The sequence below is a fragment of the Hypomesus nipponensis genome, chromosome 8 (genome assembly GCF_054491055.1).
Source record: "Hypomesus nipponensis isolate SF chromosome 8, ASM5449105v1, whole genome shotgun sequence".
Lineage (NCBI taxonomy): Eukaryota > Metazoa > Chordata > Actinopteri > Osmeriformes > Osmeridae > Hypomesus > Hypomesus nipponensis.
This window is the reverse complement of record NC_140368.1, coordinates 15,819,904-16,368,032: the sequence shown is the minus strand read 5'-3', so window position 1 is coordinate 16,368,032 and position 548,129 is coordinate 15,819,904. Positions and strand designations below refer to the sequence as shown.

The window sequence follows — 548,129 nt, the reverse complement described above, 5'->3', positions numbered from 1 at the left end:
AACTAACGAAAACAATAGGTTTCCTCCTGACGGAGTTGTTTCTTGCTGAAGGCAAGCACACCCAATTTGTGACATTGTGGCACGTTAAGGCGTCATTATAGATTGTTGACATGTTCTTCTGGAGCAAAGACGGAGATAAATAACTCATGTCTGACAACCACAATATTGTTACGGTTATGCAACGTTATGTCTTTCACTTGGCCTCAGTGTTTTCAGTGGAATTCGCAGGTTTGTTTAAATCTGACAGGGATTGTGAACCTGAACACTTCCACCATGATCCCCAAACACTGGGGATCTGCCCTCCTGTCAGTCAACACTGCCACTCACATCTGCCAGAGCGGCCGCAAGATCATCCGTCATCATTCTGCTGAACCTTTCTGCAGCATTCGATACGGTTAACCATCAAATCCTGCTCGCTAGACTTCCTGAGATGGGCATCTCTGGCACTGCACTTCAGTGGATCTCATCCTACCTGTCGGGAAGATCCTATCAGGTCTCCTGGGGAGGCAAAGGGTAAAGCTCCCGCCAGCTCTCCACTGGTGTCCCACAGGGCTCTGTCCTTGGACCCCTCCTCTTCCCCTTGTAGTGTACACCACCTCACTTGGACCAATCATCACCTCCCATGGCTTCTCCTACCATTGGTACCCTGACGACACGCAGCTGTACCTGTTGTTCCCCCCGACTGATCCGGGGATCTCAGCTAGAATCGAGGCCTGCCTCAGAGACATCTCCGCCTGAATGACCAAGCACCACCTCCAGCTGAACCTCGCCAAAACTGAACTTCTCATCATCCCGGCCAAACCCTATATCTCCCATGACCACTCAATCACCCTGGGATCTGCGACGGTGACCCCTTCTTCCTCTGCCAGGAACCCTGGGGTTACCATGGATGACGAGCTCTCCCTCACAGTCCACATTGCTGCAGTCTTCCAGTCGTGTAGATTCACCCTCTACAACATCCGGAAGATCTGGAGACCCAGCTGCTAGTCCAAGCACTCCTCAAGTTTTCTCCAAGTTGGACAACTGCAACTCGCTGCTTGCCGGTCTCACAGCAAGCGCAACCCGCCCTCTCCAGAGGATTCAGAACGCAGCAGCCCGTCTGATCTTCAATCGACCCAGACGCTCCCATGTTACCCCGTTCCTCATCTCCCTCCACTGGCTTCCCATCACGGCCCATATCAGATTCAAGCATCACCTACGGAAGATGGGTAGCTCGGTCATCATGGAGCTGAAGAAGAGCGGCTGCTGACGTCACTCTGCTGCGCCGCTCAGATTGCTTTTTCGTTTTCGAATTATGGGCAGTACTTTGCTAGCCTGGCTGCCAGCCCAACTTAGCCCTGCCCACAAAAACATTTGGTCGGGAAGTTGGGTCTGGGGTCGCTAGTTTTGGGAAAAAGTATGTCCTAACAGGAGCTGTTCAGACCAATCAAATTGTCAGGGCGGGCTTTAAACGATGATGGACAGATGATCAACAGTAACGTAATCAACCATGTCACCAAAGAGCGCTTGGGTTGAATTTGTTTTCAACAAACAACATACTACGTTGCTCTGATTGGTTGTAGGTATATCCAATGGAGCAAAGATATTCTGACTAGAATTATGAGTATGACAACGTCAGGCTAGTACTTTGCGGGCAGAAAACGAAAAAGAAATGTCCGCTCTGTTTTCTTTTTGATTATGGCACAACATGTGCAGTCTTGAAGAAGAAAATGCAAATGAAAAAAGAATGATTGATTACTAATTGTATTTATGAGTCCAATAATGCAGCCACATTCTTAAAATGAAAAGGCATTTCTGCAAAAGCATTTTAATTTTCAAATTTTACATTTCAAATTGAATTTTGGTATCTATTTGCCGGGGCATATTTTGAAAATTAAATCTCAAATGTCTATTTTTGTCATTTTTTTCAAGTGAAAGATTGAGCACTCATGAAGAAGAAAATTTAAATGCAACTAGGATGATTGATTCCTAATTTCATTGATGAGTCAAATAAGGCAGCCACATTCTTAAAATGAAAAAGCATTTCTGGAAATGCATTTTAATTTTGGTCACAATTTGCTTACATAGTTGGTAGGAGCATGGCGAGCCACTGTTCTGCACAAGACCAGACAAGCCGGAACTGGAAAGATGGCCCGGCCCCTATTGCGCTCTCGCTTGCCTCACTTCGCCACTGAGCACTTTCCATAGAAATGAACGTGGACCCCATCTTTAAAGACCTCCGTAGCTTGGTCTTGTTATATAGGTCTATGGAACAGCTTTGTTATGTCGGGCCGGACAGTTTTTGTCTGCTTTACCATTTTTGGCATGACAGTAACTCCATGCTTCCTACCAGGCTGTTTCATCCACTGTCTGACAGCTGGTACTGCTCGGGCTCTCAAGTCTCATGCATTCACCATGAGAGTCACACATTTCAGCCATTTCTCACGCTCTCACGCAACACTTTGTATTTCTCACGCACGAGAAGTAAGGGATAACTTGTCCCGCTATATAAAATTAATGGATGATAAATGTAAATGTAATGTTTATGTCTGTGAATTTAAATGTAAAATTATAGATTTCAATAGTATTTTCTGTCCTTTTTATTTCATACTAGTATAGTGCCCATGCCCATGTTCCAGCCACTGATTGAGATGTTGGTTAGTTGATTCAGTGACACACTCATTCACACACGAAACACATGCACATATAGATTCTTGTAATTGTAGTATGAGTCGTGCAGTGCCCATGCCTGTGATGCAGACAGTTAATTGAGATGTCGGTAAGTGGATGTGGAAAGAGGCACAGACACACACACATTCCTAAAGTTATTGATACAGTGGCCGTCGCAGCGCTCGCTACTGCAGTCTCAATCTGTGTGTCAGTGTGTGTCTAACCTCTTCTAGGTGTGAGATGTTGTTATTGGGGGACACCTCGGGGCTCCTGGAATTTACCCTGCAACTACTGAGTCATGCATTATTTTGTTTACCACCTATTATTGACAATAGTGTTTACACTGGATTACTGTATTTCTCAATCACTCAGACACAATTATAAAATGTGTGACCTCATTCTCTAAACAGTGCCTCCGAACCCCACGCCATTAACACAATTTACACTATGGCTGGTTGCTCAGGGATAGAGGGGGTCATTTATAATCGCAAGGTTGGCAGTTCGATCCTCGACTCCTCCCAGGAAGTATCCATGAGCAAGACTTTGAATCCCACGTTGCTACCGATTGGCAGGCTGGCGCCTTGCACGGGTATGTTTGAGTGTGAGTATGAATGGGTGAATGAGAGGCAAAAAATTGTTAAGCGCTTTGAGTGCCGCTAAGGTAGAAAATGCGCTATATAAATTTACCATTCATTCTCTTGTACATTTCCCTAGTTAAACAGACAGAATCTGAATTTTTGATCAAATAGCCTAACAATTTGATGAATATCCTGGTTAGTTATTCACTCACTCTGAAAAGGTGTGGTAAAACATAATTTAAGGTCGGACCAGCACTAATGATAGGACACATTCATGTGTTTTGGAAGAGTGGCTATTAAGAGAGGGAAATTTGGGTTTGAATCCTTTCAAATGCAAGCTAAAATTGCTTGGTTCACAAAATTTTTGTACTGTGTATTTATTGATATTGACTTCTCATTTAAAAAAAATTTGAATTCAAAGTAATGCCTATGGATTTCTTTACCACATTATATATTATACATTTTGTGTGTGCATGTATGTGTCCCCCCTTCTGATGAATTACGTTCCACATTTGTGTTTAAGGTAATATTGTTTACCCTTTTTATTTTTATTATTACCACTTTTGGATCATATTACATATGAAGGTCCTGCGACCGCCAAACCCAACCCTAACCCTGGAACCCAACTCAAACCCTGAAACCTAATCCTAACCCTCAAACCTAGTGCTAACCCTCTATCCTAACCCTAAATGTATCACTACCAACTGTTATGTGCACAGTATCTTATGCAGCCTGCAGATGGCAGACCTACCTAAAGAAAACAACCAGACTAGTTTTGCACTTTACCCGATATCACAGGGCTTTGAAACAGGCAACTATCATTAACAGATTTGTACGAAATGTGTGCGCAATGAAATTTGTGAATATGACTGAATATGTATTTTGCACAATTGGGTAGGGCGGGTCTGCCCAACAGTGCACTGCCTAACAATGTCCACTATACAGTGGCCTATCTGAGGCAATGTACTGTATAAATGACCTCTATCCAGCACAGCTGAGAGTTGAGACGTGCCCTCTACTTCAGAACACACACAATAGAGAAAGGCACTCCAGGTGTGGCGAGAGGCTGAAAGGAAAGCTCTCCATACTGGCAGCCATCAGTGCAGACCAGAGCTCAGGAGGATGGTAGAGGGGAAATGGATTTAAAACGTCCTTTAAGTGACTGCTGGCTCTCTAAAAGAGGGTTAGGGTTAAGCCCCAGCTGATGACCAGTACTTTGCTGACGGAGCCCCTTGGATGACGGGCTGTGTAGTGGGGTAGACTCTGCACCATGTGTGTGTATGTAGGGGGTAGTCTCTGTTTTGTTTGTGTATGTGGAGGTAGGCTCTGCATTTTGTGTGGGGATGGATCTGCGTCTGGGTCTGTAGGTTGTGGGAGTATGTCAACCTAGGGACAGACCTTGAGGATAGTCAGAATGGATGGTAGAGGTTGAGGGAGGCTAGCAGATCAGGCAGCACTTGAAATCTAGTGAGCCACAGTGATCAGTGACCTGAATGCCTTTGAGGCAGGGTGCAGCACCTCAAGCACTTCACTGTGTTTGGCATCCACAGCCAGTCTACATGGACAAACTTGGAGTGTTTACAAAACAGAAGGCCATAAAGGTGACTATACCAGACTCATGAGAGCACACCACACACCTACCATTATATTGTAGACCTTTTAATGCTGATTGCCATGAAAAGGAAATCTAAAAGTTTCAGTGGTCAAGAGATCCCTTGTTCAAATCCCTCCTGTGCATCACTTTAGTTGATAGTGTCTGCAAAGTTAATATGTTGATGTGATGATTACGGTTGCTGTCAGCAGTAGCCTGTCAAGCAGCAGGTGTAGCTGTCGATAAGGTAGCCTATCAAGCAGATATGGTTCTAGAGAATGTTGTCTGTCAGGCAGGTATGGTTCTAGAGAAGGTTGTCAGGCAGGCAGGCAGGCAGGTATGGTAATAGAGAAGGTAACCTGTCAGGCAGCAGGTGTTGTTGTAGAGAAGGTAGATTGTCAGGCAGGTATGGTAGGAGAGAAAGTTGCCTATCAGGCAGCAGGTATGGTTCTAGAGAAGTTAGCCTGACAGGTAGGTATGGTAGGAGAGAAGCTAGCCTGTCAGGCAGCAGGTATGCTAGAGACTCTAAGGGGTGGATGTCAGTAGCCAGGTGTTCTGGAAGCTTCTCAGATGTGTGTTTATACTGAGGCTCAGATTACAAAAACCTGACCTGTGCTCAGAGGCTGCTGCTCTGCTGTAATCAGCACAGTTGTCAGTGAATACTTTCCCTCCTGCCTCATGTTTGTAGGGACATCTCTGTTTGTTGTCCCTTTTTCCCCCTCATTACCTCTGGGTTTTAAACACACTGCAGGGCATGAAGGAGGACAAGGGGGAGGAACAGGAGGAGGAGATGTCAGGGTCAGGGTTAGAAGACAAAAGGAACAGACAGAACAAGGTGAGGATATGGGGAAGAGTAGTACTGTCTGGAGGACAAACAAGAGCTAGAACCTGGTTCTGTCTGGAGGACAGACAAGTACTTAAACCTAGTTCTGTCAAGGTTGTACTAAGGACCCGCACAACACATAAGGGTCTGGATGTGCGCAGACTTTATTTGAGAGAGATGGGGAGGACGGTTGAGGGTAGCTGGTAGATGGTGGAGCGGAGTACCGGTAGGAGGACTGGAGAACCGGAAGCGGCGATCTGGTGGTAGAACGAAAACAAAGGTCAGCACAAACACAGGCGTAGACTAGTCAAAAGCACGGAAAACCAGGAATACAGACGTGGGGCCGGTGATTCAACAAACTGGCGAGTAGTGGATGACAACCCAGGGTTTAAGAGCTGTGGTGTTGATGAGGGAATTAGCCGCAGGTGAGTTGAGTTACCGGGAGGGAGTGAAGAAGCGGAATGGATGACTGGACCTGGAAGAAACAGACTAGAACCCGGTCTGGCCTAGGCCGGGGACATGACAAGTTCTGTCGGTATTATAGACAAGTTCTAGAACCTGGTTCTGTCTGAAGGACAGACAAGTACTAAAACCTGGTTCTGTCTGAAGTATAGACAAATAATAGAACTTGGTTCTATCTGGAGTACAGACAAGTACTAGAACCTGGTTCTGTCTTAGAAGATGCTGATTCTGTTTCTGTGCTCTGATCCTCTTTCATCTCCCTGACAAACAAGCATCCTGGGAAGAGCTGAGTCCATCCATGTGTTATCACATAGGGGAGACAACAACATCATCAAAGACTGAGGAGGCCAATCTGACCCCGCATCTCTGGGATGAGCTATCTAAGGACCTGCAGTGAAACACGCAGACTACTGTGATCTACGTCTGAAAAACATCTCCCTGATACATTATGGAGCAAATAACATATCAAAGCCAAATTCACAGAAGTGCAATTTTCTATCTGATTATTTGTATAGTCAATTATGGTTATGACAAAATACCTTAAAATATTTTATCAAGTTAATGTGAGATTGGGGTTTTGAGAGACTGACATCAGGTGTATTCTGTTGCACTGGCTTTTAGCGGGATGAGTTCCCTACTACAGGAGGGCCTTGCTAACCCTCTGAACTTACTAATGGACACGGATGTCCACCCCCCCCTTCCTCTTTTTCTCTATCACTCCTCATTCTCCTCAACACACACACACATCCCAGGCAGTCAGAGAAGATCCATTACAAAACAAGGGGATTGTTTGGCTGGTTGTTATCTTCTGCTCTCAGTGTTGATGAAAGGTGTCAGGACTTAATCACTACATCTCTGTTTTTTCACACGCAAATTATTTCCTTCTCTTCACATATAAATAAATCACCATATCGGCTGAAATCCGATCACTTTCCAAACAGTCCTGAGAGAAGCGCAGAGAAGCATGGAGAGCCCCTCTGGCCTGCCTGGGCCTCAGATGTGGCTCCGCGCTAATGGCTGTTTTCATTTTAATGCCACTTGGAGATGATCAAAAACCTAGGAAGCACTGAGAGATAGAAAACAGAGGCAAGGCAAAGACATTGAGAGACAGGACATGGAGAAAAACAGGGGAAAAAAAGATGAATCATATGAGCCACAGTATAATGGAATTCATGGTACAAGGCAGCTGGCAGATTGCTTATCAGGACGATGCACAATATCCTGACTAAGATCTGGGAGGTGGTGTCTTAACCAGCAGCTTCATGCTTCTTTAAGAAGACAGTACATTTTTGGCTCTTGCTTCCTGCTCAGATAAGGATTCTCACGGAAAGGTGTCCTCCTCAACTTTTTTTTCTTCTTTTTTCTCTGCATCAGATGTCTCAGTATTAGCCTACAATTTAGCCCAAGCGCTAATCCTAGAGCTAAACCCCCAACCTAAATCAATGCATATCTCTCTTTAACATGGTTGGGTAATAGTAAATATCTTTTAGAATTACTTCTAGACGTGTTGTCTTTTAGAATCATCTTGCCCTCTAGAATCTCTCTGACCTTCATATCCAACCTGTCTTCAATCATTTGTTTAGACTGAAACCATGGTTAGAGCTAGGGTTAAGGTGTATGTTAGGGCCATAGCCAGGGTTCAGGTTAGGGCTATTATCATGTTATGGCTGTTAGTGTGTAACAACATTTTTACTGTGCATACAGCACAGTTGCTAATTACAAAACAAACACGGTCCAACATTAAGCTGCAAAAAAATATTTTGAATTTATGGAATCTCATACACTCACACATAGTGTTCTTAAAGCAGTAACAAATGTCTGTCTCTTACAACACACCCACAAATAAGTTGTAAATCCCAGTTGAGCTAGGGTTCAGAATTGCCGTGGTATTCCACTAGAGGCACCTGAGAGGGCCCAGGCATGACCAGGGTTTGACCTGCAGTGGTATGTGAGATCCAGGTTGTTGCTCACAGGATGGACCAGGCACCATACCATTTACTCTAGTTTATTTAGCAGGCAGAAGCTTGTGATGCTGAACGTACAGGTTAAACCTGTTAACAGTAATTATCTACTGGTCAGCCGGAACAACTGCCAGTTGACGCTCAGCACAAACAAACTGCACGTAGGCACCTAGCACACTAATTGGACAGCAGCCAAGATGGATGAGAAACAATTCCAGCTCATACAGGTAGCTTTGATAAAGTATCAGTTGCTTTTCATCATGTAAACACACATGTGTCTCAAGCATCAGTGATGTCTGGAGATAAGAAAGAATGCAACTGTATACAAACTCACAAGACATAAACTCAACTTTAGAAGAATGCCCTTGAGGGCCATTGAGTGGTGGACAGGGGAAACGGGTAGTGGTGATTTGGGTTCATGAATTATCTTAAAATTGTAGTTACATTTTATTTCAATTCCTATGAGAACATTTTGCTTGACTTGTTTGACGTATTCATGATGGCATTTGAGACGTAAGATGACTCCCTTCCATCTTCTGTGTACAGTATCTGTCTGAGTACATACTTGTCAATGTAGATGAACAGATTAGCGGATGTGAGGAGCTGAGTTCAAGGTTCAGTGAATGGGCCATGTTGCCTACATAGGCACAAGCCGGTTGGAAGCTGAAGGATTTCACACTAGATGCTTTTCAACTATTGAGTCCCCCTTAGAGTGTGCACTCTGTCCAGGCGCAAGAGGTTGTGTAGAATCATATTTTACGTGCTGAGTTGTTGACACAAGTTAAAGTCGTTTAAAATGATTTTGAATACTTTTCAGTAAATTACAGAAAGTTATGTTGCAATTCTTTACGGCAGCATTGAACCAGCAAAATTCACCTACAGTACTGTGCAGTCATTACTATGGTATCTGACTCATTGGCACAAGTGATGTCACTTCTTTTATCAGATTCAACAGATAACCAAGGAATGTTGAAGTAGTTTTTCTTTGGTAGATTAATGTAGGTATCAGTTCTGTCAGGCTGGCATAGGCATGTGCAGGATTGACCAGACTTCTTAGTCACAGAAAGTCAGACCAGACTCAGACTAGACCAGGGACCGTATTCACAAAACATCTAATGGCTAAAAGTAGCTCCTAACTAGCCGATTTAGGAGAAACTCTTTAAGGTTTTAGTCAGTCTTAATTTTTGGACTCTTACTCAAAGCATTTAAGCGCTAAAACCAGCTCCTAATTCTGTAAAAAGTTAATGGTAATCAAGAGGGCTCCTAAGTCACTAAGACCAAATCACAAAAAATGTCTGTTGCTGGCAATCGGCTGTGGAACGTAAACATTTTTTAAACATTTTGTGATACAGTTTTTCTCAATTGCTAAGACACATTTCTTGAATGTGTACTGTGTTTTCCCCAAACTCTAAACACACATCTTCATACCGACACTGTTTTGGCCAAACCCTTGACTTTTGACACAAAATCAAACACTGTAGTCAAAACCATATTATCTGTCATATAAACCTAACTTTGCATTCAAAATACACACAAAGCCCTCAAATAAATTCAAACTTCCGAATACCCTTTACACACTGCTGGGAGGAATTGAAAACACTATTGTAAAAAGGTTTTCAAGAACCATTGACTATAACATGTACCGTGAATTTTAGATATGTTTCACCTCATGAGTTTGACATGAAGTAAATCATAAAACTCACAATTACTGCAATTGTCCTTCTTACAGGCTGTTTATTTTCTATTTACATTATACAGTAATTGCATTTTGAGCTCTTGTTACTGTAGTGGTCACAGGATGCAAATAGAAGTGCTGCACAAATGTATTGCTGTAAATTGTAATTTGGGGAACAAAGGCTAAGAAAACAAGGAAACAGACAAATAATTTTTACCTGGGTAACAGAGCTTGAGTACGCAACAGTACTGTTCTTTCTGGGTCAGCATCCTATCTCTGACCAGGGTCAGGCCAGAGATTTTCCTCAACATCACAGGCAATGTTTTCTCAAGCCAAACAGCAGGGAAAATGCCTTTGAATGCCTGAGCCATCCCTGACAAGACTCCATAGCAATGTCCCACAAGCTTCTTCCATGGCTTGGAGAAGGTTGTTCTGTCATAGGGTTTCTGTCATAGTGTGGCATGGATCTCATTTGAGATTATTGTTCCTCTTCCTCTTCATCTCCCTTGTCCACCTCCTCTCATTCTGACAATTCTGACAATTCTGCCCCTTCCTCTGATACTTGCATCCATGATTTCAAAGTACAGATGAGTTTCCTTTGTATTCATTCCAAACCCCTGATTGCTTGTTGAGTATATTTGCTTGTTCGTGCTTATACATGGATAATAGGTTATTAAGGGTGTTTGAATTGCGCTGGTTTGGGTTTACTTATTAAACGGCAGTGTTTTCCGAATGACATAATGGTGATAATTGTGTCTTAAAGTGAGAGCTGTGTTTAGACTTTGCAAAGAAGTGTGAATGAACCTGAGAAATGTGTCAAAAAGGGTAAATTGTGTTAAAAGATTGGGGTACATGGTTTTTCTGCTGGGATTTGGCAAAATGGTTTTGTGAGGATGGCTTACACATACCATTTTTGTGTGTTAGCAATTGAGAAAAACTGTAATGAGCTTTTGAAAAAGTATCGTCGGGTATTATGATTGTAGTAGATTAACCATCCATCAGTAGAACACATAACATTGCATCAAACTATATACCCTTTGCAGACACATTGACAATTCATACGGCTGCCTTTATGAATATTCACTGTTTTTGTATGAGATGCACACGTAAGAGAATGCCAATTAGCTCAACATATACTTGTTTCATTAGTGACAACCTACATTTAAATTTGGCAATTAAAGACACTTTACATTTCACAACATAATACTTTGTTATACAATTTTTCTAGGATGAAATCATTGACAGAGATCCATCCCCTACTAACAAATCATTGTGGGTATAGATAGTAAGCTTGTTGACATCATGAATATCAACAAGGTCAACCATACCTTAATAAAAGTTGGTCTCAGTAGCTTTGTGAATATGTTTTAGGAGGAAACTCTTAGCTAAGAACTTGTACTACTATTTAGGAGAACTCTTAGTGTTAAAATAAAGTGTTTTGTAAATATGGCCACCGGTCTCAGTCAGACTGAAATAGTACTGAGACCTAATCCTAACAACTTTGGCCTTTCACAACAACCTCCTCTCTCTCCCTCCTTCTTCCCAACAAAGCTATACATTTACCTTTTCATCACCGTCATGGATTATATAGGAGATTAAAGCCATTCATTTAGCAAGTTCTCATCATGTAAGTACATGTCCAGGCCATAAAGCTCACTCTGACTCTTTGACACCGCTTCTTAAAGGATTTGCTCCTCTCTGCTCTCCAAAGTTTGTTGACTTATGGACCTGGTCTTAACTCTTAACTAACCCTTTTACCCTGTCATAAAAACTGGTAACCATGACTGTATCTTGAATCTTAAATCTTAGATTGATGGGTTGTTCTCTCAGGCTAGACCTGGATGTTCTCTTTCTCAATCTTTTATGTTTCTCTTTCTATCACTCTCCTCCTCTACCTGTTTCTTTCCCAGTCACTTTCCTCCTCTCTCCTTGTTTCTCTATCACTCTCCTCCTCTCTGTCATCCTTTCTCTATCATTCTCCTCCTCTCCCTGTCCTCATCACTCTCTCTCTGTCTTTCTTTTACTCTCCTCCTCCATGTTTCTATCGTTCTCCTCTTCTCTCTCACTGTCTCTCTCTATCACTCTCCTCCTCTCACTCCCTGTCTATCATTCTCCTCCTCTCTCTCTTCATCTCTCCCTGTCTCTATCACTCTCCTCCTCTCTCTCCTCTTCACTCTTCCTGTTTCTATCACTCTATTCCTCTCTCTCGTCCTCTTTCTCCCTGTTTGTCTATCACTCTCTTCTCTATCACTCTCCTCCTCTTTCTCCTCCTCTCTTTGTCTTTATCACTCTCCTCTTCTCTCTTCTTTCTTCTCTCTCTCTCTCTCTCTCTCTCTCTCTCTCTCTCTCTCTCTCTGTCTCTCAAGGTTTTGGGTCTCTCAGCACCTCATCTTGACACTGAGACATAACAAGCTAATGTTCTCTGCTCGTGCTCTGAACCAAGAAACAATTCCACCCAGCCATACTGAGAGAGACACACATGCACCACTCACACACCTGCTCATCCTCTTACACCAGGTATACCCCTCAGTAGCTGCCATGGGACCCCGCTGGGGGGGAGGTCTTGAAACGCAGTGTTTTGAACATGGTCTGGTGCCTTCCATTGGTCTCAGACCATTTAAAAAAATGTATGATCAAATGTATTAGTTTTTCACGATTGCTAAAACACATTTCTTGAAACAGTAAACCATTTTCTCAAAACTGTAAACACAAAACCAAATATTCAAACTCAATTTTCGAAACCTCTGACTCTTCTGGCAAAATCAAACACTCGCCCCTAAACCGTGTAACCTGTGCTCAAAATCAAACTATGCTGTCAGATCATAAACACAACAAATCAATATATAAACACCATGGAGCAATCATTAGACATAACACATAAAAATGGAGAACACAACATCCAGGCCATGTAGTTCCATGTAAAGACAAATTTGTTTATGTATACACAGTAAATGCATTTACGTAGCAATAAAGAAAATTGATTTTGGATTTTGAAACACTGGATTTTGGTGTTTCAACACCCATTGACACTTTCCTGATGTATGACTATGTTTCGCCTGTGTTCTGCACCTCTGTTTTGCCAACCGTCTCTGGAGGAGGGGATCCCTCACTGAATTGCTCCTCCCAAGGTTTCTTCAATTTTTTTTCCTCTAGTTCGTTTTTCTGGGAGTTTTTCCTTGTCTTCCTTGAGGATTGAGGTTGGCTGAGCGGCAGTTCTATCAGCGGATGTGAAGCCCTCTGTGACATTGCTTGTAAAAACATCTATACAAATACTTTCACCGCCACACATAGAAAAACTCTTCAATTGGGTTGAGAAAAGGGTTGTATGGTGGAAGGTTAACATTTACAGTGAAAAATGCTGGTTGATGTTGAACTGTTCTTGTATATAGACACCAAGGTGTCTATATAGTGTGAACAATTTTGAGTCAGTGTGTTTTACAGATGACAACTGTGTTGTAGTTGTGTTTACTGTGTGCCCCCTGTGTTTACCATTTTGCAGCACAAGTGCATCACAGTACAAAATGTGTTTAGTGAATGAGAATGTGTTTAGAGTTTTGCCAAAAGAGTGTCTGATTTGACAAATTGGTTTAGTTCACTGAACATTTGATGCAGATGATGGGGTTTAGTGTTTTAACAATCGTGAAAAACTGTAAAATGTTGGAGGAATAGGAGCTGGGGCCGAGCCTTGAGCAGTTGGGGCAGAGCCTTCAGGAGTTTTGGCTGGGTCTTCAGGAGTTTGGTCTAGGTCTAGTTTGGGCTGGGTCTTCAGGAGTTTGGTGTGGGTCTACTTTGGGCTGGGTCTACGTTGGGCTGGGTCTAATTTCGGGTGAGTCTAGTGTGGTCTGGGTCTACGTTGGGCTGGGTCTTCAGGAGTTTGGCCTGGGTCTAGCTTGGCTGTGTCTAGTTTGGGCTGGGTTTTCAGATGTTCGAGCTGGGTGTAGTTCAGGCTGGTGCTTCAGGAGTTTGGGCTGGGCTAGTTTGGGGTGGGTTTATGTTGGGCTGGGGTTCTTTTGGGCTGAGTCTAGTTTGGGCTGGGTCTAGTTTGGGCTGAGCCTAGTTTGGGCTGGGTCTAGTTTGGGGTAGGTCTAGTTTGGGCTGGGTCTTCAGGAGTTTGGGCTGGGTCTGGTTTAGGTGGGTTTAGTTTGGGCTGGGTCTAGTTTGGGCTGGGTCTAGTTTGGGGTGGTTCTAGGAGGGGCTGGGTCTTCAGGAGTTGGGAAGGAGCTTTGAGGAGACTCTTGGTCTCTACAGTTCTGTATAAGGCTCTAAGCCCTGGATGATTTTCTCATGTCATTCATATCAAATCTCTGAAGTGTGGCATTTTTTCACTCTAAAACAAAAAAAATTCAACTTGATTAAGAACAGATTGTAAAAAGTAAATCCGATCATAATGAACACTTGTTATCAACTGTTTATAATTACAGGCTTTCATGTCTACTCCAAAAAAAAAAAAAAAAAAAATGCCTGGCTTGCTAAGAATGTACTTTCCAGGTGATCTCCAAACGGCCTCTGAACTAGGCCACAACCTGAAATCCATGGCATTGTATCAATTCAGCACAGGATCTCAGAGTCCTTATTGGACGAGACATGGGAATCCTAACCCTGATGCCATGGAGTATTCTCTTCATCTCTGCAGAGGAAGCCTTTCTGCTCCAGTTGAAAAGAATTAAGCTGGTTTAAGCAAAGTTTATCTTCACGCAAGACAACTGACAGAGTTGTTATCTGTCACACTATAGCTTGTCTGTCTTGCATTGGCTGGAGCTGGATTGAGTGTTCTGTTGTTGTAGGTACAGCAGCTCTAGTGTCTGCTACATTTTGTTCAAACTTTTTGTTCAAACATTTTGTTCATCCTTTGAACTTCTGATGGGCATTCACGGACCAAAGCCGATAGCCTGGTGGTGGACATGACTGTCTCCAAGAGACAGACTGTACCCAAACTCTACGTTGATATTTTATTTACGGTCATTTCATTTTGTCTTGCAGTAACTATCCTACAAATGTCTCCTTTAATAAGGATTCTAGTGTACATGTTTAAATGATCCATCCTGGTGTCATGTTCTGATGGGTATCACTGTGCTCTGGAAGTGTATTGAAATGTTGGGTTGTTTGGAGATAAAGATTGTTTGGTACACACAGCTTGAGTAACTTTTCTGGGTATTAGGGATTATCTTGTTACTATTTCTGTTACTTCTGAGTGAGCAAGTTGATCATAATATCACTCACTACAACGCTGGCTAAGGCCACCAATGGCTGACCCTAGCCCTTTCTCCTGCTCAAGGCCACCAAAACTGTGACAGTGTGGAGGCTCCAGTGCAGGTGTTAACCCTCCGCAGGCAGGAGCCCCTGTGTGGGTCAGCGGAGCTGAGAGAGAAGGAGAGATCAGAGACAAGAGCCCTGACGGAGCCAGGGGAGCGTGACAGATGCTTTGTCCTCCTTTCATTCTATCTTCCCTTCAAGTTGCTCCCAGATCTGTTGTAGCTAATGGCTCTGTCACCCTGAATTTGATAGATGTGGCTATACTGTATGACTCTATGACTGTGTGTGTCTGTGTGTGTGTGTGTCTTTGGTGCACCTTTGTTATTATAGTTTGTTGTAATCTGGTTGAGCTTGTTGTTGTTAAGTGTAGAAGAGGATGATGGTCCTGTCCCATGCTCTCTAAAATATTAGCTGGCATAGCTAAGATTCTTGATAGGGTTCAAAGCTAAAGAAAAAAAAACAGCATCGACCAACTGTGACAGCTTCCACTCATGACTACAGTATGTGTCAGTCCTCTACAGACACACTGTTCTTCACATTCCCATCTGTACATGTCAGTACAATACGACATTCTCTAACCCCTGTCTGTTGTGCATCTGTCCAATAGTCAGGTACTATTCTGCTACCTTCTGGAAAGTTGTAGAGATAACAGACAGGTGTGTGAAGAAAGTCTTGTCTCTCCCTGCTGTTTGTAAACAGCTGTTTGTGAGGATTTATGTTATGAACACTTGGTCACTATACTTGTGTCTTCCTGGCCTAGAGTTAGGGCAAAACAGCTGGGTTAATAAAAGGCATCAAGGGTTCCATCCCCTAATTATTGCCTTATTATGGTGCCATTTGCCATGGTGCCCCAAGGTTTCTTCCTTTTTTTCTCCTGCAGTGAGTTTTTCCTTGTCTTCCTTGAGGGTTTAGGTTGGTTGAGGGGCAGTTCTATGCGACATAAGACATGCTTGCGTGTAAAAAGGCCTATACAAATACATTTTGATTTGATTTGTCCCTGCACGTACAGAGATACTTATCGGTAAATGCATTGTTTTCATATTCAGGTTGTTGTCAGTGTGTATTGTGCACTAAATTCAAGCCCTAACCAGACCCAGTCAAAGGCCAGTACTATGCCATAACTGACACACTCACCAATCAGTGTGAGTCACAAATCTAGGCCCCAAACCAAACCAGTCATCTGTTTATCTAGGCGGGACATCACAGGGAATGTCCTAGGGACTTGAGGTGTTGAGCTGCTTACTAGAACGGCGCCACTCCACTGCTGAACCCGCCGTGAGAAAAGATACTGTCAGCAACACACATAACCAGTGCTCCGAGGGACAAGAAAAAAAAAATCCCGCCCACCCTCTGTCCATCAGTGCACCCCTTCACAACGTGCCGAGGCACCTCTCAACCACAAGATTAACCGTGAAACACTGACAAACCCAACAATTAATTACTTAAATGTATCCCTTCTGGCAAAGAGATATCCTCAGTGGAGGCCTCTGTGTGTGTGTTCAGGTTCACTCGGAGCGGCGGATAACAGCATAATGGCTGGTTGATCTCTAAAAGATTGGACTGTAAAGACAGATAGGTTGTCTGCATTCAGACCATGCTACCTACACTCGACAACTACCCAGACCATCAGAATTTGCACATCTGAACATCAAAATAAACAATGTAAATAACTCCACTCTGTCATTAAAAAGTCATCATCAAAATCACATTTATTTAAGTGTCATGAAGACATTTTGTTAAACTGAACTACATGCATACCTATTCCTGCATAAATATAGATGGAGACTGACAGGCTGCTTGTTTGTGAAATAAATTCTTATAAGACGATGCCTACAATAATATTAATATAGTGAGATGAACTTCATAATGCATTTCATGCTAATTCGAAATGTTGGGAAGTTATATGAAACATTAATGAAGATTTTCACAGTCCAGACACTTTGACTGATCAAATGTATAAATAACAAGAACAAGGAGATTTCGGTTCACACATCGATGTGTTCTTCAGGTGGCTGCCTGATTCTGTCAGCCAGGCTTCAGTTCTGTCAGTGATAGGTCAGTACTGTGTGCAGGTCTGTCAGTGATAGGTCAGTACTGTGTGAAAGTCTGTCAGTCATAGGTCAGTACTGTGTGAAAGTCTGTAAGTGATAGGCCAGTTCTGTCTGCAGGTCTATCAGTACTCCCCTCCCTCATATCTGAAGGGGTGATTCACCCGGTCAGGGTAGCTGGCTGAGTAGCTGCTGTATCTGTAGCTGTCGAAGCTGTCCGGACGCTCTACCTTGGCAGGCAGAGGCAAGGCCTCTGGCTGATATGACAGGGCAGACTTGATGACGCCAGAGTCCTCAGAGTAGGATGTCTGGTTGGCATCATCCAACAGGGAGCTGCACGCTGGCAGCAGGTTGGGTTTGGGGCAGGGCTGGTAAGACACCTTGGTGGTGGTTGTGATGATGGTCTGCAGGGCAGCAGGGGAGCCAGGTGCTGGCCCCGGGTAGCGGCAGGGGTACTCAGGGTTGTAGTAGTGGTGGTCATAATCACCTCGCTCTCCATAGGGAGTGCCTTTCCCCAATAGAGGCTTCCAGCCATGGTGCTTGCTGGGGGGTGCATCATAGCTGCTGCTGGGGTGGGGTGTGGAGCTGGACACCAGGCCTGGGCTGGGCTTTCCAGGCTCAGAGCTCTCAGGCTGGGGGCTGCTGGCGTCCTTGTTGTAGAGGGATGCGTAGGAGCCTGAGCCCAGGTACCCCGGTACAGCAAAGTCATAACCACAGGAGGGGCGAGGCATGTACAGTCGGTGGTTGGCCGGCTTCTGCAGCGTGGGTGGGGTCTCCCCCAGGGCACTATGGGAGTCGTAGGCAAACTTGTAGGGCTCAGGGCTCTGGAATGGGGCATAGTGCTGAGTTTGCAGGGGGAAGTTAGACTCAGCAATGATGCTAAAGCGCTCAGGACCTTCCATACAGGACAGCGGATGTAGATTGGCGAACGGACCAGTCATTTCAGGGAACCTCTGAAACAGAGTAGCAAATGTGTGCATGTGTGAGAAATGCATATATTTGGTAGTGCTGTGCATCTTACAGTGCTGTGTCACTGTACAGATAGATGATAACTGAGCGCTAACCTCTGGCTCCACCAGCCGTCTCTTCTGGGAGAAGTGAGGGGAGACCATCCTCCTCTTAACTGCACTCCTCCTGGCCTCCGTCTCAGACTTGCTCTCTGGCCTTGGGTGGTCATGGACACCTTTAGCCTTCAGGCACAGACACACACACACAATTCACAAACAACAACTTGTGTTTAGCATCCCCTACATTTCTGACATTGTGACCATAGGAATGCACAGCAAATGGCTATAACCAAAAACAGATCAGCACAGGAACTACTGACTTTGGAATTATTAATAAAAAAATCGACATTTATCCTCATTGCCACTAATATTTATCTAATAAAGTAATTACTACCTTACAGCACCATATACATTATTTGTACTCTCCAAAAATGTGATCTGCTTGTGAGATGCACATTGTACGGAAATATTATGTTTCCTTCATTAAATTTTTGTTTTAAATGTAGACTATAATTTATTTGAAATTGCTTATTATTTAAATAAAGTATTCTATTCATGAAAACAGTCTAGAAATGTGTCTCGTTGACAGAAATCTGACAAATCCAACCTGGAAAAATATAGATTTTCCGTCCACTCGCCAGAAGTTGGTGACTGGGTAACCGCTGTGTCCGCGACAAGGCAGCAGCTCTAGCCCAGAGCTACAATTAGGACACAGCTTCTCTGAAAGACACAATTACACTGACTTTGCTATTGTGTAAAACAGTTTCGTGTATCTAACATTATTACCTTAACCATACTCCTCAAAAAATAATATTTTTTACATACATTTGTAGACAATAATTTTGACCCCAAAACGGCAACATTATTACATAAAACAATTTGCAATAGATTGTAATGTTCACTTAGTCCTAAGTAGGCTGACCATTGGGCAAGCCAGTTGCCTATTCCAAATGTGCCAATAATTCCTCAAGAGTTGCTTTAAGTAAAGTAACTAAAGTAAAGTAAAGTAATTAAATACAATAGCTTTCGTATTTGATTTTTAAACAGGCTACTGTAAAATTTGACCTAATATAATTGACAGTAACAAGTTCAAATACATAGACCTACTGGAAAGCTATTTCAAGAGAGGCATTTCATTTTTCCGACCTAGGCTACAGCAGACAATCTGTTGCATATATATATATATATATATATATATATATATATATATATATATATATATATATAGAGAGAGAGAGAGAGAGAGAGATAGGCTATGTAATGTATAATCACAAATGGTTTAGCATGGTCATTTACTCTGTTGTTTTTGTCGTGCTTTATCACAGATAGCCGGTCTCAGCTGCAGTTTGCTTCCATCCGACAGCGTGCAGTTCCGTGAACACACTACGACGCCGAGGCAAGATTTCTTAAGAATCTGACAGTTGTGGTTGTTGGTGTTGCGCATTGCCCATCCGCTCAGGTGCCGCTGAGCGTTCTTATCCTCGCCGTTGTAGATGTAACGAACATACCCATCCGTCCATTCCTGAAAAGCGTCAAACTGCTTGGTATCCTGCAACATTTACAAAATGTAAATTAAATACAAAAACACCTCATCTGACTTTAAGGGATTAACTGCAGTCATACATATGTGATCTGTTGGCCTATCGTGCAGGCTGTTTATTACTTATCTGGCCTAAAAGCCTTCATTTCAAAAGGTCTAAATGACATGTCAATAACTATAGCTTACATTTTGTTCTATTGTTATTATATTGAGAAAGCCATTTGTTAAGTTTGTGCGAAATGAAAGGAAACTGACCATAACCTTCATAAATACACCAACAACACTACCTTTCGTTAGGTGCTAATTACCCGGATTCGAGGTCAAGTTATTAATTGTTCGATTGTACTTCGTTGTTGGCATTCTGAAATTCTGCATAAGTGTCGTTCGCAATAAACGAGAATGGTTTTCCCGTAGTAGCCTAATTTGCTGTTCGAGAATAAGACCGTGTTAGAAAGTCAGAATGGTCACTTTACCTGAGGCAATTTTGGGTCGTTAATATCCCAGGTTAACTTCATACCGAAGGAGCAGACACAGTCAGGGTCATCAAACTGATCCGACGATTTTGACATTGTGAAGATTCTCAACAATTTGACGTTCTTGTAGGCAACCATCAAGGCCACGGCACCTCAGTCGCGCAGAACGGGACACATGTTTCTAAATACAACAGTTTTTGGCAACTGTACTTATAAAAGTAAACAGCCTATTGGCCTATACAGTAAATAATGATTAATTTGTATGATTATTCTATTTGCGGCTTTTATCCAAGCGTACGTTGCTTGCGTCCAGAGCAGAGGTCCCGCTGAGCCAGGAGTCTTCTGATAATGACAGCAGGTGAGGCTACACTGCGCATGTAAGAGGCAGGTACTCCCGATACTAACCCTAACCAGCACGCACGCTCTCACTGCCTTTGACCTGTGACACTGACCCCCACTTAGGCTATGTCCGTTATTGGTGCAAGAAAACCACTAACCAAAAAGGAAGTCCCAAACAAGCAATAACAATTAATTTACTCACTCTACCACATGTAGGCTATTCATGTTTTTGAGCCAAACAAATGCAGGGCCACCAATAAAACTTGGGACAACATCCCCGTTATTCTGATGGTGCTGCACTTTTGACTAGAGAATCACAAGTAATGCGAATTTAAAACCTGCTTGAGTGGAACAATTTGACCACTAAGCACATACGTCAGCAAAAAAGGATGTGAAAATGTGAGAAGGTGAAATAAACACGTTTAACGGCTACAAAGACACCCGCTATCAGGCAATCTGCCAAATCATCAGCGGTGTTGTGTGTAAACCTGAAGCACACTGACTTGTAGCCATCACAACTGGACGGCCCAGCAACAAACACTAGGCAACAAATTACATACTACACAAATTTCATATTCAATTCGTTTTATTATAAATATAATTATTTGGAAGATACATTTAGGGTTCAATGCCGCGTGGACTAGACACAAGACTGTGTCTAGACGTTCGTTTGTGTTAAGACTGACAGCAGCTTACAATTGCTTAGTTAACTGTGCTTGATTTTCTGTTTTTTAGAGTTCCCACAATAGTAACATAGGCCTATAGCCTAGGCCTACATTTGTTCGCTCAATAATCCAATATTCCAAATTCCAAATGACTAAGAAATCGAAATCTCTCCATTTAAAATTCACAAACTTGAAATTTATGAACCTAATCCACCTCAACATTTGTAACAATCTGCATCACATTTTTAAATGTAGCGCATTCAATTTAAGGGAACGCTTCACCTTCAGAACCTCGCGGGAATGTTTTGTGTGTTTTACGGACTATTGATTTGTTACACCTGTGATTTGGTCATCTGTCCCACGCCGCACATTATGGACGTGAGTTTGCTTGTTTTAGTTGATAAATTATGTTTTTCTTAAGAAATAATAGGTATTTTAACAGCATTTGAGTGGCTGTAATAGCCTACATAATTTATATCAAGCAAAATAGTATAGAGATACAATTCCACGATTACCAGTTAAATACATCGACTATTTGACAAAGAAACGCACGCATAATATGATTCCTATAACGTGTGTGTATTAGTTTGAGAAGACTTTGGAGAACGCATTTGCTGGTGGTAACGTTGGAGCCATTACTGCAGCAGTCCTCGCAGAGAGAGCGTCCAAGTCATTGGTCACGACGCTGAGTAAAGTTGCCTTCAAGGTTGGTATTGTTCCCTCGGTATAGCCAAAATATCATCTGGAAAGTGAAAGGCCTGCCGAGATATAATTGTCTGAATGACCCTGCTCCTTTAACAAATGTGATTGACAGGAGATTGATGTAAATCGTTTCAACAATGTCACCATGCTTCTAAAATCCATTGAGAATGTATCGGAATTGGAGGAGGATTTCGCAAATTTGGCGAAACACGGCCTTATTGTGAAGATAAGTTGTCAATTATTTTTGGAACGTTTTTCTTAAATCCCCAATCTTGGCTGTGATATGGTATGGGTGTCAGGTGTAGGGATATTGGGGCATCGTCTCCAATAATGATGCACATTTATTGTGTTCTAATCAAATTTTCAAGCTGCCTATAACTCAAGGATTGAATCAAGGAATTATAATTAATCGAATATATTCCTATTGCTTGCTTAGCCTACTTAGGGTTCTAGATATTGCACACAAATGTTGAAAAACAAAGAATGGTTAGATTATTAAAATGCTCTCCATTCCTTGCATGTGATGTTTATACCTTTTCATGCAAAATTTTGGACGCACACCTCCCACTTGACGCACCTGTTTTTAAATTAGATTTGAAACATGAAAATGTCTAGCACATTAAATGTGTATTAAATACCTGTGGCGATTTTAGACCCCTTTTTAGGGGTGCTCAAGCACCCCTAAATTTAATCTCAGAACCCCTAAAAATAATAATAATAATACAAATAAAAAAAGTAATGGCTGTGGCCAACAGTGCTTTGGGGCTATCGTGTTGTTATTATCAGTGACCTATGCACTTTGAAAAGCTCTCTCTTGGAAGTCGCTTTGGATAAAAGCGTCTGCTAAATGAATAAATGTAAAATGTAATGTAACACAGCATTTTACCCTTTTTTCCCCGACTTTACAACTGCCTCTGGAACCAATCGTCACTCCTAATGCCTAAACCTCACAGCCAATCAGAGGCAGCGTGGGAAGAGGTTTACAGACCCATCTCGCATCTAGTAGAATCGATTTTAATACAATATAAAAAATTGTCTATTGGATGTGAGTTATCTTTACAGTAAGGGATGTTTTTGACTTTGCTTTTTAAAGTAGTTCAACACAGGGAATCCCGTTTGTTTAACTGTTTTTTTATGATGTATGCTATACAAAAAATGTCTATGGTTAAAAGAACATGACATTGTTTACAAGAGCACAGATTCTACATAGATCTAGCCTCTTAATTTTGCTCTCAAAGTGCACCAGATGGATGCATTTAACTTTTAAAATTTAATATTTTTTAATTTCTTCCTCCGAGCATGCCCCCGGACTTGCCTAGAGGGTCAGGGATTCGCCATTTCCTTATCACCTATTTTTACCCCTGACCTGTTTGCATGCCTGTTATTAGCAAGGGGGTTTAGCACTTTTTCAACGCACTGTATTCATGTCTTATTCTCATTGGGGGCTGAGCACCCCTAAAGGTCTGATCCTAGAATCGCCCCTGTTTAATACAATGGAAAAGACGTAATGTCCCATCTCAAACGGAATCTTAAAGTTGTTTGAGTGCTTGGATGTTCACCTTTGTTTTAAACCTAGATTGCTCTCTAATCTTTCAAGTCAATTTTCGCTCATAATGTAGTCTACACTATTAACATTTAATTTATCAGATGCTTTCATCCAAAGCAACAGACAAATAGTTTATGCATAACTTGCAGTCGGAAATCAAGGATCAGAAGTGCATAGTTCAGAAAATACCTAAATGGAAATGGTTACATAGTTTGTCCACATTTTCATCAATACACATTTTCACCAAAATTGAGGTTTCAGGGTGGCTGGCCCCATTGTTTTAAATATTATTATTAAACCAACAGTCTGAAAAAAACCTTCATCAATAGTCATCTCATGACTAATTGTTTAGTGTACAGGGTAGATCTTTCAACAATGTATCTACATTTTTTTTTGTAAAAGAGGGCCTTCTGTGGAAAGATGAAACGACAGCATCAATGAGCATACAGATTTAGTGTAATAGACCTTTTCTCTGCACATCTCCAGCTGGTTTGAAAGTGCACTAAAGGCTCTGAAGGAGCGAGGAGGAGCCCAAGAGCTGCACACCCTGCTGGAGGCCTTCTATGACTTCTTTTTGGTAGGATGGAGGACTGTGCCTCACCGATACCTACTACTTGCATATTAACTGATTGAGAATAAAAAAAAAAAAAAAGAGAAACTATATTTCTGACAAATTGGGCTACATCTTATAAATGGAAGACTTAATCACAATATAATTTAAGGCTCAAACAATCAGTAATGATACTGAATCAAAAGTCAATTGTATTAAACTGACAAACTGATCTCTTTACTTTTCCGCAGCTTGTATGTCAGACCACTATAGAAGGTTGTTTTATTTTTTATTCTCTCCATATGTCTCTCTTATAAGTGGTATTGCAGGGTGGTTCATCTTTTTTGTGTGTGTCGGGGAGCAGGTAAAGGACAGTGGACCAGTCTGTTCCTTCTGCAATTAGGAGGGGTGGTGACAGACTCTGGGGCGAAGTTCGACTTACGATTGGAGGTAAACATCTGACCCCAGAACAACTCTTTCACAATACCATTCAGTCTCCAAGATACTGGACAATGGAACCATATGATTTTGCACTGTAGTTTGCTGTGCACCAGTAACCATTGGTTTTCTATGGTCCCTGTGTGGTACATAATGAATAACTCTGAGTTACGGTGTTCTCTGGGTTTAGGCCATTAGGACATTTAATGCCATTCTGGACAAGATGACGAAAGAGGAGAGAAAGAAACTCAACCTATCTTCAGATCATTCTCTGCTCCTGTAAGAAAAGACTCCCGTCTTACTCTGGCACACCCAACCTTAACTATATCTATCCTTAACTAGATTCTACTTTTCACATATGACCTTAATTAGATCTAACCCTTCACATCTAACCTCAAATATATCTAACGGTAACCGTTTACAAGAAACCTAAACTAGATCTAACCCTTCACATACAACCTTAAACTGTCCTTAATCCTGTTTTGCACAATGGCCCTGTTTTGCACAATGGCCTTTGAAGTACACAGTATATCCAGTTAACAGTTATTTGTTCAAGACCTTATCTGTAATATAAAACATACTGTTAACTGGTGTTCTGCTGCCCTCTAGTGGGTAGGGTACATTGGTCTTTACCATTGCACCAGACTAGAGGAAAGACCACTGTGTTTGTGTGTCATTTCCAGTGGAAAGTTTGGCAAGGGGATTCTTCACGTGGGGGGTAAGTGCATGTAAAGTCTCTCTTTCCAATGATTTTCAATTAAACCATCCAGGTGGTTTGCATAAAATGAATCTTTATAGGATGTTGATGTTCTCCTATTGCAGACTATGAGATGCAGGTGAGCCTGTCTGAGGCTTTATGTAGGATGACAGCCAGGAAGTGGAGGAAGGATCTAGCCACTGGTTGGTTCTCCAATCCAGCCTTTGCCTCATCCTTCAGCATTATTAAGGACGGAGAGTTTGAAGTTGTACGTTTTTTTTGTATGATTCCTGTACGGAATAGCTGACTTCAATGATATTGTTATGAATAAATGTCTTTCTTGAATAGGATTGTAGAACTTTTCTAAATGAGGTGAACAGTTATTTTGGAGATGAGAGAAGGTGAGTTTGCTCAAAACTCAGATGATCAAAATCATGAATTTTCAAATGATATTTAAATATGATAAAATCTTGCGCCACCTTTTTCATCTCTTAGGGTTTACACTTTTCCCTGCATTAGAGTGTTCTTGGACAGCACTGAGGTATGTCTACCTTGAGTCTTCCTCCTCCTGTGCTCTGACCCCCGTCAACTGGTCTGTCTACTTGTTCCTTCTCTCCCATCTTTCTAGCTGTTCAAACCTGAGGATGACAACTTGGAACAGTACTGGATAGACTTCAACCTCGGGTCATCCTGTGTCAGCTTCTTTATTAACGACCCTGAAGTGAGAAACTGGATGCATACCCTACTTGTGTTAGTTGGGCTGCTTTTCTGGTTAGTTACTTTCTGTGGTCTTCCTCAGGCATCGCTCTGGGAGTCAGTACACCTTACCAGAGAGATTGTGTACAGATACTGCATCAGAGGTAAGATGGAGGAATCGGTCTGTTCAGAAACCCGCAAAACAAAAGCCCCCATGTTCGGGGGGCAAGAATGTAGCTCAAGGTGCTTTACATAAAATCAATAAAAACAATAATACAAGTGATAAAGGTAATAATTACAATAGCAACATTAATTTAACTGATAAAAGAAGTACAACCCTTTTGAGATAAAATTACTTTCGATTACGTTCGGTAAAAAGGTAGGTTTTAAGCTGTCTTTTAAAATGGTCTAGCGTGTTTGCTTCCCTACTATTTATGGGTAATTTGTTCCATATTTTTGGGGCGTAATTAGCAAAGGCCGAATCACCAATCTTATGACTGCTTCTGGTTACCTTTAATAGCCTGCATTTGATGATCGCAGTGTTCTAGCTGGTGCGTAGTTTATAAGGGAATTAGCAATGTAGCTAGGTCCTTGTCCGTGTAGAGCTTTGTATGTGAGGAAAAGGACCTTAAAGTCAATTCTGAAGGTAACAGGGAGCCAGTGTAAAGTAGTTAGGACAGGACTAATGTGTTCTCTTTTAGTTTTGGTTAATAATCTAGCTGCATAATTTTGAATGAGCTGTAGTCTTTCAGTGGTTTTCTTGGGAAGACCAGTGAAAAGTGCGTTACAGTAGTCCAGCCGGCTGGATATAAAAGCATGAATTAACTTCTCTGCATCATTTTGGTTTATGAATGGTCGTACCTTTGCTATATTCCTCAGGTAAAAGAAAGCTGTTTTGGTCACTTTATGTGAAATTCTAATCTGAGTTCAGGATTACGCCGAGACTCGTCACCTCCGGTTTAAGACAGGGGGTTAAGCCTGCTAGATTCTTAGTAAGCATCTCTCTTTTGGATTCGGGGCCACATAGTTGTGTGTGTGTGTGTGTGTGTGTGTGTGTGTGTGTGTGTGTGTGTGTGTGTGTGTGTGTGTGTGTGTGTGTGTTCCGCATAGCTATGGAAATGTGTTATGTTCTCTGATTATGTCGCCGAGTGGTAACATATAAAGAGAAAAAAGTAATGGACCTAAGCAGCTTCCTTGAGCAACCCCGTAGCAGTTCTCATGTTTCTTGGACCCATGGTCTCCTTACCTAACATAAAACGTCCTTCCTGTGATATATGATTTCGTCCAGTTCAATACACTATCCATGAACCCAATAAGCTTTTCCAGTCTTGATTAGGATGTTGTGATCAATGGTATCAAATGCTGCACTGAGATCTAGCAGGAAAATACTTTATTTGCATCAGTTTAGTCTGAGGTCGCTAATTATTTTGGTGAGAGCAGTTTTAGTACTGTGATATTTCCTGAAACTTGACTGCGAGACTTCCAGGATGTTATTTTCTTCAAGAAAAGAATTTCATTGGACTAAAACTATCTTTTCCAGTACTTTACTAATAAATGGAAGGTTTGATATTGTTATGGTTTGATATTTGATATATAATTTGCAAGTAGACTGTTATCCAATTCGGGTTTCTTTAATAGGGGCTTTACAACAGCTGTTTTGAAGGCATCTGGGAAGACGCCAGTTCTAAAGGATGTGTTTATAATCTCTAGCACCGGACCTGAGACACTATCAAACACTTGCTTAAAGAATGTTGTGAGTATAGGATCAATATCTGAGGTTGTGGAGTTAGATTCGCTGACAATTAAGGAAAGTTCACTAAGTGTGATACAGGTAAATGTGCTCATGGTTATGTTGCAGAATCTACTGATGTCAGTTTCGACCCCACTATTAATAATACTAGCTCTGATCAAAGTTATTTTGTTCTTGAAGAACAAAGCAAGCTCTTCACATTTAACTGCTGAGGATGGGGGTGGGACAGGGACAGTGTTTAACAGTTGCTCAATGGTGGAGAAAAGAAAGCTGGCATTTTCTGTAATAATGTTGGAGAAATATTCTCTCCTTGCTAGACGGATGGTTTTGTTATAGGTGGTTAGTGTATCTTTGTAGATATTGTAGTGGATTGTTATCTTTGTTTTCCTCCATTTTCTCTCTGCTGCACGGCATTTTCTTTTCATTTCACTAAAAGAGGTGTCTGCTTGTGCACTTCTTTTTGGTTTTCAGTGGTGCAACAGAGTCTAACACAGATAATATGAAGTTATGTAACCTGTAAGTGTTTTTCAGGGATGGAAATAAAAACATTTTGTCCACTGGCCACTGTGGCTAGTGGATTTCAAAATCTACCGGCCACTCAATGTTTTTACCAGCCACTTTCTCGTTTTTAACCGACAATGTGTAACTGCATGTGAAAATTAATACTACAAGATCTACAATACTTAAGCAGTTTATTTAATCTCAAGTCTCAATGAAACACTGCCACTTTCTCTTTCTTTTTTATACATACACAAACCACAAACTGATATACATTTCATTAAATGAGTAGGGCAGATTAAACAAATCAAATTTTTCAAATTTATTTGTATAGCCCTTTTTACACGCAAGCATGTCACAAACAACAAACCAACATTCCTTCACCTATCCTCCCCACTCCCAGTACAATTCTCCTGCTAATCAGATTAAGTTTCAGAGATGCTTTCCTGAGCGTTCTTCTTCCACGATAAGCTCCGCTTCGCGTCGGGGTGCTGTTCGCCCTGATGGGGAGAAATACTCTGCCAAAGACATTGAACTTCATAGACGTTGAACATTCTTTCGGCTTCAAATCAGCGGATGTCGCTAAGCAACGGAGTACGCTGGGGTTGAAAAGTTACCGGAGTGCTACGTAAAATGTGAATCAGAGGAAAAAAGGCCACTTTTCTTGACAGCGGTCAGTTATACATAGCAACGGTCTGTTATCGAAACATAATTGACAGCAGAACGTTGGGAAGCACCATTCAAGTGAATGGGGCCTTCTGCAGCATTAATTACAGCCGTGTAATAATTTAATTTACCTACCACGGTAGCCGGTAGCTGAAGCGAGTTTACCCGCCACAAAACAAAATCACCTGCATTTGGCTGGTGGCGGGTGCTAATTTCCATCCCTGGTGTTTTTTTTTTTCAGACTGGGATGATCAGACTGTTCTTACCATTCACCTGACCAATGCCATCAGCCACCACAAGACCAAGGGGAGGATGGTGCAGATCTTTTTTGACTCATGTCAGCCTATTCTAGAGGCAGCCAAGATGGTGTTCCACGCCTCATCTCTCGTGGTACTGCTACTCTTCTGTTCTTCTGCATTACTGGTAACTCTCGTACTGGTTGCATTACATAAGGTAACACGGCGGAACACGTCAGATTTACTGTGAAATGTGTCTATGTTCTTCTGTCTGAAGCCATATATTCCAGAAGAACAACAGCCATCCCCTGCAGACCCAATAAACATCCTGTCTACAGGTACATCTTCACAAACCCTGACCCATCACCTTAACAGATCACCCCAAAATACATATTTTTCCTCTTACCTGTAGTGCTATTCTTCTATCTAGATTGTCTGGATTCTTAAGATTTGGAGATATTAGCTATGGAGATGCCTGCCCTTTCTCTAATATAATAGAACTGGATGGCACTTGGTGGTCAAAACGCCAAAATCTTTTGAGAAACTCAACAGCAATGTCTATTCTCAGAAATAGTGACAAGGTTACTATAATCCACAGACCTTGATGTGAGCAGTTTCATGCAGAAACAATGTTATTTATACCAAACTACCCTTGCCAACTGGATTGCCTCTTTCAACATGAAACTGCACGCAACAAGGTCTGTTAAATAACCAGGTAAATATTTCAAAAAGAGACATTGCTGTTAATTTTTTTTTTAAATGTTGCAGCTTTTATCACCACAAGCTGAGGGCCATACAGTTCCTATATTTCGAAAGAAGGCAGTGATGTCCGTTGCTGGTCTCACCAAAACAAATTTATTAAAACAACCTAGATGGATAAATAACATTACAGGCATAAGCAATTTTACAGTGGATACAGGGGGTGCATTTGCATGTGATTTCAGAAAATTAAGTGATGTCAGAGTTGTATGTTCTATCATGGTTTGTTGTACTTTAATCATTGATCTTAAAATTAAGATCTACTATTCATTGTGAGCATGCTTTTTATTTTTTGCTTATAAAAAATCACTTATTTTGGGATGAACTGTCCCTTTTTTCTGACTCCCCTCCCTCGCCCACCCAACAGAGCTCACATCATAGCCATTCCCAGGTTATAAATGTATGACTAGGTTGTGTCTCTGCCCTAGACTTCCAGAAAGGAAAACCTAAGCAGGATGCTTGTCCAGTGTAAGTAGCTCTGCAAATCTTATCCCAACTCTTGTATTAATGTGTGTGTGTGTGTCGCCACCACAATAATTAATTTTTGTTTGCAGGGAAGGATCCGGAGGCATGATCCAGGACTTATTTCAGCTTCCTGATAACTCTTCTGACACAGAGGTATACCTGTTCCAGTCTCCTACCCCTTCACCATGCAGCACGCCCAGTTCCCTACCCCTTCACCAGGCAGCCCTCCATATGTCACCACCATAAGTCTACAGCCCTTGTCCTGGTCTTAACAATGCATCTTTCTACCCATTTCCAGGTGAACAAAGCCAAAAGTCATCTATTCAGTCAGTCAGGCTCCTCAGATGGGTACGTTTTCACCCCTAACTGTGAACTGTTACTCTGTTCAGTGTTAACATGTCTTCCTGTGGCTTGCAGCTCCTCCCACTGTACCCCAGAAAACAAGGAGAAACCAGCATGGCAGGTTTGTATGTCTAATAAATAGTCATAAAGAACACATTATCTATGATAACCAAGGCTGTGCTCTGGAAGCTGTTTTATTAAATTGTCAATACTACTTATAGTTGAAGAATTCTGCTAAATGTCCTAATGAGATTCTCAAGCAGAGCCTCGGTGAAGCTGGAGCTGGTATGCCCCGGAGCAAATTGAACTACAGCAGGAAGAAACCTAGGACTAAGATTAAGCTGAAAAGTAAGACCTGTATCTAACCCTAAAGTCAACCCTCCTTAACCTACATCCCCTCCAACACCCTGCCATCAAGTCGCATACCTCACTTTCTCAATCCTTCCTCACAAGCCTGACGTTGTCATACTCATAATTCTAGTCAGAATATGAGTCTGATAACTCTCCGTTGGGCTGTATGGGGCGTGTTTCAACCGAACTTGTAAAACAAATGCCTCTTCGCTCAATTGGATAGACCTACAACCAATCAGAGCAACATAATATGTTGTTTGTTGAAAACAAATTCAACCAAGCGCTCTTTGGTGACGTGGTTGATTACGTTACTGTTGATCATCTGTCCATCATCGTATAAAGCCCGCCATGACAATTTCATTGGTCCGAACAGCTCCTGTTCGGGTATAGTTTTTCCGCAACAAAGCTACTCCAGACCCAACTTCCCGACCACATTTTTTTGTGGGCGGGGCGAAGTTGGGATGGCAGCCAGGCTACCTCCTCACTGAACACGAGGCACTGTTGGTTAGGGCTGAACAATTTAGGAAAATAATAGCCTGGCTGCCAGCCCAACATTTCCTTGCCCACAAAAAAATGTGGCCGGGAAGTTGGGTCTGGAGGGTCTCGTATTGGGAACAACTACATAAAACCAGGATCTGGGCGGACCAATGAAATTGCCAGGGCGGGCTTTATACGATGATGGACAGATGTTCAACAGTAATGTAATCAACAACGTCGCGAAAGAACCCTTGGGTTGAATTCGTTTTCAACAAACAACATATTACGTTGCTCTGATTGGTTGTAGGTCTATCCAATTGAGCGTAGAGGCATTTGTTTTACGAGTTCGGTTGAAACGCGCCCGTAGTCACAGCCCAATTGAGTTTTCAGACTCATATTCTGACTAGAATTATGAGTATGACAACGTCAGGCTAGGAAAATAAGCTAATTGCGATTAATTTGACTAATATTGCAATTGCGATTTGATTTATTATTAATAAATATAGACGTATGGTACTAATCTCCAGTCAGCAACCTAACGCACAAAGTTCATGAAAAGAGAACATATCGCCTGTACCTTTTCGAAAATATTTAGGTAAATCAAAGCTTAACGTAGGCCAATAACACAGGGCTGCCAACTCTCACGCATTGGCCGAGAGCCGGCATAAGCGAACTAAGCAGCTGCCCCCCCCCCCAAGAGCACATTAAAGTGTGTGTGTCTGTCTGTGTGTGTGTGTGTGTGTGTGTGTGTACTTATGGACACTGTTGCACCATCAGTCATTGTGGTGTTGATCTCATCATGCAGAGCTCGTGAGGTCTTTCTTCAGTTCTTAAGATTGAGAATTGAGATGCTTCACTTGTCTGTCTGAAAGTTTCCTTTTTCTACCTCTCCCCTTTCGGTTCTGGTGTGAATTGGTGGCACCATGGCGGTCTAAAATGTACTTTACAGTGCTTGGACTGCATCTCAGTCATGGCTATGCAGCGGTAACTCCAACCAGCATCAATAAGGGCCTTTATTTGAGCCTGTTGCTTTGACAGTGAAATAGGCCTAGCTTGTTTTTGGTGAGGAAAAGGACCTAAATCTCCTTATGATGGCTCTATTCTATGGTTTATACAGCATAATGATGACTTTGTAGATATTTGTTTAATGGGCATTTTAATGGCCAATTCAACAAAAACTACTGAAAGGGGGGGGGGGGGGGGGGGGGGGGGAGGACTTTGTGGTGTTTTGGGCCAAATTAGTTAGTGGTGTTGCCCCGTGAGGTAACAACGTAACCAGGCAGGTTTTGCACTTTTCTGTCACTCATTGACACTGCTGTGCAGTGTCCCTTGACCAGGTAAAATCGCAGCCTTTGCAGTTACAAAATCTTGTTTTGTTACATCGCGATATTATAGCAAATGCAATTAATCATTCACCTGTAGTGGCTCTCCTGATACAGTAAATGTGCTTATGCATTAACTGAGCTTATTCTTTATTCCAGTGTAGTTCAATGTCCACTGACTTGAAGATCATATTTGTAACAACTAAAACTTTAATTCAAAGCTAGGTTCCCACAATCAAATGAGCTACTTACAAAAGAGACAGTGGTTTGTAATATTTGAGTGCTGTGATGTTCGTGTTGGTCCTGGTGGAAAAAAAACGTGATTGCCTCAACTCACTACCAGCATACCAAGTACTTTCCCTTGTAGCTTATTTCCCAGTTAATCAATCAGGCCAAAAACTGGACTGCGGGAAGTCTTTTAAAACAAATAATTAAATTGATCAATAACGGTGTAAAACTATTTTGGCTCCTACACCACTATTTAACGTTATTTTCCCCACCACAGTTCTTCCCCTGTCTTCTCCCAGCAGTACAGACGAGACCAGACCTGCTAAGGTAAGTGTCTGTATAGTCTCTGTAAAGTCTCTGTTGACAATATCTGTTCTCTTAAACTCATAACAGCTGCCCTCTCTTGCCACTCATGGAGAGTGTCTACAACAAAGGTATTTCAGAGCAGCTGTTTGACAAACACAGAGACCAAACCATGGAGATTCCTCATTCAGTTAAGATGGCTGGTATAGACTCAGGCAAGATGATCAGTATTTCTTGCTGTTTCACCATTTTCTATTCAAGCAATCATTTGAATGAGGATTATTGATTTAAGATGGAAAGGGTTTCATGTCTGTGCTACCATAATGATGCTATTTTCGTTTGCTTTGCACCAGGCTGGAAGTCTAGATTGTCCATCAAACTGGAGTTTTAACACAATTCTTACTCACAGGATTCCCAGACATAACAACCCATCAGGATGATGAAGAACAATATGCATCTACACCAATGGTGCCTGAAGCCACCCTGATCTAGCTAACTACATGCATGCATTTGCACATACATACAGTACATATGTAGATGTACAACCCACACTGTAATTCAAACCGCCACACAAATTGGAAGTACTTATGATGATGCTAGACTGGTTGGTTTGTTTCAGGACTTTGCACCCAGCCAGAACCCACCAGCACCAAGGAAGAGACTTTTAGAAATATCAGGTTTGTATGCCCATTTTATGAAGGCTACTAAGTAAAGTACTAAGTAAAATATGCCTGCTTCCACATGTTGGTGGGCTAGATGAACAGTTGTTTTTTCCCCCCCTATTTTATACTTACAGATTGTTGTGAGATGCCTTCCTTTGGAGCCAAGATGGAGAGAAATGTGTTGGGTCCTGGCATGAAACCCAGAGTGCTGTTTCCCTCCAGCCCACTAGAGGAGGGTACAGGTCAGTCTGTTTTGTTTACCTTAGGGCAGACTCCGGCGACTACCGATTTAAATTTCCTGGAGATTAAAATCTCACACAGAAAAATGAAGGAAAATAGTTTGACCTATGTTGTTTCTGTCTCTGAAGAGTCACTGAGCAGAACTCCGGTTGAGGATGTGGAGTCAGAGACTGAAATGGGCTCTGGAGTCATCACTGCCTTCAAGACTTTCAAAACTCAACTGAGAGCACACTTCTCTGTGATTACATGAAACACAAATCAAAATTGTATGCATGGGGTTAAAATGTCTGTTTTGGTATAGACAGTATCTATACATAAATACCTACTTTATCCCCCTCTCTGCACAAATTCTGTCACACACACACCAAACTTAGTTGGACAGGAGCTTGGTCAGGTATCTCAGATTTAAATGCATGGTTGTTTGTAGTCTGTCTAGTCTAGGTGTGTTTGTCTCCCCTTTAGTCGAGGTACAAGCAGATAGAGGCCCAGTCCCAGCAGGCTCTGACAGACTGCCAGCAAAACGTTTCTTCGCTCCTCAGTGCTGTCCACCATCACAGGCAAGCTCACTCACCCTAAATTCAATCCCCTATGTTCAAACCACCCTAACTCCACCCCTCTGTGCTCAGGTTGGGCCACCTGGAGCGCTTCCAAGCCACAGTTGTTCAGGAGTTGGGACGACTAGAGGACGACTGTCTGTCTCTTAAGGCCATTGAGAAGGAAACTGTGGTCGGTCTTGGATGTTCTTTATTGGAATTGATTGTTACTTTTCATTTTCTCTGTGCTCAAGTCTGCTGTAACACACCACAATGGATGGCTAAACAACAGTAAACAATTGTTAGAGCTGCTGTTTAGTTGAGGTGGGGTCTTTGAGGGGGAGGGATGTATCTGAAGCTGAATACGTTATTTGGATGAGCATGGATAATTCTTTGTGAACAGAGATAGCTAGCTGAAGAAAGGGATGATGGCGAGATTGTTGTATGGAATTGACCCAACGTTTCCAAAGTTAAAAACATAAAACTTTCCTTTCAACCATGTTGTTGGTGAAGTTACTATCTTACCAGGTCAAAGTGCCTACAATAGTGGGTAATTTGAACTTTTTTTTACCATTTAATGTGCATAGACAAAAAAAATTGCTTTTCAAGAAAAACGAAGGTCTTGTTGGTTGAGGTTTTGGTGTGTGTGTGTGGGTGGGTGAGGTCTGGTCTGGGTGTGGTCTGTTTGGTTGAGGTGATTTTAGTTCAGCTCAGTGATGCGTTTTTTCCCTTTAGAGTTTCTGGCAGAGAGAGTCCCAGGCCGTAAAGTTATTCTGTGACCATCAGCAAAAGAGGTAGGTGGATTTGACCACATCGAACCTTTATTAGTCCCCCAACCCCAATCTAATCCCAGCCATTTTAGTGACCATGTTTCTGGGTTGCCGATGTTCCACCTGCAGGTTGACGTTGTATGAATCGAAAGAGAATGGCCAGACCGAGGCATCAGATGTTGTGGTACACATGTATCCATTTTTATTCAGTGGACATACTAACCTCTCTACAATCTTAACCTGGGCATACTTGTATGTATGACACAACTGTCTCCCCTCAGGTAAACCCTCTGTAGAGATGACGAGAGATGAGGGAGAAAAAAACCTGTGGGCTGGAAGGCTTAACCAGTCACATGAACACGTCTGGACTTGTGGTGTCTTAGTTTTGAGTTTCCCGGGGAAAAAATATTAACAAAAAAATTATGTAATGTCAAGTTCAGGTCACCTCAGTTACACATTACTGTAATAAAGCAGAGTGGGATGGACTCACGGTACTTCATATTTCCTCTTTTTATTGTGGTTAGAATAGACAGAAAAGACCCTGCCACAACACGCTGACATTAATGTATGATTCTAATAGTGAACTGCAGGATAATGCATGTTGGAGATTTGATATATTCATGAATCTGTTAAATGTAAATCCACGTCAAGGGCTACTGTCCCTGGGTGTAGTGTAGGAGGAGGGAGGGTAGGGCTAGTGTCCCTGGGTGTAGTGTAGGGGTCGGGTATATGGAAGCAAATCAGTGACATAATTTTTTTAGTTTTAAAAGGCATTGAATACTTTAATATTGAAATTTAAACAAGACCAAATTCTCATAAGAATATATTTCAATGTAAAATAAAATTCAGGTTGCTCAAATTTGAGCCGATCTCAAAAAACTCAAGCCTAATTATTTATTTTCTTTAGCTTAAAAAATTCCGATTGTAACATCCGGGATACCAAGGATAGGTAGAGCAATCGAGCCTTAATGTAAGATTTGATCACATCGGACTCACTGAAGGATGGTTGTTTTCCCTGTTAGTCATCATGTGTTTTCTCTTCTCTATTGGTCTACCAAGCCTTTGTATCCCAGATGTTACAATCGGAATTTAAGGTTGACATTTTTCGTCTCGAATTTAATACTCCTTTTTTAGGCTACATTTTTTTGCTTGACTTTGAGCTTAAAAAAAATTGGGCTCGAATTTGAGCAATCACTATTTTATTTTACATTGACATATATTCATATGAGAATACAGGGAGTGTACAGAAACTCCACCAGCTTTGAGAAGACAGACAGGAATCTAGCCACCTACACATTCAGTCCCGTGACTACACAGGTATACACACACACACCCTCAGTATCCTGGCTACACAAGTATATACACACTCAGTACATTTAGCAGACACTCTTATCAGAGCGACTTACAGTAAGTACAGGGACATTCCCCCCGAGGCAAGTAGGGTGAAGTGCCTTGCCCAAGGACACAACGTCATTTGGCACGGCCAGGAATCGATCTGGCAACCTTCAGATTACTAGTCCGATTCCCTAACTGCTCAGCCATCTGACTGCCCATGACCAGTACCATGACTATACAAGTACACACACAAACTCAGTACCCTGGCTACACAAGTGTATGTGTGTGTGTGTGTATCATGCACACACACATTATCATGACTACACAAGTACACGCACACACACACAGTACTCTCACCACAAAACACAGTTGTGCAAGGGTTAGTGTAACGATACGGGGATCTCAGCTACAATTACATTGACATTTATTCATTTACCAGACGCTTTTATCCAAAGCGACTTCCAAGAGAGAGCTTTACAAAAGAGCATAGGTCACTGATCATAACAACGAGATTGTCCCAAACATTGCAAGTAGCCAAAACATGAAGCATACATTGTGAAAAAGCTAAACAAGTTCCAAAAGGGAAGACCCATAAGAGCATGCAGTTATACAAGTTACAAATTAAAACAACATGAACCACAAAAGTGCAGGACTGTACCTGTAGAAGAACAATCAACAGTAAAACATTTCAAAGCGAGTACAAGACTTAGCTTTGTTATATCTAACCTAAAAGAGCAATGAGTCACTTAATAAGAGTCATTGTGATCCTGGAGGAAACTAACAAGTCCAGCCAAGCATTCTTAAGTGCCGTTGTACTCCCGGAACAAGTGCGTCTTGAGCCTTTTCTTGAAGGTGGGGAGACAGTCAGTGTCCCTGATGGAGGTGGGGAGTTGGTTCCACCATTGGGGGGCCAGGCAGGAGAAGAGCTTGTGTTGAGACCGGGCAGTCTTGAGCGGTGGGACCACCAGGCGGTTGTCTGAAGAAGACCGTAGGTGACGGGTGGGGGTGTAAGGTTGCAGGAGAGACTTGATGTAGACGGGTGCAGTCCCGTTCACTGCTCGGAAGGTCAGTACCAGGGTCTTGAATCTGATACGGGCGTTGATGGGTAGCCAGTGGAGAGAGATGAGGAGCGGGGTAACATGGGAGCGTCTGGGTATATTGTAGACCAGGCGGGCCGCCGCGTTCTGAATCCTCTGAAGAGGGCGGGTTGCACATGCTGGGAGACCGGCGAGCAGCGAGTTGCAGTTGTCCAACTTGGAGAGGACCAGTGCTTGGACTAGCAGCTGGGTGGAGTGCTCAGACAGGTATCTCCTGATCTTCCGGATGTTGTAGAGGGTAAATCTACAAGACCGGGAGACTGCGGCGATGTGGGCCGTGAGGGAGAGCTCGTCATCCATGGTAACCCCAAGGTTCCTGGCAGAGGATGAGGGGGTCACCGTCGCAGATCCCAGGGTGATTGACAGATCGTGGGAGATGGAGGGTTTAGCCGGGATGATGAGAAGTTCAGTTTTGGCGAGGTTCAGCTGGAGGTGGTGCTCGGTCATCCAGGCGGAGATGTTTGCGAGGCAGGCTTCAATCCTAGCTGAGATCCCCGGATCGGTCGGGGGGAACGACAGGTACAGCTGGGTGTCGTCGGCGTAGCAGTGGTAGGAGAAGCCATGGGAGGTGATGATTGGTCCGAGTGAGGTGGTGTACAGAGAGAAGAGGAGGGGTCCAAGAACGGAGCCCTGTGGGACACCGGTGGAGAGCTGGTGAGGGTCAGACAGTTTGCCTCCCCAGGAGACCTGGTAGGATCTTCCCGAGAGGTAGGATGAGATCCACTGGAGTGCAGTGCCAGTGATGCCCATCTCAGAAAGTCTGTAGAGCAGGATCTTGTGGTTAACCGTGTCAAACGCTGCAGAAATGTCCAGCAGAATGATGACGGATGACCTCGAAGCCGCTCTGGCAGACTGGAGGGCAGTGGTGACTGAAAGGAGGGCAGTCTCTGTGGAGTGGCCGGTCTTGAAACCCGATTGGTTGGGGTCAAGCAGGTTGTTCTGAGAGAGAAAGTTAGACAGTTGGTTAGATACAGCACGTTCAATTGTTTTAGAAAAGAAGGGTAGCAGTGATACAGGTCTGTAGTTCTGGAGGACAGCAGGGTTAAGGGAGGGTTTTTTGAGTAGAGGGGTAACTCTGGCCTGTTTGAAGGCAGAGGGGAAGGTGCCAGAGGTAAGAGAGGAGTTTAAGACATGGAGCAGAAAAGTTATGATAGAGGGGGAGATGGTTTGAAAGAGAGGGAAGGGGACAGGATCAAGGGGGCAGGAGGTGGGGCGATGAGAGAGAATGAGGTCAGAGAGCTCTGACTCGGACAGGGGAGAGAAAGAGTTTAGACATTTAGTTGGGTCAGTCATGAGTGGTGAGGGGGTAAGAAAGGTGGGTTTAGGGAACCGACTGCTAATGTCGGAGACTTTTTCCTCAAAGAAGGAGGAGAAGTCGTCTGCTGTCAGGGTGGAGGGGGGGTGGGGGGTGGGGGAGGTGGGTTAAGAAGGGTGGAAAAGGTAGAGAAAAGTTTATGGGGGTTTGAAGCAGAGTTAATTTGGTTAAGAAAGTAAAGGGATTTAGCACCAGTTATGTGAGAAGAGAAGGATTTAAGGAGAGAGTGATACTTATCAAGGTCCAGACCGTCATTGGACTTGCGCCATCTCCTCTCAGCTGCTCGAAGGGTGGACCGCTCTTCACGAATAACATCCGTAAGCCACGGGGCAGGAGGGAGAAGATTGCGCAGGCCTGGTTGACAGGGGACAGAGAGTGTCAAGTGATGCAGTTAAAGTGGTTAACAGGGTGTCAGTGGCAGTGTTAGTGGGGTGGGACGAGAACTCGTCAATGGGAGGGTGGGAGGATGTTACAACCGAAATGGGAGGGGGATAAGGAGCGGAGGTTGCACCGGAAAGTTACGAGGGGAGGGGAGGTTGGAGGGAGAGAGACAGAGAATTTGATAAAGAAGTGATCAGAAATGTGCAGTGGGGTTACAGAGGTTAAGTCAGTGATACAGTTACGTGTCAGGTGTGAGGTCTAGCTGTTTGCCTGCCTTGTGGGTCGCCGGTGTGCTCAGCAGCGTCAAGTCAAAGGAGGTCAGGAGGGACAAGAAGTCGACAGCCTGCGTTCCCTGGAGGTGGATGTTGAAGTCCCCAAGGACTATCAGGGGGGTACCATCATCCGGGAGGACGCTGAGGAGCATGTCCAGCTCCTCCACAAAGTCAGCAAGCGGTCCTGGCGGGCGATAAAGAACAATTAAGCATGCTTTGATAGGATTAGTTATCATCACATAATGGTGTTCAAAGGATTTGGCAGTAAAGGAGAGTGGTGCTAGGATTGAGGCCTGCCTCGCAGACATCTCCGCCTGGATGACCAAGCACCACCTCCAGCTGAACCTCGCCAAAACTGAACTTATCATCTCGGCCAAACCCTCCATCTCCCACGACCTCTCAATCACCCTGGGATCTGCAATGGTGACCCCTTCTTCCTCTGCCAGGAACCTCAGGGTTACCATGGATGACAAGCTCTCCCTCACAGCCCACATTGCGGCAGTCTCCTGGTCGCGTAGATCCACCCTCTACAACATCCGGAAGATCAGGAGATGCCTGTCTGAGCATTCCACCCGGCTACTAGTCCAAGCACTCCTCAAGTCCTCTCCAAGTTGGACGACTGCAACTCGCTGCTCGCCGGTCTCCTAGCATGCGCAATGGGGCTGTCCCCAGGGGACTTAATAGCACTTGAGGCCCCTGGGCTATGGACTTTTTAAAACTGTTTTGAGGCCCCCTGCCCGCTAATCGCAAAGTTTTGTCTTGGTAGTGATTGAGTTGCTTGTATTTTTATTTACGTTCCGTTGCACGGTTTAGGCTGAAATTCAGTTTTTGTGGCAAAAAGTGCCTTGTGTCAATAAAGGGAACTGTGCTAGCCTACGTCACAACCTCAGCACACGTTAGCAACAACGCATGGATACAACCAGAGCCATAGAGTTGCGACACGCTTTGATCTCGCCGACACGTGATCACGTGGTTCATGTAGCTCGCTGTAGTTCCAAAAAACCCCACTGCTGTCAACCGGTTGGAATGGTTTTCAATGAAGCTGGCCAACGGAAGTCGTTTTCTCAGGCAAATGACGAATGAAACAAGCTTGGTTAAAGCAATCTTATATTCTGGCTATCTTCAGCTGACTCGTATCTACAAAAGGCAGTCCTCCCTGACGTGTTTGGTGTAGAATGGAGTGAAATACAACATTGTGAAAACTCACTGCCAGTGTAACACAGGGAAAAAAGCATGTTTTTTGTCACGTGGTTCCGGTAGCTCGCTGTAGTAAAAAAAAAAAGAAACCCCACTGCTGTCAACCTGTTTGAATTGTTTTTGGCAGGACAGACAGCAGCACCATCTCGATTCACAAATATTTTCGGTATATTAACACATAATATTAATTGGTTACTGGTGTGTTGTATCTTGTCTGATACTTTATTAACATTTATGTAATACGTTAAATTATAATACATAACGCAATATTGTGAAGCAGAGCTATAGAGAAAGAGAAATGGCTATGCTAGCTACCATACTGTACCAACTGTACAATACTGTACATAACAAACAGTAGCCTAATGAGGACTATATTGTTCCACTCAACGTTTAACCTTCGATTGTTGAAGTAAATGGGACTTGTTTAATGATTTTTTATTCATCAGCCCACTTACAATTTACCACTTTAACAACACTTATATTTGTAGTACTTGATGCAAGTTGAATCGAACCATTATCACCAGCAACTGTTCAATAGAAAAAAATAGAACAGAATATACAAGACAACCAACTGCATTCAATAAAACATTTTATTGTACAATATGTCCAGTTTTCTTCCACTCCTTTTGTTTGTGGTGAGCAGGTGATCTAAATCAGTGTTTCCCAAACTTTTTTTCTGGGGACCTATATTTTAAAAGTCACAAGCCTTCGTGACCCAAGCCAATAGACATTATTCGTAAATTACAAAATTAAGGTGGATTTGACCATTATTGAACAATAATGAGGATCAGTAGCGGAGCCAGAGGGGTGTCCGGGGTGGCACTGGACACCACTGACATCTAATTGGCCACCCCAAAATGTAATTCGCTACTTGAAATTTGATGCTGATTGACATTTCATTTGACCTCTTGTTGAAAGAAGCATTTATTTTGCTGCGTTGCATGCATTATTCAAATCAAAGAGAGACATTTGTTGTGAGATACAGAAGAATAAGAACAGACAGCAGAATAAAGAATATTTCCACAGCTCCAAAAGCTTGCATTGGGTTTAGGTTTCCAGAACATTTTTTACAAATGTTGATTAGCCTACAGTAGCTGTGTACAGTAACTTCGACTCCAATAACAGACAAACTGAGACAGTCAGTAGAATTGTACTCCGATTTAACATTTTTTTATAATCTGGTTTTAGAACAAAAAAGTGGCTTTGTCTCAAGATTTCTACAGTGCAGCTAATTTAATGCTCAACACTTGGGGCTTATTACTTGAAAGAGGAATTATTTAGGCTATCTCAGTTACTATCAGGTCTTGGAATTACACTGACTTAATTAAGTAGGCAAATGGCTAGTAGAACATTTCATAATAATTTCAGTTAATCAAACAGCTGCAAGACCCATAAAACATTACTAATTCAACTTTGGTAGTGTTACCAAGCTCTTTGTAAGTTTGGTTTAGATCTAATTGTATATGATCCTGTGGACAAAAAGACACAGACACTGTCTTTTTTCATAACTTGTATTTTACCACGGCTCTTCTTGACATCGCTATTCGAACAGCCCTCACTGATTTCACAAATGCGTTCAGTATCAAGCCTACGGAAACTCACATCGAAAGGTCTGCTACAGTAGGCTATTCTCAGGATTTGCAAGTTAGCTAAATTTATACTAGCCTATATCTTAAATAATTTTGTAGATATAACAATGGATTATGCCACTAAATGAGTGACTTGGCTTTATTTCTGGACATACTGTCCACAACCAGGGCTGGACTGGGAGAAAAAAAATCGGCCCTGGCATTTTTGGCCCAGACGGTCCACAGATTTAATTTGGTCTTGTTTAGGCCAATTCCAAAACTTTTCTTTGCTATTAGTTAACATAATATATATGAACATACATATTATACTGTAAATTTGTAATGTGGTTGGGCACCAAGTTATTTATATTTTTCAAGTCAATTTCTGCTTGATTTCTGCTACCTGTCAAGTCAAATTGCAGTGTTTTTTGGGGTTTGTAAATTCACTTTGTTTTATAAATAAACTCTGTACTTTGTTATTTCTGTAACACAGAAATGCATTATAAGTCCCTGGAGCTTGAGCTTTTTTTCCAAAACATTTTTGTATGTTCCAGCACTTATAGACCCAGATTATACTGTAAATATTTAATTAAAACAGTGACCCAAGACTCTGGACAATGGACCCCGAGAAGTAGCCTTGGCCACCCCATATAAAACTCTAGTTCCGCCACAGATGAGGATATTCTAATGTTATTTTATTGTTATTTCAGAACTTGTAGGCCTACTGCCATTGTTAATAAGCTATCTCAGACTGAGTGATCACTTCTCGCTGAACAATTGAACCAGCAATATTTAAAGAAGTTATCCAATAAGTGCCAAATTTGACATTAAATATAGGCTATTAAAAAAAAACATATAGCCCATTTCTTCTTATTTTCAACATTCATTTGAACCAGAAATATTGGAACAAATATGTAATAATTACAAAAAGATTACAAATTATACAAAACATGTTGTACCACTTCAACATTGCTAATGGTAGGTAGGCCTGTCTGCGTTTTTGTAGCGCGTTCCAGTCCGGGGTGCAGTAGGAAAGCGCAACACGCATATCAGGCGCAGCATTCAGTCTGTTTTTGTGCTTTGTCTTCATTTTTGTGAGGACAGAAAATCCCAATTCGCACATGTACGTGGTAGTGAAAGGAATAAGCATAGAAATACTGGCCCTACTGAGGACATGATATTCTGACGAAATGCTAAATCCAGAATGACGATAAGGTCACAGATCCATAGGGTCAGTGCAATCGCAGCTGAGCTGCAACAACTCGGTTTCTTCTACAAGACTAAGCGTCAACTCAAGCCAAGTATCAGGACTCTAAAATTCGAAGGGATTTTGCATCCTACTTTTATCATTCAGAATGGCATACTCTCGGTTGGAAAATAGCAATCAAAGTTCTCAATAAGCGCAACAACATGAGTTTGAGTAAGCGCAGATGGCTGCTGGTCTTTCAAATAGGGGAAGCTCATTTTCGGCCTAAATCATATCCTATTTAACATTAATTTTCTAGTTCACTGGCTAGTTCACCCCTACGACACTAGGCTAGCCTACTGTTTATTTACATTTATTCATTTAGCAGATGCTTTTATCCAAAGCGACTTCCAAGAAAGAGCTTTACAAAGTGCATAGGTTACTGATAATAACAACAACAAGAAGCATTGCGGGTAGCCAAAACATGAAGCACATTGTGAACAATCGAAATAAGTGCCAAAGGGAAGAACCATAAGAGCATGTAGTTAAACAAGTTACAATTAAACAAAATGAATCGCTATGAATCATGAGTCAGGTGGCTGAGCGGTGAGGGAGTCGGGCTAGTAATCAGAAGGTTACCGGATTGATTCCCCACTGTGCCAAATGATGTGTCCTTGGGCAAGGCACTTCACCCTACTTGCTCTGGATAAGAGCGTCTGCTAAATGACTAAATATAAATGTGAATGAATGAATGAAGGAACGATCAACTAAACAATATTAAACTCGAAGAAAATGTGGGAATTAAATTAAACTGAAACAAGGCATGTGGTGTAGCTATAATTTTATGAAATGTATGATGAAAATTTGCCAGCAACTTCGCCAAGCCAATGCCAAGAAAGGTTGCAGCAGTTTGTCTTTCGACTACACTTACAGAATCCGCAATGGGACTGCACTTCAATAGCTTCGGTGCCTTTTTATAGTACAAAATTAGTGTTAATCAAAAGGAGATGCAGTCTTTCGACAGACCCTCCAATCATCACGCGGAAGCCCAGCGTCCAGGCCAGCCTCCTCCATTCACCCCCATAGACGCTGAGCGTCCATGGGCGGGACATAATCGCAAGTTTCGAAGCACTGAAAAAAACTGTTCCAAGCTGAGCTTCAACATGGAAATGCACTGTGGCGCTACGGGAATGAATGAGACGGATATTAGTCAGTCGACCTGTTAATATATGTAGCGGATTCTGAATGAACTCGTCTTCAATATGAACGTGTTCTAACGCATTTAAAATGTTAACACAATAGTAAATATTTGACCATTAATTTGTTTAAGAAATCGCCAGTGGCAGAGATGCAGATCGTGACAAGGCGACCCCCAAAAAATGTCTAGCGACCCACCTGAGGGTCGCGACCCAGTCTTTGGGAAACACTGATCTAAATGTCTGCTTTTCACAAACCTTAGACCGCAGTAGAAGATGCATCTAGTTGAGCTAGCTAACTAGCTAGTGTTTGGACCTGAAATTCCTGTCGAGCGTTGCTGGACGATAGGGGACCCAAGGCTTAATCTGCAATTCATTGTTGCTAGTTCAAATCAGATGTATAGGCTAATAAGAGCAGACTCTGTGAACTTTGTATGCCAACGAACACCAATAACTAGAACTAATTTGACAGACTATAAACCAACGAACTTCTGGTTATCATAGACGGATTACCGCATGGGCAAAGTGGACGTGTGCCCAGGGCCCCAGAGCCAATGGGGGCTGTAAAAAAAATAAAATAAAAGAATAAAAAAATATATATTGGAATGGATATGGTTTTGAAAATGTAGTATGACAATAAAAGAATTAGAATTTTTTAGAAATTATAAGATTAAATGTGTGATGACACAATGACGTACGCACGCTGGAGGTCAAACCGTTTGAACCGTTGAAACGTACAATGCGTTTTCAAAATGGAGAATAGATCGCTGAGTGGAGCAGCTAAAAGAAAGCAAAGGAAAGAAAAAGAAGCCAAAGATGTCTCTTTGTTGCAGCAAATTCCGTCCATCTCCTCATTTTTCACCAGAAAAGTGAGGCAAGGTGATGGTAGGCCTACTGACAGCAGCGGTGTCAGTACCACAACTACAGCGGACAATGCAAGCACTAGGATTACTCCGGCGGGCTGCAGCCTGGCGGTAGCGGCCGAGACAGGTCAGACCGAGCTAAGTCCTGTCACATCGCCAGTGGATGAGATATTGGCGGCCGGGAACGAACCTGAGTGTGCGGTACAGCAGAGGGATGATGATGAAAACTCCTGGTGTGAAACTGTTACTGATCCTGCGCTGTGGGGAAATATATTCAGTGGCAAAGTAAAGAGTGTTCTTATTGAAAGAGGGCCCTCTTCATTTCACAACAGATGAAGGAAATATCCTGCATTGACGAGAGACTGTGGACTAGGTGGTCGAGTTCGTTCATTAACTAATGACATGATGTGCAGTCGCCTGCCAAATGGTCAACTAGCCCCACGTGAATGGTTGGTGTATTCACCATCAACTGGACATGTCTTTTGCTTTGGCTGCAAAATTTTTGGGGCAACAAATGCATTTGTGGATGTTTTTTGCGACTGGAAACATCCACATCGCATTTCAGAACATGAGAGGAGCCCAGTCCATATGTCCAACATGCTGACACTGATGCAGAGGATGAGTGGATCTGGCGCAATCGACTCAGCGCTGATAAAGCAAACTTCAGATGCGAGGGAATATTGGAAGGATGTTCTCCGACGTGTGGTGGCAGTGATCAAGTTTTTAGGAGAAAGAGGACTGGCATTCAGAGGGAATGACGAGCTAATTGGATCGCCAAATAACGGCAACTATTTGGGATAGTGCTGTCAGTTTAACGCGTTATTAACGGCGTTAACGCAAACCCAAATTAACGGCGTCAATTATTTTATCGCGCGATTAACGCTCTTTTTGGCCTAGCAAACTTTGTAGTTTTTTTCACATGCTGTTGCAACAACTACCGACGTTAGAAAAACTACAACACCACACCGGATCTAGCTAGACCGGAAACAAAGCAACAGGCACGCCAAACACTCGTTTGGCTTGCGAGCTGGCTAAAGAGTAGTAGCAGAGCCCGTTTACGGATATTAGACATTCTCTGGTAGTAGGCTAACGTTACGTTTTGAGTGGATGACGAGCGCGAGATGCCGAAATGGATGCCAATAAGATTCTGAATGGAAAGTTTGCTTTTAAAAAGTTGCCAAATGGTTCTATTGACAAGACCAGTGATCTGTGTGTTTTGTCGTTGTAAACTGAGCTATCATCGCAGCACGTCCAGTCTGAAATACCACTTGATGGCCAAGCACACAGCTGATGCGAATTCTCTGCCCCCTCGTCAAAGCCAGGCGATTGCAATGTTGTTTTCAATAAAAAAAATATTTGCACAAAGCAATCCGAACCACTTTTCTATGTTGATAAGAGCATTAAAATTTGAAAAAAGATTGGGACAAAAAGAAATCAGGGACATTTAGAATAGATAAAATGTGCGATTAATTGTGATTAATCGCGAGTTAACTATGACATTAATGCGATTAATCGCGATTAAATATTTTAATCGTTTGACAGCACTAATTTGGGAATATTAGAGTTAATATCCCAATTTGACCCATTTCTGGCAGAGCATATAAAAACATATGGCCAGAAGGGCAGAGGGAGCGTCTCATATTTGTCGTCAACAATATGTGAAGAGTTTATTGACATGATGGGAGAAAAAACCAGGCAAGTAATTGCAGAAGATCTCAGTGATGCAAAGTATTTCTCTGTCATTGTAGATTCCACTCCCGACCTCTCTCATGTTGATCAGTTAACATTTATCTTCAGATTTGTTAGCAAGCAAGGTAACATAGTGGAGCTTTTCCTGGCATTTGAGCCAATACAGCCATATTCATAGCCATACAGGCCAAAGTCTAGCAGATTGTGTGACTGCCATGGTGGAGAATCTTTGGCTGGATTTATCCAACTGTAGAGGCCAATCATTCGATAATGCCAGCAACATGTCTGGCCGGTACAATGGACTGCAGGCACATTTGAAGCAAAAAAAAAACATTAATCCACTATGTGCCTAGTGCTGCGCATTCTCTAAATTTAGTGGGTGTGAACAGCATAGAGGGAAGCAGTCTAAGAAGTGGGACAGTATTTTGATTTATTACAATCCTTGTACACATTTTGCGCAGGATCCACTCACAGGTGGGAGCGAGTTTTTCGGAACTCTGATATTCACATAGACTTAACATTAAAATCACTGTCAAACACTCGGTGGAGTTGCCGAGCTGACTCGACTAAAGCTCTTTGGCAAAACTATGTTAAAATAAGGGAGGCATTGAAGAGCATATCTGAAGACGAAACTGAGAAAAAGAGACACCCGAAGTGAGGCCAGGACACTTGCTGTAAAATTAAATAAACTGGAAACTGCGTTCATGGCTAATTTCTGGAATACAATTCTGGCTCGTTTCCAACTGACAAGTTTACAGCTCCAAAAAGCCGACATAGACTTCATGACAGCTGTGCGCCTTCTTAAATCTCTGCGTGATTTTGTATTAGCACAGAGAGGTCTTTTCACAGACTTTGAAAGGGAAGCCTTAGCTGTGCCAGGCGTGTGCCAGACGTACAAATATGACCTCCAGCGCACCAGAAAGCGCAAACGGTTTGAGGATGACAGCGCAGAAAAAGATGCGGTAGGCCTATTTGATGGGAAAAGCAAATTACAAATAGAAACATTCAATGTGGCTATCGATAAGTTAGTCAGCTGTCTCAGTCACAGAATTGATTCATACAAGCACCTGTGTGATCTGTTTGGTGTTCTTTTCATGCTGGAAAACACACCTGACTGTGAGTTAATAAACAAAGCGAACTCACTTGCCTCTGCCTATCCCGCTGACCTGGACAGCAATCTTGGAAATGAACTGATTCACTTCAGAGCTTTCATCAGATCAGACGGACAGAATGTGCCTCCACCGAAATGTCGGAAAACAATACTTGATTGTAGATTACAGTCAACATTTCCTAATGTGTACATTGCCATAAGACTGTATCTGACGCTTCCTGTGACAAACTGCGAGGGAGAACGGTCATTCTCTCAAATGTCCAGAATAAAAAATGAACTAAGGACAAAAATGACCCAGAGACGCCTGGACAGTTTATCACTCATGGCTATAAAGTCCGAACTCGTTCGAGACATGAACTTTGATGATCTGATAAAGGACTTCTCATCAAAGAAATCCCGGAAAAAGCCTACGTTTTAGGTGAGTCTCACTGTGGTTTTGTGTGGTCCTAGCCGTGGCTCTTTATTGATGTTGATTCATGTTGCCTTTATTACTTTATCGATTTGTGTCATATGGTTGCCTATATTTTAATTAAGGTGTGTTTTACTCTATAATACTGCGAGGACTGGTTGTGCGCTTGCAGTCTCTCCCATAATGTTTATTGTGCTGTACGTGGCACGTGCCAAATAAAACAGACCTAAAATTAGTTGTTTTTGTGTGGTTGTGTGTTGCCCGGTGTTATGTGCGTAATGGGAAGCCGCCGTTCCGCGCGCACTGTTTGCGTGTGTAGACTTGTAACAACTTTCTGCAGCCTGCGTTTCTGGAAATTAACGAGGGTAAAGCCTTTTAAAGACCTGACTAAATAAAATTTAAGACCTCGGATGAAAATATGGACGTTTTTAAGACGTTTTAAGGCCTTAAATTTAAAGTTCAGAATTTAAGACTTTTTAAGACCCCGCGGGAACCCTGTCTTTGGATCATTTTTCACGTGACCTGCATAGGCTCTGTATCTAGAGGAAACGAACGATTCGTTCATTTTCCGACTCGGTCTTTCTACGAGTCTTTGGATCCTTTTTTCACGTGAATCGCATTGTATTTTTTAGTAGAGGAAACAGTTTCCTTATTCCCTTGCGCGTGGCCGCTGTTTTAGTAAGACGTGAATCAGGGGCGTTTCTAGGATTCAAAGAAAGGGGGGGCTTAGCCCCAAGGGGAGTGGCATGTTTGCGTGCGGCAATTATTTTTTATTTTTTTAATCCTCTTTTTTTCAGATTGATGCTATAGTGCTTGGCAAGCTCATCTAAGTGTGATTCACTTAAGAAGTTCTGAGATTTAGGGCTGCATGCCTGGATGAAATGTTTGGCGCAGACATGCACAACTTTGGGAAGTTGTGTCGGAGCATTTCCAACGAAAATAAAATTGAGATATTGGTTGTGCAGAGGATGAAGGAATTAAATAAAGATTTGTGCTTGCATTTGTACATCCAAGCACTGAGCAACTGTTGTGCTTTGTTTGTTTGCTCCCCATGATGTCTCTCTAGGAAAAACCGATATCGCACTTGCCCTTTTGCACGGTGGTAGCTCAGTTTCTCATGGGCGGGCCAGATGATCTGGGCGGGCAAAGCAGAGAGAGGGGAGGTAACCTTTCTCGTATCTACGTCACTTGGAGGAGATTTTCAAACAGAGCGTTTGAGCCTTGATTTTGTCAAAGGCAGAGAAGAACACCAAGGGCTTTGTTTAGACCTATCGAAAATTCTAGCCACTGGGGGACCAAAGGCAGGCTAGGGGAACTCATATTAATGTTAAATAACCCCATAAAATGAAGTTTTCATGTCATGTCACCTTTAAGATAAGTTCAAACATTGAAACATAACTGATCGAAATCCAGAAGCCAATTTTATGACTTGGCATAAAAATATCATGTAATAATCTAGTTTAGGCTATGCCTTGGAGTAGCCTAGGCCTGACAACAAATGCCTATACATTCCTACCACAGTAGAAGAAAATAAAAAAAACTCCACTCATTTCCTTCTAGACCTGTAGACCGCTAACCTCCGTCACACCGGCTCCTTCAGCCCTGTCAATCTCCTGCTTCTCTCTCTCATCTGACTGGGTGGAGCTGCCACCTCTCCTAAAGAATGTTCTTATATCCATCTGGTCAATGAATTGGATGATATACCGGCACAATAGCGTTATGAGGGACACTATGACATTTAGTTTTCACTAGCATTAACTGATTATAAATAACAACATTCTATAGGGACTGATAATATTGTTTTGAAATACTAGAGAGATATATCAATGCAAAGGATAGAGAGACGTCGGTAGTTATTTCTTGTATTTCGAATTCGCTAGTTCACACTCTTGCTAACTGGGGACAGTTTCTAACAAAGTAGTTAGCTAGCTTAGTTTTAACATAGCCCACTACAATATTCGCTTTCATTTGCCTCATATCAAATAAACCTAAAGCAGGTAACACTCGCTAACAACTACAGATAGCCACATTCTGTAACTCCTTGTACTTACAATTTCACTCCGTGCATCATTTACTTTGAACTCCTTGGCTATAATACTGGCTGTCGTTGACGTCGAGACGGTACTAGTGCCCGGGGTTTGTATCGTAAAGTATGATGACAGGCTATTGGATTATAATTTGTTAGAGTTATAAATAACTTTTCCGTGTGAGAAATAATAGTTTAATTATTATTATTAAAAAAAAATTAAGACAATAATGCCAAATGATTTGGGGGGGCTGAAGAACATTTTAGGGGGGCTTTAGCCCCCCTACATTTACATTTTTTCTTAAATGTGTTCTTCAGAAAATTCCTAAGAAAAATCTACGTGTGTTCATGAAGTGTTCTTAAACAGCAGAATTGTTCGCAGGTGAGTTCTTAGAATGATGAATCCCAATATTTCGTAAGTTGCAAGCTTGTGCCCCGTTGCTCCTATTTAGCATAGGTAAACGCCCCATTAATTCCCATAAAAGGGCATGTTATGGCAGGGCCGTGTGCACACTCAGAGAAATGTCAAAACGACGTGGTAAATAGGGTGGAGGCCTCGACATAAGACAGAAAAACGTAATAATAATTCAGAAGTGGAGTTTTAGCGACAAACGACACATCGTATTTAATAGCGTCAGCTGTGGATACAAAGCAGTAAATAAAACCGATGCATAGCAATTACTCATGCAGTGAACGCTGTATCTGGAAAGTGCGCAGAACTGATGAAGGGAAAAAATAAATGCTAACTTTAGCATTTAACTTTAATCTGAATTCTTAAGCAAAAAAAACATAGCCTAGAAATCAGTTGACTGTTACAAATATCCATGAGGACATGGACGCCTAAAGCATTCCAACAGGTAGCCTACTCGTCGCTCTCTGCAAATAAATCGGTATGGTCAAGGAAGATGTGATCCCTCCTCAGGGAACGATCTGCAACATTTTGCAGCAGCAATAAATACGCCATTGTATTGTGTAGTCCTAGTGTGCGGAATAAGCCTACTTTGGGTCTATAAATACAGTGATAAGTCACGTATTATTTAATGGCAAAGTTCCCTGTTAACATAATTCATTTGAAATGAAGGCGAAGCAAGGCTAGTTTACAGTTTTTTGAATGACCCATCTCAGAGTAGCTTTAGAGAATGTACGGTTACTGTATTGAAAAAATAAGACATAACACAATTGCTGCAGTAAAGGCTTCATTTGAAACAGGACAAGAAATATGCAATATAGCTTCCATTTACAGTATTACCCTAGCTCTGGCCCCTTACCCTAGCTCTGAGGTGTTAGAATGTGCCACAACACATTCTAACACCTCTCCCTTGTCCCACTCCTCTCCCTTGTCCTGGTACTTGTCTTCCTCTCCCTTGTCCCACTCCTCTCCCTTGTCCTGGTACTTGTCTTCTTCTCCCTTGTCCCACTCCTCTCCCTTGTCCTGGTACTTGTCTTCCTCTCCCTTGTCCCACTCCTCTCCCTTGTCCTGGTACTTGTCTTCCTCTCCCTTGTCCTGGTACTTGTCGTCCTCTCCCTTGTCCCACTCCTCTCCCTTGTCCTGGTACTTGTCTCCCTCTCCCTTGTCCCACTCCTCTCCCTTGTCCTGGTACTTCTCTTCCTCTCCCTTGTCCCACTCCTCTCCCTTGTCCTGGTACTTGTCTTCCTCTCCCTCTCCCTTGTCCCGCTCCTCTCCCTTGTGCTGGTACTTGTCTTCCTCTGCCTTGTCCTGGTACTTGTCTTCCTCTCCCTTGTCCTGGTATTTGTCTCCCTCTCCCTTGTCCCACTCCTCTCCCTTCTCCTGGTACTTGTCTTCCTCTCCCTTGTCCTGGTACTTGTCTTCCTCTCCCTTGTCCTGGTACTTGTCTTCCTCTCCCTTGTCCTGGTACTTGTCTTCCTCTCCCTTGTCCTGGTACTTGTCTTCCTCTCCATTGGGCACGCATTACTGTATTCTTACTTTCTTGTGTTGCTCTATTTTGTTCTTTTTCCACACTAGATCAGCCCAAAGAGGTCCTCTTCAGTGAAATAGTAGACTACCGTTTCCGAAAGTAGATGTGGGCCTACTTACTTAATAATATCAGCTAATATTGTACATTACATTTCACAATTATGTTTCACATCACAAAGTAAAATGATTAAATATCACCCTGGCCTCTTTGCTTGTGGCGTTTCTGCAGCTGCCTTGCAGACTAGTATCCCCCAAGTTAACAGATGCGAAACGAATGTTCTGCTAGAGATAGTCACGCGAGTTTTCGTGACGTTGGTGACGTTAGTGGCGTCAGTGACTGTGGCTAGCAAGTTAGCCACCGTTAGCTTCACTCCACAAAAACGTAATTTCTACTTAAACCGTGCAATGGAACATAAATCCCAATACAACCAACGCAATCGCGAGACGAACCTTTTGAAATCGCCGTTGTCTATGTAGTCCAAATATTGAGGCATCCTTAGGGGGGCGAAAAGAAACAATAAATAATAAATAATATATATGTGAGATAACAATGGTTTGTGCTCGCCGAAGGCAAGCACACCCCAAAAATGTATATAATTATGAAAATTATTAGTTGGAAAATTATAAAGCAGAGAAATATTCAATTTTAAATTAGAACGGAAGAAAAAGGTACAGTCATGGCCGAAATTGTTGGCACCCCAGAAATGTTTCCGGAAAATCAAGTATTTCTCACAGAAAAGTATTGCAGTAACACGTTTTGCTATACACATGTTTATTCCCTTTGTGTGTATTGGAACAACAACAAAAAAAAGGGAGGAAAAAAAGCAAATTGGACATAATGTCACACAAAACTCCCAAAATGGTCTGGTCAAAATTCTTGGCACCCTTAACTTAATATTTAGTTGCACACCCTTTGGAAAAAATAACTAAAACCAGTCGCTTCCTATAACCATAAATAAGCTTCTTACACCTCTCATCCGGAATTTTGGACAACTCTTCCTTTGCAAACTGCTCCAGGTCTCTCTTATTGGAAGGGTGCCTTTTCCCAACAGCAATTTTAAGATCTCTCCACAGGTGTTCAATGGGATTTAGATCTGGACTCATTGCTGGCCACTTTAGAACTCTCCAGTGCTTTGTTGCTATCCATTTTTGGGTGCTTTTTGATGTATGTTTGGGGTCATTGTCCTGCTGGAAGACCCAAGATCTCAGACGCAAACCCAGCTTTCTGACACTCGGTTGTACAGTGCGACCCAAAATCCTTTGGTAATCCTCAGATTTCATGATGCCTTGCACACATTCAAGGCACCCAGTGCCAGAGGCAGCAAAACAACCCCAAAACATAATTGAACCTCCACCATATTTCACTGTAGGTACTGTGTTCTTTTCTTTGTAGGCCTCATTCTTTTTTCGGTAAACAGTAGAATGATGTGCTTTACCAAAAAGCTCTATCTTGGTCTCATCTGTCCACAAGACGTTTTCCCAGAAGGATTTTGGCTTACTCAAGTACATTTTGGCAAACTGTAGTCTTGCTTTTTTATGTCTCTGTGTCAGCAGTGGGGTCCTCCTGGGTCTCCTGCCATAGCGTTTCATTTCATTTAAATGTCGACGGATAGTTCGCGCTGACACTGATGCTCCCTGAGCCTGCAGGACAGCTTGAATTTCTTTGGAACTTGTTTGGGGCTGCTTATCCACCATCCGGACTGTCCTGCGTTGCAACCTTTCATCAATTTTTCTCTTCCGTCCACGCCCAGGGAGATTAGCTACAGTGCCGTGGATTGCAAACTTCTTGATAATGTTGCGCACTGTGGACAAAGGCACATCTAGATCTCTGGGGATGGACTTGTAACCTTGAGATTGTTGATATTTTTCCACAATTTTGGTTCTCAAGTCCTCACAGTTCTCTTCTACTCTTTCTGTTGTCCATGCTTAGTGTGGCACACACAATCAAAGCTAGGTGAACTTCTCTCCTTTTTATCTGCTCCCAGGTGTGATTTTTATATTGCCCACACCTGTTACTTGCCCCAGGTGAGTTTGAAGGAGCATTACATGCTTGAAACAATCTTATTTATCCACAATTTTGAAAGGGTGCCAAGAATTTTGACCAGCCAATTTTTGGAGTTTTGTGTGACATTATGTCCAATTTGCTTTTTTTCTCCCTTTTTTTGTTTTGTTCCAATACACACAAAGGGAATAAACATGTGGATGGCAAAACATGTGTTACTGCAATACTTTTCTGTGAGAAATACTTGATTTTCTGGAAACATTTCTGGGGTGCCAACAATTTCGGCCATGACTGTATAACTACTTATTTTGCGCAAACATGTCAGCTCTCAACTGTGCGTAAGAGTGCTCTTGGGTGTGCGTAAATTCTGTTCTTACCTAAGAACAAATCCCAAATAAGAAAACATTGGTGAATGCCAGAATCTTTGTGAAAACTGCGTAAGTGGGGTTTGAGAACACATTTGTTCGTAAAAACATTTGGTGAATGAGGCCCATTGTGATCCTTGAGGAAACTAACATTGGGACCAGCAAACCATTCCTAAGTATCGTTGTACTCCCAGAACAAGTGCGTCTTGAACCTTTTCTTGAAGGTGGGGAGACGCTGTCTCTGATGGAGGTGGGGAGTTGATTCCACCACTGGGGGGCCAGACAGGCGGTTGTTTGAAGAAGACCGTAGGTGGCGGGTGGGAGTGTAAGGCTGCAGGAGAGACTTGATGTCATCGGGTGCAGTCCCGTTCACTGCTCGGAAGGTCAGTACCAGGGTCTCGAAGCTGATGCAGGCGTGGTCGGTAGCCAGTGGAGGGAGATGAGAAGCGGCGTTACATGGGAGCGTTTGGGTAGATTGTAGACCAGGCGGGCCGCTGCATTCTGAATCCTCTGAAGAGGGCGGGTTGCACATGCTGGGAGACCGGCGAGCAGCGAGTTGCAGTAGTCCAACTTGGAGAGGACAAGTGCTTGGACTAGCAGCTGGGTGGAGTGCTCAGACAGGTATCTCCTGATCTTCCGGATGTTGTATAGGGTGAATCTACACAACCGGGAGACTGCAGCAATGTGGGCTGTGAGGGGAGAGCTCGTCATCCATGGTAACCCCAAGGTTCCTGGCAGAGGATGAAGGGTCACCGTCACAGATCCCAGGGTGATTGAGAGATCGTGGGAGATGGAGGGTTTGGCCGGGATGATGAGAAGTTCTGTTTTGCGAGGTTCAGCTGGAGGTGGTGCTTGGTCATCCAGGCGGAGATGTCTGTGAGGCAGGCCTCAATCCTAGCTGAGATCCCCGGATCAGTCAGGGGGAACGACAGGTACAGCTACGTGTCGTCAGTGTAGCAGTGGTAGGAGAAGCCATGGGAGGTGATGATTGATCCAAGTGAGATGGTGTACAGAAAGAAAAGGAAGGAGCCCTGTGGGACCCCAGTGAAGAGCTGGCGAGGGCCTGACAGTTTGCCTCCGAAGGAGACCTGGTAGGATCTTCCCGCCAGGTAGGATGAGAGCCACTGGAGTGCAGTGCCAGTGATGCCCATCTTAGAAAGTCTGGAGAGCAGGATTTGGTGGTTAACCGTATCAAACGCTGCAGAAAGGTCCAGCAGAATGATGACAGATGACCTTGAAGCCGCTCTGGCAGACTGGAGGGCAGTGGTGAAAAGTTGAGCGGGGGGTGTGAGTGAAGGAGTAGTTGAGAGAGCAGCTGGAGTTTCAGTGTTCTCTGGGTGGATCCATGTTTCTCTCAGCGCAAGGGCATGAAGAGAAGCCTGGTATGCAAATGCCAGGATGAAGTCTGCCTTGTTCACAGCAGACTGGCAGTTCCAGAGCCCTACGGAAAGAGAGAGGACAGGTGGAGAAGATCTGGATAGGTAGTGAAGGTTAGAAGTTGACCGTATATACTTTGTGACATGTCTACGTCTACGGGTAGTGTAATGAACAGGAATTCTAGGGAAACACATGCTAGCTATGAAAATGTTCTAGGTAGAATATAATACAAATAGGTTGATACTTATCAGAAGAGGTGATCTGCCTCGTCGGCCATCCTCGGTTGACTCCCACAGGTAGACTCCCTGTCTTTGTTCGACCGATCCACTGGTTAAGATTCGGCCAGATCCGAAACCGAATACCAAATCCTACTCCCATCCTCTGTCCATTAACACAGTAAACACATGAATGAAGTAAACAACGTCCACAGTAGTGTATTTTTATTTTATTTTTTTACTGTGAAGAAAAAAAGAAAAGGCATTAAGACATTATGCCAGGAAGACAAGTGGGAAAAACTATTTTGACAATTACCATATGCCTATATCAAGATCCAATCAATATCCAAAATATTAGCCTTTTAGATTTCTTGAATTTCTTTTGTATGCTTCATATGCAAATGTTTTAACAGCGGATATGTTGTGTATTGTTTAGGGTCCTTGCCACCACAAGACAAATCAGCATTGAAAATGGAACATGTAGCTCGACTTGATTCGGTGCATCCCTAGTTACCAGTTACTGTTTTATGTTTCATTATTAGTACTGCTGCAATAAATAACCAAACAGGCAAACAGAATTGTTCTCCGTATCTAACTCCATCCCTGACTGTTCCGAGCTGGCTCTGGCCTAACCATGTATGCGTGCACACACAATTTCTCACACTGGCACACACACACAAACATTCACTTGCACACAGATACAACCTTTAGTAAAAGAAGCACAGCTGTAAACAGAAACGTATCAGTATCTCGATAGAGTAAAGTTCACTACTTTTACCTCCCGAATAAAAGTACCCCCGGACAAATCCTCAAAATCGAATAAAAGTACCCCCCGGAATAAAAGTACCCCCCAGAAAATTGCCAAATCAGCACGCAAACTGTGTCCATATGCTATCAAAATGTGTTCCTACCAGTGTAAATGCGCATCTTTTACTGTCACTTGCGATCAGGAATAGAAATGGACAGCAAATATACCATTGCTAGGAAAAAACTTCAACACAACAAAATAGGCTGTCTGGTTACAATTATATGGTAGTACTTTTCCTCAAAAACTTACAGTCAACATGACTGCAACATAACATGAAAACCACTGGTTATTAAAAAGTTAAAAAAAGAGTCTGTCTAGTTACAAACATACATGTACTAGTATTATCACTTTTCCTAAAACAGCTTACAGTCAACATGACAACCACTACCAAATAAAGCATTGCTAGGAAAATACTTCAATGCCTGTAGCTAGGAAATACCTAGTTACAAATCTGTCAAATAACAAACATGCCATGACTACTGGTATATCTCAACAAACTCATAGTAGACACGACTGCCACGCAGCACAATTGCAGGTGCTGTGATATTTCTAATGACATAATCTCGTAAGCACCTCATATTCCTCGTCTTGTGCGGCATACAATCCTGAACTTGCACCAGTACTAGTTACACCATCAAAGTATCTAACAGCAAGCCCAGCCCCTTTGCCTAGGGTGTCACGGACCACCCCTGAAATCTGATTGGCCACCCTAAGTGCCACCCCAAGTGCCACCCCAATATCTTAAAATATACTTCCGGAGCCGGCGATTGTCATGGTAACGCTCATAAACTGTCATTGCGGTAAGCTAATTCTGATGCGAAATAAAACATGTGGGAACACAGCCTGTTACACCTGAAACGGGACAATTTGATCATACCTCTGCCTTCTACTATCGAGGGCTGGGAGGACGACCTGAAAAAGTGGCCTCAAATAACGTACACTAGGATATTTACCTACTTTATTAACTCTGTTGCTACGGATGGTGAAGCGATGAATAACCTGAAAAGCTCTGAGTCTTATCAGTAACTAGGTACCTCCACAGCAATAAAGTTGGTCGCGTTTTAATAAAGGAGGTGGGACACCGTGTCTACCTTAGAGCAGACATAGAGCCGGGTCAGAGCCTCAAAGTCCCACATCACCGGTCCAGGGTTTTAGTTTCATCGTCAGGTGAAATACAAACGGCTGGGTGCTCATGTGTTGATGGACCAGGGCACTACTAACCCACAAAAATTCCTACCTTTACTGGCAGAACTGTGACTAAATCTGTGGAGGTCTTTCGTAGCCCAAACACAAAGTAGGATGCGGATTTCCTCCGTCGGTTTATTGTCCACAAAATGAAATGAGTAGCATACACATACGATAGTGTTTTGGGTGGTCTCTTCAAGGCCAGGTTTTTCAGCTACATTCTTTTGTAGTCCTCATCTGTTGGCAGGCGATGGAAACTACTGTTTGTCACAAGAACAATCCCTTTCTGTTGTGGGTGTGTGTTCAACACACTGTCATTGAAGCCACAGATTTATCTAAGTCTGGTTGTTATAGCCGAGAACAGCGCAACAGGTAGCTAACCAGAGCTCCGCAATGACTTTCATAACAATAATAATAACAATATAAATGACAACATATGTTTAAAAACAAACCAGTTTTAGTTCAATTACAGTTGAAATAACTTTAGAAAGAATCACTGTTGACGGCTGGCTGGGACTAACGTATAGCAAACCGCAACTTCCGCTACTCACCGGAAGTTGCACCCATAATCATTTCTACAGTAGACCCCCTGAGAATAAGGTGGATGTGCCCAGTCAGAGGCGGGCCACGGCACTGAATGTAAACTGCACTCTTGTTTAGAGTTGCAGTTCCTTCGTAAACCTGAGAGGCAGAGATGCGCTAAAGTAGTATGTAGCCTGCAAAAAAAAAGGCAGGAAGAAGAAGTTTGAGCGGCAAACCTCCCAGACCCCCACCCCTCGCCCCTCGGCTTTAAGCACTGGCCCCGGTGGATGTAGGTGGTATTGCATTTATGGTTAGGTTCCCTAGTCTTCCGGTCGTTTTTATTCTATTAACTCCAGTCAACATTTACAAAACTATCGCCCCCAATAATTTTTGTTCAATTCTTGAACCTGGCTCATACTACTAGCTTTTTCATAGAATAATTTTTCCAATCCGAAATGGGTAAAAAAGCACCCCATTTATTTGCATATGTCAATAAAAGTTGGCTGCAAATGTGCTCGCGGATACTGACAGGGCACGAGCACAAAAGTTCACATTGGCCGATAGCCGATTTACATTGAGCTGAATGAGCCATAGACTTATATTGAATGAGCACATGGAGAAATGGCTTGAGTTGCCTGCCTTGTTGTAGCAAGTTTAGCAAATCGTTGTCACACATACATGAAATGTTGTTAATATAGTTTATTCCCGTTATTTTACGTTTTTCCCGAAATGTCTTGTATGGTTCTATGGTTCTATGAATATGCCCCTTTCAAGGGCAAATGTTCAATAAAGTATGATGTTCTCGTTTAGTGTTTGAAATGAACAGACGTTGGTTGAATTATTACTGTACTTTACTGTGAATATATGCTTAGCAGATCTCATGCATACAGACGTTGACTATGGACAACTAACTAACCTCCGCGGGCTTAGTGCCAACATTCTATGTGCAACCTATGACGGCAGTCGTAACACAATACGTCACTGTCGTAACATCATGCTAATGTTGTAAACCTTAAACATTACATCACTCTTTTTTTTTTTTTTTTTTTCAAACAACCAGATCCATCACATTGGACATGTGTAACTGATTTACTTGTTAACTGCAATAACAATATCACTCGTTATTTATAATTCAGCAGTAAAAAGTATAAACATAATTCAGATCAATCTGTTGGACAGAACAGTCATTCAGAAACATTTAGATTAATCTGTTGCTGGATTCAATGTAGACATTCTTTAACCAGGCTCATAGTCATTAAGGTAAGGTGGACGCTGGCGATTGACTCGAGAGGGATACCTCGGTGTCACAACAACAGTGTCCTCATTCTCCTCATCAGGATCTGTGAGCGCATCCACTGTCTCAGAGATGATCTTCTTAAAGAAGGAGGAATTCCTTGTTATTGAGTGTCCATCTTTGGTCGCTGTGATCATGGAGCCTTTGACCTCTGACACAGCGTATGGCTTACTGTTGAATGGGGTGCTGAGTTTGTTGTGCTTGGGTTTTCGGTAGAGTACTTTGTCACCAGGGGTGAGCGTGCTTGGCTTAGCCCGCCGGTGCGCATCTGAGTCGGACTTCATCTTTGCTTTTGCAGTCGTGTCTCGCTCTCTGATGGTGTGATCAGTGTTGTCCTTGCAGGTTTTGGTGATCAGTGGGATCTTTGTGTGGATCTTGCAATGGAACAACAGTTTTGCAGGTGACACTTCTGTGGTGCTGTGTGGTGTGGCACGGTACTCACAGAGAAACGTATTGAGTCTCTGTTTCCTCGGGGTGCTCTGTGTTTCTGCCACACGGATTGCTTTTCCAAGTGTACGCATGAAGCGTTCTGCTGTTGCATTTGCTTGAGGCCAAAGAGGTGTTATCTTCCGGTGGTGAAAACCTAGATGGCCTGAAAATTTGGAAAACTGTTCATTGTCTGTTTTCAGGACTCTGAAAATTCCAAACATTGAGAACACTTTATCAAGGATTGGAATGACTGTGTTGGCTGAGAAAGATCTCACACTTTCAACAACTGGGTAGTGGGAGTATTCATCTCTGACAACCAGTAGATACTCTTCGTCGGAAGTAGACCATGGAAGCCTGCACTAGTGTTCTGCCAGGGGGCTTCTGGCAACTCTGACATTTTCAGAGGTTCTGACTGTGTAGTAGGTGTGTTGGCTTGACATGCTTAACAGTCCTTGACAGTTAGTTCTGCTTTCTGATCTATGTTGGGAAACCAGACTTTTGACCTGAGCAATGTCTTAGTCTTGACAATGCCCTGGTGTCCTTCATGGGCTAGCTGTAGCACTCTGTGCTCAAGGGATGCAGGGATGACAATTCTTGTACCTCGCAGGATGTCATCGGTGTTGGACACGGTGAGCACCTCACTAATCTGTCTGTACTTTTTCAGTGTTGTAGCATGTTGTGTGTCGCCTGTGATTCTGTGCCACGTGTTGTTTCTGATATGGGTACCAACTTCTTGTAGGATTGGGTCTTTTAGTGTTTTTTCTTTTATCTCAGTGAGAGTCATGGCTTTGGGTGTGGCATATTCAGCCACAAAGTTGACATGTTCCTCTGCTACTTTCACTGCTCTTGAGCTGTCGCTTGTCTATATTGGGATTGGGTGATGGGAGATGTAGTCAGCAGGGTTGTCTGCGCCTTCCCTGTATTCTACCTTGAAGTTGTAAGGCTGTAGTCTCAGTCCCCATCTCTCAATCCTAGCAGGTGGTTTTGAACGCGGGTTGTTCCATATAACCTCTAGGGCTTTGTGGTCAGTGACAAGGATGAAAGGGTTGCCGAACAGGTATAGGTGAAACATCCCCACACAATGGCCAGTGCTTCTCTTTCAGTTTGTGAGTATCGTCTTTCTATGTCGCTGAGAGCACGGCTGGCGTATGCTATGGTGTGCCTCTCCCCTTCTAAGTTTTTTTGGTAAAGAATGGCGCCTAGGCCGACTGGACCAGCATCCACCACAAGCTCTGTGTCTGTGGCTTGATCAAAGTATGACATTACCGTGTTGCCCGTCAGGCTGTCTTTGATCGTCTGTAGCGCTCTGGCGTGCTCAGGGTTCCAGTGCCACGGTGTGTCTTTCCTGGTCAGCTTGCGTAGTGGTGCAGAGATGGAAGCAAAGTCTTTGATAAAACGAGCACAGTAGTTTGCCATGCCAAGCAGACTCCTGACTTCAGTCGGGTCTTGTGGGATCACTAGCCTGCTGAATGGCGGCAACTTTTTGGGGGTCAGCTGAGATACCACCAGCTGAGAAAATGAACCCAAAGAATTCAAGTTTGGCCTTATTGAACTCACACTTCTTTCTGTTAAGTGTGAGCCCTCTGTCTTTCAGTCTCTAGAACACAGCTCTGAGGCTGTCGTCATGGTCTTTCCGTGTTCTACCATACACGATTATGTCATCACTCAGATTCTTCACCCCTCTGATGCCTTGCAGAGTCTGGCAGATTGCATTCTGGAACACCCCCGGCGCGGAAGAGATCCCAAAGGGCGCTTGTAGCGTCTCAAGCCAAGGTGTGTGGTGAATGTTGTGATGTACCTGCTGTCTGGGTGGAGTTCTAGCTGATGGTAACCGGCAGTCAGGTCGAGCTTGGAGAAGACTGTAGCTCCATTTAATTTGTGGATCACGTCGTCCATGGTGGGAGTGATGTGGCGTTCACATTGATTGGCAGTGTTGACCTGTCTCATGTCGACACAGACTCTAACCTTGCCCGGATCCTTCGGTTTGGGTGGCGTCACAATGGGGGAGACCCATGGCGTAGGGCACGTGATTGTCTCGATGACGTTGTCGTCCTCAAGCCGTTTCAGCTCCTCTTCGACCTTCTGTCGGATGTGAAAGGGCACACGCCTATGTTGCTGACAAGTTGGCTGGATGTCAGTGTTAATGTGAAGCTTTACTTGAAAGTCTTTCAGCATGCCAATGCCTTCAAACAGCTCCGGGTATTTCTGTACTAGCTCATCTGCTACTGTTTGGCTTGTTGGAGCAGATACAGTGTTGACGATCTTGATGAGGCCTAGCTCTTTAGCTGTCTCGTAGCCTAGCAGAGAGCAGCTATCACCCTTCATTACATAGAATTCCGCCATGGTTTTTCTCTTATCTGTCTCTGCGCTACATCTGAACACGCCAGTTATGGGCAGTGGTTTAGTGTTACCATACGGATATATCTTTATGTTAGCTGGGCTAAGCTGTGGGCATGGTTTCAGTGTGCTGAGAACCGATTCACTAATAATGTTCACTGCTGCCCCAGAATCGATCATTGCCGCAATCTTCACACCATTGAGCCTAATGTGTGTGCGTGGTTGGACAGTGTTCTTGTTGCTACTGTTAGCAAATACATAAGCCTCGTCACTACTAGACAATTCCTGTATGGTATTATGTTTTGTTCTGGTGATGTTATACACTTTCTTATTCATTCTGTGTTGCTTACTGTTGTCCCTGTGTTTTGTATCATAGTCTTTTCCAGGTGTTCTTTGCTTTGACATGCACTGCTTGGCGAAGTGGTTTAGCTTCCCGCATGCTATACAGTTTTTTCCTTTAGCTGGACATTCTCTGTCGTGTGGATATTTTCCTCCGCAATTCCTGCACTGGAAGTTGGGCTTGGCTCTCCCGGCACTTCGGCTGGTAGCTGTTCGCCCAGTCTGATGCACTGCATTCACTGATGCAGCTACACTCTGTTCCATGCTGGCTGCTTGTTGCTCAGACAGTTCCAACGCTCTCCAGTATTCGAGAAAGTCTTCCAGGCTGTTGTCGGGCTCTCTGAGCGCTCTTCTGCGCAGCCTGGTTGACCAGCAGCTTTGGATCAACTGTGCTTTAATTTCATGTTTCAACGTTTGTAAATTCACAGTTCTTTGCTAGCATGCGAAGTCTGGTACAGTATGTGTCTAGATTCTCGCCCGGCTGTTGCACTTCTTTTCGGAACATATATACTTGATACTGGATACTTTTTCGGTGCGAAATACGTGCCTAGCTTCTGCTTGACGTCTGCAAACTTATCTTCTTTTGCTGCGAACGTGTCATAGATATCATGCACACGCTCTCCTGCCATATGGAGTAGTAATGCTTTTTGCCTAGCATCTCCGGCAATATTTACTGCTATAATATAGTTCTCAAACCTTTGTATCCATTTCCTCCAGCGTGGTCCTACTGAGGTCGCATCCGTTTCGGTATAAAAACTTGGCAGAGCCATAGTGTTCCCGAGTGACATTTTTTTTTCTTTTCTCTGTCCTTTTTTTTTTTGCAACTCGTTGTCTTCCTCAGGTTAGCGTTCTAGCTAGCCACTTGTGGTCTTCCCGCTTCGTTGAGCCAAGTCCACTATTCTTTCTTCTTTTAAGTTCTGAGTGAGTGCAACAACTTTTCTCGGTTCCGTTTCTTTATCCTCGTCGCCAATGTGATGTTCTCGTTTAGTGTTTGAAATGAACAGACGTTGGTTGAATCATTACTGTACTTTACTGTGAATATATTATATATATATATATAATTGAAGGCAGTGTGAATTTCATGGCATTTCGTTAGAATATAAAGTTGACAGTAACCTATGGTAAGTCTGCATTATGGAAGATTTCGGTTACCAAAATAACTATTAAGCTTTCTTTGCCTGGCGAGAACAACGACGGAGCTGTTCATGTTAACAGTTTATTTTATCCGATACAATGCGTTGGAAATCATACTCATATCACGAAGAAAAAAGCAACATATGTGATGAGTTCCATCTAGAATAGCCCTATATTTAGCCCTATAGCCTATTTAAAAAAAAACAAGTGAAAGGAATACTATACAGTGACAGAATACATTTCCGTTAAGTTTGCATCATGTGTCTGATTCCTATCGGACTTGTACCCCATTCTGCCCATAGATTCTGCAACTGCAATGCCTTAGCTCACACGCTCGTAACCATATAAATCTATGCTCGCGACTGGTTGTCGCAAAGTATGACGTGTACAGCTAGTTGCAAGCGTGCACAAGGTCTCGGAGCTAGGGAAAAAAAGAGCCACTGGCTGTTTATCAATCCACGTTTTTTTCCATTCTTGTGTTCTTGCGAACTCGTTTGACGTCATCTGTCATTGCCCAAGTACGGTTCCAATCCAAAGAACACAAGTCACCAAGAACGCCAAAAATACCCGGAAATGTTCTTGATCCGGCCCTTTTATCGAGGATGCATCGGATGGTGACTTGACCAGCGAGAACGCTTCTGATTCCCCAGAAGTCATTACAAGATGTCAAGCGAGGCGGACAAACCTCACAACTGTAATTTTTTACTTTTCATATTTCAGCTAAACGGTACAGCATCTGAATTAAAAGGTGACGAGAAATAGGCAGTGTAGTAGCTGAAAATGTTCTTATTTTATTGATGAAACGGCTAATTAGTAAATTTGCTCCAACTTTTCGATAACCTAGTTAACATTAGGTAGGGCCTACTGTAAGTTAGCAGGGGCTACAGAAAACTTAAAATTACAGGTAGAGGGACCATTTTTTAGCTTTGTTATCTAGTTTTTGTAGTTTGTCAGTGTTATCATATGCTGCGAGTCCAGGAAAACCCTAACCATCTCAATTCATTCTCCGCCCTTGCAAGACCATTCTCGCAAGGACGCTTGCAAGAATGTTCTTCAAAAGAATGTTCTTGCGTTCTCAGCGTTCTTCGGATTGATAAACAGCCACTGTTTAAAGCTAGACCGGAAGACACGGAAGTGGAAAGATGGTCGCGTCCAGTCTCGCGCTCTCGCTTGACTCACTGCAACACTGAGCACTTTTCATAGAAATGAATGGGGACGCCATCTTGGAAGACAAAAGTAGCTTACTCTAGTTATATTGGCTGTTTATCAATCCAAAGAACGCTGAGAATGCAAGTACATTCTTTTGAAGTACGTTCTTGCAAGCGTCCTTGTGAGAATGGTCTTGCAAGGACGCAAGGACGGAGAAATTGAGATGGTTATTCCTGGACTCGCAGCATTATGATAACACTGACTAACTACAAAAACTAGATAAGAAAGCTAAAAAATGGTCCCTCCACCTGTAATTTTACGTTTTCTGTAGCCCTAGCTAACTTACAGTACCTAATGTTAACTAGTGTCTGCACTGAGATGCTAGCTAGGTTATCGAAAAGTCGGAGCAAATTTGCAAATTTACGAGCTAATTTACATTAGCCGTTTCATCAATAAAATAAGAACATTTTCAGCGACTACACTGCCTATTTCTCGTCACATTTTTATTCAGATGCTGATTTACAAGTACCGTTTAGATGAAATATGAAAAGTAAAAAATTACAGTTGTGAGGTTTGTCCGCCTCGCTTGACATCTTGCAATGACTTCTGTGGAATCAGAAGCGTTCTCGCTGGTCAAGTCACAATCCGATGCATCCTCGATAAAAGTGTCGGATCAAGAACATTTCCGGGTATTTTTGGCGTTCTTGGTGACTTGTGTTGTTTGGATTGGAACCGTACTGGGCAATGAAAGATGACGTTAAACGAGTTCGCAAGAACACAAGAACGGAAAAAAACGTGGATTGATAAACAGCCAGTAACTCTATGAAACCTACAGGTGAAACAAACTCAGTCTATGGAAGCAACACGTCTCTGTCATTGTGAAAGATGTGAGTAGCCTACATTTTACTACACTTACTGTGCCTGTAGTTAAAAGCTGTAACGGTAATAAGCTAAACATTTACCCTGTTTTGTTTTATTTATTTTTATTGTAATTGGCACAAGGCTGTCATCATCTCATCTCATTAGCAAACACTGTGTTGACTGTCAACGATGCTAAAGCTAACATTTAGCTATTCTGTACTGCAAAACATTGTTATGTTAGACCCGTGTAACATCAATTACATTCGTGTGTATGCACAATTATCTATTGTACAACATATAAGAATGTCGTGCATCATGGGACTATTACAGTATGAAAAGAAGTCAGAATATAAAGGATTTCTTCAAAAGAAAGAAATCCAAAATAGAGCCAGAGCAGGGGCAGAGCAGTCAGTCAGAGGATGAGAGCCAGCTTGAAACAGGCTTCAGCTGTACACATAGGTATGTGAAATCCTGATGGATTCAAGTTGTTCTCATGTTTGAACTTACTCATTTGGTTTGACTGTAACATACCACTTATGTATTATTATAGAGTCACATGTGGATGGTAAAGATGAAAGACCCTCAACATCACATACACATCAGGGTATGTATGAATTTACCTTCTTTAAAACATTATGTGCATTGATTCGAACTGGGATATTTCACTTATACTACAGTGGCATATATGTCATTAAGCATGTAGACACATTTTTTAACAAGCGTGTGTAATGGGTGTGAACCTGTGAAACTCACTCCTCAGGTATGTAAGGGGCTGCCCGCTTCAAGGAATAGCTAGCTTTTCTTTGGCGTAGCTGGTAGTGGTCACGCTTGGCAAGTCAGAGGTCGTGCGTTCAAACCCAGCGAGTGGCAAACGACGCCTTGTAGTGACGGAGCGTGGCCACATCCGTTACATACCGTCACACGTGCAGACACATTTTTTAACAATACTGGTGTGAAAAGCCTAAATGTGACAATTTGACATATAAATGAACGATACAATCTCTGTATTGCTTCAGGTGTGTCCAGTGCTGACAATCCAGAGGTTCCTGCAGGCCATGCACAGGGGGATAGTGGTGTGGCAGCCCCCTTTGGCGGGCTCGGACCTATTGGTATGTCTTAACAATTCATTTTTCATATGAAGTATCATATGCTTAATATTTTAGGCACATTTTATTATCATTCTAATGACAACCAATGTGTTAATGCAGAGTCAGGCGAAGATTCCTGTGATGAAGGCCCCTTACTGTCACATATGCAGCAGGGTATGTATGCTTTACCTTTAAAAAAATAATAAAAAAATATAAATAAACTAATAAAATCTCTGTATTGCTTCAGGTGTGTCCAGTGCTGACAATCTAGAGGTTCCTGCAGGCCATCCACAAGGGGATAGTGGTGTGGCAGCCCCTTTTAGCCGGCCCGGATCTATTGTTAAGTCTTAACAATTCATTTAAAATCAAATTAATTCAATTCAAATCAATTAAGTCAAATCAGTGACCTAAATGACACTTAAAGGTTCTGATTCCCATACATTTGTCACCTACAGATATTTCACAGTCAAGAGCAGCAGGACTCACTCAACCCCGGTTAAAGATGTATCCAAAAACCATGCAAGGGGAGGAGAGGAGGTCATTCAATCCATCTTGGTACAACACGTTTTCATGGCTTGAGTACTCACTAATGAAAGACTGTGCTTACTGCTATGCATGCAGACAGTTATCTTTGCCTAGCACGTCAGAATCAGTTTTCACCTCAGAATCTGGGAATTTCTTAGAAATTCTTGAAATGATTGCTAAACACAATCCCATGGTAGCCGAAAAAATTAAAGCAAAAGGCAATGCAAAATACACAAGCAATACCATACAAAATGAAATTCTGCAGTGCTTAGCCAGTATGGTGCAGGATTCCATTGTGAAAGAAGTGAAAGAGTGAGGTATTCTCCATCATCGCTGATGAAACAAAAGATCTGCCAAAAAAGGAGCTGTCATTACTTCGATATTATTACAATGGGGCTGATCATGAAAGCTTCCTTGAATTCCAGCATGCACAAAATCTAGATGCTAAGGGGCTTAGTGACATGATCATCAAGTGCTTAGAAAGCTATGGCCTTCAGTATAAATCAAACCTTGTTGAACAAGGTTATGACGGCGCCTCAGTAATGAGTGGTAAACATTCGGGTGTGGCAGCCAGAATTAAGACGGAGGCTAAAACTGCGTTTTATGTCCACTGTAATGCGCACTCTCTAAACCTGGTCTTGGTTGACACTGTAAAGTCAGTTCCAGAGGCAGATTGTTTCTTTTCGCTGCTTGAAAAGATCCATGTATACATGTCAGGCTCTTATGTGCACCAGAAATGGCTTACTGTCCAGAAACAGATGTATGGTGGCACACCTAGAGAGTTACAAAAATTAAGTGACACAAGATGTGCATGTAGAGCAGTAGCTTGTAGAAATTTGATGGATAGATTACCAGCTGTGTTGTGAGTTCTTCAAAATAAAAGTGCAGAAAATCACAGAGACAGGTCCATTGATGCTACAGGTCTGCTTGCAAAGATTGACCTCACATTCATAAGCCTCCTTGCAACCTTCCGAAAAGTTTTTGGTGACACAAAGCTGCTTTCTGACCTGTTGCAGTCACCCTCAGTTGATTTCGCTATGGCAGCAGACATGGTGGAGTCACTTCTTGATACTTGGCATGACATAATAGAGACAGCCAAAAAGTGCAACATAGCTGTTGGGAATGAAGAAGAAAAGAGCACATAAAGTCAGTACCAAACTTGGTGGGTCGTATGTGACATGTACTATAGGCCTGCGCAAGGGTAATGCAGACTAAGATACATTCAGGCAGGGACTCCTCTATCTTTGACACCTTAGTTTCTGAAATGGAAAGAAGGTTCTCAAAAAATAACTGTTCAGTAATGAGAGGTATACAGGCCTTAAAGCAGTACATTCCTCCAGTATGACCAGCTCTCTTCTTTGGAAAAATATATGGGTGTGATAAGGAAAATCTTACTCATGAGCTTCACCAGGCTAGAAGAACTTTGCCAAGGAAAGCTGAGAGTGGGGCGGCACAGTTGGGAAACATCCTAGATTTAACAGTGTTTTTGGAACCATACCAAGAGGTGTTTGTTGAGCTCTTCAGGCTATGCAAAATAGCTCTAGCCCTCCCATTCAGCAGTGCTGCATGTGAGCGGAGTTTTTCAGCTCTAAAGCTCATAAAAACTCATTTGAGGACAATCATGCTAGACAACAGACTAAGCCATTTAAGTTTGCGAAGTATTGAGTCAAGAAGACCGAAGGCACTCAACATGGATGATTTTATAAAAGTGTTTGCAAGCAAACCCAAGAACAGGTGAATTGCACTGTTTTAACCCTCCTGTTTACCTCAGCTTAATAGTCCATGAGGCAGGGGGTTGGTCGTGCCACTTTGGAGGGACCAAGTCTCATGGTGATTTTGTTTTTGTCCCTAGTGTAGGGGTAGAAATCACCTTTTCTGTGTTATCGTGTTGGGTTCAGGAGATATGATGCAAAATACATAATTTGGTTATGGTGGAAAGTAAAATGGCCGCCATGGCTGCCACGAGACGTTTTTGTGATGGTTCAATATCTGAAAATTCATGGCCCCAAACTGTTCAAGTGTACCAAGTTTCATGTGGTTGTGAAAAAGTGAATATCATTCTCACATATCACCTGGATTATAACCCACTGCTACTGAAACGGGTTGTAACATGTTTATATTGACAACAGGGTAAGAGTGGGAACACATCAAATAATTGATAAACCTGGTAGAGAATACATTTCTTAGGAAAGTTTTTAGAGTTTTTGTATTATTTTGTGTTTCGGCTGCTAAGAAAGTAATTTACAAACTGCCCACAATAACAGAATCCAATGCAAAGTTCTGAATATTCTATCAGATACAAACTGCACAAAGTTACATTTATTCTGATAAGAAATGTTATTGTTGTTATTCATGTAGTATATCATTTTAAAGCTCTTCTTGTACTCTTTATGCTGGAACTATCCATGTGCACATCTGATGAATATGAAGTTAGATATAATGGCATTTGCAGTGGCATTCAGAATTGGCCCAATTACAGCATTAGAGGTCAATGGTCAAATTCTCTTGACCTCAGTGTCATGACAATGTGACCGATGGAAAGATTATAGTCTAAGCTTTACAATGATATATGACTTCATGGCACTGTGTGTTGGTTTCCCTCTTTTATACTGGATCTATGTGTAAAATGGCAAAAAAAGATATGAAAATTTGAATGATGGAGGGATGAAAAAAAGGAGTGATAGCACATAGAAAGCTACCATTGCTGCAATGCTATCATGCATTTCCCAACACTAGGGACCATGGTGAAAAATCACCATGAGACTTGGTCCCTCCAAAGTGGCACGGCGACCAAATTTTGGTGGTCTTGCTCATGGACTATAAGGAAGGAAGAAGGGGGTAGGAAGGACGGAATGAATAACAGAGGAAGGATAGAGGGAGGAAAGAAAGAGAGGAAGGGGGGAAGGAAGCAAGGAACTGCCAAAACAGATTGGGTCTCTTGAATGGTAATACTAGGTAAGACTAGACTAACCAACACAGTAGCACATGTAAAGTTGATCATTTGTTTGGTTAAATAATTTGTTCAAAGAGACGTATGTATTTTAAATATGTTTTCACTTTATAGGCGGAGATTGACTGTGTTTTTTAATGTGCATTGTTTTATTATGTTGACTTTGGAGTCCCAGGTTATTTTGTAGCATTATTACTGTAACAAATCAGTGTTGAAACAAGATTTGTTACAAGAGATGTAAGCTTTTTTAATGCACACATAAGCTCTCTTAAGGTCAGCTATCTCTGTTGATAAAATGTTCTACATGGTCTGTACCTCCAACCATTTACATTGTTGCACATGTAAAGTTTTGCACAGATTTGTCAAGTAAATATTTTGCCCAAAGAGTCTTATTTATTTTAATTTTGTTGGCACTTCATACAGAAAGTGCATTGTCTTTTTTTGTATGTACTGTATATCATACCTTGGAAGGTTGTTTTGAAGTTAGAATAAAGTATGGTAGTTTTCAATCACATTTGTATGTTGCCTTTTCCTGAATGTTGTGACTAGTAGATCTGTTCTTGCTTGCAGTGTTAGTAAGTGAAATAGAAATGGGTTGTGGATACAAAAATGGTAAATTAAGGCTATGCCAACACCTGGGTGTGGGTGTGTATTTTCTTGTGTGTGTGTGTGTGTGTGCATACGTGAGTGTATATGTCTGCGCAGGCGCTCCTGCTCACACTTCATGCCACCCCAGCATACGTCAGTGCCCCACTGGTGCCACCCCTATCAAAAATGTCTGGACACGCCCCTGATCTCACTAGCACACGGTCATCAACATTGACGATGAGAGGCTTGTTGTCTATAGGTTGTGACTGTCATGCTGGTGTGCTGAATGGGAACCGTTATGTGAGTGGACAGTAGCTAGAGCTAACATCAGAGCCATAATTAGGCTCTGGCTAACATTTACTAGCTTGCACTGACAACCTTCAGTTGGTAGCTAACGTCGTTAGCTAATGTAAACTACTTGCCAGTAGCTAGCTAGCTAAGGTAGCTAACGTGTTCCCATCAAAGAGTTCAAATTTATTTTCCCCTCCCAAATGCATGGAATTTTCTAAAATGATGTCTCGATTATCGATACGTTTATTTGGGAGATGACAGTAGTGATGTTAACACCATTAGCAGGGTGCTTGTATGGTGTTTTAACAGTGGCGACTAGGCTTGGACTGGGGATGAAAATGTAACCCTTACTGAAAAATGACTAAATGTACAAAACACATAAATATTATTGTTTTAGTATGTATGAGGTAAATGAAACTTCTGCTGCTCACTTGTGAACAGTGCTTGTCAGTCTGTTCACTGTTGGTCTGGCATTGCCTAGGTTTTGGGATGCAAGGATTATGGTGAAGACATCAAGGCTGGTACAATGATAGATAAATGCTCAAATCTTTATCCTAACCTCGACCAAACCTGACCTCTACCCGAACCCTTAGTCATACTTTCTGCTTCCACCTTTTATGTTCTCTAAACCTAACCCTATAGCAGAGACTCCTGTATTGAGTGGTGCTAGCTGTTATCAAGGCCTAACAGGCGTGTACATACCTGTTTACATCTAAGGTGTAAAGTCCAAGGGTACACCAGTCCTACATTGTGACATCCACAGGGTTCTTCCGTCTCTTCATTGAGGGTGGTGCTCTTGGTTGGTTTATGGTAAGGCTGCTTGGGTGATACTTACAGACAAGGACACAAGGCCAGTCCATAACAGTAATGTAACAGACATCAGTGAGGACAGATTAGGGTAAGGGATTTTTCAGTAGATATTTGCTGACCAGTTGTATTAACAGATCTGTTCCCACCATGGGAATGTGCTGCAGCCTTTGTGCTGCTAGCGGCCACGTTGGCTCTAGCCAGACATCAGATTTATCTGTATCACTGAGTGCCAAAGAATGCTTGGACAGTATGCCGTGCCATGACAGGTGGTGGTGCATTGGGGGACGTTGTGGGACTGTGGTTGCGGACAGCCAGCCGAATGATTATGCGAATGGTGTGGTGGCACAGAATGGAGGCAGTGGGAGGCAGAACCAGCAGGAGCCTTTGCTTAAGAGGAAGCAATGGAAAAACAAGAATGAAAAATTAACAGAGGACAAAGAGACGGACAGGCGGGCAAGAAAAGTCAGTAGGACTATTGACCTTGTGCTGAAGGTGCAGCAAGAAGAATACGACCAGACACAACGGCTGCTGCTGGTCGGTAAGTGGAAGTGGAGACTTACCTCAACACCCTGCACACTGGTAGACTCACCTCAACAACCTGCACACTGGTAGACTCACCTCAACACCCTGAACATTGGTAGACTCACCTCAACACACTGCACACTGGTAGACTCACCTCAACACCCTGAACACTGGTACACTCACCCCAACACCCTGCACACTGGTAGACTCACCTCAACACCCTGAACACTGGTAAACTCACCTCAACAACCTGCACACTGGTACACTCACCTCAACACCCTGAACACTGGTAGACTCAACTCAACACTAGTGTTGCTTTCGTCAACAAACCTTTATCACGTGACGAAAACGAGACGAGGCGCAACGTAAATGCTGCTCATGTGTTGATGACTATAATTAAATGTGTAATGCATTATTGTTGACAAATAAAAACGGGACTAAATGTGGTTCACAAAAACACTGCTAAAATGTCTCACTTTCGTTGACAAAAACAAGACGAGTTGAAATGTTAAAACGTTTTTAGTCTTGTTTAGTTGCGTTATTATTATTAGCCAACTCATGAGGCTGTGGTTAATGTGTCTCATTTTAACGTTAGCTTAACGTTAGCTTTAAACATTAGCCACTGAAAACGACTGAGACAAACTTGTGTGACTAGCATGTGTGTGTATATTAGTTTGTGAGTGTAAAGTGGGTTAAGATGTGTGACTAGTGTGTGTACTGTGTGTGTGTGTGTGTGTGTGTATTTGTTTGTGTGAGAGAGTGTTAAGTGGGTTCTTACTTCCTACCTGACTGACTGACTACATGTGTACTAAGCATCCCACGTTGGCCAAATACTGTAGCTAGTTTTGTCATTCACATAGCAATCACACTGAACTGAATTTGGCATCAACAACATGACTTGAATACCTTACTCTAGACCAATATTTAAACACATGGTATTGGCACTAACATGCCTCCCAAGACTACTGCTTAGATTACTTCTGTTTTGTTAAAAAGAGACAGTACAATTTTCATTGACTAAAACTGACTAAATGTCATCAGTTTTCGTTGACTTAAACTAGACGAAAATAGTAATGGATAACAGTGTTTCCCCTAGGATTTTGTTTAGCAGTTGGGGCAGGTCTGTCTATGTAATAGTCTAATAACAAATGTAATATTGCATATATTTTTATCCTATTTTCCGTGAAGCAATACAGTTAGGCTACTTAAAGTATGTTCTAAATGGCAGAAATATACTGCCAATTAATAATTGATGTAACAACTCATTGTAAATGGTCAGTAGCGTAGCCTATTGATCAAGGTACTCGAAAGCATGTACACTGTTGGCTTCATTTGATCTTGATAGGCTAAGCATTCTTTAGCAAATAATAACAATATTCCCACTATTAATTAAAACTATTTCAGCATAATAATGCACCTAAAATACAAACGTGAGCAAGGGCAGCAATCGCTATCGAATCAACAGGCATGCAAATTATGCTAGCAGGGGAACAATACAAACAACGAAAATCACTAACTTAAATTTGCAGTAACTGTAGACTAATACAATAACAGGCTTTAATGAACTGAAAACATAAGTTATACGACTTACAGTTCTCAAAGACGCACACACGCAATCTCAACTGCGCTGTGAAGCGTGTGTCCTTCCTATTCTCCGACATGCACTCTAACAATCACTGCTGATAGACGGCCTAAAATCTTGTACAGCCCTATTTCTGATACCGTGGCGGCAGAAATTTAGCCGTGGCGGGCCGTCACGACAAAATCAACATAGGGGAAACACTGGTTCAAGTTCAAGTCTTTTATTTGTCAGGTACACAGAACAACACAAGGTTAGACTGGGCACTGAAATTCTTAAGGCAAGACAACGCAAGCACCTGGCATAACATAACATATAAGTACACAGGACATAATTTACATCTATGCTGAGCTTAAATAAGTGAAACTTCCTAAATATACAGAACAATAAATAATCGACTATACTAACCCTAATACTAAAACTTCCTAAATTACAGATAACAATAAATAGTACACTATACTAACCCTAAATGCACAAAAAACCTGTTTCAACCCTATAACCTATTCTAACCTAAGTGGAGTACAGTGCAATAGTGCAAATTTGCAGATCATTGACTATGTCAATGACCATACAGGAGTCTGGTGGCGAGGCACAGTGAGGTACAGTAGTGCAATGTAAGCGTAGAGCAACCAGTAGCTGAAAGTGACAGTGTATAAGTGACTAGTGTGCAGTACATAAATGGCCATATCAGTGTCCATTCAGAAGCCTGATGGCCCTTGGGTAGAAACTGTTGTCCAGTCTGCGTGTGTGCGACCGAATGCTGCGGTAACGCCTGCCAGAAGAAGGCAACGGTGTAAAGAGACTGAAGGATGGGTGGGAACAGTCTCTTAGAATCCTGCCGGCTTTCCTTAGGCACCGTGTGTTGTAGGTGTCCTGTAGGGCTGGGAGCTTCCTGCCGAAGATGAACTCAGCAGAACGGACCACACTTCGTAGGGCCTTGCGGTCCCGGTCTGTGCAGCTCCCATACCACAATGTAATACAACCAGTCAGAATGCTCTCAATAGTGCATCTGTAGAAGTTAGTGAGGACAAACATCTTCAGTCTCCTCAGGAAGAAGAGGCGCTTACGGGCCGCTTTGACCACCTTGTCAGTGTGAACAGACCAGGTGAGGTCGTTGCTGATGTTCACCCCGAGGCACTTGAAGCAGCTGACCTTCTCCACTTCCGATCCATTGATGAGTAGGGGTGCATGCTCCTCCTCCTGCCGCCTCCTATAGTCCACAATCATCTCCTTGGTCTTGCTGATGTTAAGAGAGAGGTTATTGTCCTGACACCGTGATGTCAGGGTGTCAACCTCCTATCTGTAGGCTAACTCGTCACTGTCAGAGATGAGGCCCACGACGGTTGTGTCGTCAGCAAACTTAACAAGGAGGTTGGAGCTGTGCGTTGCCGCACAGTCGTGAGTGAACAAGGAGAACAGGAGAGGGCTGAGCACACAGCCCTGGGGGGTGCCTGTGTTGGTGTTCAGTACGGATGAGGTGCGTTCACCGATTCTCACTCCCCGTGGCCTCCCCGTCAGGAGGTGGAAGATCCACTTGCAGAGGGAGGCGCTTAGTCCCAGGTCCACAAGCTTGGAGACCAGTCTGGAGGGGATGATGGTGTTGAATGCAGAGCTGGATAAGTCTGACTAAAATAAGACAAAAATACTCAGACTTTTAGTTGACTGAAACTTGACTAGACAATAAAGAGTCTGAACGTGACTAAAACTAATAAAAACTCAAATGTGAGCTTGACACAAAGACTAAACTAAAACTACAATTAAAAAAGGCCGCCAAAAACAACACTACTCAACACCCTGAACACTGGTAGAATCACCTCAACACCCTGAACACTGGTAGACTCACCTCAACACCCTGCACACTGGTAGACTCACCTCAACACCCTGAACACTGGTAGACTCACCTCAACACCCTGAACACTGGTAGACAACTGAATACAACTGAACCCAACGATGCAACGGCCATCAGTTCCATTACCAACTGCCTGTTGGCAATAAACAAATGGATGAATGATAACTTTCTTAAATTAAATGAAGACAAAACCGAAATCCTACTATGTGGCCCTAAATCTAAAAGATACATGCTTACTAAGAATCTAGGAGGCTTAACCCCCTGTCTTAAACCAGAGGTGACGAGTCTCAGCGTAATCCTGGATTCAGATTTGAATTTCAACTCTCACATTATTGAAGTGACCAAAACAGCTTTCTTTCACCTGAGGAAAATAGCAAAGGTACGACCAATAATAAACCAAAATGATGCAGAGAAGTTAATTTATGCTTTTATATCCAGCCGGCTGGACTAGTGTAATGCACTTTTGCTAGATTATTAACCAAAACTAAAAGGAGAGAACACATTAGTCCTGTCCTAGCTACTTTACACTGACTCTCTGTTACCTTCAGAATTGACTTTAAGGTCCTTTTCCTCAAATACTCTACACAAACAAGGACCTAGCTACATTGCTAACTCCCTTATGAACTACACACCAGCTAGAACACTGTGATCATCGAATGCAGGCCTATTAGAGGTCACCACAAGATTGGTGATTCGGCCTTTGTCAATTACGCCCCAAAACTATAACACTGAACTGAATTTGCCATCAACAACATGACTTGAATACCTTACTCTAGACCAATATTTAAACAAATGGTATTGGCACTAACATGCCTCCCAAGACTACTGCTTAGATTACTTCTGTTTTGTTAAAAAGAGACAATACAATTTTCATTGACTAAAACTGACTAAATGTCATCAGTTTTCGTTGACTAAAACTAGACGAAAATAGTCGTGGATAAGTCTGACTAAAATAAGACAAAAATGCTCAGACTTTTAGTTGACTGAAACTTGACTAGACAATAAAGAGTCTGAACGTGACTAAAACTAATAAAAACTAAAATGTCAGCTTGACACAAAGACTAGACTAAAACTACAATTAAAACAGGCTACCAAAAACAACACTACTCAACACCCTGAACACTGGTAGACTCACCTCAACAACCTGCACACTGGTGGACTCACCTCAACATCCTGCACACTGGTAAACTCACCTCAACCTTGTCCATATTAGGAGCAGACCGGTATTCGGGCAGGGGTTAATCAATGTGGGTGGTTCACTGTGGAGATTAATTCAGTACAGAGAGCGTTAGTGGCATTGGTCTCACATCTGGCGTTACTTTTGACTACATGACAGCTTTCTGTATCTGAAACTTTCAGATTTACACAAAGCAAAGCAACGTGTAATATAGGCCTCAGTAATGCACACTGGTTATTAGAGTAACATGCAAAGTTCCAGTTTCACATGAAAGAATTCTAGGAGATATTAATAATAGAATACTAATGTCAATATAATTGGGTAAAAGATTGTACCTTCCCTTCTTCAAGGATTCAGAACTGTATAGTTGGGGAGAAGCCACCTGCAGCATGGGCTCTACAATTTGCACCACTCTGGCCACTATCACAACAAGTATTTTCCTGCAATCCAATGGGCACAGCAAGGTGCTAATCATCAGCCGTGAAGTCAGAAACTTCTCTAACAATCCCTCAGTGATGTTATGTGACAGAGCCTGCACACCCTCATCCCTCCCATTAGAGGGAGACTAAGGCCACACACTGGACAGAAAGAGTCACTGGTCATAGCAATGTGTCCACTCTCATTAAATAAGCTTCAAACTTGTATAATCTAGTAAATACATGTGACATGAAAAACATAAAAGCAACAAACTTATTAAATATTTTTAAGGAATGTTCCCTCTGAATGACAGGAGAGACCTACCTTCTCACCATGATAATGGGGGTGGGGGGACTGGATAAACTCTGCCAACACCAGACATGGTGATTGGAACATGTGATGCCCAAGGTCCTGGCCCAGGCAGAGATCACAGCCTCTAGCAGTCTCTACAATAAATAAGGTCAGAAAGAGGCCACCTCTAACAGGCTCACAGTGAGGCCAGTAGGAGTGCATTTGCATCCTGCAGACACACTCCGGACAGGGAACTAGAGGAACTGCATTTGCATCTTGTTTCCATGTTTTACACTGAGAAGCTTTCATTTTTCGTGGTCTGGTGGGCAAAGACAGAAAGCAATGACACACAGACAGACTGAGAGGCACACAGACAGATTGACCGAAAGCATGGACAGATTGACAGATGGGCAAACAGGCATAGACAGGTGTTGACACACAGACGAGAGACAGATCGTTAGACAGACGAGCAGACAGACGGGCAGACAGACAAAAAGCATAGACATAAAGACAGATGGAAAGACAGGCAGATTAATGGGCCGACAGACTGAGACAGACAGATGGATAGAAAGACAGACAGAAAGCGTAGCCATAACGACATAGACAGAAAAACAGACAGATGGGCAAACAGACAGACAGAAAGAGATAGACAGACAGAAAGCAAAGACAGACAGAATGAGGGACAAACAGATGGGCAGACAGACAGAGAGACAGAGAACAAACGTAACAGACATAAACAGACAGCGTAATAGACATAAAAACAGACAGATGGGCTCATAGACTGACAGAAAGCATGGACAGACAGATGGGCAGACAGACAGGTAGATGAACAGAAAGTGTAGACAGGCAGACAAGAGCGGTGGCTGAGCGGTTAGGGAATCGGGCTACCAATCAGAAGGTTGCCGGTTCGATGACATGACAAATGACATTGTGTCCCTGGGCAAGGCACTTCACCCTACTTGCCTAAGGGGAATGTCCCTGTACTTACTGTAAGTCGCTCTGGATAAGTGCATCTGCTTAAAAATGACTAAATGTAAAGATTAAAGATTTGCTTTCAGCAACAGATAGATGCAGGACTCCACAGGGCATTTGGATGTTTGGAGACTGCTTATTCCAACAGTTGCATGACATGGATGTGATGCAAATGTATTAACTAATTTGCATGTATTCCCATACCAAGTATGCATGTATTCCCATACCAAGGTTGGTATTACCATACCAAGGTTGCAGCTCGGGATCCAACTGTGCCAGAATCTTTGGAATTGGAATCTGACAAGATAGGACTGTGTACAATCTAAAAACTTGTGGATTGTATATTTATATTAAAGGCAGGATGGGTAACGTTTGCAAACCCAGCCATTTTTGTTAGAGATTGAAAGGATTCAAACCAAAATATCCCACCCCTCTAAAAGCCACTCCTCCTACATTTATACCTATTTAATCTCCCAAATACCGAAAAATCCACCCGTTGCATTCTTATTTTTGACGGTACATTAATTTTTTGGGAAATATTTGAGACAATTTTAGAAAAATTCCATGCATTTTTTTGGAAGGGAAGATAAATTTGAACTCTTTGATGTGAAAACGTTAGCTACCTTAGCTAGCTAGCTACTGGCAAGTAGCTTACATTAGCTAACAACGTTACCAACTGAAGGTTGTCCGTACAAGCTAGTAAATGGTAGCCAGAGCCTCATTATGGCTCTGATGTTGGCTCTAGCTACCGTACACTCACATAACGGTTCCCATTCAGCACACCAGCATGACAGTCACAACCTATAGACAACGAGCCTCTCATCGTCAAATAAAAATCCCAGGGTATTTACTTTTTTATATTTGCGAACTCAAGTACAGTAGACACTTTGAAGGTGTAACTAGTACTGGTGCAAGTTCAGGAATGTATGCCGCACATGACGTGGAATATGAGGTGCTGCAAGATGATGTCATTAGAAATATCACAGTACCTGCAATTGTGCTGCGCGGCAGTTGTGTATACTATAAGTTTGTTGAGGTATACCAGTAGTCATGGCATGTTTGTTATTTGACAGATTTGTAACTGTATTTCCAAGCTACAGGCATTGAAGTATTTTCCTAGCAATGCTTTATTTGGTAGTGGTTCTCATGTTGACTGTAAGCTGTTTTAGGAAAAGTGATAGTACTAGTACACAGGACTCGACATTAACTTTTTGAGGCACTTGTCCTTTGGACAAGTACATTAACGTTTCACTTGTCCATACACACAGGTCACTTGTCCGGGTAAAGATTTATCTTTTTTTTAATAATAATTGTGTTGACGTTTCTAGTTAGCTAGCGTCGGCAGTGATGTACCTAGCAAGCGTTAGCAGCATTTGTATTGGTTAAATGTACATAGTTAAATATCAGCTAATATTCAACTGTTAAGTAGGCTATACACCAGTGGCGATTTAAGACCCTTTTTAGGGGTGCTCAAGCACCCCTAATATATATATATATATGTTATTCTTTATTATCATTTGATGCTGGTAGTTCATGAAGAAAGGGAAATCCTTAGTTTTTTCATTCATTCAATATTTTGCATAGTAATACATGAATCTATTAATTGTTATCAAGTGAAATTAGGGATTAAATTAGCAAGAGGGTTTAGCACTTTGGCAAGGCACTGTATTCATGTCACATTCTAATTGGGGGCTGAGCACCCCTAGAGGTCTGATCCTAGAATGGCCCCTGCCCACACGCTCTCACGCCAAACCTTGTACTTCTCACGCTGAGAAGGCAGCCAACCAAGTAGTCCTGCTAACAATGTAAACAGTAATGGACGCGAACACCTGTGAAAGCTTGTCTCGGGCTATTTCTCTTATTTCAGATACAGTATAAGTTTAGATAGCTTGCAAATACTGAGGATAGCCTACCGAAATAGAGTTAGCCAATGTCGTAGCGATGTTAGCTAACGTTAGTTTGCTAGCTGTATAACATTTCACTGGGTCTTACAGCGTTGCTTGATTTACTGACTTTATTATGAAATGTTATGTTCTACTAGCCATTTGCCTACTTGAGCAAGTCACAGTTTTTTAAAGCCCTGATAGTATAACTGAGATGACACAGTAAATACTTCCTCTTTCAAGTAATAAGCCCCCGTTCAAGTGTTTAGCATTAAATTCGCTGCAGGTCTGTAGAGATCTTGGGACAAAGCCACTTATTTTGTGTTTTGCATATGCAGAATTCGGTCAAATAAAATCGGTCAAATAGATGTAATGATTGGAACATAACGTGAAGTAACATAGCATTTTATTTTGTTTGAGTTTTAACTTGTCCAGTGGGACAAGTAAAGTTCTCTTCTACTTTCCCTACAAAAAATCCACTTGTCCCGGACAAGCGGACAAGCCTTAATGTCGAGCCCTGGTACATGTATGTTTGTAACTAGACAGCCTCTTTTTTTAACTTTGTAATAACTATGTATTTCCAGTGGTTTTCATGTTATGTTGCAGTCATGTTGACAGTAAGTTTGAGGAAAGGTTCTACAATATATTTGTAACCAGACAGCCTCTTTTTTGAAATTTTCTAACAATGGTTATGTATTTCTAAACTACAAGTGTTGAAGTTTTTTCCTAGCAATGGTATATTTGCTGTCCATTTCTATTCCTGATTGCAAGTGACAGAAAAAGATGCGCATTTACACTGGTAGGAACACATTTTGATAGCATATGGACACAGTTTGCGTTGAGGATTTGTCCAGGGGGTACTTTTATTCCAGGGGGTACTTTTATTTGGGTGATAAGAGTATCCCCTCCCAATTTCTGAACCTGATACAGTTGGCAGACAGGGGGTGTCCTTTCATGGTTCAGCTGAACGATCTTGAATATAATTGTATTTGCTTGTTTGTTATACAACAGGAGAGGATTATAAGACTGCGATTCGATGTGCTTTAATTCCCTGATGAATACCTAAGTTAACGTTAGCTACCGTTTCCCATCGGGATGCTAACATATTTTAATTTAACAACATTCTTAGCCCTTACATCGCTTATGTTACACACTTACCCCTTTTCCACCAATGACAGCCTAAGAACCGTGTCCGAACCAGGGAAAGTGGTTCTTAACTAGCACCACAACAGAGCTGGGCTAAAGTAGAAGCCAAGTGAGAACCGCTTGCGTCAGGGGCGTGGTTGCCATCACCAACAAGACGAACAGAATCCTTTGACCACCATTGCTGTACATTTTTACAATTCATATTTCAGCTAAACGGTACATGTAAATCAGCATCTGAATTAAAATGTGACGAGAAGTGGGCAGTGTAGTTGCTGAAAATGTGCTTATTTTATTGATGAAACGGCAAATTTGGAAATTTGCTCCCCCGACTTTTTGATAACCTAGCTAGCATTGCAGTGCAGACACTAGTTGCTGCATTTTATCGTAATCCTACCAAATGAGTGAAATGACAAACAACATTGTTTAGTTTGCTTTGAACTTTTAAGTATGAGCCTATATTTAACACACATAATACACAAGCACAGCAAATACAGCAAAAGTGTATAAAATTTGGCGCTGATAATGCCAATGTTGTCATACTGCTGCGAGTCCAGGGTATTGCGCAATAGCCAAGAAAATTTGCATCTCAACCTTGCATTCTTCTGATTGATAAACAGCCTTTAGATGGGCTCTGCTTTGTGTTTGGTGCAACCGCGCTAGCGTTGCTAGGAAAGATGAGACGTATAAAGTGACGTAATGACGTGGCTCTGTGGTGGCTCTCTAGCCTGTGGAAAAGCAAACCAGTTCATAGAAGGCTCGCAAATTGTACCAGCTCCAAACCGGCTCTAACACCAGCTCCGAACTAGCTCCCGGTTCACTTTAGTGGAAAGGGGGTATGAGTGGACGTGCACTCAGAACAGACCATATGCTTTTTGGCACTGAAATAAAGACAAATCATTGAAATTGTATTTGGTCTTCTTCATTGCCTACAAATAGAATTCCAAATATAGCTGCAAGCAGCAATGGAGGGGCCAAGCAGTCCAGAGCAGGACATGGTCTCCATAGCACTTGCGCAACAATTAAGTCACAGCAACCTGTTGCACTTATGCAACACACCAAGTTTGGTTGAAATGTCTGTTTGCGTTCAAGAGTACTGAGTGTTCAAAGTTTTTTTTTCCTGGTATAACACCACAGGCCTCCACTGCTCCTCGTGGGAAGAATGGAATCCAAATTTGGTGACAATCGCACAAATGGTTACTGAGTTACGCTCTCACGTGTCTTTTGCGGCTTCGCAGCCGCCTTTAATCGGCTCTGCCGAATAAACCGTTTTGAAAAGGGAAAGTCCAAGATCATCTGTGCCCAATTTGGTAAACCTTGGACAAAAATTGAGGAGTGCAAAAGGTTTTTACACTTTTCCATGAAATCCAAAATGGCGGCCGCGTCAATTCAGTTATTATGAAAAGTTATCAATGGTCAGACTTGATATCTCAATATCTCACAAGATATCATGAGACAAAGAAATTACTTTATTAAGGTAAACACTTCAACAGTTATTAGCCAAAACACGTTTATGCTTCCAGCCACGCCCCCTTTTACTGACATGACACCATTTTTGGAGGACATACTCGTTTGGTGTTGATTTCTCAAAGAGTAGCTGAGATATGATCCAACTTCCTGTTTGGTTGCTTTGTTGCCGATTTTGATTGGCTGTACCGGACAAACGGTTCTGAAAATCAAAAATCTTTGGAAAAATTCTGTGAGGGTTGCTCTGACGATGATGTGTGCCAATTCTGGGGAAGATTGGAAAAGAATTGTAGGAGGAGTAGGCTTTCAAAGGTTTTTGATAAAACCGGAAATAGCAGAAAATCTATATAACCGGAAATTGACGCAATGGTGTGCGTTGAACTCGTCTCGATCCAGGGAATCCAACGGTACCTCATTTTTGAAAATCGGTCATACGGTTCAAAAGTTACGTGTGTAAACACAAGTCCAACTTTGACCAGTTGGTGGCGCTAGAGTGCTCCAATGAGAGACATGAAAGTTGGTGAATATAAAGAGGGGACTGTGCTTAATGCGTGTGCCAAATTTCACAACTTTTCACCAGATGGTTCTAGGGGCTTCCATAGACTCCAATGGGAGAAAAAGATTAATAAATATACCTGCAAGCTGCAGCAATGAGGTGGCCAAGCAGTCAAATGACCCATAAAAAAAAATCCTCAGAACAGGGTTCCGAGTGCATGCAGCAAGTTTGGTGTGAATCCGTCAAAGATTTGCTGAGTTAAGACCCAACTTCCTGTTTGCTGGCTTAATGGCACATTTTGACTGCCTGTACCGGGCAAACGGTTCTGAAAATCAAAAAATCATGTGAAGCCCTTTGTGAAGCCCAACTTCCTGTTTGGTTGCTTTGTTGACGATTTTGATTGGCTGTACCGGACAAACGGTTTTGAAAATCAAATATCCTTTGATAAATTCTGTGAGGGTTGGTTTGATGATGATGTGTACCAATTCTGGGGAAGATTGGAAAAAAATTGAAGGAGGAGAAGCACATTTTTTTTCACAAAATTCAAAATGGCCGAAATTCTATATAACCGGAAATTGACGTCATAGGGTGATCCAGGGAATCTTGATCCAGGGAATCCAACGGTACCAGATTTTTGAATATCGGTCATACGGTTCAAAAGTTACATGTGTAAACACAAGTCCAACTTTGACCAGTTGGTGGCGCTAGAGTGCTCCAATGGGTGACATGAAACTTGGTGAATATAAAGAGGGGACTGTGCTTAATGAGTGTGCCAAATTTCACAACTTTTTACCAGATGGTTCTAGGGGCTTCCATAGACTCCAATGGGAGAAAAAGATTAATAAGAAGAAGAAGATGAAAAGGTAGAATCACTTATGTGGCTTTGCGGCCAATAATAATACTACCAATTACAATAGGTGCCTCGCAGCTTTTGCTGCTGTACCAGGCAAATGCTTTTGAAAATCAAAAACCCATGTGATAACTAGTATGAGGCTTGGTCTGAAGATAATCTCTGCCAAATTTGGTGAAGATTGGACAACATGTGTAGGAGGACTAGAGAAAAATGTTTTTTCAATGAATTCAAAATGGCGGCCGCATCAATTTGGCTATTATCACAAATTATTATGAGTCACATACAGGATGTCCCAAGATATCATGAGACAAAGGAATCACTTAATAAAGGCAAACAAATCAAAAGTAATTGGCCCAAACACCAAGGACATTGGTCCTCCTACACCTGGTTGCGGATTTTGATTGGCTGTACCGGACAAACGGTTTTGAAAATCAAATATCCTTTGTTAACTTCTGTGAGGGTTGGTCTGATGATGATGTGTGCCAATTCTGGGGAAGATTGGAAAACAATTGTAGGAGGAGTAGGCTTTCAAAGGTTTTTGATAAAACCGGAAAGGCAGAAAATCTATATAACTGGAAATGTTGTGTGTAAACACAAGTCCAACTTTGACCCATTGGTGGCGCTAGAGTGGTCTAAGGGGAGACATGAAACTTGGTGTAGGTATAGAAGAAACTGTCTTTAATGAGTTTGCCAAATTTAACAAAAAGTTATCAAAGGGTTCTAGGGGCTGCCATTGACTCCCATGGTACAAGAATTACAAATAATAAAACCACCAATAACAATAGGTTTCCTCCTTACGGAGGAATCCTAAATATAGCTGCAAGCAGCAATGAAGGAGCCAAGCAGCATTCGATATGGAAATTCAGTAGCTAAAGAAACAAATCATAAAACACAGTCATGTCATTTTGAGACAAAATGCACTGGCTAGATGTAGCAGCGTTGTATCTACAAAGCACAATAAATCCACTTCTTCTTGACTATAAATTCCATGACAATGAAACGTTATTGTTACTATTACGATTATACTGCTAGACAGCTACTGTGGCGTCGCTAAACAGATTATCCAGTGTCATGACATTCTTGAATCAAGAATGTCGTGACACTGGATAATCTGTTTAGCGACGCCACAGTAGCTGTCTAGCAGTATAATCCAGACATATAATCCAGACTGTGACTGGATTCGATCCTACGACTTTGCGTTTCAAAGGAATAAAAAAGGAAGCCTTTATAAAAAAAAAGGAAGCCGTTTCTCCCGTGGCGAGCTTTGTCAGATTTGACCCAAGAATAAACAGCTGTAATTCAATCATATTTTGACATATCAAGGTGATTGTGGTAGGAAGATGATTACATGACCTGCTCGTGATGACATTATCAAAGTTTCGTCTCCATACGGTAAACCGTCGCAGAGTCAAGGCCTTACGTCCGCTTTGGCGTCCTCTTTGTCAAAATCGTTTGCGCGTTACTCGTGAACGATTTGGCTCATCAATAAACTTTTGATAACTTTTTGTCGGCATGGTCTGAAGATGATCTGTTGCAATTTTCATGAAAATCGGAGCACCGGCCTAGGACAAGTTCGAAAAAGTTGGCATTTCTTAAAATACAAATGATGTAAAAACCATCATGACGACAATGACGTCACAGGGTTCAATTGAATTGTCTGCATCCAAGGAATCCAATGATACCTCAATTAAGAAAAATGGTCTCACAGTTCAAAAGTTGTGGGCGTAAACGCACCTCCAACTTTCACGCCTTGGTGGTGCTATAGTGCTTCAGGGATCAACATGAAACTTGGTGACGATAATCAGGATACCGTTCCAAATCAGTGTGCCAAATTTCAAAACTTCACACCAATCGGTTCTATGGGCTGCCATAGACTCCTAGTCCTAAGTATAATAATAAATATAGCTGCAAGCAGCAATAAAGGGACAAGCAGCATTCGATATGGAAATTCAGTAGCTAAAGAATCAAATCATAAAACACAGTCATGTCATTTTGAGTCAAAATGCACTGGCTAGATGTAGCAGCGTTGTATCTACAAAGCACAATAAATCCACTTCTTCTTGACTATAAATCCCATGACAATGGAACGTTAGTGTTACTATTACACTGCTAGACAGCTACTGTGGCGTCGCTAAACAGATTATCCAGTGTCACGGCATGCTCAATGACTGTGGCTGGATTCGATCTTACGACCATGTAATTCAAAGGAGCACGTCTTATCCCAATGAGCTATTCTGGCTGCTGGGAAATGCTGTGTTTGGTTACTTTATAAAAAATGGAAGCTGTTTCTCCCAGGGCAAGCTTTGTCAGATTTGACCCGAGAATAAACAGCTGTAATTCAGTCATATTTTGACATATCAAGGTGATTGTGGTAGGAACATGATTAGATGACATCCTTGTGGTTACATTATCAAAGTTTCGACTCCATACGGTAAACCGTCGCAGAGACAAGGCCTCACGTCCGCTTTGGCGTGCTCTTTGTCGAAATCGTTTGCGCGTTACTCGTGAACGGTTTGACTCATTGATAACATTTTGATAACTTTTTGTCGGCATGGTCTGAAGATGATCTGTTGCAATTTTCATGAAAATCGGAGCAACGGCCTAGGAGGAGTTTGAAAAAGTTAGCATTTCTTAAAATACAAATGACGTAAAAACCATCATGACGACGATGACGTCACAGGGTTCAATCGAATCGTCTGCATCCAAGGAATCCAATGATACCTCAATTAAGAAAATCGGTCTCACAGTTCAAAAGTTGTGGGCGTAAACGCACCTCCAACTCTCACGCCTTGGTGGCGCTATAGTGCTTCAGGGATCAACATGAAACTTGGTGACGATAATCAGGATACCGTTCCAAATCAGTGTGCCAAATTTCAAAATTTCACACCAATCGGTTCTATGGGCTGCCATAGACTCCTAGTCCTAAGTATAAATATAAATCCCCTGACAATGAAACGTTATCGTTACTATTAGGATTATACTGCTAGACAGCTACTGTGGCATACCTGGCTTCGCTAAACAGATAATCCAGTGTCACGACATGCTTGAAGACTGTGGCTGGATTCGATCCTACGACCTTGCATTCCAAAGCAGCACGTCTTATCCCAGTGAGCTATTCTCTCTGCTGGAAAATCATGTGTTCGGTTACATTATAAAAAAAAGGAAGCCGTTTCTCCCGTGGCGAGCTTTGTCAGATTTGACCCGAGAATAAACAGCTGTAATTCAGTCATATTTTGACATATCAAGGTGATTGTAGTAGGAAGATGATTAGATGACATGTTCGTGATGACATTATCAAAGTTTCGTCTCCATACAGTAAACCGTCGCAGAGACAAGGCCTCACGTCCGCTTTGGCGTGCTCCTTGTCAAAATCGTTGGCGCGTTACTCGTGAACGGTTTGACTTATCGATAAACTTTTGATAACTTTTTGTCGGCATGGTCTGAAGATGATCTGTTGCAATTTTCATGAAAATCGGAGCAACGGCCTAGGACGAGTTCGAAAAAGTAGCAATTTCTTAAAATACAAATGACATAAAAACCATCTTGACGACAATGACATCACAGGGTTCAATCGAATCGACTGCATCCAAGGAATCCAATGATACCTCAATTAAGAAAAACGGTCTCACAGTTCAAAAGTTGTGGGCGTAAACGCAACTCCAACTTTCACGCCTTGGTGGCGCTATAGTGCTTCAGGGATCGACATGAAACTTGGTGACGATAATCAGGAGACCGTTCCAAATCAGTGTGCCAAATTTCAAAACTTCGCACCAATCGGTTCTATGGGCTGCCATAGACTCCTAGTCCTAAGTATAATAATAATAATAATAATAATAATAATAAAACTAACAGTTACAATAGGTGCCACAGCAGCTTCGCTGCTGCTTGGCCCCTAATTATAGCTGCAAGCAGCAATGAAGGGGCCAAGCAGCATTCGATATGGAAATTCAGTAGCTAAAGAAACAAATCATAAAACAGTCATGTCATTTTGAGACAAAATGCACTGGCTAGACGTAGCAGCGTTGTATCTACAAAGCACAATAAATCCACTTCTTCTCGACTATAAATCCCATGACAATGAAATGTTACTGTTACTAATACGATTATACTGCTAGACAGCTACTGTGGCATACCTGGTTTCGCTAAACAGATAATCCAGTGTCACGACATGTTTGACGACTGTGGCTTGATTCGATCCTACGACCTTGCGTTCCAAAGCAGCACGTCTTATCCCTGTGAGCTAGTCTCGCAACTGGAAAATGCTGTGTTCGGTAACATTATAAAAAACAGGAAGCCGTTACTCCCCCGGCGAGCTTTGTCAGATTTGACCCAAGAATAAACAGCTGTAATTCAGTCATACTTTGACATATCAAGGTGATTGTGGTAAGAAGATGATTACATGACATGCTCGTGATGACATTTTCAAAATGTTGTCTCCATACGGTAAACCGTCGCAGAGTCAAGGCCTCACGTCCGCTTTGTCGTCCTCTTTGTCAAAATCGTTTGCGCGTTACTCATGAATGATTTGGCTCATCAATAAACTTTTGATAACTTTTTGTCGGCATGGTCTGAAGATGATCTGTTGCAATTTTCATGAAAATCGGAGCACCGGCCTAGGACTAGTTCGAAAAAGTTGGCATTTCTTAAAATACAAATGACGTAAGAACCATCATGACGACAATGACGTCACAGGGTTCAATCGAATCGTCTGCATCCAAGGAATCCAATGAAATCTCACCTAAGAAAAAAGGACTCATGGCTCAAATGTTATGGGCGTAAACGCACCACCAACTTTGACGCCTTGGTGGCGCTATAGAGCTTCACGGATCGACATGAAAGTTTGCTGGCGATAATCAGGAGACCGTTCCAAATCAATGTGCCAAATTCAAAACTTCGCACAAATCGCTATGCATAATAATAATAATAATTATAACTGCAAGCAGTAATGGCGGATTCCTCCAAACACTGCAAACCATTGAACAATGTTTATTCTTGACAAATTGTAACTGTATAGAAGAATGTATGCTGCAGAATTACCAATGGCATACCAAATCTGAAATGCAATACCATCAAGATCCACAAGGGCCTTTATTTCAAGCCAGTAAGTGAAGGAAGGGGGCTTGGTGAGCTTATCCATTCCAGAAAGCCTTGTATCTTTATGCATTAAGGCGTGGCCTGTAGCGCCACCTATGGGTAATGGTGGGCCATTTGTGGTGTGGTAGTTACTCTTGGCCTATACTATTAATGTTTCAGGATTTTAAAAACTTTTTACCACTGCATATAAAATCGAAAATGCAATACCAACAGGATCCACATGGGCTTTGGGTAAAGTGTGGTAGTTACTCTTGGCCTGTACTGTCAATGTGTCAGGATTTGGAGACCTTTTTACTATTGCATACAAAGTAGGAAATGCAATGACACCAAGGTCCTCAAGGGCCTATGCTGATATTCAAGGAATGAGTTGGGGCTTGGTCAGCCCACACAGTCCTGATATGTTGCGTGTATGTCTTGCCAAGCCCGCGCGTGTCAAGGGAAGAATGAGTGTGTGAGAATTTGGAGCATGCGCGGGGAGGAGCAGGGGACACATTTCATTGTAAATTTCCCTAGAAATTAGCCAAGCATGCATGTTTCAAAGATTCACCAAAAATCGACCTTTCATCTTAGAGTCAACTTTTTCTCAGATTTGTGTACTAAACATTCTCAAGAGTCTTCATATGAACTTGTTTGACTGGCTTACATGTAAAGCATTGCGAACCATTGAAAAATGTATATTCTTGACAAATTGTAACTGTATAGAAAAATCAATGCTGCAGAATTTCCAATGGGATACCAAATCTGAAATGCAATAACATCAAGATCCACAAGGGCCTTTATTTCAAGCCAAGAAGTGAAGTGCTTTAATCTTCACAAGAAGTGAAGTGCTTTGTGCTTTAAGGCGTGGCCTGTAGCGACACCTATTGGTAATGGTGGGCCATTTGTGGTGTGGTAGTTACTCTTGGCCTATACTATCAATGTTTCAGGATGTTTTTAACTTTTTACCATTGCATACAAAATCGGAAAAATATACCAACAAGATCCACATGGGCTTTTGTTAAAGTGTTGTTGTTACTGTTGGCCTTTACTATCAATGTTTCAGGATTTGGAGAACTTTTTACCATGGCAAACAAAATCTGAAATGCAATACCATCAAGATCCACAAGGCCTTTGCAAAAGACCAAGGAATGAGTGGGGGCTTGGTAAGCCCACACTCTCCTGAAATGTTGCGTGTGCGTCTTGCCAAGCCTGCGCGTGTGTCAAGGGAAGACCTATGGGTAATAGTGGGCCATTTGTGGTGTGGTAGTTACTCTTGGTCTATACTATCAATGTTTCAGGATTTTTATAACTTTTTACCATTGTATACAAAATCGGAAAAGCAATACCAACAAGATCCACATGGGCTTTTTGTTAAACTGTTTCTTTGCCTATACTATCTATGTTTCAGGATTTTGAGACCTTTTTACCATTGCATACAAAATCGGAAATGCAATACCATCAAGATCCACATGGGCCTTTTTTCAAGCCAATACGTGAAGGGAGGGGGCTTGGTGAACCTATCCATTCCAGAAAGCCTTGTATCTTTGTGCTTTTGGGCGTGGCCTATAGCGCCACCTATGGGTAATGGTGGGCCATTTGAGGTGTGGTATTTACTCTTGGTCTATACTATCAATGTTTCAGGATTTGAGACCTTTTTACCATTGCATACAAAATCGGAAATGCAATACCATCAAGAGCCACATGGGCCTTTGCTAAAGACCAAGGAATGAGTGGGGGGGTCAGCCCACACTCTCCTGAAATGTTGCGTGTGCGTCTTGGCCGCGGGCGTGTGTCAAGGGAAGGCTGAGTGTGTGTGAGATTTTGGAGCACGCGCGGGGAGGAGCAAGGGAGACATTCATTGGAAATTTGCCTAGAAATTAGCCAAGCAAGCATGTTTCAAATATTCACCAAAAATCGACCTTTCATCTTACAGTCAACTTTTTCACAGATTTGTGTTATGAACATTCTCAAGAGTCTTCATATGAACTTGTGATTGAATCAGAGTATCAGTTTTTGACTGGCTGATGTGCAAAGCATTATTTTAGCGTTAGCGATAAGTTCAATTTGATTTATATCAATCATTTTTAGAGATATGAATTTGCCTTTGCACATGGTAATATGTTGTAGTGTCTTCCTCCGATCTACCAAGTTTAGTGTTGATATCTCAAAGATTTGCTGAGACATGACTTCACATCCTGTTTGGCGGCTTTTCTGATGAATTTGATTGGCTGTACCGGACAGACGGTTATGAGGATCAAAATTCCTTTGATAACTTTTGTGAGGCTTGGTTTGAAGATCATCTCTGGTGATTTTGAAGAAGATATGACAAAAATTGTAGGAGGAGTAGGCTTTCAAAGGTTTTTGATAAAACCGGAAATGGCGGGAAATCTATATAACCGGAAATTAACGCCATGGTGTGCGTTGAACTCGGCTTGATCCAGGGAATCCAATGGTACCTCATTTTTGAAAATGAGTCATACGGTTCAAAAGTTGCGTGTGTAAACACAAGTCCAACTTTGACCCATTGGTGGCGCTAGAGTGGTCTAATGGGAGACATGAAACTTGGTGTAGGTATAGAAGAAACTGTCCTTAATGAGTGTGCCAAATTTCACAAAAAGTTGTCGATGGGGTCTAGGGGCTGCCATTGACTCCCATGGTACAAGAATTACAAATAAATATAACTGCAAGCAGTAATGGCGGATTCCTCCAAACACTGCGAACCATTGAAAAATGTTTATTTTTGACAAATTGTAACTGTATAGAAAAATGTATGCTGCAGAATTACCAATGGCATACCAAATCTGAAATGCAATACCATCAAGATCCACAAGGGCCTTTATTTCAAGCCAGTAAGTGAAGGAAGGGGGCTTGGTGAGCTTATCCATTCCAGAAAGCCTTGTATCTTTATGCATTAAGGCGTGGCCTGTAGCGCCACCTATGGGTAATGGTGGGCCATTTGTGGTGTGGTAGTTACTCTTGGCCTATACTATTAATGTTTCAGGATTTTAAAAACTTTTTACCATTGCATATAAAATCGGAAATGCAATACCAACAGGATCCACATGGGCTTTGGGTAAAGTGTGGTAGTTACTCTTGGCCTGTACTGTCAATGTGTCAGGATTTGGAGACCTTTTTACTATTGCATACAAAGTAGGAAATGCAATGACACCAAGGTCCTCAAGGGCCTATGCTGATATTCAAGGAATGAGTGGGGGCTTGGTCAGCCCACACAGTCCTGATATGTTGCGTGTGTGTCTTGCCAAGCCCGCGCGTGTCAAGGGAAGAATGAGTGTCTGAGAATTTGGAGCATGCGCGGGGAGGAGCAGGGGACACATTTCATTGTAAATTTCCCTAGAAATTAGCCAAGCATGCATGTTTCAAAGATTCACCAAAAATCGACCTTTCATCTTAGAGTCAACTTTTTCTCAGATTTGTGTACTAAACATTCTCAAGAGTCTTCATATGAACTTGTTTGACTGGCTTACGTGTAAAGCATTGCGAACCATTGAAAAATGTATATTCTTGACAAATTGTAACTGTATAGAAAAATCAATGCTGCAGAATTTCCAATGGGATACCAAATCTGAAATGCAATAACATCAACATCCACAAGGGCCTTTATTTCAAGCCAAGAAGTGAAGCGCTTTAATCTTCACAAGAAGTGAAGTGCTTTGTGCTTTAGGGCGTGGCCTGTAGCGACACCTATTGGTAATGGTGGGCCATTTGTGGTGTGGTAGTTACTCTTGGCCTATACTATCAATGTTTCAGGATGTTTTTAACTTTTTACCATTGCATACAAAATCGGAAATGCAATACCAACAAGATCCACATGGGCTTTTGTTAAAGTGTTGTTGTTACTCTTGGCCTTTACTATCAATGTTTCAGGATTTGGAGAACTTTTTACCATGGCAAACAAAATCTGAAATGCAATACCATCAAGATCCACATGGCCTTTGCAAAAGACCAAGGAACACTCTCCTGAAATGTTGCGTGTGCGTCTTGCCAAGCCCGCGCGTGTGTCAAGGGAAGACCTATGGGTAATAGTGGGCCATTTGTGGTGTGGTAGTTACTCTTGGTCTATACTATCAATGTTTCAGGATTTTTATAACTTTTTACCATTGTATACAAAATCGGAAAAGCAATACCAACAAGATCCACATGGGCTTTTTGTTAAAGTGTTTCTTTGCCTATACTATCTATGTTTCAGGATTTTGAGACCTTTTTACCATTGCATACAAAATCGGAAATGCAATACCATCAAGAGCCACATGGGCCTTTTTTTCAAGCCAATAAGTGAAGGGAGGGGGCTTGGTGAGCCTATCCATTCCAGAAAGCCTTGTATATTTGTGCTTTTTGGCGTGGCCTGTAGCGCCACCTATGTGTAATGGTGGGCCATTTGTGGTGTGGTAGTTACTCTTGGTCTATACTATCAATGTTTCAGGATTTTTATAACTTTTTACCATTGCATACAAAATCGGAAATGCAATACCAACAAGATCCACATGGGCTTTTGTTAAAGTGTTTCTCGGCCTACACTATCAATGTTTCAGGATTTGAGACCTTTTTACCATTGCATACAAAATCGGAAATGCAATACCATCAAGAGCCACATGGGCCTTTGCTAAAGACCAAGGAATGAGTGGGGGCTTGGTCAGCCCACACTCTCCTGAAATGTTGCGTGTGCGTCTTGGCCGCGCGTGTGTCAAGGGAAGGCTGAGTGTGTGTGAGATTTTGGAGCACGCGCGGGGAGGAGCAAGGGAGACATTCATTGGAAATTTGCCTAGAAATTAGCCAAGCAAGCATGTTTCAAATATTCACCAAAAATCGACCTTTCATCTTACAGTCAACTTTTTCACAGATTTGTGTTATGAACATTCTCAAGAGTTTTCATATGAACTTGTGATTGAATCAGAGTATCAGTTTTTGAATGACTGATGTGTAAAGCATAATTTTAGCGTTAGCGATAAGTTCAATTTGCTTTATATCAATCATTTTTTGAGATATGAATTTGCCTTTGCACATGGTAACATTTTGTAGTGTCTTCCTCCGATCTACCAAGTTTAGTGTTGATATCTCAAAGATTTGCTGAGACATGACTTCACATCCTGTTTTGCGGCTTTTCTGATGAATTTGATTGGCTGTACCGGACAGACGGTTATGAGGATCAAAATTCCTTTGATAACTTTTGTGAGGCTTGGTCTGAAGATCATCTCTGGTGATTTTGAAGAAGATATGACAAAAATTGTAGGAGGAGTAGGCTTTCAAAGGTTTTTGATAAAACCGGAAATGGCGGGAAATCTATATAACCGGAAATTAACGCCATGGTGTGCGTTGAACTCGGCTTGATCCAGGGAATCCAATGGTACCTCATTTTTGAAAATGAGTCATACGGTTCAAAAGTTGCGTGTGTAAACACAAGTCCAACTTTGACCCATTGGTGGCGCTAGAGTGGTCTAATGGGAGACATGAAACTTGGTGTAGCTATAGAAGAAACTGTCCTTAATGAGTGTGCCAAATTTCACAAAAAGTTGTCGATGGGGTCTAGGGGCTGCCATTGACTCCCATGGTACAAGAATTACAAATAATAAAACCACCAATAACAATAGGTTTCCTCCTTACGGAGGAATCCTAATAAAACCACCAATAACAATAGGTTTCCTCCTTACGGAGGAATCCTAATAATAAATATAACTGCAAGCAGTAATGGCAGATTCCTCCAAACACTGCGAACCATTGAAAAATGTTTATTTTTGACAAATTGTAACTGTATAGAAAAATGTATGCTGCAGAATTACCAATGGCATACCAAATCTGAAATGCAATACCATCAAGATCCACAAGGGCCTTTATTTCAAGCCAGTAAGTGAAGGAAGGGGGCTTGGTGAGCTTATCCATTCCAGAAAGCCTTGTATCTTTATGCATTAAGGCGTGGCCTGTAGCGCCACCTATGGGTAATGGTGGGCCATTTGTGGTGTGGTAGTTACTCTTGGCCTATACTATTAATGTTTCAGGATTTTAAAAACTTTTTACCATTGCATATAAAATCGGAAATGCAATACCAACAGGATCCACATGGGCTTTGGGTAAAGTGTGGTAGTTACTCTTGGCCTGTACTGTCAATGGGTCAGGATTTGGAGACCTTTTTACTATTGCATACAAAGTAGGAAATGCAATGACACCAAGGTCCTCAAGGGCCTATGCTGATATTCAAGGAATGAGTGGGGGCTTGGTCAGCCCACACAGTCCTGATATGTTGCGTGTGTGTCTTGCCAAGCCCGCGCGTGTCAAGGGAAGAATGAGTGTCTGAGAATTTGGAGCATGCGCGGGGAGGAGCAGGGGACACATTTCATTGTAAATTTCCCTAGAAATTAGCCAAGCATGCATGTTTCAAAGATTCACCAAAAATCGACCTTTCATCTTAGAGTCAACTTTTTCTCAGATTTGTGTACTAAACATTCTCAAGAGTCTTCATATGAACTTGTTTGACTGGCTTACGTGTAAAGCATTGCGAACCATTGAAAAATGTATATTCTTGACAAATTGTAACTGTATAGAAAAATCAATGCTGCAGAATTTCCAATGGGATACCAAATCTGAAATGCAATAACATCAAGATCCACAAGGGCCTTTATTTCAAGCCAAGAAGTGAAGCGCTTTAATCTTCACAAGAAGTGAAGTGCTTTGTGCTTTAGGGCGTGGCCTGTAGCGACACCTATTGGTAATGGTGGGCCATTTGTGGTGTGGTAGTTACTCTTGGCCTATACTATCAATGTTTCAGGATGTTTTTAACTTTTTACCATTGCATACAAAATCGGAAATGCAATACCAACAAGATCCACATGGGCTTTTGTTAAAGTGTTGTTGTTACTCTTGGCCTTTACTATCAATGTTTCAGGATTTGGATAACTTTTTACCATGGCAAACAAAATCTGAAATGCAATACCATCAAGATCCACATGGCCTTTGCAAAAGACCAAGGAACACTCTCCTGAAATGTTGCGTGTGCGTCTTGCCAAGCCCGCGCGTGTGTCAAGGGAAGACCTATGGGTAATAGTGGGCCATTTGTGGTGTGGTAGTTACTCTTGGTCTATACTATCAATGTTTCAGGATTTTTATAACTTTTTACCATTGTATACAAAATCGGAAAAGCAATACCAACAAGATCCACATGGGCGTTTTGTTAAAGTGTTTCTTTGCCTATACTATCTATGTTTCAGGATTTTGAGACCTTTTTACCATTGCATACAAAATCGGAAATGCAATACCATCAAGAGCCACATGGGCCTTTTTTTCAAGCCAATAAGTGAAGGGAGGGGGCTTGGTGAGCCTATCCATTCCAGAAAGCCTTGTATATTTGTGCTTTTTGGCGTGGCCTGTAGCGCCACCTATGGGTAATGGTGGGCCATTTGTGGTGTGGTAGTTACTCTTGGTCTATACTATCAATGTTTCAGGATTTTTATAACTTTTTACCATTGCATACAAAATCGGAAATGCAATACCAACAAGATCCACATGGGCTTTTGTTAAAGTGTTTCTCGGCCTACACTATCAATGTTTCAGGATTTGAGACCTTTTTACCATTGCATACAAAATCGGAAATGCAATACCATCAAGAGCCACATGGGCCTTTGCTAAAGACCAAGGAATGAGTGGGGGCTTGGTCAGCCCACACTCTCCTGAAATGTTGCGTGTGCGTCTTGGCCGCGCGTGTGTCAAGGGAAGGCTGAGTGTGTGTGAGATTTTGGAGCACGCGCGGGGAGGAGCAAGGGAGACATTCATTGGAAATTTGCCTAGAAATTAGCCAAGCAAGCATGTTTCAAATATTCACCAAAAATCGACCTTTCATCTTACAGTCAACTTTTTCACAGATTTGTGTTATGAACATTCTCAAGAGTTTTCATATGAACTTGTGATTGAATCAGAGTATCAGTTTTTGAATGGCTGATGTGTAAAGCATAATTTTAGCGTTAGCGATAAGTTCAATTTGCTTTATATCAATCATTTTTTGAGATATGAATTTGCCTTTGCACATGGTAACATGTTGTAGTGTCTTCCTCCGATCTACCAAGTTTAGTGTTGATATCTCAAAGATTTGCTGAGACATGACTTCACATCCTGTTTGGCGGCTTTTCTGATGAATTTGATTGGCTGTACCGGACAGACGGTTATGAGGATCAAAATTCCTTTGATAACTTTTGTGAGGCTTGGTCTGAAGATCATCTCTGGTGATTTTGAAGAAGATATGACAAAAATTGTAGGAGGAGTAGGCTTTCAAAGGTTTTTGATAAAACCGGAAATGGCGGGAAATCTATATAACCGGAAATTAACGCCATGGTGTGCGTTGAACTCGGCTTGATCCAGGGAATCCAATGGTACCTCATTTTTGAAAATGAGTCATACGGTTCAAAAGTTGCGTGTGTAAACACAAGTCCAACTTTGACCCATTGGTGGCGCTAGAGTGGTCTAATGGGAGACATGAAACTTGGTGTAGCTATAGAAGAAACTGTCCTTAATGAGTGTGCCAAATTTCACAAAAAGTTGTCGATGGGGTCTAGGGGCTGCCATTGACTCCCATGGTACAAGAATTACAAAATATAACTGCAAGCAGTAATGGCGGATTCCTCCAAACATTGCGAACCATTGAAAAATGTATATTCTTGACAAATTGTAACTGTATAGAAAAATCTATGCTGCAGAATTACCAATGGGATACCAAATCTGAAATGCAATACCATCAAGATCCACAAGGGCCTTTATTTCAAGCCAAGAAGTGAAGGGAGGGGGCTTGGTGAGCCTATCCATTCCAGAAAGCCTTGTATCTCTGTGCTTTAGGGCGTGGCCTGTAGCGCCACTTATGGGTAATGGTGGGCCATTTGTGGTGTGGTAGTTACTCTTGGCCTATACTATCAATGTTTCAGGAATTTTATAACTTTTTACCATTGCATACTAAATCGGAAATGCAATACCAACAAGATCCACATGGGCTTTTGTTAAAGTGTTTCTCGGCCTACACTATCAATGTTTCAGGATTTGAGACCTTTTTACCATTGCATACAAAATCGGAAATGCAATACCATCAAGAGCCACATGGGCCTTTGCTAAAGACCAAGGAATGAGTGGGGGCTTGGTCAGCCCACACTCTCCTGAAATGTTGCGTGTGCGTCTTGGCCGTGCGTGTGTCAAGGGAAGGCTGAGTGTGTGTGAGATTTTGGAGCACGCGCGGGGAGGAGCAAGGGAGACATTCATTGGAAATTTGCCTAGAAATTAGCCAAGCAAGCATGTTTCAAATATTCACCAAAAATCGACCTTTCATCTTACAGTCAACTTTTTCACAGATTTGTGTTATGAACATTCTCAAGAGTTTTCATATGAACTTGTGATTGAATCAGAGTATCAGTTTTTGACTGGCTGATGTGTAAAGCATAATTTTAGCGTTAGCGATAAGTTCAATTTGCTTTATATCAATCATTTTTTGAGATATGAATTTGCCTTTGCACATGGTAACATGTTGTAGTGTCTTCCTCCGATCTACCAAGTTTAGTGTTGATATCTCAAAGATTTGCTGAGACATGACTTCACATCCTGTTTGGCGGCTTTTCTGATGAATTTGATTGGCTGTACCGGACAGACGGTTATGAGGATCAAAATTCCTTTGATAACTTTTGTGAGGCTTGGTCTGAAGATCATCTCTGGTGATTTTGAAGAAGATATGACAAAAATTGTAGGAGCAGTAGGCTTTCAAAGGTTTTTGATAAAACCGGAAATGGCGGGAAATCTATATAACCGGAAATTAACGCCATGGTGTGCGTTGAACTCGTCTTGATCCAGGGAATCCAATGGTACCTCATTTTTGAAAATGAGTCATACGGTTCAAAAGTTGCGTGTGTAAACACAAGTCCAACTTTGACCCATTGGTGGCGCTAGAGTGGTCTAATGGGAGACATGAAACTTGGTGTAGGTATAGAAGAAACTGTCCTTAATGAGTGTGCCAAATTTCACAAAAAGTTGTCGATGGGGTCTAGGGGCTGCCATTGACTCCCATGGTACAAGAATTACAAATAATAAAACCACCAATAACAATAGGTTTCCTCCTTACGGAGGAATCCTAATAATAAAACCACCAATAACAATAGGTTTCCTCCTTACGGAGGAATCCTAATTATAATACTAATAATACTACCAATTACAATAGGTGCCTCGCAGCTTCGCTGCTTGGCCCCTAACAATAGGTTCCCTCCTACCGGAGGAACCCTAATAAGAAAAGGTAGAAACACTTAAGTGGCTTCGCGGCTTGGCCACCAATAATAATAACTACAGAGGGTACAATTTCTGGGGAAATTGTAGGGTGTGCTTGCTTGCTTCAGATGCAGGTGGGTCCGTTTTCCCTTCTAGTGATATTTTCAAGCATTTATCCTACTCATATTGCATAATTCATTAAGAACACCCTTTGAAACAAGCTACTGTAACAACGTTGTCACTGGCAGTATTTCAGATGGAATTGCGATTCAAATAGTACCATCTGCTAACTGAAAATAAGCCTCCCAAAACATAAATAAGTTCGATATTAATTTAGGGGGACATGGCTAATTCAAAAGCAGTAATTCGCATAATTCCTTTGTGATGCCCCCTTGAAAAGTTACCGGACTACTTGCGGAGTGCTACGAAAGACGTGAATCCGAGGCAAAAAGGCCACTTCCCTTGACAGCGGTCAAATATGCATAGCAACGGTCAAATATGAGAAAATTGTTCACCGCAGAACGTTGGGAAGCCGTCAAAACAAGACGCAGTCTCACTCAAATTCCAAGTTTTACACAAATAACAAACTATTCTGACCCGCTGGCTGTCTTCGCAATCGCCATATCTTTAAAACACTGCTGTCCATTTAGATATATAATTGACCCTGGTACAAAATGAAGAAAATACTCACCAGACGCAGATCGACAGTTGACTGAGTGTCAACACTGTTGACAACACTGTTGTTGCTGCCGCAATCGTCAATGGAGGCTGACAGGCTCTCACGTAGCAAACAAATCAACGTTTTTACAACAATTTATATTAAAATCTCACCACCTGGCTGTTTTCACAATAGTCATATCGTCATAACATTTCCCTCTTTCAGTTTTTTAGTGTAAAATTGAACTATAAAATTAGCTACAAAAAATACCACTATGACGCTTTCTAGCATGGCTGCCGCCTAAAAGACGAGGCGGTCTCACTGGCGACCTGCACTCGCTCAAATTTCAAATACTGTCACAACCTAAATAAAAAATGTGAGATTGCAGTTCCACTCGAAATCGCTTTCTCTACAAAGCCAAATGGTTGTGATTTTTTTGGGGTGGTATTTTTCACTCGTAATCCAAGCTCCAATTTGCGAGCTAGAAAGTCTCTATCATGTTGTATCCATGCGTCGTTGCTAACGTGTGTTGACGTGGTGACGTAGCTAGCACAGGTTACCCTTCGTTGACAAAAGGCACTTTGTCCCCACAAAAACGTTGTACTGTGCAATGGAAAGTAAATCCAAATACAAGCAACGCAATAGAGACCAGGGGGGTCTCTAATTTTCAGGCTAAGATAAAATACGCCCCTCTTTTTGGTTCGTGGAAGCAAGTTTAGATAAATCACCATAGTAACATATCAATTAGCACTAACCTGCTCGAGAGCAGGCTAACATAAGTGTAGCTGGATAAGCTTGCCACACCCCCAGAAAATAATTGGCAGCTCCCTTTTTGAGAGACCCAGCTGACCAAGGAGATATATTCTAGTTCAATTAGCTTTCCATACCATTACCAATAGAGTTCTTCGCGATCGCCAAGATCCTTTATTTCACACAGATTAGTTCTTGTTTGAGCGATATCGATTCAGCCGACAAGGATTATTTGCAAGACCTTCTTAGGCCGTAGGCTACATTGCAAATATCACACAAAGTTTTGTGCTTTATGAGCTTATGCTGCTGTATGTGAATATGTAACGCAATGTCTTAAGAAATGTATTATCTGTTGTGCCTGTGCTTTTTATGTTTCACTGTGGGAGAGTGGAAAACGTCATAAATTCCTTTTTATATCTTGACATGTGAAGAAATTGACAACAAAGCTACTTGAAACTTTTACTGTGCTTCAGACTCTGCATAGCCTTGAGGTTTTTCGCGTCAGGTACATTTTTATACAGTATAAGCGATGCAGAAAAAATTGGCAAAGCCACAGCATGCGTTGCCGTAAGAAAAGTGTACTTGACGCTTAACCAGCTGATGAATCAATTCATCATATTCCCTGGCCATGTCCCAGTCAATGAAATCAAAGAGAGATTTACACATAGGCCTACATGCATATACGCATATATAGTGTGATATCAGGTAAAATGGGCCATCAGGTAAAGTGGGCCATTTAAGGTTTGAGGGTCCCAGCCCTGACAAGTAACAGGGGATTTGATTGCTTTATGGTTGCTATGGTGGACGGGCCAATAATTCAAACAAGACTGCACCAGAAAGCTGCATGGTAAGTAGCCTGGCATTCCAAATCTAACTAAACTATTATAAGGATGATAAATCTATAAAAATAAAAACATGCACATAAAAAAACTATGCATAATATCTGTCTTGATGGCATCAATCAGAAATAATGATGTTAGTTTGGTATATTAACATATTTGTTGTTAGGTAAGTCTATGTTTTTCTTGGTGGCCTAATTTACCTTAACCCACTGAGGGAAAATGGGCAACATGGTTTCAGCTAAAATGCACACATACACATGTATTGGAGTGTGAGGGTGTGTGTGTCACACCATGACCCCCCCCAACAGAAATAATGGTAGTAGATATTTTAAGTACAGGGAGTATGGCGAACGAGAAGGAAGCGAGAGGAGAGGAGAGAGGGAGAAGGAAAGGGAGAGAAAATAGAGGAGGAGCAAGGACCAGAGAGGAAAAGATACAAAGATAAAACAGGGATGGAAAGGAAGGCCAAACAATTACAAGCTGTGGAAAGAAGAGAGGATGAAGGGGGCCTTAGATGAATACATGGATGGAGAGAAGAAAGGGATTACAGTGAGTGTGCACCTCTCATCAAGAGCATGGGGTGTGCCGCGATCCACACTGCAAAAACGCATCAGTGGAAAGGTGACTGGCAGTGAACATGTGTCAGGGCGGAAGCCCTACCTTCCACAGGAGGCGGAAAGGGAGCTTGCTGCCACCCTCAACACATTGGCGCAGAGGGGGTTTCCCTTCACAAAACGTGATGTCCAGCAAGTGGCCTTTGATTTTGCAGCCAAGAACAACATATCTGGTTTCTTCAAGACAGCAGGTAGGGCTGGATATTACTGGTTTAAGGACTTTCTAAAGCACAACCCAGAGCTTGGGATGCGCAAGCCAGAGGCCCTGTCTGCAGAACAGGCTGCTGGACTCAACAAAGAGGTTAGCCAGTGGTTTAACCAGTATGAGAGCCTTTTGGTTGAGCTGGGTATTGAGGGCACACCGTCACATATATATGGAACTGTGACGAGTCTTGGCTTCAGGATCATTTTTTAAATTATGGCACATATGAATATGTTTGTTTAATGCAGTTTAAATGTTATGTGGCTGTATAAGCAACTGTGTTTTTAAAATAAAATTGATGATAAATTACTATTTCCCTTTGCAGTTTCACTGGCCCATTTTACCTGAACAGCTGGTCCAATTTACCTGAAACTGCTCGTGCAAAAAAAGTTGGCACAGCTGATGTTTCAAGAACTGTAGGGCCTAAATAATTATATTTTATTACATAATTTCAACAAAAAAATATCAAAAACAGTCATAAGTAATCATAAAAACACATGGAAAAGGCATATATGGTATTGTATTGTTGTCCCAAGGATTTACCAAAAAAGTGGGCCATTTTACCTGATATCACCCTACATATATCCTCATAAGTGTCTATGAATTTGTATCAATTAGATACTCTTTGGCCTTGTTTTTATACTTATTCTGAAAGAGTTTATATCATTATTTTCGCTAGCAAGATCTCATTCGGAGATTAATTTCCATTAAGCCAACTGCCAGCAGGCACATTTAAAGAAATATGATCTGATTGGGGTAATAAGGCACTAAAGATGAGCCTATACATTTTACCAAAATACGCATTTAGTTTATCGGCAATTTTTTTGCCAAGATGCCTGTCTTGCTCTGGCAGCGGTGGCGGTGTTTAACTTAGCAAAGATAATATACATTATAATAGTTTGCTCAGATGGCGAGAATATCACCGCTCTCTCTTTTGTCTTTTCCGCCATTATACCATTAGAAAATCACAGTTTTGGTGATCGACCTTTCCTGCCTTTTGAAGTAGGACGTGCTCGTGCACTTGCCCTGATAAGTTTAGCCTGATTGAAATTAACCACATGATTTGGATGCGGATCAGCCGTCGACGAACCGATATTTGCGTTTCTAAGTTAGCTCGCTAATGTTAACGGGCTAAAGGGACAAATGATTAACTTAGCTTCAACCCTTACGACGAACTGGCCCCAGGACAAACATTTTGACACAGCCATTGTCAGTGTCGTCCAAATATTGACTGAGCCTTAGGGGGGCAAAAAATAATAATAAATATATATGTGAGATAACAATGGTTTGTGCTCGTCAAAGGCAAGCACACACCAATAAAAAGTAGAAACACGTAAGTGGCTTCGCTACTTCGCCGCTTGGCCACCAACAAGAAAAGATATAAACACTTCGGTGGCTTCGCCGCTTCACCAACTAGAGAGGGTACAATTTCTGGGGAAATTGTAGGGTGTGCTTGCTTGCGTCAGTTGCAGATGGGTCCGTTGGTATGAAACAAGCTGAACCCCATTTGAAACAAGCTGTTCTAACAACGTTGTCACCAGCAGTATTTTTCAGATGGAATTGCGATTCAAACAGTACCATCTGCTAACTGGAAATATGCCCCCTAACACGTAAATAAGCTTGACAGTTATTTAGGGGAAAATCGCTCATTCAAAAAAAGCTCACTGGTAGCAATCATTGTCAGAAACAACGCAAAATGCAATATAGCCCTGTGTGGAGAAGCTGACCTCGGTAAATTGTAAGCTACTACTACTAGACTACTGCTGACGTTCGTCTTGTAGCGATTGCGTTGCTTGAATTCGATTTAACGTTCCGTTGCACGGTTAGGCTGTGGCAATGAAGTTCAGGTTAGTAGTACTGTTGTCAGATAGTTTCACCGTTGAAAGACTTTTTGTAACCACAGGTAATGATAATTTTACCGACACATGTAATCTAATGTCATAATAAATGCTACAACAAAAATGTAGCTCTATTTGTGAGGAGTGTTTATTGTAATGATTGAAAACAGATATATCATAGACCGCTGTAGTATGTGTTGCCCAGGTAACAGAGGCTAATGCTATGATGCTAACGTTTCCGAAAGTCGATGTACTTAATAATATCAGCTCATATTGTACATTACATTTCACGTGTTTCATATCACAAAGTAAAATGAGTAATAGTTATCACTTTGGCCTCTTTGCTTGTGGCGTTTTTCTGCAGCTGCCTTGCAGTAAATCTATAGCTAGCCTAGCTATCTCCCAGAAGTTAACGAGCTGCTCTGCTACAGCCTGGTAATCACGCGTGTTTTCGTGACGTTAGTTACGTCAGTGACTGTGGCTAGCAAAGTAGCCACTGTTAGCTTCACTTTTCGCCACAAAAACGTGATTTAAGTCTAAACCGTCAAACGGAACGTTCACGCAAATACAAAGCACACCAAATAACTAGAGAGGGTACAATTTCTGGGGAAATTTTATAGTGTGCTTGCTTGCGTCGGTTGCACAGGGGTCCGTTTTTTAATGACATTTTTACAACTGATATTTCAGAATATTTTATATAAAAATGCATACTTATTTTTAAGATTTAAAAGATTTAAAAGCTTTGTAGTATGTGTTGCCCGGGCAACAGAGGCTAATGTAATGATGCTAATGCTCATGGGCGGAGTAGGGAGGGGCTAGCAGGTGCTTCAGCACCCCCAAGAAAGACCATAGCACCCCGATCGCACCCCCAAAAATACTGCTCATTTATTAATAGTATTCAGGCCCAGAGTGGCCATCGGGAGAAAAGGGGAGTTTTCCCGGTGGGCCGTTCTGCCCGCTCATAAATTGGGCCAGCATTTTGCCTGCTTTCTCTTTGTTTTTTCACACACCGAATAAAACGAGTTTGTTAAGTTACTGTGTGACTGATAAGTAAGATTGACAGTGCATTAAAAAGTGCCATTTTCAGTTATCGCGCATGCTGTCTTTCTTATTGTTGTGGAGGGAATTAGCAAGTTTACGCTGATGTGAAAATAATAAATTGGATGGGGAAAAGATGCAAGTAGGAACTGAGAAATCTAGGTAAAAAATTAAAGATCTGTCACTTCATAAAACTATGTTCCTGCAAGGGTGGGAAAAATATGTTTTCTCAAAAGCACTGAATCTTTCAGGTAAAAATTTGGGTTGTAATTTCCGGAAAATATAGCTCTGACAATATGAGTCCAACGTAATGTTTATATTACATAAAGCTCAAGAAACCATTTTGCACTGCACGCTATGCGGGCTCGCATTAATGTGAAGTTCCAATTTCACCTTACATCAAACCTGTAGGTCCTAGGTTCGGGTTAAGCCCGAATGTTCAAAGTATGGCTCGGCCCCTGGTGGGGATGGGATGGTTTTGACCCTACATTCCCGGGCTGAAAATGGGTCCCACACCGGCCCTGATAGAATTTATATTAGGGCTGTGAAAAATAACGCGTTAACGTGTTATGATTAAATTAAAGGATTAATTCGTTATTTTTGTTTAACGCATTTAACGTAATATAACCACAACTCCACCCAATCTGCAACTTCTGGATGAGAAGTTTGTGTTCCAAAAAAACTAAGATGGAACATCCCTGCCCAGCCCTGCGGCAGGGCTCCAGACTGCGACCAAACGGTCGTATTTTGCGACCAGTTTTTGAGACAGTGCGAGCATTTTTTACAAGCACTGGCTTATGTACGACCTACAAATTTTGAATTAATTGGGTGTGCACAATGTCAGCACACGTTAGCAACAACGCATAGATACGACGTTCAAGTAAGACAGCGATATCAGCTTTCCTTCTGCATTAGTACCGTAGCTTAAAGTCTAGGAAAGTTGAGGCTATTTTTCGCTAGGTACCTATAAACCTAGTTAAAAGTCTTGGAAAGTTTAGAATATTTTTCGCTAGGTTCCTACAAACATGTCTTAATCTGCCAGACAAGCGGGTGCCCCTTCGTTCTTTTGGTGAGCAGTTTCACGAGCCCTTCTTACCCGGCGTCATGGAGCCTAGCAGCGAAATACTTATTTAGCACTAGCATTGCTACTGTATCCCTGCATGTGTTTGAGCTGTTCAGCTGTTATATTCGGCAAGTATCGTGTTGTGGTGTCGGAGGACTGATCGAAAAGTGCATCATACATTTAAGTCATTTAGCTAAGACTTCCATGTACAGTACATAATGTCACATTAAATAATGTATTTAAACTCAAGCTTGTATGGTGCGCATTGCAGGGGCGATTCTAGGATCAGACCTTTAGGGGTGCTCAGCCCCAAATGAGAATGTGACATGAATACAGTGCCTTGCAAAAGTGCTAAACATAAACCCCCTTGCTAATATAAATCCCTAATTTCACTGGATAACAATTAATACATTTATGTATTATTATGCAAAATATTGAATGAAAAAAACAAGTATGTCCCTTTCTTCATGAACTACCAGCATCAAATGATAATAAACAATATATTTAAGAAAATATTTTAAAAAATATTAGGAGTGCTTGAGCACTCCTAAAAAGGATCTAAAATTGCCACTGAATTGTACCCTCTCCAGTTACATTAATACATGCATTGCAGGTCAATATAAGGTGTGCCCCTTAATTTTCTGCTTACGCTCCTAAAATGTTCAGTCAGGGGCTACTGTGCTCCTGGTAAAAAAAGTTAGTCTGGAGCCCTGCTCTGCGGGAAGACGTTATCGCTCTGGATAAGAGCGTCTGCTAAATGACTGAATGCTAAATGACTGAATGTTATCGTTTCACCGAAGCAATACCAGCCTAAAGTAACCTATACCACTTCAACGGGAAGCATGCGTTGGTCGGCGAGGGGAGTTCAAGTAGAATGCGCCAAACCACCCTCACTGAACAGCGTATGGCCCTCACAAAGTCTGCCTGTGACAAGGTGACTAGCACAGTTGCCAAATGTATTGCAAAAAGCTGTAGACCAATTGATATTGTTGAGGACGAGGGTTTGACCAAACTTTTGCGAGTGGCAACGGGTGACTCGAACATCAAGGTACCGCAAAATCAAAGACGCAAACTAATGACAAAAATTCGGAAAATCAGTAATATGTAATTAATCATGATTAATCCACAGAAACCTGTGATTAATTTGATTACAATTTTTAATCATTTCACAGCCCTAATTTATATATAACCTATATATATAATTGCGCAAGTCCCCCTGTCAATGATCTAGCACCCCCTCAGAACCTGCATTAACAATGATCTGGCGCCGCCCATGCTAATGCTTCAGTAAAATAGTAGACTACTGTTTCCGAAAGTAGATACTTCCTTATATCTAGCTTATATTGTACATTACACTTCACAATTGTGTTTCATATCACAAAGGAAAATAAGTAAATAGTTATCACCCTGGCCTCTTTGCTTGTGATGTTTCTGCAGCTGCCTTGCAGTAAAAATATAGTTAGCCTAGCTATCTCCCAGAAGATGCTGCTAAACTAATGTTCTGCTACATTTAGTCACACGTGTTTTCGTGACGTTAGTGACGTATAATGTCACGTCGGTGACTGTGGCTAGCAAGTTAGCCACCGTTAGCTTCACGTTTCGCCACAAAAACAGAATTTAACCTTAAACCATTAAACGGAACGTAAATAAAAATACAAGCAACTCAATTGCTATCAAGACGAAACTTTTGACACCAAAGTTATCTATGTAGTCCAAATATTGACGGATGCTTAGGGGTGCAAAAATAAACTATAATAATAACTAGAAAAGGCTGTTCCTGCGAAACAGCAGTAAGAATGCTGAAAACCTGAATGGGGATAGCTGACTATGCTAAAAAAGCTGAAAATAGTGAACATTTTGTAGAAAGTTATAAGCTGAATGTCTTGTGAACGTTTTAAAGGTTGAATGGTGTCTCTATCTGAAAGTATGCTGAAGTAGTTAAGTTTGAAAGAGGACTGAAAGTATGCTGAAGTAGTTAAGTTTGAAAGAGGAAGCTTTTTTAATGATTTGAAAGGATTTACCATTACTTTCAAAGGGAGAATAATTTGCACAAAAACCCTAACATTTTTTTAGTATAAGTATAAAAGGGAGAAATACCAAAACACAGCACACATCTCCTGAAGGAGCTGAACGTTTATATATATATATATATATATATATATATTTTTTTTTTCTTTATTGCTGAAAATACAGAAATGAGAAAATACCCACAAGCTGAAAGCTGAAATGAATTTCAAAAATGTGTGAGTCACACAAAAGAGGCAGTGTGGAAGCTGAACTGCACGATCTAACAAAGCTAATAGCTAAAATAGCCTACAATGCGGGAGAAGCTGAAAGCTGAACTCTTAAACAGGAGAAGTAGGCTAGCTAGTCATAACAAGAATATTATCGTTTTAACAGCTGAAATTATAGTGGGATAGTAATAGCAGTAGCAGATGCCATTGAGTGCATTTACTCGGCTTTCTTAGTTGGATTCAAACATACAACAGTAGGGCCGATACAAGAAGACACGGCGACACTTTGTTGCAGAAGGATGATGGTGCAATTGTTTCGTCCGTGAAGCATACAACGATTAATAAAAAAGAATCATGTAGACGTGTTTATTGAGTAATCGCATAACCAATTACACATGTAAACGGAGTAATTGTATTATTGGCATAAACCGACAATTGCTAGTAATCGGGTTTGATGAATGATGAACTTTATTGGTTCGTCAAGAATAACAGAAATTTGCCTATAACATCCATACCTCAAACAAGATAACCTAGACGCAAAACTACACGTCCAATCCAAAAAATAAGGATATTTTCCGAGACCCAAGACTGCCGAAACCATTGATATCCTTTGTGTCTGTGCGGTCGGAAATACAACTCTTTTTGCAGTTTCCAAAACGTTACCCAATTCTGCTTTCATGGTGCGTGTCTGTTTGGTTGATGGAGCAGCTGTACTCGCTAACTATGGAAGCAAATCGTGACCAAAATTCAAATGAAAATGCATTTCCAGAAATGCTTTTTCATTTTAAGAATGTGGCTGCATTATTTGACTCATAAATAAAATGAGTAATCAATCATTCTATTTGCATTTTAATTTTCTTCTTTAAGACTGCTCATTCTTTCACTTAATTAAAATGAAAACGAAAAAGACATTTGAAATTTTATTTTCAAAATATGCCCCAGCAAATAGATACCAAAATGCGATTTGAAATGTAAAATTCGAAAATGAATTTCCAGAAATGCGTTTTCATTTTAAGAACGTGGCTGCAAAATCGTGACCACAATTCAAATTCAAATGCATTTCCAGAAATGCTTTTTCATTTTCAAGAACATTGCTGCAAAATCGTGACCACAATTCAAATTCAAATGCATTTCCAGAAATGCATTTTCGTTTTCGTGTCCTGCCCGCAAAGAACTGCCCATAATTCGAAAACAAAAATGCATTCTGAGCGGCGCAGCAGAGTGACGTCAGTAGCCTCTTTTTCAGCTCCCTGCTGACCGAGCTACCCATCTTGTTCGGTGGGGGCGGTGTGCACATACGCTTTGCGTTAAATGACAACATTTGCCGGGAAATTGACTGAATTGCCGAGTCTTTAGAGGACGCATCACAGATTATGGCGCTCCCTCTAATTGTGCAGATACTTGTAAGGTATTTTCTTGTGTGCTTTTATTGTGACAGGGGTGTGTGGTTCTGACGTTGGAAGAAAGTGAGTGGAGTGAAATGCTATGTGTGGGGGAGATACAGTAAAGATGTACAAAGTGTATGGAGCTAAAGCAGACAAAGGTATCTGAATTTGAAAGGTGAAACAGCTTGCTTTTACAGGGAAAAGCAGACGATTTCAGAACGACCGAACTTTACCTCAGAACAAAAGCTCAGTTGTTCATTGGAGGAACAGTATTGAGCAAGTGCTTATGAAACTTGTAAACACTTGTGTCTTCTCCTTTGCCAAAATCGGCAGTTACTGTTACCAAGTGAGTCGAGACAGACTCGGAGGGCGGCGGAGACCGATGGAAGACGTGGAAAAACTGGCAAAGCTATAGCCTATATATTTATGTTTCGTTGTTTTCTTTTCTGTGTTGGAGTTCTTTTAAGAGCTTGATGCCATCAACATCCAGCCTGATATAAAATCATGAACTTCAATTGTGTCTCTTAATTATAATACCCACACAGAAAATCCAGGTTGAATCAAGTACTGTATTGCTAATAGCCAATTTTGGATGGTCAAGCATATTTTTCATTGTCTCCTTATTCCTATCAAAGTCAATGTTCAGCCTATAGGCTATGTTCATTTGCTAAGTGACATTTCATATCGGTTATGGTTAGTGAAATATTTGCTTTCTGAGAGATCGGACATAGCCTATTTAACAGCATATAAGGAGTTATCTATCAGAATATATCTGTAGTGCGGCCGGGTGTGATTTGATTCATCGTCCACACATCATCTGGAAGTCAGTTTCGATCAAATACCAACTATCTCCATACTACATCTTGCCGACGTATCTTATACACATCGGGCCGACGTCGGCAAGAAGTATGTGTGCTATCCCAGATGATCTGTGTCTTCCTCAAGCAACTAGCAACTCAGTTTGTTCTACTCGGTCACGGGCATCAGACTCAGATATATTATTAGTTTCTACCAGCTCAGCTAATTCTATCAGTGTATGCACAATTTGAGGGAGCGCCATGATCTGTGATGCGTCCTCTAAAGACCCGGCAATTCAGTCAATTTCTAGGCAAATTTGGTCATGTAATGCAATGCGTATGTGCACACCGCCCCCTACCGAACAAGATGGGTAGCTTGGTCAGCAGGTAGCTGAAAAAGAGAGGCTACTGACGTCACTCTGCAGCCACATTCTTAAAATGAAAAAGCATTTCTGGAAATGCATTTTCATTTGAATTTTGGTCACGATTTGCTTCCATAGCTAACGAGCTGGGCAGAGAGAATGACACATTTAGCTAGCATCCACACCTCAAACAAGTTAACCTAGATGCAAACCTATACGTCCAATCCAAAAAATGAAACCAGAGATGTCCTTTATATATCTCTGCGGTCAGAAATACGACTCTACCTGCAGTTTCCAAAACGTTACCCAATTCTGCTTTCATGGTGCTTGTTTGTTTGGTTTCCGTCTTTGCTTGTGATGGTTCTGCAGCTGCCTTGCAGTAAAAATATAGTTAGCCTAGCTATCTCCCAGAAGATACTGCTAAACTAATGTTCTGCTACATTTAGTCACACGTGTTTTCGTGACGTTAGTGACGTATAATGTCACGTCGGTGACTGTGGCTAGCAAGTTAGCCACCGTTAGCTTCACGTTTCGCCACAAAAACAGAATTTAACCTTAAACCATTAAACGGAACGTAAATAAAAATACAAGCAACTCAATTGCTATCAAGACGAAACTTTTGACACCAAAGTTATCTATGTAGTCCAAATATTGACGGATGCTTAGGGGTGCAAAAATAAACTATAATAATAACTAGAAAAGGCTGTTCCTGCGAAACAGCAGTAAGAATGCTGAAAACCTGAATGGGGATAGCTGACTATGCTAAAAAAGCTGAAAATAGTGAACATTTTGTAGAAAGTTATAAGCTGAATGTCTTGTGAACGTTTTAAAGGTTGAATGGTGTCTCTATCTGAAAGTATGCTGAAGTAGTTAAGTTTGAAAGAGGACTGAAAGTATGCTGAAGTAGTTAAGTTTGAAAGAGGAAGCTTTTTTAATGATTTGAAAGGATTTACCATTACTTTCAAAGGGAGAATAATTTGCACAAAAACCCTAACATTTTTTTAGTATAAGTATAAAAGGGAGAAATACCAAAACACAGCACACATCTCCTGAAGGAGCTGAACGTTTATATATATATATATATATATATATTTTTTTTTTTTTCTTTATTGCTGAAAATACAGAAATGAGAAAATACCCACAAGCTGAAAGCTGAAATGAATTTCAAAAATGTGTGAGTCACACAAAAGAGGCAGTGTGGAAGCTGAACTGCACGATCTAACAAAGCTAATAGCTAAAATAGCCTACAATGCGGGAGAAGCTGAAAGCTGAACTCTTAAACAGGAGAAGTAGGCTAGCTAGTCATAACAAGAATATTATCGTTTTAACAGCTGAAATTATAGTGGGATAGTAATAGCAGTAGCAGATGCCATTGAGTGCATTTACTCGGCTTTCTTAGTTGGATTCAAACATACAACAGTAGGGCCGATACAAGAAGACACGGCGACACTTTGTTGCAGAAGGATGATGGTGCAATTGTTTCGTCCGTGAAGCATACAACGATTAATAAAAAAGAATCATGTAGACGTGTTTATTGAGTAATCGCATAACTAATTACACATGTAAACGGAGTAATTGTATTATTGGCATAAACTGACAATTGCTAGTAATCGGGTTTGATGAATGATGAACTTTATTGGTTCGTCAAGAATAACAGAAATTTGCCTATAGCATCCATACCTCAAACAAGATAACCTAGACGCAAAACTACACGTCCAATCCAAAAAATAAGGATATTTTCCGAGACCCAAGACTGCCGAAACCATTGATATCCTTTGTGTCTGTGCGGTCGGAAATACAACTCTTTTTGCAGTTTCCAAAACGTTACCCAATTCTGCTTTCATGGTGCGTGTCTGTTTGGTTGATGGAGCAGCTGTACTCGCTAACTATGGAAGCAAATCGTGACCAAAATTCAAATGAAAATGCATTTCCAGAAATGCTTTTTCATTTTAAGAATGTGGCTGCATTATTTGACTCATAAATAAAATGAGTAATCAATCATTCTATTTGCATTTTAATTTTCTTCTTTAAGACTGCTCATTCTTTCACTTAATTAAAATGAAAACGAAAAAGACATTTGAAATTTTATTTTCAAAATATGCCCCAGCAAATAGATACCAAAATTCGATTTGAAATGTAAAATTCGAAAATGAATTTCCAGAAATGCGTTTTCATTTTAAGAACGTGGCTGCAAAATCGTGACCACAATTCAAATTCAAATGCATTTCCAGAAATGCTTTTTCATTTTCAAGAACATTGCTGCAAAATCGTGACCACAATTCAAATTCAAATGCATTTCCAGAAATGCATTTTCGTTTTCGTGTCCTGCCCGCAAAGAACTGCCCATAATTCGAAAACAAAAATGCATTCTGAGCGGCGCAGCAGAGTGACGTCAGTAGCCTCTTTTTCAGCTCCCTGCTGACCGAGCTACCCATCTTGTTCGGTGGGGGCGGTGTGCACATACGCTTTGCGTTAAATGACAACATTTGCCGGGAAATTGACTGAATTGCCGAGTCTTTAGAGGACGCATCACAGATTATGGCGCTCCCTCTAATTGTGCAGATACTTGTAAGGTATTTTCTTGTGTGCTTTTATTGTGACAGGGGTGTGTGGTTCTGACGTTGGAAGAAAGTGAGTGGAGTGAAATGCTATGTGTGGGGGAGATACAGTAAAGATGTACAAAGTGTATGGAGCTAAAGCAGACAAAGGTATCTGAATTTGAAAGGTGAAACAGCTTGCTTTTACAGGGAAAAGCAGACGATTTCAGAACGACCGAACTTTACCTCAGAACAAAAGCTCAGTTGCTCATTGGAGGAACAGTATTGAGCAAGTGCTTATGAAACTTGTAAACACTTGTGTCTTCTCCTTTGCCAAAATCGGCAGTTACTGTTACCAAGTGAGTCGAGACAGACTCGGAGGGCGGCGGAGACCGATGGAAGACGTGGAAAAACTGGCAAAGCTATAGCCTATATATTTATGTTTCGTTGTTTTCTTTTCTGTGTTGGAGTTCTTTTAAGAGCTTGATGCCATCAACATCCAGCCTGATATAAAATCATGAACTTCAATTGTGTCTCTTAATTATAATACCCACACAGAAAATCCAGGTTGAATCAAGTACTGTATTGCTAATAGCCAATTTTGGATGGTCAAGCATATTTTTCATTGTCTCCTTATTCCTATCAAAGTCAATGTTCAGCCTATAGGCTATGTTCATTTGCTAAGTGACATTTCATATCGGTTATGGTTAGTGAAATATTTGCTTTCTGAGAGATCGGACATAGCCTATTTAACAGCATATAAGGAGTTATCTATCAGAATATATCTGTAGTGCGGCCGGGTGTGATTTGATTCATCGTCCACACATCATCTGGAAGTCAGTTTCGATCAAATACCAACTATCTCCATACTACATCTTGCCGACGTATCTTATACACATCGGGCCGACGTCGGCAAGAAGTATGTGTGCTATCCCAGATGATCTGTGTCTTCCTCAAGCAACTAGCAACTCAGTTTGTTCTACTCGGTCACGGGCATCAGACTCAGATATATTATTAGTTTCTACCAGCTCAGCTAATTCTATCAGTGTATGCACAATTTGAGGGAGCGCCATGATCTGTGATGCGTCCTCTAAAGACCCGGCAATTCAGTCAATTTCTAGGCAAATTTGGTCATGTAATGCAATGCGTATGTGCACACCGCCCCCTACCGAACAAGATGGGTAGCTTGGTCAGCAGGTAGCTGAAAAAGAGAGGCTACTGACGTCACTCTGCAGCCACATTCTTAAAATGAAAAAGCATTTCTGGAAATGCATTTTCATTTGAATTTTGGTCACGATTTGCTTCCATAGCTAACGAGCTGGGCAGAGAGAATGACACATTTAGCTAGCATCCACACCTCAAACAAGTTAACCTAGACGCAAACCTATACGTCCAATCCAAAAAATGAAACCAGAGATGTCCTTTATATATCTCTGCGGTCAGAAATACGACTCTACCTGCAGTTTCCAAAACGTTACCCAATTCTGCTTTCATGGTGCTTGTTTGTTTGGTTTCCGTCTTTGCTTGTGATGGTTCTGCAGCTGCCTTGCAGTAAAAATATAGTTAGCCTAGCTATCTCCCAGAAGATACTGCTAAACTAATGTTCTGCTACATTTAGTCACACGTGTTTTCGTGACGTTAGTGACGTATAATGTCACGTCGGTGACTGTGGCTAGCAAGTTAGCCACCGTTAGCTTCACGTTTCGCCACAAAAACAGAATTTAACCTTAAACCATTAAACGGAACGTAAATAAAAATACAAGCAACTCAATTGCTATCAAGACGAAACTTTTGACACCAAAGTTATCTATGTAGTCCAAATATTGACGGATGCTTAGGGGTGCAAAAATAAACTATAATAATAACTAGAAAAGGCTGTTCCTGCGAAACAGCAGTAAGAATGCTGAAAACCTGAATGGGGATAGCTGACTATGCTAAAAAAGCTGAAAATAGTGAACATTTTGTAGAAAGTTATAAGCTGAATGTCTTGTGAACGTTTTAAAGGTTGAATGGTGTCTCTATCTGAAAGTATGCTGAAGTAGTTAAGTTTGAAAGAGGACTGAAAGTATGCTGAAGTAGTTAAGTTTGAAAGAGGAAGCTTTTTTAATGATTTGAAAGGATTTACCATTACTTTCAAAGGGAGAATAATTTGCACAAAAACCCTAACATTTTTTTAGTATAAGTATAAAAGGGAGAAATACCAAAACACAGCACACATCTCCTGAAGGAGCTGAACGTTTATATATATATATATATATATATATTTTTTTTTTCTTTATTGCTGAAAATACAGAAATGAGAAAATACCCACAAGCTGAAAGCTGAAATGAATTTCAAAAATGTGTGAGTCACACAAAAGAGGCAGTGTGGAAGCTGAACTGCACGATCTAACAAAGCTAATAGCTAAAATAGCCTACAATGCGGGAGAAGCTGAAAGCTGAACTCTTAAACAGGAGAAGTAGGCTAGCTAGTCATAACAAGAATATTATCGTTTTAACAGCTGAAATTATAGTGGGATAGTAATAGCAGTAGCAGATGCCATTGAGTGCATTTACTCGGCTTTCTTAGTTGGATTCAAACATACAACAGTAGGGCCGATACAAGAAGACACGGCGACACTTTGTTGCAGAAGGATGATGGTGCAATTGTTTCGTCCGTGAAGCATACAACGATTAATAAAAAAGAATCATGTAGACGTGTTTATTGAGTAATCGCATAACTAATTACACATGTAAACGGAGTAATTGTATTATTGGCATAAACTGACAATTGCTAGTAATCGGGTTTGATGAATGATGAACTTTATTGGTTCGTCAAGAATAACAGAAATTTGCCTATAGCATCCATACCTCAAACAAGATAACCTAGACGCAAAACTACACGTCCAATCCAAAAAATAAGGATATTTTCCGAGACCCAAGACTGCCGAAACCATTGATATCCTTTGTGTCTGTGCGGTCGGAAATACAACTCTTTTTGCAGTTTCCAAAACGTTACCCAATTCTGCTTTCATGGTGCGTGTCTGTTTGGTTGATGGAGCAGCTGTACTCGCTAACTATGGAAGCAAATCGTGACCAAAATTCAAATGAAAATGCATTTCCAGAAATGCTTTTTCATTTTAAGAATGTGGCTGCATTATTTGACTCATAAATAAAATGAGTAATCAATCATTCTATTTGCATTTTAATTTTCTTCTTTAAGACTGCTCATTCTTTCACTTAATTAAAATGAAAACGAAAAAGACATTTGAAATTTTATTTTCAAAATATGCCCCAGCAAATAGATACCAAAATTCGATTTGAAATGTAAAATTCGAAAATGAATTTCCAGAAATGCGTTTTCATTTTAAGAACGTGGCTGCAAAATCGTGACCACAATTCAAATTCAAATGCATTTCCAGAAATGCTTTTTCATTTTCAAGAACATTGCTGCAAAATCGTGACCACAATTCAAATTCAAATGCATTTCCAGAAATGCATTTTCGTTTTCGTGTCCTGCCCGCAAAGAACTGCCCATAATTCGAAAACAAAAATGCATTCTGAGCGGCGCAGCAGAGTGACGTCAGTAGCCTCTTTTTCAGCTCCCTGCTGACCGAGCTACCCATCTTGTTCGGTGGGGGCGGTGTGCACATACGCTTTGCGTTAAATGACAACATTTGCCGGGAAATTGACTGAATTGCCGAGTCTTTAGAGGACGCATCACAGATTATGGCGCTCCCTCTAATTGTGCAGATACTTGTAAGGTATTTTCTTGTGTGCTTTTATTGTGACAGGGGTGTGTGGTTCTGACGTTGGAAGAAAGTGAGTGGAGTGAAATGCTATGTGTGGGGGAGATACAGTAAAGATGTACAAAGTGTATGGAGCTAAAGCAGACAAAGGTATCTGAATTTGAAAGGTGAAACAGCTTGCTTTTACAGGGAAAAGCAGACGATTTCAGAACGACCGAACTTTACCTCAGAACAAAAGCTCAGTTGCTCATTGGAGGAACAGTATTGAGCAAGTGCTTATGAAACTTGTAAACACTTGTGTCTTCTCCTTTGCCAAAATCGGCAGTTACTGTTACCAAGTGAGTCGAGACAGACTCGGAGGGCGGCGGAGACCGATGGAAGACGTGGAAAAACTGGCAAAGCTATAGCCTATATATTTATGTTTCGTTGTTTTCTTTTCTGTGTTGGAGTTCTTTTAAGAGCTTGATGCCATCAACATCCAGCCTGATATAAAATCATGAACTTCAATTGTGTCTCTTAATTATAATACCCACACAGAAAATCCAGGTTGAATCAAGTACTGTATTGCTAATAGCCAATTTTGGATGGTCAAGCATATTTTTCATTGTCTCCTTATTCCTATCAAAGTCAATGTTCAGCCTATAGGCTATGTTCATTTGCTAAGTGACATTTCATATCGGTTATGGTTAGTGAAATATTTGCTTTCTGAGAGATCGGACATAGCCTATTTAACAGCATATAAGGAGTTATCTATCAGAATATATCTGTAGTGCGGCCGGGTGTGATTTGATTCATCGTCCACACATCATCTGGAAGTCAGTTTCGATCAAATACCAACTATCTCCATACTACATCTTGCCGACGTATCTTATACACATCGGGCCGACGTCGGCAAGAAGTATGTGTGCTATCCCAGATGATCTGTGTCTTCCTCAAGCAACTAGCAACTCAGTTTGTTCTACTCGGTCACGGGCATCAGACTCAGATATATTATTAGTTTCTACCAGCTCAGCTAATTCTATCAGTGTATGCACAATTTGAGGGAGCGCCATGATCTGTGATGCGTCCTCTAAAGACCCGGCAATTCAGTCAATTTCTAGGCAAATTTGGTCATGTAATGCAATGCGTATGTGCACACCGCCCCCTACCGAACAAGATGGGTAGCTTGGTCAGCAGGTAGCTGAAAAAGAGAGGCTACTGACGTCACTCTGCAGCCACATTCTTAAAATGAAAAAGCATTTCTGGAAATGCATTTTCATTTGAATTTTGGTCACGATTTGCTTCCATAGCTAACGAGCTGGGCAGAGAGAATGACACATTTAGCTAGCATCCACACCTCAAACAAGTTAACCTAGACGCAAACCTATACGTCCAATCCAAAAAATGAAACCAGAGATGTCCTTTATATATCTCTGCGGTCAGAAATACGACTCTACCTGCAGTTTCCAAAACGTTACCCAATTCTGCTTTCATGGTGCTTGTTTGTTTGGTTTCCACGGTGATGGTGCAGCTATGATTGCTAACACGCTGAGGGCAGAGAGTAACCAACATTTACCTAGCATCCACACCTCAAACAAGTTAACCTAGACGCAAAACTATACGTCCAATCCAAAAAATGAGGATATGAGACCCAAGACTCTCCCAAAACCAGACATGTCCTTTATATGTCTGTGCGGTCAGAAATACGACTCTACCTGCAGTTTAAAAACACGTCTACTTTCGAAATTCTCTGACGAATTTTACCCACCTCTCCATTGAAGTTAGTGAGAGAATTTGAAAGGCTGCTCTCGCTCAAGGCTCAAAGCTGAAAATCTGTCAATGTGAGCTCTTTAGTAGTTACATTGGCTGAAAGAGGACAAGTTTTCCTACATTTTAAGGTATAACTTGTTTCTGTAAGTTAAACTATATGAACGTCAGAGGAATTTGTTTGACAATTTAGTTGAATATCAGAAAAAGAGCAGCCAGCAGAGTGTGCCACTCGCCTGCTCAATCAGAAAAAGCAAGAAGGAGGTACATTTTTGATTTGCACAAAAACCTTAATTCTTTAAAAAGTATAAAAGTGAGAATTACCAGAAGTCATAGCCATCATCTCCTGAAGGAGCTGAAAGTTTTGATAGTAGGAATCGGTGAAAGTATGCAGGACTAGTTAAAGGCCAAAAAACGGCGGAAGGACTGAGAAGTTGAAAAGCAATAGTGAGAATGCTTAACAGCATAGCATTCTCACAATAAATATATTTGATAGAGAACAAAGGTTGTGCCCTGGGTAGATTGTAGACCAGGCGGGCCGCTGCATTCTGAATCCTCTGAAGAGGGCGGGTTGCACATATGCTGGGAGACCAGCGAGCAGTGAGTTGCAGTAGTCCAACTTGGAGAGGACCAGTCTTTGGACTAGCAGCTGGGTGGAGTGCTCAGACAGGTATCTCCTGATCTTCCGGATGTTGTAGAGGGTGAATCTACACGACCGGGAGACTGCAGCAATGTGGGCCGTGAGGGAGCGCTCGTCATCCATGGTAACCCCAAGGTTCCTGGCGGAGGATGAAGGGGTCACCGTCGTGGATCCCAGGCTGATTGACAGATTGTGGGAGATGGAGGGTTTAGCCGGGATGATGAGAAGTTGTGTGTTTTGGCGAGGTTCAGCTGGAGGTGGAGAGATGTCTGCGAGGTAGGCCTCAATCCTAGCTGAGATCCCCGGATCAGTCGGGGGGAACGACAGGTACAGCTGAGTGTCGTCAGCGTAGCAGTGGTAGGAGAAGGCCTTGGGAGGGAGGTGATGATTGGCCCAAGTGAGGTGGTGTACAGAGGGAAGAGGAGGCGTCCAAGTAAGGAGCCTTGTGGGACACCAGTGTAGAGCTGGCGAGGGTCTGACGGTTTGCCTCCCCAGGAGACCTGGTAGGATTTTCCCGACAGGTGGGATGAGATCCACTGGAGTGCAGTGCCAGTGATGCCCATCTCAGAAAGTCTGGAGAGCAGGATCTGGTGATTAACCATATCAAACGCTGCAGAAAGGTCCAGAGGGCAGTGGTGACTGAAAGCAGGGCAGTCTCTGTGGAGTGGCCAGTCTTGAAGCCCGATTGGTTGGGGTCAAGCTTTGTCAGTTTGACAGTTGACAGTTGGTTTGACGGTTGGTTAGATACAGCACGTTCAATAGTTTTTTTAAAGAAGGGTAACAATGATACCGGTCTGTAGTTCTGGAGGATGGCAGGGTTAAGGAAGGGTTTTTTGAGTAGAGGGGTAACTCTGGCCTGTTTGAAGGCAGAGGGGAAAGGTGCCGGAGGTAAGAGAGGAGTTTAGGACATGGAGAAGAAAAGTTATGATGGAGGGGGAGATGGTTTGAAAGAGAAGGGAGGGGAGGGGATGGGATCAAGGGGACAAGAGGTGGGGCGATGAGAGAGAATGAGGTCAGAGATCTCTGCCTCGGACAGGAGAGAGAAAGAGTTTAGACATTTAGTAGGGTCAATCATGGAGGGTGAGAGGGTAGGAAAGGTGGGTTTAGGGAACCGACTGCTAATGTTGGCAACTTTTTTTTCAAAGAAGGAGAAGTCGTCTGCTGTCAGGGTGGAGGGAGGGGGTGGGGGAGGTGGGTTTAGAAGGGTGGAGAAGGTAGAAAAAAGTTTGTGGGGGTTTGAAGCAGAGTTAATTTTGTTCAGAAAGTAGAGGGTTTTAGCACCAGTTATGTGAGAAGAGAAGGATTTAAGGAGGGAGTGATACTTATCAAGGTCCAGACCGTCTTTCTACTTGCGCCATCTCCTCTCAGCTGCCCGAAGGGTGGACCGTTCTTCACGAATAACATCCGTAAGCCACGGGCAGGAGGGAGAAGATCGTGCAGGCCTGGTTGACAGGGGACAGAGAGAGTCAAGTGATGCAGTTAAAGTGGTTAACAAGGAGTCGGTGGCAGTGTTAGTGGGGTGAGACGAGAACTCTTTTCAACGTTACAATAGAGGAGAAATGGGTGGGAGATAGGGAGCGGAGGTTGCGCCGGAAAGTTACAAGGGGAGGGGAGGTTGGAGGGGTTGTTGGGAGAGAGACAAAGAATTGGATAAAGTAGTGATCAGAAATGTGCAGTGGGGTTACAGAAGTTAAGTCAGTGAAACAGTTACGTGTCAGGATGAGGTCTAGCTGTTTGCCTGCATTGTGGGTCGCCAGTGTACTCAGCAGCGTCAGGTCAAAGGAAGTCAGGAGAGACAAGAAGTCGACGGCCTGCATTCCTTGGAGGTGGATGTTGAAGTCCCCAAGGACTATCAGGGGGGTTCCATCATCCGGGAGGACGCTGAGGAGCATGTCCAGTTCCTCCACAAAGTCGGCTAGCGGTCCTGGTGGGCGATAAAGAACAATTAAGCATGCTTTGATAGGGTCAATTAGCATCACATAATGATGTTCAAATGATTTGGCAGTACATTTACATTTGACATTTTTAGTCATTTAGCAGATGCTCTTATCCAGAGCGACTTACAATAAGTACAGGGAGATTGCCCCTGAGGCAAGTAGGGTGAAGTGCCTTGCCCAAGGACACAACGTCATATTTGCACGGCCGGGAATTGAACTGGCAACCTGGCAACCAGCCACCTGACTCCCGGCAGTAACAGGGAGTGGTGTGGATGTGTTTTTAATATGTGGGGAAAGAAGCAACCCTGTCCCACCACCCCGCCCGGTTGAGCGGGATGAGTGAGTGAAGGAGTGGTTGACGGAGAGAGCAGCTGGAGTTGCAGTGTTCTCTGGGCGGATCCATGTCTCTGTCAGCGCAAGGGCATGAAGAGCAGCATGAGATGCAAATGCCGGGATCAAGTTGGCCTTGTTCACAGCAGACTGGCAGTTCCAGAGCCCTAAACAAAGAGAGGGCAGCTGGAGAATATCTGGATAGGTAGTGAAGGTTAGAAGTTGACCGTATATACTTTGTGACATATCTACGTCCAGTGTTGGGGTAGTTACTCAGAAAAAGTAACTAGTTACAAGTTACTAGTTACTTCTGAAAATTGTAACTAGGTTACTTTACTAGTTACTGCATTTGAAAAGTAACTTCACTAGTAGTTACTTTACTTTCAAATTTTTTAAGCAAATGTCCACATTTACCGCAAAGATACATGGACAAACATCATGGACCTTTCATCACTTTATTTTTCAATTTTCAATAAAGGGCATCTCTTAGCCTTTCCACGTAGTGTATTGTAATAGTAAACATGTAAAACAAGTGAATCAGCCATTCACTTGAACGAACATTAACCCTGTCCACATTGTCTGACCAAAGAAATATGCCTCACTTTAAAATATAATTGAGTTGACAGCAGTTGAAAGACACCTCTCGCCTGGACATAGAGTGCATTTTACTGTAATATTTTTGAAAATATCGCCACTGGCTGAACCCTCCTGTCTCCGTCTCATCCATTTTCCCACTTCCCTCCTTCTACGCCACCCTAGTATGAATTACATGATACTGGGTTGTCAATGTCTACGCACTAGCAGCTATGTCACTCAAATCACTCAAATCGGTCTCTGTGGCAACGGTGCCCAGTCAAGCAAGCACACAGGTGTAACGACCCTCACACTCGTGTGTATTGGTGATACCGACTCGACCAGGGGTTCTTCACGGTAGCTTTTATTGCCTGCATTCACAATTAAAACATTGTTTGCTGCTTGCACGACTGCATACAAATCTCCAACGGAGAAGGTTTCGCTCTCTTGTATGGGTTAGCAAACACTGGCTAACTTCATGCATGGCATTACACACTGAGGGATCGTATAGTTTGAACATTTTGAACACTTACAATATATATACATTCTTAAACATGTACATTTTGTACAAACCACATACCTGCATTCACAATTAAAACATAGTTTGCTGCTTGCGCGACTGCATACAAATCTAAAAAATATAAAACCAAACTCAGGACAATGCTCTCCGTAACACGTAATGCAGAGTGATTACCGCCAAAATATACTTTCTCGGTTACAACATTTATAAATCACTTTCATCGTTAGTTTTTAAGAGCATTGGTTACTGTAACTTATATACATTTATATGCATTCAATAGTTCGTAAATAAAACATGTTAATTTATAAAAAATATGATATTATTCACGGAGCGCACCCAAAGCCTGCTTACCTCCAACGGAGAAGGTTTCGCTCTAAAATACGGGTAGCGCAAACGCCCAAAATGCGTTAAAATAAACGTAATAAACAGCAGTCGCGCAGCCTGATATTACACCCAGTGCCGCCGCTAGCCATTTTGGTGCCCTACGCATAATTCCTTTATGATGCCCCCCCCCCCCCCCCACCACAGCTGCCCTGTCAATGCATCCACATTCTGTGTTTGATATGATGCTGGTTACGGAGTTAATGCGAGCGCGCAATGCGCACGAGCAAAATTTTGGGCCTTTATTTGAGTGCATGATGTATTTTTGTCTCTTAATTTTTCAGCCCCACCCTTACGTTTCTTAGCATGGTTTTCCAAATTAATTATAAACATTTAAAACTGAAAGCATGCAGTCAAGGAGCTCTCCACCTTTATTACTCATTTAAAAACTATTTGATCAATCGAATATAAGAGTATCATAGAATGTACAGTAAAGTAACATCTAGCTGGCGTCAGTTATTTCAAATGCATAGATACATTTTAACAGTAAAATCTAAATTTAGTTTGCACCTAACATATTTGAGTGTGCTAAAATTAGCAATAACGTCAGCTAGTTCGAGGTGTATGCATAGGCTAACTATAAGTTAGCAGCATATTTCCCGTATTTAACAATAATTAAACATGGACTTACCTGAAAGTGATGCACGGGCATCATCTTGCAGTTTATTTCTTTTTCTGCCACTGACTCCTGTTGTCTTTTTGAGGCCATTTTCGAAAAGTTTACCTAGCCTACTGTCAAAGTTCGTCAGGCCACTGAGACAGAAAAGGGCACCCACGGCGAGCTTGGAAAGTTGAGTGTGTATTTGTTTTTTTGTGGGGTGGGGGTGAGGGGGGGCACCATCTTAAAGTTTTTTGAGCAGTTAAATATATCTGTTGTTTTACCTGTTTTGTGATAAACATGCCTAAAAGGTGCGTAATATTTATATAGGCCTACTGAAATAATATCGGCATTATAATTATAATACTATGATGATTTTTCAGTTGGCACATTTTTGGTGCCCCCTCAGGACTTGGTGCCCTACGCACAGCGCGTAGTGCGCGTTATGGGAGCGGCGGCACTGATTACACCTTAGTGAATGCAGTATATGCAGCGCCGAAACTCCCCCACCCAACCACCGGCTATAGAATGCCTTACACATTCTAAACTTGCCCAAAAACCGTCATTACACATATCAGTAGGTATAAGTGTTCACATATGACAGCATTTCAAAAGACGTTAGAAAGATGTGTAATAAAACAAATGCAAAAGAAAACTTATGCCCTAAGGGCTCGAGCTGCAGACAGCCCGAACATTCTGCTGTAGACGACTAGCAACATCTTGTCTAGCTATTGTGTATAGGAGCCAGTGAACTGGTCACTGGCTCCGGAACAACACAACCTAAGCGTGTAGGGCGCTGTGGTACAGACCCAGGCAGCTCAGTGGGTGCAACAGTGTGCGTAGCATCGTTTAAAGAGTCAGAAGTCACTTCTGAGTGTGATGGTCACTAACAGTCGAGGCATCATCCCTGACAGTGTGCGAGGTATGAGAGAGTTCAGAGTGTGAGTCTGGGATCCTGTCAGTCAACACAACGTCAGTCAGGTAAGTAGAAGGCCCCTTGGCATCTCCTTCAGGAGACGGTAGATCTGGGGTGTTCAGGCGACTGATCCATTCTCTGGTCCTCTCCTCAGACAAGACATCTGAGTGATTTTCAGGTTCAGGGACGCTCACAGGACTGTGCACATCATCAACTCCACATCGAGTCACATCCGGCTGAACGGACACTTGAGTCTGAGTGTGCTCTGACGTGGCTCGACCTGAGGCCATAGAATGGACAGAAACGGAAGACTGGACGGAAGACATGGAGAGGCCAGACTGAGAAGACTGTGGCACATCTTGAACAGGAAGAAAATTCACCAGCATAAGCAGATTATGATGGACAATTCGTTTTCGCCCAGTGACAGTGTCTTGTATCTTATATGTGTGCGTTTGAGGATTCCTCCCAGTCACAGTATAAACAACAGACTCCCATCGGTAAGCAACTTTTCTCTTTCCCCTCTCTTTCTTATTAGCCACAAGCACTCGGTCTCCAATTTCAATTGTCAGTCCTTTCGCTTTCCTATTATACAGTCTTGCCTGTCTGTTCTGTTCCTTTGTTGCATGCTCTTGAGCAATCAACATGGCTTCCTTAAGACAGATTCGTGACATATCTGCCAAAATTGGTCACATCAGGGTCAGTCAAGATTGTTCCCAAACAGGATATCTACTGGAAGACGGGGCACCCTTCCAAACATCAAATAAAATGGTGCGTATCCTGTAGTTTAATGGGCAGTGCAATTGTACATGAATGTGAGCGTCTCGGCCAGTCTTGCTTCGATTCTGAGGGAAGAGCTCTGATCATATTGCCCAATGTTCGATTAAACCATTCAACACAGCCATTTCCCATCGGGTGGTACGGAGTAGTATGAGACTTTCACACACCAGATAACAGTAGAAGTTCAGCAACCAACTCGCTTTCAAAACTTGGACCTTGGTCACTGTGAATCCTCTCCGGGAATCCATAGACGCAAAAATACTTCTCCCAGAGGACTTTCGCCACCTGTTTGGCTGATTGATCCCTGCAGGCAAAGGCCTGAGCTAGTCTGGTAAAATGATCGGTCATTACTAAAACATCCACGGATTTGTTGTGCGAATCTTCAGCTGACCAGAAGTCAATGCAAACAAGTTGCAGTGGTCGGAAGGTGACAATGCTCTCAAGAGGAGCTCTTCCTACAGGCTCGGCCATCTTGCTCACTATACATTGCTGACAATGGCGAACATACTCCCTCACATCTCTGTCCTTGACTGACCTTGATGACCCGCGCTGTCATGCACTCCTTTCAAGACTTCAGCCTTCAAGCAATCAGGGACGACAAACTGTTGGCGTCTCGTCTTTGAAATCTGATCACGAGACACTCTGTATAAGACGTCATCACTCAGAACAAACTTTTCCCAATGTTTCAGAAGCCTCAAGACTCGACTCGACTCCTGTGCTCTTTCCCGTCTGGATGGTCTCCGGGATCTCCCTACAAAAAAACGGATGCGAGACAACGTACTATCTCTAGATTGTGCATCACAGAGATCTCCAACAGCTAAGGCAAGGAATGAGCTGAGGTAGCTGGCCTACCAGGGCTGTCGCACAAGTTCTTGCTCCAGAGGTCCATTCAGTGTGTGACTGAATAACAGCAGTGATCTCCTGTGTGGACAAAGACTGAGCTGACGTGTGGAGGGACTGAGCATTCGCAGCTGCAAGACGTGTTGGCCCCTCTCTCATTATAGACAGGTCGGTGGATTCCTTGAAAGTCTGTTGAACAGCTGTGTCACACAAAACAGCAGCTTCTCTGACAAGTTCATGAAGTGGTTCACTGACCAGTCTGCGACCGACACTCCTGCAAAAAGGGACACGGCTGAGAGCGTCAGCAACAATGTTCCTTGATATCAAAATTGTAACCGGCTAATTTTGACACCCATCGCTGCTCACAACAGTCAAGTTTAGGTTTAGTCATAATACAGGGTATATGCAGGAATCCTGAAGTTAATTTCAATACCTTTTTAAAACTTTTTGAAGACCTTCTCAAAATATTTTAAGACCTCATCGCCACTTCAAGTTCTAATCTGCAAAAAACCTTAAACTTAATAAACAGTTGTAGTTTGCAAATAAATCTATAGAGCTCAACCATACAACAGAACTCAGATAAGCTCGGCAGAAACAAAGCTCAAAATAATAAATTTAAGAATAAAAGGGCCTGTTTGAGTTCAGCAAATGCCCGGTCATGGTCAGCGGTCCAGTCAGTCAACTTTAGTTTGCGACCCATCACAGCACACTTCGGCTTTCGGGCGTTCTTCTGTCTCTGACCAGCCAGCAACGAGAACAGGGGCTTCGCAAGAGCTGAGTATCCTGGAATGAAGTGCTGATAAAAATTCTGCATGCCAAGAAAGGACCGCACACGTTTCTCAGATGGCGTCACTCCGTCAGCCTCCATCAAATCAGTCACAGCCATACTGCTTATGCTCTCAACTTTGCCTGGGTCAGTCGAAACTCCATGCTCGTCAACGATGTGGCCAAGGAATTTGACAGACTTCCTCAAAAAGTAGCATTTCTTAGGAGCCAATTTTAAGTTGTGGGCACGGAGTCTGTTGAACACCATCTCAAGACGTGCGAGGGCAGGACTTTCATCAGGAGCAAAAAACAAAATATCATCTAGATAGCATAATAGACTTAGATAATTTTGATCACCAAAAATGGTGATCATTCTTCAGTCATCATTCTTATAAAGCTCCCTGGACTGTTACAGAGCCCCTGTGGCAGCCTGTTGTATTTGTAGAGCCCCATAGGTGTAGTGAACGCTGAATACTTCCTATCGTCCTCATGTAAGGGCATGTTATAAAACCCTGAAGTCAAATCCATTGTGCTGAACAGTGAATTACCACCAAGTGCTGCCAAGCAATCGGCTTGATGCGGCAGAGGGTGAGCGTCCTTCAAAGTCCTCTTGTTCAGCCACCTGAAGTCAGTACACACTCGTAAATCACCATTCTTCTTCCAGATAAGGACTAATGGTGAGGCATATTCACTCGTTGACTTTCGAATTATCTCTTTTTCTTCCATTTCAAGACTTGGCGCAGTTTTTGGTACTGGCTTGGTGGTACACGTCTGAAAGGAAGTCTGAATGGCTTTTGGTCAATCAAGTGGATTCTGTGAACAAACTCTTCTGCTTTGCCGCAGTCAAGGTGGCTGCGTGAGAAGACATCCTGGTAACTAACAATAAGTTCGGACAACTTGTCTCTACATTCAGACGACACATCACACCGGCTGGTATCCAGCTCACTCAGGCCAATGGACTCCAGCTTCCCCCCAGCACATCTCACATCAGGACAGACAGGGGTGTCAGACACGATGGAAGTGCTTTGATGACCACTGACCAGGTCTAAATCTTCCAAAAACGACACAGGGCACCAGGTCAGCAAGCTTAGCGTTACGTCTCAAAAACAAAGGCTTTTCAGAGACATTCATCACTTTCAAGGGAACCCATCCATCAGCCCACAAAGGTGTGACAACTCTGGCGACCATGAGACCTTTGGGCGCAGACCGTGCTGACGTTGGCTCCGTCATCACTGCACTACCAGGAGACACGTGAGTGGGCTTTGTCAGTTTTCCCCACAAGAGATATTCACAGCCGGGCTGAAGGCAAGTGGCTGAGTTGCAACGGACTGTGCCTATCTTGTCAGGCATTTCACCATCACCTCATCTATGCAAGCCAGCCAGCATGGAGAGAAAATGTTCGGTTTCAGTATCAGTGGAAGACGGTGCTGAAACTGCTGTCCAGTACGCACTACACTTCTTTGACTCACGCAATATGTGTATGAACACATTGGTCCCAATAATCATGTCATGTCATGTCATCCTTCAACTACAATCGTCGGAACAATCATTTTGCAGTCATTAACTTCCATGTTACGGTAGAATGCTGACTTTGGATGCACGCTGCAGTCCCTCATCAGCTATGTCAGCTGCTTTGTTTAGTCTGATCCAGTAGTCAACTGGATTTTCTTTTGGCTTGGGCAGTGTGGTGTAAAAATCCTGCAACGGAAGTGATGATGAAGACTGACTGAAATATCGCATGAGAATGTTGTATATAAGATCTGGGTTCTGTTTCACATTAAGGGTGTCATCACTCCTCAGAGCTATTTTGACTACATCTCTTGCCTTTCCTAAAAGCTGTCCTTGTATCTCATCTGCTTGTTCAGCTGTTGTGTAAGACTGTTTCCTAAGGTGAGTTTTCGTCATGACAATCCATTCCTGAACAGAGTACCTGTCAGAACTATTCCCCCTAAAAGTCACAGGTTCACGTTCAGGCTTGACATGAACTACTACTTGCATTGTGTCTTGTTGTGTAGGGTCTGGAGTCAGACAATCGCTGGTTTGTCAGTCAAAGGTGTATCATATGCATTAGTACGTTCAGTAAGTCCAGAAGAGAAAAGTCTAGTTACAATGGAGTTGCCTATTTGCTCTCCTAATTGGCCCATCATATCCGTCAGGTGTTGTATGGCAATGCTATCACTCACTGGGGTAGAAGTTTGTGCATCCTCCCTCAAAAACTGTTCACTAGGAGACCAGCCCGGGCTCACACTACGCCCCCTGTTCATAACATCACTAACATGTTCTCGAAGACCACCTGCACCCTCACTTCCATACCCACTAGACAATGTGTTAGCATTCAGACCTTTCAAATGAACACCCCTGCCTCTACCTAAGGAGAAGCCTTTAAACCCATTGCCCTGACTGCCAATTCTCTCAGCCATGTCACCTTGAGTAATACAGAATCAGAAAATAAAAATAATAAGAGGAAAATTCAATGACTAATGCAGAATATTGCTGTCTCACTACCTGAAAAATACTAAACACTGTAGTGTGACGTGTGAAAAACATTTCGAAATATATCAACATTGTACACATAAATTAAAGAAAAAGGCTAAACAGTAGTGTAGCTACACTTCATGACATCAAAACTACGATGGACATTGCAAATGCAGCGTTAGAGTACCCCTCTAGCGGTCATACGGAATCACCAGAAAATTCACGATGCACATCTGGAACACAGCGCAGCACCCACGGCAACCTGCTTGAGGAGTTGATCTAGACGATCCAGAAGAAGTCACGGCACCAGTGTAACGACCCTCACACTCGTGTGTATTGGTGATACCGACTCGACCAGGGGTTCTTCACAGTAGCTTTTATTGCCTGCATTCACAATTAAAACATAGTTTGCTGCTTGCGCGACTGCATACAAATCTCCAACGGAGAAGGTTTCGCTCTCTTGTATGGGTTAGCAAACACTGGCTAACTTCATGCATGGCATTACACACTGAGGGATCGTATAGTTTGAACATTTTGAACACTTACAATATATATACATTCTTAAACATGTACATTTTGTACAAACCACATACCTGCATTCACAATTAAAACATAGTTTGCTGCTTGCGCGACTGCATTCAAATCAAAAAAATATAAAACCAAACTCAGGACAATGCTCTCCGTAACACGTAATGCAGAGTGATTACCGCCAAAATATACTTTCTCGGTTACAACATTTATAAATCACTTTCATCGTTAGTTTTCAAGAGCATTGGTTACTGTAACTTATATACATTTATATGCATTAAATAGTTCGTAAATAAAACATGTTAATTTATTAAAATATGATATTATTCACGAAGCGCTCCCAAAGCCTTCTTACCTCCAACGGAGAAGGTTTCGCTCTAAAATACGGGTAGCGCAAACGCCCAAAATGCGTTAAATTAAACGTAATAAACAGCAGTCGCGCAGCCTGATATTACACCAAGTGCCGCCGCTAGCCATTTTGGTGCCCTATGCATAATTCCTTTATGATGCCCCACCACCACCACCACAGCTGCCCTGTCAATGCATCCACATTCTGTGTTTGATATGATGCTGGTTACGGAGTTAATGCGAGCGCGCAATGCGCACAAGCAAAATTTTGGGGCCTTTATTTGAGTGCATGATGTATTTTTGTCTCTTAATTTTTCAGCCCCACCCTTACGTTAAAGCCTGCTTACCTCCAACGGAGAAGGTTTCGCTCTAAAATACGGGTAGCGAAAACGCCCAAAATGCGTTAAAATAAACGTAATAAACAGCAGTCGTGCAGCCTGATATTACACCTTAGTGAATGCAGTATAACCTTTGGATTTTTTTTTGTTAGAATTCACTTTTTTACCAATATTTTGAATGTAATGCGTTACTTTACTTTGTTACCTATAATAGTAATAATGTTACTGTAATCCGTTACTTTGTAACTCGTTACCCCCAACACTGTCTACGTCTACGGGTAGTGTAATGAACAGGAATTCTAAGGAAACACATGCTAGCTATAAACATTTTCTAGGTATGATATAATATAAATAGGGTGATACTTATCAGAACAGGTGATCCAGCCCCGTCAGCCATCCTCGGTGGACTCCCGCAGGTAGACTCCCTGTCTCGTTCGGCGAGTCTTCGTGCACCGAGGCTGCCAGGCGAGGCTGCCTCTGTAGTGCCAGCCGCCTTAGATATGCAAGGTGCAGCTGACAATGACCCTAATTATGTAAACAAAGCCAGGGTCTCACGCAACGGTAAGTACCCTGGAAAATAGCCTTAAACTCAATCTCTAGCAAGCTACTTAACGGCCTGGATAGCTGCTGTCTCTCGGCTCTATCCTGACACAAGATTGAGCAAAAACACAACAAAATGATACAAGTTTAAAGTAGGGTGACCAGACGTCCTCTTTTACCCGGACATGTACTCTTTTTGAGACCTAAAAAATGCGTCAGGCAGGGATTCCAAAATCGTCCGGGATTTTACCTCGTCGGATATTTGTGTTTCTCTGGGTCTTTCACAAACTAGTTATTACGCCCTTACAAGTTTTGGAAAGGGTATCTCCCAAGGGCATAGGTTTGGTCTCAGACTTGGTGGGGACATTTACCCATCAACCCCCCCCCACCCCCCCGGAGCGCAAATCAAAATGCCATTCTGTATACTATCCCTAAAGAGCTAGAAATTGCACTCTCCAAAAAAAGAGACTGTGATGATGAGACTGTAATACTGAACAACAAAATATTTTATTATCATAAACCTCACCTGAAGCCCTGATGCTGTTTCTTCAGCCTGCTCTACATCTGGAGTAGCCTGACTGCCAGCCTTACTTCTCCCCGCCCACAAAAAAATTTGGTCGGGAAGTTGGGTCTGGAGGGTCTCGTATTGGGAACAACTACATAAAACCAGGATCTGGGCGGACCAATGAAATTGCCAGGGCGGGCTTTATACGATGATGAACAGATGATCAACAGGAACGTAATCAACAACGTCACGAAAGAGCCCTTGGGTTGAATTCGTTTTCAACAAACAACATATTACGTTTCTCTGATTGGTTGTAGGTCTATCCAATTGAGCGTAGAGGCATTTGTTTTACGAGTTCGGTTGAAACACGCCCCATAGTCGCAGCCCAACGGAGAGTTTTCAGACTCATATTCTGACTAGAATTATGAATATGACAACGTCAGGCTACATCTGGAGTGTTTTCATGCTGTCTTTCCTGCATACAAAATGGTTCATTCATTTTGTAGCCTATCCTATGGCTAGCAAGTTTAACCCTCCTACCATATTGTATACAGTATTATTTGGACATTAATAATCAAATAATGATTTATTATATTTGAATAACCAACAGTGTTAACTTATTCACATTGCCAACTGTTTTTTCCAGCACCTGTCTAGCAATGCAGTGACAGTCCATCAACTGTGAATTTGTCCGAGGCTAGACTCCTAACCCTGGTAGAAAGATTAGCTACAAAAGCTAGGTTTAGCTCTAACAATACCCTGGGTAACATATAATATCACTAGTTAATAAATGCATAAATGTTAATACTTTTTCCACAGTAAAATCTGCATTTGAAAGCCTGGTCACTACCACTGCTGGTATGGCTAGTTTAACTTGACTTACACTGCTTTTTGAAAAAGCTCTGTATGTCCCCTTTCTTTTTCTTGGGTTGAGGCATTTCTACAAAGCACAAAAAGGGGCAAACATGTACATGCTGAAGGGGAAAAGGGAATATTAAAATGTGTTACTCTGGCCTTTTATGTATGTATTGTTGGCAGACAGCCCTGGTAAGTTAGCTGTACCGTTGTCGCCGACACACCCGCTAGCTTGTCAGCGACTGCCAGTGCAAGCAAGCAAAGTAGCATGTGCTTCTTCCCGTGCGTGTCGCCGTCGGAATTGATCCAAATAGCAGCACAATTCGCTAAAATATTGGTCGGGACAATTTTGTAATTTTCAAATGTTGGTGGGGACAAGTACCTAGCGTCCCCCCCTAAATCTACGTGCATGGTATCTCCGTTACGTTCCACCTTCTTGTGCGAGCTCTGACTGTAGAGAGAACTGTCATTGGTCAATCGCCTTCTCAGTGTTGCCAGATGCACGATAATTATCCTCCAAATACGATCATTTTGAGCCTTTGGTATGATACCATTTCCAATCTGGCAACAATGTGAGCATCTTGCCGCCTTTGTTTTCATTATTGCTTGAATATATAAGGAGGACTGAAACATTTCATAATTTTCTTATTTTAATATGTGGCTATATAAATAATGTATTATTTAGAATTTTGTATTTGTAATCATTATTGCTTTAATATATGGACAAGACACATTAAAGAAATTAATTTAATGTGTCGTCGTTGTCCCCCCCCACCCCCCTCACTTGTTATCGAAAGTTATCATGTGTCACACACGGGACGTCCCAAGATATGAGAAAAAGGAATCCCTTAATAAAGGCAAACAAATCTACGGTTATTGGCCAAAACACATTTTGGCATCCTGCGGCCACGCCCAGTGATGATCACATGACATCAAATTGTGTGGACATCCTCAGAAGAGGGTTCTGAGTCATCATGCCTAGTTTGGTGTTGACTTTCTTCTGATTTCAAGGTTTGCAACTTCCTGTTTGGTGTCTTTCCTGCCTTTGATTGGCTGTGCCGGACAAACGGTTTTGAAAATCAAAAATCCTTTCAAATATTTTTGTGAGGGTACCATAGGATTCTAGGGGCTGCCATAGACTCCAATACGAGAAGACGTGTAATAATAATTATAAATATAGCTACAAGCAGCAATGAGGTGGCCAAGCAGTCAAATGACCCAGAAAACATTTCAGACATCCTCAGAACAGGGTTCCGAGTGCATGCAGCAAGTTTGGTGTGAATCCATCAAAGATTTGCTGAGATACAACCCTACTTCCTGTTTGCCGCCTTAACTGCACATTTTGATTGGCTGTACCGGACAAACGATTTTGAAAATCAAAAATACTTTTGACATTTTTTGTGAGGGTTGCGGTGACAATGATGCGTGCCAATTCTGGGGAAGATTGGACAAAAATTGAAGGTGAAGCGAAAAAACGTTTTTCTTAAAATTCAAAATGGGGGAAAATCTATACAACTGGAAGTTGACACCATAGGGTATGTTGAACTTGTATTGATCCAGGGAATCCACTGGTACCTAATTTTTTTAAATCGGTCATACGTTTCAAAAGTTATGTGTGTAAACACAAGTCCAATTGGTGGCGCTAGAGTGCTCCAATGGGAGACATGAAACTTGGTGTAAATACAGAGGGGCCTGTCCTTAATGTGTGCCAAATTTCACAACTTTTTAACATACGGTTCTAGGGGCTGCCATAGACTCCATAGCTTTGCTGCTTGGCCACCAATAAGAAGAAGAAAAGATAGAAACACTTAAGTGGCTTCGCAGCTTCGCTGCTTGGCCACCAACAATGAGTATTTATATTGGCTATTGTTCCTACAATTTACATGATTCACCTGTGACCATGTACCCTCCTGTAACTGGTCTTCCAGCAAATCAATTTCAAGATTCTAGGGAGTTAACATTGGCCAAACAACCAAAACGAATTCCCCTACGGTTTGAAGGAAGATGGGAAACTGAACAGTGTATTAACATTAACCAAATAATGCCAATACTTTATTTCACACTATGGGTTAAATCAGAGCAAGAATGGTCAAAGTAAGGTTAAATAAAATAAACTTTTAATAACATTGCAAATGAACTAAATCAATTACAAGGCAAACATGTTACAAAATTAAGGTTAACTCGTACCTACTCTACCATGGTTATTCTAAAAGGAGAAAGCAAAGGGTGAGAAAGGAGAATGAGTAGGACAGAGCCAGAGCTGAGGAAAAGGCCTCAAGAGATCAAGAATCCACAGAACAATGCTTCACAATTCCATTCATACCCAAGAACCAATCACACCACAATCTTGACCCTTACTTATCAACATATTAGTAGCAATGCTGCATTAACTTACATAATGAGATGTGAAAGCCATCAAGTTGAGACTCTGTCCAGTAACTCCAGATTTTAGCATATGAGAGGTGAGGGCAGATTGACAACCAGCCTTACAAGATCAGCCTTTATTCTTCTGCCCTAAGTACACGATCTATTGGTCAGTTTTTGGCACTTGCTTCAGGAGATGCAGTTTGTATGACTCATTTACTGGTAACTGGGAATAAATTCGATTACATTAAATTCCACAGTTCAATGAACATCTCACTGTGTACAGCATCCAAGCTCTGTTCAACAAGATCAAAATGTGCAAATTTCTATTCATTATTCTCATAATTTCAGTGTAACTGACAATTCCACACAAGTCTATCAATAAAATTACATGGGGAGAGAACTACCAGTAGTTACCATACATGTAGGCCTCTCTGCATCTATCTCTGCGGCAGCAGTAAACGTCTCATCATCATCATCATCATCCTCATCCTGTGATGAAAGGCATTCTGTTGGGGGTTACTGCTACTACAAGCTGAAATAGGCACCAACTGATATTTACTTTGTATCATATTATTAAAACCAAGGTAATGTATAGGCTACAATCATGAGATTATAGGCCTAAACAATATAAGCATTACCTGATCGTAGAATGTTTTTATATTTAATATAGCATTTAACATGCTATCTTATTAAGTCCACCACTATTTCACCAGTAATATTAACTGATAGTGTGGTTAAATGTTCAATGTATGGACTGGCTACTGCAGTCAAATGTATGCATTGACTCGGCCAACAATTGTTTCTGACGCCAATTGTCTCCTACGCCGCCACAGCCGTGTTGCTTTTTTGAGGAATATGTGCTCAGATTGACCATAAACACGTATTAACACTTCTATCTGAAGTGTGGTGAAGTAGGACAAAGTTTTTTGTCGCCGGGTGCCATGGTGGATCCTAGTATCGGAGCTCCATGGATTGCTTTAATAGTTCTTATGCCCGCGCTTAACTCAGAGTGGACGTACTCCGAGTTGATTTAACTAATTCATATCAGCTTTACTGCAACCGAAAAGTCGTGCTTTCCAATTTTAGAGTAAATCAACTCAGAGTTCGGGGTTAGGTTCACAGTTTGTTGAACTCGCTTTCGGGAATACCCCCCAGATGGATGGAATTGGAGTAATTAAACACCAGCATTCACTTCATAAAGCTTGTTTACATCTCCCGTTAAACGCCTAACCTAACTATTAGGGTGGACTAGTCTGTCTGATAATAACAAACGGGAACTATCCATTTTTGAGCCTTGAAATATAGCCTAATATATATATATACATATATATATATATATATATTAGGCTCATGATAATAATAATAATAATAATAATAATACAATCATTACTAATCTTATTTTATTGTTATTATTATTATTATCATAATTCTTCTTCTTCTTTTTGTTATTATTATATCAAAGTCTAACCATCAGTGTTTGAAGCTGCAGTATACTGGCGCGTGTTGTGAGGTGTGACTTCCTGGAGTCACGGAGAGCGGCAGTGCTGAGTTAAAGCGACAGGAACCCAAACCGCTCAGACTGGAACACAGAGAGAGGGAGGAAGGAGCGCAAGAGAGGAGCAGTTGGCTGGCCTCCAGATTCAGCCTCGCTCCGCTCTTTGCCTATTTATAATATGAATATATGGTTTTATTTGTATTTATGATGTTAATTTTAGTATAAGTGGATTGAGCACGCAGGACTGCGGGGGTTAAAGAGAAATTGTAACAGGAAGATTTTTTTCTGAGCGACAGAAGTGTCGCACGGATTTTTCGCCCTATTTGTTCTCCATTTAAAGGCTACTAAGGGTTTGTATTAACCGTTATTTAATACTCTGTTTCTACGTGAAGAGGACAGCGGAAATGGGTTGTTTGGGCAACAGCAAGACTGAAGATCAACGTATCGACGAAAAGGCACAAAGGGAAGCGAATAAAAAGATAGAGAAACAATTGCAAAAAGAGAGACAAGCCTATAAAGCTACACATCGACTGCTTTTATTGGGTAAGATCCGAACGGTGGATTCTGATGTAGCGGATGTGTGCGCTATCATGTTGCCTGTGTTCGCTGCTTCGGCCCCAGCCCACATATGTTGACAGGTCTTACTGCCGACTGAGTTAGACAGATTGTACCGTTATCGCGGATTTTCATGTAGGCTATAGATCCGGGCAGCAGGAAGCCCGACGTATAGTTTATCTAAGCTACATGCTTGTTACTTACACTGTATGTGTGTAGGCCTGTTGGGCTTTAGGTACAAACATGGGTCCTAATAGACTGTTTGTGATTTTTCTTAGGGGCCGGAGAGTCCGGGAAAAGCACGGTTGTCAAACAGATGAGGATTCTGCACGTCAACGGATTTAATTCAGAGTAAGTCGTCCTCTCTCTACACCGCATGTACGAGAACTATGAAGATCGGTCGCGCTGGATATTAAATCAAATGTTCTCGTTGTCACTTTGTTGGTTCACCAAGAATAATTGCCGCCGTTCCCCCTAGCAGGGCTGTGGTATATTAGCACTGCAGTGAAGCTACACTGGCCTATAGGCATGGCGACATACACGTCTGATTTCGAAAGGCTACTACATACACATAGTCATGTTTGTCTAGTGTGTGGATTGTGTGTGCTAAGACACCAAGTATATGGCTTATCTAGGTTGTATGTGTAACGATGTTGGATTGTTTAACCTTAAAAAGCTTTCATGTTGTCTGTTCTGGCATGTAAAATATAATGGATTACAATAAGTTTAATAGCAAGGTATCTATGGTGTTGTGCTGAGTAATGCTATTCTCAATGATTGAAATAAATTAAAATAATTCACTGCTTGGTCACAGATAACCCTGATGCAATCTATAGGTCCCCCCAAAAATGTTAAGGAGCAATCTGTGCTGAATTTCAGTTTTTTGATTTGACTAGACCTCTGCTGAGATTATATTTACAGGGATACCCCTAATCCTGATTTGAGATCTCTGAGGATAACCCATAGGCAAATCTCTGAGATATATCATCTACTGCAGAATCTAACTCACTGTTGTTTGTTTGTCCCAGAGAGAAGAAGCAAAAAATTTTAGACATTCGGAAGAACGTAAAGGATGCAATTGTGGTGAGTGGGGACTTAATAATACAATTGGTGTGTTTGTGGTTTTTTTTCTCTGTGTTGAGGTGTGTGTGATATCATAATATACCTGTCAACAGAAGTGTACTGTATCAATCCTATAGGTTAAGCCAAAACTCTTCGGCAACAGACTTAACTTTATTTATTTATTTCCTTGACTCTACCTCACTCTACGTCTTGTGTTTATTTGTTGACAGACCATAGTTTCAGCCATGAGCACATTAATACCACCAGTCCCTCTGGGTAACCCTGCCAACCAGTTCAGAATCGACTATATCAAGAGCATAGCTCCCCTCTCGGACTTCGACTATACAGAGGTAAGGACCCAGCCGGACCTGTCACAGTGGCAGTTAAGTGTTGTGGTGATATCACAAGAGAAGCTAGTATTGTGGGGGATGGAGAGAGTGAATGAGAGGAGAGCAGGTTAGAGAGAGTGATGGAGAGGGGATGGAGATGGTGAAGAAGAGGAGAGGGTGAATGAGAGGAGAAGGGGATGGAGAGGATTATGGAGAGGGTGAAGGAGAGGGTGGAGGAAAGGAGGGGGATGGTGTAGAGGAGGATAAAGGCGTGGATAGGGTGAAGGAGAGGGTGAAGGAGAGGAGGGGGTTGGAGAGGGTGAAGGAGAAAAGAGGAGGATTTTGAGGTTGAAGGTGAGGAGAGGATGATTTTGAAAGTGGAGAGGATGATAGAGAGGAGAGGATGATGGAGAGGGTGAAGAGTAGGAGAGGAGGATTTAGAGGGTGGAGAGGGTGATGGAGAGGGTGAAAGAGAGGAGAGGGGGTTGGAGAGGGTAAAGGAGAGGATGATTTTGAGGGTGGAGAGGGGGATGGAGAGGAGTGGATGATTTTGAGGGTGGAGAGGGTGAAGGAGAGGAGAGGTTGAATGAGAGGAGATGGGGTTGGAGAGGGTGAAGGAGAGGAGAGGATGATGAATAGGGTGAAGAAAGGGAGAAGGGTGAAGGATAGGAAAGGATGATGGAGAGGATGAAGGAGAGGAGAAGTGTGAAAGATAGGAGAGGATGATGGAGAGTGAAGGAGAGAGTGAAGCAGAGGAGGGGGGCGATGGAGAGGAGGGGGCGATGGAGAGGATGATGGAGGGTGATGGGAGAAGAGAGGGTGAATTTGAAGAGAGGGTGATGAAGAGGAGAGGATGATGGAGAGGAAAGGTTGATGAAAAGGAGAGGATGATAGAGAGGAGAGGGTGAACGTGAGGAGAGGGTGATGGGGAAGAGGACTGGTGTAACTATCAGCTCTGTCAAAAGCTCTGTCAGGTCAGTCAACTACACTGTTTTCATTCACACTGTTTCAAGTCCTGGGCCTCAGGCTTGTTTCTAGTCCACACACACACACACACACACAAACACACACTCACACAAATGCATATACACACATTCACATAAACACACAGTGGTGTAATGATAAAGGCTAAAATTGTATTCATGTGTTTATAATAAAACAAAACTACTATCACTGACAAACAGGCATGCAGACAGGCTGGCATTCATTTAGGCAGACAGACAGTTAGACAGGCAGTTAGACAGGCCTTGTGGTCTACTCTCATTTGGGAGCTGTGTGTCAGGAAGTGGGTTTTGAAGTGTGACATGAAGTAACTTGAGACACAGTACCATGCCTCACTGCTGCTGTGACCAGAACTTTGTATCCCCTGACGGCTGTGTGTTTTTGTGTGTGTATGTGTGTGTTTAGGTCAGAACTTTCAGTGCTATAAATATCCTCCAGGTTTAGTTGATGACTCATGTATCATTATTTAAAAAGATTTTAAAAAAAAAATATTGTATAATTTTTACATATTAAATGTCTGTCTTCACTGATCTCTCCTCAATGATCTTTCCTCACTGATCTATCATCACTGATTTATCCTCACTGATCTCTACTCACTGATCTATCATCACTAATCTTTCCTCACTGATCTATTGTCACTGATCAATCATCACTGATCTCTCCTCAGCACTCTGTTCTCACCCATTTTGTACTCATATTATGACCATGCACAAGTGGTTATTTACATAGAGATTCAATGATAGCAAGAAGATGGCCTTTCATCTTTCTACCATAAGAGTAGTTGGTAGCTCTTGTGCTTTAAGGGAGTACAACACTGAAAACAGTAGGGACAGGTCTTGCTCTTGAATGATCCGAGTTGCTGACCCAACTGGTGGGGCAGACTGCAAACCGATTAAGACACACCATGGTCGTTGTTAGACAATCCCTTGGGGCTTCAAGTTGGCACTGTTTAACCCCCAAGGCAGCAAGCTTGCAATGTTTAACCTAGTCATAATGAGCATTTCTTCCTATTAATGAAGACTCAGGTAGAGCAGGGCTGGTAGTCATGGAAACATAGGAGTTTGTTTACCTGTTGTTGTGTCACCAGGTATCCCCTGGACCCCAACATTCTCCCAGCTGGCTCTCTACTAGGAGCTCAGTGACTGTAGCACACACAGCCCCTACACACAGCATCTACACACAGCCCCTAGACACATGATCTACACACATCCCCCTACATACATCATCTACACACACAGCCCCTACACACATTATCTACACACAGCCCCTACACACACAACCTCTACACACACAGCATCTACACAAAGCCCCTACACACATCATCTACACACAGCCCCTACACACACAACCTCTACACACACCCCCTACACACATAATCTACACACAGCCCCTGCGCACACCTCTACACACATCATAGGAACTACACTCAAAGTATCTACACACATCATCAACAAACACAGCCACTGAACACACAGCCTTCCTACACAGTCCATACACATACATCCACCTTACACTCTAGTATTGTAGTCTCTGTAATTGTAGTCAATGTTGTCTCTGTAATCTCCCTGTAGTGTTATTGTCTCTCTCTAGTGTTGTTCTGTCTATCTCTGTAGTGGTCTAGCTTACTATATTGTTACTCAGTCTCTCTATGGTGTTCTATCTATCTCTGTGGTGTTACTATATCTTTATCGTGTTGCTTTGTCTCTGTGGTGTTGCTCTGTCTCTTTGTAACATTATTCTCTCTCTGTTTTGGAGCTTTTATATTGATCGTGTACAGTATCAAAGGATGGTTATTATATAGTATATGTTATATTGTTGATGCCATGCAGTATATTTTGAAGATTACATGGTATATTGTGACATATTGTGGTGATTAGGCATGATATTGTGATTATTAGGTGTGTTGTTTGACCTCACTAGGGGCCTCATTACCGGATCCACAGGCACTCTCTAAAGACACTGAAGGAGAAAACAAGTACCTCTAAGAACTCCCTCATCGTCTCTTGCTCACTCAGGAGGAGGGGAGGATGGAAGGACGAGAGGATGGGAAAAAAGGGGAGGGGGGGTTGGCAGAAAGGGATAACAGAAAGAAGGACGCATGGATGGGTGGATGGATGGTAGATGGATGATTGGGAAAATTGAAAGACTGGTGGGGGGACAGGAGGAAGGGAGCAGGAAAGGATGGGAAGAAGGAAGGATAGAAGGAGGGAAGAATGGGAGGAAAGGTTCCTGCTACAGAGACCATGAAACACTTTTGTCCTTCATGTATATGAACCAGGAAGTAAATTAATTGGACCAATACTAGGAATGTATTGATACATTGTAAGACGGTTACATCGTAAGACATATGTTGTAGCTTCCCAGTAATACGTGCAGACACACAAAGTTTAGTAAAGAACAGGGTGATCTTAATTCCATCGTCGACCATCAATCCCGTGAAAACTGCAGATGAAACAATGCTTACAACAGCTGCTTGCAGCAACTTCATTGTATTAACACTAGCTTCTGTCTTAACACAGCAAGCGATCAAGTTGGCTAAAACAGGCAACATTTAAACATATCTCATTGGCAGCTTATTACTAAAAGGAGCTAAACCCAAATCTTGTATCTTCAACACATTTCTCACAGCTTTAATAGTAAATTAACTTAACAGGTACTATAACACATTTGCTTATGGAATGCGCTTATCGCACTGCATGGCAGATCGTTGTTCTCCGAAAAGAGTCCCACAGGCAGTGCACACAAACTGGTTCCGTCCCAAGCCATCCAGAACATCATTCAGGAGACACAACATTCATGCACACACAAATGCACAACAACCCACCACACAAAAGAAACCCCATGTAAAACATGTCAATTAACTGATGGCAGTTACAGTGATGTAAAATGAATGTTGATACCTGTTTTAAACAGCAGAGGGTGCTCTCTACACATGTGAAATGTTGTCTCGGGAGGGGGGGGGATTTTCTTAGTACGCAGAAACATTTTGGTTGGCCCTACCAAATCTCACTCCAAGGTTTTTTGGAAAGTTGGCAACCCTGAAGTACAGCTAGCTAAATGGCAAGTTCAGTTTGTTTGACCAAAAACGAAAGGGTGGTGATGGCTAAGATGGCACTAGCTAGCTACTAGGAATGACAACATCCACGGTTCAATGCTTGCTTGTGATTTGCGTTTTTTTTGGCTATGCATTTAAAAAGATTCCAACAATGTTGCCAAAATAATCTCACCAGAAAGTTGCCAGATTTGTCGCTAGAGTATTTTGTCACTAGGGAACATGAAAAGTCGCTAAATCTAGCTACAATGCCGCAAAATTTTCAACACTGGAGTCTACGCGCTGGGATCTTTTTAGCTTTGCTAAAATAAAGAATATTGCAATAAAAAAAACATTTTGTCTCCTTAACCTTTTACTGTTCCTGTCGCCTAAGTATAGAATAACAAAAAACATTGAGGTGCCAAGCCATCAGAACCGAACAGAACCAAAAACTTTGGTTAAAAAACAGAGGTATTTATTGAACCGTGGGCTAATAATATTGTTACATCCTTACTAGCTACAAAGTAGTTTTCTTTGCATTTGTCTTGTCAATGCCCTACATGGCGGCAGAATCGGTTTCAGAACTAAATGGATGGGCGGGCATTTGGTTTCCACAAGGATACATTCAGTTACATGCCGGATTAATCAAAATAACAGCAGGCTTAACGTTCCATATTCTGCAGGGGAAAAGCCAAAGACTCAATGCCAGTAATACATTTATATATAAAGCATAACACAATCAGCCCAACAGAATGCAAACAACAAATAAAAGCTATACAGGTAACCAATTGCAACATAGAAAAAAGATGGCATATAATATATGTCATATAATCCAACATGGTAGCCTCAGCACAACCTATATCCTGTATCCTGAGACTACAACAAGCAGTTGCATTCAGCTCAACATTTCCATAACTTTCAGGCTTAGAAATATATATAGGCTCTAGGTAATTATATATTACGTCAATTCTGAATTCCAAAAAACTGTTTTCACGTTGTTATTATCAACTACTTACTAACCGAAAGTGAGTGCCGGGAAATATCAAACTGAGGCTGGAAAAAATGAAAAGAAGCTATGGCAAAGCCGTAGCTTCTTTTCATTTTTTAAACAAAAGTTTTACGAAAGTTTTAACGAAAGTTTGCCAAGCAACTCATTACCTTTGATAAAAAGGTACATGGTTCTGCTAAAATGGCTTTAATTTCAACACAAAATAACGACACAAGTGATTCAAAGAGTCTAGTCTTCATCCTCCCTTTCGATGACAAATCTTTTCAGCATCATCTGGATAGTAAAACTCAGCAGCTGACTTGTCGATATTGTTCATTTTGAAGATGACGTCAGAGGGCAATAAGAATACTTATCAGACCGTGGTCAATACCCGGCTGGCATGACTACCCATTAGCCAATCTGAAAGCTTGTACCGTCGTTGCCATATAATAATATGGGGTATTGTGTGTAGAAGTTTGAGGGGAAAAAATAATTTAAGAAATATGGCTGTAACACAACAACATGTAGCAAAAGTGAAGCGCTGTGAATACTTTCAGGATGCACTGTAGTTTGTGCATTCTTTAGCATGTTTTTTTTTCTCTATCTCAAAATCGTATCATGAACCCAGTATCGTGAATTTTATCAAATCGTGACTTGAGAGTATCATTACACCAATTAACAATATGCTAGAATTTTTTTATTACTGGAACAATTAGTTTATATGTATTTACTTTTAAGAACAGGGCTTTGTCAAAAGGAACAGTCTATGAATCCCTGCCACAGTGAGTGTGTCCCTCTCCTCGTCAGTCTCCCTGCTCAACACTCTTTATGTGTCTCTGGACCAGGAGTTCTTTCAACATGCCAAGCAGTTGTGGGAGGACGAGGGGGTGAAGGCTTGCTTCGAACGCTCCAATGAATACCAGCTCATTGATTGTGCACAGTAGTGAGTATAAATCCTCTTATCTTAGTCTCTCTCTCTATCCCTTCTCTCACCTAACTCAATGTCTGCTCCGTCTGTTTTTTCAAACCTTGTCTCTCTGTCTGCCTACCTCTCTGTCTGTCTACCTGCCTCTGTATGCTTTGTTTGTTTACCTGCCTCTCTGTCAGTCTGCCTACCTCTCTGTCTGTCTACCTGCCTCTGTATGCTTTGTTTGTTTACCTGCCTCTCTGTCAGTCTGCCTGCCTTCCTCAGTCTGCCTCTCTCTCTGTCTGTCTACCTGCCTCTGTATGCTTAATGTTTGTCTACCTGCCTCTCTGTCAATCTGCCTGCCTTCCTCTGTCTGCCTCTCTGTCTGTCTGTCTGGCTGCCTCTCTCAGGTTTCCCGCAGAAAATGTGTTAGTTAAGGTGGTAGGGCGGGGTTTGCCGGCAGAGTGGGGGGGGGGATTGTTTTCCGGCCGAGCGGGGGGGCACAAAAAGTTTTTCCTCCAATGCGTTCTGCAGAGAAGGGAGACTGGGGTTGGTCACGGTTTGGAATGGAAGGGAGAAAACAGGACAACGGCGGATATTGCTATTTTAAAAATAAATAAATAAAGGCCTGTGTTGCTTAGACGGCCACCTTAACTGAAAGTGCTGCGGGAAACCCTGCTCTTTGTCTGACTGCCTGCCTCTTTGTCTGGCTGACTGCCTCTCTGCCTGGGTGCCTCTCTGTCAGTCTGCCTGCCTTCCTCTGCCTGCCTTCCTCTGCCTGCCTTCCTCTGTCTGGCTGCCTGCTCTCTGGCTGCCTGCCTCTCTGCATGCCTGTCTCTGTCTGCTTGTCTGCCTTTCTGTATGCCTCTCTGTCTTCCTTTGCTTTTCTGATGTCTGTATCTCACGGGTCCCATTACAGTTCTGCAGGCATTGACCCACAATCATAGGTAGTGTGTGTATAGTGCAGAACACAACTTATCCCTTACACAGACACACACACTCACCCCTCTCATGCACTCTCATCATAACAGCTTTGTTATTTCTCAGGCGACATTCATATCCTGTTTTCACCATGCAGTCAGCTTCAAACCCAACCCAAACCTAACCCCGACACTAACCAACCCTAACCCAACACTAACCTGACCCTGACCCAAACTTAACCCAACACTAGCCCAGCACTAACCTGACCCTAACCCAACTTTAACTCAAGTCTAACCCGAACCTAACCCAACTCTCGCCAATCATCTTTCCCAGCCAGTTGAGTTTCTATGTGTTGTGTTACAGAACCTCAGGGGCCAAGCTAATTGGTCCATTAGGCTTTAGATAACCATCCAGAGAGGTTTGTTAGAATCCTCACAGGTACTCTTACTGGTAGTAAACAGTGTGTGTGTGTGGCCGTGAGGCTTGGACAGTCTGTCCTGCTCTTATCTGGTTGCAGTGTTGTGACACATCATTGAGTCACATGACGTGTGGCGTCATCTCAGTTCTTTCTCCCTCAGGAAGTTACTTTTTATACATGGATCACACAGACTAGGGAGTGTGTTCTCCGTGTGTTTGTGTGTGTGCATTTACATGTGTGTGTAAGTATGTGCATCCATGTGTGTGTAAGTGTGTGTGCTCAATGCCATGACGCACAATAGTGTCACTGTAACCATGTCAAAGTGTAGATTGGCTATCTGGTTTCCAATGACAATATATCTGCCCTCTGTGTACAGATACACAGTGTCTCCCTTAAGAAAACGAGTCTATCAGTGGCTACCACAATGCTGTATGCTACCACACTGCTGCATGCTAACAGTGCTGCCTGCTAATACAGCGCTTAATGTTACCACAATGCTGTGCACAATGATGTATGCTAACACAGTATTGTATGCTACCGTATGGCTTTATGCTAACACAGTGCTTTATGCTAAAACAGTGCTTTATGCTAAAACCTAAAACAGTGCTTTATGCTAAAACAGTGCTTTATGCTAAAAAAGCGGTGTTTACAGGAAGGACAGATTATCTAGTACTGACGATTGCTAACCCTCATTCCTGTGACATAAATAATAATTATAATGGATGTGTAGCTCCTACAATAATAATGTATTTGTTTAGTAGCTGCTTTTATCCCACATGATGTATACCTTTGTGGATTTGTACTTTTGGTCTACAGTGTTACGAATGTGTATGCATGTTTATGTATATGTGTGTGTATGTCACCTGGCGTGTGTGTACAGTATGCCTATCTGTCGGGTGTGTGTATGTTCTGAAACTGAAGCTAGTGTGCTGAAGCAGCAGCTCTTGTCTGGCTCTGACAGGAACTATCTTATGTAAGCACTAAACAGGAAGAGAGGGACACTAACTATGGGTTAGGGTAACTATGCTAGTGCTGCACTCTGTCTCCCTCAGCTGGAGACACTACCTGCTACACTGCACTATACACTACACTATTACAATATACACTCTACACTATTACAATACACACTCACTATTACAATATACACTCTACACTATTACAGGGTTGGACTGGCCATCTGGCATACCGGGCCTTTGCCTGGTGCCTTTGGGGGGGGGGTTTTGGTCGGTCCGGCCCATAGAGAACTGGCAGCGACCCATTGGTTAATTTTCTTTATTGGCACTGGCCTGACCCAATCAAATCCAGGAACCCCTTCCCATGATTCATGATATCGCCTCCCGCAGGCCCTGAGACACAAGCTGTTGGCTAATGCGTATGCTGGTTTAGCATTGTTAAAGTTTAGCATCGCTAAAATGGAGAAACGACCACCAAAGCACAAGGGAGGTGCACGAAAGTTGATAATTAAGGGAGAAAAAGATACAAAAATGTATAGGCGAATGCCACAAAATGTGCAAAAATGTTGAACATGTTTGGGGGGGCTTTAGCTGCTTCAACATCAGCATTACCTGTAGAAGAAGGAGGAGAGGTAGCTTGCTCAGAGAAGCAGAAACAACATACTGACAGGGTCAGGGAAGAAGCCGAGGAGGAGGAGAGTGACCATGACAGGGCCATGGGAGCGAGTGAGGAAAAGATGGAAGAAAGAGTAGTTGACAACATGGTAAGAAGTAGGCAAATTAACAGGGACTCAGGAAGGGAGGGAGGCTGTGTGTGTGTTTCTGTATTGTATTTAGCAGACACTTTTGTCCAAAGCGACCAAATATGAATCTTACAATAATTAAAATGAACAATAAACTGTCTCTAAGACAATATTAAGCAAAATAGTAATAATAGCAATACAATATCAAATATCAATATGTATTCATGTATACCATAAATATACAAATCATAACTCCATAATTAATTAATTATTTGTGTAAGATCAACAGATAAGTCTTGAGACCCTTCTTGAAGGATCCAAAACTATAACATGAACGCATGTTATAGAATGCACGCATATTTTAAGAACTGTCTGAAGGGAATGTGTCTGACCAGTCACGGTGGGTGTGGGCCGCCTGGGCCATTTTTGTGTCTGTCAGAAATATTAATCTATCAAGCATTGCACAGTCGGTGAACAAGTTTAAGAAAGTTTATGGCTTGCGGCCGGCCCACAAGGAGACAAAAACATCACATGCCATTGTGCTACAAAGTTTTTCTGCTAGCATGTTGTGCTAGCTAGCTATTTAAGCAGCCCCACTCTTTACAGTCATTGGTTAAGACAAAGGCATGCAAATGTTCCATGGCTCTTCTTCATTGGCTCCTTGCATAGACCTGGTGCGCGTGTGTGCGTGTGTGTTTGAGTGTGTGCATGTGTGTGCCTTTTGACCCCTGTAAGCTTGACCACATGATTCACCCAAGGCCAGACATCTTTTATGGCCTCTCCCTACACACAAGGAATGCAGAACACAGAATCATTCTTATAAAGGATAAATGTGTTACAACTTCAATTTTTCCAACATATCCCTCCTGTTTATCCGGAATAAAATGTGTTATTCCAAAGCCATGCAGAACAAAAGTTATAATAACCTTCTTTATGCATTAACACCATCGTTAATACAACCATATCACAGCTTAACTGTTTATCACTAATATTGTGCCAGGCTCTTGATAAAACATCAAAATAAAACTTAAAGCCAAATTACAATCAAACTCAAAATAAAAGTACATTGTAGTTATCTTCTCTTTCTCATTTCATAACCAAATTGTATCTTATACCCAAAACTCTTAAAAACCCTAGATTTAACTATTTTGACTTAAAATGTTTTCCCATATATCTTTTCAAAGTATATGCATAGTTCCCTTTTCAGAACATCAAAGTGTTTAAACCAATCATCTCTTCACAACCACAAAACGTTTCATTTCACAACCTTCCACGATCCTCTTTTAATCTTTTATGTAACTTCCTAATCATTTCCTCATAATATTTCACATACATTTTTTCAAACCAAAATAAAACATTTGTGAAAAACACAGCTTCAAAATAACCCAAACTGGAAAAATGCCATCAATTGATTCCATGTCAATGGATATTTGATGCGCAAGTGGTTATTAAAATCGGATAATAAAGTTACAATTTCAAATGAAATCAAATCCTTAAACAAAACACATTCCTTCGCCAAATAAAAAACCTTCCTGTCTAAACCAAACTTCCCATAAGTTCCCATAACACACAAGGTTGCCATTATTGACTTAATTTCGCCTTAGATTTCAAAATTAGCCTTTTACTAATTCTCTGACCCACATTTTAATTTGCTTTAAACTATCGTTATCATAATTTTGTTTCATTAAATCCATGTTCGGACAGTTAAAACTGCTCCCAGACCTAAGTCACTCATGCCAGTATTACGTCCGTAATCACGTGAACCAAACAATGCCATTAAGACAAAAGAAAATATAAATTCTCAATTTTTCTTTTTAAACCTTTAAATTCACAATTTAACAACAGTAACATAAGACCGCAAAACAAAACATTATTCTTTAACTTCTCAAACGTCTTATCAAAGCATGTAATACAGAATACTCCTTTGAATATTCCTATATTTACCAGCCATTACACCCTCAACATAATGCACGGACAATTCTTCAAATCTCACATTTGTGGACCAAAAACCCCAAATGAAGATATTTCATTAAAATATTTTGTAGTTTGTATGGTTTAATGTAATACTCTTCTCACTTTCTCAATTACTCTTAGTTTTTACTCAAAGAACTCAAATCTAACACATTGTTTCTATCAGCGCCCGCTTCAAACTCAAATCAAACAAACAGCGCTCTCTGGAACAAGGCAAAAACTCAAAACCTTTTTTTTTTCTTTGATCAACACAGATGGTTGGCGTTTACCTTCTATTCACTTAATTTAGCTCTAATATGACTCTTCCGATTGTATTAGAACCAATTTATAAACCAGGGGTTCCATTTGTACATTTTTATTGAATACCATCACACATCATCACAGATATGCTGCTTAGAAATACAAGTTCTGTTCGGCAAGGCTTCAAAAAACATTCCCTGTTTGGCTAGGAATTATAACAAATGTTGATCACGCAGGTTAACCACCAAACTTCAAATTCTTCCAAACGAACACATCTTTCAGCATTAATACTCACATAATTAATAATCCCAACACAAGCTCTTCTCCTGCCTGGCCCCCCAGTGGTGGAATCAACTCCCCACCTCCATCAGAGACACAGACTGTCTCTCCACCTTCAAGAGAAGGCTCAAGACGCACTTGTTCCGGGAGTACAACGGTACTGAGGAATGGTTTGCTGAACCTAATGCTAGTTTCCTCAAGGATCACAATGACTCTTGCTTAGAGACTTGTTGGTTAGTGGCAACTGATTTAAACTGTTGTATTCGCTGCAAAATATTCTATTTTAGTTCATCTTATTTGTATTTTTACTGTTGCTGCTTTTTCTACAGGTACACTTGCACTTAGAGATTCAGGTTGTTTAATTGTAACTTTCTTAACTACATGCTCTTATGGTTCTTCCCTTTGGCACTTCTTTTTGGGTTGTTCACAATGTGTGATTCTTGTTTTGGCTACCCGCAATGCTTTGGGGCTATCTTGTTGTTATTATCAGTGACCTATGCACTTTGTAAAGCTCTCTCTTGGAAGTCGCTTAGGATAAAAGCGTCTGCTAAATGAATAAATGTAATTAATTATGCAGAATTACCCTCTGGGATCACCTTTGTAAAACTTCAACGTAACGGGACACTTTTATCCCCCACCTTTCCTCTGAATTCCTGAAACTCATGTAAAATGTACTTAAACAACCAAAAACCTTGTTAGCAAATGTATCAAAATATCATCACGTAACATCTTTCAAAAGTAACCAAATTAATGAGTAAAATTTGCTCCAAATTAATATTTTTCTCTAAATTTGCGTGTTTGTCAATTCGTCAGTCTGCGCATGCGTCATGTGGTTACTAATCCTGGATCTCAAATGTCAAGCTGCAATTCCTTTACTAGCCTGTACCCGCCGCCATTGCTGTTGAGTCTGTCTGTCAGTTTGATAGCTACAAATGTCGTTGCCATAGTTGCAAATTCAACTTTCTGGACTGTCCTCGGTCTCAGGACAGAGCAAAATGCACTTTCACTACGTTTTCACCATTAGCCATTAGCTAACAAAGTCATAGCTTGGATCTTTTCCTCTCAGATCCCAAAGCTATCCTAGCAAATTGTGAAAGACTTTGTTCAACAGACAGCGGACTGGCAAATTCACTAGAATCACCTCAGTCTTCTTTAAGACACATTTGAGACAAAAGTGAACACATTCTCCTCACTATATTCTTTTAACTTTAAAAATCAGAATTCAAACAAAACTTCTGTTTCACCGTTGAACCCGAATTTTGGTTTCCATATTTCTAAGCATTTCACACTTCCTCTGTACAACTTTTAAAACATTTAACCATGGTTATATTTACCTAAATAGAACCTCGATATTTACAATTCGATCAACTCTTAGTACTATTTCAATTTCAACAGAAAAATTTGGCCTTAACAACAATCTCAGTCTCTCTGACTGGTTCATCATTTTACGTGCTGCACGGAGTATATTCTTTACCGTAGCCTCCCTCAATATTGGCTATGAACTTTTACATTTACTTCAATGGCATTCTCACAGAAATAAGCAATAATCTTTCCATTTGGTTAGGTATTTGACTACCACCAAACTCAGATATATTTCAAATATCTAAGTTGTAGTTGGTCAAGCCGTAACTAATTCTGCTACCCGGATCTCCCGACGCCATTTCTTAGTAAGCCTCGCCTATTTATGTCACCAGTATTTCTCCTGCATCAGTTTTCAAAACATTTGCTTTACCAATTTTAAGCACACACATTCACGTATTAGGTTTTAGCAAAATCACTTCACTGATACACCACCAATACCGATCTCAGTACAATATGACACCCTATACTAGCTGCACTGGATTATCACCAGATTTGAGCAGATAAAGGACCAGAGTGCATCTTTAATGACTACACTGTGGAATTTTTCAAAATTCTTCCCCAAAAACACAAAAGTCGACTAATTGTATTCTTTCCTTGTCCATCGAAAGCTGTGCCTCTTAACTAGTTTAGAATTCCGTCACCTTTCCACCATCCACTCCGCCCCCAACAAACTGACCTATTTTTAAACAGCCATATTTGCTGCGAGGTTCTCCACCGTCGTGCACGTCTGCATGATTTCAATTCTTGGTTTTGGATGATGGAAAGGATTTGGGAACCCGGCTATCGAAGGACCATTGTGTCAGAAATATTAATCTATCAAGCATTGCATAGTCAGTCGGTGAACAAGTTTAAGAAAGTGAATTGCTTGCGGCCGGCCCACAAGGATACAAAAACATCACACGCCATTATTTGCCAAAGTTTGTCTGCTAGCATGTTGTGCTAGCAAGCTATTTAAACAGCCCCACTCTTTACAGTCATTGTGCGTGTGTGCGTGTTTGTGTGTGCATGTGTGTGCCTTTTGACCCCTGTAAGCTTGACCACATGATTCGCCCAACACAGATAAGGCCAGACATCTTTAATGGCTTCTCCCTACACACAAGGAATGCTGAACAGGAATCATTCTTATACAGGATAAATGTGTTACATCTTCAATTTTTCCAACAGTGTCCCAGTCCAGCCCTGCACTATTACAATATACTATCTACACTATTACAATATACACTCTACACTATTACAAAATACACTACACTATTACAATATACACTCTACACTATTATAATAAAGACTCTACACTATTACAATATATATGCTACACTACATTATTACTATATGCATTCAACACTATTACAATTTACACTCTACACTATTAACTACTTACTAACTGAGAGTGAAGTCATGCCGGGAAATATCAAACTGAGGCTGGCTATCGCTCAGTCGATACGGCAAAGCCGAGGTTTGATATTTCCCGGCATGACCAAACGGTTGAGGTTAGTAAGTAGTTTATTATATGGCATTTTTAGCTTCTTTTCATTTTGTAAACGAAAATAGATGGTAACTCTAGGCTAATCGTAGCTAGTTCTCAAGTCTTCTCAAGCTGTGTTTCATGTGTTGCCTAGCAACTTATTACTTTTGATAGAAAGCGGACAACATGGTTCTGCTAAAATGACTTTAATTTCAACACAAAATAACGACACAAGTGATCAAAAGAGTCTAGTCTTCATCCTCACTTTCGATGACAAATCTTTTCAGCATCATCTGGATAGTAAAACACAGCAGCTGACTCGTCGCTCATTTTGAAGATGACGTCAGAGGGCAATACGGAGCCGTATTGACCGCTGAGGAGGGCAATACGCGTCTGGCATGACTACCCATTAGCCAATCAGAAAGCTTGTACCGTTGTTGCCATATAATAAATATGTATATTTAATTCATTGGTTTGGCAGCCCACAGGTTGGGAGTTACTGCTCTACACAATTTACATTTATGCATTTAGCAGACGCTTTTATCCAAAGCGACTTCCAAGAGAAAGCTTTACAAAAGAGCATAGGTCTCTGATCATAACAACAATGTAGCCCCAAACATTGCAAGCAGCCAAAACATGAAGCATACATTGTGAAAAACCAAATAAGTGCCAAAGGGAAGAACCATAAGAGCATGCAGTTAAACAAGTTACAATTAAACAGCATGAAACCCAAAAAGTGCAAGAGTGTACCTGTGGAAGAACAATCAACAGTAAAATATTTCACAGCGAGTACAAAAGGTTTAAATCTGTTATGACCAGCCAACAAGAGCAACAAGTCTCTCAATAAGAGTCAACCTGGAGAAAACCTGGAGAAAACTAACATCAGGTCCAGCCAAGCATTCCTAAGTGCCGTTGTACTCTATACAAGTAGGTCTTGAGCCTTTTCTTGAAGGTGGGGAGACAGTCAGTGTCCCTGATGGAGGTGGGGAGTTGATTCCACCATTGGGGGGCCAGACAGGACACTATACACAATATACTATACAGTGCATCCGGAAAATATTTACAGCGTTTCACTGTTAGAGCTGTATTTCAAAATTAATCAAATAAATTTGTTTCCTCAAAATTCTACACACAATATCACAAGCTTTTTTACGTTTATGCTTCAACTATTATTTATTTCTGTCAAAAATTCAAAACAAAAAATGACATGTTAATAATTATTCACAGCCTATGCTATGACTGTAGACCTCCGAGACAGGATTGCATCAGGGCACAGATCTGGGGAACGGTACAGAAAAATGTTTGCAGCATTGAAGGTCCCAATGAGCACAGTGGCCTCCATCATCCGTAAATGGAAGAAGTTTGGAACCACCAGGACTCTTCCTCGAATTCCTGCCTCTGAAAAAACTGAGCGATTGGGGAAGAAGGGTCTAAGTCAGGGAGGTGACCAAGAACCGTATGGTCACTCTGACAGAGCTCCAGCATTGCTCTGTAAAGTGAGAAGAACCTTTCAGAAGGACAACCATCTCTGCAGCACTCCACCAATCAGGCCTGTATGGTAGAGTGGCCAGACGGAAGCCAATCCTCAGTATAAGGCACAACAGCCCGTCTGGAGTTTGCCAAAAGGCACCTGAAGGACTGTCAGACCGTGAGAAACAAAATTATCTGGTTTGATGAAACAAAGATTGAACTCTTTAGCCTGAATGCCAAGCGTCATGTCTGGAGGAAACCAGGCACCGCTTAACACCTGGCCAATACTATCCCTACAGTGAAGCATGGTGGTGGCAGCATCATGCTGTGGGGATGTTTTTCAGCGGCAGGAACTGTGAGACGAGTCTGGATCGAGGGAAAGATGAATGCAGCAATGTAAAGAGACATCCTTGATTAAAACCTGCTCCAGAGCGCTCTGGACCTCAGACTGGGGAGACGGTTCATCTTCCAACAGGACAAAGACCCTAAACACACAGCCAAGATAACAAAGGAGTGGCTTCGGGAATGTCCTTGAGTGGCCCAGCCGGAACCCAGACTTGAACCTGATTGAACATCTCTGAAGAGATCTGAAAATGGCTGTGCACCAATGCTCTCCATCCAACCTGATGAAGCTTGAGAGGTCCTGCTAAGAAGATGGGAGAAACTGCCCAAAAATATGTCCTACTTATGTCCTTTTTTTATTGGCTTTCTAAATTTTTTAATTGTATCTATTAAAAATATAAAACAAATCAATTTTCATTTTAACATTATGGGGTATCGTGTGTAGAATCTCGAGGAAAACATTTTATTTAATCAATTTTGGAATAAGGCTGAAACATGCCAAAATGTGGAAAACATTAGGCGCTGTGAATACTTTCCGGATGCACTGTCAGGGTGTCTACAGGTATAAACAAGTTAAATTTAAGACTTTTTAAGACCTTTTAATACCACTTCCAAATGAAATTTAAGACCAAACTTACAATGGAAATACAAATCAAAAGTGGAAATATACAGTAATCTTTCTAAATAAACACACTGATGTCTGTTCAAAATGAACAGTATAGTAAAATGACAATCGGTTGAGTTTAAGAACATTGACTAAATATGTGTAATTGCTCAGAGGTCAGATGGCAATGTTGGCTCTGGATTTCCTATCGTAACTAGCGTTGTAGCATTGACATCGTTGCTAGCGGTGGAAATGGTGGACCAGAAACTAGCAATTGCAGGCTGCTGGCGTGCCTTTATGTAGTCTCTGTGCTATGCTGAGCATGTGCGATTCCATCGCTCTGATCTCCATTGTCCCAAGTTTGAAATTCTTACGACACACAGTTCGCTTCCTAAGCATTTCCAGGCACCAACCTTAACCAAGAATACTCGTTCTTTTCAAGCCATTTTTAATTGAACTTTCATTTCCCCATGTTTCTAAGTTGAGTGGCTATCAACCATTGCTGTATTACTTGTATTGCTGATGCTTTTTACGGCATCAAAATCTGCGCAGTAGGCTACAGTCTGACATTACCATAGATAGCGCATCGCATATATAACCTAGAAAAAAAATATCTGACCTGGCAGAATAGATTGCCTGCATTATCGCAGTGACATGACACAAAAAAAAAAGGCCACCGATCTTGAACCCTATAGGTTTGAAAAACCATGAGTCAAAATTATATTAGATTTATTGACACAAAGATATTGAGGCAATTTGTACATTTACATAAATACACCCCTTTCAGCCATTTTGTATTGCATTTCTTATTCAATTTGACTATTTATTAAAACATGTATTTTACACATCTAGAACCAATTTCAAGTCGATTGGATCTGTGGTTCATGGGGAGAAGGGTTTTGACGGTTGTACCAAATTTGGACAGTACAAGACAATTCATAAGTCTGACAATATGGGTCCTTGAGGCTTTTTTGTTCCCCATGAGAAGTAAGGCATGTATACCAATTTTCAGGCATTTTGGAGTAATGGGGCGCTGGGGAAATCACGTAGACTTTGGGCGTGTTTTATAGCGCCACCTATGGGCGCACATGGGCCACTAGCCGTCTGGGAGTAATGAGTGACCTGTTATATCATTGGGCCAAATTGGAAAAAATCGGGTGCAGGAGCCTCATGTATAAACGATTGCGCAGCTCACAGAAATATTCACACGTATAAAACCGGTCGTACGCCAGATCCTGCGCACCTTTCCTTTATAAATCACAATCAACGTGAGATTGACCGCACGTGAACGAGCCACTGACCCCGCCTTGCCTCCTCCCCTAAATTAATATGCAGATGGACTATAAATGCGCTCATGAGGTAATTTCTTACCGTATTTCTTCGAATAAACGCCTTCCTCTACTCACCACCTACAAAGCCCTAAATAACCTGGCCCCTTCCTACCTTTCTGACCTCCTCCCCCTTCATGCCCCTACCCGTTGCCTCAGGTCCGCCGGCGCAAACACCCTAAAAACCATCAGGACGAAGCACCGGATCTGGGGTGACAGGGCCTTTTTGGGTGCTGCACTCTCCCTCTGGAATGACCTCCCTCTCCCTATCTGTCTGGCTCCCAATATAGCACTATTTAAACAATCCCTCAAAACTCACCTTTTCAACCTCGCCTTCACCTGAACATCCCCTGCTCCCTCCACTACTAGACTTATGTTTGTTTTCTTTATAATATTATGTTGTCTGTTTTGTTCAATCCTTTGTCTTTATATTTTACTGTTGTCTTGTTTTGCTTGTACTCATACATGTAAAGCGACTTTGAGTATTAGAAAAGCGCAACAACAAAAAAAGAATTATTATTATTATACACTTTACCTGTACTATATAGGCTACTGTACAATCTACCTGTACTACCGTATTTTTCAGAAATAAAACCGCTGCTTATACCCCGATTTTTTTTTGGGGGGGGGTGGTGCGGTTTATATTTCTAAGCAGCTTTATAGCACGTTTTTATAACAAAACAACAGTAGAAATACTTTTTTTGTGAATGCTATTTAACCCATTAAGGAGTAGCGTTGCACATATGTGATCGTTCGAATGCGGGTCCCACAGCATACTCATAAGTCACATATAAGTGATTTCGAACATTCCAACTGAATATTTTCCGATGAACAAAAAAAAAATGCCACAAACACTTTAGTATTGCTTCAAAGTGTATTAATGAGAAGGTTAACAAGTAACACTAGCATGGTAGTAGCATTGCTACGAGTATTATGCTAGTGAACTTAGCCCAGAAACTAACTAAAGCTAGCTAGCTACCGTTTCTAAAAAATAACTTGCGCTTTGGGGACCATCGGAAATATTTAGAAGTCACTTGTCTAAAGGTAAATATAAGTTCATTACCGGGCAATAGAAAACATACATTACGTACTTACTTACTTTCATTTTCGAAGTGAGTTATACAACGGCATGCTGTAAGATCGCCCATACTCGTACGTTGCTTGGTATCATTGTTCCCGTATCAAGTGCGGCATATATTCCAGTGCAATTTATACTCAGATTTACAAACACAAAGCTCCCATTCTGGTGGGGTGCGGTTTATAGAAAATGCGGCTTATTTGCTGAAAAATACGGTATATGCAGTGTTGTATAGTAACAAAGTAGAAATACTTTGTTACTGTACTTAGGTCGTTTTTTTGTATATCTGTACTTACCTACTTATATTTCTGTTTACTTTTACTTCACTACTTTTTCAAAGAAAACTGATACTTTTACTCCGATACATTTCCCCTGAAACCTTCGTTACTTGTTACAAAATCAAATCTTCAGAAAAAAGAATGATCATGAGAGCGATGAGTCCAACGTTGGGGACTGTGGTAGAACACAGACTGCAAGCAGGTCTGGCGAATCAGTGGTCCTAGCGCACGTTGATGCACCCCCCTTAGTTACTGTTGCTACGTCTTTTGAACTCGTTCATGCACAACACTGTCTGTGTCAATGATTCTTAGTAGGGCGTAATATCTCCGCGATATCCTCCAGAACAGATCAAGACAAAATGGACTGCAATATGCGCAGTGGAAGGATATATCCAAAACATTAAGATCAACAACAAAGGGGACACAACAATAATTGAAGCAAAAGCATACAGGTCTCAAACAAAAAATGAGAAACCCCACAACCTCTTCATAAAATACCACCAGCACAACCTTGTAGAGCCAGACTAGTCATGTTCTTTCACCTCTGGGTAAGATCTGTATATAATATTTCAAGCTAGCTAATAGCCTAACCTACAAAGATTATTATTATTCTTTATTCCATCTCTGTGAGGTAGCTAGCTAGCTAGCTAGGATGGTGACAATCTAAAGTACAGTACAGTAACGTAGTCTAGCAGTATGGAGCAAGTGAGCTAACGTTATTGTTCAAGGGATGTGTGTGCATGTTGCTGAAAGTATTTCACAGTCACTGTACTGATAACTTGCTTGTAAAACAGATGATCCTGATGTAATGCATACTCTCAGGTTGTGCCTTGGGATACTCAGGAGTAGGTTGCCCATTCACAAAATGTTGCAAAGATTGACATTTAAAAAATTCGTAATGGCTTTTTGTAAGGCCCAGTTTTTAATTAGTATGAATATTACTGTGTGTGGGAGAGGGAGGGGGGGTTCAGAAAGGAAAGGGGATGGAGAAGGGGGAACAAAACATTTTTCAGTTTCAAGTAATGATACTGAAGGGTTGTTACTTTCGGTGCTGCTTTAGTATTTCCTATTGTGTATGCCTATGCTCATTCTAGTCGGAATAAACTTCACTATTCTCAAAATTTCGACCCTTTGCTTTTTTTATTAACAGCATTTACTTGAACTTTTACTTTCAATACTTAAGTACATTTAATATCAGAAAATTACCTTTGATACTTAAGTACAGAAAAGTTCAGATACTTCAAGACTTTTACTCAAGTAGTTTTCAAAAAGGTTACTTTTACTTGAGTAATTTTCCTGTAAGATATTTTTACTTTTAGTCAAGTATGGCTTTTGGGTACTTTATACACCATATACTAGTGGTTCTCAACCTTTTTTCAGTGATGTACTCCTTGTGAAATATTTTTTCAGCCAAGTACCCCCCCTAAGCAGCGCAGCGCATTTTTGAGAAATATGCCATTGAATAGCCAAGAGCTATTCAAATTTGACCAGAAAACATTTAGCAAATTAATGTTAACATCATGAAAAACTATATCCAGAGGAGATAACAGTGCCACCTAGAGCAGGGGTTCTCAAACATTTCAGCCCACAACCCCTAAAATAATGGTGTCAGTGACTCGCAACCCCCGCATCCACGGAGGTGGTTTACGTATATATGGGAATAAAAATAGGCCCTGGACTTTGATCCAGACCCCGCCCACCAGAACCGGCCCCGTACGCCACCACAGCTGCCCTGCCCTGCTAATGCATGCACATTCTGAGTTAGATGTGATGCTAGTTCGGAAGATCAATAGTTAATGCGAGCATGCGTAGCGCGCAATCCAATTTTTTTTTGCCTTTATTTGAGTGCAACATATTTTTGGAGCTTTGTGTAAAATAAACAAAGCAGTTTTTCAATTGGTAAAACTTTGTGCGTAGCAACCCATCTTCTGACTTCAAGTTTCAATGACTTTCCGTTACGTTAAATGACCGGACTACTTGCGGAATGATAAGAAAGATGTGAATTAGAAGAACAAAACCCATTGCCAATGACAGCGGTCATAAACTTTTCGCAGCGATGAATATCAAGAAATTACAGACCTGCGAACGTAAACATTTAACCTACATATGGCCCATACAAATCAACAGAACTTTTTTTGAACATTCTGAAGAGCCGTATAATAACTATTTTTGAAAGATTTTTGAATGGATGCTCATCTTTAAAAATCTCACGTACCCCCTGGACTGCCTTCACGTACCCCCAGGGGTACGCGTACCCCCGGTTGAGAACCACTGCCATATACTATATGCTCTACCTGCACTATATTCTATACACGCTACCTGTACTAAACACTCAACCTCAGTGACGTGCGGTGAGGTTTGTGGCTGGGGAGGCACTGGTTCTTTCAAAGTCAGATTTACAAAGATATGAATTCAACAGAGCAGCATCAATTCACCATTCAACTGGTTGCTTGACTTGACTAATGTGGTTATGATTCATATCCCATATCAGCATTCTTTACACACACGTTTGGCCAAAGGAAAGCGTTACATTTATAGAGGCTCAGAGCGCATTTGCTCCGCATCCTCCGTGTTCTTAATTTGCCTTCACAATTCCACAATTCATACTCATTCAATAGAAATGAAAGTATACACAGTCCATAACTAAAAAAAATTCTTATCTGGATTTATACAATTTTGTTAACTTCTTTCCCGTCGTTTGAAACAAATCTTTTAGCTCCGGGCATCGATCTTCCATGATTTATCACTTCCAGTTTTGATTTAAAGGTGACATGACATGCTGTTTTTGGATGCTTTTATACAGGCCTTAGTGGTCCCCTAATACTGTATCTGAAGTCTCTTTCCCGAAATTCAGCCATGGTGCAGAATTATAGCCACCACAAGTAGTCCCACAATCACCTTTCCTCAGAATGCGCTGTTTCTGTGTCTGTAGCTTTAAATACTAATGAGGGGGAGAGGGGCGGCAACATGCGCTAATGTTTACAACGGATGTATCGCAATGGCTCGTAGCCCCCGTTGCTGTAAGATGCCTTGAATTTTATGGAGGACCAAACCTGCCATATTAAAAAATTAATGAATGAATAAATAAATGTCCACATCCATGCATTTAGACATAAATAAATGAATACATGTACTAATTAATGCACAATTGTCAATCAATATTACCTTATAATTTACATGTATTTATGTATTTATTTGTGTATTCATTTATTTATTCATTTATTTATTCATTCATGTATTCATTCATGTGTTCATTCATTTATTCATTCATTTATTCATTCATTTATTCATTCATTCATTCCTGTATTTCTTCTTCTCAATATGTTAATGAGATGTGTCAATCAAAATAGGTAGGCGGTATTTGACACACCATTGGCTAATCGTTTTCCACGCTTTATATTCGATTATGTAGCCTTACATCCATCCTTGCTGTCATGGACAACATAGCCTACATGGACAGGCTGGCCGACCTTGTTGAAAACAAAGATTTAATTCACCATATATGATATTTGGATAAACAAACATGTTATAAAGATTTTACTACGTTAACACCCAACTTCACTACGCTGACCGGCCAACCATGTGTTTATCCCGATAAAAACGTAAACATTTTAAAATAAAAAATCCTGATTGTTGATTGTCAAACCAACATATTTGTCCTGTGTGTAAGAGCGAGATAGACAATCTGGCATATAGCCCCCAATCAAGCAGAAGAGAAATTTGTGAAGATTGACGACACAAAGTTAATCATCGAAGATGAAAAGTAGCTTAGTCCTAAATGGAGTTGTATGCCCCATAGCACATATTTTACAAAGACTACGGCAACAAAAGCCAAACGTTGCCACGTTATGTTGGGAATGGGATGCCGTTGCGACGGTTATTGTTGGAGCAACAAGTTGCCTAAATAGCCTGTAGCCTATGCCATGTTTATGTACATGTCAGCTTTACATGTAGAAAAGAAAATCTCAGAGAAGGTGAAAGGCTTGGTGACCGGCGTGGAGAAATGCGCGTCTAGTGTGAACAGCATGGCGCCATTCGTAGTATATTGTGGCGCTCCAGGGCGCTTCGCAGCCAGTGTGTCCCAGGCGTTAGCTAGATTGAATCTATGGCTCTGGATTGATTGCAATGTCTGAACATCAGTTTCCACGCCTACTGGCCTCCTCTCATTATCATATTGGGAACAATGAATGAATGAATGAATGAATGAATGAATGAATGAATGAATAAATAAATGAATACATAAATGAATAAATAAATGAATATATAAATGAATGAATGAATAAATAAATCTATAAATCAATACATAAATCAATACAAAATAAATACATACATAAATGTCAAATATATGTAACTATTGATTGACAATTGTGCATTAATTAATATATATATTCGTTTATTTCTGTCTAAATGCATGGATGTGGACATGTATTTATTCATTCATTCATTTGGAAATATGGCAGGTTTGGTCCTCCATAGAATTTAGCCATTGTCTTCTGATCACCCTGGTTTGCAGAGGTGCACACTCATTCATTTCAATGTGGAGAAAGGCGGATATCGCGAGCCATTACACCAACAGCAGAACAGTTATCCAAATAACAAAGAAGTGTACAACACTGGCGTTACAGCATTTGTATTCACACACACTTGATGCCATCTTGATGCCATCTTGATGCCATCTTGATGCCAGGGAGTCAGATGGCTGAGCGGTGAGGGAGTCGGGCTAATAATCAGAAGGTTGTTGGATCGATTCCCTGCCGTGCCATATGATGTTGTGTCCTTGGGCAAGGCACTTCACCCTACTTGCCTCGGGGGGAATGTCCCTGTACTTACTGTAAGTCGCTCTGGATAAGAGCGTCTGCTAAATGACTAAATGTAAATGTAATCTACCTTTACATTAGCGACAGTAACTCAGCTGGCTCGTAGCCCCGTTGCTGTAAAATGCTTTGAATTTGCCCATTCTCATCTGATCACCCTGGTTTGCAGAGGTGCACACTCATAATAATTTCAATGACGGGAAAGGCGGATATCGCGTACGCCATTACACCAACAGCATAACGGTTATCCAAATAACAAAGAAGTGTACAACACTGGCGTTACAGTTTGTACGTTAGCAACAGTAACTCAGCTGTTAGCTTCAGAGCTAATGTTACAGCCACATTCTAAGGGTAGGTAACAATATACAGTAAAGCAACACAATTATATAGCGTTAGTTAACTTACTTGTCCAAGTTTTGTAGCTTGACCAAGGAGATTTAGAAATGATCCAGAATTAAATTTCAGCAAGGCCAGCTTTGTGTTGGCTCAAGTTGAGGAAACAGTAGTGGCTGAAATGTTTGGCGCAGACATGCAAAACTTTGGGAAGTTGTGTGGGCGCATTTCCAGCGAAAATAAAATTTAGATATTGGTTGTGCAGAGGCTGGGATGAAGGAATTAAAAAAGATTTGAGCTTGCATTTGTACATCCAAGCACTGAGCAACTGTTGTGCTTCGTTTGTTTGCTCGCCATGATGTCTCTCCAGGAAAAACCGATATCGCACTTGCCCTTGCACGGTGGTACTGTAGCTCAGTTTCTAATGGGCGGGCCAGATGATATGGGCGGGCAAAGCAGAGAGGGGAGGTAACCTTTCTCGTATCTACGTCACTTGGAGGAGATTTTCGAACAGAGCGTTTGAGCCTTCATTTTGTCAAAGGCGGAGAAGAACACGCAGGGCTTTGTTTAGACCTATCGAAAATTCTAGCCACTGGGGGACCAAAGGCAGGCTAGGGGAACTCATATTAATGTTAAATAACCTCTTAAAATGAAGTTTTCATGTCATGTCACCTTTAAAGTCCAGTTTTGAGAAATGTTAAACTCATATATATGCAAGATTATAAAAATCAAAGATTATATGTATATATATATATATATATATATATAACGTTATAATCAGTCAGGGCAAAAACAATTAACGATAGGGTACACTTTTTCTATTTGACTTTTTTAGCTAGCAACAACCATACAATGGCATTTGTCTGTAATACATGAAGAAGAACAATAGCAGAACAAGCCCGTGTGCTCACACACGCCCCCTTCAGTGAGGCAGAGCTACTGGCTGCCTCCCCTCCTGCGTTTTCACTGCGGCGTTATGTACGATCAGCAAGACTAATATGTTATACAAATACGTAAAATACATGACCAAGACTATAAATGTGAGGACATATAATAAAAATGTGTACAAACATTACATTGGTGACATACAGAGAGATGAAATTGCACGTGCTCAAGTTGAGCAAAAGAATTTGCAGCTCAGCCCAGTTTGTGTGGGATTGCGCAATCCGAGAGGCACAGCTAGTCGCTGCCTCCTTCCGCTTCTTTCCCTGTATTTGAACAGGAAAATACACAAATTCTGCGATATTGGCTATAAAAATCTTTGTAATCACACAATAATTATATTTCTATCACAGATCAGGGGACAAATATTATTATTTTATATTATTCGTTTTTTACATTTCATGATGACGACGCAGGGGAGGCGCTACGGGAGGCACTGCCTCCCTTCCCTCCCCTGACCACACGTCAATGCTCAACTTGTACAATATACTATACACTCTACCTGTACTATATACTGTGTCTGCACTGCACTGTTCTTCAGTCTTCAACCCCTAAGTCTCAGTTCATTCCTGTTTTTGTGTGATTTGTTTTTCAGCTTTCTGGAGAGAATTGACTCTGTGGGACACAATGACTACACACCTACAGATCAGGTATGACATCACCTTATCAGAAATCAGAATCAGAAATCAGAATGGGATTTATTCGCCATGAAAGTTTGCACAGACAAGGAATTTGCTTTGGCAGGAAGGTGCATACAGTAAACATATAGGAATCTTGAGTTTAAATATGTGGTCTAACTATACTAAGGATACATAAACTAGCAATACTAAGTGGAATATAATTAAAATAAAATATACAATAAAGTAAAATATAAGTTGCCAATTTACAATATAGAATACAATATAAAATACAAATAATTACAGGAATTGAGTGTAGTACAAAATGTAAATAGTTTTTTAAGGACATTCAGTCAGTGTGAGCTTTGGCCTTGTTGAGGAGGCCAACAGCGAAAGGAAGAAACTGTTTGTATGGCGTGAGGTTTTGGTCCTGATGGACCGCAGCCTTCTGCCAGAGGGGAGTGACTGAAACAGGGAATGTCCAGGGTGGGAGGAGTCAGCCACAATCTTCTTCGCCCGTCTCACAGTCCTCGAGGTGTGCAGGTCCTCGAGGGAAGGCAGATTGCAGCCAATCACCTTCTCTGCAGTGCGGATGATACGCTGCAGCCTGCTCTTGTCCTTGGCAGTGGCAGCAGCGTACCAGGTGGTGATGGAGGAGGTGAGGATGGACTCAATGATGGCTGTGTAGAAGTGCACCATCATTGTCTTTGGCAGGTTGAATTTCTTCAGCTTCCGCAGGAAGTACATCCTCTGTTGTGCTTTCTTGGTGAGGGAGCTAATGTTCAGTTCCCACTTGAGGTCCTGGGAGAAGATAGTGCCCAGGAAGTGGAAGGACTCCACAGTGTTGACTGGGGAGTCACACAGTGTGATGGGGGTGAGTGGGGCTGTGTTCTTCCTGAAGTCCACAACCATCTCCACTGTCTTGAGAGCATTGAGCTCTAGGTTGTTCTGGTTGCACCAGGTCACCAGGTTGTCTGCTTCCCACCTATAATCAGACTTGTCTCCACCAGAGATGAGCCCAATGAGGGTGGTGTCGTCCGCAAACTTCAGGAGTTTCACGGACGGATGACTGCAGGTACAGCTGTTGGTGTACAGGGAGAAGAGTAGAGGAGAAAGGACGCAGCCCTGGGGAGATCCAGTGCTGATGGACCGGGAATCGGAGACTTGTGTTCCCAGCTTAATGCACTGCTTCCTGTCAGACAGGAAGTCTGTGATCCACCTGCAGGTGGAATCAGGCACGTTCAGCTAGGAGAGCTTGTCCTGAAGTAGAGCGGGGATGATGGTATTAAAGGCAGAGCTGAAGTCCACAAACAGGATCCTGGCGTAGGATGCTGGGGAGTCCAGGTGCTGTAGGGTGAAGTGGAGGGCCATATTAACTGCATCGTCCACAGACCTGTTGGCTCTGTAGGCAAACTGCAGGGGGTCCAGTAGAGGGTCTGTGATGGCTTTGAGGTGTGCCAGCACCAGGCGCTCAAAAGACTTCATTACCACTGAGGTCAGGGCGACGGGTCTGTAGTCATTATGTCCAGTTGGCCTGGGCTTTTTGGGCACAGGGATGATGGTGGAGGACTTGAGACAGGCTGGCACATGGCATGTCTCCAGGGAGGTGTTGAAGATGTAGGTAAACACTGGAGACAGCTGGTCAGCACAGTTCTTGAGGGTGGCTGGAGAGACAGAGTCCGGCCCAGCTGCTTTGCGGGGGTTCTGTCTCTTGAACAGATTGTTCACTTCTCTCTCCTGAATGTAGAGGGTCATCACTGTAGAGGGGGGGAGGGGGGAGGCCTCACGGGTGGAAAGGAGTTGTACAGGACTGTCTAATTGTCTTTCAAAACGACAGTAGAACTCGTTCAGGTCGTTGGCCAGACGAGAGTCGTTAGTGGAGTGGGGGGCTCTGGGCTTGAAGTTGGTGATCTGCCTGAGCCCACTCCAGACAGAAGCAGAGTCGTTAGCATAGAACTGGCGCTTCAGCCTCTCTGAGTACAGTTGTTTAGCCTCTCTCACCGCCTTGCTAAACCTGTTCTTCGACTCCTTGAAACTGTCCCTGTCCCCACTCCTAAACGAGGCCTCTTTGTCCAGCCTCAGCCTTCTGAGTTTAGCTGTAAACCAGGGTTTGTCGTTGTTGTAGCTCACCCTAGTGCGTGTTGGTATACAGCAGTCTTCACAGAAGCTGATGTATGATGTCACAGCCTCTGTGAGCTCATCCAGACTATTGGAGGCAGTCATGAACATATCCCAGTCAGTAGAGTCCAAGCACGACCGCAATTCCTCCATAGCCTCACTGGTCCACTGTTTCAATGTCCTCACAGCAGGCTTGCAGCGCTTAAGCTTCTGCTTGTATGCAGGAATCAGGTGAACCATGGCGTGGTCTGAGTGACCCAGTGCTGCTCAGGGAACCGCATGGTATGCTTTACTGATTGTAGAGTAGCAGTGATCCAAAGTGTTCCCTTCTCTGGTAGGGCATTTGATGAGTCGTTTGTATTTGGGGAGTTCTTGAGTGACATTACCTTTGTTAAAGTCACCTAGCACAATAACCAAGGAATCCGGATTTGCACAATGTCTGGTTAGCGAGCACACGTTGAGCCTCGTTGGCGCTAGCCAGAGGGGGCATGTAGACGCCGACCAGTATGAATGAAGCAAACTCACGTGGCGAGTAAAAAGGTTTACAGTTACAGCCGAATCACTGTCACATCTTCACACCAGCCACTGTTAATGTAAAAACAAATACCACCACCCTTCGTTTTGCCAGAGAGCACAGGGTCACGAGCCGTTCTCAGCAGTTTGAAACTTGCTAACTGTAGCGCAGAGTCTGGGATCAGTTCACTCAGCCATGTCTCCGTAAAGCACAAAACGGAAGATGAATGAAAGTCTCTGTTTTTCCACACCAGTAGCTGAAGTTCATCCAGTTTGTTGCTCAGTGAACGCACGTTGGACAGAAATATCCCCGGTAACGCTGTACGTGCCCCACGCCGACGGAGTCGCACCAGTGCACCGGCTCGTTTGCCTCTTCTACGGCGCTTCGCTGCTAGGACAAAGCCGAGGGCGGCTTTGATTATAATTCCCACTAATTCTACCGCTGGAAGTAGAAAAGTGGGAAATAAATCCACAGGAGTTGTAGTCCTGATGTTTAAAAGTTCTTCTCTTGTTAGAGAACCGCGGAAATCTTGGCAGAACACTGAATTATAAGACAAAACAAGACAAAACAGAGCGCACCTAGCTACCTGCCTTCGTCGGCTGCCTTCGTCGGCTGCCTTCGTCGGCTGCCTTCGTCGGCTGCCTTCGTCGGCTGCCTTCGTCGGCTGCCTTCGTCGGCTGCCTTCGTCGGCTGCCTTCGTCGGCTGCCTTCGTCGGCGCCATGTTAAGACTACAGACCCCACACCAGTTATACAGACCCCACACCAGTTGTAGCCAAGCATAGCCATGCTGGCTTCTTTGTGAGAAACTGAATCCATAAATAGAACAGTATATTTGTTTCGATGTAATTTGACATTTAACTTCTGACCTGCTGTAACCTTAGGACCTTCTGCGGTGTCGAGTCCTAACCTCAGGGATCTTTGAGACCAGATTCCAGGTGGACAAAGTCAACTTCCAGTAAGTTTTCATCTCCACAGGGAGAGAGGCAGGGGAGCTTATATGTTCCTGGCACTGAGGATACAAAAAATGACTTCTGATCCTTGATCTTGTGCTGTACTTTCTATATGCACAATTCGTACATCACTTTGGAAACAAGCATCTGTTAAATGTATCAAATGTAAATGTCCCCTCTCCACCCCCACCATTATTATAGTAACAGTACTCCCCCTGGTGCTCAGACAGGGTAAAGATAAATCTCAGGTTTAACACGAGTGATAGACTGATATGTTATAATACTAACCAAGCTGTCTCTCCTTCTCTCTGTCTATTTGTCTTTCACTTATCTATCTGTCTGCCTCCTGTTTGTCTGTCTCCTGTGTGTCTTTCTCCCAGCATGTTTGATGTCGGCGGTCAGAGGGACGAGAGAAGGAAATGGATCCAATGCTTTAATGGTGAGATCTTAGATGGTATGATGATAAAGTTGATGATGAGGATGGTGAAACCAATATAGGGATTATAAAGCAGCCCCATGTGTGTGTGTGTGTGTGTGTGTGTGTGTGTGTGCGCGTGTGCGTGTGCGTGCTCTTAGATGTGACAGCCATTATCTTTGTGGCTGCGAGCAGCAGTTATAACATGGTGATCAGGGAAGACAACAGCACCAACCGCCTTCGAGAGTCTCTGGACCTTTTTAAGAGCATCTGGAACAACAGGTCAGTCTCCAAACAGTACAAATCTATACAAACAGTACACATCTATACATCCACTCAATGTCTAGGCTGTATACTTCTCTTCAACATCTTCTCCTTCCTTTTCTCCAACCTCATCTTCTCCTCCAGATTTCTACGGACCATCTCAATAATCCTGTTCCTCAACAAGCAGGACATGCTGGCCGACAAAATTCTGGCTGGCAAATCTAAACTAGAGGACTATTTTCCTGAGTACACCAGCTACAATCTACCAGCAGATGGTAAGCTACATTAGCACACCAGCTACCAGGGCTGCGACCTGTCAGTTTTGATAGCTGCATTCTCTACCACTTTGATGAGGACTTAGAGGGCGGTTTATGTCCACATTCAGTCAGTCAGACAAACTGCAGTAGTGAGTTACCTCTCGTCTGTTGGTGAGGAGTTGTCACATGCCGCACACTGGCCATGAGTGGATTTCAGGGTCCTGTGTCTTGGTTATAGTTCTGATCTCTTGTCCCTAGCTGTTCCTGATGCAGGAGAGGACCCCAAAGTGACCCGAGCCAAGTTCTTCATCAGAGATGAGTTCCTGGTATGACTTCCTGCAACTTACATTCAGCTACAGCCACGGTATCACTTTACACAGGACAATCTTTTGATTCTAAACTGAGTGTATCTGCCTGCCTTTGTGTGTTTCTCTCCTACAGAGGATTAGCACAGCCAGTGGTGATGGGAAGCATTACTGCTACCCCCACTTCACCTGCGCTGTGGACACAGAGAACATCCGCCGGGTCTTCAATGATTGTCGGGACATTATCCAGAGAATGCACCTCCGCCAATATGAACTTTTGTGATCGGTGCAGCCTGAATGGAGCCCAGCCAATCCCTGCACTCCAACCTGTACTCACAGCCCCTAGAAGAAGCAGACTAAGAGAGACCATGCTGACATTGTTGATGTTGATTTATTTATGGCTGTGATGTTTCCCCAGTGCCTCTCTGTTCTTCTACTTCATCTGCTCTCTCCTTCCTCCTCCTTCTCCTCCTGCTTGCTGCTGTTCCTCTGGTGGCTCAGCACCAGCATGCTCAGTTGGTGTGTGCGAGTTGTGATTGTGTGGGTATGAGGCATGATTGTGGGTGTGCGTGTTCTGTGTGTGTGTATGTGTATGTGTGACAGTTCTCTGGATAAGCATGTGTTGGTTCAAGGGGACTCCAGCACTACAATGCTTGAATGTCTCTCTCTCACTCCTCTCAACTATCCTGTTTCTTCTCCTCTTTCCCTCTCTTTTCATCCTTTGTGTGTCTGTGTGTGAGGGAGAGTGTGTGTGTGTGTGTGACAGAGAGAGAGAGAGAGCGAGAGAGCGAGAGAGAGAGAGGTTAGGCAAGCTGTAATACACTTGATGTAGCTCCTTCATTTTTTTGGTTTGGTTTGGTGATGGTTAACTGGTGGTGACTAGTTGGGGCTAGTGGGTTGTACAGTTAGGGCTATTGACTCGTAGGACTAAATAGAAAACATAACTTAGGTAGGACAACATATACATTCATCATTTGGGGATGGTCAAGATAGTGACAGGTTTGTTTGAAGTAGTTAGTAATGTCTCAGTTAAGTTAGTAACAAATTGGTTGTGTTGTTCTAGCTCTAGAACTTCCAGAATTGTTCAGGCTGTCTGGGTGTTGATGTTAGAAACTGTTGGGGGAGTGGGCGTTGGATGATGGATGCACCCAGAGGATGATGGGAGGGTGTCATGAGCAGCTATGGTTTTACAGCATGCTGGGAAATCAAGTTCTAGCAGTAGAACCTCTGCAAGTTTATATTGTGATCAGATCTGATGCTCTGGGCTGTAGATTTATATACAAATACACACACACACACATATATATATATACACACACAGTATATATATATATATATATATATATATAAATAATATATTTTTGTTTTTGTTTATCTTGCAAACTGGTCGAGATTGATTATCCTGTACAAACTACAAATTGTAATGTAATTTTTTTGTAATTTTTTTTCTATTTAGTTTTCCTTTTTCTTTTCTTTTTTGGGAGAAAAAATAGTTGTAGATTATCTTTGTGCCTTGATAATGGCTGTACCTGTACATTGGGCTGGAGTGTATGTATGTGCTGACTGACTTGCTTAGTTGCTGAATGACAAACTGTCAGACGTCTGCAGAATGAAGCAGAGCAGGCTTGAAGGCGTGGCTCTCTGGAGGTGTGTCTCTTTATAGAGGGATGTGGCTCTCTTTAGGAGCATGGCTCTCAGGTTCTCAACATCATGGATCTGTATAATATGCAAACAAACTGTTATGTTTAGAGAGCTACTAGCCTCCTGTATCTGTCTGAAGGCTAGTTAACCCAGCGTTCTCTGAGGGCAGGGTTAACTATGTCTAGTAAATCCACCATTTTGGATTAATCAAAAATGTTATTCCAGACACTCAGCTTTAAACCTTAAAGTGTCCAGTTGTCAGCCAGCGATGTTTTACAAGCGTAGGAGTATCTTTTTAGACTTAAGGTGTTTTTTAGATGTATACACGTGTGTATGTGTGCTTCAAAGCATGCATGTAATGTTAACATATACACACATACTCACGCATTGTATATGTACATTGTACATATGCATTTTATATTAATATACATGTACATATTCATTTATAAAAATCTACATATATTCTATAAATCTATATGTACAATTATACATAGTGATGTGTGTGCCTATGCGTATACAAATTAATGAATGTTTAAGTGTGTGTGTGTTTGCAGACACATGCAGGCAGATTAGAGTGTTTGTTTCAGTGTGTGAGAGTGTGCGTGTGTGTGTGTGTTTGCAGACACTGACATGGCTCCACAGAGGGAGCAGGACCCCTGTGCACTACTGCATTGTGGGATTGTGAGCACTGTTAGGTAGCCTGTTCTCGACTGCAGCTTTTCATGTGACAAACAGGAGAGATCAACTTTTGTGTCAGGCCTTTAAGGAATACAAAAAACTATTTTTATTTTAATAAAGAGGCACACCAGAAAAAAAGTCTGTGTTCATACTTAAATTGGGGGAAGACATCTTGTTTGGCCTGCTTCTTTTTCTCTCTTTAAAACATATACACATACACAACTTCAATACATTAACTATGACCAGTTCTCCTTGGCATCACAGGGCCTTAAATTTGGCCAGTAGAGTGGTGGTGTTGGAGATGTGCACGGGACCCAGCAACGGCAAGTGGATCAGCAGCAGCAGCAGAGTCACCAGCAGGGCAGTGCCACAGTAGATCCCCAGCACACTGCTCTCCTCAGGCAGGAAGCACTTAGTCAGCTGGAATGCACTGGGGGAGAAACTTCCCTGGAGGAAACAGAGAGAAGGAAAAGAGAGGTTAAAACAATCGCAAATTCTTGCAAAAGTTGTGACCACGTACGTGCATTCTGGAAGAGAGGAAGTCAGGAGGAGAGAGAAGTCATGAAGAGAGAGGGAGACATCTGGAAGAAAGGGAGAAGTCAAGAAGCGAAAGAAGTCAAGGAGAGAGAGGGAAAAGTCTGGAAGAGAGAAAGAAATCTGGAAAAGAGAGAAAAAAGGAAGAGAGCGAGGGAGAAGTCAGGAAGAGAGAGAAGTCTGGAACATCTCTTTGCAGAGTGAGACGACGATGAAGATAGGGTTGTTTCTATGGTTACCATAATAAAGACAGTTGTTTCTATAGTTACCAGGATGAAGCTGGGGTTGTTTCGGTTTCTCCAGCTAAAGGAAGGAACGCTGATCTCAGGATAACTGTTGTCATGGACAACCTTGCAGGCACTGTGGGTGTGGCCACTGAGAATTAGGCGGGGCCGGAACCACCAGAGTAGCTGTTGATTGGTAAGGAAATTAATCATTGTGCTCCTCAATGGATAAGATATTTATTAATGAAGATGTTTTCCATAAGGACACATTGTATGGGACTAGGGCCAGTATAGAACTGTGTGTGTGTGTGTCTAAGATCACTTTATTAGAAGCTTCCTGGGACAGCACGTCGTAGCGCTCCTGGAACAGCAGATGGCGCTCTTCCGGTGACGCTGCATCTGTCCCTTTGCACCCAGCATCGCTGACACGATACAGGGGGTAGTGCTGTGAAGTGACCAGAGTTGGGTAACGTTACTTTTTAAAGTAGCTAATTACTGTCAGTGTGCGTTTTTGATTTTGCGCTACCTTGATGCCCGAGTCACCCGTTGCCACTCGCAAAACGTCTACAGCTTTTCATTTGGCTACTGTCCTAGTCACCTTGTCTCAGGCAGACTTACTGAGGGCTTTACGATGTTCAGTGAGGGTGGTTTGGAGCATTCTACTTGAACTCCCCTCGCCGACCAACGCATGCTTCCCGTTGAGGTGGTATAGGTTACTTCAGTCATTTAAAAGACGCTCTTATCCAGAGCGATAACGTCTTCCCGCAGACAGGGCTGCCAACTCTCACGGTTTCGCCGTGTGACACACGCATTTCAACCATTTCTCACGCTCTCACGCCACACAACCAATTTCTCACGGCAAAACAAATCTGATTTTGGGCCAAGACGCGTTTGTTCCTTTTCAAACTCCACGACGATAGATGGCGCTAAGTAGCGCATCTTGACCCTATTCGCTGCATAGACATCCTATTTACCCCAAAGAGTCCCGAAGTTAGCAACAGAAGAAGATTGAGACACAACCGCCGGAGAAACTCTGGAGGGGCAGAGATTAAGGTATGTTTTTAACAGTTAATGACATGTGGCACACGAAATTATTCGTTGTGTTTGTGCGTGTGATTTTGTGTGGTGTAAACTCAGCTGTCATAACATGCAGCAGAAGAGCACCTTGTTAACCTCTTGGTATACTGCATACTCAAAACAACATAGTATTGTTTATTAAGGCTGCTCACATAGCATTTATCTTTTTATTTACAGGCCAAAGAAAAGGACCCTCTCAATAATTTTCCAAACAGCACTTTGAACAGGTAAGATGTATTCCAAAGAACTGAACATAAAGACAGGAAAGTGGTTCAATAAAATTAGGCATGTTTTTGTAAATGAGAGTAATTAAAAAACATTTTAATTCTTTAAGGTAGCAAAGATGTCTCGTAAAAGACCGTTGCCAGGCCCAGGACAAAAGCAAAATGTATTATATTATTTAAAGAACCAGCCAAGTCAGAAAAGACAGACAAACACTGTCAGAACAGCCAGAACAGTCACATGCAGAAGAGCAACAGACAGGACAAATTGAACAACCAACAGTGCAGATGGAAGAAGACACAGAGGGACAGACAGAAGAGACTCCCCCAAGCCAACAGCAGGGCAGGAAGAGGCATGCTTTGGCTGGAGCAGCAACATATAGAACCCTTTTTCAAAATGAGTGGACCTCTACATGGCCATTTATTACAAGAGGGAGCCTCAACACGCACTACTGGTGTGCAGTCTGCCGTATTGAAAACTCATGTTGCCACCAGGGTGTGACAGATGTAGTGCGCCACATAAAAACCAAAGGTCACCAAGAAAAGCAACAAGCTCTTCAGTCCACAGCCACAATATCCCAATATGTAATGCCCGTTCCCTCTGTTGGAGGGATGTCTGCACAAGAGGTTGATGAGTACTACTTGAGAAGGTATGATGTGTGTAATAGTCCTGCCAAGGTTCAGTCAAGAGTTTTGTGTTCTCATTGAATACGGTAAATTCATGGTTGATAGTTTTGACTAATTTGTGGTTTGTATTTCAGTGTATTTCAGTCCAATTTCCTCATTTGAGATCTTAGTTGCTGAATGTGTTTTTTACCTGTGCCATATTATCACAGGTGTCGATTTGAAAGAAACTATGGTCATTTGGGAAGACTAATAATTTGTAATTTCTTACAGACAAGAAGGGCTGAGGTCAAAATGACAGCTGGGCTGGTAGTCCATAACGTTCCTCTAGCCTTTGCGGACCACCTGGGGCCTCTCCTAAAAGACTGTTTTGGAGATTCGAAGACGGTGCAGGACTACAGGTGTGCCAGGACTAAGTCATCCTGCATTATTAACGAAGCTAAGCGCCTTATTTCACACAAGAGCTTGTGAAGGAGCTCAAAAACGGCCCATACACCCTTGTTGCAGATGGGTCAAATGACACAGGTATTTCCCAAACTCTTTATCTCTTCTGCAAAACATTTGCTTTGTGTAAACATCGAACAACATGTACATTTGTACAATTCTAACTCGTCATTGTAGGAGCGCAAAAGATGAACCAGCTTACTGTCCGGGTCTTCATGGGAGGCAAAGTTGTCCACCAATTTTTGAGCATGTGTACAACAAGTGGGAAGACGTGGAACAGCAAGCGAGATCTTCGCCAAGATTAACTCCACCCTAGAGGAGCATGGTATCCCTTGGGAGAACTGCGTTGGTCTCTCAGTTGACAAAATGCAGCTGTGAACATCGGACCACGCCATTCCATCGCCTCTAGGGTGCTCCAGAAACACCCCAACACCTATATTCATGGTTGTCCTTGTCATGTGGCACATAACACTGCCAAAGCTGCAGGAGGGGGCTTCCTTAAAGTGAGTTAAGGCCTGATTTATCTCTGCATGTAACTTTATATTGGTATCCTAATTACATGCATTGACTGAATGTTATGATTTGATTAATGCATTGCAGGTGTCTGGTTTTGATTTGGAGGACATGGTAGTGGACATCGGTTACTGGTTCAAAGGTAGCACAAATCGGAAAGGATACCTGACAGGTATGCATGTTTGATACTATTAAGTGTAATATCGAAATGCAGAGCTTAAGGAAAGATATGATATGGAATTAAATGTTTGAAACAGAGTTTTGTGAGCTGCATGAAGCCGAGAACATGGAGGTCCTCTTGCACAGCTCAGTTCGTTGGCTAAGCCTTGAACGCTGTGTGACCAGAATCCTGAGGCTTTACGAACCGCTTGCGAGCTACTTCAAATCTGCTAGTATGGTCATCAATTTTCAATTTCAATATGCAGCAACTACATGGATTATTAGTCACATACTTATTGACAACCTCTTGTTTTGTGTTATTTATTAATTGATTCAAGATGAAAATCAGGCCAGATTCAAGAGGCTTGTGCAGGAATTTACTGACCCCATGACAGAAGTGTACCTGCTGTTCTACCAAGCCACCGTACCAACCTTCACTGACTTTAACTTGCTTTTCCATAGACAGCAGTCAGCCATATTTTTGTTACATGATGAGGTGGGTTTGGATCTTGCTGTTTTTCCCTTCTGTGTTTCTAGCTGATATCTGCAGGGATCTTATACTATTTCTGTAAATGTCTGTCATAAATGGTGAAATTCGTACGCAAGCTGTGTTCAAAATTTATGGTTCCAGCAGCTCTGCAAAGCCATGAGGAGCCTAGTGCAATTGCCTATGAAGAGAAGGCAAACCATTTGCCAGGTTAGTGTTTGACTATTATTATGATCATACACTGTGATATGTTATAGATACAATTTGATATTCAGTCATGTACTTAGCCTTTTGCCTAGCCTTTTGCCACTTCATGAGTAGAATCCTAAGGTTTGTGGTAGTCCTTCCAACAGTGAGCTTCTGGTTGGATTTCTTGCCCTATGTGTCAAGCTGATATTGCTGCATCAGTATGTTAAACCATTTATGTTAACCTGATGGCCGACCTGGAGCCCTGCTTCAGATGGGAGCCCCCCTCAGCGGTCATCAAGGCCTCCAAGAAGGCCACAGGCCAGTACAATCTTGCCCACAAATGGTAAAAAGAACCAGCTTTTGATTTCCTTCTAATACCTCATCTTGTATTATTTTATTTATGTGTTGATCCATTGTTTTGCTTAAAAAGGCTACTGTTCAAGCACTCTAAGCACTGTATCTGTTGCACTTTTTAGTTTGATAATGAAAAATATTTCTCTCTAACAAATCTTGTGTCTTTTTTTGCTGAACATAATTCATTAAGTGCTCTTAAGAATACAATTATTAACAATATAGGTTAGAAGAGACAGGGTGGGGGTTGGTGGGAAGCTCGTGAAAGATCGGGGGGGGGGCAGGGGGGTGGAGGGGGAGGGATTGTGGTTGGCCCCTCCAAAATCTCACTACAAGTTTTTTTGAGAAGTTGGCAGCCCTGCCGCAGAGTGTGCATATCACTTTGGTTTTATTGGATGTTGCATCTTAGTTTTTTTGGAACACGGTTTTATTGGATGTTGCATCTTAGTTTTTTTGGAACTTCTCATCCAGAAGTTGCAGATTGGGTGGAATTGTGGGTATATTACGTTAAATGCGTTAAACAAAAATAACAAATTAATCCTGTAATTTAATCATAACGCGTTATTTTTCACAGCCCTACTAATTATAGTTACTAGTTACATGTCTTGTAAACAGGGCTCTCAAGTGTCACGCATTGAGAGTAACAGTCACTAATTTCGGTCTTTAGTCACGCCCTCCCGCCACACATTGTATTTCTCAGGAAGAAAAAAAATATTTATAAATATAGCTGCAAGCAGCGATGCGGGTTCCTTCGCAAAAAGGCAAAATATTATAAAAATGTACATTGTAGAAGGTCAAGAGTTGGACAACAAGAGAGCAAAACTACTTCATGTTGGGCCAACTACAATAGTCTGAATGGGGATTTGAACTCATGAGCATAAGGTTACAAGGCAGACTCTATCCTCTCTGCTACACACCAACTGTTGAGAATGTAGGAGTAAAAAGGGCAGATAATTAGCTTTGGTCAGCTTTGAGACAAAGGTTAAGAAGCGGTTCACATTTCAAATTGGAATTGCATGAAATTGCGCATAGTATTTCATAATGATGTCATCTTGTTTAACTAAACAGATATTCAAATTTAAGAAAGGCTAAAATACTGCAGCTGGATTCAAACCTGCAACCTTATCAGGGCTCCAGACTAACTTTTTTTACTAGGAGCACTGTAGCCCCTGACTGAAAATAGAAAGAGCGCAAGCAGAACATTTAGGGGCACACCTTATATTGACCTGCAATGCATTTATTAATGTAACTAGAGAGGGCACAATTCAGTGCTCAAGTACCCCTAAATTTAATCTCAGCACCCCTAAAAATAATAATATATTTTTTAAATATATTGTTTATTATCATTTGATGCTGGTAGTTCCTGAAGAAAGGGACATCCTTAGTTTTTTCATTCAATATTTTGCATAATAATACATAAATGTATTAATTGTTATCCAGTCAAAATAAGGATTTATATTAGCAAGGGGGTATACATTTAGCACTTTTGCAAGGCACTGTATTCATGTCACATTCTCATTTGGGGCTGAGCACCCCTAAAGGTCTGATCCTAGAATCGCCCCTGGGACAATTTCTGGGGAAATTGTGGGGTGTGCCACAACACGATACTTGGTGAGTTAAACAGCGCAACAGCTCAAACAAAGGCAGGGATACAGTAGCAACGCCAGTGCTAAATAAGTATTTCGCTGCTAGGCTCCATGACGCCGCGTAAGAAAGGCTCGTAAAACTGCTCACCAAAAGAACAAAGAGGAACCCACTTGTCTGGCATTTTAAGACATGTTCGTAGGAACCTAGAGAAAAATAGCCTAAACTTTCCAAGACCTTTAGCTAGGTTTATAGGTACCTAGCGAAAAATAGCCTCAACTTTCCTAGACTTTTAGCTACGGTACTAATGCAGACGTAACGCTGATATCGCTGTTTTACTTGAACGTTGTATCTATGCGTTGTTGTTAACATGTGCTGACATAGTGCACACCCAATGAATTCAAAATTTGTAGGTCGCACATGCGCGAGTGCTTGTAAAAAATACTCGCACTGTCTCAAACACTGGTCGCAGTCTGGAGCCCTGCTTATACTTTGCAGGTCACTGTCCCAGTCCATTGAGCTATTCTTAGTGTTGAATGTTGTCATGTTCAGTTACTGTATAAAAAAGTACGCTGTTTCGTCTATGGTAAGAGTTGTTAGATTCAGCCAAAGTTTAAACTACTCAAATTCAATCATATTTTGACATGCCAACGTGAAACTGTTGATGGTACTTCAGAGTGATGTCAACTTGAACCCAATAAGGTTTGAAAACCATCAGTAAAAATGATATTTGATTTATTGACACAAATATATTGAGGCAATGTGGACATTTACATAAATACACCCATTTCAGACATTTTGTATTACATTTCTCATTCCATTTCACCCTATATAAAAATACACCTGCTCGCACACTATCCCAATCCATGCCATTTACCTCCCTCCCAGCGCAAGTCACGCCAAAGCAGAAATGCTGTAGCGGACGCATGAGGTTTAAATGACGACCAAAAATTGCCTCTCACAGTCAAAACACATTGCTCACAACACTGTTTCCAGAATTTCTCAAAGATGGCTTGAAGACCATTTTCCAGAACCACAGTCAACTTACGACCATTGATGTACAATGGCCAACTCTCACTTCCCATTAAACCACACAACATGCACTCTCAGAGTGACCAACAACATTATTTTAACTAACAAACAACAATATTAAAAAACATCTAACTGAACGAATGCAACAACTGAAATCCCTTGCATAGCTGTTGTAACCAAACTATTTTCCACAAGTTTTGGTGTTTTTTGACATGCCACACTGCATGCTGGGTACCCATGAGCGCTGACGCTGATGATCTAGCTGTGCTCCGACTGCGTGATATGATGAGATGCTAGTGACGCGCTAAGGTCTCGGAGTCTCCTGAAATGGAATGCGTCTTTCTGCCTTGAAGCTGCGTGTGCATCATCATCAAGACCCCGTGTATATGGCAAGATAACATCCAAGCTAACAATTTCTCAAAATCTGACTGCAGCTTTGTATACCATATGTACTGTGTTATGGTTGTTTGAGTTAAACAACTTGCTTAATGAATTAAATGGCTGTTAAATGTCAAATCCACCTATAAATGTATAAAAGAGAGCGTTCCAATCAAATCTGAATTATTTTTTAACCTAAAGGTTTAAAAGACAACCTTTGCCTAAACTGACATGCACCAACACAGAGAGCTGAGTGTTAACATCCATTTACATCCACATTTAGTCTCTATTTTTTACCTTACACTTAAGGCATAACTATGTTTACCTTAATGTCTGCACCTCTCTGTCACCAACTGTCTCTGGAGTGGGGGGTGGGGGCTTCACAAGGTGTCTACAGGTGTAAACAAGTTAAATTTAAGACTTTTTAAGACCTTATAATAACACTTCCAATTGAAATTAAAGACCAAATGTACGATGGAAATACAAATCAAAAGTGGAAATATACAGTAATCTTCCCAAACACTGATGTCTGTTCAATATGAACAGTATAGTAAAATGACAACAATCGGTTGAGTTTAAGAACATTGACCAAATGTGTGTAATGTGAAAGGATAACACAAAAATGTAATTGCTGTCCTGAATTATATTTTTTATTAGACAATGGTGGAGCAGAAACTAGCAATTCCATGAATCCCATGGAAACAAAGGCAAAGTGTGAGATGTACTGATGTGGAGCACAAATCATCCAAGAAGCAGTACTTCTCTTGAGTGGTTTTTATTCAGGTGACTAATCATTGGATTCAAGTCAAAAGTCTATAACTTGAACTGGTTTCATTACTTAAGACACTAAAAGTCAGCAGCTTGGCATGCTGTGACATGGAAAGGATTAAACATTTAGACTTTCATCAAAGTAAAAAATGCTGGTTTGTCCTTTTTCATCAATGTCCTCAAAAAAGCAGTTTGCAGAGCTACTGTGTCTGTGGGGTGACTGTCTATCTCTGGAGGGGCAAGCAGGGCCTGCAGGCAGGGGCAAGCAGGGCCTGCAGGCAGGGGCAAGCAGGGCCTGCAGGCAGGGGCAAGCAGGGCCTGCAGGCAGGGGCAAGCAGGGCCTGCAGGCAGGGGCAAGCAGGGCCTGCAGGCAGGGGCAAGCAGGGCCTGCAGGTAGTCAGTCAGGGCAGGCCAGCTGGATGAAGCTGTCCTGGGGTCAGGGCTGAAGAGAAGCTGTCCAGCTAGAGGGGGGTAGTCCAGCAAGGGATCTGTTTTTCTCTCATTATCCTCTGTTGAACTCTGTTGAGCAGGCCTCTGCATGACCCTCCAGACCTGTAAAAGTGAAGAAATGATCCATGTCAGTTGTAAAAAATGAAGCTTTTCACATCTACACTTGACATACAGTTTTGACTGTGAAATGCAGTGGCATCACTTGAACTTGAATCCAAATGTGTTGAACTGATGGAGACCCGGCCATGCAGTCACTCCAAACATTTGGCTCGATTCCAGGCTCTGGCAAGAGTATTTAGCTCTAAACTGGTCAATATACATATCTGACCAAAGACCAGCTCGACCTTTGCCTGTAAACAGTGATTCTGACTGTCAGAGACCTTTAAATAGGCTGACCGAGTGAAACTAGCCTGGCTAACGTAGGTCGCTTTCTCGTTTTGTTTTGAAAGATCCTATATACTGGCTATCTTCAGTAGACTCATGTCTACAAAAAGCAGCCCCCCCTGACGTTTTAGGACTAGAATTTAGTGAATTACGATATCGTTTACACACTGCCAGTGAGTGAGCGAGCCGAGTCTGTCACTGAACAAAGTCAAAACAATGTACCCAGGGGACGCAGCCTCACTCTACTTGCAAGTTTTCCACAAATCACAAAAATAATCGGAGCATCTGGCTACAAGCAAAATTCCTACATCTCCTAAAGGCTTCCCTCCTCGAGGTTTGGTAACAAACACATTTTTGGCGTCGACCGAACTGTAAAATGGTGAACTTATGAACATGACGCGACCAAAACATGGCCGCCGCCTAAGCCTATGCGGCTTCCCTGGCGCATAGGCTTATTACAAAGACTTTCACGAGCCAAATCAAAATTCAGAGCCGACAGGTCTGTGGGGAATCGCTTGTTCTCCTACAAGCTGCCCTCCTCTACCTTTCTGATGAATTTGCCGAGATGCTATGATTCACTAATTACACAGAGGGAAAAACTAGCTACTTTTCGAGTTCGGTTTTCTGTCACTTCAAACTCACAATTTAAAGGTCTCAAAGTGCTCAAACCTTCACCATAATCCAAGAGTAGTGTACTTTCACGAACCCAATCATTGATTCTAGCTTTAAATGTGTAAAAATAGGACTTACCGAATGTGGCTGCCTCCAACAGGTCTTTCAGGTGATTCGAGTTGAAAACAACAATGGCCGCCAAAAAGTAATTTATATTCGTAACGGCGAGCTGCGATTGGAAGCAAAATGAAGGTGAGGGTGGGATTTGGGCAGCACACCATTTCCAGAAAGAATGTGTGTGCGTCTCGCCAAGCTCGCGCGTCAGTAGGTTGACCACCTGTTCCTCTTAGCGCTGTATAGCACAGCATTTTCAATATGCGACGTGCGGAACAAGGGGTGAAAATACTGTACCACACAACGCAAAGCGGGACAGGTGGTCACCCTAGTGTCAAGGGGCAGGATGAGTCTGTGAGAATTTGGAGCGCACGCACTGTGGAGCAATTCAATTGAATTCAATCATATATTGACATACCAAGGTGAAATTGTTTTTGGTACTAGAGATTGATGTCGTCTTGAACCCTATTTGGTTTGAAATAGAATCAGTCAAAATTATATTAGATTTATTGACACAAAGATATTGAGGCAATGTGGACATTTACATAAATACACCCCTTTCAGCCATTTTGTATTGCATTTCTTATTCAATTTGACCATTCACAAAAACATGTATTCTACACATCTGGAACAAATTTCAAGTCGATTGGATCTATGGTTCATGAGAAGAAGGGTTTTGAAGGTTGTACCAAATCTGAACAGTACAAGAAAGTTCATAAGTCTGACAATATGGGTCCTTGAGACTTTTTTGTTCCCCATGAGAAATAAGGCATGTATACCAATTTTCAGGCATTTTGGAGTAATGGGGCGCTGGGGAAATCACGTAGACTTTGGGCGTGTTTTATAGCGCCACCTATGGGCGCACATGGGCCACTAGCAGTGTGGGAGTAGTGAGGGACCTGTTGTATCATTGGGCCAAATTGTAAAAAATCGGGTCCAGGACTTTTTGAGCTGTTGGGCCATTTAGCGGAGAAATACAATAATAATGGGAATACTAACAAAAACAATAGGTTTCCTCCTACCGGAGGAACCCTAATAATAAGAATAAGAATACTAACAAAAACAATCCTACCGGAGGAACCCTAATAAATTTAATATGCTGCAGCACCCAACCAAAACTCCTCTGGCCGCCCCACTTGCACTATGGAACCGGTGTTGTATCACCCGATGCATGACTCTCTGGATTGGCACCCCCTCGCAGGAGCGCACGCGATTCAAAGAGTGAAGAATTTTGTCTTGATATCGCATCCAAAAGAAAGGGAGACAGAAGTCTCACATTATACCGTCTTTGTTGTTGAATTCAAGAGAAGGATGTCTGTTATCTGTGTAAATATCAGATGCTATTTTCAACACAAAATCCTTAAAATTTGTCATTCAAACGGTATAGTAACGAACGCGAACCAACATTCTTGCTCCACGACATCGCATTCTGAGGAAATATACCCCAGTATGATCATGATTATTGCTACACAAAATGTATTTTGTGTAGCAGGTTCAAAGTATTTCACATGGCATGGCTCTTCATACTAATGATGATTTTAATGCAGTTAGCGTGTGCGTATAGGGTGGGTTACTCAGACAGGTCGAAAACAGCAGCCTTCTGATCCAGAATAGGCTATCAGCTGTTCTGAAAAGGGACGAAAGGTTCACATGCCTAGCCTACAAAAGAAAAGTACTAAAAACAGTGTATCAACCATGTATCAACATCAAAAGAACCATCAAATCCTTTTTTAAGATGGGAAATATTATTCTTATTGTTTAAATCAATTAAATACATGAAAAAATAAAACATAATAATCCCTCACCTAGCATAGACTATTCTGTTTTCAGACCTGTCCACCCTAAACATACACATTCAATTTATGCTATTAAATTTACATAATGCTGGCGTAGAACAATAGAAACGTATGCGGGGGAGAGCATTTCATGGCAGGTTTTCCATTAGATGTAAGTGCAATGCACCCCCTGCTAACACTGACTAGGAAAGTGTCACATGCCTGTGACATATTATAAACATGTATACTGTAGAAGATCGAGACTTGGACAACGAGAGCAAAACTACTTCATGTTTGGCCAACAACAGTAGGCTGAACAGTGGTTTGAACTCATGAACATAAGGTTACAAGTCATTGTCTCTAGCCTCTCTGCTACACACCAACCACTGAGATTTTATGATTAGTAAGGGCTGATTATTTACTTTCCATAAGATAATGAAACTCTTCTTGAGTTGGTCTCTTTCCAGACTCTCAGTCAATGCACAACTAACAATAGTCATGCGGGCAACTGGGCTAGGGCAGAGCTCATATTCAACTCCTTGCGAGAATAGCCTGTGACAGGACAGCAGCTGACTCTCTGGTCACATTAAACTACACAACATGCACAGGGTGACCATCGAGATTATATTAACTAACCAACAATAACAATACAAACATCTAACTGAACAAACACAACAACTGAAATCCCTGGCACAGCGTTTGTAACCAAACTATTTTCCAAAAGTCTTGTGTTTTTTGACATGTCGCACTGCATGCTGGGTACCCAAGGGTGCTGACTCTCATCATCTAGCTGTGCTCTGACTGTGTGATATGAGTATTAGTTTCTGGTCAGCTTTGGTACAAAGGTTAAGAAACGGTTAGATAGATAGATAGATAGATAGATAGATAGATAGATAGATAGAGTACTTTATTCATCCCCGAAGGGAAATTAAGTTGTCATAGCAGCTGGTATATTTGAATACTATAAAATACAATACAATTGTAATAGAAAATTACTATTCTTTAAGATGTCTATAATATTCTTTGGCCTAGAACAATTATTGCTGAGGTTTTAACTTCTGTAAAAATGGCATAACCTTTTAGCCTAAGACAGTATTGCTTAAGTTTCCGTTTGCTGACAAACGTCTAACAATTTGACTGTTTGACCCTGGTTGTTTTGCCCATACTCCAGGGGTGTTTTTGCTGACAAGTTCTGCTTCTGTCGTCTCAAGCTCTGTTTTTTAATATTGAGCATCTGTATTCAGTTCTGCAACCTATTTCCCTTTTTAACTTTCTGTTATTGAAGAATTCCTCTTTTGATAGACATGAACTATTGAAGTAACTGTCTGGAATTACTGTATAAAAGAGTGTTCAGATCATGACACCTTTAGAGAGCCCTTCTACTCCAGACATCATTTATGATACTGTTTTGGAATTGCTCCTCCTTGATTTCAAGAATAAACAGATAAAGACAAATTCTTCTGACTGCCGTCAAACTCTCCTGTGTCTGTTATGAGGAAGCCAGCTTGGATGAACTACGACGACACAGCCGACATAACCAAGCTCAGTTGATGGCCAAGAAACAATAGAGGACCATCAAAGCTGAGAAGGAACTTCATCAAGCCACACTGACTCTTCTTCAGACTGCATCCCAGCAACATGGAGGCAAAGACGGCTTCAACAAGAAAGGCAGGAAGGGAGACCAAGGGCGCGGTAAAGGAGACTACAAGGGTAGGCATTTCAAAGACCCTGATACCTGTTTCAAGTGTGGGGAAAAAGGACACTGGGCAAAGGACTGTCCTAATAAGAAGGGGGAGAAGAATGAGTTCTCCTACCAGAAGAACGGCTTTCATTCATCCGATTGACTAAGAGGGCAGGAGACGGGAGCTGAGCGCAGACCACTTGCCTCAACGCAGCATGAAAAAGGTACCTTGCACACGCCAGCACATTGCAAGGAAGAATTGCTTGCTACACATTCCATTTGCGATAAAGATTTGCTTGCTTGCTGCAATGAAGAAATGCTTGCTGATAATGCTGAGGGACAGCTAGTATCCAGATGTATTTCAATTTTGTCAGAAAAATTTGAACCCCAACCCACTTACTTGTCTTATTCATCTGAAGCATACAAGAGTTTTCCTCAGTTTACCATGATGATAGCAGGACGCTCTATTACATTTTTAATAGATTCAGGTGCTACAAATTCGGTCATTTAAAGTACAGAGTTCCCCAGTTCGCCCAAGCTTAGTGGTCGTTTTGTTTATTCAATGGGCGCCTCAGGTCAGGTTGTTAAAGAAAATCTTACTGTACCCTTACCCTGCAACATTCCAAACGGAGACACCTTGAAGCATTCTTTTTTGTTATTGAATCTATGTCCTATTAATCTGATGGGTAGGGATTTGATGTGTCGTTTGGGTATTTGTTTGTTGTCTACACCAGAGGGCATCAAGGTTACTGAATTATCAGAGGTTTTTTGTACTATGGCACTCTCAAGTCAGACAGATCTGCTGTATGCGTGGAAAGTAACAGACCCTCCAAAGGGGGGGAGACTGTTAGAGATAGCCAGGTCACTTGTCTCCTCTGTTCATGTTGATTTTATGATGCCGGATGATTTGCATTGTACTTCTCACATTAGTATTGGAGCTGTAAAATCAAGTTTGTAAAATGAGTTTACAGATTGTTAATTTGTATTATATGGATTTTTGTTGTGTTGCTGAAGTGTTGTTGAAACAAGATCAGCGGAGTTTCTTTGATGTTTGTGATTCTACTTCTCATGTCTCTTTGGTCAAGAGTTCCGACATGTCTTGGCGAGATTTGGGCCCGTTTCTGGCTGAATGCTTGAAGGTCTCTGACTGGGTCAGTACAACAGACCCCAACGTTTCTTATTCACTTACTATGAATTGTTTCAAGAAGTCTTTCCTTGCTGATGTGCCTGTGGTCCGTCACGTACAAATAGCAAAGGAGTCTGTTCACTTGCCTGTTCTGACAATGGCACCTGTGATAAATCACCTGATTTATCACCTGACCCAGCACTTGACTCAGTTTCTAAAACTTTGTGGGCCACTGGCAAGTATGATGTTGGTTGATTTCCGGCCCTGTCGAAAACAATACCCACTTAAACCTGAAGCTCTTGCCGGTATCAGACCTGTTTTTGAGTCTCTGCTCAATGCTGGAATTATTGTGCCTTGTGAGTCATCTCCTGTCAGATTCCTGTTTTGTGACGATTTGTAAGATTTGTGACGTGGGCCTTCCTGTTGAGTAGCGCTTTGTTCAGAATTTGCAAGCTGTCAATGCTGCCGTGCAGCCACGTGCTCCACACGTGCCTAATCCTTACACCATTCTATCACAAGTCCCACCCACAGCAAGATTATTTTCTGTTGTTGACTTGGCCAATGCCTTTTTCAGTTTTCCTGTTCATAAGGACAGCCAGTATTGGTTTGCATTCAACTCTGACGGCAAGGCTTACACTTTCACCAGGTTATGTCAGGGCTACTGTGAAAGTCCTACAATCTACAACGAGGCCATAAAGACCAGCCTTGAGACACTTGAACTTTCTCCAGGAACAGTTTTGCTGACCTATGTCAGCCTATTACCTCATGACCTGCTCGCCAACTGCTGATCAGTGCAGAAAAGACACCATCACCTTGCTTAAACATTTGGCCTCAGAAGGCCAAAAAGCCAGTTTGTCAAAACTGCAGTTTGTTAAACAGTCTGTAACATTTTTGGGACATGTGAGCACAGCTGAGGGTAAATCTCTCCCTCCCAAGAGAATAGCAGCAATTCAAAACATCCCAAAGCCAATTACAAAAAAGCAAGTCATGTCATTTCTTGGAATTTGTTCTTACTGTCGACAGTTCATTCAAAATTATGCAATCCTAGAGGCCCCACTCAGTGCACTGATTCATGGCCAGAGCCTCTCCTCAAATGACAAAGTTACATGGACACCGGAATCGTATGACAGTTTTTGTGAACTGAAACTAATATTACTAATAAAAGTAGTAAAACCCTTCTGAGATAAAATTACTTAAATGCTTCAATAAAAAGGTAGGTTTTAAGCTGTCTTTAAAAAATGTCTAGCGAGTTTGCTTCCCTAATATTTATGGGTAATTTGTTCCATAGTTTTGGGGCGTAATTAGCAAAGGCCGAATGACCAATCTTCTTCTGACTGCTTCTGGTGACCTCTAATAGGCCTGCATTTGATGATCGCAGTGTTTGAGCTGGTGTGTAGTTTATAAGAGAGTTAGCAATGTAGCTGGGTCCTTGTCCGTGTAGAGCTTTTTATGTGAGAAAAAGGACCTTAAAGTCAATTCTGAAAGTGACAGCTAGCCAGTGTAAAGTAGATAGGACAGGACTAATGTGTACTTGCCTTTTAGTTTTGGTTAATAATCCAGCTGCAGAATTTTGAATGAGCTGTAGTCTTTCAGTGGTTTTCTTGGGAAGACCAGTGAAAAGTGCGTTACAGTAGTCCAGCCAACTGGATATAAAAGCATGAATTAACTTCTCTGCATCATTTTGGTTTATGAATGGTCGTACCTTTGCTATATTCCTCAGGTGAAAGAAAGCTGTTTTGGTCACTTTATTTATGTTAGAGTTGAAATTCAAATATGAGTCCAGGATTACACCGAGACTCATCACCTCTGGTTTAAGACAGGGGGTTTAGCCTCCTAGATTCTTAGTAAGCATCTCTCTTTTGGATTTGGGGCCACATAATAGGACTTCGGTTTTGTCTTCATTTAATTTAAGAAAGTTATCATTCATCCATTTGTTTATTGCCAACAGGCAGTTGGTAATGGAATTGATGGCCGTTGCATCGTTGGGTTCAGTAGATATATATAGTTGTGTGTCATCCGCATAGCTATGGAAATCTATGTTATGTTCTCTGATTATGTTGCCGAGTGGTAACATATAAAGAGAAAAAAGTAGTGGACCCAAGCAGCTCCCTTGAGCAACCCCATAGCAGTTCTCATGTTTCTTGGACCTATGGTCTCCTAAACTAACGTAAAACTTCCTTCCTGTGATATTTACATTTATTAATTTAGCAGACGCTCTTATCCAGAGCGACTTACAGTAAGTACAGGGACGTTCCCCCCGAGGCAAGCAGGGTGAAGTGCCTTGCCCAAGGACACAACTTCATTTGGCACGGTGGGGAATTGATCCGGCAACCTTCTGATTACAAGCCCAACTCCCTCACCGCTCAGCCATCAGACTCCCACATATGATTTTTATCCAGTTCAATACACTATCCGTGAACCCAATAAGTTTTCCAGTCTATTGATTAGGATGTCATGATCAATGGCATCAAATGCTGAACTGAGATCTAGCAGGATAAGGATAGAGACTTTATTTGCATCAGAGTTTAGTCTGAGGGCGCTAATTATTTTGGTGAGAGCAGTTTCAGTACTGTGATATTTCCTGAAACCTGACTGCGAGACTTCCAGGATGTTATTTTCTTCAAGAAAATAATTTAATTGGACTAAAACTATCTTTTCCAGTACTTTACTAATAAATGGAAGGTTTGATATTGGTCTGTAATTTGCAAGTTATCCAATTTGGGTTTCTTTAATAGGGGCTTTACAACAGCTGTTTTGAAGGCATCTGGGAAGACACCAGTTCTAAGGGATGTGTTTATAATCTCTAGCACTGGACCTGAGACACTATCAAACACTCGCTTAAAGAATGTTGTGGGTATAGGATCAATATCTGAGGTTGTGGAGTTAGATTCGCTTACAATTTTGGAAAGTTCACTAGGTGTGATACAGGTAAATGTGCTCATGGTTATGTGGCAGAATCTACTGATGTCAGTTTCGACCCCACTTTTAATAATACTAGCTCTGATCAAAGTTATTTTGTTCTTGAAGAACAAAGCAAGCTCTTCACATTTAACTGCTGAGGATGGGGGTGGGACAGGGACAGTGTTTAGCAACTGGTCAATGGTGGAGAAATATTTTCTCCTTGCTAGACGGATGGTTTTGTTATAGGTGGTTAGTGTATCTTTGTAGATATTGTAGTGGATAGTGATCTTTGTTTTCCTCCATTTTCTCTCTGCTGCACGGCATTTTCTTATCGTTTCACTAACATTTTTATTTCTCAGCCATGGGGAGGTTCTGCTTGTGCACTTCTTTTTGGTTTTCAGTGGTGCAACAAAGTCTAACACAGATAATAGTGAATCATTGAGGTTCTCTACCATTTCATTCAGAGAGCAATCATGACTAGTTGGCTCATATAGAGCAAATTGTTCAGAAAATGTCATCATAGCTGTATCGGCTAAATTTCTTCTTTGGACTAAGAATTGTTTTGTGTTTTTTATTAGGATGATTTCCACATGAAAATGTATATAATGGTGGTCTGAGAGGGGTAGATCAGTTATTGAAATATCATTGATATTTAGTCCAGTTGATATCACTAGATCTAGTGTGTTTCCGTGCCGGTATGTTGGGTCTGTTACATGTTGAATTAGATTGAAACTGTCAAGGAGATTTAAGAGCGCAATAGTTCTTGGGTCTGCTTTTTCATTTACTTGGATATTTAAGTCTACGTTTAAAACTACTTTGTCATATCTAGTGACGCATAGTGATAATAGTTCAGAGAATTCTTGTATGAATATTGGCGAGTGCTTGGGTGGCTGATATATAATAACAAATAGTATTGATTTGGTTTTGAGCTCTATAGCAAGATATTCATATGATGTGAATTCACCTAGCTCAGTGATTTTGAACAACAGTTTAGAGGAGAAAATAGCTGTGACTCCTCCACCTTTTTTTGATTTCCTAGACACTTGGTGAAAGCTGTAATCGGGTGGACACGCTTCTATCAGAGTTGCTGTTGCCGTGTCATTGTTTAGCCAGGTTTCTGTTAGACAGATGCAGTCTAAGTTGTTTTCTTTGATCAGATCATTAACTAGAAATGTTTTGTTATTTAGTGATCTAACATTTAGAAGGGCCAGTTTCATCAGTGGGGTATTAACAGATAAAACAGGTGTTGATAAATCTGTTGGAAGAATATGGATAGTTTTGTGACTTCTAACACTAGTTTCAGGTTTGTAACCATGCATTTTACCATGCCATTTTCCGTTTGTGATGATGACCGGTATGTCTAATAAAATAGCATGGTGGCTGTCCTAGAGTATCGTTTCTTTGAGAAAGTCTATGACACTGAGCTGTTCCATCACAAGGGAATTCATCTGGGGGCTACAGATCCGTGCAGGGCCCATGACCTTGCAGGAGGCTGTTTGAATGTTCTGTTCTGTTCCATGGGAGGTTGATTGGGATGCGTCAGTCAGCTTCGACACAACAGGGATAGGGAGAGAAACTTGATTTGTGGTCAGGAGCACGTTACTGATGTTTGCTGTTAGTAGTCGAGATCCTCTACGGTTTGGGTGGAGTCCGTCAGCTTGAAAACGGTCTGCACAGTTCCAGAACACATTGAAATCATCGATAAATTTCAGTTTGTGTGCCGGGCAGACAGATGCCAACCATGTGTTGAAAGATGGTAGTCGACTGAAGGCTTCTTTTCCTTTGCGAAAGCATGCAATCGGTCCACTGATGAATAAATCTTGATATCTGTTGAGCGTGTTCAGTAGCTGGGTGAAATGTTTTTTAACCCTTGTGCTGCCTTCGGGTCACATGACCAAAAGGTTCATAACGAACCATTGTTGTGTTTACCCAATTTTACCCTATACAAAAGCAAATAAAAATAAAACAATTTTCACCTTCGCAATGTGGGGGGTCTGACACAGCCCACACTTGTGTTCTCCTCGGGTCATTCTGACCCATCAGTCATTGTGACCCACCTTTGTTTGCGACAACTTTACCGCATACAAAAACAAAATGAAGCATTTTCTTTTAACCGTTGGGCTGTCTCAGACCCCCCACATTGCGAAGGTTAAAATAAAATTATTTTTATTTGCTTTTGTATTGGGTAAAATTGGGTAAACACAACGATGGTTCGTTATGAACCTTTTGGTCATGTGACCCGAAGGCAGCACAAGGGTTAAGTAAATCAGTGCCAGTTTTCTTGTGTAGGATATCAAACGAGCCAGTGTGGATGATAATCTTAGGGTTGTTTGGTTTATTGTTGAGGATTGTTTGTACCTCTGACGACAGTTCCTCGACAGATGTGTTGCTAAGACAAATATTTTCTGTTTTTGACAGTTTAACATGTGCTGTCATGGCATCTCCAATCAAGATAGTGGCCATATGTGGTGTTGTGTTTGCATTTCTAATGTTTGCCTTATCAGTAGCTGCGGAGCCAGTTCTTAGCTTATTTGGGTTAGCAAAGATAGGACCTTGTGCTAGACCAAGGTTAACCACTGTGTCAGTGCTAGCAGTAGATTCTTTAGTGCTAGCAGCGTTAGCTCTTCTAAGTGCTGATGGGCTGTGGGTAGTCTTAGCATACCTTGGATCTTGATAATCCTGTGGTATTGTTGTCTGATTAGGCTTGATAGGGGGTGGAACAGCGCCCCGAGTGGTCCTAGAGGGGCTTGGAGTGAAATGGGGGAATCCCGGTCGCAGCAGACGATGTGTTGGATTTGCATGTGTGTAGTAGCTACCATCATGGTGTGTCGGCGATCTGGGCCCTTAATGTTTGTAAGCTGCGTGGCTAGCACTCCTGTGCCTCTTCGCCTTGGATTCCACACACAAGGGAGAGAAAGTTCCCAGTGGTTTGAATCTGTTTCTGAGTGGGACAGGAGGAGAGGTGATGTTGGAAGAGTCTCTGCCTCACTTTTTATCCTTAGTGACAGTCCCAACTCCGATGAAGGTAGAAGCAGCGCTGGGCCTCTTTGGTTTAGCGCCAAGAGCAGGCCATGACTCATCCGGTCCACCGGCCGGTGGAAAGAAAGCTGGTTCCAAGGATGGCTCGTTAACCGGTAGCTTAGCCTCCGGGCTAGGTAGCATGGAATCTATAAAGTCTTCGGTCTCTCTGATATCTAAGAGGGTTCTGACTCTAAGCTCCAGTTCAACTATCCTCTGAGTAAGTTGTTTGCAGTCTTTGCAAGCCATAGTTCTACAGGGAACAAGCTTTAGCTTTGCTTGCCTGTGGTCAGTCTGGGAGAGTAGCCCAAAATACTTCTGCTCTCCTTGGGCTTCAGTCCCTCAGGTGGTTCCCTTTAGTGGTTGTAGTCGATCCACTTTGCCCCAATCAGAAGTATTTGATTTGGAGTAATATCATCAAAAACTATCCAAATGATTGAAACTTCATAGCATTTCTCCGTGAATAGGACAATAGGATAGAAGCCAAGCAGGGAAGGTTCTGGGGGAGGAGAGGGAAAGAAAATGCGACTGGCTTCGCTGAGAGCCAAAAGAAAGAGTGAAGTAAGTTTTAAGGTTTACATTGGGTTTAGGTTTCCTGATTTTTTTTTACGAATGTTGATTAGCCTACAGTAGCTGTGTAAGTTAATGTTGGAACTTTGACAGACAAACTGAGACAGTCAGTAGGCTTGTACTCGATTTTACATTTTTTATAATTCGGTTTTAGAACAAAAAAGTGGCTTTGTCTCAAGATCTCTACAGACCGTGCAGCTAATTTAATGCTCAACACTTGAACGGGGGCTTATTACTTGAAAGAGGAATTATTTAGGCTATCTCAGTTACACTATCAGGGCTTGGAAATACAGTGACTTGCTAAAGTAGGCAAATGGCTAGTAGAACATAACATTTCATAATAATTTCAGTTAATCAAACAGCTGCAAGACCCAGTGAAATGTTATAGGCTAGCTAGCTCTAGCAAAATAACGCTAGCATCACTAACAACATTACTAATTCAACTTTGGTAGTGTAACCGAGCTCTTTGTAAGTTTGGTTTAGATCTAATTGTATATGATCCTGTGGACAAAAAGACACGGACGCAGTCTCTTTTCTTAACTTGTATTTTACCACGGCTCTTCTTGACATCGCTATTCGAACAGCCCTCACTGATTTCACAAATGCGTTCAACATCAAGCCTACGGCAACTCCCGAGGGACAAAACACCTTTGTCCGTTGTCACATAGAAAGGTCTGCTACAGTAGGTAGGCTATTCTCAGGATTAACAAGTTAGCTAAACTTATACTAGCCTATATCTTAAATCATTTTGTAGACACAACAATGGATTCTGCCACTAAATGAGTGACTTGGCTTTATTTCTGGACATACTATCCACAACCAGGCCTGGGCTGCATTTCCCAAAAGTGTCGTAAGCCTATGTTGATCGTAGAGTCCATCGTACGATGGATCTTAGTTGTACGGACCGTTTCCCGAAACCATCGTAGCTAAAGAGGCACTTGAAAATAGTTGTAGATTAACGAGAGCTCCAGACCTGGACTGGGACAAAAAATCGGCCCTGTCATTTTTGGCCCAGGCGGTCCACAGATTTAATTTGGTCTTGTTTAGGCCAATTCCAAAACTTTTCTTTGCTATTAGTTAACATAATATATATGGACATAAATATTATGCTGTAAATTCATAATGTGGTTGGGCACCAAGTTATTAATATTTTTAAATTCCATTTCTGTTTTATTTCTGCTACCTGTCAAGTCAAATTGACCTGCTACCTGTCAAGTCCATTTCTGTTTTTTTGGGTGTGTAAATTCACTTTGTTTTGTAAATAAACTATGTACTGTGTTATTTCTGTAACAAAGAAATGCTATTATAAATCCCTGGTGCTTGAGCATTTTTCCTAAAAATATTTTGTATGTTCCAGCACTTAGACCCAGATTATACTGTATATATTAATTAAAACAGTGACCCAAGACTCTGGACTATGGACCCCCTGAAGTAGCCTTGGCCACCCCATGTATAAAACTCTAGTTTCGCCACTGTTCTTGAAACAAGAAACTCTTTAATCAATAAATCATTTTGTAAAATTCTAGGCAGAAGTCTAGTAGTTTGCTACCTCTACAATTTACCGGGGCTAGGTATGAAGCTAGGAGCAAAACGAAGCTAAGCTTTAGCTAGGTATATGGTAGCAAAATGGTGTTCACTTATGTACTGAACCAGACTATTTTACTTACTGTAATATAATCCTAAAACCTCTGCAACGATACAGCAACGCATCACACAAGCTTGAGTTCAAATACATTATTTAATGTGACATTACCTAGGCCTACTGTAGATGCTAGTCTTAAATTAGTATTTAGCTGGTCAGCTCCATGATGACGGGTAAGTTGGGCTCGTGAGACTGCTCACCAAATGAACGAAGGGGAACCCACTTGTCTAGCATTTTTGTAGGTACCTAGGTTAGCAAACAGTAGCCTCAACTTTCTTAGACTTTTAGCTACATGCAAAGGGCTTGTGACCAAAAGACTAACTTGAGTAACGCGTTACTTTTTTGAACAGGGAACTAGTAATGGATTCATTCAATTAAATAAGTAAAACGTTAAGTTACTCGTTACCTAACAAAAGTAGTCAGACTACTGTAACGCGTTACATTGTAATGAGTTACACCCAACACTGAGTATGACACACTAAAATAGTGCTATAACCACACACAAACAGCCAAACATACACAGAACTGTGGTGTGTATCACCTGTAGGATGATGGGTGCGGTTGCAGGGAACAGCTGCACATCCTGACAGTGACGCCTCGTCCTGGTGTGGAGTGGCTGGGGAGGTAGAGTACCAGTTAATATAGTCATAGCTATTACACTAGCAGGTTAGACTAACTAGAGAAAGTACCTATACAGGTTTAGGCCAAAATATACTTCACGCTTATTACGTGTACGCATACGCAGAATGACTCTGCACGCATCCAGCTTTTGTTTGGTGCATAGCCTACTTTGTGCGTGTCTCCCTGGCCTAAATGTACACCTATACAAGGTGCAGTATACCAAAGATCCTCTGACGTGCTGTGAGATAAATACAGGAAATAGTGAAGAAGTAGAAGTACACAGTGGTAAATTCTAAAGAGCAAATATGTGAGCTGGCTCGCTTAGACATAGCTACATTTACAATACCTCCTGTCGCCATGGCTATTGCTGTTGTACAAAATTAGAAGTAGTTGTCATTGTATTTAGTCATAATGGGCCTCATTCACCAATATCTTCCTAAGTTATTTCTTAAATTTGTTCTTAAGAAAGTTCCTAAGAAAAATCTACGTGTGATTCATGAAGTGTTCTTAAACAGCAGAATTGTTCGCAGGTGTGTTCTTACAATGATGAATCCCAATATTTCGTAAGTTGAAAGCTTGTGCCCTGTTGCTCCTATTTAGCATAGGTAACCGCCCCGTTTATTCCCATAAAAGGACATGATATGGCAGGGCCGTGTGCACACAGAGAAATGTCAAAATGACGTGATAAAGACGGTGGAGGCCTCATCAAAAGACAGAAAAACGAAATAATAATTCTGAAGTGGAGGTACAGATGAGAGAAGTTAGCGACAAACGACACATTATATTTAATAGCGTCAGCTGTGGATACAAAGCAGTAAATAAAACTGATGCATGGTATGCAATTACTCATGCAGTGAACGCTGTATCTGGAAAGTGCGCAGAACTGATTAAATGAAAAAATTAATGGTTTAACTTTAATCTGAATTTTTAAGCAAAAAAAAACATAGCCTAAAAATGTAATCAAAGCTTTGTATCCACAGCTGACCAAAAAAACTAAAATTTTTGCAGCAGCAATAAATACGCCATTGTGTGGTGTAGTCCTAGTGTGTGGAATAGGCCTAATTTGGGTCTATAAAAACAGTGATAAGTCACTTATTATTTGATAGCAAAGTTCCCTGTTTACATAATTGATTTCAATTGAAGGCAAAGTAAGGCTTGTTTACTGTGTTTTGAATGACCCATCTCAGAGTAGCTTTATAGAATGTTACTGTATTGAAAAAAAGAAGACATAACATAATTGCTGCAGTAAAGGCTTCATTTGCAACAGGACAAGAAATGTGCAATATGGCTTCCATTTACAGTATTACCCTAGCTCTGGCCCTTCTCTGAGCGCCACCACACATTCTAACTCCTCTCCCTTGTCCCACTCCTCTCCTTTGGCCTGGTACTTTTCTTCCTCTCCCTTGTCCTGGTACTTGTCTTACTCTCCCTTGTCCTGGTCCTTGTCTTCTTCTCCCTTGTCCTGGTACTTGTCTTACTCTCCCTTGTCCTGGTCCTTGTCTTCTTCTCCATTGTCCTGGTATTTGTCTCCCTCTCCCTTGTCCCACTCCTATCCCTTGTCCAGGTACTTGTCTTCCTCTCCCTTGTGCAGGCATTACTGTATTTGTACTTTCTTGTGTTGCTCTATATATTGTTCTTTTTCCAAACCAGATCAGCCCAAAGAGGTCCTCTTTACCAGTGTTGGGTAACGTTACTTTTTAAAGTAACTAATTACAGTTACTAGTTACATTCCTTGTAAAGTAACTAGTTACGTTACTTAGTTACTTGCTTTAGAGAGTAAGGCGTTAAGTTACTTTTGCGTTACATAAAGAAAAGTATTTTATTTCTAAGACAATTCACCCTTGTCACTCTAATGCTCAGAAGGCACATTTAATGGGTTGACCTCAGCAATAGTACATATTGTACTGAATATTCAGTGTCACTCGCATATAACATGATCAATCCTCATTATACAGCAAGACGGATCAAGGTAATACTCCACTAGAATGAAAAGCAATATTTGCATGAAGTTCTTCAATCAAAAAACTCTTTAATCAATAAATAATGTAAAATGTCAGGCAGAAGTCTAGTAGTTAGCTTGCTCTACAAGGGCTAGGTTTGAATCTAGAAGCAAAACAAAGCTAAACTATAGCTAGGTATATGGTAGCAAAATGGTGTTCACTTATGTACTGCACCAGAATATTTTACTTACTGTAATATAATGCTAAACCGAAACCACTGAACGATTCAGCAACAGATCACACAAGCTTGAGTTCAATACATTATTTAACGTGATATTATTACGTAGGCCTGTACATGCAAGTCTTAAATAACTATTTAGCTGGTCGGCTACATGACGCCGGGTAAATTGGGCCCGTGAGACTGCGCACCAAAAGAACGAAGGGGAACCCACCTTTCGAGCAGATTAAGACGTTTTCTTAGGTACCTAGCAAAAAGTAGCCTCAACTTTCCTAGACTTTTAGCTACATGCTGAGTGCTCTCGACCAAAAGACTAAATTAAGTAACGTGTTACTTGTTTGAACAAGGAACTAGAAACAGATTCATTCAATTAAATAAGTAACGCGTTAAGTTACTTGTTACCTAAGTAGTCTGACTACTGTAACGTGTTACATTGTAACGCGTTACACTCAACACTGCTCTTTACTGTCTATACCATATGGTCATGCAATTGAAAGAACCTCAACACCTGAGTAGTTCCTAGTTGGGAATCAGCTGTGATGTACGGTATTTGCATAACTTCAGCTGTTTCTCAGTAGCAATGGAATAAAATACAGGGGATATTTGTGTTTCAATTCACAATATAAACAGCTGTTCACTTTGACTTTAGCCATTAATTTAGGTTTTGAACATGTTATCTGTTTTGCTGACAGTGTGAAAGCATTGGTAAATTGGACAATAAAAATCGATTGTTTTGGTCTTGGTTGAGCTTGTGTGTAAAAGAAGTTCAAGCATTTAAAATGTGTATTTACCCTATGCATTTTGTGTCAAAGCAACAATAAATGTGTTAATTGTACAGCCTACACAGATGGATGTTGTGCTCACTGTGTTAAGAGTTTAGGAAACTTGTTAAAGGTATTGAAAAAACTGTCATAGCGATTGTAAAATACTGTATTTATATAGGCCTAGCACAATTCATACACAATGGAAATTCCAAGTGCTTTACAAATGAGCAGAAGTGTAAGTGTAGTGTGTATTTATTAAAACAAACAACAAAAAAATTGAAAAATTATTAGCTGAAAAAAGGAGAGAAATATTTAATTTTAAATTAGAACAGACAAAAAAGGTATAACTACTTATTTTGCGCAAACATGTCAGCTCTCAATTGTGCGTAAGAGTGCTCTTAGGTGTGCGTAAATTCTATTCTTACCCAAGAACAAATCCCAAATAAGAAAACATTGGTGAATGCCAGAATCTTTGTGAAAACTGCGTAAGTGGGGTTTGAGAACAAATTTGTTCCTAAGAACATTTGGTGAATGAGGCCCAATATGTTTTGTCGCTGACCTGCCTCTTAGTGGACATAGATGTAAAACATCCATGTTGATTGTGGTGGTGGAGTATGTGAACAATGCCGCCATGCGTAGCTTTTGCGTATGTACATACGTACACGTACGAAACTGGAGTATACCAAGGCCTTTTGACTAACTATAGGAAGTACTAGTACAGGTTAGACTAATTAGAGGAAGTACCAGTAGGGGTCTGAGGTCTGACCATACTTTAATTAATCTTAATTAAAGCAGTGAAGCTCCGAAGCCACCTTAAATGTCTCAACCTTTTCTTATTGTAGCCCTTCCTAGTATTTCATTTAATTTCATTTAATTTCATTATGTTGGAAACTAATGCTATTAAGTTTCATATATTTTATATAATAATGTTTAAACAGATTGTTCATATTTACATTCAAAGTCTGTGAGCTTATTTGCTCATAAGTTTATTTGACCTTTGACCTGTCGTCGTCGAGGTATATGTATGGGAAGGAACGGAAGAAGAGGGTAGAAGAAGATGGTTGAGAGCGGGTCCAGAGTTCGAGTAATGAGTTGCCAATTAGGGGACCATCAAGTCAACGAGTAACTGTAATCTGTAATGTGCGGGCTGTTGGACAGAGAACTCAGCAACAGGTTGCACGTGCATACTGGACTTGGGACTGGAAAGGAACCGATTTTGACAGACAGTCCAATTCAAGGAGCCTTTCTTTTTCCTTCTGGGCACTGAGCTACTCCACTCACTTTTACTCCACGAGGTGGCTGGCGCGCTACGAGTTGCTCATCGACTGAGAGAGCTTGCATGGCTTGGCCCAACGCACACTAGCAACATTCGGCAACAATCGACAGACTTTTATTCCTTTTTATTTTCAAGTGACTGTGGTAGAAAGACAGTAACTTGTATGTATTGAGGTTTACCACCGAGTGACATGCTTATATTAAACAACATGTATTTTTGTTGAATTAACGGACCTATTTTATTCTAAGTAGTAAGTATAGTAAAAAGAACTCAGGGCACCCCACCCAGTGTTTTAGTTAATTAACATTGTGCTCAGAAACAAGGCATGAGGGGCGCTACATTATTATTGTTGGAATGCTGCTACATTAACTATTGTTCTTTAAATCTTTATTGAACTTTTTCTTATTATTCTATTTACATTTAGTCATTTAGCAGACGCTCTTATCCAGAGCAACTTACAGTAAGTACAGGGACATTTCCCCCGAGGCAAGGAGGGTGAAGTGCTTTGCCCAAGGACACAATGTCATTTGGCACGGCAGGGAATTGATCCGGCAACCTTCTGTTTACAAGCCCAACTCCCTCACCGCCATCTGACTCTATATTTCTTCTACGATACCTTTCAGCGCCTTCAAATCTTCAGCTATTAAAACCGTTCAGCTATCAAAAAATTCCGCAGTTTCAGGCCGTGCTATATCTTTTCAGCTTTGTACCAATTATGCTTGAATTAATATAAATCAATGTTCATAATATTTTTTTCAAGGTTTTCCAATGGAGTTTTTCAAATCCTCTCAATCCTCTTAAACTTCTTCAACTTTCAAATCCTTCTTCAATTTTCAATCCTCAATCTTTCAGCTACAGCCACCATTTAAACTTTAAATGTTGACAACCCTAAACTATTTTTTTTTAATTCAGCTTTTTGATATCTATTCAACTTTTTTTAATATCACTGATTATGTTTCATGAGTATTTCAAACCGTTTCTGAGATTTACATGGGTGTGTATGTGAGAGCCTAGAGTGCTGACTGAAACGCTTCGAGTGGACGGGAGCTTCAAAATCAGTTTCAAAAAGTATTTCAAGTTTTCCAGCATTGCCACAATTTTCACTCTTCATGCAGTTAATATTATAAGAACCTAAAAATACATTTTATGAAGGTAAAGTAGAAAATACTTAATGTTGTTTATAATACAACAAGATATATGATGACATTTTTGACACTTGCAAATCGAAACAGTCACATAACCTTTATTTATCAAGTTGTCAATGACGACTGTTAGACTGACGTCTCGAGGACTTGACTTCACTTGATTCCTTCCGTCGCTCAATACAGTCGCCATACCATAAACTGACCAGCAAATGTCCCTATGGAGAAGATGTATCGAACGCTTTGAAAGATGTATCGAACACTTTTGACACAATTGTGTCAAATCTTGTTGCTTCGGAAAGCTTTGTTTTCCCCATCACTATAAGAAAGCCGAGTAAACACACTCAAATGATAGGCTACATCTGCTACTGCTATTACTATCCCAACTGTAATTTCAGCTGTGAAAACTATAATATTCTTGTTACGACTAGCTAGTCTAATTATCTTCTGTTTAACAGAACTCTTTGGGGCCAGTCCCCTCATCAATTTCTCCAAGGTTCACGTCTCCCATTCCAACCCTCTAGTGCCACCAATGGGTCAGAAGGTGTGTTTACACACGTTACCTTTGAACCATATGCCGCATTTTCCAAAATGAGGTATCATTGGATTCCCTGGATCAGGAAGTTCAACGCACTCTATGACGTCATACCCAGACATATACAGTAGATTCTCCACCATTTTGAATGTTTTTTCGCTACTCCTCCTACAATTCTTGTTGAATCTTCTTCAAAATTGCCACAGATAATCTTCAGACCAAGCCTCACAAAAGCTATCCCTGGAGCTTTTATTTTCGCAACCGTTTGTCAGTTACAGCCAATCAAATTCAGCAACTTATCCGGAAACAGGGAAGTGAGGTCATATCTTAGCGAATCTTTGATGCATTGACTCCAAACTTGGTGTATGGATTTATTACCCTGTTATTAAGAGGTCCGAAAAAGGTACTGTCATTTGAGCTCTACGGGGCGCTACAATAGGACAAAATTGTGTTTTGACCAATAACTGTTGATTTTTTTGTCGTATTTAAGTGATTCCTATGTCTCGTGATATCTAAGGAGGTCCCGTGTCTGATGCATGTTAACTTGTGATACCAGACTAATTGATAAGGCCACCATTTTGAATGAATGAATACAACTTTTTTCCTTACTCCACACACACAATGTATCCAATATTCACCAGATTTGGCACAGATTATCTTCAGACCACAATCACCTTGACATGTCAAAATAGGACTGAATTACAGCTGTTTAAACTTGGGCCAAATCTGACCCTGCTTGCCACAGGAGAAACGGCTTACTTTTTGTACACAGCAATTCCCAGCACTGAGAATGGCTCACTGGGATGAGACGGGCCCCTTTGAAGTGCAAGGTTGCAGGTTCGAATCCAGCCACAGTCATCAAGCATGTCATGATACTGGTTCATCTGTTTAGTGAAGCCAGGTATGCCACACTAGCTGTCTAGCAGTATAATCATAATGGTCACGATAACGTTTCCTTCTCAGGGGATTTATACTCAAGAAGAGTCATATTTATTGTGCTTTGTAGATATAATAATGCTACATCTAGCCAGTGCATTGGATTTTCTTGCATCATAACTTCCAAACAGATTTGTCATAAATCTGTTCAAGCTCGCGGCTTGGCTACCAAATATAGCTGCAAGCAGCAATGAGGTGGCCAAGCAGTCATATGACCCAGAAAACATTTTAGACATCCTTAGAACTGGGTTCCGAGTCCCTATACCAAGTTTGGTGTGAATCCATCAAAGATTTGCTGAGATACGCATCTTCCTGTTTGATGTCTTAACTTCACATTTTGATTGGCTGTAACGGGCAAACGGTTTCGAAAATCAAAAATGTGATGGGCGTTGTGAGGCTTGGTCTGAAGATAATCTCTGCCACATTTGGTGAAGATTGGACAATATTTCTAGGAGGAATAGAGAAAAAACGTTTTTTTCAGAAATTCAAAATGGCGGCCGCATCAATTCGGCTGTTATCAAAAATGATGATGGGTCACACACGGGACGTCCCAAGACAACATGAGACACAGGAATCACTTAATAAAGGCAAACAAATCAACAGTTATTGGCCAAAACACATTTTTGCTTCCTGCGGCCACGCCCAGGACACCAAATTGTTTGGACATCCTCGGAAGAGGATGTCCAACTTCCTGTTTGGTGTCTTTGCTGCCGAATTTGATTGGCTGTACCGGATAAACGGTTTTGAAAATCCAAAATCTTGAGTGAAGGTGTCTCTGAGGATGATGTGTAACAATTTTGGGGAAGATTTTACCATAATTGAAGGAGGAGTAGCGAAGAAACTTGTTTCCTTAATCTTTATTGTACAGAAAAATCCAATAAGGCGGCCATTATAGGTTCTTGAAGCATTTTTGTTCCGCATGAGCAATTATTTGGGGACAAATGGGAAGCAAATGGCATCACTTTGAAAATTGTCAAATTGGGCTGTAGCGCCACCTTCTAGTTTATTCTAAAGTGTGACTCATGTTTGGTATGGTAGTTACTAATGTGCTGCAGTTTCAACATGCCAAATTTCAAAACTTTTTACAGTTCTGGTCTCGGGGCTGCCATTGACTCCCATAGGACTGCCATAATAATACCACCAATAACAATAGGGTTCCCTCCTACCGGGGGAACCCTAATGATAAGAAAAGGTAGAAACACTTAAGTGGCTTCGCTGCTTTGCGGCTTGGCCACCAATAAAAAGAAAAGGTAGAAACACTTAAGTGGCTCGGCAGCTTCGCTGCTTGGCCACCGATAATGTAATTGCAACAATTACATGTAGCCTACAATATAGCGAGGTCCCCAGTGACGTGCAGTCTGGGTAGGCAAGGTAGGCACTGCCTACCCTGCCAAAATTCAAACATAAAATGTTTATTAAATCATAAACTTTAAATCTTAATCTTAAACTTGTATTTGTATTGTTACTGTTTATTCTTGTGATTGATATATGCAATATGTGTGTTATTCCAATTGTTTAGACGTTATGATGACAAATGTAGCAGTTACGCATAATCACATAAAAACAAAGGTAGAATAAGCATAGCTTTTACTGTCCATTCATTGCGGACAACAAGCGACATTGCGCACTTCGATCCTGTATTCTTCAACATGTACGTCAAAAAGCACAACTCTGCTGTGCCTTTGCACGTAAATATGTTATGCCAGTAATCATCTACCTTACGTATCAAACATAGATCAATTAAAATGTAGATAATACTGGACATTTGCGCAGCTAACGTCATTACACCAGCTACATTGTAAGTAAGCTGTACAGTAAAGATTAGCTATATGGCTGTGCTAACAGTCAGCAGCTGTACTGCTTTTATTGTTTACTGCATTTACTGTTTTGACGTATTAGCCTAGCAATACATTTGGTAATCTGGCTTTCATAACTCAGTGCCTAGTAGTGATGGGAAATTCGGATCATTTTACAGACTCGATTCTTTGAATCTCGTTCAGTGAAAAAATCTTTTTTCGAGTCATTCTTTCATTTCAAGGGGGGGGGGGGGGGGGGGGCTGAATACGTCCACTGCAAACATTTATCATATTCTCATGTAGGCCTGCAGTTAAACCAGAAGAAAAAAATGAATTTAAAAGAAATTCCTGGATAAAAATAATGTATTATGACAGTTTGTATGACTCTAAATGGTCATTTCACACTAGCATTTAATAATCGCGGCAAACAATTACACTGCACTTAAATGTAAGTAAAGTACAAAAAGTAAAAATAACAAAACCTGTAATTATTACTTGTGAACGAATACCGTTCACGTCTTACTATACCTAGTCATGCGAAAGTGAACGAGGTAAACAAATCCTTTCTGTTTCCTCTCTTCTGAGCCTATACAGGTCACATGAAAAATGATCCAAAGACCCGTACCCAAAGACAGAGGCAAAATGAACGAATCATTTCTGTTTCCTCTACCTAGCAGTACTGAGCCTATGCAGGTCACGTGAAAAACGATCCAAAGACGCATACCCGGCAGATGAACGAATCGTTCACCTACCAACCGTGTCTTTGGATCAATGTTTTGTTCTTCTGCCAACCGAGTCTTCGGATCAATGATTCGTTCATCTACCGGGAATATACAGTAAGCACCATAATTCATTGGACAGTGACCATATTTTTGCCTTCGATCTTGTGCAGCTGCTTTGGTCTGAAGATAACCACACCCCTCTCACTTGCATGTCGGATTGGAAATAAATACAGCACAGAAATAAATGTGGTGTTAGGAAATAAAAGTCTCAATAAATAAATGTGGCATTAGGAAATAAAAGTCCCACGAAATAAATAAATTTTGTCTTTACAAAAACCTCATTTTGAAATAAGTAAATGTATTCATTTATTTTAAATTTCTGGGTTTATTTCATAGCCATTTTTTATTGATCAATGTATTTATCTATTTATTTATCTATTTTTTATTTTTTTTACGAAATGAGCGTTCCATAAGCTAGGAGCTGCATTCTGAGTGTTACAAACTGCCCTTCTCCCTATCTAGCTAGTGAGCTTGCACAGGCATTTCTCAAAAAATTAGGGGTGGGGGAAAAAATTTGATTTGCATTTGAATCGCGATTCAGTCTTCTAACGATTCATATCAATTCACAAATTTAAAAAAAATATTTGTAATATTATAATCTCTGTCCCCATAACAATGAGTTATAGGGGCAGAGAATGTCTAATATAAGGAGAACTGCCACTCTCAGGAAACTTCAGGGTTGTGAACCAGTTCCACTATAGTTTCATATGAGGGCGCTAACGGGCGAGTGCAGAATGAATGGAGGTCTATGGAGCCCTCAAAATCCACTTTTCTCAGGATATAATTTTTTGTCTAGTAATTTGAATGTTGAATTCGGAAGGGGGGGCAAAAAAATACACACTTTTTCAGCTTCTTTTTTGTCTTATAAAAGCCTTTTAAAATTGACCAGAGATACTGCTTTACGGCAAGCTCTGGTCACTTCCTTTTTTCTCTCGAGGCATCGACAACACAGCTGACAGGTTAGGCTCTCCCTGTCAATACACATGCTAGAAAGAGTTTTAGTTTGCTTATGTTGTTGCTAATGTTGCTGCTAATGTTGCTAATGCTCTGATATTCTGGTCCTGCTTCGGATGCCATCAAGCGGGATCTCTGGTCGTAATCAGTCCTTCACTAACCAATCAGCATTCATTAGCAGAATGCTAGCGTTTTATGGGCAAAAACTACTCACCCTGTAAGAAATCGAAAGGACGTAAGTACTCGTTCATTCAACTTTCGACCTATAATCCATGTTGAACATGCAAAAACTACAATCAAATCTGAGATATCTCAACGACAACAACGGGATCTCTGGTCCGATGTGATCAAATCTTGCATTAAGGCTCGATTGCTCTTCCTATCCTTGGTATCCCGGATGTTACAATCTGAATTTTTACACTTGAAATTTTTCAGCTCAAATTTGATAGGCTCGATTTTTTTGAGCAACATTTTTTTACACTCTAAATTTTTTGTCTCAAATGTTTTGTTTTTTTGGCTTGAATTTTAACAATCTGAATTTTATTTGACATTGAAATATATTCAAATGAGAATTCAGTCTTGTTTAAATTTCCGTATTAAGTATTCAATGCCTTTTAAAATTCAAAACATTATGTCACTGATTTGCTTCCATATCATGTCACAATGGTTAGTCTAATGCGCGCGAGTCACGCGCAAAAAAGCATGACGCTGTGTTACAAAAGCTTATTAATGTTGAGATGTCACTGGCGTTTTAGAAGAAATGTAGGGCAAGATTGTTGTAGCATCCTCTGCTATACAACACAACTTTGTATTTGTATATAGTAGTAATTTCTGCCATGGTTGACGATAAAACCTGACCTGAGCAGAGCAGTTGAGAGCCCAGGAGATCCTGTACAGTTGTGTCTCCACCGCCTGGCAGATAGGACAGTGGTCTCCATGCAGGGCCATGCTGTTCACTAGAATAAAGCTACACAAACACAGATTCAAGTCTAACAGAAAAAATAGCCCAACCTTCACTTGGTTAGCTCAGTGTTTACTGTGTGAGAGGAACATGGTTGTAGTGAACACCTACTTGACTGCCTTCCTAGTGATGACTGAGGCAGAGGTGAAGTTGAAAACCTTCTCAAATCGCTCCAGTTTAGACCAACTCATCCTGACAAAAGGGACACAGAGATCAGAATTGTTAAGTGTGTTCAGTAGATTCCACTTTCTTGCAAGGTGTTAACTCTTAACATGATCTAGAGTGAGGGTGTCGGTACATTTGACCTAAATGTAACTGAAGCAACTGCTTTGTTGGGTGCCAACAGTGTATTAAGTGTAACCATGGGATCTGGATGATGGAAGATGATATTATGATGGAAGTTGATCATGGTTGTTAGGTGTTATCCATATAACAGTACCTGTTAGTAGGTGTGAACAGTATTGCTGACAAACTGTGGTGTTGAGTGGTAACAGTGTTGCTAGGTAACCCTGCCATTAGATGATAACATTGTTGCTAAGTGTTAACTAAGCAAAAGCTTTGTGAACTCACTCATGATGGAAGCCAATATCATGGTTCCCAATGATGCCAATGAGCTCAGTGTTGTTAGGATGACGAAAGATGTGATTAAAGCGCCTCACATCCTCCTGCCAGTTCTGAACACACATTACATATGCATTATCTATGACTTACTTTATTACACATTACCTCACCATGCATATGATCAATACTACCCATACACATCATCTTACCCATTACCTAACTACATATCATATTTACAAAATATGAATTGATCATTATATATTCTTGATAAGAAGTTATTCTACAGAATTAAATAAACACACATACAACAAACACCAAACTAAAATGATTTTTATCCCCACTCTAAACACAGAGTTTAGCCATCTTCCTTCTTCTAGTCTGAGGAAAGAGTTCCTTGTTGTCATTCTGGGGAACGTGTTCTCTGGGGAACATGTTCTATCAACTGGAGTAAATGTATCCTGGTTGGTACTTAGAGTGGAGAGGTTAAGGAGGATCATACAAAGGTGTGAGCTAAAACTATGGACACAAACACACCAAACACCATCCACACACACAGACCACACACCATCCACACACACAGACCACACACCACCCACACACACAGACCACACACCACCCACACACACAGACCACACACACAGCCCACACACCATCCACACACACAGACCACACACCACCCACACACACAGACCACACACACAGCCCACACACCATCCACACACACAGACCACACACCATCCACACACACAGACCACACACCACCCACACACACAGACCACACACCACCCACACACACAGACCACACACCACCCACACACACAGACCACACACCATCCACACACACAGACCACACACCATCCACACACACAGACCACACACCATCCACACACACAGACCACACACACAGCCCACACACCATCCACACACACAGACCACACACCATCCACACACACAGACCACACACCACAGACCACACACCACCCACACACACAGACCACACACCACCCACACACACAGACCACACACACAGCCCACACACCATCCACACACACAGACCACACACCACCCACACACACAGACCACACACCATACACACACACAGACCACACACACACATACAAACACCATACACACACTCATACATATATTCTGGCAGCATTACTTCAGTACATCTGGTGAAGGTCAGAATCTAAGGACAAGTCACACAAGTCAATCTAACCTGGAGCCACAGGTGTGTCTGTGTGTGTATGACCAGTACCTCTGGCGTGCTCCACTTGCCCTCATCAAAGATATCTCCCAGAATGAAGACCATCTCTGGATGCAGCACTGATACAGCAGTCTGAAAAGACCGCTCCATCTGCCACTCTCTGCAGAACACATGCACACACACACACAAACAAAGGTTGAGAACGCTGTGAACATGCTATTCCAGAGGGCATAACCCCAACTGCCAACACTCACACAAACACAAAAACAAAATGTTATCTACACCTAAATATTGTTGTTATACTCGCTATTTTATATTTATTCCCCCCCCCCCCCGCTTACCTGCGTATTTTGTCCAGCCAGTGGCCCTTCACTGCACCGAGGAGGTGTGTATCCGAAAGGAACATTGCGCGGAGTGGTTCGTCTTTCCCAGCACCGTTCCCATCCAGCCCTGGCCAGGCGCAGCGCCATATCGCTGGGTAGTAGATTAGATATTCACAGAAGATGATAATGCAGCACAGACACATAACCAGCGCCAGGGTGAAACACCACCGACTTCTGCTGCTGAGCGTGGTCATGTTCGACTGGCTTCGAGTCTGAATGTGGGCTAAATCCTGCTCATTTACGAAAACAATATTTGCCCCAGATAAATGGAACAGCTTAAGAGAAAATAGGCCAGGGTAAAATCCTGTCCTGCCTAAAAACATGGTATCCTGAGGAATTCATCATTCTGGATCACTTAAAGTTACCATACAACTCTCGTGGGTGTCCAGGCGCAGGTTGTCCCTTCGGTCACTCACGCTCACCTCATTAAAGCTCTCATTCAGGAGAAAGTCAAGCTGAGGGCGTGAGTGGAGAAGCTCTTTGGGTGGCACAGGACGAGCAACATTCCACACATGACACTAACTGCTGAATCCGAGTCACGTGTTTTTAGTGTTTGTGTTTTTTGCAATACAGCCTGAGCTGTCTATGTGCTCACCGTTTTGTCAAATTAAGTCCTCTACTTTTTATCTCTAATCTGAGTAGATGAACATGTCACAGCTGTAATATAGACTCATGCTTCCTCATGAAGAAATAACTTGAGAACTGTTAGATGCCTGGGTCACCATGGTCCATGGAGATACTATTGCCATTCCTATCTCTCTGTCTTTCTCTTCCTCGTTCTCTCAGTTTTTTACTCTGTCCTTTTGTGTTTTTAGAACGTTTTTTGTTGAACCTGATAGTGAAGCCTGCAGTTGAAACTATCTGTCAGTTCAATAGAGGGTGAGGTTAGAGTTCACTGTCACAGCACAATGCAGGTCCAACAGAGGTAAAAGAGCAGAGATGTACTGAGAAGTGATGAGTACAGGAAGGGGTGATGAGGGGGAGGCAGGGTGTAGGAGGGTGGATGAGAGGGAGGTAGAGTAGTGGAGATGAAGGATGAAAGGGAGGCAGGGGAGAGGGGGGTAGGGTAGCGGAGAGGGTGGATGAGAGGGAGGTAGGGTAAAGGGTGGATGAGAGGGAGGTAGGGGAGAAGGTAGATGGAAGGAAGGTAGTGTAGGCGAGAGGATGGATGGGAGGGAGATAAGGTAAGGTGGAGACTGGATAAGAGGGAGGTAGGGGAGAGGGTAGATGAGAGGGAGGTAGCATTTACTGTTTTCAAAAGTAGGTGGGACATAGAAAGAAGCCTACACCCCTGGGTTCCTTGGACTCCTAACTGTTTCTCCATCTCCCTGTTGTCAAAGTAACAAAGTGGTGATTTTTAACCTGTGGTGAAATATATGTATATTTGTAGTTGTTCCCCACAATCTCACTTTCAGCAGTCTCTCCTGCTGTCTGTATCCCAGTCTCTCCTGCTGTCTGTGTCCCAGTCGTGTGTTCATCACGTGGTAAGTAGTAAGTACGCGCTTAAATGTCCATATGTAAGCTCTTCTTGCCATGCCACCAGATCACAGCGTGCGTTGCCTTTGACCATCGCACCGCGTTCCAAGGCTGCTAGATTATTACTCAATTGTGCGAAACCAAAATAAGGCATGTATAGTCATTACTTTTATCGATTTTATCAGACAACTTTTTACATTCTGCGTGTTGGGCTACAACCGACTAATAGCTCTCTGCGTGGTCTGTTTTGATTTAACAAGAGGGCGTCTTGCCTCTGACAGTTTGCGTCTCAAGGCTAATACAATTCGAAGCAAACTCGTCAGTCATTCAAAGCAGAACGTCTAGCTGTTTGAAGGCCAATTTGGCTTGACTTTCCAATAGTCGAGTAGGCCTACTGCTCATCACAAATAAGGAAGCACCGAAAGTCAAAAATCTTATGCTAGTCAAATAATCCCTTTAATGCTGTTTGTGAATTGGTTCTGCTGAATGTCTGGCTTACACGTTATAGTAGCTGTTGGTTGAAGCATCACGAACAGGGGCGGAGACTGCTGGGCGGAGTGCCTGGAGTTGGCGGTGCAGGTCGCTGTGTGCGCAGGGAAGGTAATTTCTGGTGTTGCCGACCTTGCAGTTCTCTTGTATTATACCTACTAGCCCACAGGCTTTGTGTGGTGGTGTAAGCAGGTGATGCATTGTTGTTATGATGGGGCAGATTGTTCAGGAAGCAGGCATAAAGGAGCAGAGAGTCACTTCCAAAGCTACACCTACTGACCTGGGGCCAGTATTTCAAAACTTGTAATCCAGATCAGAATGATCCGGATAACCAAATCCCCCTGTCCTCAGCCACGGATCAACCTGATCTATCCCGGTATTTCAAAACTTTGCCGGATTGGATCAGAGTGATCCTGATAACGGCATATTGGGATGTTCAAATCCGTCCCGCCCCCTGTATCACAGATAGGAAACAGGAAATGGAGCGAACATTTTACCAAAGAAAAGGAGAAGTTGGCATACGTTTTGTCTCTAAATGTAAGTATAATCTTGGTCAGTGTTTATAAGTCCTAAGACTAGATGAAAAGCAATCATTATATTAAGTTAACCCATTTTGTAAATCAGCACAAAGTTGAAAGAAGAGCTCGGCGAAGTCAAATAAAGCCGAGTTCGCGCTAATGTGAGCTAACGCTGCTCCATTGACTTCTGTGTTAAGGAGCTAACAAGTTAGTAAATAGGCTAGCGTCGGTATGTCGCGGTCCACAGTTCAGATTTGGTTTAGTTTTTTCACAATGTATGCTTCATGTTTTGGCTGCTTGCAATGTTTGGGGCTACCTCGTTGTTATGATCAGTGACCTATGCTCTTTTGTAAAGCTCTCTCTTGGAAGTCGCTTTGGATAAAAGCGTCTGCTATATGCATAAATGTAAATGTAATGCATTTACTCACAAGGCATTGTGTGTAGATTTTAAAATGTGTTGTACATATCTTTTTAGGAAACAGTTGTCAACAAAAGGGACAGCCCTAAAACCTTAAAATGTGTTTTTCTTTACAGATGTTTGTGGAAAGAGAAGACAGCCAGTTAACACAGACCTGCTCCAAATGGCATAACCTTTTGAGCTTTGGCTATGAAAATTAAGTGTGTGTACTGAGTGCATGTTAATAAACATTTGACTGATTTTCAGTGGATGCCTTTATCAGTGGGTATAACTTAACAAAAAACTGTTATTTAAATAAGGCATTCATTTTCATGGTGTTTGCTGAAAAAGAAAGGAACGTGCAAAGAAATTAAATATTGATCAAACAGCAGTGAAGCTGAGCTATATCTGTATCAAACAAAGAACTTTTGGGAGAAGTTACACTTCGGCTGTCCAAACCTTAATATGTAATCTCCCTCAAATCCACCTCTGAGGTGGGATCAGGGTAATCCTGATTTTTAGGATCAAACTGATCCACATTTCCCACTAAAGTTTTGAAATACTTAACAGCAGTCTTTTATCTGGATTAAAGGCAGGATTGAAATCCCGAATCTGAATCTTCAGGATCAGATTTGCTTTGAAATACTGTTTTTTAGGATCTGATCAGGATTTAATCCAATCCAGGAGGATTAATTCTGTGGGATCATTTTGAAATACCTGCCCCTGTTGACGGAGGCTGACCAGCTGGTAGAGGAGTTTATTATCTCCACCCTGAGAGACAGGTTCCCCTCACACAGATACATTTCACACACATACACACACACACATCCACACAAAGGTGCACACACACAAAGGTACACACACAGGCACACACAAGTACACCCAGGTACACACACACAGCCAGGTACACGCACGCACATACACAGTTACATACTCACACAGGTACACACACACATACACACTCACAGTTACAAACACATACAAAAGTACAGCCAACTCTTGGGTACAGACACACACACAGACACACACACAGGTACACGCTTTATCTGCAGAGATGCAATAACCATAATCCTCCAAATATATGTGACTGGGATTGGTTGTGTTAAGCAGCCAGCGGAACCTGACTTGTCCCTCTACAGGTTCATAGGGGAGGAGTCATCAGCAGCAGGGGAGGGCTGTGTTCTGACTGACAGTGCCACCTGGATCATTGACCCCATTGATGGAACTTGCAACTTCGTCCACAGGTCGTACCCTCTATAAACAGCAACACTGTCTGTGCTACAGTACCATAGCAGCATTATGTATTGCACTGACAATCACTACGGTAACAGTAACACACTAAGTATAACCATGGTGATAGGTAATAAAACTGTTATAATGTCATGTGATACTGTTCCATTTCATGTTAGTTGTTCATTATCTTGATGATTTGTGTTTTGGTATCAGTTTTCCCATGGTAGCTGTCAGCCTTGGCTTTGCAGTAAAACAAGAGGTAAGAGAAACCGATGGTAAATACCTTGGAGGAAGAACTTACTGTCTATCAGGATGTGTATCAGTATTACAAGATCAAAGAAACCAATGAACAGGACATCATATGCCATCTCAGACAAAACTGGCTCAATTTTAATAACCGTTTGGGGTGACGAGTCACTGAAAGTCAACGAGTGGTATGAGTTCAAAATGTCTCAGTGAGGTTTTTCAATAGCCAAGTGACTCTTACTACAACAATGGACACCACGTTTGCAATTGTGGACAATAAAGGAGAAGCTTTACCAGCTGCAGACAACGACACCACACAACTTCAAGGAATCATTCTACAAGTAGCAGTGACAGTTAGCTACCTTTGTCCACGACGCCATCAACTTGCCAATGTCAACATGTCTACCTTGATGGCAAAATGTGACAAAATGTGTACGACACAATTATTACTTTGCTCAGACCATTTCACCAAAGACAATTTTGAAATATAGCTGCAAGCAGCGATGCGGGTTCCTCCGCAAAATGGCAAAATATTATAAAAATGTACATTGTAGAAGGTCAAGAGTTGGACAACAAGAGAGCAAAACTACTTCATGTTGGGCCAACTACAATAGGCTGAATGGGGATTTGAACTCATGAGCATAAGGTTACAAGGCAGCCTCTCTATCCTCTCTGCTACACACCAACTCTTGAGAATGTATGAGTAGAAACGGCAGAAAATTAGCTTTGGTCAGCTTTGGGACAAAGGTTAAGAAGCGGTTGACATTTCAAAGTGGAATTGCATGAAATTGCGCATGGTATTTCATAATGATGTCATCCTGTTAAACTAAACAGATATTCAAATTTAAGACAGGCTAAAAGACTGCGGCTGGATTCAAACCTGCAACCTTATACTTTGCAGGTCACTGTCCCAGTCCATTGAGCTATTCTCAGTGTTGAATATTGTCATGTTCAGTTACTGTATAAAAAAGTACGCTGTTTCTTTTGTGGTAAGAGTTGTTAGATTCAGCCAAAGTTTAAACTACTCAAATTCAATCATATTTTGACATGCCAACGTGAAATTGTTGATGGTACTTCAGAGTGATGTCATCTTGAACCCAATAAGGTTTGAAAACCATCAGTCAAAATGATATTTGATTTATTGACAAAGATATTGAGGCAATGTTGACATTTACATAAATACACCCCTTTCAGACATTTTGTATTACATTTCTCATTCCATTTCACCCTATATAAAAATACACCTGCCCGCACACGAACCCCCAATCCATGCCGTTTATCTCCCTCCCAGCACAAGTCAAGCCAAAGCAGAAATGCTGTAGCGGAGGCATGAATTTAGACGTCGACCAAAAATTGCCTCCCACAATCAAAACACATTGCTCGCAACACTGTTTCCAGAATTTCTCAAAGATGGCTTAGACCGCTTTCCAGAACCACAGTCATCTTACAATGAAGAATAGCCTCATTGGTAAAAGGTCTATGGCACAGCCCATGATGATCTCCTTATCAACATAAAAGTATGAGGCCGACTCTCACTTCCCATTAAACCACACAACATGCACTCTCAGGGTTACCAACAAGATTATTTTAACAAACAAACAACAATATTACAAACATCTAACTGAACGAACACAACAACTGAAATCCCTTGCATAGCTGTTGTAACCAAACTATTTACCACAAGTCTTGCCGTTTTTTGACATGTCGCACTACATGCTGGGTACCCAAGAGCACTGACGCTGATGATCTAGCTGTGCTCCGACTGCGTGATATGACGAGATGCTGCTGACGCGCTAAGGTCTCGACGTCTCCTGAAATGTAACGCGTCTTTCTGCCTTGAAGCTGCGTGCGCATCATCATCAAGACCCCATGTATATGTCAAGATAACATCCAAGCTAACTATTTTGCCAAATCTGACTGCAGCTTTGTATACCATATGTAGCCTACTGTGTTATGGTTGTTTGAGTTAAACAACTTGCTTAATGAATTCAATGGCTGTTAAATGTCAAATCCAACTATACATTTATAAAAGAGAGAGTTCCAATCAAATCTGAATTCTTTTTAAACCTAGAGTGTTAAAATACAACCTTTGCCTAAACTGACATGCACCAACTCAGAGAATTTAGTTTCAACATCCATTTACACATTTAGTCTCTATTTTTTACTCTACTCTTAAGGCATAACTATGTTTAACTTAATGTCTGCGCCTCTCTGTCACCAACTGTCTCTGGAAATTGGGGTTGGGGGCTTCACAGGGTTTCTACAGGTTTAAACAAGTTAAATTTAAGACTTTTAAGACCTTTTAATACCCTTTCCAATTGAAATTAAAGACCAAATTTACGTTGGAAATACAGATAAAAAGTGGAAATATACAGTTATCTTCCAAAACACTGATGTCTGTTCAATATGAACAGTATGGTAAAATGACAACAATCGGTTGAGTTTAAGAACATTATATTTTTTATTACACAATGGTGGAGCAGAAACTAGCAATTCCATGAATCCCATGGAAACAAAGGCAAATGTGTGAGATGTACTGACGTGGAGCACAAATCATCCAAGAAGCAGTACTTCTCTTGAGTGGTTTTTATTCAGATGACTAATCATTGGATTCAAGTCAAAAGTCTATAACTTGAACTGGTTTCATTACTTAAGACCCTAAAAGACAGCAGCTTGGCATGCTGTGACATGGAAAGGATTAAACATTTAGACTTTCATCAAAATAAAAAATGCTGGTTTGTCCTTTTTCATCATTGTCCTCAAAAAAGCAGTCTGAAGAGCTACTGTGTCTGTCTGTCTCTGGAGGGCTGGCAGGCAGGCAGGGGCAAGCAGGGCCTGCAGGCAGGGGCAAGCAGGGCCTGCAGGCAGGGGCAAGCAGGGCCTGCAGGCAGGGGCAAGCAGGGCCTGCAGGCAGGCAGTCAGGGCAGGCCAGCTGGACGAAGCTGTCCTGGGGTCAGGGCTGAAGAGAAGCTATCCTGATTCTGATTCTGTCAAGCTAGAGAGGGGTAGTCCAGCAAGGGATCAGTTTTTCTCTCAGCATCCTCTGTTGAGCAGGCATCTGCATGACCCACCAGACCTGTAAAAGTGAAGAAAGGATCCATGCCAGTTGTGAAAAATTAAGCTTTTTACATCTACACTTGACATAAACTACAGTTTTGACTGTGAAATGCAGTGGCATTACTTGAGCTTGAATCCAAATGAGTTGAACTGATGGAGACCCGGCCATGCAAAGTCACTCAAAACATTTGGCTCGATTCCAGGCTCTGGCAAGAGTATTTAGCTCTAAACTGGTTTATATACACATCTGAGACCAGCTCGCCCTTTGCCTGTAAACAGTGATTCTGACTGTCAGAGACCTTTAAATAGGCTGACCGAGTGAAACTAGCCTGGCTAATGAAGGTTGCTTTCTCAGGAAAATGACAAATGAAATAGGCTTGTTTTAAAGGATCCTATATACTGGCTATCTTCAGTAGACTCTTGTCTACAAAAAGCATCCCTCCCTGACGTTTTAGGACTACAATTTCAGTGTTTCCCACAGATTAGAAAGCTATGTGTGGCGGGGGCGGGGGGGGTTGAACATGATTAACACATTCACAAAATCAAAAACAACAAACAAATAATTAATGCAGGTAGCAACGCTAGTGCTAAATAACTATTTAGCTAACTGGTCGGCTCCATGACGCCGGGTAAGTAGCTAGCTAGCTCCTGAGACTTCTAACCAAAAGAACGAAAGGGAACCTTTGATTAACACATGTTCGTAGGTACCTAGCGAAAAGTAGCCTTAACTTTCATAGACCTTTAGCTCCGGCACTAAAGCTGAAGGCTCGCTGTTAATAGCTGTCGGTCTTACTAGAACGGCGTAGGTATGCATCGTTGCTAACGTGTGCTGACGTTGTGACTGTGCGAATGTGAGAAAGATGCGTTAGTGACAGAGAGACTGAGGAAGAGCAGAGAAAGGAAATGCAGCTGAACGAATACGCTGCGTGTTTTAACCTAAATCGTTTATTTTATTTTTTATGCAATATGTGGCGGCCGGTGTTGATTTTGTGGCGCACCGCCACGAATAAGTCTGTGTGGGAAACACTGAATTTAGTGAATTACAATATCATTTACACACAGCCTCTCCTGCTCATCCTCGACAAATGTAAGAAACTGAGGCCCTACCAAACCCCTCTCATGTAGAGGGATAAGATCGGAGTGCAGGCGGTCCAAGGACACCAGGAGTGTCTGGGTATTGTATGGGCCAAGACTGGGAATGTGGGTGAATACACCATTCTCTGAAATGGCAGCACAAACAGTGATGTTTCCCCCGAGCTGTCCTGGGACAAGTCTATATATTTGATGGAAGCATTTATACTGCTGCATTGCTCCTGTCAGCTAACTAAACTTACTGTGTGATTGTTGATAGGATGTGTCCCCTTGTTTTGTAAAGTTCTAGTTGCACCTGACAATGACTGTAAGCAGATGATCCAAGAGATCCATATTACAGTATATACCATGATGTTTTTCATGGTATAATGTGCCTGAAAGATTTTGACAGTGGAGTGAACTATTGTGCAGGTGATTACATTACATTACATTACATTTATTCATTTAGCAGACGCTTTTATCCAAAGCGACTTCCAAGAGAGAGCTTTACAAAAGAGCATAGGTCACTGAACATAACAACGAGATAGTCCCAAACATTGCAAGCAGCCAAAACATGAAGCATACATTGTGAAAAAGCTAAACAAGTGCCAAAAGGGAAGACCCATAAGAGCATGTAGTTATACAAGTTACAAATAAAACAACATGAACCACAAAAGTGCAGGACTGTACCTGTAAAAGAACAATCAACAGTAAAATATTACACAGCAAGTACAAGACTTAACTTCGTTATATCTAACCTACAATAGCAACAAGTCACTCAATAAGAGTCGTAGTGATCCTGGAGGAGACTAACAAATCCAGCCAAGCATTCTTAAGTGCCGTTGTACTCCCGGAACAAGTGCGTCTTGATAATGAACAAGGTGAACAAGGTGATAATGTACACAAGGAAATTATGCCAATATGTTTTGCAGAGAACAACCACTTGACTGAGAAACAACAGTCAGTTTAGACCAGCAAGATGTTTTCAATTGATAGTTGGCCTAATTGAAGGCAATTATACTCAACCATTTCAAAGATGTGCTAAATCATTTGAAATGTGTGCAAACTGTAGGCAATTGCACTTGTCATTTACAAGGATGTGCTAATATAATTGCAATTTGATTAAAGGAATGAAAAATTCCAATCTGTTGTGAACAAGTGCGCAGCGGTTTGGAGGTTTGCACGTGTTGTTTTGAGAATATAATTTCTGTTTCGTGAAATGAGCCAAAGCAATGGAGAAAAACAGTAAGATAGAGACGGCTTAAAAAGACTTAGACCAGCTGTGATGCCTGCATACTAAATGCAACGGTCGGGGAGGTGTGCAGCGGGTAGGCTATATCTGCTGGTTACTTGTTGAATAACTGCTGTGAAATTGTAGTAATTAATAAATGCACCGATAAATGTTCAATATGATCTGCTGTTTTTACATCACCCACCAGTCATTTCTGAACCCAGTGTATGGTCGAGGGTTAAAAAACTGGTGGATATGAAAGTTAGCAATAGCCTAGGACTACGTATGCAGTGTCAGATCCACAACCGTTATCTCTACTGAAGTATATTTATTATTCAGGTAGATCCCTTGCCTGTTGCGCAAATTCATTTCAGTAAGCCAGGACACATCGCCACTGATGCTAGGTGCATGCATAATTGGAATGCATGCATGATGCATAATTGGAAATTCCCTTCCATGACAAGTTACAGCACCCCAAACCACTTTTTTAAAGCACTATTAACCCAGATGGCAAACTTACTTGAAACTACACTGAATCAACATTCCACCTTCAACGCTAATTTCTTTGAACCAACGTCAGACTATGTTGACCCATCATAATTTTGCTCCCTTATTTAATATTGAAACAACGATAAAAAACCAACGCGATTCCAACGGTATTTCCACCAATATTACAATTGAAACAACGTTGAAAAAACTACCAAAATCAAGGCTATTCTAACGGTATTTCCACCAATATTACAATTGAAACAACGTTGAAAGATCAACACGCTATTATTTACAGCAGAAACCCAGTCATCTCGTAGTCCCGTTTTTATAGGAAATTTAAACTTGTTGACAACTTGTTTTTCCCCAATCTCGACGAACAGCCAAACACAGCAACAATTGATAATGTTTGCCACTGTAACTTGCTCACTTATGCTTCTAAACTAGCTGACTTCCATCAAAACAATCATTCACGCGTCTGAAACCGAAAGCTTTCAAGGGCCAAACTTGACGAATTAAAATTCTTCACCTTATTCCTAGCTCCCATGATCCATTTCCTGAATTATGGGCGCGACTTCCGGAGCAGGCGATTGTCATGGTAACGCTCATAAACGCTCATTGCGGTAAGCTAATTCTGATGCGAAATAAAACATGTGGGAACACAGTTACACCAGAATCGGGACAGTTTGATCATACCTCTGCCTTCTACTATCGAGGGCTGGGAGGACGACCTGAAAAAGTGGCCTCAAATAACGTACAATAGCATATTTAGCTACTTTATTAACTCTGTTGCTACGAACGGTGAAGCGATAAATAACCTGAAAAGCCTGAAGAGTCATATCAGTAGCTAGGTACCTCCACAGCAATAAAGTTGGTCGCGATTTAATAAAGGAGGTGGGACACAACCTTATCCACCTTAAAGCAGACATAGAGCCGAGTCAGAGCCGCAAAAATCACCGGTCTTGGGTTTTAGTTTCATCGTCAGGTGAAATAGAAACGGCTGAGTGCTCATGTGTAGCTGGACCAGCACACTACTAACCCACAAAAATTCATAGATGAATAATTGCATCCCACCTTTACTGACAGTACTGCAACTAAATCTGTGGAGGTCTTTCGTAGCCTAAACACAAAGTAGGATGCGGATTTCCTCCATCTGCTTTTTTGTCCACAAAATGAAATGAGTACACATACAATAGTGTTTTGGGTGGTCTCTTCAAGGCTAGGTTTTTCAGCGACATTCTTTTGTAGTCCTCATCTGTCGGCAGGCAAAGGAAATTGTACCGTTTGTCACAAGAACAATCCCTTTCTGTTGTGGGTGTGTGTTCAACACACTGTAGTTGAAGCCACAGATTTAGCTAAATCTGGTTGTTAGCTAGCCTGGCTGCTAGCCCAACTTCTCCCGCCCACAAAAAAATTTGTTCGGGAAGTTGGGTCTGGAGGGTCTCATATTGGGGACAACTACAGAAAACCCAGAATCGGGACGGACCATGAAATTGCCAGGGCGGGCTTTATACGATGATGGACAGATGATCAACAGTAACGTAGTCAACAACGTCACGAAAGAGCCCTTGGGTTGAATTCGTTTTCAACAAACAACATAATAAGTTGCTCTGATTGGTTGTAGGTCTATCCAATTGAGCGTAGAGGCATTTGTTTTACGAGTTCGGTTGAAACACGCTCCGTACTCAAGGTCCAACGGAGAGTTTTCAGACTCATATTCTGACTAGAATTATGAGTATGACAACGTCAGGCTAGTTGTTAGCTAGTAAAGCCGCAAACAGCGCAACAGGTAGCCTACCAGAGCTCCGCAATGACATTTTATAACAATGATAATAACAATCAAATGACAACAAGTGTTTAAAAACAAACCAGTTTTGGTTAAATTACTTGTTCCGGGAGTACAACAGCACTTAAGAATGCTTGGCTGGACTTGTTAGTTAGTTTCCTCCAGGATCACAATGACTCTTATTAAGTGACTCATTGCTCTTTTAGGTTAGATATAACGAAGCTAAGTCTTGTACTCGCTGTGAAATATGTTACTGTTGATTGTTCTTCTACAGGTACAGTCCTGCACTTTTGTGGTTCATGTTGTTTTAATTTGTAACTTGTATAACTGCATGCTCTTATGGGTCTTCCCTTTTGGCACTTGTTTAGCTTTTTCACAATGTATGCTTCATGTTTTGGCTACTTGCAATGTTTGGGACAATCTCGTTGTTATGATCAGTGACCTATGCTCTTTTGTAAAGCTCTCTCTTGGAAGTCGCTTTGGATAAAAGCATCTGCTAAATGAATAAATGTAAATGTAATGTAAATGTAAATTACAGTTGAAATTACTTTAGAAAGAATCACTGTTGACGGCTGGCTGGGACTAACGCATAGCAAACCGCAACTTCCGCTACTCACCGGAAGTTGCACCCATAATCGTTTCTACTGTAGACCCCCTGAGAATAAGGTGGATAGGTAGAAGGCTAAATACATTTCAAAACACATCAACATAGCGTACCTTACTTAGCAAATGACTATAGCTAGACTAGCTGTTGTTGGCATAAGAAGGGAAGCTTCCAAAAAATAGCCAGAAAACAAATAGCAGTCTAGCCTATAATTACTAACGCCTGTCTAGATTATCTATTTGAAAGAACTGGCGAAAGGCAGGTGCAAGATACAGGATACGTGAGCATTGCTAATAACTGTTGCGGTTGTGATGAACATAAGTTCGGAACGCACCTCTTTTCAGCTACAGCTTCATAGCAAATCCTGCTTAACATTGTCCGAGGTTTTCAAATCCGTCCTTGGTGAAATGGTTCGAGCAAATGTGTAATTGAGGGTCGAACTGCACAGGGATCTTCTACGCTAGAGCTGAGGTATACATCAGCCATGCCCGTCGAGTCAATATTAGCAAGACTAGCTCATCTGCTTTTTATTAACGCTGATTTGCAAGGAATGCAAGAACAGCTAGATATCGAAAACACCTAGGCCCCGTCCACACTAGCCCAGGTAAATTTAGAAAGGCATACATATGTCTGCGTTTGCACCTACCGTCCACACTAATACGGCGTATTCGGATACTGAAAACGGAGCTTTTCGAATACGCTCCCCTAGCCGGAGACATTTGAAAATGCCGGGTATGCGTTGTAGGCCCCGTCCACACTAGCCCGGGTAAATTTAGAAACGCATACATATGTCTGCGTTTGCACCTCCCGTCCACACTAATACGGCGTATTCGGATACTGAAAACTGAGCTTTTCGAATACGCTCCCCTAGCTGGAGACATTTGAAAACGCCGGGTAGGCCTACGCGTAGTAGTGTGGACGGGGTCCCCGGAGCTTTTCAGATACGATGTCGCTCAGTTGCCATGGCACTAGGGTAGCTTGTGCTCTTGAGGTTATAACGTCAAGATGGAAAGTGAAAGAAATATGCTGCTCCGTCTCTATAACTTATTTATAAGTTAGTGTAACTGTTTTTTGTATGACAGTTTTTTTAAACCTCAAAACAAGTGTCGGTCTCACCTGATTGCGTGCATGCAAACAGAGCAACGTGGCGGGAGGGAGTGACAGAAGTGGCGTAACCATGACGACGATTCTCATGTATCCGTGTTAGTGTGGACGGCAAACATTTGGAAAACGATGTGAAAACGCTAGTGTGGACGGAGATCGTTTTCAATTCGAATACGCGTATTTGTATTTACCCGGGCTAGTGTGGACGGGGCCGTAGTGTGGACGGGGTCCCCGGAGCTTTTCAGATACGATGTCGCTCAGTTGCCATGGCACTGGGGTAGCTTGTGCTCTTGAGGTTATAACGTCACGATGGAAAGTGAAAGAAATATGCTGCTCCGTCTCTATAACTTATTTATAAGTTAGTGTAACTGTTTTTTGTATGACAGTTTTTTTTTAAACCTCAAAACAATTGTCAGTCTCAGCTGATTGCATGCATGTAAACAGAGCAGCGTGGTGGGAGGGACAGAAGTGGCGTAACCATGACAACAATTGTCATGTATCCGTGTTAGTGTGGACGGCAAATATTTGTAAAACGATGTGAAAACGCTAGTGTGGACGGAGATCGTTTTCAATTCAAATACGCGTATTTGTATTTACCCGGGCTAGTGTGGACGGGGCCCTAGACTGTACCCAGATAAAAAAAGTATCCGTGCCAGGTCTGTGCCGGACCTATTACAACATCCGTACCGGATGCGTAAAATGGACCTGGCCCGGGGTCAGATGCACAACGGGCCAAAACTGTTACGGATCTGGAATCCGGATCTAAAACTGATTTGGACCAGCATTGGCCCGGCTCAGACACAAATCAGCCGTATTTCATTTGACCTCTGGATTGGCTCTGATTCAGATCCATTTCGGTTCCAAATATGCTATGAGAAATTACAAATTAAATGTTAACATCTGTGTTTTAACAAAGCCATATACTGCCAACTTCCCCTAATTCATTTTAACAGCTGTGAAACGTAATCAAATGTAACAGTGACGTTTTTTGTTTTGTATAGCATTGTCATTTTTATCAAATATAAAAGCATTTACTAAGAATCTATGAAGCAATGTTAGTATTGTGTACTTCTACTCATTACAAACAAGTTATTTTAAATGCACCCTTTTATTATAAATAAATAGGAATTCATAAAAAAATACATAGGAATTCATCAAATAGAAAGAAAAAAAATGCATTATTGGCTACAGTGAAATGTATATATTTTAAATTCAAGTGTGAATCAATTTGTACAGTGTTTAACCCAAGAAGTAAAGTACAATTAAGATCTAAATAGTGGCAGTCAACATTAATAAGTTACACATTCTTAAAAATTGATCAAATAAATTACACACTTTTCACAAATGACACAAAAATGACCTCAACATTAGTGTTCTGGTATTGCAGCCATGGCACGTTCTTTCCGACCACCTCCACGGTCAGAGGCCAGATTGAACCATCTGATGGCGTGCCTTGAAATGTCGTCATCAGATGCCGTTTGTGAGACATGACACTTACGTACAGCACCTAACAAAACAAGTTACATACAATAATCAACGTCTTACAATGTTTGTGTTACAAGCTCAATGTCAACAAATATCATATTTCAATCTTTATTAAATTAGTTAATTTATATCTAGCTTTTGGAAGCCTATGCTGCTTTGTAGAAAGGTGTCTTCTAATGACTAACATGTACAGTGTTCATGTTAGCCTAAAGGTGAATGGTCATTACTATACAATGAAATTATAAGCATATGCAACATATATTGAATCTCTTTACTAATTTACTTACGTAGGAGCACAGCCTTTGTTGTCATCTGGCTAAAAGATCTTTTTCCGTTCTTCCCTTTCCAGTTAATCTTCTTAGCAACAGAGTAAGAAAAAATGTGTGCCAGAATGTTCCACGTTACTCATTTTGCATCATGTCCACCAATGGCTGCTAGAGCAGAAATCTATTTTGAAACAAAATAATTTTGTCACCTTTACAGAAAATTCTATGGAACAGCAAATAAGGAACCTCAGAACCGACTGCAAAACAAAAAGATCAAACCCTTAGAACTGTGGTTCCCAACCCTGGTCCTCAGGGAACCCCTGTCCTGGATGTTTTTCATGTTTCCTTTTTCCAAAACAGCTGATTCAAAGGAATAAGTCGTTATCCAGCACTGCAGAAGCCTACTTATGACCATTCATTTCAATCAGGTGTGTTGGAGCAGGGAAACATCTAAAACATGCAGGGGTCCAGGGTTGGGAAACACTGGTGACCACCCTTAAACAGTCCATCTAGTTACCATACCATTAAGATCTATTAAATATGAAATATTAATGAGTCATACCATGTTCTGTTTGAGCCTGGCATTTGTTTAATCTTGAAGCCAATGTTCAAGTTCAGTCACCTCTCCAAGACTGCTCAGTGGGAAATGTAAGGTCTCTGGGGCCGGTTGCACAAAACACCTTAAGTTTTTTTGTAAGTATGACACTTACGGGTAAATTTCTCCTTAGCTAAGGGATTTACTTAAGGGGGTTGCACAGAATCCCTTAAATGATTTCCTTAGCTTAGGTGAAACGTTAAGGGATTTACTACATTTAACGTGATTTTACAGCAGTAAAATTCGACCGTTTTCACGGTGACCGCATTGTTTGGTTGTATCTAGTGCGTCACCTTCGTAGCTAGAGCTAGCTAGTAGCTAGCTTATACACCTACGAAAAGAAGGCAAGAAAACCCAATTGGGCAGAGGAGGAAAATATTGTGCTTCTACAGGAATTCAAAAAAGAAAGCGCATACTAAAACGTAAATTTGATCCACAAATAACTTCAAACAAAAAACAACGTTTTTTGGGAACGTACGATTGTAGGACGAAATTGCATCGAAATTGCATCAAAAATAAACCTCAATAAGTTTGGTGAAGCGGTCAATTCAAGAAATAAAACATATATGCTAGAGCTAGCTATGATAACTTGACTGTTATGTCCAAATAAGAGATAACCAATTTCAGGAGGGAGTCCAATTAAACAGGAGATATCAACTTTACTCATAGCATAGGGCTTGTTGCTACTCAGTAGCCTAACGTTTTTAAAAAGTGAGCGCTAGCCTACAGTACTTCTTAGGTAGCTATGCTAACTAGATCAAAATGAGATCAACAATTACATTGCATTTACCGGAATGAGTCTATACTATATTTATATTATAACTACTATATTTACAGCAGTAGCCGACGCATAAATAGTAGCTATTTATGTTTAGACTACAGCACAGTAGCTTAACAGAGTGACATAGGTGTGGGATGGGTTTATTTATCTCCATAAACGCAGCCATGTTGCGGTAAAGAATAAGTCAGAGGTACCTTAAGTTTTCTTCCTTACTTTGTTTGCTAAGGTCTTTCGTGCAACGCTCCTTAAGGGATTTCTTAAGTATAAGACAAAGTTATGGAGAAAACCTTAAATACTTAAGGGAACATTTAAGGAAAATACTTAAGGGTGCTTTGTGCAACCGATTATATTTTAAGGAAACCTTAACTCTGTCTTTAAGGAAAATCTTAACTTAAGGTGCTTTGTGCAACCGGCCCCTGGCATCTCTGGTTGGGACACACTGTTCTCCATCCTCCCAGCTAGACTGTTGACTACTGCAGTAAGTTGTGACTGCTGATGCTTGATTTGTTCCAGCAGTGTTAATATGTGTAGTTCAGCAACTTTCAAAAGCACAAGAGAACAAAGTTTCAGCCTTCTGTGCTTGTGATGTATATTTTGTAAGCATCTTTTTCAATTTGAAATATTCGATGCGCTGTCATTTGGAATGTTAAAGAATGTTATGAGGACAACCTGTGAGGTTATGCTGGATTTTACAACGGCATGGAACGCGATATAGCCAATCACAATCAAGGATGGGAACAACCAGTTTTAGAACTCACCTTAACCAATTAAGACGGGGTGATGGGCTGGTGCAGGTTTGGTGACCACTCTGATATGCTGAAGACAAAGACAGAAATATACAATATAGTTTGATTGGACCTAGCCACAAGACTGATAGAAAACACATCAAGTAATATGCACATATACATCATATTGTATGTATGTTACTGTACGTGCACCATGTACTAAGACACAGACCCAGAATAGGCTCCAGAACAAATTAAAAGGGGAGGCTTTTTTCACCCCCTCCTTGAGTCACCACCTTACCGCGGTGGAGGGGTTTGCGTGTCCTAGTGATCCTGGAAGCTATGTTGTCGGGGGCTTTATGCCCCTGGTAGGGTCACCCAAGGCAAACAGGTTCCAGGTGAAAGACCAGACAAAGCGTGGCTCAAAAAGACAACCATGAAGAAAAACATTAATGGTTCTCAGTTGCCCCTGCCCGGAAGCGGGTCACCGGGGCCCCCCCCCTGGAGCCAGGCCCGGGGGTAGGGCTCGATGGCGAGCGCCTGGTGGCCGGGCCTTTTCCCATGGGGCCCGGTCGGGCACAGCCCGAAGAGACAACGTGGGACCCTCTTCCAGTAGGCTCACCATCCGCAGGAGGGGTCATGGGGGTCGGGTGCAGTGTGAGACGGGCGGCGGCCGAAGGCGGGGGCCTTGGCGGTCCGATCCTCGGCTGCAGAAGCTAGCTTTAGGGACGTGGAATGTCACCTCGCTGGCGGGAAAGGAGCCTGAGCTGGTGCGCGAGGTAGAGAGTTTCCGGCTAGATATAGTCGGCCTCGCCTCGACGCACAGCATAGGCTCCGGAACCAGTCTCTTGAGAGGGGCTGGATTCTCTTCCACTCTGGAGTTGCCCTTGGTGAGAGGCGTCGAGCTGGGGTGGGAATACTTGTTTCCCCTCGGTTCGGCGCCTGTACATTAGGGTTCACCCCGGTGGACGAGAGGGTAGCCTCCCTCCGCCTTCGGGTAGGGGGACGGGTCCTCACTGTCGTTTGTGCTTATGCACCAAACGGCAGCTCAGAGTACCCGCCCCTTTTGGAGTCTCTGGGGGGGGTGCTGGAAAGCGCTCCTCCCGGGGATTCCCTTGTCCTCCTGGGGGACTTCAATGCTCATGTGGGCAATGACAGTGAGACCTGGAGGGGCGTGATTGGGAGGAACGGCCCCCCCGATCTGAACCCCAGTGGTGTTTTGTTGTTGGACTTCTGTGCTAGACACGGCTTGTCCATAACGAACACCATGTTCAAGCATAAGGGTGTTCATATGTGCACCTGGCACCAGGACACCCGAGGTCTCAGTTCGATGATCGACTTTGTAGTCGTGTCGTCGGACTTGGGGCCGCATGTCTTGGACACTCGGGTGAAGAGAGGGGCGGAGCTGTCAACTGATCACCACCTGGTGGTGAGTTGGCTTCGATGGTGGGGGAAGATGCCGGTCAGGCCTGGCAGGCCCAAACGTAATGTGAGGGTCTGCTGGGAACGGCTGGCGGAAAATTCTGTCAGAAGGAGCTTCAACTCCCACCTCCGGGAGAGCTTCGATCATGTCTCGGGGGGAGCCGGGACATTGAGTCCGAATGGGCCATGTTCCCGGCCTCCATTGTTGAAGCGGCTGACCGGAGGCCCCGGTGGTGGACTCCGGAGGTGAGGGATGCCGTCAAGCTGAAGAAGGAGGCCTATCGGACTTTATTGGCTGGTAGGACTCCTGAGGCAGCTGATGTGTACCGGCAGGTCAAGCGGTATGCGGCTTTGGCGGTCGCGGAGGCAAAAACCCGGCCATGGGAGGAGTTCGGCGAGGCCATGGAGAATGACTTCCGAACGGCTTCAAAAAGGTTCTGGACCACCATCCGGCGGCTCAGGAGGGGGAAGCAGTGCTCTGTCAACACTATACGGTGCGGATGGTGCGCTGCTGACCTCGACAGGGGACGTCCTGGATCGGTGGAAGGAATACTTCGAAGACCTCCTTAATTCCACCAACACGCTTTCCGACGTGGAGGCAGAGTCTGGGGACATCGGGGGGGGCCCTTCTATCTCTGGGGCGGAGGTCACCGAGGTGGTTAAAAAGCTCCGTGGTGGCAGGGCCCCTGGGGTGGATGAGGTCCGCCCAGAGTTCCTTAAGGCTCTGGATGTTGTAGGGCTGTCTTGGTTGACACGACTCTGCAACATCGCGTGGACATCGGGGACAGTGCCTCTGGACTGGCAGACCGGGGTGGTGGTTCCCCTCTTTAAAAAGGGGGACCGGAGGGTGTGCTCCAACTTTAGTAGGATCACACTCCTCAGCCTCCCTGGGAAAGTCTATTCAGGGGTCCTGGAGAGGAGGGTCCGTCGGATTGTCGAACCTCGGATTCAGGAGGAGCAATGTGGTTTTCGTCCTGGCCGTGGAACAGTGGACCAGCTCTATACCCTCCGCGGAGTCATGGAGGGTACATGGGAGTTCGCCCAACCAGTCTACACATGTTTTGTGGATTTGGAAAAGGGGTTCGACCGTGTCCCTCGGGGCTCATGTGGGGGGTGCTCCGAGAGTATGGGGTACCTGATTCCCTGATCGGGGCTGTCTGGTCCCTGTACAACCGGTACCAGAGTTTGGTCCGCATTGCCGGTAGTAAGTCGAACTTGTTTCCGGTGAGGGTTGGACTCCGCCAGGGCTGCCCTATGTCACCGATTCTGTTCATTACCTATATGGCCAGAATTTCTAGGCATAGCCAGGGTGTTGAGGGGGTCCGGTTTGGTGACCTCAGGATCGGGTTGCTGCTTTTTGCAGATGATGTGGTCCTGTTGGCTTCATCGGGCCGCGACCTTCAGCTCTCACTGGAGCGGTTCGCAACCGAATGTGAAGCGGCTGGGATGCGAATCAGCACCTCCAAATCTGAGGCCATGGTAATCGACCGGAAAAGGGTGGAGTGCCATCTCCGGGTCAGGGAGGAGATCCTGAACCAAGCGGAGGAGTTCAAGTATCTCGGGGTCTTGTTCACGAGTGAGGGAAGAATGGAGCGCGAGGTCGACAGTGCGGCGTCCGCAGTGATGCGGGCTCTGCATCGGTCCGTCGTGGTGAAGAAGGAGCTGAGTCGAAAGGCGAAGCTCTCTATTTACCAGTCGATCTACGTTCCTACCCTCACCTATGGTCACGAACTATGGGTAGTGACCGAAAGAACGAGATCGCGAATACAAGCGGCCTAAATGAGCTTTCTCCGCAGGGTGTCCGGGCTCTCCCTTAGAGATAGGGTGAGAAGCTCGGTCATCCGGGAGGGGCTCAGAGTAGAACCGCTGCTCCTCCGCGTCGAGAGGAGCCAGCTGAAGTGGCTCGGGCATCTGATTAGGATGCCTCCTGGACGCCTCCCTGGTGAGGTGTTCCGGGCACGTCCCACTGGGAAGAGGCCCCGGGGAAGACCCAGGACACGCTGGAGGGACTATGTCTCTCGGCTGGCCTGGGAACGCCTCGGGGTCCCCCAGGAAGAGCTGGTGGAAGTGGCCGGGGAGAGGGAAGTCTGGGCCTCCCTGCTTAGGTTGCTGCCCCCGCAACCCGATCCCCGGACAAGCGGCAGATGATGGACGGATGGTCTTTTTTCACAAGGGGGACACGCATTTACAAAGCATGTATGAGAGTCAAAATAAGAGCAGTCGTGCATATTCTGCAGGAAAGTGTAGCCATCTTGATATTTAATTTATGCCAATGCCAGTAATTCTTATTTATTCTTTAACAAAATTATTTTTGGAAGGGGCACAGCATTCCATTTGGGGGGGCATTGCCCCCCAATACCCCCCCTTGGCTGGAACAGACAATCCTTGATGGATTGTCAATCAATTAATGGGTTTTAATATTGGTTTGTACTAATAATAAATCTGCTACTGTAATTAGCATGATACTAATAAACATAGTTTGACAACTTTCAGCCTTCTGTGCTTGTGATGTACATTTTGTAAGCAACAGGGTGGAAAGGTTTATCTCACCATAACCAATTAAGACGGGGTGATGGGTTGGTGCAGGTTTGGTGACTGGTGACACTCTTGGTGACACTCTGATATGCTGAAGACAGAGAGAGAAAAGTTTGATTGGACCGAGCCAAAGACTGATAGAAAACACATCAAGTAATATGCACATATTAATCATATTGTATGTATGTTACTGTATGTGCACAATTTACTAAGACACAGACCGTTACACTGGCTAAATTAGGACCCTTGGCTGGAACAGACAATCCTTTAGAAGGAAAACTGACCATGTTTTATTAGTTTGTACTAATAATAAATCTGCTACTGTAATTAGCATGATACTAATAAACATAGTTTGTCAAGTTACTAGCTATATTTTTGATAGGCCAACTATCCACATGCCATATACAAGTAGTTATCATTCCTGGAAACTACCTATAACTCAATTTATTGTACATGAGATGGCTAAAGCTGGAATTAAAGTGAAGGGACACATTATCTACCATTGAATCTCTCCAAAAGCTTCCCCGGTTACTAAGGGTGCTTTCACACCTGACATGTTTGGTCCGTTTCAATCGGACCATGGTCCGTTTTTTCTGAAAGTCCGGTTCGTTTGGAGAGGTGAGAACACGCATTCGAACTCTGGTGCGGACCAAACAACCGAACCATGGTCCCCCCAAAAAGACGGGACTCGGTCCAGTTCCAAGTGAACCATGGTTCGGTTTGCTTTAGGTGTGAACGTAATTGGACTTAATATTGACCTATTCCAGGAAGCAAACCAAAATGTAGTGCATTGTGGGTTCAAAACAAAAGTTGACACATGGTGGTGGAGACAACTGCGCCGCTTATCAACAAAATGAGTTGAGGGCAAACGTGGGGAAATGACAAGGTTAGCGCTCTTCTGCAAATATGGGCCGACGAAGAAATAGGAAGGATGCTGGTGGAGACGCACAAAGTATTCAAACTGTTCAGTGAAAAACTGAAAGAAAAGGGCATTGAGCGCACAGGCGAGCAATGCCGATTGAAGGTCAAAAAACGTAGGCAGCAATATATTAAAGTGCGCGATGTTCTCAGGAAAAGTGGTAGCTCTGGGGAGGAAAAAAACTAATTCCCGTGGTTTGATGACATGGATAAAATCCTGGGTACAAGGCCAACCAGCAACCCTAAACACGTGGTTGAGTCCTACATTCACGAAAGGCCTTCTACATCTACTTCTCCCAGTCCTTCACCAACGGAGGAGGATAATGGCTCCGCTGATACCGAGTGAGGTGATAGAGATTGTCTTTTTTTGGTCCTTTTTGTTAAGGGTATACCAGTCCCAAGGGGGGAAGTAATTCAATGTATAAATAAATAAATGAGCTTAAACCGCTATTGAAATGCATTTGAAACATTTGTCTATGGACACATGTCCAGTGTTAAAGTGACCAGTGCTTTGGTGTTAGAGGGAAAGCGAGGGGAGTGCATGTCTATTTAGGCTGTAGATGGTATGGGCAGACATTAATTGGCTACTGTATGCTATGTACTATGCATTAAATTAGTTTATTACTTTAGTACTCACATGTTAAGTATTAATTGGTTGGAGACATCTTGACATGTTAATTTTGACAAGAGCTCAATGAGACATTTTCCCTTCATTTACAGGGGCTACTGCAAGCGGGGCTGCATCCTGTGACACAGATTTCAGCAGGTCTGCTGAGGTTGAGCAGAGCACAAGGAGTGGAATTAACCATTCAAAGATGGTTATTCCTGGTGCTCAATCCCGAAAAAGAAAGGCAAAGTCAGATCGGGGTAATAGTGGTCTACACGAATATCTGGCTCAACTACAGAGGCAGCAGGAAGAGATGAATAAGGCCGATCAAATTCATCAACAGCAGGAGAGGGCTGACTTGGAAAATCTCATGATAATGCAACAGGAAGCTGAAGACCGTCAGTTCAAAGCAATGCAAGAACAGCAGCAAGCCACCACTCAAATGTTTTTACAACTAATGGGGACTTTTATGAATGCTTCATTTCCTGCACAACCACTGCGCCCACCAGTCCCCCACTGTATTCCTACAGCTCCAATGATGCCCCCCAGTACCTGGCCCATGACCCAGCCACCCAACACACCACCATCTATGACCCACCCACACATCCCACCAGCACCCTTTACACAGCCACACATTCCACCAGCACCCTTTACACAGCCACGCATTCCACCAGCACCCTTTACACAGCCACACATTCCACCAGCACCCTTTACACAGCCACGCATTCCACCAGCACCCTTTACACAGCCACACATTCCACCAGCACGATTTACACAGCCACACATTCCACCATCGATGACCAAGCAACATACAGGTCATCCCATGTTCCTTGAGGGCGAAGCTGGAAGTCCAGGTTCTTCATCTGGCTCACTCAACAACAGTGTGTCCAGTGTCTCTTCAGTTGACCATGATGTAAATGAGGGCCTACATTTTCATGAGTTGTAGGCTGGATATATTACATGGGTATGTTTTATAACATGTATTCTTATAACTAAATGCTACAATGTTCCTATTATGTGCACTTGTTCCAGGAAACCAAACTTCATATTTTATTTATATTTTTCCCTAGCTGACACTTGTCATTCCCATGTAAAGCTGTTTTTACGATTTCAAAATTTAAAGTTGTTTGAAGTGTTTCATAAAAGTTGACAGAGTCTGTACATTTCTGTTTTGCACTTTATTTTACAATTATAAAATTGTAAGGTTGTTGATGTCTTGCATTGTCCATAATGTGCAAACATTTTTAATAGGAACCTTATAAGAAATATTTTTTGTAATTCATATAACATAGTCTTTTATAACTTTGTAAGAATAAACATTCTTCAAGTTATTGTTCTCCCTTTGCCTGATCTTATGAATAACAAACTCACGCCGGAACTTCACCAGATCATAAATTGAATTGTTCAAACAAAACAACATTGAAATACATGTTTTTTGTAACTGATTTCAATTAGGTAATTACATGGAAATGTAATTCCCAAAATTCCAGTAGCATATAACTATTTACTATTCTTCTTTAACAGTCAACCTAAACAAATTAGCTACAACAGAAGGTTAACACAATATATTAACATAGAAAAGGTTTGATTACGTCTGCTCACATTGCAGTGCTCCCACATTAACGATACTGTATTGATGTTAGCAAATTGTCCAGTTCCCAGGGTGATACTGATTCTCATACACACACAGATGCACTCACTTACATGCATGCACATACATAAACGCACACACGCATACAAGACTACTTTTTGTGTGGAAATGGCAGTGGTGATTGCTGCATAAATGAAGGTGGCACTGAAAATCTACAACCTTCCAAAATATGCACACAATGCATTCCTAGTGTGGCGACTCTGGTTTGCCTGATTTTAATTCTGTAGGTCAGCATCTTCGTGTTCTTCATCATCTGCAGCATCTCCAGGTTCTTCATCTCCCTCAAGTTCTACATTGAATTGTTCGCTGTGGATTTCAAAAAAATTGTGTAGAACACAACGTGCAGAGATTATATAGGGGACCAGGGAAATGTGTCCGTCACATCTTTTAAGAAGACATCTCCATCTGCCTTTTAAGCGCCCAAAGGCCCTCTCCACTGTCGTTCTTGCTTGACTGAGCCTAAAGTTGAAGTTTGTCTGCTCAGGTGTTATGCCTCTGCCCTCTGGAAATGGCTTCATAAGCCACGGCAGAAGTGGGTAAGCAGCATCACCAAGAATGACCAGAGGCACATCCACTTCTTCGAAAATCTCAGTCCATCCCGGTAACAATGTGCCATTTTGGCTTTGTTCATACAGAGAGGAGTTGGCCAAAACTCGGGCATCATGGACTTTGCCTGGCCAGCCCACATTGATGTCCCAAAATGTCATCTTATGGTCCACTACACCTTGCAGGATGACTGAATAGAAACCTTTCCAGTTATAATAGTCAGCGGGGTCATCAGCTGGAGCCAGGATGCCAATGTGTGTCCCATCTATTGCCCCGACCACCTGCGGGAACCCCCATCTATCGCGGTAGCCCTGTACTATCATCCTCAACTCAGCAGCAGATTGTGTCTTTATGTATTGTGGTTTCATTACTTCATTTATGGCTGTCACAACCTCTTGTGTAATCATGCAGGCAGTGGATAAGCCGACTCCAAACAAGTGAGAGATGGATCTGAATTCCAAGTTAGTTGCCAACCTCCAGAGACAAATAGCTACTCTTAGCTCCACAGGGACAGGGTGTCTGTATCGGGTGTTCTGGTGTGTTAGGCTGGGCCGCAGGATGTGACACAGGTGCAAGAAGGTGCCTCTTTTCATTCGGAAATTGACTAACCAATCTCTGTCAGTCCAGGTGTCGTTAATGTGTTGCCACCAACTACAGGGACGGGGATAGATCCACATGCTTCTGTAGAGACACATCATACTATTTGATTAATTAATTTATTAATGGTAGAACTCTGTAAATAACTGGCTAGTAGGGATGGGTATCATTAAGAGTTTATCGATAATATGACTCTTATCGCAGAGTACCTGTGCTATTGCTAAACAGTTGTTTTAAAAAATATATTATTTTTAAATTATGAATTAAGTTACTCATCCTGTAGCCTACTCCTGCTGCTGATGTGCCGCTAGTAGCGGCGAGGGAGTGTGTGTGGGCTTATGTAAACATATGTGTGTTTGTGTGTTGAGGAGATATGCCCCAAACAGAACGTCAGTAATATTAAACTACTGTAATATCCATCCCTACTGGCTAATTTACTTTTTTGCAGTTTAATACATGTGACGTTGAATAAAAATACCTCACTCGTCTTCTGTGTAATAAGTACACCGTGAACGTTTTGTAGGCGTCCATAAGGGCCCGCCTTCTCCTTCGGTACTCTCTCGGACTTCTCCGAATGTTGTGAAGGTATTGCACATATCGTCTCGAGATGCGCTCGTGTTCGTAGTCCGTTCTTATTCGGTTGTAACACCATATCGAAATAATTAACGATAGTATGACAATCGTAATACGGTGCTGATGCTCCATTGTCCGTGACAATATGATTAGAAAGTGAATTTCCCTCGGAAATGTTCTATCCAATAGATAAACAACCTGTACGACCTCGTCATCATTTTTTACAAACATTGTTTTTTTTACAAACGTTAGTTCGCTTAAAAAGGACCGTGTGAACACTAACCGGACTCAATGAAAAATGCAACAAAGTAGCAACTCATCCACTGATTCGGACCAAGCAAACGGACTATAGGTGTGAAAGCACCCTAAGTAATGGCTTTGATGACCAACTGCCAAAATAAACGTTTCCTCGGTCTATTGAGTTTTTTAATACGAATGTTTTGATAACTGTATCTAGTACAATGCTGTGACATTACGTTTTTTTATTCCTAACGAGTGTCGAGAGCTGTGTTACGGCTACTGTACTGTAGCCGGTCGATATTGGCACCCTACTGTACAGTACAGCAGTCGGCTACATTGGATTTACATGATACAGTAGCCTACTGTACTAGCTAGTATCCTGTTGGCCTCTACCATGGTACAATGTAGCCTATGTGTAATTGGTGAGGATTCAATAACTGGCAACATAGTTAACTAACTAGAATATAAAGTTAACGTTAGCTCTATACTACCAATATTACGGCTAAATTGTCTACGGTACATTTGGTCTTGTAGATGAATTAAAAGAAAGATAATCTTGCTCTGTATGTGTTTTTTTGTAATATTTTGTTTAACATTATTTGGGAAAATACATTGGCATTAAAACAACATTAAACTAAGTGTAACTTACCAATACAGACGGTCTGCTGGCTGGACGATTCTTCTTTGACAGTTGACCAACGTCTCAAAAGCTTAATGTATGTATATTCTCGAGCTTGGGTCAGCGCGAGCATCAGCTGCGCGTATCCATCGTTACAAACGCGTTTTGGATCTGGTGAGGAGTCGTTAAGTGAGTGAGAATATAACATAATAGACGAATATTTTTTAATATGCAAACTATTTTTAAAGGCCAGAATTCCAATCATTTTTATGTTTGGGAAAGTGTCAAACGTTTTTTGTGCCAAGTAGTATATACTATACTCAATTTTCGAATCTGTTTCGAAAGCGGGCCTGTTCCGTAGAATGATACTAAGATTGTAGCACTTGTATCAAATCTGGAGCGGATCCGCAAAACGGATGCGACTGTGGTGCCAGTATGGTACTCCGACTCCGTTACGGATGGGCGGGCCGCCGGATAGGACGGATTAATTAGCATTTCTGTTGCCTTTATGGTTCTCCGAAGGCTGGGGGTGCTGAAAACAATTCACCGCCAGAACAGTAGGTGGAGAAGCGTTTTTTTTGTCGAAAACACGTTGCTTTGTTGCGTCTTTGTAAGTTAGAAATCGTCGTTGTTTATCTCCCACCTCTCATCACACGTGTGACACTCTTACCAGCTGTCACTAGTCAGACGATGAGTGCAGCAGGTGCAGTAACATAATATTATATTAAAGACAAACTCAAGGCCCGCCGCGTCATTTTATGTGGCCCGCGGAAGATTAATGGGCTATTGAAATAAGTCTGCTGCTTTACGCTGCTTTACAGCGTGCATTGACCATAAACGACATCTCTCACCATGCATTTCAATTGTGTTACGGCAAAGTGACGACATCCCGCCTCTAGAAAGCAGTGTATGCACATCAGTGTTAAACGCAAAGTTTAACTGGGTGAAGGCGAGCATGGTTTGAATGACAGCACTCCAATGCAGCCGGTTCTGCGAACGTACCCCATGTGCATTTTCAGCCAAGGTCCTCGGGCATTCAACCCAAGTTGGTATCGCTCTCGAACTTGGTTAGAGTACTCAGCCAAGCTAGCATGTTTCTGCTTCCCTTATCGACAATTTGGAGCCAGCAATGATGAAGACATCACCTTCATTAGACAAGGTTTTACCTAGGCTATTGGATAATGGCAATGTTTATTTTACATAAAGCTCAAAAAGCTATTCTGCGTTCAGATGAAGGGCAAAACAAGTTTTGCTCTTGCGCTATGCGCGCTTGCATTTTGTCACCAAACACTGAGAAAAATGTGCAAATGTATCCTCCAAGAAAAACAGCAGATTGTCCAAGAATTAAAAGGCGGACTTAAATTGCAGCATAATATGCCCTATGTTCACAAAAGCTACAACAAAAACACCATGTTTTTACATCGTTACTGACGTTACATCGTAGTTACAACTGGCCCTTTGACGGCAACCATGCTGATGTGGCCCTCGGTGAAAATGGGTTTGACACCCCTGCAATATAGACAAGGCTCTGGTTTTGTGAATTCATTTCTCCACCAAGTGTATAATCCAATGTGAAAAATGATAAACAAAAAGACTGATATAATTGGAAACAAAAAGATCCATACAAACTGGCTACAGTCAAAACTACAATGTAGCCTACTACTCTAGGTCACTAAACTGTGGCAGTCAGTGCACAGACAACAAACTCACGTTTCTGAATTCGCTAGAGTAGAGCATAAACTAGCTCACAATAAAATTTCTCTCCAAGAAGTTGTCATCACAGACGTCTTTCAAAAAGACGACCTTAGAGAAAACGCCTTTCTGTCGAAGTCGGAAATGATGTCGTTTGGAAATGATGTCGTAGCGGACCAATCACGGCCAAGGGGTATCCGTCGCGTACAGCACGGCACGACGGATCGACAGGAATTTAAACGGTGCACGGGAAAGGTCTCCGTCGGCCCCGCAGACGACGGAGAGGGCGTTTTAGGGCGTTCCAACTATGCGTAGGCCCTTCCCATGTGTCCGTAATCGTATAGTACGGAGTAGCATATAACGGCCTTAGCCGGATCCGGTGTTACGTCCCAACTGGTTCCCAATTTAACTGGTTCCCCAGCTGTGCGTGCACCTATCAGTCTGCCTCTGTCACCAGATTCGTCACAAATTCACAAACATATTACTGGCGATTTTCAAGTCGGATCTCATATTTGCTGCGGCAAATATGAAAGTAGGCCTATAGGCTACGTGCGCACTACATTAGGCTACCATTCGCGACAAAATAAATGGAGACAAAATAAAACATTTGCAGACTCGCATGAAGTGGGATTCGATCGCACTAGAGTAAAAACATAAACGCACCAAAGTCCGTTGACTAACACCATGAGCTATATCAGCTCACAAAATGTGAGAGAACCGTTAGGTATTTCTTAACTACATTGGCCTTCAGGTAACATTTTGAATTGGCGTCTTCTGATTCAACTGGTTCCCATAGACACTACCCGAATGTAGGCTTACTATGCACGTATTTGGGGTTGTTTCGAGGCAATAGCCGTATTTTCCACGACATCACAGCTCCCTCTGACACCACATATTACAAATTCATACTAAGAACGTCGCTGCTAACCCAGACAATACGATAAAAATACGCGTAACACAACATGGAAACATTCGTTTCCTATGCGATTTCGTGTAGCCTATTGCTGAGTGTTTCTTCGCTATATCTTTTGAAATCAATTCATTTCATAATTGTATATTCTGAACAAATGGTGGTTGTGGTTAATATGGCTATTGCCTTGAGACAACTCCAAATACGTGATGAGTAGCCTACATTCTGGTAGTGTCTACGGTAACTAGTTGATTCAGAAGAACCTAAACAACTTGTTGCCTGAAGGCCAACGTAGTTAATCAAGTTGTGACTGAGTTGCTGAATTACTCACGTGCTCCAGTAGCTTACGGTGTAATGCACAGGATTGGCACTTTGGATGTGTTTTTGCTCGTGGGATCGAAGACCACTCGAATCTTTTATTTTCTTAGTTTCCATTTATTATGGCGTGAATGGCTGTAATGTAGTGCTCAGTACATTTGTTCAGAATATACAATTATGAAATGAATTGATTTCAAAAGATATAGCGAAGAAACACTCAGCAATAGGCTACACGAAATCGCATAGGAAACGAATGTTTCCATGTTGTGTTACGCGTATTTTTATCGTATCGTCTGGGTTAGCAGCTACGTTCTTAGTATGAATTTGTAATATGTGGTGTCAGAAGCAGCTGGGATGTCGTGGAAAATACGGCTATTGCCTCGAAACAACCCCAAATACGTGCATACTAAGCCTACATTCGGGTAGTGTCTATGGGAACCAGTTGAATCAGAAGAAGCCAATTCAAAATGTTACCTGAAGGCCAATGTATTTAAGAAATACCTAACGATTCAATCATATTTAGTGAGCTGGTATAGCTCGTGGTGTTAGTCAACAGACTGTGGTACGTTTATGGTTTTACTCTAGTGCGATCGAATCCCACTTCATGCGAGTCTGCAAATGTTTTATTTTGTCTCCATTTATTTTGTCGCGAATGGTAGCCTAATGTAGTGCGCACGTAGCCTATAGGCCTACTTTCATATTTGCCGCAGCAAATATGAGATCCGACTTGAAAATCGCCAGTAATATGTTTGTGAATTTGTGACGAATCTGGTGACAGAGGCAGACTGATAGGTGCACGCACAGCTGGGGAACCAGTTAAATTGGGAACCAGTTGGGACGTAACACCGGCGCGGAGTCAGCTGCTATCTGGGTAGGCATGTAAACTTGTAAAACTGATAAACGATTCGGGTTAAAGGACTGTATAGGTTCAGATATGGTGGTGTCGCCCTGGTGTGTCTGTTGAAACACCTCTGGAGTCGGAATGCGTTCTTCTGAAATTATGTGGCTATTGTAGGCAGCACAGCAATACACAGGATTCAGGCATATAACTGTAACTAGTTTATCTTCTTGTTTGTGGTCTATCAAAGGAGAATCAAATACAGATTAAACATTAGTATGCATACATAACATTCGTATACAGGTTTAATATAAACATATCGCAGACACACAACCAATTGCTAATAACAGCATAATAATGGTGATTACTATGTGATTTTGCTGCCATCTAGTGGTAATTTACGTCCGTTTCAGTAACCTATAATTATAACTGTCGGTAACGCGCATCTTTGCGGGTGAAATAGAATACTCATTCACATTACAAATTATAATAACTGAGAGCTTACACATATTACACAAGTCTAACATACTCACAAACATCAATAACAGTTAACCTAAACTGCGTTTAGAGTAGCCAGACATACAGCTAACGTCTTCACATACTAACGAACTCTAACATGCTAGCTGCTAACCAAAACAACGTCATTACAGTCGTGAATTCTCGCGTACATAACAATAAAAAATGACTTACGTTTCGTCAGTGACGCACAAACATGTCTGAGAACAGGTAACACGACTAATTGTACAAATTAAACTTCTGTACATAGGAATAACCACCGGACTAGCACCGTGCACTCTTCTGGTGTTTTTGTTGCGAACTCCTACTCCCAATCTCTGCGCATGCACAACCTGTTGCGGTGTCTGGTCTTTCTAACAAAACGAGTTTAGCTTGCTAACGCAAGAGCATAGAATGATTTATTGGCAATGGGACTAACGCGTTATTTCATGTTCCTGACTGTTTCATTCGAATAAATAATAACCTGTGTTACATGTAAATCTACAATTCACGATTCATATTTGTCCAGATCTTTGTCAGGAAATTTTTCAGCAAGATATCTAGCTACAGTAGGAACTGAAGCTGCAGGGCTGCCAACTTCTCAAAAAACCTTGTAGTGAGATTTTGGAGGGGCCAACCACAATCCCTCCCCTTCTGAGGGGAGGCTCCCATCTGAAGCAGGGCTCCAGGTCGGCCATCTTTATGGCCATGATGGAGGACAGGGTGCCATCCAATGCCAGGCTATTTCTGGTCTTTGTCTTATTCAGTCCCACGACTGAAAACCCCCTCTCAGCATCAGCATTTGAATGGGGCAACAACAGGACCAGCTTGGCGACGGCAGCAAGCCTCTGAACTTCTTTGGCTCCTGTCACCTATTGAAAATGAACCAAGAACAAAATGGAAAAACATAACATATTTTGTTTTGATTAATACTGTAAGTATACTGTAACAAACTTCAGATACAAAATGCATAGTTTGCATCATGTATGACACAATATATGCATGCATCAATAAAAGCAACAGATGTAGTCAAGCCACACCTGCCCCCCCCCCCCCTCAAAAATAAATACATGTATACCTTATGTTTCCATGTTGCCATTCCAGCCCAGAAGCTTTCCATATATGTTTCTTCCTGAAGGGAGGTTGTTGGCATTGTCTGATAATTTAAAAACTCCTCACCCAGGTGGTCATGCTCCTCTGGCCCATGGTATGGGAGGAGATATGGGAACCTATTTATGAAAGTAGAGTTACAGGTTGTTTAGTTATAGATATATTGTCATCAACCAGCAGCAGTTCATACATATCTTTGAGGAAAAGCCATATAAGAATAACTCATGTGCAGTTTAGGAGTGAACGTACCTCATCATAAGCATTTTAACTACGATGGTAGACAATATTTAAAGAAAAACACTAACCTTTCAGCAAAGTAAAGGACATCTTCAATGCCACTTTCAGCCCTCTGTCGCACATCTACAAACTTTGAGTGTTTGATCATTGGCTCTTCCAGTGGCAGCTTCCTAAGTGCACAGCCCACAGCACTTGTAAAGAAACTTAACACAGCTTCATGGAATGAATCCACCTGCCGTGGTGTGATGTCACCCTCATCCAGATATCTGGTAAGTTTAGCCCTGGTTGTGAACCCAATGTTCAACTTTTTCCCTGTATAGATACAGCACATCAGGTTAACATGAATGGTTTAACATACTGATGCAGCAATATCAGCTTGACACATAGGGCAAGAAATCCAACCAGAAGCTCACTGTTGGAAGGACTACCACAAACCTTAGGATTCTACTCATGAAGTGGCAAAAGGCTAGGCAAAAGGCTAAGTACATGACTAAATATCACATTTTATCTATAACATATCACAGTGTATGATCATAATAATAGTCAAACACTAACCTGGCAAATGGTTTGCCTTCTCTTCATAGGCAATTGCACAAGGCTCCTCATGGCTTTGCAGAGCTGCTGGAACCATACATTTTGAACACAGCTTGCGTACGAATTTCACAATTTATGACAGACATTTACAGAAATAGTATAAGATCCCTGCAGATATCAGCTAGAAACACAGAAGGGAAAAACAGCAAGATCCAAACCCACCTCATCATGTAACAAAAATATGGCTGACTGCTGTCTCTGGAGAAGCAAGTTAAAGTCAGTGAAGGTTGGTACGGTGGCTTGGTAGAACAACAGGTACACTTCTGTCATGGGGTCAGTAAATTCCTGCACAAGCCTCTTGAATCTGGCCTGATTTTCATCTTGAATCAATTAATAAATAACACAAAACAAGAGGTTGTCAATAAGTATGTGACTAATAATCCATGTAGTTGCTGCATAATTAAATTGAAAATTGATGACCATACTAGCAGATTTGAAGTAGCTCGCAAGAGGTTCGTAAAGCCTTAGGATTCTGGTCACACAACGTTCAAGGCTTAGCCAACGAACTGAGCCGTGCAAGAGGACCTCCTTGTTCTCGGCTTCATGCAGCTCACAAAACTCTGTTTCAAACATTTAATTCCATATAATATCTTTCCTTAAGCTCTGCATTTCAATATTACACTTAATAGTATCAAACATGCATACCTGTCGATATCCTTTCCGATTTGTGCTACCTTTGAACCAGTAACCGATGTCCACTACCATGTCCTCCAAATCAAAACCAGACACCTGCAATGCATTAATCAAATCATAACATTCAGTCAATGCATGTAATTAGGATACCAATATAAAGTTACATGCAGAGATAAATCAGGCCTTAACTCACTTTAAGGAAGCCCCCTCCTGCAGCTTTGGCAGTGTTATGTGCCACATGACAAGGACAACCATGAATATAACCATGAACCATGTTGGGGTGTTTCTGGAGCACCCTAGAGGCGATGGAATTGCGTGGTCCGATGTTCACAGCTGCATTTTGTCAACTGAGAGACCAACGCAGTTCTCCCAAGGGATACCATGCTCCTCTAGGGTGGAGTTAATCTTGTCGAAGATCTCGCTTGCTGTTCCACATCTTCCCACTTGTTGTACACATGCTCAAAAATTGGTGGACAACTTTGCCTCCCATGAAGACCCGGACAGTAAACGGGTTCATCTTTTGCGCTCCTACAATGACGAGTTAGAATTGTACAAATGTACATGTTGTTCGATGTTTACACAAAGCAAATGTTTTGCAGAAGAGATAAAGAGTTTGGGAAATACCTGTGTCATTTGACCCATCTGCAACAAGGGTGTATGGGCCGTTTTTGAGCTCCTTCACAAGCTCTTGTGTGAAATAAGGCGCTAGCGCTTCGTTAATAATGCAGGATGACTTAGTCCTGGCACACCTGTAGTCCTGCACCGTCTTCGAATCTCCAAAACAGTCTTTTAGGAGAGGTCCCAGGTGGTCCGCAAAGGCTAGAGGAACGTTATGGACTACCAGCCCAGCTGTCATTTTGACCTCAGCCCTTCTTGTCTGTAAGAAATTACAAATTATTAATCTTCCCAAACGACCATAGTTTCTTTCAAATCGACACCTGTGATAATATGGCACAGGTAAAAAACACATTCAGCAACTAAGATCTCAAATTAAGAAAATTGGACTGAAATACACTGAAATACAAACCACAAATTAGTCAAAACTATCAACCATGAATTTACCGTATTCAACGAGAACACAAAACTCTTGACTGAACCTTGGCAGGACTATTGCACACATCATACCTTAACCTCTTGTGCAGACATCCCTCCAACACATCCCTCTACTTGTTTGTCAGTTTGTCCTGTCTGTTGCTCTCTCTGTCCTGTCTCCGGCTCTCTCTGTCCTGTGTGTTGCTCCTCTTTCTGTTGCCCTGTTGTTTCTATAATTTGTTCTGACTGTTCTGGCTGTTCTGACAGTGTTTGTCTGTCTTTTCTGACTTGGCTGGTTCTTTAAATAATATAAAACATTTTGCTTTTGTCCTGTGCCTGGCAAAGGTCTTTTACGAGACATCTTTGCTACCTTAAAGAATTAAAATGTTTTTTAATAACTCTACTCTCATTTTGCCTAATTCTATTGAACAATTTTCCTGTCTTTATGTTAAATTTTTTGGAATACATCTTACCTGTTCAAAGTGCTGTTTGGAAAATTATTGAGAGGCTCCTTTTCTTTGGTCTGTAAATAAAAAGATAAATGCTATGTGAGCAGCCTTAATAAACAATGCTATGATGTTTTGAGTATGCAGTATACCAAGAGGTTAACAAGGTGCTCTCCTGCTGCATGTTATGACAGCTGAGTTTACACCACACAAAATCACACGCACAAACACAACAAATAATTTATTTAAAGATTTAAAGTTTAAGAGAGTGAGTACTTAATTGAACCACATGTCATTAACTGTTAATAACATACCTTAGTCTCTGCTCCTCCCGAGTTTCTCCTGCGGTTTTGTCTCAAAATCTTCTTCTGTTGCTAACTTCATGACTCTTTGAGGTAAATAGGGGCTGTTTATCAATCCAAAGAATGCTGAGAACATAAGTACATTCTTTTGAAGAACGTTCTTGCAAGCGTCCTTGTGAGAATGGTCTTGCAAGGACGGAGAAAGAATTGAGATGGTTAGGGTTTTCCTGGACTCGCAGCATTATGATAACCCTGACTACCTAACCTAACTACAAAAACTAGATAACAAAGCTAAAAAATGGTCCCTCCACCTGTACGTTTACGTTTTCTGTAGCCCTTGCTAACTTACAGTACCTAATGTTAACTAGGTTATCGAAAGGTCGGAGCAAATTTACAAATTAGGCGTTTCGTCAATAAAATAAGAACATTTTCAGCGACTACACTGCCTATTTCTCGTCACATTTTAATTCAGATGCTGATTTACAAGTACCGTTTAGCTGAAATATGAAAAGTAAAAAATTATAGTTGTGAGGTTTGTCCGCCTCGCTTGACATCTTGCAATGACTTCGGGGGAATCAGAAGCGTTCTCGCTGGTCAAGTCACCATCCAATGCATCCTCGATAAAAGGGGCGGATCAAGAACATTTCCGGGTATTTTTGGCGTTCTTGGTGACTTGTGTCAGAGAATGGCTGTTTATCAATCCGAAGAACGCTGAGAACGCAAGTATATTCTTTTGAAGAACGTTCTTGCAAGCGTCTTTGCGAGAATGGTCTTGCAAGGACGCAAGGACGGAGAATGAATTGAGATGGTTAGGGTTTTCCTGGACTGGCAGCATTATGATAACCCTGACTAACTAACTACAAAAACTAGATAACAAAGCTAAAAAATGGTCCCTCCACCTGTAATTTTACGTTTTCTGTAGCCCTAGCTAACTTACAGTACCTAATGTTAACTAGGTTATCGAAAAGTCGGAGCAAATTTACAAATTAGGCATTTCATCAATAAAATAAGAACATTTTCAGCGACTACACTGCCTATTTCTCGTCACATTTTAATTCAGATGCTGATTTACAAGTACCGTTTAGCTGAAATATGAAAAGTAAAAAATTACAGTTGTGAGGTTTGTCCGCCTCGCTTGACATCTTGCAATGACTTCTGGGGAATCAGAAGCGTTCTCGCTGGTCAAGTCACCATCCGATGCATCCTCGATAAAAGGGGCGGATCAAGAACATTTCCGGGTATTTTTGGCGTTCTTGGTGACTTGTGTTCTTTGGATTGGAACCGTACTTGGGCAATGAAAGATGACGTCGAACGAGTTCGCAAGAACACAAGAACGGAAAAAAACGTGGATTGATAAACAGCCAGAATGTCTATGCAGCGAATAGGGTCAAGATGCGCTACTTAGCGCCATCTATCGTCGGGGAGTTTAAAAAAGGAACGAACGCGTCTCGGCCCAAAATCAGATTTGTTTTGCCGTGAGAAATTGGTTGTGTGGCGTGAGAGCGTGACAAATTGTTGAAATGCGTGTGTCACACGGCAAAACCGTGAGAGTTGGCAGCCCTGATTTAAGTTACTCAAAATAATTTGATTTGGTGGGTTTGGCACATGCAATGAAGGTAGATTTAACAAACAAAATACAACAACATTGAAAAATGGCTGTTGTAATGTGCAATAGTAAGTAGAAATGCATTGACGAAAGGCTTTTACGAGTGCAACAACACAACAACAATTGAACATTGAAGATGTTTATTAGAATTATAGGGCTGGTAGCACGCCAACGATCGGTGGATGAAGAGGCTGGTGGCCGAGCCTGATGTTCGGAGATGGTAGCGCCCAGGAAATGGAAGGACTCCACAGTGTTGACTGGGAAGTCGCACATGGTGAAGGGGCTGGGAGGGAGTGAAAACTCATAAAAAAATCATCAAAACCATTGAAAATAGACTGTCCTGCACCGCAGACTTGTTCTCTCTGGTTGTGGGGAATTGGATGTGGTCGGGATGTGGCAAAGTAATGCAGTTGTAACAGCCAGCACAGATCTTGACACTGAGTCTTGGAGAGCCCATGTCCATCTCCAATAACCTCCAGAAAACTTCCAAGTGGCATAGAACCTTAACACTGCCAGTAGGGTTGCAGGGATCAGTGCAAAGGACCTCCTTGTTAGCCTCTGCAGGTCTGCTTATGTGTTTCAAGAGCATCATGATGTCATCTGCCATACATAATAAGTATAGTTGATTATTCATGTCAGAAACAATGATTCCATGTTGAAGACAAGGTATTCATTACTTATGTGTTTGTCACAATGTCATTTGTGGCCAATATGTGAGAATTATAAGATTGCAAACATGGTCTTGGAAATCTGTTGGGCTATGCAAGATTGTAGATATAGTCAACACTAGAAAATAAGACAGTAAATATGTTGGATTGAGATGCTTGTGTTTGTACATTTAACTATTTAGGCTGCTAGCTGTGACGTGCCATGTGTGATACCATTTATGCATGGTTTTTAACCTTGTAGTTCAATCAAGTAGTAAATATAGGACTCATATATATATTTGCCTATGGAAAGTGGAGAACCAAGAAGAGTTAAAAACCAAGGCACAAGTAATTTGAGGAATAGTTGTTTTATGGGAGTTTGTTCTCCCTGCTCCTGCTACTCACATGGATCTATAAGGTGAAAAAACATGCAAGGATTTGACAGGCAACACTGAATATATGATATAATAAACAATTCAGCCTTTACTTAATTTAAATAAACAATGTATGCTTAGGCTATAAGGTAACCTAAATTTGACACTACCTTGTTGATTGGGCAGAAGAATAGGCACAGAAATGGAGGGCCTTGTGAACTTCATCTCTTCAAACAAGAGCTTCCTCACGTCAATTTGGAGACATGCCCACTTAATTTCCAAGAACTCCTATTGGTATTTTGCATCTTGTCACTGATCGTAGGGTCCTAACACTGGTGTAAAACTTGGCAGCATAATTTGCACTTTCACCTTAGTCTTTGGCTTCATGTGGCATCATACAATGTACATTGAAAAGTACTCAAATAAGTAGCCTATAAGAAATGTAAAGTTTTCTGCAGCGACAGAAAATATTTTTTGTGTACCATAATAAGTCTTTCTTTTGGTTATAAAGTCTAGGTTTTAAAATCTTAAAGTTGCGTCAGAAGAATCACATTTCAGTACAATGGACAGTGTCTTGTTAAGTGCAACTTAAGAGACATGTACAATGGTTCTCCTTACGAGCATGTTCAGGAAACGCAAGAAATGGAGAACCCTCGTAACAGCTACAATCCATCGTTATCGGGAAACGCAGCCCAGGACAACTAACCACTACCCACGACAACTAACCAATTATGCCTAACAACCAGGACTAACTGGAGTGCTGAAAGGGCTGCATTTCTGTTGTTATTGCCAGTTATATTATTATTTATTTAATTATTAAGTTATAACTAGTGCTGTCAAACGATTAAAATATTTAATCGCGATTAATCGCATTAATGTCATAGTTAACTTGCGATTAATCACAATTAATCGCACATTTTTATCTATTCTAAATGTCCCTGATTTCTTTTTGTCCCAATCTTTTTTCAAATTTTAATGCTCTTATCAACATAGAAAAGTGGTTCGGATTGCTTTGTGCAAATATTTTTTTTATTGAAAACAACATTGCAATCGCCTGGCTTTGACGAGGGGGCAGAGAATTCGCATCAGCTGTGTGCTTGGCCATCAAGTGGTATTTCAGACTGGACGTGCTGCGATGATAGCTCAGTTTACAACGACAAAACACACAGATCACTGGTCTTGTCAATAGGACCATTTGGCAACTTTTTAAAAGCAAACTTTCCATTCAGAATCTTATTGGCATCCATTTCGGCATCTCGCGCTCGTCATCCACTCAAAACGTAACGTTAGCCTACTACCAGAGAATGTCTAATATCCGTAAACGGGCTCTGCTACTACTCTTTAGCCAGCTCGCAAGCCAAACGAGTGTTTGGCGTGCCTGTTGTTTTGTTTCCGGCCTAGCTAGATCCGGTGTGGTGTTGTAGTTTTTCTAACGTCGGTAGTTGTTGCAACAGCATGTGAAAAAAACTACAAAGTTTGCTAGGCCAAAAAGAGCGTTAATCGCGCGATAAAATAATTGACGCCGTTAATTTGGGTTTGCGTTAACGCCGTTAATAACGCGTTAAACTGACAGCACTAGTTATAACTAAAGTTAATTATTTAGTTTATTCTCATTTAAATATTTGTATACTTACATTATAATTTGCAAATAATACCTACATTGATATACTCCAGAGAGGTGTGAAAGCACTGATAGTAGCTGAGACAAGGTAAAAAAATATAACTTAAGATAGCATAAAGAATGATCTGACATGTTATAGGGGACTCACTTGACAGGTTATGCGGTTCATTGAACACTTATTTTTACCATTGTCATGTGCTCTGTGATTTGTTATAATGTTGTCATGGTAACAAGTCTGTGTCAGCATACCATCTGTTCAATTAAAATAATAAAAGAAAATATTAGTCAGACAAAAACAAGTTGCAAAATAACCCTCTCCCTCCATCTTTCTCTGCAGTCCTTCCTCCTCCTCTCTCCCTCCTTCTCACTCTCCTGACCCTCTCCTTTCGCTCTTATTTTCTCTCTCCTGCCCCTCACTCTCCTCTCTTCTTTCCTTCTCTCTCCCTCCTCTCTCTCATGCCCCTCACCCTCCTCTTTCCTTCTCTCTCTCCTCTCTCTCCTGCCCCTTTCTTTCATCTCTCTTCTTTCTGTCTCTTTTTCTCTCTTGCCCCTTTCTCTATTTTCCTTCTCTCTCCTTCTCTCCCTCCTACCCCCTTTTCTCTCCTTTTCTCTTTCCTTCTCTCTGTCCTGTCCTCTCTCTCTCTTGCCTGTCTCTCTCATTTCCTTCTCTTTCTCCTGTCCTTCTCTTTCTCCTGCCCCTGACTCTCCATGTAGGGTATTTCTTTCCAGTCCTCTAGTAGAGGAAAACGCCTGAGTGGTAGGCCTACTGACCTCTGCTGCTCTCTGGCCTCTAGATGACAGTGTGGTCCACCTGTTCATGTCTGGGAACCTTCACCAGGGGCGTGTATTCCATGCGCGCAGATGGCACTGGGGACGGGGGGACATGTCCCTCCCAGATTCCTAGCAACCCTGATCCGTCCCCACACTCTCCCTACGTAAGGCGACAAGCATCAGTTATAACTGCACAGCTGATTAGGCGATGTTAGCATGTGTAACGTTGGCCACACAAAAGTACTACAACACTTGAAAAGAAAAAGTGTATTATGCTTATTTTAAAGTATTTTTGGAGCCGGCTTTTGTGCTTTTAGGCTTGGCGTCTTCCTGGTTGCCATGGAGATGACGTTAGTAGGCCCGTTCTTTTGGCTGCTTAAAATTGTAATGTTTGGCTCACTCCTTTTCATTAAGTGCTCGGATTACGTGGTAGCCAGAGGGAGCCGACTGGCTCCCATGAAAGCAACAAAGTCAAAAATCTGAGGGGGTCCCTCATATCTAAGGTGTCAGACGTATGTTGCATTGTAATTTTGATCTGAAACAACGCTCATTACCCATCCCTGTGCGCCGCGGTTTCTTACCATTAAAGACGTTAAATTAAATTATAGGCTACTACGGGACGTACTAGATGCAGATTTAGAATCAGAAAATATGGCACTAGCAACAGCTAGTTCTAGCCAGGCGACTAACTCTACCGAGGCAGAGGACCTGAAGAAGAATTTATGAAGTATATTGCTGTTCTGGTTCAAATGAGTTACGTTATATTTCATTTTTAAATTGAGAATGTCTTTGTTTTGCGAAATTGAAATGAAATATGGACTATTGCTATACTATATATCAATAATATGTAACTCCTCACCTAATGCCTAAACTTCACAGCCAATCAGGGGCTGGTTAAAATAACATGATATTGTTTGAAGAGCACAGATTCTACATTAATCTAGCCTCTTAATTTTGCTCTCAAAGTGCACTAGATTGATGCGTTTAACTTTACACTTTAAGACATTTTCTTCCGGGGGAGCATGCCCCCGGACCCCCCTACAAGGTTGGGGGATTGCAGTATCATTCTCACTTTTGTTACCTCAGTATTGTACTTCAGTAGGCATATATGTACATATATATTACACAAAATAACAAATGGAGTTGAAATCATTTGCTGACAGCTTGGTCCCCCCCACTACTATTAACTGTTGTTAATGTTCTTTGAGAACCGCATTCCACTCCATAAGGCTTTCTGTGGAAAAACCTTAATTGCCTACATTTTACAGACCTAACGACGTTGACAAGCTGTGTTATAAGCATGTGTATTTCAAAGCCAAGACTGACTCGTAAACAGGCAAGCCTTGGTTTAGAGGAGACGTGAAATCTGCGGGGGTTTGAGTTACCTGACCCGTAGGAAACTTGGAATGCGACTGCCACGCCTGCGGGGCCCTCCTGGGCGGGTCTAGCTGTTTCGTAAAGCCAGGCGTCGGTGTCTAACTCCGCCCTCTATTGAGGAGGCCAGTTAGGTCCTTACAAGCTACAGCTGTGCAGAGTTTGGGCCAGGGCTGTGTTGTTCCAAAGGCACGGAGAAGGAGAATGGGATGAACTCTTACGCAACTCCAAAAGTTAAGATGTTTCAAATTGTGACGTTTTCAACACGATCCAGTTCTATGATGTCTTGGGTGAATATGAATACTTAAGAAACTCAACAGAGCCGTCTGTGCAGTGGCTTGTTGTGTTGTAGCCTCTCCTAGCGCCTGACGACTGCTACGCTCCAGATGTTGGAGGTGCCGAGTGTGGTCTCCTGCTGAAGTGGGACTGAGCGCAGCAGGGAAACTTCTCAGGCTGTCGGAGCTGACAATCTCAACCGGAGTACGCAAGACTAGAACGGGACAATGCTCTCTCACCTAGTATTTCGGCAGGACCGAACAACAGTGCGGAGATAACTAGAAGTGTGGGTGTGTTGGATAAGCAGCGATGGCCTCCGAACTGTTGTGCGGGCTCATCTTCAGACTGCTGCTTCCAGTTTGTCTCGCTACAAGTATGTTAAAATGTCAGAACATTTCGTTTTATTTAGTCCTAAGATTGTTATGTGCACAAATCTGGAAAGCAGTCAAATGAACCTATTCATAAGAAAGTAAAAACTCATTATTACATCTAAAGTTGATGTGAGATATCTGTTGATAATGTACATACTAATTAATTCTCCACGTCGGAATAAACAGTTTGACCAGATAAACAATTTAGTTGCCTGCGTAAATGTTTCTGCGCTTCGCAAAAGGTTAGTTTTGATGGATTAAATAACTAATGGGTTCCCATCTCAGAGCTTTCTGCTGAAAATGCGAGAAATTAAAATAATATAATTCAAACAATGTGTTCGGTTGTTACTCGGTTGTGTGCCGAATACATTTATCTGTTGAATGTGAATTGTATATTCCATATCAATCTCATAATGAAGTTAAATCAAATTAATTTTGCGTAAGGTGCCCTGCGTAAGGTGCCCTGTCACAACACATAGGCCTACTATTCTCATCACACAGAACAACAGATACAGCACTATAGTTGCAGATACACACAATAGCACAACACACATATCATGAGAGTGGGGTAGTTACAGATGATCCCATCCCATTAGTCTGGGAGATCCAGGCTGAGACCTCTGTTAATGTCAAGATGATCATGTCCTTCACCTTCAAAATATTTTAATCAATCGTGCAGCTGTTTCTCTGTGTTTTCCAGACTCTGCCTTAAAACAAGAAGTTATGTTAGGCATGACATTCTGAAAGAGACGGACTGGAGAGAGAAATAGAGTGATAAGCAGAGTGAGAGAGGGGCACAGAAGGAGGGAGGGTGGAGGGGGAGAAGGAAATACAGTGAAAATTTATATTACAATATTAATCCCCCAGCTCCCCTTACTCTGTCCTCTGTCCCCTGACATCATAGTCAGACTATTCATACAGTTTTATCTAAACTGTTTCCTGTCTGTATCTGAGGCTGCTCATGAAACTTCCAGCCAGAGCCAGATATATGGCTCTGATCCCCCCACCACACACACACATACTGCACCTGAAAGGACCTTTTGTGTGTCCAAAGACTCCAGCCCCCTACCCCCAGCTCTGAAGCTGGGGACTGTCTGGGATTCTGGACTGTGCTGCAGCAGTCTGAATATGGCCAGGCTGAAAAGTGCACAGAGTTAGTACACACAAGGTGAACTAGAGAGGGTTAGTACACATTAGGTGAACTAGACAGGGTTACACTAGGTGGACTAGAGAGTGTTGAGTACACACTAGGTGAACCAGGGAGGTTTAATGGGTGTACTAGAGAGGGTTTGTACATACTAGGTGAACTAAGTTTGTGGATGGATATGGATGTATGCGTGTATAGAATGCAGATTACGATAGAATGTAAGAGTGTTTCCTTTGGTAGATATACAGTTAGACTCTATAATTAGAACCCTCATTGCTGTGTCTCGGCTTCTTTATAATTAACTACAGCACTGCAGTTTATTACTCAACAACATGTCACAGGAAGTGTGTGTTTTGTGCTGTATGTCTGCTGTGAGTTGGAAGAGGTTTTGGGGTGCCTTGTGTGTTGTGTATATTCTGATATGTGTTTGTGTTTTGCAGCGTGTCTGTTCCGGTACAGTGGGCTTTCGTTGGTCTACCTCATCTACCTCCTGCTCATCCCACTCTTCTCAGAACCCAGCAGAACAACCATGCAGGGTAGGAACCGGGCCAGGGGGGTTTCTAACCTCAGTACATAACCTACATAAACTCCCCATTTAGAGTATATGGTGGCTACCAAAGTGTAACCAAGGGTTAGACTTCACACACACCCTGCTTCCTAAACAAGGCTTTTAATCTCCACATCATATGTTTAGGGTTGCTGCACATGGGAGAAACAGCACTGGTCTACAAGGGTGCTGAGGAGTAGCAAGGGAAGTAGGGAATAGAAGAGTAGAAAGAGAGAGGGGAGAAAGGGGAGAGACAAAGAGAAGGGAGAGAGGGGAGAAAGGGTTGAGAGGGGAGGAGATCATTGAGGTAGAAGAAGAGAGTTGGGGGACAGTGAGGGGAGGGGCAATAGGAGAGTGTGGGGAGGGGCAATAGGAGAGATAAGGAGACAGTGAAATAAATAAATTAATTTAGTTATTTGAATCTCAGCCTGGTGTCATCGAAGTGCTCGGCTCAGGGTTAGGGTTTAAGACATTCTCTGGATCTGACTCATGCCTGCTTGGGCTCCGCCAGTCTGTCTGGGTTTGGACTGAGTCTCATGCTCCTATAATCTGGAATAGGAGGGAGATGTGATAATGCAGGACTAGGTGGAATCAAGGAGTTTCAGACCAAACAACATCTTGGCTTTATTGTCTCTCTCTGAGCCCGGACTTGGCCTCTACTGTTCACTCTAGGGTCACAGTCCTCACAGTACTACAGACAGCTGTCTCGTCACAGTACTACTGTCTACTACTACCTCACAGGCCTCTGTGTTCTCCAGCTCTGGCTTCACTCACGCACACTTGCCCCAACATGCAACATGTGTTTGTGTGTATGTGTGTAAGGGGGGTTGTGTGTTGGAGAAGAAGGGAGAATGAATGAGTGAAGGTATATTTGTGTGTGTGTTTGCGTGTTTGTAGGGAAGGAAACTCTTTGCCTTGGGGCTTACAATGAATGTCTTCCTTCCCACTAGAACAAAAAAACACAGAGATGTCATTGACAGTTCATGTCAAACAACTCTCTCTGTTTCTCTCTCTGCCCTACTCTTCTATTCTCTCTCTCTCTCTCTCTCTCTCTCTCTCTCTCTCTCTCTCTCTCTCTCTCTCTCTCTCTCTCTCTCTCTCTCTCTCTCTCTCTCTCTCTCTATGCCTGATTTCCTCTCTCCATCTCTCTTTCTCACACACACACACCATGGACCTGTGAAGTATATAGGAGACACAAGGCTTTCCTGAGGAAACAACTCAATAGGGAGGTTGTCACTGTGACAGAGGGGTCGGTGCTAGGGGCCCCTGGTTCTTAGTTTGTGGGTTTGATCTTCGTCTGTTTTCCTCAGGAAGTCAATGACTCAGCGTCCTTTAGGAGCTGCCACTTCCTGTTCCTGTGTCTCCCACAATCCACTGCAACACAATCATTTTGACCTTGTGTGTCAGCTAGCCCTGATGATCTCAGCCTGCTTCTCCCTGAGCCTGCCCCCGCCTCTAAACCTAGCCTAGCCTAACTGCTCCTCTACCAGGTCCTCTATCTGCTTCCCTGCCTCCCTGCCTGCCTGCCTGCCTGTCTGAGGCATAGTTCCCAGTCTCATGGCTGAAGCTGCTTTGTTCCTGAAACAGACTCCTTGGCAGCTCGTGTTCTGGAGGGCTGTGTGGGTTCAGGGGCTGTGTCACATTATGAAGCATGATTAGATACTGGATGGCTGGTTTCCTGATGGAGTCAAGCTACAACAGTTCTGTTGTTACCCTGAAGCTGACTAGCCCCAACATCAGCTTAAGCATAACACTGTTGCCAGCCAGTGTAAGCCATAGCAGAGTTTTTGCCGTCTTGTTTTTTCCTTCTGTCTGGGTCTTGGGTTTTTCTGGGTTTCCATAAAGGTTTAAACATAATCAAAGTGTTACGACTAGTTGTTGCTTTCGTCAACGAAAATTATGACTAAATATCGTCGTCAACGAACCTTTATCAAGTGACAAAAACGAGACACAACGTAAATGCTGGTCATGTGACAATGACTATAATTAAATGTATAATGCAATATTGTTGACGAATAAAAACAAGACGAAATGTAGTCTACAAAATAAAAACAAGACGAAATGTTACATTGTTATTTCGTCTCGTTATTATTATTAGCTAACTCATGAGGCTGTGCTTAATGTGTTTCATTTTAAAGTTAGATTTAGACATTTGTCTGAGACAAACGTGTGTGTATAGCGTGTGTGTTTGTTTGTTACATTTAGTCATTTAGCAGACGCTCTTATCCAGAGCGACTTACAGTAAGTACAGGGACATTCTCCCCGAGGCAAGTAGGGTGAATTGCCTTGCCCAAGGACACAATGTCATGTGCACCGGCCGGGAATCAAACTGGCAACCTTCAGATTACTAGCCTGATGCTCTACCCGCTCAGCCACCTGACTTCCTATTTCCTATCCGAGAGAGTGTAAAGTGGGTTACCATGTGTGACTGTGTACTGTGTGTGTGCGTGTGTATTTGTTTGTATGAGAGTGTAAAGTGGGTTCTTAGTTCCTACCTGACTGACTGCATGTGTACTAAGCATCCCTTGTTGGCCAAATACTGTAGCTAGTTTTGTCATTCACATAGCAATCACACTGAACTGAATTTGGCATCAACCACATGACTTTGAATACCTTATTCTTGACCAATACATTCAACAAATGGTTTTGGCATTAACATGCCTCCGGAGACTACTGCTTAGACCACTTCTGTTTTGATTAGAAAGAGACTAAATTTAACTAGACTAAATGTCATCAGTTTTCGTCAACTAAAACTAGACAAAAATGTCATCAGTTTTCATTGACTAAAACTAGACGAAAATAGTCATGGATAAGTTTGACTAAAATAAGACTAAAATGCTCCGACTTTTAGTCGACTGAAATTTGACTAGACTAAAAAGAGTATGAACGTGACTAAAACTAATAAAAACTAAAATGACAGCTTGACACAAAGACAAGACTAAAACTAAAATTAAAACAGGCCGCCAAAAACAACACTAGTTACCACAACATCTGTAAAGACCCTGGTGACAGCAGCTAGGACACTTAAACTGGGTTTTTCTCTAATTTCTCTACTCCCCTACTTCTGTTCTCTTCTTCCTCCTTCTGTACTTCTGTCCCTCGTTTCCTTACCTAAGCATAACCACTTTGCATGTATCTCTGGTCTCTGCAGTCAGATGTTGTGTTCATGACTAAAGCAGCCAGCTCTGGAACCAGCCCGCTAGCCAGGAGGAGCTGCTGTTGGATGACTCAACCCTAAATTGAAAGAGGTGAAAGTTCAGGCAGTGTAGAAAGAAAGCTGAGAGAACCATGCTGGACTCAACATGTTTGAGGATCTTCAGGCCACCTGTCCTGCATCCATATGGGCACACACAAATACAGACACAAATGCACACACACCACTTACAGTTGCTCCTCATTCAAACTTCTTGTATCATGTGTCTCTCACTATACTGCGCCTTGAAATCTTCTGCTGCTCCTTCTGGCTTCATGACAAAGATGTTCTACAAATCAGAAACATGGTAATGTCACCTCTACTTGTCTGTTGTGGATGTCTGAATCTCCCTGTGTGTCATCTGTCCAGGTCGTACAGGGAGTCTGCTGAAGTCCTTGTGTGTCACCAGCCTGAGCTTCCTGCTCATGCAGATCACCTACCAGGTCACCATCTCCAGCTTGCTGGCCAACGGACGCATGGAGCCTAGCTTTAACTGTAAGATTGACTCAACTAACCCTGACCCTGCACACCAGAACCTGGCAAAACATCTGGCAGCAAAGTGCTAGAGGACTCTAGTGTTACTATAGGGTAGTTGGAGCCACAATAAACTTCACATTGATTAGGCCTGAGAAATCTTTGAAAATTATGGTTTGTGGATGTATGAATCTGAATGTTAATGTACGCTACTTTTTTTGGGGGGGGGGATTCTGTGTTAGCCATTGGAGGTGCCTATTCAATCAGAGGAAAGCCGCTGCACCTTTTGGAAAAAGAATCCTTGTTTAGACGGGGTAGTGGAACAGCTTTTTGACCACAAACAAACACAAGCTTCGGCAGACTAAAAGAAACAATTAGTATTTTGTTCGCACTGAAATGCCACAGGAAATATATTTTTGTTGACATTATGCATGATAAATGCTATTTTTGTTGGAATTCTAATAGTGGATCTCCGCGTCTGCTCTATCTTGGATTGTGAGTCATTAATCCACTCCAGCTTGGGCAGTGGCTATTTGAAAGGAATACTTTTGTTACTTTGTTATCAAGTAATAAGCCACAATAAGGGTTCTACTCGAGTCTTGTACTTTAGTGTTCTAGCTGTTCTATGTCAAGACTAGTGTAACCAGTATTGTAGGGTTCTAAAATGTTGTGGTGTTCGAGTTCATTGTTGCGATTGTTTTATCTGGTGTGTGGTGGGCAAAACAATGTTCTGGAAGGTTACTGACACTGGTCAAAGGTGGTCATGGGTGAGGGCAGAGGCCTGTTCCATAAAGCGAGTTTACCGAATAAGCCAGACTTATGTCAGTCGGACTCATTTCTTGTTCATTCGGTTCCATAAAGCTAGCTCAACATAGTTCGAACTTGGTTACTATGGCAACTTAGGCTACGAAACTAGTCTGGTCAGGGTCAGACTAACTCTCGGGCTTAGCGTGACTTGGTGCTTAACCAGACATTCCTGTAACACTGACCCAACGGGAAAACGATGATTTACCACGTATATTCTCATTTTCTTATTATCATCAGTTCAACATTGATAGAAAATCAACGTAAATAGCCTACATAGGCTACAACATTTAGCCTAATGCATTAAACAATGATGAACAATGCTTTGATAGGCTACGCACCATAGCCGTTAAATATATGGATGTTAGTTTGTGATTTCAAATGTTTAGGCATCAGGCATAGGCCTACTTCTCAATCTAAATTATCCGAGTATATTTATCATAGCAATATAATTGTTAACAGTAGGCCTAGCCTACAATTGCAAAAGGAACCTAAATCTGCCCTCCATTTCCCCGACACAAAACCCATGTTAAAAAGTTAGCACTAGGCTACTGGATAATGTTTTAATTAATAGTAGGCTATTTATTTTAAACTATGTCAAAAAAGTCAATTTAGATTAGTTTAGAGGGTATTTTTTAATCAACAAAGGTCTACTTTCACAACGTCAATCATGGCGTGTCATTTTACTTTGATTGAAGCGGTGGATGAGGGAGCTGTCATTGTACACGATTTAAAGGGGACGTTCTTTCTGGAAGAAGTCATGTGGCCGTGTGCATTGCATTTGCCGTGGTGGATTGTATGATCCATGTTTGACCTCTCGGGCTGTTAAAAAATAGGGTGCACGCGCAATTAGCTTGACTACGCAAATCTGACTTGAATTAGTAGGACTGCGTGAGCTGAAATTGGCCTTTATGGAACCGCTTAACCCCCGTTTGACTAATTAAACTTATTCAAGTCTGGTTTAGGACTTTAAGTCTAGCTTTTTTGAGCGGCCTTTATGGAATAGGACCCTGGTCTCAGACCACATATGGGTAAAGCTACATGGACATGCGCATAAACACGATCACAAACACACAAATGGTAATAAACCACAACATCTGCACTCAAGATGGGGCTGAGATTAAAGAAGAGTGTCTAAAAGAATAGTCAGCCAATCAAGCCGAGGTTGTTAAAGCGGAGCCAATCAGAGTGCAGCTTGTTAAAGCTTACCCAATTATCCAAAATACAGGCCAGGCTGTAAGTTATCAAGCCCTCCCCAAACAAACTGACTGACTGGAGTGTCCTTTTTAGCAGAGGCCCAGTGCTGAGTAAGTGTTGAAAGTTATTTACAATGAGTGGACCCTGCAGTGTTAGAGAGGGTAGACCCAGTAGAGTTAGAGTAGGTAGGCCCAGCAGAGTTAGGACATGTAACAGCTTATGGATTTCAGTGTGATAATTTAGATTAGGTCAGGGGATACAGTTTATTGTAATTATTACATGGAGCTCACATCTGGGGAGGTCTGGAACTTCTGGGGAGGAATGGGGAGGTCTGGAGGGTCTGGGGAGGGCTGGAGAGTCTGGGAAGGTCTGGAGGGTCTGAGGAGGTCCGGAGGATATGGAGAGTCTGGGGAGGGATGGAGGGTATGGAGAATATTGGGAGATCTGGAGAGTCTAATGAGTTCTGGAGGGTCTGGAGAGTCTGGGGAGATCTGGAGGGTCTAAAGAGGTCTGGGGGGTCTAAAGAGGACTCGAGGGTCTGGGGTGGTCTGGAGGGCCTAGAGAGGTCTGGAGGGTCTGGGGAGATCTGGAGGGTCTAAAGAGGTCTGGAGAGTCTGGGGATGTCTGGGGAGGGCTGGAGAGTCTGGGGAGGTCTGGAGGGTCTGGGGAGGTCTGGAGGGTCTGGAAAGTCTGTGAGGGCTGGAGAGTCTGGAGATTCTGGGGATGTCTGGAGACAGTGCCGCCGCTAGCCATTTTGGTGCCCTACGCATAATTCCTTTATGATGCCCCCCCCCCCACCACCACCACCACCACCACAGCTGCCCTGTCAATGTGTAGGCTGTGAATCGAAAGGCCAGAGACGCGCTTGGTGTTTGTCCCTGGCTTGGGAACCACAAGTCACCTTTGGTTAGATTCTCAGGGAGATAATTGACTCGTTAATATCTGACTCAAATTTTTGACAATGTGCACAAGTGCGTTACCTGTAACCTTGAGCGCTAAACAGTTAATGACATGAAACTCTGACGTAGGTAAAAATCGTCTGCTTGATCAGAGCACCGACCCTAAAGTATGCGTGTTCACTAATCAGTCGTTTATCTCTACTATAATATGGATTTTAACCATAGTAGACCTAGTAGGATATGTAATCGATCACTCAGAGGCTCCGGTAAATTCCTTCGGAGCGTGGCGATCCACTGTAAGTGACTCAGAGGCCTTAAATTAAAACCTACTCCAAAAGTCTATGTTTAGAATCAGTTAGCCGCATCAACCAGACTGGATCAAAGTTTTCACCGCCGTAGCTTGATAGATAAGTTTCAAGGAGAACAAGTAACTTTAAGATGCACACATTAATAGTTTATTATCTAAATAGCAAGATAATCAATACAATGATAATGAAATATCATCAAATACAAAACATACCTTCAAAGCAATGGTTAACGAAGGTATTCACAATGAGGACTAGGCGCCTAACGCACCGGAGCTGTATCGTAAAACAGAACTCGAAATGATTGGTAAAAACTTCTTCCTATATACACCCAAACCTGACTAAAATGGGGACACCGGTCATGTGACAGAAAAGTTGTCGAACGCATACAAATTCAAATTGGATCATTAATCAAGACTGCAGTAGACCAAGTGGTGCCCTTGCAAGACAAGGGAATATGTTAAACATATGTTGGTCTGCTGCAGGCACAAACTCTGTAAACCCTGTACATGTGCATGTTACAGTGTTAAAATTATTACTAGAATGTAACACACAAAAGAAGAAACAAAAGCATATCAAACATGACATTTAAAGCTGTTTAGAACCTTATTTTCAAGAACACAACTTTTAATGATAATTTCAGAGTCTTCCTCTGTCCACCTTCCTCTTCAACTGTTGAGACCACCTCTCCAGAGGTGTGTCATCAAGGTGTGATTGTCATTTCATGCAAATCAACAACTGTCCCAGACGAGTGTCTGGGTGACCAGTGACAAAGGGGCTGCCAAAACAGCCCTACAAATGCATCCACATTCTGTGTTTGATATGATGCTAGTTATGGAGTTAATGCGAGCGCGCAATGCCTTTATTTGAGTGCATAATAGTTTTTGGAGCATAAACAAAATATGTAAAATAAACAGCCATTTTTCAATTGGTAAAACCTTGTCTAGTGAAGGTGATGTATTTTTGTCTCATGATTTTTCAGCCCCACCCTTACATTTCTTAGCATGGTTTTCCAAATTAATTATAAACATTTAAAACTGAAAGCATGCAGCCAAGGAGCTCTCCACCTTTATTACTCATTTAAAAACTATTTGCTATAATGCATAGATAATGTTTAACAGTAAAATATAAATTTAGTTTGCACCTAACATATTTGAGTGTGCTAAAATGAGCAACAACGTCAGCTAGTTTGAGGTGTATGCATAGGCTAACTATAAGTTAGCAGCACATTTCCCGTATTTAACAATAATTAAACATGGATTTACCTGAAAGTGATGCACGGGCATCATCTCGCAGTTTATTTATTTTTCTGCCCCTGACTCCTGTTGTCTTTTTGAGGCCATTTTCGAAAAGTTTACCAAGCCTACTGTCAAAGTTCGTCAGGCCACTGAGATAGGAAAGGCAGCTTGGAAAGTTGAGTGTGTATTTGTTTTTTTGTGTGTGTGTGTGGGGGGGGGGGGTGGCACCATCGTAAAGTTTTTTGAGCAATTAAATATATATCTTGTTTTGCCTGTTTTGTGATATACATGCTTAAAAGGTGTGTAATATTTATATAGGCCTACTGAAATAATATCGGCATTATAATTATAATAACTATGATGATTTTTCAGTTGGCAATTTTTTGGTGCCCCCTCTGGACTTGGTGCCCTACACACAGCGCGTAGTGCGCGTTATGGGAGCGGCAGCACTGTCTGGAGAGTCTGGGGAGAGCTGGAGAGTCTGAGGAGGTCTGGAGGGTCTGGGGATTCTGGGAAGGGCTGGAGGATCTGGGGAGGTCTGGCAGGTCTGGAGGGTCTCTGGGAAGGGCTGGAGAGTCTGGGGAGGGCTTGATGGTCTGAAGAGTCTGGGGTGGGCTGGAAGGGCTGGGGAGTCTGGGGAGGTCTGGAGGGGCTGGGGAGGGCTGGAGAGTCTGGGAAGGTCTGGAGGGTATGGAGAGTCTGGGGAGGGCTGGAGGGTATGGAGAGGATTGGGAGATCTGGAGAGTCTAAGGAGTTCTGGAGGATCTAGAGGGGTCTCATTTATAAAGCTTGCGTACGCACAAAACGGGGCTGAAAATGTGCGTACGCCACTTTCCACGCAAAGGTTGTGATTTATAAAAAACAGACTTGACGGGAGAATGTGCGGTCCTCCACGCAAACTCTGACCCTCCAGTAGGCCTACATACATTTTGGAAACAGTTGGAATTGGCGACACAGATGACCGTATTGTAGTCAGACTGCAGAAAGGGAATGTGGGAAGAACAATTACTCGTAATATTTATATATTTTGTTTTCCTCACACATTTTTTTCACTAAATGTCATCATTATAATGACAATTTAATCCAGCAGTATTATTTGAGCTCGTACTGAGTGATGATTGTTCCATAAACACCTTGTACAATCTAACTCAAATTTTAAATCAAATTTCAGTGCTGTCTCACCATCATATTGTCCACTACCGGAGTGCAGGAGGGGGAGATGCCCGACTGCATGGAATACAGGATAACATCACATATCCTACCTTTAAATAACTGCAGAACACAGTGTATAACTAAATATATGTATTTAATACTGTGCATATATAATCATACGTCAAAAACTGGAAATACAATTGTTAAGCTTCCGCGCAATTGCTACACTCTACGTCCTCGTTATCAGTCCAGACTTTAATAGATTACTGTTCATAACAAAACGCTTTTGTTTTCAAATTGTATCTCGACTTGCGGTATCACTGGCACAGTTGACGCGACTCGCACAGTTTTTTTAATTGGTGATCTACCTGCCACCAGAGTTTTCGGGCTCCACCAATAGGCTAACAGTGTCTGAGAAGTTATCATGCGCCATGATTCACCGTAAAGAGCAATCGCATGCCAGGGTCATGATGAGATACTAGATTAGCATTCATGAGGTGTTTTGCATTGACTATTTATGGTTAAAAATGGGCGTGTTCAGGGCGGGGTACAATGCTGATTCACGTACGCACACTTGTGGGTACTCTGTGATTTATAAAGGGAACATTGCGTACAGGTGTGCGTACGCATGGTTTTCTAAATCAGATTTTTTGTGTGCGTACGCCATTTTAGGCTTGAGGGCATACGTAGACTTTTAGTAAGAAACCTACGCACAGTTTTATAAATGAGACCCCTGGAGAGTCTGGGGAGGTTTGGAGGGTCTGGGGAGGTCTGGAGGGTCTAAAGAGGTCTGGGGAAATCTGGAGGGTCTGGGGAGACCTGGAGGGTCTGGGGAGGTCTGTAGGGTCTGGAGAGGTCTGGAAAGTATTGGGAGGTCTAAGAAGGTCATGGGGTTCTGGGGTCTGGGGTAGAGGGACAGAATCAGAGTCTGTGCTCTGAATGGTCTGGGTGTGTAGTAGTAATGGGAATAATTAATCGACAATCGATTATCGATCATTAAGAATTTAGTCTATGACATTATTTGTTCATCGATAAAACGAATGCGTGTTCCGTTGCATAGTGTGAGTCTTGAAGGAATGCAATGGATTTCGCTATGTGGCAGGATTTAAACATTTTACCAAACAAAGCCAATGTTTGGAAAAAAACGCCACAAGGCTACTCAGTTACCGGCGAGTTTCCATGTATTTCAAAAGTAAACATGAAGAGGTCACGGCGAAGTGTAGCGTGAGACCATTTTGACTTAAAAATTACTTTGTTCACTGCCAACACTGCAAAGCTGAGTATAAATACAACTCCTCCACGACTCAAATGATGTACCACTTGAAGAACGTACATCCGACCCTGGTTAGTGGTGGTGCATCCTGCTCTCGGTGTTAGCACTGAGGATCTGCGATGCACAATGAGCAGAGAAAATTACCCAACGGATCTGCAAGTCCATCGAGATGGATATGCTACCCTTAGCCTAAGTATTATTGATGGCGAAGGTTTTTATGAAGCTTTGTTAATTGGCAGAAAAAAAACAAGGGTCAGTTGTGTTTGAGCACCGACTTCTAGCTGTCGGCTCCACTTCTAGGAGTTACAGAAATAGTTGTTCTTCTTGTAATACAGATCTCAATGCGGAAACAGGTTATGTTTTTTCTATTTTCACTGCATTTTGATATAGCCTAAATTCCTACAGAGTCCAAACCACTGATACAAACACACCACACACTGACACACACACACACCTGTGGGGCTAGCCAAACACTCTCCCTCTTCCTCCTCTCCCTGCCATTCAAAATGTTAATGATTAATCAAAAATCGATCGTTAATTCTCCCGACGATCGATTGAGACAATTTAATCGAATGCCCATCCCTAGTGTGTAGGGTTATCAGAGGCTCTGGGGTAGAGGGAGGGAATCAGGATGTGAAATATAGTACATCTGTAGTGGTCACTTTGACAACACTGGCCACATCAGGGATGGGACAGAAGAGGAGAAGAGAATGTGAGAACATATTTTACTTTTTAAACACACATTTGAAGAGAACGGTATTGATTCTGATAGAAGTCCAGTTGCAGTAGGGTAGCTGATATAAGTTGTGGGATCCCAGAACAGAGCCACTTAGTAAGACCTCCCTCCTCCTCCTTTCTGTGCTGATTAATGGGCCTTTGTTTTCTGCACTGAGGCAAGTGTGGGTGCACAAGCATGGGTATGTGTGTGTGTGCATATGTGTGTGTTGGATTTCTCTAGATGCCAGAAACCAGAAGCCCTTTCATCTCTTACCACACGGAAGGCCTGACAGCTTAAATAGAAACTTTGAAACCTTTGTGTATGAGTGTGTGTAGGCGTGTGGGGGATGGGTGTGTGTTTCTGTGTGTGCATGGATGTTTGAATGTGTGTTGTGTTCAGTCAGTAACCTTGATAAGCATCATCTTCCACAGGATGTACAGCCCAACTCTATAAATACATCTAACCTGTAATAATACACAGAGATACACACGCTGGATTTAAAACCCCAATGTGTGTCTTATAATCCTGTAATTTTATGACTCACTACTGAAATCTTTTTCTCTGAGTTGGATTGATGTTAACCTGCTGTTGGTCAACTGGCAGACAAGGCATGTGCTGACTGAAAATAGCAAATCCACAACAGTCCTGATTGTAAACTAAGCAGATCTCTATGCTTGTAAATCCACAGGGGACTGTCAACTGGTCAAAAAAACTGTCTGTACTGAAATATTATTACAGGACTAAGTTATTTAACAGACACATTTAGTTTGAATGACCTAACCTTGTAAAATACAGGCGCAAACTAAAGTTAATGACATAGTTTTAATATTTGGTCTCACAACCACACCTACAATAAGCATACAATATTTTCTTAAACTCTACATTTGAAGACAACAGAATGGATCTTGATATAAACAAGGCCCCAGCGGCACTTGCATTGGCTCCATTTGGGTCATGGCAATCAACCGGTGACCACACTCAATTAAAAGGGAAGGATGTACGATGTTGGACCAAAAGAATCTAGAGTGTGTATCAGTGTGTGGCTGGAGAGCTGGAGGATCCTGGGATGAACGAGCTAATGGAACTGTGTTGTTGTTACAGGTTCAGCATGGGAGAAATCACTGAGACAGCTTGGCCTGGAGAGGTAAGGTCAATATATACTCAAATTGTTGAGTATCATAATGTTTTTTTTACTATGTACACAATTCTAAAAACATGAAGCTCAAGTATGAACAACAAGACTCTAGACTGCTAAACTCTAAGCCAATTCCATTGTTTTTGCTCAATTAGCAATTCAAACAAAAAACAATCACATAATTTAGCATACTTTTGTTCATCTTAAAATCGGCCTTTAAAATGCTGTCTTGTTTACCAATTGGTCTCATTCACTTGTCACCCGTTCAAACTCAATTGACCGATCGCAAAATCCACGCCCCAAAACGGCTTTGACCAATCCTACCTTAGCTACCGGTCACTACGTGAAGCTCCGTCAACATTTCTGTCGTTAAGGCACAAAATGCCATACGGAACATACAAATCCGATAGCAAGTACCCCAGGAGTTTAGAGGGGAGAGTACTTTTCCACTTTCCACAGCCCAAAATCCAGAAAAAAATTGTGTGTTATGGCCCATTCTTAGCTGAATATCTTAAATATTCTGTAAAGTGGAATTGAAAATGAGTTTTAAGTTCATCACACCACAGAAGAATGTGTTGTTAACTACCCATTCAAATTCTAATAAAAAACACAGACAAGTATGTTAAATTAGGCTTTGAAATCGTAAGGAAAAACTGCAGTCTTCTCTGCTTGAGACTAGCTTTGTTAGATGATGCAGTTCAGATTCCACACTGCCTCTTTTGTGACTCACACATTTTTGAAATTCATTTCAGCTTTCAGCTTGTGGGTATTTTCTCATTTCTGTATTTTTAGCAATAAAAAAAAAAACATCTTTCAGCACTCCAACGCATTTTCTACAGGAAATGCACTTTCTATTGGTTTCCTGTTTCTCTTTATTATTCCAACTTCTTAGTTCTCCCGTAGGTTTCTTGTCCTTTAACTACTCCTGCATACTTTCACTGATTCCTACAATTTTGGTATCAAAACATTCAGCTCCTTCAGGAGCTGATTATTGTGGTATTTCTCACTTTTATACTTTTTAAAATATTAAGGTTATTGTGCAAATTATTCTCCTTTTTAAAGTAATGGTAAATCCTTTCAAATCAGTGTTGGATTGCTGTTCCAGCCCCTTTCAAAAAATACCTTTCAGTTGCTTTGAAGCTTCAGCATTGCTGCTTGCAGCTATATTTTAAATTGTTACTCTGTTCTCTACTGTACCCTGCTGCTGTTGCAAACTGCAATTTCCCAACTGTGAGACAAATTAAGGATTATCTTATCCATATGAGTGAATGCAGAATAAATGGAAGTCTATGGAGCTATACCCTTCAAAAAAAAAAAAAAGGATATAATCTTTTGTCGAGTAATTTGAATGTTGCATTCGAAAGAGGAGGCAAAGAAAATACACACTCCTGGGTGTTTGATTTTTAAAAAGTCGCTTTTTTGTTCTAAAAAGCCTTTTAAAATGTCAATGATGTCTTACCTCAATGATGCACTATTATCTGTGTTAGACTCTGTTGCATCACTGAAAAACAAAAATTTGTCCACAAGCAGAACCTCCCCATGGCTGAGAAATAAAAATGTTAGTGAAACGAAAAGAAAATGCCGTGCAGCAGAAAGAAAATGGAGGAAAACAAAGATCACTATTCACTACAATATCTATAAAGATACACTAACCACCTACAACAAAACCATCCGTCTAGCGAGGAGAGAATATTTTTCCAACATTATTACAGAAAATGCCAGAAACTCCAGAGTTCTTTTCTCCACCATTGACCAGCTGCTAAACACTGTCCCTGTCCCCCCGCCATCCTCAGCAGTTAAATGTGAAGAGCTTGCTTTGTTCTTTAAGAACAAAATAACTTTGATCAGAGCTAGTACTAGTAATAGTGGGGTCGAAACTGACATCAGTAGATTCTGCAACATAACCATGAGCACATTTACCCGTATCACACTTAGTGAACTTTCAAAAATTGTCAGCGAATCTAACTCCACAACCTCAGATATTGATCCTATACCCACAACATTCTTTAAGCGAGTGTTTGATAGTGTCCGGTGGTAGAGATTATAAACACATCCCTTAGAACTGGCGTCTTCCCAGATGCCTTCAAAACAGCTGTTGTAAAGCCCCTATTAAAGAAACCCAAATTGGATAAAAGTCTACTTGCAAATTACAGACCAATATCAAACCTTCCATTTATTAGTAAAGTACTGGAAAAAATAGTTTCAGTCCAACTAAATTCTTTTCTTGAAGAAAATAACATTCTGGAAGTCTCGCAGTCAGGTTTCAGGAAATATCACAGTACTGAAACTCACCAAAATAATTTGCGACCTCAGACTAAACTCTGATGCAAATAAAGTCTCTATCCTTATCCTTTTAGATCTCAGTGCAACATTTGATACCATTGATCACAACATCCTAATCAATAGACTGGAAAAGCTTATTGGGTTCACGGATAGTGTATTGAACTGGATGAAATCATATATCACAGGAAGGAAGTTTTACGTTAGTTTAGGAGACCATAGGTCTAAGAAACATGAGAACTGCTACGGGGTTGCTCAAGGAAGCTGCCTAGGTCCATTACTTTTTTCTCTTTATATGTTACCACTCGGTGACATAATCAGAGAACATAACATGAATTTACATAGCTATGCGGACGACACAAAACTATATATATCCACTGAACCCAACGATGCAACGGCCATCAATTCCATTACCAGCTGCCTGTTGCCAATAAACAAATGGATGAATGATAATTTTCTTAAATTAAATGAAGACACAACTGAAGTCCTACTATGTGGCCCAAAATCCAAAAGAGAGATGCTTACTAAGAATCTAGGAAGTTTAACCCCCTGGCTTAAACCAGAGGTGACAAGTCTCGGTGTAATCCTGGACTCAGATTTGAATTTCAACTCCCACATTAATAAAGTGACCAAAACTGCTTTCTTTCACCTGAGGAATATAGCAAAGGTACGACCATTCATAAACCAAAATGATGCAGAGAAGCTAATTCATGCTTTTATATCCAGCCGGCTGGACTACTGTAACGCACTTTTCGCTGGTCTTCCCCCAAAAAACACTGAAAGACTACAGCTCATTCAAAATTCTGCAGCTAGATTATTAACCAAAACTAAAAGGAGAGAACACATTAGTCCTGTCCTAGCAACTTTACACTGGCTCTCTGTTTCCTTCAGAATTGACTTTAAGGTCCTTTTCCTCAAATACTCTACACAAACAACGACCTAGCTACATTGCTAACTCTCTTATAAACTACACACCAGCTAGAACACTGCGATCATCTAATGCAGGCCTATTAGAGGTCGCCGGAAGCAGCCATAAGAAGATTGGTGATGCTGCCTTTGCCAATTACGCCCCAAAACTATGGAACAAATTACCCATAAATATCAGAGAAGCAAATACGCTAGACATTTTTTAAAGACAGCTTAAAACCTACCTTTTTACCAAAGCATTTAACTCATTTTTATCTCAGAAGGGGCCTTACAACTGGTAGTAGTTATATTATTGTTTTCATAGATTTTCTTTGTATTCCCGCAAAGATTGCGGCTTGTGTTTGACTTCCACTATTGCTTATGTGTTACATTTTATCCATTTTGTTGAGTTATTGTATTTTGTTATTCTGTTGTTTATTATTATTATTATAATTTCACTTTATTTTAGTTTTTTATTTAATTTAAATTTTAATTGAGAAACCACAAAGACTGTGCAAGAGTGCATGTGTTTTGTTACATGTTTGGAAACTGCAAGTGCAGCTCGGATCTAAGACGGATTCGAGAGACCGCAGATAGAGTGCGGCTTGTCTGGGTTGTTATATGTGAGGAAACTGCAAGTGGCAGCTCGGATCTAAGACGGATTCGAGAGACCGCAGATAAAGTGCAGCTTCTCTGGTTTGTTATATGTTTGGAAACGGCACGAGGCAGCTCGGATCCAAGACGGATTCAAGAGACCGCAGATAGAGTGCGGCTTGTCTGGGTTGTGATGAACATTACAGAAAGACATAAATGATAATTAATTTCTTTAAAAGTAACTGCTATTCCGAATCCGATTATCTGAATATGGAGGTTTGTAATTTTTTTAATCAATCCAGTAGCCTAATTGTTTCAAAAACAGCGTAAAGCGATGTCTGTTCTGGAAGCAGAAGAGCTCATTGCCACAGGCAGCAGTGCTCGCTGCTCGCTTGGGAATCAGCAGAGAGCCCGGGCAGATAAACAATGGGCTGATGTCTGGGTTTTTGGTTTTTATGTTTCTAGTCTATTGTAGAAAGACCTTCAAATAGGGTTTGTCATTAAAAAACCTTCACCAATGATTTAAACATCGAGAAATATTGTCGCTATGTATGCGTTATTATGCTATGATTTTACTGGTCTGGCCCACTAGAGATCAAAGTGGCCCCTTAACTAAAATGAGTGTAAAGGCCGATTTATACTTCTGCGTTTTTACGCACACGCACACGGGGAACACCTTCTCCTTCAAGAAACGCCCTCTGTGCGCCTCCTGATTTTCCTGACTATCCGTCTGTCCGTGCGTCTTTTTACGGATACCCCTTGGCTATGATTGGTCCGTATTGCGTCAGGGGTGGGGGGCGGGGTTGCCGTGACCAACAAGAGAACAGAATCCTTTGACCGCCATTGTTGTACGTTTTTACAACTCTTATTTCAGCTAAACAGTACATGTAAATCAGCATCTGAATTAAAATGTGACGAGAAATGGACAGTGTAGTTGCTGAAAATGTGCTTATTTTATTGATGAAATGGTTCATTTGTAAATTTGCTCTGACTTTTCGATAAACTAGCTAGCATCGCAGTGCAGCGTCATCTACTGTTCTGGCTGTGAATTGCTTTCAGCACGCAGAGCCGTCGGAGTAGTATAAATTCAACCAGTCCGTCCGACTCCGTCCGACTCCGTGCGTGCGTCTGTCCGTTAACGGAGACGCAGAAGTATAAATCGGCCTTAACACCCCTGCTCTAGAGAGATGGGTTGTGAGTATAGCTTAGTGGATTGGCAAAAGTAAATTGTTTCCTATTTTGACACTTGGTTGTGTCAATGCAATATTTATGATACATTCACCATACTGTATTACTATATGGTAACAGTCTTTATTCATAGATGCCATCTACGTCACTACCAAATAGAAAGCCGCCATATTCACGACCGGTCTCGCCCAGTATGGCCGCCCACACTGCGCATTTGAATGAGAGAGAGAGACAGAGACATCTGGAGAAAATTTTAATTTTAGGCTCCGATCCTCATTTGTTATCCTCATTTTTCTTTTGTCCCTTATTATCTGCCCCAGGCTTGCCCCAATTTGCTTTCCATGATATATACATTTATCTTGTGCACAACCCCTCCCCATACAGTGGGAATAGCTTGAAGGCTTTCAAGAGTAGGCTACGGATTATCAATAAGATGTAGCTGGATGGGTGAAAGGCGTGAAAGCAAGGATTTATATAATATACTGTATATATATAAAACTGTCAGAATAAAATACATTAAAATAAGCCAAATCAATGAAATGACATGAAAGTTTCTTGAGTGTTTAAAGTGCGTTGTTTGCAAATATCGCAAGTCATAGTTCAGTATGTGAGTGTCTGTGTATGCGTGTGTGTAGTGGGGCTGTATTCGTTATGTAGTGGGGGGGGGGAGTAGCTTGTGAGGGAGCTGTTCCCCAGCCTGACGGCCTGCGGGTAGAAACTGCTTGTTAGTCTCTTTGTTCTGGATTTCAGACTCCTGTAGCATCTGCCTGATGGCAGCAGCGAGAAGAGTCTGTGCTGGGGGTGTGTTCTGTCCTTGATGATATTGTGGGCTCTCCTGGTGACGCTAGTGGAGTAAATGTCCTGTAGTGAGGAGAAGGTTGTTCCTGAGATGAACTGTGCTGTTTTGATCCCACGCTGGAGTGCCTTCCTGCCCTGGGCAGTGCAGTATCCATACCACACTATGATTGATGTGGTAAAGATGCTCTCGACCGTGCCTCTGTAAAAGTTGCTGAGAATTTTGGTTGGCATGCCAAATTTCCTCAACCTTCTCAGGAAGTACAGACAAGTAACATGAGAAGACAGACAGGTAACATGAGAAGACAGCAGGGTAACATGAGAGCGACTTAGTTGACTAAGTCCAACATTCATTGTGGACTTGGCATTGTTGCCAAGTGGACATCAGTCTCCACTGACGGACAACAGGGAGTTCTTGGTCCCTTCCTGTCCATCTACCCAGTTGTCCTGTGATGCTGCACCGATCAAAAGCCCCCAGCCCTGTGGCCACCACTACTTAAACTGACATTCACCAACTCCGAGCACAAGTTCAACTTTGGATTTCTGTGTTTCAACATCCATTTGCACTTTTCTTTTTTCTAAGGTATGTATGACTATGTCTGAGGGGATCCCTCACAGAATTGCTCCTCCTAAAATCCTCCTTAAATTTAAATTTGAGTTTTCTTGGTAGTTTTTCCTTGTCTTCCTTGAGGGTTTAGGGTGGTTGAGGGACAGTTCTAAGGGCGTGTGCGGAGCCCTATGTGACTTTGCTTGTAAAAAAGTCTGTACAAATAAAATGTAATTAGATGATTTCATTTGATAAGAAGACAGAGTAACATGAGAGGACAGACAGATAACATGAGAGGACAGACAGGTAACATGAGAGGACAGACAGGTAACGTGAGAAGACGTGTCTCTTGCTGACTAACTTAACAGCCCATTCGACCAGCCTGGAGTGAGAGGCCCGTGGTGTCGTTTTAGTTTAGTTTCAGTGTGTGTGTGTGCGTATGTGTGCGTGTCTTTGTGTTTCTGTGGTACTGTTCCTTTCAACAGCTGGTACTCATTATAAATGGGGCCAATCTTTCTCTCCTCTCTGATGAACACTCACATACCTGTAATTAGCCTGGCTGGGTACACCATTTGTGTGTTTCTGTCTGTGTCTCTGTTCTTGACTGGAGGATAGAGGAAGCTGCAGTTTAAATGATGTGTCATCATTGTGATGAGGACAGACTGTGACTCAAAACTGTCTTTTCACGAAACAGTATTCATTCCTTAGTAGACTCTTCTTCAAAGGATGATCTACTGTCTTCACCAGTGTGTGTGCGAATGCATGCATGAATGTATGTGTGTGCATTCATGTAACGTGTTTGTGTGTGTGCATGTATGGCCAAGTGCATGGTTCATTGCCCCAGAGGTAGCAGGAACCAACTCAGGGATGGAACTGAAGGGATGGCCAGCATGATAATGATGATATCAGCAATCATTATCACTATCATTATCACCATCATCATTATCACCATCATTATTATCACCACTATTATTTATATAACAATCATCATTACCACCATCATCATCACCATGATCACCATCATTACCACCATCATCATAATCACATTCATCAATATCACCATTTTAATTGGTACCATTATCATTGGCACCATTATCAGCATCATTCTCTTGATCTATTTTCTCTTCTTGACATGTTACAAGGCTGGTGTGACCAGGTGTCACCAGTCTTGAATCTGAGTCAAGCTCAAAGCAGTATGTTGGTTTCGCTCTTGCCATCCACAAACCAGTTGTCAGGTGCTCCTCTTCTGGGTTAGATTCCAGAGTCCTGGATCCAGCAGCTCTCTCAGATTAGAAAACATGTAGAAGAAGCTTTCTGAAATGCTCTGTGTGGGAGTGTTTGAGTGTGTGTTTGTGTGTGAATGTACTCTAGTGTGTGTGTTTATGTATGTATTCATAGCTTTAAATTAGTGGTGGGCATAGATTAATTTTTTTAATCTAGATTAATCTCACTGTAATCTTGGAATTAATCTAGATTAAAATGGCTCATTTGAATTCCGCCTAAGGCATTCAGAAAGAGTGCTACCCAAATAATGACTAAAAGTATGTCTTTGAGAACAGGTTTTTCAAGCCAGGTGGTGCATTAGACCAGGGGCTCATCTCCTGTTTCCAAAATGCATCACAAACTGCTTGAGAAAGCTGTTCTACTATGATAATTGGTGATGAAAATAACTTATGTTCAATAAGATGTACTTGTGTTTACTAACTGTTTATTCAGTTAAACACAAATTTTGAGTTTGACGACGACTCTTCCCCTGTGCTACATCAGTGCTTGGCCCAACATCTTCCGCATTAGCTAAGGGATGCTTTGCGTTTAGGTGGTATTTGAGACTGGAAGAACTCCTACAGTAAACTAATTCTGCATTGCACAAGGTCCAAACAACCTTAGTCTTGTCGAGGTTTCCATTGGGAAGCTTCTTAAAAATACATTTTCCCTGAAGCAAACCAGGCGGCTTCATAGCTGCATCCATGTTAGCACATCACATTTAATGTGGTAATTTCATACACAAGGCATAGCCTACACACAGGTTTGAAGATTAATTCTCGCCCCCTACAGTGCAATTCAGCTAGGTATACATCCGCGCTAAAATATCAAGGTGAAAGTCATCATAGCTTGCGTAGTATAGACCCAGCTCCCAACCCAACTTTGAGAACAGTTTAACGTCTATATTTTTTTTATCGCCCGATAAGAATCTCACGTTATTGCAGCGCGTTAACGCCGATAACGGCCCACCACTAGGTTAAATGTAGCAAAGTATCTTCCCAATGTGCTGAAATGTGTCGTTTTCCTCCGCTGGCGTCTGGATGAGTCAGAGCAAACACAGAGCTAAATGAATCAGCCGGCGGCGACCATTAGACAGGAAACAGCCTAGATAAACAGATCCAGACTTGGAGTGGCCTCACACTGACACACACACTCACACATACACACACCTTCATCCATACCATCCATATCCTCTGCTCTTTCCACACATCTCTCTGGCTCCTCTGAGACGCCCCCCCCACCCCTCTGCCTAGTTAAAAACGATATGCTCTGTTTGTTTGTCAGTTCCGTTGGCCTTTACCCTGCTTGACTGTTTGGCAGCAGTTAGAATACCTGCTGTAATAAAATCCACACAAGCAGGTATCTGACATTTGATTCCCAGTCGTCATAGTGTAATACTGCAATACTGAGTTAGTGTCAAGCTGCTGTACCGAATCAGTCAAACTGCTCTAAGCCACTCAAATGTAATTTATCTAGCAATTTTACAAGCAATGTAACAGGAGGCTTCACAGACGCCTACAGATCAGCCAACAAGAGTAAAAATGGAGGAAACGTTGGGAGGAGCATTTCAGTGAGGGATCCCCTCCTCCAGATACACTGGAGGAGTGGACACTGTACTTTGTTCAGTTTGTTTAGTTACCTTTTATTGTCCCCCTTAGGAGCAATATGTTTGTTAAAATACAAACTTTTAAAAAGAAAACTACCTTTTCTATTTCAATTTAGCAAATTTAAAGCACATGGAACAAACTAAAATGTGAATCTATTTGACTTAACTAAGAGAACCCTATACAAAGATCCTAAATGGAAGGTCTGAAGTAAATCATGAAGGGGGTGAGATGTGTCAGATTTAATGTTTTGTTTCTTAATCACCAAAATAAATCTGACAACCCAGGCAATTTCTCACCCAGTACTTTGCTGAGTCATTCAAACTGCTGTACAGAGTCATTCATACTGCTATACTGAGTCATACTGCTGTACTGAGTCATACTGCTTTACTAAGTCATTTATACTGCTGTATGGAGTAGGGGTGCAAAACCGAACCGAAAAAAAACTAACCGTTCAACACACTGCCCACGGTTTGGTTTACATGTAATCGCGTTTTTTTGGACATCCAAGAAAAAGGTTAAAAAAATGTTAACACAATCCAACACCCACAGAGCAGTGTTGCCAAATTAGCGGCGTTCTCGCTATATCTGGCAATCTTTCCAAACCCTCCTAGCGACTTTTATGTTGTTGGAGACTTGCTGGTGTTTTAGAGACTCTGACATGAAAGCACAGATCGCAGTACTGTCCTCAACGAGCAGCGGGTGCTGCCGTGAGCTCCTCCGCCGTCCCAAAGCACTCACAGGCATTCAGTCTCACTGTAGACCAATTTTTGTTTGCGTGCGCATCCCGAATGTTTACAATGTGGTTGCAGAAAACCGGGAAATGTTAGCATTTATAATGGCAAAAGGACCACACGGATAATACAAATAGTTAGATTTGAAAAGACCAAAAAGGTCAAGGAAGACAGCCTTTAAGAGAGAAAGTGCCAATGTATCTGTCACATCAGAATTTTGATTTGGGTCACGAAAGTCTCGAAATTTGAATGAGAATGTCGCCCGGTAGTAGGGGTAGGCAATATGGCCAAAATCTTCTATCACGGTATGAGTAATTTTATATCACGGTTACGGTATATATCACAGTATAGTAGTTGTTCTGTAAATTCAATTAAGAAACGGCACAAAATAACTATACCGTACTTCATCATCGCACTCGATTATTTATTACAAACAAAAACAACTGCCTCACATGAGACAACACGAGTTAAAAACAAAAGACTCAAAAAAGTTACGAGTACAAGCGTTACGATGGGCTGATGCGCAGTCATGCCATCCGTCTGGTGACCTACTCACAGCTCAATGCAGATCCGTAATACCCTCTGACGAAAATTTCGAAATGATTGAAAGCGATCAGTTTTACTATCCATATAACTTGGGTTTCGGTGTATCAACCTCGTTAAAGCTCGGTCGATACGTGAAAGCCTCAGTTTGATATTTCCCGGCATGACCTCACTCTCAGTGGTAAGTAGTTAGCCTTCACTAGTCATCCTAGATCAAGAATGCTAGCAACGCCACCAGTGTAATTTAAAAACAATAATTTTACAGCACGAGAAATAACTTGATACAGTATAGTTCTCTAAAGTCACTGTTGTAATTGTCATGGCCAAGTATGCAGACTTGGGTTTACGTACTCGCAACATCGATCAAAATACAACTTGTATACAAAATACAAAACTGTCTAATAGACATACACGTTGACATGTGAAAAAAAGTTTCATTATATTACTCAGTCACTGCTACTAATCTGTCAATATGATAGGGAGTTCCAGCCGGGCTAGCTAGTTACCACAGAACAAAGTTACGTAATGTGACTAGACAGAATTTGAAAGTACAAGCACCAACAACTTAGGCATCCTTGCGCTACGCATCGTTTTTTTTATTAACATCTCTGTACAAATACAGCTATGTATCATACAGGACTGGGTAAGCAGCCAACGAAAGCTAGAAATGTTCACCATGGTTGCTACGTTACAAGAAACAAGAAAACACTCCGATTGGCCATCGCTAGCGAAAATCGCTCCTCATTTGCATAAAGTTGAGAAAAGCTAAACTCGGTCACGTCGCTACCCACAATGCACCACGCAAGCGATTCGCCTGGCTCCATAGAAAATGAGGGGAAAACATGTTGTCGCTCGCATCGCGTCGCTGCAGTTGTGAACGCACTGTTAGGCGGCAGCCAGTCTCTTGTCTTGGCCGCTTCCTGTCACAAAGTTCATAATTTTACAGTTCGGTCAATTCTACATCAAAAGTTTTACACCAAAAAAGTCAAGCAGGGCATCATTTAAGAGATATGGGAATTCTGTTTTTAGCCAGCTGGTTCGATTATTTTGTGATTTGTGTAAAACTGGCAATCTGAGTGAGACTGTGTCTCACGGCGTTATACTGTTTTGACGTTAGCCTCAGAGTCAGACTCGGGTCGCTCACTGGCACAATGTTGTATTTTACTACACCAAAAACTTCAGTGAGGACTGCCTTTTGTAAATACAAGCTTGCTGAAAATCTCAGATTTCTTTAACCGAGCCTGTTTGATTCGTCATTTGCCTGCCTGAGAAAGCGACCTCCGTTAGCCAGGCTAGTTTTGCCTGATCACTTGGTCAGGCTATTTAAAGGTATCAGGGTCAAGTGACTTTTGTGCATGGACAAGTGAAACGTAAATTACTTATCCAAAAGACAAGTGCCTCAAAAAGTTTGTCAAGCCCTGCAATCCAGTGGCCAGAGATATATGATGACCTGATCGACACTCCAAGTGTATTATATCCGGGAGAAGTTCGTTCTTTTGCAACCGACATGCGCATTTGAGCCTGCTTGACAGTCGTGTGACGTAGGGTGAAAACTGATCTAAAGCCTCGCGCAGCACCACTACTTTCCTTACTGAGGCAACACTGCTGGAGAGAGTCAAATCATACGAAGCCAGGCATGTGTAAAGTATGCTAACTAGGGCTATTCCGGAACCTTTTTTATTGGATACGGCAGTTTGTCACTACGGAAAATGATTTGCCTAAATGAAAAAAATAAATTACTGTTTGTGTAGTGTTCAGTGTGGTTATATGTCTTGTTAGTCTTCATCCCCCATTGAAGTTTCACAAAAATCTTGTGTTTGCATTTTCAATGCGTTTTGAGGTGATTTTTCAGGTTAAGACAGAGGGGGAGGCACTTCAAGTGACACTTGCGCTTGTGCTGGTTGAATAGGCTATCTATTAGCCTCACTTCCCTCAGGGGAAAAAATGTCAGACAACAGACAACAAAATGTGCTTAACTTTTTCAAATAAGTCCCACAAGTATCCTGTGCTGTTTACATGGTCAAGGTCACATTTTTTGGTTAATTTAATCGATGGATAATTGCTGCTTGTAAAAACGATTGTTGCAGTGTTTATTTTTAACATTTCACACCCATGCAGTGCATGTTCTGAAATTAAAATATACATTGCCTTGATGTACAAGCAGGTTTTTTTTTGTCAGAGAAGCTATGTAGGCAGGGTATTTTATTTTTTTGTTCAATGTATCTTTATTGAGCTTTTCAAACACAAAGACAGTACACACTCATAACACTGCGACAGGCAAACAAACACACAACACCACAAAAAAAAACAAGGGAGAAAAAAAAGAGAAGAAAAGGTCCAGAGTGGTTAGTTACCTATAAAGTAAATGAAATACATAACATCTTATTCAGAGCCAAGGTGCATTGTCGTCTGTTCTACATATACAATGAATGGACGCCATGCCACATCAAATTTCCCCATTGATCCATTTATAGTGTATCTAATATTTTCAATCTTCAAAAAACATGACATCACTGATCCATCTGCCAAAGGAAGAGGGGTGGTCACTCTTCCAATTTAAAAGAATGAGTCGCCGTGCTAAAAGAGGGGAATAGGCTATACTATTTAATTGTGGCTTCTGCAGAGGGAGATCGTCTGCCGGTACACCAAAAAGTCCAACGAAAGGACAAGGATCAATAGTTAATCCCGAGATTGCCAAGTATACCTCAAATATTGAGGACCAGAATGCTGTTTGACAAGATTAGAACAAGACCAAAATGTGTGATAAAGAGTGGCAGGGGCTTGCTTACACCTGTCACAGATAGGGTTAACTCCCGGGATGATTTTGGACAGTTTAACCTTGGACATATGAAGCCTATGTACAATCGTAAACTGAATAAGACTGTGCCTTGCACAAATAGAGGAGTGAATTTCTGAACTATGTTAGACCATTGATCTTCAGAAATATCTGCATCCATATCCTCCTCTCAGTTCTCTTTTATCATTGACATTGAGGAACCTTCCAATTCAAATATATTGTGTACAGCTTTGATACAGCTCCCTTCACCTCATGTGGGGTTTCAATGATTGAATCAAGCGGTGACTTTGATGGAGGTGATAGAAATTGAGTAAAGCAATTCTGTACGAAATGTCTGACTTGTAAATATCTGAAAAAATGGTGTGCTGGTAAAAAGAATTCCTGTTTAGCCTGATCAAATGACATGAAAATTGCATCTTTGTATAACATCTAAATATTCACCACTCTGTTTCTAAGCAAACAAGTAAATGTATTATCTTTGAGAGAGGGTGGGAATAGGTGGTTGGCTGTAATAGGAGAATAAACTGACAGAGACTAGCCCATAACATTTCCGAAACTGAGACCAGATTTGTAAAGAGTGGCACACTACAGGATTCCGACAGGTCTGAAGTGAATGTAAGGGAATGGAGGGTATTTCTCTTTAGGGATGTCAAAGTTAATAACGCGTTAACGCAATCTCACTTTAACGCAACAACACTGGGAATCGCCTGTCGTCACATGACTTCAACTGCCGACGGTAGCTGAATGATGGAGAGAGGGCTTTTAGATGGGAAGTTCCATTTCAAGAAGTTGCGAGACGGCTCGGTTGACAAAACTAAGGCTGTGTGTACTGATTGTCAGGCTGAGTTTAGTTATCACTGGAGTACTTCCAGCCTAAACTATTGCATACAATCAAAGCACACAGCTAGCAGCAGCGTTAGCACTGTAGCAGTAGCAGCAGCAGTGTTCGTTCCTGTAACAAATGGCAGACAACACTCGCAAAAGAAGCGAGCAGCTGACTGAGTTCAACAAAATAAAAAATGTCTTGTTCAATATTCCTCCTGGAAGGATGTCAGAAAGCATGTGGCCGTCATGTAGCATGTGCTGACATGCCTTTGTGGAATGTTTTAATTAGTGCTAATGGGAAGCTAATCTACCCTGTGACAGATCTACACACACACATACACTCACACACACTAACAAGTGACAAATTGACAGTAATCCCTCAGCAAAGTGTGCACAGTAGAACATGAACAGACATGATTGTATGTGACTGGCAGAAATAGGACACACCAATGTGTAATGTGTAACACGTTCCAGTTGTTCAGCCTTCGAGGTTCAGTGAGAAGGCTGTTTTGTGGTTGATGTCTGTAGTTCTCTACCTTGCTGTCCTTCTTGATGAGCCGCAGAGGTGAAAGGGACAAACAGGCGCCAGGGTTGAGTGGGGCTGTTTGTGTTGTTACAGAGTGTAAACAAAACTTTCCTGCAGGATAAAGTTAGTTTATGGATACAGTATGTTCAGATACGCAAGCCCCGCCCCTTGACTGCTCAGCAGGCCCCGCACCCTAACTGGGATGTTTAAAAAAGGCTCCCTGATATCGGAAGAAACTCCTCTCCCTTTGCCACCCTCCCTTCTCTCCACTGTTCCCTTCCCTTCTCTCCTCCCCTCTGCCAGGGCCTCTTGAAAGTTTTAATGACCATATTTATGTATCCCTAGTGGGACGTGGTTTAATAGGAGTGGGTGGAGAGGCCTGTTAACCAGCCTTTAAACCAGCTCATCTCGAACAGGAAGTTGCGATGGACTTTTTGATCGAGGGCTAGGGCTAAAGGCCGATATATGCGTCTGCATTTTTCGAAAAACGGACACATGGGAACGCCCTCATCTCCGTGGATGCCGTCTACGAGCTCTCCGTCAGCCCTCGGACACCTTGACGTTTATCTTTTATTTTATATGTGTATATATATATATTTTATATATATATATATATTCGTCCTGTTTATTTTTTTATATATATTATTTCTTTTTTTTTCTTTCCTTCATTAACAGAAAATTATTATACATCTTCGAATGCACAAATTACAAAGATATAACAACAATCGCACACTAGGGGGTGCTTGATGTAGAATTAAATAAAAATATTGAAAAGTTTACAGGTCCTCAAAGTTTTCACTGCTTTTTGCTTCATTGAGAATCTTATTGAAACAAAGTAATGCTCAATTTCTTTCTAAAATTAACTAAATTTAAAAATGTACTTTAAAATTTAATTTATTCCCAAATACATTTGGGAATATAGAACTTCGCCATTGGTATAATATAATTTATCAAATAAACCTGATTACGATTGTCTCTACAGTCTTCTAAGAGACCAAAGTAGTAGTACCATAAATGTTTCCACATCAAAATAAATTGGTCATCAAGATGTACTGAAAAATAAAGTCAAACAAAAAATTTTCGATCTCTTTACATATGGTTTTATTTAGATGCCTTTAGACTCTGCCTTTGTAATTAAAACTCTGCCTCTTAAAGAAAGATCTCTCGTAAGCCACTGATTTTAATATTTTTTTAGTTTTTTCAACAATAGGTTTGAAGTTAAGTAAACATCTTCTATGTTGATCCTTTGTAATAACTATTCCCAAATATGGAACCTCATTTTTAAGAGGAATACCACAGTAAGACGTTTCAGAACAACCTTTGATCGCCATAAGCTCACATTTAGCCAAATTTAGGTATACACCAGATGCCCTTGAAAATGTATTGATCAAGTCAGTGGCCACAGAAATGTGGTTTCGGTTCTGAGTGAAAAGTGTAGTGTCATTGGCTAATTGGGTTATTTTTATCTCCCTACCAGCGATAGTGATACCTTTTAACAGGCTTGATTTGAGATGAGGAAAAAAAAACTCACTAATAGAAAGAAGAAAGACTCACTAATAGAAAGATCGGACACCTTGACGTGCACCTCCTTAATTTTCTAACTGTCCATCATAATTTCGGAGAGCTACAAAGAGCTACGGAGACTCCCTTGGCTGTGATTGGTCAGTGTTAAGAACCGCTTGCGTCAGGGGGGGGGGGGGGTTGCCGTGATAAACAAGACGAACAGAATCCTTTGACCGCCATTGCTGTAAGTTTTTACAGTTCATATTTCAGCTAAACAGTACATGTAAATCATCATCTGAATTTAAATGTGACGAGAAATGGGCAGTGCAGTTGTTGAAAACGTGGGTATTTTATTGATAAAACGTCTATTTTGTAAATTTGCTCCGACTTGATATCCTAGGTAAATAAACACTCGATGAAGACTTCCGCACAGACGGTTTCTCTAAGGTTGTCTTTGAAAAAAAAAAACGCCACCTACTCTTTTGCCGGTGAATTGTTTTCAGCACCCACAGCCTACGGAGAACCATACACAAAGTCTATCCGTCCGTATCCGTGCATATCCGTGCGCCCGCCCATCCGTAAACGGAGATGCAGAAGCATATTTTGGCGTTAAGGCCGATTTTTACTTCTCCGTTTGCGTACTTAAGGACAGATGGAGTCGGACGGATTGGTTCAATGTATACTACTCTGACGGCTCTGTGTGCTGAAAACAATTCACTGCCAGAAGAGTAGGTGGCGCTGCAATGCAATGCTACCTAGGTTATTGAAAAGTCGGAGCAAATTTACAAATTCGCCGTTTCATCAATAAAATAAGCACATTTTCAGCAACTACACTGCCCCTTTCCTCGTCACATTTTAATTCAAATGCTGATTTACATGTACTGTTTAGCTAAAATATGAATTGTAAACTTGCAGCAATGGCGGTCAAAGGATTCTGTTTGTCTTGTTGGTCACAGCAACCCCGCCCCTGACGCAAGCGGTTATTAATACGGACCAATCACAGCCAAGGGGTATCCGTAAAATGACCTAAGGACAGATAGTCAGGAAAATTAGGAGGTGCACGTAGAGCTCTCCGAGGGGCTCGGAGAGGGCACGGAGAGGGCGTTCCTCGTCGGAGAGGGCGTTCCCTGTGTCTGTCTCCGTAAAAACGGAGATGTATAAATTGGTCTTTAAGACGAAGGGGTATACACCCCTTAAAACCAAGTGAGCTCGGGAGTTTACTTGAAACCAAGGGGTATGTTAATACAGGGCTAACTGCACCAATGGCGGACAGATCGTCCAGAGAGTACATTTACATTTATGCCTTCAGCAGACGCTTTTATCCAAAGCGACTTCCAAAAGTGAGCTTTACAAAAGTGCAAGTGATCATAACAACGAGATAGCCACAAACATTGCGGATAACCAAAACATGAAGCATACATTGTGAAAACTAAATAAGTCCCAAAAGGAAAGAACCATAAGATCATGTAGTTAAACAAGATACAATTAAACAACATAGAGTCCCATAAATGTAATATTTTCGGCTTAAATAATTGATTTAAAAATTATGACAGTCTTGTTTTGTGCTCTACGCAGTCCTGTACATATGTATTTGCAACCATGTTCTTAATTGAAACGTTTTTAAAAATCACTAGTTTGCTACACTAAGGTTACATGCTGATTTGCACAACAGTCCCGCATTTCTCTGATTAGCCTTGAATGGACTCCATGCATGTCTACAGTTTTAATTAAACTCCATCAGCAGCAAATTTTAAACACATTTTGTTTGATATCAGTGCATAACTCTACTTGCTTTGGAGACATCAATATATGCAACCGTAACCAAGTGGTGTCTCATTTCATATGGCTATAGCCCTTAACCCTCAGTTTCGAGACACATGAGCTAGGGGTAAACTAAGGGTAAGGGGTAGGGGTAAGACAGAGTATTGGGATTCGGCTTTATATTTCAACTTCATTGACACGATTTTGTTCTAATGCAGAGTCTTGTTTATAATTGGTTATTGATATCTACAGTATACTTGAGATTTTTTTGATAGCAACACTTGCTTTCTTGTCTTGCCAAGATACTTACGGTAATAGATGTTATAAACATTCAAATTGAATCCCACAGCATCATTGTTTTCACTTGGTCCAACTGCACCTTAACACTCATGAGGTGGATGGTCTAGCTCCCTTCTCAGATGAGGCTGTACCATAGTTTAACATTATATACATAACATTTTGTGGTGTAAGGTTTTGTGGCTAGTGTGTAGAGTTCAGCAAAAATAGCCAATAGTTTAAAGTTAGTGCCTTAGCAATCCAGAAAATCAGTAACACCTTTATTGCACACAGCCAAAGCCAAAGGTTTTTCATTTATATTGTTATTGTGTAGTTGGTGCTTCACATTCTTATTCAATTATGGTTTGAGTATATTGTACTGACGCAAAAACACAATTTGCGCTCCCGGGGGGAGGGGGGGTGGTGGTAACAGTCCACGTCTAATGAGAATATAAGAAAATGCCTTTTCAGATACATTTATTGATGATGGCCTCATTTACTTGGCTGGTATACCTACCTCCGCGGGAAGAGTTTTCCTCTACTATCATGGTAAATCTTCTTGGATACTGGGTATGTTCTTGCGCATGTTCGGACTATTTACTCAGTAAGTAATCTCTGAAACAGGACTGTAAAAGGAAGCCGTGTTTGTTTCCATGGTCTTACCAGTCTCTTACCATTATCCTTTGTAAGCGAATACCACTTTGTCAAAGTTACCCTTAGTTTGAACTTATACTATACGTTCTGTAAGTGGTGAATCGAAAGACCAGAGACGCTTGGTGTTTGTCCCTGGCTTGGAACCACAATTCACTTTTGGTTAGATTCTCAGGGAGACAATTGACTCGTTAATATCTGACTCCAATTTTAGACATGTGCACAAGTGCGTTACCTGTAGCCTTGAGCGCTAAACAGTTAATGACATGAAACTCTGACGTAGGTAAAAATCGTCTGCTTGATTAGAGCACCGACCCTAAAGTATGCGTGTTTACTAATCAGTCGTTTATCTCTACTATAATATGGATTTAACCATAGTAGACCTAGTAGGATATGTAATTGATCACTCAGAGGCTCCGGTAAATTCCTTCGGGGTGTGGAGATCCACTCAGTGACTCAGAGGCCTTAAGTTAAAACCTTCTCCAAAAGTCTATGTTTATAATCAGTCAGCCGCATCAACCAGACTAGATCTAAGTTTTCACCGCCGTAGCTTGATAGATACGTTTCAAGGAGAACAAGTAGGCTAACTTTAAAATGCACACATTAATAGTTTATTATCTAAATAGTAAGATAATCAATACAATGATAATGAAATATCATCAAATACAAAACATACCTTCAGAGCAATTGTTAACAAAGGTATTCACAATGAGGACTAAGCGCCTAACGCACCGGAGCTGTATCGTAAATAGAACTCAGTGATTGGTAAAACTTCTTCCTATATACACCCAACCTGACTAAAATGGGGACACCGGTCATGTGACTGAAAAGTTGTCTAATGCATACAAATTGGATCATTAATCAAGGCTGCAGTAGACTAAGTGGTGCCCTTGCAAGACAAGGGAATATGTTAAACACATGTTGGTCTGCTGCAGGCACAAACTCTGTAAACCCTGTACATGTACATGTTACAGTATTACAATTACAATGTAATACATAAAATAAGAAACTAAATCATATCAAACATGACATTAAAAGCTGTTGAGAACGCTATTTACAAGAATCACAACTTTTAATGATAATTTCAGTTTTCCTCTGTCCACCTTCCTCTTCAACTGTTGAAATCACCTCTCCAGAGGTGTGTCATTAAGGTGTGATTGTCATTTTAGCATTCATGCCAATCAACGACTGTCCCAGACGAGTGTCTGGGTGACCAGTGACAAAGGGGCTGCCAAAACAGCCCTACACTTCCAAGGCGAAAATATGGTAAAACACCAGGTAAAACATGGCTATGTACTCAGTAAGTTATCTGAAACTGGACTGTAAAAGGAAGCCGTGTTTGTTTCCATGGTGTTACCAGGCTCTTGCCATTATCCTTTGTAAGCGAATACCACTTTGTCAACGTTACCCTTAGTATGAACTTATACTATACGTTCCAAGGCAAAACATGGCTATGTACTCAGTAAGTAATCTGAAACTGGACTGTAAAAGGAAGCTGTGTTTGTTTCCATGGTGTTACCAGGCTCTTACCATATACTTTTTAACTGTTAATTCCCTTCTCCATGCAATAAACACAAACTTGGATTATGTTACGAAGAAAAACATGACATTTCACTCTGTAAATTGTAACATTATTTTAAATTAAAGCACTGTTTCCTACACTGTTTCCCATAACATGAAAAAATACAAACATTAAATCACAATTTCCCCAATGATGGCAGTCAAAGCTATGTGCTCTTGTCGACATTTCGTTTTCGGCAGAGGGTCATGCTCCTGGTGCGCCGAACACGATAGCGGTGGATAACATCCTCTGGACTGTGAACTACAAGACAAATCATAAAATGAATATATACATGTCAGCAACGTGGATGAGCAACCAGGCAATGTTGACTGCTACAGTAACATAATAGATACTGTTGTAATGCCACTTGTGCTAGCTGACTCTAGAGCTAGCTAATGTGCTAACATTAGCTATAGCCTAACTTTATTATCAAAATACATTTGATTAGCACAAGACCAAAATACAATCATTGGGGTGTGCTTGCCTTCGGCGCGCACAAACCATTGTTATCTCACATATATTTATTTATTCCTTTATTAATTTTGCCCCCTTAAGGATCAGTCAATATTTGGACTACATAGACAACGCCTGTGTCAAAATGTTCGTCTTGGTCTCGCTTACGTTGGTTGTATTGGGATTTACGTTCCGTTGCACAGTTTAGTAGGGTACAACGGTTTTGTGGGGAAAAGTGCCTTAGTAGACGAAGGGTAATCTGTGCTCGCTACGTCACCACGTCAACACACGTTAGCAACGACGCATGGATACAACGTGATAGACTTTCTAGCTCGCAAATTGGAGCTTGGATTACGAGTGAAAAATACCACCCCCAAAAAATCAAAACCATTTGCTTTGTAGAGAAAGCGATTTTGAGTGGAACTGCAATCTCGGATTTTTGATTTAGGTCGTGAAAGTCTTTGAAATTTGAGCGAGTGCAGGTCGCCCGTGAGACGGCCTAGTCTTTCAGGCGGCAGCCATGATGCTAGAAAGCGTCATAGTAGTATTTTTTGTAGCTAATTTTGTAGTTCAATTTTACACGAAAAAACTGAAAGAGGGAAATGTTATGACAATATGACTATTGTGAAAACAGCCAGGTGGTGAGATTTTAATATAGGTTGCTGTAAAAACATTGATTTGTTTGCTACATGAGAGCCTGTCAGCCTCCATTGACGATTGCGGCAGCAACAAGTCAACAGTGTTGACACTCAGTCAACTGTCGATCTGCGTCTGGTGAGTATTTTCTAAATTTCGTACCAGGGTCAAGTCTACATCTAAATCGACAGCAGTGTTTTAAAGATATGGCGATTGCGAAGACAGCCAGCGGGTCTGCATAGTTTGTTATTTGTGTAAAACTTTGAATTTGAGTGAGACTGCGTCTTGTTTTGACGTTAGCCACATACTCTGCTCGCCCACTGGCCGTGTGGTAGGCTACAGTAATGTCTTCAATGCCACAGCTATGGCTAAACTTTATTATGTCTTATTACACGCCTGTTCTTAATGCTGTAGAATGCTCCATTCACTTGAATGGGGCTTCCCAACGTTCTGCGGGGAACATTTTTCTCATATTTGACCATTGCTATGCATATTTGACCGCTGTCAAGGGAAGCAAACTATTTCTCTGCTGATCAACAATACAAATGGTAACAAATACATTTTAAAAAGACACACTGTGTTAAGTTATTTTTGTTGGCAAGTAGCCGTGTAATAAGCGGGATAATGTATAGAACGCCCGTCATCATCGGGGAAATAAGCCCCTTAATGGCGAAACAAAACTGGCAAAAACTCTGCTTTGCGTCGTGCCTAACAACTCCCATTACCTGTTCTAAAATCAGCGCAAACCACGGCCTCTTGGGGCTTATTGCTTAATTATCCCTTACAAAAGAAACGTTCTAATTTCCTGTGCTTTCAAACAATCAGTGGAGTGTGGATAGCAACGGCAGATAGCTTGCCTCTAGCAAACTGTGTTTGAATTAGCCATGTCCCCCTAAATTAATATTGAACTTATTTACGTTTTGGGGGACTTTTTTTTCAGTTAGCAGACTGTACTATTTGAATCACAATTCTATCTGAAATAGGCCTACTGCCAGTGACGCGTGTCCACTACAGGGTTTTTTTTAACGCTCTGCACCGCTTGCCTTCCCACAGTGCTCCACGCTCGTCGGCATGTTAGATACAGAGAAGTTATTACAGAGTTGTAGTTCTCTAAGGTCACTGTTGTAGTTTGTGTAAAACGGTGTCATGGACAAGTGTGCAGACTTGGGTTCATGTACTTACAATATCGATCATTATTGATATAAATATAGGTGCTCCTGTCTATCAAAATTAAGCAATAAGCCCCAAGAGGCCGTGGTTTACGCTGATTTAGAACAGGTAAGGGGAGTTGTTACCTGTTCTAAAATCAGCGTAAACCACGGACTCGCGGGGCTTATTGCTTTTCTAAAACTGTTACTACAAATATTTGATATGGTTTCATCAATAAAAACAATTAGAAACAAAATAGTTTAATAATAAACCGTCATTCTTCCTACTACAAAGTATAGTTCCTACATAAATCGTTGCCACGCAACAGCCAGATGGACATATTTGCCGTCTTTTTCAATTTGAAATATTCGATGCGCAGTAATATGGAATGTTAAAGAATGTTATGAGGACAACCTGTGAGGTTATGCTGGATTTTACAACGGCATGGAACGCGATATAGCCAATCACAATCAAGGATGGGAACCACCAGTTTTAGTATACAGCTTTTACACTGCATGATGCAAGGAATCAGATACACTAACTAGATGTTGCATGATCTTGTCAACTAGGCTATGGGTTCAGTACTGTACAGCACCTCAGTAACATTCGCTCGGTTATGGCCACTACACATTTACTGTATTGCTAGCGAGTGACTGCCAAGCAGCATTTCAACGTTGAATGTCAATCGTGTGCCTGGTAAACTAGACTACTGTAGCTAGACTAGTACAGTATGCAGCTAGCACAGAAGAAAGTTAGAGCTAGGTTCCGTACTGTAGCTAGCTAAAGTGACAAGACTGAATTTAACACACCAGGGACACCGACAACCTCGGCAACCCTGCGCCAGGTATACATTTTTTGTTAACGTCTCTTTAATCGTACAGAGGAGTATAAAACAAGACTGAGTGTGTAGACACACATACAATGAGTTGCTCTTCCATCTTCAAATTGTCAAACCTCGAAATGTTTACCATGACAAACAGTTGCTATGTTACAAGAAACAAGAAACCAATCCGATTGGCCAATGCTAGCGTTTTCACGCTCCTCATTTACATAAAGTTGAGAAAATCCAACTTTCGACGCCCGCTCGCCTTCCCACAATACCCTCCGCTACACTGCAGTGGACACGCACCGTAACAGTAGCTTGTTTCAAAGGGGGTTCCTTGTTTCAAAGGGTGTTCTTAGTGAATTATGCAATATGGGTAGGTTAAATGCTTGTAATATCACTAGAAGGGAAAACTGACACACCTGCAACCAGGGCTCGAAATCAACTTTTTGGCTTACCAGCCAAAATGGCTGGAAGATGGAAAAAATTACCAGCCAATAATATTTTTTACCGGCCAAAATTAAACTTTGCATTTCAGACGTTCTCTGAAATAGTTTGACATAAACAACTTTTACCTATGATTTTAATATCATTATAAATCACTCTCAGAATGCAGGGGTTTTTCCTGGGTCAAAATTGGTCTTCGGTGCTCCAAAAAAATAAAAATAAAATGAATATATATATATTTATATATATATATATATATATATATATATATATATATACTATGTATATATTCCCAGGTGTTTTGCAATTTTTTCTTCGTGCTTACACTATAATTCCAGGTTAAGAATACCAATGGAGGCTGCGTTGGAAATCGTAGATCAAACTTTTGTCAGCATTTGGAGTGGAAATTTCATTTGCATTTGTACAGGTGTATTCGTGCACGTCGGGCTGGCACTCTCAGCAGAACGACAGTTTACTGGCCGCTCTGTCCATTCGCGCACCTCACAGTTGCATATTGATCAGACAAGAAGACACGCTTATCAACTCGATTACTATTGATTCAAACAGAACGAGGGTTCGGCTGTAGCCTACTTGAAACATACTATTGAGAACATATTCGCTGACATTTTTCATAGGCGACATTTTTCATTTGCTCGGGATTTTCCAAATGAAAATTCTAATGTGACAGATCAATGGGGAATTGCTTTCTCTATGTAATGCTGTCATCCTCGACCTTTTTTGTATTTTTAAATCTTGACTATTTGTATTATCCGTGTCATTCTCTAGCTGTTATAAAAGGTATGTTCCCAGTTTTTTGCCATCTACATGCGCGCACAACTGTTCGTGTTGGCGATGCAAGCTTTTTTTAACCATGACGGGCGCGGTAGTCGGGAGCTGTACTCCGCAATTTCACTCGCTAAATAGCGGAGCATCGGACACAATTAAGTTGCCAGCCCAAATATCTACACGCCATTGGCGCTTGGTGGGTGCCAATTTCGAGCCCTGCCTGCAACTGAAGCAAGCAAGCACACCCTACAATTTCCCCAGAAATTGTACCCTCTCTAGTTTAATATGCATTGCTATACTTTTGCATGACAAAAAATGATGTAATTAGGGTATGTATTATTTTGTGATTTACCTAGTAATGCAAGACTGCTGCTGGAGTTAGCTCATGCACCGTTAAACGAAACCAACCAACAACTGTCAAAACCACTCACTGATGGAAGAAACTTTTCAGAATAAAACCTGGAACTTCCATATCTAGTTGACAGGTGATTGGATGAACCATCGGTCTATTATCATCCATTAGCTGCCAGTAGAACGATGATTGTTCCAGAACATAGTTTGAGGCCAAAGCTAGCCATTTTAATCTTTGCTAGCCATTTTCATCTTTGCTAGCCATTTTAATCTCACGATGCGTGATATCTGCATCCAAAGTCTCTTCGTTCTTCTCGCGAAGAAAACGAAGCTCCTGAGTGCTAATATTACTTTATCTCATTTAACATCTGTTTTAGCAGTATGACATTTACACATATTACTTCAGAGGACGGCTCAAGGTGGTAAAAGCTTAATAAGAAGGCTCCAGAGGGAGAGGCTGCTGGCAAGGAAAAAACGATGCCCAGTGTGCAACCACTTCTAAAGAACCAACACGACCACAGCACGGTTGGCTACCACACAGGTTACACTCAGAGCCATTCGATTATTCTGTATTCTAACATATTACTTCAAATAGGTAGAATCTTAGATATTTGTTTGACTATGTTTTATGTTACAGGAGCTGTAGAAAAACAAACCATAGGGGCCAAACTAATACTGACGTGTTCTATGGTACAAAGTTTATGAATTTTTAGTTTTTATATGGAAGTTTGTATAGATTTAACCTTTGTATTTGTTCATGTCATGCCATGGAAACAATGCTTTAATTTAAAATAATGTTACAATTAACAGAGTGAGGTGTCATGTTTTGCTAAGTAACATAATCCAAGTTTGTGTTTATTGCATGGAGAAGGGAATGAACAGTTGAAAAGTATATGGTAAGAGGCTGGTAATACCATGGAATCAAACACAGCTTCCTTTTACAGTCCAGTTTCAGATTCCTTACTGAGTACATAGCCATGTTTTACCTGCTATCACCCTGGAACGTATATTACAAGTTCATAATAAGGGTAACGTTGACAAAGTAATATTTGCTTACAAAGGATATGGTAAGAGCCTGGTAACACCATGGAAACAAACATGGATTCCTTTTACAGTCTAGTTTCAGATAACTTACTGAGTACATAGCCATGTTTTACCTGGTATCGCCTTGGAACGTATAGTAGAAGTTCATACTAAGGGTAACGTTGACAAAGTGGTATTTGCTCACAAAGGATAATGGTAAGAGACTGGTAACACCATGGAAACAAACACAGCTTCCTTTTACAGTCCAGTTTCAGATGACTTACTCAGTAAATAGTCCAAACATGCGCAAGAACATACCCAGTATCCAAGAAGATTTACCATGATAGTAGAGGAAAACTCTTCCCGTGGAGGTAGGTATACCAGCCAAGTAAATGAGGCTATCATCGATAAATGTATCTGAAAAGGTATTTTATTGAAAAGTACTATCTTATATTCTCATTAGACGTGGACTGTTACCGATATAAACCTTAGGTAAATGCAGGGTAATAGTAGAATATTTTTTTCGTAATTCTGCTGGAGCTTGGCAGTCTTTACCTACTTAGTAGGGGTGGTATTTACCCAATAACACATTATAATTTACCATATCTCCCGTAGTTACCAACTTACTACCAGCGGTATTTAAATAGTAATATTTATAAGTTTACAGGTAAATACTAAGTTTTGTCTTCTGTCTTTACCTAGTTAGGACCAGTGAAAATGACCCAGTAATGACTGGCCCGTTAGTATTTAGTTAATGGGTAAATACGTTAAATTATCTCTGTATTTACCACCTTGGTACCGATCGGTGATACCCAATAATACAGAAAACATGCCCAGTAATGACCAGCACGTTAGTATTTAGTTAATGGGTAAATACTTCAAATTATCTATGTATTTACCACCTTGGTACAATCGGTAATACCCAATAAAATAAAAAACATACCCTTTACTTTCTATGTAAATACATAGTACTTAGGGGACTGTAAAAAGAAGGGTTACCAAAAGTTCCTTAGCAATAAATAAAAAACTCAAAACTATGTTTTACGTTGAAAGTTATGATCTCAAAAAAATTGAAATTTAAATGACCACCCCATCCCTAACTTTACCAATCCACAAACATGGTGTTTTGTGATGTCAAATTTTTGTAATACAGTATAACAACATAGCCATGGTGCTGCAACAAGTGCAATATCTATAGAGTGAAATATGGGATATAACTGTTGGCATTTGAAACAAAACTATTGTAATTGAAATGTAAGAAACTGATTGTAAAAAAACATGAATTGAGTTAATGTTCTTTAAATGTTTTTCTCATTCACAGCAAAAACTGTACATCTAACTGAGTGTGACAATCTTTCTACTTTAAAGTGATGTTAAATCAAACTCCAAAATTAATTTCTGTGTGTGTGTCCAGTGTGCAGGGAGCGGATGCAGGAAACGGTATCCGAGTGTTTATACCAGACATCGGGATGCTGGTTGCTGGACTGGTGACCTGGCTTCTCTGCCTACGTCTGGAGGACAAGCCTCAGGGCATGGACACCTCACTAAACCACAACAATGAACGTGACACCCAGGTGAGACACACACACTGCTGTCCGAGGGGTAAACCACTGAACTTGTCTCACACACCGGTCCCTATTTCCTCCTTTCACTGTCCCTCTCTTCCCATCCTCCTCCCCTGTCAGAAAAATTGAAGATGTAACTTTATTCTGTATAAAATTATACTGTGTTCAGCATTCCTTGTGTGCAGAGAGAGGCCTACCCCCAAATCTGAACTCTGGGTAAACATACAAGACCCTTATCTTGGGGCTGAGGACTAAGAAGAGGGGGGTTTGTTTGTTTATTTAAAGGAGATACTGAGTGACAGCTAGAAGGAAGACTAAGGTCTTGTGACCATTTGCTTGTCACCTGGTGGGCAAAACATCCCACGCCATTGTGCTACAAAGTTTGTCTGCTAGCATGTTGTGCTAGCTAGCTATTTAAACAGACCCGCTCTTGACAGTCATTGGTTAAAACAAAGGCATGCAAATGTCCCATGGCTCTTCTTCATTGGGTCCCTTGCATAGAACTGGCGCACGTGAGTGTGTGCGTGTTTACAACATCAACCCTGATTGAAACACAACAACAGAATCTCCGGTCCTGATGTCGTAAAAGCTCCTTCACATAAGTGTCAAGCAAATGGTCACCAGACCTTGCATCTCCACCTAGTCCTTGTCATACAGTATCTCCTTAAAACAACCAAACCCCCCTCTTCTTAGTTCTTAGCCCCAAGATAAGGGTCTTGTATGTTTACCCAGACTTCAGATTTGGGGGTAGGCCTCTCTTTGCACCCAAGGAATACTGAACACAGAATCATTCTTATTCAGGATAACATTTTAAACTTTTCCGACAGGACCATAACAGTCTTGCCTGGTCTAAGTTCAGCTCTGGGTTAATACATACTCCCTATCCTTCCTCCCTCTCTCCACTCTTTGCCCTCCCTTCCTCCTCTCTTTCCCTCCCTCCCTTTTGTAAACTAAAGCCCAGTTCAAACACCAGTGTAACGCCACACCAAACTGAAATATTCGTCCCGTCCGCTTGGGTGGAGAGCTGTCTAAGAGCAGTCTGCCAGATCAACTCTTGTCTTGGTCTAGTTAGTCAGAGCAGCAGCATTAAAGTCAGAATTCAATCTGAAGCATGTTTAAAAATAACCAAAGTTAAACAGTATAAGCCAGATAAAAAATTTAGCGTTAAACAACATAACACACACAACAAAACATATACAAAAGCAACAAAAATAAACAATTTTATAAGCTCTTTGTCAGTCCAAGCATCAGTCAGTCATCAGCAGTCAGTCAGAACAGATGTCAGTAGCAGTCAGTCAGTCAGAGCAGCAGTCAGTAGTAGTCAGTCAGTCAGTCAGTCGGAGAAGCAGTTAGTCGATTAGAGCAACAGTCCGTCAGAGCAGCAGTCAGCCAGAGCAGCAACCAGTCAGTCAGTCAGAGCAGCAATCAGTCAGTCAGAGAAGCAGTTATTCGGTCAGCAGCAGTCAGTCAGAACAGCAGTCAGTAGCAGTCAGTCAGTCAGTCAGAGAAGCAGTTAGTCGATTAGAGCAACAGTCCGTCAGAGCAGCAGTCAGTCAGAGCAGCAATCAGTCAGTCAGAGCAGCAGTTAGTCAGTCAAAGTAGCAGTCAGTCAGTCAGTCAGACCAGCAGTCAGTCAGAGCAATAGTCAGTCAGAGCAGCAATTAGTCAGACCAGCAGCAGTCAAGTCAGAATTCAATCTGAAGCACATTTAGAACCAACCAAAGTTAAACAGTACTGTACAATAAGACAAATAAAAAAATAAGCATTATACAATCAAACACACAAAAAACAACAAGAATACTACTTTTGTCTCATAAGCTCTCTGTCAGTCAGAGCAGCAGTCAGTCAGTCAGTCTGTCAGTCAATCAGAGGAACAGTCAGTCAGTTGTTCAGAGGAACAATCAGTCAGAGCAGTAGTCAGTCAGAGCAGCAATCAGTCAGTCTGTCAGTCAATCAGAGCAACAACAGTCAGTCAGTCAGAGCACCAATTAGTCAGTCAGAGCAACAGTCAGTTAGAACAGCAGTCAGTCAGAGCAACAGTCAGTCAGAGTGTTTTTCTAATCGTCTGTTTGCATCCATTAACAACCATGCTGCTGCATTCCAAAGCCCTGAACACATCTGGACCCAGTTAGCTGCTGCTGCTCTGTGTGTGACTGTGTATCTGAGTTGGTGTATGGATATATACCAGTATGTGTATGTGTGTGGGTGTATATGTATATATACCAGTGAGTGGATGTGTTCAGTTACCAGACATTACACACTTCTCCTCTTATCTCTCCCCTCCCTTCTTATTCTGTTCTTACGCTCTTCTTTCATGTCCACAGATATGGTGAGGAGTCATACCAAACCCCTCCCCATGTGTGTATTTGTGTGTATGTATGTGCTACTGATAGGTGTGTGAACTCACAGAAAGTTCATTCATATTAAAGGGCAGCCTTGTGATGAATGAGCACCTATGAAGGTGCAGGTTCTGAAAGATTCCTTCATTTCATGTCGGCTCCTCCCTGCTCCTTCTCCCTCCTTCTCCCTCCTCCCTGCTCCTCTCTGCTTCTCCCTCTAATCCCCTCTCCTCCGATCTGCTCCTGTCTGCTCCTCTCTCCTTTCCTACTTCTCTCTCTTCCTCCCTGCTCCTGACAGGTATATGCCATCCCTCCATGGTATTAGAGGGATAGCATACTCATGGCTAAGAAGTTACCTAGATGACCGATATTAATATGTTCAAATGTATAATGTTAACTCTGTTTTTTTGAAGGTTACTTGTGTGGTTCCACAAGGTTCAGTGTTAGGCCCTAAACTGTTTATACTGTATATAAATGATATTTGTAATGTGTCTGAACTGTTAAAATTTGTTTTTTTTTGCTGATGACCAGTGGCTATTTATTTAAGACTGCAAGGGAAATTCAGCTTCCCCTAACATAAAAAAAATGTCATGGTCAAATATTTACTATGATGTTATCATTTTTAATGCGTTACAACACGTTCATATCGAAGACTTGTTCATTCAGAATCAGCTACATGTATTAGCAAGTCGACTGACTGATTTCCTTTTCATACATTCCGTAGTGCCACAGTGCATTTCCCTGTTGAAGCTCAGCTTCCATGGACTTCAATGGGGCTGCTTGGAACAGTTTTTTTAAGTGCTTCGAAACTATACGGTCATTGGATAAATGCTGCGATTAAGTCCTGCCCTGGACGCTCAGCGTCTCTTGGGGTGAATGGAGGAGTGGCAGTGACGTGCAGTCAGGGTAGGCAAGGTAGGCACTGCCTACCCTGCCAAAATTCAAACGTAAAAATGTTTATTAAATAATTGTATTTAATAAACTTGTATTTGTATTTTTACTGATTATTCTTGTGATTTATATATGCAATATGTATGTAATTCCTTGTAAATGTTGCGCATGCGCACTTCGATCCTGTATTCTTCAACATGTACGTTGAAAGGCACAACTCTTCTGTGCCTTTGCCATAGAGTTAATATAAATAGAGACAGCTACTTCTGTCTTCCAAGATGGCGTTCCCATTCATTTCTATGAAAAGTGCTCAGTGGCGCAGTGAGGCAAGCGAGAGCTCCTAACGGACCGCGCCATCTTTCCAGACCGACTCGTCCGGTCTTGCGCAGAAGCTTGTTCCTAGCTCCGAAACTCATGCATGCTTGCAACTAGCTGTATACGTCATACTTTGCGACAACCAGTCGCGAGCTTGTGAGCTGGAGCTAAGGCATTGCAGAAAACTGTCAGAATGTGGTACAAGTCCGATCAAGAAGCAGATAGCCTACATGTGAACTTTACGAAAATCAATACTATTAGTACTGTAGTATTATACGTGCAGGGCCTATACGTTGTTCTTTTTGCTTTGTGTTTATAGTTTAACTGCTTATGTATTGTGTCGGATAAATTAACTTTAAACCTGAATATCTGGCTCCGTTGTTGTTCTAGCTTTGCAAAGCAAATTAAGCCTATACCTTTACTATTATAATGATGATGAGTGTTGTTTACAATTACTAGCTTATTGTTAATGCCATCGTTGTGGTGTTAACTGACTTAAAGTTCTAACAATATAACGACCATGACAATATTGACGTTATCAGACATGATTTATTCATCTTTGTCTTTGCCTCAGAATAACATGTCAACAATATATAATGAAGCCGTAACATGCCACAATATTATAACTAAGTAGATTAGGCTATAATTACGTTTGTCATGCCATGTGCATAATAGCGTTCATTACAAAATGGTTAAATCTGCTTTAAAATAACTTAAATTAACTCTACAAACAACCGTCATGTATGTGCAACCATTTGTAAAACTACAATAAAGGCAGGCAGCTGTAGATTATCAAATCCTTTCTCTTTGTTCTCATTCAGCTCAGGTAAATCAGCGATTTGCTGATGCTCCCTTTTGTGCTCGTTCATTGTTCGTATCCGCGAGCACGTTTCCAGGCAACTTTTCTTGACGTAAGCAAATAAATGGGCTGCTAGTTTACCCATTTCGGATTGGTATCTTTGCAAAAATCTGGAAAAATTATTCTATGAAAAAGCTAGTAGTATGAGCCAGGTTCGAGAATATAACAAAAATTATTGGGGGAGATAGTTTTCGATATGTTGACTGGAGTTAATAGAATAAAAACGACCGGACGAGTCGGGTAGAAAATCGGAAATGCAATACCAAATCCACCGGGGCTGTTGCCTCAAGCCGAGAGTCGAGGGGTGGGGCTTGGCCTTTGCACGTAAATATGTTATACCAGTAATCATCTACGTTACGTATTAAACATGGACCAATTAAAATCGAGATATTACTGGACATTTGCGCAGCTAACGTCATTATACCGGCTACGTTGTAAGCGTATAAGCGTTGTAAGCGAGTTAAGAAATTTCTCCAAGCTCGATTTTATTCTAAAAGGGAGTTAACAGCAAGAGGGAGGTCTACGCCAGACTTAGATGGACAACTGCAGCAAAAGGGACAACATGTTTTCATCGTTTCAAACAGACTGGTATGAAGAAATTAAAGATTGGCTATGTGGCTGTGCTAACATTCAGCGGCTGTAGGGTACTGCTTGTAGCCTACTGTTTACTGCGTTGACTGTTTTGACATATTAGCCTAACAATAAATTATCTGGATTTTATAACTCAGTGCCTAGCCTCTTACTAACATTACCGCACATCACTGAGAAGTGGGCTGGCCAAGATCCTGGGCTTCCGAGTGATGATTGGAGCGTCTGTCAAAACAATGCATCTCCTTTTGATTGACAGCAATTTTGTACTATAAAAAGTAATCGAAGCTGCCCAATGTCCTAGGACCGGCACTGTTGACGCTGGCGCTGTCAGGCCAAATAGTGTCCTAGGGCTAAATAGTGTCCTACCTGACGTCACAATGCCGTTCCGAAGCAAGGACGCGTCCGTCGCTATGCCGACCTTAAATTCCTGAGATATCTACGTGTGCTAGCAGGAAACTGTCCTGGTTGCTATACTCGTTACTAGGTAGGAAGTTTTGTATTTAGGCTTATTTAAACCCGTTTATTCTACTCTACTATTTTAAGTTTTCACTCGTTCGACATTCCCAAGACAGCAACGCGCGCAGGTAGAATATTATAACCTACGTGTTGCCTTCCCGGTCTGTTAAAATTGATGCTAAATAAGTAATTTTTTTTGACGAAAACAACTAGCTAGCTAACACCAGCTATTGAACGAGTGAAAACTTATAGTAGAGTAGTATATACTGGTTTAAATAAGCCTATATCTAAACTTCCTACCCGGTAGGCTAACCAGTATAGCAAAGATGACAGTTTCCTGCTAGCACGCGTAGATATCTCAGGAATTTAAGGTCGGCATAGCGACGGACGCGTCCTTGCTTCGGAACTGCATTGTGATGTCAGGTAGGACAGTATTTGGCCCTAGGACACTATTTGGCCTGACAGCGCCAGCCATCTGCGTTGGAGTTGTTGATAAATGGAAGTAGTGTAGCCCGCCTTGAGTCTGACACTTGCGTTGTGAATGATTGGACAGACAACTTCTCTGGCGGTGTGAGAGTTTATTTGTACCCTCAAAAAGTCTGGACAGAAATACAAAATGTGGCACAATGAGCAGGCTTCTCCAACGCAGCTGGCTCAGAAAGTCTACGCACAGACTGAGGCTAACCATAACCAATAACAGATTAGCAAAATGTAACTAGATTAACAGCATTACATACAAAGGTGACATTACCTGGACAGAAATACAAAATGTGGCACAATGAGCAGGCTTCTCCAACGCAGCTAGCTAAATGCAAGAGGGGGAGGGGAGAACAAAGAGAGGAGTAAAGGCCGATCTATACTTCTCCGACTCGGTTACGGCTAGACGCACGCACGGAGTCGGACGGATTGGTTGAATTTATACTACTCCAACGGCTCTGCGTGCTGAAAGACATTCACCGCCAGAACAGTAGATAGCGCTGCACTGCAATGCTAGCTTGATTATCAAAATGTCGGAGCAATTTACAAATGAGCCGTTTCATCAATAAAATAAGCAAATTTTCAGCAACTACACTGCCCATTTCTCATCACATTTTCATTCAGATGCTGATTTACATGTACTGTTTAGCTGAAATATGAATTGTAAAAACTTACAACAACGGCGGTCAAAGGATTCTGCTTTCTTGTTGGTCACGGCAACCCCGCCCCCACCCCTGACTCAAGCAGTTCTTAATACGGACCAATCACAGCCAAGGGGTAAAAAAACCTCAAAGGGTAATCAAGCCTCAGAACCTCCTAGAATAATATGATGCCCTATACACCATACCACAACCCCAGCCTACCACGTCCCAGCAAATACATACAAGGAAGAGTACCAAACATTAATTGGCACTAACCCAACACAAAAGGAAAATAAAAGACGCCCTAGATTTCATTTTCTTAAAACAGGGTGAGAAGCGACTGAGATTTCTTACTAACAGTGGATGCAAACCTCTGAAAGCTTAACGGCTTCTGAACCATGGTCTCTATGAGAGTATTAATATTATTATTATTAATAATATTAATAATAACTAGAAAAGGCTGTTCCTGCGAAACATCAGTGAGAATGCTGAAAACCTGAATGAGAGATGTCCTTTATATGTCTGTGCAGTCAGAAATACGACTCTACCGGCAGTTTTTAAATCGTCTTCCTTTCGGCCTTCTCTGATGAATTTTACCCACCTCTCCATTGAAGTTAGTGAGAGAATTTGAAAGGCTGCTCTCGCTTCAAGGCTCAAAGCTGAAAATCTGTAAATGTGAGCTCTTTAGTAGTTACATTGGCTGAAAGAGGACAAGTTTTTTTTACATTTTAAGTTATAACTTGTTTCTGTAAGTTAAACTACATGAAAGTCAGAGGAATTTGTTTGACAATTTAGTTGAATGTCAGAAAAAGATCATAAAATCATAAAAATCAAGAAGGAGCTAAATTTTTCATGTATTTAAAACTGTCACAATTCAAATTTGGCTGAATATTTGAAAAAGCATTTGGGAGTGGCTGAATGTCTTGTAAAGGTTGAATGGTGTCTCTAGCTGAAAGTATGCTGAAGTAGTTAACTTTGAAAGAGGAGGAAGATTTGTAATAATTTGAAAGGATTTACCATTACTTTTAATGGGAGACTAATTTGCACAAAAACCTTAATTCTTTAAAAAGTATAAAAGTGTGAAATACCAGAAGTCATAGCCAACATCTCCTGAAGTAGCTGAACGTTTTGATTCCAAAATTGTAGGATTCGGTGAAAGTATGCAGCACTAGATAAAGGCCAAAAAACGGCGGAAGAACGCCGAAGTTGAAAAACAATTTCTCACAACTAGAAAAGGCTTTTTCTGCGAAACAGCAGTGAGAATGCTGAAAACCTGAATTGGGATAGCTGACCATGCAAAAATATCTGAAAATTGAGAAAGATATAAGCTGAAGCTTCAAAGCGACCGAAAGGTATTTTAAAGCTGGAGCTGGACGAAGGCATAAAACTACAGGAAAGAGAAGAAAAATGCAAAACAAAGTGAAAAAAATCAGAAAGAAGAGAAACAATGTATAAAAATTTGAAAATGTAGCAAAAAAATATTTGCTGGAGTTTCAAAAGGCCTGAAATGTATGTTAGAAAAAGACCTGCAGCATGATGAAGGCAGAATGGTACAGAAAAGAAGGGAAAAAAATGCAAAAGTACTGGCAGTTGGAAGATACTGCTGTGAAATGTATTTTTGAAAGGACCTGGAGTAAGATGAAGGCAGAAAACAGAAGAAAAGAAGAAGAAAAATCCAAAACAAAAAGGGGAACATTTCAGAAAGATCAGCTGCAGGAAAATTTGAAAATTTTGCAGAAAACCAGTTGCTGAAGTCTGGGTTGAACAATTTTGAAGGTAAAAGGACAACACTGGAATGACTTGAACTTGCTGGAAAAACGTAGCAACCGCTGGTCATTGGCAACAGACTGGCAACATTTCTAACCTAGAATCTCAAGCTGGAGGAGAAACGAATCATGCGTGCCTGCACACCCAGTCCTGTTCAGACACTTAATTTAAGATGACATCAAAATAATAATTCATAGTGCAGGGTTGCCGATGTTGTCGCTGTCCCTGGTGAGTTTTTTATACGTAAATAACAAGATCATGCTACATCTAACCAGCGGATCATTTCTTGCAAGTGTGTCAAAGTGGTATGTATTAACACCGTAGGCTTGAATAATAACCGAAGGCGTGAAGCTAGAGAGGATGCAAAGGAAGATTTTCTACATAAGCTAGATCTACAACTTTAAATTGAAAACAGAGAAGATATTTAGAGTAAAGACAAGTTACTTTACATATGTGTTCAATATCGTCAATTAAAAGTAAAAGCTTTCCAGTTACAAAGCGTTTGTTCGTAGGATTAACACCAGCTGCAGCAAACACTTACTCCAGCCCTGGTTTGGCTGTTTGTGACGGTCAGCCATGACAGTCGAGCCTCGATTTTTGCCGATTTCTGTTAAACTTGCTAAAATAAAAACGATCTAGCTAGATTATGTATACTTTAAGTTCAATGTACATATCTTGTTTGGCCAATTTGGTCGATTGTGGAAAAAAGTTGAACCGTTTTTAGTTATGGACAGCCATTGCGCTTGCTCGATTGTGAGAAATGTAGCTAGAATCCACACCTCAAACAAGTTAACCTCGACGCAAAACTGTACGTCCAATCCAAAAAATAAGGATATTTTCCGAGACCCAAGACTCTGCCGAAACCATTGATATCCTTTATGTGTCTGTGCGGTCAGAAATACAACTCTTTTGGCAGTTTCCAAAACGTTACCCAAATCTGCTTTCATGGTGCGTGTCTGTTTGGTTGTCACGGTGATGGCGCAGCTGTGATCGCTAACGAGCTGGGCAGAGAGAATAAACATTTAGCTGGGATCCACACCTCAAACAAGTTAACCTACACGCAAAACTATACATCCAATCCCAAAAATTTGGATATTTTCCGAGACCCAAGCCGAAACCAGATATGTACTTTATATGTCTGTGCGGTCAGAAATACAACTCTACCGGCAGTTTTAAAATCGTCTTCCTTTCGGCCTTCTCTGACGAATTTTACCCACCTCTCCATTGAAGTTAGTGAGAGAATTTGAAAGGCTGCTCTCGCTTCAAGGCTCAAAGCTGAAAATCTGTAAATGTGAGCTCTTTAGTAGTTACATTGGCTGAAAGAGGACAAGTGTTCCTACATTTTAAGGTATAACTTGTTTCTGTAAGTTAAACTATATGAACATCGGAGGAATTTGTTTGACAATTTAGTTGAATATCAGAAAAAGAGCAGCCAGCGGAGTGGCTTTGCGTATTTGCAAATTCTAGGATCAATAAGCACCTTAAAGATGGCACGATTCCTTCATGTCCAAAGGTAGTAGTCAAGGGAGAAAACCCAGTCCCCGTGTTTTTGTTGGGGGATCCAGCCTATCCTCTAATGCCCTATCTCATGAAAGAATATGCAAGCGGTGGACTGACACCCCAGGAGCAGTACTTTGGACTGTCCATTTGCAAAGCACGGATGGTAATCGAATGCGCCTTTGGACGCTTGAAGGCGCGCTTTGGTGCACTACGGAGACCAATGGACTTGAAACTGAATGATTTATCTATGGTCATAATTGCTTGCTTTGTTTTACACAATTTTTGTGAGCTGAACAATGAAGCAGTCGGGCAACCAAATGTTGATGCGGCTGTTCGCTACAAGCGAGACTTTCAGCCTCCAACTCAGCAAATCAGCTGTAGGCCCACTGAGTGCAACAAGTCAGAGGGGCGACGACTCTGACATGTTCTCACCAAATATCTTGATCCAAGACATTCAGTATTTGGGTCTGTTCTTGGCCTAAATGTCATTTCAAATAGCTACATTATTATCCAGTTTTTCCTGTGTGTTTAATTATTTGATGCCGGAACCAGATGTTCCCTAATATCACATTACATTAGCCTAAACTCAGTGGAAACAGTACATTAAAAAAATTTGACTGACAGACAATGGTATTTGATCAAATGTACATTTATAAAAGCTGTTAATACTAACATAAATGTTTAATAAAATAACATGAACTGATTTGAGACAGACAGACCAGATTTGAAGATCAGTGCTCTTTTCTTCTTCCACTGCCAACTCTTCATAATAATGGGGGAAAGGGTTCAGTTGTGCTGAGGTGGAAGGGCTGGGAGATGGATTAGGTGAGATGGCAGGGGGCATGATAGGGGGCATGGCAGGGGGCATGGCAGTGGTGTGCCCATAGGGATGGCTGCTCCTCTGGTGGTACTGGGGATATTGAGGTGGGAACATGGACTGTTGCATCATTGCGAAGCCATCTACAATAGAATTAGTCAGCCTTTCTACTGTCCCTGTTATTCTTGACATGTTGGCCGAAAACTCCCGCTCAGTGTCTTCCATTCGCTGAAGCAGCTGCCTTTTCATCTGCATCTCCTCCTGTGCAATCCGCACTTCTTGCTCTTCATGGGGAAGTCTTCTTTTTAACCTGTCAAATCTGTGTGCTGACAGATGACAGGCAGTGAGCTTGTCTCTGCAACACTGCAAATTTCCACCCTGAGGGTCCTCTCCACTCTCAGAAGGCGAAGAAGGGCCTTTCTCCTACAAAACATTAGTCAGAGGTTAATTGGTATGCCAATTACTAGTAGGTCGTAAGATTTGTAACTAGGCTAGCTAAATATCAGTTTTTCTTTGGTTACCGTTATGGACGAAGTTTAGACTATTCCTCGTAGATATTTCCCTTTCTAGGTTATATCAGTAACTGGGTATACGACGAGTCTCCGTATGATTCAAATCTAGAACAATTATCGGACCAGCTAGCTAAAAGCAGAGTTCCCATATCTCTTGAAGCTGCCCTGCTCGACTTTTTAGATGTATAATTGACTGTAAAACTGTAAAATTAGGAACTTTGCGACATGACGTGAAGGCACGGTTGCCGCTCGACTATGCGGTCTGTACCGGGCGACATTCTCACTCAAATTTCAAGACTTTCGTGACCCAAATCAAAATTCTGATGCGACAGATCAATGGGGAATCGCTTTCTCTCTGAAAGGCTGTCCTTCTCAACTTTTTTGGTCTTTTTAAATCTAACTATTTATATGATCCGTGTGGTCCTTTTGCCGTTTTAAATGCTATCATTTCCCGGTTTTCTGCAGCCACATTGCGCGCGCATCCCAAATGTTTACAAACAATACATTGGTCTATAGTAGCCAACTGTGCACAGCCTCAGAGAATGGCTGTTTATCAATCCACATTTTTTTCCGTTCTTGCGAATTGTTTGGCGTCATCTTTCATTGCCCACGTACGGTTCCAATCCAAAGAACACAAGTCACCAAGAACGCCAAAAATACCCGGAAATGTTTTTGATCCGCCCCTTTTATCGAGGATGCATCTGATGGTGAATTGACCAGCGAGAACGCTTCTGATTCCCCAGAAGTCATTGCAAGATGTCAAGCGAGGCGGACAAACCTCACGACTGTAATTTTTTACTTTTCATATTTCAGCTAAAGGTACTTGTAAATCAGCATCTGAATTAAAATGTGATGAGAAATAGGTAGTGTAGTCGCTGAAAATGTTCGTATTTTATTGATGAAATGCCTAATTTGTAAATTTGTTCCGACTTTTCGATAACCGAGTTAACATTAGGTACTGTAAGTTAGCAAGGGCTACAGAAAACGTAAAATTACAGGTTGAGGGACAATTTTTTAGCTTTGTTATCTAGTGTTTGAACTTAGTTAGTCAGGATTATCATAATGCTGCGAGTCCAGGAAAACCCTAACCATCTCAATTCATTCTTCGTCCTTGCGTCCTTGCAAGACCATTCTCGTAAGGACGCTTGCAAGAACGTTCTTCAAAAGAATGTACTTGCGTTCTCAGCTTTCTTCGGATTGATAAACAGCCAATGTCTAATATAGGGAGAACTGCTACTCGGAAACTTCCGGGTTCTGAGCTGGTAGCAGTTCCAAGTGAGGGCGCTAACAAGCGAGTGCAGAATGAATGGAGGTCGATGGAGCTATACCCCTCAAAATCCACTTTTCTCAGGATATAATTTTATGTCTAGTAATTTGAATTCTGAATTCGAAAGGGAAGGCAAAAAAAATACACACTGCTGGTAGATTTTTTGAAAATGTCATTGACGTCATACATATTTTACGACCAGAGCTACTGCCTAAGGCAAGCTCTGGTCACATCCTTTTCTCTCTCAAGGCATTGACAACACAGCTGACAGGTTAGTCTCTCCCTGTCAATACACATCCTAGACAGAGTTTTGGCTTGCTTATGTTGTTGCTAATGTTGCTAATGCTCTGACATTCTCAGGGCTCTCAAGTTTTGAAGACAGGCAAGAGTGACATTCTCTCCCCTCCCCGTCAGGAGGTCAAAATTAATTAAGTAATTGCTTTTTTACCTGACATCTTGGAAAGGCAGCAATGATTAATGCATCCATGGCCAGGATATAATGATAAAATATGACATTATTTTAAAAGTCAATGGAATCGGAGCTGTGTTCGTACCGCACCGGGGTTGAAGCTGTCACCTCTGACATCCTAAGCGCCAACACTACCAACTACGCCAATGAAAAGCTAGCAGTAAGTTGATGCGGGTGGCATTTTAATTACGTGAGTTTCACCGATACACACCGGCTACATCTATGAATGACTTGTTCTGAGCAGGTGTTGTCAGTAAACAGGCTGTAAAACTGTTGGTTAAGAGACTCATGAAAAATGGATGCTAATTATCTGGGAAACATTTTCTAATAGCAGTCAAGTTGTCATTGTTAGTGTCAAACAAGTTGTGAATTTGTTGTAACATTAAAACAGGAGATCACGACTGTGCTCAAAGTGATGCTTGAGCTCCAGCGGTTTGGTTTGTAGGTGAACAAAACTTTCGGAAAACGTAGCAGAATCACAAAAAATTACAGGACATGCTTTTTTTCCATTGGTTGTTGCATTGAATCTTACCCAGATACAATGGTGCTATTTTCCGATTGCTCCAGGGGAGACGCGCTTGACTGCCGGTGGTTCCATATTGAGAGTGGCGCGGCCAGAGGAATTTTGGTTGGGTGCTGCGGCATATTAAATATATTATAAAAAAAAAAAATCTGCGTGAGAAATACAATGTGTGGCAGGAGGGCGTGACAAAAGACCGAAATGAGTGACTGTCACGCTCAATGCGTGACACTTGAGAGCCCTGCATTCTGATTCCGCATCGGATTCCATCAAGCGGGAGCTCTGGTCTTATTAGTCCTCACTAACCAATCAGCATTCATTGGCAGAATGCTAGCGTGTTATGGGCAACATTTACTCAACCTGTAAGAAATCAAAAGGACATAGGTACTCGTCCATTCAACTTACGACCTATATCCATGTTGAACATGCAAAAACGACAATCAAATTGGAGATTTCTCAACGACAATCAGACGAAAGAGACAAATTTAGCCGTTTAGCTCCATAGCCTCCCATTCAACATGCACTCGGAACTATGGTTAGCCTGACGTTGTCATACTCATAATTCTAGTCAGAATATGAGTCTGAGAACTCTCCGTTGGGCTTTGACTACGGGGCGTGTTTCAAACGAGCCTGGAAAACAAATGCCTCTTCGCTCAATTGGATAGACCTACAACCAATCAGAGCAACGTAATATGTTGTTTGTTCAAAACAAATTCAACTTAAGCGCTCTTTTGTGACTTGGGTGATTACGTTACTGTTGATCATCTGTCCATCATCGTATAGAGCCCGCCCTGGCAATTTAATTGGTCCGTCCCGATTCTGGGTTTTCTGTAGTTGTCCCCAATACGAGACCCTCCAGACCCAACTTCCCGAACAATTTTTTTTGTGGGCGGGAGAAGTTGGGCTGGCAGCCAGGCTAAACTATGGTGGAACTGCAGCCAAATTTGGTATAATGGACAGCCTGAAGCATAGATGATTTTACCGCAGGTGCAGGGAGTGGTTTTGCACCCCCTACTGTTGGGATGAAAACATTACATTTTCAAATTAATGTAAAAAAATTATGTCAGAGTGATGTTAGTGTTGTATGTTATATCACGGTTTGTTGTACTCTAATGATTAATTATACATTTTAATATCTAGTATTAATTTTGAGCATGTTTTTGCACCCCCAGTTTTAAAACCTAGAATTGCCTCTAGCCTGTAGTATGCTCATTGTTTGTAGGCTATTCACATTTTGTTAGTGTTCCTTTGTCCTATTGTTGCAGTTGATTTAACAAGTATACATTGATATATGGATATAATAATTCAAACCTTTCAAAGTGCCAATACACACATCTGTATAAGCCCGGCATGAGGTGTGAAGCCAACCAGTACTTGTTTAAAGCTGTCATAACCAGGTTCATAGGAAGATTAGATGGATACTTACGAACTTCATGAAGTGACAAGCCATGGTAATAAGGATAACAGTGTATTTATTCAATAAAAAGTGCTTACAAAGAAACGGTTGGATGTGAGAGTCATGTAAATCAGTAGTGGATGTGGGATCAGTGCAAGTGTAGAGAATCATTACAAACTAAAAAGCAAACAGTGATGATGTTCTTGCTAGTAATGGAGAAACCCAGCTTGTTAAGGACCAAGGCACAGATCACAGGTGTGCTCTAGCAGCAATCACAGCTCCTCTACCTGCCTGCAACAGAAGACACAGAAACAGAAGACAAGGAAGAGGAGACCCAAACATTGCACTTAGAGCCAACAATCTACATTACATTTACATGTATTCATTTAGCAGACGCTTTTATCCAAAGCAACTTCCAAGAGAGAGCTTTACAAAAGTGCATAGGTCAATGATCATAAACAACGAGATAGCTCCAAAACATTGTGGGTAGCCAAAACATGAAGCATACATTGTGAAAAGCGAATAAGTGCAAATGGGAAGAAACATAAGAGCATGTAGTCAAACAAGTTACAATTAAGCGACATGAACCTCAAAAAGTGCAGGAGTATACCTGTAGGAAAGTTCAAGTTCAAGTCTTTTATTTGTCAGGTACACAGAACAACACAAGGTTAGACTGGGCACTGAAATTCTTAAGACAAGACAATGCAAGCACCTGGCATAACATAACATGTAAGTACACTGAACATAATTTACATCTATGCTGAGCTTAAATAAGTGAAACTTCCTAAATATACAGAACAATAAATAATCGATTATACTAACCCTAATACTAAAACTTCCTAAATTACAGATAACAATAAATAGTTCACTATACTAACCCTAAATGAACAAAAAACCTGTTTCAACCCTATAACCTATTCTAACCTAAGTGGAGTACAGTGCAATAGTGCAAATTTGCAGATCAGTGACTATGTCAATGACCATACAGGAGCCTGGTGGCGAGGTACAGTGAAGTACAGTAGTGCAATGTTACTGATAGTGCAACCAGTAGCTGAAAGTGACAGTGTATAAGTGACTAGTGTGCAGTAAATCAATATCCATATCAGTGTCCATTCAGAAGCCTGATGGCCCTTGGGTAGAAACTGTTGACCAGTCTGCGTGTGCACGACCAGATGCTGCGGTAACGCCTGCCAGAAGGCAACGGGGTAAAGAGACTGAAGGATGGGTGGGAACTTAGAATCCTGCCGGCTTTCCTTAGGCAACGTGTGTGGTAGGTGTCCTGTAGGGCTGGGAGCTTCCTGCTGATGATGAACTCAGCAGAACGGACCACACTTCGTAGGGCCTTGCGGTCCAGGTCTGTGCAGCTTCCATACCACACTGTAATACAACCAGTCAGACTGCTCTCTATTGTGCATCTGTAAAAGTTAGTGAAGATGACTGAGTCCATACCAAACTTCTTCAGTCTCTTCAGGAAGAAGAGGCGTTACGGGCCGCTTTAACCACCTTGTCCGTGTGAACAGACCAGGGGTCTCATTTATAAAGCTTGCGTACGCACAAAACGGGGCTGAAAATGTGTGTACGCCACTTTCCACGCAAAGGTTGTGATTTATAAAAAACAAACTTGACGGGAGAATGTGCGGTCCTCCACGCAAACTCTGACCCTCCCATAGGCCTACGCACATTTTGAAAACAGTTTGAATTGGCGACGCAGATGACTGTACTGTAGTCAGACTGCAGAAATTGAATGTGGGAAGAACATTACTCGTAATCCATCCATCCATCATCTACCGCTTGTCCGGGGATCGGGTCGCGGGGGCAACGACCTAAGCAGGGAGGCCCAGACTTCCCTCTCCCCGGCCACTTCCACCAGCTTTTCCTGGGGGACCCAGAGGCGTTCCCAGGCCAGCCGAGAGACATAGTCCCTCCAGCGTGTCCTGGGTCTTCCCCGGGGCCTCTTCCCAGTGGGACGTGCCCGGAACACCTCACCAGGGAGGCGTCCAGGAGGCATCCTAATCAGATGCCCGAGCCACCTCAGCTGGCTCCTCTCGACGCGGAGGAGCAGCGGTTCTACTCTGAGCCCCTCCCGGATGACCGAGCTTCTCACCCTATCTCTAAGGGAGAGCCCGGACACCCTGCGGAGAAAGCTCATTTCGGCCGCTTGTATTCGCGATCTCGTTCTTTCGGTCACTACCCATAGTTCGTGACCATAGGTGAGGGTAGGAAAGTAGATCGACTGTTAAATAGAGAGCTTCGCCTTTCGACTCAGCTCCTTCTTCACCAGGACGGACTGATGCAGAGCCCGCATCACTGCGGACGCCGCACCGATCCGCCTGTCGACCTTGCGCTCCATTCTTCCCTCACTCGTGAACAAGACTATACTTGAACTCCTCTGCTTGGTTCAGGATCTCCTCCCCGACCCGGAGATGGCACTCCACCCTTTTCCGGTCGATTACCATGGCCTCAGATTTGGAGGTGCTGATTCGCATCCCAGCCGCTTCACATTCGGTTGCGAACCGCTCCAGAGAGAGCTGAAGGTCACGGCCCGATGAAGCCAACAGGACCACATCATCTGCAAAAAGCAGCGACCCGATCTTGAGGTCACCAAACCGGACCCCCTCAACACCCTGGCTACGCCTAGAAATTCTGTCCATATAGGTAGTGAACAGAATCGGTGACATAGGGCAGCCCTGGCAGAGTCCAACCCTCACCGGAAACAAGTTCGACTTACTACCGGCAATGCGGACCAAACTCTGGCACCGGTCGTACAGGGACCGGACAGCCCCGATCAGGGAATCCGGTACCCCATACTCTCGGAGCACCCCCCACATGAGCCCCCGAGGGACACGGTCGAACGCCTTTTCCAAATTCACAAAACATGTGTAGACTGGTTGGGCGAACTCCCATGTACCCTCCAGGACTCCGCGGAGGGTATAGAGTTGGTCCACTGTTCCACGGCCAGGACGAAAACCACATTGCTCCTCCTGAATCCGAGGTTCGACAATCCGACGGACCCTCCTCTCCAGGATCCCTGAATAGACTTTCCCAGGGAGGCTGAGGAGTGTGATCCCCCTAAAGTTGGAGCACACCCTCCGGTCCCCCTTTTTAAAGAGGGGAACCACCACCCCGGTCTACCCGGAGGTGGTAGTTGAAGCTCCTTCTGACAGAGGGTTCCGCCAGCCGTTCCCAGCAGACCCTCACATTACGTTTGGGCCTGACCGGCGTCTTCCCCCACCATCGAAGCCAACTCACCACCAGGTGGTGATCAGTTGACAGCTCCGCCCCTCTCTTCACCCGAGCGGGTTTGAACCGTTTCCGAGTTCGAACCCTAACTCCAGCACGCCGGCCTCGTTTCTTCTTCCTCCGTCTTGCAGGTTAACAGAGCGGCGGAACAACAAAGGGCCAGCTGCAGTCCGAGCTTGCACTCCGAAAAGTGGAATTAAAGTTAGTAAAGTAATCCTTGCCAAGTGACAACTTAATGTCCAGAAGTGTCTGCCGGTCGTACTGAATAAACGACAATATAATGTTGACAAAACAAGTAACGAACACGAAAATGACAAACAAAAAGCTAGGTTTTTGCGGAGCTCTTGTCGGCGCGGCCATCTTTTAGGCGCACCGCATGTGTGGTGCGCCTAACGGTGCATTCACACTGCAGTGGGGCGGGCAGAGCGGGGCGTCGGCTTCCCATTCATTTTCAATGAAACCAGGCGTTGACGCCCGCGTAGGGCATTGTGGGAAGGCGAGCGGGGCGTCGCCGCTCGCGTAGGGCATTGTGGGAAGGCGAGCGGGGCGGCGAAAGTTGGATTTTGTCAACTTTATGTAAATGAGGAGCGTGAAAACGCCAGCGATGGCCAATCGGGTTGGTTTCTTGTTTCTTGTAACGTAGCAACTGTTGGTCATGGTAAACATTTCTAGGTTTGACAATTTCAAGATGGAAGATCAACTCATCGTATGTGTCGTATTTAAATTACATTTTACAACTGATATTTCTGTATATTTTATATTAAAATGCATAGCCTACTTATTATTTATAAAGATTACATAGATTTAAAAGCATATTTTTTTCTGCTCATTTACTACTCAAAATACTAAGAGTGAAGAGAAGAATGAAATAGTTGTCTTCTCATTTCCCCTGCAAGAGGGAATGGTGATCAGCAACCTCATAGTTGAATCAAAACGAACACATTTGGCAGACCGGTGTAAAAATTTACCTAATCTCTTTGACTTAAACGTCATTGTAAGTTTTTCCCTTCTCATTATATTTTCAGGCATTTAGCCTACTCATATTGCATTCATTCATTAATAAAGAACCCCCTTTGAAATGTATTTTAGCAACGACGTTACCAGCAGTAGCTAGCTATCTCAGATGGAATCGCAATTCAAATAGTATCATCTGCTAACTTAAAATATGCCCCCAAAAACGTAAATAAGCTTGACATTTATTTAGGGGAAAATCACTCATTCATAAAAATGTCAGTGGTAGCAATCATTGCAGTAACAAGGCAAAATGCGATATAGCCCTGCTGTGTGGAGAAGCTGCCCCGGTAAATTGTAGGCCACAACTACTGCTAGACTGTCTTGGTAGCGATTGCGTTGGTTGAATTCAATTTAACGTTACTTCCGTTGTATGGCCTAGGCTGACATGAATTATTTTCATTAACAGATTGAAGTTTAGGCTGTGGCAATGGAGTTCAGGTTAGTAGTCACTAGTCAGATAGTTTCACCTTTTGAAAGGCTTTTGATTTTAGTAAGGGTAGTGCCAACCATGTGCCGCTGTTTGACTTCCTACTAGTACTGTAAACAGCTGTGGAGATGTTTTTGTTAGCTACAGGACTAGGCTACAGCGTTGCAGTGAGCTACACTGGTTTGAAACCACAGGTAATGGTAATTTCACCAACAAATCGTTTACTTGTAATCTAATGTCATAATAAATCCTACAACGAAAATGTATATGTGAGCATTGTTTATTTTAACGATTGAAAACAGATGCATCATAGACCGCTGTTGTATGTGTTACCCGGGCAACAGAGGCTAATGTCACGATGCTAATGCTTCAGTGAAATAGTAGACTACTGTTTCCGAAAGTAGATGTAACAACTTCCTTATATCAGCTTATATTGTACATTACACTTCACAATTGTGTTTCATATCACAAAGTAAAATGAGTAAATAGTTATCACCCTGGCCTCTTTGCTTGTGGTGTTTCTGCAGCTCCCTTGTAGTAAAGCAGTTAGCCTAGCTATTTCCCAGAAGTTAACGAGCTGCTAAACTAATGTTCTGCTTGAGGTGGTCACGCGATATTTTGTGACGTTAGTGACGTCAGTAGCGTCAGTGACTGTGGCTAGCAAGTTAGCCACCGTTAGCTTCACTTTTGGCACAAAAACTTAATTAAAACCTAATCCGTGCAACGGAACATAAATCCCAATAGAACCAACGCAATCGTGACCAAGACGAACCTTTTGACATCAACTTTGTCTATGTAGTCCAAATATTGACTGAGCCTTAAAGGCGAAAATAAACAATAATACAAATAAATATATATGTGAGATAACAATGGTTTGTGCTCGCCAAAGGCAAGCACAAACCCAAATATGTCATAACTCATGAGAATGGATCTATATGAAGACTCCACAAGCAAAAACACTCTTGGGGGTAAATTCACTCTTTTAAATTTGAAGTGGAAATATAGCATTCTTGGTGCCTGGAAATGCTTATGAAGCTAACTGCGTGTCGGAATAATTTCAAACTTGGGACAATGGGAGCAGAGCGATGGAATCACACGTGCAGAGCAAAAAACACAGATACTACGTAAAGGCACGCCAGCAGTCTGCAAAATTGCTCATTTCTGCTCCACCATTTCCAACGCTAGCAACAATGTCAACGCTACAACGCTGGATGTTACGATAAGAAATCCAGAGCCAACAATGCCATCTGACCTCTGAGCAATTACACACATTTAGTCAATGTTCTTAAACTCAACCGATTATTGTCATTTTACTATACTGTTCCTTTTGAACAGACATCAGTGTGTTTATTTGGAAAGATTGCTGTATATTTCCACTTTTGATTTGTATTTCCATTCTAAGTTCGGTCTAAATTTCATTTAGAAGTGATATTAAAAGGTATTAAAAAGTCTTAAATTTAACTTGTTTATACCTGTAGACACCCTGTGTAAGGCTGTATCAAAAATGAGAAAAATATCAAAATTAATAACATGTAGACTACATATTCATCAATTTTCTATTGTTAAAAAAAAAAAACAGTGTTGGATACACAAAGGATAGAATGAAAGTGGCATTGGCTACAAAAAAAGATATTAAGATATTATCCACTGCCTGTCTTGTCCTTCTGAAAGTTGTTAAATTGAATAGGCTGAACATCAACATGTAACATCAAGTATAGCCTATAATGTGTATGCCTACTTGGACCATGTCCTGACAATACATAAAGAACATTAGGCTACATGTTTTGCCAGGATAACTGCCGCTAGACCATTGAATTTTCATGATGTTCCTGTTTGTTAATTCCTTTGACTGGGTACAACTACGCGATCAGTTAAACCGACTCAAAAATATCTTCAATGTTGGGCTACGCATTTATAGCACAACATCACAGGAGTACCAGGTCAACTCGCTACTATACATTATGGGGGAGAAGAAAAACAACGTTTTGTACACGCTGACATTGAGTGAAGCTCAGAGAAAGGAATATGAATATGTGCAAAACCCTGAGTGAGTATTTCATTGGCAAACACAATGTCATTTATGACATTTATGAGAGAGACAAATTTAATAGCAGATATCAACAGCCAGGTGAAACAGTGGAAAGTTTTATCACTGATGTTTACAAGCTCGCGGAGCACTGTCAATATGGCGTTCTGCTGGAAGAAATGATAAGAGATAGGATCGTAGTTGGAATCAGAGATGCCAAACTGTCAGAGAAATTGCAATTAGATCCTAATCTCAAATTGGCTAAAACAAAAACACAAGTCAGACAAAATGAAGAAGTAAAGATACAACAGCCTCTGATTAGACAAAAGACTGAAATTAAGGAAGCAAATGTGGATGCAATATCTATATGGAAACGTCCAGCTATAGAGGCAGACTTTAGAAGATGAAATAGGCAGGGGCGGTTTTAGGAACGGGCAGACCGGGCAGCTGCCCGGGGCGGCATTTTTTCATGTCACGTGGGTGTGGCGCACAAGCATAAAAAAAAGAAATCTCTGTGCGGTTTTCTCTTATCTATCATTTCAGTTTGTGGGGAATTGGCATATGGGCGCACCCTTTAGGCAGCTGCAGACACCCCTGCTTGCTGAGACTGTGCCGTGCAGCATTTTCCTTCGTTTGTCGCCGCCAGGTAGTAGCGGTGCTCGTTCCGTGGGCTGTCGTGGGGCGGCCGCCGGGGGGGGGGGGGGGGTGTAAGTGAAAAATGTCCAAGCGAAAAGCAACCGGTGCACAGGTGCAACATCATACCAGTAAGATGAGCAGTGGAATTTTTCTCCACTGGATCTAACAGTGTGCACACTAAGCAAGGTTAATTATTATAATTATTTAAATCCGAGGATGTCAGTTATGGCAAGCCGTTTTATCATTTAACCAATCAATTCTTGATATCTAAAATTCGAATTCTTGATATCAAAAATACAATTCTCAGCTTTTTTAGTAAGTATGACAAGCCATTTTATCATTTAACCAATTAATTTTTAATATCAAGAATTCTATTTGTTTATATCCAGAATTGAATTCTTGATGTCCAAAATTCGAATTCTTGATATCAAGAATAGCATTTTGGAAATCAAGAATTCATTGGTTAAATGATAAAACGGCTTGTCATAGTCTATAGCTCTCATAACTTCATTAACACTTCAAACACGGAGAGTTTTCTTAAATGCGATTCCTTTGATCCTTGTGGTTTTTTAAGGAATCGCATTTGAGACAACTCTGGATGATTTACGACTGCTATTTCGATTTGGAAAGTCTTTTTAAGTTCAGAACAAATCCCAGATGAGAAAACTTTCATGAATGCCTAATTTTTTCCTAAATCCAATTCAGGAGAATTAAGAATTCCTTCTTAAATTCTTCTTAACTGCATTCGAGAATGAGGCCCAATGTTCCCAAAGGTTTTCTTAGGCTTAGGGAACGCATCGTGAGAGACACATACTGCCAGCTGTGGATGAAACTCTAGCAAAGGTTGAGGGAGACGTAGTTTTCTCAAAACTGGATGCCACTTCAGGATTTTGGCAAATACCCTTGCACAAAGACTCTGAGCCCTTAACAACATTCATCACTCCTTATGGGAGGTATTGTTTCAGGAAACTTCCATTCGAAATCTCTTCAGCTCCGGAACATTTCCAGCTGAGAATCTCCCAGATTGTTGCAGGCACACCAGGAACACTGTGCCATGCCGATGACGTATTAGTGTTCGGCAAGGATGAAACTGAACATGACGACAGGCTGGGTGAGGTCCTCAGGAAGTTTGAGAGCGCGGGTATGACCCCAAATGAAAAATGTGAGTTTGGGGTGAAACAAGTGAAATTCCTGGGACATAAAATCAGTGCTCAGGGGATAGAGGCTGATCCAGACAAATTTAAAGCAATCCTGAACATGCCCGAACAACAAAACGTTGAAAGCGTGAGGCGCTTCATGGGTATGTTGAATTATGTCGGCAAGTTTTCACCTCATCTGCTCACTCTCACAAAACCCCTGAGAGACCTGCTTAAGAATGACTGCACATGGACGTGGGACATTCAACAAAAGACTGTCAGTTAAGGAAGAGCTGAGTTCACCAACTGTCCTAGCTCAATACAGCTCAAAGCGAGAAACACTTGTCTCAGCTGATGCATCGTCTTATGGCCTGGGAGGAGTGTTAATGCAGAGACAGTCAGATGGAGAATTCAGATCAGTGGTGTACATATCCAAAAGTCTAACTCTCACAGAAACTCGATATGCACAAATTGACAAGGAGGCCCTTGCTCTGACCATGTCATGTGAGCAACTGAGTGCCTACCTCCTGGGATTAGACTTTACCGTACGTACAGACCACAAGCCTCTCATCTCATTGCAAGGCACCCGTCCGCTGGATGATTTACCTCCACATATTCTCAGATTCAGATTGAGAATGATGAGATTCAAGTACAAGATCATTCATATGCCAGGAAAACAGCTAGTGGCAGCTGACACGTTGTCTTTGTTGAAAGCAACCCTTGGACCTGAAGACAGCACAGAATGTGGCAACCTGGAAAAAGAGTGCCAAGTCTACATTGACCACGTCATGGAACGTATACCTGCAACTAAAACAAAATTGGAATAGATCAAAAACTTACAGAACAGAGAGGGTACAATGACACAACTCAGAGCATACACAGTCAGAGGGTGGCCCGTGCAGGGGAAAGCAGTTCCTGAGATTCAGCTACCGTATTGGTCATACAGAGCAGACATACATGTGGCTGATGGGATCCTCCTGAAGGGAGAATGAATCCTTATCCTAGCGCCGATGTGCAGAGAGATGCTCGAGAGAATACAGCATGGCCATCAGGGAATTACAAAATTCTTTGTCAGAACGCAGCAATCCATGTGGTGGCCAGGGTTATCAAGGGACATCAGAAAGCTGGTGGAAAGATGCGAGGTATGCTGCCAATACTCTGCTTACCACACAGAGCCACTGATCACAACACCGTTACCAGCTACACCATGGCAGAGGTTAGCTGCCGACATATTTCAGTGGGGGAAAGGACACTACCTGGTAGTGACTATTTCTCCAGGTACATTGAAGTAGCCAATCTGCCAACCCTCACAACTGCAACCACAGTGGAGAGATTGAAAGTCATCTTCGCCAGATTTGGCATCCCTGAAGTATTAGTGACGGACAATGGGCCGGAGGCGGAGAGAGTGGTCAGAACCGTGAAGCAGATAATGAGTAAGAATCAAGATCATCAGAGAGCTCTCTTAGCCTACAGAACAACCCCATTAGCTCATGGAGTCTCCCCTGCAGAACTTCTGATGGTTCACTCAGTGAACTTTGAGTGACAATAAGTGTGTTCGATTTCATGCAGCGCTGACAGTCGGCTGCAGCCGGCTGCCCTAAAGCTGAGAATGCAATTGGCTCAGTGACGTGCGGTGAGGTTCGTGGCTGGGAAGGCACTGACTCTTTCAAAGTCAGATTTACAAATATATGAATTCAACAAACCAGCATCAATTCACCATTCAACTGGCTGCTTGCACATTAACTAATGGTTATGTTTCATATCCACTATCAGTATTCTTTACACACACATATTTGGCCACAGAAAAGCGTTACATTTAAAGACTGCATTTGCTCCGCATTCTCTGTGTTCTTAATTTGCCATCACAATTCATACTCATTCAATAGAAATGAAAGTATATACAGTCCATAACAAAAAGACAAATGTTTTATTCTTGAAAATAACTGAATTTTTTCTTATCTGGATTTATATAATTTTGTTATCTTCTTTCCCGTCGTTTGAAGCAAATCTTTCAGCTACGGGCATTGATTTTCCATGATTTATCACTTCCAGTTTTGATTGAAAGTCCAGTTTTGATTTTTTTTTTAGCTTATATATATGCAAGATATGCAAGATTATAAAAATGCAAGATTATATATATATTAGTGCTGTCAAACGATTACAATATTTAATCGCATTAATGTCATAGTTAACTCGCGATTAATCACAATTAATCGTACATTTTTATCTATTCTAAATGTCCCTTGATTTCTTTTGGTCCTATTCTTTTTTCAAATGCTCTTTAATGCTCTTATCAACATGGAAAAGTGGTTCGTATTGCTTGGTGCAAATATTTTTTTTATTGAAAACAACATTGCAATCGCCTGGCTTTGCCGAAGGGGCGGAGAATTCGCATCAGCTGTGTGCTTGGCCATCAAGTTGTATTTCAGACTGGACGTGCTGCGATGATAGCTCAGTTTACAACGACAAAACACACAGATCACTTTGGTCTTGTCAATGGAACCATTTGGCAACTTTTTAAAAGTAAACCATTCAGAATCTTATTGGCTTCCATTTCGGCGTCTCGCGCTCGCCATCCACTCAAAACGTAACGTTAGGCTACTACCAGAGAATGTCTAATATCCGTAAACGGGCTCTGCTACTACTCTTTAGCCGGCTCGCAAGCCAAACAAGTGTGTGTGGCGCGCCTTTTGTTATGTTTCTGGTCTAGCTAGATCCGGTGTGGTGTTGTAGTTTTTCTACCGTTGGTAGTTGTTGCAACAGCACGCGAAAAAAACTACAAAGTTTGCTTGGCCAAAAAGAGCGTTAATCGCGCGATAAAAAATTTTACGCCGTTAATTTGGGTTTGCGTTAACGCCTTTAATAACGCGTTAAACTGACAGCACTAATATATATATTTTATAATCCGTCAGGGCAAAAAAAAATAACGATACGGTGCACTTTTTCTATTTGACTTTTTTAGCTAGCAACAACCACACAATGGCATTTGTCTGTAGTACATGAAGAAGATGAAGAAGAACAATAGCAGAAGAAGTGTTGTATTATGCAAATTATTTTTGACAAACACTTTTTCTGCTCCTGCAAATCTGTTTATGCTCCGGCACATCTTTTACTGTGACTGCAAATTATTATTGACCCTAATTTGACTCCATAAATTCCGCTTTTTCGAAACCAATCGTTTTCCAGCGGCAGTTTCTAGTTGTTAGATTTAGATAGGAAAGAGGTGTCAATGGACTTTGAAGTTCACTGTATGTCCATTTACCCACCGATCGTTATTCAACCATGACAAGGTAAAATCGGTTCCCCAATCAATGACCCCTTTAAAAACATTGCAAATAAATGAAATCAATTACAAGGCAAACATGTTACAAAATGAAGGTTAACACTTACCTACTCTACCTTGATTATTGTAAACCAGAGAGAGAAAGCAAGAGGAAGGAGAATGAGTAAGACAAGCCAGAGCTGAGGAGAATGTCTCAGGAGATCAAGAATCCACAGAACAATGCTTCATAATTCCCTTTATACCCAAGAACAACCAATAACACCACATCTTGACCCTTATCAACATATGACTAGCAATGCTACAGTAAGTTACGCAATGAGGTGTGAGACCCATCAAGTAGAGACTCCGTCCAGTAACTCCAGATTTTAGCATATGAGATTTGGGGCTAGGGTGACACTCAGCCTTACAATATCTTGAATAAGAACGCACTATATATATTGTATTGCTCTCTCATAGTTCCATACATTCCCTAATGTGTGAAGGTATGGGGAAATACACAAAAAAACACTTATCAAATTGTCATACTACAGAAGAAAGCTGTAAGAATTGTAAACCACATAATTACAACCCAACCGATGCATTATTTATTAACCTACATGCTTTAAAATTCTATGATCTAGTTGATATTAAAACTGCACAGATAATATACAAAGCACAACATAGTTTACTTCCTAACTGTATTCAGAGGTTGTTTGAAATTATAGAGAGCAAGTATGAATTAAGGGGAATAGGTATGTCTAAGAAAACAAGGGTGAGGACAAATATAAAAAATAAATGTATATCTGTCAAAGGTGTAAACTTCTTGAATAGTTGTGACAAGGAATTAAGAATGTGTAGTTTACTGCAAAAAAAACACATGATCATCATGATATTTTTTGTGTATGAAACATTTGGATTTTTTGTTTTTTTATTTCAGTTTGTTTTGTTTTTTGTATAGACTAAATCTAGTAGTGAAAGGGTTGCCTATTATAATATACATTATGGAAAAATTGTAGGTATAATAAGCTAAATCTTCAGCCTATACCTTTTCAGTCAATAACGTTTGTACTGTTTGTTTACTTAAAAAAAAAAACTGTTTATTGATTGCCTTATTTAAAAGATTTTTTAATGTTATTTTATGATTATGTTAATTCATTCTGGAAAATTGTGCATAAAGACCGAATAAACTACTGCTACTACTTACATACAAGCATTCAGGGGAGGTAGACTGCCTCTCTCTACACTGCTTTGCACACGTATTTCATTGCAGCCTGGGTCCAGTCTGGTGTCTGTGTAACCTCTGTGGGGTCTACCAGTCTGGTGGCTGTGTTTGATGTCCCCCTCCCACTCCCATTTCTACAGCGCTCATCCATCTGCCTTGTCCAACACACTCACTCTGCAATTCATAACCTACTTAGCTCACTCTTTATAATGACAAATGTCCACATAATCCACTCAGCGCCTACTACCCTGAAAGCACTGTCTAGAGGAGAGAAGAGAGGAGAAGTTAGGAAAGGGGATACTAATCTCACTTTTATGCTTCCTGTTTGGTATGAATGTGTGAACCTGGTCTCCTGTGTGTACAGTATTTACTGGTGAAACAACAGGACGCACTGGAGGTGTTATCTCTCTGTGATTATTTAGAGAAAATATGTCTGCCCCAGGTTGCCTTAGTGGCTTACCGGTTAGAACACGTACCAATTAAGGCTAAACACAGAGGCCTGGGTTCAATTCCCTCCGAAATGTTAAGAAAACACAGGGTTGTCAGCTTCCCAACTGTAGTCAGACTCATCCCCACCCAATGAGGGCTTTGTCGGACTGAAACTTCAGTCTGTTAAACTCCTTAAGTTTGCGGTTAAAATATATATATATTCAAATATGTCCACCCACCCCTCTTGTCCTTTCCCCAGGAAAATGTGGAGGAGGAGGAAGAAGAGGAGGGAAAGGATGAGTTGGAGGATGAGTTGTTGTTTGAGGATGACTCTGAGCTTGAGGAGGATGGGGAGATGTCGGAGGAGGAGGAAGAGGAGGAAAGCACAAAGAGGATGATCCTTCGTCAGATAGCATCCATGGCGTCCAAACTAAGGGAAATCATTGGCAATCTGATTACCACTGCAGGGAAAGTAGTGGTAACCATATTACTAGGCCTCACAGGTATGACACACACTTTGTTAATCTACTGCTGTTGTATCAGTGTTATTATATCATATGACTGCTCTTTTACAATGCACCTATTAATATAAGCCTAACCTGACAGGCCATCACTAAGAGACTCTTCTCTGTCTGGGTTATGGTCTCTGCTCATTAAGAAATACAGTAAACAGATCTCCATAGCCCAGCCCCGGCCATCCATCCATCAGCCTGCCTCCTTCTCTCCCTTCTCTGGTTCCTCTTCTCTTTCTCTGTTTTAGGGCTGCAACTAACGATTATTAAAAAAATAGATTAATCAGACAGTTATTTTTTCTATTAATTGATTAATCGGATTTAAAAAAACAAAAACAGAAAAGCATTCATTTCCAACCCTTTATTCAAAAACAGAACTGACAGTGCAAATTCACAGTGCAAAAAATCTTCAGAATGTGCATAAACAAGCACACAATTTTGAAAAAGTTATTAATATTAGCATGGATTTAATGTTATTTCCAAGATGAGCAATTTATTTGAGTTTTATTTAAAACTTCATTGAAAATTGAAAGGTTGTGGAAGTAGGCCAGACTTAATTAGAATAATCTGGTGTATATTTAAAAAATGTTGACACAATTTTGAAAAGAAAAGTGAAGATTTGCAAGGATTAAGCTATTTTCAAAGATAAGTGATTTTGTATCATTTTAATTGAAACTTAATTGAAAAAGTAAATTCTGTGAAAGTATAACAGACATTGTTAAGATACTCTGGTGTCTGTTTGAGGTTTTATATTACTAAGAATATTATAAAAGTCTACATTTTTCAAAAGGGTATGGGTTGTTTTCACCCAGTCCCTAACGCGATGCTGCAAAGTAGCGTCTTCCGAATGTGAGACGGATGTCGAATATGAAACTAACTTCACCTCGGTCAATTAACACACTGTTTCAATGTATTTCATGTGTGAAATGCTCCCACACCTTGGATGACTTGGGTCGTACTGATTTCTCTGCCTCCGCCATGTGTTTCAGAATAATATTACTCAACAACGTCTCTCTGATAGTCTTTCCTCTACCTCCGCTCCGCGCTCAACATTTTTTATTCTCAAACATCGACATATTAAGTGGCGTAATAATCGCGCGACACTACGAATCGATAATAACATTTGTTGCCAACGCTTTTAATAATATATTTTAATCGATTTAATCGATTCGTTGTTGCAGCCCTACTCTGTTTGTCCCATTCTCTCTGTCTCTCGTTATCTCTCTCTCTTTCCATCATCTCTCTATGTCTCCCTCTGTCTCTGTGTCTCCCTCTGTCTCTATGCCTCCCTGTCTCTGTCTCTCTCTCCATCTTTTCTATCTGACCTTTTATCTTGACCCATCCTCTAGGGATCATGCTGCCATCCTTGACCTCTGCCGTCTACTTCCTGGTATTCCTGGGTTTGTGTACGTGGTGGTCGCTGTGTCTGACCTTTGACCCCCTGGTGTTCAGCTGTCTGTGTGTCCTCATGGCCATCTTCAGTGCAGGGCACCTGCTGGTGCTCTACATCTACCAGCTGCAGGTTGTTCAGGAGCTCATACCCCCTGGAGACCATTACGCTAGGTAACACTGTGTGTGTGTGTGTGTGTGTGTCAAAGAGACAAAGATAGAGTGATGGATAAAGAAAAGACAGCAAGCTGGGAGATGGTTTAGAGGAGGAGCATGCATTTCACTCCCTGAATGACCTTAACCAAGGTCATTCAGGGAGTGAAATGCAATTAAAGAAAAACTGAAATTAGCAAGGAGAAGGATTGTAGGTGTTATTGTTTCGGTGTGAGTTTGGTGTAAGAGCAACATCAGAGCTGCTTAGATGGCAGAAGTGTATGTGTTTTAGACGCATACTAGAATGTCTAAAAACCCCTTAATGTTTACTCCATGTCTGCCAGTGTGTTTGGGGTGGTGGCGGTGGTGCAGACAGACTGCTCCGCCCCCTGGGCTCTGAGGCTGAGGCCAGGCCTGGCCTGGCACCACTACACCAACCCCCTGCTGGTGCTGGTTCTCTACTACACACTGGCCACCCTCATACGGCTCTGGCTGCATGACCCCCCGGTGAGACACACACACTCACACACAGTTACATGTAGTCACACCACTCACTCAAAACACACATCCACATAAACACATACTCATACTCACTTGCACACATACACTAATGAGTACATTTATATATGAATGTTCCAGATGTCAGGGGACAGACAGGGGATTGAGAGGGAGGAGACAGGATGTGATATCAACAATGACATCACCAGCGATATCCCCATTGACATCATGCCCTCAGCAGAGAAGAGGAGAGAGCAATGGAGGACCTACCACATGGATGAAAGAAACGTACACATGTTCCTCTAAATCTCTGTTCCTCTTATCTTCTCTCCTCAGTTTGACCAGTAGGATGTTCACGAGTGTCTTCTACCTCCCCCTTTCTGTCCTCCATCTCCCTGCTCTTCCTTTTCCGCCTTCTCTTTTCCAGGTCCTGATTGGGACAACCTTTGGCTCTCCTCTAAACTACCCCCCCTGCCCACCAACCCCCTGCCCCACCCCACCCAACCACAACACCTCTTCATTGGACCTGTACTCAGAGTCCCAGTACGAGACAGGCCAGGGGGAGAGGCAGGTGGATGGCAGGATGTATAAAGGGGTGAGGGGCCCTGGGTCCAGGCCGGCCTTAGAGACGGAAGTGCTGCATGTGAGCCTGGCTGTCACAGCCTTCAGGTTCATCATGAAGCAAAGTTACATCTGTGCCCTCATTGCTATGATGGTAAGATCCTAGATGTCAACCCACTCAAGCATCTTGTCATCCATCCATTCATCTATAAACCATAAACCCATCACTCCATCCATCAATCCCTCCATCCATTCATACATAAATCCCTCCCTCCCTCCATCCAACCATACACCCATCCTTCCACCTTTCCTACATGTGTCCCCAGGCGTGGAGCATCACGTATGTGAGCTGGCTGACCTTTGTGCTGCTGCTGTGGTCATGTGTGCTGTGGATGGTGAGGGACCGGCGGCGCTACGCCATTCTGTCGTCTCCCTTCATGGTCGTGTACGGAACGCTGCTCCTGCTGCTGCAGTACATCTGGAGCTTTGAGCTGATGCAGCCCCTCCCTGGGCTCTTCCTGAAGAGGGAAGTGCCCTTCAGAGAGCTGGCCTCAAAGGTACACAATACTGTACACAGCAGAATGGGAGCTTTATGTTTGTAAATCGAAGTATAGGCTGCACTGGAACATAGGCTGCACATTAAAGGGAACAAGATACTATAGCGCCGACTAGCGCTGAGCGGAATCATGCTCACAACTGTTTTTCCCCCAGAAGCACTTTTTCAGTGGACAGCCATATACTTAACATTCCCAATCTGGGTGAACACTAAAATTATCTAAACTACAGACCATAGCATTACACATATAAAAACAGAACGAACACAACAATAGAACTCCAAACAATGTTTATCTAACTAAGCTAATGTCCTTAACTTTGTAGCTTTTCAGCTTGCCGCATGAGGTGTGTTTGTCTTCATGCAGCGCCACCGGCTGATTTGAAGCAGTGAATTCTGATTAGACTTTTTGTCCGACTTGAGATGATACTCTGACGGCGTTGAGGCTAGGTCACTGTGACGTATATGTGGCCGACGAGTAATGAGGTGCCGACTACGCCACCTAGTTGTAAGTCTAGGAACTCAATTGGTTCGTTCTGAGAGGGAGGAACCTGTGTGCTTGGCCAAAGGAAACAGTCAACAATCATGCCATATAAAACTATTGTAATTTAATAAGTAAAAGGTATTTTCAAGCTTTCAGAATGTCTAAAAGAGGGAATGTCTCAGTCCAACAGCGTCACCCGTGTGTGCTGACTGGTAGCCTCGTCCGTGGGGCCTCATCCGTAGGTCTCCCTCCGTAATCCGGATCACTGTCTTTCGGTCCACTGATTACCTCGGTTCCCGTCTCGTTCCCACAGTGTCACCCGTGTGTGCTGACTGATAGCCTCGTCCTTAGATCTCCCTCCGTCCTTGATTTGTCCCTCGTCCTTAGATCTCCCTCCGTCCTTGATTTGTCCCGATCGGGTTCTCCGTGACTTCGTCGGTCGTCTGTCTCCCCATTTCCCCGTGACTTCCTTGATTTATAGGCCAGGTAGCCCACCCCAACTGCGCTCCAATTGGTCCCTTCCCTTATTGTCAATTAGGCCCAATTGCACTCCAATTGATCCCTTCCCTTATCGGCAATCAGGCTTGGTGATTCCGGAGGTACAGCTCCGCTGTCAAAAGAAAAGCAAAACAACCACACAGCAACCAAACAAAGCACACCACTGCAACCCAAATAATAACCCAGTTAACTAAATATTTACACCCTGTACCTCACTTTCAAGCCTGTGACATATACATCAAAGTACCTTGATATGAGAACTGCCGGGTGTGTAGCCGAGCGCATTTTCTCAAGAGCAACTGCACAGGTTCTAATGACGACACAGCTAATCATTGATCCAAGATGGCGCCGATGAAGGCTGCCACGGTCGCTAGGTGCGCTCTTTTTTGTCTCGTTTTGTCTGTTAATTCAGTATTCTGCCAAGATTTCTGCGGTTCTCTAACAAGAGAAGTACTTCTAAACATCAGGACTACAACTCCTGTGGAGTTATTTCCCACTTTTCTGCTTCCAGCGGCAGAATTAGTGGGAATTATAGTCAAAGCCACCCTCGGCTTTGTCCTAGCAGCAAAGCGCCGTAGGATAGGCAAACAAGCCGGTGCACTGGTGCGACTCCGTAGGCGTGGGGCACGCACAGCGTCACCGGGGATATTTCTCTCCAACGTGCGTTCACTGAGCAACAAACTGGATGAACTTCAGCTACTGGTGTGGAAAAACTTTCATTTATCTTCCGTTTTATGCTTTACGGAGACATGGCTGGTGCTTAGTCCCAGGTCCACAAGCTTGGAGACCAGTCTGGAGGGGATGATGGTTTTGAATGCAGAGCTGTAGTCAATGAACAGCATCTTCACATATGTATTCCCCTTGTCTAGGTGGGAGAGAGCGGTGTGCATAGTCAGAGCGATGGCATCGTCTGTAGACCTGTTGGGCCGTAATGCAAACTGCAAAGGGTCCAGTGTGGGGGGCAGCGAGGGGCCGATGAATGATTTGACTAGCCGCTCGAAGCACTTCATGATGACAGAGTGAACTGATCCCAGACTCTGCGCTACAGCTAGCAGGTTTCAAACTGCTGAGAGCAGATCGTGACTCTGTGCTCTCTGGCAAAACGAAAGATGGTGGTTTTTGTTTTTACATTAAAAGTGGCTGGTGTGAAGATGTGACAGTGATTTTGCAGCACTGTTCTCCTGATCTGGAATAATTGTTTTATTAACTGTAAACCTTTTTACTCGCCACGTGAGTTTGCTTCATTCATAATGGTCGGCGTCTACATGCCCCCTCAGGCTAGCGCCAACGAGGCTCAACGTGTGCTCGCAAACCAGATATTTTGCGTGGAGCATGAAAATCCGGATTCCTTGGTTATTGTGCTAGGCGACTTTAACAAAGGCAATCTCACTCAAAAAATCCCCAAATACAGACAACTCAAGTTCAAGTCCAGTTCAAGTCTTTTATTTGTCAGGTACACAGAACAACACAAGGTTAGACTGGGCACTGAAATTCTTAAGACAAAACAACACAAGCACCTGGCATAACATAACATATAAGTACACTGAACATAATTTACATCTATGCTGAGCTTAGATAAGTGAAACTTCCTAAATATACAGATAGTGTAGGCCGTGAATCGAAAGGCCAGAGACGCGCTTGGTGTTTGTCCCTGGCTTGGGAACCACAAGTCACCTTTGGTTAGATTCTCAGGGAGATAATTGACTCGTTAATATCTGACTCAAATTTTTGACAATGTGCACAAGTGCGTTACCTGTAACCTTGAGCGCTAAACAGTTAATGACATGAAACTCTGACGTAGGTAAAAATCGTCTGCTTGATCAGAGCACCGACCCTAAAGTATGCGTGTTCACTAAACAGTCGTTTATCTCTACTATAATATGGATTTTAACCATAGTAGACCTAGTAGGATATGTAATCGATCACTCAGAGGCTCCGGTAAATTCCTTCGGAGCGTGGAGATCCACTGTAAGTGACTCAGAGGCCTTAAGTTAAAACCTACTCCAAAAGTCTATGTTTATAATCAGTTAGCCGCATCAACCAGACTAGATCAAAGTTTTCACCGCCGTAGCTTGATAGATACGTTTCAAGGAGAACAAGTAACTTTAAAATGCACACATTAATAGTTTATTATCTAAATAGCAAGATAATCAATACAATGATAATGAAATATCATCAAGTACAAAACATACCTTCAGAGCAATGGTTAACAAAGGTATTCACACTGAGGACTAGGCGCCTAACGCACCGGAGCTGTATCGTAAACAGAACTCGAAGTGATTGGTAAAAACTTCTTCCTATATACACCCAAACCTGACTAAAATGGGGACACCGGTCATGTGACAGAAAAGTTGTCGAACGCATACAAATTCAAATTGGATCATTAATCAAGACTGCAGTAGACCAAGTGGTGCCCTTGCAAGACAAGGGAATATGTTAAACATATGTTGGTCTGCTGCAGGCACAAACTCTGTAAACCCTGTACATGTACATGTTACAGTGTTAAAATTATTACTAGAATGTAACACACAAAATAAGAAACAAAAGCATATCAAACATGACATTTAAAGCTGTTTAGAACCTTATTTTCAAGAACACAACTTTTAATGATAATTTCAGAGTCTTCCTCTGTCCACCTTCCTCTTCAACTGTTGAGACCACCTCTCCAGAGGTGTGTCATCAAGGTGTGATTGTCATTTTAGCATTCATGCAAATCAACAACTGTCCCAGACGAGTGTCTGGGTGACCAGTGACAAAGGGGCTGCCAAAACAGCCCTACAGTTTCCCCCTTTTGTTCCCATGGAACACAGAAAAGTTCAGGGGAACACAAATTAAAGTAGTGACCATGGCTGTTTGGAGAAAATTAATGAGATGCTTGAAAATAGCAACACTTGAACAAGGTACACAAGCAGTAATGTGTTACATGTACAAATAACATAACTTGAAGTCTCATGACAGCAAGAAGGAGTGGTATAAAAAAATAAAATAAAATAATAATAATAATAAAAAAAAGACATTACCCTTAACAGTCATATAGCCGGTAATATGGTCCCACTTAATAATTTGGTCTTTAACAATGACGCCCAGGGAGCGTATGGTAGTGGAATTTGGAAAAACTTAGTTGGGGTGTATAAATTAAAAAGTCACATAAAAACCAATACAACCTTCACATTCATTATTGTCATACATCATTACAGTGGACAATTACTCAGCGTAATGAATATGTTTCATGTTGGTGGAGTTGAACCACCTGTTTGGGTCTAACAAGGATCATTATCATGTCACCTTCAGTGAAGAGTGTCTTGGACCCTGGGTCAAATACATACTTCCCAACTCGCAGTACAAGGCCTTCAACCACTGTAACGAGAGCATTGTGCTGTAAATGTGGTGTCAACTCCCTGTCTGATGTCCAGAGTTCTTTCTGATACTCTTTCAGATCCACAGGGGCGGTCTTGATCGCATTGACATGTGTGGGCAAAGGTATGTTTCGATGCCAGAGTTGGCTTTTCAAAGCTGTTAGTTTACCAAGTTGATCAACGATGTGGTCGTTTTTGTCTTTGGCCCATAGGTTTTCGTGCCTAAGCATTAGCATTTGAACAGGGTCTGGAATGGAAAGTGACACAACACTGGCTTTGTTTGAGGAGGAGCCTCTCCTTGTGGTTTTGTCTGTCATGATTTCAATTTGCCTCTCTGGGCAATCTATAACAAAACCATGTTTCTGGTCCACACCATGTTTCATGTCCATACCCATAACTGTTCCCTCGCTATTGTTAGGTAAATACCAAAATGGTTCGTTGATCACAACTGGACCTAAGTCCAAACGTGCGTTTTTTGTGCGAGTTGCAGTCATTTTTGTATCGCCTATACCAACTATTTCCATTGTCTCGCTAGTTAGGGGTATAGGAATGTCTGTGCGGGAGCAAGCGGTACCAGTATCTACGAGCATATCACATAACCGGCCTCCGAGGTTGGCTCTAACTTTGATACGGTCCCCACTGTTAATCACGCTCCCTATTGAAATGGAGGCCACGCACCCCTATTGCGGACTTATATGCATTTTGTCATTGCTGATCTCATGCATCCTTATCTCATGCATCCTTTTGGTTAGTTGCGATATGGTTTTCCTAATATAGAGCATTTCATCCGACTCAACTCTATTCTCTTTTGGCGCAGACGGCTTACTAGGCGTGTAATTTAGTTCTCGTCTATAGTTAGGTTTGTTTTGCAGTTTAAAACAATCTTCAGTTTTATGTCCTGGTCTTTTACAATAATTGCATGAAGGAAGGTTAACTTCAGACCGAGTAGGCTTGTAAGTCCTCACTGTTTGTTGCCCTTCAGTTACCCAGTTAGTGGCTGCAACCCGTCCCTGCATGTTAATCTGGCACCGTTCCATGTCTGTTACCCATCTAACAATGGCGTCAAATGTATTTTGAGGTGGGCCTGACCCGACTGCGATTGCCTTTTGGACGTGAGGTCCTGCATTTTCTTTTAGAAGCTGAAGTAACACTGCATTGTCGTGGTCTGGGTTATTGATTCCAGAATATTCATTAAACACGGTCCATAAACGCCTAGCAAATGTTTCAAACGGTTCTTCGCTTTCCTGTTTTAGGTTAAGTATCATGCCCCATGCGGTGTGTGTTGGCCCTCTAACTGCAATAAGAGCCTTTTTTAACCGTTCTAAAACGTCGCTGTCCTCCTCGAATGCTCTTTTATTCATGATCGTACCATCAGTTAATTCTGGCGAAAGTTTGCATTTTAGCTCTCTTGGGATTGTGACCATAACAATTTGCCATACATCGCGCAATTCAAGGTTGAACGTGTTAGTCTGAGCTATTAGAGCGTGCCAATACGGTTCAAAAGGTTCCTTACGAGGTAGATCGCCTATAACGTTTTTGTGTGCGTTACATTCATCACAAGTTAGTGTACGACTGACTGTTGTTCGTGTATCATTTGGCCCAACTATGGTTTTGATCACAGATACCTGAGCCGAATTATCAAAGGTTGTCTGTTTCTCGAGTGATCTAGTACGCATTGGGCTACGATCGCGAACATTAGAGGCATGGCTAGTTGTCTGTTTCTTGACTGATTTAGTAGGCCTACGCATTGGGCTACGATCGCGAACATTCGAGGCAAGACTAGGCTGTTCACTGACTTCCCGTTCCTCGACATGTCTGCCCCTGGCCCTTCTGACTGCGGTGATTGCTGAAGCTATATCATCGTTGGAACTGTCCTGTTCACGGCGTATAGAATCCAAAATAGATTGTTTCAGCGAGGCTACCGGAAAACCTACATTGTTGCAACATTCTTCCAGCTTAGTTTTATAGCCCTTGTCGTTTTGGAGCTGATTCTGCAGCTCGGTTATCTCTTTGTGGAATGCAATACTTTGCCTAGCCCACGTTTGCTTGTCATAATCAAATCCTTCAACTTTTAGTCGTAGTTTTTGCATTTCGACAGAGCGTGCTGTTTCTAGCTGTAGAATATTTGTCAAAGTAGTTTGAATCCTATCGACAGTTTGGCACATATTACGATGCATTAAGTATCCCAGGGCAGACTTTATCTTTAGTTTTTCGAACGTGGGTTTTTTGTCAAGTTTACAGCCCGTTTCCGCAAACCACTTCATGAGTGTATCATTATCCGCAGAATAAATGTGATGACCTTTTTCGGTTAAACGGACTAGCGTTTTGTGCACACTGAGTGACCATAAGTTTAGGAAGGTGTCTTGTCCCTGTCCTACACTCATACTGTCATGTCCCTGAAAAACCATGTTCTTTGTCCTTGAGATGGAATAAAATGGAAAACAACAATACTAAACAGAAATTTCTATACGTATCCTGAGTATCCCTCAATCCTTTGCTGATAGGAATTGTAGAAATATGCTTACCCCAGGAGAGACAACATAGAAAATACAATAATCCAATTAATTCCCAGTTCCGTTGATTCCGGAGCCAGCTCACAGGATCACGTCGCAAGGGTACACCAAATTGTAGGCCGTGAATCGAAAGGCCAGAGACGCGCTTGGTGTTTGTCCCTGGCTTGGGAACCACAAGTCACCTTTGGTTAGATTCTCAGGGAGATAATTGACTCGTTAATATCTGACTCAAATTTTTGACAATGTGCACAAGTGCGTTACCTGTAACCTTGAGCGCTAAACAGTTAATGACATGAAACTCTGACGTAGGTAAAAATCGTCTGCTTGATCAGAGCACCGACCCTAAAGTATGCGTGTTCACTAAACAGTCGTTTATCTCTACTATAATATGGATTTTAACCATAGTAGACCTAGTAGGATATGTAATCGATCACTCAGAGGCTCCGGTAAATTCCTTCGGAGCGTGGAGATCCACTGTAAGTGACTCAGAGGCCTTAAGTTAAAACCTACTCCAAAAGTCTATGTTTATAATCAGTTAGCCGCATCAACCAGACTAGATCAAAGTTTTCACCGCCGTAGCTTGATAGATACGTTTCAAGGAGAACAAGTAACTTTAAAATGCACACATTAATAGTTTATTATCTAAATAGCAAGATAATCAATACAATGATAATGAAATATCATCAAGTACAAAACATACCTTCAGAGCAATGGTTAACAAAGGTATTCACACTGAGGACTAGGCGCCTAACGCACCGGAGCTGTATCGTAAACAGAACTCGAAGTGATTGGTAAAAACTTCTTCCTATATACACCCAAACCTGACTAAAATGGGGACACCGGTCATGTGACAGAAAAGTTGTCGAACGCATACAAATTCAAATTGGATCATTAATCAAGACTGCAGTAGACCAAGTGGTGCCCTTGCAAGACAAGGGAATATGTTAAACATATGTTGGTCTGCTGCAGGCACAAACTCTGTAAACCCTGTACATGTACATGTTACAGTGTTAAAATTATTACTAGAATGTAACACACAAAATAAGAAACAAAAGCATATCAAACATGACATTTAAAGCTGTTTAGAACCTTATTTTCAAGAACACAACTTTTAATGATAATTTCAGAGTCTTCCTCTGTCCACCTTCCTCTTCAACTGTTGAGACCACCTCTCCAGAGGTGTGTCATCAAGGTGTGATTGTCATTTTAGCATTCATGCAAATCAACAACTGTCCCAGACGAGTGTCTGGGTGACCAGTGACAAAGGGGCTGCCAAAACAGCCCTACAATAGCAATAAATAAGACTATACTAACCCTAATACTAGAACTTCCTAAATTACAGATAACAATAAATAGTACACTATACTAACCCTAAATGCACAAAAAAACTGTTTCAACCCTATAATCTATTCTAACCTAAGTGGAGTACAGTGCAATAGTGCAAATTTGCAGATCAGTGACTATGTCAATGACCATACAGGAGCCTGGTGTCAAGGTACAGTGAGGTACAGTAGTGCAATGTTACTGATAGTGCAACCAGTAGCTGAAAGTGACAGCGTATAAGTGACTAGTGTGCAGTAAATCAATGTCCATATCAGTATCCATTCAGAAGCCTGAAGGCCCTTGGGTAGAAACTGTTGTCCAGTCTGCGTGTGCACGACCGGATGCTGCGGTAACGCCTGCCAGAAGGCAATGGGGTAAAGAGACTGAAGGATGGGTGGGAACAGCCTCTTAGAATCCTGCCGGCTTTCCTTAGGCAACGTGTGTGGTAGGTGTCCTGTAGGGCTGGGAGCTTCCTGCCGATGATGAACTCAGCAGAACGGACCACACTTCGTAGGGCCTTGCGGTCCCGGTCTGTGCAGCTCCCATACCACACTGTAATACAACCAGTCAGAATGCTCTCTATAGTGCATCTGTAAAGGTTAGTGAGGATGACTGAGTCCATACCAAACTTCTTCAGTCTCCTCAGGAAGAAGAGGCGCTTACGGGCCGCTTTGACCACCTTGTCCATGTGAACAGACCAGGTGAGGTCGTTGCTGATGTTCCCCCCGAGGCACTTGAAGCAGCTGACACTTCAGATCCATTGATGAGTAGGGGTGCATGCTCCTCCTCCTGCCGCCTCCTATAGTTCACAATCATCTCCTTGGTCTTCCTGATGTTAAGAGAGAGGTTATTGTCCTGACACCGTGATGTCAGGGTGTCAACCTCCTCTCTGTAGGCTAACTCGTCATTGTCAGCGATGAGGCCCATGATGGTTGTGTCATCAGCAAACTTAACAAGGAGGTTGGAGCTGTGCGTTGCCGCACAGTCGTGGGTGAACAAGGAGAACAGGAGAGGGCTGAGCACACAGCCTTGGGGGGTGCCTGTGTTGGTGATCAGTACGGATGAGGTGCGGTCACCGATTCTCACCACCTGTGGCCTCCCCGTCAGGAAGTGGAAGATCCACTTGCAGAAGGAGGTGCTTAGTCCCAGGTCCACAAGCTTGGAGACCAGTCTGGAGGGGATGATGGTGTTGAATGCAGAGCTGTAGTCAATGAACAGCATCCTCACATATGTATTCCCCTTGTCTAGGTGGGAGAGAGCGGTGTGCATAGTCAGAGCGATGGCATTGTCTGTAGACCTGTTGGGCCGTAATGCAAACTGCAAAGGGTCCAGTGTGGGGGGCAGCGAGGGGCCGATGAATGATTTGACTAGCCGCTCGAAGCACTTCATGATGACAGAGGTCAGTGCTTTTGGGTGATAGTCGTAGGCACACCACTGGCCTGGCCTTCAGGTAGCTCCACTGCAGGGGGGTCACTGTCCTTCTCAAAGCGAGCGTAGAAGGAGTTCAGCTCGTCTGGCAGTAGGACAGAGGACTGGGTCTCATTGTAGCCTCTCCCTTTGTAGTCTGTAATGGCTTTAAGTCCACTCCACATGCGCCTGGGGTCAGAGCCATGGTAGCTGGACTCCACCTTGGTCCTGTAAGCCCTTTTCGCTGCTTTGATGGCCTTCAGAAGGTCGTATCTGGCCTTCCTGTAGTCATCAGGGTCCCCATAGTTAAAGGCGACAGTGCGGGCTCTCAGCTTGGCCCGGACCGCGGCATCAACCATGGGCCTCTAATTTGGGAAAGACCGGACAACCTTCTTGGGGACAACGTCATCAATGCAGTGTTGGATGTAGCTGGAAACAGTGTCTGAGTATTCGTTAATGTCCCCTTCTACTGCCTCCTTGAACATCAGCCAGTCAGTGGTGTCAAAGCAGTCCTGGAGGGTCGTCACACACTCGTCACTCCATAGGTGAACTGACCTCTCAACCGGTCTGACCTGTTTAAGCTTTTGTTCATATGCGGGGAGGAGAAGAATGGAGGTGTGATCAGCCTTCCCTAAAGCAGGGCGGGGGAGGGGTTTGTAACTGCCCTTGAATGCTGTATAACAATGGTCAAGGATCTGGTCTCCACGTGTGAAGAAGTCAATATGCTGATAGCACTTGGGCAGGATGTTCTTCATGTTAGCTCTATTGAAATCACCAACAACAATGAAGGCTGCCTCTGGGTGCACATTTTCCAAACCATTGATAATCCCATACAGTTCATCCAAAGCAGCGGCCTTGTCTACCTGGGGGGGATGTAGACTGCACTCATGACGACCGCAGTGAATTCCCGAGGTAGATAGAAGGGTCTGATTTTTACAGTTAGCAACTCAAGGACCGGAGAGCAGTAAGATGCTAGTAACGCTTCATCCGTAGCCCAGAGAGAGTTAACCATAACACAGACCCCTTTGCCCCTGCACTTCCCTGAATCAGCTGTTCTGTCCTGGCGGTATATGGTGAATCCCAACGGTGTAACCGCTGTGTCGGAGATCTCCGGAGACAGCCAGGTCTCGACGAACGCCAGTACACAACAGTTCCTGATATCCCGTTGGAATTTGACACGAGCGTTAAGTTCATCCATTTTGTTATCGATGGAATGAACGTTAGCTAGTAAGATGGTTGGAAAAGCAGGTTTGAAGAACCGTTTCCGAGTTCGAACGAGAACTCCAGCACGCCGGCCTCGTTTCTTCTTCCTCCGTCTTGCAGGTAAACAGAGCGGCGGAACAACAAAGGGCCAGCTGCAGTCCGAGCTCGCACTCCGAAAAGTGGAATTAAAGTTCGTAAACTAATCCTTGCCAAGTGACAACTTAATGTCCAGTAGTGTCTGCCGGTCGTACTGAATAAACGACAATATAACATTGACAAAACAAGTAACGAACACTAAAATGACAAACAAAAAGCTAGGTTTTTGCGGAGCTCTCGTCGGCGCGGCCATCTTTTAGGCGCAGCGGATGTAACTCATCAAATGCCCTACCAGAGAAGGGAACACTTTGGATCACTGCTACTCTTCAATCATTAAAGCATACCATGCAGTTCCCCCGAGCAGCACTGGGTCACTCAGACCATGCCATGGTCCAACTGATTCCTGCAAACAGGCAGAAGCTAAAGCACTGTAAGCCTGCAGTGAGAACATCGAAACAGTGGACCAGTGAGGCTATGGAGGATCTGCGGGCGTGCTTGGACTCTACTGACTGGGATATGTTCATGACTGCCTTCAATAGTCTGGATGAGCTCACGGAGGCTGCGACATCATACATTAGCCTCTGTGAGGACTGCTGTATACCAACACGCACCAGGGTGAGCTACAACAACGACAACCCCTGGTTTACAGCTAAACTCAGAAGGCTGAGTCTGGACAAAGACTCTGCATTTAGGAGTGGGGACAAGGACAGATTCAAGGAGTCGAAGAACAGGTTTTTAGCAAGGCGGTGAGAGAGGCTTAACGACTGTACTCAGAGAGGCTGAAGCACCAGTTCTCCGCTAACGACTCTGCTTCTGTCTGGAGAGGGCTCAGGCAGATCACCAACTACAAGTCCAGAGCCCCCCTCTCCACTAACGACTCTCGTCTGGCCAACAACCTGAACGAGTTCTACTGTCGTTTTGAAGGACAATTGGACTGCCCTGAACTATCCCTTCCCTCCACCCCGCTCCCCACCAACTCAGTGACGACACTCTCCATTCAGGAGAGGTTAAGTTAACAGACTTTTCAAGAGGCAGAACCCACGCGAAGCAGTTGGGCCATACATTGTCTCCCCTGCCACCCTCAAGAACTGTGCTGACCAGCTGTCTCCGGTGTTCACCTACATCTTTACCACCTCCCTGGAGACATGCCATGTGCCAGCCTGTCTTAAGTCCTCCACCATCATCCCTGTGCCCAAAAAGCCCAGGCTAACTGGACATAATGACTACAGACCCGTCGCCCTGACCTCTGTGGTAAATGAAGTCTTTTGAGCGCCTGGTGCTGGCACACCTTAAATCCATCACAGACCCTCTACTGGACCCCCTGCAGTTTGCCTACAGAGCCAACAGGTCTGTGGACGACGCAGTTAACATGGCCCTCAACTTCACTCTACAGCACCTGGACTCCCCAGCATCCTACGCCAGGATCCTGTTTGTGGACTTCAGCTCTGCCTTCAATACCATCATCCCAGCCCTGCTTCAGGACAAGCTCTCCCAGCTGAACGTGCCTGATTCCACCTGCAGGTGGATTACAGACTTCCTATCTGCGTTAAACTGGGAACACAAGTCTCTGACTCCCGGTCCATCAGCACCGGATAACCTCAGGGCTGCGACGGACCGATGCAGAGCCCGCATCACTGTGGACGCTTCACCGATCCGCCTGTCGATCTTGCACTCCATTCTTCCCTCACTCATGAACAAGACCCCAAAACACTTGAACTCCTCCGCTTGGGTCAAGATCTCCTCCGGTCGATAACCATGGCCTCAGATTTGGAGGCCTAGTACATTTGTATTTTTATATTGTGAGTGGTAACTTATATTTTATTTCATGACAACTTATTTTTATTTTATTGTACTTTTTATTTAATTCTAATTCCACTTAATACTGCTAGTTTAAGTACCCTATGTACCCTTAGTATAGATAGTCCACATATTTAAATTTTAGGTTCCTATATGTTTATTGTATGCACCTTTCTGCCAAAGTAAACTCCTTGTCTGTGCAAACTTTCATGGCGAATAAAATTCTGACACCTTCAGTTTTGCCAATACTCAAATCCGGACCAAAAAGTTTAATTGAATTAAAAATGTGTTGAAGAAAGGATTTTAGTCTGCCTCTTCACTAACAGACAGACTAAGTTTAATTATAAATAAAGTAAAGTAAGAAAACAGCGCTTGATCGGCCGTGACTGACGTCAACGCAGCAAACCACCTGGGGTCTCATTTATAAAGCTTGCGTACGCACAAAACGGGGCTGAAATGTGTGTACGCCACTTTCCACGCAAAGGTTGTGATTTATAGAAAACAAACTTGACGGGAGAATGTGCGGTCCTCCACGCAAACTCTGACCCTCCCGTAGGCCTACGCACATTTTGAAAACAGTTAGAATTGGGAACGCAGATGACCGTACTGTGGTCAGACTGCAGAAATTGAATGTGGGAAGAACATTACTCGTAATATTTATATATTTTGTTTTCCTCACACACGTTTTTTTCATTCTATTTCATGATTATCATGAAGATTACATCCAGCAGTGTTATTTGCGCTTGTACTGAGTGATTCTTGTTCCATAAACACCTTGTACAATCCAACTCAAATTTTAAATACAAATTCAGTGCTTCCTCACCATCAGATTGTCCACTACGGGAGTTCAGGAGGGGGAGATTCCCTGCATGGAATACAGTATAACATCACATATCCTACCTTTAGATAACTGCAGAACACAGTGTATAACTAAATATATTTATTTAATACTGTGCAAATATCCTCATATGTCAAAAACTGGAAATACAGTCGTTAAGCTCCCGTGCAATCGCTACACTCTACGTCCTCGTTATCAGTCCAGACTTAAATAGATTACTGTTCATAACAAAACGCTTTTGTTTTCAAATTGTATCTCGACTCGCAGTATATCACTGGCACAGTTGACCACTCGCACAGTTTTTTTAAATTGGTGATCTACCGGCCACCACATTTTCGGAGTTTTCGGGCTCCACCAATAGGCTAACAGTGTCTGAGAAGTTGTCATGCGCTATGATTCACCGTAAAGAACAATCGTATGCCAGGGTCATGATGAGATACTAGATTAGCATTCATGAGGTGCTTTGCATTGACTATTTATGGTTAAAAATGGGCGTGTTCAGGGCGGGGTACAATGCTGATTCACGTACGCACACTTGTGGGTAATCTGTGATTTATAAAGGGAACATTGCGTACAGGTGTGCGTACGCACCGTTTTATAAATCTGAATTTTTGTGTGCGTACGCTATTTTAGGCTTTTGGGCGTACGTACACTTTTAGTAAGAGTCCTACACACAGGTTTATAAATGAGACCCCTGGAATGTCCAAGTTTAAGGGGGCATTTCCCCCCCCCCCCAGAAAAAAATTAAGGAAAAGACGTCACATAACATAGTCAAAACAACAAACACATTTTTTGGGGGAAACGTTATTTCGGTCGATTATTCCTCCACTTCAATAATACCAATTGGTATCGTCTTTTATATCGTTGGAAAGCCTGATTAGTCACCTTTACAACGCGGTTGCCAAATTGCCAAAATCCCCATCACATGGGTCTTGACCTCGATCTTCAGCCAGGCCCAGCTCCAGCTCCTTAGCCCTAAGTCCAGCTGTGCTGGACTGTGATATAAATTGAATCATTCTCTTTAAGCTCGCTCATTCTGGAAAACAATTGTCAATATTTTATGTGCCTGACCAGGGCTACTTTTTCATGATCATAAAAGTTTGTTAAGGCTAACTCCGACTGCATTAAATCAACGTTAAATGATCCGCCAGAGCAGGTGTTTCAATCACTCATGAAACCAGACACCAATTGGTCTTGTTTCATTACGTGTTCGTAATGAAATTACGAACGTATTTAGCTCCAACATTGTAGGTAGGCTACTGCAACACATTTCGCTGATCTTACGTTAGCTGACAAGCTGAGTAGTCGACAAGCTGACTACTGTAGCCTTTTCAAAGAAGATGCTGCCGTTCACTTGATTGTGATTGGCCAAATGACTTGCCTGACGTATCACGAAATATGCTTTATTGTGAAGACGACCGCAGTAGGTTTTTGAATTGACTCCCGTTTATGGGAAATTGTATCCCCCCCCCAAATAAAAACTCTCCGGATCTACATGATTCACGTGGATGACATTTATTTTCATTCAAAACGGCTATTTTCACCTAATAGTGACAAGTTTTCAGGTATGCATTTTTAACTCCTCCCCTGCTGCAAGCGGGAACTCTCGCTGGTCGTTTCATGCAGCCGCAGTCGATGTTGAACACACCTATTTTCGCTACAATACCAAGCAATGCACGAGTATAGGCGATCTTACAGCCAGAGGTGGCACCACAGGTCCAAAAGTGGTGGGGCAAAATTTGGGACATATCGGGGCCTTTCTTCGGGACCAGTCTATATTTTAATGAACAAGTCAACTTCTGTGTCCTATTTGGATTATTTGTTAATTGACAATAGATAATTGTAAACATTCACATACATTTGAGTAACTTAGTAGACAATTACACACAAGGCATGTACAAATGATAGTTACAGTACATGATTGTACAGTACATGCCAAATTTATGATTGGATTTTTTTCTGTTTGGGTCTTGTGTCATCGTTTGGGTCATCATTTCATCTATCTTCTGTGGCAAACAAATATCAGTGAGCTTAAAATAATACCACCTACCTAGCTAGCTTGCTAGTTAATAATGCAACGTAAGCTAGGGTGACCAGACGTCCTCTTTTCGAGACCTAAAAAATGCATCCGGCGGGGATTCCAAGATTGTCTGGGATTTTTCCTTGTTGGATATTTGTGTTTCTCTGTGTCTTTTACAAACTATTACGCCCTTACAAGTTTTGGAAAGGGTATCTCCCTTACGTTCCACTTTCTTGCTCGAGCTCTGACTGCAGTGGCGAAAATCTGCTATCAGCTTTGGGGGGGACAATTATATGACATTTTCTCAAGAGTAATTTCTGAGGGGGACACCAAAATGAATGCTGTAATACAGCCTACATTGTAATATGTTAAATGTATATTGAGGAACCATAATTAATACTCCTGGATGATTTATAGTTAGTAACTGAAGGTTTGTCTCAACTTGTTCAAATGTAGTTATAGTAGTGTTTCTTATCATTCAAGAATGAATGCAGGTGTGCAGTGTTTATAACCAGCAATACCAAGAAAGGCCAGTATGTACTGTAAACTGTATGGGTGCAGTTTATGTAATTACAATGGGCATGGTGCAGTCTCATCTAAATTAATCTCAATTGAACCATCATAAAGTCGGGGAAAATCGCGAAACCATTTCTCTTGAAGTGTCAACACTTTGTTGGCAAGAGTCTGCAGTTCTATAAATTGTGGGTGTGCCAAAGAAGAACCAAATGGTTCTTCTGTGCCACCACTGAGGTGACTAGACAGTACTGTGCCACTGTTTCCTGCTGGCAAAAAGGTTGACCCCCGGTCCTGCCATGGCTGTGACACTGTCATCTGAAATCTCTTCCTGGCTCTTTCTCTTTCACCACCCTCACTGACTCACAGTCTGTCTCCTAGAAAAGACATAAGGTGTTTGCCATCCTCCTAACTACCAGTACCCAATACTACACAATTAATCCATTTTTAATTTGTTCTGCAATTTTTCTACCATGCTGGCCACACACACAATGTGCAGGTTATTTACATTAGGAGATGGGCTTCTATCATTTATTACCATTCTTCTAGAATAGGCTTCGATCTACCAGGTAGCTAGACAGTTAGGAAAGGTGAAACGGATTGCATTGACAAGGATGGACAGCTGTATGAGTTCACCCTTTACCCAACGCAAACTGCAACCTTTTGTCATATTAATATAATTTATGTTTTGGTTTTATAATGGCTGGCTTCCCCAATTCCATTTGTGTGGTATTTGCCATCATCTTTGCTATTGCCAGTTTACTCCAGATCGGCACACAGGTGCTTCTAAGTCCGTAGAGGCGATTTAGCTTTTGCAATGAGACCATTTAAGAGAATTATGACAATGGTAGAATATATTATAGTTCTGTTCAGTATCGCTAACCATGGCAAATGTATTTTGAAGAACTAGGACAATCTGTGCTTATCTTGGATTAAATTGACGATAGCAAAGTTTCCATCTTTTGACGACGCCAAATGGAATAGGTGCTAGCTAAAGTTTGCTCCATCGGTTTGTTTGCTAGCTATGCAAATGCAGCTAGCTTAGTGTGTGTGAACCCTGCCAACATAGTGAAATTGCTGTGGTGCAATTAACTGGATAAATTTCACGTTAGCTAGGCCTACCTGCATTTCAGATAGTAGACACTTAAGTCACCTTGTCAGATAAGGAACACAACTACTGCTAGCGTCTCTCTGACTCTAATTCAAACAGCTGGTGATGTTACTTAGCTACCTAGCTAACATAGTGACCAATGCAGGGAAAATGGTTAAAGTTGTGAATGTTTAATGTATTGAGTGGTAGAAATAAATTGTCAAACCAATCCTTTCTTACAACAACTTACTGGACATCAGCCAGCAACGACACAAACAGATACTGTCCGATTTTCACACATGCACCTGCATCACTGCTGAGGGCTGGGGCTGTGGATCAAACCATTGTGGGACCAAGGGCGGGGTTTGCAATCATTGAAAACTTTAAAAAGCGCCATTGTGTCCATAATCAGCATAGCGCTTTCATTGCATATCATTATTAGGATTCCTCCGTAAGGTGGAAACCTATTGTTAGGGGCCAAGCAGCGAAGCTGCGAGGCACCTATTGTAATTGTTAGTTTTTCTATTATTATTATGATTCTTCCGCCATGGGGTCCTATGGCAGGCCCTAGAAGCGCTTGGTCGAAAGTTCTGAAATTTGGCACACTCATTGGGGACAGTCGCTTGGTCCAATTCACAAAGTTTCATGTCCCATACTTGGGCACTCTAGCGCCACCAATGGGTCAAAGTTGGACTTGTGTTTACACACACAACTTTTGAACCGTATGACCCATTTTCTAAAATGAGGTACCACTGGATTTCCTGGATCAAGACGAGTTCAACACACCCTATGGGGTCAATTTCTGGTTATATAGATTTTCAGCTATTTCCGGTTTTATCAAAAACCTTTGAAAGCCTACTCCTCCTAGCCTGACTGCCAGCCCAACTTCTCCCGCCCACAAAAAAATGTGTTCGGGAAGTTGGTTCTGGAGGGTCTTGTATTGGGGACAACTACAGAAAACCCAGAACTGGGACGGACCAATGAAATTGCCAGGGCGGGCTTTATACGATGATGGACAGATGATCAACAGTAACGTAATCAACAACGTCACGAAAGAGCCCTTGGGTTGAATTTGTTTTCAACAAATAACATAATAAGTTGCTCTAATTGGTTGTAGGTCTATCCAATTGAGGGTAGAGGCATTTGTTTTATTAGTTCGGTTGAAACACGCTCCGTACTCAAAGACCAACGGAGAGTTTTCAGACTCATGAGTATGACAACGTCAGGCTATACTCCTCCTACAATTTTTGTCAAATCTTCTTCAAAATTACTAGATATGCCCTTCAGACCAAGCCGCACAGAAGTTATGGTAGAGCATTTTGATCCCCACAACTGTTTGTCCGTGACAGCCAATCAAATTCATCAGGAAAGCCACCAAACAGGAAATGAAGTCATATCTTAGCAGTTCTTTGAGGCAGTGACACCAAATTTGGTATGCCTACTCGGAACCTTATTCTGAGTATGTCCTCCAAAAATGGTGTCATGTAAGTAAAAGGGGGCGTGGACGGAAGCAAAAACGTGTTTTGGCTTATAAGTGTTTACCTTAATAAAGTAATTTCTTTGTCTGTTGATGTCTTGTGAGATACCAAGCTTGACCATCGATAATATTTCATAACAACCGAATTGACGCGTCCGCCATTTTGGATTTCATAAAAAAGTGTAAAAACCTTTTACACGCCCCAAATTTTGTCCAATGTTTATTTAAATTGGCACAGATGATCGTCAGACCAAGCTTCACAAAGGTGTCAGATGGATTTTGCATTTTCAAAACCGTCTGTTCGGTAGAGTCGATCAAAGGCGGCGGCGAAGCCGCAAAAGACACGCGAGAGCGTAACTCAGCAACCATTTGTGCGATCGTCACCGAACTTGGGTTCCATCGTTCCCACGAGGAGCAGAGGAGGCCTGTTGTGTTATACCAGAAAAAAACACTTTGAACACTCACTACTTTGGAACGCAAACAGATATTTCAACCAAATGTGGTGTGTTGCATGAGTGCAACAGGTTGTTGTGACTTAATTGTTGCGCAAGTGCTATGGAGGCCATGTCCTTCTCTGGACTGCTTGGCCCCTCCATTGCTGCTTGCAGCTATATTTATTATTATGTTTTACCCATGGGAGTCAATGGCAGCCCCTAGAGCACAACGGTAAAAAGTTGTGAAATTTGGCATGTTGAAACTGTAGACCTTTAGTAACTACCATACCAAACATGGGCCATGTGAGACAATAGGTGGCGCTAAAGGCCACGCCCCAATATGTATTTTTAAATGTTTAAAGTGATGCCATTTGCAGTCCATATGTCCCAAAATGCTGAAATGTATTACATATGCCTTATTTCTCATGAGGAACAAAAAAGCCTCTAGAACCTATAACGGCAGCCATATTGGATTTTTCTGTACAATAAAGATTGAGGAAACACGTTTTTTCGCTACTCCTCCTACATTTTTGGTCGAATTTTCTTCAAAGTTGCCAGACATGATCTCCAGACTGAGCCTCACAAAATTTACCACTGGAATTTTTTTTTTCGAAATCATTTGTCCGGTACAGCCAATCAAAATCATCAACAAAGGAACCAAACAGGAAGTTGGGTAAAATCTCAGCAAATCTTTGAGATATCAACACCAAACTTGATTTATCGGTGGAAGACACTACAACATGATCCCATGTGAAAAATTGACTTAATATCTTAAAAAATGACTGATATAAAGCAAATCGAATTTATCGCTAACGCTAAAATAATGCTTTACACATCCACCGATCTAAAACGGATACTCTGATACTATCACTAGTTCATATGAAGACTCTTGAGAATGTTAAGATTCAAATCAAAAAAAAGTTGAATGTAAGATGAAAAGTAGATTTTTACTGAATATTTTAAATATACATGCTTGGCTAATTTCAGAGCTTTTTGGCTAAATCCTCTCTCCCCTCCTCCTGCCCGCGCGTGCTCCAAATCCTCACACACACTCAGCCTTCCCTTGACACATGCGCGGGCTTGACAAGACGCACATGCAACATTTCGAGAGAGTGTGGGCTGACCAAGCCCCCACTCATTCCTTAGTTTCTAGCAAAGGCCTTGTGGATCTTGATGGTATTGCATTTCCGATTTTGTATGCAATGGTAAAAAGTTCTCAAAATCCTGAAACATTGATAGTATAGGCCATGAGTAACTACCACACCACAAATGACCCACCATTATCCAAAGGTGGCGCTACGGCCACCTGTGGCATTACAAATGCCTTATTTCTCATGAGGAGCAAAAAAGCCTCTCGAACCTATAACGGCACCCCAACAAATCTGAAAAATAGTTTAATGTAAGATGAAAAGTAGATTAATTGTGAATATTTAAAATATGTATGCTTAGCTAATTTCTAGAGCTTTTTCCCCAAATCCTGTCTGTAGTTTGTTTAAACAAATGTAGCCTTTTAAACCTCTAGGTTTAATTCTCTCTTTCATACATTTAAAGTTGGATTTGACATTTAATCATTTAGCAAGTTGTTTGACTCAAAAACCATAACAGGACATGGCCCCAACAGTACCAAGCTCCCACCTTCACTCCTTAGTCTAGTAGACATTTTAGACTAGTAGGCATTCTGTGATTAGTTTGGCCACAGCTAACTCTACTGTTAAAAGAAACAGAAGGTCTTCTTCTTCAGAACTATACAGTTGAATCAACCAAACACAGCTTGGTCATGTTATCATCTTCTTTGGCACATCTAAACTAAGGACTAGACTTTTAAGAAAGCATGACCAAAGCAATTTGTTGAGGGATGGTTCCTCCATAAACAGTTGCCGACAAAGAATTTCAGACAATAACTTAAACATAGTCTTGCATTAAGAGTAGAGTCAACAAATTGAATAACTGTGCTAATGGTTGTTGAAACTCATTGCTCTGAGTTGGTGCATGTCAATTTAGGCAGAAGTCCATGTCTGGTGATATTTGACACCCTCAAACAGCATGAGTGTGCTCGACATACGTTCTTTTACTTATCTTCATTTTACTTATTCATTTGCCTTTAACTTGTATATTTTGTTCATTGCTAATAAAGTATTTGTTTATTCTAAAATTGCTATCTATCTTAACACCTCACGGAATATTTACCTTGCTTACATCTCACACAGATCATACAATAAGAAATAGTCAACCACCCAGCATTCACATAAATTTCCAACACAACAATGACATGGACATATTACCACATGTAACTACACTGACTACAATTGATTTAAAATTCAGTGTGTATGTTTATGTAAGACACATATGTAGTTATTCTACTTTGACATAACAAAAGCTATGAAATAAGAGTGAATGCAATTAGGAAGCAACTTTGTCCATGTACAATATGGTTGATGTTTGTTTATAACTGGAATATAAATGTGTGCAAAACAATTAGTTCCATTCAAGTAAGTCTATTTTATTGGACAAGAAGCCTTCCATGAATGGTGACATTTGACAACGTCAGACAGTCTGCCACTGGGCCAAATGAAAAGCTCTATTCTTGATTTGCAATGCAGCTAGGGGAAGTCCTAGACCATAAGGGGCAAAGCTGCGGCCACTTGTGATGTTAAAAAGGCCAGTTACATAAAAAAATATTGCTGTCATAAACCATATTTCTTTGATTAAACGCTGCAGACAAACAACTAGACAAGGAGGTCAAACAAACGCTGAGTGTAAAATTGAAGCTGCGCGTGTCTCGACTTTTTGTAGAAATCTGAAGTAGCATGCCAAAACATTCTTATACTTTAGCTTTCAAACAGAAAGCTTTGCAGAAAGCACTCACAAGCAGCAAGAGACCTGTAGCATGCAAACTTGGGGTTGATGAAAGGCACATTCAGGAGTGGTCAAGTCAGCTACCTCGCTATATTGTATAAAATATATATATAAGTATATAAATAACTATACCTATAGGCCTTAATGTAATTGTCGTCCTTACATTACGTACACGTCCTTTACTAAAGTGTATCTTCCCATTCATAAAGTTATTGTTGCAATCAAAGCTTTTAAAGAATGGATCTCTGCATAATGGGCCTGCCCAGAGCACAGGTGGCCTAACAGAACACGCTTCAAAGTTGTCACTTTCAAAAGGGTGGCATTTTAACCCTGGAGGGTCCAACCAGTCTACACATGTTTTGTGGATTTGGAAAAGCCGTTCGACCGTGTCCCTCGGGGGCTCATGTGGGGGGTGCTCCGAGAGTACGGGGTACCGGATTCCCTGATCGGGGCTGTCCGGTCCCCGTATGACCGGTGACAGAGTTTGGTCTGCATTGCCGGTAGTAAGTCGAACTTGTGTCCGTTGAGGGTTGGACTCCGCCAGGGCTGCCCTTTGTCACCGATTCTGTTCATAACTTATATGGACAGAATTTCTAGGCGCAGCCAGGGCATTGAGGAGGGCCGGTTTGGTGGACTCAGGATTGGGTCACTGCTTTTTGCAGATGATGTGGTCCTGTTGGCTTCATCGGGCTGCGACCTTCAGCTCTCACTGGAGCGGTTCACAACCGAATGTGAAGCGGCTGGGATGCAAATCAGCACCCCCAAATCTGAGGCCATGGTTATCGACCGGAAAAGGGTGGAGTGCCATCTCCGGGTCGGGAAGGAGATCTTGACCCAAGCGAAGGACTTCAAGTATCTCGAGGTCTTGTTCACGAGTGAGGGAAGAATGCAGCGTGAGATCGACAGGCGGATCGGTGCGGCGTTCGCAGTGATGCGGGCTCTGCATCGGTCCGTTGTGGTGAATAAGGAGCTGAGTCGAAAGGCAAAGCTCTCTATTTACCAGTCGATCTACGTTCCTACCCTCACCAATGGTCACGAACTATGGGCGGTGACCGAATACAAGCAGCCGAAATGAGCTTTCTCCGCAGGGTGTCCGGGCTCTCCCTTAAGGACAGTTACTTCTACAGTTACACTAAGTTTCATGTCTCCCATTAGACCACGCTAGCGCCACCAACGGGTCAAAGTTGGACTTGTGTTTACACATGTAACTTTTGAACCGTATGACCGATTTTCAAAAATGAAGTACCATTGGATTCCCTGGATCAAGCCGAGTTCAACACACACAATGGCGTTGATTTCCGGTTATATAGATTTTCCGCTATTTCCGGTTTTATCAAAAACCTTTGAAAGCCTACTCCTACAATTTTATTTCAATCTTCCCCAGAATTGGCATACATCATCTTCAGAGCAACCCTCACTCAGGCATTACTTTTATATTGGATTTTCCAAATCGGCAACAAAGCAACCAAACAGGAAATTGGATCAAATCTCGGCAAATCTTTGAGATGTCAACACCAAACTTGGTATGATCACTCGGAACTCTATTTTGAGGATTTCCACACAATTTGGTGTCATGTGATCACTGGGCGTGGCCGCAGGAAGCAAAAATGTGTTTTGGCCAATAACTATTGATTTGTTTGCCTTTATTAAGTGATTCCTTTGTCTCATGATATCTTGGGACATCCCATGTGTGACTCATAATTTGTGATAATAGCCGAATTGATGCGGCCGCCACTTTGAATTCATTGAAAAAAGTTTTTTCTCTACTCCTCCTACAAATGTTGTCCAATCTTCACCAAATTTGGCAGATATTATCTTCAGACCAAGCTTCACATGTTTTTTTTTTTTTTCGAAACCGTTTGCCCGCTACAGGCAATCAAAACGTGCCATTAAGCCAGCAAACAGGAAGTTGGGTCGTATTTCAGCAAATCTTTGATGGATTCACACCAAACTTGCGGCGTGTACTCGATACCCTCTGGTTCGCAATGTTTGGAGGAATCCGCCATTACTGCTTGCAGTTATATTTTTTTTTATTCTTGTAACATGGAAGTCAATGGCAGCCCCTAGAACCATATGGTAACTTTTTGTGAAATTTGGCACACTCATTAAGGACAGTTACTTCTATCCACCTTTTTCCTGGTTAGCAAATTTACGCATGATTCATAGCGGGTTTCAACCGGAAGCCAGTTTTCGTTTTCCGGTTCGAAGCTTGTGTACGTTTGTTAGACCGTAGATTGCTATTTTGTTTGCTGTAAAATACGGTGTTTCTCCATGGATGAAGCACAAATGGACAAAAAACGGAGGTGGATACACACCATGGATATTTTAACAAGTCGTGACGACAGTACCGTACAGTCCCTCATCCATCCCGTCTGACGGAGTGGCTAGATGACATGAAGCAATGACTCAATGTTAGCTAGCCTACATCGACGTTGTTAATTACCTTTTATTTTCTGAAGGTGTTGATGGCGAAGAGTTGCGTAATTACACAAGCACAGTAGCATATACTTACTATACTTGCATAGTAACAAAATAGGTAGCCTACAATATTGTTGAAGAAAGACAGCAGCTTTATATTTTTGAAGGCAGCAGTAGAGCCCAGTCAGTGTCAATAAAGCTAAACATACAGCATGGGTAATGCTGAAGAAAAGTGGAGTCAATGACATTTACTAATTTAACAGACACTTTCATCCAAAGCGACTTCCAAGAGAGAGCTTTGCAAAGTGCATTGGTCACTGATAATAACAACAAGATAGCCCCAACAACATTGCGGGTAGCCAAAACATGAAGCACATATTGTGAACAACCAAAATAATTGCCAAAGGGAAGAACCATAAGAGCATGTAGTTAAGCAAGTTACAATACATTAGCTACAATACATTGAGACAGTCGGCAGCCGGGTTAGGGAAGTCATGTAGCCATGCAGCAGCTATTCTGTGGAAATTAAAAATATAATACTACATATGCACAGCACTTGACAAAATGTACTTTTACACTTGTAATTTAATATGTTCATGCTTATTGTATTTATTTATCCACCTACAATATTGATAGTGATGCCATTATTGCATTATTGCGTAGCCCAGATGAAGCTCCGGATCAGGATACAGTTCGGTTGGCTTTTTTTTTAAGAAATGGAAAGAGCAAACATACACTTTCTTTGGAGGGTGTTTTAGTTTTAAAGCTGCAAGCCACGCTGTTTTGCGTTCCTTATTCCCTGGCATGGAGTGCAAGCGGGCGATGGACACTGACAATTTCTTCAAAGTTGTTGATGTTCGAAGCAAGACGTTTCCGACGAAAATCTTCAATTTTCTTGAATTGTTATGACAACCGACAAGGACACAAGTGTAACCTGAACTCATGTTAACAACATTTAATTAAACACAACTTATTCTAATCAATGTAATGTTGCCTTCTCTGTCTATATCATGGTACGCTAGTAGAGGTTAGACGCTGAACAGGAAACACAAAACCGGAAAGCGGAAGTAGTTCAGTACCCATTGGTTGCTGGAGAAACAGGTGGATACTTACACCAAGTTTCATGTCTCCCATCAGACCACTCTAGCGCCACCAATGGGTCAAAGTTGGACCTGTGTTTACACACGTAACTTTTGTACCTTTGGATCCCCTGGATCAAGACGAGTTCAACACACCCTATGACGTCAATTACCGGTTATACAGATTTTCCGCAATTTCTGGTTTTATCAAAAACCTTTGAAAGCCTACTCCTCCTACAATTTTTTTCCAATCTTCCCCAGAATTTGCACACATGATCATCAGAGCAACCCTCACTCAGGCATTACTTTTATATTTGATTTTCTAAACCATTTGTCCGGTACAGCCAATCAAAATTGGCAACAAAGCAACCAAACAGGAAATTGGTTCAAATCTCGGCAAATATTTGAGATGTCAACACCAAACTTGGTATATCAGTGGAAGACACTACAACATGTTACCATGTGCAAAGGCAACTTCATATCTCCAAAAATGATTGATATACATTAAATCAAATGTATTGCTAACGCTAAATAATGCTTTACACATCAGCCAGTCAAAAACTGATGCTCAGATTAAATCACAAGTTCATATGAAGACTTGAGAATGTTTAGTACACAAATCTGTGAAAACGTTGACTGTAAGATGAAAGGTCGATTTTTGGTGAATATTTGAAACATGCATGCTTAGCTAATTTCTAGGCTAATTTCCAATGAATGTCTTCCCTGCTCCTCCGCCCGCATGCTCCAAATTCTCACACACTCAGCCTTCACTTGACACACGCACAGGCTTGGCAAGACACACACACAACATTTCAGGAAAGTGTGGGCGGACCAAGCCCCCCACTCATTCCTTGAATGTCAGCATAGGCCCTTGAGGACCTTGGTGTCATTACATTTCCGATTTTGTATGCAATGGTAAAAAGTGACCCAAATCCTGAAACATTGATAGTAAAGGCCAAAGCCCGTGTGGATCTTGTTGGTATTGCATCTCCGATTTTGTATGCAATGGTAAAAAGTTCTAAAAATCCTGAAGCATTGATAGTATAGGCCAAGAGTAACTACCACACCACAAATGGCCCACCATTACCCATAGGTGGCGCTACAGGCCAAGCCCTAAAGCACAAGGATACAAGGCTTTCTGGAATGGATAGGCTCACCAAGCCCCTCCCTTCACTTCTTGGCTTGAAATAGAGGCCCTTGTGGATCTTGATGGTATTGCATTTCAGATTTGGTATCCCATTGGTATTTGTGAAGCATAGATTTTTTTATACAGTTACAATTTGTCAAGAATAAAAAATGTTCAATGGCTCGCAATGTTTGGAGGAATCCGCCATTACTGCTTGCAGTTATATTTCGGATTCCTCCGTCAGGAGGAAACCTATTGTTATTGTTAGTTTTATTCTTTTTTGTTTTATTCTTGTACCATGGAAGTCAATGGCAGCCCCAAGAACCATATGGTAACTTTGGCACACTCATTAAGGACAGTCACTTCTACACTTACACCAAGTTTCATGTCTCCCATTAGACCACTTTAGCACCACCAACGGGTCAAAGTTGGACTTGTGTTTACACATGTAACTTTTGAACCGTATGACCGATTTTCTAAAATGAGGTACCATTGGATTCCCTGGATCAAGCCGAGTTCAACGCACACCATGGTGTCGATTTCGGTTCGGTTATATAGATTTCCCGCTATTTCCGGTTTTATCAAAAACCTTTGAAAGCCTACTCCTTCTACAATTTTATTTAAATCTTCCCCAGAATTGGCATACATCATCTTCAGAGCAACCCTCAGTCAGGGATTACTTTTATATTGGATTTTCAAAACCGTTTTTCCGCTACAGCGTGTCTATGTTCCTACAGCCCTATGTTCCCACAGTCCAATGTTCCCACAACCCTATATTCCCACAGCCCCTATATTCCCACAGCCCTATGTTCCCACATTTCTAAGTACTTTCTTAAAAATTAAGGATTAGCCATTCCGTAGCTGGCGATTTGAAGGAGCTAGCTAGCTTCCAAACGCTCTTGACCCTAACCCTAAGACCCCTCCATTTTATAAAACGCATAATTTCAGTACTTACCGATGGCAATGATGTGGTGGTTGTTGTTTCGGAATATGTGCTTGGTGTAGATCGGTAATTAAGAGCTGTCCTAACACCAGCTGCAACAGTTCCAATTATCACTGCTAACTCTTCAGGACTTGACATTTTGAAAAACCTCCATGTGAAAAATTACGTGGTTTCCATAAAATCCAGAAAACACTAGGGGCATGGAAATGTGTGAATTACACATTTAACGTTTAGATTGAACATTCAGATTGAACATTTAGATTGAACATTTAACATTGACATTAAACAGTTCCATAAAATATTATTTTATTATTTTGCATTCTGCAGAACATTAGGCCTCATTCACCAATATCTTCCTAAGTTATTTCTTAAATTTGTTCTTAAGAAAGTTCCAAAGAAAAATCTACGTGTGATTCATGAAGCGTTCTTAAACAGCAGAATTGTTCGCAGGTGTGTTCTTACAGTGCGTGTCCACTGCAGCAACGCGATGCGAGCGACAACATGTTTTCCATACATTTTTTATGGAGCCAGGCGAATCGCTTGCGTGGTGCATTGTGGGTAGCGACGCGATTCAAGCGATTCGAGTTGAGATTTTCTCAACTTTATGCTAATGAGGAGCGATTTTCGCTAGAGATGGGCAATCTGAGTGTTTTCTTGTTTCTCGTAACGTAGCGACCATGGTAAACATTTCTAGGTTTCAAGGTGGAGGAGAAATTTATCGTTTGTTTGGCTGCTTACTCAGTCCTGTACGATACATAGCTGTATTTGTACAGAGATGTTAATAATAAAAAAAGATGCATGGCGCAAGGTTGCTGAAGTTGTTGGTGTAAACCCAAGTCTGCACACTTGGCCATGACAACTACAACAGTGATTTTACAGAACAACATTCTACATTAATCCGTTTTAAACGCCCCCGAGCATGGTGAACTGTGGGAAGGCGAGCGATGGCAAGCGATTCGCGTCGCTGCAGTGGACACGCACTGTTAGAATGATGAATCCCAATATTTCGTAAGTTGAAAGCTTGTGTCCCGTTGCTTCTATTTAGCATAGGTAAACGCCCCATTAATTCCCATAAAAGGGCATGATATGGCAGGGCCGTGTGCACTCTCAGAGAAATGTCAAAACAACGTGGTAAAGACGATGGAGGCCTCGACAAAAGACAGAAAAACTTAATAATAATTCTGAAGTGGAGGTACAGCTGCAAGAAGTTAGCAACAAACGACATCACATCATATTTACGTAATAGCGTCGGCTGTGGTTACAAATCAGTAAATAAAACCGATGCATGGTATGCAATTACTCATGCAGTGAACGCTGTATCTGGAGAAGTGCGCAGAACTGATGAAGTAAAAAAATAAATGGTTTAACTTAAATCTGAATTCTTAAGCAAAAAAACTGACTGTTTTTTTGACTGTTACAAATATCCATGAGGACTGCTCTTGGTAGCCTAAAGCGTTCCAACAGGTAGCCTACTCGTCGCTCTCTGCAGATAAATCGGTATGGTCAAGGAAGATGTGTTACGGTGTGGTACAGAGTGGACCCAAACGCAGCACAGTTACAAGTAGGGGTTTTATTGGATGTAGTCCTGAGTTCTGGTCTGGTTAGATGAATCAACGGGTCAGCAGGCAGACAGGGACTGGGTTCTCGGATGATGATCCTGGGCACAAAGAAAACTGGTTACAAAAGGCAAGCGAATCAAGCAACGCTTGGGGGTCAAAAGCGCATACTACCACAGTAGCTTTGACAATGATCTGACGAGGAGTGGTTGGAAAGCCGGGGTGAAGTAGGCAGGATGATGAGGTAATGGGCAGCAGGTGTGTAGAGTTTTGGCAGGATAATCCAGGTAAACCAGCAGGGGGTGTAAAAGGGACAGGAACCAGGCCGTGGCGGTAACAAGATGTGATTCCTCCTCAGGGAAGATCTGCAACATTTTGCAGCAACAATAAATACGCCATTGTGTGGTGTAGTCCTATTGTACGGAATAAGCCTACTTTGTATTGAAAAAAAAGACATAGCATAATTGCTGCAGTAAAGGCTTCATTTTCAACAGGACAAGAAATATGCAATATAGCTTTCATTTACAGTATTACCCGAGCTTTGGCCCTTTTCTGAACCCCACCACACATTCTAACTCCTCTCCCTCTCCCTTGTCCCACTCCTCTCCCTTGTCCTGGTACTTGTCTTCCTCTCCCTTGTGCAGGCATTACTGTATTCTTACTTTCTTTTGTTGCTCTATATTGTTCTTTTCCCACACCAGATCAGCCCAAAGAGGTTCTCTTTACTGTCTATACCATATGGTCATGCAATTGAAAGAACCTCAACACCCGAGTGTTTCCTAGTTGGGAATCAGCTGTGATGTACAGCAGTGGTTCTCAATCCTGGTCCTCGGGACCCCCTGCCCTGCATGTTTTAGACGTTTCCCTGTTCCAACACACCTGATTCAAATAAATGGGCCTGATAACGACCCATTCATTTGAATCAGGTGTGTTGGAGCAGGCAAATGTCTAAAACATGCAGGGCAGGGGGTCCCGAGGACCAGGATTGAGAACCACTGATGTACAGTATTTGCATAACTTAAGCTGTTTCTCAGTAGCAATAGAATAAAATACAGGGGATATATTTCTGTTTCAATTCACAATATAAACAGCTGTTCACTTTGACTTTAGCCAATAATTTAGGTTTTGAACATGATGTTATCTGTTTTGCTGACAGTGTGAAAGCATTGGTAAATTGGGCAGTAAAAATTGATTGTTTTGTCTTGGTTGAGCTTGTGTGTAAAAGAAGTTCAAGCATTTAAAATGTGTGTTTACTCTATGCATTTTGTGTCAAAGCAACAAGAAATGTGTTAATTGTACAGCCTACACAGATGGATGTTGTGCTCACTGTGTTAAGAGTTTAGGAAACTTGTTAAAGGTATTGAAAAAACCTTCATAGCGATTGTAAAATACTGTATTTATATAGGCCTAGCACAATTCATACACAATGGAAATTCCAAGTGCATTACAAATGAGCAGAAGTGTAAGTGTAGTGTGTATTTATTAAAACAAACAAAAAAAAGTGTAAAATTATGAAAATGATGAGTTGGAAAATTATAAAGGAGAGAAATATTCAATTTAAAATTTGAACGGACAAAAAAGGTATAACTATTTATTTTGCGCAAACAAGTCAGCTCTCAATTGTGCGTAAGAGTGCTCTTGGGTGTGCGTAAATTCTGTTCTTTCCTAAGAACAAATCCCAAATAAGAAAACATTGGTGAATGCCAGAATCTTCGTGAAAATTGCGTAAGTGGGGTTTGAGAACAAATTTGTTCGTAAGAACATTTGGTGAATGAGGCCCATTGCTCTGAATAAGTTATGACATGTATTTAGATGAATTTCCCTCTAAATGTTTAAAAGTGACAGTTGAAAATTCTGCTGCATTTATTTGTGCTAAATGTGCAAAAACTGAGCAGGAATAACGGACGTGCAACCTTTTATAAATGGCGCCCCATAATAAGCAACTTCGAAATATAAGCCGTACAACCACAAGAAAACTGTAAAATCGGGGTACAAGCCTTGGCTTTATTTCTGAAAAATACGGTATACACAGCAATGTACACAGCATTGAAATACAACACTGTACACAGCAATGGACACAGCACCGTACACAGCACCCTACACAGCACCGTACACAGCACCCTACACAGCACTCTACACAGCACTGTACACAGCACAATACACAGCAAGGTACAAAGCATGGCTGACTAGACCCTCTCATACTGGAGCTGCAGTCAACTAACTTTTTTTCTGTGTGTGTGTGTGTGTGTAGATCTTGTGTCTTCTGAGTTTCTGGCTACTCTTGAGACAGTCCCTGACAGAGAGGAAAGCGAGCCAGAAGGAGGAAGGGCTTTCAGACATCAAGATAGAAGCCCAAAGGAAGGGTGAGTCAGTTTTGTACCTGTATGTCTGTCTTCCCATCTGCTTGTCTGTCCATCCATATTAGCCGCTGACCTGAGATGTCTGATGTGTGTAGAGGAGGAGGAGCAGGCTGGGGGTCAGAGAGAGGTGATGGCTTTGCTAGGCAGCACAGTGATCAGGATGTTTGTCAAGTACTGGATCTACGTATGTGGAGGCATGTTCTTCTTCGTCAGCTTCGAGGGACGTATCGTCATGTACAAGATCATCTACATGATGCTGTTCCTCTTCTGTGTGGCACTCTATCAGGTAACATGGTCAAACACACACTCTTACGCACACAATATCTCTTCCAAACACAGTTACTCGCACATATCTCTTTTCTGTTGTTTCTGTAGTTTAATTGAATACTTGTGAATACTACTAATTGAATACTATGTGTTTTTTCTACTGACTGTGTGTTCAGGTGCACTATGAATGGTGGCGGCGTGTGCTGAAGTACTTCTGGATGTCGGTAGTAGTTTATACCATGCTGGTGCTCATCCTGGTGTACACCTTCCAGTTCCCTTCCTCCCTGCAGGCCTGGGCCCGCCTGACTGGCATGAGCAAAGACAGGTACCGGGGGGAGTCAACCTCCTTCATGAGTACTGATGCACTGTAGTTTTGTTGTTGCTCTGTAGATAAATAATTGAGAATGCACCAAAGTATTATTTTTTGTTCCCCCCACTTACTGCAATTGAAATGTTTTGGTTGCACTGTTAGTATAAGTTTTATTCACCATGCCTGGTAGCTGGGACGTGGGTAATGTGACTGGTACAAACCTGTTCTTCCACTCTGACCTTTGACATGCTGTAGAGCTATGCACATCTGATCCATCTTCTACTGTATGTGTGTGTGTGTGTGTGTGTGTGAGATCAGGCTGGAGGACCTGGGTCTGGAGAGGTTCTCGGTTCCTGCTCTCTTTACTAGGATATTTGTTCCCGCCTCCTTCCTGCTGGTGTGTGTGCTGCATCTCCACTACTTCCACGATCACTTCCTGTCTCTGACCGACATCAAGACTGTGTTGGACAAGCAGAGCAGCACCATCACACGGTATAGACTCGGAGTGACTCATACTGGCTCTAACACTGTGTGTGTGTTTGAGGGTTATGTCTCTGAATCTGTTTTTGTGTGTGTGTGTCTTCAGGTTGGTCCATCTAGATGGTAGTCTGGCTGACATCTCTCTGGCCAAGCCCCCCCTCCACCTACCACAAACGGAAGAGGAGCAGGGGGGGGAACAGGAAATGGAGGAGAATGAAGAACACATGGAGAAGGAGGAAAAAAAAGAATGGATGGAGAAGAAGAGAGATATGGTACCTGGCCAGCCAGAAAGCAAACCCTGCAGTGTGGATCAGGAGACCCCACCAGAGGACGACACCGGTAGGGCATATGGCAATGATATTACTATAGGTTTGTCTGTGCTGGGGCTGCTGCCATGGCAACATTAGTGGCCACACTATTAGTGCCCACTAATCACTATCTGATCAGTCAACCTTACCCACCCCTTCTGGAAGTAACAGGGATTTTTGACTATAAAGGCTGAAATCTCTGTATGTGTGTCTCTACTGTTGCGAGAACTGGGCATTATAAAGTTGAAAATCAGCAGGTGTGTAGCTCAGGACCCACATGCAGTGTTGCATGTGACAGTGTTTGGATGAGTGGTTTGCATTTGGGAAAATAAATAGGCCTATAACTATATTTCTCGAAGAGAAGCTCGGGTTCGGGGGAACCCTACTGTCCTGACGGGACGTTCGCAGCTGGCTACAGAATGGATGCGTGGGCGAATTGGCATGTTGTGTGTCTAGTGGAGCTTTCCGTGGAGGACGTTGAAGACATCTTCATATTTGGAATCGTGATTACAGGCTTTCTGCTGTTTGGAATAGGCGTTGGTTTGTATATCGGGAATTCAAGGAAACGGCTGCGGCCATCAAAAGCCCCGTTAGGCTGCCGACCTGATTGATTCGGTGGGCAGAGCTGTTGGAGCTCTGACTGTGAACTTACAGCGCAATATGGATTACAACAGGGATAAGTTTGCGGCTCTGCAAAGGAAGATGGAGGAGTCGGAGACATTCCTGAAGGGTGGACGTGAAAATTGAGTCGTGGCTACTTGTCAAAACAACTACCCCAATCTTATCTACTTTCGGCCCCGTAACCAGCACAGGCCTTGGCCAAGGCCGTTGCTGGAAAACAACTCCCCTGGAGAGCGCTGAAGCAAGGCTATCTTACTGTTCCCTCCCCCCCCCCACCGACATCTGTGGTTTGGTCTCTCCTTACGGAAAGAAAATATATTTACCAATATATGATTTGAAATACATTTTTATACATTGTAATATATTATTTTCCATAACATTGACCAATATATTATATATGGAAATACATGGGATAATATATTGATGATAAATATATTACTAATATATTATAAACTATAATATATATTCATGTAATATATTGCAGTATATAGCAGAATACAGCAGTGATTGCCGTTTTCCATATATTGCAATATATGGAACATCAATATATAATATATGTGGTTATATATCCCAAAATATATGCAATTATGTATTCATAAATAACCACCATAATGTATGCCGCTTTATATGGGAAAATGTATGGGTAATATATGTAAAGATATAGTGTCAAATGTCTTCTTCATATATGGTAGAATATATTTTAAATATATGTAAAATTATATGGAAAGATATATTGTACAATGCACGTGTACATATATGAGAACATGCCCATACAATGTACAGACATATATGGTGATATTTACATTTAGTCATTTAGCAGACAAACTTATCCAGAGTGACTACAGTAAGTACAGGGACATACCCCGAGGCAAGTAGAGTGAATTGCCTTGCCCAAGGACAAAGCTTCATTTTTTCACTGCCGGGAAAACCGGCAACCTTCTGATTAATGGCCTGATTCCCTAACCGCTCAGCCATCTAGAAGGTATTCTAATAAGGTTGTCAACGGCAGAATTTCAAATGGAATCTCGATTCAAACAGCACCACCTGCTAACTGAAAATGTGCCCCCAAAAATGTAAATACCGTAAGATTTACATTTATTTAGGGGGAATGGCTAATTCAAAGAAGTTTGCTGGAAGCGATCATTGTCAGTATATATTGCAAATATTTTTCCATATAATTGTACCTATATTTAAAATATATTCCACAATATATTTCACACATATCTCTACATTTATTTCATGTATATCTTTCCATATAAATAGGATTCCCCGTCAGGAATAGGCCTGAAGTACCCTGCAAAGTTGCATCTTAACATGTGAAAATAGGAATGAATTAGAGCTGTTTGAGCTTGGACCAAATGTGACTATGATTGCCATAGGAGAAACGTCTTATTTTATTTTTCAGTAACTGAACACTGCAAAGTCTAGATCCTGGAATGGCTCAATAGACCAATTATCACCCGACGTCACACAACTGTCAAGCAGGCTCAACTGTTTGTCGGTTGCAAAAGACGAACTTCTCCCCATATGGAGCTAGAAAGCTGACAAATGTATCTGAATTTGAATATGAAAGATCTGAAATATTTGTGTGTCGAATTTCATAAAACTGAAATATTTTGCTGTTGAATATATAATATCTGAATTATTTGTATGCCGAATTTAATAAAACTGAATTATTGTGATCCAAAAATACAAATTCTTGAAATTCAGATTGCTGAAATTCAGATTCTTGAAATTTTAATTGCGGAAATTCAGATTGCGGAAATTCAGATTCAGATTTTGTCTGAACTAGGCCAAAGGTGAAACAGCTTGCTTTCACAGGAAAAAGTAGACGATTTCAGAACGACCGAACTTTACCTCAGAACAAACTGAGTTGCTAGTTGGAGGAATACCCAGATCACACATAAGTATCTGGGATAGCACACATACGTCCAGATGTGTAGAAGATACGTCGGCAAGATCTAGTATGGAGATTGTTGGCATTTGATCGAAACTGACTTCCAGACGACGTGTGGACGATGAATCCAATCACACCCGGCCACACTACAGATATATCCTGTTAAACATAGATAACTCCTTATATCTATGCTGTTAAATACTATGTCCGATCTCTCAGACAGCAAATATTTCACTATCCATAACCGATCTGAAATGTCACTTAGGAAATGAACATAGCCTATAGGCTGAACATTGACTTTGATAGGAATAAGGAGACAATGAAAAATATGCTTGACCATCCAAAATTGGCTATTAGTAATATAGTAGCTAGCTAGCGTGACTTGATTCAACCTGGATTTTCTGTGTGGGTATTATAATTAAGACACACTATTGAAGTTCATGATTTTATATCAGGCTGGATGTTGATGCCATCAAGCTCTTAAAAGAACTCCAACACAGAAAAGAGAACAACGGAACATAAATATATAGGCTATAGCTTTGCCAGTTGTTCCGCGTCTTCCATCGGTCTCCGCCACCCTCTGACTCTATCTCGACTCACTTGGTAACAGTAAATGCCGATTTTGGCAGAGGAGAAGACACAAGTTTTTACAAGTTTCATAAGCACTTGCTCCATACTCTTCCTCCAACGAGCAACTCTTAGCTTTTGTTCTGGGGTAAAAGTTGGTCAGAGAATGTCTATATTCGGTCGTTCTGAAATCGTCTACTTTTCCCTGTGAAGGCAAGCTGTTTCACTTTTGACCGAGTTCAGACAAAATCTGAATTTCCGCAATCTGAATTCCCGCAATCTGAATTTCAGCAATCTGAATTTCAAGAATCTGAATTTCAGCAATCTGAATTTCAAGAATCTGAATTTCAGCAATCTGAATTTCAAGAATCTGAATTCCTGAAATCTGAATTTCAACAATCTGAATTCCTGCAATCTGAATTTTAGAAATTTGTATTTTTGGATCAAAATAATTCAGTTGAATTAAATTTGGCATACAAATAATTCAGATATTATATATTCAACAGCAAAATATTTCAGTTTTATGAAATTCGACACGCAAATATTTCAGATGTTTCATATTCAAATTCAGATACTTTTGTCAGCTTTCTAGCTCCCTATCCCCGGTCTATTACACTTGGAGTGTCGATCAGGTCATCATATATCTCTGGCCACTGGATTTCAGGGCTTGATATTAACTTTTTGAGGCTCTTGGCCTTTGGACAAATATATTTACGTTTCACTTGTCTATGCACACAAGTCACTTGACCCCGATACCCTTAAATAGCCTGACCAAGTGATCGGGCAAAACTAACCTGGCTAACAGAGGTCGCTTTAATCTCAGGCAAAGGACGAATATAACAGGCTAGGTTAAATAAATCAGAGATGCTGGCTATCTTCATCTAGCCTGGCTCTGCCCTCCTACGTACTTCCGCTCAATTTGGATTTTGCTTCTGTACTAGGTCTGGAAGCTCCGCTCTGAAGTCGGTTTCTAGGAACACATTTTTTGTAGGTCCATTCAGCGAACAGAGGGAGTGGCTGAGAACGATGACGTTAATGTTGTGCACTAGTTTGAGTAGTTCAGTAATGGAGGCGGAGAAAGATGCGAGCGAAACTATTCTGCGTTTGTGGCAGAATATCCATAGGTTAAAGCTAGAGCAAGAACACTCCTTGCTGAGTTTTGTTGGTGTCCATGATGTTGTGGCCTTCCTCCTCACGGGGTTCGGGAAAAGTTTGATTTTCCAGCTACGGCAGGTTGCTCCGTTACAGTAGTGGTGAAGGAGTTGGCTAAGGCGAACGCTTGCGATTGGTTATGGCAAATCAGAGTGGCTCTGGGCGGATCCAATAGTTTTAAACTTCAACAGAGGACCCGCCTTCAAGGAAGTTAACGTTTGTCAATGGAGGGATCCCAGACCCTCTGTACAAATAAAATGTACGAGGGTCTGGTTAGGACCAGGCTAATCTTCATCAGGCTCGTATCTACTTTAGGCAGTCCTCCCTGACGTTTCTGGTATAGTATGGAGTGAAATAGAACATTGTGCACACTGCCAGTGAGCGAGTCTGACTGAGGCTAACGTCAAAACAGTGTAACGGGGATGCAGTCTCACTCAGATTGCCAGTTTAAACAAATCAGAAAAATAATTGGACCAGCTGGCTAAAAGCAGAATTATCTCTTGAAAGCTGCCCTGCTCGACTTTTTAGATGTACAATTGACTGTAAAACTGTAAAATTGTGAACTTTGTGACATGACGTGAAGACATGGTTGCCGCTCGACTATGCGGTCTGTACCGGGCGACATTCTCACTCAAATTTCAAGACTTTCGTGACCCAAATCAAAATTCTGATGCGACAGATCAATGGGTAATCGCTTTCTCTCTTAACCTGTTAACGAGTGAGTTCTAAATATCACCGGCGCTACCACCAGAGTGAGTTATTTTTTCAAAATGGAAGCTAGCTAGCTTTAGTTAGCTTCCGTTACCTAGCAACCTAGTATAATACTCGCAGTAATGCTACTACCTGCTTGTGTTGCTTGTTAGCCTCCTAATTGTAAATTTTTTGAAGCCATACTATAGCGTTTGTCATATAGTTTTTGTCTATCGGAAAATAGTCGGTTGGAATGTTCAGAATCACACGTGTGACGGTTCTCTGTGGGGCCCGCTTTCGAACGATTACATATGCGTGACGCTACTAATTAACAGGTTAAAGGCTGTCCTCCTTGACCTTTTTGGTCTTTTTAAATCTAACTATTTGTATTATCTGTGTGGTCCTTTTCCCATTTAAAATGCTATCCTTTCCTGGTTTTCTGCATCCACATTGCGCTCGCATCCCGAATATTTATAAACAAATAATTGGTCTATTGGATGAGAGGTTGTGCTGGTAAACGAAGGTTTCCAGGTTCAACTCCAGACTTCAGCTTTTTTTTGTTTGTTGACAAAACAGTTTCTAGTTTTCTGGATAATCCCAGTGTAACTATTATGTCAATTTTACAATATTTAGCAATTTTTAAGGAAGAATCTGCCATTGCTGCTTGCAACTATATATTTTTTACATATAATTAAAATATATTCTACCATATATTAAATATACATGTGACACTATATCTTTACATATATTACCAATACATTTTCCCATATAAATCGGAATACATCCTGGTGATATTTATAGATATAAAATTGCATATATTTTGGGATATATAAACACATATTATATATTCATGTTGAATTTGTTGCAATATATGGAAAACGGCAATCATTGCTGTATTCTGCCATATATTGCAATATATGACATGAATATATATTATAGTTTATAATATATTAATAATATATTTATCATCAATATATTATCCCATGTATATCTGTACAATATCAATATAAAATCCCATATATGGACATATATTGCCTAATATATGACATTATATTTTCCAATATACTGCAATATATTTTCCTTCCGTAAGGGCTCTCTCCTCATGTTATGCTGTAACCTTTCTAGTTGGCACCGCAAATGGCTGCCTAGGTAGGCTCTCCTGCCAAAGTAAATTCCTTGTCTGTGCAAACTTTCATGGCGAATAAACACCAATTCTGATTCTGATATAAATGCCATGTTGAGCTGTGCTAAGCAATGGAGCCCTGGATTGACCACTGCACAAGCATTTGCTGCAAACTGGCAGTTCTTATGGGCTCCTTTAACGAGCAATGTACTGTTGTGAAAAAACCTCCATAGGCTAAAATGTGCTAGCTAACATTAGCAATAGTGGTTGCTAAACTATTGTCTAAAATTGCCACCCTTCTACACATAGGATCAATATAGGAAGGTGACACCCCATTAATATATTCAACCTAGGTTACACTAAAAAGCTGTCATCATTCTTGGTGGAGTATTGGCTGCAGGAGCTGTCAATAAACCTAGCATGCCCAGGCAGTATAGGGTTATGTCAAAGCATGGCCTATGGATTCTCAACACATATTGGAAGGATACTGACTGTCTCCCCACCTTCAAGAAAAGGCTCAAGACGCACTTGTTCCGGGAGTACAACAGCACTTAGGATTGATTGGCTGGATGTTAGTTTTCCCCCAGGATCACAATGAATCTTCTTGAGAGACTTGTTGCTCTTGTTGGTTTGTTGTAATTGTCTTAAAATTGTTGTACTTGCTGTGAAATATATTATCGTTGCTTGCTTTTTCCACAGGTACACTCTTGCACTTCTGATGTTCTTGCTGTTTAATTGTAACTTGTCTAACTACATGCTCTAATTATTCTTCCTTATTTGGTTTCACAATGTATGCTACATGTTTAGCTACCCGCAATGTTTGGGGCCATCTCGTTGTTATGATTAGTGACCTGTGCACTTTTGTAAAACTCTCTCTTGGAAGTCACTTTGGATAAAAGTGTCTGCTAAATCCATAAATGTAATGTAAATGTAAAGAAAAACAATGATTAAAACTATCTCCCCAGACAGAGAGCCCGGTCTGTCGCCTTTAACTCTGGGGACCCTGATTGGTACAAGAAGGCCAGATACGACCTTCTTAAGGCCATCAAAGCAACGAAAAGGGCTTACAGGACCAAGGTGGAGTCCAGCTACCATGGCTCTGACCCCAGGCGCATGTGGAGTGGACTTAAAGCCATTACAGACTACAAAGGAAGAGGCTACAGTGAGACCCAGTCCTCTGTTCTATTGCCAGACGAGTTGAATGCCTTCTACGCTCGCTTTTAGAGGGACAGTGACCCCCCTGCAGTGGAGCTACCTGAAGGCCTAGCCAGTGGTGTGCCTACACTAAGTGTAGCTGAGGTGAGGCATTGCTTCAAAAAGATCAACCCTCACAAGGCACCTGGCCCAGACGGCATATCAGGTAGGGCCCTCAGGGGCTGCGCTGACCAGCTAGCAGGGGTCTTCAGTGACATCTTCAACCTCTCCCTCAGCCTGTCTGTACTCCCTACCTGCTTCAAGAGGACCACCATTATCCTTGTGCCCAAGAACACCAAGGTCACCTGCATGAACAACTATCGCCCGATAGCACTGACCTCTGTCATCATGAAGTGCTTTGAGCGGCTAGTCAAATCCTTCATCTGCTCCTCGCTGCCTCCCACCCTGGACCCTATGCAGTATGCATTCCGGTCCAACAGGTCTACAGACCAGATGCCATCGCCCTGACCATGCACACCGCTCTCTCCCACCTGGACAAAGGGAATGGGTATGTGAGGATGCATTTCATTGACTACAGCTCAGCATTCAACAACATCATCCCCTCCAGACCAGTCTCCAAGCTTGTGGACCTGGGACTAAGCACCTCCCTATGCAAGTGGATCTTCCACTTCCTGACAGAGAGGCCACAGGTGGTGAGAATCGGTGACCGCACTTCATCCACACTGATCACCAACACAGGCACCCCCCAGGGCTATTTGCTCAGCCCTCTCCTGTTCCCCTTGTTCACTCACGACTGTGCAGCAACGCACAGCTCCAACCTCCTTGTTAAGTTTGCTGACGACACAGCCATCATGGGCCTCATCTCTGACAATGACGAGTCAGCCAACCGAGAGGAGGTCGATACCCTGACATCATGGTGTCAGAACAATAACCTCTCTCTCAATGTCAGCAAGACTAAGGAGATGATTGTGGACTATAGGAGGCGGCAGGAGGAGGAGCATGGACCCCTACTCATCAATGGATCCGAAGTGGAGAAGGTCAGATGCTTCAGATTCCTCAGGTGACATCAGCAATGAGATAGGTCCAAGGCCTACAGGACACCTACCACACACAATGCCTCAAGAAAGCTAAAAGAATTCTAAGAGACCACTAAGTTACCACCCATCCCATCTTTTTACCCCATTGCCTTCTGGCAGGCGATACCGAAGCATTCGGTCTCACACACGCAGACTGTACAACAGTTTCTTTCCAAGGGCCATCATCCTTCTGAATGGACATTGATATGGACACTGATACACTTCTCACTAGTCACTTTACACACTTTAGTCACTTTCAGCTACTGGTTGCACTATCAGCAATATTGCACTATTGTACTTCACTTGTTTTAGGTTAGCATAGGATTATAAGGTTAGTATAGGTTTTTCAGCTACTGGTTGCACTATCAGCAATACTGCACTATTGTACTTCACTTGTCTTAGGTTAGTATAGGTCTATAAGGTTAGTATGGTTATTATGTGTATTATGTGTTTTTAGAGGTTTAGTATACTGTATTGAATATTGTATATTATTTGTATATTAGGAGCTTATCATAGATGTAATCTATGTTCTGTGTACTTATATTTTATGTTATGCCAAATTGCTTTGCGTTGTCTTGTCCTAAGAACTTTAATGCCCAGTCTGACCCTGTGTTGTTCTGTGCATCTGACAATGAAAGACTTGACTTGACCAGAACACCTCAGTGGACCTCAGTACCTCTCTGTCTCCCCAGACCTGAGGAGTAAATGGCGGCTGGTGGGAGACCGTCTGAGCGTGCTCCTGCTCCAGTTCCTGCAGTACGTCCAGCGGCTGCAGCTCCTCGTGTGGTGGCTCCTGGAACTGCACATAATCAAGATCGTCTCCGCTTACATCATCTGGGTGTCGGTCAAAGAGGTGAGGAGGGGGAGGTGTGATTATGCGGGGTGGGAGGGGGAGGTGATAGCAGGACACTGTGAGATACAATGTCTGTACAGGTAACTTCTCTGACCGTGTGTGTGTTTGTGTCCAGGTGTCCCTGTTCAACAGTGTGTTTGTGGTGAGCTGGGCCTTCTCTCTGCCCTTCAGTCAGTTCCGCCCACTGGCTTCCAGTGTGTGCACGGTGTGGACCTGCATCATCATAATTTGCAAGATGCTGTACCAGCTGAGCTCCATCCAGCCTTACACCTACTACAGGAACTGCTCCATGGTGTGTGCGTGTGTGTGTGTTTGCTAGCGTGTGTGAGCTGGCATTTGTGTTCTGGTGTGTGTATGAGTGGACTGGCATGTGTACGCGTGTATGTGTATGTGTGTGTGTGGCAGTCGTTGAGGTGTAACTAACCTGGCCCCCCCTGTGCCTCCAGCCTGGTAACTATAGCAACGCTCAGAGGGAGGAGCTCTCTGCCTCACTGCTCTACAATGCACCTATAGACCCCGCCCATTGGGTGGGGCTTCGCAAGGCCACACCTCTGCTGGATAACCTCAAGGTGAGGCTCACACACACGCACATTCTGACTCTGTCATATATTCTCTCTCACACCCACACACTCACACACACGTGCACACATAGCCAAAGCCATATATCCAATCTGTCTCCCCTCATCCTGATGCGCAGAACAACTTGGTGATGCTGGCCCTGCTGGTGTTTGAGATCACGGTGTACAGACACCAGATGCTGCACCGCCTCCAACACAAGCTGACTCCACCCACAACCAGGACCATCTTCCATGACATCACACGGCAACACCTCGACGACGGCATCATGAACTGTGCCAAGTACTTTGTGAACTACTTCTTCTACAAGTTTGGTGTCGAGGTATGATACTCGTCCTCTCTTCCATCAGGCTCTCCTCTATCCTGTCTCTCCATTCTGTCTCTCCTTCAAGTCCCTCCCTCCTGTCTCCTTCTACAAGTCTCTCCTTCATCCTCTCTCTACTTCAAGTCTCTCCTACATCCTGTCTCTCCTTCTACAAGTCTCTCCTACATCCTGTCTCTCCTTCAAGTACATCCTACATCCTGTCTCCTTCTACAAGTCTCTCTTACTGTCAGAAATATTGCTTGCGGCCGGCCCACAAGGAGACAAAAACATCACACGCCATTGTTCTACAGTTTGTCTGCTAGCATGTTGTGCTAGCTATTTAAGCAGCCCTGCTCTTTACAGTCATTGGTTAAGACAAAGGCATGCAAATGTTCCATGGCTCTTCTTCATTGGCTCCTTGCATAGACCTGGCGTGCGTGTGTGCGTGCGTGTTTGTGTATGTGCCTTTTGACCCCTGTAAGCTTGACCACATAATTCACCCAACACAGATAAGGCCAGACATCTTTTATGGCCTCTCCAGTAAGAGTGAGTTGGCAGCCCAGGTCTCCTTGTTTACATATGCCTAGTGTTACCCAAAGTTCAGATTTGGGGGTAGGCCTCTCTCTACACACAAGAAATGCTGATCACAGAATCATTCTTATACAGGATAAATGTGTTACATCTTCAATTTTCCCAACACTTACATCCTGTCTGTCTTATTCACAGACGTGCTTCCTGCTGGCGGTGAACGTGATTGGCCAGAGGATGGACTTCTATGCCATGCTCCACGCCTTTGGCCTGATCACCATCATCTCCCATCGCCACAGGAAGTCCATTGCCCAGGCCTGGCCTCGCTACTGTTGTTTTCTGTCCTGCCTGCTCACTCTGCAGTACCTGCTCTGCATAGGTGTCCCCCCTGCAGCATGCAAAGGTGCACAAACGGACGCACACGCCACTCTCACACACGTGCACATACTGTATGTATACACACTCACACATGCACCTACACATAAACACACACCCTGACCAGAGGGCTGTACTTACACAGACTACCCTTGGAGGTTTCCATCATCCAACATGGACTCCAATGTCATCAAGTGGCTCTACATTCCTGACTACCACACAAGACCCAACCCTTTCTTCCTGCTTTGTAAGTACTGCTACAATACTATCACACTTCGACCTAAACGATTAGACCTAAACTACCCCTTGTCCTCTTCTCTCCTTCCTCTCCTTGTCCTTTCATCCTCCTCTTTTCCTGTCCTCTACTCAGACGACTTCATGCTCCTGCTCAGTGTGTCTTTGCAGAGGGAGGTGTTTAAGGAAGAGAACCAGGTGGCCGTTCATCTACTGGCAGGAGACAATGTAGAGATCTGCAATGACCTGGATGCAGCCTCCTTCAGGCAGCACAACCCTGCCCCTGACTTTATACACTGCAGGTTAGCCCCACCCTTGACTTTCTACACTGCAGGTTAGCTCCGCCGCTGACCTTCAACACTGCAAGTTATCCACGCCCCTGAGTTTATACACTGCAGGTTAGCTCTGCCCTTGACTTTCTACACTGCAAGTAACCTCTGCCCCTGACCAGGGGTTTTAGGCACGGGCAGACCGGGCAGCCGCCCGGGGTAGCATTTTTTCATGTCACGTGGGGGGCGCACAAGCATTAAAAAAAAGAGAAATATCTGTGCGGTTTTCTCTTATCGATCATTTCAGTTAGTGGGGAATTGGCATATTGGCGCCCCCTTCCGGCAGCTGCAGGCACCCCTGCTTGCCGTGCAGCTGTTTCGTTTTGGTTTGTCGCAGCCAGGTTGTAGCGGTGCTCGTTCTGGGGGCGCTGTCGGGGGGCGGCCGACGGGATAGGGGGCGGCACAAGATTTCTTCCTGCCGGGGGGGGGGGGGGGGGGTGCAAGTGATAAACTCGCCCTGGGCGCACAATGTGCCAGAACCGCCACTGCCCCTGACCTTCATACATTGCAGGTTATCTACACACCTGAGTTTATACACTGCAGGTTAGCTCGGCCCCTGACTTTCAACACTGCAGGTTTATGAGGAAATGACACCACAGAGGAAGTGTTTTGTGTCTCCCTCCTCTCCCAGGTCGTATCTGGACATGTTGAAGGTCATCATCTTCAGCTACCTGTTCTGGTTCGTTCTCACCATCATCTTCATCACTGGCACCACCAGGATCAGCATCTTCTGCATGGGCTACTTGGTGGCCTGCTTCTACCTGCTGTTGTTCGGAGGAGAGCTTTTGCTTAAGCCTATCAACAGCATCCTTCACTACTGGGACTTCCTCATCGCCTACAATGTGTTTGTCATCACCATGAAGAACATCCTGTCAGTAAGTAGCACGGGACAAGTCCACTCTCACACACACACACACACAGTGGGGCAAAAAAGTATTTAGTCAGCCACCAATTGTGCAAGTTCTCCCACTTAAAAGATGAGAGAGGCCTGTAATTTTCATCACAGGTATCCCTCAACTATGAGTATAACAAAATAACAACAATAACAATAACAAAAGTTCATCTCAATGCTTTGTTATATACCCTTTGTTGGCAATGACAGAGGTCAAACGTTTTCTGCAAGTCTTAACAAGCTTTTCATACACTGTTGCTGGTATTTAGGCCCATTCCTCCATGCAGATGTCCTCTAGAGCAGTGATGTTTTGGGGCTGTCGCTGGGCAACACAGACTTTCAACTCCCTCCACAGATTTTCTATGGGGTTGAGATCTGGAGACTGGCTAGGCCACTCCAGGACCTTGAAATGCTTCTTATGAAGCCACTCCTTCTTGCCCGGGCGGTGAGTTTGGGATCATTGTAATGCTGAAAGACCCAGCCATGTTTCATCTTCAATGCCCTTGCTGATGGAAGGAGGTTTTCACTCAAAACCTCACGATACATGGCCCCATTCATTCTTTCCTTTACACGGATCAGTCTTCCTGGTCCCCTTGCAGAAAAACAGCCCCAAAGCATGATGTTTCCACCCCCATGCTTTACAGTAGGCATGGTGTTCTTTGGATGCAACTCTGTATTCTTTCTCCTCCAAACACAACGAGTTGAGTTTTTACCAAAAAGTTATATTTTTCATCTGACCATATGACATTCTCCCAATCCTCTTCTGGATCATCCAAAGCTCTCTAGCAAACTTCAGACGGGCCTGGACATGTACTGGCTTAAGCAGGGGGACACGTCTGGCACTGCAGGATTTGACTCCCTGGCGGCGTAGTGTGTTAATGATGGTAGCCTTTTTTACGTTGGTCCCAGCTCTCTGCAGGTCATTCACTAGGTCCCCCCGTGTGGTTATGGGATTTTTGTTCACCGTTCTTGAGATCATTTTGACCCCACAGGGTCAGATCTTGCGTGGAGCACCAGATCGAGGGAGACTATCAGTGGTCTTGTATGTCTTCCATTTTCTAATAATTGCTCCCACGGTTGATTTCTTCACACCAAGCTGCTTACCTATTGCAGATTCAGTCTTCCCAGCCTGGTGCAGGTCTACAATTTTGTTCCTGGTGTCTTTTGACAGCTCTTTGGTCTTAGCCATAGTGGAGTTTGGAGTGTGACTGTTTGAGGTTGTGGACAGGTGTCTTTTATACTGATAACAAGTTCAAACAGGTCCCAGTAATACAGGTAACGAGTGGAGGACAGAGGAGCCTTTTAAAGAAGAAATTACAGGTCTGTGAGAGCCAGAAATCTTGCTTGTTTGTAGGTGACCAAATACTTATTTTACTGAGGAATTTACCAATTAATTCATAAAAAATCCTACAATGTGATTTTCTGGATTTTTTGTTCTCGTTTTGTTTCTCATAGTTGAGGTATACCTATGATGGAAATTACAGGCCTCTCTCATCTTTTTAAGTGAGAGAACTTGCACAATTGGTGGCTGACTACATACTTTTTTGCCCCACTGTATACTAACACACACTGTGGTTGTGTCTAACTGGTTTATACTTTCCTCAGGTTCTTGCCTGTGGTTACATCAAAGCACTAGTTGTCAATCACTGTTGGCTGATACAGCTCTTCAGCCTGGCCTGCACCATCAAAGGATACTCCAAACGTAAGAAGACAATGTATACTATGATGGTAATGATGGTGATGATGATAATTTTATGATGCAAAGGATAACGGTGATGATGATGGTGATAATGGTGGTGATGATGGTGGTAGGGATGGGCGTGGTTAATCGAATATCCGGATATCCTAAAGTAAGTTAGTATTCGAATACTTTTTTCGAATACTTATGAGCATAGTTTGATAAAAAAAAAGGTTTTATTGAAAAACCGTTGCGTCATGTTGTGAATTCTAATAGTTGTGACGTTAGAAAATGATGAAAACCATCAAAAAAGGTAGGCTACGCCTGCGTTCTGCCGCGAGTCTCCTTTTATTTCATTTGGCGCTACAAGAAGCATAGTGTCCTGGCTAAGCAGTACCACGCAACAACCTCAGTTCCTGCAGTCTTTTCTACGCCGGCCTGCTCGTAAATCGACTCCATACTAGCCTCTCCCCTGAGCATGTTTACATGCTAATACTCCTGAATAAAAATGCGTATGGCTAATGCAGTTGTGGCTTATTTATTTTCTTACCAGTAGCCATAATCGGCTGTTTATGTTCGCAATGTGTGGTGGCGCACCGTATCGTATAGGATTCCGGTTCCAAGTTAATATCCAAGTTAATATGCAATATTTCTCCGTGTGTCTTTAGTTTTTATGGAGGATAGCCTACCCAATGTGTTTAATTTAGTCCAATGTAGCCTACTTTTTATTTCACATAATAATAGGCTAATCGCTTTTCCGCCAAATTAAGAGCCTACGTCTGAAGACGCAGCGTTTTTTGAAGTTCATTGTCTTTTCGTCATGTTAATAAATTGATCTTTCATTTGTTTTCTTTATTCAACCCTTATTTAATCTAATAGTTTAACAGTCCCAATTATTGCCAGAATGTGTGGTGGTTCATGTGTTCACTGTATGCTTTGCGTCACGTCAGGCTAATTACATAACGGAACCACATTAATAAAATAGATTATCCGGATATTCGTAAATAATTTCGGATACTATTCGAATAGTGTAATCAGTTCAAATCTCCATCCCTAGATGGTGGTGATATTGATGATGATGATGATAATGATGGTGGCGATGATAGTGATGATGATTGTCGGGAAGAGCTCCCAGGACCTTTGCTCAAAACAATGCTACTTAACATCACTGACATTGCAATTTACAGACCCAGGGCTCCAGACTGCGACCAAATGGTTGCATTTTGCGACCAGTTTTTGAGACAGTGCGAGCATTTTTTACAAGCACTCGCGCATGTGCAACCTACAAATTTGGAGTGTATTGGGTGTGCACAATGTCAGCACACGTTAGCAACGACGCATAGATACGACGTTCTAGTAAGACAGCGATATCGTAGTACCGTAGCTAAAAGTCCAGGAAAGTTGAGGCTATTTTTCGCAAGGTATCACTATAAACCTAGCTAAAAGTCTTGGAAAGTTTAGGTTCGCTAGGTTCCTACGAACATGTCTAAATCTGCCAGACAAGTGGGTTCCCCTTCGTTATATTGGTGGGCAGATTCACTAGCCCTTCTTACCCGTCGTCATGGAGCCTAGAAGCTAAATACTTATTTAGCACTAGCGTTGCTACTGTATCCCTGGCTGTGTTTGAGCTGTTGCGCTGTTATACTAAGTATACTAAGAAGTATCGTGTTGTGGTGTCGGAGGAGGACTGATCGAAAAGTGCATCATACATTTAAGTCATTTAGCTAAGCCTTGCATGTACAGTACGTAATGTCACATTAAATAATGTATTAAACTCAAGCTTATGGTGCGTCGCTGTAGATCAGTTGTAAAAATGACAGTAAAAAAACGGATCCATCTGCAACCGACGCAGGCACACCCCACAATTTCCCCAGAAATTGTACCAGGGGCGATTCTAGGATCAGACCTTTTGGGGTGCTCAGCCCCCAATGAGAATGTGACATGAATACAGCGCCTTGCAAAAGTGCTAAACGTAAACCCCCTTGCTAATATAAATCCCTAATTTCACTGGATAACAATTAATACATTTATGTATTATTATGCAAAATATTTAATGAATTAAAAAACTAAGGATATCCCTTTCTTCATGAACTACCAGCATCAATTTATAATTAATAATATAAAAAATATATATATATTTTTAGAGATTAAATTTAGGGGTGCTTGAGCACTCCTAAAAAGGGTCTAAAATTGCCACAGAATTGTACCCTCTCTAGTTACATTAATTAATGTATTGCAGGTCAATATAAGTTGTGGCCCTTAATTTTTAGCTTGCGTTCCTAAAATTTTCAGTTAGGGGCTACTGTGCTCCTAGTAAAAAAAGTTAGTCTGGAGCCCTGAGACCAATACCAGTATATGCAATATACAGACAAAAACAATGCAGGCTCAACACTAATCATCCCTTTTGTAAGGTAACCCCTGATAACTATGTGTCTGTTTGTCAAAACAATAAATGGTACCGTCCCACACTCGCACTGCCCCTGCGCAGCACGGCACCATTTATTCCATCCACTTGACTCCCGCTCTAGTTGGCCCTCCTCGTGCCATACCCGGAAGCCAGTGGCCTACACGGTTGAACAACTATTGACAGCCACTCAACACAAAACACTACAACAGTACAGATATTACATATCAATAAACTAAGAGAACCCTACTGTGCGCATGAGTGTGTGTACTGGGTTGACTGCAAGAATGGAAATATAGATGGCGTGTATGGTAGCGTATATGCTCTGGTACGGTTAGCGGAACTCCGAGTGTGCACACACGGAGATTCAACTAAAAACTATCAACAGCCTTTCTACAGGTGTGCCAGGCAAGTGACAGAGCCCTCTGTCACAGTGATGATGATGGTGGTGATGACAGTGATGATGATACTGATGGAGCTGATGATGATGATGGGGATGATCATAATCATCAAGATGATGAGCAGGGTGTGGTCTTTAAGAAATAGGAGATACTTAATGTATAAAAGTATTGAGTTATACATTATTTACATATATATTTAATATGTATGAATCAGTATTCTAAAGAAAGGAATTTGTGTTTAAGAGTGGAGCAGATCATATAACATGAGAGAGCAAACACTAGTTACTCCAGTTAAAATATTCACAAGGATTTATTGTGGTAATAGAAATATAGAATGAACAGTGTTGGATATGTTATGGGTTTAGTATGGAAAGTAGAACAACTTGAGTTTGAATGACTAAATAAACAAAGAAAAGAAACAAAGGACGGTCTAAAAGACTGGGGAGATAATTGGGCCTTGTCTTGTACAACTAGGATGGTGAGTCTAGTGGCAGTAGTTGAATAGATTACTTGCAGTGTATAATCAAACACAGTACAGTGTATGCACTGTATGCGGAGTACAGTGCATCTGGAAAGTGTTCACAGACCTTCACTTTTTCCATATGTTGTTATGTTACAGCCATATTCCAAAATTGATTGAATTCGTTTTTTCTCTCAAAATTCTACACACAATACCCCATAATGATTAAGTTAAAAAAGCTTGTCATATGTACCAAAGTATTTACAGCCTTTGCCATGACACTCAAAATTTAGCTCAGGTGCATCCTGTTTCCACTGATCATCCTTGAGATGTTTCTACAACTTCATTGGAGTCCACCTGTGGTCAATTCAGTTGATTGGACATGATTTGGAAAGGCACACACCTGTGTGTATATATGGTCCCACACAGGGGCGTAGCCAGGACATTATTTCTCGGGGGGCCAGCTCTCGCCAGTCTTTTATTTGGGGTGGCACATGATTGTCAAAAACTACTATTTTAAAACTCACACACTGCATCACTCAGAGCAGCAGTTTTCTAATGGCTCATCTAGTTTTATGGACACTAATGATGTCTATTGACAATCCCATGCTATTGGAATGGGTGCTTAGTTAATGTGCGAGTGCTGTGTGTCATGATTATGTGAGGGGGTTCGGGACCTTAACATGAGACGGGGATGTTTTTAGTGCAAGTGACAGAAAGACACTATGAATTGTCATTTTAGGCGATAATTTATTTGGGTAAACTGTATTTCGATAATATATACATATACATATGTATACATAAAGAGAGAGAAAGGCTAAAACATTACATCACACACACATGGCCGGGGACGCAGCAAGCTGTGCCCGGAGGAGAATATTACAAGAAACCAATTGCCTATATGCCACGGTGAGCTGACGTACTTCCGCCTAAAACTCTCAGACACCACGTTTACTTCCGCTGCAATGGCATCCATCGTTGATATTAATTGTCCAAAGCTAGTCAAGAGAAAAGAATCAACTAAAAAGTTAAAATATCAGCGAACATCTGGTACCACTGCCGAACACTGTTGTGTGCCTTTATGTCAGAACTCAAGTAAGTACAACGGTGTGCTTAGTTTTTTTACCTTTCCTGTGGATGAGGAGCTCAGACGCAAATGGGTAGTCGTCATCCGCAGGGATCACTTCGTTATTACTCCTCACACCCGGGTGTGTAGTCGGCATTTTAAAGAGGAGGATATACGAGAGCCTACATCAGAGAACGGGCGGCGATTACTTAAAAAGGGAGCTGTTCCAGCATTATTTGAGTGGAACAACTTCTCCCTTCCCCCTCCAAGACCGGGTGTCTGGGAGAGAAAACCGAGACCGCCACCTAAGGAGAGCCTTCCAGAAAGCGCAGGCGCATCAGGCCAAAATGACCATGACTACGCCGTGGGTCCTGATCCCGCATTTGTGGACCTGGTGCTTGAGGAAAATGCAGCTCTTCAAGAGGAAACCCGCCAGCTGAGACAGCAGGTCGAGAGACTTGCGTTGACGCAGAGGTTCGGCATCCACCGTTTCGCTTCCTCGGACAAAGACATCGGTTTTTCACCAGGTAAGGCAACTTCAGCCTATTAACTCGGGCCTATTAACTCAGTGCCAAGGAAATGTCTCTAATGTTACCTAGATTGTAGAGGACAGTGTATTGGGTACGTGGCTACGTGTAGCCTAAAAATAAGTGTTGGGTAAGCTACTTGGAAATATAGTGAGCTAAGCTACCAGTAAATGTAGCAAGCTAAGTCTCCATGTGATGTCGATTCAACCTGTTGCTTCTCATGTATCGAGCTACTTTTGTTGTGCTTGTTAGCTTTGAAGGAGCTCGCTACATGAGAAGCTACAGGTTGAATCGACATCACATGGACAGTCGATATGCCAACATTGTGTTACTGTTCAAACGTCATGCCAGGTGAATTCTTCTGTGGTTAATATCAGGATAATGTCTACCGGTACCTGCAATGTTAGTGAAATTCATGACAAAAGATAGTTGGGAATGCATCACATTTGTTTACAACTTAATAAAGGTGTATAACTTTAAAATGGGAATATCTACAAGATGCACACATCTCTATTCTGTTTCCGTAGGTTTGCATTACATGACCTGCTCATGCGTTTCTGGGCCTTGATCGAACCTTCTCTGCCATCAATGACGAGTGTAAGGCAAGCTCAGAGAGGCACACTCACTGAGGCAAACGCTACCATCCACTCCCTTCAGCCCATCGATGAGCTGTTCCTATTTCTCAAATACCTGGCCCTTGGCTCCAAGCAGCGGGATCTTGCTGACCGGTACGGAGTCCCTCACTCCACAGTCAGTCGGATCATCACATCATGGAGCAACTTCTTATATGCAGTGCTTGGCTCGGTGAGGATTTGGATACCCCAGGAGCAGATCCAGGAATATTTGCCAGCAGATTTCAAGGACTACCCTGACACTACTGTCATCCTTGACTGCACAGAGTTGAGGTGTCAGTGCCCATCTTCCCCGCTCCTCCAGAGTGAGGTATTTTCCAGTTACAAGTCCCACTGCACTCTGAAAGGACTCATTGGGATTGCCCCACATGGGGCAATAACATTCATATCTGGACTGTACGCCGGGTCAATCAGCGACAAACAGATCACACGTGAATGTGGTGTGCTTAAACCTAGGATGGCCGCCATGGTAGACAGAGGTTTTCTCATTGATGACACTGCACCGTGCAAAATTTACAGGCCGGCATTCCTGTCCGGCAGGTCTCAGATGTCAGCTTGTGATGTTATGGAGTCCCAAGCCATTGCACGTCTCAGGGTCCATGTTGAGCGTTTAATTCGGCGGGTAAAGGAGCACAAATTATTTGACTCAGTAATCCCCCTACGGCTTTTTGGAAGCATTCATCAAATTCACACCGTGGCCTGTCTCCTCACAAATTATGAGAACAGGCCTCTTGTAAAAGCATGGGATAAGTAAGTGCTTATATTTGCTTTTATTGTAAATATCTTTGTATAGTGTGCTGATATGTACCAAGGAGTTCATTTAATTTCCTTCATTACATACATACATACCAAAACTAATCAGACAAGTAAATACTGAGAAAGACATTAAAAAATAAAAAGTCAACCTTCTCCTTAATGACGTTTGTTGTTTCATTATCACGGGTAATCCTTTTTATAAACATGTCCTCTTGTGTGTACACAACAAAGTCACACCAATGACATCCAGAAATTGAACACTGGTTTCCCAGCGGTGTGTGCACCTATCAGTCGGGGGGGGGCCGCAGACCAAGCATTATCATTGTGCAGTTGCGTATTGCAGGCATGCTTAAAGCCCCTTTCCCCCTACTACTCACGTCAATGTCAATGCGACAGAACTTACAGAATGTATGATATTGATCTTTGCTGCCCTGATGGCAAAGCAGAGTTCTGAACTCCACAAAGGTTAGAAGGAGGTCTTTCTTTTTGGCATCGGAAAACTTACACGAGTGGTAAATTGCGACGGTGGGTAGGAAGGGTCAAAAAGGAGGACAAAAGGGCGAAAAGACGGACACGCAACAGCGGTCCGGACAAAAGGCTGGAAAACCGGACAGTCTGGCCGAAAACCGGACGTCTGGTCACCCTATACGAGAGGCAGTACTTCGTCAATAAAGTACGTGTTCCAGGGTGTTGTTAGGCAAGCCCTGGAACACGTACTTCAACTTTGCTTAATTATAATACGGGTGGATGAAATCAAACATTCTGATTGGTTGAGAGGGAGTTCCGGGGTGTGCTTTATGTAAGGGATCATGTATAGAACGCCGGTCATTATCGTGAAAATAAGCCCCTTCAGAGCGAAACTACACCCCTCCGCTTCGCGTCGGGGTGCTGTTCGCCCTGTCGGGGCTTATTTTCACGATAATGACCGGCGTTCTATACATGATCCCGCTTATTACACGGCTACTTGCCAACAAAATTACTTAACACAGTGTGTCTTTTTACAATTTATTTGTTACCAATCGTTGTGTTGATCAGCAGAGAAATAGCTCGCCAAAGACGTTGAACTTCATAGACTTTGAACGTTCTTTAGGCTTCAAATCAGCTGACGTCGCTAAGCAACAGAGTACGCTGGGGTTGAAAAGTTACCGGACTACTTGCGGAGTGCTACGAAAGACGTGAATCCGAGGCAAAAAGGCCCCTTCCCTTGACAGCGGTCTGTTATTCATAGCAACGGTCTGTTATCAGAAAATAACGGACTGCAGAACGTTGGGAAGCCACATTCAAGTGAATGGAGCTTTCTACAGCGTTAAGAACAGCCGTGTAATAATGAGCGATAAACTACTGTACGCCTGTTTACATTTACCTTAAAGGGGAGAGTTCCATATTAGTGCACACTCAAAATAACTAAAAGGTTGCCGAATAAAAAGACTGTCTACAAGTACTCGTGTTCACCAGTTTATTGTTTGCAAGCTACACTAGCAACATTCTGTTAATTTTTGAGCGCACCGTCCCGTGCTATCAGTGCTAACTAGCTGGTCTAGCTACTGAAACGTTCATCAAGATACTGTGGGATATAATGTCAAATGCAGCAGTGAGGTCCAACAACACAAAGATGCCACAAGCCCCCAGGTCGGCAGTGGTAAGGAGGTCAGTCTCTGTAGAACGTCCAGAACTAAACCATATTGAAAAGATTCTAACAGATAGTTCATAGACAGATCATTTTGCAATTGATCCATAACCACACGTTTCAGAACCTTGGGGATGTCAGCAGTGTCATTTCCAGTGTTTTTTTTAGGACTAGTATAACTGCAGCTGTTTTAAGAGCAGAGGGGACAATCCCATTTTCAAGTGAACCATTAACAATGACAGTGATGTGAGGAACAATTGCTGGCAGACATTTTTTCAGCACAACAGTAGGAAAAGGGTCAATAATGCAGGTAGTAGAGCTCATCATTGAAACCATTTTTGAAATAAAATTATTTGTAACAGCTGTAAAACCTTGAAACACAGGAACCAGAAAATGATGAGGTGACATCTCCACATAATTAAATGATTGGGCAGAAGCAATGGAATTATAGATATTTTCAATCTTACATTGGAAGTCATTAGCAAACTCATTGCACTGTTCAATAGTAGAACAACCAACTGATCTTCTACTGTACTTTTTCTGTTGCCACGATTATTCATTTTTCTGAACAAAACACCAGGGTTAGAACCACTGCTGTTGATGATAGTAGAGGAATGTAATCAACAGCAGTGGTTTTAACCCTGGTGATGATAGTGATGATGATGATAATGATGATGATGATGAAGATTAAGATAATTATGGTGATGGTGGTAATGATGAGAATGAAGATGATGAGGATACTGAAGATGATCATGGTGATGAGAATAGTGATGAGAATAATGATGGTGATGATAATGGTGATGAGGATAAGGATGGTAATGATGATTCTGCTGATAATTATGACAATAATAACATAACCATCCTTGACCTGTATGCAGCCTTCACCATTGTCAACCACCAGCTGCACAAAGGGGCACTACTGAAAGGGGCATGTGGGGAACCACTCTCTCCTGCTTTAGGTCTTATCTGTCTGGGAGAAACTTCTAGGTCTGCTGGAGGTTAACACCTCACCCCCTTGTTGTTCAAGTCTCATGGATTGGTGCTGGGACCTCTTCTCTTGTCCATTTTCTCCAGATCACTTGGCTTGGTCATTGAATTGCATGTCTTCTCTTACCACTGCTGCAACACTGTTTTCTCTCCTTCCCCTCTCCTCATGGATGTCCTGCCACCACCTTAAACAGAACACCAACAAGATAGGGCTACTCTTCATCCCTGCCAGATGCTCTCTAGCACAAGGGCATTCCGTCACTATTGGCAGAATCTCTGTAGCACGCTCTTGCTCTGCAAGAATCGTCATTCAAGAAACACATTACTTGTAAGACGCAGACCTTCCTGTCTTCAAGCCATGGTCTCAAGGCTCTTCTCTTCAAGCTTCACCTCACCCATATACCCTTGCCTTGCCTGAGGGGACCAAAAGCAGCAATTAACAGTTAATTACTTCTTGTGGTGCCTGCTAATTTGTTCCTTCTCTGCATGTTATATTTGAGATTCTGTTGTTCAACTGTCTAGTAAGGGAGTACAGCCACAAAAGTGCTTGAGGTGTTGTTGAATTTTGCTGCTCTGTACGATGCACTTCTGTAATTAAAACTGTATTGTGGCAGTTAAGCAGAGTTAAGATAAGTTAAGATACTAGCTTTGCCTGGTAGCTGAGATGTGGTTCCTTTTCAATCCGGCAAGTGACCACCAAAATACAGTTTGAACTATGCACTTCCAATTCTTGATCTTCTACTGTACTTTTTGTTCTATCAGAATCAGAATTAGTTTTGTTTGCCATGTAAGTTTACACAAACAGGGAATTTACTGCTTTGGATAAAAGCACTAAATGAATACGTATAACGTAAAATGTAAAAGATGGTGGTGATGATGACATTGATAATGGCTGCCAACTTCCAGGGCGTGCAGTGTGGCAACGGACGCTTCTTGTCTTGTAGCATGGGTTTTTCGTCTTGATGTTTTAATCTACGTGGATTTCTGTTTGTCCTGTCATCCAGAGCTTTTATTTGCTGGTTATTTTAGATACACAACTTTCCTTTAAAGGTCACATGATATGCTTTAGGAGCTTATTTAACATTAATATGAGTTCCACTAGCCTGCCTTTGGTCCCCCCGTGGCTACAATTTTCGATAGTTGTAAACCAAGCCCTGGGTGTTCTTCTCCGCCTTTGAGAAAATGAAGGCTCAATTGCTCTGTTTGAAAATCTCCTCCTTGTGACATCACAAGGAGGAAGGTTACCTCCCCTCTCTCTGCTTTGCCCGCCCAGATAATCTGGCCCGCCCATGAGAAACTGAGCTACGACCGTGCAAGGGCAAGTGCGACATCGGTTTTTCCCGGAGAGACATGGAGAGCAAACGAACAAAGCATAACAGTCGCTCAGTGCTTGTATGTACAAATGAAAACAAAAGCATTTTTGTAGTTCCTTCATCCGAGCCTCTGCACAACCAGTATCTTAATTTTATTTTTGCTGGAAATGCGCCAAAACAACTTCCCAAAGTTTTGCATGTCTGCCCCAAACATTTCAGCCACCACTGTTTCCTTAACTTGAGCCAATACAAAGTTGGCCTTGCTGACCGTCTGAAATTAAATTCTGGATCAGTACCTACTAACTCTCCTTGGTCCAGCTACAAACCTCGGACAAGTAAGTCAACTAACGCTATATCATTTTGTTGCTTACTATATGGATACCTAGCTTGCTACCCTTCGAATCTGGCTGTAACATTAGCTCTGCAGCTAACAGCTGAGGTACTGTCGCTAATGTAAAGGTAGATAGCATTAAGTATGTGTGTGAATACACATTCTGTAGCGCAGTGTAGCGCCATGTCCAACCCGCAGATTGCGCACGCTGTGATACTTCATTTTACGTCGTATTTACGAAACCTGCAGGTCATCGGGTAAACGGCGCCTTTCTCCGCCCACTATACCGTACATTGCGAGCATTTAAATTTGCAATTGAATGGGCCTCCTTCTCTCTCTCTATCATGGATCAGCCATCAAAGTCAAAACAGCGATGACTGTTTGAAATGATCCCGATGCCAATATTTGTAATGTAGCGAGAAGTTTAACAACTGCTGGAATGGAATGTGAACGCTGAGTCGGAGATTCAATGTAATCTTTGATTTCTTCCAGTAACTGTAATATTGCATGGCTGCTTAATCTGTAACGCGTAATGATTTTGTGTTCACTCAACTCAAAAAGTGTGATCCCTGTGGCCAAAATCCTTTGGCCTATGTCTTCGTCTTGCTCGGGTTACGGCTGCCATTCCATTTCACCAGGATGCAAAAGCGCATCCTGATTTACGCCTGCTTTTAACAGGCAGAGAATTTTCAACGCAAAATAGAGGTACACTTTCACAGGCGGTTTCTGAACATACCGCGGAATACATAATTAGGCGCACTTTGCGCATCCCCTCCCATATCTTTATGGGAAACTCCCACTTTCCCCTGACCCTCCAGTGAATGCATATGCATGGATAGAGCGGCGATTCTAGGTGAGACCTGGCTGAGGGGACAATTTTAAAACACCAAATAATATTGCCAGAGGAGTATGTAAACAGGGCACCGTTGCTGGAGGGAGGGGCAGGAGTGGCGTAACCATGACAACGATTGTCACGTACCCATGTTAGTGTGGACGGCAAACATTTGGAAGACGATATGAAAACGCTTGTGTGGACGGAGATCGTTTTCAATTCGAATACGCGTATTTGTATTTACCTGGGCTAGTGTGGACGGGGCCAGAGTAACGTGAAGAAAATTCCACAACAGATAGCAGGCGGTCATAAGGCTACTATCATAACAAAGAAAACAAAAAAACCTACCTGTGACCTGCCTTTTCTCATCCCTCAAGCCAGAACGTGTTGACATGCTACTGTTTCTTTCCAAAAACCTGTAAACTAGTCTTTTCTGCATAGTTCTGAAATGTTCTCATTTGATAAAATTCTGTTATGGAATTTTTGTTTTTTATTGATTGTATATTTTGAGTTTTATTCACATTCATTCTGCAGGTACAATGCATTGTGACAATAAAATTTGATTAGGTTAAAATCAACAAATAATTGTGATAATTAATCGTGATCTCAATATTGATCAAAATAATCGTGATGATCATTTTGGCCATAATCGTGCAGCCCTAGGTGTGTGTAAACCAAACCAGGCCTGATGGTCTGAGGATGTGTGATTAAGAGCTGTGTTCCTCAACTTAAATCTATCACAAAACTGTTTCAGAAGTTGGTTGATCTACATTTAGTGCCACAGTCATGGAAATTTTACATTATTATTTCAGTACCTAAAAAAACACATGTTTCACTTTTAATGATTGTGGGACAGTTGCCCTGTCAAGTTTTTGAAGTAAGTGTATGGCGAGTCATAGTGAGTTGTCTAATGTCCATTTGAAATTGACTTTTGTCATTTCAATTTTCTTAGAGGTGTTGGAAAAGCACTAATGATGCAATCTCACAGTGAGAGTGGCATTATCTGAACAACTTGTTTTAAATGCAAGTGCACCCCAGGGTTGCATATCTTCACCCAAACTGTTTGGCATCATTACTAATGAGACGGAGATCCAAGTTTCCACTTCTTATCTTTATAACTACATTGTGGCCTTGGGTAGTTTCCTGTATCTATATCTATCTGTCTGTTTCTGTCTGTATGTCTCTGTCTGTTTGTTTGCCTGTCTGTGTCTGATGGTTAGGCTAATAATGATGGTGGTTTTTGACCCTACAGCAGAGCAGCAGGCCAATAAGCAGTGTGAGTTGCCTAGCGACGAGGCGGGCATCATCTGGGACAGCATCTGCTTTGCCTTCCTGTTGCTACAGCGACGTGTATTTATGAGCTACTACTTCCTGCATGTGGTGGCGGACATCCGCTCTGCTCAGATCCTTGCCTCCAGGTGTGTGTGTGGGGTGTGTGTGGAGTGTTGACATTTCAGTAAACATATGTAGAAATGATGCACAGTGTTTAAATCTTATAAAAGCTCATGTGTTATTCCATAGATTAGGGTGTTGAGTTTCTTGTAAAAACCACATTTTAAGATCTTTACCAAATCATACTATTTTGACAATTGTGTTGTGTGCGTGGCATGCGCATGTGTGTTCAGAGGAGCGGAATTGTTCCATGCCACCATAGTGAAGGCTGTCAGAGCCAGACTGGAGGTGGAGAAGAAGTCTATGGACCTGCTGAAGAGACAGTGAGAACATACACACATACAGTACATACTGTTCACACACATATGGAAAACACACTCTTCATGTACCACACACACCCGCCTTTTGGTGCTGTCAGGATGGACCGGATTAAGAGTCGTCAGAAGAGGTTCAAGAGAGGCAAGGAGAGGCTGCTGACTCTAGTCCAGGAGAGCAATGAGACCCACCAGGACCCCCCCAGCCTGCAGCAGGAGCAGGGTGAGAGCCAGTCATGTGGGGCATTGAACGAAACACAGTGGAATGTCTCTTTAGCATAGCAGCATGATCTTCCCTTTTCCTCAGGTCAAACGGAAAGAGAGAAGAAAGGAGGGAGAAGGAAGGAGTGGTGGAGGCCCTGGGTGGACCATGCCTCCAGTGAGTACTCCCAACTCTGGATCCCCTGAACATCACAATCCCAACACACAAACAAAAATGGGATTGATACAAATGTTGTCATTTTCACCTGTAATTATACTTTAAGTACTGCTGTTTAAAGAGAATGAGAAGGGTGGTGATGGTATTGTCATTAGTTGTGGATAATCCTACTGGCTGTAAAGGTGTGTTCTGTCCTTCTAGTGGTGAGGAGTGGGAACTACTACCTGTTTGAGTCAGACAGCGAGGAGGAGGAGGAGGAAGAGGAGGAGGAGAAGAAGGAGGAAGAGCAGCCAAAGAAGTCTGCCTTCCAGGTGTGTTACACTCAAAGTTGTTGACGGGGGGGGGGGACTAACTGGTTTCCCAGCGGTGCGTGCAGCTATCAGTCGGGGGGGGCGGCAGACCAAGCATTCTCCTTGTGCAGTTGCGTATTGCAGGCATGCTTAAAGCCCCTTTCCCCCTACTACTCACGTCAATGTCAATGCGACAGAACTTACAGAAGGTATGATATTGATCTTTGCTGCTCTTATGGCAAAGCGGAGTTCTGAACTCCACGTAGGTTAGAAGGAGGTCTTTCTTTTTGGCATCGGAAAACTTACGCGAGTGGTAAATTGCGACGGTGGGCAGAAAGGGTCAAAAAGGAGGACCAAAGTGCGAAAAGACGGACACGCAACAGCGGTCCGGACAAAAGGCTGGAAAACCGGATTGTCCAGCCGAAATCCGGACGTCTGGTCACCCTAAGCAGAGCGGAGGTATAGGAAAGGCCATCGGAGAGACGTTGTAGAGTAATGTTGTTCTGAAACACATGGCAGAGAAATCAGTACAACCTCAGTCATCCAAGGTGTGGGAGCATTTCACACTAAATACATCTAAAAGGTGTGTTAATTGACTGAGGTGAAGTTAGTTTTGTATTTGACATTCGTCTCATATTCGGAAGACGCTTCTTTGCAGCATTGTGTTAGGGACCAGGTGAAAACTACCCATACCATTTTGAAAAATGTCGACTTTTATATTTTTGGGAATATAAAACCTCAAATAGACACCAGAGTATCTTAACAATGTCTGGGAAGTATACCAATCTTTGAAAATTGCTTAATCCTCGCAAATCTTAAATTTGTTCAAAATTGTGTCAAAAAATCTAATATATAAACCAGATTATTCTAATAAAGTCTGGCCAACTTCCACAACCTTTCAATTTTCAAAAATGTTTTAAACAAATCCCAAATAAATTGCTCATCTCTGAAAATAACATTAAATCCATGCTAATATTAATCACTTTTTCAAAATTGTGTGTCTGTTTGTGCACATTCTGAAGATTTTTTGCACTGTGAATTTGTTCTGTCAATTCTGTTTTTTAATAAAGGGTTGGAAATGAATGTTTTTTTTTCATAATCGTTAGTTGCAACCCTACTGAGAAGCAAATCATGGAATGTGCTTTACACCATCTTTAATGTGTTTATAGTGAATCTGAGCACATATTCCAGAAAAAAACAACACGACTGTAGCAGCGTAAGAGAGATAATTGGCGTGGGAGACAATTGCTGGCTGAGTCAATGCATACAACATATAAAAACGTTACTATGAACAAGTAAGGCATATTTTGCTTAGGCCTATAAACTCATTATTGAAGCATATACGTTACCTTGGTTTTAATCCTATTTGACATGATACAAAGTAAATATCAGTTGGTGCCTATTTCAACTTGTAGTAGCAGTAACCCCCAACAGAGTGCTTATAATCACAGGATGATGATGATGATTAAGATGATGAAGAGACCTTGAGTGCTGCCGCAGAGATGGATGCAGAGATGCCTACATGTATGGTAGCTACTGGTAGTTCTCTCCCCTTGTACTTTTATTTACAGGCTTGTGTTGAATTGTCAGTTACACTGAAATTATGAGAATAATTAATAGATAAACAAATTGCACATTCTGATCCTGTTGAACAGAGCAACAGGGCAGAGAGCACAGCAATTGATGGGGGGGTCCACCAGTAACTGTACACAGTGATATTTTCATTTAATGGTAGGTGAATTCTAGCCTGGTCTTAACCAGACCCTCGTACATTTCATTTGTACAGAGGGTCTGGAATCGCTCTATTGACAAGCGTTAACTTCCTTGAAGGCGGGTACTCTGTTGAAGTTTAAAACTATTGGATCTACCCAGAGCCACTATGATCTGCTAGAACCCTGTGGGTAGGAGGGCCACAACATCATGGCCACCAACAAAACTCAGCAAGGATTGTTCTTGCCGCCGCCATTACTGAACTACAACTCAAACTAGTGCACGACATCAACGTCATCGTTCTCTGCTACTCCCTCTGTTCGCTGATTGGACCTACAATAAATGTGTTTCTGAAAACCAACTTCAAAGCCAAAATCAAAATTGAGCGGAAGTAGGTAGGAGGGCAGAGCCAGGGTGAGCCTAGGTGAATTCTGCATGTGGAATTGTGGAATTTAATTTAATTCTCATGTATTCCCAGTTACCAGTAAAGGAGTTGTACTAACTGTATCTCATGAAGCCAGTGCCAAAAACTGACCAACAGATGGTTTACTTAGGGCAGAAGTATAAAGGCTGATCTTGAAATTGATTTGCTGGGACACCAGTTACAGGTGCATGGTCACAGATAAATAAAGTTAATTGTAGGAACAATAGCCTATATAAATAGGCCTACTCATTGTTGGATTCCTATTTATATGCAATGAAGAAGACCACATTCAATTTCAATGATGTCTTTATTTTGGCGACCTATCTCGGATAAAATGTAATTCGCTTAGTTATAAACTGGGAGATGATTTTAAGACTCAATGTGCTTTAATTCCCTGATGAATACCTAAGTTAAAGTTACCATTTCCCGCCACACTCCATAATTTATTTTAGCAACATTGTCAGCCCTTACATCGCTAATGTTACACACTGTGGATGTGCACTCAGAACCGACCAAATGCTTTTTGGCACTGAAATAAAGACAAATCATTGAAATTGTATTTGGTCTTCTTCATTGCCTACAAATAGAAATCCAACAATGAGTAGGTATTTTTTATCGGCTATTGTTCCTACAATTTACATGATTCACCTGTGACCATGTACCGTCCTGTAGCTGGTGTTCCACAAAATCTATTTAAATATTGTAGGGGGTCAATATTGGCCAAACAACCAAAACGAATTCCCCTATGGTTTGAAGGAAGATGGGAAACTGAACAGTGCATTAACATTAACCAAATAATGCCAATACCAATGGAATTACAGTTATTTGACTCTATAGGTTAAATCCGAGCAAATGAATGAAATCAATTACAACTGAAAGTCAACTCTTACCTACTCTACCATGATTATTGTAAACCAGAGATATACAGCAAGAGGTGAGGAAGAAGGAGTAGGACAAGCCAGAGCTGAGTAGAAGGTCTAAGGAGATTAAGAATCCACAGAACAATGCTTCACAATTCCTTTCATACCCAAGAACAATCGATCACACCACAATGTTGACCCTTACTTATAAACATATGACTAGCAATGCTACAGTAAGGAGGTGTGAGAGCCATCAAGTTGAGACTCCGTCCAGTAATTCCAGATTTTTGCATATGAGAGGTAGGGGCAGGTTGACACCCAGCCTGCCATTAAATGAACATCTCACTGTGTACAGCATCCAAGCTCTGTTCAACAGGATCAGAATGTGCAAATCGTTTTCTATTCATTATTTTCATCATTTCAGTGCAACTGTAAATTCCACACAAGCCTGTAAATAAAAGTAGGCTACATTGGGAGAGAACTACCAGTAGCTACCATACTTGGGCATCTCTGCATCCATGTCTGCGGCAGCAGTCAACATCTCTTCATCATCTTAATCATCCTCATCCTGTGATGAAAAGCACATGATACTTTGTATCATGTCAAATATGATTCAAACCAAGGTGACACAAAGGCTACAATCATGACCTTATAGGCCTAAGCAAAATATGCCTTACCTGTTAGTAGTATGTTTTTATATTTAATATAACATTGAACATACTATTTTATGAAGTCCACCACTTTTTCACCTGTGATATTAACAGTGTGGTTAAAGGTTCAATGTATTGTGGTATCATGAGAGGCTGGACCACCAAGCGGGGTGTACGGCAGTGCGTCATAACCACACAGAGCAGGCAAAAGTGCGTTCAAACAAAGAAACCGGTTTATTCACCAACAAAATAACTATTTCAGGAAGTAAACATAAGTTATTTTAAAGCAAAACAGGCTTCGTTAAGTTGCTCCTCATTTGGATCCTGCCAACGGTATATGCCAGATCATTTTATTCCTCTGGCATAAAACTCAGTTTGTGCCAGGTACGCTCCCCCCTGCTTGGTGTGTGGGTCCACTCTTGTACTCTCTCTCTCCCAAACCAGAGCTCTCTCTTCAATCAGAGGGTCTGAGGCATTTGCACCTGTCTGCGTGGTGCATTCTGGAAGACGTAGTTCTCCCGTCAGCCATCTTGTGCATGGTAGCCACTCCTGGAGAGAAACATAACGCCCCTCTACCACACGTCCTCTCGTGATGCCACAGTATAGACTGGCTACTGCATTCAAATTATGCATGAGCTCGGCAGCAATTAGGTGTGTTCGACTTCATGCAGCCCCGGCTGCAGCCGGCTGCCTTGAATCTGAGAACGCCATTGGCTGCTTAAAGTTATACGGCAGCTATAAAACTTATATCTGAAGTGTGGTGAAGTATTTTGTCGCCGGGTCCCATAGTGGATCCTGGTATCGGAGCTCCATTGATGTTGGCTTTCAATAGTTCTCATGCCCGCGCTTAACTCAGAGGATGTATAGAGGACTAAATGTGCCATAACTAAATACATATGTAAATACATAAATAAATACATACATTACATTACATTTATGCATTTAGCCGACGCTTTTATCCAAAGCGACTTCCAAGAGAGAGTTTTACAAAAGTGCATAGGTCACTGATCATAACAACAAGATAGCCCCAAACATTGCGGGTAGCCAAACATCAAGCATACATTGTGAAACCTATTAGAGGTCACCAGAAGCAGTCATAAGAAGATTGGTGATGTGGCCTTTGTCAATTACTTTCCAAAACTATGGGACAAATTACCCATAAATATTAGGGAAGCAAACATGCTACAAATTTTCAAAAGACAGCTTAAAACCATCTTTTTACCAAAGCATTTAACTAATTTTATCCCAGAAGGGTTTTACAGTTTTTATTTATTTATTATAGTTTTTTATTGTTTAATTACTCTTTATTGTATTCAAGAGACCACAGATAGATTGCGGTTAGTCTGGGTTGTTATATGTTTTGGAAACTGCAAAGGCAGCTCGGGTCCAAGACGGATCCGAGAGACCGCAGATAGATTGCGGCTAGTCTGGGTTGTTATATGTTTTGGAAACTGCAAAGACAGCTCGGTCCAAGACGGATTAGAGAGACCGCAGATAGAGTGCGGCTAGTCTGGGTTGTTATACATTTTGGAAACTGCAAAGGCAGCTCGAGTCCGAGACTAATTTGATAGACCGCTAAGACTGCGGCTTATCTGCTCTTGATTTCCGCAAAGACTGCGGCTTGTATTTTGTCTCGAAACATTTTTTTTATATATTTTTTTATTTGTATTACTTGTATCACTTGTATTGTTGTTTTTATTATTATTGTTTTTATTGATTTTATGTAAAGCACATTGAACTGCAATTCTTGTATGAAATGTGCTATATAAATAGTTTTATTATTATTAAAGTCTTATTAAACCAAATAAGTCCCAAAGGGAAGAACAATAAGAGCATGTAGTTAGACAAGTTACAATTAAACAGCAAGAACCTCAAAAGTGCAAGAGTGTTCCTGTGGGAAAAGCAAGCAACAATAATATATTTCACAGCGAGTACAATCATTTTAAGACAATTACAACAAACCAACAAGAGCAACGAGTCTCTCAATAAGAGTCATTGTGATCCTGGGGGAAACTAACATCCGGTCCAGCCAATCATTTCTAAGTGCCGTTGTACTCCCGGTTGTACTTGTGTTGGGACCGGCCGCTCGTCAGAAGAAGACCGTAGGTGGCGGGTGGGGGTGTAAGGCTGGAGGAGAGACTTGATGCAATCGGGTGCAGTCTCGCTCACCGCTCGGAAGGTCAGTACCAGAGTCTTGAATCTGATACGGGCCGTGATGGGAAGCCAATGAAGGGAGATGAAGAGCGTAGTAACATGGGAGCGTCTGGGTAGATTGTAGACCAGGCGGGCCGCCACGTTCTGAATCCTCTGAAGAGGGTGTGTTGCACATGCTGGGAGACCAGCGAGAAGCAAGTTGCAGTAGTCCAACTTGGAGAGCACCAGTGCTTGGACTAGTAGCAGCTGGGTGCTCAGACAGGCATCTCCTGATCTTCCAGATGTTGTAGAGGGTGAATCTACACGACCGGGAGACTGCAGCAATGTGGGCTGTGGGGGAGAGCTCGTCATCCATGGTAACCCATGGTAACCCAAGGTTCCTGGCAGAGGATGATGGGGTACAGTGCCTTGCGAAAGTATTGGCCCCCCTTGAACTTTTTGACATTTTGCCACATTTCAGGCTTCAAACATAAAGATATAAATAAAATCAAAAAAAAAATTCAATCAACAACAAGTGTGACACAATCATGAAGTGGAACGAAATTTATTGGATATTTCAAACTTTTTTTACAAATCAAAAACTGAAAAATTGGGCGTGCAAAAGTATTTGGCCCCTTTACTTTCATATATACTTACTTTACTTTGATATCTTAGAGGTCCGTTTAAAGCGCAGAGAGCATCATGAAGAACAAGGAACACACCAGGCAGGTCCGAGATACTGTTGTGGAAAAGTTTAAAGCCGGATTTGGATACAAAAAGATTTCCCAAGTTTCAAACATCCCAAGGAGCACTGTGCAAGTGATAATATTGAAATGGAAGGAGTATCATACCACTGCAAATCTACGAAGACCCAGCCGTCCCTCTAAACTTTCAGCTCATACAAGGAGAAGACTGATCAGAGATGCAGCCAAAAGGGCCCATGATCACTCTGGATGAACTGCAGAGATCTACAGCTGAGGTGCGAGACTCTATCCATAGGACAACAATCAGTCGTATACTGCACAAATCTGGCCTTTATGGAAGAGTGGCAAGAAGAAAGACATTTCTTAAAGATATCCATAAAAAGTGTTGTTTAAAGTAAACAAGCCACCTGGGAGACACACCAAACATGTGGAAGAAGGTGCTCTGGTCAGATGAATCCAAAATCGAACTTTTTGGCAACAATGCAAAACGTTATGTTTGGCGTAAAAGCAACACAGCTCATCACCCTGAACACACCATCCCCATTGTCAAACATGGTGGTGGCAGCATCATGGTTTGGGCCTGCTTTTCTTCAGCAGGGACAGGGAAGATGGTTAAAATTGATGGGAAGATGGAAGGAGCCAAATACAAGACCATTCTGGAAGAAAACCTGATCGAGTCTGCAAAAGACCTGAGACTGGGACGGAGATTTGTCTTCCAACAAGACAATGATCCAAAACAAAAAGCAAAATCTACCATGGAATGGTTCACAAATAAACATATCCAGGTGTTAGAATGGCCAAGTTAAAGTCCAGACCTGAATCCAATCGAGAATCTGTGGAAAGAACTGTAAACTGCTGTTCACAAACACTCTCCATCCAACCTCACTGAGCTTGAGCTGTTTTGCAAGGAGGAATGGGCAAAAATTTCAGTCTCTCAATGTGCACAACAGATAGAGACATACCCCAAGCGACTTACAGCTGTAAAAGCAAAAGGTGGCGCTACAAAGTCTAAAGTTAAGGGGGCCAAATACTTTTGCACGCCCAATTTTTCAGTTTTTGATTTGTTAAAAAAGTTTGAAATATCCAATAAATTTCGTTCCACTTCATGATTGTGTCCCACTTGTTGATAAAAAAAAGGTTTTAAATATCTTTGTTTAAAGCCTGAAATGTGGCAAAAGGTCAAAAAGTTCAAGGGGGGCCAATACTTTCGCAAGGCACTGTAACTGTCGCAGATCCCAGGGTGATTGACAGATTGTGGGAGATGGTTTAGCCGGGATGATGAGAAGTTCTGTTTTTGCGAGGTTCAGCTGGAGTTGGTGCTCGGTCATCCAGGCGGAGATGTCTGTGAGGCAGGCCTCAATCCTAGCTGAGATCCCCGGATCAGTCGGAGGGAACAACAGGTACAGCTGCGTGTCATGGAAGGTGATGATTGGTCCAAGTGAGGTGGTGTAGAGAGAGAAGAGGAGGAGTCCAAGGACGGAGCCCTGTGGGACACCAGTGGAGAGCTGGCAAGGGCCTGACAGTTTGCCTCCCCTGGAGACCTGGTAGGATCTTCCCGACAAGTAGGATGAGATCCACTGGAGTGCAGTAACACTGATGCCCATCTCAGAAAGTCTGGAGAGCAGGATCTGGTGGTTAACTGTATCAAACGCTGCAGAAAGGTCCAGCAGAATGATGAGGGATGGCCTGGAAGCCGCTCTGGCAGACTAGAGGGCAGTGGTGACTGAAAGGAGGGCAGTCTCTGTGGAGTGGCCAGTCTTGAAGCCCGTTTGCTTGGGGTCAAGCAGGTTGTTCTGAGAGAGAAAGTTTGACAGTTGGTTAGATACAACACATTCAATAGTTTTTGAAAAGAAGGGTAATAATGATATCGGTCTGTAGTTCTGGAGGACGGTAGGGTTATGGGAGGGTTTTTTGAGTAGAGGGGTAACTTTGGCCTGTTTAAAGGCAGAGGGAAAGGTTCCGAAGGTAAGAGAGGAGTTTAGGACATGGAGAAGAAAAGTTATAATGGAGGGAGAGATGGTTTGAAAGAGAGGGGAGGGGATATGATCAAGGGGTCAGGAGGTGGGGCGATGAGAGAGAATGAGGTCAGAGATCTCTGCCTCAGACGGGAGAAAAATATTTAGTTGGGTCAGTCATGGAGTGTGAGAGGGTAGGAAAGGTGGGTTTAGGGAAACGACTGCTAATGTCAGCCACTTTTTTCTCAAAGAAGGAGAAGAAGTCGTCTACTGTCGGGGTGGAGGGAGGGGGGGGGGTTAAGAAGGGTGGAGAAGGTAGAAAAAAGTTTGTGGGGGTTTGAAGCAGAGTTAATTTTGTTCAGAAAGTAGAGGGTTTTAGCACCAGTTATGTGAGAAGAGAAGGATATAAGGAGGGAGTGATACTTATCAAGGTCCAAACTGTCTTTGGACTTGCGCCATCTCCTCTCAGCTGCCCGAAGGGTGGACCGTTCTACACAAATAACATCCGTAAGCCACGGGCAGGAGGGAGAAGATCGTGCACGCCTGGTTGACAGGGGACAGAGAGAGTCAAGTGATGCAGTTAAAGTGGTTAACAAGGAGTCGGTGGCAGTGTTAGTGAGGTGGGACGAGAACTCGTCAATGGGAGGGAGGATGTTACAATAGAGGAGAAATGGGAGGGAAAAAGGGAGTAGAAGTTGCGCCGGAAAGTTACAAGGGGAGGGGACGTAGGAGTGGTTGGAGGGAGAGAGACAGAGAATTGGATAAAGTAGTGATCAGAAATGTGCAGTGGGGTTACAGAAGTTAAGTCAGTGAAACAGTTACGTGTCAGGATGACGTCTAGCTGTTTGCCTGCCTTGTGGGTCGCCGGTGTGCTCAGCAGCGTCAGGTCGAAGGAAGTCAGGAGAGACAAGAAGTCGACGGCCTGTGTTCCTTGGAGGTAAATGTTGAAGTCCCCAAGGACTATCGGGGGTTCCATCATCCGGGAGGACATTGAGGAGCATGTCCAGCTCCTCCACAAAGTCGGCTAGCGGTCCTGGTGGGCGATAAAGAACAATTAAGCATGCTTTGATAGGATCGGTTAGCATCACATAATGGTGTTCAAATGATGTGGCAGTAACAGAGAGTGGTGTGGATGTGTATTTAATATGTGGGGAAAGAAGAAACCTGTCCCACCACCCCGCCCGGTTGAGCGGGGTGAGTGAGTGAGTGAAGGAGTGGTTGACAGAGAGAGCAGCTGGAGTTGCAGTGTTCTCTGGGCGGATCCATGTCTCTGTCAGCGCGAGGGCATGAAGAGAAGCATGGGATGCAAATGCTGGGATGAAGTTTGCCTTGTTCACAGCAGACTGGCATTTCCAGAGCCCTAAAGAAAGAGAGAGGGCAGATGGAGAAGATTTGGATAGGTAGGGAAGGTTAGAAGTTGACCGTATATACTTTGTGACATATATACGTCTACGGGTAGTGTAATGAACAGGAATGCTAAGGAAACACATGCTAGCTATGAAAATGTTCTAGTACCCTGGAAAATACCCTGAAACTCGAATTTCTAGCTAGCTACTTAACGGCCTGGATAGATGCTGTCTCTCAGCTCTACCCAGACACAACATTTAGCAAAAACACAACAAAAGGCTACAAGTTTAAAGTCACTTACTTAGTCAGGAGACAGTCACGATGCACACTCAGTAAAAACACTATTCGCTCACCTGTATAAAAGACACCTGTCCACAGAAGCAATCAATCAATCAGATTCCAAACTCTCCATCATGGCCAAAACCAAAGAGCTGTCCAAAGATGTTAGGGACAAGATTGGAATGGGCTACAAGACCATCACCAAGCAGCTTGGTGAGAAGGTGACAACGGTGCAATTATTCGCAACTGGAACTGCAGTGTTTTATGCTTTCTAAAACACTGAATTTTTTTAAATGGCCCTAAAACATAACCGTAACCTGATCATGCGCTTGCTTCAATGAACGTGACTGAGAACAGGCCATATGTTAACAATAACAACTGTTAACAATATAGCTGCAAGCAGCGATGCGGGTTCCTCCGCAAAATGGCAAAATATTATAAAAATGTACATTGTAGAAGGTCAAGAGTTGGACAACAAGAGAGCAAAACTACTTCATGTTGGGCCAACTACAATAGGCTGAATGTGGATTTGAACTAATGAGCGTAAGGTTACAAGACAGACTCTCTAGCCTCTCTGCTACACACCAACTGTTGAGAATGTATGCGTAGAAAGGGCATAGAATTAGCTTTGGTCAGCTTTGGGACAAAGGTTAAGAAGCGGTTGACATTTAAAAGTGGAATTGCATGAAATTGCGCATGGTATTTCATAATGATGTCATCCTGTTGAGACAGGCTAAAAGACTGCGGCTGGATTCAAACCTGCAACCTTATACTTTGCAGGTCACTGTCCCAGTCCATTGAGCTATTCTCAGTGTTGAATATTGTCATGTTCAGTTACTGTATAAAAAAGTACGCTGTTTCTTTTGTGGTAAGAGTTGTTAGATTCAGCCAAAGTTTAAACTACTCAAATTCAATCATATTTTGACATGCCAACGTGAAATTGTTGATGGTACTTCAGAGTGATGTCATCTTGAACCCAATAAGGTTTGAAAACCATCAGTCAAAATGATATTTGATTTATTGACACAAAGATATTGAGGCAATGTGGACTTTTACATAAATACACCCCTTTCAGACATTTTGTATTACATTTCTCATTCCATTTCACCCTATATAAAAATACACCTGCCCGCACACGAATCCCCAATCCATGCCGTTTATCTCCCTCCCAGCACAAGTCAAGCCAAAGCAGAAATGCTGTAGCGGAGGCATGAATTTAGACGTCGACCAAAAATTGCCTCCCACAATCAAAACACATTGCTCGCAACACTGTTTCCAGAATTTCTCAAAGATGGCTTAGACCGCTTTCCAGAACCACAGTCATCTTACAATGAAGAATAGCCTCATTGGTAAAAGGTCTATGGCACAGCCCATGATGATCTCCTTATCAACATAAAAGTATGAGGCCAACTCTCACTTCCCATTAAACCACACATGCACTCTCAGGGTGACCAACAAGATTATTTTAACTAACAAACAACAATATTACAAACATCTAACTGAACGAACGCAACTACTGAAATCCCTTACATAGCTGTTGTAACCAAACTATTTACCACAAGTCTTGGCGTTTTTTGACATGCCGCATTGCATGCTGGGTACCCAAGAGCGGCGCTGATGATCTAGCTGTGCTCCGACTGCGTGATATGACGAGATGCTACTGACGCGCTAAGGTCTCGGCGTCTCCTGAAATGTTACGCGTCTTTCTGCCTTGAAGCTGCGTGCGCATCATCATCAAGACCCCATGTATATGGCAAGATAACATCCAAGCTAACAATTTCTCCAAATCTGACTGCAGCTTTGTATACCATATGTACTGTGTTATGGTTGTTTGAGTTAAACAACTTGCTTAATGAATTCAATGGCTGTTAAATGTCAAATCCAACTATAAATGTATAAAAGAGAGAGTTCCAATCAAATCTGAATTATTTTTAAACCTAAAGGTTTAAAAGACAACCTTTGCCTAAACTGACATGCACCAACTCAGAGAACTGAGTGTCAACATCCATTTACATCCACATTTAGTCTCAATTTTTTACTGTACACTTAAGGCATAACTATGTTTAACTTAATGTCTGCACCTCTCTGTCACCAACTGTCTCTGGAGTGGGGGGTGGGGGCTTCACAGGGTGTCTACAGGTGTAAACGAGTTAAATTTAAGACTTTTTAAGACCTTTTAATAACACTTCCAATTGAAATTAAAGACCAAATTTACGATGGAAATACAAATCAAAAGTGGAAATAAACAGTAATCTTCCCAAACACTGATGTCTGAGGAGAAACTAGCAATTCCATGAATCCCATGGAAACAAAGGCAAATGTGTGAGATGTACTGATGTGGAGCACAAATCATCCAAGAAGCAGTACTTCTCTTGAGTGGTTTTTATTCAGATGACTAATCATTGGATTCAAGTCAAAAGTCAATAACTTTAACCTGTTTCATTCCTTAAGACCCTAAAAGTCAGCATCTTGGCATGCTGTGACATGGAAAGGATTAAACATTTAGACTTTCATCAAAGTAAAAAATGCTGGTTTGTCCTTTTTCATCAATGTCCTCAAAAAAGAAGTCTGCAGAGCTACTGTGTCTGTGGGGTGACTGTCTGTCTCTGGAAGGCTGGCAGGCAGGGGCAAGCAGGGCCTGCAGGCAGGGCAAGCAGGGCCTGCAGGCAGGGGCAAGCAGGGCCTGCTGGCAGGGGCAAGCAGGGCCTGCAGGCAGGGGCAAGCAGTCAGGGCAGGCCAGCTGGATGAAGCTGTCCTGGGGTCAGGGCTGAAGAAAAGCTGTCCAGCTAGAGGGGGGTAGTCCAGCAAGGGATCTGTTTTTCTCTCAGCCTCCTCTGTTGAACTCTGTTGAGCAGGCCTCTGCATGACCCTCCAGACCTGTAAAAGAGAAGAAAGGATCCATATCAGCTGTGAAAAATGAACCCTTTTACATCTACACTTGACATAAACTACAGTTTTAACTGTGAAATGCAGTGGCATTACTTGAACTTGAATCCAAATGTGTTGAACTGATGGAGACCCGGCCATGCAAAGTCACTCCAAACATTTGGCGATTCCAGGCTCTTGCAAGAGTATTTAGCTCCGAACTGGTCAACATACACATCTGACCAAAGATCAGCTCGACCTTTGCCTGTAAACAGTGATTCTGTCTGTCAGAGACCTATAGATTGACCGAGTGAAACTAGCCTGGCTAACGTAGTTCGCTTTCTCAGGAAAATGACAAATGAAATAGGATTGTTTGGAAGGATCCTATATACTGTCTATCTTCAGTATACACTTGTCTACAAAAAGCAGCCCTCCCTGACGTTTAAGGACTAGAATTTAACCCTGGTAACCCTGCGTTCACACTGCAGCGACGCGATGCGAGCAACAACATGTTTTCCATTCATTTTCTATGGAGGGGAATCGCTTGCGTGGTGCATTGTGGATAGCAACGCGACGTGATCGAGTTGAGATTTCCTCAACGTTATGCAAATGAGGAGCACATTTTTGCTAGCGATGGCCAATCGCAGTGTTTTCTTGGTTCTCGTAACGTAGCAACCATGGTAAACATTTCTAGCTTTCAGTTTTTAAGATGGAGGAGAAGCTAATTGCCTCACAACTTCCAGGTCACCAAAAACAACAATTCAAAATCATTTTCGGTCAGTGCCCCATTTTTCAATTTGGTTTTTCGATTTTGGTTTCTCAATTGAATAACAAGAAAAACAATTGTTTTTGGTTTCTCGTTTTTGGTTTCTCAATTGAATAACGGAAAAACAAATATTTTTTGTTTTTTGGTTTATCAATTGAAAAATGAAAGAACGAATGATACACAGATTAAAATATGCCCCAGCAAATACTAAAATTCAATTTGAAATTTGAAATTTGAAAATGAATATGCATTTCCAGAAATGCATTTTCATTTTAAGAACGTGGCTGCAAAATCGTGACCATAATTCAAATTCAAATGCATTTCCAGAAATGCATTTTCATTTTAAGAAAGTGGCTGCAAAATCATGACCACAATTCAAATTCAAATGCATTTCCAGAAATGCAAATTGAACGAAAAAGCATTCTGAGCGGCGCCGCAGAGTGACGTCACTAGCCGCTCTACTTCAGCTCCCTGCTGACCGAGCTACCCATCTTGTTCGGTAGGGGGCGGTGTGCACATCTGCATTGCATTACATAGCTAATGTGCCGGGAAATTGATTGAATTGCCGGGTCTTTAGAGCAGCGTTCCCCAACCGGTGGCCACTGGTCCGTGGACCGGTACCGGTCCGTGGGTCATTTTGTACCGGGCCGCACAAAAAAATTAGTACAATTATTTCCCTTGAATTGATTATCAGTCTGAAAGACGTTTTATTCAGAAAAATTACCTGATTCTCTCCTTCTCCGCGGGCCTTTTCCCCTGAGAAAAAAACCTCTGCAAAGACTTGTTTACAATTTTTTTGCAAGTTTGTGGGCTTTATTGAGCGGTATCATGCGCATGTTCTAGCTTGTTACAGTAGTAGCTGGAACGGCTGGAACTCCCTGGTCGTACAGTATCGACAGATTAGCAGACTTTGAGTAATATAACAAAACGTTTTTACACATGTCATCGTGTATGTTTATGAAACAGTTTTGTATTTTGTATATAAGTTGTACTTTGATCGATGTTGCGAGTACGTAAACCCAAGTCTGCACACTTGGCCATGACAACAGTGATTTTAGAGAACCAGACAATGTCTAATATAGATCAGATAAATATTAAACAGGCTCTGGAACTACATTCTAAATAATCAGTTTGAAACGCCCCCCAACGTGGTGAACTGTGGGAAGGCGAGCGATGGCAAGCGATTCGCGTCGCTGAAGTGTGGACGTAAGGCCCTAACCCTAGCAGCAACAGCAGCCCCCCAGCTAGCAGCAACAGCAGCGTTAGCGCAGTAGCAGCAGCAGCGTTCGCTCCTGTAACAAATGGCAGACAACACTCGCAAAAGAAGCGAGCAGCTGACTGAGTTCAACAAAATAGAAACTGTCTTGTTCAATTTTAAGGTCAATCTGTGGTTGCTTAAGTATCTGAAGTAAAGCAGGATATCGTAGTCTAGCTAGCTAACAAGCCATGGCATTGTCCCCAAATCAATATCAAGATTTTCCCAAACAAGGTATCGGCCATATACTAGTACTAGGCTACAGTACGGCCGCAGCATGTGTAGCGAGTTGAATAGCAAATCAAAGTTGACATAACAGTAATTATAATTTGACAGTATGTTTTACATCAAGACTAGCCAGCTATCTTAGTATCTAGCCATGTCACTGTCCCTCAATAATTTAGAACGGTTAACAGTTTTGCTGGAACTACTTGGCTGAAGGTCACGAGTCATGACAACGCAGTTCATTGAGCCATGGGCGTAGATTTAGGGGGGGACGCTAGGTACTTGTCCCCACCAGCATTTTAAAATGATAAAATTGTCCCCACCAATATTTTAGCGAATTGTGCTGCTATTTGGATCGATTCCGACGGCCAGGACGCAACAGTACAAGAAACACCATAATTTGATTGGCTAAAAATCAGAAGGGGGAGGGTTATCTGACACGCGACACGCACAGGAAGAAGCACATGCTACTTTGCTTGCTTGCACTGGCAGTCGCTGACAAGCTAGCGGGTGTGTCGGCGACAACGGTACAGCTAACTTATTAGGGCTGTCTGCCAACAATACATATATAAAAGGCCAGAGTAACACATTTTAATATTCCCTTTGCCCTTCATCATGTACATGTTTGCCCCTTTTTGTGCTTTGTAGAAATACCTCCACCCAGGAAGAAGAAAGGGGACATACGAAGCTTTTTCAAAAAGTCAGGCTAAATAACTAGCCATACTAGCAGTGGTAGTGACCAGGCTTTCAATTGCAGATTCTACTGTGGAAAAAGTATTAACATTTATACATTTATTAACTGGTGATATTATATGTTACCCAGGGTATTGTTAGAGCTAAACCTAGCTTTTGTAGCTAATCTTTCAACCAAGGTTAAGAGTCTAGCCTCGGACAAATTCACAGTTGATGGACTGTCACTGCATTGCTAGACAGGTGCTGGAAAAAACAGTTGGCAATGTGAATAAGTTAAAACTGTTGGTTATTCAAATATAATGAATCATTATTTGATTATTAATGTCCAAATAACACTGTATACAATATGGTAGGAGGGTTAAACTTGCTAGCCATAGGATAGGCTACAAAATGAATGAACCATTTTGTATGCAGGAAAGACAGAATGAAAACACTCCAGATGTAGAGCAGGCTGAGGAAACAGCATCAGGGCTTCAGGTGAGGTTTATGATAATAAAACATTTTGTTGTTCAGCATTATAGTCTCATTATCACGGTCTCTTTTTTTGGAGAGTGCAATTTCTAGCTCTTTAAGGATAGTATACAGAATGGCAATTTGATTTGCGCTCTGGGGGGGGGGGGGGGGGGTTGATAGGTGGATGTCCCCACCAAGTCTGAGACCAAACCTACGCCCTTGTTTGTCACATAACCTTTATTTATCAACTTGTCAATGACGATTGTGAGACTGACGTCTCGAGGACTTGACGTCACTTAATTCCTTCCTTCGCTCGATACAGTCACCATACCATAAACTGACCAGCAGATGTCCCTATGGAGAAGATGTATCAAACGCTTCGAAAAAGCGAGGCTTTTTGGAGACAATTGTGTCAAATAGCTCGTTGCTTCGGAAAGCTTTGTTTTCCCCATCACTACTACTAGGTGGATAGCAAGTTACTAGTATTATGTTAAGCTAGCCAATAGCCTAACAGGGTGGTAGGGAGGCTATTCCTTTTCTAGAAAGGGGAGGGGAGCCAAATGTAACAGTGTTTCCCCATTTATTCCAATGTGAAACAAATTTATTTTTGCGGTCACTAGGGGGAGGGGTGGGGGTGGGGGGGCGTCATAATATCTTGCACCTGGGCCCATCGTTACTACGTTACGCCACTGATGTAGATGTTGAATAGAAGAGGCCCCAGTATTGAACCTTGGGGAACACCACATGTCATCCTTGTCAGCTCTAAACTGTAATTAGCTACAGACACAAACTATTGTCGGTCCTTCAAGTAGGATTCAAACCAATTCAGTATGTCATGATCGACTTTGTTTACTTAAAGGTCCCTTTACAGAGGTTATTTAACATTAATATGAGTTTCCCTAGCCTGCTTTTGACGTCGTACCAAATGACGTTGTGTCCTTGGGAAAGGCACTTCACCCTACTTGCCTCAGGGAGAATGTCCCTGTACTTACTAGGGCTGTCCCCGACTGCGATTTTCTTTGGTTGACCAATTCGACTAAAACGTCTGAAAATCGACTAATCTAAATTTAAAAAAAAAAAAGTTTTACAAAACAAAAACAAAAACGTACAAACATTTTTGCAATCTGACTCAATGGCTGCTGGACATTGCAGATTCAGCCGCTAATAGCCTACTAATAATGAGAGTCGTATCACCAGTCCAGTTGTAACCGTGGTATTTAGTATCTCTTACAATGTACTACAAATGAAAAATATTGTTTGTTTAACATGCAAATCATCAGAGCACGCTTATCACTGCCTGAACTTGCAGCATGCGAACTTACGTAGAAGCCAAATGGGGAACGGTGCAACAGAGAAAGATTTTATTGTCTTGGCCGGAGAAGATAATGTCATTCGATTTGGATGAGATTCTTATAATAGGCATATTCATTTTTCAAACCAACGCGTTAGCATGAGCGAAGTAGGACTAGGCCAACTTCATTTTTCAGGTGGTAGGCTACATCATATTCAACGTCAAACTATGAAAAATAAACCGTTGGCAGAGTTTGCATTTAACGTTTTCACCCGGTACTTTAAATGTAAATGTACTTTAATGAAATGCTGCCATACCACAGATGTCTTTGCCATTTTGACTAATAACACCAACAAAGTAGGCTATGGCAGAGTTTGTAGTTCTGCAGCAGATTGTGCTTGTGCTGTGTGCAAAATACCAAAACAAAGCACAGATTAACGAAAGTGAAAACAGCTACACCTTTTCTTTTAAACTATATATTTTTAGAGTTGATTTATTTGTCTTAAATAATATAATCTACAATTTCTGTAGAACATTTAGTTAATTCAGTAATGATGACACAAGCGGGAATTAGATCTCACACTGCCATAAGGCAGCTTGACTAAAAAAATCTTTGTCGACCAAGAGCATATCGACCAGAAAATCGACTAGTCGACTGAGTGGGGACAGCCCTAGTACTTACTGTAAGTCGCTCTGGATATGAGCATCTGCCAAATTACTAAATGTAAAATGTAAATGTAAACTTCAGATACAGTATTAGGGGACCACTAAGGCCTATATAAAAGCATCCAAAAACAGCATGTCATAGGATCTTTAAATTATGGAAGATTTTATATTGGCCTATAATTTTTCATTATTTTGGGTGTAAACTAGCCTTTTTTAGGAGTGGTTTAATAACTGCAGTTTTTAGGGCTTGTGGGAAGACACTTGAGAGAATGGATGTGTTTATAATTTGTAAAAGATCAGTGGTCATGCAGTGTGAAAAAGTGTGTTGGTAGAATGTCCAAGCTGCAGGAGGATGTTTTCAGATGTCTTCTAGGCTTCTTTGGTTGATCGAATGAAGTTGTGTCATGATATTTGAATGGATGTTATTTAAAGATGGGGACAGCACATATCCTGTGGTTGGTGTGGAGGCACTGCTTGTCGAATTTTCTGATTTTTTTCTGCAAAAAAGGCAAATTGATTGCATGCCCAAGTGGATTGGAGCGTAGCAGTTACTGACACCGGAGGCTTTGTTAGTCTGTCAACTGTAGGAAATAAGGCACGTGTATTGTGATTGTTTTTGGTTATGATTTCAGTGAAGAAGGACTGCCTTGCATTTCTAAGTTACAAATTATAATTGCAAAGTCTCTCTTTATAGATACCACAGTGAACCTGGAGATTAGTTTTTCGCCATCTGCGCTCAGCTTTCCGACACTCTTTTCTCTATTCTGACCAGCGTGGCATTTCTCCAAGGGGATCTTTTCTTACCCGAGACAACCTTCACTTTAGTGGGTGCAATGGCATCAATAACAAGTTTTACTTTAGAATTTAAGCCATTCACAAGCTCATTTTCAGTGATGTAACGCTTTGTCACAACCTCAGTTTGGACATTTGAGTGCAGGGGGATTGCACGCTCAAAGAAAACACAGGAACATCAGTAACATCAGTCACAGCATCAGTCACAGCAACCTTGGAAATGTTCAGACCTTTGGTGATGATTAGGTCTAGAGTGTGCCCCTTGTTGTGGGTAGGACTTGTTATATGCTGAGTCAGATCATAGTTATCAATGACATCAGATTGTTCTATAGACCCTCTGTCCTGGGGATGATCAACATGGATATAAAAATCGCCAACAATGACAACATAATGAAAATCAATGCAGATTATAGACAGCAGTTCAGTAAACTCATCAAAGACGGTTGGACAGTATTTAGGTGGTCTGTAAATGTTGAGGAATAAAACTCAAGTGGAATTCAGAGCCACATATTCAAAGGAAGTAAAATGACCAAAAGACATCTGCTTGCATTGAAGAGAATCGTTAAATAAAATAGCAACTCCACCTCCTTTCTTATGCACTCTTGTTTCACTCACAAAACTGAAGTTGGGAGGTGTTGATTCAATAAAAGCAGCTGCACTGTTATCTTGGTCTAATCAAGTTTCAGTTGAAAACAAAAAAGTTTGTGCCTAACAATAAAATCATTGATAAAAAATTATCTGTGTCTAGTTGCCTGGGCTGAAAGGCTATGTGTGTTGTAGTTTGTGTACCATGCATGGATCACAGACTCCAAAACAGCCATGAAGGAACGCAGCCAGGAGAAACAACATTTCTGGCAGAGATACACTGAAGGACCAAAGTCGAGGAGGGAGGAGACAAGGAAGGAGGAGGCGGGGAGGGAGGACACAGAAGAAGGTAGGTCTGGTCTAGTAGGAGTCTAGGCCCCAGGGGCTTCATAGCTAGTCACTTCTTATGATATATGACAGGTTGTGCTGCAGTTGAATTGGAGGATGAAGAGGCGGAGGAAAAGGAGGGAAAGACAGACAGACCAGGTTAGTAGTGTTTCATCCTTTCCTCTCCACTTCCTTTGTTCTGGTCTCGGTTGTAAGCCTCATTCTCCTGCTGGTTCTAGACAACATTCTGAAACGGCTCTTCAACATGCTGAAGTTCTCCTGGGTCCTGGTGCAGGCCCTGCTGGACAGCCTGACTGCCTGGCTGAACTCACTGTGTCAGGAGCATATCTCCATCTCTACTGTGCTGCGGATCGAGCGCTGCATGCTAACACACGAGGTCAAGAAGGTAACCACCTGGCCAGGGCAGGGTTCAGTGTTAGGTGTTAAGGTTCAGGGGTAACTCCACTAGAACATGGTTGGAATATAGTTATGTTACAACATCTCTGTTATGCATAACAGTAGATGTTACAAGCTATGTTGTACATAACAGTAGATGTTACAAGAGATGTTGTAACATAACAATATTACAACCGTGTTCTACAGTCTTATATGTGACATTGTTTCTGTGTTCCAAGGGGAATCTCCCCTCCAGGGACAGCATCCATCTGTATTACCAGCAGCAGATGTGCTGCGGTGCATCTGTAGAGTCAGGCCTGGAGAAACACCCCGACGACTTCATTTTCCAGGACTCAGAGTGGCGGAGGTCAGCCTATCAGCAAGAGAGCCAAGACTCTGTGGTGTCACGTGACAGCCTGTCCAGGTAACAGACCTGTTTGGTCTGGTAAGGTATCTTACTCTACCTTTGGACATGTTGTCATATCACTACCTCTCTCCCCCCCAGTACACACACTGATGCCACCCTGATGTACTTGTACCAGTCCAACCTGGACCACTCAGAGTTGGGGGAGAGACCCCACGTGCTCATGACCAGCCAGCGACCACGGCCCATGCTTCAAAAGATGGCAGGAATGGACCTCCCTTCCTCCTCTACCTTCTCCATTTCTTCCTCTCTGGAGAGCGTGGACAGCAGAACAGTCAGGTTAGCTCTCATTGTCTCCTCTCTTCTCCTCTAACATCAGTGTCCTAACTTTATACCCCCTCCCCCAGTGAACACACCAAGACCACAGCACTGTGCTCGGGACAAGGCACTCTGAAGAAGATGGCAGTGGACCCTCCCTCCCTGACGAACCCCCCAAGCCAGCCTGCTCCATCCCCAGGGGGGATCTTTGAGGGAGTGGCTTGGGAGCAGGGTGGCTGGTGTCCCTCCTGTTCTGGCTCCACTGAGCTGCAGCTGGACTCAGCCCAATCCCTCGGGCAGAGTCCTCGGGAGGTGGACATCCCCCCCTCATACAGCCTGGCCCTGGGCTTGGACCTGCAGGAGGGCGGGACGGAGGTGGCAGGGGGGGTGCCCAGGACAAAACGTCGGGTGGTTATGGCACCTGAGGAGAGGGAGGAGCCAGATGCACTCCCCTCTCTGACCCATGAGCTCACTGCCAGCGAGCTGCTCAGCAATAGGTCGGTCTGCCAACCAATCAGATGCTGAGACACTCACATTTAACAACTCCAATTGTTAAAGGCATCTAAATCTCCCTCCCCAACATTCTCTCTAATTCCAGAATGTTCTATGATGAGGAGCTGGAGGCTTCTGAGCGCTTCTTCGGTGACCAGCCTGCCCTGTTGCTGCTGTGCTATGCGTTGTACAACATCCTAGTGGCCAGATCTGAGATGGTCTGCTACCTGGTCATCATCCTCAACCACATGGTGTCTGCCAGCTGTGCCACCCTGGTGCTGCCCATCCTCATCTTTCTGTGGGCCATGCTGTCTGTGCCACGCCCCTCCAAACGCTTCTGGATGACTGCCATTGTCTACACTGAGGTACGACACACCTGTACACATACCTGCAAACACAATCAGCTGTACACACACACGTGTACACACACCAGTACACAAACACCTGAACTGCACACACCTATACACACATACCAGTGTTGTAGAATTTTCTACGATTGAATGTCTGAAGTCAGAAGAATATGTCTTTATCTGTTTATTTTTGCAAGCAAGAGGAGCAGTTCTAAAACAAGATCATAAATGATGTCTGGAGTAGAAGGGCTCACTAAAGGTGTCATGATCTGAACACTCTTTTATACAGTAATTCCAGACAGTCACTAGTCTCATTATCATTAGTTTAATAGTTCATGTCTATCAAAAGAGGAACTATTCAACAACAGAAAGTTAAAAGGGAAATAGGTTGCAGAACTGAATACAGATGCTCAATATTAAAAAACAGAGCTTGAGACGACAGAAGCAGAACTTGTCAGCAATAACCCCTGGAGTATGGGCAAAACAACCAGGGTCAAACAGTCAAATTGTTAGATGTTTGTCAGCAAACAGAAACTTAAGCAATTCTGTCTTAGGCTAAAAGGTTATGCTATTTTTACAGAAGTTAAAACCTCAGCAATAATTAATTAGTTTGAGGCTAATTTTCTATTACACCAGAAACACATATACTTGAACTAGCTTGTACCACACACCTCGTACACAGACTACCACACACCTCATTATATAAAGTCATATTATATAGTCATATTAGACAAACATGGTGTGCTGTGGTAAAACTGTTGATTATGTTGAATATGAATTGATTCATCTACAATTTTCACAGGTTACCATAGTGATAAAGTACTTCTTCCAATTTGGGTTTTTCCCATTCAATCAAAACATGGAGCTTGACCGGACCAAGCCCTTTCACCCGCCCAACATCATCGGTGTGGAGAAAAAAGAGGGCTATGTCCACTATGACCTCATTCAGCTGCTGGCACTCTTCTTTCATCGCTCCATCCTCAAGGTAACACTCCTAACCTCCTAACTTCCCTCCTGCTGCTGCTGTTGATGATGATGATCATGCTGGGGGGTATTCGTCGTAGCTTGCTAAGCAGTTTAGAGAGCTAATTTTCAGGCTAAGATAAAACACGCTCTCTTTTTGGTTTGTGGAAGCAAGTTTAGATAAATCACCATAGTAACATATCAATTAGCACTAACCTGCTCCAGAGCAGGCTAACGTAAGTGTAGCTGGATAAGCTTGCCACACCCCCGAAAAATAATTGGCAGCTCCCTTTTTGGGAGACCCAGCTGACCAAGGAGATATATTCTAGTTCGATTGGCTTTCCATACCATTACCAATAGAGTTCTTCGCGATCGCCAAGATCCTTTATATCACACGGATGAGTTCTTGTTTGAGCGATATCGATTCAGCCGACGAGGATTATTTGCAAGACATTCTCGGGCCGTAGGCTACATTGCAAATATCACACAAAGTTTAGTGCTTTATCCTGCTGTATGTGAATATGTAACGCAATGTCTTAAGAAATGTCTTATCTGTTGTGCCTGTGCTTTTCGCATCAGGTACATTTTTATACAGTATAAGCGATGCAGAAAAAATTGGCAAAGCCACAGCATGCGTTGCCGTAAGAAAAGTGTACTTGGCGCTTAACCAGCTGATGAATCAATTCATTATATTCCCTGGCCATGTCCCAGTCAATGAAATCAAAGAGGGATTTACACATATGCCTGCATGCATATACACATAGTGTGATATCAGGTAAAAGGGGCCATCAGGTTTGATGGGCCATTTAAGGTTTGAGGGTCCCAGCCCTGACAAGTAACGGGGGTTTGATTGCTTTATGGTTGCTATGGTGGACGGGCCAATAATTCAAACAAGACTGCACCAGAAAGCTGCATGGTAATTAGCCTGGCATAGCAAATCTAACTGAACTATTATCCACCTGTTTCTCCAGCAACCAATGGGTACTGAACTACTTCCGGTTTTGTGTTTCCTGTTCAGCGTCTAACCTCTACTTGCGTACCATGATATCGACAGAGAAGGCAACATTGCATTGATTAGAATGAGTTATGTTTAATTAAATGTTGTTAACATGAGTTCAGGTTACACTTGTGCCCTTGTCGGTTGCCATAACAATTCAAGAAAATTGAAGATTTTCGTCGGAAACGTCTTACTTCGAACATCAACAACTTCAAAGAAATTGTCTGTGTCCATCGCCCGCTTGCACTCCATGCCAGGGAATAAGGAACGCAAAACAGCGTGGCTTGCAGCTTTAAAACTAAAACACCCTCCAAAGAAAGTGTATGTTTGCTCTTTCCATTTCTTAAAAAAAAAGCCAACCGAACTGTATCCTGATCCGGAGCTTCATCTGGGCTACGCAATAATGCAATAATGGCATCACTATCAATATTGTAGGTGGATAAATAAATACAATAAGCATGAACATATTAAATTACAAGTGTAAAAGTACATTTTGTCAAGTGCTGTGCATATGTAGTATTAATATTAATATATAAATATTTTTACTTTCCACAGAATAGCTGCTGCATGGCTACATGACTTCCCTAACCCGGCTGCCGACTGTCTCAATGTATTGTAGCTAATGTATTGTAACTTGCTTAACTACATGCTCTTATGGTTCTTCCCTTTGGCACTTATTTTGGTTGTTCACAATATGTGCTTCATGTTTTGGCTACCCGCAATGTTGTTGGGGCTATCTTGTTGTTATTATCAGTGACCAATGCACTTTGCAAAGCTCTCTCTTGGAAGTCGCTTTGGATGAAAGTGTCTGCTAAATTAGTAAATGTCATTGACTCCACTTTTCCTCAGCATTACCCATGCTGTATGTTTAGCTTTATTGACACTGACTGGGCTCTACTGCTGCCTTAAAAAATATAAAGCTGCTGTCTTTCTTCAACAATACTGTAGGCTACCTATTTTGTTACTATGCAAGTATAGTAAGTATATGCTACTGTGCTTGTGTAATTACGCAACTCTTCGCCATCAACACCTTCAGAAAATAAAAGGTAATTAACAACGTTGTTGTAGGCTAGCTAACATTGGGTCATTGCTTCATGTCATCTAGCCACTCTGTCAGACGGGATGGATGAGGGACTGTACGGTACTGTCGTCACGACTTGTTAAAACATCCATGGTGTGTATCCACCTCCGTTTTTTGTCCATTTGTGCTTCATCCATGGAGAAACACAGTCTTTTACAGCAAACAAAATAGCAATCTACGGTCTAACAAACGTACACAAGCTTCGAACCGGAAAACGAAAACCGGCTTCCGGTTGAAACCCGCTATGAATCATGGGTAAATTCGCTAACCAGGAAAAAGGTGGATAAGGATGATAAATCTATAAAAACAAGAACATGCACATAAAAAAACGATGCATAATATATGTCTTGATGGCATCAATCAGAAATAATGTTGTTAGTTTGGTATATGAAGATATTTTTTGAAAAAGTTATGTTTTTCTTGGTGGCCTAATTTACCTTAACCCACTGAGGTAAAATGGGCAACATGGTTTCAGCTAAAATGCACACATACACATGTGTTGGAGTGTGAGGGTGTGTGTGTCACACCATGACCCCCCCAACAAAAATAATGGTAGTAGATATTTTATGTACAGGGAGTATGGCGAACGAGAAGGAAGCGAGAGGAGAGGAGAGAAGGAGAAGGAAAGGGAGAGAAAAGAGAGGAGGAGCAAGGACCAGAGAGGAAAAGATACAAAGATAAAACAGGGATGGAAAGGAAGGCCAAACAATTACAATCTGTGGAAAGAGGAGAGGATGAAGGGGGCCTTAGATGAATACATGGAGGGAGAGAAGAAAGGAATTACAGTGAGTGTGCACCTCTTATCAAGAGCATGGGGTGTGCCGCGATCCACACTGCAAAAACGCATCAGTGGAAAGGTGACTGGCAGTGAACTTGTGTCAGGGCGGAAGCCCTACTTTCCACAGGAGCCGGAAAGGGAGCTTGCTGCCACCCTCAACACATTGGCGCAGAGGGGGTTTCCCTTCACAAAACGTGATGTCCAGCAAGTGGCCTTTGATTTTGCAGCCAAGAACTACATATCTGGTTTCTTCAAGACAGCAGGGAGGGCCGGATATTACTGGTTTAAGAACTTTCTAAAGCACAACCCAGAGCTTGGAATGCACAAGCCAGAGGTTCTGCCTGCAGCACGGGCTGCTGGACTCAACAAAGAGGTGGTTAGCCAGTGGTTTAACCAGTATGAGAGCCTTTTGGTTGAGCTGGGTATTGAGGGCACACCGTCACATATATATGGAACTGTGACGAGTCTGGGCTTCAGGATCTTTTTTTTTATTATGACACATATCAATATGTTTGTTTAATGCAGTTTAAATGTTATGTGGCTGTATAAGCAACTGTGTTTTAAAAATAAAATTGATGATAAATTACTATTTCCCTTTGCAGTTTCACTGGCCCTCTCCTCTCGCTTCCTTCTCGTTCGCCATACTCACTGTACATAAAATATCTACTACCATTATTTTTGTTGGGGGGGTCATGGTGTGACACACATACCCTCACACTCCAACACATGTGTATGTGTGCATTTTAGCTGAAACCATGTTGCCCATTTTACCTCAGTGGGTTAAGGTAAATTAGGCAAACATAACTTTTTCAAAAAATATCTTCATATACCAAACTAACAACATTATTTCTGATTGATGCCATCAAGACAGATATTATGCATCGTTTTTTATGTGCATGTTTTTGTTTTTATAGATTTATCATCCTTATAATAGTTCAGTTAGATTTGGTTTGCCAGGCTACTTACCATGCAGCTTTCTGGTGCAGTCTTGTTTGAATTATTGGCCCGTCCACCATAGCAACCATAAAGCAATCAAATCCCCCGTTACTTGTCAGGGCTGGGACCCTTAAACCTTAAATGGCCCACTTTACCTGATGGCCCCTTTTACCTGATATCACACTATACATGTGTATATGCATGTAGGCCTATGTGTAAATCCCTCTTGATTTCATTGACTGGGACATGACCAGGGAATATGATGAATTGATTCATCAGCTGGTTAAGGGCCAAGTACACTTTTCTTACGGCAACGCATGCTGTGGCTTTGCCAATGTTTTCTGCATCGCTTATACTGTATAAAAATATACCTGACGGGAAAAACCTCAAGGCTATGCAGAGAGTCTGAAGCACAATAAAAGTTTCAAGTAGCTTCGTTGTCAATTTCTTCACGTCAAGATATGAAAAGGAATCTATGACGTTTTCCACTCTCCCACAGTGAAACATAAAAACACAGGCACAACAGATAAGACATTTCTTAAGACGCGTTACATATTCACATACAGCAGCATAAGCTCATAAAGCACTAAACTTTGTGTGATATTTGCAATGTAGCCTACGGCCCGAGAAGGTCTTGCAAATAATCCTTGTTGGCTGAATCGATATCGCTCAAACAAGAACTCATCCGTGTGAAATAAAGGATCTTGGCGATCGCGAAGAACTCTATTGGTAATGGTATGGAAAGCTAATCGAAGTAGAATGTATCTCCTTGGTCAGCTGGGTCTCTCAAAAAGGGAGCTGCCAATTATTTTTCGGGGGTGTGGCAAGCTTATCCAGCTACACTTACGTTAGCCTGCTCTCGAGCAGGTTAGTGCTAATTGATATGTTACTATGGTGATTTATCTAAACTTGCTTCCACGAACCAAAAAGAGGGGCGTGTTTTATCTTAGCCTGAAAATTAGCTCGCTAAACTGCTTAGCGAGCTACGACGATTACCCTCCTGGTCCATTTTACCTGAAACTGCTCGTGCAAAAAAAGTTGGCACAGCTGATGTTTCAAGAACTGTAGGGCCTAAATAATTATATTAAATTACATAATTTCAACAAAAAAATATCAAAAACAGTCATAAGTAATCATAAAAACACATGGAAAAGGCATATATGGTATTGTATTGTTGTCCCAAGGATTTACCAAAAAGTGGGCCATTTTACCTGATATTACCCTACATATATCCTCATGTGTCTATGAATTTGTATCAATTAGATACTCTTTGGCCTTGTTTTTATACTTATTCTGAAAGAGTTGATATCATTATTTTCGCTAGCAAGATCTCATTCGGTGATTAATTTCCATTAAGCCTACTGCCAGCAGGCACATTTAAAGAAATGTGATCTGATTAATTGGGGTAATAAGGCACTAAAGATGAGCCTATACATTTTACCAAAATACACATTTAGTTTATCGGCAATTTTTTTTGCCAAGATGCCTGTCTTGCTCTGGCAGCAGTGGCGGTGTTTGTCTTAGCAAAGATAATATGCTTATTGTTTTCGTAGAGACTCATTATAATAGTTTGCTCAGATGGCGAGAATATCACCGCTCTCTCTTTCGTCTTTTCCGCCATTATACCGTTAGAAAATCACAGTTTTGGTGATCGACCTTTCCTGCCTTTTGAAGTAGGACGTGCTCGTGCACTTGCCCTGATAAGTTTAGCCTGATTGAAATCAACCACATGATTTGGATGCGGATCAGCTGTCGACGAACCGATATTTGCGGTTCTAAGTTAGCTCGCTAATGTTAATGGGCTAAAGGGACAAATGATTAACTTAGCTTCAACTCTTACGACGAACGGGCCCCTGGTGTTGTTGTTGATGACGTAGAGGATGTTGGTATTGTGGTTGATGATGATAGTGTTGTTGATGGTGTTGTTATTGATGATGGAGTTGTTGTTGATGATGATGGTGTTGTTGATGATGATGTTGTTGATGAAGATTGTGTTGTTGTTGAGGATGATGGTGATGAAGATTGTGTTGTTGTTGAGGATGATGGTGTTGTTGTTGTTGTTGATGATGGTGTTGTTGTTGTGGATGATGATGATGACGACGACGAAGATGATGATGGTGTTGTTGATGATGAAGATTGTGTTGTTGTTGATGATGATGATGATGGTGTTGTTGATGATGATGGTGTTGTTGTTGACGATGATGGTGTTGTTGATGAAGATTGTGTTGATGATGATGATGGTGTTGTTTTTGTTGTTGTTGATGATGATGGTGGTGTTGTTGTTGATGATGGTGTTGTTGTTGAGGATGATGGTGTTGTTGTTGATGATGATGGTGCTGTTGCCATTAGTGCCATGGCCTGTGGGATGAGGATGACTCCAGAAGAGGAGTGGCAAACGTCACCATAGCAAGACCTGCCAAACGTCGCCATAGCAACTCAGAGAAGAAGGGTCGAAGCAAGGCCAGAGAAGAGAAGCATCCTCCAGCGAGCCCCTCCTCCCAGGAGACTGTGCTCCGACGCTTCTCCAAACACTCCCACTCAACCTCCATGCCGCTCTGCCGCAAGAGCTCCATCTCCCAGCGCTCTGCTCACTCCAGAGGTGAGCCTCTGCTGCCCCCTCTCTGATGCCCGCTGTCAAGTAGCTCTGATCTGTGTCTGTATCTGTGTGTGATGCATATATGATGCATGTGTGTGGACACAGGTAGTGTAAGTTCTCGTGGCAGCTTGAGGAAGGGAGGCAGTATGGGGTGTGTCCAACAACGCAGCAAGAAAGAGATGATTCTAGAAAAACTACAAGAGCAGCTGATAAGAGCCAAAAGCTTCACTGTCAATGGGTATCTATGTTTCCTATCTATTCATTTATCTATCTATTTATTCATCATCCATCCATCTTCCATCCATTCACAGTATGGTGACATATAAAACATGTATGCATCCTCTCTCCAGGACGCTTCAGTTCTACGTTCCTATTCGCCAGTTCTTCTACAGTCTGATCCACCCAGAGTACAGCGCTGTCACTGACGTCTACGTTCTCATGTTCCTTGCTGACACAGTTGATTTCATAATCATTGTATTTGGCTTTTGGGCCTTTGGGGTGAGTTTCAATGCAGCAAAACTTTATTGATACACTTGCCTCAATCAAAGAATAATGACATAATTCATGGCAGCATTCTTTCCTATCTAACCACATCATGTGACACCCACAGAAGCACTCAGCAGCAGCCGACATCACTTCGTCCTTGTCGGAAGACCAGGTTCCAGAAGCGTTCCTTGTGATGGTGTTGATCCAGTTTGGCACCATGGTGGTGGACCGGGCCCTGTACCTGAGGAAGACAGTGATGGGGAAGGTCATCTTCCAGGTCATCTTGGTGTTTGGCATCCACTTCTGGATGTTCTTCATCCTGCCGGGGGTCACTGAGAGGTACATGTCTGATGGTAGTAGTTACTACCTCACCCTGACCGAGTCTGAATATTAATCTTTGACCCTTGACCCCTTTCCCAGGCGTTTCAGCCAGAACACTGTGGCTCAGCTGTGGTACTTCGTCAAGTGTATCTACTTTGGCCTGTCTGCCTATCAGATCCGCTGTGGCTACCCCACCCGTGTCCTGGGAAATTTCCTGACCAAGAGCTACAACTACCTCAACCTCTTTCTGTTTCAAGGGTAAGCATGTTAAACCAGCTCAGCTTGGTCCTAGTCCAAGGCTCATCTCTGGTGATGGTGTTGATGCTGCAGGATGACAGGGTTCCATTTACATTTATGTTTAGTCATTTAGCAGACGCTCTTATCCAGAGCGACTTACAGTAAGTATAGGGACATTCTCCCCGAGGTAAGTAGAGTGACATGCCTTGCCCAAGGACACAAGTTCATTTTGCATGGCCGGGAATCGAACCAACAACCTTCTGCATACCTGCAAACTTGTCACTTTTTGGTGAAAATAGCCGTTTCAATGAAAAAAATGTCATCCACGTGACTTGTGTTGATCTGGAGAGTTTTTATTTGGGGGTGGGGGGGGCGATACAATTTCCCATAAACGGGAGTTTCAAAAACCTACTGTGGTCGTCTTCACAATAAAGCATCTTTGGTGATATGTCAGGTGAGTCACTTGGCCAATCAATCTTCTTTGAAAAGGCTACATTAGTCAGCTTGACGACTTGTCAGCTTGTCAGCTAACGTAAGATTAGCAAAATGTGTTGCAGTAGCCTACCTACAATGTTGGAGCTAAATATTAATTAAATATTAATTGGTGTCTGGTTTAATGAGTGTTCGAAACACCTGCTCTGGTGGATCATTTAACGTTGATTTAATGCAGTCGGAGTTAGCCTTAACAAACGTTTATAATCATGAAAAAGTAGCCCTGGTCCAGCACATAAAATATTGACAATTGTTTTCCAGAATGAGCGAGCTTAAAGAGAAGTATAAAATGTGTCACTTTTTTCAGCCCTTCAGGTATGCTTCTGATTAATAGCCCAACTCCCTAACCGCTCAGCCATCTGACCCCCGGGTTCCACCTGTAGTTTCTAACCTGCTGTCCTGGTTCTGTCAGGTTCCGCTTGGTTCCCTTCCTGACAGAGCTGCGAGCAGTGATGGACTGGGTCTGGACTGATACAACTCTCAGCCTGTCCAGCTGGATCTGTGTAGAGGACATCTACGCACACATCTTTGTCCTCAAATGCTGGAGGGAATCAGAGAAGGTGAGCTGCCAGAGAACAGCGGCTCCTGGTAAGAGAAGGAACAGGGATCAGATGTTCTCCTGGTAGAACCGAGGAGGAGCAGAAGAATTACTGGGAGCAGTGGTAGTAGTAGGAGAGCTCCTTTGAAGGAGCTGTTTAATTTTCTTAATTCCAAGTGTTTCATTTTCTTAATTCCAAGTGTTTCATAAAAAAAAAAAAATTCTAAGTTAATTTAAGTTCTAATTCCAAGTGTAATGTGGAATCAGAGCGTTTCTAATGACATGTTCCCGTGCCTGCAGCGCTACCCCCAGCCCCGTGGCCAGAAGAAGAAGGTGGTGGTGAAGTACGGCATGGGCGGCATGATCGTCTTGCTACTCATCTGCATCGTCTGGTTTCCACTGCTCTTCATGTCACTGGTCAAGTCTGTGGCCGGCGTGGTCAACAAGCCCCTGGACGTGTCTGTAACCATCACCCTGGGGGGCTTCCAGGTAGCAGGGGGAGGGGGGCTTTCATCGGATTATAAAAAGAATGTACTATTTGTATGATAATAAGATGTAACAAGTAGTAGTTACTATAAGTTACTTTTTAGAACTTGGTTGAATTGGTTACTGTCAGATCTGACGCACGTTTGTGTGTGTGTGTGTCTGCGTGTGTGCTTATTGAAGTGGCCCTGCTAAATGACGTGCTCAGATAAGATAAGGATCTTCCTGTTTACCTAAGCCTGGTCATTGCCCATAGTTCATTTGGGGATGGCCTCTCTCTAAACACAGTATCATTTTATACAGAATAAAAGGTTACATCTTCAACTTTTCTGACAGTTTCTTCTCCCCTCCTCCTCCACCTCCCCCTCCGCCTCCCCCTCCAGCCCATCTTCACCATGAGTGCTCAGCAGAACCAGCTGAAGGATGTCTCAGCAGCAGACTTTTCTGACTTCATGAACTCCTACAACTACATTCCTGTGAGTCACTTAGAATACGGCAGTCTGTCAGGCTTTTACACACAGACCTGCACACATGCACACACACACTTGGAGGGAGTACAAGAATGTAACCATACCTGGTGTGTACTGCATGTTAACAAGCCCTAGCTGCCCCCCAACTCTCACTAGCATGTCTAACCCCTGATCTCTGCTCCAGAGCGCCATGCAGTTCCTGGAGGCGTACACCTCTGAAGACCTGACGGTGGCGGAGCTGGAGGGAAGCAGCAACTCCCTCTGGACCATCAGCCCCCCCAGCAGGAACAACCTCATGGATGTGCTAAGCTACGAGGAGCAGTTTCCTGTCACCATGTCCTGGACAATACAGAGGTACAGTATTTGTAGTAGCACTACAAAACGACCATACTTCTAGCATACTACTGCCACTGGAATACTACCATAGCACTGTTAACCATACTAGTATAATGGAGTACTGTGGTTTTTATCATGAAGTAGTGGCACACACGTGTGTGCAAAAAGCAGCGACACTGAGAACACACACACACATGCAGAAGGGTCCAGACGCATCCTGCATTTTCTCCTCCTGTTGTGAGAAACTCCTCCCGGGACAACCAGGAGCAGTAATCAGCCACATCAAGGCAACCAAGTCCAAGTGCTCACATGTTGTGGCCATGGACATGGGCAGGAGAGTGATTTGTTCTGCACATTGGATTTGGGTTCTTCATGCCTTGTGGGGAAACTCCACACAGACTCCCCAGTCGAACCCAGGACCTTCTTTCTGTGAGGCAATAATACACTGTGCCATCGTGACTACAGCGTAGTACGGAAAGATTCTCTTTTTTTTCCATCAGGAACCTGAGTCTTGGAGCAAAAGCTGAGGTTGCCACAGATAAACATGTTACGTATCTGGACATGACAACGCGGCAGGAACTCATAGACCTGCTGAACGGAACACGCAGCCAGGCTGTGTAAGCACACAAGCGCACACACACAAATAATTCACATACTCTCACCAGTACTTTAAGTGCAGTGTTGTTGTCTGGTCTCCAGGGTGATAGAGCAGGTGTTTCCCTGCTTCATCAGAGCTCCCAGTGACTCCAACGCTAAACCCATAGAACAGCTCTATAAAGGTAACCCTTAAACCTCAATCTAGCTCTAGAATTGACGTTGTTCCTATTTTAGCTAGCATTACTAATGTGTTCCAATAGGCCAGTAGCCTACCCCTGCAAAATGAGCAAAACAATCCTGTATCATATTATTGTTAAACCTCAAACAGCAAAGAGATTTTCTAATGCTTGCTAAACTTTTTTGTATTGCCAACTGGCAAACATGCTATCAGCCTCCATTTCCAAAGTATGAATAAATTAATTGTATGAGTGCATAAACAAATGTCCCACCAGAGGAGGGCTATAAGAACATCCTGCTAGCCTTGGAGCGGACCACCAATGGCAGTGGAGAAATCCAGGAGTGGTGGATTGTTGACCAACCAGCGGCCAGCAAGATAAAGATGAGGGGCGGAGCCTCTGGAGGAAAGAGGGGGGCGGGCCTACAGCTCTATGTCTTCAGTGACAAAGTGAGCCCTCCCAGTCTGGGCTTCCTGGCAGGATACGGGTGAATATACCATCAACATAAATCGTACTGTCTACAATCATCATAACACTAGTGTACACTGTCTCAGACATGAAAATCCCTCACCTTTCGGCAAAATTCGCCGTTTTGAAACCAAAATAGGTGACCGACGTGAATCGTGTAGATTCAATGAGAAATTGTTAGGGGGGGGGGGGTGGTATTCATATTCGGTGAACTGCGCAGGGGCGGATCTACCGGGGTGGCATGGGGTGGCAACAGCCACCCTAAAAATAGCCTTGCCACCCCAGGTGCCACCCCAGTTGGCAGCTTTAAAAACAAAGAAAAGTTGCAGCTCATCGGCATTTGCGAGAGCAAATTTCCAATATCCGACTGCTAGTGAATGCAGCACTCCAACCACCCTCCCCACTCCTCTGGGACATTTGCAAGAGCGAATTTCTAATATCCAAGCCCAAACAAAATCTGCTGATAAAAAAACAAACAAAAAAAACAGTGGTTATTCAGATTGAAAATCTGCGGATTTCTGATAGCCTCCCTGTTCTTATGTTTGAGCGACCGAAGATGTTCCACAACAGTTTGACTCAGAATATGGTTGATTGAATGCAGACTTTGCAAAACAGTATTGATCCATCATCATAAAGATCGTCTGAAAACTCCCTGGCCCTGTCTATTGCCGTAATTTAGCTTGATAAGTGTTTCTGTGTGTCAATTCTTCAGGGCTGAATCTCGGCATTTTTGACTAATGTTTTAATATTGGTTACAGTCTAACGTGCACGTTACTATATCAGTTTCAGGGTTGACAGACTTCCTTCGATTGCTATCACAGTCACAGAACTACCTACACTGGTGGCAATGGGCTCTGTTTACAGGTTACATATTTAGAAAGAATAGAGACGCAATATGAGTTATCGAGTTTATTTAAATTTTGCCTCAGACCAATGCATTCTATTTGAAATTCCTCCGGTTTTTGTCAAATTTCTGCGCTCGCGAATTACGTTTGGGCCTGCTATTAATATCCCACTGCAAGTGAATGCAGCACTAGACGACTCCAACCACCCTCCCCACTCCGCCGAGTCGGACATTTGCGAGAGACCGAGGTGAAATCAGTGTTATATTCGAGATTCAACAGACATTCATATTCGTACCTCCGTTCAGGCTCCGCGTCATATTTAGGGACCGGGGTAAAAGAGTAGGCAACCCAAATGCCGAAAAACCTAACAGACATTTGAATACACATCATGTGCAGTGTTTACAAACTTTGAACTTGTAGCACATATTTCTACTACTAGCTGACCAAGTTGTCCAACCTTCGGTTTGGTGATACGGTTTATTATTGATTAATCAATAGCCAATAAATAAATGAAAGTGTTTCCTCAATATCTTTGATTTAATGCTTTAATATTGTGCATTAATAATGTAGCCTAATGTTTCAGAGCTAAAATGTCTTAATTTGGGGGCATTCCAAATAAACATGTATTAATATGACTGCGATTAAATCAGCATATACTTCTGCCACGGGGTGCCACCCCTCAAAATCTCCTGCCACCCTCTTGCCACCCCATGAATATTTTTCTAGATCCGCCCCTGGAACTGCAAACAGTTGCGCGTGTCAGAAGGGAGCGCGAGTGCATGGAAATATTAACGCGGAGGGCCTTGCATCACCAGTGAGTGCAAACCACCATCAGAAGCTGAAAGGCCTCGGTGAATGATGGTTTCAATTATTTTTTGATCATGTTTTTTGGTATATCTAAGTTAAGTTACCCAGGAGCTCTGTTGACATAGATTTAGCTAACGTTAGCTACAGCTTGATGAATTGAGTCATTAAACACAGCAGGAGAACACAACGTTAGCCAGCCAGCTAAAGCTCCGGTAGAAAATTCCAAATGAACGTATGCAGCCCTTAGTGCTGCCTACACACAACAGTGACACTGACAGATCGAAAGCTAATTTGAGACAATATAAAAAAGGAAAACCAGGATAAGAAACGTAAACGTAATTACCTTCACTCGATAACGTTTTACCAATTGGACAAACGGCTATGTTTGTTTGTTTCAAGCTCCAAAAACTAATATTCGCTCAAATCAGCCCCAAAATTTTGCTCGTGCGCTACGCGGTCGCATTAATCATGGAAGTCCCTAACTAGCATCACATCAGGCACAGAAATTGCATGCATTGGCAGGGTGCTCGCTGTGGTGGGGTATATGGGACCGGTTCTGGTGGGCCGGTCTGGATCAAAGTCCAGGTCCTATTTTTACTCCCAGTCCGTCCCTGCCGTTCTATCAATAAGCAGACCTGCCAACCTGTATGCAATTTGTATTGCGGATACGCATTTTGACTTCATAGTAGGCTGGTACTTGTATTGGCTGTCAATCATGATGGAAGAGTAGACGAGTGTGTTATCTTCGGGTCATTCTGACCCATCAGTCATTGTGACCCACCGTCGTTTGCGACAACTTTACCGCATACAAAAACAAAGTGAAGCATTTTCTTTTAACCATTGGACTGTCTCAGACCCCCCACATTGCGAAGGTTAAAATATATATTTTTTTTATTTGCTTTTGTATTGGGTAAAATTGGGTAAACACAACGATGGTTCGTTATGAACCTTTGGGTCATGTGACCCGAAGGCAGCACGAGGATTAGGTTACAGCATGTCCACCATCTCTTGTGGGGGTTATGCATTAAGCCATTTGTGGTGCCCTAACCACATTGTGCCTCATATACTGTAAATGTTAGACCCAGTGACAGGCTGGCATTAAATGGCTTGCATAATACTTAATAAGGAGGCCATAATAATTTTTGACTCATGGCTTAAGTTATGTTTCTCCAGCTCTCCCCAGGTTGGCAAAAAAGTATCTAAAAATGCATCAGATTGATGCTTTAAAATATGGAATATTTACATTTTTCTTATGGTGGAGCATGCACCCGGAACCCCTTAGAGGGGAATATCCTACTCACCTTTTTCACCCCTGACTCATTTTCATGCCTGTGTCTGTACCAGAACACGTGAACTATAACCTGGACTCAGTAACTAGACAGTGTGTATGTTTTGACAGTATGTTTTGCATGCCAGTGCTCATCTTTCCTTTCGCTCTGCAGCATCATGGGTCTATATGCCTCTGTGGTTCTCGTCATTGGGAAGTTTGTGCGAGAGTTCTTTAGCGGGATCTCCCACTCCATCATGTTTGAGGAGCTGCAGTGCGTGGACCGCATCCTGAAGCTATGCACAGACATCTTCCTGGTCCGTGAGACCGGGGAGTTGGAGCTGGAGGAGGAGCTCTACGCCAAGCTCATCTTCCTCTACCGCTCACCAGAGACCATGATCAAGTGGACCAGGGAGAAGAACAAGTGACACTGCCACCCAGAGGTCTTCTCAGGAACTTACCATTTTGGAGCCTGGTAGATAGTTTGAAGAAGCTCAGTCAGACAAGGACTGGAAGACATGTTCTACATTGTGGATCTGCCTGTCATATGGTCTGGATATGAGGTTGTGATCTGCTGTTCCCTAACTGGCTGTGCTCCATTAAAAGCACAACCCCTGGGTTGTGCAATATCCTATTTGGCCAGGAGAGAAGTGAGGTCAGAGGTGACAGTGAAGCCAAATTATGTGGTCGCTCTTCTCATCACCTCGTCCCCACGTGCTGCTCTTCTTCCTCTCCTCTCTCCCTTCCCGTCTTCTCCCCTGTGCTTGTTTCATGTGTCAAGGTCATTCATAATGTGATTGTCTCCACCTATGCATAGACCAAATCTACTGTGTGTGCCTGTAGTGTGTACCATCCAGACTGGTGTTGTGTTAAAGGTGTACATGTGGTTCATCTGAGAATAAACATGTCTGAAACATGACTACTTCATCCATTTGGGTTTACTGAAGAGACACAGACACATCGACACAGTTCAGTAGGCATGCCCTGACCCCCCCTGCCTCCTCCAGGTAATATAGACCCTCCATACCCCCTCCCTTCCCCCTTGTCACAGACTGCATGCTCCCTTAAAAGTCAACATGCTGAAAGAATATAGAATAGGCAAAAGAAAACACTAGACAAGGCAGCAGAGACAGGCAACCACCCTTCATATTCCTGCTTATGTTACACAATCAGTCAGACTTAACAGAACACAGATTCATTAAGGCAAATAAAAATGAATTTACACAGCATCATTAGAAATCAGAAACATGATTATGTTTAGAAATCAAAAACATTTGATTACGTTTCAGATACAGATAACTGTACATTTACATGTACGCAAGGCAGCGGCAGACCATGTTGATTCTCTAAAAGATGACAGGCCACTGGGTTACTTTATTGTCAAACACTGCCATGCTCATGGCACCGTGATTCTGGTGCTGCGTAACCCGAGATACAGCTGGTGAGATTATAACCCTCTAGACATGCTCAAATGTCCTCATAGCACGAAGTCGCCCAGCCCCAGACAAGAAGCAGGAAGTGTTTTGTCCTGTGGGAGGGGCTAACATAGCCCGCCAGCATACTCATCATCCTCCTCACCAGGCCCAGTCTGCCCGGCTGTGACCTCTGACCCCCCAGCCTTGGTCTTCTTCCCCCCTCTTGGAACCCGCAGGCTGAGAGACAGCTTGGCGTACTGGGGGAAAAGACAGAGGGTCCGGGTGTGGGAGACATTAAAGGGTCACACACAATGAATGTAGCTTTTACTAAGTTCATTCAACACACACACACACACATCACCTCTAAGTATGTACTTGGACACACACAGACACACACACATCCTTACGTCATTGTCCATGTACTTGAAGAGGGGGGAGGTGCAGACCCTGTTGACCTGGTCCTCGTCCTGCTGGTCGTACCCCTGCAGCAGCTGCTCCAACGCTATGCAATCCTCACTCCCACTGAACCCTGGCAGGCTAGACACACCCCACATCGCACCCCCCCCACACACACACACACACACACACACACACAACCCCCCCACACACACACACACACTGTGGGTACATTCTTGTCTCTTGATTGACCGTAAAACAGCATCACAGTGCATTTGTAGTGGGTGGGTGTAAACATGATTACCTGTAGCTCTCTCTCACACACTTGTCTGCTGCTACAAAGTCATTCCTGTGGAGATGAACTAGCACTTGGGCAATGGTTTTCTGGAAGAGAAAGAGACCAAAAGGCAGAAAGAAAAAAAAATTGGAGTAGGAGAGAGAAGAGAGAGGCAGACATTGGACAACTTCACACACCCACTGAGTGATCCGTCCTCTGAACCTAATCAGGGTTTGGACAGGAGCGCTGTGTCTGTACCTTGAAGCAGGTGGGGTAGTTCTCTATCTCTCTGTACATGCTCTTCTCTTTCTGGATAGAGACTGCTGCTTCATCCAACCTGAGACAGACACACACCATCAGCATTATTACAGCAGTATTACAGGATCAAGTTGAGAGGTTGTGATGACAGATTAACAGGAGACAGACATACTTTTGCTGTCGGACCAGCAGGCGTGATGCCTTCCCCAGCATCTCCACTGCCTGGCGCAGGCGGTCCTCATTCTGCAGACACACAGCTAGTCACACAGCTACACACAGCTAGCCATGTCTATCAACCCATATATCTATTTATCAGTTGGACCACAGCACTGTAGCATAGCATGTAAAGAAGCAGTGTGAGCAATATGAAGTCCATGCTTCACCATGTGACAGCCATGGTGTCTTCAGTGTACCTCAAACACAGAAGCAGCTTTCTGATAGAGGTCCACAGCCTTGTCCAAGTCCTGGGGCTCTATCAACCTGAGACAGGAAACTATTTTAGCAGTTGTGTATTTCTATTCAGGGTTTTCCTCAGAAAATGTGTTAGTTGATCTACTGTAATAGAATTTTAGGCTATTTGTAAAATTAACTTGGTTTTAGTATGATTAGATTTTTAAGGCTTCTGTGTTCATTGATAAGAAACATCCTGTGACAAACTGAAAGCTTGCAGGAAAAGAGATAGGTGGTTAAGGATGTTAGTCCAGATGGCTAATCTGAGGGTGCTGACCACCCTTGCAGGGAAATAGACTCTTAGGGATGGGCATTTTCCAAGGTCTTGTGATTGAGTATGCTTGGCCTTAAGGACAGTAGTTTTGACTTAAGGAGGAAGCTTGGAGTCACAAGTCTGGGGGGATCAATAGATTCAACAAGTGAGTGTGTTTTTGGAATGCGCTGATGAGGAAAAGGAGGCATTGTATGACTGTTTTCTGATCAGAAATCCATTGTGAATGGACCAATGACTTGAGAACTGAGTGCTATAAAATGGTCTGCAGAAGGATGTTCTTCAGAGTCTAGGGCCGTCTGCTGAGTTGTGCTGGTGTCTACTGGATTCTCCAGTTCCGTTCTAGAATGCTAGATGGAGTTGTATGGAATTGTCTTAGTATTATGTTGGATGGAGCTGTATTGAGATCAGAACTTGTGTTGCTGTTTGGCCATTCATTACTTCTGATCCATGGCCAGATGTTTTTTTTTGTCATTGTCTGATGTTTGTGTTTCAACGATTGTGTCATGCTGGTGTAATGGTTGTGTTGCTGCAGTTCAATAAACATGACTTTATAATTCACACTATTCAGTTTAACGATCAATTGAGTCTCCCTAAAAATGTCAGTAACACTATTATGGTCTACTAGCAATGCTCTATTGTACATACTTCCCAGCTCGATCCAGAGCCAGTGCTGCTGTGTCAGGTGTGCCATTCTCCATATACATGACACTGGCACGCTCAATGTACTGGACAGCCTCAGGTAGTTGCTGCATGTCCTAAGACACACATACACACTTCTCAAACTAGGAATGTTAACTATCTAGTTGATCCGGAAGGAAATTCAATCCTTCAGGTAACACCGTGTGCACAATTACAGACAACAAACAATACACACAGTAACAGCAATGGATCTCAGAATAAAGGTAGCAATTTCAAGCAGAATCTGCTTAGGGAGCAGACAGACATACCTTCAGCATCATGCCAGCTTGCTCCAAGGCTCTGGAAATAGACACACAACATCATCCCAGCATCTACACTAGTTTCACCAGCACAGCAGCTAAGCTCGCTTCACTAGCACAGCAGATACACTAGCTTCCTCGGCACAGCCGCTAACTTCATTAACACAGCAGCTACGCTAACACAGCAGATACACTAGCTTCCTCAGCACAGCAGCTAACTTCATTAACACAGCAGCTATGCTAGTTTTATTAGCACAGCAGCAAAGCTAGCTTCCTCAGCACAGCAGTTATGCTAGTTCCCTCAGCACAGAAGCTATGCCAGTTTCCTAAGCCCAGCAACTACGCTAGCTTCACTCGCACAGCAGCTATGCCAACCTCATCAGACCAGCAGCTATGCTATCTTCACCAGCACAGCTATCATCAGCATGTTGACCTAAAGAGGAAGATACTCACTTGGCAGCGTGGAAAAGACTGCAACTCAGAGTCAAGGACTGTTTCACAGTTTGATCTGATCTCTAGGGTTCTAGGGTCAGGGTTAGAGGCTAGGGTTACTGGCTAGGCTTCTAGGGTCAGATTTGAGGCCAAGGTCAGGGGTCAGGGTTTGAGGCTAGGGTCAGGGTTACTGGCTAGGGTTCTAGGGTCAGGGTTTGAGGCTAGGGTCAGGGGTCAGGGTTAGAGGCTAGGGTCAGGGGTCAGGATTGTCAGTAGGATACGTCTTGTTGTTGGTGTGGGCCTCTGCCTCCTGCAGGTACGCCTCCTTGGCCTCCTCCAACATTTTGGCGTTCTTGAAGGCAACGGCTGGAGAGAAGGGGAGGAGCTAAACTACACAGACACATCTGGATACCAACACAGACTCTAAAACACTATACTAGTGTATACTAGTCACAGCAGAACCAGCTGTATGCTGGTGTTTACTAGTCACAGCAGAACCAATTGTATGCTAGTGTGTACTAGTCACAGCAGAGCCAGCTGTATGCTAGTGTATACTAGTCACAGCGGAGCCAGTTGTATGCTAGTGTATACTAGTCATAGAACCAGCCAGCTCTATGTTAGTGTAGTCACAGCAGAATCAGCTGCATAACACAATAGCTAGGTAGGCAGGCTAGCATACCTGCTTTGGAGTATTCTGACGCAGCGCTGTCATAGTCAGGTTTCCACTTCATAAAACTGGTTTTTAAACTGTAAACAGATAATTAGATAGATAGGCAGGCATACAGAAGTTAGCAACATAGTTGCCTGCATATACAGTGGCGAAATCAGAGACTGTAGCAACCGACGGACAGTATTCTGTGTAGAAAAAGTAGGCAGCCCATCTGTCAGACTGAAACTGGGTAATTGTGCCAACAGAAAGCTAGCAAGCTAGGTAGGGTTCCTTACTATTTCTCGGCCTTCGCTATGTATTCGTGAGCCTCGTTGATCTTCTGGGCAGCCATAAGATTGTGTTCCTGCAACACTATACTAACTTGGAGTCGCAATAGTCTACAGGACATTCAGGCTTTGTTTGCTGCTGACTAGATAGATGATGATAGCGGTCCTGTTCTTCTGTAGACTTGTTGTCTACGGAAGCCCGTTTAACACACTTTCACATGCGCTTTGTCCTCCTCCCTCTTGCGTTGTGTGGTGGAGAGAGAATCACACGAGTAAAAGCGACGAGAAGAACATGCATTTACTGAACTCTGGAAAACAACAAAGACAGTAATATTGCCGAGGACAGCGCTCGCTCCATGTGGACACGGTGAGTCATACACATTTTACATTGCATATGAAACTAATAAAACAGATACCTACTAAATGTGTGTTTATATATAACGAGAAAAAAACGACTGCTTTGAGCCAGGTTGAACCTCGAATTCCCTTAAATTTCCCTCGAGTTTAACAAAGTGAACCATTCGAGCTGGCACCCGACTTTAAATGACTGCTAGCTTAGATAATCGGCGCAACAAACCCTCGCTGACAAGCTCAGTTTGCATCCCTGTTAGGTAGAGCCAGAGCCTGATTAATGATATATTAGACTTTCTCTGGTAGAGCTAGCCATAGCTACCTCAGGGAGGCTATGCCTCGCCCGCTAGCACACTGCCTTGTGAAACTTATTAGTGAATCCTGATATAATTGAAGGATGGAGGGAAATCAGTGTGTGTAGACGGGGAATATGGTTTCAGGGAACAAACTCAGGGTTGAAGCTGTTGAGTGGTTTAACAACCAGAGCAGATAGACTGATGGTCTGCAGTAGACCAAGTACTTTAACCTGATAAAGTATTTGTTATTATGCGATGTTAAACTGGCCTTGTTGTTGTTATCCAGGTCACATCTGAGTGTGGATATGTCCTTGCATATCTGCCTCCCGCTTCTCCTTTTCTTAACAGGACTGTCCCAGACCTCCTGCTGCAACAAAGCTCTGTGTGCCAGCGACGTCAGCAAGTGTCTTATCCAGGTACACCTGTGTGGTTCTATCATATAGGTACTCCTGTGTGTATCTATTATCCAGGTTCACTTGTGTGTGTCTATCAGATGTCTGTTAGTTAAGGGGTAGAGCTCTATTCTGTCTCCAAGGGCTCTGTGGTTGGTCAGATCAGATTGATCTGCCTCCCTGCATATCTGGAATTTCACCTTTAAACTTGCTGTGGAGGAACCAGCCATCTTGGGGTCACACACAAACACACGCTCCTTGGGAATTCCTCCAGAAAATAAAGGTGTGCATGTGTGCAGGAGCTGTGCCAGTGTAGGCCATTAGAAGGGAACTGCTCCTGCTGTAAGGAGTGCATGCTGTGTCTGGGCCACCTCTGGGAGGAGTGCTGCGACTGCGTAGGTGAGTCACATGCTTCCTGCTAGCCAATCAGAGCGCGCAGGGAATCCATCACCTTTTAAACTGGAGTACCTCCCCCTCCCCAGGCATGTGTAACCCTAAGAACTACAGCGACACCCCCCCCACTTCTAAGAGCACGGTGGAGGAGCTGTATCGACCAATCCCATCGCTCTTCCGTGCTCTCACTGAGGGTGAAGCACCTATCAACATGATGGTGGTAACCTTCCCTGTGTCGGAGGAACTAGCTTACCACGAAAACCTGGTCTCCTTCTTGGAAACCATGGACGATCAGCACAACAATGTGTCACTGCCTGGCAACAGTATCCATGCCAGTTATGACAACACCCATGGTAAGTGGCTATGACAACAGCAAGGAGTGGAATGTACTTCATGCCCTCCAGTTGTCCCTCGCACACTCAAGATAATGTGTGTGTACCAGTGGCGATTTCTTTAAGACTGCAAGGGAAGCTGAGCTTCCCCCTAACATTAAAAAAAATTCATGATCAAACATTTACTATTGTGTTAACATTTTAGATGCGTTAGAACACGTTCATATCGAAGACGAGTTTGTTCAGAATCAGCTACATATATTAGCAGGTCGACTGACTGATTTCCTTCTCATACATTCCCGTAGCGCCACACTGCATTTCCCTGTTGAAGCTCAGCTTCCATGGACTTCAATGGGGCTGCTTTGAACAGTTTTTTCAGTGCTTCAAAACTATACGGTCATTGGATAAATGCTGCGATTATTTCCCGCCGTCCCTGGATGCTCAGCGTCTCTGGGGGTGAATGGAGGAGTGGGCTGGCCTGGATGCTGGGCTTCCGTGTGATGATTGGAGGATCTGTCGAAAGACTGCATCTCCGCGATTTTGTACCATAAAAAGTCACCGAAGCTATTCGAGCTCAGTCCCATTGTGGATTTTGCAACAAAAAAAAGTGTAGTGGAAAGACCAACTGCTGAAACCTATTTCTTAGTATTTGCTTGGCGAAATTCCTACTAAATTTTCATCATACATTTCATACATTATACACCACATTCCTTGTTTCAATTTAACCTAATTCCCACATTTCCTTAGAGTTTAATAGTGTTTTGTTAGATCATTCATTCATACAGTAGGCTAGGCTAGGCTAGTCCCGTAGGGGTAAACTAGCCAGTGAACTAGCAAAATACATGGAAAAATGTTTATGATGTTGGCCGAAAATGAGCTTCCTCCATTTGAAAGACCAGCAGCTGCCACTGGTGTGTACATATGTGTAGGTTTGTGTGTGTATATATACGTGAAAGTGTGTAGATACGTGTCCGTGTATTTACGTGCAGGTGTTGCGGCAAGCTACAGAGAGACCCAGGACACAACTCTGACTTGGTTTACTGCAGATGACCAAACAGAGCATTAAAGCACTTACGTGCGTTTTAATTTACAAATGAAAACAAAACTAGAGAACTTCTAGGGAGCCTTGCTCCACCTGGGTCAGCTTTTAGCCTACGTGATCAGCCGGTGACACTTGTGTCACAGCTGAACTGAGGCTGTCCATTCCCTCCTCTGAGCCATGTCGGCTTACCTTTAGTGGACCAGGTCACTGATTGTCTTAAAGGGACGGTGCCCAAACTGGCCGTGGGATCTCTGGGACTGCCACTGTGTGTATGTGTACATTTATACAAGTGTGTATATGTGTGTGTGCATAAATACAGGTGTTTGTATACTCTCTGAGAGCCAAACGGGCTTACGCACAGTCTGTTTTCTTTTGTGTAGTGTTATGTGTGTAGTTCCTGACCTGGTACTATATTTTTCCCTTGTAGGCAACATGTGCACAGTGGTGTACTTTGACGAGTGTGTATCCATCCGCGAGTGTAAGCAGTACTGTGAGGCCATGGGCGGCTCCAAGTACCGCTGGTTCCACAATGCCTGCTGTCAGTGCATCGGGCCAGAGTGTGTCGACTACGGGAGCAGGAGTGTTCGCTGCCCCAACTGTCTCTCCTGACTGCCCCACCTTTCTCACCTCTGTCTCTCCTATCTTTCCCACCTCTCTAACCTCTGTCTATCCTGATTGCCCCACCTCTCTCCTGACTGCCCCAACTGTAACAGTCAGTGGGCCGGACTCAGCAGGGGCTGTTGTCTGACTGGATGAAGGGACTTTCGTATTGTTATGAAGCTCATATGAACTGTTCTGCTGTTGCTTTTTTTTTTTTTAATGTTTTATAGAAGCTTTTTCCAGAGAACTGCTTAGTTTTATATTCCGTCATAAACCTATGTCAAAATATTTTTTTATTGTGTTATTTTGTGTTGCTATTTTTGTTACTGACAATCATACTAAATACTTATTACTTATGATATTTGTGGTTTATCTATTTTATTTGTATCATGCAACATTTTCAAATGAAGTCTCAAGTCTTATGGTGTACATTTTGTCCTGGGATATGCCTGGATGTGATTCCCTGAACGTGATCCCCTGCATGGATGGTTTTCTGTTCCAGTCACATCCCACCTGGCTGGAACAGCAGTGTTTCCCCTATGTTGATTTTGTCGTGGCGGCTCGCCACGGCTAAATTTCTGCCGCCACGGTATCAGAAATAGGGCTGTACAAGACAGGCCGTCTATCAGCATTGATTGTTAGGGTGCATGTCGGAGAATAGCAAGGACACGCGCTTCACAGCGCAGTTGAGATTGTATGTGTGCGTCTTTGGGAACTGCGGGGCCGGATCCGGGGGGGGACTGGGGTGGGCTGCGCCCCCCCAGATTTCTGCCGCGCCCCCCCAGATTTCTGTCGCGCCCCCCCAGATTTCTGTCGCGCCCCCCCAAGCTCCTTCTGACTTCAGCCAAAATGGATACATGTTGAAGCTATGAAAAAGTCTGTTAGTGCTTTCAGTAATATGCTTTTTTTTTTTTTACCAGTGATTGTCTGGTTTATAATGGGCAACGTATATTAGAGCTCCGCATCCACGTTTACCGATAAAAGTTAAATCAACCTCGAATCTCTTGCCACTCACTTGTTCTCGAAGTTATTGTTTATCGGTCTTTTGTGACGAATAGTAAAGTGTAGCATTGGTGTTTAATGTTAGACCCTGGAATTTCATACTTCTGTTTCAGTTGTAATCTTTATTTGAGATACACGGATTAAAGACGTTAACAGTGGTCGCTTCTATTAGCTTCGTTAGCCATCGATTCTTGCGTGCGTGCTTGTACCTTCAAAGAAAAACCTTTTATCATGCATCGATTTCTGATCCCAAACCATCTACTACTGCCCCAGCGACAAGGGATATATAACTCATACTCCAGAGCAGGCAGAGCGTGCTGGTCCGAGTGGAATCACTTCCCTGTCTTTCGGTACCAACGTTACCGCTGCTGGGTGAAGGCGAGCATGGTTTGAATCCAATGCGGCCTGTTCTGCAAACGTACGCATGCGCATTTTCATCCAAGGTCCTAGGCATCGCTCTCAAACTTGGTTAGAATACTCAGTCAAGCTACATGCATGTTTCTGCTTCCCCTGTCGACAATTTGGAGCCAGAAATGATAGACATCACCTTCATAGACAAAGTTTTTACCAATTGGAAAACAGCAGCGGTTTATTTTACATAGAGCTCAAAAAACTATTTTGCGCTCAAATGAATGCCCAAAAATGTTGCGCTCGCACTGTGAAGGATCCTGTCCAGAATCAGATCGAACCGAGGATATGTCATGGGTTTGGGTTAAGCCCCGAATGTGTATAACGTCTGGCTCCGTGCCTGATTAACACTTAAACACTTTACAGGACTACAGAAGTGAGGTTTACTTTGGAGACCTATGGAAAGAGGTTGAAAAGATTGCAGAGCACTGCAAAATAAGTGTACTGATGAAGAAAGTGTTTTGTCCGTCTCTTCATAAACGGAGTGACTAAGTTCAGTTGAGTTCTGGATTTTAATAAGTATTTATCAATCTGCAGATTGAGAGAGAAAACCAGACTTCTGACAATAAATGACAACACAACACCAGGCTTAGGTCTCAATCAAGTCTCTCTCCGCTCTGAAGGACAGAGGACCATCTTTTATAGGGCACAAGAATGTAAACATAGATAGTGACAGTCAGGCAGTAATTGTCATGTCCCTGGGTTGGACCTGCCCTTTTCGTTCTGTCTTCTTTGTCTGTCGGTCCCTTTAATTTCAATTACAGGCTCCTGCATTCTTGTCCACACGCTCCGTGTTAACGACGCACATCTGCGGATCATTTACCAATCACCATCTGTATTTCAACCCCGGTTTCCCATCCACTCTTCGCCAGTTCAACGTCGTCACTGTCGTCCACGTCAGTCGGCCGTCTGAATTACCTTAGTCAGTATTTCAGCGCATTCTGTCAAATAACCAGTGTTTTTCCTGCCTTTTTCTAGACCCCCTGCTTGCTCCAGGCTCGTCTCGGTTCCAGCATCCCCCCGGATTCTCCGCTACCGCAGCCCTGTCTTTTGTTTTTTCCGACTGGACGTTTTTCTAGTAAAAATAAATCGTTAATTTTCCTACTGAGTCTGAGTCCTGCATTTGGGTCTACCTGCTAGCCAGCCCTCGTGACAGTAATGACGTTACAACAGTCTCAGGGAAAGAGATTCACAGCTCCCAACACATGACCACTCAAACTACAGAGTTCATAGTTGGAGCTCTCCTTGTAGTCATGACAAGGACCATTTAGCCAGAACTTTTCCAATCTCAAACATCTATTAACCCTGACACATATACACAATCTACTCTTATTAATAGCAAGCTTACATGAGAACATACTAACTAGTATCCAATGACTAGTTCTCTTGATTAGTGAATAATGTAAGCACACAGGAAATCTAAATTTCTTCCACAGTACACACAGTGTGTAAAAGACAGCCTAAAACTAGCTTAAGATTCCATGACTCATTGATGATGAGCACTGTAGGACAGACAAGTAGTGACCAACGTGATGGTGAGAGCTTCCAAAGAGCTATCTTTTATCAGGTGCTTGACCGTCTCACAGCTGAGCTGCAGAGACGTTTTTCAAATAAGAATTGCGAGATAATGCAAGGGGTTCAGTCTCTCAACCCAAAGAGTACAACATTCTTGGAAGAGGAGCCTCTGTTTGCCTTTACTCAGACCTATGAGTCAGATTTAGAGGACCTCAAACATGAGGTTCATCAAACCAAGCGGCTTCTTAATAGGAGAGATAAAAGTGGCAGGGACAGACCGTCTACTCTCCTTGAGTTTGTTGTGTTTTTAGAACCATATAAAGAGGTCTTCCATGAGCTGTTTCGACTTTGTAAGATTTCTGTTGTTACACCAGTCAGCAGTGCTTCCTGCGAGAGAAGCTTCTCAGCTTTAAAACTGATCAAAACCCACCTGAGGACAACAATGGCTGGTGACAGGTTAAGTCACCTTGGAATTCTCAGTGTTGAGTCAAGGAGGGCACGCTCCATCATCATGGATGCGTTTGTGAAAACGTTTGCCAGTTCTCACCAGAACCGCAGAATTATGTTATCTTAAATCTAAGAAGGAAAATAAGAGTTAGGTGGTCGCTCTGGCCATGATTAATACCTCGAGCTGACACTCTAAAATGCTAAATCATATAATAAATAATACCTGCGCTAGTTCACTGAAAGGGTTTCTATCACACATATATAATTTGGTCTTGTTTAGGCCAATTCCAGTTTTTTTATGTTAGTTAACATAATATACATGAACATAAATATGATACTGTACATTTGTAAGGTTGTTGGGCACCAAAGTTATTTTTTTCAAGTCCATTTCTGCTTGATACCTGTCATGTGAAATTGCAGTGATTTTTGGTGTGTAAATTCACTTTGTTTTGTAAATAAACAATGCACTGTGTTATTTCTGTAACACAGAAATGCTATTATAAGTCCCTGGTGCTTGAGCTTTTTTTCCAAAAATGTTTTGGATGTTCTAACACTTATAGACCCATATTATACTGTATATATTAATGAAAACAGTGACCCAAGACTCAGGACTATGGACCCCCTGAAGTAGCCTTGGCCACCCCATGTATAAAACTCTAGTTCCGCCAATGATTGCGGGTAGCCAGAACATGGAGCATACATTGTGAACAACCAAAATAAGTGCCAAAGGGAAGGACCAGCATGTAGGCTAGTTAAACAAGTTACAATTAAACAACATGAATCGCAAAAAGTGCAAGAGTGTGTCACGGGGACCACATTCAAGCCAACTAGCTGCAAGTGTGCAGCAGAGAAGCACTCAGCTGCCCGCAATTAACCGGGGGATTGGGAGGGTTTTTAAACTCTTATCGCGTAGCCAATAGGATCACGTCCAGTGTGCGCAAATAATCAGTCTGTCTATTCAAGCAGTCTCTGGATAACCCCCCCCCCCCCCTGCTGGAGGAGGCCAGTATCGGCGGCCACCAGGAACCAGGTTACCTTACCTCCTGCAAGAGCCTCTTGAGGCGCTCAACATCAAGGACTTCCTTTTTTTTTTTTTTTTTACAAATAAACATAATACTTTGTATACCTTGATTCTCAGAGTTTTGGCATCTTTGGAGGGGGAAATACGGTTTGCTCCTCAAAGTAGAGAGTAGAGTAAGTGGAGGGGCCCCCACCTGTGACAAGTGTACCTGTAGAAAAGCAAGCAACAGTAACGTGCTCGAAGTGGGGCGGTGTTGTATCACCCGATGCATGACTCTCTGGATTGGCACCCCCTCACGGGAGCGCGCGCGATTCAAAGAGTGAAGGATTTCGTCTTGATATCGCATTCAAAAGAAGGGGAGACAGAAGTCTTACATTATACCGTCTTTGTTGTTGAATTCAAGAGAAGGATGTCTTATCTGTGTAAATGTCAGATGCTATTTTCAACACAAAATCCTTAAAATTCGTCATTCAAACGGTATAGTAACGACCGCGAAACAACATTCTTGCTCCACGACATCGCATTCTGAGGAAATATACCCCAGTATGCCAAGGTAAAAAAAAAATATCTTAAGTATACTAAATCTTAGCATACTTGAGTATACTTGAAGAGTGATTAATCATTAGTATACTTCAAGTTATTGAATGATTAGTTAATTTGAAGTGTGCTATTTTGGAACAACTTATTTTGTACTTAATATATTTAAGTTGTAATTAAATTGTACTAAAGTACAATTTAAAGTATATTAAGTACACTTTTACATGCTAAAGTGGAACAACTTCAAGTATACTTAGTACAATTTAAGTATACGGCTATGTCCATATACTTAATGTGTACTAAGTATACTTGAAGTTGTTCCACTTTAGCACATAAAAGTACACTTAATACACTTTATATTGTGCTTTAGTACAATTTAATTATATTTAATTTAAAATAAGTTGTTCCAAATTAGCTCACTTCAAATTAATTAATCATTCAATAACTTAAAGTATACTGATGACTAATCAGTCTTCAAGTATACTCAAGTATGCTATGATTAAGAATACTCAATATATACTATTTTAACCTGGACCTCCAGAGGGGCATTTTGTCCAAATCGGAGTTCAAACCACACTGGAGTAGTGATGTGTCGTTCGTGAACGATTCGTTCATTTTGAACGAATCCTTATAAGGACTCGGGAGTAACGAGTCCTCTCAACGAGTGATTCGTTCATTTCCCGACGCGGTCTTCCTACGACTCTTTCGATCATTTTTCACGTGACTTGCATAGGCTCTGTATCTAGAGGAAACAAACGATTCGTTCATTTCCCGACTCGGTCTTTTTACGAGTCTTTGGATATTTTTTTACGTGACCTGCATAGGCTCTGTAGCTAGAAGAAACAAGCGATTCGTTCATTTCCCAACTCGGTCTTTCTATGAGTCTTTGGCTCATTTGTCACGTGACATGCATAGGCTCTGTAGCTAGAGGAAACGAACGATTCGTTCATTTGCCGACTCGGTCTTTCTGCGAGTCTTTGGATCCTTTTTTCATGTGAACCGCATTGTACTTTTTAGTCGAGGAAACAGTTTCCTTATTTCCTTTCGCTTGGCTGCTGTTTTAGTAAGACGTGAATGATATTCGCTCTAGTCATCATACTGACTGGTTTTGTTATTTTTACTTTACACTTACAGTTTAGTGCAGTGTAATTGTTTGACGTGATAATTAAATACTAGTGTGATAATACATGACCAAATCATACAAACTCATGATACATTATTTTAATGCAGGAATTTCTTTTGAAATAGTGTATGCTGGTGCACATTTCATGCACTAACCTACATGAGAATATCATACGTGTTTGCAGTGGACGTATAGCTGGTTGAATAACTGAAATTATTATGAAATGTTATGTTCTATTAGCCATTTGCCTACTTTAGCAAGTCACTGTATTTCCAAGCCCTGGTAGTGCAACTGAGACGATACCGAAAATAATTCCTCAAGTAATAAGCCCCCGTTCAAGTGTTGAGTATTAAATGGAGACCTTGAAAGAAGCCACTTTTTTGTTCTAAGACCGGACTCTGGGCCGCTTCGAAATAGAAGCCGTACAAGCACAAGAAAACTGTAAAAAAAAAAAAAAAAAAAAAAAAAGAGAAAAAAAGAGGTACTTTACTCTACTACACAGTACAGCAAATGTATACCAGTACACTGAAGGCTGAATTGATGAAGGGACTTCGAAAGTAACTTAAAATATCATAACTTTTCAGCATATTAAAAGTAAGTAAGCTTCAAGTGCATTGTTACAAATAATTTTTTTAGAATGCATTTTAAAATATACAAATAATATGTTTAAACACAAAGTTCCAGTTGTACACTTTAGAAATTACATATACGTTTTACTTAAAGTATATGTTTTTATAATATATTTACTAAAAGTGTACTGTAGTACAATTTTTTAAAAGTGTGTTCAACGTATTAACGTTAAAATTGGCTAAAGCATGATGGTAGTATACTTTTATTTATTCACAGTACACTTTGTCTTAGTATATTTAAAATGTACTATTGAAAATGTGAATATGCTTGAAATACTCTTAAGTATACTTTTTTTTCACCTGGGTGATCATGGTTATTGCTACACAAAGTATTTTGTGTAGCAGGTTCAAAGTATTTCACATGGCATGGCTCTTCATACTAATGTATAGGTTCAAAGGCATGCGATTTTAATGCAGTTAGCCTGTGCGTAGGGTGGGTTACTCAGACAGGTCGAAAACAACAGCCTTCTGATCCAGAATAGGCTATCAGCTGAAACTTACTGTGCTTACTCATACTAGTGCCCTCAGTGTACAGTAAGAATCATTTGATGCTGGGATATACAGGACAATAGAGGGGGGGTGCATCTCACGACAGGCTTGTTGTATTCCTTCTTGTCACGAAATGCACCCCCTGCTAACCCTGACTAGGAAAGTGTTACATGCCTGAAACTTACTGTGCTTACTCATACTAGTGCCCTCAGTGTACAGTAAGAATCATTTGATGCTGGGATATACAGAACTGCCTTGACATAAAGAAGTACTTTGTGAAGATGTACCTCAATAAACATTAGTAACAAAGAAAATAACACAAAAAGGAGTCACGTATTTATCATACACTAGATTGTATTGATTATGCATATAACTACAACAGGACAGTGGTTGTCCTGTCAGCTCATTTGTACTGTTTCCCAAAATCAAAATGCCTACCAGCAAGTAATATGGGACTGCAACTGCATTGCAAATTATAAAAGGTTTATATTATTTAATTGTATTCAATATCTTTAATTTTATAGTGTCTGCTATTCACAGAGTGTGTGCATTGCACAAGATGGGGCTAGTATGAGTAACCACAGTAAGTTTCAGGCATGTAACACTTTCCTAGTCAGGGTTAGCAGGGGGTGCATTAAGCCTGTCGTGGGTTGCACCCCCCTCCCTATTGTCAGTTCTGTATATCCCGGCATTAAATTATTCTTACTGTACACTGAGGGCACTAGTATGAGTAAGCACAGTAAGTTTCAGGAATGTGACACTTTCCTAGTCAGGGTTAGCAGGGGGTGCATTTTGTGACAAGAAGGAATACAACAAGCCTGTCGTGAGATGCACCCCCCCTCTATTGTCTGTTCTGTCTATCCCAGCATCAAATGATTCTTACTGTACACTGAGGGCACTAGTATGAGTAAGCACAGTAAGTTTCAGGCATGTGACACTTTCCTAGTCAAGTTTAGCAGGGGGTGCATTTTGTGACAAGAAGGAATACAAGCCTGTCGTGAGATCCACCCCCCCCCTCTATTGTCTGTTCTGACACTTTCCTAGTCAGTGTTAGCAGGGGGTGCATTGCACTTACATCTAATGGAAAACCTGCCATGAAATGCTCTCCCCCCGCATATGTTTATATCCTTCTACGCCAGCATTATGTACATTTAATAGCATGAATTGAATACCAATACATGTGTATGTATAGGGTGGACAGGTCTGAAAACAGAATACTCCATGGTAGGTGAGGGATTATTGTTTTATTTTTTCATTTATTTAATTGACTTAAACATTAAGATTATTTCCTATCATAAAAAAGGATTTGATGGTTCTTTTGATGTTGATACATGGTTGATACATTGTTTTTAGTACTTCTCTTTTGTAGGCTATAGGCATGTGAACCTCTGGTCCCTTTTCAGGACAGCTGATAGCCTATTCTGGATCAGAAGGCTGTTGTTTTCGACCTGTCTGAGTAACCCACCCTACGCAGAGGCTAATTGCATTAAAATGGCATGCCTTTGAACCTATACATTAGTATGAAGAGCCATGCCATGTGAAATACTTTGAACCTGCTACACAAAATACATTTTGTGTAGCAATAATCATGATAATACTGGGGTATATTTCCTCAGAATCCGATGTCGTGGAGCAAGAATGTTGGTTCACGTTCGTATACCGGTTGAATGATGAATTTTAAGGATTTTGTGTTGAAAATAGCATCTGACATTTACACAGATAAGACATCCTTCTCTTGAGTTCAACAACAAAGACGGTATAATGTAAGACTTCTGTCTCACCTTCGTTTGAATGCGATATCAAGACGAAATCCTTCACTCTTTGAATCACGCGCGCTCCCGCGAGGGGGTGCCAATCCAGAGAGTCATGCATCGGGTGATACAACACCGGCAGCTTTACTTGCGTACCGGTGTTGGACCGAATTCTCACTCCCCCCGCAGTACAACCTGACATGGAAAGTGTACCAGCCTACCTATGGGGTGAAAATAGCTATTTTTATCGATATTTGAGAGAGCTCTAAAAGCGTTTTCACTGAGTGACTCAGGTATTTTCATGATGCAATATCCAGTTTACTGTTTAACCTGTTAACTTCACAGTCAAAATTCCATGTTTACGGTTGTACCTCCCTGACATTTGAGAACATACAAATGACCAGACAAAAGTTCTTCAGTTATCGCAACAGCTATAAAACTATTGGTATTTTTAAAATTTGGTTCATTTAAAAGGTTTCAAACATAAAATCATGCCAAAGTATTTTATTCTATTTTTTTTTTATAGTTTTCTCAAACTGCTTATTTGCACGGACGGTTGCGCCACTTTACATTTTGGACGTTATGCCAAAGCATAAAATTATATGTATTATTTGAATGTACTGAAAATGTAATAAAACAGATTAGGATTTATAGAATAAATTGATACATGTCATGAATTGATTACATCAAATTAAAAAAAGGAAATAATGCACGTAAATGCACAAAAATATGTATGTCATGTCATTGACCTAGATACCAGCTCTAAAGACTGTGCAGTTTTACTGTTACAGATGGAGGTGGTACCAGCTCTAATGACTGTGCTGTTCTACTCTTACAGCTAAGAAGTAGTCCATGTACTTACTGTGTCGCTCTAGATAAGAGCGTCTGCTAAATTACTAAATGTAAATGAATGGAAAGATTGTTTCAGTGAAGGTGTGTGTGAGTGTGTGTAGAAGTGTGTTTCTATTAGGGTCAGAGAATGACAGCTTTCCTCTGTTCCAGTCCAGCTGCACTCTGATCTTCTAGGGATTCTGTCTCACTGTGAGAACAGTGACTAGACTTGATGAGAAGAACCAAATTTCCCAGCATCCACTCCGTAGGCCTCCTTTCCTCTGGACACACTTTGCTACCACACCTAGTGTCCAGTCTGTACTATCTCTTACCTCACAGACCGTTGTCTGTGCTAGATGCCTGGGTGTTTGCAATTGGCTTCAAAGGTTCACCCCACGGGGCGGGGTCTGGGTATGGCAGCTAAACATGTAGGACCCGGGCCCCTCACTATTGGGGCGGGTATAGGTGAGCGGGTGCGAGCGGCTGGGTGTTTGGGTTTTGTGTTGTTACCTGATGTGCTGTTGTGTGTAATGTGGTCACGAATCTGTGAAATGTTGATGCAATGTATTAGTATACATTGTATCTGCTGCATGATTGTGTAACTCACAATGTGCAGATTACAACGTGCATAGGTCACTGATAATAACAACACAATAGCCGCAAAAACATTGCGGGTAGCCAAAACATGAAGCACATGTTGTGAACAACCAAAACAAGTGCCAAAGGGAAGAACCATAAGAGCATGTAATTAAACAAGTTACAATTAAACAACACAAATCACTATAAGTGCAAGTGTACCTGTAAAAAAGCCAGCAACAGTTAAAAATATTTTACAGTGAGTACAACAATTTAAATCAGTTACCACTAACCAACAAGAGCAACAAGTCTCTAAGCAAGAGTCATTGTGATCCTTGAGGAAACTAACATGGGTCTAGCAAACCATTCCTAAGTAAACTAGTAAACTAATAAATAAAGTTAAAAAAACATCCCAGCTGTGGCCCTGAGTTAAATCCCTCAGAGCTCAGGACTCTCTGGGTCGTCAGGAAGCTGCTGTCGCTCCAGACTGAGTCTCACACTGGTCAAATCCTCAGACAGGATGAGGGTTGGATTGGCAGTGTTTAGGTTCAGAGTCACAAGAGCTGAGAAGAGAGATCAGGTTTCTGCTGATGCAGTGTGTTATGTTTAGACCCTCACCCAGCAGGAGTTGATAACATGACAAACCCAGTAATGATAACATATCATATATGTGGATGTCAGGGGTTTTCTACATGTATGTATCATGTTGAATTTAACATATATTGGTGTATTTAGTTGATATTGGTGTGAGATTTAGTAGAGCAGTTCATTTGATAACGTAATAATGGTCATGTACAGTATGTAATCTGTAGTGTCAAGAATGGACAGATATGATCATGATAAGACAGATCATGATTAGTAATGCAGAATACTGTAAATATTATATTGAGTATTACTACATGATCTAATACTTGCTGTATGTGACAATATCCTGCAGCTTCTCCCAGACTCTGAAGGTCAGGTTGCCCAGGTGTTTGGCCACGTCAATCAGTACTCCTGAGATCATGCACTCATAAACACACCCAGCACCCAGCCAGCCATTCCATATGAATTTAGAGAGATCAGTCCTGACCTGCAGGAATTAGATGTTTTTAGTTCTCAGCTCCTCCTCTATGGCTCTGATTGTGTCTGAAAGTGTTGATATCTGTCTGTTCAGCCCCTCAATCTTCTCCATCATCTGACTCTTCTGCTCCTCTTCCTTCCTCAGTGTAGATATTCTGGCCTCCTCTTCCACTTGTAGAAACTGGCAAAGCTTCAAATCTCCTCCTTAATCTGCCTCTGTGTGTTGGGTCTGTCTGGAGACATGAAAGTTCATAAAGGGGTTGAGGTGACCAGAGTTTTCAATGTCTAAACAGTAATATATTATCATCACCCAACATATTTACCTTAATGTGTTCTGCCGTTTGATCACAGGTTTGTTTAACTGTATTAAAGACCTCCAGCTTCGCCTGTAAGGACTTCAGAGCAGGCTGGAGTTCCTCCTGGAATGATACAAAACATGTTTGAAGGAAAAGTTGTTTATCCTCTCATTTGACAAGTTGGTCCAGAGATGTGTCTTAGAACAGTTGACAAAGTTGTAACACATCATGGAATGTGATACTTCACATACAGTAAATGATGACATATAGGTTTGTGTATATGTAGCCAATACATAGTTATATACAGTATATCTAGCTAGTATTCTGATACTTACACAATGAGGGGCTGCTCGATTATTTTGGGAAAGTGTAGGCCACCGGCTTCACATCCCCCAACAGTAGGTGGCGGTGATGCACCTCATAAACGTTGGTTGCAACCTTCCAAAAAGACGAAAGAAGCAACTGTCATTTCCTATTTCACTTGAAGACGACGGGCCGTCGAATTTTCTTACGCTACCTTGATAAGACGTCCTGTTCTGTACAAACGGTAACCACATTAGAGCTAATACATTCTCTACTAATATCTCTATTAAAACGACATCAACAGTTTGCTATTGGTGCCTCATAGCCAAAACCTCCGTAGAAAACTGTTACTGTTGGACTAGGCATTACCGTGCAACTTTGCTAAATTCGCTAGCAAGCAAACATTGATTGTTTTCTCGCTTATAATATTAATTACAATACGTGGAAGATAGCAATACGTGAACATTGAATCATGGATCAGACAAGCGTAACTGCACAAGGACCAAAGGTGAGTAGAGCTGTTTGTTTTCATGTCGTACGATACAGTATATTCTAGACTAAGTTGGCTACTACAGTAGCTATAAAAACCTGGAAGGTTGTGTGTGAAACAGACACTCATTGGTCAGAAGCCATAAAAGGCTTAGCTTTTTTGGGACACAGCTATCGTCGGCTGGCTAGTTGGCCATAGCATGCTAGATTACATTTAGCTAGCTAGCTGGTTAGCAAGCCAGATCTGAGGACACACATTATTTTCAACAGTGTACGGTGTACCTAACAAGTCCCACACCGTTAGTAAATTAGCTAGCTACTGTATTCACGTTAGCTACCAACTTGCTAGTGTCCGTATACATCAATACAAGCGCAGTGGACCAGATGGCCTACTACGGCTTGAGGGCATTTGACGCTATATCGTCTCGCCTGTTTATTGGAAACATGTCTGGGCTTGTCTGAGGCGGAACATAAGGTCGTCTCCGTGGCGTCACTGGGCACTGGAGTCCAGTAGCATAGACATATGTGTATGTCCAGTACCACCCAGTCATTACATGTAAGATTAAGTAGTTTAGGGTAGGGTTGGTTAAGTTATAAAAATCTGGTACATGGTCGATGCCTTCTTCTTAACATGCTTATCAACGAATATTACTCATTATTATATGGCAACGACGGTACGATGGCTGATGGGTAGTCATGCCAGCCGCGTATTGCCCTCCTCGCCGGTCAATACGGATCCGTATTGCCCTCTGACGTCAGCTTCAAAATGAGCGATATCGACGAGTCAGCAGCTGAGTTTTACCAGAGCCTGTTTAAGGAGAGCCTTGCCACTCCCTATTAAGCCCCATTGTACCGAATTTGGCTGCAGTTCCACCAGAGTTCCACTGGGGGTGATCGCGAGCGAGTGCATGTTGAATGGGAGTCTATGGAGCTAAACGGCTAAATTTGTCTCTTTCGCCTGATTGTCGTTGAGAAATCATGTTCAACATGGATTATACGTCGAAAGTTGAATGAACGAGTACTTTTGTCCTTTTGATTTCTTACAGGGTGAGTCGTTGTTGCCCATGACACGCTAGCATTCTGCTAATGAATGCTGATTGGTTAGTGAAGGACTGATACTGATACGACCAGAGCTCCCGCTTGATGGCATTCGAAGCGGAATCAGAATGTCAGAGCATTAGCAACAACATTAGCAAGCCAAAACTCTTTCTAGCATGTGTATTGACAAGGAGAGCCTAACCTGTCAGCTGTGTTGTCGATAACCTGAGAGAAAAAAGTAAGTGACCAGAGCTTGCCGTAAAGCAGTAGGTCTGGTCGTACAATGTATATGACGTCAATTACATTTTCAAAAGCTTTTTAGAACAGGAAGGCGACTTTAAAACAATCTAACAGCCAGCAGTGTATTTTTTTTGCCTCCCCTTTCGAATTCAGAATTCAAATTACTAGACAAAAAATTATATCCTAAGAAAAGTGGATTTTGAGGGGTACCGCTCCATAGACCTCCATTCATTCTGCACTCGCTCATTAGCGCCCTCACGTGGAACTTCAACCAGTTCAGAACCCGGAAGTTTCCTGAGAGTGGCAGTTCTCTCTATATTAGACCTTCTCTGGTTTTAGACTCTTTGAATCACTTGTGTCGATATTTTGTGTTGAAATTAAAGCCATTTTAGTTGAACCATGTTGTCCGCTTTCTATCAAAAGTAATGAGTTGCTAGGCAACACATGAAACACACAGTGAGAAGACTTGAGAGCTAGCCACAATTAGCCTAAAGGTACCATTTCTTTTTCGTAAAAAAAAAATGAAAAGAAGCTAAAAATGCCATATAATAAACTACTTACTAACCTCGGCTTTGCCGTATCGACCTCGCTATCGCTCGGTCAATACGTTCCTGCTTCAGTTTGATATTTCCCGGCATGACATCACTCTCGTTAGTAAGTAGTTATTATTTACTCCCATTAACCTATATTGTGGATGTCATTGTCATGAATCTTAATGGTGTGATGTGATTGGTCCCAAGAGCCCATGGGGACCTGCCCCGTCCGTGGTTTCTGCATGCTCATTGACTGATGTTATGAGTGAGCAGCTGGCTAAGCAACTAGAAGATGAGAACAGTGGCTTTTCAGGGTTCCCTGAGTAAGTGATCCCATTGCAAATACGCACACTTAAAGTTCCTGTCCATGAACCAGGTTGGATATGTCCTCAGTGGTCTTACCTAGGCACTTCCCCTCCCCAGGGCCGGTGACGTCCTGCTCCCAGCCGACCACCTGGACACAGACAGTGACCTGATGCTTGCTCAAATGCTGCAGATGCAGTTTGACAGGGAGTTTGACACCCAACTTCGCATAGAAGAGAAGAAGTTCAACGGGGACAGCAAGGGTGAGTGGGGAGCTTAGCTTGTTGGGATGGACTGGGTTAACCCTGCGACTCTGTGTGATCCTCTGTGTGTTTGTGTGTGTGGGTACAGTGTCCATTTCATTTGAGAACTACCGTAAGGTGCATCCCTACGAAGACAGTGACAGCTCAGAAGATGAGGTGGACTGGCAGGACACCCGCCACGACCCCTACAAAGCTGGTGAACTGCTGTCTCTCTCTCTCTATTTCTCTCTCTCGCGTCTCTTGTCTCTGTGGCTGTCTGTCTGGCTGTCACACACACACCATCATACACACACTAAGGTGTTACTTCTCTCCCAGACAAGCCCCAGAGCGCTCCAAAGAAGGGCTTCAGTGGGAAGGGGAAGAACATCACTACCAAGCATGATGAGGTGCTGTGTGGCAGGAAGAACACATCTCGCATGGACAATGTGAGCCTCCATTACAGTTTTTCTTTTAGGATTTGTTTTATTGCAGTGGGAGCAGGTCTGTCCGAACAACAACCCACCCCCCTCAGCCGAAACGAAGTTCACTATATTTCGGAGCAGGCAGAGATGCTCCAATCAGGTTTTTTGGTGCCGATCACTGAAATCAGTATTTACCGATCCGATAATACCAATCACGGTGTCATTCTATTCATTGTGTTGCATTATTTATGAAATTAATTATTCTTAACAACATTGGTATTGTATCTAAAGTAGTGCTGCAGGGTTCAAAATTAACTTTTTGGTTTCTGGTAGATGAAAAAAATTACCAGCCAATAATATTTTTTACCGGTCAAAATTAAACCTGCCATTTAAGACGTACTCTGAAATTGTTTGACACAAACACCTTTACCTATGATTTTAATATCATTGTTAATCACTCTCAGAATTAATTAAACAAAATCAAATAATTTTACTTTTTGAAATAATGTATTAATTCAGGTGGTTCCAGGGCCCACTACTCCTCTTGCTCAATGTGAGATGGGTTGTCCCTTTGTCCATGAGGTTTGGTCTTTGCATTGGACCAGCTGGCTAAAAGCAGAATTCCCATATCTCTTGAAATGCCCTGCTTGACTTTTTTGGTGTAAAACTTTTGCTGTAGAATTGACCGAACTGTAAAATTATGAACTTTGTGACATGACGCGATCAAGAAAGAGACATGGCTGCCGCCTAGTAAGACCATGTGGTCTATCTTGCAACGCACTTACTCAAATTTCAAGACTTTCGTGACCCAAATCAAAATGCTGATGTGACAGATCAATGGGGAATTGCTTTCTCTCTTAATTTCTGTCATCCTCGACCCTTTTTTGTCTTTTGTAATCTTACTATTTTTATTATCCGTGTCATTCTCTACCTGTTATAAACGCTATCTTCCCGGTTTTCTGCCACCTAGATGCGTGCACAACTGTTTGTGTTGGCGTTGCAAGCTTTTTTTTTCCCATGACGGGCACGGAAGTCGGGAGCTGTACTCCGCAATTTCACTCGCAAAATGGGGGAGCATCGGACACAATTTAGTCGCCAGCCCAAAAATCTACACGCCTGGCACTTGGCGGGTTCCAATTTCGAGCCCTAGTACTGTCAGTTTAACGCATTATTAACTACGTTAACTCAAACCCAAATTAACGGTGTCAGTTTTATTGTGTGATTAATGTTCTCTTTGGCCTAGCAAACCTCGTAGATTTTCACACGCTGTTGCAACAACTACATATATACATATAAAATAATAATACCAACTTAAATACAACATAAACAGGCTATAGCCAAATATACAATATGTTTGAAGTCAGTCATTTTCAAAGTCGATTTGTCTGCATTTAGGAGGAGATAAGACAGATTAAAGATTAAAGGTGCACAGGAAGTCAGCAATTAAACCAAAAAACTCAACATGTATATCTGTATAGAGTCTCACTCACTCACTCTTACATATTTTACTCACTCTCTCACTTCACGGACGCACTCACTCATTTGCCTTGATAAATATAAGCATCTCAGCTTTTTTAGGAGTCAACCTGTTCCTCTTCTCATCTAAAATTTGTTCCTGGCGTTATCCCGCAGAATAACGTGCATCTTTTCCTGTGGGATTCCCCATGCTCGGAACATGTCTGTGACAGCTGCAGCAAGAGCCTCTGCGGTGTGCAATCCGGGAAACTCTTGTGAGTGAAGCACCACTTTGGTCAGCTCAAAGTTTTCATTAATAAACTGCGCTGTTAGGCTCATCATAGACATATGACAGACACTCGAACTCCAAATGTCACTCGTGAAGCGAACTGCCCTGATGTAGTCCTTCATAAGGCTCTCTGTGTAGACATTGTAGACATTTTGGTATAATTCCGGCAGACAAACATCAGTTAGGTATTTTCGGCCCGGCAGCGTATAGTGTGGATCCAAGGATACGAGGCGTTTAAACCCGGCACCTTCCACAACAGACAGCGGCTGCTGATCAAGGGAAATTAATTCCCTTACCTTTGTATTTAATTCCTTTTGTCTCTTGTTGTCGTTGCTGTTGTTTCAATGTCTCTGTTACGGTCAGCTGAGTGAGTGGCGTTTGGGAAGTGGTTGCACGCTCGTTGTTTTTCTCTGCCTTAGCGCTGGACAACTTCGGAAACTCCTCAAATTCCTTGATGTGACATGCCTTCAAATGTCGTATGACGTTCGTGGTGTTGAAACCCCTTTGATGTGTTCCTCCACGGGGAACTACTTTTGAGCAGACGTTGCAAACTGCAAATTTGTTATCTTTCTCCGACACCTTGTAATATTGCCAGACCGGCAAAGCCATTTTGTCTTAGTGGTTTCAACTACCCACCACCGAAGATGGGGGCCAATGAAATGTAATAACATGGGGAGATGGCCAATCACAAGTTTAGTTTTTTTTTACCATTGGCGGCCTGAAATGCCTATCTCTAACGTTTTATTGAAATGTCTCTGATAGTAGTTCTTGCAGATTTTATGTCATCTGATTGGCCATGTTTGATTGGCCGTTTTGAGAACGCTGATCAAAACCGATAATGGGAATATTGGCTGATATGGATTGGCGCCGATCAGATTGTAGAATCCCTAGGAGCAGTTTAATGTAATAGTCTACTGACTAATAGCTCATTTAATATTGCACATTTTCGTCCTATTTCCCTTAAAGCAATAAGGTTAGGCTACTTAAAGACACCCCTTCCACTCATAAAGTATGTTCTAAATGGCATAATTGCTGCTAATTAATAATTGACGTTACAACTTATTGAAAATGGTCAGTAGCCTAACCTATCGATTAAGGTAGGCCACTCGAAAGCACGTGTACACTGTCTGCTTAATTTTATCTCGACATATAGGCCAAGCATTCTATAGCAAATAATAACAACAAAGCCACTATTAATTACATTATCTTAATGCAGTCTAACTACTTCAGCATAATAATGCACCTAGAATACAAACGTGAGCAAGGGCGTTCAGCAATCGCTATCGAATCAATAGCCATGTGCATGAGCTAGCAGGTGAAGAATACAAATGACAAAAATCACAAGTTAATTTAATTTAAATTGGCAAGAACTGTAGAATAATTACAATAAGAGGCTTACATGAACTGACAACATAAGTCATACGTTCTCAAGGATGCAGTGCTGCTCCCTGTGTGAAGCGCGCATCCGTGCTATTCTCTGACATGCACTCTAAAAATCACTGCTGATAGACGGCCTTTTGTACAGGCCTATTTCTGATACCGTGGTGGCAGAAGTTTAGCTGTGGCAACATTGCATTACTCTGTCACTGTCTTGGATGTTCCTCCTGGTCATCTCTAATGTTCCTTCTGCCTTGTGTGTGTTCATTTATAATGTTCTTCCTGCCCTGTGTGTGTGTTTGTGTTTCAGTTTGCTCCAGAGGTTCATGTGGGGGATGGTCTGGGCATGGATCTGAAGCTGTCCAACCAGGTGTACAATGCCCTGAAGCAGCACTGCTACAGCGAGCAGAGACGCAGTGCACGCCTGCACGAGAAGAAGGAGCACTCCACTGCCGTAAGTACACATACATGTACACACATACATATAAACACACATGCACACCCAGTGTGCTGAGGCTCTGGAATGCGCCCCCCCCCCCTCTCAGGAGCAAGCGGTGGACCCCAGGACTCGTCTGCTGATGTACAAGATGGTGAACGCTGGCCTGCTGGAGAACATCAATGGCTGCATCAGCACTGGAAAGGAGTCTGTGGTGTTCCACGCTGATGGAGGGAGGTTAGAGAGGGAGGGACGGATGGAGAGGGACTTTGACTTAGGGCTGGGCGATAAATCGATTAAAAAAATATATAGAAGTAATGATTTCCCTCAATAAAGATTATATCGTAACATTAATTCATTTTGAATGTCGGTAAATAATTATTAAGAACAGCAGTCCATTTAATTTCTGTGATGCAGCAGGAAGTTGTGGAGAAATGGTAGCCTACGCTCACTAAAATACACTGAGCACCTAGAATGGAGTAGCAAATGTTAACCGCAGAAAATGAGTCTTATTGCCAAAAACAGTGCCAGCGATAGCCATGGCGAGGGAGAAACTTCCAATTAAGAAATTATTGATAAAAATGGTTCATCTTCTTTAGTTATTTGAAAGTGGTTTGGCTTTTTTAAATCCACCAAAGAGCAGAGCAATGTTTGGTGCAAATTGTGTAGTAAACAAACAGGTGGCTACCAAGTCTAGTAATACGACAAACTGCAAATGTGGACTTCTCGACAGGTCAACAAACGCCTTTGTAAGCAGAGATTTGTTATAACGTTTGTTAACCGAGACCGTAGGTCGAGGTCAATTAGTTTTTTTATGTAGTACAACAATACGTGGGAAAAAAAACAACAAATCTGGAACAGACGCCATGTTGTCAACATCTCCGAGGCAAACGCTAGCTAGGTCCGCAAATCGTTTGTGGACCTCTGGAGAGATCCGCAAACGGTTTTGCAGACTTCTTAGAACGTCTCTGGACCAATAAGAACAGCGTATTGGTCAAATTATAATACTAGTATATAAGAAACCTTTTACCACCTGAAGCAAAATCACTTGTTTGCGCCAAGGTATTGATAAAAAGCAAGGTTTTAAAAAGCTTAAATTACTTGACCCCAGGTACGTCCTCCCTGGCCGAAACATTTCTCTCACACCGCACTGCCAAAACTTTATACTGAGTGTAGGGAAAAAGTTGAAGAAGACACTTATTTTGCTACCACTACGGATCTGTGGTCTATCGTCTTAATTATCGTTATTGAATGGAAATATAAATATCGATCATTTTCTACCCATATCGCCCAGCCCTACTTTGACTTAAAAATAATTGCTTTATTGGGCAGTCAAAACTGCCAGCTATCTATCAGTTACATTACAACAACTATTTTTGATCCTCATATTGAAAATCTGTTTCTCTCTATCTCCCACAGTCTGGAAGACAGCCCCGTCCCATCAGAGTGTGTGTTGAAAGTGTTTAAGACGACACTGAATGAGTTCAGGAACAGAGACAAGTATATCAAGGATGACTACCGCTTTAAGGACCGCTTCAGCAAGCTCAACCCTCGCAAGATTATCCGTCTCTGGGCAGAGAAGGAGATGCACAACCTGGCTAGGTGACTGGTTGACAGACCTCCTCATCTATCCTCCTCTCTTCTATCCTCTTCTTCCTCTATCCTTCTCCTCTTCATTTCTCCCTTGCCCTACACAGAATGAAGAAAGCAGAGATCCCGTGTCCTGACGTGGTGGTGCTGAAGAAGCACATCCTGGTGATGTCCTTTATAGGGAAGGACCATGTCCCTGCCCCTAAGCTGAAAGAGGCCCATCTGGGCCCCGACGACCTGGCCAGGGCCTACCTCCAGGTCCTGCATGTGAGTGGCCTCACCCCTCACCCTCACTCGAGCCTCCCTTTGAACAGTCTTGTGTACAATGCTGGTTGTGTGTCCCCAGATGATGCAGCAGTTGTACCAGCAATGTAACCTGGTCCATGCTGACCTCAGTGAATACAACATGCTGTGGCACGATGGCAAGGTAGGTTCTGCTCTGGATGGAAACTACTCTTCACTAAACGTGTGTGTGTGTGTGTGATTACTGTCCTGACTGAAGCAGTGTATGTGTTTCAGGTGTGGCTGATAGACGTGAGTCAGTCCATCGAGCCCACCCATCCTCATGGTCTGGAGTTCCTCTTCAGGGACTGCAGGAACGTGGCTACGGTATGACACACACACACACACAGAGATCACAAAGTACACAGTTCTTCACATTCTCAGCTAGCCCAGCTGTCCAGCTGCTAGTGTCATCCCAGGGTGTGTTTGTTTTGCTTCTGCTCCCCAGTTCTTCCAGAAGGGTGGGGTCTGCGAGGCCATGAATGTGTATGAGCTGTTCAATGCCGTGACCGGGTTGAACATCACCGGAGACAATGAGGCTGACTTCCTTGCCCAGGTATGTAGGAGAGACAGGAAGCTGTGAGCCAGCCGTGGTGCGTCTCTAAAACACTGTCTGTCTGTGCTCAGATTGAGGCTCTGGAGAAGAGGAACGAGGACCACGTCCAGAGGAGGGGCAAGAAGAGCTTCTCCCCCAGCGAGGAGGCAGACCCCCCTCTCCTGACCCAGGAAGATGACTAGCGAACGCTCCCCCTCTTCACCATGATGGCGGCTGCTTCATGGACCCTGAGGGGAACTGCTGACTGGAGAGAACAGAGGCTGGAGGAGCTGGCGGCAAGCCAATCCTGGGGTCTCGCTACATCAGGAGGAGAGTGGGAGGTCGAGGTTAAAAGGTTATCCGATCTGAACCATCCCTGACGGAGGGGATCCTCCTCTTTGGAATCCTGACCCTAACTCTCTTCTGCACCTCTATAAGACACCATCCATCCTTTTATCCATCTCCACTCATGGCTGTGTGGAGAACGCTAGTGGGGAGTGACTGAAATATGGATTAGGAAGGCGACAATATTAAACTGCTTTTCATATGAGTGATTAAATAAACCAGCATTTATGATGTGATTGTACCAATCAGAGATCGGTTTCTAGAGGTCAGTGGTAGCGTGAGGATAGGGACAGGAGTGAGTTTGATGCATTCTCACAACACCAACATGCTCCCAGTGTTACCTAGTGCTGAGCTTCTTAGTGAAGACAGGGTGTTCTACATGGAGACTGGTTCTGTATGAGAGGCGGGGCTTATTGGAGGGTGTGGTGTTTGCTGCTCATTGTAACTGCAACAGCATGATGATTAATGCAATTGGGTGGAAATAAATGTTTTGTATTCTTTGGAATGACTCACACTACTATCACACTTGTCATTTATTTAACTTTATTTGCAGTCTTGACTTTTTGAAACACAAATAAACTTTTAGCATCAGAATCTGTTGGATTTCAGTGCTGCCTTTTTGAACTTTGAAAATGTATTAACACTTAGATCAGTGGTTCTCAATCCTGGTCCTCGGGACCCCCTGCCCTGCATGTTTTAGATATTTCCCTGCTCCAACACCCCTGATTCAAATACATGGGCCTGATAACAACCCATTAATTTGAATCAGGTGTGTTTGAGGAGGGAAACGTTTTAAACATGCAGGGCAGGGGGTCCCGAGGACCAGGATTGAGAACCACTGACTTAGATAAAGATACAGGACAGTATTTTTAAGGTGTTATTGTCTCAGTGTAACTGTCTCATGCAGCCAGTGTGGGCATTGTAAATTACATGCCTGAACATTCGTTTTACAAACGTCACATCAACACATAAGATAATTTATCGGCAGATTTTTTTTTTGTCCCATCCATGAACTAAATGAACGCAGTCTTCACGAATCGAAATTCACGAAAACGAATCCTTACGCTGTAGGGTGGAGGAACAAACCTGGCAACCCTGGTTTTTAAGCCTACTGTCACGTGATTGTGTTCCGGAAGTAGCCTGTACAGAAATTGTTTTCCAAAATCTAGAAATCTTCAATCCTCCAGCCGTATCCACCCTGCACTATGAGCGAGGGACATTACTTAGAACTATGTGAGAACCCGGTCCAATTTGAGAATGCCTCCAGCGTCAATAATGTGTTCTTCGACGAAGCTAATAAACAGGTAACAAGCGGTTTTCCATTCCTACTGTCAGCTGAAGTTATCCTGCTATGGAGCTCTGACTCTGAGGCCTGCGACACGCCTGCTATCTGATGCGAAGCGCAGTAGGAGCTAAATCCCTGAGAGCATCATGGCCGTCCATATGGCCGTCCATAGACTGACGGGGATGGCTGCTGATCTTTGCATGGATGGACGGACGGCGTCCGTGCTGTTCATAGTGCCGTCCCGAGTAGGGAGGTCCATCGCTAGGGGGAGCATAGATCATGGACGGCGATACTGTTCATACATAGTCCCGTTCCTGATTAGCAGGGACATCCAGCGATAGAGGGAGTATAGATCATGGACGGCGATGGATTAGCAGGGACGTCCAGCGATAGAGGGAGCATAGAGCATGGACGGCGAAAGCTACGGCGAAGCTGTAGCGGTGACGTCCGTTTCTAGAGGGAGCATAGTAGCATGGACGGCGATGCTGTTCAGAGTGCCGTTCCTGATTAGCATGGACGGCGCTAGCACTTGAATGGTTGAGAAGGGCGCCCATGTTTAGCAGACTGTTGAGCTAAACCAGAACTGTCGAAGGCTACTATAGGATGTAGCTAGCTACAGCAACTTTGAATGAATCAATAACTTTTGTCAGGTTATTTTGTATGAATTGTTTCTAAGTGTAGGCCTAGGATATATATTTACGCCTTTATTATTTGTTTTACATAGGCTACAAAAGTGGGCCAATCAACAATAACATCTCATGACAATATAGACTTGAAACAATATATTGTGGTTAGGGTTTGCCTTGATCTAGGCTGTTGTGTGTTTTTATGGGTGGATTTGGAGCCGCCAGTCAGTCGCTCAAATTTTGCACACGAACCATTAGAGCAGAGACAAATCTAAACGTTGCAATACCAGGCTATGGGACAAGTCAAGTTTTGAAAATATGCATTTAGTTTTGTAGCACCAGCAAAACTCGTTTTTGACTATGGATCCGGCGACATGTTATCTTCATTTATGATAGTGCAGCATCCGAAGTGTAAGGCCTGAATATCTCGTAGCATCAGACAAAAACTCATAGAACTGGTAGCTTTTGGAGCTCGTTTATTTTCATAAATCTCTGTCCACTGGATGACACGGTTTGACATTAACTTTTTGAGGCAGTTGTCCTTTGGACAAGTACATTTACGTTTCACTCGTCAATGCACTAAAGTCACTTGACCCTGATACCTTTAAATAGCCTGACCAAGTGATCGGCAAAACCTAGACTGGCTAACGAAAGTCGCTTTCTCAGGCAAATGACGAATGAAACAGGCTCGGTTAAAACAAATCCAATATGCTGGCTATCTTTAGCAGGCTCGTATCTACAAAAGTCAGTCCTCCCTGACGTTTCTGGTGTAAAATACAACATTGTGCACACTGCCAGTGAGCGACGAGTCTAACTGAGGCTAACGTCAAAACAGTGTAACGGAGACTTAGTCTTACTCAGATTGCCAGTTAAAACAAAAATGAAAAATTCCCATACCTCTAAAGCTGCCCTCCTCGACTTTAGATGTAGAATTGGCTGTAAAACTGTAAAATCTTGAAACTTTGTGACATAACGTGAAGACATTAGCCTGACGTTGTCATACTCATAATTGTAGTCAGAATATGAGTCTGAAAACTCTCCGTTGGACTGTGACTACGGCGCGCGTTTCAACCGAACTCGTAAAACAAATGCCTCTACGCTCAATTGGATAGACCTACAACCAATCAGAGCAACGTAATATGTTGTTTGTTGAAAACGAATTGAACCCAGGGGCTCTTTGGTGACGTGGTTGATTACGTTACTGTTGACCATCTGTCCATCATGTATAAAGCCCGCCCTGACAATTTGATTGATCCGAACTGATCCTGTTTGGACATACTTTTTCCCAAAACTAGCGACCCCAGACCCAACTTCCCGAACATTTTTTTTTGTGGGCGGGGCTGAATTGGGCTGGCAGCCAGGCTACTGTAGGCCTACAATCTTGACGAATTAGCAGCAGGTTCTTTAGTAGAAGACACACACACCAAACTGGAGGCACATGTTGACCAAGTTTGCTCGTTGTTACTTAGTTAATAAATCTTTTATGAACCCAAGTTTCTTTAATATATATTAGAAACATTACAAGACGGGGCTCCAGTGTGTGTTCAAACAAGGTATCAGTTGAAAAAGGTATCAGTTGAAAAAGACAATCACACCCATGCAAGAAACACTCCACGCCCCAACCCTCCCTCCCTCCCCCCACCTAAATGACTGTTGTACGTTTTAATGAAGTGCATTGAGGTAATCATAGTAAGAAAGTTGAGGTCATGTGGGCTACCAGTTTACATAGACACACAACTGACAGAGGCACTGTTGTGGATACTTTTTTCAAAGTTGTGATCATATTCTATGTCCAAATTCAACTTCTTCAAAGTCCAAAAACAGCATGGAGCAGGAACCAGAGGGTTCCCAGGAAAATCTGATTTTCTTTGTCTGTGTTACACCTTTTATATCCAAAAAATTACACCCCTGAATTTTAATGAAGTGCATTGAGGCAATCATTTAGCAAATCTACCCTTTTTATTTATAAAAAAAACATTATTTTCTCATGTAACTTTTATTCAGTTTTGATAAAATGTTAAGTTAACTTGACCCAAAACATTACATTTAAATTTTAACTTTGCAAAAGGCCTTGTAGTGACAATACAGTTGTTGTCCTTACATCAATCAATGTACAAAATGTTTTTTCCTACATCAATGCATTCATAACCTGTTACACACAATTTAAAAACTTACTGTTCTGCTTGTGACGATTCATATATTAGCCTACACTTCTGTGCTTAAAGATAGTATACTAGCTTGAGAGCACCATATCTATGGGAATGAGAGTGAATGCAGTTAGAGGGGCGGCTGTGTCTACATACAATTGTTCTTGTTGTTTGTTTATAATTTGCATATAAATGTGTACACTACAGTTAGTTCCAACCAAGTAGGTCTACTTTAATTGGACAGGAGGCTTTCCATGAGTGCTGACATTTGACAACCTTATTGTTGTCATATAGTTTTCTCCACTGCAGTGCAGGCATTAACCGGCAAAAGCGGTGGCTACTCCAGAAATGTTTTATAGGAGTGGCCACTGAAATCCTGGGGTGACACTCCAAAATTAAAAGCCATAACTGAATTGTATTATGCTGTTTTAGTAAATAGGTTAGTTGAAAACAGCAGAGGAATGGGGAAGAGTGACAGGATCCGAGTGTGGAAATACGTGGATTTATATATGAGGGGCCGTGAGGGACATTATTCAGAATATACTCTCACACACACTACTGAAATGCTCTCACACACACTACTGAAAAACGATACGCTCACACACACTACTGAAATGCTCTCACACACACTACTGAAATGCTCTCACACACACTACTAAAATGCTCTCACACACACTACTGAAAGCTCTCACACACTACTGAAAAACTATAAGCTCACACACACTACTGAAATGCTCTCACACACACTACTGAAATGCTCTCACACACACTACTGAAATGCTCTCACACACACTACTAAAATGCTCTCACACACACTACTGGAAGCTCTCACACACTACTGAAAAACTATAAGCTCACACACACTACTGAAATGCTCTCACACACACTACTGAAATGCTCTCACACACACTACTGAAAAACTATACGCTCACACACACTACTGAAAAACTAAACGCTCACACACACTACTGAAAAACTAAACGCTCACACACACTACTTAAAAAAATGCTCACACACACACTACTTAAAAAAATGCTCACACACACACTACTGAAAAGCTCTCACACACACTACTGAAATGCTCTCACACACACTACTGAAAATCTCCCACACATACTAGTGAAGGCATTTTGGCATTTGGCATTTTGATGGCAACCACAAGCTGATTAGATGGCGGATGGTCTTTCATGGCAGTGTTGATAGCTTCAGCTGGACCATTATATACTTATGGTGCTTATCTAACTACAGAGCCTCAAGTGTCTTGTCATTATTTTGGGGAGGAGTAGAAAACTTTGGTTTGTCCTTACGGGTCAGATGTGATCATGGTATGGAAGATATACTTATTGCCCATTTTATGATGGAAAGAAGAGGACTGAACAGTCGTAGTGTTATTACAGGTGTTTCAGTACACAACCAAAGGATTGAGAGGCTATGGGCAGAATTGAATAGAGTTGTATCTAGACAATTAATATTTTTACTTCATAGAGGAACACTGTATGCACCCCCCTCTATTGTCTGTTCTGTATACCCCAGCATCAAATTATTCTTACTGTACACTGAGGGGCCTAGTATAAGTAAACAGAGTAAGATTCAGGCATGTGACACTTTCCTAGTTAGAGTTAACAGGGGTGCATTGCATTTACATCAAATGGAAAACAAGGCCTGCCATGAAATGCTTTTCTCCCGCATACTTTTCATACTTCCACCCCAGCATTATCTACATTTAATAGCAATACATGTGTATGTACAGGTTGGACAGGTCTGAAAACAGAATAGTCTGTTTAGTCTGTTTAATAGGTAGGTGGGGGATTATTGTGTTTTATTTTTAAATTTATTTTATTGACTTAAACAATAAAAGTAATATATCCTATCTTAAAAAAGGATTTTATGGCAATAAAATTTCTTTTGATGTTGATAAATAGTTGATACAGTCTATAGACCTACTATACTATAGGCTATAGGCACGTGAACCTTTGGTCCGTTTTCAGGACAGCTGGGAGCCTATTCTGGATCAGAAGGCTGTTGTTTTCGACCTGTGTGAGTAACCCACCCTACGCACAGGCTAACTGCATTAACATTGGATGCCTTTGAACCTATACATTAGTATACATTAGTTCTCAGAACAACCTGCTTGACCCCAACCAATCGTGCTTCAAGACCGGCCACTCCACAGAGACTGCCCTCCTTTCAGTCACCACTGCCCTCCAGTCTGCCAGAGCGGCTTTGAGGTCATCCGTCATCATTCTGCTGGACCTTTCTGCAGTGTTTGACACGGTTAAACACCAGATCCTGCTCTCCAGACTTTCTGAGATGGGCATCACTGGCACTGCACTCCAGTGGATCTCATCCTACCTGTCGGGAAGATCCTACCAGGTCTCCTGGGGAGGCAAACTGTCAGACCCTCGCCAGCTCTCCACTGGTGTCCCACAGGGCTCCGTCCTTGGACCCCTCCTCTTCTCTCTGTACACCACCTCACTTGGACCAATCACCACCTCCCATGGCTTCTCCAACCACTGCTACGCTGACGACACGCAGCTGTACCTGTCGTTCCCCCAGACCGATCCGGGGATCTCAGCTAGGATTGAGGCCTGCCTTGCAGACATCTCCGCCTGGATGACCGAGCACCACCTCCAGCTGAACCTCGCCAAAACAGAACTTCTCATCATCCCGGCCAAACCCTCAATCTCCCACGACCTCTCAATCACCCTGGGATCTGCGACGGTGACCCCCTCATCCTCTGCCAGGAACATTGGGGTTACCATGGATGACGAGCTCTCCCTCACGGCCCACATTGCCGCGGTCTCCCGGTCGTGTAGATTCACCCTCTACAACATCCGGAAGATCAAGAGATACCTGTCTGAGCACTCCACCCAGCTGCTTGTCCAAGCACTTGTCCTCTCCAAGTTGGACTACTGCAACTCGCTGCTCGCCGGTCTCCCAGAATGCGCAACCCGCCCTCTTCAGAGGATTCAGAACGCAGCGGCCCGCCTGGTCTACAATCTACCAGGCGCTCCCATGTTACCCCGCTCCTCATCTCTCTCCACTGGCTACCCATAACGGCCAGCATCAGATTCAAGACCCTGGTACTGACCTTCCGAGCGGTGAACGGGACTGCACCCGACTACATCAAGTCTCTCCTGCAGCTTTACACCCCCACCCGCCACCTACGGTGTTCTTCAGACAAATGCCTGGTGGTCCCACCGCTCAAGACCGCCCGGTCCCAACACAAGCTCTTCTCCTGCCTGGCCCCCCAGTGGTGGAATCAACTCCCCACCTCCATCAGAGACACAGACTGTCTCTCCACCTTCAAGAGAAGGCTCAAGACGCACTTGTTCCGGGAGTACAACGGTGCTTAGGAATGGTTTGCTAGTTAATCCTATTTTTATTGCTTTCCTACAGGTACACTTGCACTTAGAGATTCATGTTGTTTAATTGTAACTTGTTTAACTACATGCTCTTATGGTTTCTTCCCTTTAGCACTTATCTTTTGGTTGTTCACAATGTGTGCTTCTTGTCTTGGCTACCCGCAATGCTTTGGGGCTATCTTGTTGTTATTATCAGTGACTTATGCACTTGTAAAGCTCTCTCTTGGAAGTCGCTTTGGATAAAAGCATCTGCTAAATGAGTAAATGTAAATGTAGTATGAAGTCATGTGAAATACCTCCAACACAAAATACATTTCCTTTGGTAATCATAGCTGGGGTAGCCATATTTCCTCAGAATGCGATGTCGTGGAGCAAGAATGTTGGTTCGCGTTCGTTTCTATACGGTTTGAGTGACGAATTTGAAAGATTTTGTGTTGAAAATAGCATCTGATATTTACACAGATAACCGACATACTTCTCTTGATTTCTATAACAAAGAAGGTATAATGTGAGACTTCTGTTTCCCCTTCGTTTGGTTTCGATATCAAGACGAAATCCTTCACGTTTTGATTGAGTGGTTAGCGCGCGCTCCCGCTAGACACTACCCGAATGTAGGCTACTCATCACGTATTTGGAGTTGTCTCTAGGCAATAGCCATATTAACCACGATATCACAGACCCTTAATGACACCACATATTGCGAATTAATACTTAGATCGTCGCTGCATGATATAGAAACGTGGGCACAGACATGATCCTACTTCTGATAATCATGGCAAGGTAACTCTAACAAACCAGCTGTTTTGGATGAACCCCAAACAAAGTAACCCCAAAAGATATGTGGTGTCATTAAGGGTCTGTGATATCGTGGTTAATATGGCTATTGCCTAGACTAAAAGGTGCACGCACAGTTGGGGAACCAGTTGGGACGTAACACCGGTCGTAGAGGTGCTAACATCGGTTAAAATAACACAATACTGGGCATCCGAATATCTGTTGAATATCGAACTTCAAACCAACTTTACAGTAGTGTGTGTGAGCGTATCGTTTTTCAGTAGTGTGTGTGAGAGCATTTCAGTAGTGTGTGTGAGAGCATTTCAGTAGTGTGTGTGAGAGCATTTCAGTAGTGTGTGTGTGAGCGTATCGTTTTAAAGTAGTGTGTGTGTGTGTGTGTGAGAGCATTTCAGTAGTGTGTGTGTGTGTGTGTGTGAGAGCATTTCAGTAGTGTGTGTGTGTGTGTGTGTGAGAGCATATTCTGAATAATGTCCCTCACGGCCCCTCATTTTTATATGCCGGAATGTTTTATATACAGTACACAGTCATCTTTTGTGCAGAATATAGAGAATAGAGTATAGAGACTTGTTTAAACAATTGGAAAGCGTGAGAAGATGAAGAAGTGAGTGGAGAAAAAGAGAAGCAGAAAAGTGCTACACCCTCCTATTATCTCTAATTCACTCTCCTCAGTCTCATTTGTGTTGTATGTTTGCAAACTGCAATACTATGGGCCTACACAAAAGTTATTAAAGTCATTTGACTTGTGTGGGAAGGATTTGACAAATGTGATCACTGTATTCCTCCACAGATACCATGGGCTTGGACATGGAGTTGGACCAGTTACTATTCACTTTGACTTGATGCATGTGACTTGTGAAGAATGAATTGCACCATGCAAAGGTGAAGGGCTATAACCCAGGGTTGACTGCAACTGATGCACACATGCAGTATGGCAGAATAGAGTAACTGGGTACAAGGTACTGGTTTGGTCCCTTGTTAGTCCCCAAAAATGTTGCAGAAACAGCAGAAAATATTAGATGGCATTGCATCAAGGCTCAATTGGAACAGAAGTCATAGGATATTTACAATTGTAGTACATTTTGTCATTTAGCAGACACTCTTATCCAGAGTAGTAGTAGGCCAATAGATCGGTTTTAAAAGTTCAGGGGTGTAATTTGTTGGATATAAAAGGTGTAACACAGACAAAGGAAATCTGATTTTCCTGGGAATCCTCTCGTTGCTGCTCCATGCTGTATTATTCACTATATAAAACCCAACTACACAACGTTGGTAACGAATGGCCTTTACATATGGTTACCCTGATGAAAACGAATGAAAATAAAAACGGATTTATCTGTTGAGCTAGCATGGCCGTAGTTGTTTTGTTTGTTTGAGAGAAACGAGTTGTCACGCGTTGCACACAACACACGCGTGCGGACAGCCTACCGAGAGAGAACCCCTAAGTCGATTTTGAAAATCAGCAAGAAATTCAAGGAGATGGACATCAAATGAATTCTCAAAGCTGAAAAGCACAGGGAGTTGTATGACCCCCAGCAACAATTTAGCAAGGACAACTTAGATAAGGATCAATCCTGGGCAGAGGTGTCAAAAGTATTCACGTTCATTACTCAAGTAGAAGTATAGATACTAACTCAAGAACTCAAGTTTTTTACTCATGTAAAAGTATAAAAGTACTGGTTTCAAAACTACTTATAAATACATTTTATACTTAGTATAAAAGTTTTATATAAAATGTTATACTTAGTATAAAAGTAAAAATAGTAATGTAAGGGGGAAAAATTAAGGATAAAAGCTTAGGCCGCGCCACAGGGGCCTATAATGCACAACCCCACCTCCCCAACAATTTTTTTTTCTAAAGGCCATAGTGACTATAATTGGGGTGTGCTTGCCTTCGGCGAGCACAAACCATTGTTATCTCACATATATTAATTGTTATTTATTGTTTATTTTCGCGACCCTAAGGCTCAGTCAATATTTGTACTACATAGACAACGTCGATGTCAAAAGGTTCGTCTTGGTCGCGATTGCATTGGTTCTATTGGGATTTATGTTCCGTTGCACGGTTTAGGTTTTTATTACGTTTTTGTGGCAAAAGTGAAGCTAACGGTGGCTAACTTGCTAGCCACAGTCACTGACGCTACTGACGTCACTAACGTCACGAAATATCGCGTGACTACCTCTAGCAGAACATTAGTTTAGCAGCTCGTTCTTCTGGGAGATAGCTCGGCTAACTGCTTTACTGCAAGGGAGCTGCAGAAACGCCACAAGCAAAGAGGCCAGGGTGATAACTATTTACCCATTTTACTTTGTGATATGAAACACAATTGTGAAGTGTAATGTACAATATAAGCTGATATAAGGAAGTAGTTACATCTACTTTCCGAAACAGTAGTCTACTATTTCACTGAAGCATTAGCATCATGACATTAGCCTCTGTTGCTCGGGCAACACATACTACAGCGGTCTATGATGCATCTGTTTTCAATCGTTAAAATAAACATTCCTCAGAAATACATTTTCGTTGTAGGATTTATTTTGACATTAGATTACAAGTAAACGATTTGTTGGTGAAATTAAAATTACCTGTGGTTTCAAACCAGTGTAGCTCACTGCAACCCTGTATTGTAGCCTACAGTAGTCTAGTAGCTAAAAAAAACATCACAGCTGTTTACAGTAAGTCAAACGGCGGCACATGTTAGTGACTACTAACCTGAACTCCATTGCCACTGCCTAAACTTCAATCTGTTCATGAAAATAATTCATTTCAGCCTAGACCGTACAACGGAAGTAACGTTAAATCGAATTCAACCAACGCAATTGCTACCAAGACAGTCTAGTAGTAGTTGTAGCCTACAATTTACCGGGGCAGCTTCTCCACACAGCAGGGCTATATCGCATTTTGCCTTGTTACTGACAATGATCGCTACCACTGACATTCTTATGAATGAGTGATTTTCCCCTAAATAAATGTCAAGCTTATTTACGTTTTTGGGGGCATATTTTCAGTTAGCAGATGATACTATTTGAACACCGGTCTGCCAAATGTATTTGTTTTGATTCAACTATGAGGTTGCTGATCACCATTCCCTCTTGCAGGGGATATGAGAAGACAACTATTTCATTCTACTCTTCACTCTTAGTATTTTGAGTTGTAAATGAGCAGAAAAAAATATGCTTTTAAATCTATGTCATCTTTATAAATAATAAGTAGGCTATGTATTTTAATATAAAATATACAGAAATTTAATTTAAATACGGACCCCTGCAACCAACGCAAGTAAGCAAGCACACCCTACAATTCCCCCAGAAATTGTACCCTCTATAGTGTTATATTGAAATTTTAATGTTGAAAACTTTGGGCTGTTTATGCCCATTGAAAATTAACACATTTTAGCACAATGCAAATACATTAAAGAACCATATGTGTACTTGGCATTAACCTGTGTTTCGACCTCGCTAGAGTAGTCTAATGGGAGACATGAAACTTGGTGTAACTGTAGAAGTGACTGTCCTTAATGAGTGTGCCAAATTTCACAAAAAGTTACCATATGGTTCTAGGGGCTGCCATTGACTTCCATGGTACAAGAATAAAAAAAAAACATAACTGCAAGCAGTAATGGCGGATTCCTCCAAACATTGCGAACCAGCGGGTATCGAGTACACGCAGCAAGTTTGGTGTGAATCCATCAAAGATTTGCTGAAATACGACCCAACTTCCTGTTTGCTGGCTTAATGGCACATTTTGATTGAGTCACACACGGGATGTCCCAAGATATCATGAGACAAAGGAATCACTTAATAAAGGCAAACAAATCAATAGTTATTGGCCAAAACACATTTTTGCTTCCTGCGGCCACGCCCAGTGATCACATGACACCAAGATGTGTGGACATCCTCAGAATAGAGTTCCGAATCATCATACCAAGTTTGGTGTTGACATCTCAAAGATTTGCCGAGATTTGATCCAATTTCCTGTTTGGTTGCTTTGTTGCCAATTTTGATTGGCTGTAGCGGACAAACGGTTTTGAAAATCCAATATAAAAGTAATGCCTGAGTGAGGGTTGCTCTGAAGATGATGTATGCTAATTCTGGGGAAGATTTAAATAAAATTGTAGGAGGAGTAGGCTTTCAAAGGTTTTTGATCAAACCGGAAATAGCGGAAAATCTATATAACCGGAAATCGACGCCATGGTGTGCGTTGAACTCGGCTTGATCCAGGGAATCCTATGGTACCTCATTTTAGAAAATCGGTCATACGGTTCAAAAGTTACATGTGTAAACACAAGTCCAACTTTGACCCGTTGGTGGCGCTAGAGTGGTCTAATGGGAGACATGAAACTTGGTGTAACTGTAGAAGTGACTGTCCTTAATGAGTGTGCCAAATTTCACAAAAAGTTACCATATGGTTCTAGGGGCTGCCATTGACTTCCATGGTACAAGAATAAAAAAAAAAATTTTAAGAATAAAACTAACAATAACAATAGGTTTCCTCCTTACGGAGGAATCCTAATAAAACTAACAATAACAATAGGTTTCCTCCTTACGGAGGAATCCTAATGAATAAAACTAACAATAACAATAGGTTTCCTCCTTACGGAGGAATCCTAAAAATAATAAAACTAACAATAACAATTACGGAAGAATCCTAATAACACAAAAAGGAGTCACGTATTTATCATACACTAGATTGTATTGGTTAAGCATATAACTACAACAGGACAGTGGTTGTCCTGTCAGCTCATTTGTACTGTTTCCCAAAATCAAAATACCTACCAACAGGTAATATGGGACTGCAACTGCATTGCAAATAATAAAAGGTTTATATTATTACATTTTATTCAATATCATTAATTTTATAGTGTCTGTTATTCACAGAGTTTGTGCATTGCACAAGATGGGGCTAGTATGAGTAAGCACCGTAAGTTTCAGGCATGTAACACTACACTACTGTCCTAGTCAGGGTTAACAGGGGGTGCATTGCACTTAAATCTAATGGAAAACCTGCCATGAAATGCTCTCCCCCCCCATACGTTTCTATCCTTCTACGCCAGCATTATGTACATTTAATAGCATAAATTGAATACCAATACATGTGTATGTATAGGGTGGACAGGTCTGAAAACAGAATAGTCCATGGTAGGTGAGGGATTATTATGATTTATTTTTTCATTTATTTCATTGACTTAATAAGAATATTTCCTATCTTAAAAAAGGATTTGATGGTTCTTTTGATGTTGATATATGGTTGTTACATTGTTTTTAGTACTTGTCTTTTGTAGGCTTGGCATGTAAAACTGGTCCCTTTTCAGGACAGCTGATAGTCTATTCTGGATCAGAAGGCTGTTGTTTTCGACCTGTCTGAGTAACCCACCAACTGCATTAACATCGGATGCCTTTGAACCTATACATTAGTATGAAGAGCCATGCCATGTGAAATACTTTGAACCTGCTACACAAAATACATTTTGTGTAGTGTGTAAAATACATTTTGTGTAGCAATAATCATCATCATACTGGGGTATATTTCCTCAGAATGCGATGTCGTGGAGCAAGAATGTTGGTTCGTGTTCGTTACTATACCGTTTGAATGACGAATTTTAAGGATTTTGTGTTGGAAATAGCATCTGATATTTATACAGATAACACACATCCTTCTCTTGAATTCAACAGAGAGTTGCATCGGGTGATACAACACCGGAATGAATACATGACAAACTGAAATTGGAGTAACAAGGCTATTTAAAAAAAGTAAGGAGTAGAAAGTACAGATAATTGCATGAAAATGTAAGGAGTAGAAGTTGAAAGTCGTCTGTAAAATAATTACTTCAGTAAAGTATAGATACCCCAAATTTCTACATAAGTAAGTTAACACAGTATTTGTACTTCGTTACTTAACACCTCTGATGCTGGGATATAGCCAATGCCTTGATTATGTACCATGTCAGAATAAAGGAAAGCTCAGAGTACCTGAAAGGCTGACCGGCGCAGAGAATTGCGCGTCTGGTGTGAACAGCTTTTGCTCAATTGTAGCCGATCGTGGTGCTGCGCGGCTCTTCCAGGCGCAGCCAGTGTGTTCGAGGCGTAAGTAGCAAGACCTCAGTCTGAGACAAGAACACTAGCTAACAGATGGTCTGTTTTGTGTACATTCGCTTTATGTTGGACTGCAGTAGAGTTGTTGGTAGAGAGCATCTATTTGCTTTGGAGAAATCACCTGCGCTTCAGACAGGTCATCTCGTCGGCTGACCTGGATCATCAGGTTAAGGAAAGGCTCATGCCTTGTTTACATATTTAAGTGTTCCTTGTGTTGTTTGTGTTTTGTTTTTTTGTGTTTTTTCTAGGTGTTTGCAGTCCGGTCAGGCGGGGCTACAGGAGTGGTGGTCAAAGGACCAGATGATAAGAGCTCTGTAGCATTCAGGTACCAATTCACCTTAACACATGATGGCAGACGAAGTGTTAAGGCCTACTAATTATTGTGTCTAAGAATTCTGAGTGATTACTCAATAATGTCTTTCAGAATGGACGACAAAGGGGAGGTGAAATGCATCAAGTTTTCTATTGGGAATAAGATCCTTGCGGTCCAAAGAACACCTAAATCTGTGGTGAGTAAAATCTGCCTTTAATAACTGCACATAACAACTGCACACTCCACTGATGGCTCTATCCAGCTCACGTCCCTAGTGTGTAAACTTGTGTATACTTGTGTTACATTTAGTCATTTTGGCAGACGCTCTTATGCTCTTATGTGTTACTTACTACAATGCAGTGTGTACTCTAGGATTATTTTTTTTACCAGTGGGGGCAGGTCTGTCCGAATCCCCCCCCCCCCCAGGGCCCCCCCGCCAAAACAAAGTGCTAACCCTATATTTCGGAGCAGATTAATGTAATAGTCTAATAGCTAATGTAATATTGCACATATTTTCGTCCTATTTCCCCGAAAGAAATAAAGTTAGCATACTTAAAGACACATTAAAGTATGTTCTAAATAGTATAAATGCTACCAATTAATAATTGAGTAACAAATTGTAAATGGTCAGTGGCCTATAGGCTATAGCCTATCGATTAAGGTAAGCCACTCGGAAGCATGTATACTGTCTGCTTCATTTGATCTTGACAGGCTAAGCATTCTGTAGCAAATAATAACAATATACCCATTATTTATTCATGAAAACTACTTCAGCATAATAATGCACCTTAAATACAAACGTGAGCAAGGGCAGCAATCGCTATCAAATCAACAGCAAAAAACTATAGACTAATACAATAACAGGCTTAAATGAACTGACAGCATAAGTTATTATAGCCTACCATTTACAGTTCTCAAGGACGCACACACGCAATCTCAACTGCGCTGTTAGAGCGCATATCTGTGCTATTATCCGATATGCGCTCTAACAATCACGGCTGATAGACGGCCTAAAATTTTGTACAGACATATTTCTGATACCGTGGCGGGAGAAATGTAACCGTGGCGAGCTGCCACGGAAAAATCAACATAGCGGAAACACTGCAATGGTAACAACTCAGAGAAGATTCATTTTAGCTCTGGTTTGCATCATCTCCTAATCTAATCACACCACGTGTTTCCGCAGGATTTTATTAACTTTGTTCCAGATTTCCCCCATCTGGAGTTTTCTCAGGAATGCAAGGTAGGCAGGCCTCTCGATGGGTTCCATCCTCACCGCTAACACAGCTAGCATGTCTGTGTCCATCCACATAGCTAAAATAGCTAGCATGTGTTAGAAAGCATCTTTGATATTCTCCTCCTGCCCAGACTAAGAACGCTAGTGTGCTGGGCTTCTGCTGGACCAACTGGAACGAGATCGTCTTCATCACAGACCAGGGGATAGAGTTCTACCTGGTGAGTTGTCTGTTCCATGTTCCAACTGTCTCTCTCTCTCTCTCTCCCTCTCCCTCTCTCTCTCTCTCTCTCTCTCTCTCTCTCTCTCTCTCTTCCTCCCTCTCTCCCCCTCTCCGTCTCTCCGTCATCTTTTACCTGTTATTCTCGCCCCTGAAAGGTGTTCCCAGACAAGCGCAATGTGAAGCTGCTGAAGAGTCAGAGCATCAATGTGAACTGGTACATCTACTGTCCTGAGACAGCTGTGCTGCTGCTGTCCACCACCGTGCAGGGAAACATCCTGCAGCCCTTCGCCTTCAAGGTACGGCACACGCACCTGGGGCCCATTCTCCGTATGCCGCTAACTCAGTTAGCTGGATTTGATTGCTGACGATTTGTCATGATCTTGGATTGTTCGGTTCTTCGAAGCTCATCCTGCTACTTTTTCCCAGCCCTTTCCTGAATTTTGCAGACTTTTGAGGTGTTCCCTGCCATTTTGATTAAATCTTCAAATTTGGAGTAACCTTCAAGCTCATGCTCTGTTTGGCTCTGTTGCGGAAAACACAGGGCACTCTTTTTGGCCATGGTGAGCAGCCATAGATGTATGTGAGCAGCCAATAGCAGCGTTGCTGATCAAGGTTTCTACTATAGATACATACCCCCTTTTCGACCAACGCGTAACTCAATCCAGCTATACTAATAATAAACAACAAGGGTGTTGGAAGAACCGAATTTGCCAGATCATGATTAGCATGATGATGTAATCTTGGATGTGTCATTTGATCTCGGATGTAATACGCGACGTATGGAGAACGGGCCCCAGGACAGCCTCAGCAGCTCTGATTCGGTTACCTGGCTTGTTTACCTGACTTGTTTAACTGTCCTCCAGAGTGGAACCATGTCTAAGATGAACAAGTTTGAGATTGAACTGCCGGTGGTACCCAAGCCAGCCAAGCTGAGCCTGTCCGAGAGGGACATTGCCATGGCAACCATGTATGTGTGTGTTTGTTTGTAGGTTGGGGAGGTGTACATACATTTACACATAGTCAGGTGTATAGATGCATGTGTTGATTGATGCAACTCACTTACCTTGAATCTCTCTTGCTCGTCTCTCCTCTGTCCAGTTATGGCCAGCTGTATGTGATGTACTTGAAGCATCACTCCAGAACAGCAAACAGCCCCAGTGCTGAGGTTGTTCTCTACCACTTACCAAGGTAAATATGCTCATACAAGTCCCAGTCACACATACGTACGCACACATACAGACCTCTGTGTCCTGTGGGTTGCAGGGAGGGTTCCTGTAAGAAGACCAACGTGCTGAAGCTGAACACCACGGGGAAGTTTGCCCTGAACGTGGTTGACAACCTAGTGGTGGTTCATCACCAGAGCTCCCAGACCTCAAGTGTTTTCGACATAAAGATGAGGGAGGCTGACTGTCCTCCCAGCGTCCACCAGCCTGTCCTGCCAGCCCGGTCCATCCACCCCTACAGAATCCCCCTCACAGGTAGCACACACACACCTGGGCCTGCAGGCCAGGACTCAAGGTTTTATAATAGTACAGTGTATTTTTCATCCTCCCCCTCCAGGGCCTGCTGCTGTGCCCACCCAGCCTCCTGTGCCATGTGAACTCTGTATCCTTTAGTGGAATCTTGACTCCATGTCAACATACTGTTTTAAACCCCCTGGTGAGAGTTCTGTTTGGTTCTTAGAACCTCTGGTAAAATGTTCTGTTCTACCTAGTGAGCATTGTGTCATTTGAACCTTTACCACTGGCCTGTAGACTCTTCCTCCTGGAGTGTGTTCCAGCCTGACATCATCATCAGTGCCAGTGAAGGTCAGACCACCTGTGCTGCTGCAACCAGTCTCTAACTTTGAATACCTCATATCTAACCTGAAATACCTCATATCTAACCTTGAATACCTCGTATCTAACCTTGAATTCCTCATATCTAACCATTAATACCTCATATCTGACCTTAAAAGGAGTCATTGCAAAACCAAATTTACCTTGGCACAGTTGAATAACGACAGTTAAGTAAGTGGGTAAAATGGACATACAGGGAACCTCAAGGTCCATTGACACCTCTTTCCTATGTAAATCTCACAATTAAAAAATGTAGCTGTAAAACAGTCAGTTTAGAAAAATCCCTTGTTGTGCTGTTTGTCTATGAGAAGATCCCTGTGTTGTTCGACCCTCAATTACACATTTGCTTGAACCATTTCACCGAGGACAGTTTTGAATGATAACCTTACACAATTGAAAGAAGGATTTGCCTAGCGGCTGTTGCTGAAAAGAGGTGCTGTTACAACCGTATGCTCATCACAAACGCAAGCTGGTATGATTTTGTTGCTAACAGCCTATTAGCAATGCTAATGTCTCCTGTATCTAGCATAGGTAGAATGCTAAATACGTTTCTAAACACATCAACATACCTAGCAATTGACTCTTGATAGACTAGCTGTAGTCGGCATAAGAAGGGAAGCTTCCGAAAAAATTGCCAGAAAACGAATAGCAGTCGTTTGCTAAAGCCTGTCTAGATTATCTATTTGAAGGAACTGGAGAAAGGCAGGTGTTAGATACAGGATACGTTAGCATTGCAAATAACTGTTACCGACAAAATCGTACTACAGCTTGCGGTTGTGATGAACATAAGGTCGGAACGCACCTCTTTTCAGCAACAGCTTCGTAGCAAATCCTGCTTTACATTGTCCCAGGTTTTCAAAACCGTCCTTGGTGAAATGGTTCGCTCAAATGTGTCGAAGGTAGTGATGTTACGTTCGATACCGTGCTCACGAAGCGGTATCGACCTTTCGAAACAATTGGTACCGACACAAACGTGTTGAGTGTGGCTTCAAATGGGCAAAAACCACGTGATCACCTGTCGAAGTGTGTTGGAGCAGGGAAACATCTAAAACATACAGGACAGGGGGTCCCTGAGGACAGGGTTGAGAACCACTGGCATAGAACATCACCCGGGCCATTTTCAGCCGAACCAATGTTCCATATCCTATTTGGAGACCTTAAGGAACAGTGTGAAATACCCCTAAAAACAGTCCTTTAAACACTTCAATGAATAACCTTTACAGTTTTTTTGATTGCTTTGATGCATTGGTCAAAACTGAATCCACATTTTCAAAACTCTTCACACAGAAGTGTACGTGGACTAAACTTTCAATAATTTGTCATTGCTGTTACACAAAAAACATAAAATGACAACATTCTCCAAAATCCTGTAACTTTTTTTCTCATTCGTACTCCACCACCTGCAAAATAGAATTGTATTTGGTATGTAGGTATTTCAGAAAAAAACTAATACCTTTTATCAAACCTTTTTAATAGTATGTCTGTCGCCACCCCTACCCAGGCTACCTGTGGTACATACAGGTGAAGCTGCCCCCAGCAGTCAACCTCCTTCAGGACAAGGGCAAACTCATGGACTTCCTGCTCCGACGCCGAGACTGCAAGATGGTAATCCTGTCTGTCTGCTCTCAGAGTACGTACCTGTCTGTCTGTCTGTCTGCTCTCAGACTACAGACGTGTCTGTCTGTCTGCTCTCAGACTACGTACCTATCGGTCTGTCAGGTTTAGCAGGTCAGCTTTAACGTTCCTTCTGTCTGTCCCTCAGTGCTTGTGGGGGGGGATAAGGGCAGTGTACAAGTGGTGGCCACAGTGTTTGATAAACTCAACCAAGTTTACAAAGAGTATCTGGAAGCAGAGCAGTCCTATACTGTGGTGAGTCCTATCTATTTACCTATGCTACTCTAGCTAACATAGTGCACCTACTAGCTAACGCTGCTGCTGCTGTTGTTGTTGTTGTTGTTTTTGTTTGTCTAGGCAATGGAGTCCGGCCCTAGTCGAGGTAGTGCTGCCCACAAACGGCCAGTACGGACCCAGGCAGTCATCGACCAATCAGACATGTACACCCATGTCCTCTCCTCCTTCACCGAGAGAAAGGTGACTGGAACACACATCATACATGCACACCATAACTAGGGATGCAAAACTGAACTGCAAAAAAAACAAATTGTTCAACACATAAACCACGGCCCGGTTTTTACATGTAAGCCACGGTTTTTCGGATCTACGAGAAAACAACCTAACACCTTTTGTCCTTTCCCGTACCCTTTCCCGGAGAGTACTTGTCCAATGAACTGTCAGGATAGCAATGATGAGTCACGTACTGGAAGGAACTGGAGAGAGGCAGATCATATGAAGCTAGGCAAGATAAGAATGTGTGGAGAATGGAGATGCCATGTGGATGCAAAAGGTTAGCGTTTGAGGATGTACCATCTTTTAACTCACCGATGTGGCAACATTTTGGATTTAGTGTTGACTACAATAGCAATGGAGTGAAGGTCGTTGATAAAAAAGAGACTGTCTGTAAGCATTGCTTGACACGTGTAAAGTATGCTAATGGTAATACATCTAACATGATGGGGCATCTACGCCGGCATCACCCAAACATCCCTATCCGGAACGAGAAAAGAGTCAGACTAATGTGCTTAACAATAACGAACTGAAACCGTGACCCATCACCCGCAATACAAACTGAACCGTGGGCTTGTTGAATTGTTGCATCCCTAACCACCACACACACCATACACACACACACCACCCCACACCATATACACCCCCCACACCACCCCCACACACACAAGGCTGACAGACTCCACACACCCCTTGTGTCTCCCACAGGGAGTGTGTCATAAGTTTATCATCGCAGTGCTGATGGAGTACATCCGCTCGCTCAACCACTTCCACATCACTGTACAGGTGAGCACGGCAGGCAACACAACATCTGTTCATCATTTACTAGACTTTGAATGACTCATCTCTCCCTCTGGTTCACTCCCTTTATTTACCTGTCTCCCTCTCCTTCTCCCCTTGCTCCCTTCATTTACCCCTCTCTCTCCCTCTCTTTCTCCCTCTTCATTTACCCCTTTGTCTCCCTCTCCTTCTCCCCTCATTTATTCCTCTCTCCTTCTCCTCCCTGCATCGTTATTTTACCCAACCGTCTCCCTCTCCCCTCCCCCTGTTCTGAGCAGCACTACCTGTATGAACTGGTGATCAAGACGCTGGTCCAGCACAACCTGCTCTACATGCTGCACCAGCTGCTGCAGTACCACGTCCTCAGCGACTCCAAACCCCTGGTGAGGCCCTGTCATCTGAATCCCTCTCAGCTACACCTCAGCCACATTCAGATTCAGTGAATCTGATTCAGTCACCAGAGTCAAACCAGCTCTAAGTAAGATTCCAGCTCCTCTGAATGTGTACCAAAACAGATGGAGACTAGAGGAGCTTACCCTTGGTCAGTAACAGCAGTGAAGTGAATCATGTCCCCCTCCCCAGGCCTGTCTGCTGCTGTCACTGGAGAGTACCTACCCCCCTGCTCACCAGCTGTCCCTGGACATGCTGAAGGTAGCATACACACATCACAGACACACACATTTTAGATTCATGGAATTTAACATATAGCTAAATGTGTGTGTGTTTGTGTGTCCGTCCAGCGTCTGTCGACGGCTAACGATGAGATAGTGGAGGTTCTGCTCTCCAAGCAGCAGGTTCTGGGTGCGCTGAGGTTCATCCGAAGCGTTGGCGGCCATGACAACATCTCTGCCAGGAAGTTCCTGGATGCGGCGCGGCAGACGGATGACAGCATGCTTTTCTACACCATCTTTAGGTTCTTCGAACAGAGGAATCTTCGCCTGCGCGGCAGCCCCAACTTTAACCCAGGTCAGACCCAAATATCAGCCCCAACTTTAACCCTGGTCAGACCCAGCTACACAACCCCAACTTTAACCCTGGTCAGACCCAGCTACACAGCCCCAACTTTAAATTGTCTGACTCACTTTGATCTGTGTTGTGATTGGTCCATAGGGGAACACTGTGAGGAGCATGTCAGCTTCTTCAAGCAGATGTTTGGAGAGCAGGCGCTCATGAAGCCAGCCACCGCCTGACATGCATCAAATGTACCAACACATGATGTCAGATGAACAGGCTTAGTCACGCCCACTCTGACCCTGTCAGTAGGACCGTCTCAAAAGAGGTGCATTCGACTTCATGCAACACCGGCGTCGCTTGCTGCAGCCGCCTGCAGCTGGCATTCTCAGCTTCATGGCAGCCGGCTGTCGGCGCCGCGGGTGCTGCATGAAGTCAAACACACCTAATGACATCACTGTGACATCATCACTGTAGGATCCTTAGTCTGTAAAGTATATGATGAACCATTTTCACTAATATTAACTTAAGGTACTGTACATAATGTTACAAACAATGTTTGAACGATTTTAAGACTAATAATATTACTGGTGTGGCCCATGTGTAAATATGTGGAAACCCAATTACTTTTGTTGCCATATTGGTCAACTTGATCAAATGTATGAGAAACAATTTGTGTGTGTGTGCGCGCTTGCAATGGTGAGGCTGAAAGAGAAACATTTCTATGGACCTAAGAGTAGAACCGTCCTGTAAACCTAAAAAAAAATGTGTGGATGATGTATGTAGTACGTAATTATGAATAAAGCTAGTGGATAAGTACATTTCCATATCTAGGGTGTGGCTTTATTTTACAGCCTTTTATCACATTTAGCATCACAGCAGAAAGTTTTCATCAAATTTAAGAAGTGCACAGGTGTTGCCTGGAGATAACGACGGGGGCGCGAGCGACGGGGGCGCGAGCGACGGGGGCGCGAGCGACGGGGGCGCGAGCGACGGGGGCGCGAGCGACGGGGGCGCGAGCGACGGGGGCGCGAGCGACGGGGGCGCGAGCGACGGGGGCGCGAGCGACGGGGGCGCGAGCGACGGGGGCCCTGCGCGACGTTTTGGCTGAACTTTGTCAGACGCCCTGTTTCTATTTATTTTATTGTCGCTCATGTTGAAAGCTCTGTAGCATATCAAGTCATAGTAACGTGGTTAGTGTGCATGACGTAACAGAAGTGAATTTGACAGATTCAGTGTGGATAGAGAGCGTCCGGTGTTGCGCGACAGTCGTACACTCGCATCCAGTTAGGGGACTGTCTAATGCTGCAGTCACATGAGACTGCATCTGTGTTTGTGAACGTGGTAGTATCAAGTGAGCTCCCTAACTACTACTACTAGCTGTGGCCTGACCGGTTCCATGGAATGCCTTGTTCAAAATGTAGCTGCAATACTTTAGACTGGGTCTACAATATATATATATATATATATATATATAATGTGATCTCATTGTGCCATACTGTCCTGCTAGGGCACTCAGATATTCAAATCACTTGCTTTTAAATGTGTCACAATGTCGCTACAAATTAAAGGGTGATCTGGCTTTTTCTGTTTTGCTTTGGAATGCTCTCCCTTATTATGTGAGGTCTGCTCCTTCATTGGATATTTTTAAATCTACTCTAAAAACACATTTTTATTCTTTAGCTTTTGGAAACTTAATTGTTGTTTTATAGCGTAGTTCTGCTATGCACTGTACAGCAATTCAGATAAATTTGTATTGTATTAAATGTGCTTTATAAATAAAGGTTGTTGTTGTTGATGGAGCACACACTCCAAAAGGGAGTCATCCACAATAAAACCTCATGATAAACTGTAAAGTATCGGTTATGGACAATTCTGCAAGCCATGGAATGGCTATATTTTACTTATTACTGTGCTACAGTGAAGTTTCCACCCATAGTATTACAGTTGAAAATTTTACAGCAGACATACCTCTGATTCAAATTGCTGTGCAAGAAGTAAGTTATTGCAAACACCAACATGCTTGTTCAACACATTCAGAACCCTTGTCCAGTTCTCACATACAATAATATTTCTTTTTGGAAGGGTCCACTCTGGTTTTTGGTACACATCATGCAATAGAAAAAGAGCAAGTATCAACAGTATAATAAGTAACACTAGAACAAGAGTGTGTGGGGGTTCCATCCTCTGCCCCTGCCTGTGTTTGTGTCTCATCTCTTCATTCACATTTTTGGCAACAACAAATACATTTTTTTTTACATGAACATTCCCTGCATAGCCATTCTTGGCTCAACAAACACGGAACAACAACAATCCTGATTAGTGTTACAGTGTACCAGAACTTCTGTGTCTCTGCTTTGGCTCATTATGGTGATGTGGAAGCTCTAAATGTGAGTGTTGGTGAAGGAAATCTGTGAGAGTTTCTAATCATTGTGTCCTGGCTCTAGTTTGTTTTGGTTTCCACCTCCCACACTGACAGCTGTCCTCAGTCTTGCCTCTGCTGCAGCCCATGGGAGACCCTTAGTGTACAGGGGCATGCAGAACCGCACTCAGACCTAGGTACTCCATGTTCTCTGCTGCCGGCAGGCATATACTTCCACTTCCTGTGGGTGAGGCCATGGACAGGAACTCCTCTTGATAGTCCAGGTTGTCCATGCTTTCATCGATGGCAATGGGGAGTGAGCTGCGGGCAGTGTTGAGATACTCTGGTGCTCCTGCTAACTCCCCCAGACGGGCCCAGTGCTTCTCCTGGCACCGCTCCTCCAGATTGGAGGGCCCACAGGACCGAGCCCAGGCTGGCTCTGACTGCTCATAGTTGGGGTTCATCACTTCTGACAACCTGGAGGAGCCTCCCATCTGGTTCATGTACTCTGGAGGGAGGAGGGACAACACTTTGGACCAGTGTGGTCAGCCAAAGTGCGCAACGCTGACATGTCTGAAAGATATGCAGTGTGTGTTTGTGAGTTTGTCTGTTACCTGGTAAGATGTAGCAGTCTTTTTCTAGGGCGTTATGGGTGGGGTCAGTGATGTATCGCAGGACAATGCTGCCCTCTCTGATTGGATGGCCGTTCTGCAGAGGTAACAACAACTGAGTCAGTAAGTGTGTGTGTATGTGAGGTATATGTATGATGTGTAATAGGGATCAGATGGCTGAGCGGTTAGGGAATCGGGCTATTAATCAGAAGATTGCCGGTTCGATTTCCGGCCGTGAAAAATGATGTTGTGTCCTTGGGCAAGGCACTTCACCCTACATGCCTCAGGGAATATCCCTGTACTTACTGTAAGTTGTTCTGGATAAGAGCATCCGCTAAATGACTAAATGTGAGGTATATGTATGATATGAAATACCCTTTTTTGTCTGCTAAACTGCAGCACTAGTTCACACTTCACCCTCACTGTTATTATAACTTAGTTGCTCCTTTGCATTCTCTAATCCCTTGTAGTGTGGGGGGTTAAGCTGTCAACATCTGCTTGGTCGCCGGTTTGCTAACGCTGGACCTAGTCGCCAAGTGTACATTGGTCTCCTTTGACGGACAACAGGGAGTTCCTGATCCCTTCCTGTCCATGCATTTACCTGGTGATGCTGTGCCAATCACACGCTCCCAGCCCTGTGGCTACCACTGCTCAAACTGATATTCGCCAACTCTAATCCGAGTTGAACTTCGGATTTCTGTGTTTCAACACCCATTGGCACTTTTCTTGATATATGAATATGTTTAGCCTGTGTTCTGCACCTCTATTTCATCAATCATCTCTGGAGGAGGGGATCCCTCACTTAATTGGGTTTTTTACGTTCTTTCTCAAATGTGTTTTCCTGGGAGTTTTTCCTTGTCTTCCTTAGGTTGGTTGAGGGGTAATTTGTGTGTGAGGTATATGTATGACATTTGTGTGTGCGTGTGTGTGAGGTATATGACGTTTGTGTGTGTGTGTGTGTGAGAGAGAGAGATATATATGTATGATGTGTGTGTGAAGTATATGTGTGATGTGTGTGCGTGTGTGAAATATGTGTGTGTGTGTACCGTGGCAGCATTCTGCAGGCCAGTGTGATTGTTGTTCATGCCCTTATAAGGCAATAGATACTCCTCAGCATCGACCACGCCCTCAATGTCCTCAGAGCTCAGCAGGCTCCTGTAGAAGCCAGTGTCTGAAGGGCTCGGCAGGAACATACCCTCATCACCCTGAACACAACACACACACACCAGATTAGAGAAAGTTCCGGTTCTGGAACACACACAGACTATGTTCCTAGAAAGTCTAAGTTGCAGATGGTTCAAGTTCAGAGAGGTTATAGTTCCAGAAGGAGTTACCTGTATGACCAGGTATCGTGAAGGGTCTCGGGCCATCTTGGAGAACTCTGCAACAAGCTCCCTGAACCGCGGACGACTGTCAGCATCAATCATCCAGCCTGGAAACAGCAGATGTCAGGCTGACCCAGAGCTGAACCTCACCACACACATCTCCATTGATATATGATCATGTACAGCAGACCTACATTTGACCATGATCATGTACAGCAGACCTACATTTGACCATGATCATGTAGACATCGATGGTGCAGATAGGGGGCTGGGGGAGTCTCTCTCCCTTCTCCAGGACTGATGCAATCTCGCTGGCAGGTATCCCATCGTAGGGCCTGGACCCGAACGTCATCAGCTCCCAGACTGTCACTCCTGCAGGGGCAGGATGGGGACTGGGGGTCAGGCTTAGGAGCTGGTAGTCAGGGGGTCAGGGACTGGGGGTGTGGCTCAGGGCTCAAGCTGACAGAGTCATTTAGAAGAACAGATATCTGAAACATGTTGCACTGTGTTGATTGTTGAATGTGAGGGTTGTCAGGGCTGGAAGTTGACCCCAGCTCTGTGTTGCAGTGTCTGTAGTGTGGCTCACCATAGCTCCAGACATCGCTCTGGTGGGTGTAGGTCCAGTGCTGGATGGCCTCCAGCGCCATCCACTTGATGGGCACCTGACGGGCGGTAGAGGGGGAAATACTGAGCAACACCCTCACACTTACAACATGACGTTTGAGTGTGTGTGTGGATGTGGCCTTGTTTAACTACCCTTGTGGGGACTAAATAACTTTGTGGGGATTTTAGGGTTAAAATTTGTGTTATGGTAAGAATTACATTAAAGCCTAAGGTTAGGGCTTACGGATAACACGATTGTGAGTGGGAGTGAATTGTCCTCACTAGGATAGTAAAACAAGAATGTGTGTGTGTCTGTGTGTGTGTGCGTGTTGTGTGTGCACGCGTGCGTGTGTGCTGTGGGGCACATTCCGTAAGAGGTGTAATACGTGTCACTGGTTAATATGCAAAGTGCTGACTAGCGCCTGCATACGCTTGCGCGGTGATATCAAACCTCTGAACGCACGCAAGCATTTTACATAGACTTACAATGGACATGCTACAAAGAACATGCAACTAACAACACGAACGTGAATGACATATTGACCCAAGGCAAGTACATTTTCGGACAACGAGTAGGGAAACATGGCTCTGTGCTTCAAGTGATGAGGATGTTTATTGTGGCACAGAACGAATTTGGAAACAGCGATCCCTTGATGTAACCATTTTAACTCATGCCTAAAGAGCTCACATGTAAAGGCGGGCAGGTGTGTGCAGGTGTTATATGTGCTGCATTGACACAGGATTCAAAGCACATATAACACCTGCCTTTACGCACGCCTTATCAAATGCAATATGCACAAATTACGCCTGTTTATACTCACACCTAATTATCTATCAAACTGTAAGGTGCCATATTCATTCCTCGCTTGCTACTACTCACCAGAGTAGCCTGCCCGTAATTCACCCGTATCAGGTATGCGGTGAATGCTCTGTGTGCAGTTACGCTGACACTGATTACACCCCATACATTCCGTGCCACTGGTTAATATGCAAAGGGATCACTAGCACCTGCATATGCCTGCGTGGTGATGTCAAACCTCTGAATGCACGCAAGCAATTTACATACACTTACAATAGACACACAGGCGTCACGTAGATGTCGCGCTCGCAATGTGCACATGTATTTAGAAGACGCATGTGTGTGCGTGCATGTGATTGTGTGCGCGTGGTTGCGTGTGTGCATGTGTGTGTGTGTGTACGTGCGTGCCCACCTTGCCCCCGTCTGCATGGTACTCCTTCTCGTTGGCGGTCAGCAGTCTGGCCAGGCCGAAGTCGGTGATCCTGACGTGGTGAGGCGACTTCACCAGAACGTTCCTAGCCGCCAGGTCACGGTGCACCAGGCGGCGCTCCTCTAGGTAGGACATCCCCTGGACACACACACAAAGACACAGACAAAGACACAGTGAAAGGGGAAGGTAAAAACAGCAGTGTCTCTCTTATTTATGAGTCTCTTGTATGTGAGCCATCAACCTAGTGACCTTCCACAGAACGAGAATACATTTCCCTTAATGCTCCTAGCTTGATGTTGCATGGACAGCTGCTCTGAGCTGGATTAATCTGGAGGTTGTTGGATCTGGAAGACGTCCTAGAGCTTATTACTGAGCAGCTAAACCTGTCCGAGCTTAACACACCAGGACTAGTCAGGGTACACAGAGGACCTCATTAATACCAGACACGTTCTATGTGTTTGTTTACAGTATTGACAGAAAGCCTCAACAGGCTGAGATGAGTGATCTCACACGCATGCACACACACACGGCTGAGACCTGCCTGAGGCAAGGTCACTGGTAATCCTGGGAAAGATAAGGAGGAGTGGGGATAGCAGGAGGGAGGAAAGAGAGATGGATGGGGTATTTGAGTATCTGTAAATTAAAGGTGTTTCTCACCCTTCCTCACAGAGTCCACCCAATAGCCGTACAGGGTTAGAGTTAGTACTGCTGTACAAGATTAGGGTCAATACTGCTGTACAGGGTAGGCTGTAATCAGGGTTCCAGTGACTGTGTCTCACCTTGGCGATCTGGACGCACCAGTTGAGGAGGCACTGGGAGCTGATGTGCTCGTTGTTCTCTCTGACATAGTCCAGCAGGCAGCCGTAGGGCATCAGCTGGGTGACCAGCTGCACCGTGGAGGTCAGGCAGATCCCCAGCAGACGACACACGTACGGGTGGTCCACACTGGCCATCACATAGGCCTCCTGGAGGGGGGGGGGTGCATGTGTAAGCTCTCTCTCAGACACAGACACACGCACACAACAGACACAGACGCACACAACAGACACACAACCACACACAAACACAGCACAACCACACGCAATACACACATACCACATTCACACAAACACCATAGTGTATGGTTGACTCACGTCAAGAATCTCCTGGTTAGCTTTAGGGGAGGTAGCCTCTCTTAGCACCTTGATGGCTACAGGGATCTTCACATTCTCTCCTTCAGGCAGCCAGATTCCCTGCAGACAAACAGCAGGCTGTACTCCACTCCTTCAACACAGCAGTGACCTGTGCTAGACAAGTGTGACGCTCTGAAAGACGTGCTCTCTGTGTACCTTGAAGACAGTCCCGAAGGCTCCAGAGCCCAACACCCTGACCTTCTTAAGCTCAGTCTCCTTCAGAATCCTCAGCAGGGCCTGGTTTGGAACCTCTCCGCTGGGTGCCAGGGGCTCCACCAGCTGCACACACAGGGCTGTGGGTGGGTGGCTGGGTGGTGGCATGCATGTGTTTCTGTCTCTTAGTGTGTGTGTATGTTTCTAGGCGTGTGTGTCTCTAGGTGAATGTTGTGAATGTTTCAAGGTACAGTATGTGTGTGTGTGTAGCTGTGCATGTCCAGGTGTATATGTTTCTATGTGTGTGTGTCTCACCTCTCTCTCCTGCAGCAGTCTCCGTAATGTCCTCTTCCTCTTGATGTGCTGTCGTCTTAGTAATACAAAGATGCCAAGGGATAGGACTACAAACACCAGCAAGGCGAGCACCACAGACTGGGCCACAACAGAGTGGGAGTGGGGTCTGGGAGAGGACAAAGCGTATTCTGCTTTACATCCCTGGTATGCCACCCTCTCTCAGCTTTCGCTTTGAACTGGTAAAACATTCAACTGGAGGATTAAAACACGTTGAATGTTTATATCATGCTTATTGTCTTACTCTCTGGAGGTGCAGTCAGACAGATCTGGTCCTGAACATCTAGAGAGAGAGAGAGCGAGAGAGAGCGAGAGAGAGCGAGAGAGACTTTTGAAGAGTTTGCAGCATACAAAATGAGCTCCTAGAACATTCATCAAAAATTGTTATTTGGGGATTTAGTACAATGACAAGTTTACTATTAAATTAATCATCAGAAAAATCCTGCAAAGGTGAGCAACTTGGCTGAAATATTGGATATACCAGTCAACCACAATCTCCAATTCAAAAAAGAGAGGCTAAATATTGCTGAGGAACCTACAGTAACCCACTGCCAAAATAACCTGGACAAGGAACAATTAAAGAAATAGGATTAACCAAGGACAAAGAAATCATACAGAACAGAGGACAAGACTGCCAAGACCTAAAGATTAAAGGCCATATGGCAGGTTGATTTTTCCAACAAATTTGCGCTATTTGGTTGTTAGTAATAAACATTTAAACTGTTATCCATTGTATTTCATGTTGTTGGGTGTCATAAAATGTAATATAATACAAAAAAGTAGCAACTTTTTGCAATGATTCTTCTTTCCCCCACAATGCATTGCATGACGTCACGTTGGGGAGACAACAGACAAATGTCTGCTTTAAGACCATTGAAATCCATTGGAAATAAACACTACTAGGCTAGTACCAGAGAATGTCTAATATGGGCTTTGCTAGTACCTTCAAAACTTGGGACATCTCGGAAATGTGTTTAACAACGTCGGGGAAAATATTTAACTAGCGATGATCTTGGGGATTTTACAGGTGGGACTGGCAGGTAAAAAAAATAGCTACCCCATAGCTAGCATGATGTCTTCTGCTGTACTACTAGTACTACTGTAGGTAACTAACCTAAGTGGATTTTTTTGTAGGGCAAGTGGAAGAGAAATGTACTTGCCCCAATGGACAAGTTAAAACCCCCCCCAAAAAACAACAAAAAAAGCAATGTTACTTGCACTGGCCAACTTGCAAAGACTGAGAGGATAGCCTACCGAAGTTGAGTTAGCCAATGTCGTTAGCGATGCTAGCTAACGTTAGTTTGCTAGCAGTGGCAGTATATAACATTTCACTGGTTCTTGCAGCTGTTTGTTTAGCAAGTCACAGTGTTTACAAGCCCTGATAGTGTAACTGCGACAACGCAGTAGATACGACTTTCTTGGATGTGCTAGGCTGGATAGACTGTTGCACAGTAAGTAGTTCTACAATGGTAGTATCGTATCTTGCCTTGTAGTGGCAGCATCATACATTTAAGAAATTCAAGACTTGCATGTACAGTAAGTAATGTCACATTAAATAATGTATTTAAACTCAAGCTAGTGTGGTGTGTCACTGTTCAATGCCACAAGCTTTTCTGTCAAAAGAAACGTTTTCATTTCCAGCACATTCAGTGAAGTTTGGCTAGCAACAGCAGCTAGGCTAGCTTGCTCGACTGAGACCGACAGAAATGGTCACTTTTGGCTTATTTACTGATAATGATCGCTTCCAGCAAACTTCTTTTGAATTTGCCATTTCCCCCTAAATAAATGTCCAGCTTATTTACGTGTTTGCGGGCATATTTTCAGTTAGTAGTTGGTACACTACGCGATTCCATCTGAAAAATACTGCCGGTAACAACGTTGTTAGAATAGCTTGTATGTATCAAAGGGGGTTCGGCTTGTTTCATAATAAACTGACCCGTTTGCAACCGATGCAAGCAAGCACACACTACAATTTCCCCAGAAATTATACCCTCTCTCCTCTTTAGCGATGCTATAGACATTGATTCTAACATTTCACTGGGTCTTGCAGCTGTTTGATTGACTGAAATTATTATAAAATGTTATGTTCTAGCCATTTGCCTACTTTAGCAAGTCACAGTATTTCAAAGCACATATAATGTAACTGAGAAGACGCAGTAAATAATTCCTCTTTCAAGTAATAAGTCCCCGTTCAACTGTCAGGCATCAAATTAGCTGCACGGTCTGTAGCTAGAGATATTGGGACAAAGATGCAATACAGTACGTAACAGAACGTGTTTATTCTGCAGAAATTGTGTAAATGTTTAATGTAACAAATACGATTTTTATAACACCTCAATTGTTATCATTTGTATATTATTACAGCTCATCTTCGTTGGTCAAAGGCACAATCTTTACCCGGACGTGACCTGTGCATGAAAAAGTGGAACTTATGTAGGCTACTTAGTGTAGTGCCTCAAAAAGTTAATGTCAGGCCCTGAATGATCACTAGATAAAAAGAAAACGTTGACTTCCACTCGGTGCTATTCACTGACAGTCAAAATAAATAGTATATGTGCACTGCTGTTCATAGACGAGCTCCAGGTGTCGTTGCTGCGTTGCTAAATGATAGCAACTCACCAGGACACTTTATCAACTCTCCACTCATTCTCCTCGGTACAATGAACAATCCATTTAATTGGCTTTGACGGCCATAAGGTCGACTTGGATCAAAATTACACGGCTGCGGGCCATCATATACATTAGTCGTTCTTGCCACCTCTTCTTCATCCCAGTAGATCGCCATAGTTCTAGTACTAGACTGAGGCTACTCTCCTTCAAGACTCCCCAACTTGACGTCATCGCCGAATTGCGCTATATTATGCTAATGCTAACACAAAAAACGTCAAAAATTTGTCTTAAACACCATTTTGAGACACCATTTTGAGATTTCTTGAATAATATACATATCTTGAGTGCTTTATGTACCCATTAATCAACAGTGGTGGTTAACCTGCCATATGGACTTTAAATAAAAGTGATTTGGGTAAGCAAATACTAAACACCTCTAGCAAAGCTATCAAGCTAGGTATCAACCTAGTTATCAAGCTAACAGAAGAACCTCGCAGTTTCTCAAATCTCGACAGTTGAGGCATCTTTCAAATTCGGACAGTGAAAAATGGATACATTTCTACAGCAGTCCAGTGGGCGGAGCTTGGGTAACCTAGCAATAAAATCCTGATGACATCACAAGTGAAACTGGAAAAAAGAAGTACAGAAGCAGGCTATTGAGAGAGGAACCAGAGACCCTGAGAGCTGACTACCAACAGCTGAATGACAGAGAGGTCAAAGCAGACCTACTATTCTATACGCAGCAACCTGAAGCCTGGCATGCCACTGTCCACGCAGAGTACACAAACCTCAAGATGGGGGGGAACAAATCGATCAGGCAGCTATATACAAACACTGAGCCCAAATTTAATATGAACTTTTACAACAATGGCACTATAATGATTCAAGGATCTCAGACTAAACTGGAAAAGTTTGAAAGACAATTTCCCAGACTGAAAGCTCTTGCCGAAATAATATCCAACCAATCTGACACTGATCCAAGTACCACTTCTGCCCTGTCCAGAGCAACTACAGCATCCACTACCCCCCCTCCAGCACCCACTACCCACCCCCAGCAATCAGAACCTCCCCCTAGCACCCAAACCCATCCTCCAGCACCCGATACCCCTGGCAGGACCCACACACCCAGAGCATCAACATCAGTATCTCTTCTACACATCCAGGACTGTATATCCTTTCTAGAAATGGAAATCATAGAATCTAAAGAAAAAAGACAGTCAGAGAACGATGCAGTCCACTAGCTGAGAACTGAAATGGGTCGATTGAAAGGGGAGACTAGTGCTGCCATTGCAAAACTAGGAGAATCCGTGAGGAAGCTCAGACAGGACAATGAAAGCCTCAGAGAAGAGTTGCACAAAATGAGTGACACAAACCTCTTCAGCACCAGAAAACAGCAGAACAACCCACCCCTCAACCAGACCACTAACACCGGCTCCCAGACTGAGACCAGCAACCAGGCAGAGACCTAGAACAGGACAGACCCCAGCCCTCCCCCTCTACCTCCACACACATCCCTGCCCGCCACACAGCCAGCAAAGGAGCAGAGAACTGAGCCCCTCCCTCTGCCCCCACAGCCCTCAGAAGAGCAGAGCACCCCACCATGCCAAGACTCTCCTAAGACTGCCATCCTCATGGACCCAGTGCCGCCGCTCCCATAACGCGCACTACGCGCTGTGCGAAGGGCACCAAGCCCTGAGGGGGCACCACAAAATTGCCAACTGAAAAATTATCAAAGTTATTAAAATTATAATGCTGATTATATTTCAGAAGGCCTATATTAATATTAGGCACCTTTTAGGCATGTATATCACAAAACAGGCAAAACAAGAGCTATATTTAATTGCTCAAAAAACGTTACGATGGTAAAAAAATACACACTCAACTTCCCAAGCTCGCCGTGGACAAACTTTAACAGCAGGCTCGGTCGACTTTCCGAAAATGGCCTCAAAAAGACAACAGGAGTCAGGGGCGGAAAAAAGAGAAAGAAACTGCAGATGATGCCCGTGCATCACTTTCAGGTAAGTCCATGTTTAATCATTGTTAAATACGGGAAATGTGCTGCTAATTTAATGGTTAGCCTATGCATACACCTCAAACCAGTTAGCTGACGTTATTGCTTATGTTAGCACACTCAAATATGTTAGGTGCAAGCTAAATTGAGATTTTACTGTTAAACATCATCTATGCATTTGAAGTAACTGACGCCAGTTAGCAGTTGCTTTACTGTACATTCTATGATGCTTTTATATTCGATTTATGAAATCGTTTTTAAAGGTCACATGACATGAAAACTTCACTTTAGGAGGTTATTTAACATTAATGAGTTCCCCTAGCCTACCTTTGGTCCCCAAGTGGCTAGAATCTTCGATAGGTGTAAACCAAGCCCTGGGTGTTCTTCTCCGCCTTTGAGAAAATTAAGGCTCATTATTGCTCTGTTTGAAAATCTGCTCCTTGTGACGTCACAAGCAGGAAGGTTAGGTTAATGCTTTCAGTTTTAAATGTTTTTAATTAATTTGGAAAACCATACTAAGAAACGTAAGGGTGGGGCTGAAAAATTAAGAGATAAAAAGACATCACCTTCACTAGACAAGGTTTTACCAATTGAAAAACGGCTGTTTATTTTACATGAATCTCCAAAAACTTTTTTGCACTCAAATAAAGGCCAAAAGATTTTGCTTGTGCGCATTAACTCTGTAACTAGCATCATATCAAACACAGAATGCGGATGCATTGACAGTGCAGCTGTGGTGGTGGTGGGAGGGGGGGGGGCATCATAAAGGAATTATGCGTAGGGCACCAAAATGGATAGCAGTGGCACTGCATGGACTCCAGTGTTAAATTCCTCCATCATAGGAAATTGTTCCCCAGACACAGAGTTGGTATGTTCTGGTGTCTTCCTGTCCCATCTAGGTCAGCCTGACAACATTATTATACACACCGGCACCAACGACCTGCGCTACAAGAGAGAGGGCGTCTCAGAGGCCCTAACGGAGGTGGTTAAGAAAGCCTGCAAAGAATTTCCAAAGGCCAAGATCACCATCTCCACCCTTCTGCCACGATCAGACTTCCCCCGTGACGTCACCAATGGGATCAACAACAGGATCGCCACAGCCTGTGGCACCCTCACCAATGTAGCCATCGCCCACCACCCCACTATAAGAACTGAACACTTGTACGACAGAGTGCACCTAGATCGGAGCAACGTCTGGAGGTTGGCGGAAGACCTGAGAGGAGCCACACCCTGCGGAGGACATGATCCAGCTCTGCCACCACATCGCGCACCGCACCAGCCAGGAGGGAGGAAAGCCCAGCACAACAGATACCCAAACTCCGGGTCTCAGCCTTCTGGACCTCCACGCACAATTTCCGAGCCAACTTGAACCCCACCCAGTGGATCCCAACCATATAGACCTACACCTAGAGGCACCCAGCCCAGCGGAGAACAGCCACGCTCTGGTGTCAGGCCCCGTTGCAGCACGCCTGGCTCAGCACCCTACACAGGAACACAACACATAATAAAATACACATACCAATCAGAATCTGGACAAAAATATTTGATAGCATAATAGCACCAATAGCGCTATATGGAAGTGAGGTATGGGGTCCACTCAGTCTGCATGACTACACTAGATGGGACAAACATCCAATAGAGGCCCTGCATGCTGAATTCTGTAGAATAGTTTTGAACATACAAAGAAAAACACCCACAAATGCATGCAGAGCAGAATTAGGCCGATACCCATTAATTATAAACATAAAAAAAAGATCACTAAAATTCTGGATACATCTCAAATTAAGTACCCAAGATACACTGCAATTTGAAGCACTGCAAATCCAAGAATTGAACCCCCAAAAGAGTCCTTTCAGTCAGCTGGTCATGAGACTAATTAACCAACCAACACCTAACATTGCCCCATCTCAGATCAGCACTGCTCCACAATCAAAAATCAGAGTAAACCAAATTGTTCAACAAATCAAAAAGGCCTGGAACATTGGAACAACCAAACCAAAACACAAAACAAACTAAGTTGCTATCGGGCCCTAAACAGAAACTATGAATTGGCTAAATATCTTTACACCGTAAAAGATGTAAAACAGAGACAGATCCTGACTAAATACAGGATCAGTGACCACAGTCTGGCCATTGAAAAAGGCAGACATAAGAAAACCTGGTTACCGGAAGAGTCCAGAGTGTGTGGTCACTGTACTACAGGTGAGGTAGAGACAGAGATGCACTTTCTACTACACTGCCAACAATACAGAAATACCAGACAGCATTCTTTGTTAAATTTGAATCCCTTGTACCATCGTTCACTTCACTGTCTGATGATGAAAAGCTAAAAGTGCTCTTAGGAGAGGGACACACAGCCCCCTTATCTGGACGTCGTTCCTTATGTTGTTTTTGAATTGTGTTGTTAATGTATGGTTATCTGTTGTTGTGCACCTTGCTTTGGCAATACGATCGTAATGACTGTCATGCTAATAAAGCTAAATTGAATTGAGAGAGAGAGAGAGAGAGAGAGGATGGGGAAGAAGGGACAAATTTGGTCAAATGTATTTAACTGAGGAGCAATGCATGAGAACAGTGTTGTTGCTCCTCTCAAATTACCTATTCAGCAATGGCTTAAAGGCAGGGAAGGTAATGTTGTTGAGAAGCACTTTTTGACATATTCTGATATAAATGTCACATCCCGATAGCAACCAATAAAACTAAAGGTTTGAGAGTAAAATGAAATAAATTCGATATTTACCAGTAAGTTGTTTATTATATGGTATTTTTAGCTCTTTTCATTTTGTAAATAAAAATAAATGGTAGGCTAATTGTAGCTAGCTCTCAAGTTTTCTCGCGGTGTGTTTCAGGTGTTGCCTAGCAACCAATTACTTTTGATAGAAAGCGGACAACACGGTTCTGCTAGAATGGTTTTAATTCCAACACAAATTACGACTCTTTTAAAAAGTTAACAATTTCTTTGTCGCCGTTGATGTCTTCCGTATCGTCTAGATAGTAAAACGCAGCTGACTCCTCGATCATTTTGAAGATGAGGTCAGAGGAGGGCAATAATAATCCGTATCAGACCGCGGACCGGCGATGAGGTCAATACGCGGCTGGCATGACTATCCATCCATTAGCCAATCAGAATGCTCGTATTGTCGTTGCCATATAATAACTAAGGTTATCGCAGGACTGTAATAAACACTATCAATCATTACGGTCGGACCGGCACAAATGATTGGACGGCATTCGGACCAAATGCAATGATTGGAAAGGCTACTTGTCTGTCTACCTCCCGGCAGTAGTCAGGCAGCGCGTTCATGTGTTTTGGAGGGGTGGTTTTTAAGGGAGGGGTGGTATATTTTGGTTTGAATCCTTTAAAATTCTAAATACAATTGCTACATTCGCAAAACTTGCCCATCCTGCATTTAAACTAAACAAAATTGCACTCACAGCATGAGTAAATAAAAGTAAATTTGGCATAACTGCTGTTTCCTACTTGGTAAGTGAACATGTGTATGGATGTGCCTAGAGAGTAGTGTGTCTGTCTCTGTGTGTGTGTGTGTGTGTTTGTGTTTGGATGTGCCTATAACGTAGTGTGTGTACGTGCATTTGGATGTGCGTATGAAGTAGAGTGTCTGTGTGCGTTTGGATGTGTCTAGAGCAACCATTCCCAACCTTTTCCACTTTGCGGCCCATAGCTCAACATTTTTTACGGGCATCGGTTCACTTAATTCACACGTCTCATGTGTGTGTGTGACTGGATGAGTCTAGAGAGTAGCGTGTGTGTGGATGTGTCTGGATGTGTCTAGAGATAGTGTGTGTGTGTGTGTCTGGATGTGTCTAGAGATAGTGTTTGTGTGTGTGTGTGTGTCTGGATGTGTCTAGACTGAGAGTAGCGTGTGTGTGTGTGTATGTGTGCGCTTGTGTGTGTGTGTGTAGTGAGTAATGTGTGTGTGTGACTGGATGAGTCTAGAGAGTAGCGTGTGTGTGGATGTGTCTGGATGTGTCTAAAGAGTAACGTGTGTGTGTGTGGATGTGTCTAGAAAGTAGTGTGTGTGAGTGTGTCTGGATGTGTTTAGAGAATTGTCTCACCCCAGCGTGCAGTTCTGGTGGCAGGACTGACACTCCATCTTGTGGTCAGCGTACTTCCAGATGATTCTGTCTCTTTCTCCTGGCACGCCTTGCGGACAACTGGACACACAATGGGGGCCATCGTGGAAGTGGGCGCACTCCGCACAGTGGTCAGGACCCTGGAGAAGAGGAGAGATGGAGGATGGGGAGGTGTGTGTGCGTGCGTGTGAATGTGTGTGTTTGTGAGAGGACGTACAGGCCCATGGCATGTGGAGGTCCCATTCTGCACCAGGCACTCAGTGTCACACTCCACACATGAGTTGTTGTTCAGGAATTCTCTGGGCTCCCTGGAACACACACATACAGTCCTTCTCCAGGTGGTCTATATATGCTCCTGTAACCTTGTCAGTGTGTAACTTGCTGTACCTCCTCCCTCCAGCAGGGGGGGGTCTGACTTACCCCAGCAGCAGGTTGCAGGTTTCCACACAGCGCCCTCTCCTGGTGAAGTTGCGGCAGGAGAAGCACATGTCCGGACCAGAGCCCCAGCAGCCCTCAGCTGTACACATGGCATCACAGGTTCGATTCTGCTGCTCTGAGGACACACGGGGACACCATGAATATCAGGATGGTGTGGTTTTTCCCATTGAGGTGCTCCTATTCCCAAAAATCTCGGCCTTCAATTGTTAGGAAAATACAAATTTAATGTATTGAGCCTAACTCCCCCGTTCCCCATACTTCTATGTTTGCTCCTAACAGCATCACTGTTTTCCGAGGAAATATTCCTAAGACTAAAGATGCTAAAAACTCATACTGGAATATTGCACTCCTAGAGATCATATTCTTAACCACAAAGGCTGTTTTGATTAACGACCTGAGGTCTGAATGCAGTCAGGACCTGATTGGACTCACCGAAACCTGGCTAAAACTTGATGAATATACCCCTCTGAATGAAACATCTCTTCCGGATTTTGTTTACTTACACATTCCTCGTGTAAGAAAATGGCGGTGTTGCTATGATTTATGATTCCAGATTTAACCTCAGCCTGAAATCTGTGAACACCTTCAAAACATTTGAAATAGATTGCATGAAACCACCATCTACATTAAAGAGGAATAATAATCAGACGCAGTAGGAAACCCCCCCCCCCCCCCGCCCCCAACCTGGTAAAAAAAATAATACGTATTTGTAATTGATCTATTCTAACTGGTCACGTCCCTGACGATTTTAAACAATCAGTAAATATTTCTCAGCAAATACAGGCCAATTTAATCTGTCAACAGCTCACTGAACCTCTCTCCTCAAATAAATTGTATGAACCCCTCCAATCCAGATTTTGTCCTCACCACAGCACTGAAACAGCACTTGCCAAAGTCGTCAATTATCTACTAGGGCTGTCCCCACTCAGTCGGCTGGTTGATTGTTTGGTCGATATGCTCTTGGTCGACTAAGATTTTTTTTAATCGAGCAGCAGTATCGCAGTGTGAGATCTGATTCCTGCTTGTGTCACCATTGCTGAATTAAAGAAATGTTCTACAGAAATTGTAGATTATATTATTTAAGACAAATAAACTATTAATAAACTAAACAACTAATAAAATATATAATTATATAAAAGGTGTTACTGTTTTCCCTTTCGTTAATCTGCGTTTTGTTTTTTTGCACATGAGCACAACCGTAGCTGTTAGCCTAACTACAAACTCTAACATACTTTGTCTACAGTTCGTGATATTAATCCTTTAGGCAAAATGGCAAAGCAATCTGTGGTATAGAAGCATTTCATCTAAGTACGCACACTCTGTCAACAACAGTTTATATAGTTCAACGTTGAATATGATGTACCACTTGAAAACCGTAAATTGTCTGTGGTTCTGAAAAAGTCTCCAGTATGCACCCTTTAATTGGCGTGCTCTGATGATTTGCATGTAATACAAACAATATTTTAGATTAGTCGATTTTAAGAAGTATTCAGGCGAGTCTTAGTCGAGCAAAGAAAATCTTAGTTGGGGACAGCGCTATTATCTACTATTGTTACTACTTAAGTGCAGCATTTGACACTGTAGATATAACCCTAACCCCAATTCTCCTGGAAGGTATGAAGAACTATGTTGGGATCTCTGGTTCGGCACTCCAGTGGTTTCGATTGTATCTATCAGACAGATTACCATTTGTCCACATGATGGCTGCTCATCCAGGAGCTCCACTGTAAAATATGGAGTACCACAGGGTTCTGTCCTAGGCCCTCTGCTATTTTCTCTCTACATGCTGCTTCTACAAAATACTCTGGTATCCTCGCACCCTATCACTCAATAAGGACACTATGATCACAAGATGCAGGCTATCTGGTGGTTCCCAAAATCAATAACAACAAACGGCAGGGCGTTCTCAAATTGAGCACCTCTTCTCTGGAACAAACTCCCTGTTTCAATTAAGGAGGTTGACACCATTTTGGCATTCAAAGTTAGATTAAAAACCTTTCTGTTTAGTCAGTTTTAAGGCTGCTAAATTGTTTGTGTGTGCTTGTATGTTTAGTTTAAAACTTATATATTACAGTATAAATAAGGGTATAAAAAATAGAAAAATGTCCCTTTAAAGAACATTTTGACATATAAAAATTGCGATTAATTTGCGATTAATTGTGGTCTATCTTGTACATTTTCTAAATACAAATACAGCCATTCTAGTTGAGACATACCACAGCTGCTGGGTTTGGCGTTGTTCTCCAGACGGATGTCCTGCTCGTCTGACCTGAATAGTGCCCGCCAGTGGTTGGAGTTGGCATAGCAGAGCTGTGGGTTGTTCTTCACCACCATGTTCCCATCACTCACCTCCTTGAGCGAGTGCAGGCCCAGGTACTGCAGGTGGGGGACATTCAGAACTGCAAAACTAACCTTGCCACTGTGGGGCGCCAGAGTGAGAGAGACAGGAGGAGAAGAGACGGAGAAGTTCATTTCATTGCAATGTTCTACGGGTTGTATTGAGTGAGTTGGAGCTGGTGTGCTTGCGTACAAGTGCTTGGTCCTTCCTCTGATTATCTCCAGGTTTTCAAATGGACTCAGAGACACCAGGTGCTTCGGCCAGGCCTGGATTAACAGGAATCCTACACACACGTATACACAGACACATACATACAGTCTAGGTTAACTGTCATTAACACCAACCTTTTCCTGACATCAGCTGAACCAATCATACCTGAGATCTCTTTCACAGTCTTGAAGTAGTCTAGTTTAGCAGGGTCCATGGGAGGAGTCTGTGTAAAGTTGTCCCTGGAAGAGACAACAGAACACTGGCATTATAGTCCCTGTATGTCCCTGTATTTATGAATTATGTTGTGATCTGTGCTCCCTCGTCCCAGTGTCTCACCCCGTCAGAGAAACCTCCACTATGGACACATCACCATTGATCTTGGTGCAGTTCCGGAAAGAGTCAATGTTAGAAGCGTTTATTGATATGACATCCTTCAGGTGTCCCATCTTGATTCCATTACACACTGCAAGACAATGAAAGATGCCATTACTCCCTCCATCTCTCTGACTCTCCCTCACTCCCTTCTCCCTTCATGTACCTTTGGGGCAGAGGCCTTCACACTTCTTGCACCTCCTGATTCCACCCTTCTCCACCTCATGTGTGTCTCCACTACAAGTCCTGACACAAGCACCATGGTCCGTGATCACATAGTTATCTAGACAGGATACAGTGATTATCACTTAGTTATCTAGAGAGGATAGAGTTGGTCATCACATAGTTATGTAGAGAGGATAGTGGTCATCACATAGTTATCTAGACTAGAGAGGATAGGGTGGTCGTCACATGTCAGAGGTTATCAGGTCTAGGCTGAAGGAGGCAGGTTCTTACGAGGGCAGGTCTTGACACAGGTGGCTCCAAAGGTGTACTTGGCGTGAGGGTTTTGGGCCAGCTGATGGGTGTTGGGGTTGTAGATCATTGGGTGGGGGCAGGCGTCCTTACAGGTGTCCCCATCCTGGAAGTCCCTACAGGCCTGAGGAGGGACGGGGGTTAGCTGACCACATACTTATCAATCTAAACATCACAGAGAAAGAAAGAAAGAACGGACAGACAGCCAGACAGCAGACAGACCGGTAGACAGACAGGCAAACAGACAGTAAGACAGACAGCTAAACAGGCAGACTGACAGACAGACAGGTAAACAGACAGGCTAACATACAGGTAGACAGACAGGTAGATAGACAAACAGGCAGACAGACCGGCATACAGACAAGTAGACAGCCAGACAGGCAGACAGTCAGGTAGACAAACAGCCAGACAGGCAGACAGACCAGTAGACAGACAGACAGACAGGTAGACATGCAGCTCTTACCAGACAATCTGTGGGTCTTGGTCCAGTGCAGCCTGCAGCACAGTGCTCATTACAGCAATCACTGGGTCTGGGTCCACGACACCTTCTTGAACACTGCTCAGCACATGTGAGCCTGGAGACTGAGGGGGGAGGGGGGAAAGATGAGTGAGAGTGTTCTGGAACTGGGATGGCTCATACAGGGTTATACTTACAGGCCTGGCAGTGCTGGGGTCCAGGGGCCCAGCAGGATCTGTTGAAGCAGCTAGCATCACACTTCTCACCTGGAACACACGCTACACGATTACTACTCAACATAACGATTTCTTCATCAATTAATTTAGTATCCATCCATTGTTCAGTCCCATCAACCAGTCAGCAAGTGCCTGGTGCTCCTTACAGAGAGAAGAGTTGGTGTCCGGTATTTTGATGTACATGTGGGGGCCGCTGGCCTGGTCCACTATGTCCTGCCACTGGACTGTCTGCAGGTGGCAAAGGAGGGGGTTGTTGGCCACCTTCACACCCCCCTTCAGAATCTCTGTTCACAAACACACAGACTCAGAACAATGCACCCTCAATGTGCTAGTCAGGACGTCTGCAGCAGGCAGAGAGTGTGTGTACCTGTCAAGTTGCTGAGTTGCAGCAGTCTCAGTCCCTTGGTGTAGTTGAGGGTAAGAGAGGAGTAATTCCTCTCATAGTTGGACATGACAGCCAAGGCAAAGTGGTTATCAAAGAGGGTGTGGCCTCGAATGAGCCGCAGGTTGGAGAGAGGCAGGGTCGACACATAGTTAATGGCTATCAGCACATATCCCCCTACTTCCTGTATAGACTGAAGGAGAGGAGAGACCGTTCATTGGTGTACACACACAGCACACACAAACACAAGCCCACACTTGCAGGCCTACCTGTAAGAAGGAGAGATCATGGTAGGGCTGTGTGTAGGTGATCTCCAGGTTCTCCAAAACAACAGTGCAGTTAGTGTACATCCTCACATGGTTGTTGTAGTGGTCATCCAACGTGCCCAGCTGGGTCAGGCGGTTATTAGTGCCCTGGCAAACTGACAAACATACACACACACACACAGAGGAGAGGGAAGGAGAGAAGGAGAGGTAGCAGACTCAGTTAGTTGAACCTTAGTTTGTGGGTTAGGTGGGAAGGGGGAGGCCCAAACACAACCCCTCCACAACCCCATCGGCAGCTCCAGTATGAGGCAGGTAAGACCCAGGTTAAGGTTAAGAATGACAGCGGCTCTGAGAAGCAGAACCAGTCAGACCAGCTCTGAACAGCCTACCTCTCCAGCATACCTAACAACTACTTCTTTGCTGTTTCCTGTTTTTATCTTGGAGCAGAGGAACTTTGGTATACTGCCCCAAGATTTCTGTTGTTATTGCACTTTGCATATGTGTACATTTAAGGGCCGGGAAGATGTGCACAAAGTACGCACCAAACGAACACTGAATACATGCAACAGCCATTCAGTGCATGCGTACATGTACTTGAGTGAAGTATATTTCAGCCTATAGTTGTTCTTCTGTATGATTCTTCTCTATGCTAGTTCTGCTGTATGATTCTTCTCAATGCTAGTTCTGCTGTATGGTTCCTCTGTATGCTTGTACTGCTGTATGGTTCCTCTGTATGCTAGTTCTGCTGTATTGTTTCTCTGTATGCTTGTACTGCTGTATGGTTCCTCTGTATGCTAGTTCTGCTGTATGGTTCTCAGGGCTCTCAAGTTTTGAAGACAGGCAAGAGTGACATCCCCCCCCCCCCCCCCCGTCAGGGGGTCAAAATTAATTAATTAATTAATTAATTGCTTTTTACCTGACATCTTTGAAAAGCAGCAATGATTAATGCATCTATGGCCAGGATATAATAATAAAATATGACATTATTTCAAAAGTCAATGCCAAGCCAATGTTGCGGGTGGCTTCTTATTTACCTGAGGAGTGAGTTTCACCGATACACACCGGCTACATCTATGAACTACTTGTTGTGAGCAGGTGTTGTCAGTGAACAGGCTGTAAAACTGTTGAAAAACTGATGCTAATTATCTGGGAAACATTTTTCAACAGCAGTCAAGTTGTCATTGTTTGTGTGAAACAAGTTGTGAATTTGTTGTAACATTAAAACAGGAGATCATGACTGTGCTCAAAGTGATGCTCGAGCTTCAGCGGTTTGCTTTGTAGGTGAACAAAACTTTCGGAAGACGTAGCAGAATCATGAAAAATTACAGGATATGCTTTTTTCTCATTGGTTGTTGCATTAAATCTTACCCAGATACAATGGTGCTATTTTCCAATTGGCTATTGTATAGACCCTTTCTTTTTTTTGATTGGCTGATAAGTGGCAGGCTCGACTAAGAACTACAGGGGAGACGCGCTTGACTGCCGGTTCCATAGTGAGAGTGGGGCGGCCAGAGGAATATTGGTTGGGTGCTGCGGCATATTAAATTTATTATAAATATTTTTTTCTGCGTGAGAAATACAATGTGTGGCGGGAGGGCGTGACTAAAGACCAAAATGAGTGACTGTCACTCTCAATGCGTGACACTTGAGAGCCCTGGGTTCTTCTCTGTGCTTGTTCTGCTGTATGATGATTCTGCTGTACGGTTCTTTTGTATGCTGGTTCTGCTGTATGGTTCCTCTGTATGCTAGTTCTGCTGTATGGTTCCTCTGTATGCTGGTTCTGCTGTATGGTTCCTCTGTATGCTAGTTCTGCTGTATGGTTCCTCTGTATGCTTGTACTGCTGTATGGTTCCTCTGTATGCTAGTTCTGCTGTATGGTTCCTCTGTATGCTTGTACTGCTGTATGGTTCCTCTGTATGCTAGTTCTGCTGTATGGTTCTTCTCTGTGCTAGTTCTGCTGTATAATGATTATGCTGTATGGTTCTTCTGTATGCTGGTTCCGATGGTTCCCCTATATACTGGTTCTGCTGTATGGTTCTTCTGTATGTTGGTTCTGCTGTATGTTGGTTCTGCTGTATGATTCTGCTGTATGCTGGTTCTTATGGTTCTGCTGCATGCTGGTTCTGCGGTATGGTTTAGATGTATGTGGGGACAGTAGGGACACTGTTATAAAAAATGTTTTAAGTCTCCCTTAAAAGATTCCAAAGGAAAAAACATGAAAGACCAAACACAGGAAGCATGAAGCCTCAGTTGAAAAGTTGCATCAAAATGAAGAAATTGGGCTATCGGTTGTAAAAATAGTCCTAGCGTCTATGATTTAAATGCCCTTAAGTTTTTCTCTGCTTTAAGTGCAGACTTTCAGCTTTAATTTCAGGGTATTTAAATCCAAATCAGGTGAACGGTGTAGGAATTACAACACATTTTATATGTGGCCCCCTCCTTTTTAAGGGACCAAAAATAATTGGAAAAACTAACATAATCATAAATCTAATTGTCACTTTTAATACTTGGTTGCAAATCCTTTGCAGTCAAGGACAGCCTGAAGTCTGGAACCCATAGACATCACCAGACGCTGGGTTTCGTTCCTGGTGATGCTCTGCCAGGCCTCCGGGTCTTTTCGTGTTACTGAGCTCACCAGTGCGTTCTTTTCTTTTTAAGAATGTACCAAACAGTTGATTTGGTCACACCTAATGTTTTTGCTATCTCTCTGATAGGTTTGTTTAGATTTTTCAGCCTAACGATGGCTTGCTTCACTGATGGTGACAGCTCTTTGGACTTCATATTGAGAGTTGACTGCAACAGATTCCAAACACAAATACCATACTTGAAATGAACTCTAGACCTTTTATCTGCTCCTTGTCAATGAAATAACGAAATCCCTTTATGAGGGAATAACATACACCTGGCCATGGAACAGCTGAGCAGCCAATTGTCCAATTACTTTTGGTCCCTTAATTACAACACATATCCCTTAATTACAACACATATCAAATGTGTTGTAATTCCTACACCGTTAACCTGATTTGGATATAAATACCCTGAAATTAAAGCTGAAAGTCTGCACTTAAAGCACATCTTGATTGTTTCATTTCAAATCCATTGTGATGGTATACAGAGCCAAAATTATGAAAATTGTGTCAATGTCCAAGTATTTATGGACCTGACTGTATATTGCCCATTGGCTGCTCTCTACATATTGGCTATGGCCATTGAAAAACACCTATCAGTCAACCAGTAGTGTTTACCTTAAAAGCCTACCTCAGCTCTGTCATTTACAGGCTCTTCAACTGGTTGGTAGTTCAGGCTTGGCTCCAACAAGTCTTTACTGACAACAAGTCTTTAATGGATCTGAAATAATGTGACTTATGTCCAGGGTTGCCAGGTCAAACAATACTTTTTAGGGTGTAGGCTACAAAAGAGGAGTTAACACATTTATCCAATAGTGCCTCCATAGTTAAAATATAAAAATGACAAGGGGATTACCGTATTTTTGGGAAATGAAGCCACGGCCTGTACCTAGGGTTGCCACCTGTGTCCCTTAAAATAATAGCCTGACGTTGTCATACTCATAATTCTAGTCAGAATATGAGTTTGAAAACTCTCCGTTGGGCTGTGACTACGGGCGTGTTTCAGCCGAACTCGTAAAACAAATGCCTCTACGCTCAATTGAATAGACCTACAACCAATATGAGCAACGTAATATGTTGTTTGTTGAAAACGAATTCAACCCAAGGGCTCTTTCATGACGTTGTTGATTACGTTACTGTTGATCATCTGTCCATCATCGTATAAAGCCCGTCCTGGCAATTTCATTGATCCGCCCAGACCCTGGTTTTATGTAGTTGTTCCCAATACGAGACCCTCCAGACCCAACTTCCCGACCACATTTTTTTGTGGGCGGGGAGAAGTTGGGCTGGCAGCCAGGCTATTAAAATACAAAATCGTCTGCCATCATTGGTTTGATCGGTTTGTTTCAGGTTCACGGCCAATCAGAGTCAGAGGAGGGCGGGTCTCTTGCGGAGAGTCGATTTGAAAGAATGGCGGAGGCAGCCCCAGATACCCCCCCCCCCCTCCGCGTAATAAGAAGTACACTTATAAAAGGGAGTAGGCTTGACATGCTCCAATACTGCACACTACTACTTCTGGTCCACTCATGTTATCATGTTCATGATGTTATGAAGTTATGGATCTGTTAATTTAATAAGTTAGTAAAATAAGGTTCACATCTCACAAGTCCCTCCAAAAGCCTATTGTTTGTGGTCTCACTGTCAAACTTTGTTGGCCTATGTTTATTATCGTCATAGCTGTGTATTCAGCTATGACGATATGACCACTTGAGTTGTGATATAGATAGGCTGAGGGTATCTGTTTACACTGATTTCAATAGCAGATATATTTTTATAATGTCCATGTATCAATCTTAATATTTTTATGAAAACACTGGCAATTAATCGGGCCTGTGGTCATCGTGGCCCCGCTGTGGCAGGCGTGTCTTATTTTTCTGTATTGAAGGTGGCAACCCTACCTGTACCCCGATTTTACAGTTTTTTTGTGGTTGTACGGCTTATATTTCGAAGCGGCTTATAGCCTGGTTTTAGAACCAAAAAATTGCTTTGTTCCAAGATATCTACAGACCGTGCAGCTAATTTAATGCTCAACACTTGAACGGGGGCTTATTACTTGAAAGAGGAATTATTTACTGTGTCGTCTCAGTTATCAGGGCTTGGAAATACAGTGCTTTGCTAATGTAGGCAAATAGCTAGTAGAACATAACATTTCATAATAATTTCAGTAAATCAAACAGCTGCAAGACCCAGTGAAATGTTATATACAGCTAGCAAAATAACGTTAGTTAGCATCACTAACGACATTGGCTAATTCAACTTCAGTAGTGTAACCAAGCTCTTTGTATGTTCATTTTAGATATAATTTGATATGCTAACCCTTGCGGACAATAAGACACAGACGCAGTCTCTTTTCACAATTTGTATTTTCCCCACTTCTTGACAGAGTTGCCAGGTCTGTGTGACAAAACCAGCCCAATCAAAACCAGCCCAATGGCCAATAAAACCAGCCCCAAAATCAGCCCAATATCAGAACTCAAATATGCCCCAGCCAAACCATATACACTGCTTTTAAAGTCCAACAGCATTGTTATCATTGCCAAATGTATTGTAATATTTACAAAGTAACACCAAATGTTTAGTATGCCAGTATTAAAAGTTTTCAGGAGGTTTTCTCAGGAGACTGAGAGCATTAGGCGCGTGTGCACACGCACAGTGCGTGTGTGTATGTGGGCGTGTCCCATGTTCATGTGTGTACGTGCTGATCTGGAGTCAGTTTGGTAGGATTTGGGTATAATTCTAAAATATGGATATTTATTTAAAGATATTCATGTAATTTGCATGCAAAATAGGTCTACCCAAACCAGCGGACAAAAAATTCTACCCGCGGCAACACTTCAAAAGTAGACCCCTTCCGTGGGAAAACCGCGGACCTGGCAACACTGCGTCTTGACATCGCCATTCGAACAGCCCTCACTGACTTCACGTAATGCTTACGTCAGCATCATGCCTACGGCAACTTCCGAGGGACAAAAGACCGTTTTCCATTGAACGTAGAAAGGTCTGGTACAGTAGGCTATTCTCAGGATTTGCAAGCTAGCTAAACTTATACTCTTATAATTTTGTAGACAAAACAATGGATTTTGCCACTAAATGAGTGACTTGGCTTTATTTATGGACATACTATCCACAACCGAAGTGTGTTACACAATGCTGTAACATCGCCTATAGAGCTCCGGGAGTTGACGTCACACAATCTCAGCGTGCACCGGTCATCGTTATTTTGGCAGGAAAGTGGAGAGCCAAGTGGAGCGCCAGAGTGTACATACATATTATATATACTTACATACATATTATACATAGTTGAATTTGCTGCCTATTTCAATAAACGTTAATTCAACATGCTGGCGCCGGGATGCCTGAACCATCGGGAAAAACATAAAGGGAGCACATTTTATAGGATTCCTAAGATCCAGAGAGAAGAACCTAGCCTGGGTGCCAGCCGAACTTAGCTCCGCCCACAACATTTTTGGTCAGGAAGTTCGGTCTCGGGTTGCTCTGTTGAGGAAAAACTATGCCCAAACAAGGGCTGTTCGTACCAATCAAATTGTCAGGACAGCTTTATACGATGATGGACAGATGATCAACAGTAACATAATCAACCACGTCAGCAAAGAGCGCTTGGGTTGAATTTGTTTTTAACAAACATGGCTGCCGCTGGAGAGCTGAGATGTGTAGATTCTGCCGTCGAGTCGGTTTTAGAAGACATCGACAGTGCATTCATTTTGAAGGAGGAACAGAGCAATGCGATCAAGGCATTTGTCGATCGAAAATGTTTTTGCCGTCCCTCCTACGGGATTTGGTAAAAGTTAACATACTACCTTGCTCTGATTGGTTGTAGGTCTATCCAATTGAGCAAAGAGGCATTTTATTTCCGGGTTTGCGCTAGAAGAACCCCATAATTCCTGACAACCACCCATGGTTTCAACTGAGGATAATTCAGTCTCTTGGAATTACTTATCTGTAATACATATGTAATGGCATTTTTGTGGTGAAAAGTGCATAAATATAATGTACGTAAGTCGAAGTTAGTAGCTAACTGTTGAGGAACATTACAGACTAGCTAACGCTAGCTATACAAGTTATAAAACTGACTGCATTAAAGATCCCATGACATGCTGTATATAGGCCTTAGTGGTCCCCTTATACGGCGTCTACATGTGATGAAGAAAGTGTTTTGTCCGTCTCTTCATAAACGGAGTGACTAAGTTCAGTTGAGTTCTGGATTTTAATAAGTATTTATCAATCTGCAGATTGGGAGAGAACCCAGACCTCTGACAATAAATCAGACAACACAACACCAGGCTTAGGTCTCAATCAAGTCTCTCTCCGCTCTGAAGGACAGAGGACCATCTTTTATAGGGCACAAGAATCTAAACATTGATAGTGACAGTCAGGCAGTAATGACGTTACAACAGTCTCAGGGAAAGAGATTCACAGCTCCCAACACATGACCACTCAAACTACAGAGTTCATAGTTGGAGCTCTCCTTGTAGTCATGACAAGGACCATTTAGCCAGTACTTTCTCCTGATCTCAAACATCTATTAACCCTGACACAGACACAATCTACTCTTATTAATAGCAAGCTTACATGAGAACATACTAACTTATATCCAATGACTAGTTCTCTTGATTAGTGAATAATGTAAGCACATAGAAAATCTAAATTTCTTCCACACATGCCCCCTCAGGCTAGCGCCAACGAGGCTCAACATGTGCTCGCTAACCAGATATCGTGCGTGGAGCATGAAAATCCGGATTCCTTGGTTATTGTGCTAGGCAACTTTAACAAAGGCAATCTCACTCAAGAACTCCCCAAATACAGACAACTCATCAAATGCCCTACCAGAGAAGGGAACACTTTGGATCACTGCTACTCTACAATCAGTAAAGCATACCATGCGGTTCCCCGAGCAGCACTGGGTCACTCAGACCACGCCATGGTTCACCTGATTCCTGCATACAGGCAGAAGCTTAAGCGCTGGAAGCCTGCTGTGAGGACATCGAAACAGTGGACCAGTGAGGCTATGGAGGAATTGCGGTCGTGCTTGGACTCTACTGACTGGGATATGTTCATGACTGCCTCCAATAGTCTGGATGAGCTCACAGAGGCTGTGACATCATACATCAGCTTCTGTGCGGACTGCTGTATACCAACACGCACCAGGGTGAGCTACAACAACGACAAACCCTGGTTTACAGCTAAACTCAGAAGGCTGGGGCTGGACAAAGAGGCCGCGTTTAGGAGTGGGGACAGGGACAGTTTCAAGGAGTCGAAGAACAGGTTTAGCAAGGCGGTGAGACAGGCTAAACGACTGTACTCAGAGAGGCTGAAGCGCCAGTTCTCTGCTAACGACTCTGCTTCTGTCTGGAGTGGGCTCAGGCAGATCACCAACTTCAAGCCCAGAGCCCCCCACTCCACTAACGACTCTCGTCTGGCCAACGACCAGAACGAGTTCTACTGTTGTTTTGAAAGAGAATTGGACGGTCCTGTACAACTCCTTTCCACCCGTGAGGCCTCCCCCCTCCCCCCCTCTACAGTGACGACCCTCTCCATTCAGGAGAGAGAAGTGAACAAACTGTTCAAGAGACAGAACCCCCGCAAAGCAGCTGGGCCGGACTCTGTCTCTCCAGCCACCCTCAAGAACTGAGCTGACCAGCTGTCTCCAGTGTTTACCTACATCTTCAACACCTCCCTGGAGACATGCCATGTGCCAGCCTGTCTCAAGTCCTCCACCATCATCCCTGTGCCCAAAAAGCCCAGGCCAACTGGACATAATGACTACAGACCCGTCGCCCTGACCTCTGTGGTAATGAAGTCTTTTGAGCGCCTGGTGCTGGCACACCTCAAAGCCATCACAGACCCTCTACTGGACCCCCTGCAGTTTGCCTACAGAGCCAACAGGTCTGTGGACGATGCAGTTAATATGGCCCACCACTTCACCCTACAGCACCTGGACTCCCCAGCATCCTACGCCAGGATCCTGTTTGTGGACTTCAGCTCTGCCTTTATTACCATCATCCCCGCTCTGCTTCAGGACAAGCTCTCCCAGCTGAACGTGCCCGATTCTACCTGCAGGTGGATCACAGACTTCCTGTCTGACAGGAAGCAGTGCGGTAAGCTGGGAACACAAGTCTCTGATTCCCGGTCCATCAGCACTGGATCTCCCCAGGGCTGCGTCCTTTCTCCTCTACTCTTCTCCCTGTACACCAACAGCTGCACCTCCAGTCATCCGTCCGTGAAACTCCTGAAGTTTGCGGATGACACCACCCTCATTGGGCTCATCTCTGGTGGAGACGAATCTGATTATAGGTGGGAAGCAGACAACCTGGTGACCTGGTGCAGCCAGAACAACCTAGAGCTCAATGCTCTCAAGACAGTGGAGGTGGTTGTGGACTTCAGGAAGAACACAGCCCCACTCACCCCCATCACCCTGTGTGACTCCCCAGTCAACACTGTGGAGTCCTTCCGCTTCCTGGGCACTATCCTCTCCCAGGACCTCAAGTGGGAACTGAACATTAGCTCCCTCACCAAGAAAGCACAACAGAGGATGTACTTCCTGTGGCAGCTGAAGAAATTCAACCTGCCAAAGACAATGATGGTGCACTTCTACACAGCCATCATTGAGTCCATCCTCACCTCCTCCATCACCACCTGGTACGCTGCTGCCACTGCCAAGGATAAGAGCCGGCTGCAGCGTATCATCCGCACTGCAGAGAAGGTGATTGGCTGCAATCTGCCTTCCCTCGAGGACCTGCACACCTCGAGGACCGTGTGACGGGCGAAGAAGATCGTGGCTGACTCCTCCCACCCTGGACATTCCCTGTTTCAGTCACTCCCCTCTGGCAGAGGGCTGCGGTCCATCAGGACCAAAACCTCACGCCATACAAACAGTTTCTTCCCTTCCGCTGTTGGCCTCCTCAACAAGGCCAGAGCTCACACTGACTGAATGTCCTTAAAAACTATTTACATTTTGCACTACACTCAATTCCTGTAATTATTTGTATTTTATATTGTATTTTATATTGTAAATTTGGCAACTTATATTTGACTTTATTGGTAACTTATATTTTACTTTACGGCAACTTATATTTTACTTTATGGCAACTTATATTCTACTTTATTGTATATTTTATTTTAATTGTATTCCACTTAGTATTGCTAGTTTATGTATCCTTAGTATAGTTAGACCACATATTTAAATTTAAGATTCCTTTATGTTTACTGTATGCACCTTCCTGCCAAAGCAAATTCCTTGTCTGTGCTAACTTTCATGGAGAATAAATCCCATTCTGATATCTGAATTCTCTTTCCCGAAATTCAGCATTGGTGCAGAATTACAGGCACTACGAGCAGTCCCACAATGAGCTTTCCTCATGTGATGGATGCCTAACAGCGGCCCACACAGGGACTTAAACATCCTTATTTTCTTTATGTACATGTTAACATTCAGCAAAAACATACAACTACACACGTCACATAGCTTTTGTTCCTTAGTTCTCATGTCAACTTTATTGCCTTTGGTTTACCATATCTTTGTTAGTTTCAGCCTTTTTGTTACCTCTTTCTTTGATCATCATGAGGGCAGCATGGCTGCCGTGTCCCAGTAAAGGGTGTCCGACTTAAATGGAGTTCCAGAGTGGATGGGAAGTTCCCATCCCTGTCCTGGCTGTAGGGGTGTTTGCTCCAGTTTTGCTTCAATTATCAAGTGGGAGGATGTATGGTGTCCCCTCCCTATATTTATTGTGGCAGCCCAGTCTTGTATAAGTGCCAAGAAGACCAAGGAGAGGGGGAAGAAAGGAAAACCAACCTAGAAGGAAGACCTCTGTGCGTATGGGACATTGGTTGGTTTGTCATGTATTGTTTTATCTTCACTACTCGGTTTTATTTACTTTGTCCATGTGTTCAATCTGCTCAAATGTAAGTAATAAACCCCTGAAAATTTTGCACCCTACTCAGTTCTCGTGTGCCTTCTTGGTCTTACCCTCACACCTCAGGATGTTTCTGTGTCTGTAGCTTTAAATACTGTGAGGAAGAAAGAAACGGGGCTACACGCCATGCTTCGGTCGTTTGCAAGCCATGATGTCTCGAGGAAAACACAATGTTGCACTCGCATGCATGCGCTCGGGCCAAATTCTCTGTGCGGGCAAAGCAGAGAAAGGAAACCTTCCCTATTGTGACGTCACTATAGGGGATTTTCAAAACCAAGCGATTGAGCTCTCATTTTCTAAAAGGCGGAGAAGAAAACCCAGGGCTTGGTTTACACCTATTGAAATTTCAAGCCACTGGGGGACCAAAGGCAGGCTAGGGGAACTCATAATGTTAAATAACCTCCTAAAGTGAATCTTTCATGTCATGGAACCTTTAATGTTACACATAGCAATTTGTAGCCGGTAGACTTCAAAGCTGAAACAATGCTGGTTCATATCCCTTCTGGCTTTTGTAGGCTTTCAAAGACTCTCCAGAGTAAGACAAAAAGGAAAGTTGATTAGTTGTAAATATCTGGATACCAAAGGTCAGGGAAGCTTTCAGTTTTTCACTCGTAAAGGTTGTAAAAATAACTCTGGGAGCATTATATGGATCACTGATGTTTAATCAATCAAGTTTTGCTTAATAGCTGCGTATGTCTTTTAAATTAAAGTGCGCAGTGAACACGGACAGTTTGAAATCCGTGCTGGAGCCGTAAATTTTAGCCACTACTATCCTGCCAAAATGGCAACATAAACAGTAAAGTCACGTGACGTCCGGAGCTCTATACTCGTGCATTGCTTGGTATTGTAGCAACAATGCTCTTGGTACCCAGATTGCCCCGCGGCAAGCTGAAAAGCTACGAAGTTAAGGGCTTTAGCTTGGTTAGATAAGCATTGTTTGGAGTTCTATTGTTGTGTTCGGTATGTGTAATGCTATGGTCTGTAGTTAAGATAATATGAGTATGATTGTTTATGTTGTCTAGTTAGATGGCTATCCAAGCTGTCCAATGTAAGGCCGAATCCCAATACTCCCCCTTACCCCTTACCCCTTCCCCTTAATTTACCCCTAGCCCTCGAAACTAAGGGGTAAGGGCTACATAGCCCTAAGAAATGGGACGCCACTTGGTTAAAGGTACGTCATCTAGCACGTATCGATATCTCCAAAGCAAGTAGTGTTATGCACTGATATTAAACAAAATTTGCTGCTAATGGAGTTTGCTTTAAACTGTAGACATGCTAGTCAAAGAAATGCGGGACTGTTGTGCAATTCAGCACTGTAACATTAGCGTACCAAACTAGCGATTTTTAGAAACGTTTCAATTAGGAAAATGGTTGCAAATATATATGTTCATGACTGTATATAACACAAAACAAGACTGTCATAATTTTTTTATCAATTAATTAAGCCGAAAATATTACATTTATCGGACTCTCTGGATGATCTGGCCGCCATTGTTGCCGGTCGTGCAGTTTTCACATAGCCCTAGGTTTCAAGTAAGCTCCCGATCTTACTTGGTTTTAAGGGGTGTATACCCCTTAGTCTTAGCCCTTCCCATCGCTCAAAAAGAGTATTGGGACATCACTAGCTCTCACGGGAACGCGCAAAAGTAAGGGGAAGGGGTAACGGGAAGGGGGAGTATTGGAATTCGGCCTAAAAGTGTTCCTGGGTAAATAAACAGTCGGCCTATATTCCAGTGCGGCCTAGACTATGATTTACAAACACAAAGTTCCCATTCTGGTGGGATGCGGCTTTTAGAAAATGCGGTCTATTTTCCGTAAAATACGGTACAACTTTCCTTGTTTTCTGCTATTCTCATGTTTCATTGGCTCATTACAAAAATATGCTGCTTCCTATCACCACCAAACAGAGACACAGAGCAACAATTACTTTATGAAAGTGAGATGAGACACATTACTTGAGGAAGTGTGTGTAGGTCATGAACTCTTCATGCCATGACATGTCACTTGTGCGTAGCGCCCGTCTGCACGTAGCGCTCGTACTGCGCCTGCGCTCTTACTGCTGACACAGATTGCTGACAGAACTCTTTATGTACATCTCCGCTCTCCCCACACAATCTCCCCATCTGTGCTGTTTCCCCCTCTCCCAGGGCAGACCACGGTAAGCAAGAAATGCGACAGTGAGATTTAGAAGTAGCCCAAAAACCCTGCCACCCTACATGATCAAATTAATGTGTGTGTGCTTGTGTGCTTATTGCAGTTTCTTTCCTTCCGCTGCTTGACATTCTCTACATTTTCTTTGTTCATTATGCATACCTGCAAACTTGTCACTTTTCGGTGAAAATAGCAGTTTGAATGAAAAAAATGTCATCCACGTGAATTGTGCAGATCTGGAGAGTTTTTATTTGGGGGTGGGGGGGGGGGGGGCGATACAATTTCCTATAAACGGGAGTTTCAAAAACCTACTGTGGTCGTCTTCACAATAAACCATCTTTGGTGATACGTCAGGCGAGTCATTTAGCCAATCACAATCAAGTGAACTGCAGCGTCTTCTTTGAAAAGACAGGTAGGCTACAGTAGTCAGCTTGTCAGCTTGTCAGCTAACGTAAGATCAGCGAAATGTGTTGCAGTAGCCTACCTACAATGTTGGAGCTAAATACGTTCGTAATTTCATTACGTGTTCGTAAGACCAATTGGTGTCTGGTTTAATGAGTGATCGAAACACCTGCTCTGACGGATAATTTAACGTTGATTTAATGCAGTCGGAGTTAGCCTTAACAAATGTTTATGATCATGAAAAAGTAGCCCTGGTCAGGCACATAAAATATTGACAATTGTTTTCCAGTATGAGCGAGCTTAAAGAGAAGGATTTAATTTATATAGCACAGCTGGACTAAGGCTAAGGTGCAAATGGAGCTGGGCCTGGCTAAAGATCGAGGTCAAGACCAATGTGTAGGGGATTTGGGCAAAACAATTTGGGCTGCTACCCACACGGTTAGCTGTGTTGCTCATTCCACGAATGTACAATCCTGACAAGTTGTACCACGTTGTAAAGGTGACTAATCAGGCTTTCCAACGAGATAAAACACAATACCAATTGGTATTATTGAAGTGGAGGAATAATCTACCAAAATAACGTTTCCGAACCTTTGTTGTTAGACTATGATACCTGATACCTAATTCCTTGTTTGTGACCACTTACTTGGCGATTAAACTAAATTCTGATTCTGTGTGTGTCATTTCTGCTGTGTTTGTGTGAGCGTGGAGCCCCCCACAACTTCTGATCTCACTAAGACAATACAGCTGCAGCCCCCAGACCCTCCTCGCTGCTAGTGATTGGCTGGTCTCACAGTCTAATCTGGAATCCCCTTTGTCCTCTCTCCCTCCCTCACTAATTTCCTGTGAGGACCAGTTTGGTTCCTCCCTCCATCACCCTCCTTCACATATCCTCTCTGTTTGCTCCCACCCGTCCATTCATTTGTACTCTCTCTCCTTCTGTTTACACCATCCCTCCAATCCCCTCAACTCACTCTCCTGTCCTCCATCCAAATGCAGACTTTTCTCTTCTGCCTGCTCAATCGTTTTTCCTCTCACTGTCAGGTATGCGGAGACACACAGAGAGGGAGAATATGTCTGCTCGTCAATGCTTATGGAGCTTTTTTTTCTGTTTATCATTGTGACTTGTGACATAATCTGACTCTAAGAAGACACACACAGAGATCCCCAGAGAGATAATAGTTGTCTAAACATGCTCATGTGAGCAGGCTATCTTCCTTTTTCTTGATGTTTGCAAAAAACAGGTTTCATGAGAGTATTAATGTTGGAGCCACTCCACCTCACAACATGCTCATAGTGAGTGGTGGAGTGTGCTCTGTGTAGAGGTTGCCTGTGTGCATACAGTGTCTGCTTGCATGTGTGTTCCTATCTGTGTTGTTATCGGAGTCTTCATCAGAGACATGTTCACCTCTCAGTGCTGAGCTCTCCTTCCCTGTCACACAAGAGTAGTGATGACGCTGCAGGGGCAGCGCCTGCGCTGTTGAAACAGGTCTTGTGATACTACATACCAGTCATGGAGAGACATTGTTCCCTCCCTCGGTGCTTCCCTCTCTCTCTCCCTTCCTCTGTCTCCCTCCCTCCCTCCCTCCCGGTGAGGGCTCTGCTTTCAGCCTTATAGCCCTTTCTGGGTTTCCTTTTTACTGTAGTTTTTGTTATCCCATGGGAAATAGGGAATCTGCAGACAACAGGGAGTGTGTGTTTTAATGTTTATGCTCAAAACAATGGGAGGGGCAGGGAAGGCCTTTTTGGGCACCTAAAGGCCGATTTAGGGTACTGAGTTTTCCAAAAAACTGACTTATGGGAACAACTCCCCCCCCCCCCCCCCCCTCAAAAAAATGGAATTGCAACTTTCAAATGCTATTTTACCCTGCAAGACTGCATTTCTTTCAAATAAACACAACAACGATCGCAATGATGAACAAACATTAAATAAAGAACAAAATCCCTGAGAAAATGTCAAGTCTGTGTTGAACTACGCACCGGCCACGCCCCCCAGTTTAACGATGCACACACGGTGCACGGTCACATTCACTCCCTCATCGCCTGCATACAATATTTCTTTAGTAGTGCTGTCAGTTTAACGCGTTATTAACGGCGTTAACGCAAACCCAAATTAACGGCGTCAATTATTTTATCGCGCGATTAACGCTCTTTTTGGCCTAGCAAACTTTGTAGTTTTTTTCACATGCTGTTGCAACAACTACCGACGTTAGAAAAACTACAACACCACACCGGATCTAGCTAGACCGGAAACAAAACAACAGGCACGCCAAACACTCGTTTGGCTTGCGAGCTGGCTAAAGAGTAGTAGCAGAGCCCGTTTACGGATATTAGACATTCTCTGGTAGTAGGCTAACGTTACGTTTTGAGTGGATGACGAGCGCGAGATGCCGAAATGGATGCCAATAAGATTCCGAATGGAAAGTTTGCTTTTAAAAAGTTGCCAAATGGTTCTATTGACAAGACCAGTGATCTGTGTGTTTTGTCGTTGTAAACTGAGCTATCATCGCAGCACGTCCAGTCTAAGGCCGAATCCCAATTCTCCCCCTTACCCCTTCCCCTTAGCCCTCGAAAGTAAGGGGTAAGGGCTACATAGCCCTAGGAAATGGGACACCTCTTGGTTACAGGTACGTCATCTAGCACAGCGGTCCCCAACCTTTTTTGCGCCACGGACCGGTTTAATGTTGCAATATTTTCACGGACCGGCCTTTAAGGCGTGGCGCATAAATACATAAAATAAAATTATACGACCGGCATACAAACGGTGGCATTTTATAAATACAATAATAAACGTGAATCCACTGTGTACTCTTATGCAACTTTATTAGCAGCGGCCTCGTAACATCGTGCCAACAACATAACATGAATCCTCTCCGCCCTTATTATGTCCATGTCTCTGCGGCTCTGCCCCGCTCTGCCCCAAACACTCTCTGGTCGCTATGGTAATATTTAAACATGCCTTCAAAATAAGACGCAACACAAAAACAAATATTTAAGGTGCATGAAAAATACATTTATTTTTATTTTTTATAAAACTGAATAATGTAATTATTTATTCTTTCTCTGCGGACCGGTACCAAATGACCCACGGACCGGTACCGGTCCGCGGCCCGGGGGTTGGGGACCGCTGATCTAGCACGTATCGATATCTCCAAAGCAAGTAGTGTTATGCACTGATTTAAACGAAATTCGCTGCTAATGGAGTTTACTTTAAACTGTAGACATGCTAGTCAAAGAAATGCGGGACTGTTGTGCAATTCAGCACTGTAATATTAGCGTACCAAACTAGCGATTTTTAGAAACGTTTCAATTAGGAAAATGGTTGCAAATATATATGTTCATGACTGTATATAACACAAAACAAGACTGTCATAATTTTTTTATCAATTAATTAAGCCGAAAATATTATATTTAGCGGACTCTCTGGATGATCTGGCCGCCATTGTTGCCGGTCGCGCAGTTTTCACATAGCCCTCGGTTTCAAGTAAGCTCCCGACCTCACTTGGTTTTAAGGGGTGTATACCCCTTAGTCTTAGCCCTTCCCCTAGCTCAAAAAGAGTATTGGGACACCACTAGCTCTCACGGGAACGCGCAAAACGAAGGGGAAGGGGTAAGGGGGAGTATTGGGATTCGGCCTTAAATACCACTTGATGGCCAAGCACACAGCTGATGCGAATTCTCTGCCCCCTCCTCAAAGCCAGGCGATTGCAATGTTGTTTTCAATAAAAAAAAATATTTGCACAAAGCAATCCGAACCACTTTTCTATGTTGATAAGAGCATTAAAATTTGAAAAAAAGATTGGGACAAAAAGAAATCAGGGACATTTAGAATAGATAAAAATGTGCGATTAATTGTGATTAATCGCGAGTTAACTATGACATTAATGCGATTAATCGCGATTAAATATTTTAATTGTTTGACAGCACTATTTTTTAGTCTTCTATTCTGTTGATGGCTGGCAAACAGCAATCTTAGAAGGTCTGGGTCACTTGTGGCACATATTACAAAAGTATGTATTATCATTATTTGTTAAATGTAGCTATTTTGTAGTTATTAAAGGTCACATGAAATGCTGTTTTTGGATGCTTTTATATAGGCCTTCGTGGTTCCCTATTACTGTATCTGAAGTATCTTTCCCGAAATTCAGCCTTGGATTATTACAGCCACTACGAGCAGTCCCACAATGAGCTTTCCTCAAAATGCGCTGTTTCTGTGTCTGTAGCTTTAAATGCTAATGAGGAGGAGAGGCGTAATGTTTACAACGGATGTATTGCAATGGCTCGTAGCCCCCGTTGCTGTTAGATGCCTCAAATTTAGCCATTCTCATATGATCACCCTGGTTTGCAGAGGTGCACACTTATAGTCATTTCAATGAGGAGAAAGGTGGATATCGCGCGCCATAACACCAACAGCAGAAAGGTTTTCCAAATAACAAAGAAGTGTACAAAACTCGCGTTACAGCGTTTGTATTCACACACACACTTGAGGCCATCTACCTTTACATTAGCAACAGTAACTCAGCTGGTGCAAGACTGTACCTGTAGAAGAACAATCAACAGTAAAGTATTTCACAGTGAGTTCAAGAGTTAACTTCGTTATAACTAACCTACAAGAGCAACAAGTCTCTCAATAAGAGTCGTGATCCTGGCGGAAACTAACATCAGGTCCAATCAAGCAAGCATTCCTAAGTGCCGTTGTATTCCGGGAACAAGTGCGTCTAGAGACTTTTCTTGAAGGTGGGGAGACAGTCAGTGTCCCTGATGGAGGTGGAGAGCTGGTTCCACCATTGGGGGGCCAGGCAGGAGAAGAGTTTGTGCTGGGACCGGGCGGTCTTGAGCGGTGGGACCACCAGGCGGTTGTCTGAAGAAGACCGTAGGTGACGGGTGGGGGTGTAAGGCTACAGGAGAGACTTGATGTAGTCGGGTGCAGTCCCGTTCACCGCTCGGAAGGTCAGTACCAGGGTCTTGAATCTGATACGGGCGTTAATGGGTAGCCAGTGGAGAGAGATGAGGAGCGGGCTAACATGGGAGCGTCTGGGTAGATTGTAGACCCGACGGGCCGCTGTGTTCTGAATCCTCTGAAGAGGTCGGGTTGCACATGCTGGGAGACCAGCGAGTTGCAGTAGTCCAACTTGGAGAGGACCAGTGCTTGGACAAGCAGCTGGGTGGAGTGCTCAGACAGGTATCTCCTTATCTTCCGGATGTTGTAGAGGGTGAATCTACTTGACCGGGAGATTGCAGCAATGTGGGCTGTGAGGGAGAGCTCGTCATCCATGGTAACCCCGAGGTTCCTGGCAGAGGATGAAGGGGTCACCGTTGCAGATCCCAGGGTGATTGACAGATCGTGGGAGATGGAGGGTTTAGCCGGGATGATGAGAAGTTCTGTTTTGGCGAGGTTCAGCTGGAGGTGGTGCTCGGTCATCCAGGCGGAGATGTCTGTGAGGCAGGCCTCAATCCTAGCTGACATCCCCGGATCAGTCGGGGGGAATGACAGGTACAGCTGCGTGTCGTCAGCGTAGCGGTGGTAGGAAAAGCCATGCGAGGTGATGATTGGTCCAAGTGAGGTGGTGTACAGAGAGAAGAGGAGGGGTCCAAGAACGGAGCCCTGTGGGACACCAGTGGAGAGCTGGCGAGGGCCTGACAGTTTGCCTCCCCAGGAGACCTGGTAGGATCTTCCCGACAGGTAGGATGAGATCCACTGGAGTGCAGTGCCAGTGATGCCCATATCAGAAAGTCTGGAGAGCAGGATCTGGTGGTTAACCGTATCAAACGCTGCAGAAAGGTCCAGCAGAATGATGACGTATGACCTGGAAGCCGCTCTGGCAGACTGGGGGGCAGTGGTGACTGAAAGGAGGGCAGTCTCTGTGGAGTGGCCAGTCTTGAAGCCTGATTGGTGTGGGTTAAGCAGGTTGTTCTGAGAAAGTTTGACAGTTGGTTAGATACAGCACGTTCAATTGTTTTTGAAAAGAAGGGTAACAATGATACCGGTCTGTATTTCTGGAGGACGGCAGGGTTAAGGGAGGGTTTTTTGAGTAGAGGGGTAACTCAGGCCTGTTTGAAGGCAGAGGGAAAGGTGCCGGAGGTAAGAGAGGAGTTTAGGACATGGAGAAGAAAAGTTATGATGGAGGGGGAGATGGTTTGAAAGAGAGAGGAGGGGATAGGATCAAGGGGACAGGAGGTGGGGCGATGAGAGAGTATGAGGTCAGAGATCTCTGCCTCGGACAGGGGAGAGAAAGAGTTTAGATATTTAGTTGGGTCAGTCATGGAGGGTGAGAGGGTAAGAAAGGTGGGTTTAGGGAACCGACTGCTAATGTCAAAGAAGGAGGAGAAGTTGTCTGCTGTCAGGGTGGAGGGAGGGGGTGGGGGAGGTGGGTTAAGAAGGGTGGAGAAGGTAGAGAAAAGATTGTGGGGGTTTGAAGCGGAGTTAATTTTGTTCAGAAAGTAGAGGGTTTTAGCACCAGTTATGTGAGAAGAGAAGGATTTAAGGAGGGAGTGATACTTATCAAGGTCCAGACCGTCTTTGGACTTGCGCCATCTCCTCTCAGCTGCCCGAAGGGTGGACCGTTCTTCATGAATAACATCCGTAAGCCAGGGGCAGGAGGGTCCATTTGTACATTGTCCGCTTGACCAAGGAGAGTTAGCACTGATCCAGAATTTAATTTCAGCAAGGCCAGCTTTGTATTGGCTAAAATTGAGGAAACGGTGGTGGCTGAAATGTTTGGGAAGTTGTGTCGGTGCATTTCCAGCGAAAATAAATTTGAGATACTGGTTGTTCAGAGGCTCGGATGAAGGAACTAAAAAAGATTTGTGCTTGCATTTGTACATCCAAGCACTGAGCAACTGTTATGCTTTGTTTGTTTGCTCGCCATGATGTTTCTCCAGTAAAAACCGATATCGCACTCGCCCTTGCATGGTGGTAGCTCAGTTTCTCATGAGCGGGGCATATGATCTGGGCGGGCAAAGCAGAGAGAGGGGAGGTAACCTTGCTGCTATCTATGTCACTCGGAGGAGATTTTCAAACAGGGCAATTGAGCCTTCATTTTGTCAAAGAAGAACGCCCAGGGCTTGGTTTACACCTATCAACAATTCTAGCCACTGGGGTACCAAAGGCAGGCTACGGGAACTCATATTAATGTTAAGCAAGTTACAATTAAACAACATGAATCTCTAAGTGCAACAGTAAAATAAAATAAAAATAACTCAAATAGAATATTTGGCAACGAATACAACAACTTCTTCAAAGTTCTTGAACATACACACACTCTAACCAAACGCCTCACTGTGCTAGCATGTTCTGATAACACCAAGGAGGTATGTACCCCTTCCATTTTCGATTTTTGGCTCATTTTACCCTAATGTTAGATACATTTTTTTAATGTCAAAATATTGGTTGGAGATATGAAGGGGGCACAAAAAAAACTGCCCAGCAAAAAAGAGCAACATTTTTGGGCATTCATTTGAGTGCAAAATAGTTTTTGGAGTTCTATGTAAATTAAACCTCCGCCGTTTCCTTTGGTAAAAACCTTGTCTATGAAGGTAATGTCTTTATCATTTCTGGCTCCAAATTATCAACAGGGGAAGCAAAAACATGTATGTAGCTTGGCTGAGAAGGGTACTCTAACCAAGCATGAGTGCGATGCCTACCTTGGCTAAAATGTGCACGTTTGCAGAACAGGCTGCATTGGATTGCTGTCATTCAAACCATGCTCGCCTTCAACCACAGTAGCGGTAACGTTGGTACCGATAGACAGGGAAGTGCTTCCACTAGGACCAGCACGCTCTGCCTGCTCTGGAGTAGGCTATAAGTTTAATATCCCTTGTCGCAGGGGCAATAGTAGATGGTTTGGGGATCAGAAATCGATGCATGATAAAAGGTTTTTCTCTGTAGGTACAAACACGCACGCAAAGAACAATCGCGCACTACACAGGCTACTTTAGAGTATTCCAAAGTATACTTTGAAGTACTTGAGGAAGTATACTTGATGAACTGAAAGTGCACTACACAGGCTACTTTAGAGTATTCCAAAGTATACTTTGAAGTACTTGAGGAAGTATACTTGATGAACTGAAAGTGCACTACACAGGCTACTTTGCAGTATTCAAAAGTGAACTAGTTTCAAAGCATACTTAAAAGTATATTAAAAGTAAACTATGTTCTAAGTATACTTCTTAAAAGTATATCAAAAGTGAACTATCCATATTTTAGTATACTTATAGTATACTTTAATGTACTTCTTTTTTGTAAGGGTATTTAACAGTTTATAAATATAATCCACTTCTTTAAAGTGATCCCTGCAAACTCTGAATCTGGGGGCAACTGGCGGGCTTTGGTAGCCTGGCTCTGCCCTCCTACGTACTTCCACTCAATTTGGATTTTGCTTCTGTACTAGGTCTGGCCATTTGGTACATAAATCAGATTTTGCAAGTTGATTTTCTACCGGCGAATCAGCAAACAGAGGGAGTGGCTAAGAACGATGACGTTGATGTCGTGTATTAGTGTTGTAGTTCCGTAATGGCGGTGGAGAAAGACGCGAGCGAAGCCATTCGGTCTGTTGTGGCAACACTGCCGAATATCTATAAACTAAGGCCGGAGCAAGAACAAGTTTTGCTGAGTTTTGTTGGTTGCCATGATGTTGTGGCCATCCTCCCCACGGGGTTCGGGAACAGTTTGATTTTCCAGCTACGGCAGCTAGCTCTGTTACAGTAGTGGTGAAGGAATTGGCTAAGGCAAATGCTTGCGATTGGTTATGGCAGATCAGACTGGCTCTGGGCAGATCCAATAGTTAAAGTAAACTTCAACAGAGTACACGCCTACAAGGAAGTCAACGCTTGTCAATGGAGCGAGGCCAGACTCTATGTACAAATGAAATATACAAGAGTCTGGTTAGGACCAGGCTCAGGCTTTGCCGCTTGGGTAGGAATGAATTCGAGGCATCTTACAGCAACGGGGGGTACGAGCCATTGCGATACATCCGTTGTAAACATTAGCTCATGTTGCCCCCTCTCCTCCTCATTAGCATTTAAAGCTACAGACACAGAAACAGCGCGTTCTGAGGAAAGCTGATTATGGGACTACTTGTAGTGTCTATAATTCTGCACCATGGCTGAATTTCGGGAAAGAGACTTCAGATACAGTATTAGGGGACCACTAAGGCCTATATAAAAGCATCCAAAAACAGCATGTCATGTCACCTTTAAACGATTGAGTAGATGACAACATGTCATTGTATTGGCATTAGCTATCTGCATCCAGGGCCGCCCATAAGGGGGGAAAGCTTTCTGGGGCCCAGCCGTGGGGGGCCCAGCTGCGAAGCCAGCAATAATCATTTTTGTCTTAAATATTTTAAGAAATTATAACCAATTTATTTTGAACTGAAATACTCACCATTACTTAAAAAAATCCCAAACATAAACATTGTATTGTTGCTTTAGTAAAATGTAAAAATGGTATGAGTCGTTTTTTGTTTAGCTATGTCATTTATTAATCTAAGGTTAAGCTAATAATGTCAGAGTAGGCTACATTTCGTTGCTATGCCAGGACCTGTTCAGAAATCGGGATATCAGAAAAGAAAAGACAAAAAAGGAGAGAGCTAGCAAGGGCATTCGACCCCCAAATAAAAGTAATACATATTTTTTTCCAGTCAACTCCAAAAGAAGCTCCCAGCCAGGCTTCATAGACGAGCAGCAGTAGCCACGATGCTAGCCAAGAGGAAACTAGTTAGAGCAAAGCTGACACTGAGAAAGCGCATGTTCTGCATTGCACGAGGACATTCTGCACTTTACCTGTAACTTGGCAGGAGGAGAAAGGTCCTTCAGTAAACTCAAAATCATAAAAATGACTTGTGCTCCACAAGGAGCCAGGAGAGGCTCAATCACAATACTTTCCATTGAGTGTGAAATGGCTAAACAAATTGACTTCAAATACATGATAAGACTTTCCATCCAGAAAGACAAGGAAGATGGCTGTATAATAGGCAAAGATGAAGGCAGGTAAATTGCATTTAATACTAGAAAATATGGTGAGTGTAGCAGATCTCAGTGTGTCAAATTGCGTGTGTGTCTGGCTCGGTGCCACACAAGCCTATCAGTTATATTTATTAAACTTTATGTTTAAGTTTTATGTATAAAGATGTATTTGTTTTGCTATAATGTAGTTCCCATCACAGAGTAAGTCTCTCTAAGTTTACATATGTTTTATGTAGGAAAGAGAGCACACACGCATGCGTTAATAAGTAAAGACCTATTAGGGACATTATCCATTCTCACTGAGGAGACTCGAGGTGAGGCTTCAAATTGGTCCTCAAGATGGCGGCCGCAATAAAAAAGACTGAAACCCATGAATAAAGAGAATCAAAAGTCTCTCTCCCTCTCTCTCTGGCCCTAACAGAGACTTGTGGAATTCTATAAGTCTGTGCTACGTTTTCCCTGGGCTAGAGAGAGAGGGGGGAAGTAAAAGAGAGTAAGTAAGTAACATTTATTTATACAGTGCTTTTCACAGACAGGGTCACAAAGTGTTTACACTGTATATTGTCAATATTACATAAAGGTCTAATAAGAAACAATAAAATAAATAAAAACAGATACAAATTATCAATAGACCAAAGACAGAGATTACTCAAAAGCCAACCTGAACAAGTGAGTCTTCACTTGTCCCTTAACCTTTTATTTTCAGCAAACCAAATGCTGTTTGGCAAAACATTCCAAAGTCTGGGTGCCATAGCGGCAAAAGCTCTGTCTTCAGACGAGTGCGTGGTGTGGATAGCAGATTTTGATTAATAGATCTAAGAGACCGGAAGGGGGTGTGTAGGTAAATTATATTGGCAAGATAAGCAGGAGCCTGACCATGTAAATTCCTATAGGTTATGGTGAGAATTTAGAGTTGCATCCTGTAAATTACAGGAAGCCAGTGAAGGGAGCAGAGTAGAGGAGTGATATGAGTTTGCCTGTTTGACCTTGTAAGTAGCCTAGCAAGAGGGAGAGTAGAAGGAAGACAGGAGGAGTGGGAGTAACAGAGGTCAGGTTTACTGTCTGGACCTAGCTGACTCAACTGCATCTGTACCTACTGGAGGGAGTGATATCCATTGGAAGGAAAGGGACCCAAGGCCACCTCCCTGACTCTCTCCGCTTTGAACCTTTTCTCAAACGTCTTTCTTTGTCTTTTTTCTTCTCTAGCATTTAGCTAGGACTACTCCTGGCCTGACCTGCAGTCAAAGAAGATCAGTAAAGCAGAACAGCTTGTGTGAAGTCACACTGCTCTCTACTTCAGCTCACATTCACACACATCCAGCCTGGCAACAGCCCTCAAGTCTGGGCAGGTTTGGAAGGTAGAGGTTGTCTTTACAGGAAATAATGCTCTGAGAAACAGGGGTATAAAGGTCACCCCCCTCCCCCCCCACAGTCAACAAATAAGAGGGGGCTGGGGTCCAGGCAGGATCAAAGTTCATTCAGATTGAACTAATTTATTTTCACCCACAATACTTTTCTGAACAGTTCCCATATTTCTCCATATGACACTGATCCATGGAATAACAGTAAGCATGAAACATTCATAGATGCTTCTGTGACACGCTCTGGTGAAAAGGGGCCATTGTAGGCACTACGTATTATTATTTAAATTTTTTACAGGTTTCCTTTTCTAGCATATTACAAAATGTAAAGTGCTGGAAGAAGTCACTCAATATAAATCAACATGTTTAGGATTAGTAAATACTCATAATTGGGTGTGCTTAGCCTTCGGCAAGGGCACAACCTTTGTTCTCTCACATATATATTTGTATTATATATTTTTGCCCCCCTAAGGATCTGTCAATATTTGGACTATATAGACAACGTAGGTGTCAAAAGTTTTCTTGGTAGCGATTGAGTTGCTTGTATTTTTATTTACGTTCCGTTGCACGGTTTAGGCAGAATTTTTTTTTTGTGGCGAAAAGTAAAGCTAATGGTGGCTAGGGTTTTGTCTCGTCGGATCTTTGTGTTTCTCTGGGTCTTTCACAAACTAATTATTATGCCCTTACAAGTTTTGGAAAGTGTATCTCCCTTACGTTCCACCTTCTTGCGCGAGGTCTTGACTGTAGAGAAAACTGACATTGATCGACCGCCTTCTCAGTGTTGCCAGATGCACGATCGTTATCCTCCAAATACGATAATTTTGAGCCTTTGGTACCATACTTCGGCATTTCCAATCTGGCAACACTGAGCAACTTGCCGCCTCCACTAGTTGCAGTGATTCCAACAGCACGCGCCTTTATTTTCTTTTTTTTATATGTGGCCATTTAAACAATGTATTATTTGTTACATTTAGTGCTTTAATATATGGATAAGACACATTAAACAACCACTGAAAGCCCCAGAAGAACTGGACTAAATGGCACAAAAAAGATTTGTTTATATTTGTATTTTGCAATTTCATTATGGTATTAATAAATGATCATATAGCCTATGTCATTTGTGTCATTTAATTTGTGACATTTGTATGCATTCACATGGTCATGGTGTGAATGCAATATCCCCCCCCCCCCCCCTCCGTAACGAAGTATGCTCCTTTTCACAAACTCAAATCTGGTCACCCTACTCTCATCTCCCAAATAAACATACCGGTACGTTTCTTTTTTTTACCTGAAAAATCCAGCCGGTACGTTTTTATTTTGGACGGTACGTTCATTTTTGGAGGGGGAAATCGAGACATAATTTTAGAAAATTCCATGCATTTCTGAAGGGAAGATAAATTTGAACTTTAGCCGTTTAGCTCCATAGACTCCCATTCAACATGCACTCGCTCGCGATCACCCCCAGTGGAACTCTGGTGGAACTGCAGCCAAATTCGGTACAATGGGGCTTAATAGGGAGTGGCAAGGCTCTCCTTAAACAGGCTCTGGTGAGGGCTTTTCCAATGGCGATGTCAAGAAGAGCAGTGGGAAAATACAAGTTGTGAAAACAGACCGCGTCCGTGTCTTATGAGCTAGCATCATGTCAAGGTGGCTCTATAGTGTCAGACAGAACGGACGATTAAAAAAAGACACACTCCCATCGTAAATTTAGCTAACAGCATTGCAATTAAAAAACACGTTTGAGACTGCAACCTGGCTTACAAGGCCGTAAACTAGTGATGGGGGAAAGAAGCTTTCCGAAGCAACAAGTTATTTGACACAATTGTGTTAAAAAAGCTTTTTTCGAAGCGTTCGATATATCTTCTCCATAGGGACATTTGCTGGTCAGTTTATGGTATGGCGACTGTATTGAGCAATGGAAGGAATCAAGTGACGTCAAGTCCTCGAAACGTCAGTCTCACAATTGTCATTGACAACTTGATAAAAAAAGGTTGTGACAAATGTTTTGATTTGCAAGTGTCAAAAAGATGTTACCATATATCTTGTTGTATTATAAACAACGTAACGTCTTTGCTACTTTACCCTCATAACATTTATTTTTAGGTTCTTATAATATTAATTACACGAACCGTCCAACTGAGTATGGCCTAGTGGTAAGAACGCTGCCCCTCACCCAGACAGTGAGATTGCATCCGAGCAACACGTTTTAGTGGAAGTATATGCTAAATGAATACATTATTATTTGATAATGTAGGCTAGCGGTTAAGGTTTTTGAACATGCTTTTGCAACCGGGAAAGGGAAGGCCACATTTGAAGGCTGATAAAACGGGAGAAAGATATGGCTATGTGCTTGTGTAGGCTACACCTATCTCATATCTGTATCTATCTCTGTCTATCTATCTCTGGCAATCTACCTGTATCTCTGGCTCTGTCAATTAATGTATTCTATAGCGTCCGTAAATAGGCCTGTCTCTTCTCTATAACCTACGAATATTAGTAATTTCTGATGTCTTATTAAGCGTTGAAAAAATGCAGTTTGTCTCAGCTCCTCGTGTGACGTCCGAAGCCTTGGACTTCAACAATTCGACAGGTGATCACGTGGTTTTTGCCCATTTGAAGCCACGCTCAACACGTTTGTGTCGGTACCAATTGTTTCGAAAGGTCGATACCGCTTCGTGAGCACAGTATCGAGCGTAACATCACTACTGTAAACTTGGAATTCGAAAATGTGATCAACACTTGTGGACTGTTTGTTTGAATCAGTATCATTTCAGTTAAATTATGTTTTCGGTATTGAGTTTTGTGATTCTAAACTTGGTATCGAATTCTGGTATTGGTATCGAAATGTTGGTATCGTGACAACACTAAATCTGTCATTGATTTCCTGTTGATAATCGGTGACTATTTCATTAGAATGATTGTGGTCTAGCCCTTCAATAATTCAGAAATGTTTTATTTATTATAAAGGATGTCATACACGTTGCGGGTTAGACTGCAGTTGGTCTATAAATGCATAGACCGGCATTTGATTGTCTGCTGACAATCACATTGTTGTCCTGAGTCAAAAGTATAAACACATGTACATCATAAACATTCAATGGTCAATAGATCCAGTTATCCTGACAAAACATTTATTGTTCATAATTTATTGTCAGGACACTGCCCAACTAGGCCTATTGCAAGTATTAGAGGCCAGTGTAACTTGTTTGGAAATTCTCAAATTTCTTCTGAAATGTGTCCTTTTATTTATTACTGTAACATTGGGACTCCAGGTCCCAGTGTGGATGTCGGGTTATGCAGGAACAGTACCGCATTATGTGTGCAAACAAAATTACCATTTGATAAATCAAGTTTGTGGCCTATCAGGATTCATTTTTCTTTGTTTGACCTGGTTAACCGTGAATACATCTTTCAGGCTGTTTGGAAGATTTAGTCCCTCAAATTCCCTTCAACACATAGTCTACTCAAGTAAAGTTAACATCAACATTCCAAACATCCCAATGCTTACCTGACTACATCAAGTCTCTCCTGCAGCCTTACACCCCAACCCGCCACCTACGGTCTTCCTCAGACAACCGCCTGGTGGTCTCACCGCTCAAGACTGCCCGGTCCCAACACAAGCTCTTCTCCTGTCTGGCCACCCCATGGTGGAATCAACTCTCCACCTCCATCATAGACAGGTTGACAGGTTGTCTTAGCAACTACAGGCCAATTTCAAATTTGCCATTTCTCTCCAAAATCTTAGAAAAAGCTGTGGCACAACAGCTCACTGAGCACCTCTCCTCAAATCAGCTTTATGAACCTCTCCAGTCTGGATTTCGTCTTCACCACAGCACTGAAACTGCATTAGCTAAGGTAGTCAATGATCTATTATTAGCCTCTGACGCGGGCCCTATCTCTGTTCTGGTTCTTCTAGACCTAAGTGCAGCATTTGACACTGTGGATCATGAGATTCTCCTGGAGCGTATGGAGAACTATGTTGGGATTTCTGGTACTTCAATTCAGTGGTTTAGATCGTATCTATCTGATAGATCATAATATGTCCACTATGATGGTTGCTCATCCAGGAGCACTACTGTAAAATACGGAGTACCACAGGGTTCAGTTCTAGGCCCTCTGTTATTTTCACTCTATATGTTGCCTTTAGGAAACATAATTAGAAGCTCTGGGGTAAATTTTCACTGTTATGCAGATAATACTCAGCTATACATGTCCATAAAGCCTGGAGAATTTCCACATGCTATGGAAAAATGTGTTTCCTGGTTGAGAACTTGGATGACAGCAAATTTCCTTCTTAATTCGGATAAAACCGAGGTTCAAATTTTCGGCCCTAAAAAATATAGAAATAATTTATCTTATCTGACCTTAAATTTAGATGCCGTCAAAGTATCTCAAAGCCAGCTGGTAAAAATTTTAGGAGTCACATTGGACCCAGACCTTTCGTTTGAGTACCATATTAAAACAAATCACCAGAACTGCATTTTTCCATCTACGTAATATTGCCAAAATATGAAAATTCCTCTCAGAGGATGATGCTGAAAAACTAATACATGCTTTTGTTACGTCCCGATTAGACTACTGCAATGTGTTGTTCTCTGGCCTCCCAATTACCTACTTGAAAAATTTACAGCGGGTACAAAATGCTGCTGCTAGACTATTGACAAAAACAAGAAAGTCTGATCATATAACCTCTACTCTTATCTCTTTACACTGGCTCCCTATCCAAGCCAGAGCTGATTTCAAAGTTTTACTACTAACTTACAAATCTCTACATGGATTGGCACCACTGTCCCTCTCCGGTCTCCTTGCACCCTATTGCCCCGCAAGGACTCTAGGATCTCAAGATGCCGGCTAGCTGGTAATACCCCAAATTAAGAAAAAAACTGCTGGAGGTAGGGCATTCTCATATAGAGCACCTCTTCTCTGGAACAAATTACCTTTCTCAATTAAGGAGGCTGATACTGTTTCGACATTTAAAACTAGATAAAAAACGTTCTTGTTTAGTCAATTCTATGATTGTTAAAGGTAAGTATGTGTGTACTTTCTATGTAAACCTGGGGTGTCGTTTGCCTATGTGTGTTCACATGTAACTTTTAAATTGTAATTTTAGCTTATGTTCACACTGCCCATTTAGATGTTACAAATAAAGTAAATCTGTTATTGTATATTGTTACTGTAATAGTTCCGTTGCTGTATATTGTTATAGTTTACTAGTTGGAGACAACGGGGGACTGGTTGTTTTCATCCTTATTCGTATAAATATAACCTATTTTAGAGTTGTTTCCCCCGGAACAGATTTCATGTTCCAACCAAGGGGGGCTGTCGCTGTCTTGGTGTGTGGGGTTGCATCAAATACCCTCTTAGCTTTGTTAAATTGCTGCACTAGTCCACACTTGACCGGTGGGGATCTCATTTTATTACGACTCTAACTGTTAGCTGCTCCTGGCATTCTCTAATCCCTGTTCTCCTCTCTGTCCCCCCCACACATCCCTTGTGGTGTGGGGGGTCTGAGCTATCAGGACCTGCCTGGTCGTCGGTCTACCAACGCTGGACCAGGTCGTCAACCGGAAACCAGTCCCCATGACGGCCAACAGCGAGTTTCCAGGTCCCATCCAACGTCTATAAAGCCTAACAATGGATTTTGGTGTTTCAAAACCCATTGACATTGTATGACTATGTTTAGCTTGTGTTCTGCTCCTCTCTCTTACCAACCGTCTCTGGAGGAGGGGATCCCTCTCTGAATTGCTCCTCCCAAGGTTTCTTCAATTTTTTCTCCCGTTGGGAGTTTTTCCTTGTCTTCCTTGAGGGTTTAGGTTGGTTGAGGGGCAGTTCTATGGGCGTATGTGAAGCCCTCTGTGACATGCTTGCGTGTAAAAAGGGCTATACAAATACATTTGATTTGATAGACACAGACTGTCTCTCCACCTTCAAGAGAAGGCTCAAGACGCACTTGTTCCGGGAGTACAACGGTACTTAGGAATGGTTTGCTGAACCCAATGCTAGTTTCCTCAAGGATCACAATGACTCTTGCTTTGAGACTTGTTGCTCTTGTTGGTTAGCGGTAACTGATTTCAACTGTTGTATTCGCTGCGAAATATCCTATTTTAGTTAGTCTCATTTTTATTTTACTGTTGCTTGTTTTTCTACAGGTACACTTGAACTTACAGATTCATGTTGTTTAATTGTAACTTGCTTAACTACATGCTCTTATGGTTCTTCCATTTGGCACTTATTTTTCCGTTATTCACAATGTGTGCTTCTTGTTTTGGCTACCCGCAATGCTTTGGGGCTATCTCGTTGTTATGATCAGTGACCTATGGACTTTTCTAAAGCTCTCTCTTGGAAGTCGCTTTGGATAAAAGATGAATAAATGTAAATGTAACGTAAATGCTTACACAGCTCTCTCAAGACCTCAATAATAGGTCTACATTTCCTTTAGCTTTCTAAGATGTTGTAGAAATACTCACTCATTTATACCTCTTGATGTTTCAGACATGTCTTTATTTGTTAAGTGTGTCCGCTTTAAAAAGCAGGCTACTTCTTTTTACCATTACAATTATTGTTGCCGCTAGGTCATAACATAAGAATTGTGCTTACCTGCCTACACACAAATGTATCTAGTGTAATCTAGTGAAGCAAATGCATTTCATAGAATTCTATTAAATTGTTGTTGTAATATTGCATAGGCTATGCATATTTTCCTATACATATACATATTTATACTTATTATACTTATTTAGGTTATAACAGTCTGAATTACACTTGTGCAAAGGAGGCTTTGCGATATCTGCTGATAGAAAAGTGAATCGCAGCCTTGAAAGGCAGGGAAAAATTGCCAGATGCACAGCTGGCAGCAATTGAACAGAAAAACTAGCTTTTTCCAGTGTGATTTAGAAACAAAAAAATACTTGTTGATAAAAGACAGATACATAGGATAAGTCAAGAAAGCAGGATCGTGAAATTTGAACGAATGCAGAGACAGAAAAAAAATATCTTCAGTGCGGTGAAATAAATTACCGACGCTCGGCGCTTCTAATGATTAAACAAAAACAATCACACCCAGGGATGGATTAACCAACGGGCCTACCAGGTCCAGGGGCCCATGAGCTCAGGGGGCCCCTAACCCAGAGCCTCTGTGTATCGTCGCTGTTATTTACTTGATATGTATTGATATGATGAAATGACACGATGCGCCATAGCCGGTGTATGCTAAGTCATTAATGTCTTTAACAGGGCCCCAAAAGTCCTACTGATTCCACAAAAAATTAGCCTAAACATTCACTTTGAAGATGTTACAAGAAAGAAACCATCATGACACCTTTCAAGTGAGTGTTTATCCCCTCAGTTTATCTATAGGACTTTAGAGGGACTGAGTACTCCATGCAATAGAGTACTGTAGAAATCCAAAAAGCAAGTGCAAAACAGTAGCATTAGAGCTGTGTCTAAGCACCCCCAAGACACACTATTTATTGAAGATATAATATTGTTAAGCCTATGATGGTAACTTTTCCAGAAAAAGAGAGGGTTGTGTGGGATACAAATGTACACTGTAGGGTTACAACTATCAAATATTTTTGGAATATAAACGTTGTTTATTTAGTTGATTACTGGAGTACTTTTGCGTTTTTAAACAAAATTATCAATATATATATTTTTTTTGCGGGGAGGGGGGGGGGGGGGGGGGCTGACACGTCCAGGCCCAGGGACCCATGGTTTCTTAATCCGTCCATGATCATACCCTGTCTGAAGGCGTGAAAAGGTGTAGAATCTTTGGGCCCAGGCCAGAAATTCCACTTATCATACCATCAAAGGAAACCAATCCTAGTTATAATTTTTGAATTGGTGTAGTATTTTGATGTGATAAACATTGCAGACTGGGAGCTTATTGGTAGTTATCATCTCTGGAATGTACCCACCCTCCGCATAATGAAAGCGAAAAGGCAAACTCGGAAACATTCACTAATGATGCAATTGCTGTTTCCACATGGGGCTAGAATGAACTACAAACCACAAATACATGTCTGACGTGCTTTATTTATACCATCCGAATAATCCTTTGTCATTCCTGGAGGCAGAATTTGTTTTATGGCAGAAAGGGTCGAACAATAGGGCCTATGAAAATTTTGCTGATTATAGTGATTTTCAGTACATTTTCATTTATACTATTGTCATACAAGTTCCCTGGGTAGTCCTACTGAATCACAGTAGCCTACAACATGCACATGTTGTATGAGGAAAACATTGATGAACATTTTACAAGTTTTTACCACAATTAAAGGAATTGCCCTAGTTCCAACAAGCAAATTTACGGATAACCCAAATTTCATTACACTAATATGGCATGTTTATGTATTATGTTTTACTCATGCATATTTGTAACCATGAATGTCCTTGTGATTGTGCCAAAACATTCACACCATGGATCAGTAGTCTAGTCTTCATCACTGTTATCAGCATCAGAGTCCTCGAGGTCTACAACCTCTTCCTTGACACCGACGGGATGGTTGCTGCAGGTTCGCAACTTGCACGTCAGTGCAGTTCAGGCTATTGGCAAGGCACGTGCAGTCTGAGAGTTTGCATGACCGTTCACACTTGCAGGAAAGCAGTTGCAACAATACATCTGGTGCTGGAGAACCCTGCATCCACTCGACGGCCAGCTTCCATTTCCAGCTTCTATTTCAAGGGTGATTTCTTTTCTAAAGCATTCCAGGTTTAGCAACCAGATACGCCTATCTTCTGCAACTATTTAAGGATTTCAATATATGAAACAGCATTTGAAGGTTTACAATCTGCAGTTTTGCATGCTGTAAAAAAACTTAAATTAACTTTGGCCGACAACTAGGGCTGTCCCCGACTAATAATTTCTTTGGTCAACCAAGACTCGACTAAAACGTCTGAAAATTGACTAATCAAAATTTGAAATGCTTTTTTTTTTTTCACCAAAAAAAACCCAAACATTTTCGCAATCTGACTCAATGGCTGCTGGACATTGCAGATTCAGACGCTAATAGCCTACTAATAATAAGACTCGTATCACCAGTCCTGTTGTAACCGAATGCCGATGGTATTTATTATCTCTTACAATGTACTACAAATTAAAAATAGGCTATTGTTTGTTTAACATGCAAATCATCATAGCGTGCTTATCACTGCCTGAATTTACAGCATGTGAACTTACGTAGAAGCTGAGTGGGGAACGGTGCAACAGAGAAAGATTTTGTTGTCTTGGCCGGAGAAGATAATGTCATTCCATTTGGATGTGATTCTTATAATAGGCATATTCATTTTTTAACCCAGCGAGTTAGCATGAGCAAAGTAGGGCTAGGCCAACTTACGTTTTTCAGGTGGTAGGCTAAATCATATTTGACGCCGAACTATGAAAAATAAACCGTTGTTGGCAGAGTTTGCATTCAACGTTTTTCGAGTCACCTGGTACTTTGTAAATGTAATTGTACTTTAATGAAATGCTGCCATACCACAGACTTCTTTGCCATTTTGACTAATAACACCGATAAAGTAGGCTATGGCAGAGTTTGTAGCCATTTGTGCTTGTGCCGTTTTTGCTGTTTCTGCTTGTGCCGTGTGCAAAATACCAAACCAAAACAAAGCTCAGATTAACGAAAGGGAAAATAGTAAACCTTTTATTTTAAATTATATATTTTTTGAGTTGCTTAATTGTTCTTAAATAATATAATCTACAATTTCTGTAGAACATTTCGTTAATTAAGAAATGATGACACAGGCGGGAATCAGATCTCACACTGCCATACGGCAGCTCGACTAAAAAAATCGACCAAGAGCATATCGACCAGAAAATCGACGAGTCGACTGAGTGGGGACAGCCCTACCTACAAAGGCCCTTTTTCACCAGAGCGTGTCACATACATACAATCACAGTGACCATCCCTGACTCCCTCACAGTGATAGAGAGCTAGTCACTTGGTTTGTTGATTTCCTGCTCACTTCTTGGTTCCCAGAAGGTGTCTTTTCCACACAGCTACGGCGCAAAACACACACACAATGGTTGTCCCCGATTAAGATTTTCTTTGCTCGACCAAGACTCGACTGAACACTTCTGAAAATCAACTAATCTACATTTTTCTATAAATGTCACAATGTTTTTCATCAAACCATTTTGTGTGATGTTTTGCCTCACTGTAGGCTATTAAGAAATAAACTGAAAGAAATACGTAAGAAGGGTGAATGACAACTTGACAAACATAAATGTACAAATGTTTTCCCGATCTGACTCAATGTAGCTGCTGGACATTCCAGATTCAGTCGCTATAAAATTATTTATTACTAATAATAAACCTTGTGTCACCAGTCCTGTTGTTACCTAATGCCGATATAATTAAGGATTAATAACACCAACTGTAGACAACGAGTTTGTAGTTAGGCACAATTGTACTGTGTGCAAAAAAAAAAAGATTAACGTAAGGGAAAACAGTAACACTTTTTTTTAAATTATATATTTTTAGAGTTTCTTCATTTGTTTGTTTATTTGTTTCTTAACACTTAATTTCTTTAAGACTGCAAGGGAAGCTTGGCTTCCCCTAAACAGACATGAAAATCCCTCAACTTTCTGCGAAATTCGCCGTTTTGAAACCAAAACAGGTGACCTACGTGAATTGTGTAGATTCGGTGAGAAATTGTTTTTTGGGGGGGTGGGGGGGGTATTCATATTCAGTGAACTGCGAACAGGTGCGAGTGCATGGAACTCAACGTTAGCCAGCTAGCTAGTTAAAGCTCCGGTGGAAAATTCCAAATGAACGTATGTGCCGCCTACACACAACAGTGACACTGACAGATCGAAAGCTAATTTGAGACAATATAAAGATGGAAAACCAGGTTAAGAAACGTAAACCTAATTACCTTCATGAAACAACGTTTTACAAATTGGACAAACGGCTATGTTTGTTTGTTTCAAGCTCCAAAAACAATTTTTCGCTCAAATCAGCCCAGAAAATTTGCTCAAGCGCTGCGCGCTCGCATTAACCATGGAAGTCCCTGACTAGCATCACATCAGGCACAGAATTTGCATGCATTAGCAGGGCGCTCGCTGTTGTGGCGTATACGGGACCGGTTCTGGTGGGCCGGTCTGGATCAAAGTCCAAGGCCTATTTTTAGTCCCAGTCCGTCCCTGCCGTTCTATCAATAAGCAAACCTGCCAACCTGTACGCAATTTGTGTAGCGGATACGCATTTTGACTTCAAAGTACGCTGGTACTTGAATTGGCTGTCAATCATGATGGAAGAGTAGACAAGTTAAGTTACAGCATGTCCACCATCTCTTGTGGGGGTTATGCATTAAGCCGTTTGTGGTGCCCTTACCACATTGTGCTAGCCTGACGTTATCATACTCATAATTCTAGTCAGAATATGAGTCTGAAAACTCTCCGTTGGGGTGTGACTACGTGGTGTGTTTCAACCGAACTCGTAAAACAAATGCCTCTTCGCTCAATTGGATAGACCTACAACCAATCAGAGCAACGTGATATGTTGTTTGTTGAAAACAAATTCAACCCAAGGGCTCTTTCGTGACGTTGTTGATTATGTTACTGTTGATCATCTGTCCATCATTGTATAAAGCCCGCCCTGGCAATTTCATTGGTCCGCCCAGATCCTGGTTTTATGTCGTTGTTCCCAATACGAGACCCTCCAGACCCAACTTCCCGACCACATTTTTTTGTGGGCGGGGAGAAGTTGGGCTGGCAGACAGGCTAACATTGTGCCTCATATACTGTACATGTTAGACCCAGTGACAGGCTGGCATCAAATGGCTTGCATAATACTTAGTAAGGAGGCCATAATAATTTTTGACTCATGGCTTAAGTTTCTCCAGCTCTCCCCAGGTTGGCAAAAAAGTATCTCAAAATGCATCTGATTGATTCTTTAAAATATGTTATATTTAAATTTTTCTTATGGGGGAGCATGCACCCGGACCCCCTTAGAGGGGTAATAAATATCCTTCTCACTTTTTTCACCCCTGACCCGTTTTCATGCCTGCCTAAAATGTAAAAAAATTAATGGTCAAATATTTAAATATTTACTATTGTGTTAACAATAGTCTCCTGCAGCCTTACACCCCCACCCGCCACCTACGGTCTTCTTCAGACAACGGCCTGGTGGTCCAACCGCTCAAGACCGCCCGGTCCCAACACAAGCTTTTCTCCTGTCTGGCCCCCCAGTGGTGGAATCAACTCCCCACCTCCATCAGAGACACTGACTGTCTCCCCACCTTCAAGAAAAGGCTCAAGACGCAGTTCTGGGAGTACAACGGTACTTAGGAATGGTTTGCTGGTCCCAATGTTAGTTTCCTCAAGGATCACAATGACTCTTGCTTAGAGACTTGTTGCTCTTGTTGGTTAGTGGTAACTGATTTAAATTGCTGTGAATTTTTTTTTCTGTTGCTTGCTTTTCTACAGGCACACTTGCACAATTAATGTTGTTTAATTGTAACTTGTTTAACTACATGCTCTTATGGTTCTTCCCTTTGGCACTTATTTTGGTTGTTCACAATATGTGCTTCATGTTTTGGCTACCCTCAATGTTTTTGGGGCTATCTTCTTGTTATTATCAGTGACCTATGCACTTTGTAAAGCTCTCTCTTGGAAGTCGCTTTGGTTTGAAGCGTCTGCTAAATGAATAAATGTAAATCTAGATTAATTTAGATTAAAATGGCTCATTTGAATTCCACCGAAGGCATTCAGAATGTGTGCTACCCAAATAATGACTAAAAGTACGTTTTTGAGAAAGGGTTTCTCAAGCCAAGTGGTGCATTAAACCAGGGGCTCATCTCCTGTTTCCAAAATGCATCACAAACTGCTTGAGAAAGCTGTTCTACTAAGATAATTGGTGATGAAAATAAATTATGTTCAATAAGATGTACTTGTGTTTATAAACTTTATTAGGGTTTTTAACCCTAATAAAGGATTAGTTAGCTTGGCTGATAGAGCTGTGCTGACGGGCTTGCCTCGGTTGCACTCAAACATTTTGAGTTTGACGACGACTCTTCCCCTGCACTACATCAGTGCTTGGCCCGGCATCTTCCGCATTAGCTAAGGGATGCTTTACATTTAGGTGGTATTTGAGACTGGAAGAACTCCTACAGTAAACTAATTCCGCATAGCACAAGGTGCAAACAACCTTACTCTTGGTCGAGGTTTCCATTGGGAAGCTTCTTAAAAATACATTTTCCCTGAAGCAAACAGGGACCTTCATAGCTGCATCCATGTTAGCACGTCACGTTTGACGCCAATAACGGCCCACCACTAGTTAAAACACGTTCATCTCAAAGACAAGTTTGTTCAGAATCAGCTACATAAAGTAGCAGAGCGACTGACACGATTTCTTCTCATACTTTCCTGTAGCGTCACCCTCCCTCCGTGTTGAACGGTCATTGGATAAATGCTGCGATAAGGTCCCGCCCACGGACGCTCAGTGTCTCTGGGGGCAAATGGAGGAGTGGGCTGGACTGGACGCCGGGCTTTTGTGTGATGATTGGAGGGTCTGTTGAAAGACTGCATCTCCTTTTGATTGACAGCGATTTTGTACTCTAAAAAGTCGCCGAAGCTATAGACCAATTATCACCCTACGTCACACGACGTCAAGCATGCTCAACTACGCATGTCGGTGGCAAAAGACGAACTTCTCCCGGGTATATATATGCTTGGAGTGTCGATCAGGTAATGATATATCTCTGGACACTGGATTGAAGGGCTTGACATTAACCTTTTGAGGCACTTGTCATTTGGACAAGTACATTAAGTTCACTTGTCCATGCAGAAAAGTCACTTGTCCCCCAGGCCTTGAAATAGCCTGACGAGTGAAACGGGCAAAACTAGCCTGGCTAACGGAGGTCGCTTCCTCAGTCAAATGATAAATGAAACAGGCTTGGTTAAAGAAATCCGAGATGCTGGCTATCTTCAGCAGGCTTGTAACTACAAAAGGCAGTCCTCCCTGACGTTTTTGGTGTAGAATGGAGTGAAATACAACATTGTGCACACTTCCAGTGAGCAACACGAGGTTAACGTCAAAACAGTGTGGGACGGGGACGCAGTCTCACTCAGATTGTCAGTTTTACACAAATCATAAAAATAGTCGGACCAGCTGGCTAAAAGCAGAATTCCCATATCTGTTGAAACGAAAGCTGCCGTGCTCTACTTTTTTTGGTGTAGATTTGACTGTAAAAGTGTAAAATTTGTGAACTTTGTAACATGATGTGAAGACATGGCTGACGCCTAAGACTATGCGGTCTACCGGGTGACATTCTTACTTAAATTTCAAGACTTTCGTGACCCAAATCAAAATTCTGTGACAGACCAATGGGGAATCGCTTTTTCTCTTACAGGCTGTCCTCTTCGACCTTTTTGGTCTTTTTAAATCAAACTATTTGTATAATCTGTGTAATTCTATAGCTGTTATGACGGCTATCTTTTCCCGGTTTTCTGAAATCATGCTGCGCGCGCATCCTGAAAATTTACAAACAAATAATTCGAGCTCACTCCCATTGCGGATGTTGCAAGTTTAGTCAAAAAACAAACTGCTGCAGCCTTTTTCTTGGTATTTGCTTGGAAAAATTGCCAGCCAATTTTCATCATACATTTCATACAATTATACACTACATTCCTTGTTTCAGTTTAACCTAATTCCCACATTTCCTTCGAGTTTTGTTTGTTTGTTTGTTCATTCATACAGTAGGTTAGGCTAGTGTCATGTGGGTGAACTAGCCAGTGAACTAGCAAAATAAATGGGATGTTGGCCGAAAATGAGCTTCCCCTATTTGAAAGACCAGCAGCCGCCACTGTGTCTTAAATAGTATGATCTACAATTTCTTTAGAGCATTTCTTTAATTCAGCAATGGTGACACAAGCAGGAATCAGATCTCACTTTGCCATACGGCTGCTCGAATGATCTAGCCGACCAAGAGCATATCGACCAAACAGTCGACCAGTCGACTGGGTGGGGACATCCCTAACACACACACACACAAGCAAGAACACACAAGCAATCACATGCAACTCACACACACTCATCTGAGTCTTGAGAAAAGGGTCCTGATGTATTATTAAATATGGAACCATTAGGCGTTGGAATAATTACATTTGGAATCAAACTACGTTGACAGGTACATTACGAGTGTCTGTTCTAACGTCTGTCACACACTGATATAGCTGCTCTGAATACTTAACAAGACAACAAACATCAAAGCAAGTCTGCAGTCCACAGGAAATCCTTCCTGACTACACTACCCTAACAGGAATTTCACAACCTCTTCAGATGATCTCCTGCTCATCCTGCACTCCCCCTTTTCCTCGTTTTGTTTTTTTAAGCTCTTCCACTTTTTCTCCTCTCTTGCTCCCTCTTCCTTCGACCCCTTTCTCTCGATTCACTCTCAATCTCTCCATGCCCCCCCGCCCCCTCTCACTTCTCTGCCTACAAGGACAACAACATTCTTTCGGGGCAATCATCAGAATGTTTCTCACAGAGAGAGCAGTACCCCTGCAGTCTGTCTCTAGATTAAATTTTTCCTAACCAGATTAGAGTTGTCTTGAATTAAGCCCTATAACAAAACAATCTGCTTTTCATCACTTGTTCAGGCCCTTCTGCAAAAGTCTAGTCAGGCAGAACAGAGTTTGAACAGAAATACTGTGTGCTCTAGCGAGTCTATGCAATCAGGCTGCTGCAGAAGGTTTATTTGTGTCTAGGTCAGTGTGAGCAGGATCACACCCAGAGATCCCAGCAGAGGAAACATGTCTCGGCTCTCCAAACATCCGCCTCTAGTCTAAGATGTCTCAACAGCCAACATCATCAAACTGTCCTGTGTGATAGGGTCTGTGTCAAACTCTAACATGTAACACCACAAAGTGAGCAGTACTTCTCTCATACACCAGCACACTTATTAAGTGTTACCTGACACACACGCCTAGACTCCTTAAGGAATTTATGTTCTATCAGGGTTGATGTGCTTATGGTACAATATGAATATGCAGATCATCAAAGATAATCAACAAAGAATCAACAATTAACAAGGTCAGTTGGAGAAATGAGCTGTTGCTTGAAGCTCGCAGCATGATTGAATGAATCACAGCAGTGTTGAAACAGACCATCCATCATACCAGTCTTCAGGAGAACTTGAAGACGAAGTGATGCAACATCAAGTTCCAACCCACACACTTGCAGAAACAGTTCTAAGGAGAACAGCGTTGTTCAATGTTTCTTGCCTGCACATTTATTTCTTTTAGCAATTTTTACAATGATAAAGAGTTCACACAGTTAAAAACCCAGCTGCTAGAGTAGAGGCAGGCCTGCATGTGGGATTGTCATCACTGGTCAGGAGCATCAGCAGCTTTGTCTCTGAGTCTTTTTATTGCCTAACATCTCTGACCTACCCAGAGGGTCAATCATAACATCAATAAATACTTTGTCCTCTTAGCACTCAATAACACATAACAGATTAAATGGCTGATAAATGCTCTGCAGACATTTTTATTGATGCACTACAAATGTACATTGTACACTACATCAAAAACGTGTGGTCAATTACCTTTGATCAATCCGATTACAAAAGTATTGATTTATAGTGAAGGCAGCCAGTTAAACTAAATATATTAACCTACAGTTATACCCAAGATCTGTTTGTATGTCTCTGGTTAAGAAATATACATTTGACATCTAAGTAACTTACTACTACATACACTCCTGTAACCTAAAGCTTTCTCAAAATGCTTATTGTGTAACCTGACTAGTTATGTGTAGCCTGACTAGTTATTTGTACCCTGACTAGATATTTGTAGCCTGACTAGTTATGTGTAGCCTGACTTGTGTAGCCTGACTAGTTATTTGTACCCTGACTAGTTAGTTGTAGCCTGACTAGTTATGTGTAGCCTGGCTAATGTGTAGCTTGACTAGTTATGTGTATCCTGACTCCACACAGCTGCATTGTGGGAGCCTTGCAGGCCTGTAGCTGGCTGAGGGGGCCCAGCCAGCATTGAGTCAGATTGACCTTGGACCTGGACATTTTGTCCTTGTCCAGAACAGTCTACTATGACAACATCTGCAGTCAGGAGGTAAATGTTGTATAATGACCAAAAGAGAGGAATTGTGTGACAGACAGAGAGCTGTTTGTCTAATATTGACAGCAAAACAACCTTTCTCAGTATTGTTTTGTTTGACAGAATACCTGCTGGACACATGATTCCACAACAACATGACTCATTCATTCATCTAGAATCTAGGGGCATGACCAGGCAGATGCCCACAGTAGAGGTAGCTACAGCGTATGGGAGGTTTGCCTGCCTACTACTTTCTCCAGTGAATTAGGAAGGGCAGCTCTGCCATTCCTGGAGAGAGAATGCCAGCGACAGCAAGTGACAATTGATCTGAATTCCTCAAATTCTATATTCAAGAACCTGCAGACTCCAAGACAGCACCTTGCAATCACCATGGAAACATGCTCCCTTGTTAAAAGAGGTTGACCACATGTTAACACCACCAAGCACTAGATTAAACACTTTATGTGTGGTTGATTGAGTTGACCTGGGGGACCTAGACCAATGGAATCATCCAAAAATAGAAGGAATATGAGGGTCTGTCCAAATAATTGTAATTTAATTATTAAGTAGTTTCTGAGAAAGTGGAGCGATATGGAGAATTTTATCTGAGAGTAACAAGCATCAGCCACATTCCTCTGATAAACAAGAGAAAAGTTATCTCTCTGTCCTCTCTCTGAGACTCCCAGACACAACAGCAGAACCTGCCGGAGCAAGATGGCTCGGACTACCATCCCCAATCAAGTCACCCAGACACTGGGAGCAACCCTGGGGCTGGCGGTAGAGCTAACCTGGCTGACATCAGCTAAAGCAGGGGCTCAGATATTTACACTGACTCATGGTTAACCTATCATGCAGTTGTAAATGACTGTCCCTCCTGTCTCTCTCTGTCAATGTGGTGTGTACAGGTGTGTAAGAAACAAAGAGCATCAGCTTTACTTTGCACACCTGCACCAATACATCTCCTCCTCCTCTCTCCCACTCTTTATATGCTACAGGATACTTACTAAAGGGTTACTGCTTCTGTAACAACTCACTTATGATCATGGCGAACGTTTTCACTTTTCAAACAAAGCACATTCAGGAATAAATAAAGCTCTTTTCAAATATTTGAAACCTTGAACAAACATGTCGTTCTGACTGCGTAGCGTTGTCATTCTGTCACAAGCATTTCGGAATTGAAAACTGTTAGGCCTACTACTCTTCTTCTAAAATGATGCGACTCATTTCGTAATTAGAAACAACAAAAGTTGACTGAACTTTGGGTGAGATATTTTTTGCCTCCTTTACGTAGGCTTCAAAATCTGCTTTCGAGACAGGAGTAATTATACATAATATAAATTTATAAACTCTGGTTACTGGCCGTCAGACGTCTTGAGACGGAATCTTACCTTTCTTTGCGGGCACGCAGCAAACCCGGCAGAGAAGAGCAGCGAAGACCATTCCCAACTCCAGACGCATTCTCTCCATTTAAGTTTTTCACTCCGATTGTCTGCTATAGTTGCGATCACACGCACTAGAGGAATCAATCCCCAGCCGCTTTGGGGTCCGGTGCGTAGGTGTTTGTACCAATAGCTGCCTGAACTGTCCTCTACTGGGATCCTGATAGTTTATCCCCTGTATCTGAGTCGGTCGCACTGACCACTCCTCTGCTCTCAACTCCGTCTACTCGTCAGCAGTTTGTCAATAGGAGCGCTGCTAGGTTCTGACGTAGGGAGGAGGATGAGCAGGTAATGTGTAGGTCTTGGCAACTCGAGGGCGTGTGCCTGTCATTTGCAAGAAAACATGTTTACGAGGTTTCTCTTTTCTTTGACACATATTGTTGAATGAATGACTGAATTGGAGTGGTCTGGTTAGCAAACATTCATCATTTCAGGGCTTTCTGGTTTAGACAGAGGTTTTATTGGAGGTTTTATTTTTTACTGGAGACAAGTCTCAACAGTCACGGTCTGGGCTGATTTGCGTTGTGCAGTACTGCAGGTATTAACAAATCCTTATTAACAAACACTCACGCAAACACACTGCAGTGTTTCCTCTAGGATTTATTTTAGCAGTGGGGGTAGGTCTGTCCGAACCCCCCTATTTCCCCTAAAGAAATAAAGTTAGGCTACTTAATGACACCTTACAGGCATAAAGTATGTTGTAAATGGCATAAATGCTGCCAATTAATAATTGACGTAACAACTTATTATGGCCAGAAGCCTAGCCTATCGATTAAGGGGCCTCTCGGAAGCATGTAGGCCAACACTGTCTGCTTCATTTGATCTTGTTAGGCTACGCATTCTGTAACTAATAATAACAATATAACCCCCCCCCCCCCCCCCTCCCGGTTGAAATGAACGAATGACTCGAAAAAAGATTCGTTCATTTTACTGAACGAGATTAAAAGAACCGAATCTGTAAAATGAACCGAACTTCCCATCACTAAGTCTGATAACTCTCCGTTGGGCTGTGAGTATGGGGCAAACAAATGCCTCTTCGCTCAATTGGATAGACCTACGACCAATCAGAGCAACGTAATATTTTGTTTGTTGAAAACAAATTCAATCCAAGCGCTCTTTGGTGACGTGGTTGATTACGTTACACAGCATTTACATCTGTGCCAGATCCGTTTTCGAATCAGCACATTCGCGTAGCAGTCGCACTCACTATGCAGATCTGCACCAAATTTGTGCCAGACCTCTATAGCAATTCTCGCTGTGACATACTGTTGATCATCTGTCCATCATCTTATAAAGCCCACTCTGACAATTTCGGACATAGTTTTTCCCCAAACCAAGCCTGACGTTGTCATACTCACAATTCTAGTCAGAATATGAGTCTGCTAAATCTCTGTTGGGCTGTGACTATGCGGCATGTTTCAACCGAACTCGTAAAACAAATGCCTCTTCGCTCAATTGGATAGAACTACAACCAATCATAGCAACGTAATATGTTGTTTGTTGAAAACAAATTCAACCCAACCGCTATTTCGTGACGTTGTTGATTACGTTACTGTTGATCATCTGTCCATCATTGTATAAAGCCCACCCTGGCAATTTCATTTTTTCCACCCAGCTCCTGGTTTTATATAGTTTGTCCCCAATACGAGCCCCTCCAGACCCAACTTCCCGACCAAATTGTTGTTGTGGGCGAGGCTAAATTGGGATGGAAGCCAGGCTAGGGAAGCTCAGGGGCCCGTTCGTCGTAAGAGTTGAAGCTAAGATAATCCATTGTCCCTTTAGCCCGTTAACATTAGCGAGCTAACTGAGAACCGCAAAAATCGGTTCGTCGACGGCTGATCCGCATCCAAATCATGTGGTTAATTTCAATCAGGCTAAACTTATCAGGGCAAGTGCACGAGCACGTCCTACTTCAAAAGGCAGGAAAGGTCGATCACCAAAACCGGGATTTTCTAACGGTATGATGGCGGAAAAGACGAAAGAGAGAGCGGTGATATTCTCGCCATCTGAGCAAACTATTATAATGAGTCTCTACGAAGACGCATAAGCATATTATCATGGCTAAGTCAAACACCGCCACCGCTGCCAGAGCAAGACAGGCATCTTGGCAAAAAAATTGCCGATAAACTAAATGCGTATTTTGGTAAAATGGCTCATCTTTAGTGCCTTATTACCCCGATCAATCAGATCACATTTCTTTAAATGTGCCTGCTGGCAGTAGGCTTAATGGAAATTAATCATCGAATGAGATCTTGCTAGCGAAAATTATGATATCAACTTTTTCAGAATAAGTATAAAAACAAGGCCAAAGAGTATAATTGATACGAATTCATAGACACTTATGAGGATATATGTAGGCCTACTGAAAGCGCATGTACTAGGGTGATATCAGGTAAAATGGGCCACTTTTTGGTAAATCGTTTGGGACAATAATACAATACCATATATGCCTTTTGCATGTATTTTTATGATTACTAATGACTGTTTTTGATCTTTTAAAAAAAATGATGTAATAAAATTTAATTATTTAGGCCCTACAGTTCTTGAAACATCAGCTGTGCCAACTTTTTTGGCACAAGCATTTTCAGGTAAAATGGACCAGCTGTTCAGGTAAAATGGGCCAGTGAAACTGCAAAGGGAAATAGTAATTTATCATCAAATTTACTTTTAAAACACAGTTGCTTATACAGCCACAAAACATTTAAACTGCATTAAACAAACATATTCATATTTGCCATAATTTAAAAAATGATCCTGAAGCCCAGACTCGTCACAGTTCCATATACATGTGACGGTGTGCCCTCAATACCCAGCTCAACCAAAAGGCTCTCATACTGGCTAACCACCTCTTTGTTGAGTCCAGCAGCCCGTGCTGCAGACAGGACCTCTGGCTTGCGCATCCCAAGCTCTGGGTTGTGCTTTAGAAAGTTCTTAAACCAGTAATATCCGGCTCTCCCTGCTGTCTTGAAGAAACCAGATATGTTGTTCTTGGCTGCAAAATCAAAGGCCACTTGCTGGACATCACGTTTTGTGAAGGGAAACCCCCTCTGCGACAATGTGTTAAGGGTGGCAGCAAGCTCCCTTTCCGCCTCCTGTGGAAAGTAGGGCTTCTGCCCTGACACATGTTCACTGCCAGTCACCTTTCCACTGATGCGTCTTTGCAGTGTTGATTGCGGCACACCCCATGCTCTTGATAAGAGGTGCACACTCACTGTAATTCCTTTCTTCTCTCCCTCCATGTATTAATCTAAGGCCCCCTTCACCCTCTCCTCTTTCCACAGATTGTAATTGTTTGGCCTTCCTTTCCATCCCTGTTTTATCATTGTATCCTTTCCTCTCTGGTCCTTGCTCCTACTCTCTTTTCTCTCTCTTTCCTTCTCCCTTTCTCCTCTCCTCTCGCTTCCTTCTCCTTCGCCATACTCACTGTACATAAAATATGTACTACCATTATTACTGTTGGGGGGGTCATGGTGTGACACACACACACACCCTCACACACACTCCAACACGTGTATGTGTGTTTGTGAGTGACACAGATGATGGCCCATTTTATCTGAAACCATGTTGCCCATTTTACCTCAGTGGGTTAAGGTAAATTGGACCACCAAGAAAAACATAACTTTTTCAAAAAATATGTTCATATACCAAACTAACAACATTATTTGTGATTGATGCCATCAAGACAGATATGCAGTTTTTTATGTGCATGTAAAAAAAAAAAAAAAAAAGATTTATCATCCTTATAATAGTTTAATTAGATTTGGTATGCCAGGCTACTTACCATGCAGCTTTCTGGTGCAGTATTGTTTGAATTATTGGCCCACCCACCATAGCAACCATAAAGCAATCAAATCCCCTGTTACTTGTCAGGGCTGGGATCCCCAAACCTTAAATGGCCCATTTTACCTGATATCACCCTATATATGTGTATATGCATGTAGGCCTATGTGTAAATCCCTCTTTGATTTCATTGACTGGGGCATGGCCAGGAATATGATCAATTGATTGATCAGCTGGTTAAGCGCCAAGTACACTTTTCTTACACCAACGCATGCTGCGGCTTTGCCAATGTTTTCTGCATCGCCTATACTGTATGAAAATGTAGCCTACCTGACGCGAAAAACCTGAAGGCTATGCAGAGTCTGAAGCACAGTAAAAGTTTCAAGTAGCTTTATTGTCCATTTCTTCACGTCAAGACATAAAAAGGAATCTATATGACGTTTCCCACTCTACCACAGTGAAACATAAAAAGCACAGGCACAACAGATAAGACATTTCTTAGAACATAGCGTTACATATTCACATACAGCAGCATAAGCTCATAAAGCATAGCTTGCTGCGGCGTGTGATATTTGCAATGTGCGGCCTGAGAAGGTCTTGCAAATAAATGAGTCCTTGTCAGCTGAATCGATATCGCTCAAACAAGAACTCATCCGTGTGAAATAAAGGATCTTGGCGATCGTGAAGAACTCTATTGGTATGGAAAGTTAATCGAACTATATCTCCTTGGTCAGCTGGGTCTCTCAAAAAGGGAGCTGCCAATTATTTTCCGGGGGTGTGGCAAGCTTATCCAGCTACACTTAAGTTAGCCTGCTCTCGAGCAGGTTAGTGCTAATTGATATGTTACTATGGTGATTTATCTAAACTTGCTTCCACGAACCAAAAATAGGGGTGTGTTTTATCTTAGCCTTAAAATTAGCTCGCTAAACTGCTTAGCGAGCTACGACGAATACCCCCCAGCTTCCCCTAACATTTCAAAATATTAAATGGTCAAATGTTTACGCTTGTGTTAACATTTTAAATGCGTTAGAACATGTTCATATTGAGATGAGTTTGTTCAGAATCAGCTACATATATTAGCAGGTTGACCAACTGATTTCCTTCTCATACATTCCCGTGGCGCCACAGTGTATTTCCATGTTGAAGCTCAGCTTCCATGGACTTCAATGGGGCTGCTTTGAACAGTTTTTTGCAGTGCTTCGAAACTATACGGTAATTGGATAAATGCTGCAATTATGTCCCGCCCTGGACGCTCAGCGTCTTTGGGGGTGAACAGTGTGGTGTTGTTCAATGTTACTCATAATAGTTGATTGACATGTAGGTTTAACCAATAGGGAGCCCTATGTTGGACTGGGGACCAATAGGATGAGGGAGTGAATGTGGGTTGCGGGGGTCAGTTACTGAATAAACATGACAACCTTAGTGCACAGACTGTTTCATGCGCATTATGAAGCGAACCTGACATGGTGTAAGAAGTGCTGTGTAGCTAAAGCGGGATATGTAAAAGTTGTGTAACCGTAGGGACGAAGGTAATAGTTCAGGAGAAGTGTTCGGTGAACTTTGATGAGCAATAATGAGCAAGACCGGGAAGCAGCTAGCATGGCGGCTAACACTTCCAGCGCTACGTTTAACATCCAGATGCCGGAGCCCTTAGATTTTTCCAAGCCGAACGACTGGACAAAATGGATTTGGAGATTTGAGAGATTCCGTCAGGCAAGTAACCTGTCTGCAAGCTCCGAAGTCCACCAGGTGAATACTTGATATACTGCATGGGAGACAACACAGAAGACATCTTGAGAGGCTTAAAACTAAGTGCTGCAGACCAGCAGGTATACGCAAAAGTGAGGGACGGATTTGAGTCTTTCTACATTGTTAGAAAGAACATTGTATATGAGTGTGCACGTTTTAACATGCGCAAACAGGAGGCAAATGAAACAGTTGATGTTTTCATAACTGCCCTACATGCATTAGCAAAGCACCGCAATTATGGGACATTGCATGACAAGCTAATCAGAGATAGGATCATAGTGGGACTTTCTGATGTAAAGCTCTCCGAACGTATGCAAATGGAGAAGGATTTAAACCTGGAAAAATCCATTAATATGGCAAGACAATCAGAGGAGATAAAAAAGCAACAAAAGACACTGAGGAGTGATGCCAGTAGTGTAGTGCAGATGGATGCTGCCACTGTGGACAGTGTTTGAAGGCAGAAGGCAAATGTGGTGGCCCACCTCATCCTAGACACGAGTGCCCTGCCAACGATGCAAAGTGTTATATGTGTCTTGCAGGCAAAAACGTGGATGGTATTGAGACGGAGGAGGATGAAAGTTTCTTTCTGGGTTCTGTGATGTCCGACAAAGCTGCATGGACCACTAACATAAGAATAAGGAACACCACAATCCGGTTCAAACTCGACACTGGAGCGGATATCACTGCTGTGTCACAGACTGATATAAACAGCATATTTTCCGATACACAGGAGCCTGTTCTCCAGAAGGCAGAGAGACCCTTGCTTAGTCTGGGACGATTTCCGCTGGATGTGTCAGGGTTCGCCAGACTTCAGCTGAGGAGTGGAAAAAAACAGACCAGGCAGAAAGTTTATGTGGTCAAATCTGAGCACGCCCTTGCTTGGATTTCCAGCCATTACAGCCATTGGCCTGCTCAAACGTGTTGACCGCACAGATTTGGACACTCTCAAGTCGACATACCCTAGACTGTGCAGTGGGCTAGGTGAGGTGAAATGGGCATATCACATCAAACTGAAACCAAACGCTGTGCCTTTCTCACTGAAAACCCCTAGGAGAATTCCCCTGCCGCTGGTGGGGAAAGTCAAGAAAGAGCTCCAGCAAATGGAAGCATGGGCATCAACAGACTGGTGTGCTGGTATGGTGGTCGTACCAAAGAAAGACAGTCCATGCCTGAGACTGTGTGTGGACTATACCGGCTTGAATGAGTTTGTGTGCCGGGAAAAGTATATTCTGCCGTCTGTGGATCAGTCCCTCGGAATGCTTGCTGGAGCAAAAGTGTTCAGTAAATTGGATGCTACCATGGGGTTCTGGCAGATCCCTTTAGCTAAAGAGTCAGCCATGTACACCACATTCATAAAACCCTTCGGG

General features: G+C 42.4%; 14 protein-coding genes, 4 long non-coding RNA genes and 4 pseudogenes across 45 annotated transcripts; 13 read left to right on the top strand and 9 right to left on the bottom strand.

Moving 5' to 3' along the window:
- Window positions 1-16,826: 16,826 nt before the first annotated feature.
- On the bottom strand, window positions 16,827-20,268 carry gcm2 (GCM transcription factor 2). The gene is made up of 5 exons (XM_084703366.1): window positions 20,061-20,268; window positions 19,344-19,596; window positions 18,655-18,767; window positions 18,105-18,230; window positions 16,827-17,993 (listed from the first exon to the last, which is right to left on the bottom strand). Exons 1-5 carry the CDS (start codon window positions 20,196-20,198, stop codon window positions 17,166-17,168), a joined length of 1,458 nt encoding a protein of 485 aa, XP_084559492.1. The 5' UTR covers window positions 20,199-20,268; the 3' UTR covers window positions 16,827-17,165.
- A 1,098-nt stretch (window positions 20,269-21,366) lies between these two features.
- Window positions 21,367-35,794, top strand: sycp2l (synaptonemal complex protein 2-like). 3 transcript variants are annotated; one of them, XM_084702429.1, is made up of 30 exons: window positions 21,367-21,442; window positions 21,651-21,770; window positions 21,879-23,889; window positions 24,114-24,138; window positions 24,227-24,312; window positions 24,491-24,579; window positions 24,984-25,018; window positions 25,123-25,136; window positions 25,346-25,398; window positions 25,493-25,538; window positions 25,626-25,718; window positions 25,797-25,857; window positions 28,849-28,997; window positions 29,121-29,181; window positions 30,031-30,070; window positions 30,157-30,220; window positions 30,366-30,415; window positions 30,485-30,530; window positions 30,661-30,757; window positions 33,065-33,114; window positions 33,206-33,305; window positions 33,500-33,558; window positions 33,710-33,767; window positions 33,887-33,994; window positions 34,121-34,230; window positions 34,455-34,549; window positions 34,619-34,718; window positions 35,261-35,319; window positions 35,425-35,479; window positions 35,577-35,794. In XM_084702429.1, the coding sequence occupies exons 6-30, from the start codon at window positions 24,524-24,526 to the stop codon at window positions 35,589-35,591; spliced, it is 1,674 nt and encodes a 557-aa protein (XP_084558555.1). In that variant the 5' UTR covers window positions 21,367-21,442; window positions 21,651-21,770; window positions 21,879-23,889; window positions 24,114-24,138; window positions 24,227-24,312; window positions 24,491-24,523; the 3' UTR covers window positions 35,592-35,794. The 3 variants fall into 3 exon arrangements, with proteins under 3 accessions (XP_084558555.1, XP_084558554.1, XP_084558553.1); XM_084702428.1 differs by having other exon boundaries at window positions 25,123-25,265; window positions 30,673-30,757; XM_084702427.1 differs by having other exon boundaries at window positions 25,123-25,265.
- A 9,800-nt stretch (window positions 35,795-45,594) lies between these two features.
- On the top strand, window positions 45,595-46,506 carry LOC146275329 (uncharacterized; annotated as a pseudogene).
- A 19,474-nt stretch (window positions 46,507-65,980) lies between these two features.
- Window positions 65,981-68,574, top strand: LOC146275328 (uncharacterized). The gene is made up of 7 exons (XM_084702408.1): window positions 65,981-66,919; window positions 67,224-67,352; window positions 67,444-67,497; window positions 67,910-68,002; window positions 68,102-68,155; window positions 68,229-68,320; window positions 68,437-68,574. The coding sequence occupies exons 2-7, from the start codon at window positions 67,313-67,315 to the stop codon at window positions 68,479-68,481; spliced, it is 378 nt and encodes a 125-aa protein (XP_084558534.1). The 5' UTR covers window positions 65,981-66,919; window positions 67,224-67,312; the 3' UTR covers window positions 68,482-68,574.
- A 70,142-nt stretch (window positions 68,575-138,716) lies between these two features.
- On the top strand, window positions 138,717-173,934 carry LOC146275325 (guanine nucleotide-binding protein G(olf) subunit alpha-like). Of its 2 annotated transcripts, none has more exons than XM_084702461.1 (12): window positions 138,717-139,167; window positions 139,458-139,530; window positions 140,208-140,262; window positions 140,472-140,591; window positions 146,437-146,534; window positions 166,632-166,686; window positions 170,168-170,241; window positions 170,617-170,675; window positions 170,813-170,933; window positions 171,060-171,190; window positions 171,431-171,498; window positions 171,614-173,934. In XM_084702461.1, the coding sequence occupies exons 1-12, from the start codon at window positions 139,029-139,031 to the stop codon at window positions 171,758-171,760; spliced, it is 1,140 nt and encodes a 379-aa protein (XP_084558587.1). In that variant the 5' UTR covers window positions 138,717-139,028; the 3' UTR covers window positions 171,761-173,934. The 2 variants fall into 2 exon arrangements, with proteins under 2 accessions (XP_084558587.1, XP_084558589.1); XM_084702463.1 differs by lacking the exon at window positions 138,717-139,167 and adding an exon at window positions 139,233-139,314.
- LOC146275327 (uncharacterized) lies at window positions 155,478-157,084 on the top strand (annotated as a pseudogene).
- LOC146275326 (uncharacterized) lies at window positions 168,890-170,072 on the bottom strand (annotated as a pseudogene).
- A 92-nt stretch (window positions 173,935-174,026) lies between the features above and the next one.
- Window positions 174,027-253,116, bottom strand: mppe1 (metallophosphoesterase 1). Of its 15 annotated transcripts, none has more exons than XM_084702447.1 (21): window positions 253,020-253,116; window positions 251,635-251,794; window positions 246,628-251,115; window positions 245,961-246,390; window positions 245,460-245,712; window positions 245,029-245,363; window positions 244,848-244,931; window positions 244,628-244,762; window positions 244,164-244,522; window positions 243,677-243,920; window positions 243,340-243,490; window positions 242,457-243,133; window positions 210,709-210,841; window positions 210,419-210,527; window positions 209,170-209,273; window positions 208,711-208,791; window positions 208,497-208,605; window positions 197,196-197,270; window positions 174,877-174,999; window positions 174,600-174,740; window positions 174,027-174,243 (listed from the first exon to the last, which is right to left on the bottom strand). In XM_084702447.1, the coding sequence occupies exons 13-21, from the start codon at window positions 210,771-210,773 to the stop codon at window positions 174,055-174,057; spliced, it is 996 nt and encodes a 331-aa protein (XP_084558573.1). In that variant the 5' UTR covers window positions 210,774-210,841; window positions 242,457-243,133; window positions 243,340-243,490; window positions 243,677-243,920; window positions 244,164-244,522; window positions 244,628-244,762; window positions 244,848-244,931; window positions 245,029-245,363; window positions 245,460-245,712; window positions 245,961-246,390; window positions 246,628-251,115; window positions 251,635-251,794; window positions 253,020-253,116; the 3' UTR covers window positions 174,027-174,054. The 15 variants fall into 15 exon arrangements, with proteins under 15 accessions (XP_084558573.1, XP_084558583.1, XP_084558579.1 ...); XM_084702457.1 differs by lacking the exon at window positions 253,020-253,116 and having other exon boundaries at window positions 244,164-244,229; window positions 244,365-244,522; window positions 251,635-251,953; XM_084702453.1 differs by lacking the exon at window positions 253,020-253,116 and having other exon boundaries at window positions 244,164-244,226; window positions 244,365-244,522; window positions 251,635-251,953.
- Window positions 175,018-178,767, top strand: LOC146275324 (uncharacterized). Of its 3 annotated transcripts, none has more exons than XM_084702470.1 (10): window positions 175,018-175,607; window positions 175,809-175,858; window positions 175,966-176,502; window positions 176,750-177,001; window positions 177,098-177,423; window positions 177,521-177,605; window positions 177,691-177,825; window positions 177,931-178,088; window positions 178,227-178,289; window positions 178,433-178,767. In XM_084702470.1, the coding sequence occupies exons 6-10, from the start codon at window positions 177,545-177,547 to the stop codon at window positions 178,433-178,435; spliced, it is 420 nt and encodes a 139-aa protein (XP_084558596.1). In that variant the 5' UTR covers window positions 175,018-175,607; window positions 175,809-175,858; window positions 175,966-176,502; window positions 176,750-177,001; window positions 177,098-177,423; window positions 177,521-177,544; the 3' UTR covers window positions 178,436-178,767. The 3 variants fall into 3 exon arrangements, 2 of the variants coding, with proteins under 2 accessions (XP_084558596.1, XP_084558595.1); XM_084702469.1 differs by having other exon boundaries at window positions 178,224-178,289; XR_014766238.1 differs by lacking the exon at window positions 175,966-176,502 and having other exon boundaries at window positions 177,691-178,767.
- On the bottom strand, window positions 182,242-185,165 carry LOC146275323 (uncharacterized). Its single transcript, XR_014766239.1, has 2 exons — window positions 183,966-185,165; window positions 182,242-182,933 (listed from the first exon to the last, which is right to left on the bottom strand). It is a non-coding gene; the product is annotated as an uncharacterized LOC146275323 (long non-coding RNA).
- On the top strand, window positions 186,961-213,890 carry LOC146275322 (uncharacterized). The gene is made up of 3 exons (XR_014766240.1): window positions 186,961-187,621; window positions 213,181-213,252; window positions 213,768-213,890. It is a non-coding gene; the product is annotated as an uncharacterized LOC146275322 (long non-coding RNA).
- LOC146275321 (uncharacterized) lies at window positions 225,288-240,017 on the bottom strand. Of its 3 annotated transcripts, XR_014766360.1 has the most exons (6): window positions 238,039-240,017; window positions 232,273-232,348; window positions 228,334-228,391; window positions 226,762-228,114; window positions 226,221-226,380; window positions 225,288-225,955 (listed from the first exon to the last, which is right to left on the bottom strand). It is a non-coding gene; the product is annotated as an uncharacterized LOC146275321 (long non-coding RNA). The 3 variants fall into 3 exon arrangements; XR_014766361.1 differs by lacking the exon at window positions 226,762-228,114 and having other exon boundaries at window positions 226,221-226,456; XR_014766359.1 differs by lacking the exon at window positions 226,762-228,114.
- Window positions 253,117-253,163: 47 nt separating the features above from the next.
- On the top strand, window positions 253,164-425,413 carry LOC146275317 (piezo-type mechanosensitive ion channel component 2-like). Of its 2 annotated transcripts, XM_084702443.1 has the most exons (51): window positions 253,164-253,657; window positions 255,243-255,338; window positions 258,912-259,037; window positions 267,704-267,746; window positions 295,174-295,333; window positions 323,793-324,036; window positions 325,395-325,608; window positions 325,932-326,094; window positions 326,227-326,373; window positions 326,513-326,800; window positions 326,973-327,203; window positions 358,478-358,589; window positions 358,682-358,872; window positions 359,030-359,178; window positions 359,482-359,655; window positions 359,750-359,982; window positions 368,925-369,085; window positions 369,201-369,377; window positions 369,532-369,654; window positions 369,783-369,983; window positions 370,692-370,896; window positions 371,014-371,115; window positions 371,239-371,404; window positions 372,063-372,306; window positions 373,929-374,025; window positions 386,590-386,755; window positions 386,963-387,052; window positions 387,148-387,266; window positions 387,351-387,422; window positions 387,624-387,733; window positions 407,561-407,714; window positions 407,786-407,851; window positions 407,932-408,098; window positions 408,328-408,512; window positions 408,594-408,791; window positions 408,860-409,267; window positions 409,369-409,627; window positions 410,415-410,597; window positions 416,717-416,966; window positions 417,069-417,201; window positions 417,314-417,461; window positions 417,574-417,788; window positions 417,870-418,028; window positions 418,912-419,059; window positions 419,338-419,526; window positions 419,904-419,996; window positions 420,175-420,344; window positions 420,827-420,943; window positions 421,026-421,105; window positions 421,376-421,586; window positions 424,662-425,413. In XM_084702443.1, exons 1-51 carry the CDS (start codon window positions 253,594-253,596, stop codon window positions 424,912-424,914), a joined length of 8,454 nt encoding a protein of 2,817 aa, XP_084558569.1. In that variant the 5' UTR covers window positions 253,164-253,593; the 3' UTR covers window positions 424,915-425,413. The 2 variants fall into 2 exon arrangements, with proteins under 2 accessions (XP_084558569.1, XP_084558570.1); XM_084702444.1 differs by lacking the exons at window positions 253,164-253,657; window positions 255,243-255,338; window positions 258,912-259,037; window positions 267,704-267,746 and adding an exon at window positions 278,155-278,372.
- Window positions 372,589-373,512, bottom strand: LOC146275319 (uncharacterized; annotated as a pseudogene).
- Window positions 379,448-380,301, top strand: LOC146275318 (uncharacterized). Its single transcript, XM_084703665.1, has one exon. It carries the CDS (start codon window positions 379,448-379,450, stop codon window positions 380,243-380,245), a length of 798 nt encoding a protein of 265 aa, XP_084559791.1. The 3' UTR covers window positions 380,246-380,301.
- On the bottom strand, window positions 425,407-430,009 carry LOC146275316 (gamma-soluble NSF attachment protein-like). The gene is made up of 12 exons (XM_084702464.1): window positions 429,872-430,009; window positions 429,606-429,673; window positions 429,208-429,292; window positions 428,948-428,965; window positions 428,504-428,534; window positions 428,202-428,311; window positions 427,246-427,312; window positions 427,005-427,075; window positions 426,833-426,911; window positions 426,602-426,681; window positions 426,309-426,438; window positions 425,407-426,158 (listed from the first exon to the last, which is right to left on the bottom strand). Exons 1-12 carry the CDS (start codon window positions 429,982-429,984, stop codon window positions 426,027-426,029), a joined length of 984 nt encoding a protein of 327 aa, XP_084558590.1. The 5' UTR covers window positions 429,985-430,009; the 3' UTR covers window positions 425,407-426,026.
- A 77-nt stretch (window positions 430,010-430,086) lies between these two features.
- Window positions 430,087-435,779, top strand: LOC146275315 (twisted gastrulation protein homolog 1-A-like). Of its 3 annotated transcripts, none has more exons than XM_084702466.1 (5): window positions 430,087-430,229; window positions 430,796-430,925; window positions 431,201-431,300; window positions 431,384-431,647; window positions 435,657-435,779. In XM_084702466.1, exons 1-5 carry the CDS (start codon window positions 430,219-430,221, stop codon window positions 435,755-435,757), a joined length of 606 nt encoding a protein of 201 aa, XP_084558592.1. In that variant the 5' UTR covers window positions 430,087-430,218; the 3' UTR covers window positions 435,758-435,779. The 3 variants fall into 3 exon arrangements, with proteins under 3 accessions (XP_084558592.1, XP_084558591.1, XP_084558594.1); XM_084702465.1 differs by lacking the exon at window positions 435,657-435,779 and adding an exon at window positions 433,096-433,627; XM_084702468.1 differs by lacking the exons at window positions 431,201-431,300; window positions 435,657-435,779 and adding an exon at window positions 433,096-433,627 and having other exon boundaries at window positions 430,858-430,925.
- Window positions 435,780-443,819: 8,040 nt separating this feature from the next.
- LOC146275313 (uncharacterized) lies at window positions 443,820-457,815 on the bottom strand. Its single transcript, XR_014766304.1, has 4 exons — window positions 457,643-457,815; window positions 445,291-445,393; window positions 444,983-445,078; window positions 443,820-444,892 (listed from the first exon to the last, which is right to left on the bottom strand). It is a non-coding gene; the product is annotated as an uncharacterized LOC146275313 (long non-coding RNA).
- Window positions 445,413-455,428, top strand: riok3 (RIO kinase 3 (yeast)). Its single transcript, XM_084702979.1, has 13 exons — window positions 445,413-445,766; window positions 447,766-447,881; window positions 447,982-448,124; window positions 448,213-448,320; window positions 448,440-448,549; window positions 451,957-452,100; window positions 452,192-452,319; window positions 453,502-453,684; window positions 453,780-453,939; window positions 454,019-454,099; window positions 454,192-454,281; window positions 454,403-454,510; window positions 454,582-455,428. Exons 1-13 carry the CDS (start codon window positions 445,731-445,733, stop codon window positions 454,690-454,692), a joined length of 1,518 nt encoding a protein of 505 aa, XP_084559105.1. The 5' UTR covers window positions 445,413-445,730; the 3' UTR covers window positions 454,693-455,428.
- On the top strand, window positions 455,958-477,426 carry rmc1 (regulator of MON1-CCZ1). 2 transcript variants are annotated; one of them, XM_084702977.1, is made up of 19 exons: window positions 455,958-456,138; window positions 469,391-469,467; window positions 469,567-469,651; window positions 470,642-470,698; window positions 470,824-470,910; window positions 471,068-471,208; window positions 471,776-471,879; window positions 472,011-472,100; window positions 472,176-472,390; window positions 472,473-472,517; window positions 472,667-472,720; window positions 474,252-474,380; window positions 474,513-474,619; window positions 474,722-474,841; window positions 475,583-475,660; window positions 475,933-476,037; window positions 476,237-476,305; window positions 476,395-476,620; window positions 476,765-477,426. In XM_084702977.1, the coding sequence occupies exons 1-19, from the start codon at window positions 456,040-456,042 to the stop codon at window positions 476,842-476,844; spliced, it is 1,968 nt and encodes a 655-aa protein (XP_084559103.1). In that variant the 5' UTR covers window positions 455,958-456,039; the 3' UTR covers window positions 476,845-477,426. The 2 variants fall into 2 exon arrangements, with proteins under 2 accessions (XP_084559103.1, XP_084559104.1); XM_084702978.1 differs by lacking the exons at window positions 476,395-476,620; window positions 476,765-477,426 and having other exon boundaries at window positions 476,170-476,275.
- A 1,042-nt stretch (window positions 477,427-478,468) lies between these two features.
- LOC146275310 (melanoma receptor tyrosine-protein kinase) lies at window positions 478,469-541,461 on the bottom strand. Of its 3 annotated transcripts, none has more exons than XM_084702974.1 (27): window positions 541,183-541,461; window positions 498,304-498,455; window positions 498,020-498,227; window positions 497,799-497,936; window positions 497,614-497,682; window positions 497,423-497,541; window positions 496,942-497,083; window positions 496,652-496,768; window positions 496,450-496,576; window positions 496,279-496,352; window positions 496,096-496,186; window positions 495,782-495,984; window positions 493,548-493,680; window positions 493,345-493,435; window positions 493,110-493,267; window positions 484,656-484,694; window positions 484,376-484,520; window positions 484,064-484,186; window positions 483,869-483,967; window positions 483,515-483,700; window positions 482,718-482,873; window positions 481,490-481,565; window positions 481,129-481,275; window positions 480,913-481,010; window positions 480,625-480,783; window positions 479,582-479,675; window positions 478,469-479,496 (listed from the first exon to the last, which is right to left on the bottom strand). In XM_084702974.1, the coding sequence occupies exons 1-27, from the start codon at window positions 541,259-541,261 to the stop codon at window positions 479,126-479,128; spliced, it is 3,594 nt and encodes a 1,197-aa protein (XP_084559100.1). In that variant the 5' UTR covers window positions 541,262-541,461; the 3' UTR covers window positions 478,469-479,125. The 3 variants fall into 3 exon arrangements, with proteins under 3 accessions (XP_084559100.1, XP_084559102.1, XP_084559101.1); XM_084702976.1 differs by having other exon boundaries at window positions 498,391-498,455; window positions 541,183-541,460; XM_084702975.1 differs by having other exon boundaries at window positions 478,469-479,475; window positions 541,183-541,457.
- On the top strand, window positions 505,867-511,046 carry LOC146275311 (uncharacterized). The gene is made up of 2 exons (XM_084703664.1): window positions 505,867-506,437; window positions 511,006-511,046. The coding sequence occupies exons 1-2, from the start codon at window positions 505,867-505,869 to the stop codon at window positions 511,044-511,046; spliced, it is 612 nt and encodes a 203-aa protein (XP_084559790.1).
- Window positions 541,462-548,129: the final 6,668 nt, after the last annotated feature.

Excerpts from the sequence above, each read along its gene's own strand:
- sycp2l (XM_084702427.1), top strand. The coding sequence starts at position 24,524 with ATGACGAAAGAGGAGAGAAAGAAACTCAACCTATCTTCAGATCATTCT. Across the intron at positions 25,266-25,345 it reads AGGACGGAGAGTTTGAAGTT|GATTGTAGAACTTTTCTAAA; the intron begins GTACGTTTTTTT and ends TTTCTTGAATAG. Across the intron at positions 25,539-25,625 it reads TGTTCTTGGACAGCACTGAG|CTGTTCAAACCTGAGGATGA; the intron begins GTATGTCTACCT and ends CCATCTTTCTAG.
- LOC146275315 (XM_084702465.1), top strand. Across the intron at positions 431,301-431,383 it reads GGAGTGCTGCGACTGCGTAG|GCATGTGTAACCCTAAGAAC; the intron begins GTGAGTCACATG and ends CCCCCTCCCCAG. Across the intron at positions 431,648-433,095 it reads CAGTTATGACAACACCCATG|GCAACATGTGCACAGTGGTG; the intron begins GTAAGTGGCTAT and ends TTTCCCTTGTAG.
- rmc1 (XM_084702977.1), top strand. The coding sequence starts at position 456,040 with ATGAGCGAGGGACATTACTTAGAACTATGTGAGAACCCGGTCCAATTT. Across the intron at positions 471,880-472,010 it reads GACATTGCCATGGCAACCAT|TTATGGCCAGCTGTATGTGA; the intron begins GTATGTGTGTGT and ends TCCTCTGTCCAG. Across the intron at positions 474,842-475,582 it reads CCTCCTTCACCGAGAGAAAG|GGAGTGTGTCATAAGTTTAT; the intron begins GTGACTGGAACA and ends TGTCTCCCACAG.
- LOC146275316 (XM_084702464.1), bottom strand. The coding sequence starts at position 429,984 with ATGTCCTGTAGACTATTGCGACTCCAAGTTAGTATAGTGTTGCAGGAA. Across the intron at positions 427,076-427,245 it reads AAGCTGCTTCTGTGTTTGAG|AATGAGGACCGCCTGCGCCA; the intron begins GTACACTGAAGA and ends GTGTGTCTGCAG. Across the intron at positions 426,682-426,832 it reads ACTACCCCACCTGCTTCAAG|AAAACCATTGCCCAAGTGCT; the intron begins GTACAGACACAG and ends TTTCTCTTCCAG.
- LOC146275311 (XM_084703664.1), top strand. The coding sequence starts at position 505,867 with ATGGTTCACCTGATTCCTGCATACAGGCAGAAGCTTAAGCGCTGGAAG. Across the intron at positions 506,438-511,005 it reads TGTACAACTCCTTTCCACCC|GGCAGACCACGGTAAGCAAG; the intron begins GTGAGGCCTCCC and ends CCCCTCTCCCAG.
- gcm2 (XM_084703366.1), bottom strand. The coding sequence starts at position 20,198 with ATGGTTGCCTACAAGAACGTCAAATTGTTGAGAATCTTCACAATGTCA. Across the intron at positions 19,597-20,060 it reads ACGACCCAAAATTGCCTCAG|GATACCAAGCAGTTTGACGC; the intron begins GTAAAGTGACCA and ends TAAATGTTGCAG. Across the intron at positions 18,768-19,343 it reads AGCACGACAAAAACAACAGA|AGAAGCTGTGTCCTAATTGT; the intron begins GTAAATGACCAT and ends TGTGTCTTTCAG.
- mppe1 (XM_084702445.1), bottom strand. The coding sequence starts at position 211,073 with ATGTTTTTAGGCAGGACAGGATTTTACCCTGGCCTATTTTCTCTTAAG. Across the intron at positions 197,271-208,496 it reads CTCTCAACTGCTCTGCTCAG|CCACTCCACACCAGGACGAG; the intron begins GTCAGGTTTTAT and ends CTACCTCCCCAG. Across the intron at positions 174,741-174,876 it reads CCCAGGAAGCTTCTAATAAA|CTACTCTGGTGGTTCCGGCC; the intron begins GTGATCTTAGAC and ends ACCAATCAACAG.
- riok3 (XM_084702979.1), top strand. The coding sequence starts at position 445,731 with ATGGATCAGACAAGCGTAACTGCACAAGGACCAAAG. Across the intron at positions 445,767-447,765 it reads TAACTGCACAAGGACCAAAG|AGCCCATGGGGACCTGCCCC; the intron begins GTGAGTAGAGCT and ends ATTGGTCCCAAG. Across the intron at positions 448,550-451,956 it reads ACACATCTCGCATGGACAAT|TTTGCTCCAGAGGTTCATGT; the intron begins GTGAGCCTCCAT and ends TTTGTGTTTCAG.
- LOC146275318 (XM_084703665.1), top strand. The coding sequence starts at position 379,448 with ATGACGAGTGTAAGGCAAGCTCAGAGAGGCACACTCACTGAGGCAAAC.
- LOC146275328 (XM_084702408.1), top strand. The coding sequence starts at position 67,313 with ATGAGAGCCAGCTTGAAACAGGCTTCAGCTGTACACATAG. Across the intron at positions 68,156-68,228 it reads ACTGTCACATATGCAGCAGG|GTGTGTCCAGTGCTGACAAT; the intron begins GTATGTATGCTT and ends GTATTGCTTCAG. Across the intron at positions 68,321-68,436 it reads TTAGCCGGCCCGGATCTATT|ATATTTCACAGTCAAGAGCA; the intron begins GTTAAGTCTTAA and ends TGTCACCTACAG.
- LOC146275310 (XM_084702974.1), bottom strand. The coding sequence starts at position 541,261 with ATGGAGAGAATGCGTCTGGAGTTGGGAATGGTCTTCGCTGCTCTTCTC. Across the intron at positions 498,228-498,303 it reads ATGATCTCTCCTTCTTACAG|TCTATACAGGAAGTAGGGGG; the intron begins GTAGGCCTGCAA and ends CCTCTCCTTCAG. Across the intron at positions 496,577-496,651 it reads TGAAGGCCTCTGCCCCAAAG|TGTGTAATGGAATCAAGATG; the intron begins GTACATGAAGGG and ends ATTGTCTTGCAG.
- LOC146275325 (XM_084702461.1), top strand. The coding sequence starts at position 139,029 with ATGGGTTGTTTGGGCAACAGCAAGACTGAAGATCAACGTATCGACGAA. Across the intron at positions 139,531-140,207 it reads GTCAACGGATTTAATTCAGA|AGAGAAGAAGCAAAAAATTT; the intron begins GTAAGTCGTCCT and ends TGTTTGTCCCAG. Across the intron at positions 170,676-170,812 it reads ATGGATCCAATGCTTTAATG|ATGTGACAGCCATTATCTTT; the intron begins GTGAGATCTTAG and ends GCGTGCTCTTAG.
- LOC146275317 (XM_084702443.1), top strand. The coding sequence starts at position 253,594 with ATGGCCTCCGAACTGTTGTGCGGGCTCATCTTCAGACTGCTGCTTCCA. Across the intron at positions 370,897-371,013 it reads CCCCCCTGCAGCATGCAAAG|ACTACCCTTGGAGGTTTCCA; the intron begins GTGCACAAACGG and ends GTACTTACACAG. Across the intron at positions 419,527-419,903 it reads TCACCCTGGGGGGCTTCCAG|CCCATCTTCACCATGAGTGC; the intron begins GTAGCAGGGGGA and ends CTCCCCCTCCAG.
- LOC146275324 (XM_084702469.1), top strand. The coding sequence starts at position 177,545 with ATGGTAGTGGACATCGGTTACTGGTTCAAAGGTAGCACAAATCGGAAA. Across the intron at positions 177,606-177,690 it reads TCGGAAAGGATACCTGACAG|AGTTTTGTGAGCTGCATGAA; the intron begins GTATGCATGTTT and ends TGTTTGAAACAG. Across the intron at positions 177,826-177,930 it reads GAGCTACTTCAAATCTGCTA|ATGAAAATCAGGCCAGATTC; the intron begins GTATGGTCATCA and ends AATTGATTCAAG.